At 39.1% G+C, this 466,533-nt stretch overlaps 1 protein-coding gene and 4 pseudogenes across 3 annotated transcripts; 3 read left to right on the forward strand and 2 right to left on the reverse strand.

Moving 5' to 3' along the window:
* Positions 1-183,131: 183,131 nt before the first annotated feature.
* MLLT3 (MLLT3 super elongation complex subunit) lies at positions 183,132-463,818 on the reverse strand. 3 transcript variants are annotated; one of them, XM_024558267.4, is made up of 11 exons: positions 463,554-463,818; positions 462,002-462,182; positions 309,258-309,340; positions 298,176-298,319; positions 263,080-263,790; positions 214,913-214,988; positions 212,951-213,080; positions 210,280-210,379; positions 204,638-204,709; positions 203,444-203,515; positions 183,132-195,496 (listed from the first exon to the last, which is right to left on the reverse strand). In XM_024558267.4, exons 1-11 carry the CDS (start codon positions 463,563-463,565, stop codon positions 195,365-195,367), a joined length of 1,713 nt encoding a protein of 570 aa, XP_024414035.1. In that variant the 5' UTR covers positions 463,566-463,818; the 3' UTR covers positions 183,132-195,364. The 3 variants fall into 3 exon arrangements, with proteins under 3 accessions (XP_024414035.1, XP_024414036.1, XP_024414037.1); XM_024558268.3 differs by lacking the exon at positions 463,554-463,818 and adding an exon at positions 463,113-463,210; XM_024558269.4 differs by lacking the exons at positions 462,002-462,182; positions 463,554-463,818 and adding an exon at positions 328,535-328,555.
* On the reverse strand, positions 232,414-233,441 carry LOC112302753 (ribonucleoside-diphosphate reductase subunit M2 B-like; annotated as a pseudogene).
* Positions 241,147-244,996, forward strand: LOC128779657 (small ribosomal subunit protein uS10-like; annotated as a pseudogene).
* LOC112302725 (RNA-binding protein 4-like) lies at positions 256,788-258,065 on the forward strand (annotated as a pseudogene).
* LOC139440452 (U4 spliceosomal RNA) lies at positions 312,527-312,652 on the forward strand (annotated as a pseudogene).
* Positions 463,819-466,533: the final 2,715 nt, after the last annotated feature.

Consider the following 466,533-nt stretch of genomic DNA (forward strand, 5'->3'; position numbering starts at 1 on the left):
TATTCAGGAGTTGGTTGTATTTTTATACACCAGTTTGAACTATCAGAAAATAATACCTAGAAGTAAATTTAACCAAGGAGATAAAAGACCTGTACTTGGAAAACTATAGGACATTGAAGAAAAAAACTGAGGAAAATACAAATAAGTAGAAACATATACCACGTTCATATGAAGCAAGAATTAAAATCATTAAAATGTCCATACTACCCAAAGCAATCAATATGAGTATATTGAATGTACTTTCTATCAAAACACCAAGAACATTTTTCATAGAACTAGAACCAATAATCCAAAAAATTATATAAAACCATAAATGACCCCAAATAGATGCAGTAATCTTGACAAAGAAGAACAGAGGTGGATGTATTATGCTACTTGATATCAAACTATACTACAAGGCCATACTAATCAATACAGCACAGAACTGGCATAAAAATAGACACATAGATCAATGGAACAGAATAGAAAGCCCAGAAATAAACCCACACTTATATGATCAATGAATACATCACAAAGGAGATAAGAACATATAATGGCATAAAGACAGTCTATTCAATAAATGGTGTTGGGAAAATGAACAACAAATGCAAAGAAAATGAAACTAAACACCATTTTACACCACACACAAGAATAAATTCAAAATGGATTAAAGACTTAAGTATAAAACTCAAAGCTATACAACTCTTAGAATAAACCTAGGCAATAAAATCTCTGACTTTTTTTAGCAATATTTTATTCTAATATAGCTCCTTGAGTAAGGAAAAGACAAAAAAATGGGACTAGATCAAACTAAAAAGTTTTAGCACAGCAAAGGAGACTCAACAAAATGAAAATACAACCTACTGAATGGGAGAACATATTTGTTAGTGATACTACTGATAAGGGGTTAATATCCAAATTGCAAAAAGAGCTCATACAACTCTACACCAAAAAACTAAATGATCCAATTAAAAAATGGACAAAGGACCTGAATAGATTTTTCTCCAAAGAGGACATGCAGATGGCCAATAGACATTTAAAAGGTGCTCAAAGTCACTAATCATTGCAGAAATGCAAATTAAAACCACAGTGAATTAGCACTTCACCCATGGCAGGATGGCTATTAATAAATTAACAAACAGTAAGTGTTGGGATCCCTTATGCACTGTTTGTGGGAATGTAGATTGGTGTAGCCACTGTGGAAAACAGTATGAGGGGTCCTCAAAAAGTTAAAAGTAGACCTACTACATGATCTAGAAGTTCCACTTCTAGGTATTTATCTGAAGAAATCCAAAAGACTAATTTTAAAAGATTTATGCACCCCTCTGTTTATTGCAGCATTATTTAGAATAGGCAAGATATAGAAGCAACCCAAGTGCCCATCAATAGACAATTAAGAAGATGTGGTACACATACACAATGGAATACTATTCAGCCATAAAAGAGAATAAAGTTTGATCTTTTACAACAGCATTGACGGACCTAGAGGGTATTATGCTAAGTGAAATAAGAGAAAGACAAATACCATATGATTTCACTTATATGTGGAATCTAAAGAATAAAATAAACAAGCAAACAAAATAAAAACAGACTCATAGATGCAGTAAACAAACTGATGGTTGTCTGAGGGGAAAAGGGTTAGGGGGCTGGGTAAGAAAGGTGAAGATATTCAGAAGTACAAATTGGTAGTTACAAAATTGTCATGGGGATGTAATAGTGCAGCACAGGGAATAGAGTCAATAATACTGTGATAACTACGTATGGTGCCAGGTAGGTACCAGAAATATCAGGGGGACCCCTTTGTGAAGTATATGATTGTCTAATCACTATGCTGTACACTCGAAACTAATACAAAATAATATTGAATGTTGACTGTAATTAGGGATAATTTTTTTTAAATCTAGATTTAATTCCAATTACTCACTAGCAAGCAACCACCTTAACATCACTGAGCCTCAGTGAAGTGGTAAGGCAAATTTCATAAGCTCTTCACAAGGCTTTAATAAATAGCAAGTGTAAAATACCTGGTCCATTAGAGTTCTTTTAAAGATTATTGCAAAATGATGTGAAATTTTTAAAAAAATTGATCGAACATGATTCATGTCCTCATGGAGCTTACTATCTAGAAGAATAAATGAGACACACATAAAAATAACCATAATTCTGAATTTTTAAAACTCATTAAGATTCATGTACGTGTACCCATTTTACAGTTGAGGGGACTGAGGCTCAGAGGAAGAGAAATGAGTTGGCCAAGGTCACACAAGTAGGGAATTTGAACCCTTGTCTGCCCAAATGCACAATGCACTAACACAACATAGGCATTTGCTTTAAAATCTATTTAAATGACTAAACCTTGAAGCCAGCAAACATCATCATGCCAAAGCAAAACTACAGGTCTTATTTTGAAATTTTGTCTAAAATTTATACCATGACAATATAGAAAGGTGTTGGGAATTGGGTCAAAAGATCTAGGGTCTCAAATTTAAATGTTTGACCCCCCATTATATCAAGACCACAGATAGAGTCACAGAGATACACTGTGAAAATTTTAATCACATAACTTAAAACAAGTCCCATTACTGGTTTGCAGGGCTGCTTACACAATCTCTACTGGTATTTTTAAAATAAATATTGTAATTATTATGTTATTACATATTGTATTTTCTCAGTGTTAAAGACGTTAATTTATTCAACTTAAATATTTCAAACATAACACAATTTTTGTAACCCTATTTTGTCACTTTATTATTTTTATTCTGAAAGCCTCAAAAAGTAGAAAAGGCAACACTGCTCTTCACCAATTGTTTGATGTTCATGGAGGCCCAGGCAGGAAGGGAACCCCACTACCCACATAAGCAGGGCCTTACCCTTTATGTGTCCCACATGCTTTCTCAGCAACAACACTGCACCCTAAGACAGAGGGGCAGAGACTTCCAGGCCCAGGAAATCTCCACCAGCACACAGTTGCTAGCATTGCCAGGTGGCCAGGCAGCAGGCTGAGTCACCAGGGCCTCTAAGTCTCTAGATAGCTCCAGAGAGGTGATCATATCACACAGGTCATCACACAGGCCAAGAGCAGAAATTTCTTCTCACGTTAATGTGAAAACTCTGATGCACTTTAATCATCAGGCAGGACTTCCATGTTTTATTCACTTAAAACTTCCTGTTTTAAAAAAGACTGTGGGACTTCAGTTTCTGGTCTGGGATATAAGGGGCTTGAAAATCACAAGTCATCCTAGCAACAGAAAAAGCTGAACAAAGAGAAAAGGAACAAGTCTTCTTAGATTCTGAGACATTAGGATACAGGTCAGTCTGATGCCCCCCAAATTGGAGAGACAGACCGGCAGGTAAGAGAACCACAACTTACCAGAGCAGGAATCTCTGTGGGTACAGGTGTAGGGAAACCAGAATTATAATCGAAGAGTTGCTGGAGGCTCAGTGTGGACTAGTCTGAGAGTCAAAAACTCCAGGGCTGCCACATTATTCCGGGGGCAGGGGAGGGGGTGGTTCCTGCGGGAGTAGGTAAAAAGAACCAGTTCAAAATATGCCAGAGCATTCTCTTCTTCACAAAATCTGTCTCTCAGGTGAAATTTTAACCAGAACCTAACCTGCTGGGATTTATCAGAATCTAACTGACCTGGGGGGAAGGGAAACACCCAACTCCATTTGGCTATAGCCTTTCAGATGGAGGAAGGGAATTACCGTACCCAACCCCAGTCCATTGTAGCCATTTTGTTCCACCAAGAGGGGACTGAGATGTGTTAGTGAATTTCACAGTCCGGAGGCACAGACTGAAACCTAATCATAAGTCTACAGAATCCTTCTCTTGCAACCAGAGCTCATCGCCACACTACTAGAACTGTTTACAGCATTTCCTTTTACCCAGTATATCATTTCCAGCTATCAAGAAAAAATTACAAGGTGCACTAAAAGGCAGAAAACAAAGTTTGAAAAGACAGAGTAAACATCGAACCAGACCCAGATACGGCTGGAATGTTGGAATGAGCAGACAAGGAAATTAAAATGACTGTGGTCAATACATCAAGGGCTGTAATGCATAGAGTAAACAGCACTCCTCAGGAGGCAACACCAAACTCCCTCCCAGACTGACTCCACCCCTTTATACGCCTACAGATGTTGTATGAAGGTCTTACTGTTCTATATTTCTTACCAACTCTTAGTATTGTCTGAATTTTTAATTTTTGACAAACTGGTGGGTATGAAAACATATCTCTGTATGGTTTCAAATTGCACTATGTTGTTTAGGTTCAGCATCTCTTCATATATTTATGGAAACAGTTGCACTTCTTCTGTGAAATCCTGATCATGTGTTCACCCTTTTTACTACTAGGTTGTTAAATCTTCTTATTGACTAGTAGATATTGTTTCTAGATGTTAAAATTCTCTCAGTTAATTGTCCTTTTTCTTCCCATTTCCACTAAATTACCCATGGCAGTCAATCAACAAAGTCAACTTTCTATAGAAACTGTCACCATACATGCCTAATTGTCTCAAACTCTTTTGAGAATCAATACATAAAATTTCAAAATATAGTTGAATTTAATGGATATAATTAAACATACTTTTTCTTTCATCCTCACCCTAAAGTTAGGGAAAGTGCCAGAAACAGGTGAATCTTTAAAGATTAAAAGTTTTCAACAATATCTTAGGAGAGGAATTTTGCTCATTTACTGATCACCTTTATCTTTTTGGTTTGACAGCACAATTAAACACACATATATTTTATGTTCACGAATACCTTTAATTCCCCTAATTATACCAGCTCTCAGTTACAGGCAGAAGCACAAGATGTTGGGGGAAGGGTGGGGAGAATGTGGGGCCAGAGGCAGGGAACTTTATTGATGTTGCCTCTGTCTATAGGGTGTATCATATTTTAGGAGGAAAAAATGCATTCTGAACTGGTTTCAGTTACTTACATTACAGAGAATATCCATGCTGAGAACAGCTTTCAAGGATTTATTTGCCAATTGACATAAATTAAAACCAGACCAAACTTCATTCCTTCTCTTGTTTTTTTTTTCCTGTAGAGTTTTTCCTTGCCTTCTCCCCATTCTCTCTACCCTACCCTAATCCCTTTCTTCTTAATGTCTTTAAAATTAATTTTGCTTTGCACACGTTTTCTGCTTTCCCAGGAAACCTTTCCCATTGTTCTAGTTCTCATTCTGCCGGAGGGAACATTTTCTCTTCTCCTTTACTCCTTCACTTTAACCCTTTCAATTATCTAGGCCCCTGCCTAGAATCCCCAATACATATTTGTAAAGAGAGAGGATTCAGGCTTGTTGAGTGTTTTTGACTTTTTGTTGTTGTTGTTGTTTCAAACTAGGAAACTTTAAGTCTAACATCTTCTTTTAAGGAAATATCCTTTTTATATGAAGGCAAGCATTTGCATGTTTTTGGTTATTTTAACAACAGCAGAGGACTCCTTAAAATCACCAAAACATATAAGCCCTAAGGCTTGTCCAGCTCTGAAGAGGCAGCCTGCAACAATGGAAAAGATGAAGAACATTTCCCTAATAATACACGGGTTCAAACCCCAGCTCTGTATCTCCCAGGGGCAAGACTTCCCTCTGAGCCTCAGTTTACTTCTCCGTAAAATGTTTAATGTGCAGGTATGTCATAGAGATCTTCAACAAGATAATGTAAGAAGAGACTTTGCTCATTGTTCCAGTTAGAGGTCTAACTTAATATGAAAGACATGTATTAGGAGGGTGCCGGGAGCTAAAAGATAGACGGAATGGTGAGGGAGCACACATCCCCAGGGGCACTAACCACGCCGATCCTAAGGATGGAGAAGCAGCAACTACAGTAACATCAGGCAGCAGGCAGGGGAATGAATAAACTGAAACCATTTTTAATACTATATGTGTTGATATTTTTAAATTTTATACTGTTTTATTTTCTAACACTGATTGATACTAAATTGATTTCACAATTCACTGATGAGTTGTGACGGACAGTTCCAAAAACATTGCCCAGCGGCTGAATGTGGCCTATGCACTTGGAGGAACCAGATCAAAGGCCTGGCTCTGTCACTCAGATGGGTGGGCTTATGAACTGCTTGGAGACTCAGATTCTGTGAGATGGAGATCACAGCAAACACTTTCCTCCACCTAAGTGACTCAAAATGCTATACACAAAGTATATAACATAATGCCAGGAACGTTGTGATGCTAGTGATTTTTAACATTAAATATTTAATAACTAGTTTAATGAGTAGAGTGGAAATTTAAAAACAAACACCATCAAATAGGAAGAAAAAAAGAAGAGTAAGCCCAAATATAGTAACTTAACATCATTCTTCAAATGAACATGGGCTTTTTATAAGACTCAGGTGACTATCATTATATTGGGAAACCCCGGGACTGGAAAGTCAAAGCCAGAAGTCATACAAAGCCTTCTTTTTCCAGGTGATCTGAATATTTCTTTCTTGGACCTGCCATTAATAAGGACATAAAGTGACCTGGGGTTTGGATTTTTCAATCAGGTTATAAGTCCCTTCACTGACCAGTCATCATCCTCACCGTTTTCCCTACCCATGTGGATCAGTCCTGTTTCTCTTCGTATTCCTCACTCCCATTGCTAGTGTCCTAACCCACAGTTCCTCACACTAGAAACTTAGCTTCAATCCTCAACAAACTAAACTTCACCCCTAACAACAAATCCTGCCAATTTTACCTTCAAAATACCCTTGGGACCCATCATTTTCTCTGTGTTCACACTGACATTGCCCTACTCCAGGGCTCTCCTCAACCTTCCCTTGGACTATAATAGTCTCCTAAATGGTGTCCCTGCCTACCTCTCCAGCCCCAAATTCACTTTCTACTGTGCTCCCTAAGTATTCTTTCTAAAATACGGACAAATTTATATGTAACTGTTTGTGTCCCCTACTTTTGCTACTTGCCTGGGCTTATAAATGATCCATGTTTCCCCATAGCCTGCAAGATAATCTCCAAATTTCTCAGTGTTATTTGATCCTCCCTACAAATTAACCCTTGCTGCTATTCATCCTCACCTCCTGCTATCCATGTGCTCTCAGACTCTGGCCACCACTTGTCATTCAATAGATGAATCATACTCTTAAGCCTCCATGTCCTTGTACGTGCTGTTCCCTCAGCCTAGAGTTCTTCTAGTCTCCTTTTCTACATGGAAAACGTCTATTCATCATCCAAGTCTTAGTATGTCTGTTAACTCAGCAAACATTTGTAGAGCACACAAATACTCAAAACTTCTCAGCAATGGGGATACAAAGATGAAGAGAGAGGGAGAGTTCTCACCCTCAAGTAGCTCTGTCTAACGGAGGAACTGTGAAGCTTGGACAGGATTAATCATTTTTTTCCTTATGCTATCTAAATATTTTGCAATAACATTTAGGGAGGCCTTTATCACATTATAGCATAGCTCTATGCCTATGTCTTCCTCAGATAGTAAATGCCTCAAAAAAAAAAAAGAATATTTCTTAGATTCTTGCAATCCAAGAATCCATGCCAGGGCCTGAAACTCCATAAATAATGTTTGCTATAGGAATAAATGTATAAACCATACAAAGTGTAATAGCACAACCTCCGATTGATTTCAGCAGAACCCATATCTCCAGGTCCAGGTGAACCATTTGAGTCTTCATGGTGAAAGAAGGGGTAGGAAAGGCAGATGACTCATGTGTTTTAGAAATGATTAGATATTATATTTCACATATTTTCCCTGTTTCTATTATTTAGTTCTTAGGATTGTGAAGGGACTTGTCGGAGGAGATGACATTTTCAAATGTGACCAGATAAGAGACTCAGGCCTTGAGAGAAACATTAATCTAATATATATTATTGAATCGTATGTCTTAAAAGACTGCCAAGATTTATAAATAGAAACTATCTAAAATAACCACTACTGCTATCACAAATAATAATGCTAACATCTTCTCAGCAGGAGATGTTGATCCTAAACTACATTGAGTATGATTAACTTGACGTCGGGTTGCATTCCTCTAATGTGTTAAAAATGGATTAATCAGAAAAACACTCAAATGATAACCTAAATTTTCAAAGGCTTCTTTCCCCAGGGTCTTAAAATGTATGAGTAGTGTCTCCTTTTAAAAGGTTAAGTTTTCTATAGAATTCAGAGTCCAGAAATAAATCAACACATCTATAGTCAATTGATTTTCAACAAAGATGCTAAGACCACACAATGGGAAAAGAATATTCTCTTGAACAAATCATGCTGAAACAATGGGGTATCCACATGCAAAAGAATAAAGCTTAACCCTTGCCTCACATCATACACAAATATTACCTCAAAATATACCAAAGGCATAAATGGTCCAAACTCCTTGAAAGAAAATATAAGGAAAAATCTTTGTGACCTTGGACTTGGCAAAAGATTCTTAGTTATGACAACAAAAGCATAAGCAACCAAATTAAAAATAGAAAAATAAATTTCATCAAAATTAAGAGCATTTGTGCATCAAAGACACTGTGAAGAAAGTGAAGACAATCCATAGAATGAAAAAATATTTGTGAATCATTTATCTGATGAGGATATAATATCTAAAATAGAAAGAACTTTTACAATTCAGCAATGGAAAGACAAACAATGGGCAAATGATCTGAGTAGACATTTCTTGTAAGAGTAATGAACATACAAATGGCTAAAAAAGCACTGAAAGGGGGAAGATGGCGGCAACATAGGTGGGAGCGGAATCCACTTCCCCTCAATGCCAGGGAAATACCTAGCTGATCTGAGGAGCAGAGCGAACAGCCAACAGTACTCCAGCATATACGAAGATTAGAGACCAAAGATAGAGGACATTGAAAGATCTGACGGTAAGAAGAGTGCTCAAGGACAATAAGGTCCCCGGGACCCGGGAACGTGCGGTACAAGGGCGGCAGAAGCGCCAGCCCTGGCGCAGGGGCTGCTGCAGGAGTCTTGGGAGAGGGCCAGGCTGCGCTGTGAGCAGCCAGGTGCTTGATTGGACCAAGGGAGCTTGAAAAGGAGGAATTTCTCAAAAAGAAAAAGAAAATAGAGACACTCAGGGGCTAGTTAGAGAACTCTCGGTAGTAGCCGAGGCCCCTGGCGCCCCTCCCCCCTCCGCCCCTGGACTGCGAGTGGGGGATAAACAGCACCGGAGTCACGGCGCTCACCTGAGGTCCTGTGGCGCGCGAGCGCAGATTACCGAACGGGGCCCATACATGAAACCCCGGAGGGGCGCCCACACCTGAAACCTCCGAGATCATTTGGAGCTGAGGCTAGCTGCTCCACCCACAGGCCGAAAACCTCGGAACCGAGTGCCGCGTGATTCAGTCCCAGGGCGGCCCCGCCCGCCCGAGAGACTCAAGCCCAGTGCGGCTGGATCGGGCCCCCAAGCTTAGAGCCTCTGGCTTGGCGGGTTGCGCGCTCACCAAGCGCAGGGCCGGCTGGGTGCGTGATTTCCAAGCACAAAGCTGCTGGCGAGTGTCCTAACCCCAAGGCGGCTGAACCCGCTGCCTGCGCACCAGCGTCCCAAGCCGGGGCAGCTCGATTGGTCCGCCAGCTGCGCGCTCAGGGCACAAATAGCGTCACAAACCCAAAGCAGCTGGATTCCCCTGCTGCGCGCACACGTCCCAAGCCAAAGCGGCTGGAGCCGCCGCTTGCATGTCCCAAGAACAAAGCTGCTGGATTGGCTGATCAACGGCCTGATTGACTGCCAGGGACCACACCTACAAAACAGCGAAGAGTGTGACCCAGGAAGGGAGAAAAGTGAAACCAATCCTTCCAACCACCCCCTCCCGTTGCACAGACAGGACACCAGCAGAAATAACCTGACCGGTTTAAAGCCAACAGAAGATTTTTTTTTTTTCCTTTTTCTTTTTTTTCCTTTCCCCCTGAATTCCTTCTTCCTCGCTCTTTTTTTTTTTTCATTCCTTCTTCCTCCCATCCTTTACCATTTTTATGTCTTCTTCCTGCCTTCTTTTATCTATTTCTATGTTTTAATTTTTGTTAAAATTCCTTCTTATCTTGCCTCCGATCTTTCTTTATTCCTTCTTCCCTCCTTCCTTCCTTTCCTCCTTTCCTATTTCCTTTTTCTCTCCTTCCCACCTTTGTTTTGTTTTTTTTTTGTGTGTGTGTTTTTTTTTTCTTTTCTTTTCTTTCTCCCCCCCTTTCTCTTTTTCCCACAGGTGAGACAACAAAACCGGGAGTGCTGAAAAGACTAGAGTTAGACCATGTTAAACACATAAACGTCAGCTCAAGACCAGTGAGCACAGGAGAGTAAGGAGACAGCACCACCGAATCCCATTGGCATTCTACCATAGAAGTTCATATCATAAACCCAGGGAGTCAGGATAGATCAATTTAAGAATCAGAGCTTAACAACAAGAGTCTCACAAACAATGGGAAGACAAAGAAACAATTCCCAAATGAAAGGAAAGGAGGAAGTCTCAGAAAGAATACTAACCGAAAAAGAGGCAAGTCAACTATCAGATACTGAGTTCAAAGCAATGGTCATCAGGAAGCTCACTGAGCTCTCTGAGCTCAAAGAGAACTACCAGAAACTACAAGGAAACTACAATGAACTCACTGCAAACTATATCAACATGAAAAAGGAAATAGAAAATATCAACAAGAGCCAAGAAGAAATGAAGAATACAATTTCTGAATTGAAGAACACAGTAGAAGGAATTAAAAGCAGACTTGACGAAGCAGAGGATCGGATCAGCGAGCTGGAGGATAAAGTAGAAAAAAACACCCAGAAGGAGCAAGAAAAGGAAAAGAGGCTCAGAAAGAATGAAGAGGCAATAAGGGAAATGCAGGACAACATGAAATGTAACAATATCCGTATAATAGGAATACCAGAAGGAGAAGAAGAAGAGCAAGGGATAGAAAACCTGTTTGAAAAAGTAATGATGGAAAATTTCCCTAATCTGAGGAGAGAAAAAGTCACCCAAATCCAGGAATCACAGAGAGTCCCAAGCAAGAGGAACCCAAAGAGACCCACTACAAGACACATCATAATTAAAATGGCAAATTTCCAAGACAAAGAGAGGATCTTAAAGGCAGCAAGGGAGAAAAAGGAAGTAACATACAAGGGAGCCCCAATAAGGTTAGCAACTGACTTCTCAATGGAAACGCTCCAAGCCAGAAAAGAATGGCAAAAAATATTCCAAGTACTGAGAACCAGAGGCCTGCAACCAAGACTACTTTACCCAGCAAGGCTCTCAATCAAGATAGAAGACCAAATAAAGAGTTTCCCAGACAAAAGAAGTCTAAAAGAATACAGCTCCACCAAACCAGCTCTGCAAGAGATGCTAAAGGGACTGCTTTAAGGAAAGGAAGGAAAAGAGAAAGACAGAGGAACACAGGTAGGAAATAATGGCAATGAATAACTACCTATCGATAATAACCTTAAACGTAAATGGATTAAATGCTCCAATCAAAAGACATAGAACAGCTGAATGGATAAGAAAACATGACCCACACATATGCTGCCTACAAGAGACCCATCTCAGGACAAAAGACTTACACAGACTGAAAGTGAAGGGCTGGAAACAAATTTTCCAAGCAAACGGACAGGAAAAAAAAGCAGGGGTAGCAATACTCATATCAGACAAAATAGACTTCCAAAGAAGGGCCATAAAGAGAGACCCAGAAGGTCACTTCATAATACTCAAAGGAAGAATCCACCAAGAAGACATAAACATTATAAATATATATGCACCCAACATAGGAGCACCCAAATACATAAAGAAAATCTTGGAGGATTTCAAGAAAGATATTGACAGCAACACAATTATAGTAGGGGATTTTAACACCCCACTATCAAAAATGGACAGGTCTTCCAAACAAAAGATCAACAAAGATATTGTGTCACTTAACAATACCCTAGAGGAAATGGACTTAACTGATATATACAGAGCTTTTCATCCCAAAGAAGCAAAATACACATTCTTTTCAAGTGTCCATGGAACTTTTTCAAAGATAGACCACATGATAGGACACAAAGCAAGCCTCAACAAATTCAAGAAAATTGAAATCATATCAAGCATCTTCTCTGACCACAAGGGTCTGAAACTAGAAACCAACCCCAAGGGTAAAAACCCAAAACACTCAAAATCATGGAGACTGAATAGCATGCTATTAAACAATGAATGGGTCAAGAACGAGATTAGGGAAGAAATCAAAAACTTCCTGGAAACAAATGAAAACGAACTCACAACAACCCAAAACCTATGGGACACAGCAAAGGCAGTCCTGAGAGGGAAGTTCATAGCAATACAGGCCTACCTTAAGAAGTTAGAAACAGTTCACACAAACAACCTAACCCTACGCCTACAAGAACTGGAGGAACAACAACAAAGACAGCCCAGAGCAAGCAGAAGGAAGGAAATAACCAAGATCAGAGCAGAACTAAATGACATAGAGACTAAAAGCACAATTGTAAGGATCAATGAATCCAGAAGCTGGTTCTTTGAAAAGATAAACAAAATCGACAAGCCTTTAAGTAGGCTTATCAAGAAGAAAAGAGAGAGGATCCAAATAAACAGAATTAGAAATGAAAGAGGAGAGATTACAACTGATGCCACAGAAATACAAAGGATCGTAAGAAATTACTATGAAGACCTGTATGCTAAGAAATTTGAAAACCTAGATGAAATGGACACATTTCTAGAAAAATATAATCTTCCAAAACTGAATGAAGAAGAAGCAGAAAACCTGAACAGACCAATATCAGCAAAGGAAATTGAAGCAGTCATCAAGAAACTCCCATCACACAAAAGCCCTGGACCAGATGGTTTCACAGGAGATTTCTACAAAGCATTTAAGGAAGAACTAACCCCTATCCTTCACAGACTATTCGAAAAAATCCAAACTGATGGAAGACTCCCAAACTCTTTTTATGAAGCCAACATCATCCTAATCCCAAAACCAGATAAAGACACAACGAAGAAAGAAAACTTCAGGCCAATATCGCTGATGAACATAGAGGCTAAAATTCTCAACAAAATATTAGCAAACCGCATCCAGCAATATATATCAAAAGATCATCCACCATGACCAAGTGGGATTCATCCCAGGGATGCAAGGATGGTACAATATTCGCAAATCAATAAACATAATACATCACATCAACAACAGCAAAGACAAAAATCACATGATCATATCAATAGATGCGGAAAAAGCGTTCGATAAGATACAGCATCCATTTCTGATAAAAACACTCAGCAAAGTGGGAATAAAGGGAGCAGTCCTCAACATAATTAAGGCCATATATGAGAGACCTACAGCCAACATCATACTCCATGGACAAAAACTTAGAGCTTTCCCACTAAGATCAGGAACTAGACAAGGATGCCCTCTCTCACCACTCCTATTCAACATAGTATTGGAAGTCCTAGCCACAGCAATCAGACAAGACAAAGCAATAAAAGGCATCCAAATTGGAAAGGAGGAAATGAAACTGTCACTGTTTGCAGACGACATGATAGTGTACATGGAAAACCCTATAGACTCCACTCAAAAACTACTCGACCTAATAAATGAATTTGGCAAAATAGCTGGATACAGAGTCAATACCTAGAAATCAAAGGCATTCCTGTACATCAACAACGAAACTGCAGAAACAGAAATCAGGAAAAAAATCCCATTCGATATAGCAACAAGAAAAATAAAGTACCTAGGAATAAACCTAACCAAGGAGGTAAAAGACCTGTACTCAGAAAACTACACAACACTGAAGAAAGAAATTAAGGAAGATACAAACAAATGGAAGCATGTACCATGTTCATGGATTGGAAGAATTAACATCATCAAAATGGCCATACTACCCAAAGCAATTTATAGATTCAATGCAATCCCTATTAGAGTACCCATGACATATTTCACAGATATAGAACAAACATTGCAGAAATTCATATGGAACCATAAACGACCCCGAATAGCTGCAGCAATTTTGAGAAAGAAAAACAAAGCAGGAGGGATCACAATACCTGATATCAAACTGTATTACAAGGCCACTGTAATCAAAACAGCCTGGTACTGGCATAAAAACAGGCACATAGACCAATGGAACAGAATAGAGAGCCCAGAAATAAACTCAAATCTATACGATCAATTAATATTTGACAAAGGAGGCAGGAGCATAAAATGGAGCAAAAACAGTCTCTTCAACAGATGGTGTTGGGAGATCTGGACAGCTACGTGCAAAAAAATGAAACTCGATCACCAACTTACGCCATACACGAAAATAAACTCAAGATGTATAAAAGACTTAAATATAAGCCGTAACACCATAAAAGTCCTTGAGGAAAACATTGGCAGGAAAATCTCAGACATTCCACGCAGCAACATCCTCAGAGACACATCCCCTAAAGCAAGGGACATAAAGGAAAGAATAAACAAATGGGACCTCATCAAAATAAAAAGCTTCTGCATGGCTAAAGAAAACAGCACCAAATTACAAAGAGAACCAACAGTATGGGAAAACATATTTGCCAATGATACCTCAGACAAGGGCCTGATCTCCAAAATATATAAAGAACTCACACGACTCCACTCCAGCAAGACAAACAACCCAATTAAAAAATGGGCAAAGGACTTGAACAGACACTTCTCCAAGGAAGACATACAGAGGGCCCAGAGACATATGAAAAGATGCTCAGCATCACTAGCCATCAGAGAGATGCAAATTAAAACCACAATGAGGTATCATCTCACACCAGTCAGAATGGCCAACATAAACAAATCCACAAACAAATGTTGGAGAGGATGTGGAGAAAAGGGAACCCTCGTGCACTGTTGGTGGGAATGCAGACTGGTGAGGCCACTGTGGAAAACAATATGGAATTTCCTCAGAAAACTAAAAATGGAACTGCCCTTTGACCCAGTAATTCCGCTGCTGGGATTATACCCTAAGAACATTGAAACACCAATCCAAAAGAATCTGTGCACCCCAATGTTCATGGCAGCACAATTTACAATAGCCAAGTACTGGAAGCAACCGAAGTGCCCATCAGCAAACGAGTGGATCCAAAAACTATGGTATATTTACACAATGGAATTCTACGCAGCAGAGAGAAAGAAGGAGCTTATACCCTTTGCAACAGCATGGATGAAACTGGAGAGCATTATGCTAAGTGAAATAAGCCAGGAAGTGAGGGACAAATACCATATGATCTCACCTTTAACTGGAACATAAGCAATAGAAGAAAAAAGCAAACAAAATATAACCAGAGACATTGAAGTTAAGAACAATCTAACAATGGCCAGGGCTGGGGTGGGGGGTGGGGGCAGGGACAGTGGGTAGAGGGGATTACAGGAACTACTATAAAGGACACATGGACAAAACCAAGGGGGAGGGTGGAGAGGGGGGAGGGAGGTGGGTTCAGCTGGGGTGAGGTGGAGGGATGGGGAGAAAAGGCATACAACTGTAATTGAATAACAATAAAAAAATTAATATCAAAAAAAAAGCACTGAAAGATGCTCAGCATCATTGGTCATTAGGAAAATGCAAATCATAACTACAGCGAGATACCATTTCACAGTCACAAGGATGACTATAATTTTTGTAAAGCCCCTAAAATTTAAAATAAAAAACAAGAGTTGGTAAAAATGATGAGATGTTGGAATCCTCATACAATTTTGTAGAAACTAGTAAAATGATGCATCTGCTGTGAAAAAACATTTGGTGGTTCCTGAATAGTATATTAGCGTACTCTAGAAAAACAGAACCAATAGAGTATATGTATGAATAACTTTATTATAAGGACTTGGTTCACACAATTATGGAGGCTGAGAAGTCTCATAATCTGCTGCTATCTGCAAGCTGGAGACCCAGGAAAGCTTGTGGTGAAATTCAGTCCAAGTGCAAAAGCCTGAGAACCAGGAGCCAATGATGTAGATTCCAGTCCTTCTGGGAATACCAGAGAACCAGAAGGACAGAAAGCAAGAGAAGATCAATGTTCTATCTCAGCAGTCAGGCAGGAAGAGCCCAATTCTTCCTTTCTCCACCTTTTTGTTCTATACGGGCCCTCAATAGATTGTGGGATGATGCCCATGCACATTGAGGCAGCAAACACTTTATTGAGTCCACCGATTCAAGTGCTGATTTCATCCAGAAACACATCACAGACACACTCAGAAATAACACTTGGGCAAGTATCTTGGCACCCCAAGATCCAATCAAATTGGCAAACAAAATTAACTACCACAATAAGTTAAATGTAGAATTACTGTATGAATGAGCAATTACATTCCCAGTTTTTAATATCAAAAAATTGAAAACAGTTGTTCAAACAAAAATTTGTTCAAGAATATTAATACAGCACTATTCACAGTAGCTAAAAGGTGGAAACAACCCAAATGTTTAGCAGCTAATGAATGGATAATCAAAATGTAGTATATCCACACCATTGATCATTATTTAGTAATAAAAAAGAATGAAGCATCAATATATACTACAACATGGATGAACCTTGAAAACATTATGCTAAATGAAAGAAGGCAGTCACAAAAGGTGACATGTATGATTCCATTTATATGAAATACCCAGAATAGGCAAATCCAGAGACAGAGAGTGGATTAGTGATTGCTATGGGTTGGCAGTGGGCAGGGGATTACAGCAACTGCTTCATGGGTATGGGCACAGTTTCCTTGGTGATGCTGAAAAATGTCCTGAAACTAGATATATGTGATAAATGTCACCAGTGAAAAATTCTATGTTATGTATATTTTAGCACAATTTAGAAAGAGTCAAGATTTCCTAATACTGGTTTTGGGGCCTGCATTTCCCAGCCTCTTCAACCTGAACTGCTGAAAATATTCCCTTCAATTCTAAAACTTAGTCCTCAGCCACACACCCTTGCCATCTTTATGCTAACCCAATTATCCTGTGTATAATTCTAAGAATAGTTAATAATTGTGTGCCAGGAATATTTTATCAATTTCTGAAATACTTATAAAACTCCTGCTATGTGGCAACCTCTATATTGGACACTGGAGATAGCATGATGACTAGCAAGACAAATGGGAAATCTACTGTCAAAGAAATTAAATCACAGAAAAGAGACAGACAGAAAATAAATAAATGAAACATAACTTCACAAGTGCCCAGAGTTATGAGGAAAATAAACCAGAGTGACATGATGGAGAATGTAGGAAGAGAGGGGCATCTAGTTGAGTTGAGATCCTGAATCAAGAAGGAACTGCTGGAAGAGTCTTTCAGGGAGAGGGAACAGCAGGAAAGGCTTTGGCTTGTTCAGAAAAGGCCAAAGGGGTTGAAGCACAGTAATTGGGAAATGTAGGCATAAATCAAGTCCTATAAAGTCTACAGATTTATTGGAGGCCGTTGAAAGGGTGTAGGCAAAGGAAACCATGATCTGATTGGTGCTTTACAAACACCCCCACTCTCGCTGCTGTGTGGGGCATTCTTTGTGGGATGCAGGGTGCAAGCAGGAAGATCAGTTAGGAAACAGTTGTGTTGGATTCCACATGAGAGGCAATGGCGGCCCAGAGCTGTGTAGGAGCAGCAGAAGTGGAAGGTCACCTGTGGCTCTTCTCTCTGTCCCCTGCGTACCATTTTGGGGCACGCCTGCCTTTTGGACAGCACGTATTCTGCCCTAAACCCAGTCTCTGCACCCTGTTCAGCGTGACTTTCCTGCCAGCACTGTGTCATGACTCATCCTGTCCTGATGTCCTTGCAGGGACAGAGGGGCAGAGGTCTGAAAGCATCCATGAACAACAACAACAAAAAATGCAAGGAAGAACAATAGCCTGAGATTTCTATTACTTTCCAGAATATAGGCTCCGTTACCAGTACACTGGTCCAGACACTTCCTGTTTATAAAAGGAGATCCTGAAGCTCAAGGCAAGGCTTGCTTTAAAAGGAGCCCATACGTGCCCCTGCACACACAATGGGAGCAGAGGCTCTGGGCTCTGTCATTGTTCCCTGTAAGGGGATCCCCAAAGGCCACAATCTACCTCTGAGAGCAGTTTATTTATTCCATTATCAGTGGTCAACCCCAAGCCGGGTGCCCAGCTACTGGGTCCCCTCTGTTTTCCCATCTGCTCATCCTTCAGGACTAGCTTGGGAACAGAACCAGAGGCAGAGAGAGAGGACAAGGAATCCAAAGTAGACAAAGAATTTGAATAGAGAAAAAAATAACACCTGTCAAGATATGCCTTGGAAAACAAAAGTCCTTCATGCTTCAACTTCCTTAGGAAAGGCCTGAGGTTTTAAAGGAAGATGCCTCACACAATTCCCTGTCTAAAAAATATATAGTTTGGTTTAACAAGAAACCAAAGGCCTAAAAAGCAAGACTCAGGAATTTTCATGTGATGAGGGAAAGCTGGGAGCTACTGGAGGCTTTTGATTATTCATAGTTCAATGGGAATTAACACCATGGGAAGGGGAGAGGCTGAAAACTGGAGAGCTACAATAGACTATTGCAGAAGTTCAGAGGTGTGGCAGTTAGAGCCTGGACAAGAGTCTCTCTAAATTTTAAAAATTTATAAGTAGAGCTCCAGACAGCATGTGTGTGGGCTCTTGTGTAAAAGAAGCAGTAACTGAAGTGGACTGAATATACAGGTTTAGTGTCGTAATAGAATTTACCACCAGGTTAATCTGACATACACAGCTAATGGAGTACACAATGATGAGTATGCTTTGCGGGTAATTAGGCATAAATGGCAAGTAGTTTATATAATTAAGTGTAGTTGGTGTTACTTTTACATAACTGAACACATTTTAGCCTTTCTTTTCTCACTTTAAGTTTTCCTGTGCCCATACTGCTATGAGTCTGGATGAATTTCCCAACACTAACACTGAATTATCACCGTCCTAAGGAAGACCCAAACCAATTAGTGTATGAATGCTCACAGCCTCTCCCTTCTGCCTGCTCCTGATTCTTTAGATCTCCCTGGTACTCCAAGTGGAGGGGGTCTTTCTTGGTAAGAACAGTTTTGGGGGGCTCTACCGTGGAGAAGAAGAAAGGGAAAAGAAAAAGTGATACACGGACTGGGGCTGAGAATTAGATTGTGGAGGGAATTGCAGGCGTGCTGTGTGAGGGAGTTAGACGATAGACAAAAGAGGGCTTCCTTTAGCAGTGCTGCTGTGACCTACTACTGCGTCGGAAAAGCAAGTAAAGCCCCCAAGTTACTTTGAAATTTCTTTCGATTGCTGGATATTATTAGAAAAATTTTACCATGATATAGTTCTGAGACTGGACCACGTAGACCATGAGATTGTCTTTTACTCACTATCATTATCCAACACTGACATAAATATCTTTCATAAGTCTCAGATCTCAGGCCATAAAGGTTTGGATTCCATTTTCTGTAATTCCCATTCTGTATGTCAGACCTGAGGACCCTCGTGAACCATCCAGCGCCACCCCGCCAGTCTCTATCAATGGAAGGTTTTCTTCTTCGCGTCTGTGCAAAGCTCTGCGCACGTGAAAGACTATCTGCAGCTCTTCGGTTCATTACAATTGCTAAGTTTGTAACTATTAAAACTTAGGTTTTTCCATGTCTTTGCATTCAATTTATAAGATGTGTCATGCTATTTATAAAACTAGCAGGTCTATCTCAAGAGAAAAAAATATAAATTGTACTTTTACTTTGTATTATGTAAAATTATAAGTTTAACAGATTAAATCCCACTAAAGAGTACAACTGATTTACAAATTAAATAAAATATCTCAACACTTTGTGATGGTTTTTGTCGTGTCAGCTGGGCTAGGCGACCATCTTCCAGTTAATTAACCAAACGTTAATCTAGGTGCCGCTGTGAAGGGACTTGGCAGATGGAACCAGCACCATTACTCAATTAACTTTAAGGGAGAATATTCTGGGTGAGGCTGACTTAATCAGTTGGGAGTTCTGTAAAGCGGAGTTGAGACTTTCAGAGAAGAAAAAATGAAATTCCTCCTGTGGACAAAGGTTTGGTCCATATTTTTTGAGTTTCAGCTTCTTCATGATTTGCCCTCCAACAGCCTGCCTTACAGACCTCAGAGCTGCCTAGCCAACCCCCACAATTCTATAAGCCAGTTTGCTTGCGATAAACCATAAACCATGCACATGCACATACAAGCATGTAACACATCTCCTCCGGGATCTGCCTCTCAGATTGAACGCTGGCCGATGCACATTTCAAATTTGGTATAGCTGATTCTCTCACAGACTCCAACGCCTGAGAGCGTAGACTTCCAAACCCTGCCAGATAAACTTCTACTTCTGTAAATTTTCTAAAAGAAATTTTAAGTATTAAAAAATCCATTTTCTTAAATATGCAACACTGTTTAGAAAACCAATCATATCATTTTTCAAGTTAAAAACTACAAATCTAGTAATAGTTAAAACCACAAAACAAATATGCCAGCTACTCTAAGTTATCAAAGTTTCTTATTTCAAATGCCTATAATAACAAATACAATATATTATGATAATTATTTTAATTTCCCCTAAAGTAGACAACATAACTATGGATTTAATTTACTTCATTATGTCTATATTTATATCTATACATTGCCAAAGTTAAAACATCACTTCCCAACCTTTTAAAGATCATACAAGTAAAACTGAATTCGAATCAGGAAAATTTATAACTTAGGCAAATGGTACAGACAACAGAGCAGTAACCTAAGCCAAGCTGAAGTACATTTAAGAGACTAATTTCACAAATGGGTCAGAGAGAGTTTTAAAGACAAATACTTATGAGGGGTATCTGAATGTGAATTTCGGTTTAACCTAAAAAGATAAATTCCATTTGAATCTTCCCTGTGTTGACAGAGGGAAAACTGCCAAAAAGCTGGAGGTGTCTGAAGTGGAAGAAGAGGATATCAAAGAAAGAAAACAGGAGCAGGAAACAGAGGCCAGACTTTGGGGAACGGATCCAATGATGGACAAATACTTGTCACAGCTTTCCTGACAACTATGGTATCGAGATGAAGTTGTGGGAGTGGAGAATAAGAAGGATATTCAAGAAAGCTTTTGTTGAAAAACTGGCAAAGCTGGTGTGGCCACAGGAAATTTTAATGTAATTTGAGAAGAAAGGCTTCAGGTCAATAAATTGATTCTACACTACTTGTAACTTCACTTTCAAAGAACTATACAGGGTGAAGGATTTTTTTTTAAGGCAAAACTTCTCTAGGAGAATTTCCCTTCAAAAAAGAAGAAAAAATAGAAAGCAAGTAGAAAATGACTACACTTCCAAGGGTAAGCAAGAGAGGAAGAGGGGTACAGGCTGATGGAGGCAAGGGGAACTGCAGGCTGAAGACCCCACAGCTCCTCCTGGAGAGGTGAAGCCACTGGAACTCCAAGAAAGGGAACCAACTGCGGCTTAAAAGATCCAGAAAAATTTTGCATTAGTTTTGAAAATAGAGATTTAGAAATTGGTAGATATGGGAGCAGCCTAGGTGTAAGAAAACCAGAGAGAAAGAAAATTTTCAAAAATATTATTAGATTCCATTTAATTTCCTTTGAACATTTCAAATAAAGCCCTGAACTACATCCTAATGACTTTTGCTTGTTGGACTGTGTGTCCAACTGCACCCACATGCTGAGTCTGGATCTGTAGGCAGCCTGGGATTAATTCAAATCACATACTTTGGAAAGTGATTCACTAAATTCTTAGAGACAGAAATAGAGAAGAATACCTTTTGTTGCTTGTGAAAGGAGATACCAGCTACTTTTCCAACAGAGCCAATCTGTTTTACCAAGGGACTTCATCTCTTCCTTTTTATTCAGGGACAAGAAACCTATCTGCCTTCTGTGGGCTTATATACTTCTCAGGCACCACATCATGCAGGTTTCAAAGAAAATTGATAATGCTGGTGGCAGTGTCCATTCATTCAACAATTCATTCAGCAGAATTCTGTTAAGATACTACCACATGATTAGCACTGTGCTAGACTTTGAGATTAGGGAGTTAGGATACAAACTCTGCCTTTGAGAAATTTGCAGCTTGGTGGACAAGACTGTCAATTGATTCTTCCATTCTTTATGGAAATTAATTTAGCAACAACTATTAAAAAGCAGACAAATTTCACTCAGCCCAATAAATCCATTCTTAGAAATTTGATGAAATAAACTAATTTTTATTTTTGACTTAATTTTTAATCAATTTCAATGTAATTTAAAATTTATTTATTTTTTAATTTAATATTTGTCATTTTTTCCCCATTACTATTTAGTTGCCTTATACCCCCCTCCCCCCAGCAACCACCACACTGTTGGCCATATGCATGAGTCCTTTTTCCCTTTTGCTCAATCCCTCCACCCCCTAACCAACCTGCACTAGCTATCATCTGCTCTTCATCTATGAGCCTGTCTCTGTTTTGCTTGCTAGTTCAGTTTGTTCATTAGATTCCACATATGAGGGAAATCATATGGTATTTGTCCTTCTCTGACTGACTTATTTCACTTAGCATAATGTTGTCCAGGTCCATCTATACTGTTGAAAGGATAAAATTTTCTTCTTTTTTACAGCCAAGTAGAATGACATTGTGTAAATGTCCCATAGTTGTTTTATCCACTCAGCTATTGATGGATATTTGGTTTGCTTCCATGTCTTGGCAATTGCAGATAATGCTGCAATGAACATAACGGCGCTTAAGTTCTTTCAAATTAGTGTTTTTGGTTCCTTTGGATATATTTCCAGAATTGGGATGGCTGTGTCAAAAGGAAGATCCATTTTTAATTTTTTCAGGTTTCTCCATACTGCTTTCCATAGTGGCTGCACCAGTCTGCGTTCCCACCAACAGTGCAAAAGGGTTTCCCTTTCTCCACATTCATCAGCACTTCTTGTTTGTTGATTTATTGATGATAGACATTCTGACAGGTGTGAGATGGTATCTCATTGTGGTTTTAATTTGCATTTCTCTGATGATTAATGATGTTAGGTATCTTTTCATGTGTCTATTAGCCATCTGTATGTCATCTCCGGAGAAGGGTCTACTCAGGTCTTTTGCCCATCTTTTAACTGGGTTGTTTGCTTTTTTAGTGTTGAGTTTTATAAATTCTTTATCAATTTTGGATATTAATCTCATCAGAGGTATCAGCGAATATATTCTCCCATTCTGTGGGTTGTATTTTAATTTTGTTGATGTTTTCCTTTGCTGTGCAAAAACTTTTTAGTTTGATGTAGTCCCATTTGCTTATTTTTTCTTTTGTTTCCCTTTTCTGTTAACAGAAAAGGAACTTAAGAAAACAATCTCATTCACAATTGCTTCAAAAATAATAAAATACCTAGGAATAAACCTAACCAAGGATGTAAAAGACTTGTACATGGAAAATTATAAAACACTGAAGAAATTGAAAAAGATACAAATAAATGGAAGCACATACCATGTTCATGGATAGGAAGAATTAACATCATTAAAATGTCCATACTACCCAAAACAATCTATAGATTCAATGCAATTCCTATCAAGATTCCAATGATGTGTTTCACAGAACTAGAACAAATATTTCAAAAATATATGTGGAACCACAAAAGGCCCCACATAGCAACAATGATCCTGAGAAAGAAGAACAAAGTTGGAGGAATCACGCCACCTAATATCAAACTATACCACAAGACCAGTGTAATCAAAGCAGCTTGGTAATGGCATAAAAACAGACACAAAACCAATGGAAATTAATAGCCCAGAAATAAACCCAGAACATTATAGTCAATTAATATTTGAGAGAGGTAGTGAGCACATAAAATGGGCTAAAGATAGTTTATTCAATAAATAGAGTTGGGAAAATTGGACAGATATGTGAAGAAAAATGAAACCAGACCACCTTCTTACACCATACACAAGAACAAATTCGAAATGGATCAAAGACTTAAATGTTAACCCCAAAACCATAAAAATCCTAGAAGAAAACATAGGCAGCAAAGTCTCAGATATTGCTCATAATTTAAAATTTTAATAGCCTGATGTGAATTCAAATCCTATTTCTGCCACTTACTAGACTTCACTCAGCTTCCCCTGGACTGCACTATCTGCTGTAATATGAAGATGATGATTATAGCATAGGGGTCATTATTAACTGAGATAATGTCAGTAGAGTTTATCACTGTGTCTGGGACATGGAAGATGCTTAATAAATGGTCATGTCTCCCCTTAAGTGATAGCTATTAGAAGTGTTACAACTATATAGATGTCTATAAATATGCAAAAGCTGAAAAAATATGTACTTAAATCAAACAATTTTGCTAAGATGATAGCACAATTGGCGTGTTTTATATTTAAAATTTTTTAATTTCTTAGAATGTTTTTCTGTGGATGAAACTTTGAGCTCCAGACTCCAAATTAGCCCATATTCATATATTTCATTGTGTTAGAGAATGCAATAGTTTTTCTTTTTCCAAAGGCAAGATGCATTTTGAAATATCATAAGGAAAGAGCAACACTTCTTGGCTTCCATGCATGACTGGGGTTGGGTATTCACTACCACTCCATTAGCCATTCAGTTATCAGCAGCTCAATAAAGATTTATTGAAGATTTACTAAGGGTCAGACACGGGCCTGGGAAGTGGGCATTCAGAATGAAATGATGAGATTCTGGTCCCCAGGGGTCTATACCTGGTATTTACTGACAAAGAAGTCTATTATTACAGAACAAGTAAATCCTACCATTGAGTTAAGCCGGTGTCAACATGCAGGCCCAGGGGAGAGGCAGCTAAACCAAAACTGGTTGGTTAGAGAAGGCATCCTTAAGGAAGAAGTGCCTGAACTTAGTTTTGAAGGATGATGAAAGTAGCTGGATAAAAAAGCAGAGGAGTCATGCTAAGAGGAGTGAACACTATATACAAAGGCCAAGAAACAGCATGAGTGATCATGGAAAGCCAAAAGCAATCATTCTGCACTTAACATTTACATTATGTTCTCTGGAATTGTTCTTTAGATGAATTTAAACCACTGTTCTCACAAGAGAAGAAAGGATACCTTAACTCTGAAAGTACCCCAACATTTTCACCAGTCTGCTCCTTAACTGTGGCCTCTCTCCAAAGAATACAGAACAAGAGCAGTGATTCAGAAGATCAGGGAGACAGAGCATCACCTAAAACATTCATTTTCTTGTCCATGTTAGCTTGGCAGAACTTCATTGGAGAAACCAACAGCACTGAACCTTGACTCAAAATGTATCCGCACACCTTTTCTCTTAGAGCCTTTTTGTCTGCTATCACGGACTTTCCAGTTGCATTAAAGGCAAGAAGTGGCAATGGGCAAATTGAGTATGACTGGTGAAAAGGGTGCGTTTTATGATACTTGAAATAATGCTCTCTGATACCTAGATATTATAGGAATTGGAATCGCATCATGCAAGGTTTATTTCTGAGGCTTACTTAGATATAAGGCACATAAGGAGTATGGTCAAAGTACTCTTGAGCATTCCATAGGCCATCCACAAGAATCACATGAATGTTTTGTGTTGACAACTCTGTTCATATTGTATGTGTATAAGTGTATAACACACATAGTAATTAAAGTGCACAGTAAATGGCACACGTGCAAAATAAAATTTAAGGCATTTTCATGTTAATTATTTAAAAGAGAACTTGTATAGTTGAAAAAACTTAAACATGTGACGGGTCTTCAATTTATAAATTCTGTTCAATACTTAATGCCAGTCTAGGAGCTTAGGGTTTTCACAGCCCTAAGGAATTTATTCCAGAAGAGAGAGCACTGGACTTGGAATCAGAAGACCTAGAATCAAGTCCTGCTACTGTCACTTACTGATAAAGAGGGCTAAGAATTTGTAAATCTCAGGTGACACCTTTGGTGTCAAGCCTTTATATTTGTCAGATGCCAGGACAGTATTGGAAAATATTCATGCCTGTATTTGTCATTCAATGTGTCAGTACCATTACTCAGTCTGGGAGTAGAAGTGCCCTGGGCCACTCAGCCAGGAATCCATGACTTCTATCCCTTTCTACGCTGAATAAAAATCAACCAGGGACCTTTTTATTTCCCTTGGATACCTTCACTCATTCTTGGATTCACTGTTGAATAAATGCTTAGACTCTTTTCAGAGCTGACTAGTTTTAAATTGTAACAAGATTTTTAAACAGAGTTAAATAAGTTTCCCTATGGCTTCATATGTGAAAAGAAAGATAGCCACAGGAATTAATAATTTATACAATAAATTGACCACATTTTTTCCCCAGAAAACAAGTCTCCTCAGAATTGACAATAATTGAGTTTCAAAATTAGGGGACAGAGTAAACAGCCAAGTTTTTAGCCCATCTTCCAAAACTAGTACCAAGAAGAAGGAAAAAAAGAGGGAGACTGAGACAGACAGAGAAACTGATAATCCACATTGCCCCCCTGGCTCCAGCCCTGAGTGTTCAGGGAAGTTATGTGTATGATCATGACTGTCTCAGGTCTAATCATCTGTGAACCCCTCAAAACTTAGGAAAATCAGCTAGCTTTTTTTAATCTTAACTTCTACATACACTAATGGAGACAGCCCTTTTCATATGAATGGCTAAATTTCATTTTTCAAAGATGGTTAGTAAACTAAGCTCCATTTGGGATTTCTAAGGTATCATGGGACTGTTTTCCAAATAATTCAGGCTCAATAAAACTGCCAAGTGTGCTTTGTCTTCTTATTTTTTTTTAATATGGGTAATTTAATCCATATGTTGCTCATTCATAAAAATCTGTACAGTGAAGCTCGAGATTTTTGAGCCGCTTCTTTTCCCAGGAGGTATTGGGGCTTACCTAATACTTTTCTAGAAACTATTTTAAAGTCAAATTTCAAAACAGGCAGCTCTCTTTCCCTAATGGAATCCGGATTCTGAAATTTTGAGGGTTGGAAAACAGATTCCAAATGTTTTGCTTATTATTTTGTTTGTAGACTACTTGTCCTGAGATCAATTTCAGTGGCTATAGTTTTGCAGTTCTGTGTGGAACTTAAAGTCTTTTTTAGGGGAAAAAGGACAACTTAAAAATGTGAACAATATTAACTGGATCCCACAACATTTGCACAACATTTTCTAGGAGCAAGCAAAGCCCTCCACCTCTGGAGTTAATGGAAAGATCCTAAATCTCCTTCCTGGTGTAGGGGCTGTATTTTCCCAGGGAAATGAAGTTTCATTTAGAAAATTACTTTTTCAGTGTTCTAATTATTCTACTGCCCTGGAAGTTTAACTTACCCCATGCAGACACGAAGTGACATGTCTGTCTCAGCAAGAAGAATTCTCCCCAGTGGATGTGGCTCAAGTTCAAGTTCTAATCCCAGAGAAGTCATTTAGCTCCCAGGTGAAGCCCTCACCAATGATGCTAATTCAGAGGCTCTGCCTTTTCCCCTTTCTTTTTTTCAACTTTTATCTTTTAAAAGATAAAATCTGCCTAAGAACAGCAAAGAAATATGTTGTCACCCCCCACTTCTCCCTTCCTCGTGGTCACCCTCCACTTTTGCAGATCTGAAACCAACCATGTAAAAGAACTCACGTCTATACTGCTAATTGCTATGAAAGCTGAGGACTCAAAGACTGCAAATATGTCTTTGTTTTTCTTGTCATTTTAAAGTACAGCTAGTCTTTTAACTGTTTGGGGAATAAAAACTACTCCCTAAATGCACTCGACCTGAGAGAATTCCCTGTTAAAGAGTGATTGCCTGTAGGGCCTCTGGAGGCAGACTGCCCGGGTTAAATCCCAGCACTACCACGCGCTAGCCGTGTGATCTCCGGCAAGTCACATTAATTCCTCTGTGCCTCAGTTTCCTCACCTATAAAAGGAGTATGGCAACAATATTTACCTAAAAAGATTATTGTGAGCAATGAATGAAATTAAGGAGTCAGACAGGGCCTGGCATACTGCCAACCATTCAAAAAACATTAGCTTTACCAGGACCTCTCCTCTCCAAATGGCTTCCCCCTCAGCTAGAGGATACTTTTCAGAGAATTCTCAGACATTTGTTTCAAGAGACAAGCACTTTACTTGCCGTTTATTCCACAAATATCTATGGAGCTTTTGCTAGATGATGGGCTCTGGGATAAGCGCTGAGATATTGTTTTGTCCCCATTAAAATACAGACTCAAGACTCCCTTTCATCAAATGGTAACAAAGAAAACCAAATGCTCTCCCTTCCCTCTGTCCAGCTCCTGTCTGAATCAGCCTGCTGAGGCAGCAGAACCAAATTTGTCCCAAAGGGTTCTCACACATCAGAGAACCATTAAATTACAAAGCACTGATGCTCCTGGGAGAAACGGGCTGGAAAATATTAGCACTTTGCATTAACAGCGTCCACCCAGCTGACCGGGCTCCTGACCCAGCAAAGGAGCCTCTTTTGTGTGAAAACAGCCTAGGCTGCTGAACTGGACGAAGTGATGCGTTTCTATCCAGGTGCCCAGGGACTGGTGCGTGCTGCTCATTAGTAGTAAATGGTAGCTATATGTGTGAATCCCAACACACTGAAAAGAGAATACAACCCTAAGGAATCATAAATCACCAGCATTGATTCTAAAACTGGCTGCGATGTAGCTGGAGAGTTGTTTGTTCAGAATTTAATTTGATTCACCAGACATTGGACAGGCCTTTATTTGGTGTTAAACTGCTACATTTCCAGCTCCTAAAGCTGACTCAGGTGCTCTTGACTTTTTGTCTCCCCCCATCCCAGATTCATAGGCAAATAGAGTGAAATACATTCCTTTCAAATTCTGCCTCTGCCCATGATGAAAAACACTCAAGTCAAGGGTGAAACACACTGATCAAATGACATGGTAGATTGTGATGCCTGCTCTGCAACTATGAATTCACAGCTGGATACAGCTGGGTGTGGGTTAGGTTTGGCATCTTTCTACAGTGACCTTTTCATTGCCTTATAAAGCCCAAGGCATAGAGGACAATACAGGCCAGTGTATTTACAGCTATTGGGTACCAATGGGCAGGCAAAAAGAAAAACATGAGGCCTTATGTCCAGGACTCAGTTAACTAGCCATTTAAACTCTAACTGCAGAATTTCTCACCTTTTGCTCCACACTCCCTTGCGTATCTTTCCATGTTAGCTGCTCATTGAACCAAGCTTAGCCCGAGCCATCCCATGACAATGCTCCACCTCCAAGGGCATGGTGTTTGGCTTCTCTATCCACAGCCTTTCCTCTACCCTTTTCCCCATTCTAAGGCCATTCCTTTCCTGCCCCTTCACTCACTCCCTGCCTTAGCAGTCCATTGACATGCTTCTGGATGTATTTGCCCTCCTGCCTTAGCTTGGGCTCTGAAGTCAGCTACAACAAAGCAAACTTACTCATTCTTTCCTTTAAAATGCTCCCATACCCAAGCCCTATCACTCTAGCCATCTATGGATTGTATTCTACTTCTGAGCCTGTTCCACAGGACTTGGAGAGAAGTCTTGAACTAACTACTGCCAATTACAGTGTGCCTATATATGCCATCCTTCCTGGCTCCTCTTCAAAGCCATCTCTTTCTAGATGACCTTGGTGGTCAACCAGATATGACTTCTGTCTCTGAATCCCTCTGCTCTTTTCTCATGAACCTTTTACCTCCTTATACCTTTCAGTGTTTCCATTGTCTAAACAATCTCAGCTGCCTTGCAAGACTATTACTTTCTAACTGCAGGAATTATGTTCATCTCAAGCCTTTTTCTTTGTTTTGTGCCATAGTATGTGTGCTTTTTTAAAAAGAGATTTCATTTATTTATTTTTAGAGAGAGGGGAAGGGAAGGAGAAAGAGAGAAACATCAATGGGTCACCAGCCCCAAACAGAGACCTGGCCTGCAGCCCAGGCCTGTGCTCTGACTGGGAATTGAACAAGTGAGCCTTGCAAGACAATGCTCAACCAACTGAGCCATGCCAGTCAGGGCCATAGTATGTGTTTTTGTTGAATTAATTTGGAGTGAATAATCGAGTTGTCACTTGGCAATACTGGTAATTTTTAAACTTCACACATTAGACATTCATAAACAAATGCTTTTATATTTCATACTTGCAACAAGTATTTTCCAAACATCTCTGCCACTATGGCTACATTATGAAGCTTAAATGAGTGAGAGAGAATCTAAAACTGAAGAAAACCCCACCCAACGAGAAAGAGAAATAGCAGTCTTTCAGTGAGGAAAGGGGAATTCAAAGAGAATAAAAGGAAGGAGATCAGAGATGTGAAGATACAGACTCCCCCAGGATTCCACTAGTTATGGTGGGGTCAGTAAGAAACTAGAAATCTTAGATAAATTGGGAGGGAAGGTAGAGAAGAAGAAACCTTAACTTACTAGTGTTATGCCAGATACTACAATATTCATGAGGAGGACATGACTCCATCATAGTAGTGGTGGCCTCACAGCATTGGGTAGAGAAAGAGCCTAAATTAGTATGCTAGCCTCCTTTTGTTCCCTAAGCAGAGGAGGGATCTATATGTACCCTCAAGCCTCTGAGAGTAGCCAAGTGGAAAGCCAGGGACACAGTCTGGGAGTCCCCAAAGCAAAGGGTGAAGTGAACTAGAGCAGGGTCTTCTGGGTGAAATGGAAGATGTGCACAAAGATACAGAAGGGGAAAGAAAACCCAACAATAGGAGGTCCCTGGGCCCTGACCAAGTTAAGAGAATAGCCATGAGCCATCAACCGCAGACACTAGCAGAAGGCCCAGTGCCCAGATATGCAAGACACGTCCCACATGAGCTGCATACTCCTCTCCTAGGGGCATTCTTCCTGCTCACCAAAGGGTGGTCTACTTCTTTTAAAGAAACTAGGGTGTCATTAATTGGGAAATGTGAGTGTGTTATGCTCCAGAGAGGGCAGAGAGTTCTTGGAAAGGTTTAAATTAACTATACAAAATAAACTTTCTTTTGCACAACTGAATTACACTATACAACTATACACACATCCATCCATGTTTACATGTATTTATATGTACATATATACACAAACACACAGCATATACATACATATAAATATATACAGTTACAGAAGAAGACAGATCAGTTTCCTCCATTTCTACTTGAGGAACAGAGCAAATCTCTGGCATGACAATATAAAGCCACAAGCAGAAGGATCATCATACTGGCCCTAATGACAGTTTGGGGATGATGCTTGGATCTAAGTTTCTTATCCTCAGGGTCGGATGGTGGCTGCCCTCTGCTCTATCACTGGCTGCTGACAAAACCTTTCTTAACTACTGGATTGCCCATGTTCAGAAAGTCAATATCTGCATAGGATTATCATTAGGGATTTAATGTTTTTTCAAATGCTTGATCTGCCACTTAGTAGCTATGTGATCTTGAGCAAGTTTCCATGTTGGCAAATTGCAGATCATCATTTCTATGACACATAATTACAATAAGACACCCCTTACTGGCAGTTTCTCTTTCTGCGCTTTTAGTTACCCACAGTCGACCATCATTTGAAAAAAAATAAATGGAAAATTCCAGAAATAAGCAATTCATAAGTTTTACATTGTGTGCTGTTCTGAGTAGCATGAGGAAGTGTCATGTCCCAACTTTGCCCTGCAGCCTCCAGGGATGTGCGTCATTCCTTTGTCCAGCGTATTCACACTGTGTGTACTCCTCGCCCATAGTCACTTAGTAGCTGTCCAAGTTATCAGATCGGCTGTTGTAGTATCTCAGTGCTTGTGTTCAAGTAACCCCTATTTTAACTAATAGCGGCCCCAGAGCACAAGAGCAGTGATGCTGGCGATTCAAATATGCCAAAGAGAAGCTATATAATTGTTCTATTTTATTACTAGTTATTGTTGTTAATCTCTTACTGTACCTAATTTATAAGTTAAACTTTATTGTAGGTATATATGTATAAGAAAAGACAATATATAGAGAGTTCAGTACCATCTGTGGTTTCAGACATCCACTGGGGGTCTTAGATTGTACCCCAGGAGACAAGGGGGGGGCTACTGTATTGTTATAATTAATAATGAATACAGCATGTAATAGACCTAGCTTGGTACAAGCAGTAGACTGCATTATGAAATCAGGGTTGCATTCCTTTCTTTCTTCTGTCTCCTGCATGTCTTCACTGCTTCCACACCTATGGTCTTACTTGATTCCCTTCACCTTTTTCAAGGCCTTAGTCTCACAATTATCCTCCCTCCCTCGAGGTCCTCTCGTGGTCCTCCTGTTGAGGCTTCCCCTTGATTAATCTCCTGTCCTGAATAAAATCCTCTCAAGCTACAATTATCTTGGGTAGGTCTCATGTCTTCACTTCTAAAATGATTGTTAAGAGTATTCTGCTTCCTGCTGACTCTATGTCACAGCCTACAATCTCCCTAATTAACTGTAACATAGTTTATATCCTGATATTCTCTTTGAAAAACCTTTCTCTTGAGTCTCACCAATGATCTGGTAAATTGCCAGTGACCTACCCTTCCTAAAACATTACTCAACTACTTGAATCATGCCACTTCCCTTTCTAGAAATGTTATTCTTCACTTTAGCATTCACTCTCCATGATCCCGACTTATCTTTCTACACTGAGTATTGCCATAAAGGCAAAATTAAATAATCCCATGATGAAAAAAATGTAGGAAACTTTTTTACCCTCCCCTCTTAGAGATTCTTAATATACCGGTTTCCAGCAGAAGTAACACCTGCTTGAGTGTGGTTGGTAGGGTAATAATATGGTAATAGAGTTTTAATTTGAACATTTCACATAAAGTGTCATAAGGTGTGCTTGAGTGTGATATTGCTATATTACAGAATTACATGCTTATGATTTTGTAATAAAAGATTTTGTAATAAAAAGGGGCATTATTTGTGCCAGACCCTGTATATTGTGATTTAAAGGCTCTATGAGAAGTTCTGCAGGAAAGAAAACACTGAATAGATACTTGCCTATTGCTTAGTAATATCTATGAAATGCAGCCAGACCTTGGTACTTGTCAGCTTCCGAACTCATCAAACCCTGTACTCAGAAAGTAATGTTTCAGCACTCAGAGCTTGCGCGGGACTAATCACACTTGCAGAACTTGCATGAGTCGTGAACACTGCCCTACAAAAGAAAATGCTTCATCACCCATTGCTTGCTCTATGCTTGCAGCTTGGGCACTCATTATGAGTTCTGGAAGAAAGTAATGATGAGTACCGAGCTACCACTGCACTTATTTTTATTACTTTTTACTTTTTACTACACAAATCTTATCTCAAGTTGTTTTTAAGGTACTAGAAAATAGGTTTTGTGCTATATACAGGGCCCACCCTGTATATAAAAGTAGGTTTACAGTTGTTCGTATAGAAAATAGTACAATAATTAATAAATAATAATAATACAAGAACAAACTCTGTATTCTATGTACTCACAACTGTAAAGCTACTTTTGTCACATCCTGTATATTTTTGTATCCCTCCCAGAACACGATCTAGGGCTTGGACATAGTATAAACCCAATATAATCTGGACTGCTAGGTCGCTTTTCATCACCCCAGGAAGGTAGCTCAGTTGGTTAAAGTGTCATCCCGATAGGCCAGAGTTTCAGGTTCAATCTTTGGTCAGGACATATACAAGATTAACCAATAAAAGCATAATTAGGTGCAACAACAAAATTGATGTCTCTCTCTCTCCCTCTAAAATCAATTGTTTTAAATTTTATTTATTTATTTATTTTTAGAGAGAGGGGAAAGAAGGGAGAAAAAGAGGGAGAGAAACATCAATGTAAGAGAGAAACATTGATCAGTTGTCTCTCATATGAGCCCAACTGGGCATGAACCCACAACCTAGGCATGTACCCAGACTGGGAATCGAACCGGCAACACATTGCAGGAGAATGCCCAACCAACTGAGCCACACAGGTCAGGGTTAAAATAAATGTTTAGAACTGTGGTACATTTACACAGTGGGATTCTACACAGCAGAAAGTAGGAGCTCCTACCCTTAGCAGCAGCATGGGTGGAACTGGAGAGCATTATGCTAAGTGAAATAAGCCACACAGTGAAAGACAAATACCATATGATCTCAACTTTAAGTGTAACCTAATCAACAAAACAAACAAGCAAGCAAAATATAACCAGAGACATTGAAATAAAAAACAAACTGGGGAGGGGAGGGAGATAACAGGGGAAAGAATGGAAAGGGTCACCAAGAAACATGTATAAAGGACCCATGGACAAAGCCAAAGGGGAGTAGGATTGAGGGTGGGAGGTAGGGTTGGATGGGGTGGGGGAAAGTGGTGATGGGAAAATGGAGAGAACTGTATTCAAACAACAATGAAAAAAATGATTTAAAATTTTTAAAAAATTAAAGGATATATTTTTCTAGCTTTTATTTATTTTTTATTTAATCTTTATTGTATTTTTCCCATTGCCATTTTGTCCCCTTATAGCCCCTTACCCCCAGCAATCATCACATTGTTGTCGATGTTCATGAGTCCTTCTTCCTTTTTGCTTAATCCCTCCATCCCCTCCTCTTCTCCAAAAGCTGTCATCCTGCTTTCCAGCTATGAGTCTGTCTCTGTTTTGCTTGTTAGTTCAGTTTGTTCATTAGATTCCACATAGAAGTGAAATTGCATGGCATTTGTCTTTATCTGACTGGCTTATTTCACTTAGCATAATATTCTCCAGGTCTATCCATACTGTCACAAAGGGTAAAAATTTTCTTCTTTTTCACAGCCAAGTAGTATTCCATTGTGTAAATGTCCCATAGTTGTTTTATCCCTCACCTATTGAAGGACACTTGGGCTGCTTCCATGTCTTAGCAGTTGTAAATAATGCTGCAATAAACATAGAAGTGCTTATGTTCTTTTGAATTAGTGTTTTGGTTTCCTTTGGATATATTTCCAGAAGTGGGATCACTGAGTCAAAAGGAAGATCTAATTTTAATTTTTTCAGGTATCTCCATAGTGCTCTCCACAGTGGCTACACCAGTTGGCATTCCCATCAACAGTGCACAAAGGGTTCCCCTTTCTCCACATCTCATCAGCACTTGTTGTTTGCTGATTTATTGATAATAGACATTCTGACAGGCATGAAATGATATTTTATTGCAGTTTTAATTTGCATTCATCAGATGATTAGTGATGTTGAACATCTTTAATATATGCCTAATGGCCATTGTATGTCCTCTTTGGAGAAGTGTCTACTCAGGTCCTTTGCCCATTTTTTAATTGGGTTGGGGGTTTTTTGGTGTCGAATTTCATAAGTACTTCGTAAATTTTGCATATTTACCCTTTACCAGGTGTGTTGGCAAATATGTTCTCCCATTCTGTGGGTTGTCTTTTTATTTTGTTGATGATATCCTTTGCTGTGCAAAACCTTTTTAGTTTGATGCAGTCCCATTTGTTTACTTTTTTCTTTTGTTTCCCTTGCCTGGAGAGATATATCTAATAAAATATTGCTGCTAGCTAGGTCCAAGATTTTGCTGCCTATGGTTTCTTCTAGAAGTTTTATGGTTTCAGGGCTAACATTTAAGTCTTTGATCCATTTTGAATTCATTCTTGTGTATGGTGTAAGAAGGTAGCCTAGTTTCATTTTTCTGCACATGTTTGTCCAATTTTCCCAACACCATTTATTGAATAAACTACCTTTAGCCCATTTTATGTGCTTGTTTCCTCTGTCAAATATTAATTCACTATAAAGTTGTGGGTTTACTTCTGGACTGTCTCTTTTATTCCATTGATCTATGTGTCTGTTTTTATGCCAGTACCAGGCTCTTTTTGATTACTAGGGCCTAGTGTATGGCCATACCACCCTGAACATGACCAATCTCATCTGATTACTATGGCCTTGTAGTATAGTTTGATATTAGGCAGCAGGATTCCTCCAACTTTGTTCTTTCCCAGGGTTGCTGTTGCTATGCAGGGCCTCTTGTGGTTCCATATAAATTTTTGAAATATTTGTTCTAGTTCTGTAAAATATGGCATTGTAATATTGGTAGGAATTGCATTATGACTGCTTGGGCAGCATGATGTTAAGTCTTCCTATCCATGAACATGGTATGTGCATCCACTTACTTGCATCTTCTATTTCTTCAGTGTCCTATTATTTACTGAGTAGAGGTCTTTTACATCATTGTTCAGGTTTATTCTTAATTACTTTATTCTTTTTGTAGCAATTATAAAGAGAATTTTCTTAATTTCCCTTTCTGTTAGTTCATTATTGGCATATAAAAATGAAACTGATTTCTGGATATTAATTTTGTATCCTGCTACTTTGCTGAATTCATTTATCAGTTCTAGTGGTTACTTGGTGGAATCTTTGGGGTTCTTTAGGTACAATATCATGTCATCTGAACATAATGACAATTTTACTTTTTCCTTTCTAATTTGGATGCCTTTTATCTTCTTCTTGTCTGGTTGCTGTGGCTAGGACCTCCAGTACTATGTTGAATAAGAGAGGTGAAAGCAGACATACCTGACTTGCTCTCAATCTTAAGGGGAACCAATTGTATTTTTTGTCATTTGGCAGTAGGTTTTTCATATATGGCCTTTATCATGTTTAGGTATGTTCTCTCTATTTCCACTTTGCTGAGAGTTTTTATTATAAATGGGTGCTGGATTTCATCAAATGCTTTTTCTGCATCTATTGATATGATCATATGGTTTTTATTCTTCATTTTGTTTACGTGGTGAATCACATTATTGATTTGCAATGTTGCACCAACCTTGCATTCCCAGAATAAATCCCACTTGATCCCAAAAGATCAAAGTGTATGATCTTTTTGATGCATTGCTGTATTTGGTTTGTTAATATTTTGTTGAGGATTTTAGCATCTATATTCATCCAGGATACTGATCTATAATTTTCTTTCTTTGTAGTGTCTTTATCTGGTTTTAGAATTAGGATAATGCTGGCCTTATAAAATAAACATGGGAGCTTTCTCTCCTCTTGAATTTTATGAAATAGTTTGAGAAGGAGAGGTGTTAGTTCTGGGAATGTTTGGTAAAATTCACCTGTTATAAAAACATTTAATTTATACCACATTTGTCTGAAATGAACAGGGAAGTAATGAAATATATAGTTTCTGTGACACAAATTTTTTTTTACTCTCTCATTGTTTCATTTCTCCTTACCCTATATGACTTAAAGAAGGAAGGGGGTGGGCAGACTTTTTTCCACCTACTAGATAAAGTACCTGATCACATGCAAACTTTACAACCCTATAAAACAGACACCAGTGTACATAGTTTTACTGATGATAAACTGAGGCTCCAAGTCCCCCATTAATTCAGTGACTGTCACTATCTGTATTCAAATTCAAGGAGTGAGATGAGTAGAAGTGACACACAAATGTAGGTGATGAAAATAGAGGGAGCTCAAGAAAAGAAAATCATTTGTCCAGTGACCTGGATGATAAAGTCCTTACTAAGAGAATTCTCAGGAGCAGGGACTATAGCTACCAGCTGCCAGTCCTAAGCCACAGACAACCAACAAGAAAGAAGACTGAACAGAAAAAGAAATAATAATGTGTTCAGATTGCCTTAGCTGCTACGAAGTTATTTGCCTTAGGGAAAAAAATAAACTGCAAACTGATTTTCTTGCATTGACTTAATGTTGATCACCTGGTATCAAGAAAATTTGACTGGACTATGCCAAGCAGGTTGTCTACTGCAGAAGATGAAAAGAGAATAAACTATAAGCTTCCTTTAGAGGCACACACTGTGTTTTAGGGCTTCCTCCATGTGGTTTCTCACTTCCTAGCATATACATGAGTATTCATTGAATGCTAATCAAATGAATAAATGAATGAGTGAACAAAAATAGACTTATGTCAGAGATATTTAAGTTCCCTACTACCCTTGAACTAGTTACTGCAGCCTCAGTATCTGTGAGGAACAAGGCATTTAGGAGTAAAATTCTATTCTGAAAATAAGAAATATGTTTACGTTGCTTGTGGGTGGCTTAGTACATTAGTCATCAAAATGTCAGTATTTCCACACGACTATAATATTTTGATGGTTCATTATCAAAACACCTAGTATTCACTCAACACTACTGTGCATTCCTGACCTCAGAAGCAAATCAAACTGTATCTTGATCTATGTTGAGTGCAACCTCCGCAGATGGAAATAGCCTCTCCGACTACAAGACACTGATAATGCTCCTTATACAACCTGTTACATGACAAATAAAAACAGTACAATGAGAAGAAAATGGCTTTGTGGCAGCATTTCACTAGACTATAGGATGATACAGTCAAAGATAAAATAAGACAGCCTTTGTACTTGGTGATTTTCAAGAGGATTCTTGGACAGCCCCCCACCACCCATGAAAACCCAATTCTGCAAGGTTTTTTTTCTGTGAAATTACTGGCAGGTAGGAGATTTTCAGCTAGCACATGTCAAAGCGTCTGCCAGGAATGTAAACTGTACAATAATTTTTTTATGTCTTTAGACACCTAGAACAGAAACCTTAAACACCCTAGTGTCAAAATAAGACAGATAACCCAATAAATTTGCTAGAGCAGGGACAGGGAAAGCAAACACAGCCTTCTGTTATACGGATGTCTGTTAACTCTCTCCGACCACTAGCATGAAACCTTAGCCTGCCACACGTCTTTCCTGTCGGGCTGTTTATTTAGACTCCTGTAAAGCCTCTCGGCACCCATTTTTAATTTTCAGCTTGCCTCTTGTCAGCTTTCTGAAAAGCATAGCAAGATCCACTGTTTAACAAAAATACATACAAATCAGGGAAGGAGGAGATGGATGGTGGGAGGCCTCTCCCAGCAAGTGTGAGAGGACAACATTCCTGGTCCCATTCGTTTGTAACAGGGTTCAGGGTTTGCCAGTTGGGGTTATTCAATCACGCATGCTTGGGTTTAACTATATGATTGTCCTCATAGGAAGGCTTTTGCTTTATCTGGTGTTGCATTTTGCATTCATTCATGAAATACTGTAAATACTGTTTGGTAATATTGGTAAGAAAAGCAGTCTTCGGTGGTAGTTCATTTCACTCTGGTAGTTTCCTATTTCTTTTTCAATTTAATCGTTATTGTCTTTTTTCCCATTCCCATTTAGTTCCTGTATAGCCTCTTACCCCTAGCAATCACCACACTGTTGTTGACGTTCCTGGGTCTTCTTTTCTCTCTGCTCAATCCCTCCACCCACTAACCTCCCCCATCCCTCACTAGCTGTCATCTATGAGTCTGGCTCTGCTTTGCTCGTTAGATTCCACATATGAGTGAAATCATATGGTATTTCTTTCTCTGACTGGCTTATTTAACTTACAATAATATTCTCCAGGTCCAACCATACTGTTGCAAAGGGTAAAATTTTCTTCTTTTTTGTGGTCGAGTAGAATTCCATTGTGTAAGTGTCCCATAGTTGTTTTATCCACTCATCTATTGAAGGACACAGGTTGCTTCCATATCTTGGTGATTGTAAATAAAGCTGTAATGAATATATGGGTGCTTATGCCCTTTCAAATTCGTGTTTTGGTTTCCTTTGGATATATTTCCAGAAGTGGGATCACTGAATCAAAAGGCAGATCCATTTTTAATTTTTTCAGGTATTTCCATAGTGCTCTCCACAGTGGCTACACCAGTTGGCATTCCCACCGGTAGTGCAAAAGAGTTCCTCTTTGCACATGTCCTCACCAGCACTTCTTGTTTATTGATTTATTGATGATGGCCATTCTGATAGGTGTGAGATGGTAACTCATTGTGGTATTAGTTTGCATTTCTCTGATAATTAGTGATATTAAGTATCTTTACATATGTCTATGGGCCATCTGTATGTTCTCTTTGGAGAAGTGTCTATTTGGGTCCTTTGCCCATTTTTTAATTGGGTTCTTTGGGGGTTTTGGTGTTGAGTTTTGTAAGTACTTTGTAAATTTTGGATATTAACCCCTTATCAGATGTATTGGTGAATATGTTTTCCCATTCTGTGGGTTGTCTTTGTATTTTGTTGATGATGTTCTTTGCTGTGCAAAAATGTGTTAGTTTGATGTAGTCCCATTTGTTCATGTTTTCTTTTGTTTTCCTTGCCTGGGGAGATATATCTGATAAAATATTGCTACTAGCTATGTCCAAGATTTTGCTGCCTATCTTTTCTTCTAGAATTCTTATGGTTTGGGGGGCTAACATTTAAGTCTTTGATCCATTTTGAATTTATTCTTGTGTGTGGTATAAGAAGGTGGTCTAGTTTCATTTTTTTACATCTATCTGACCACTTTTCCCAGCACCATTTATTGAATAAACTATCTTTAGCCCATTTTATGTGCTGACTTCCTCTGTCAAATATCAAGTGACTATAAAAATGTGGATTTACTTCTGGGCTCTCTATTCTGTTCCATTGATCTATATGTCTGTTTTTATGCCTGTACCAGGTCTTTTGATTACTTGAAAAGTATGTATATTCGGCTGCTTTGGGATGAAATGCTCTGAAGATATCAATTAAATCCATCTAGTGTGTCATTTAAGGCTGCTATCTCCTTGTTGATTTTCTGCCTGCAGATCTATCCATTGAAGTCAATGAGGTGTTAAAAGCTCCAATTATGACTGTATTTTTGTTGGGTGTGTAAATGTTTACTAGGGTTATAATCTCTTGTTGGATTATTCCCTTTATTATTATGTAGTGTCCTTTATCTCTTACTATAGCCTGAGTTTTAAAGTCTACTTTGTCGGATATAAGTACTGCTACCCCAGCTTTTTTGTCTTTTCCATTTGCATGAAATATTTTTTTCCAACTCTTTACTTTTAGCCTGTATATATCTTTTAATCTGAGATGGGTCTCTTGGAGGCAGCATATTTGTGGGTCTTGCTTTCTTTTCATTCAGTTACCCTCTGTCTTTTGGTCAGAGCATTTAAGCCATTTACATTTAGGGTGATTATTGATAGATATGTTTGTAGTGCCATTTTGTTGTTAGACTGTTTCCCTCTGTCTTTTTCCTTTCTCTTTTTCTTCTTTTTAAAGCAAGCCCTTTAACACTTGTTGAAGTACTGGTTTGGTATTAACAAACTCCTTTAGCTTTTTATTGTCTGAAAAGTTTCTTATTTCTTTGATTTTAAATGATGGCCTTGCTGGGTAAAGTAGCTTTTGTTGTAGGTCCTTGCTTTTCATCACCTTGAATATTTCATGTCACTCTCTTCTGGCCTGAAATGTTTCTGTTGAGTAATCAGATGCCAGTCTAATTGGTGCTGCATTGTAGCTCACTACCTGCTTTTCTCTTGCAGCTTTTAGGATTCTCTCCTTGTCTTTAAGCTTTGTTATTTTAATTATAATGTGTCTGTGTAGGCCTCATTGAGTCCAACTTGTTTGGGACTCTGAGCTTCCCAGACTTGTCTGACTTTTTTCTTCACCAGATTAGGTAAGTTTTCGGTCATTTATTCAGATGGGTTCTCAATCCCTTCCTTGCTCTCTTCTCCTTCTGGTATTCCCATGATCCAGATGTTGTTATGCTTCATGTTGTCCAAAATGTTTCTTAAGCTCTTCTCATTTTTTTAATTCTTTTTTCCTTTTGCTGCTCTGCCTGGGTGTTTTTTCCTACCTTGTCTTCCAAATCACTGATTTGATCCTCTCCTTCATCTAAACTAATGTTTATTCCTTCAAGAATATTATTTATTTCAGACACTGCATTCTTTATTTCTGACTGGTCTTTTTTTATGGTTTCTATGTCTTTTTTTCATGCTGTTGAGTATCCTTACAATCATTACTCTAAACTCTCTATCTGATAAATTGCTTGCATCCATTTCATCTAGTTCTTCTGGAGAATTCTCTCATTCTTCCATTGGGTTCTGTTTCTTTGTCTTCCCATTTTGGCTGCTTCTTTGTATTTTTCTGCCTTAGTTGTTAAACTAATCAGCCACTAGATGGATCAGTTATTAAATTAATTAAGCTATGATAATCAGTCAGTCTTAAGCTCCATGGGGTGGGGGCAGAGTAATTCCTGAGGGCAGGGATACTGCTTTCCTTCAGGCCAATGCCATTGGAGAGGAGTACTCTGACTGAGAAAGATGGCTCCTGGTGGCTGTTCCTTCAGTTCTCTCCCCAGAGTCACCAACCTCAGACTCTCCTCCATCTCTAGTCCACTCTGCCTTCCCTTTGTCAGAGACCAGGGTAAGTGGCTGCAAACAAAGTTTTGTGTGTTGGTGCCTTAAGAGACCCTCTGCATGTCCAGCCATCTCTACCTGCTGGACAGAAACTCTGCTGCTTTTGACAGCTAGATGTTATCTGGGGTCCTTTCTGGTTCTGATGCTTTAGGCTAGAGATCTCAGCTTGGGGTTTAGACCTCGCAGTTCTCAGGAGAACCTCCAGCCACTGAAATATCCCTCTGGCACTTCAGCTGCCAGCCATGGGAGCCCAGCCAGCCCTCTCACATCTCTTCCATGCTCCCTACCAGTCATGTTGTGGTGAAGTGATTTCTTCTGCCTTTCCATGGTTATAAGGCTTCTCTCCAGCTAGTGTTCAGTTGGTTATTCTGGATAATTTCTCTACAATTTTGTTGTAATTCCAGATTGGTCCTGGGAAGAGAGTGGTGTAGCTTTAACTTATTCTTCTGCCATCTTGGATCCCTCTCAGTTTCCTATTCTTGATTAAAGGGGTTGAGAAGGCTGCAAGCAATCATCTTGTCTTTCTAAAGAGGAAAGACTACTGAATTCAAAGGTGATCATCAGGTAGTGTTATTTTTCTTGTATGATTCTGATAACCCACAAAGCAGCAACTATTTAGCAAGTATATGTTACATGCAAAGTGCTGTGCCTGGATTTATGGGTACATATTTTGTGAACCAAAAATTAGAATTCAGAGTCTCACATGAAAGAACTGTGGTAGGTTCCAGCTCAAAAGTTGTGTGTGCATCAAATTCTTTTTTTTTTCAATTTTTAAATTATTTTATTTTTGTTTAATTACAGCTGTCTGCATTTTCTCCCCACCTCTCTACTCTACCCCAGCTAAACCAACCTCCGTTCCCTAAAATTCTTGAATTTACAGGCATTTTTATGACCTAATAAGAGCAATGTTAAAGATAATTTAAGTGTCTTTTAACTGCTAGCTTGCAGTTAAATGGCGGCTAGCTTGCAAAATCAAGGCTTATGGTCTCTGTAGTTAGAGGAGATATACAATTTTTCCATCTCTTCATTGTCTTTAGACTCTCATCCTCATGCAAATGGAAGCCATCTTTCAGTTACCTAGGAGCCCATATTAATTTATACTTTGTTTATAGTATTTATCAATCCTTACAGTGAATAGTAATTTATCCTAGAATATCATGATTTCCTTAAGATTGTAAGGTTTTCAAAGGCCATTCAACAAAAGAAAGAAAAAAAGAGGTCCTTAAAAAATAAAAAGCCCACATTAAATTGCACCCATGACCCCACTGCATGTTTGTGTGTATACATGCATGTGTGTGTACATGTATGTGTGTGCACACAAAGGAAGAGGTGAAAGTCTCAGACAATCTCCAACATACAACCCCACCATTCCCCAGGGTTAACTACTAATTAGCATTTAAGTGTATTGCTTTCCTATTTTTTGTGCTTATATCTGCTCTATCATCATATATATGTATATGTGTCATATATGGATATATCACACACAAGCAGAGACATATATACATATTTCTTTCTTACAAATATGAAATCCTGCTATACTATTGATATACTTTTTTATAACAGCTTTTTATTATATCTTGTCAAGTCAGTACATATTGTCTTATGCATCCTTTTTTATGGTTGCATAGTATGCCTTTAAATAAATATACCATCTTTTATTTAAGCAATTTCACAACTGATAAACATATAGCTCATTTTTTTGTATTATAAACAAGGCAGCAATTAACATCCTTATATGCATATTTTTACTAATTTTTGTTAACTATTACTTCTGAAAGACCAATTTCTAGAAATATAATGCTGATAACTGGGATTTGCCTTTAATTATTAATTTATCAGAAGAAAGAATTTGAAGTTGGGGAGAGAGATCATTGGCAACAGATGTACAGAGAGTCTGGAAGACAAACATTGTCAGGGCCCATCCAAAAGCTGTTGAAAGAAAGGGAATTCTGTGTTTCAGACACCATGTATTTGGTTCAATTGGCAAGTTGTCTCTTTGAGGGGAGACTTGCCTTCAGCTCTCTTAGGCGATAACTTTAAGTGATCTTTAAGTGAAACATTCTGAATACAATATTTCCCCAAAGGTCTAAACTGAGAGAAAGTTGAGTATTGGAAAAATGTAGATAGTAAGTTTTCTGTTAGTCTATCTTTTGGGTTTGTGTAAATCCAACCTTAATATCTGAACTCTCCCAAGATGCTCATAAAGTTAGTTCTGAATCTATAGAATTACCACCCTGTGGGGCCTTTTGAAAGACATTTTGTCATTAACATAGTCAACACCTTGCCCCCATTACCTATCTTCAATTTCAAGCTTGGATAGATGGGAAGCTTCTAGGAGGCAAGAGCCACTCCTGATTTGAGCTTGTCACCCCCTACAGCTAGAGGACCATGGCAGAGTGAGCATCCATTACCAAGTGAATTTCTCAGTGTCCTTTACACTGAGATCCTCTTGGTTCAGGCTTGCATCTACAACATCAGCATCGCTCCCCACTGACTCCACTGTCTTTAGTCTCACTCTCCTTGAGAGCACACTAAAATAGTCATCCTATTCACAGAATAAAGTACAATCCCCTAACAACTGGCTTTTAAGACCTGAGGTCTGGATCCATCATAAACTTTGCAATCCAATTTCTCATCACACCTTTTCATTCCAATCTCTAGGTCTCTGCTTATATTATTCTCTAAATACCCTTCCATTCCTACTAACCTCTCCTTGAGAATCTAAAATATATTTGTAAAATAGAAGGTGTAAATGTTTCACTGAGGAGCAGAAACCTTCATAATAAAGCAAAAGTTGATAAGGCTGGGAGACTTGGGATAAGGATGGGGGAGAGTTTTTGGACTCATCAGTAATGAGGACCTATCTACTCCTCCCTCCTGGCCCTGATTTTTCCTTTGAGCTATGGCATCCACTATAGAATAATATTTCAAGGAAATTGTTTTTATAAATGGTTACTGTTATTTTATATTACTTTGTATTATTATTTTTCATAAGGTGACAAAGAGGGAAGAGAAAAGCTGTGAAAATCAGAAATCAAATGTGTATTTGTTGGATTGGCATGATTCTATCTCTCAGTACTGAACCAAAAGAGAATCATTTGTTGAGGAAATTAAGTAACATGATGTTTATTTCCTTTTTGAACTTGGTTAACTGACACTGCCCCCAAGCAATCACTTATAAAGTTGTTTTAGAAAATTCTTTGTTCAAGTTCTCCATGTTAATATTCATTATAAATTTAACTTTTTTCTTTTTCATTGAGAAAAACATAGAAATTTTTTTAATTGTTATTAATTATTATTCTAATACAAGGCAATTCAAGATCTGGAGCACCTTTCTCAGAAGAATTCTTATTTTCCTTTATTATAACATATGGAACATGTAATACTTTCCAAGTTCCAAGAATAAATCTTTGTCTGAAAGTTTCCTTGACTTCCTGTTTACCTTGCTGTAAAGAACAGAGAGAGACCTAACTATGAACCCACCTCAAATAAAGTATAGATTATGCTCATATATCTTGCTGCCAATCAGTTCTGCCCCAAGAAAGGTCATGAAAAGATCCGGAACACCTCTCTCCTTGGAATCAGATGTCCAATTTTCTGAATACCCCACCTTCAAGTTTGGGATATCCAGATCTGTTAGACTTAGGAAAAAAGGTAAAAATTTCACATAGGAATGAAAATTATATGGTGACATGAATATTGTGTAATAAAGTTTTGAGACAAAAATAAATGAGAAACACAGTAATAACTTCACCATTTTTTAGGTCTCTTGATATCTGGAAATACCTTACTTTAGAAGAAATAAAAATTGGTTCAAAGCTAGTCATAAGAATTAGCCCTCAGTTTGGCAAGTGTCTGATACAGATTTGCAATAAATACTTGATCAACACTCAAAAGGTGCAAGACTTATTCTGAGTTAAGGATTTCTTTCTGAAAGAAAAACCCACCTACAAACTTTAAAGGATGGCCTGTGGCCAGTACCTATCCTACCAGTCTTGGAGAGATGGCATCACAGAAGGGTATCATTAACCAGGGGCAAAGAGAACTAGACCTTATCTCTGCCCATTGATGACTTCTTCTTTTCTTATTCATAAGACAGGGATAATAACACATGCCTACCCTGTCTTAGAGGAGGATTGAAAGAATTAAATGAAGTAATGTATGTCAGAATGCTTTACAACTATCATGCATATCACAGTAGCATTTTCTATTTCAGTGCAAAATCATTTCTTGTGGCCTACATAGTCAAATAACCACTATATGGGCAGGACAATTATATGTCCTAAATTTTCCCGGATGACCTAGATTTCAACAGTTGACCCCACTGTCCTCATGAGCACACATCAAATCATGAGTCCTTAACTGGGATTGGAAATCACATCAACTTAGTTTCTAATAAGCTATATAAATATGCATCATATAATTAGAATTCTGCACACAAAAAACATTTTAATAATAATATCCTTCTGAAAGACATAGTATGCTCAACAAAGTCACATAAGAAAATTGGCCAAATGCAAAAGGAAAGAATGCAATATAGAACTAGCTCAGGAGAGGAAAGGGACAAAAGCTACCAGAGGTATCTTTCTAAGCCACAGCACAACTTTTGGAAACTGGATAAAACTATCCTCCTTTACCCTTTACTAAGGCAAAAAGCCACAAAAGACATTTCTCCAATGAGAGGTGGATGTGAATTATGACTAGTTTAGAAGAAAATGCCTTTCGGAGGAAGTCTTTGGCAGCTGTGTAAGCCAAATTAGAAAAGAGTTAATTTAAGTGCACAAATAAATGGAACCTATACACACAGGTATTAGGAATGCTATTTTTGACATTTAAAAAGAATAATTCTGCTCTTCCCAAAAGCGACCGGAGGTGACCTCTGAAGATGGTTCGCTATTCACTTGACCCAGAGAACCCCACAAAATCATGCAAATCAAGAGGTTCAAATCTTCGTGTTCACTTTAAGAACACTCAAGAAATTGCCCAGGCCATCAAGGGTATGCATATTTGAAAAGCTACCAAGTACCTGAAAGATGTCACTTTAAAGAAGCAGTGTGTCCCATTCCGTCGGTACAATGGTGGAGTTGGTAGGTGCACCCAGGCCAAACAGTGGGGCTGGACACAGGGTTGGTGGCCCAAAAAGAGTGCTGAGTTTTTGCTGCACATGCTTAACTTAAGTTAAGCTGAACTTAACTTAAATTAAGTAATGCTGAACTTAAGGGTTTAGATGTGGATTCTCTGGTCATTGAGCATCCAGGTGAACAAAGCTCCCAAGATGCGGCGCTGAACTTACAGAGCCCAGGGCAGGATCAACCTGTACATGAGCTCTCCCTGCCACATCGAGATGATCCTCACTGAGAAAGAGCAGATTGTTCCTAAACCAGAGGAGGAGGTTGCACAGAAGAAAAAGATATCCCAGAAGAAACTGAAGAAACAAAACTTATGGCTCGGGAGTAAATTCAGCATAAAATAAATACTAATAAAAGTAAATAATAATAATAATAATTCTTGACCTCAGTTGGAATATGTATGTATGTGATGGATCTCCCATCTCTTTCCTAGCCTCACTAACTGGTGCATTATTACTTGGCCACCAACGGAAGAGAAATGCCATTCCATCACTGGATCAACATGCTCCTTTAGAAATCCCAGTTTTAACACAAGGAGTATGTGGACAATGGACAGAGCATACCTGCTCTTTGCAAACCCCACACAACCCAACTGGTAAATCACCCACTCTGGACTATATAGAAAGTGATAAAAAGTCATAGGTAATATTTTAATGTTAGCATTCAATGAAATACTCTCATTAGTATTATGAAAGTGTTATAAGACAGGTAGCTCATATTCTGCTTGTTGAAACATAACCTGCTGCAACCTTTCTAGAAAGCTATTTTCCTAAAAACATCAAGATCTCTTAAACTTTCAAACTTTTTACTACAAATCCTACTACTAGTAAGGATCAATCCTAAAAAAAAATCAAGAATCCAAGGAAATATTTATGGATAATAATATCCATTATGTTAAAATAATTTACTAAAACCCTGGAAATAATTGCATCCAACTTTATGGAAAATGCCAAAATTCATTCATATAAGGAATATAATACATAACTATTTAAAAACAAGTTTGTAAAATTTATTGACAAAAATATTATATATGTTACAATTAGTATGATCCAATAATTTACTACATATGATATATGTAGAGAGACAGAGATAGCAAGATAGAAAGAAAGAGGAGTGGCATAAAATACACCCAAGTGTGGTAGGGTTACAAGTGGTTATTATTTTATTCTGTTGACACTTTTATATTTTCCAGTTTTTCTATCAGGAATGTGTATTACTTTTATAATAAAAAAAGCAATAAAATGTATTTTTAAAGTAGTCCCAAGCCAGCTACCTTTAGACTCCCCTTCAGAGCACACCAAGTCCTTTCCCTCTTTCCATAAAGTATAAAATGTCCAAGTACCTCTTTACTGAAGAAGCCCCCCTTTCTAAAATTGTTGTCAGCATAAAATTATGACTCATAGAGGTTCACAGTGGAAAGAATGAGCTATGCCTTCTTCCTGATGCTGGCCTATATTAATTCAAAACTTATTGCTACTTTAAATTATTATTCTAATTCTTGTAAACGACTTTCTTCAGGAGGATTTTATAGGTCTTTTAGATTTACCTTTTCAGGCTGACCATCCCCTGCCATAGAGCTAGCTGCTTAACATAATTCTTGTTCACAGTCGAATCAGATATTTGGTGGGCAGTCTTCTGGAGATGATCCCAGCGTCTTGGGGCCTTCCATTTCATGAGACCACCCTCTCCCAGGGCCTCCTCAGAGATCTTTGCTGGATGCTTTGCATTTAGCTAGCCAAACAAGCAAGGAGAGAAACTTAGCAGAAAATGGTGTACAATCACTCTCTCTTCATTTCATCTGCCAGAAGGCAGTCATAGAACCACATGTAACCTCAAGGAGGCTGCAAAATATAGTTTCTCTGTATGTTCAAGAAGGGAAATGGGATTGAGGAACATTTAGCATGTCTCTGCCATGCTAACTACAGGTAACTTGGAGGAACTCTCAGCTCTCAATACTACCATATGTATTCTGTTTTACCTTAATCCCTTTGCTAAAATAACCTCCCAATCACCTGCCTTTCTCCTTCCAGGTCCATTATACTGGTTTTCAATTTACCTCTAAAAAGTTTTCCTAAATTCTCAAGTCAGAATGAAGTTGTCCCTTTCTCCATGGTTCTATTGCATGAATATGTAGTACAACCCTTCTCTGGATTGTATTAGAGGAAACTATGTGGGTTTTTTTAATTCATCAGAGTGAAGGGAAAGAACCAGGTGTCATCTTTGACCTGCCATGGTGTGCAGCACAATGCTTTTGCATAGTGGGCACTCACCAAATGTTAACTCCTTCCCATTGCCTTTCAATCAGTATTTGTGAATGCCAACTGAACAAACATTTGCTGTTCTAGCATGTCACATAAATAATGATGGTTTCTGCTCTCCATCTTAGGAGATATTATCTGAAAAACATTTATAGTGAGGTCCAGAAGAACCATCCAAAAAGCATATGGGCTTTAAAATCTCTTTGGCGATTGATTTAAGAACCACAGTATCTAGCATAAGATTTCTTATTCCTCTGATAGTCCTGTTGTATTTTACAGATTTTAGAACTCTCTGTGGATTTTTCCTTTTCCTGGAAAATCCAAGTTCTTCAGTAAATTAACTTTTCAGTACAGTGGGTATAAAAACAGACAATGTAGTGAATGTGCTTCCGCTTTGCTGAGTTTGCAGGCAAATGGAAAGAAAAAACAAAGAAATAAAGTAAAAGTGAGAGGTGTGAACTTACTCCATCCATCTTAATGGAGTGCTAACCTTCCTGCCTCGAGGTGACCATTTGAATCCTAGAACTATTAAACAATGAGCTGAAATCCAAACACTTTGTCTAGGAGTAAAATCTCCTTGAGAAAAGACAGCTGCGTCCCGTGTTGACTAAGATTTGGGCTTAAGAAAGCAAACATACATCAAATAAAACTGATCTTGGCTGTCCTATGTCAGCTGTAGGCTCTAGAATCTTCTCTTTGCTCTGGTCTGAAAGGGTCACCCTGTTTAAAAGGTGAGTAGGGTGCAAAGAGTGGCTTTGCTTTTGTTTCCTGAGGTAAGGAACATTCAACCAGAGACATTATTGACACTCTTTGGTCAAGGAGTGTCTCAAAACTCTTAGAATTTAGAATCTCGGTGATTGTTGGTGTTCATCATTTGGAGTGATTTACTTGGTGCCTGAACAATGTCCTGCCCATTTAAATAAGGACTCAACAAATGCATATGAATTTCATGGAAGGAAAAGGCATAAAGTGGCCAAAGACTGACCAGTAGAGCTTCACAAGAGCCCACAAAGAGCAAGCAAGAGCACTCATTTCCAAGGCACTCTTCTTGGTAATCTCTTCCTTTATAAAATAAAAGGCTTGGAACCAAAGGACCAACAACTCCCTGCTGGTTCTGCTGTTTGGTAATTGGGTAAAATGCAAGAAAAAAGAGAAAATCTGCTTTGAAGTCGAGTTAGAAGTGGGCTTCATTTCCAGCTTTAGGACTCTACAGCTGTTTTATTTTGGGCAAATTCCTGACTTTCCCTGACCTAGGTACTTCATCTTTAAAATATGAATAATAAGGGGAACACTCGTAGCTTTTGCCTGTTGATTATGATGCTGGCAGTGGGTTTGTCATATATGAACTTTATTATGTTTAGGTATGTTCCCTCTATTCCCACTTTGCTGAGAGTTTTTATCATAGATGGGTGCTGGATTTTATCAAATGCTTTTTTAAATATCTATTGATATGATCATGTGGTTTTTATCCTTCATTTTGTTTACATAGTGAATCACATTTATTGATTTGCAAATGTTGTACCAACCTTGCTTTCCCAGAATAAATCCCACTTGATCATGATGTATGATCTTTTTGGTGCATTGTTGTATTTGGTTTGCTAATTTTTTTTGAAGATTTTAGCATCTATGTTCAACAGAGATACTGGCCTGTAATTTCCTTTCTTTGCAGCATCTTTATCTGGATTTGGAGTTAGGATAATGCTGGCCTTATAAGATGAGTTTGGGAGCCTTCCCTCTCCTTGAATATTATGAAATAGTTTGAGGAGAGGTGTTAGTTCTTCTTGGAGTGTTTAGTAAAATTTCCCTGTGAAGCCATCTGGTTCAGGGCTTTTGTTTGTTAGGAGTTTTTTGAATTGCTTCAATTTCACTAGTTCTAATCTATCTATTCAGATTCTCTGATTCTTCCTGATTTAGTTTTGGAAGATTGTATGTTTCCAGGAATTTATCCATTTCATCCAGGTTGTCCAGTTTGTTGGCATATAGTTATTCATAATATCTTCTTATAATCTTTTATATATTTTTGGTGTTAGTTGTTATTTCTCCTCTTTCATTTCTGATTTTATTTATTTGGGTCCTTTCTCATTTTTTCTTGATGAGTCATGTTAAAAGTTTGTCAAACTTGTTTATCTTTTCAAAGAATCAGCTCTTAGAGTCACTGATGTTTTGTATTTTTTTTAGACTCTATTTCATTTATTTCTGCTCTGATATTTATTATTTCCTTCCTTCTATTTACTTTGGGCTTTGTTTGCTGATCTTTTTCAAGTTCCTTTAAGTGTGAACTTATATCTACTTTCATCTCTCTTATTCAACATAGTGTTGGAAGTCCTAGCTACAGCAATTAGACAAGAAGGAGAAATAATAGGCATCCAAATTGGAAAGGAAGCAGTAAAACTGTCTTTATTCACAGATGACATGATTCTGTACATAGGCAACTCCAAAGATTCCACCAAGAAATTATTAGAACTGGTAAATGAATTCAGCAAAGTAGCAGAATATAAAATTAATATTCAGAAATCAGTTTCATTTTTATATGCCAATATGAACTAACAGAAAGGGAAATAAAAAAATACCATTCACAATTGCTTCAAAAAGAATAAAATATCTAGGAATAAACCTAACCAAGGATACAAAAGATCTTGTACTCAGAATATTATAAGACACTACAGAAAGAAATGGAAGAAGATATAAATAAGTGGAAGCATATACCATGTGCATGGATAGGAAGAATTAACATCATCAAAATGTCGACACTACCCAAACAATCTATAGATTTAATACAATTCTTATCCAGATTCCAATGCCATACTTCACAGAACCAGAATAAATATTTCAAAAATTTATATGGAACCACAAAAGGCCCCGCATAGCAATAGCAATCCTAAGAAACAAGAACAAAGCTGGAGGAATTCCACTACCTAATATCAAACTGTACTACAAGGCCATAGTAATAAAGACAGCCCAGTCCTGGCATAAAAAAAAAAATACAGATCAATAGAACAGAGTACAGAGCCCCAGAATAAATCTACACCTTTATAGTCAATATTCAACAGGGGAAATAAGCACATACAATGGGCTAAAGATAGTTTATTCAATAAATAGTGTTGGAAAAATTGGTTAGATATGTGCAGAAAAATTAAACTAGACTGCCTTCTTATGCCACACACAAGAACAAATTCAAAATGGATCAAAGACTTAAATGTTAGCCCCCAAAACATAAAATTCCTAAAAGAAACATAGGCAGCAAAATCTCAGACATTGCTCATAGCAATTTTTTATTGGCTATATCCCCCTTGGCAAGGAAAACAAAAGAAAAATAAACAAATGGGACTAGATCAAATTAAAAAGTTTTTGCACAGCAAGGAAATTGTCAAAAAAATAAAAACCTCAGAATGGGAAAATGTATTAACCAATGTGTTTGATAGGGGGTTAATATCCACAATTTACAAAGTACTTACAAAACTCAACACCAAGAAAACAAACAACCCAATTGAAAAATGGGCAAAGGACCTAAATAGACACTTCTCCAAGAGGACATACAAATGGCCAATAGACATGTGTAAAGATACTCAATGTCAATAATTATCAGAGAAATGCAAATTAATACCACAATGAGATACTATCTCACACCTGTCAGAATGGCCATCATCAGTAAATCAACAAACAAGAGCTGGCGAGGATGTGGAGAAAGGTGAAATCGTTTGCACTGTTGGCGAGAATGTAGACTGGTACAGCCACTGTGGAAAGCAGTGTGGAGATACCTCAAAAAATTAAAAATGGATCTGCTTTTTGACCTAGCGATGCCACTTCTGGGAATATATCCAAAGGAATCCAAAACACTAGTTCAAAAGAACATAAGCACCCCTATGTTCATTGCAGCACTATTTACAGTCCCCAAGATATGGAAGCAGCCCAAGTATCCATCAATAGGTGAGTGGATAAAACAACTATGGGACATTTACTCAATGGAATACTTCTTAGCCATAAAAAAGAAGAAAATTTTACCCTTTGCAACAGCGTGGATGGACCTAGAGAACATTATGCTATATAAAATAACCCAGAACAAAAAAAGACAAATACTATACGATATCACTCATACATGGGATCTAATGAACAAACTGAACTAACAATTAAAATGGGAACAGATTCATAGATGGAGAGCTGGATGAGAGCTAGTGGGGGGGATGGTTAAGGGGGTAGGGGTTGGAGAGATTGAGCAAAAAGTTTGATGGACTCATGGACACGGACAACAGTGTGGTCATTGGCTGGCAGATGGGGAGGTATAAGTGAACTAAAAGGTAATTTAAAAATGTGTAATAAATTTGTTTTAATAAAATGAAATATGAATAATAACATTGCTTCATAATTGTTACTTTGAGAGCTAAATAACATCAAGACTACAATAAGCAATCAAAATTGTAATTGTTCTTCATGATGCATAAGGGTTCAGAAAGGGTCTGACAGACACCCTTTCTCATGTACACTCCTTCCGTTTCTCCTGTTATCTCAGTCTGTCTGACCAATAGCTGCAAACAAACAGAATCCCACACCATGCAAAGCAGAAATCTATGCAAAGCAAAAAACATTAGAAAGTAAAACACCAAGAGGTTAACAATATTGTTTTGGAGTGCGGGGACTTGAGTGATTTTGTTTATTTGTTTCTGTCTGGAGTTTCCAAATTTTCTACATTAGCATGTATTGATTTTAATTATTTTAATGTATATTTTTGACAGAAAAAAAGAATGAACATTCAACAAATATGGAGTGATTGATAGATTAGTTACTAAGTAGTCCTTTACAGGTTGCTATATATAAATCATGCAAATGTATATATACCCCAGACTTCATGGAGAGTTCTAAAAGTGTATATTCTGTTCCATGTGTCACTCGATATATCATATGCTGTATTACATTAGGGAAAGCACACATAATCCTACCTATCTGGGATTTTAGGTCTTTTTAAAGTACCGTGTGTATGTCAAAATAATAATAAAATCAAACTACGTAATGCCTGAGCACAGGCCAAGCACGTATTGCAAGACAGTAAGTGGGGAAGGCACACTGGGTACAGACAGTATGGTGTGTTTAGGATCCAGAGAACTCTGGATCCAGTGGAGTAGTTCGTGTTGATTGGTGGGAGAGATGGCAAGAGAGCAGAGAATCTGGAGAAAGTTAAAATGTGAACTACAAATGGCCAAGGGTTTATCACTAGGGATGGAAGAAATGCAGCAGAGAAGGGATATTGAGAATAGGATTTCAGAATTATAATCTTTATAAATTCACTGACTCTGAGTTACCAAAGGGGAATTGTGATTGCAGAATCAATATCACAATTACCTATGGTGCAGCTATAGTCACGTTATTTTTTTTGCCAGTTCAATACTTTTTACTGTGGAAAATTGGATACCCTACTTAATTAAAGTATGTTTGGCCGCATATGATAGAAGCCCAGAGGTAGGTGTTCCCAAGGTAGACTCAGTGACTCAACAACATCAAGGATCCAGACTGTTCCAGGTGTGTTTCTCTGTACTGTCCTCTGTGCCATGGTGCCTTGAATAGCTGCAAGATAACTGCAGCCATTGCAAGCATTATATACTCATACAACCTCCAAGATAGCAGGAAAGAATTGTGGTGGGTTTGGGGCAAGGAAGTCCAGAGTGGCATGGAAATCTTTCCCCAGTCTTTCTATCTTTATCAGGGAGAAAGATATGTCCCAGAAGCTCCCCAACAAAGTCCCTCTGATGGTCAATGGCCATAATTGTGCAAAAGGCCACCCCATCAAAGAAGGTAGAAAAGCAAGGGCCTGCATTTTCAATCCCTAATATGGGCTGTTGTCCCTGCTCCACATGAAAACAAAACAAAACAGTACAAAATAAAAAATGGGGGTAGCAATTATGTAGAGAATCAACATTGTTTTTTAAATAAATAAAATGCCTTTCTTTGGTTAATTTACCCACAAGTTCTCTATTATTAGAGAAAACTTGCTATTTTACCAAGAGATTCAATTGGGTTAATTGTTTTAGCAGGTGTTGCTTAGAATAAAAGCACCCATACTATCCTTCATACCCCTCCACCCAACATACACACGCCCAGCAAGCACTCCTAATACTGGCCTCTGGTATTTTTTTCTCTTTATAGTTCCCACAATGTTTGTTCCTTGGCTGAAACTACAGACCAAGATTATCTTAAAATTACAAATGTTACAAATGATAGCACTTATTTCTTGCCCTTTGGATTTTTGTGCACTTTTTTGTTTCAGGTGAAATTAATGTAATTGTAACAAAAAACAGCATTCAAGAAAGTGTGGTTTCCGAAAATGTTTACTTTTTTTCTTTTAAGTTTTAAAGAAATATTTCATAAACACTTCTGAGATCATACAATGAATGATGAACATGGTATGTCAGGCATGGAAAGAAAATTAAGCAAAACAGAAATTATACCAAAATGAAGTGCATAATTAGAGCAGCTTCTATTAACTAATTCAAATGCTCCAACATAGTAATTTAGAAAACCAAAGGTGATATACATTCATCATAATTTCATTTTAATATAGAAATTGTTTCTGAATAGTATTTGAAGTCAAAAGCTAGCCATTTTGGATACATTAAGAATAATTAAAAGTAAAACAAAAAATAGGTGACAAATTCTTATCTGTTTTGTTTTGCTTTCCAGTAAAAACTAAATACAACACAAAACAAGGAGAGCAATTTAAAATTGTCATGCATTATAATAATTGTTTTGTAATTAGAACACTTCATCTTTTTAAAGAGCTCATTACCTGTACAGTGCATTCATCTGCACAAATATTCCTGAATTCCCTCAGGTAATTAGTTTTATAAAATATTGCTGGATGGCACATTCTCCTTCACCATTATTCCTGAGATTTCATAAAATACAAGAACTCTTATCACAATGTTGTGTTCAGAAATGTAATTAACAGAAAATATTATATGATATTCATGTGAAACAGTATTTGGGTAAAACGCATAAAGACCCTAAGTATTCCTAGATTACCTAATTAGGCAAACCAAATTTATCTCAAAAAACTTGACATCATATTCTCTCTCTAGCAAAGGCATTCAAGGCCTTTGGAAGCATTTGATTCCATGTTCAATCTCATAGATTCTCAAGATTCTGTATCCTATGGTGAATTTATGAAATGAATCAGGAGGGTCCCCTTCAGCTCCTTTCCAGTGAAGTCCTGATCTCTCTAATACACTGGAGCTGGTCCCACCTCCCTGTTGGCTCCTTATTGTGTAATCTTTATTACTTGCCTTTTTGGAAACGAAGGACCATATGATATCTTTTATTCATCAACTCTCAACCTAAGGCACACGTGTTGCTGAACTGAATTTTATCCAGGTAATTCATAAGAAAGGAAACTTCTTTGTTAGACGGTGACATCACACAGTTTCCCCTCCTTTCCTGTTCATACTGAATCCTACACATGCCCTTTCACCTACCTAATGTTTCACCAATGTCTAGAGTTTGTCTTTGTATTCTAATCTTGCATCCTGGCACTGTTCTTGTAGCACTAAATATAAGAAGCTCATTCCTAGTAAAGGTACCTATTGCCACAGTATTGCAAAATATCAACTAACATTTTCTCAAGACAGTAACACAAAGATCCAACACCATGGTGAAGAAAAGGAATGTTTCTATTCACCAGACTCAAAATTGGCATTGGTTTTTCAATTAAGGGTGACTGTCATGATGGACTTCCAGTCAAGACAGAGGCATGGATAGACACACTTCACCTCCTTACTCAACCATAAGAAGGATCAGAACTAACCTCAAAACAAAAAACACCCAGAACCGCCAGGAATTTGAACTGTATGGAAGCCCAACAACCAAGGATTTAAAGAAGCCATGTTCATCCAGACGTATAGGAGGCAGAGAAAGGGAGCTAGAGCACAGAGAACACAGTGTGGCGGCAGTAAGGTGGCAACAGCGAGGCAGCCAGCAGAACGGGCAGTCCCACATTCACCTGTGGTGGATAAAATTGGGAGGGATACCTTGGGAGTGAGCAATTCCAGCCCCCAGGTCAGCAGGTTGACTGTGCAGACCAGGGGTCCAGCACTCGGAAAAATAAAGCCTCAGAACTTACTGCCTGTAAAAACTAGTGGGGACTGGGGCAGAGGAAGGAACTTCCAGTCTCTAAGAAGAGGCTATTTCAAGGGCCTACATGGTCCTAGGACAAATGCAAACCCACCCACTCTGGGAACCACCACTGGAACAGTAGCTAGAGGGGTGCCAGTTGCATATGGGAAGGGGGTGAAGTGACTGGAAATGGGGCAAGTAAGCAAGCTTCAGCAGCATTGTCCCCTCTCCAGCCCCTCCACCATGTACACAGCCACAAAGCAGTGACATGGGTTGCCCTGCCCTGGCAAATACCTAAGGCTCCACCCCATACAACTTAACAGGTGTGCTGAGACAGGGAGTCAAAGCAGCTCTACCTAATACACAGAAACAAACACAGGGAGGCTGCCAAATCAAGGAGACAAATACGGCCCAAATGAAAGAACAGAACAAAACTCCAGGAAAAGAACAAAGTGAAACATAGACAACCTATCAGATGTAGAGTTCAAAACACTGGTGATAAGGATGTTCAGAAAACTCATTGAATATGACAAAACCTAAGGGCAGAGATGAAGACTACATTAAGTGAAAATTTAAAAACCCACAGAGAAACAACAGTGAGGGGAAGGAAGCTGGGGATCAAATCAACAATTTGGAACATAAGGAGGAAATCAACCAGAACAGAATGAAGAAACAAGAATTCAAAATCATGAGAAGAGAATAAGAAGATTCGGGGACATCTCCAAAAGTTGCAACAGTTGAATCATAGGGATGCCAGAAGGAAAAGAAGAAGAGCAAGAAATTGAAAACTTATTTGAAAAAAAATAATGAAAGGAAATTTCCCCAACTTGGTGAAGGAAATAGACATATAAGTCCAGAAAGCACAGAGAGTCCCAAACAAGTTGGAACAAAGAGGAACACACCAAGACACATCATAATTAAAATGCCAAAGGTTAAAGAGAAAGAGAATATCTTAAAAGCAGCAAGAGAAAAGCAGAGAGTTACCTACAAAGGAGTTCCCATAAGACTATCAGCTGATTTCTCAAAAGAAATTTTGCAGGCTAGAAGGGACTGGCAAGAAGTTTTCAAAGTGATGAGAAGAAAGGACTTACAACAAACATTACTCTATCTGGCAAAGCTATCATTTAGAATTAAAGGGCAGATAAAGTGCTTCCTGGAGAAGACATACTAAAGGAGTTCATCATCACCAAGCCCTTATTATATGAAATGTTGAGACTTATTTAAGGAAAAGAAGATCAAAACTATGAACATTAAAATGACAACAGACTCATAACTATCAAAAACTGAACCTAAAAATCAAAAACAAAAACAAACTAAGAAAACAACTAGAACAGGAACAGGATCATAGATATGGAGGTCATTTGGAGGGTTATCAGCAGATATATGGAAGGGGAAGAATGGGGGAAAAGGTACAAGGATTAAGAAGCATAATTGGTAGGTACAAAATAGACAGGGGAGTGTTAAGAAAAGTATAGGGAATGGAGAAGACAAAGAATTTACCATATATGCGTGACCAATGGACATGAACTAAGGGGAGGATTGCTGGAGGAAAGGAGGGTACCAGGCAGAGGAGGGTAAAGGGGAAAAAATTGGGACAATTGTAATAGCATAGTCAATAAAATATACTTTAAAAAGAGAGTGACTGTCATGAGAAATAATTTGTTCTAAGACTAAGATATCTACTAAAGATACTATCACTTCTATCCAAAGCAAGAGACAATAAAAATTATTTTTAAGAAACGTTCATTTTAACTTTCTTATATCAATTCATTTGTTGAACATCTCTTAAGTACCCACAACTCTGGTGAATAACTAGGAAAGACAGAAGAACTTGACTGAACTGAAAAAGTATTTCCTACTAAGGATAATTATCACCATTTGATCAAATCTCCACACAAAATTATAAGATCAATAAGAGGAATAAATAAAGCTACACAACACTCACATGTTTAGCATTACCTGAAAATACCACAAATTTCAAATTAGTCATAATAAATAATGCCAATTTTCTAATTTTCACAGAGTTCCACGTCCATTACATGTTTATAAGTGTAGTGAATAGAATGAGGTGGGTTGAGAGGCTCCGTGAATGGACTGGGCAGGTGGGGGTGGCAGAGAGTAGAGTAATTGTATTAAAAAAATCAGCTTCAAAAACCTAACATTAATTGCTAAAATACTGAATACAGGCCTGGGACTTGATATTTCACAACTATCCCTGTAGGAAAGGGCTGAGATATTGGAAGTGGGAACTTCAGAGAAGCACTGCTTCTGAGGAAGAATGAAATAAATACAAAAAATGTGATGACAGTTGGAAATGTAGCAGGGAAGAGAGAAAAAATACATAAAAAGGGGAAATACAAAATTAATAATCCTACAGAAATTGTAGAAATTAGATACACCAACTCTTCTCTGTATCCCTACTCCTACCACCATCGGTATAATCCATTAGAAAAATTGTGCTGCGTGAATCTGAGGAGGGTGCTCTTCAAACTGGGAGCCTTGACCACAAAATACCTAGTAACAAAATCTAAAAAAGCAACCAAGCTTTATGCGAAGATCCTAAAATAAGAAAATAAAAGAGCGGGATGACAGCTAGCAGTGGCAGGGGGGTGGGGGGAGTGTTAAGGGGTGGAGGGATTTTGCAAAAAGGATAAAGAACTCATGGACATGGACAACAATGTGGTAATTGCTGGGGGAGGAGGAACAAGGGGACTAAAGGGTAATGGAAAAATACAATAAAGGTTAAATAAAGTACAAAAAAAAGATAACAGTTTCAGTTGAAAATTCTACCTCATGAATCATAAGGCGGAAAAAAATGACTTTCATAATAAATTAAATAACCTTAATCAATCTTTGAGAGAATAATTTTAATGGTTAGAATCATAAATTTAAAAACCAAAAACAGCCATGGGGGAAAGGGACTAGGAAGAAATGCAATCAGAATCTCCATAGTTCAAGATAAAAATGAAGAAAAAGAAAAAATTATAAAATGAAGAATAAATTACCAGTTGCAGAAGAGAGAACAGATTAAAATGCAATTTTTAATGAGAGATATTGAGGGAAGGTAAGGAAACAAGAAGAAAAGAAGTAAAATTGGCAGAGAGAAAAGAAGACAAAGAAGGGCCAACACACACACACACATAATTGGAGACTCTGAGGAAGGAAAACAAAACTATGGAGGAGAAATAAATATTTAAACTATAACCAAGTAAAATGTTCCAGAAATAAAAGAACATTTGAATTTTTGTATTAAGAGGGCCCACATATTTCTAAAAATATTGATAGAATTATTCTGATCAACTGCTAGATCTATCCTAGTAAAACTACTATATTTTAAAGACAAAGAAAAAAATTGTCAGGGCCTTCAGGAAAATGATCAAATCATCTATGAGGAAAGAATAATTAGGCTGATGCCAGAGTTTTCAAGAGCAACATAAAAAATATGGCCACAGTGAGGCAGAATTTTTAAGAAATTCAAAGATAGGAAGTGCAAGTCAAGAATATACCCAGTAAAGTTTTGCTTCAAGTGTCAAAACTATAGAAAAACAGTTTTGAACATTAGTAACTCAGAAAGCATTATACACATGAACCATTCCTGAAGAATCTATTAGACAAGGGTTCTCAACCTTCTTCCCCATTATTGCCCCATAAAGATCTTTTTAGATATTCTTACATATACATCCCACCACCATGAAATTTTAATACTTCATATGTACTATTTACCTTTTTATATATTGTTTTCCTTTGGAAGTTTGCATCCTATTGTAATACCTAAGAAATTTTCATCCCTGACCCCAAGAACTAATTTTTACTTCTTGGATATAGTAGAAAATAAAGATCTTTTAAACAAGACATACCTTAAAATTTTTAGAAAAAGGACTGGTGGAGTGTAAACTATACTTGACAGTAGGTTTAGAACTAAAACAATGGTGAGACATGGGATTAAAAGTAGTATGTAAGCATTTTATGTTCTGATAAAATAGAATATTATACACATATCATACCCCTGTGCCACCAAAAAAAGAGAAAATGAGAAAGGAGAAAGGGTAAAGTCTAATAAGATAATTTACCATTATATAGGTAATAGGTAGATGTCAATGGATAACATCTATTTAATACTGGAAAACCAGAACCAGTTAACAAAAGATTAAATAAAAAGGGTATTAAAGGAATACACCCACAAATAACCACATAGGAGACTCCAAACTGGAGGAGAAAAAAAAAACTGTGAAGGACAGAATTGGGGCACAATTAACAAAAGTGGCATCTGTTCTCTAGATTAGATAAAAGGATTGTACCAATGTTAACTTCTCTGAATTTGAGAACTATATTTTGATTATGTAAAAGAATATTCTTGTTTTAAGAAACACCAAACTATTAAAGGGGCATTATGCATGTAACCTACTTTCAAGTGGTACAGAAAAATGTATTTATATATGTGTGTGTGTGTGTGTGTATAGGAATATATATCTACATATATCAGTAGATAGCTACATAGATATATTAAATGTAGCAAAATGCTAAAAACTAGTCCATCTGATAAAGAATATATAGGAGTTCTCTACATTATTCTTTCCACTTTTTAACAGGCTTAAAATTATTTTAAGATAAAAAAACTTAAAAAGGAATGTAAGTGACATGATAATAAAAGCACAGGCAATAAAAAAATAGATAAATTGAATTTCATCAAAATTAAGAACTTTTGTGCATAAAGGCACACAATCAAGAAAGCTAAAAGACAGCCTACAGAATGGGAGAGAATATTTGTCAATCATATATATCTGGTAATGAATTAATATCTAGAAAATATTTTGAAACTCCTACTACCCAACAAAAACTAGATAAATGACCCAATTCAAAAATGGGTAAACATAAATAGACATTTTCCTAAGAAGATATACAAATGGCCAACAAACACATGAAGAGACATTGAACATTATTAGTCACTTGGGAAATGCAAATAAAACCACAATGAGATAACACTTTATACCACTAGCATGGCTATAACATCTTTATGAAATGTAACATGAGAAACTAGAACACTGCGCATTGCTGATGGAAATGTAAAATGATACAGCCACTATGGAAATAATTTGGAGGTTCCTTAAAATGTTATTGAACTACTTTATGACCCAGCAATACTAATCCTAGGTATATATCCAAAAGAACTGAAAGCAGGGACTTGAAGAGATATCTCTACAACAATGTGTGTAGCAGCATTATTCACAATAGCCAAAAGTAAAGATAACCCAAAGACCCATTAACAGATGAATGAATTTTTTAACTGTGGTATATTCATACAATGGAACATTATTCACCCATGAAAAGGAATGGAGTACTGGTACATGCTACAATATGGATGGACCTTGAAAACATAATGCTTAGTGAAGTGAGTAAGACAAAGAACAAATATTGTGAGACTAAATTTATATGAGATACCATCAATAGTCAAACTCACAGAGAGAGAAAATAGAATAAAGTTACCAGGCAGCAGGGGAAGGGAGGTAGGTGGGGGAGACAGAAGTTTGGGAAGTTAGTGTTTAATGGGTACAGAGTTTATGTTAGGATGATGAAAATATGGAGAGTAGATTGTTACACAACAGCATGAATTTATTTAATGTCACTGAATCATACATTTAGTGTACAAATGGTTAAATTGATAACTATGATATATATTTTACCATAATTTTTAAATCATTGGAAAGAAATATATGTAGGAAAATGGTTATGTAACTTCACATACAAAGCAAGGTGCACTGAAATCTTCAAAGCACTCTCCTTAAAACAAAAAACAAAAAGCTTGAAAATCTATTTTTGGAGAGAGAGGACTCTGTGTTATGAAATAATTAAAGAACTTATCATATGCTATTCCTTGCTATATATGCTAATATAGTAATATATGCTATATTTGTCAGGGTAATGTAACTAAATAGCAAGTTCTTTTAGGTTGAAAATCATTGCTCATCTTTGTATTCGAAGACCTGTTGTCATTGGATGAATAATAGAATGATGAAGGGTAAATTATTTGGACGCGGGTTTTAAGGAGCTATTAGGAGCTGGAGAGAAACTAAAATTGGAAAGAGAGAAGAGATCAGGGAAGGGTGTGATCTGCGCTAGAATGCCATGGAGGGTTTGAAAGGCAGAAACATGAAGTGAGGACCCACTGGGCATGAGAAACACAGAGGCCTTGTCACGTCACAGGCTTCTGTGAAGCTGGGACAGCCCTGGCACTTTCATTTGTACGTTAGAGGCACTACGTTAAAGCTTTGCTTCCAGAGTAGAGTCCCAGTGAAGCTCAGATTTTTCAGACGATCAAATAAGAAGCTTAAAAAGAAATAATGAGTCCTTTTTTCCATCCTGTCCCTAATAAGCCTTTTTTTTCCTGAGTAAAATGATATCTTCTGATTTAGTTAATTTTAAGATGAGGTCAAATGATGTATGATTATAAAATTATAGCTATGATTTTTATCACATGAATCAGATGGTAAATCAAATCACAGAGAAAGAACCAACAGCTTGTGGATCAATTGGAGAATAGTCTAACTATAATTTTAAGAATAAAAACAGAGGTCAATAAAGGTTTTGATGAATGGTAAGAAACCTCTTCCAGAAATATAGTCATTAAAATAACTTCCTGTAATCTCCCCCGCTAGAAATAAACTCTGAAAGAGTCCGGAACCAGCAATGTCTTGGGAACACAGTGCTATCTTGCAGATGAGAAGTACTAGCCATAGACACTGCTGAACATGCACAAATTTTATTGCCAGGAATTCATCCAGGGATGTTATTGAAGGGAGTTACTAGACACTGATGACTATGGGTCTTAGTTCCACTTCAAGAACAAACATGTACCTCCATATCTAGTCTTTCCTCACTAGTTTTAGAAAATAGTTAATCTGGATCTATATTTTATTGAAATTGAAAGATGCTGAATTAAAAAGCAAGTTGCAAAATCTAGAAATAAACCTATAAATATATACTTGCTAATATAAGCCTTAAAATTCTGGAGAAATATCCACTAAACTTTTAATAGTTACTTAAAGTGGGAGATGAGTGAGGAGAACGAAGAAACAGGGAGATTAGAGAGAACTGCCCTACCCTTTATTGCTCCACATGTGTTTTAATACTAGCAATATTTATTAACAGTTACTACCTACTAGACACTCTTCTAAGTGTAATTCTCATGTAATGTTCACCTAAACCTCATGAGGTAGGGAATACCATTATCCCATTTTATAAACAAGGGAAGCCAAGGCCCAAAGAAGTTAAACAACATGCCTGAAGTCACACCATTAGCCAGTCAAGGAGTCAGGATTCACACCCAGGTGGAACAACCTCATTACACTCTGCCTTCAAGCACACAACAGTCTGATACAGAAGAAGCAGAACTCTTACTCGTGAAAAGAGGACGGCATTCCCTTTACAGAACTATCACTGTCTGGCCCACACACTTTTTAACTCTTCTGCCCAGAACTACCTCCCTTCATTTGGGAGCTGCTATTATATTTCTTGACCCCATCACCATTGAATGACCCAAGAGCAGGACCCAAGCCATCCAATCAGAATTGTCCTTCCAGATTTCGTCAGCTAGACCTGGAAGGGCATGGCAGCCCCTATCAGGTGGTGGGAGCCACGGGCTGTGAGCTCAGAAGTGCCACAGCAGCCATGCTCGCCATGACGTGGAGGACACACGTGAGTGAGAAACACATTAGCAAGCAGAAATAGTGGAGAAAGGAGAGCTTGGGCGGTGAGTGCCCAAGCCCCTAGCTGTGGTTGTCCCTGAAGCCCAGCTGCAATCCTGCCCACCCACCGCTGTCCTGCCCCTCTCTTGTCACCCATTAGAGGCCCTTCCAGTCCATTTCTGTTCCTTGCTTCTGCTAGTTTGACCTGAGTTTTAAATGGTTTTGCCTTTGCTAATTTGAGCTGGTTATTGCATGTAACAACAGCAAAAAATTCATATTAATCAATGGGAAAGGGAACCATTTTGATATTTATCTTAAAGGCCCAGAAATTTGATTTTTGATACTGAATAGATTTTATGCAGAATATGTAGAAAGCAAAGAAAAATGTGTATTCACTTTAAAGAAATAAATTTATAGTTAAAGAAGAGTCACTGATTCATAGAAACTTCTATATTAAACCATTAGCATGGTTATTTTGAACATATGTCTCCATAGCAAATATTAGATTAACTGGTATTTATTTTTATTATTTTTGTAAAGTGATTTACTATTTTCATTCACTCTCATTCTTTATAATATTGACCAGTTGTCAAGTATATACTTGTGAATTTAAGTTGTATATTTTCATAAGAATTTTTATAAAAACTTTCAAAAATGAAAAAACACATTATCTGACCATATTTCCTGGCTTCTGATTTTTTAAACGGCCACCAAACACTATGCTAGTGCCACATTTACTTGGCCTATTTCCCTGTTCACCATGTTTAGAAGGAAATATTCATTTCCTTTCTCTAAATTATTTCTCCCCAAGGAGCTACTTTGTCTTCTCTGTAGCAACAGAACAATACTTACTCTAAAGATTCAGATCAGAGCAGCCAAAAAGGTACAAATGACCCTTTTTCCTGAGGAGCAGGAGTTCAGGAAGAGGTGTCAACACCTGCTCCATGATCTGATCAAGTCTTGAGAGGAGATGTGTAGTTTGTTTAGAACCTACAGAGTAAGATGTAAGATTGGGGAACCAAATTCTAACCTGTAGTAGCTCCAAGTCCTAAGTTGATCCTTCAATCTTCAGGTGAATAATTAATTAAAATATATACTGAAATATAAAGAAAATATGCAAGAAAACTAGCATTTATTGAGTGCCAATTACATCATAGACAGTATATGATACATTATTTCTTTTTTAAGTATATTTTGCTGATTATGCTATTATAGTTGTCCCATATTTTTCTCCCCTTTATTCTGCTCTGCCCTGCATTCCTCCCTCCCACCAGCATTCCCCTCTACCCTTAGTTCATGTTCATGGGTCATACATATAAATTCTTTGGCTTCTACATTTCCTATACTATTCTTAACCTCCCCCTGTCTATTTTCTACCTACCAATTATGCTTCTTATTCCCTGTACCTTTTCCCCCATTTTCTCCTCTCCCCCCTCCCCACTGATAACCCTCCATGTGATCTCCATTTCTGTGATTTTGTTCCTGTTATAGTTGTTTCCTTAGTTTTTTGGTTTTTGTTTTTTAGGTTTAATTGTTGATGGTTGTGAGTTTGTTGTCATTTTACTATTCATAGTTTTGATCTTCTTTTTCTTAGATAAGTCCCTTTAACATTTCATATAATAAGGGCTTGGTGATGATGAACTCCTTTAACTTGACTTTATCTGGGAAGCACTTTATCTGCCCTTCCATTCTAAATGATAGCTTTGCTGGATTGAGTAATCTTAGATGTAGGTCCTTGCCTTTCATGACTTGGAATACTTCTTTCCAGCCCCTTCTTGCCTGTAAGGTCTCTTTTGAGAAATCAGCTGATAGTCTTGTGGGAACTCCTTTGTAGGCAACTGTCTCCTTTTCTCTTGTTGCTCTTAAGATTCTCTCCTCACCTTTAATCTTGGGTAATGTAATTATGATGTGCCTTGGTGTGTGCTTCCTTGGGACACTCTGAGCTTCCTGGACTTCCTGCAAGTCTATTTCCTTTGCCAGATTGGGGAAGTTCTCCTTCATTATTTGTTCAAATAAGTTTCCCATTTCTTGCTCTTCCTCTTCTCCTTCTGGTACCCCTATGATTCAGATGTTGGAACATGTAAAGTTGTCCTGGAGGTTCCTAAGCCTCTCCTCATTTTTTTGAATTCTTGTTTCTTTGTTCTGTTCTGGTTGAATGTTTATTTCTTCCTTCTGGTCCAAACCATTGATTTAATTCCTGGTTTCCTTCCTCTCACTGTTGGTTCCCTGTACATTTTCCTTTATTTCACTCTGCATAGCTTTCACTTTTTCCTCTATTTTGTGACCATACTGAACAATTTCTGTGAGCATCCTGACTACCAGTGTTTTGAACAGTGCATCTGATATGTTGGCTATCTCTTCATTGCTTAGTTGTACTTTTTCTGGAGCTTTGATCTGTCCTTTCATTTAAGCCATATTTTATTTTCTCTTGGCACACCTATTAGGTGGTAAGGGGCAGAGTCTTAGGTATTCGCCAGGGTGGGACAACCCACTTTGCTGCATTGTAACACTGTATGTGGGGGAGGGATTAGAGAGGGAACAATGCTGTTTGCTTGGCTCTTGTCCCACTTTCAGTCACTTACCCTGCTACCCACAATCAAATTGGGCCCTTCTGGTGCTGATTCCTGGGTGGGTGGATTTGTGTAGGTTCTAGGACCCTGTGGGTCTCTCCAGTGAACTCTCTTGTGAGGCTAGGAGTTTCTCTCACTGCTGCAACCCTCACAGGTTTTTATAGCCAGAGGTTTTGAGGCTTTAGCTTCTTGCACTGGAACCCTGGGTTGCATAGTCTATATCACTCCCCAGTTGTTCCTTCTCGCTTATGTGCATGTCAATGTGGGTCCACCCAGTCCTCCAGCTGCCACCTCACCTGCCTGGTCTGCCTTCTTGCTGCACATCCTCTCTGCCCCAGCTGCCCATCTCTGGCCCTCCTGCCAGTCTGGATGAATGTTTCTTCTTTAATTCCTTGGTTGTCAAACTTCCATATGGTTTGATTTTCTGGCAGCTCTTGTTTGTTTTTTGTTTTAAAATTGGTGTTGTCCTTTTTTTTTGATTGTGTAGATAAGAAAAGCTTATCTACATACGCCTCCATCTTGGCCCTCTATATTATTTCAATAAATGTTCACAATAACCCTGAATAAGAAATAAGTATCCTTCTTTTGAATATGAAGGAAACTAAATGATAGAGAAATTACATAAATTGCCTGAGGAGACACATACACTACATAGAAAGCCAGGATTTGAACTCCTATCTGTCTGTATCCAGAATCCATACTTTTCCCACTATTCCAAATTACCTTTATGCAAGCCAGTATTCTCCTTCACCCATTCTAAGTAATTAGTCTATCATTTATAGCATCCAGTATAAATTGTAGTGCCTGGATTGATAAGGTTCTCTTTATTTCTGTAAGTTTAAATATTTTCATCCATATGAAAATATTTAAAAGGTTGATGGTCTGAACTGTTCATGGTAAGAACAGATCCACAAATTAAAAATCACATTAAGCCAGTTTTTTCAAGACATAATACATCTTAAAAGGCAATAAGTCATTGCAAGGGTCCTGTAGCCCATCAGCTGTTACTGTCCTTTGCACCTCCTGTCTTTGGATGCTGGACTGCTGTCTGCTCCCCAGAACAACCTCCAAAGGGCTTTATCATTATTACATGCTGAGAGCCAAGGCAGATGAAGGGCACATTGTCACTACAATTTGCTCCTCCACATATCAACACATTCTGAAAGCTAGTGACATCTGATGTGAGCTCTTTGCTGCCTTCTGTTCCTCTGACTTTGACATATTTTAATGAGACAAATGCTAGCTGTGGCTTTCCTTTCTTCATCTTCTCATACCTTGTCCCTCTGGAACTCATTTTTTGCTGCTGTCCTTTGCGAAATGGCAAGCAATGTGAAAAATTGCTGATAAGGAGGAATAGATATATGCCCAGAGGGTAAACTTAGCAAAGTTTTCCCAGCCTGTCTGACATTGACCCTTGCCTCTAACCTTTCAGTACTGTTGACCAGGCCTGCTCCTGACAGTCAGGAACATGGACACCAAATCACTCATAAATGAAAAACAGCTGACGCTTCCAGAACTCTTTTATGTAATATAAATACTAGGAGATTGTTGGGTATGGCTCAGGTTATCCAACAAGTTGATAAACTTAGGGCTTTTAAAGAAACCCAAGCAAGTTGGCAGGTGTATTCTCAATCCAAATACTTAAAAGAATACTCAGAATAAGGACCATTTATTGAGGATCAACCATATCAGCTGCTTCATATATGATTTTTTAATTATCTTTAAAATTGAACTAGTAATACAATATTCTGATACTGAAAGACCAACTTTGAGGTTGGACAGACTTGCAACCAAAATCTTATCTTTATCACTTGAGGAGTTTCCTTCACAGTTTGAAAAATCCCATATGGCAGACCTTCAACTAAGTGAAGAGAATTATCATGACCACCTCCATTTCCTCACCTTCTACAAGGTTTTCTAATATCTTAGTTTAGAAGCTCAAGGTTTGGAGCTAGATGGAAAAAAGAGGAGACCATGGAAATCCTGACTAGGTGGGACAAGACTCTTGGGCACACAGGTTTGTACCTTGCTTGCCTGGAAAACAATCACTCACAGATTGCCCTGTGGTGCAGAGCAGGGGAATAAACAATGGGTAGTGCTTGAGCAGAGCACACTAGAGTTTAATTCCACCACTGTCCAGCAAGAGAATAAAGGGAATGAAGTGCCCCAGTGTACAGACACGAGACCCGCAATATGATGCCATCACAACTGAAGACTGTGGTAGGATTTTCAGACATCAGCATATATTGGTCTATGCCCAGATGTCAAGTGAACCCACTTCATCAAAACTAGAGACTGGTCAAGGACACAGAGGCCAGAGGGGCCTCCTCCTGTGGCCATGATATTATTTCTAAGAGCTTCCCTCTGTGCACAGATGTCTTCTGGAAAAAAGGACGGGGGAGAGTGAAGGTGGAAAAGTCCTGAAATACTGTGCTTTATCTCAAAGTGAATGAATTAAGACTTAGATAACAAGACATAGTGATAGTAAAAAATCAGCATAATAAAATGGGTTAGAATGGATTGTGAGTTCTAGGACTTTAGAGCAAAGTTGAACTCAAATATAGAAAAAGAAGAAAGTAACATTTTGGTAAATTCTAAGTTGTAGAGTGTGCTAATATTACTTGGTATACACGTTGTTCATGTTTTCATCTATTGATTAAAATTATTGAGCAAAACTGAACAAAGAAGAGAGCTTGACACACACATTTGCACAATTCCTTCAAAGATGATATCAATTTATAAATCAATATTAATTGATTACATTGGTCAACCAATCACAATGCATTTACAGTAATCCATTATGCCCCATACTTTCCATAAGGATGTCAATAAAGATTTGGCCATTTTCTGGCCTAAATCAAGATTTACAATACCTATAAAGAGTATGATGTATGATATAAGAAACAAGTAGAGGTGTTGGAGTTAGAAAATCTCTTTAAATTCCACAGTTTCCTAGGTGAGGAAGATTGTATAAATTATTTAACTTCTCTGATAATCTGTAAAATGAGGGTCAAATTTATTAATAATATTTGACTCAAAGACTTCTTATGGAGATACGTGGATCAATTGAGGTCACCTAGATTAATCACTACCTAGATGTTGGTTCTTATCTATTAATATATGGATGAGATTTATTTGAATCTTATTATATTAAAAAGAAATAGTTGACTTAGAATATGTGTTTGTAATAAACCCATGTTGACTCCTGGTGAGCTCCACTTAATTTTCCAAGTACTGGTAAACCATTTACATTTTAAATTCACCCAATTTTTTGCCAAAGACAGTTTCAGAAATCCTTTCTCCTTTCATACTCAGAGCAGAATGTTTAAAAGAACTTTGGGGGGGAGAAAAGAAAGAACTCTTTCGGCCCCTCTCCAGTTCTCCATGAGTCAGTCCATGGATATATTGGCCCGGTTAATGATCACATTCAAAGTTGTTTTAAGTTTCCTGAGAGATTAATAATCAAAGCCTTAAAGATTTGGGATTAATTATCACCATCATTTTTACTCTCAACTAATCTGTTTTTCTTTTCCTACATCCACTGAAACACAAACTTCTCAACCATTTTGGTCTTCTCCTCTCTGGTTTGAAGATAATCTTCCTTAATAGAGAAGAAGAGACAAGTGAGAATTTAAGAGCATTACTTCCTCTTAGTTCTCTTATGACATAATATAATGTGCCCCTAACTGTGAGCTCTTTCCTTCCCATTACTCTTCCTTGACCTGAACTGACATCAGCTCACTTTGGGCACTAGCCTTCCTGACACTGACACTCTTCTTCAGAATCATGCTTTTCTTGGCAGCTTTCTGTCATGGGCCCCTGTACCAGCTTCAGCACATGTTCATGTCAAGTAGAAATTGTCTTTAGAGAGAGCCGTGACAAGAAAATTCTTGGCATTTGAAAGAGCACATATCAGAGCAGAGTCTGGGGTTGTGAGGGACACCGACTGACCAAGAGACTACATGGCAACTGCACTAGTGCCAACTGGCAAAGCCAGTGCAGGTCAAGGTGCTTCTAGCAGCACCAAGTCCTCTGCCCCGGTAGGCACACAAGGAAGTTTGGTATAAAAAGGAATAAATTTATTTCAGTACATAAGTATAAAGGGGGGTTATTAGCAACAGAAATAACCAAAATCTTAACAATTGATATCTTTGAGCCACAAATTTCTGTTTCTTTCTACTTATTGGAATGTTCTAAGTTTTCCTTAAGAGGCAGAGAAGACAATGTTGGACTGAACCTAATATTGTGACTCATTTTCGTGACCTATTTATTTATTTTTTGGAAAAGAAATTTTATTTGCATTTGAGCCTGTATTGAGTTCTTATTAAGGCATCAGCCCTAAGATAGGTGGAGAGAAGAGAGGGTAAGTATAACACCTGATTCCTGATCTCGGGAGCATTTGGCACAGCTGGAAAAAATAAAGATTAACAGTAATACAAATACGTGTCCTGTTTGTATTATGAATCACAAATATAAGAGAGAAGTTCAGAGACTAAGAATATGAGTATGGATGGGAGCAATATGTCCCAAACCATCCTCTACAGAAGCACAAGAGAACAATATTCTATTGTTCACCAGAATATTTAAGGCTCTGAGAAGCCTGAAGTAAAAGGAGCTCTTTAACTTTGAATAACTATACTTTTCCAAATATACTGGCAATAGAAGCTCTTTTTTTGAAGGAATACCTTTAGTATCTTATGGAATTGTCCCCACGCCAGAGATGATGTTATCAGAAACAGACTCATGCAGGATGTATATTTACTCGGGGCTTTGAAGAGTGGGTAACTCTTGGATGAACAGAGGATGGAGGTGGCTTCAGAGAGTGCAAAGCTTCCTCTGGAATTGAAAGCACATGTGCAATACATCATATTTAGGGTCAAGATTGATCATGAGAGTTAGAGACAGGCTAGAGGGAGAGAGAAAAGTGTCAAGTGGCCCCAGGTATAAGGATCAGAAGGCTATAGAGCAATGGTTTTAAAAAAGTGAGTCTTGGATCACGTGTATCAAAATTTTCTAATGTATTTGTTAAAAAGTCCTCAATTCCACTGAAAGTGGGTCATGGAAATTGCAATTTTCAAATTGCATTTAAAATGCTCATTTTATTTTTTAATTATATTTTATTTATTATGGTATTACAGTTGTCCTGAATTTTCCCCCTTTTCCCCTCTCCACCCAGCATCCTCTATTCACTCAGGATATCCCCCCACCATTGTTCATGTCCATGGGTCATGCATATAAGTTCTTTGGTCACTCCATTTCCTATACTGTACTTTACATCCCCATGGCTATTCTGTAACTACCTATTTTTACTTCTTAAACCCCTTACCTCTTCACCCATAACCCCCATATACCCCTCCCATCTGGCAACCATCAAAACCATGGTTGCCAGATGGATACATCAAAAATATGGATACAGAGAGTATCCATGATTCTGTCTGTTCTTTTTGTTTCCTTAGTTTGGTTTTTAGATTCAATTGTTGACAAGTATGTATTTATTGCCATTTTATTGTCCATAGTTTTGATCTTCTTCTTTTTCTTAAATAAGTCCCTTTAACATTTCATAAAATAATGGTTTGGTGATGATGAACTCCTTTAGTTGTTTCTTGTCTGGGAAGCTCTTTATGTGCCCTACAATTCTAAATAATAGCATTGCTGGGTAGAGCAACCTTGGCTGTAGGTCCCTGCTTTCCATGACTTTGAATATTTCTTGCCAATCCCTTCTAGCCTGTTTTGTAGTTTGTGGGGGAGAGTTTAGAAACAGGATAATGGCCTCTGCCTTGATGCCAGACACTTCAGTTTCTCCAGTATGACAATGGTGCCTTTCAAGCTGCTACCCTGGTACTAGAGCTCAGAGGGAGTGAGTCTGAGTAGGTGATTCCATATGCTGGTTCTGTAAGAGAAACTGCTTGGGACTCCGGGAGTTTCTTACACTGACTCAAACCCCACTGGATTTTGCAGCCAGAAGTTATGGGTTCTTATCTCCCTGGCACTGGAACCCTGTGCTGTGGAGCCTGATGTGAGCCTGGGACTCCTCACTTCTGAGATATCCTCCTGCATTTTTATCCACCTAACGTGGGTGTGGGACCAACCTGTTCTACATCTGTGCCCCTCCTACCAGTTGGATGGATGTGGTTTCTTTAATTCCATAGTTATCAGACTTCCATTCAACTTGGCTTCTGATGGTTCTAACTGATGGTTTTTCTATATTTTATTTGTAATTTTGATGTGGTGTGCAAAGAGGCAAGCTATGTCTGCCTATGCTGCCATCTTGACCAGACATCCCTAAAATTTGCATTTTAAACCAAGTGATTATTTTTAAATTTAATCTTTATTATATTTTTCCATTACTTTTTAGTCCCCTTATACCCCCTTTCCCCCAGCAATCACCACACTGTTGTTCATGTCCATGAGTCCTTTTCCCTTTTTACTCAATCTCTCCTCTGCCCTCCCCCATCAACTGTCATCCTGCTCTCCATCTATGAGTCTGGCCCCATTTTCCTTGTTAGTTCAGTTTGTTCATTAGACAAAAAGATGATTCTTAAGCACTCTAAAGTTGGGAGAGACTGGTTTCCAGTCAGGGACAAAAAAATAGACTTGATGGAAACATGAAGTGTAATTGGAAAAGCAGACACTCCCACACTCATGTCCTTAGTCATCTGATATATACTCAGTGTCAGCTCTATGCTAGGCCCTAGGTATACCTTGTGATTGTGATTGGAATAACACCTGTCCCTGTCCTCCTGGGTTTTTCATCCAATGGTTAATTAAGATACTTCTTGTTTATCTGCCTCTGACTACTTGTCCAGTTTTCAAAAATTGTCTTCTGCCTTATTCCTGAGACCTAACTCTATAACTAGTATCCTATTCAGGTAATTGGATTCTGCCCCAGGCCATTGATCTTTGTCACTGTTGTTTACTTGCTTATTCCTGGCTACCAGCATCATCTCTGTACTGCCTCTGCCTTCTAACCATGCTAAGAAGAGGATTATAACTGGGGTCCTGCTAGCTGAATAACTGACCTGCCAGGCACTGACTCCTCACCATCTCCCTGCCTAGAGTAACAAGGGTAGCATGTATTGCCATTCTAAGATTCTCAAGCACTTGCCTGGACCACCTCACTGCTTCTTCATGTTGAACCCACCCTTTACCAACTATGTACCTGAACTACAACAAACCTTTGCTATTGATCCTAGTGGTTTTCTAGAATTGGCTTTGGGGTAGGCAGTCCTGAGTTCAAGTCCTATTGCTGCCATTTCCAACCACATGACCGTAGAAAGTTTAATTATATCTCTGAGTCATAGTTTTCTTATCTGGAAAAAAAAAAGGAATAATAATGCCCATCTCACCAGATCATAAAGGATTAAATGTGGTGTTATGTTTTAAACTCCTAGTGGAAAACCTGGCACATAGGTATTTTATCAGTGAGAGGCATTTTTATCCACTGTGGGGATCTTTGCCCTCCAGGTTGTAATTTTCTTTTAGGACCTACATTTCTATACTTTCATGCTGATCATTGGGAGGAAAGGGGTTGGGGCATGGGGATTGAGTTCTGAGCCCTGGCCCCATGCACACTCTCCAAAGCTGGCACATTTTAAAAGGTGATATGCTAGGCCCTGGCCAGGTAGCTGAGTTGGTTAGAGCATTGTTCAGATATGCCAAGGTTGTGGGTCTGATTCCCCAGTCAGGTCACATACAAGTATAAACCAATGAATGCATAAATATGTTGTAGAACAATAAACCAATCTCTCTCTCTCTCCCCCTTCCTCTCTCTCTCAAATCAATGAATATTTTTTTTAAAGGTGATATGCTGACTAGACTATTTAGGCTAAGATAAAAAGACATGAGGAAAAGCAATGTAAAAGGAAAAACTTGGGACAGTGTTCCTCACCAAGCAGCAGAGCAGGTCCTCTTCTCCCCCCTCCACATATCATCTACGCACCCAGGCTTATTTCCATTGGTGTCGAACCTGGTTCAGCCCTTGCTGCCCTGCTGCAATGCAGTTGAACTTGGCCAACCTCAGACATGGCATTGCCCTGATATGCCTACAGGTTCTAAATAAGGTCTGTTTTTCAAAAGCAAAGTTTCCTGTTATTTATTTAATTGCCCTATAATTTGCCAACCAAATCAAGATAGACATTTCCCAGAATGGGTAGCAACAGAGGTAATTCTCTGCCTCCATTTTCTCCTTTCCCTTAGCTTAAAAACAAACAAAAAAACCCCACAACTTTCCTTCGCTTACTTGATGAAGTCCAAACTTCTTAGCCTCATCTCAGGCCACTCTCCCATCCTCAGGCTCTTTGCTGTCGTCATTTGGTGGTACTCACAGTTCTAGAACTCTCCCATCTCCTCCCTTTATATGTTCTATTCCCTTTCCCCCAATTCTTTGTCCAGAAATCTTCCATTCACACTTGTCATTTCCTCTTCCTTTCCCTTTCCCCAGCCTTGGGTAGGTGAATTACTCTGTACTCACAACACTTGTGGATTTGCTGGTAAAGTGCTTATCAGACCACATCATAATTAATTACCAATTTATGGTCAGTCTCCACTAGTATCTTGCCACCTGATGTGTTAAAAGTGCAGAATTGTCATTTTGACAAGATCCCCAGGTGATTCCTATGCTCATGAAAGTGTGAGGTTTCCCGAATGAGTGGACTTGTGAAGGGTCTCAGGATGTGAAATTGTCATCTCTGAATCCCAGTAACTACTGTGGTACCTGGCACAACCTAGGGGCTGAGTTTGGCATCGGACCTGTACCTGAACCACACCCGGGCTCTCAGATTGGTTTAGTATCCCTGCCAAGAGAGAGTTACTGCCAGAAGCTGTTTTTGAGAGAGTCCTTATAGAATTTCAGTCACAATGTTTTGTGGGGCCCACATGACAGCCCATAGCCAGAGAGAGGAACATGTTCCACATCTCTCCTGAGGGATCCAGCACTGCTGGATCACGTATCCCCTGGGAGTCTTGGAAGTCCACATTACAGGTTCAAGCCTTGGAGTTCTCATCTTGGGTGCCATGGTGAAGCTTCCTCAGCAGACCTTAACAAGGGAGAATCTGTTGTGAGCACCCGCAATGGGGTGGGGATACTTTTTTTAAAAATTCAACTTAATCTTCACCCAAGGGTATATTTATTGATTTTAGAGAGAGAAAGGGAGAGAGAGAGAGAGAGAGAGAGAGAGAGAGAGAGAGAGAAAGGGAGAGAGAGAGAGAGAGAGAAAGGGAGAGAGAGAGAGAGAGAGAGAGAGAGAGAAAGGGAGAGAGAGAGAGAGAGAGATAGAGAAAGGGAGAGAGGGAGAGAGAGAAAGGGAGAGAGAGAAACATCAATTGTTTTCCTCCTGTACACTCTCCAATCAAGGATTGAACCCATAACATTTTGGTGTATGGGACCACACTTCAGTGGAGCCACCCAGCCAGAGCATGGGTGGGGACACTTTTTAGGAACTCCAAATAACACTTTAGGAGTAACTGCATGAGTCATTGGTCCCGCAGAAGCAAATGGGAGCAAGATAGTGATAGTACAGTAGGCAGAATTATGACTGCCCCCCTGATAAGTCCACATCCTAATTCCCAGAATCTGTGAATGTTACCTTCCTTATATAGCAAAAGGGACTATGAATACTACTAAGGATCTTGAGATAGGGAGACTATCTTGCAGTATCCATCTGGGTTTGATGGTATCACAACAGTCCTTATAAAAAGGACGCAGGAAGAATTAGAGTCAGAAGAATAACAGAAATGACAACAGAAGCAGTAGCTGGAATGTAATAGGAGCCATGAGCTGATGAATGAGGAAAGACTCTAGTAATTAAAGTAAGGAAACAGATTCTCCCCGAGAGCTTCCTGAAGAAACCAGACCTGCTGGCACCTTGATTTTAGCCCAGTGAGAACTGTCAGACCGCTATCCTACAAAACTGTAAGCGAATAAATGTATGTTGTTTTAAGGCTCCAAAACTTGTGGTAATTTGTTACAGGAGCAATTGGAAAACTAGCACAAGTAGGAAATCTGAGTTATTCATATGATTGTGAATCCCTTTGTTTACACAAGCTGGGGCACAGGTAAAGTCTAGGTTACTCAAACTAAACTCCCACCATCCTGGACTGCCAGAAATTGGTTTTACTTCCAGCTGATTGGCTCTTAGGAAGCTCTAGAAAGTAACATACTTCCTTGGATGGGGTGAGGGTGACAAGCAACTTAGATCTATCTCAATTTCAAAAGATCCACCATTCTTCAAGAAGATTTACTACTCCATACAATACTGCTCTCCCAAAGACATCTTCCTAACCTAAAACCCCAAGCAGTTCTTTAGAACCAAAGCTTCAGGAGAACAACAATGAACTTGTCATGCTGTGTTGATAAACTGACTACTAGAAGCTCTGGAGGCTTGGTGGTGAAAGCCAGTCATCATAACCATGCAGAGAAAGTCCCTTGGGCCATGAATGCAGAAAAACAGTAGCTTCTGTTAATAAATCAATCCCTTCCGAGAAGAACTTTAGTTTTTTTATCACTGTTGGTTTATGGGGGAAAAAGGGAGGGCCCATGTCAGATCTGTCAGGCCCACGTCAGATCTGTCTAGACCATGAAATCCACCTGACATTATGATTCTTATGAACCATTTGAGATATTCCCCTTTGAAAGGTCTCATTAAAAGTGGAACTCTCAGCAGCTTTGAATTTCATATGGCATCAGCCTCCCTCTGGAGAGCTAACAGTGGTCTCGGTGCCAGAGAATCCCAAATGCTGAAGAGTTTCCTTAGTGTCCACAGCTAAAGCTACTTTCTCAAGATCTCTGCAAATCACATTCTTTTAGCTATGGGGAACTGATTCTGAGACTCTCGGAAGAAATTTCTCTGGAGTTTCCAAACCTAGAAACAAGGGTTAGTGACTGCCCAGTTCTGCCTCTGGAAAGGAAGGCCCATCTTACCTGCTCGAAACAGCATTCTCAGTCCAAGGGCAGCTGAGAGGGGAGGGGAGATGGGTCAGTGTCTAAGAGTCACAGAGAGGGGCTGATCCAGGAGTCCAGGAGGACTGACAGCTTGATACCTAGCTCTCACTAGGAAGTTGTGACAGGGGTTAATTAATTTCCTCTCCAGCAGTTCCCTTGGAGAGTTGGCATTGGTTCATAGCTGTGTGAACCCATTATACTCCCCAGTACTTTCACAGGAGGCCTGGTGAAGGAGGCAAAATGAGCTTCTTCCTCACTGGTATGTTTGTTTCTTCATCTCTGGAGGTAGTCACTAACTATGCTTGGAAAGGGCAGCAGCCAGGGCAGTCTATGGGAAAACTGTAAAATAGTCAAGGGATGAATCTGGCTTCTCAAGATAACTGTTTTGGGGGGCTCCCTCCATCTCTCTCTATACAAATGAGTGAAGTTGATACCTGGACCCAACTTACAGATGACAAAAGTGAGGCTCAGAAAAGTTAAATAATTTACCCAGCATCACATAACTAGTAAGCTATGGACAAAGCAAGAATTTGAACCTAGTCTGCCTAATTCCAAGCCTGTACTTTTTCTGTAATAGTTATGATCTAAAAATCTGGAATTAAAAAACAAAACAAAACCAAAAACTGATATTCAAATCTTAGCTTTGTTATTTAGTAATTGTATGACTTTGGTCAAATTACTTAAATAAAGTCTAAGGGTTTTTATCTTTTAAAAAGGATGATAAAAATAATATCTACTTTATACAATTAATGAAGATTAAATAAGATAATGTTTAAGCATTGTTTAGTACAGTACTGGGTACATTACAGTTCTCAAAAAGTATTACCTATACATGATAATTTCCCATGCTATTCTCAAGGAACTTACCCTGTGACAGTAATTCCCACAGCAACATATTTCCCCATTTCTAAAATTTTATACTTATAAATTGACATTTTTCCCATCAGAAATCAAGTTGACAACTATGAAATTAAAGAAACCACATACATCCAGACTGGTAGGAGGGGCAGTGACCAGAATGGGCTGGTCCCACCCCCACTGGTCGTAGATAAAAATTTGGAGGGATATCTCAGGAATGAAGAGTTCCAGCCCCACACCAGGACCAACAGTCCAGGATACCAGTGCCAAGAAGATAAGTCCCCACAACTTCTGGCTGCAAAAACCATTAGGGACTGAGTCAGTAGAAGAAACTTCTGCAGTCCCAAGTAGTTCCTCTTAAAGATACCACACACATACTTATACTCACTCCCTCTGAGCCCCAGCACTGGGGTAGTAGCTTCAAAGCTGTTCTATTGAGGCTTCAAAGGCTGTTCACTTCTATACCAGTGGTATAGGGAGGAAGTGAAGGGTATGGCATCAAGACAAGAGCTGGGAGACAGCTTTCTCCCATACAGAGAGGCCATTGTCCCCTTTCTGAACCCTCATCCCACAGAGCCACAGAGCCAGCTGGCAGGTGCCATATCTGAGACTCCATCAACCTGGCTAACACAGTTTGCCCCACCCTGGAGATCTCCTGAGATTCTGGTCCACCCAAATTACAGGTCCACCCAAACTGTTAACAAAGGTTTTTCATTTAAATGGTGGATCTTGGCTCATGCTTCACAACTTCTTAAATCCTCTCAAACAAGCAACAGCCAACTTCAGTGAGCCTCCAACCCCTGTAACTCTTGCTAAGTGGCCCCAAGCATGTCACTAGTAGCAGTGAGCCTAGATTCACAGCTTGGCTTTACCTGGGAATCTCCAAGCCCAGCACAAGTAGCATGCATCTCAGCTTGCTTTATAGCTCAGGCAAGGTGGCCCAGGGCAAAACACAGGTATGGGCTGACCTTGGCCTGCACCAGCCGGGAAACTGCAGAATCTGTGCACCCAGGGGACAACTACAGACCATGTTAGAACACCACCACCCTCCTCCTGCACAACTGATCCTCCACAGAGGGTGGAGGTTGGTAGTCAGTGATCATAGCCAGTCCTTGCAGCTGACTGGCCAGGGTAAATCCCTCCCATTAACCTGCCAACAGCTACCAAAGCTTAACTATAAGAGGAGGGTGTACTCAGTCCACACAGAGGGTGCACTTCGAGTACTGAGCTTGGGTGATAGGGGAGGCTGTGCCACTGGACTCTACAGGACACCTACTACATTAGGCCACACTACCAAGGCATGGAGTCAAAGCAGCTCTACCTAATACATAGAAACAAATAGAGGGAGGCTGCCAAAATGAGGAGACTGAGAAACATGGGCCAAATAAAAGAACAGATCAAAACTCCAGAAAAAGACCAAAGGAAATGGAGATAAGCAATCTATCAGATGCAGAGTTCAAAACACTGGTTATAAGGATGCTCAAGGAACTTAGTGAGGACCTCAGCAGCATAAAAAAGACCCAGTCAGAAATGGAGGGTACACTAATTGCAATAAAGAACCATCTACAGGGAAACACGATAGAATGGATGAAGCTGAGAATTAAATCAATGATTTGGAACATAAGGAAGCAAAAAACAACCAATCAGAACAAGAAGAAAAAAGGATCCAAAAAAATGAGGATAGCTTAAGCATCTTCTGGGACAATTTCAACAGGTCCAACATTCTCATCATAGAGATTCTTTTCCCAAGGAGAAGAAAAAGAGCAAGAAATTGGAAATTAATTTGAAAAAATAATGAAAGAAAAGTTCCTTAATTTAGTGAAGGGTATAGACATTCAAGTTGAGGAAGCACAGAGAGTACCAAATAAGATGGATGCAAAAGGCCCACACCAAGACACATCATAATTAAAATGCCAGAAGTTAAAGATAAAGAGAGACTCTTAAAAGCAGTGAGAGAAAGATTAGCTACTTTCAGGGGAGTTCCCATAAGACTGTCAGCTGATTTCTCAAAAGAAACTTTGCAGGCTAGAGGGGATTGGCAAGAAATATTCAAAGTCATGGAAAGCAGGGACCTACAGCCAAGATTGTTCTACCCAGCAATGGTATCGTTTACAATTGAAGAGCACATAAAGAGCTTCCCAGACAAGAAACAACTAAAGGAGTTCATCATCACCAAACCATTATTATATGAAATGTTCAAGGGACTTATTTAAGAAAAAGAAGAAGATCAAAACTATGGACAATAAAATGGCAATAAATACATACCTGCCAACAATTGAATCTAAAAACCAGACTAAGGAGACAAAAAGAACAGAGACAGAATCATGGATACAGAGAGGGTTTTGATGGTTGCTGGATGGGAGGCAGGTATGGGAGAAAGGGTGACAAGGTGAGGAGATTAAGAAACCCAAACAGGTAGTTACAGAATAGCCATGGGGATGTAAAGTACAGTGTAGGAAATGGAGTAGCCAAAGAACTTATATGCATGAGTAGGTGATTGCCTGAGTAGGGGGTGTTGGGTGGAGGGGAGCAATGGGGAAAAATTGGGACAACTGTAATAGCATAATCAATAAAATATAATTTAAAAGTAAAAACCAATTTTAAAGACTGACTCTTGAAGATTGTTTTTCAATTGAAAAAAACCTCAGATTGAGTGACCTTGAGTTATTCAAGGTCATAAAATTGATCCACTCAAGCTGTAGTCACCATGTTTTCTAGACCACTTTTTCTTGGGACACATTACATCTTTGGATATCTTGTTCCTACTCATGAAAATATGAATGACTGCTTTTTGCTTATAAAATATCATTTAGTAAGTGTATAGTTTTTGTAATTATTGTTTTAGCAGAAATAAGAATATCTCAAAGACTTGGTGTAGAAACAGCATCAAGATCTTGATCTACTTTTTCCTCTAAGGTATTGAGTTCATAAACAGTGCCCTTCCTTGCCAGAATGATTGACGGGGACATAGAATAAGCACATTATAAAAGGTGAGTTGCTGAGTCCAGAAGAGAGGTGCAACTAGAGGACATTCCAGTAGTATCTGGGGAAACTAAGAGAGCATATATGCTGTGACTAGGTCATCCACTCTTTAGTTGGAAGTTCAGAAAAATTCTCACACAGATCCATTAGGGGCTACCTCCGAGAATGTTCATGGCATTCCCCTTGCGACAATAGAGTTGGGCACAAACTGGCATCAGTTTTGACGGGAACAGACAAGTAAATAAGGTGGTGAATGTTTCCTGAGGAATATTATGTGGCAAGTAGAAATAATAAATTTGATTTAATTTCAGGAATGTGGATAGATCATAAAAATCTGGGGTGCTAAAAGAAAGAGTAAGGTTTATAGCACAAAGCCATTTGTGTAATTTAAAAGCATCTACATACATAAAAATAACTTGTTTTACAAGGATATACACATATTTATGGATGCTGTTCAAATGCAGTAGAGAAGCCTGGCATTGACCAGTGAGGATAATGTGCTATGCACAGAGGGGTCTGATGAACTTAGCTTTCCGCAGGTCAAGTCCAACCAAACCAAACAAAATAAGAGAAAGGTGCATATCAGTTGTAGTAAGCACATACAGAAAAGCATGAATTATCCCAATTTGGAAAGATCACAGTTTCATGGAAGTCATGGCATTCTGGCTGCTGGTGAGCAGGATTTAGATGAGCCGAAGTAGGAAAGGCATCGGAAGGCAGAGGTAACTACATAAGCGAAGGCTCTGGAAGAAGAGAGCAGAAGAGAGCAAGAAAAGGATCCGACATGCAGGTAAGAGGGGTCGGAGTGGAATGACTGAGAAGGTCAAGAAGACATATGAAAGCTGGAGAGGGGAAGGCCTTCAAAGCCACTCTAAAGATGGTATTTTGAAGACAATGGGCAGTCAGGGAATGTTTTTAATTGAGAAAGAGTACATGTTTAACAAAATATAACCAGAGACATTGAAGTTAAGAACAATCTAACCATAGCCAGGGGGGAGTGGGGAGGGGACAGTGGGAAGAGGGGATTACAGGAACTACTATAAAGGACATATGGACAAAGTCAAGGGGGAGGGTGGAGGTGGGGGAGGGAGGTGGGTTCAGCTGGGGTGAGGTGGAGGGATGGGGAGAAAAGGCATACAACTGTAATTGAATAACAATAAAAATTAAAAAAAAAGAATACATGTTTAAGACAGATATTCTGAGAGTCAAGTTAAAGATAGCTAGGGGTGGAAGAGACTAATGTCAGTAAGACCCATTTTTGTGTAAAGTGGGAATCACATACATCACAATCACATGGACTTTTGTTAGGAATGCAGATTCCTAGACCCTACTCCAATCCACTGCTTCAGAGGGTATCTAGGTAGCGCCCTGAATTCTACCTTTTCAAATTAGCCCAGATGACCCTCTGCTCAGTGGGGATTGAGAACTATGTCATTTTCTACCATGGCTGCGTATTAGAATGAGTTGGAGAGATTTTTAAACTCCTGATACCCAGACTGCTAATCAGGCCAATTAAATCAAAACCCCGGGGGGTGGGGGATGTAAGCATCAGTATTTTTTAAAGCACTACAAGTGATTCCAACACTCATCCAACACTGAGAATCACTGTACTCCAGCCAGCCTTTGGAAAACTCAGGAGCCGGCAAGACTTCCCTTCATTCCATCTTCATTTGATCTTCAGCTAATTTGATTCTCTACTTAATTGGATCAAAGCCTCAGGCTCTAAATCACTTATATTAAAAATATAAATTACCCAACCTTTTATTTCGAGCCCCCTACCCCTCAGGCACACATTGTAGTGCTTTTCTATCCCTGGTCCTGGGCAATTGACATTTGATTATCATAAACGGACTAAAGTTGGAATTGAATAAAAGCAGCAAGATCCCTGCTCTGATTCAGTCTGATGAAAAGCAATAATGACAGGTGGTAGAACATGCCACATATGTTGTATACTAAGTATGCCTTGAAATCATATACATTCAAAATGCAAACATGTACAGATATTAGATGCATATATCAATTAAGGTGACAGGAATGGGCTTGAAATAAAGCAAGAAACAAACTAGTTTTGTAACCTTGATTAGCACTAAGATGTAAATTATGGCTTGTAATTCTATTATTTATTAGTCAGGGACCATAATTCTGGTTTAAGAGTCCTGGCTAGAAGTTCCTGGTGTAGCCTCCTCTGCTGCCCACTAAATATCTATGGAAACACAAGAAAACAAGAAAACCTGAAAAAGTCACACCACCCAAAACAAAAACTGTCAACTCAGTGCCAGAATTTGAGACTTTTCATTAAATACTAGGAAATATAATGTATTTTTAAAAAACCGGCTGACATCTCCCAATGAAATGAAGCTAATTTTTAATGTAAACAAATATCTATCAAACTAGGTTCTAAAGTTAATGTCAGATGACAAAGCTGATAAATAAGGTATCTAATTTAATGATGATAAATATTTAGAATATTGATTTAAAAATTAATCATGGCCCTCATGGGCTTGGTTCAGTGGGTTGGGCATCACCCTGATATGCCAAGGTTGTATCACCAGTTCAATTCCTGCTTAGGGCACATGCCTGGGTTGGGGGCCAGGTCTCTATTTGGGGGTGTGAGAGAAGCAACCAATCAATGTTTCTCTTCTTCTCATTCTCCCTCTTTTACCCTCTCTTTCTAAAAATAAATAAATTAATTAATTAATTAAAAATTAAAACCCAATAGAGAAACATACAAAAATAACTGAATTAATTAGAGACAGAAGGGTCTTGAATAAGAATACTACTGAAAATAATCTATAAAATCAATGATTCCATAGCAAAGTCCCACCAGAGTTTTGGTTTGCTTTTGTCTTATTTTCTTCTGAAAAGTGGTAAAATGATTCTAAGATTTAAAAGATTCATCAAATCAGAGGTACCAAGGAAATGCTGACAAGGAAGACTTCCCCTATAAGATGTTTAAATTTATCATAAAACTATAGTAGCTTTAAAGATAGCAATAGTACAGAAACAGAATCCATGGAATAGAATGGAGAGTATATAAACATGAAATTTAGTATATGATTAAATGAGTCATTTTAAATTATTAGAGAAAAAAATCGAACCGGCTTTCTGGGAAAACAAAATGGAGCTCTCCTTCCATCCTTACAGTAAGTAAAATTGTAGGCAAATCTAGGATTTTAAATATTCTTAAATGACGTTATGACTTTCAAGCATATTCTAAAAACCAGATATCAAAAAATAAAGACTGATAAACTTGAGTTTCTATAAGTTTTAAATTTCTGTATGGAAGAAGAAGAGAAAATCCTGCTATAAACCGATATCCATGGTCACCAGGTAAGGCATCCTTCTTTGGAGATTTAACTTCATTTAGCCGAAACCCCCATTCCAGATCCTCAGTTCACTCTCCAAGATTTCTGTACATAGCTGGGGCTCACGTTCTCATGGCCACTCCTCACCTTTCCCAAAGAATCCCTGGTCTAAATCCAATACACCTCCCTCCCTCTTTTTTTCATGCCAACTTCAGTTACTTTTCTTTGGTTTCCCCCAAATTTCAGACAAAATATTTAACAACATTTATTGAAACTTTAGAGTGAGGAGAAATATGCTAACAATATCAAATTGAATATTGGATAGCTTTGTCTTAAAAACTCCTTTGTATGCTTTACCACTAGGAATAAATAATTAACAATATTTCTCTGCAGGCTTTAGTCTCCTGCGGGGTCATCTAGCCCCATCTCTCACAGTATTTCTTTTCACTGCCTGTATCCCACTTCCCTGCCCATTCTAACTCCCCAAGTTTCTATTTTATTGTTAAATATAAAATGCATTACAAAAATGCATAAATGTAAAATAGCAAACACTTTGGTAAAAATACAACAATTGGCACCCTAGGACCCTTCTCAAACACGAACACGCACACACACACACCCTTTCCCATCACAGTCACCTCTCCACCTTCTAGAAATATCTGATATTTTAATTATTAATGTTTTTAATTTTTAATGAGTAATTATGTCCTTATTTTTCTCTATAATTTTACTACCGAAGCATACATCCCTAAACCATATAGTTTAGCTTCTTTCTAAGCTTTTTATACATGGAATAATACTGAATATGTTCTTTGTGTCTCCTTGTTCTTGCTCAGCAGACATTGGTCAGATGTATCTATGCTGGAGCTTGTAGCTTCCGTGTTCTCAGCTGTATGGTTTTCCACATTACAGTGTATTTATCTGTTCTGTGTTGATAGCTATTTTAGTTGTTTCCACTTTGGAGAAATGATAAACAGGACTTTAGTAAACCTATATATCTTGATATATAAAATCACATATTTTTATAGGAATAAAAAATATATTCCTGAGTCATTTTTTTGTATGTGTCCATTTTAGAAACTTTTCCAAAAAGTTTGAACAGTCCCACAAGTGAGTTATAAGAATTCTTAATATTTCATATCCTTAAAAACATTTGATGGCAGTAAACATCCGATAAGTATGTTCTCATTTATATTTATCAGATTAACTAGGTTTTAGGAAATTTTAATATATTTATTAGCCACTTGGATGTCTTCTTTTGTGAAGTGACTGTTAAAAGCTTTGGCCACACTTTATAGTGATTGCTGGCTTTATTCCTCTCAACTTCTGGGCGTTCTTTATGTATACTGAATGTTAATACTTTATCAGTTATCCGTGTTGCCAAAATTTCCTCCTACTTTTCTTCTTATCATGTCTTTTGCCAGCATTTCACTGAGTTTGGCTGTTCCTTAGTTTCACTGTTTTCGTATGTATTTCACCCTCACTGTTTATACTCTGATTCCTTAAAGTATTCTCCTGAGCAAAATTAACTTTTCACTTAAAATAAAAAATATATTATTTTAATAAATAATTAAAATAATTTGGCATCTATTTTTAAAGTTCTATTGTCCATGCACACATATCTTATATAAAATTGAAATCATCTTTTGTATACTGATATTTTCCAGCATTGTATGTCCAAAGCATTTCATCATAAACAGTTTTCCATCATTTCTAATCACTGCATAATATTCTATGGTATGAATGTAACATAATTTACACAGCTATTCTTCAAACGTTAGATGTTTAATTAGATTCTTTGTGTTTTGTTTGGAGGAGAGGTGATTTGTTTTGTTATTTTAAGAGGGAGGGGAAGAGAGGGAGAAAAAGAGGGAGAGAAACATCGATTGTTTGCCCCTCATAGCACCCTGACCAGGGGTGAATCTGCAACCTGGGCATGTGTCCTGACCAGGCATCAAACCCTTGACCTTTCGGTTTGCGAGATGATGCCCAACCAACTGAGCCACTGTGATCAGCACTGTATTTGCTTTAATTGTAATAAACAATGCTAGAACGGAGGTCTTTTACTATAGTTTAATACATTTCTGTACTACCTGTATGAGATATTCTCAGAAATAGAACTTCTGGGTTAAAGCATATGAGCGGTTTCAAGGCCTTGCATGTACAGAGGATTGCTACATCGCTTTTCCAAGGATTAGTTGGATCAATTTATATTCTCACAATAGGAGAAAGGGCCCCTTCTCACATTTGTATGTTTTCCCCTAGATACAGACACTTTTGGGGCCATTCTAACGTGAAGGCTCCTAAAATCAATTCAATTCTGTTGATTGGCATCATTATCCATATCAGTTAACAACATAATAACCTTTGTTAATCAGGGCCTTGCAGCACCATAGAACAAACACAGGCAGAACTGGTTCAACAAGACCAGTACCATTTGTAAGGTTAAGCCTTCAATTGCTCATGAATGTAAAACTGAACAATGAGAGGGTACCTGAGACACTAACCGCGACCTCACTGTCCTCCCTTGCAAATCCTTACAGTACAAAGACGAGAGGGCTATCTATCTCCTAATGGACAAAATTGCTAAAGACTTCCCTGCCACTTGGCCACATCAACAAGAGTAATAGGGGCTTACAAAACACTCCACTTGCAAAGACAGTTACCTCCAGATGTGTCTGCCACAGGTACCAACCTCCACACCAGATGTGATCCCCTGGGAGTTGACGGGTGGGCGAGCTCAGAGCACACAGCTGCAGATGATGAGGTCATCAGCACAATTTGGGGAATGGATGAGTTCACTACGGAAAGGAAAAAAAAAACATGTCACTTTTCTTTTTTCTCGTTTGAAGTCACTAAGCTTCAGGGTTCAGGAGTGAATTGTTGCTCTGACTTTATTCTTTGGGAGGCGGGTGGCTGCCTGCCAGAGGCAGCTGCACATGGGGTCATTTACATTGCATGCAGTCTCTGGTTTTAGAGGGAAGCTCTTCCTTTTCTTAGATCATCTGCCTCTTTAGAGTCAGGGCCACTGCCTCACACAGATTGTATTCGCCCTTTAATCTTTTCCCTACCCCTCCCTCTCGCTGACTTACACTGAGCAGTTTAACAAGCTTCCCAGACAGGTCCAGCAGGCTCATCCCAATAGCTTTGAAAGCCAGCTGGCGGACAAAGGAGGAATTATTTCATACAGTCATGGCTGTGCACAGGAGAGAGGCACTTTATGGGACAAACGGGGTCCTCTTGGCTCCCTCTCTGTCTCTCCCTCCCTCCCTCACTCTTTCCCAGTCTGCCCCTTGATGCTAATACCTTATAGCCTGGACCTTGGTTGGGCCCGACCTGAAACACAGTTAACATCGCTGAACTTTCAACAGGCTCTGGCAAACCTGATGGGGCCCTGAGGGAACAGTTTCCCAGAAGGAGGAGTAAATTCGCTTTTGTGTATGGGCACATTCTTGAAGTTTCACCAAGGTGATGTCGGGGCTGAAAGGGATGGGGATCTGGTTCTCCAATGTGGGGAAAGTTGCGCTCAGTTAAACGGGGCACCTTTTTTCTTTTAGATGATGAAGGGGAAAGAAAGCAGAGAAGAGTGTAATGGAAGGTAGCTCCGGCAGGGGACAATGCCTTTTTTCCAGCAGAGAAAAGCTTGTTTCTGGCCAACTGATTGCTTATTAACTGACAAGAATGTGTCAGGTGTCATTTTATTTTTTATCTCTCCAGTTAGGGATTATTTCAACCATTACTTTAGAAATGACACCAAAAGGTGAGTAAGTGGCCTATTTCAACTTCATCTGTAAAACTCAGACCTGATAAAGGCTGTGCAGTATGAACCAATAAAAAGAACAATCAGAGGGGCATGACAGTTACTGTGGAACACCTGCATCATGGGATAGGTACCGCATATTATTAAGCCCCAAAGTCTTAATCAGTGGTATTGGAAGGTACAGATTCTTCTTATTAGTAATGATATAAAACATCTTTTTTTTAAAGATTTTATTTATTTATTTTCAGAGAGAGAAAAAGGGAGCGAGAAAGAGATGGACAGAAACATTGATGTGCAAGAGAAACACCAGTCTGTTGCCTCTCATATGCCCCCAACTAGGGACCTGCACCCCAACCCAGGCATGTGCCCCGACAGGGAATCAAACCAGTGACCTTTCAGTTTGCAGGCTGGCTCTCAATCCACTGAGCCACACCAGCCAGGGCTATATAGCATCTTAAAGATGTTTAAAATCTTTAGTCATTTAGAATATGAGCACTTCTATTACCTAGAGTCCAAATAACTAGTATCCTCAATATTTTCTCCAGCAACTCTCTTGCAGGATAAAGAGGCAAATACGAGGAAAAAGTAACATTAGATATTTATTCTTTTAATAATATCTTTCAAGGGTGATTGCAAACTTCCAAGAATTCTGATAACTGCTTCTCATAGTGATGGATACTGAGATGCTTCAAGTAAGAAAAAAGTAGTGCCTTTATTTAGCAACTGTTTATACTAGACACTGGTTAACACTTCCATACATCCTATTTTATTTAATCTTAATAATAATTTCACAATATGTTTTACATGACTATTACAATATATAATAATATAATAATTTTATGGAAATATAATTTTAACTTATATTTCATAGACTAGTCCCTAGCTCCAAGCATGTCAAACCTTGTTTCCCTTCCTTCTCTGCCACATATCTTTAGTGCCAACCATCAAGGAACACTTTCACTTGCTCTGCCTCTTCATGTCCCGTTTTCAGGCGAGTCAACACAGTGGGCTGTGGGCACATACCTGAAAACCATTTCTACATCAAGATGACCACTGATAAGTAACGGAACATGGAATTGACATTGATCTTGTTAACTCTATCTCACTAAACCTAAAAGAAATACATGTCCACTCAACTGCATTGGATTACCCCTACCCCATGCAATAGGAGGGGAACGCAATAGAGGGCAAGTTGAAATGGAGGCAGCAGTCAACTCATCAGGCTTAAAATATCTTATTTTTTGCAAATTTTGCAACAAAAATACAAACTTGCTAAGACTCCCTCAGGACCTCAAAAGGAACCCAGAAGCGTAAGTTTTATTAGCTTCATGGTAAATTGGCCTCTTCCCAGGGATCCTGCTGTTGTTCAAGCATTTGGCATTGACTTCAGAGCTTACTTCACACGTGTCTGATTGTCTCACTGGTAGCTTTAAGGGTTGATTGGACTTTTGGAAACAACCAATGTCTTTTGGATTCAAGTGTTGTGATTCAGGTAATTGGTCAAGCTGTGAAGCCCTGTTTTGAAGTCAGCAGTGTGGTGGTTTTCTTGTGTGGCTCATTAATTGTATCTGAGGACAGGTCTCTGAAATACAGTGTTTGCCATGCAAATCACAAAATACAGCCCAGGATTATTTCAAGAACATCCAACAAAGAAATGACAGATTCCAGTTTGCACCTCCCAAGACCTAATGCCCACATTGTACATCGGCCCATGATCTGCCTGCTTCAAGTGCCCAGAGAGTGGATCCCAGAACTGGAGTGCCTTTGGCTATAGAGACACCAGGGACTTGCTTATCCTTGAAGATAACCGCTATCATGAGCTGTCTTTGGGGAAGGGTTTTGTTTTGCCCAAACCTCATCCCATAGCTTTAATCCCACTGCATTTGTCATCTTTGGCCTCACTGAATACAGAGAGAGGCTTCAACCAGCTTGCCAAAGAGGTAAAGAGGTTGAAACTCACTACAGATGGCCTTGTCTCTCAGTGCCAGATTTTCATCAACAACTGGTGTAGCTAGTGACATGGCAAAGAACCACAGCCACACCTGGCTCTTGTCCACCTTTCTGGGAGTGGAGACCAAGAGTGGGATGGAGGGCACAGATGAGGCCTGACAGTGTGGGCTAAAGAGAAGGGAGGTGAAGGACAGAGGGAGAAAAGAGAACTACCATGTTATAAACTGGGAGAAGGATCTTAACATAAAAGAGTGAGAAGCATATTGTTTGCTTGTTTCTATGTAATGTGTGCCTCATTTCACAAAGAACTGATGCCCCCTTTTACTTAGGAATAGGGCTATTTCAAGCTAATAAAGTCTTTTTCATTATCTTATTTGGGTTTAGAGAGAAGGGGAAAGTCACACTTAAAGATTGCTTATTATTTTTAAATGTTATTCTTTCTCTCTCCCTATGTAGCCAGCCCCTACTTTCCCACTATTTGCAATTTTTTTTTCTTCAAAAACATGGCAATTACAGCGAGTATGCGTTTGCCATTGCTGTAAGGCCACACCTCAGTGGTTGACTAGAATGGGGAGAAAAAAGAGAAGGAATCACAAAAAGAAAGAAAAGAGGAAAAACATGACTTGGCCTGTAGTCTTTGGGAAGTTGCCAGAATCCTTTTCTGACAAACCAATTCCATTCCATGGTGTGTGTGTGTGTGTGTATGTACATGTGTGGGTGCAAGCACATGTATTTGTGTGTGAGCCTATGTGTGCTCCACATCTCTAAGCCTGGGGGAGCACAGAACACTCAGATCTCCATGAATTGCTGAGATGTATGAGGCAGAAATGCTTCTAGCAATGGTCATGGTCCAAACGATTATCAAAGAATTGCCCTCCCGATCAGGTTTTGTGCTAAACACGCCAGAAGAAGAAAGAAAGGGCTGATGACTGCTTGTTTGGCATTTCTTTGTAGTCTGGGACTTTTCTTCCCCTGAGGTGGTTGTTGTTGTTAACCGGGGTTGTGTGAAACCCCTTCTGTGCAGAAACTGGAGCTTCCGCTTTGAAGCCGGAGTGTCTTTGTTCTTCACCTAAGTTGGTGCCGTTTTCGACAGGAGCATTTGTATTGAAGTCTGCTCAATGCCTGCCACCCAGAATTCAGTGAGGCTATTTTCCAGGTGGGAAAACACAGTGATGGTGGGGCCAGAGGGGATACTGTGGGTTGGGGGCAGAGAAGATATGGGGAGGAGTTGTCTGTGTATAAAAATACAGAACAAGATGCTATAAAAATTGGCTTGGATTGGTGGGTCAGAGTCCTTAGCTCTCCTCTGGGATGCGAATGCTCCAAAAAAAGAGTGCTTGGGGCCAGAGAAAAACAGGAGAGGAAGGCAGGTGGGATAAACTGCCACATTGCAAAAAGAACATGGAGAGAAAGGTGGACATTTATAAAATATAATTAAAATAGAACCCCTTGATAAATGGCATTGAGACCAGAAATGGGTTTAACAGATGTTAACAAAGCAGTAATTGTCAAGGTTTCCCCAAAACATTTATTCCAATTTCACTTCTGAAAATTATATTTAAAAATTTAATATAGAAAACAACTCAAATGTGTATAATACTAAATTTCTAATGCACTGGAGTAAAGCAGATTTCCATCTCTTCCAGAGTTTGGATTCAATATTGCTTATTAGCAAAATCGGCTTGAACATTCTTAAATCTCCCATTAATTACACAATCCCTAAATAATAATTGTTATCTACACTATACTTGGAGAACCAGTGACCTAAGGGAGAAATAAAAAAAGAAAGACTGGGCTGGCATGTCATTTTCTTTTAAGAGCACTGTGAAGTCCAGCTATGAATGGGGCAAGAGTGGATGTCTCTGTAGTGCTTGGCAATAGAGTTTACTTCTATTCCTCTCAGTATGAAGCCCCTATTACGTTCATGCATACTATGATTTTGTTGCTGTGACAATTAAGCTAGGTAGTATAGTTCCTTCTTATGGCAGGGAGTTTTCCCTAAAGTTGGCATGTAAATTTGCTCCTAATTCAGCTCTACTGTATATCAGAGCATTTATTTCTTGGCTCAGCCCTACTGTTAATTAGCAGGTGAACTAAAGCAAGAAACCTCAACTCTCCGCACTTCTATGCATCCATGTGCTAGATGGCTCCTAAATTGCCTCCAGCATTAACTGTCCGTGCTGCTACAATTAAAACCATATCTTTAGGCTGATAGCATCACACTGGGTTTCAACTGTATACGATAGTTTAGGTCAGTGGCAAGGTCATTCAAGTAGGAAGAGATCATCAGCATATGAACAGCTAACTTGGCTCTATGCTGAGGTCAGAAGCTGCTCCCGAAACTCTGAATGGACGCCTGAATGATCCTGGATCTTAGGTCCCACTGAGGTGCAGGTAAAGATAGGCAAATACATTATCACTAACTGGAAAAAATATATATCTCAACTCAACTCTGGGGCAAAGACACTTCATCATTCATGTTTGTTGAGATGACCTGTGATAAGTACTTGTTAGTAGAACCAGAAGGTGGTACCTCTTAAATCAATATTCTTTGAATATTTATTCAATATGTATTTAGTGGAGATGGGCAGAACCTTTTTTTCTAGTAAGAAAAAAACTGTGTTCAGAAACAGATTCACATTACTCAGTTACTCTCCTTGGCTGAATTAGACCCAATATACAAAAGAAAATTGAACAATATATGTTGGAAAGCAAAGTCAGAGTTTAAAGATAAAGGACTTAAAATAGTTTAAACGTAGATGTGTGAAGCTCTTAAAAGCCAACAATTATTGCTTACACCTTTTGGACTAGAAATAAAGAAGCCCCAGAGGCATCTTACAAGGTAAACCATGGAACTGCATTGGCTGGAGAAGCTCATGCAGCAGCTGAGAGACAATAAAGCCTGGTATAGTTAAATTGCTGAATGCCTGCTGCACGAAAGGTCAGTAAAAGAATGCACAACATTGCTACTTTCCAACAATACAATAACTTATTGAATTAAAGATTTAGCTGGAAACATAAAGACAAACTTGTTATCTCTTCTGCAGAATTGTACTTTTGCCTTTTAAAGGGAAGGATCTATGAACATGGCTGTTTTGCTTCTATTTGTCTGATATTAATATCAATTAATCATTAAAGATTATCTTCTATGTGAATGCTTGATAGATAACAACCATCAGTGGTGCTGAAATATTCAGTGTTCAATACATTTTAAAAGTCTATTGATTAATCCTGGAACAGCCATGTTGACATAGTGCTGATGGGTAAATCTGTTGGCATCCTGGTACGGATCACAGCGGCAGCACCAAACTGTGTGAGTAGTTATTGTATTCTTCACCACATGCACTTAAAGTAAAAACAAACAAACACTTGTTTTACTAAAGGTGATCTTGATGAAGCAATAAAAAGTATTATTTTTGTTGACCCTTCATTATACATTTTTTAACTCTCTGTGACAAAATGGGAAGTATACACAAAGCACTTCTTTTTTAAAAAAATATTTTATTTATTTATCAGAGAGGGGAAGGGATAGAGAAAGAGAGGGAGAGAAACGTCAATGTTTCTCCTCCTGCGCACTTCTTCCTGGGGACCTGGCCCACAACTCAGGCATGTGCCCTGACTGGGAATCGAACTGGTGACCCTTTGATTCTCAGGCCAGTGCTCAATCCCCTGAGCCACACCAGTCAAGGTTCTTCTATGTATTGAAGTGTGGTGGTTTACTTCTATGGATGTCTTCATAAAAAGCATTAGTATGATTGATTTACAAGTTTGTGTTGTGACTGTCCGAGGCCTGGCAGGTTCGTGGTATTCTCGCAGATGGAAAATATTCATGGAGCTATTGGGATGTCTGGCATGCCTTTACTCACTGGTGGGTGAGCCACACATGCTGTAAGCTGCGTGTCTCCCTGCATGTCTCTGCATGGCACATGTTATGGCCCTTGTTCCCCAGTGTGGTACCCATCGTGGCACCCAGCAGGGAGTTTCTACCTGCTTAAATACTAGAAGCAAACAAAGCTGGCTTCAATCCTGAAAATTATATAACATAGTATAATTCTGCATATGCGAGCCCACTTCATGTTATGGGAACAGTTTGTCAGACCCAGTCTCAAGGCTATGAGGACATACTTATCAGGCCCCATCAAGGCCATGGGAACACTGCTTCTCTTAGTTACCCAGACACCTGGGTGAGGAAGCCAGAACTGCCTCCACTTCCCTACAAAGTTGAACTACTTAATTTCTTCATGGAATGCTATTTTTACTTGAAAGGATGACTTACAGAAAAACTGTGACTATTAAGACTTCCATATTTGGCCAAATTTTCTAGGAAATGGATGAAGTGAGCCTGTCTATTTAAAGAAAAAAGCCGGCACTATTTGTGACCAGTGATGAAAATTGAACTTTCGAACAAAACTTAAAATTTTGGTCAACTTGTCACCATGAGCTTTACAGGTTCCCAGTAGTTATATTTGTCTGATGAGGTCAGCCATGATATTAATAAGTTTATATTTATGTTTATTTATGATATTTTAGTGTTATTATATTTCTATCATGTTTATATTATGATTCGATGTTTTATAATAAAATGCATCTATAGTTCACTCAGTGAACCAGTATTTTCCAAATGACTATTACCTGATGTTATAAAATCATGCCTGGTTAAAAGATTCTTTCAAAATGTGTAGTAGACCAATAATATTTACATGACAGAATACAAAAAGTTTTTTAGTTTTAGATTTCACATTGCAACTAAATAGTAAGAAACTACCACTTGTCAAGTTTCTGTGTAGGGTCAAAGAAGAATATCTGGACTTCTGGTCAAGATGGTGGTATAGGCAGACATGGTTTGCCTCTTCACACAGCCACATCAAAATTACAACAAAAATATAGAACACCATCACTCAGAAATATTAGAAACTGAGTTGAACAGAAGTCTGACAACTATGGAATTAAGGATACCACATCTGTCCAGACTGGTAAGAAGGGTACAGATGCAGAACAGGCTGGTCCCACACCCAGGTGAGGTAGACAAAAATTCAAGAAGGATACCTTGGGAGTAAGGAGTCCCAGCCCCACACCAGGCACCCCAGCCCAGGGTTCCAGTGCCAGGAAGATAAGCCCCCACAATGTCTGGTTACAAAAACCAGCAGAGATTGAGTCAGTGGAAGAAAGCCCTGGAGTCTCAAGAGCAGTTCCACTTAAAGAATCCACACATGGACTCACCTAATCAGGCTTATTCCTCAGAACTCCAAAACAGGGGTAGCAGCTTGAAAGGCACCAGGGTCATAGTGGAGAAACTGAAGTGTCTGGCATCAAGGCGAGGAAAGGCCATTGTCCCTTTTCTAAACCATCCCCCCACAGAGCCAGCAGACTGGTGCTGTATCTAAGATTCCATCAACCTGGCTAACACTGTTTGACCTGCCTTGGAGATCCCCAGAGACTCTGCCTCAACCAACTTACGGGCTCACCCAAGCTGCTTTTCCACATGAATGGCTGGTCTTGGTGCATGCTTCACAACTTCTTAGCAGTGGCTGGCTTCAGTGAGCCCCAGCCAGTAGGCACTAGCAGCAGCCTGCCTAGACTCACAGGTAGGACTCACCTGTGCATCTCCAAGCCCAGCACAAATAGCAGCCATCTCAGATTGCTTTATAGCTCAGGCATGGTTGCCCAGAGCAAAACACAGGTGGGAACTGACCTTGGCCTGCACCACCTGGGAAATCCCAGGGCCAGCACACCCAGTGGACAGCCACAGACCACATCAGAACACCATCACCCCGCCCTAGCACAGCTGATCCTCCACAGAGGGCAGAGGTTGGTGGTAAGTGGTCACAGCCAATCCTTGCAGCTGACTGGCTTGAGTGAATCTCTCCCATTCATTTGCCAACAGCAACCAAGGATCAACTACAACAGGAGGGTGTACTCAGCCAAAATAAAGAGTGCATCTTGAGCCCCTGGCTTAGGTGATAGGGGAAGCTGTGCCACTGGACTCTACAGGACACCTACTACATTAGGCTGCATTACCAAAACACAGAGTCAAAGCATCTCTACCTAATACATAGAAACAAACACAGGGAGACTGCTAAAATGAGGAGACAGAGAAACATGGCCCAAATGAAAGAACAGATCAAACTCCAGAAAAAGAACTGAACAAAACAGATAACTAATCTATCAGGTACAGAGATGAAAACACTGGTTATAAGGATGCTCAAGGAACTTAGTGAGGACCTGAGCAGCATAAAAAAGATCCAGTCAGAAATGGAGGATACACTAATTGCAATAAAGCACAATTTACAGGGAAACTGTAGAGTGAATGAAGCCGAGAATCAAATCAATGAGTTAGAACATAAGGAAGCAAAAAACAACCAAGCAGGACTACAAGAAGAAAAAAGAATCCAAAAAATGAGGATAGTATAAGCATCCTCTAGGACAACTTCAAGAGGTCCAACATTCACATTATAGGGGTGCCAGAAGGAGAAGAGAAAGAGCAAGAAATTGGAAATCTGTTTGAAACAATAATGAAAGATTCTCTAATTTGGTGAAGGAAATAGACATGCAAGTCCAGGAAGCACAGAGTCCCTAAACAAGGTGGATGCAAAGAGGCCCACACCCAGACACATCATAATTAAAATGCCAAAAGTTAAAGATAAAGAGAGAATCTCTTTTTAAATATTTTATTTATTTATTTTTAGAGAGAGGGGAAGGGAAGGAGAAAGAGAGGGAGAGAAGCATCAATGCGTGGTTGTTTCTCATGCTCCCCCAACTGAGGACCCAGCTTGTAACCCAGGCATTTTCCCTGACTTGGAATTGAACCAGAGATCCTTTGGTTCACAGGCCAGTGCTCAATCCATTGAGCCACACCAGCTGGGTTATCAGAGAGAATCTTAAAAGCAGTGAGAGAAAAGATGTTAGTTACTTACAGGCAAGTTTCCATAAGACTGTCAGCTGACTTCTCAAAGGAAACTTTGCAGGCTAAAAGGGATTGGCAAGAAATATTCAAAGTCATGGAAAGCAGGGACCTACAGCCAAGATTGCTCTACCCAGCAATGCTATCGTTTAGAATTGAAGGGCACATAAAGAGCTTCCCAGACAAGAAACAACTAAAGGAGTTCATCATCACCAAGCCATTATTATATGAAATGTTCAAGGGACTTATTTAAGAAAAAGAAGAAGATCAAAACTATGGACAATAAAATGGCAATAAATACATACCTGTCAACAATTGAATCTAAAGACCCAGCTAAGGAGACAAAAAGAACAGAGACAGAATCATGAACATGAAGAGGGTTTTGATGGTTGCCAGATGTGAGAGGGGTGTGGAGGTGAATGGATGAAGAGGTGAGGGGGCTACAAAGTACAAATAGGTAGTTACAGACTAGCCAGCATGATGTAAGGTACAGTATAGGAAATGGAGTAGCCAAAAAACTTATATGCATGACCCATGGACATGAACAATATTGTGGGGATTTCCTGAGGGAGTGGAAGTATTGGGTAGAGCGGGACAAAGGGGGGAAAATCAGGACAACTGTAATAGCATAATCAATAAAATATAATTAAAAAATTAACACTGAAAACAAAAGAAGAATATCCACAATTATCTAAAAAGGCTATCGAAACACCCCCCAACCCCCACCTTTCCCAACTGTATCACTGTATCAGGCTGGATTTTCTTCATGGACTTTAACCAAGCAACAGATTGCAGCAGATTGAATGCAGAAGACAAATATGAGAATTCAACAACTATTAAGCCAGGCATAGAGACTTGCAAAGCTGTAAAACATTGGCATTCTTCTCACTAAATTTTTTTGTGAAAGGGAACTAACGATGATATAGTTATTTTCATAAAAATAGGCTAACATGTAATTGGTTTCTGATTTTAATTATTTAATAAATCTTTTCTAAATTTTCTGTTTTAATTTACATATACAGGGTGGAGCAAAAGTAGGTTTTCAGTTGTTTGTATGGAAAATAATACAATAATTAATAAATAATTATACAAGAATAAATCATTTTATGTATTCACAGTTGTAAGCCTACCTTTGCCCCACCTTGTATATAGATAATACCCTCATTACATATATTATATATACATATATATATAAATTACGTACATAATACCCTTATAAACAAAAGGTTTTTGTGACATTCAATAATACTCAGGAGAATAAAGGAGTCATAAGACCAAAATATTTGAGAAATGCTGACTGCTATTGTACTTAACTCACTGTAGTTTACTCTTGCTTAGGCAGCTGTCTCCTTCACTATACTGAACCCCTTGAGGGTAAACACTGTATCTTATTTGAATCTGTCACTATCCTCAGTGCTTAGTTCTTAGTAGACACTAAATAAACAATCAATGAAGGAATGAATGAATAAATTATTCAACTTCAGTGTCTGAAATTTTTCTGCATTCTATAATATGAGCCTTGGACTCACTGACCAAGAAAAATACCAGCAATTACAATGCCCAGGTTGTGGAGAAAAACATAAAGGAAAGAACACACATTATTCTGTATGCTCTGTAAGATCATCCATGACTACCCTTCTAGCATCACTTCTACCACTCCTTACCTTAAGCTTCATGTTTCAACAGCATCCAATTGCTATTAAATCATGCTGTTTACCATTGCCCCTGGCACCCGAATCTATCACACACACACAATTCGAACTTTGAACTTTGAAGATTCACACCAGGCTAAGGAATGCGGCATCTCTCCATTCTCTGAGCTTCTGTAATGTGCTATGCATATCTTTTTCATTGTACATGCAACACTTTGCCTCTAATTATTTCTTTGTGTGTCTGTCTTCCTCTCTAGACCATCAGCTCACACATTTTTGTACCCTCAGTACTATACATAGAGTTTGACACTTAATGGGTGCTTAATAAATATTAGTTAGACTGAACCAAAATGCTTCCTATTCATGATGTTAAAGCTTAGGTATAAGGTATACAAGTCTCATTCAGTTTCACTCTCTTTTATTGAGCACTTTTACTTTCCACTCTGGTGGGCGTTGGGAATTACAGATATTTATATGAGTGAGTTTACAATCCAACAGGACAGAAATTATATACATATATATATATGGATATGGATATGGATATATATATATATATATATATATATATATATATATATATCCATCCCAGAATATAAGAAGCAAACTATGTGCACGTTTCTATGAGCCCAAGAGAAGCACATTCCTTCAACAAATATGTAGAACACTTTCTATGTGGCAAGACACCTGTGAAAGACACTAACGAAAGTGTGTGCACTCCATGAACTTTAAGTCTTGTGAAGGGAGGTAGGCATTAAACATACGTCACACAAATAAATATATAATTACAGATGATGAGCAGGGCTAGGAAGAAAAAGTAGTGAAAAGATACCATTTTAGACTGGGGGAAGAAAAAGTGATTTACATGTGCCAGAGAGGGGGTGGGTGTAGGAGTTAACCATAGGAGGAGTACTGAGAAAAGCCCTCCAGGCAGTGGGAAGGATGGCTAATTTGGCTGGGATAGAAGGCTTGACACAAAAGTAGGCATTTGCCCATTTTGCCAGGCTAGAGATGTAGAGAGGGTGAGGGCTGGATGAGTGGGAGAGGGACTAATATGGCTCAGCACAGAAGACTGAAGAAGCCTGGAGCTAAGTTTGGATACTTCATCTTCCCCTTGTGATATGCAGAACCGTAATTCTGGGTGGTCTGTATTCACCTCACGTAAGCCCTTACAAGATAAATGGAGCCTGTTTCCTCAAGTAACTACTGCTAAGAGAAAAGTTTTCTTCAGATGTATTTCTCCATCAGCATTTCCCCCATAGGGCACCTAAAAACCTGATTCATCATAAATGTTTCACCCAGAATACACATATAGTAATACAAAGTGGCATATTTAAATGCACTCCTCAGAGAAATTTTCTGGCAGTGATCATGAACCATAAATAAAGAAAAAATAGCCCAGCTGTGGTTGTTTCCTGAACAAGTAGATAGATCCCTACTCAGGCTGCTGCCCAGAAGCTGAAACATAACTCAAGAGAGTCACTGCAGCGCTGCCCCAGTGGTTCATTTGGTTGGAGTGTCCCATACACCAAAAGGTTGTGAGTTCAATTCCCAGTCAGGGCACATACCTAGGGTGTAGGGTTGATCCCTGGTGGGGGTGTATATGAGAGGCAAATGATACATGTTTCTCTCTCACATTCATGTCTCTCTCTCTCTCTCTCTCTCCCCCTCTCTTCTTTTCCCTCTAAAATCGGTAAACATATTCTCAGTTGAGGATTTAATAAAAGGGGAAAGGCACGGCAATGTTTTAAAAACATCTATCCTGGAGCTGAGACCAACTCTTACTTGAGGGTTGGCCCCTGAAAGGGGAGGAATACTAGCAAAGCTCCATCCTTTTCTTCAGTTGGTTTGTTAGACATGGGGGAGGAGAAAATGGGGCTGGCCAATCAGCAATGTGGGCAGGTCTAGTTGGGTAATTATGGTACCTTTCTTTTCCTTCCTTATTGCTCATAACCTTTATATCCTATAAAAATATTCTAATAAAGCCATCTCTATTAAAATCTAAAACATGGTTCTAAAGATCCCTCTCTTCGCAGAGTTTGCCAACTCCTTCCTTTACTGCCCTGAACAGTCACTGAGGTTTTGAGAATAGCAGATTGCCCACTGAGTTGCTCACTGACACCTCAGTGTGGAGGTTCCGGCCGCCCCATGCAGACCTGAGCTCTGTTCTCATTTCACATCTAGCAACACCTCAAAACCAAAACACCTGCCGCACTCGCCCGAAGACCAGGCAACGCGTGAAGTAATCACAGACTCTGGTAGTTTTCCAACCACCAGCCCCCTCAAAGTCAAATGTGTCCGTGAGAAAAAAGCGACTCTTTCTTACCTAATCCACAGCGGAACAAGGATCAATAGAAACCACATCAAGATTGTGCTTGGGAAGAAATAAGAAAGACTTTCAAAATATACATTTGGTTTAAGCATGCCCCAAATATGAAATAACTAAAATAACACCCGTGACCTTTGCAGAGGGCCTTTCATAGGAGTATCTCAATATCTCAAATGAAAGAAAGTACTTAGAAACTTGAAACACATTTTAAAAATCTGCAGACAGCTTAATTTAAGGAGTCTTAGGAACAGTTCGTTGTCAGAGGTTTCTAGCAAGTGTTATTTCTTCCTGAATTCCAAGAACCAAGTACTCTGAAGTTTACATTCACATAGAATGAAAAAAACCACCACAGCAGTAAAAGAAGAAAACACCTGATGTGGTTTTCTCTGAGGGACAGGTTTAACGCCCACACACACACTCTGACCCAGTAACTGGTGAGACGGCAGAGAGGCAGGTGGCCCCCCGGGGTTAGGGCTACACTGACGTCACATGCAACGTGTGGAGCAAGTGCTGGCAATCAGAAAAGTACTTTATGAGAGTAAAAAAATGGCTCTTAAAAAATCCATCAGGTGGTAGAAAGCAGTGACAAAAGACAAGCATTTAGCTAAATAGCATTTAAAGAAGAAAAGAAAAGATGGACAGAATCGCCCTGCAGAAGCTTCTTGTGCACCTGAAGGGCACCACATAAAGGGCTTATAAGTAATGCGAGGGGAGGGAGATCTGAATAAGGCCATAATCACAATCACACTGCTGTTGCTGGATTCTTCAATTTAACCTTAGTCAAAACAGTCAACATAAACCCTTTGGGTCTACAATGTGTTCCTAAACAGGCAGAACTTTTGGTTTTATGAAGAGAAGCTTGATTTTGGTATTAGAAAGAAAAAACCCTCGTATTATGGCCATAAACATACGCCTGCGTCTAAGAGATCCCTCAAAAACAAGTGCTGGTGCTACAGGCAAGAAAACAGGTACAAAGTTTTAACAAACACATGCTATGCTGACCCGTATTGGCACTTGTCTTTTTTATCTTCTGCAAATACGTGTTATTTATGTGATTATAAAAATAATACATGTTAATTGCAAGATTAAGAGACTCAGGGTGACTATTGAAACCAGTTATTCATCCAAATAATTGTACAAAGTATGGTTGCAAAGGCAAATGCCTCCATAATTATTCTTAAAATATTAGATATATAGTATAAAAATTATTCTTATAGTAGTAATTAAATAAAGTAATCTACATATTATATCTTCAAAAATTGGTAAATAAGGCCCTAACCAGTGTGGTTCAGTTGGTTGGGTGTGGTCCCACAGGGCGAAAGGTCACCAGTTCAATTCCCAGTCAGGGCACATGCCTGGGTTGTGGGTTTGGTCCCCAGTTGGGGTACATGCGAGAGTCAACCAATCGACGTTTCTCTCGAACATCAGTGTTTCTCTCCCTCTCTTTCTTCCTTTCTTCCCTACTCTCTAAACATAAACAATAAAACATTTAAAAAATGGATAAGAAGAGAAGACATCATGGAAATATAATATTAAATTATTTGTCTTAAATAAGGGGTCTCAAAAGATTCACGTTTATTTTTTAATTGAATTTACTGGGAGACATTATTTAAAATTACATAGGTTCCCGGTGTACAATTGTACCACATAGCATCTGCACACCGGACTGTGTGCTTGTCACCCCAAGTCAAGTCTCCTTCCACCACCACGTATCCCCTGCTTCACCGTCTCCTACCTCTCCCAAACCGTGTTTATTTTTGACATGTATTATTTTAAAAGAGACTAATCAAAGAGCAATTTTTAACTTAAAAAATAAAATTAAAATAGAAAATAAACCTTCTAGAGCACTGTGGAGGATAAAAGTAGCATATCATGGTCTATTTGGGGAGGGAAAGGGGAAACAACAAAGAAGCTTGTAAGGAATAATTAAAATATGATATTAAAAGTAAAATGAAAATAGTTATGTCAATAAATGTGTTGATTTTCCTGATCAAAATGCAAAGGATTTCCAAATAAATTTTCAAAATTCAATAACAGTTTATTATAAGTATTAAACCTAAATCAAAAAGATACAAAAATATTACATGTATTCCCTCCTTCCAAAAATATAGGTGTCACAATACTGATATAAGAAAATTCAAGGCAATAAGCATGAGACAAAAGTATAATCTTATGTTGATAAGTGGTGCAATTCATAATGAGGTTATAAACTAACAAATTGCATATTCCAAAAACTCACTGCATCCAAATGCACAAAAGGAAAGTGTTTGAAGTGTCAGAGAAAAGTTACAGAAACGAAATAGAACCGTTAAATGAAAAAATCCTTAGTTTTAGATGGATCAATAATGTCAAAGACTGTGTGTCTATAAAGTGTGTATGAATATATACATTTATAAATCATTGTAAGGAAATGTTTATATAGAGAAGATATAAATGTTTACAAAAACCCAGAAATTTTATCAATCTCATTGATCATACTGTAAAAAAACAAAATGAAGCAAAACAAAAACCAACTGCAACGTTTACCTTCCTAAGAAACCTCCTATTATTGAGAACTATGTTATAAAAGCAATTCTTTCAGTGGGAAGACTCATAATAACAAGTCACTTTCCTGTAGGAAGTGTAATAATATTTTAAATAGAAAAAAACGTGTAGCTGTAACAATTGATACATTGAGCAAGTCTAGCCTTTGATTACGGCGTGTGCTAAAGCAAAGCCTTTTCCTCTATCTCCAGTCCTGTCGTGAGCCCAGGACTTCTTGTACACACTTGCCAACATTGTCACCTTTATCAGACCACTCTTCCTTTTTTCTGTCCTATTTCCATCAGTAAGCTGATGACTTCAGCTGTCACCCTTGTAGTGCTAGGCCATTGCTTCTGTCTGCCAGCACCTCCTCTGACTCTTTGGGAAACAGACCTGCCCTTGTGGGAGAGAGCTCATGACCCAGCTGAGGCCCTGAGGCTGCCTCAGCCCACCCAACTCCAGCCACACTGACTGGCCCAAGGAATGAGCACTAATCCAAACTGGTGGGTCCTTCACCCTGGACAGAAAGCATGCCGGTTTCTGTGTTCCGGTCCTCAGGGTCTTAACTGATCCACCATTGCTTCAGGTCTGTGCTGTTCTCAATCCTCTCAATAAATTTTTTTGTTGCTGTTGTTCCAGTTAGCCTGTATCCATTTCTGTTACCTAAGGGAATCCCCTTACTTGATAGAACCATTTTTAATGCTAAATCACAAGGACATTCAGATGAAATAAGAGTTCTTTTTTCCTTTTATTTTCTATTGCACTGTTAGTTGCTGATAGCAATGGTGCCTTGGGCAGTCCGTCTACGGCAAAATGCATCATATTATACCCAGTTTGCCTCAGAAAAAATGTGTGCTCTAAGGGAAATGTTGGCACTAGAAGAAGAGAATGACCTGTCAGAGATTAAACTTGATTTTGGTTTCTTTTGCTGTCTCCTCTCCCAAAGAGGAAACAGAGAGGCACCCTTACCTTTCCTAGGAGACTCAATTTCCTCTAAGCCAAGAAGTTGGGAGGTGGGGTTGGGAAAGAGTACTTAAGAAGCTTGTGTTATATAAATCTTGGCCTATCAAAGCTCTACTGTCTTTATTAGAGAAGGGGGAATTACCAAGTGTTTCTGTTAAAGTGTCAAAAAAGGAGCATTCCTTTTATATTCTATGGCACACACAAGCCATGATAACATTTGAATACAAACTGGGGTCAACAGAGGTTGGTCAAAACAGAGGTTGCTCAACCTCTTTGAGGTTGGTTATGGGGTTCTCGAAGGACAATCTAGGTGGGAACCATTGGTTCTGAGCTTTTGTTTGTCTCCTCTGGGGCAGTGATGACACCCAATGCCTCTTTTGTGGTAGGTTCAATGGACAGGTATCCTTCCGTTTTTTATAGTAGCACCATAGAACCAAAAGCTTGCTCAATTTTTGAACAAAGTTTTCTCACAAAATGCTTGTACACATCACATATTTCACTTGTGATCATGTTTCTGAGAAAAGCATACAAAGATCTTGGTATGACTTAGTTGAGAACAATTGTTAGTAATCACACTGGGTGTTCCTATCTTTTCCCAAGAGAAGAAAAAATAATTAAATGAGCCTTGAGTTCATGGGAGCTTCAGGCAAAAAAAGCAATTTGGAGAATGTTATCTCAAAAAATTCTTAAAAGCTGGTTAAGACAAAAACAAATGTGTACATATTCTCACCAGAAAAACAAAAAATGTTCATGATAGACCCAAAAGGAAAAACCCAATGTTCATCACAAGTAGAATGAATAAATATATTCACACTATGGAATACTATACAACAATGAAAATGAAAGTATATAAGTTCATGCAACAACGTACCAGAAACTCACAAACATAATGTTGAGCACGTTCCAGGTCAGGCAACAGTGATCTATGCTGTCAAATGGTGAGTAGTGATCAGAAGAAGGTTACTGTACAGGGAGACAGCAAAGTGCTTTTGGAGTTCTGGTGATGCTCAACTCTGGGCGGTAGTTACACAGGTGTGTTCAGTTTGTACAATTCATCAAGCTGGAAACCTAGTGTCTGTGCTCTTTTCAAATGTGTGCAATGCTTTGATATAAAAATTTTTCATTGATAGTATCTAGGAAGAAGAACAGGCAGAGTGTGGAGGTGGTCTTCTAGGCCTGTGGGTCCTAACCTTTTTAAATTTATGTCACATAGAGACCTTGGGGTAAAAAGGGAGAGAGAGAGATTGGTTAAAGTCTGAAGAACGGGCCCAGGGGCTCTAGCTGCCTTGAAGGCTAAGAGGATTCATTTGTTAGAACCCTCCCTTGTCTTCATTAGCTGTGCATCATATAGGACTTTCCCTTCTAGCCAGAGAGATGTGAGTGCACAGCCAGGAAGGACTGGAAGAGCATGGCTTGAGACACTTAGACACATAGAATTACATCCTCCCTACGTATACACCGATCCTCTCCAACTGTGGCTTTAAACCCAGTGTGGCCAGTTCTGGCCACTTCACAAGCATTAGAGACCCCATTTATTTTAACAGTGCTACCTAGGTCTCTCACCGTACTACTGCTTTCCACATTGCTTTTTCCTGGAGAGTGTCTGTTTCAGATTATTGTTCCCCAGATGTTTTGGGTTCCTCTTCTCCAATCTGAATCACATCTGACTATTTCCTGCCTACATTCCTGATCTCAGTCTGCTTTTGTATTGCTTTTCTATCTTCACTGGAACTTTCAACACCTCCCGTTTTTGCATCTTCCAAGCATTTTGTTAAATCAATTATATCCATTTTTTAATGATCTCAAAGAAAACAGATTTATGCCCTGAGGTGATGCTATGTGACTTTAGGCAAGTGATGTGCTTTCTCCGGGTATGCTCTGTGCACTGAGGTCATCATTTTCCTAGCTCTCCAACAGGGGAGCACCTGCAGGAAGGAGGTTCCCATAATGTTGAGCTTGAGTTTCCAAAAGGTGTTCAGGAGAAAATTAACTGTAAACAAGGAAGTCCCACGGGCAACCATCACTAAGACATAAATCTCCAAATCCATCCACTCACTTGCTCCTGTTGGTTGTTACATACATCAAAATCTCCATGAAACACTGACTCTCATATTTCTCTACTCAGTCACTGGTGTCTCTGAGTTGAACCCTGGTAATAGAACCTTTTGCTATCCCACTCTATAGTCCGCTGGATTTTTTCATGCCCCATCCAATTATTCTGGCCTCATTAAATAAGTTGCCTTACCACCACCAACACACGTGTGCACACACACACACACAGACTCAAGCTTGTATTGGGAGCATTGAAAACCACTCCAGAATATCTACTCCATATTTAGAATGTTGTCAAACCAGGGATCTTTAGACTTGGGTTTTATGGATCAGTAGAAAAACATAACAGTAGTAACTGTTATAAGATTGTTCCCTGGGATTCTAACACCCTCTGTGGTTCTAGTTCTGATGCTGCATATGGTAAAGTAGCCTATTCAAGTTCATTGAGGATTAGCTCAAGGATAGGTGTCCAGGTCTTTCAATGCCCTGCTGTATTAGTTTTCTAGGCTGTGTAACAAATTACCACAACTTTAACAGCTTGAAGCAACACACGTGTATCATCTCTCAGTTTCTGTAGATCAGACATTCAGGCACAGAGCTTCCCTGGGCTCCACCTCAGGATCTCCCCAGGCCGTAATCCACATGTCAGCCAGAGCTGAGGTCTCATCAGAGGCTCAACTGGGGATAGATCTACTTCTAAGCTCTCAGGTTTGGACATTCATCTCCTTGCAGTTGTAGGACTAAGTTTCCTATCTTGCTGGCTATTGGCTTGGGGTTGTTCTCAACTCTGAGAGGATGTCCAGTATTCCATGTCATGTGGCTCTTCTCATGGGTGCTCATATGAGCTTACCTCTTCAGAGCCAACGATGAAGTAACATTTTTTTTATTTTCTAGTTTTTTGAGGTGTAATTGACATACAATATTGCCTAATATTATGTGTTGACTTAATATACTGTGATATATTATTATGTATTTGATATATTGCAGAATGATTACCACCATTGCCATTAGTTAAACCTCCATCCCATCACAAAGTGGTAATTTGTGTGTGTATTGTGAGGACATTTAAGATCTAATCTCTCAGTGACATTGAGGCATATGATATTATTAGCCATAATCATCATACTGTACACTAGGTCCCCTGGAAGGGAGACGTTTTCTTTGCCAAAATAAAAATGTATCATCTTGAAGATCTTCAGGCTTCCTCCATACTGCTATCAAAAGCTAGACAACTGACTATATGGCCCCTTTACCCTGAAAGCTAAGAAACTCAGAGCCAACTCTGGGGCTTGAGCACAGCAGCCATGCTGCCTAGACCTACACGAAGGAGCTTCACAGCCCAAGGCATCTCCTTACGAGGGAGATGCCACCACCAAAAAACAGATCTCTGGTGTCCTCCAGGCCATGGTCTGCTTCGGGCTTTTCATCATCTAATCTTTGAGTTATTGTTCAGTTAATACTTTCTGCTTGAAGCTCTAGAGACCTCAGCAATGCCTCTATAACTCTGCCTTCTTGCCACCACAGATAAGCTGTTTCTACTAACGTAATTACCTTGGTTTGAAAGCAGTGCAGAGATCTATTTTTTACATTTATTTCATTAATCAGTTATATCTTTTGTGGCAGGCAACTTCATATTCCTTTTGTAAAATATTTATAATTTCAATAAATAAACAAAATTCAATATTTTAATTCTAGAACTTTAATATGATACAATGTAAAAATCTAGAAAAATATTTTATAACTTTATAGATAATCTGTATATTCCTCCTATCAATCATTGCCTTCTCATTTAAATGATTTCTCAGTATCAATTGGCCATTGAAATAAAGCAAGGAGCTCAACATGTCAATACAGAATTCTCACTTTTTTGAGATAAATTTGTCCAAAGCCAGTTCCTTTTTTACTCCTAATGGGAAGAGAACATCACCACTGAGCCCTTTTAGCTGCCCAGAGTCACTAAGTAGCACTATAGTGAAATATCGGTCCCTCCAGGACAGTATCAAAAAAGGAATGAGCGGACAGACACAGAAAGGCTACATCTCATTATATAAGTACATGGTGAGTAAGTGTCAACAACTCCTAACCACTGACAGTTTTAGTAAAGCCAAAGTGACCCCAAATCATCTGGGACCCAAGGAAAATGATTGTGTGAAAAGCAGATCTTAATGATGGCATGCTAGTTGCTTAATTCACTTTAACAAAATGAAAAAGGGAATTGAGAAAGAAAAAGAGGTTAGTGACAGATATTACCTCTGTTGTTTTATGTATATGAATGAGGGAGATAAAGAGGGAAGCAAATTTAGAGACCCCTATGTTTTTACCCAGTGGGGTTGTGTGGGCCCCAGAATATTACCATTAATAAGACATTGTTGACATGCATGGCAGAGGGTATGGAGAAGACTGCGTGAAGTCAACTGAGTTTCGGAAAGTCTCCTGTTAGCAGGTGGATGCCTACAATGTGGAGTGGGTTTCCATTTAGAATTAGAAGCCTGCAGTGAGGAGGTCTGTGACCTATGTCTGGCTGGAGCTGGACACTGACTTTAAGAGAAAAGAAGACTGAGGCTTTTTGAGTAAGTCACCCAGGGCTGGAAAAAACATTGTTTTTCCTTCTTGAACCTCCTTGGCAATGCCTCCTTGAGATTAGGCCAAACTTAGACATTTTAATAAAACTTCCTGGGATAGATGAATTTGGACATTCTAGCCAATACATTGGCTGTGCCAAGTGTCTCCTAACTGGCAAGTTATGCTTATGTTAAGTGATTCTTAATAATGACTTCATTGGTAGATTATTAAATTTTAGGTAAATCAACAGTAGCTCTTCATCAAGACGATCAATGACCCTTGGCACAGGATAATTGCCAAGAACACTTGTATTTTCTGTTCCTGCATCTGTGTGGTCTCTGGTCATTGGCATATTTGCCAGGGCGTGTGATGCACTATTGGGTGCACAGGACCTAAAAGTTACTAATCTTTGCTCTTGGGTCCAGCTGTGCCATGACAACCTGTGTGATGTTTGGCAACTAGTAACTTCGCAATTTTGCTCAATCTCAACTGTAAAATGGGACTTAATATAATAAAGAGTGCTTAAGAGTCCTTTATGCACCCAGCACTATGTTAGATTCTGGTAGGGCGAGGAGGGGAGGAGACTGTGGTTAAAGGACTATGGCTTAGTTGTGGCTTTAAAATGATCGGCCCTACCTACCTCAGAGGGCTGAAAATATCAAATGAGGAGGTTTATGTGCTTTGAAAAAGTGTGACATGCTATATAAATGCAATTTATTATTGCTTTTACTGAAGAATACATGCTGGTTTTCCTGGTGACATGCTGCTTCCACGTATTTCTCATTAATTTCCACCCTAATAAAATGCTAGGGTCTTTAAGTCAGTGACAGCATCCCATAACATCATCACCTGGAGAAATGGGGGTTATTCTTTTCTTTCTTGTCAGGAATTCTTACCCTCTGTCCTTCTTTACAAGGACTTGGTGGGAAAGTAATCCCTCTATTTCACCACCACCTTTGATGCACCCCCATGCTGACTCCAAACAGCTCATGTTCCCTAAAATTGAGCTTTCCCCTTATTCTCACATATTCAATCAGAGCTCCATATGGGTAAGCAAGAGATCCCAGATGGCCTGACCACTTCCTGGATCATAAAGCTTCTCAGTATATAAAATAGAAATCTCTTTGATGATCCATATATTTGTCAGGATTTGTAACACAACACATGTTCTGGGAAAGTCTCCTGCGATTTCCAGCACCTCTATCATAAGCCCAGGAGGACAGTTGGTTGGTTTGTTTGTTTATTTAGCTTCCACTTGGGCAGTTGGTTGCAGAGTTTCCTATTTCTTTTGCTTCTGCATGTCTCAGCATCTCCTAACTGGGAATGCAGTCACAGTGCCCTTACTTTAAAAACACATGAATGCTAAGATTCAGGATGGAGTGCTGATTATCTGAAACAGTCTCGTGTTCTTTATTTTAGATGTATTCTCATTACTTATTTTAGTTCTCCAGCTCTCATCCACCGAAGTGGAAAGTATCTCAACCCCAAAGGAAATGCCCAAGACTTTATAAATCTAAGATAAATTTTATTTTAAACTCATGTATTTATTTAACAAGTATGGAATGAATTCTTATTATGAGTGAAACTGTTCTAGGTGCTAAGCATAGAGTGAACAAAATAGACAAAAATCCTTATTTTCCTAAGCATCCTTATTCTTATCTAACCAGAACTTACATACTAGTAAGAAATAGAAACAGTGAAAATATTAATAAAAGAAGAAGAAAATTGTGTATACATAAAGTTAATTGAGATCCAAGTACCATGGAGAAAAACGGAAGATAAGGACAGCAGGGGTGGGGATTCACTTTAGAAATTTCAAAGCTAAGAATAGACTATGGAGGAGAAGGGAAGGAGAAAGATAATTGTGGCATAGGATAGGGTAGTGACAGTGAGGGTGGTGAAAAGTGGTCACTCTGGGGGTTTATTTTTAAATCAGAGCCCACAGAATCGTTAATGGATTTAATCTAAAAGAAAGAAAAGAGAGTTAGCCTGAGGGAAGCTAAGTTGGGGTAGAAGGTGAAGGACTTGTTTTGAGTGATGTGTGTAGAGGAGGTGTAAGATGTTTGAAGAAAGACAGCGAATGACATACTAATTTAGGGAGGAACAGAATGAAGAAGAAAAATCTAAAACCATAATAAATAATTTTCTAAAATTGAAAAGAGACATAAGTCCTCAGATTGGAAGTACATCCTTAAGTCTTAAACCAAATATATAAAAATAAATCCACATGTAGACACATCAAAATGAACCTGCAGAACATCAAAGAAAATGAGAAGACCTTTAATGCAATCAGATAGCATGCTTTTCCTTAGCCAGAAAATAACATAATAATATCTTTGGGGTTGACAGGAAATAACTGTCAATCTATAATTTTATGCCCATTCTTTCATTATACATACAATCATTTTTCACCACACAAAGACTCAGAGCATTTATCACCTATGCACACTCATGAAGGAAGCTATTAAGTGATTTACCTCAGTAAGAAGAAAAATAAACCTGAAGAAAGAAATGAAACAGAAAAAAAAGTTCAATAACATAAAGATATCTAGTCTTCTCAAATTATCAATTTAATTCTAATCAAAATTCAATAGAAATTTTCATTAAACTTAAAAAGCTTGTCTTAAAATTTATGTGAAATAAAAAATGGCAAAAAAACTCAAAAAAAATTTAAGAACAAAATGGGTAGTTTGACCCTATCAAATATCATGGTTTATCACAAAGCTATAGCAATTAAAAGAGTATGATACTGGTACAGGTGAACAGACAAACAGGTTAATGGGACAGGATAGCAAGTCCTAAAAACAGACCCGTGTTTATATGAAAAATTCACACATGATGGATACAGAAAAACTGACACATTACAAATTCTCAGGATAAGGTAGATTATTCAACAAATGGCTCTTCACATAGATAGTAAAACACACTTCTATCCCTAATCTACACCCCCAATAAGTGAAGATCTAAATGTAAAAAATAAATTTAAAATTGTTTAAAGGAAAATAAAGTAAAGTGTATCATGTCTTCAAGCGAGCATAAAAACTAAAGGCAACGCAGCTCAATTTGATGTTATAAAAATGGAAAGCTCTGCACATCCCAAGTCCCCACAGTAAGATGGGGAGCAGCCGTATCGGGGTGATCTCTTCATAAGTCATATAAACGTCTAATCACTATGTTCAACACCTAAAACTGATATATTGAATATAATATTGTATGTCAATAGTAATTGAAATTTAATTTTAAATAAAAATTTTTAAAGATACCACAAAGTCAAGTCATATACAGGGAGAAGGTATTTGCAGCATATTTAACCTGTACATAATATGATATATAACATACTATATAATATTATATATCTACACAAATTATATATTGTATACATACAAATTATATATAATATATATTATATATACACAAATAACTCCTACAAGAAATCAACAAGAAGAACAAAAAGCAATTGAATATGAATGGCCAAGTTACAAAAGGGAAACCTTATTAAGCTATAAATATGAATTACTGAATTAAGACTAGTAATTAGAGAAATTTATTTTATAACAATAATGATATATCCATTTTACAACCATTAATTTGCTAAAAATTAAAGTCTGAAAACAATGACAAGTATCTATGTGGAGGTGATAAAGCCTGAACACTCACACTATTGGCAGGAAAATAAATCGATTAAACCGCTTTGTAGAGGCATGTGCTAGCATCTGCTAATGTAGGTGTTCATACTCCAGCAACCCCCCTTCTAAGTATATCCTAGAACAGTGTTTTAAAAATTTCAGGTTGCTACACATTAACAGATAACAGAATCGATTTGAGGGGACAATGAACTGAAGGGAGAGGGAGGGGAAGAGATGAGAGAGAAAGCAAATACATTTAGATGTTTGTTCATCTAAGAATGTGTGTGTATGTGTAGATTAAGGATATAATTTTGCTTTGCTTTGTACCTAAATAGACAATTATTCCAGCATCATTTATTAAATAATCCACCTTACCCCCACTAATTCACTAAACTAATAAAATAAATTTAGTGGGCAAGCAACAGAAGGAAGGGGAAGGAGGAGGAGGGGAGAGAAGGGTTAAGTTGGGGAGGAGAGGGGAGGAGAAAAAATACCAGAATGTATCACCAGTGGGAAGTGGCAGTCAATGCTAGTGATGCCCTGCCCAGATCTCCTTTATGGAGCCGGTGCACTCACCCTACAATTGCTGTACTAGCTGCTAACTGCTCACAGCTGCACACTTTTCCCGGAGGTTGTCATTGGCTGATAGGAGCCACTTCAGCTAGAAATGCCTGGCAGGTTACTCTCCTTGCCTCATGTCCACCACCACGACTCCAGGTGGTGAGCACCAATGGTGGACAAATAAGGATTATGAAAGTCAGACCCCACCCCCCACCCCCCACCCACTCTTGCCTCTGTGAGAAACCCTGTGGTGCCCTTCACAGCCCAGAATTCCCTGAGGGGTCAGGCTGAGACTAGACTTCCCCAGAAACCACACTTTGCTTAGCTTCTTCCTCTCTCACTTCCCTCACTGCCTGACAGGCTTTCCCTTGCACTAGCAGTTCTGACTCAGGCTCTGCTGCTAGGGAACCTGACCTGAGACAGAGGGGTACGCACTTTTGTTTGTGTCTATGCTGCAGGTTATAATGTAAAATATATCTTTAGAAGTTTGAGTGCTTCTGCTCTAGGGAGAATCTTGCAAATGTGCACGAGGAGATATGTACAATGATGCACATTGTTCTGTTGTGATGAAAACAGAAACAGTGTAAATGTCCACCAATAGGAGCATGCAGAGAATGTTTATGAGAATAATAAAGCCTATATTCATAATCAACTTTGGAGAGGTGGAAGAAAATAAAAGTGAAGTGAAGTAGGCAGGAATTTTCACTTATATCTGAAATATTTTCTTTACATGTGTTGAAGAAATTTGGGGAAATTTTAGGCTTTATTAAAATTGGGAGGTGAATGTATACACTGGATATATCTGTTTATTTGAAATATTTCATGGGGAAAAATAACAAGAGAAATGGGCCCTAAATCCGCACTCAAACTATCCCACTCACCTCTCCTCATATACCTCTGGGGATACATATATAAGAGGAAGCAGTTTGTTTCTTCCTCTTTGATAATAAACATTATGTCAGATATGTTGCCCTCCTTTGATCTTTAGTCTAAGGACACATAGGAGAACTCCGTCACGCGGAGGCTCAATAACAATAAACTCTATTGGTCTTACCATCAGCTTGTGCTCTCAATTGCCACAGTGCCGAGGTTCTCGTTTAATTGCATTTGTTCTTGTTTACTGTCCCAAATCTCTTATGAAGTGAGCAAAGCAACACGTACATGCATAGGAAAGAGGAAAGGGGGAAAGAAGAGATGAAGGGTAGAAAACAAAAGGAAAGTCAGAGAGAAGAGAAGAAGAAACTGGAAATCCCGGTCTGTCAGTGTGGAGATGAGCATTTTCTGTCCGTTCCTAAGGAGGAGTCAGAACTAACCGCATCCCAGAAGGCCCCAGTGGCCACTGCATTTTGACTGCAGGCTGTTCTCTTTTCTCCCATTTGTTTTTTGAATGTGTAAGGAACTAAGAAAAAGTTGACGATCTGGCCCTCCATCAACCATTGTAGCTTCCTGTTCTGCAGTTCCACAAAAAATAGAGGCTTCCCATTTTTCTGTCAAAATACTGCATATTTTCTTCGAACTCATTTTGGAATAAAGTGAAGCATATGGGGAATTTGCAGGAGATCAAATCCATCAGCCAGTCATCAATCTGTAATGATTTGTGGCCATGTACATATAAAGAGTCCATAGTTGTCCGCTAACTGCATGCATATGGCATCTGGGAATGTAAACTCTCAGCCTTTGCCTTCAAAACCACATGCTACCCAGGGAGGTAAAATCATGGTTCACAACATGTGGGTTGTGATCCGGAATAGTCTGCCAACATTTGGCAGGTGGGTGTCTAGAGATGAATTGTGTGCCTACTGCAATTTCCTTTCTTTGGGGCTCCCTTGGGAAGTGGGGGTATGTGCATATATTCCGTAGGCTGTAATACATACCTGACACGAGCTGAAGCCATACTGATGAAGACCTGGAAACACACACATGCATATTCCTGTCTCCTCGTCTAGTGGACACATTCTTCCATCTGTCTTTATTTTAAACACATTACAGATACATGTTTATATATTGCATGGGCCTGTGCAACTTTATAATCTCTACCAACCAGGTCTGTGTCTTACAGCCCCTATGGGGAAACCTGGCCATTTGCAAATAGGTACATCCAGCCAGTGAGGTGGCTCTGACTAATATCAAGGAAATAATTTAATGATCTGAGTTAACAGAATGGATGGGAGTAGCAGGGACCTAATAGTAAGGACCTACTTGAATAGCTGTCTTTTTTGCCCTTATATCAAAGCGAAATTCCCAAATCTTTTTAAATAGAGTAACTGCATTATTCATTCTGTAAGTCCAAAATCAGCTGTAACTTCATTTTAGTATTATTAATAAGCCCCTTTTATTCTGAATGGCCTTGAAATGCTGACTCTTTGCAAATGGTCTGATTTTCATATAAGCTATGACATACAGAATCAATTGTTTTAAAATATAAATATGTTGATTTTTCTGTTGGATTCAATTAAATGTTTTAACTACACTTTGCCAGTGAAAATCTTTGGTTTGTTTGTGGTTTGTTTCTGGTATGTGATAGGGTATAACCTTACTTTTCTTCAGACCTGTGAAGCTGTAATAACCTGGCAAAGTGGTCCACCCCTATTTGCATCATCTGCCCGGTGTGTTAATACCCAGTCAGCCACAAGAGTATTTAATGACAGCTCAACCACCTGAGTACAGGGTTTCATGGAGAACCAAAAGCACAATCTTGTGCAAGCTTACACATTTCTAAAGAAAAGCCTGAGAAGAATGAATTAAGTATCACAGCTGCTATGAAGCAGCTGTGGTTCTGTAACGCACTATAACAAGAACAAGTGTCTCCTGTACCCTTCCATTCCCATCTGTCAGTGTGGCCTTGGGACATTCCAGAACAGTCTAGGCAGCCAACTATGGTCAATAATTACCTGAGCTCAGGCCTGAAGACTTGATTTCTTAATGTTGCTGCCTAAAGTTTTCCCACTTCTCTGTTGGGATAACTGTCCCAACAAGGTCTCATATACTAACAATAATATTCAGGGACTGTGTGATATAAATACATGCACATTTTCCCTCAAAGGAAATACAGTTGCAGAAATTCCACTCCATCACCATGAAAACAACCTGTTCCAATTTAGCTTCTTGGAGTTCAGGTCTGGACTCTCTTTCTTCCAGAATAGGACCTTTGTTTCCCTTTGCAAAATCAAAAAGCCCAATGAGGTCAGTCATCCATAAAACAGGTTATAGTTTTCCTCATATCTTCACCTCTTGTAGCACAAAGAAATATTAGGAGCTTTAAAATTATACAATCCTTCACTTGCATATTCTTAGTTTACTAAATTTCAAATATTATAAACAAAGCTTTTTTATCACTTGAGAAAAAAATGGACCTACTTTGACACACTATCTTCATAACTACAAGAGATTCTAAACAGTGTTTTCCAAGGATCAGAATTTCAGGCTCAAAGTCAAAGTCCTCAAGTTTCTTTTTCTTCTCCTGTGCAAGATACAAGCTTTTGTCCAGGTCTCGCTCTCAGGTACAGAGCACTGGCTCTGGTGGGAGGGTCCCAGACCTGTGGGTCACTTCCATAGTAAGCTTGATTGACTTACATATACACTCAGAGCAGGAAAGTTGATGATGGAGCATGAATTCCCACCACGTAAGGAAGTAGGCACCCAAAATTTTTAAAAAAGTCAAAGAGAAACCAATTCAAGTCTGAAGAGCAGGGAGGTTAGGGTAACTCGAAGTGGAGGGGAGACTGGTGTGCTGGAGGGTACGTACTTGCAGTGACTATTTTCTCAGAAGCTCTCTCTACTGCCCTGAGAGGGGAGGGGAGAATCTCCATTTCCCATGAACCAGGAAGAGTTGGAGTCTAGGAAAAAAGCAAAGATTGTGAGGACCCCAGTGTGGGTGCAATCCAGCCTGGCACCCAGGCTCCAACCTGTTGTATCCCCCACTCCATGTGTAGTCTGAAGCAAGCAGAAGAGAGAAGGGCCCCGCCCCCCCACCACCTCCGGTGGGAAGGGAGAGATGCTGCTGCTGCTAAGGCTGCTCGCTCAGGAGGAGGGGTGTCTGACAATGGTAAAGGGAAGGTGAAGCCTTGTTGTGACTGCAACATGTGGATTCACCCGAAAGCTTTAAAAGCCACCAACCAGGACCAGTCACCCCTGGCAACAGGGACATCTATAGAGTCAAGGAGGAAAATGCCTGCTTTGGGCCAAAGAAAAGGATTTAGCAAAGCTGTAAAACCTGGGGGCAGGTTATAAGGAGTGAGTTGTGATATAGCTGCATTTAATTCTGTTGCTCTCTTGTAACCACCAGGGCACTCATCCCTAAGGGAACACATGCTATTCACTCTCTATTGCCATTTGTTTCTCCTACTTTATCACAGTTCATCACATCCCTGTAGTCAATGCAGAGCCCACTAACTTTCGAGAACCTGTGTAGCACAGTGGTTGAAGATGAGATTCTAACATTTGATGGCTGAAGTTTAAATCCTGACTCTACCACCTAATAACTTTGTGCCCTTGATCAAATGCCTGACTTCTATGTGCCTTGATTTTCTTACTTACATAATGAAGGTATAGTACTCACGCCTACCTCAGATATTTGAGGCAGAAGTGAATAGGTTAATATACACAAAGAATTAGAACAATGCCTGATCCATGGTAGGCACTCAATAGACAGTATGTACAAGCTTTTACTTGTTGAAATTAGAGACTTTGAGCAAAAAGGGCCGCATAAAAGATGATTTAATTTATACAATTAACTGACAATGTTCCAGGAATTGGGCAAGGGCCTGAATATACAAAAATTAATAACATTACCCAGTTCATGACTTTATCAACATCTCCTTGTAGCAGCTTACCATCTCAGGTTCCTTATCACATGCTCCTTTTATTTTGTTATTTTTTAAAAGATTTTATTTATTTATCTTTAGAGAGGGGGGAAGGGAAGGAGAAAGAGAGGGAGAGAAACATCAGTGCATGGTTGCATCTCATGCACCCCCTCCTGGGGACCTAGCCCACGACCTAGGCATGTACCCTGACTGGGAATTGAACCTGCAACCCTTTGGTTCACAGGCCTGCACTCAATCCAGCTATACCAGCCAGGGGTTATTCTGTTATTTTTGCACCAAAGCATGTATCACAGTTTGTAAATTTGGTGTAATCTTAAAAAATTATCTGACTGTAGGCTCTCCAAGTGCAGAATCTCCAACCCAAAACCTCATTTTAGATGCTCAATGAACATTTGTTGAATGAATGAGCCAACAGAAATAATGAGGTGCCACTTTCTAAAGGATCTTATTAAAACTCGGAACAGCAAAAGAGATAGATGATGTTAAATAAATATCTTACCACCAACAGTCAAGATGTGCTTCCTTAAAGTAAACCACATGCTTCCCTGTGCTACATAAATCATTTCTCAAAGGAGAACATAGAATCCTCAGCAAAGCAGGTTCTTGAATAACATCATTTTGTTCAAAGTCATCAGCGAGGAAGAAAAATCTGTTCGCATCAGGTTACTGTCTGTGTGGAGTTGGCATGTTCTCCCCATCCCCGCATGGGTAATTCCTAGGTACTCAGGTTTCCTCCCACATCCCAAAGACATGACTTATGTTGTCCCTAAATTGTGAGACCTAAACTGTCCCAGTCTGAGTGAGTGTGGGTGTGATGCGCCCTGCAATGGAAGGGCGTCCTGTCCAGGGTGGGTTCCCGCCTGGTGCCCTGAGTTGCAGGGATAGGCTCCAGCCACCTGCAACCCGGAACTGAAATGAATGAGTTGGGAAATAATTTTCTCACTTGTCTTGATTAATCTTTATTCAAGGTCTGTATAGCTCACATTTATTTCAAGTTTAATACTGGAAGTGTTTTGGGTCTGAGTTTGGTGATATTTTTTGGACCAGAAATGTGTTGTGGAATTTTTCTCTTTTTATATTGATTAGCCTATAGTAAAATTGGTTTCATTATACTTCATTTTACTTAAAGTAACAATTTCCAAGAACCTATTGAGGATGTTAATGGAGAACTTACTGTACCTCAATATGAGGTTGATTTCTTATCTGAAATAGAAAAGCATGGCATGTTGGTGGGCATCGGGTAGCCTACCCTCAGTTTTAAATATTCACGATAGGATACACAGAAAATATTTCAGCAGGCATAGAGGGGGGAGTTTAGTTGAAATAAATGTCTTCATGACACATAAGTTTCTGTTTACTGAGTTCCAAAAATCTTTCTGCCAGCATTGGTTTGAAAGGGAAGGACCACCCTAAAAGTAAGCATGCCACTCGTAGTGGGGAAAGGATGTGAATCAAAAATTTTCAAAGATGAATTTTCCTTTGCGTAATATTCGACTCTCTGTTAAAGGGCTGCCCATTTTTCTTGTCCATATTTCCTGTCACTTTTGAGAGACATACTGAGCAGGTTGGATCTAAACCAATCAAGTCCAAGCTTTAGGACCAGCAAATGCTGAATTTACAATCGTGTACTCAGAAACCCCTGAACTAAAAAAAGCCACCAGCATCCTGAATAATTGAAAGGCTCTCTGCTTCACAAAATCAGGCTTCTCCAGCTGTGAACAGTGGAATTGTTTTCACCTGCGGTGGGCAGAACTGTTTGCACAGTGGAGGGCAGCAGGAAGCTTGTCGGGGCACTGCTACCAGACGGTGGGGCGCTTATGCTATCTGAAAGGTATGTGCCTGTGATTTCTTAATTATTGCTGCCTACTTGTTTGGTCTTGCAGGTAGTCAGGAACAGTTACAGGTAAACGTGACCCAGATCAGTGAAGGATGGAGGTGGTGGGGACAGACAAGCAGAGTGAGCCAGCAGAAGCAAGGTGTGTCTCACACTGTCAAGCCAAGCTGGAGACTGAATGGCAAACGCCAGAGACTCAAAGGAGCCCTCCCGGCTGGGGGATCAGGGCAAGAGAAAACGCCCAGGTTACTCCTTTGCCTGATTTCTGCTTTTGTGAAACTGTGATTTTTGTAAAAGAGAACTTTTCAGAAAGTATTCTATTCACTAGTTTATGTTTATTAGCATAAAGTAAAATCTCATTTATATATATTAAGCATCATGTTCAATAACAATAAGGGCCACCATTTAATGAGCACCTTCTAGGTGCCAGGCTCTGTACTAAGTGAAGTCAGGTTGTATAATTCACAGTTACGAGAAACTGAGGTTCAAAAAAGGTTAAGTAGCTTATCTGTGATTACATAGCCATAGAGCTGGTATTGGGACCCAAGTCTTTCTGACACCAGAGTCCATGTTTTCTACATCACAATGCAATACCTTCCTCTTAATCTCTTCCTAAGGACTTCTGGCAGATGATTAGAAGTTAATTTTGGGGGGGGAAGGGAGGGAGGCAGAGAGGGAGGTATTAGGAAGATGTTATGAACACCGACTAGAGGGGGCTAGGGAAGCACCGAGCACATTGTTGAGCCATGTGCTGGGAATGATCAGCATTTCTCTTTCCATATTTTGCTACTTGTGATGAAGAAAGAGCACTAACCTAGCACTGAAAACGAGTTGGATTTTTGTTTGTTTAATAATTCTTAGTAACACTTGATCTTAGCAGTCTCAATAAAATTCAGGGGAATAATTCAGGCTTTTGTTCTGATGACTGATTTAGCTCTATCTTGGTGGGCAGGGTCCTACTTGCCTTCTAGACAGAGGTAGTCTCAGTGTAATTTTGAGTTGCAGACCTACAGTCAGATGGTTTTAGAAGGACAAGCCCCTGTGTTCATTGATCTAAAATGCTCCACAGAGCTTGGGTAAAGGCGAACCCTGTTCTATGACTCAGCAGCCATCATATATTGGCTTTGCAGAAGATCCAAGGGCCTCCAAGGCTGGAAATGTGTGGGGAGTCCAGCTGACATGAACAAAGAAAGGAGAATGTCCAGGGCCTGTTTCTGCCTATTCAGACTCAACTGCATTTATGAGGCTTGATGCCTGCCAAGTACTTTGATTCCTTCATATGTTATTTCATTTCACCCTCACAACCACTCCAGGAGGCCAGGGAATGTTTCACAGGTTATGAATGAAAAAAAAAAAAAAAAGACCTCAATGAGGTGAAGCATCTCATTCCTGGTCAGGGATGCTATTACACAGTAAAGCCAAAAACTTTGACCCTCACATCCAGAAGTTTTTTTTCCATTTCATGTACTGAGAAACCCATCAAGCCATCTGCTTCAACATTTACATTTCTCTTAGACTAGAATTCTGAGTAGCTTGTTTTAGCACCTACCACACCCCAGATCAGGTTGGAGGTGAGAGGAATAGAAAGGGTCATGTTGTATGAACAAATTGACTATGGGAATCACAAATGAAAATTTAGTTCGTTAGAGAATAAAGCAATCTATGCTTTAAGTAGGGTCTGGGATGCAGGCATACCCCTCACAAGGACACACATGGAGGATACCAGTCAGATCCCCTTCTGTCCCTTCTTGGGCTCCATCTACCCCTGAAGAAGGGCCTTGCTTGCATGCCTTTGGACACCCCAGTATGCATGTTTGAGTTTGTACTCATCCTACCCAAATAGCCACCAGGAAAAAGCCTACCAGGTCCTGGAAGTGGGCTGGGACTAGGGTTGTCAGCAGACATACAGATTCCCAGTTCAATTTGAATTTTAGACAAATAATGAATAATTTTTAGCATTAAGTATGTTCTAAATATTTCATAGGCCATAGATACACTAAACAACTCTTTGCTGTTTTTCTTCAATTCAAATGGAAATGGGCATACTGTATTTTTATTTGTTATGTCTTGCAACCCAGCTGCAATCCTCTGGTCAGAGAGTTCCAGGATCCTGAGTATTTCAAGTACAGTGTGGCCCTTGGGAAGATTCATTTGATGTGTACTCCAAGTATGAATTTGCCTGCAGAGATGGAATCCGAGGGTCAACCAAGGGCCCAAATTTTATAATAAAAAATAAGAGTCTAGTAGCTATATGGGACAGGGGCTCCTCACGTACTCGGTATACGGAAAAAACCTCTGACCGAACTCTTGGGGTTCCTGCACTACGCCCTCCTTGGTTAGGTAGTCTGCATCAACCACTGGGAATCCCTGGATTTATCTGTCAAACAGTGGATTGAGACCTGCCCCATCGAATCAGAACTGCACAATTATACCCTCATTTGCATGTATATCAACCAATCAGAACTGTTCTATAATGACCAATCAGAATGCATGATACTGACCAATCAGAACTATATAAATTTGGAAACCTCAATTGCATAAAATTGGATCAATTGGGAAACTCAACAGGAACTTTCTCTATAAAAGGCAGCCTCCCCAGTGAGGCACACTCTCAGTTTCCACCAGAGTTTGCCATTCTGTTTTGTAAACTGTTCCACCTGAATACAGTCTCTTTTTTTTCTGAAGACTCTCCTTTCCTAAAGTGTCTTCTTTTTGGCACTTCTTTGGGAATTTTGGTTTACAAGAGTCTAAAATGTAAGGGGGCCATGTAGGGGGAAGGTGGGCCATGAGAAAGCAGAGACCCTGGTCCCTCTAAAGCTCTGAGCCCGGGGCAGGGGCCCCTGTTGCCCAGAACTCACAGGCATTACTGGTGCCAGAGATCTGGGAGGGGGCTCTGTGAGTAACAGAGGTTGAACTTCAGAACAAAGGGGTCTGGGCTCCACCGTGAGCCTTGGGCAAAGTCCCTTCACTTCTCTGAGCCTCAGTTACCTGAACTGGTCTAAAATGGAGACTTACACGGATTACTATTGCTAAGAAACCTAGTCCCGTGCTCAACACCTGGTAGGACTCAGCACCAGCAGCTTTCATTATAACCGTAAAAGAAAGAGAGATGTATGCTAGGAAAATGCCTTTGAATGTTTCTGCCTCCTGTTTTTTGTTCAGCTGAGCTGGGAAAAGGTGTCAATGTGTTTCCATTGCCCACATCTGGGTTAGGAAAGGGTCATTCTGTTCAATGGTAGCTGCCAGGGAAGCTTAGGGAGAGAGACTAGGGCTAGGAGAGGTGGGGATTTGATCTCTTCAGGTGAAGGAATCCCTTCCTCTCCCTCTCCCCTTCTCTCCTACCCTGTTCTTCATACCTGTCTCTGGGGCCTGGTGTGTAGGTGGGGCACTGTCCTTTCCATGGAAGTAGGGAAGGAGAGGGGGAAGGAGAAGGAGAAGGCGAGGGAGAAGGAGGTGGAAAGGGGGAGAGAGCAGAGCAGCCCTTTCCTTGGCCTGAGGTGCTATGAGCTAGTTATTCACTTAACTCACATATTGTTCTTTCTTCTTGGGAGGAGCCTTCCTTGGAGGAGAATTTAATCCCTGCCATTGTACTCAGGGTTGCAGGGCACTCAAAGGGGCCCAAACAAGCTCACCCCAAGCAAAGTGCTGAGTGTTGGAGGAAAGATGTAAATGAACTTGGAACCTCATGAAAGCTAAGGCTCCTTCCTTGATTTCAGAGCCTCATTCCTAACCACAGCCCTGTGGAATCTGACTCGGGTGTCTTCCTGCTTAAAAATCAAGAGTGAAAGTAGGGGGGGTGAAGGCAAACTGGCTGAGGACCAAACTGAGTGGCTTCCTTTCTAACTCAGGAGATTTAATAAGAGTAGGAGTTTTTTTTAACTCTAAGTAAGGCATTCAGGTTCCTTGCTTCACAGATGGTAGCAGGGTTGAAAATACCTAGGGTTGTAAACAACCAGGGAACTGGTAGAGGCCTTGGACTGCCCCTAGAGCCAGGAAGAGTGGTGGGTGTATTGGGGTTTTCCTCTCCTCACCAGACCTGATTCTAGGATACAACACCTGACAGAGGAAAGAACCTCTACCTAAATGACCCCAACAAAAACATCCTGAGGCTAATTAAAAACAGAATTTTGCTGAAGTAGAAGTAAATATCGCTCAATGAATGGTTTTGTCATTTGCCAAAATCTTATTTCTTTGCTGCCTTCATTTAGTTAATTAGTCTTCCACTGTCGACCCGCTGCTGTCCACGAGGCAGTATGTGCAGATCACCTCTCTAACTCCAGCCTGTCCCTTGGCCCCTGGCCCCTGAAAGATGGGAGGGGGTGGTTATAACAAATCTAGAAGTCAGTTGCAAAATGAAAAGTTTCATTTCCCGTGCTGAAGGTGCCAAGACCTTTCTTCAATAACCCAGCAGTGTTTTATTTCTCCGCTGGTGGAATTTCAGGTTAGCAGAAGCTTCTGAGGTTTCTCACAGACCTCCTGGGTTACAGACGAAAGGACTCCACCCCCACCCCCAAAAGAGTGTTTCACTTCCCTTTTATTGCTAAGCTTTTGCCTTCTTTTTTACTTTTGCCCAATTTTTAAAAAACTATAAATTAGCTCCTTCATTTCACTATGGTTGGCGTCTGTTGCATTTCAAGTGAGCACGCATTAAAAATCCCCTGTCACGAGACTATCCCAGTCAGAAAAGCACTTGATTAGAATGCTGACGTACTGGCTCCTCCTTTTAATGATTATGTGCATGAAATATTTCATACATACAGTGAGGTGCTAGCTACAAAATTGCATAGCATACTACACATTACATGATCCTGTTGTGGGTACATATGTACATGAGTAGTAAAAATATTTAAACATGCTTAGAAATGATAAACATCACCTTCAGAAACAGAGAGTCCATTGATTCAGGGTAATTTTACCGGCCGGGTTGTAAACATGCTTATACACACAGATTTACACCAACACACACATTCTCTTTGTTGCATGTATTATCAAGGTGTTCTGGAGTTTCATTTCTAGCCTAGAGAATGTCTTAGAAAACATTTCCTTTAAATGAGAAGGAAGACAGAGCACATGAGAGTTTGCTGAGGGTGGGGCTTAATGAGAGTTTAATGACCTCATTTTAGGGTGTTGACTGCCTTCCAGTAGCCCCCCTCTGGGCTCATTTGAGGCTCAGGTTTGGCTCCAGACCAGTGTGACAATAGGGCCTGAGAAGTCTCTTCTTTCAGATTATTTCTCAGGTTGACTTACTGGTGGACAGGAGAAAGGACGGTGAGGAAGGGGGGACGGGAACAAGGGGACCACACAGGGATTGCTGCACTCAAGCAGGATGTCCTGCTGCTGTCCCAGCTGCCCGTGCTGGGGGCTTCAGTGGCTCCAGGGAGTCCGGGCAGTGTTGGACCCGAACCTTCGAAAGGCTGCAAACCTCTGAGGAGCACCCCGACTCTTGCAGTCCAGCCAAGGCAGTTTAGAAGAACCGTGAACTCGGGGGAAAAGAAAGGAAAGAATAATAAACTACCAGGTTAAAACATGTGCCTTGAAACAGCTATGGGCCAGACACCAAAATGGGTCCAAGCTGCCAAGGAGACAATTACGGGAAGTGAAAACAAGTGAGGAATCAGATGATTTCAGCATTGGAAACTGCAGAAAGGAGGGAGCAGAGTCAGAAAGGGAGCCTGTAAGCAGAGTGATGGATAAAGGAGACCAGATGGCCCTCACCCCCGGCCAGCCAGAGGGCCCGCCCAGCCCTGCACGCGGGCCTGCTGTGAAGTGCGTGCACGCAGCCCTCAGATCCTGCAGATTTACACCCGCCTTTAGCTGCAACGCGGAGACGGGGCACGGGCGCCAAGCATCTTTGACATTCTGCTTGGGTTCCAAGTGAAAAATCCTTGTGCCTTCAAAGCCAAAAGGAAGCTTGGTGGAAGCGTGAGCTTTCCCCTTAGGTTCAAAAGAGAAATTAATATCCTCACCATCTCTCTGGGCATTTGTACTATTTTCCTTCAAGTGAAAGGGAGAAATTATGATGGGAGGCATGCGATAAAAACAGAAGGTGTTACAGAATTACACTGTTGCTTCTTGTAGAAGCAAGTCTTTCTGTATTTTCTTTTATCAGAGAAATGCAATTTGCTTCAACGTCCATCTAAATACAGTACAAGTTTACCTTTTTTATACCTCCCCCAAAACTTGTGTTTTTGATGGTGTGTCAGCATGATTATTTATTCTCATTTTATTTTAAAACATTTGTGTTAGTGTTTGCAAGGCAAATGTCTCAAGTGATATTCATAAACCTTGGCAGGAGTTAGCCCTGGGTATAAAAATGACAGGGACTTTTCACTTCTAAGTCACTTATTCTTGTAGAGATACTTTTTTTTTTGCCTTAAAAATATTTTGATTTTGTAATAGGGAAAATAGGAAAAAAATTAAATTATTGAACTGCAGTCGTGTATTAGGCCGCAGCCTGACGCAGAAATGGATAAAGATCCCAGGGGCCGTGGCTCCTGCCCTCGAGGAGCGCACGTCTGTCAGGGAGGGAAGCAAGGTGGAGAGGAGCAGATGAACAAATAACCGAATTTAACACAAAGTGAGAGGTGCTACAATCGAGTTAGGAATCAGGTTCTGTGAGGCATATGTGCAGGAGCAATTATTTCTGTAAAACTCTAACCGCGTGAGGGAAAACTACACTTAGACGATATTGGCGAAACGAGAAAGGTACGGGAGTCTCAGAGAGAGGTGACCACAGCCGGGAGCGGTGGCACTGGGTGATTTCTCCCGGGAGCAGCAGGGAGTGCAGTGGGGCTGGAGTGCGGAGGCGGAGAGGCTGAAGATGAGCAGGGCATGTGGGTTTGGAGCCGGAAAGCCGTTCACCTTCCAGTACTAAGGAAGGTGGACTCCCAAGCACTGGGGAGGGGAACGATCAGTTTAAAGAACAACCTGGTCTCCAGGGGTTATGTTGGAAGACAAAGGGGATCAAGATTTGCAACTAGGACCCTTGAACTGTGGCTGTGTTAGGGCGGACAACGGGGTGGGGGGGGTGGGGGGCAGGGAGATGATGTCAGATTAGCTCTGGGGAGAAGAAGGGAGGTGAGCTTAACAACAAAGTTTGTAACAAAGTTCCTAACCAGGTACTTGGCTAAAATCGGAAATAATAACAGCTAACATTTGCTGTGAGCTATGTGCCAGATCCACGCTAATCATTCTAAATTAATCCTCGCAACGCTAAAGCTAGACACTAATATTAGACCCATTTTACAGATGAGGAAAATGAGGCACAGAGAAGGTTAGTAAATATTCTAGGGTCGCAGATTAGTAAAGCAGGAAGCCACGATCCAAACAAAGGGTGTTCAGCCTCCTGGGACACTGACACAGAAGGAGATGTGATATCCTAGGGGAAGAAATGAGATGGTACGTGTGTGTAAAGTTTGAGGCTGCCGTGGGATATCAAGACAGACGTCCGATAAATAATTGGAAAAATAGGTCTGCACTTAGAGAACGATTCATTTATTCAACAAATATTTTGTGAGCATTTATTATGAACCTGACCCTGTGTTAGAGCCCTGGAGTTAGGACATCATCAAAATATTTACTGAGCACCCAATTGCGAAGTATTTGCGAATCAAATTTTAGTAAAGCGAATCATTTTCATCACCTAGCTGAACGCATACTCTTTAAAAATAACTCAGAGATAGCTCCTTGTATAAAACAAATCACCCATTAAGAGCCTGGTTTTGCAATTTTGGAATCACCCACATTGGCTTTTCTCAAAACAAAACACCCAGTAAAAGTGTGAAAATTCAGTCAGGAAGACGGAGTTCACTTGAATTTTATGACCCACTCAGCACATGTGTTGGGCTCAGGAGACAATAAAATAAATATATCTCAGCCATTTGTGTTGGTAGAGTTTAACAGGAAGACAACAGTGATGTACGGTTACCCACAGGTAAACAGAATGCAGATCCCCCTCAGGAAAAGAGGAAAACAATTGAAATCATGAAATGCAAGATCACTGATAAAAAGAGAACATCAGTCACATTTCGGCCTGCCCTGGTCTCTGGGCCTCAGTTATACTGACTACACAACCCGGCACGCCACTCACAAACACACCTCAGAGCAGGCGGCCTGGCAGGAGCGCCCATGAGGGGTCCCGGTGTTCACACCATGCCCGGCTCTAGCTGCCACCCCCAAACACAGCTGCTGAGAGGAGTCTGCTCCAGCTCACCTTGTAAAGGGGAGAGCAGCAGCACCGGGACCCCCATCCATCTCCAGAGAACACGACTTGCTTGTATTGTTTTTCCATCCCAGACGACCATTATGCAGTGTGCTGCATTATTACAAAATGAGATTCCTTTCTCAGAAAAACAACATTTGAGACAATGTATGTCTTGAACTTAAATAGTACCTTCTTCTAAGTACTTTAACTGACTTTATTATCTCATTAAATCTTCACAGTGTTCAATATTAAAAATATTTTTCATCAGTGGCATAAAAATCAAGGCATTTCTGTGAATATACACCCGGGTATATTCACTGACGTGCTCACCCATTAGAGAATCAGCAGATCACGTTCTTTTCAAGCAAATCGCATGGCGGTTTCTCACAGCAAATTCTCCCTGCGGCAGCAGCAGACCCTCACCACTAAGCACATAGTCTTGCCTCTCCCACCCCCATCATACTTCTCACCGTCAGCTGTTTTCCACATTCGGAACCTTCTCACGGGACTATCACAAAGAGCCAAGGGGCCACACATCATAACAGTTAAGAGCATGGGCTTGAAGCCAAGCTCATTTACTGTGTGAACTTGGGAAAGTTTCCCGCCTCTGTGAGCCTCAGTTTCCTCATCCGTAAAATGAGAACAGTGACAGAGCCTCCCGAAATGCTCACGAGTTTGAGTTGGCCCACACAAAGTGCGAGGGTCAGGCTGGCACGTGGGAAAAGCCCTCAGTGAATACGGCTTAATTAGATCCACCTGTCTGTCCCCATGTGCACGCAGCGAAGAGCATGGAAGTGGAGGCCAGGAAATCTGGAGGGTAGACCACGCTCCCACACCCACTAGATGTGTGTTCTCGACAGACTCAGCTTCTCTGAGACTCAGCTTCTGACTCCTGAGATGGAAGGGAATATCCTAAGCAGCTGCTATTTGGGAGGTGGCTGCACCTGGGAGCAGTGGTGAATGCAATGGACCCTAATGGGCGCTCCGGTCAGTCCACAATATGGATCTTAAGGTCAGGAATGTTCTGTCTTGCATAATAGGTGTTAGGAAAAAGTCCCCCCAAAAGAAAGAGCATTTCACTGTCTCTGCCTCACAAATAGAATTCCGAGAATTCATTTCCACTTTTATCAGGAACAAAAAGACTATCCAACTGCAATTCTATGTGCAGCTGCATTGCTGGCATTTATTTTTCTGAAGCACCAACATGGCAAAGCTCCTGTGGGGCTTTCATACACAATAAGGGGTCCTCCAGAGATCTGCTCATGGTTCTTCTGCTTCTGATCTCTCTCCTCCTCCTCTGAGAAGCTGCTCAGTATACAGCCACAGACCGCACAGGCCAGAGAGCACAGTGGACAGAGTACAGGCTCAGACCTTACAATCCTGTGCTCAAGACCAAGGCAAAGTGTAGTGGACCCTGGAGTCAGCCTGCCTGCCTATGAGTCACCCAAGCTGTGTGACCTTGGACAAATTGAACAACCTCTCTGAACTTTAGTTTTCTTATGGGATAAAAACTTGGATACGAATGTATCTACCTAACCCAGTTTCCTCAAAGATCAAATGAAATAGGGCATGTCAACACTTAGGGTAGTTCCAGGCACACAGTGAGTGCTCAGTAACATTAGCTGTGATTATAATTATCAAAGTTCTGCCATTTTATAGCCATTATTTATGGACAGATTACTTAAATTCCCTGAGTTCAGTTTCCTCATCTGTAACCTGGGGAACAATATCTTATAGGTTTATTAAAAGGATTAAATGAGATAATCCACCTGAAATGTCTTTACTACTAATAAGCACTGAGAAGATGATATCTGCTATTCTCATTATTCCTAATGTGGAGTGAGCAAGAGGTGTGGTCACAGCACCTGAGCCGACTCCCCACGCTGACTCCTTGGAATCAGGAAATGGGTCTTACATAGGCATAGACGGATCTATGTATTGATAGATTCCACCCCCAGCCCCGGGTGGGAATAAAAGAAAATATGTATTATAGAACTTCCTTAGTGACTCCGAAATGAGGATAAGAAAAGATATGTCTACAGGTTGTCTTGGGTAGAGGCCCACTTCCAAATTTGGCTGAACAATGAGCACCCTGCAGGAAGGATTTTAAATCAATATCAGAGAACAACAATAGCAACACTTGTGGTTATCCCAGCCCTTCTGCACACAGCATCCCACTTTCCTCCCACAGCGAGCCTGAGGTGCAGATAGGGAGAGGGTCACTGGCCCCATCTTGCAGGTGAAGAAACTGGGAACCGGAATAATCAATCATCCTGCCTCAGGTAGCCTGGCCCAGTGCTTCTTCCAAACTATTCGGAAAGCTACTCTCTACCTGACTTAAGAAGTTCTACAGGTTTTCTCCTCAAAATGCTTAGTGGTTGATCTTTAGACTCCAGGTGACAATGACCCCCCGCCTGCTGCCCATGGCAGACACCAACAATCAATAGTGGTTCTTTTCTAATGAACCCCAGAATCTTTTTCAACACAGTCCTTCAGGAGCCCATACTACTTGATCAAATCTGGCAAGTGAGGTGACTAGACCTTACAGGATGAAAACTCCAATCCTTCCAACAGGGATGCTGCTGGTCACGGAAATAAGTAAAACAGGTGGGATGTGAGTATCCGCACACCTCGTGTGTGCTAAACACGCCAGCATCATGTCCTGGATGAAGGAGCAGCCCAGTCACCTCCAGCTACTGTCTTCCTATGTTGAAGTGCAAGTTCAATGTTGCCATATCTTCATGTTATAAAAAAAGAGAAAAATCTGGGAATGTATCTAAAATCACCCAATTATTCAATACTATGCAGCCTAAAATACAATGTATGCAGGGGTCACACACAGCTCAGAGGCTGTCAGTTTGTGACCTCTGCCATATACCAAGCCTTGCAATTCCTGCCTTTCTCTGAATTCTGAGCATCGTGTAAATTTCATGATCTGATTCCTGGAAGCACAATTCTCACCTCCATTAATGAGACACTGAGATGCATCAGGATGAGTTGCTAAAAATCTGTGAGGCGCCAGCTGGCTCCAGTGTTCGCCTCTTTCAGACGGAGGGGTCAGGGCTAGTCTATGCAGGCTTAGCCCGCAGAGAAGAAATGGTAGGAAAGGAAAGTCCCCTCTTCCTTGACATGGCAAGGAAAGCCAGAGAGAGGGGCGTGGCCAACCTGTGGAAAAATCTCCAAGATTACATTTCATCTCTCAGAATTTCCTCTCCACCTCTCTTTCCAAACCTCTTGCCTCTTTGGTATTTTTCCTCCTAACAAGGCTTCCCAGATTTGCCCCACCCTTATCCCTTTTATGCATTCCTTCTAGAAGGACACAAGTCCAGCAAATTCTATGGTGAGTTTCCTCCTTGTCTCTTCATTCAATCTCACCAAACAAGTAAAATCAAGTCACAGTGAACACCAAGGAGAAATTGACCAATGAAGATATTTTCTTCATTAAATAGTCCCATCTTTGTCAAGTCTACTATCATTAGCAATCACCACTTTTATAATAGGGGAAATGGGAGATATTTTTCACAAAGAGAAAATAGTAATGAAAAGTAAACATCAAAATTGATATAGCATTTTGTCAAATTACAAGGTCTGTCAGTTAAGACACCTTTGGCTGTAGCAATTTTAAAAACCTTCTCAAACTGACTCAAACAAGAAAGAAACGTATTACATTTGGATGCAAGGGGTCTAGAGATAGGATGGCTCCAGGGATGGCTGATTCAACAGCTCAATGATTCTCAAGAGTCTCGGATTCTTTCTAAGTCTGCCCCCCACACTCAGGATGTGTCTGCCGCGCTGGAAGGCCGCAGCTTCCCTTGTGGACTCGATGCCACTGCTCTTCCAGGCATCGCAGCCACGCGCCACAGTGTCAAGAGGTAGAAGGGGATTATCCTCCCTCTGTCTCCTGAGGGCAAGGACGTCGTGTCCAGTCCCCCCAGCAGACTTTGCCACATGCTTCAGTGGCCAGGACTTGTATCATATACTGATGCTTAGACCAGACAATGGCGAGGACGATGAGATTGTTGGGAAGCGTGTGGGCCATTTATTTGGGAGGGAACAGGTATTGAGGAGCAGTCATGAGGACTAAAAGATAATGTGCACACACTGTAGACAAAAGTAGACCACTATGAACAATGACAAAATCACTATAAAGGTTATTTTGAAGAGATCAAAGTCCACAAATAAGACAATATTCAATTAAAAGGGTGTGTCTGGAAGGCATGTGTGTTGTAATCCTAGTCTGCTTGACATTTATACGGCCATTAGTCGTGTGCATTGCACTTCCCACAAGCTGCTTCTTCAGTGTTGCACATCTCCATGGACGGCACTGCAACTATTACTTCATTTCACAGAGAAGGAAGCAGATGAGCGTTTTGTCTGGTGTCTAACGACCAGCCACTGGTGGAGGTGGGTCAGGATGCCAAGACTTTCGACTCCTAGTTCACAGGTCCTTCGGCTACATCACACTATGCCCTCCAAAAACTGCCTAATGGGGGCAGAGCACCCTGTTTTTCCCAAGCTCACTTACACATAATCCCTCTTAATTCTCAGAACATCATGAGACATCCCGGAATGGGCATTTATATTCGTTTCGCAGAGAGCAGTATGGAGGCTCAGGCAGGCGGACAGCAGAAAACTCAGGTTCAGGTGAATTGAATGGTTTGGTTTGGTTTTCTACTACCCAATGCCTCTCAACACCTGGTCCTAAATGAGCAAGGACGTCTCCAAGAAACATGGGATCCCAATTTTCACTCTGAATCCCTTCTGGCTCCACTCCATCCCTTCTATTAAGCCTGACTAAGCAGCGGTGCTTCTCTGTGAGCTCCTGAAATCTCCCCTTTTATTGTTGTCTCAAGGTTCTCTGACCTAACCATGGGATCATTAGTTAATCTTATCAACTAATTTGCTGAGGAAAGACTCCAGGCTCTTTGCCTTGTAGGGAAGAATAACATGGCATCCTAAAGACAAGACATACTCTTGTTGTCTATCCCAAGGCAGTTATCCCAACAGTGAGCATTTCATGGCAGGCTAGCAGGAACTCTTAACCTCAGCCCTTAGGTGAGTAGCCCGCTCCTGGAAGCATCTCGGAGGAGGGTAAAGGGAACAGTGTGACCAGTACAAAGAGCCCGGACCTGAGAGCACCATCCTACTACTTGACCTCCAGCCCAGCCCTCTTCCCAGAGTTTTTATTATAAGACCCTATATCATTTGTGAATGCATGTTGAGCTAACCAGATGTTCATTATTTTATTATATAGTTGCATCTAGGTGAGGGGATGCCTTGTAATTTGGCATTACTCTGGTAATAATTGCTTGTCTTGTCTCACTTCCAAGTGTAGCTGGTAGACAAAAAGGGAAAGACTAGATTCCACATCACTTCTCAAAGGCTAAGTTTCTAGGGCAGGGTTCTGAACCCATGCTCTATGTCTGAATCATCTGGAGAGGCTGGCAGGCTATGACGTTTGGTTTCTATCTCAAACAGTTAATTCAGGATCTAATCTCTGAGGAGGTTCGCAGGCATCAGTACTGCTCCTGAGGTGCAGTTTTAATAGCTCCTGAGGTGATTCTCTGTGCAGCCAGGGTTGAGACCCACTGCGCTAGGGTGACTCAGTAGCAGAGAGATTAATTGGAGTCCTTTTCCTTCAATCATGCAACCACACTTGAGGGACGCAGTGACACGGTCAGTTCACAAGGGGTCAGAGCATCCTTGGTTCTCTTTCTTGGCAAGTGGGTCGGCGCGGGCGATGCTCTGTCATGACCCATTCTGGCATTGCAATTACTCTCAACCACTAGAGGTTTCATTTCAAAGGCTTTAAAAATGTGACTTGGGGCTTGAAGAGGGGACAAATGAGGGAGAATCGTAAGGGAGAGAGGGAATTTGAGGTTGAAAGAAAGAGATAAAAGCAAAAAAAAAAGAGAGACAAAGACAGGCAGGGGGTGGGGTGCAGAGAAACAGCAGCAGAAAATAAAAGTGCTGATAGTGGCTTTCAGAATGAGACCTGCTTTCAAACCATATGGCAGAGATATTAGCTTGCCTGTAATTACTACAACATTCTCAACTGCAGAATGACTTTCATTAAAGCCCATGGATTGAGGCACTTGGAATTTGTGAATAATTTTGCTTTGAGCTCTGGCTCTATTATGCTTCTGTTTGGTCTTGAGATCTTTTAGGGAGGGAGAGACTCCACTTGTTCATCAAGCAACTATTTTGGCAATAATGCCATCAAAATCAATTTAATGAGCATTTGTTTAGCACCCATTGTGTGCCAGGCTCTGTGCTAAGAGCTGGGAAGTAGAAGTAGATGAAAAGGGTTGACCACATCCATTTGACAAATACGTTCAGCAGCGGCAGCATCCAGGCACCCTGCGAGGTGCTGTGGGGGTGAGATATCTTAGAAGACTGATAAGAATACAGGCAATTACTTTCAGTAGGGTCACTTGGGTACAACCCATCAGGCATCCATTAGAATGTTTCAGGGGGTGAAGGGAAAAGAATGGTAAATGCATTCATCCTTGACTCAAGGAGCCCCTGGACTAAGTCAATAGCTCTGACTACCACCTACTGAGCCAAGAAAGAGGCAGAGGTGATAACTTTCAGTTTCATGATGCAATCAGCTTCCCAGCAGGCTCCTGGATGGGAGGAGGCGCTTGCTCTCTCTCTGTGTCTTTGTATCTCTCTGTCAAGGAATGTGACCAAAAGAACTCCCAAATTCAGGGCTTAGCACACCTAATATCTATATCTCACTCCTCAGCCATTTACCACTTAGTCCAGAGGTGACAAATAGTTTCATTTTTTGCATCATGACTGCCCAGAGCACTGCTGATAAGGTTTCTGGGCTCAGTGAGGCAAAGAGTTTAATGCCTAATTATTAATGTCTGCTCTGGGGGTTACATTAAAGAGTATAGTTTCCATCCTTCACTTACACCAATCTTCTTTTAGTTATCTATTGCTGCACATGAGACCATTCCCCAAAACAGTTCTTTAGGCATTGGCTTAAAACAACAGTCCTTTATTTTCCTAATATGTCTGCAATTTGGGTACAGCTCAGAGGAGTGAGCTCATATCTGAGCCATAGCATCAGCTGGGCAGCTCTCCTGAGGCTAGAGGATCCTCTTCTGAGATGGTGCACTCACACAGCGGTAGGTTGGTCCTGCTGATTGGCTGGGTGCTCAGTAAGGGCTGTCAACCTGTTCCTCTCCATGTGAGCCTTGTTAAAGGGCTGCTTGGACTTCCTCACAGCATGGCAGCTTGGTCCCAAGACATGGCAAGTAGGAGCTGCTAGTGTCTTAACACCTCGTTCTTAAAACTGGCTCAACGTCACTTCTGCCATATCTTATTGGCCAAAGCAGTCACAGGGCCCATTCAGATTAAAAGGAGGAGAAAAGGTGTCAGAGAAGTATGGCCATCCTTAATTCACCACACTGTTCTATTCTGTGAAGCAAGGAGAGCCCAAGCTTTAATTGTTTTGCTAACTTTAAAATGAAAGCATGTGGGGAAACTGAAGACTAATGGCTTGGGAAAGTGGTTTAGAATGTGAGACAGACAAATCATTGCAATCAACTCTGCTTTGCCCTGATGTGGCCCTCCTGCTGAGCCTTTGCTCTCTTAGGAGCTCCAATGGCTACACAGTGAAGGCAAAGAGTCCTTCCAGGCCTTTGCCAGTCATTCCAGGAAGTGAGCATCTGGCTCATTCTTTATAATTTTGTTGTTTTCTCTCCTTTACCAACCGGGGAGTACATTTTCTATATTGTGTCTTCTGCCCAACCCCCATTTCTTGGGGTGATTGTCCCATGACTTCTCTGTGCTTTTTCTACACTTACAGGCTCTGCCATTAAGCATTATAAATGCTGAGGTTTTCCAAACTCTACTGTGCAGGGGAGACTGGGCTCAAGTTTCTGGTGCTGTGCATTCAGTGAGGGCTTTCAGAGGCCCCTGGGGATGATTCCCCTCCCTATCTAGGTAGTAGAAGCAACCCTTGGAGTTAATGATTCCAAACAAGCTTGTGGCTCCTTTTATTTTTATTTGCTTCTGCCATGTCCATTGGGCATTAAATGTCTCCCATGGGAAGAAAGAAAGGATTCTGAAAGGAAAAAAAAAGATAAAAATAAAACCCTAGTGCATGCACACACACTTCCCTAAGGTGAATGAGCAGGCACAGCCAGTACTTTTGTTCTCTTCGCGTAATAAAAAGATTCTTCTGTTTGTCTTTGGTTACCAAAACTGTCATCATTTCAAATAACCAGAGGATCCAGCACTTTCAGCTGGTTTAAATTAGAGGCATTATCAACCTGGTTTTCAAATGGGTTGCGGGCTTTCTAAAGTTTATCATTTCAGCTTATCCCCAATACCTAGTCCTCCCAAGTCTCTTGCCTGCTGTATACATGACCAGACTGATCTGATCAAAATTACATTTAGTGGTGAATATATGGTAAGGTTTTAAAAAATATTTTTTAAGGCTTAGAGATTTAGAATCAGACTCCAAAACTAGGAGAAACACTCACCTAAAAATTTTAGTCACCTCTAGAAATTTTAAGCTCCTGATTTTAAAATCTATTTTTTCATAGTTGTTAGCCAAATTGAAGAGCCTGGTATATTTTCTCCGTCTGTAGCTGACTTACTCTATACCAGGGGTCTGAACCCCTCTGCATTCCGAGAGCAGAGACAAAAGAAAAGGAAAAACCTCACTGGTGTGTGTGAGATGAGGCTCCTGCCTTAAACTGGCAGTGTGACCTCGGCCTCCAGGAAACCACATGTACATAAATGCAAAAGAGCTGATTTTAAACCAGACCGGAAGGGGTTGAAATTCTAGCTCTGCCATTTACTGGCTCTTTTTAACTTGGCCACTTTACATAAAACATCATTGACTTTCTTCATCTATAAAATGAGGGCAAAAGGACCCAATTTATCAGTTTGTTACAACAATTAAATAAAGAAATAACGTGGCATATAGCAAACCCTCAGTTAATAATGGTTCCTTCCCTTCCTTTGGGCCTCTGCTTTATCAAAAACCTGAGTGGGCCATTGGATCTACAGCACCACAGAGAAACAATCAGTGTTCACTGAGACCCGGGCGTGGGACCATGGAGTGTGGTGCGAGTAATCAGAACCACAGAAATGGAGATCACATGGAGGGTTATCAACAGGGGATTGGGAGGGGGAGGGGGGAAACGTACAGAGAATAAGTAGCATAGGTGATAGGTGGAAAATAGACAGGGGGAGGGTAAGAATAGTATAGGACATGTAGAAGCCAAAGAAGTTATAAGTATGACCCATGGACATGAACTATAGGGGGGGAATGTGGGAGGGAGGGGGGAAATGGGACAACTGTGATAGCATAATCAATAAATATATTTTTAAAAATAGCCAAAAAAAAAAAAGAAGAGGGGAGTCATCCAGAAAGATCCCCAGGACCTCGAGAGCAAGCTGAATGCTGAGAATAAATCAATGGTTTCCTTGCTTTTATACACTTTTGCATTATAATCTCCCTTCCCCCAATTTCCTCCCCCACCACACACGCGCGCGCGCGCGCACACACACACACAGTGATAGGTGCAAAAATGGTATCTCAAAGATACCCATGTTCTAATCCCAAGAACCCATGAATATTATCTTATGTGAAAAAAGGGAGTTTGCAAATGGGATTAAATTAAGGACCTTGAGATAGAATGGTTATCCTGGATTTTCTGGATGGTCCCAGTGTCATCACAAGGGCCCTTAAAAGTAGAAGAGGGACACAGAAGAGAGATGGAGCGAGACATGGCCATGAAAGAATTAATAGTGAGCACTGCAGTGTTGCTGGCTTTGAAGAGAGAGGGAGGGGCCTGTGGGCAAAGCAATGTGGGTAGCCCCTCAGAACTGGAAAGGGCAAGGAAACAGATTCTCCTCTAAAGCCTTGAGAAAGAATCACAGCCCTGTCAACACCTTGATTTCAGCCCAGTGACACCCACTTTACATTTCGGACCTTCATAACTATAAAATAATGAATTTGTGTTACTTTAAGCCACTAAATCTGTGATAATTGGTTATAGCAGCAATAGAAGACTAATACATACAGAGACTCTATTTTGACAAAATAACTACCCAGCCCCAGAGAAAATTGTTATTAATACTACTACCATGGAAGGATTAAAATTTCATCAACCAAAATATTTTAAAATAAAAGTTTTATTTTAATATGTTCCCAATGTACCCCCATCCCAAGATGAGAGATGGGTGAGTATTGAACAAAAGCCCCTGGAAGCTCCTGGAAAGATGAATGAATCATGTTCACAATACAATGGGCATGTCCCAGATATTAGCTGGAATTTAATCATCTCAAGTAATTATATAATCCCAAGGAGTCCCCATTCAGTAAAAAAGAGCTTTCTCATTGAGAGAGGTGAAGAGGAATTAATAACATTTTAAGGTTGAGGGGAGTAGGAGGGGTATTTTTTGTTCTACTGGAGAGTTTGACTTCTTAGCTAAATACAATTAGATACAAATACTCAATTTTATTTTTAGAAACCTGTAAGATATAGGTCAGGATGAAAATACTGTCATAATTATGTATTTTTTCATGTAAAGTTTACTATTTTCTATAGGTAAATTAAAGCCTGGTTATCTTGGAAAATATGGAAAACATCAAATATTCTTTTTAAAAATCATCCCATATATGAAAGATAGTTTTGTTGCCCTGGCGAGGTGGCTCAGATGGTTGGAGCGTCATCCTATGTACCAAAAGTTTGTGGGTTTGACGCCCTGTCAGGGGACATACCTAGGCTGAGGGTTCAATCCCCAGTCAGGATGCATACAGGAGACAACATATCAATGTTTCACTCTCGCATCCATGTTTCTCTTTCTTCCCTCTCTCTCTCTCTTTCCCTCCTTCCCACGCCCTTCCTCTCTCTCTAAAATCAATGAATATATCCTCGGTTAAGAATTTTTTTTAAAGACACTACTGCTTACATTGCATTTCCACAGGAAAAGGAGAAATAGCCCTATAGTCCCATTATTCTCTGATAAAGCTTGCTTCCAGCTTGCTCAGAATCTTACCGGTAAGGAAATAAAATCAGCCCTCCCAGGAGAGAAGGATCCTGTTGAGGTCATCCAGCATTTCCCACCTGTGCCACCTGCCACATCAGTTACTTCCAGCAGCCTCCACTTCCTCATCTGTAAAATGAGAATTGTCAGACTTGCCTTCCTGGCTATTTGTGAAGGTTGGAGATAATTTTTGTAAAGAATCTAACGTAGCACTCAACAAAGGACAGTGGTCATTGTTGGACCAAAAGTCATTTTTCAGGAACTTACCACCGATTTTCCTGCCACCGAGGCCTGAGCCACCTGCAACTCCACTGCCCACCAGAAGGATCTTTACCCGAGCGCAGCCCAGAAATAATCAGCTGAAACCTAAAACTGCAAAACTGCGAAGCCCTATCACGGGTGTTCTCTCACTTTGCATTTGGGCATCACCCTGTATAAAACGGTGACCATTGAGCTAGATTTGTTTAGAATCCACCATCTAGATGTTTCACTCCTGTTCCCCTTCATGGACTCGCTCAGCTGGAATGTTCTCACCCATCCTTCTCCCACTCCCTGTCCCTTGTCACGCTCTCCTTGGTATCCAAACTGGAGTTTGTACATTTTTCTACTCTCACATGTCTCTTTCTACTCTGCAGGGTTGGTTTTAATCTGTTTCCCTAATTTTGAGAACAGGAAGCAAGGTTAGGTGAGTCACTTACTCTCTATAAACTGCCAGTCCTGTGAAATACAGGTTGGTATCCATGGCCTCCAAGGGTCTAGCTGTTCTAAAAGATGTAAATCTCCGAGTTCCAGATGACACCTGGTGTCGCCATTGTTAGGGGATCTTCTTTTATTTTATTTTTATTGAATTTATTGAGGTGACATTGGTTAATAAAATTATACGTGTTTCCGGTGCACAGTTCTATAACGCACATCTGTGTGCTGTACTGTGCACCCCCCACCCCAAGTCAGGTCTCCTTTCACCGCCATCACCCTCTTCTACCTCCCTGCCCCCGCCCTTTCCTTCTGGTAATCGCCACTCTGTTGTATGTCTATGAGGTTATTTTCTTTCTTTTTATCCTCACCTGAGGACATGCTTATTGATTTTAGAGAGAAGAAGGGGAGAGAAAGAGCTAGAGAAACATTGATGTGAGAGAAAAATCAATCAGTTGTCTCTCCTGTGCCCCAACCAGGGACTAAACCCAAAACCCAGGCATGTGCCCTGACCAGGAATTGAACCCACAACATTTCGGTTTATAGGACTACGCTCCAACCAACTGAGCCACACCAGCCAGGGCTATGAGGTTCTTTTTCTTTTCTTTTAACCTCTTCACCTTCTCCCCCCAGCTCCCAACCCCCCTCCCCTCTGACAGCTGTCAGTCTGTTCTCTCCATCTGAATCTGTTTCTATTTTGTTCATTAGATTCTACATATGAGTGAAATCATATGGTATTTGTCTTTCTCTGACTGGCTCTTTTCACTTAACATAATGCTCTCCAGGTCCATCCAATTTGTCTCAAAGGGTAACATTCTTGATGGGAATGTGTCCCCTTTTGCCACTACAGTAGTACTCTCTACCTTGGGTCCATTAGCATGGGGCTCTCACCACCTGAGAGATGTTCGAGCCGACCAGAGAAGCAACATCTTGCAAGTGTCCTGCGGCCTGTCCCTGCTCTTGCAGCAGGCTGTGGCAGGAGAACTACGTGAATGACTGTCTGTGTCCCCGAGGCCTCTCTCTGACATGTGAGGATTTGAGCAGAAAGGACAGATAGGCTTCTGGCAGAGGGCTGGATGGGCGCGGCCATCCACCGTGCAGATTCACGGCAAAGGCAGGGAACCCAGCTGTCCTGGATTACTGATAATCATATTGATAAAGGAGAGCTGAGGACGAGTCTCCCAGTCCCTGCCCTCAGATAACTCTTCCCGATTCCACAGCGGCCTGGGTCTCAGTTTGCACCTCTGCTAAACACCTTGTATGTGTTTCTTCCCAGGACAATTCAGGGACACACACCACTGTTAACCAGGGTATCGCAAAACTTCCCGAAACTTCAGAGCTGTGCTATACGACTTATATTCTGCCGAACACTGGTCTCCCCAAGTTCAGTCCGTCCCACACAAGCAAGTCTGGACATCTCTTCTTTCTCGGAGACTCACGGTGCACTTTACGAGAGCCAAGGCCCGGAGCAGTTCAGAATTAAAAGAAAGCAGTTTGATTTTATTTAATTGGCAAATCAAAAATTTACATAAAACATTGAACCTTTAAAAAATTTTTCTGTAGAAATACAAGTGTTCTTCAGGACTAGTTTGGAAAATGTCAAGCTTTGAAGTGGAGGATAAATGGCCTCTTTAACCACAGAGGTATTTTCACTGTGTCGAAAATGTACTTTTTCACCACCACCATCACCACACCCCTCACCCACCTCTAACTTGTCCAGGTCACATAAAATTTGCAATAAAAAATGGCAACTGCTTGTCCATATCCCATTGGGAGCTCTCCCTCAAGGTCACTGTGGGCAGAGTGATGGTTTCTGATAGCCCACTGCATGGTTAGGCCCCCTTCCACGTCCCCAGTAGCCAGAGGCTCTACTTTTCTGGGGTTAATTGGTGGTAGGGGAAGAACAACATTCTGACAAATAAAGGGGTTTCAGCCTTTATTTATTTTTGAAGATTTTATTTGTTTATTTTTAGAGAGAGAGGAAAGGAGGGAGAAAGAGAGGGAGAGAAACATCAATGTGTGGTTGCTTCCTGAGCGCCACCCACTGGGGACCTGGCCGGAAACTCAGGCACGTGCCCTGACTGGGAATCAATCCAGTGACCCTTTGGTTTGCAGGCTGGCACTCGATCCACTTAGCTACACCAGCCAGAGCAAGGGTTTCAGCCTTTAAATGGGCCTAGAGTAGGTAGGCAGGGGAGACCCTGGGGTGAGGCATTAGAAGCCCAAGGCTCTGTCTCCCAGGGCTCCTGTAACATGCTTTGAACATACATTCCTAGAGCCCAGAACAGTGTCCACCACATGGCAGGTGATCAATAAATGAACATGAATGAATGGCACTTAGCCATAAACAGGACAACGTCCTGTTTATGGGAGACTCTGTCTCTGGACTATGAACTCTTTACAGGGAAATACAATTTCTTTTAATTTTGTGTGCCCAGTATCTACAATGGGCCTGGTTCATGGACTTAACAAATGAGTGGGTGACTGAGTGAATGAAGTAATGAGTGAATGACCTTGAGCTTCTTCTTGGTCTTTCCTTCTGGGTGCCAAGAAATGGGAGCACCCAACCCTTTCTTGATTACCTCTAAACTCCCCACCCAACTAGGCATGCCTGGCACCCCACTTCTTTTCCTCTGCCAAGGGCTTTTCCCTCCTCTCCTCTCCAGCCAGCTTCTATGCTATTCAGTTCTTGTGCTAGACAGAGGGAATGGGAAACGACTGGCCTGGGGTGCAAGCCAACCACTGGAGCCACTTTTACTTGAAAAGATTAACAGTGATTGGGAAGCGAGACTTGGGGATTAGCTCTCTCACCTCAGGTAAGGTTGCTTATACTGCATCGCCAGAGACTACACTGGAAAGCTGAACATCAGGTAGGAACAGGGGAGGGGAAAGGCGGGGGGAGCTAACACACTGTCAACGGCAATAGCCCCGTGGACTTTGCCCTATTATACCAGGTCTTAAATCCACTTCTTCTGTATTTGCTCTCTGCTCGCACACGTAAAGTATTCAGGCATCCTTCCAGGGCCTATTTGAAGGTATTTAACTCAGATATTTCCTGATCTGCCCTTTACCCTCTGCAGACAGCCTCTGACCAGAAATTGGTGCTGTGTGTGGGTACAAACAGAGAAAAGGCCTCTTTGGGGTGTGCCACTCTGAGACATCTTCTCCGACAGCTGGCTGGCAGAAGTGGGAATCACCATGGACCCTTTGCAGCTAGGCATTTTTGTTGCTGTTATTTTATTTTTTAGGTATAATTTTGCAGATAAACATTTGAACTTTGCTGCTTTAACAGTTTGCAAGTGACCTAATAGATGGACCACTAGGGGAGGAGAGTCATTTGTTATTTTGTCTGCAGCATTAATTTCAATGCTCCATATATCAAGGCTGGTGTGGGAAAGGAGCCGTAGCCAGGGAAGGGTCCAGATATCACTAAATCTCAACAGTTTTGTGGCTCGCTCTCAGTGTGAATACATTTTGACCATCCTCTGGGGTAGGCATAATTATCCAAGCTGTATAGATCTGAAAATGAGATGCATCCTTGATTTTGGGAATTGGGAATATAAACACCTCAGGAATGTCCCCTCTGTCCCAGGTTCCGGATTCCCACCCCTGACTCCCCCAAACATCCTTCTCATTTTTCTGTTCTCAGGTCTTAAAAGTCCCAAAGGTGGGTAGGACACAATGAGACAGGGGACAGCAGGAGGGAGCAGGGTTCTGTCTCTTCATCCTCTGCAGCCCTGCTTTATCTGCTTTCTCTGGATCCCTGATATCAACTATCTTTAATGTCCAGGCAAGTTCAGCCCAAACCCCATTCTACAACCAGGAGGAAATACAAGCTCCCTTCAAGATTCTCCAACTTCTTAGAGGCCCACGTTTCCCAGTCCCCTCTATCTCATACTTTCGGGCCACACAGCTTTCTATTGTTTTTCTATCTTCTTCTTGGTGTTGACCCTTTCCTCTTGATATCCTTCCCACTCTCACACATAAGGCAGATGTGTGGACCGTATTTTTACTGGAGATTTGGGGATAATGATAAGGAGTTCCCATGCAGAACCGCACGGCCTGTAATGTGAAAGTATTAGTCATGACTGGCCATGACAAGACTTGTTACTTGGCCTCTCCATCCTTCTCTCTCCCCTGTCTCTTTGCTGCCATCACCCCACCATCAAATTCGGGTTTATCACTTACACAGAGCTGTTAGCTGTCTCTTGCTTGCCTTCTTCCTCAGGTAACTTATCAAGGTTTTTCCCTGACATAAGGTTCTTTCCCTAAGGAACTCTGATATCTGCTAGAAAGGTAATGATTCTTCTCAGTTCAGCTACACACTTATTCATTCATTCATTCATTCATTCATTCATTTAACAAATATTCATTGAGTGCCTATTTAGGTAATAAACTCTAGGGATACAAGCATGAACAACAGGACAAAACCCCTGATCTCATGGAGCTTATATCCTAGTGGAACTCTACATAAACATTATCTGAAAAATGAAAAAGGTTTCAACACAATCGAAGCCTGAAGACTGATGTCTTAGGATGTGTATAAGGAAGTACTTAGCATTGACCACATTGGTTTGCTATTATTCATGCTATTTATTCCTCTTACGGGGGGTAGAGGGAGGATATGACTTCCATTCTTTAGAATCCAGTTTCCCTTTATATTTTCTCCTTTTTGAAAGGACAGACCTCCTCTGTTCCCCTAGGCTGTGCTGGCCTCCTCCTGTCTCCTGTTTGATCCTCCTTAGAATATATAAAGCAGTACTACCTTCTTCACTCCATCCCACCCCACCTTCAAGGTTATTATTTCCAAGGGGTTCTTGCAGAGCCCTTTTGCCCACTCATCCACCTCATCACTCCTGTCACCTAAGCGGATTCCCTTGCCCTATTTTGAAGATGCTCTTTGTGCTGGCTGGATGTACTGCTTTGCAGATCATTAAACTGTCCCCCACATAATTTACAGATCCCTCCAGTGATGCATGTCTGACTGTAGATGTCACCAACAGATGTCTGGGGTGTTACATCCCACCCAGAATATGCTCTCCTGCAGTTTCAGGAGTCAGACTGCGCGTCTTTATTCTTCCTCTCCTCCTGCGCTGCTGGGTTTCACCAGATAGATGCTGCTGTTACTTTTATGGGATTTCCTTTTTTATTTCTTCTGCCCATACCCAGAAGATCATCTCTGAAGAGTTACTTTACAACTGGCTGAGACTGTCAGCATGCAGAAGGCCTGTCTCACAGCACCACTAGGTGGAACCGACAAATGGCTTTAGAGGTGGTTCTACGAGCACTTTTATTCCTGAAGCATCTTGGGAAAGAAAAGCTCAAGTAAGGTACTGGCACAGATGTCACATATAAAAGAAAAACAACTGAACAATATGCACTATCCTAGTAAGTTTATACTATCTTATTTATTTACTTGAACTCCATCTTGGTTTTTTTGTTTTGTTTTGTGTTGTTTCTTAAGACAGTGTTCTGAACACTGAGGATATGAGGGAGAGCAAACCAAAGTCCAAAGCTAGTGTGTGTGTTGGGGGAGGGGGGGGCGGCGGTGCAGAGTAGACAATAAAAAAGTTAATACAGATGCCAGTTGTTGTTAGTGCTGCTATTCTATATCGAGTGATTGGAGGGGGATAGTGTGGCTCTCTGGGGGAAGAGCCAAGGGAGGAGCGAGTGTAAAATGCCTGAAGCAGGACATCCTGGCCTGTTTGAAGACCAGCAAGGTGGCCTGTGGCTGGAGGGGAGGGAGGAAAGATACGCAGAAGGTGAGGCTGGAGAAGAGGCGAGGGGATAAGGAGGGACTTTGGCCTTAACCCTAAATGAGCTAAGCAGCCCTCAGAGAGTTGGATGAGAAGAGTGACTTGACCCAATGAATGTCTTAACGGGACCCCTTGATCTGCTGAGTTAAGAATCTTTTGAGGTACAAGAGGGAAAGAGAGGAGGCCAGTGTCACACCGAGGTCTTTCTCTTGACCACGACACGGCAGTTGTGGAGTGGGAAAGTTTATAGGTAAGGGCGACCCTGTAGAAGGTCGAGTCAAAACTCTGACAAAGCTCAGAAATGTGAAGCGCCCACTAGGACATTTTACCATCAGGCCTGAGGTGAGAACCAGGCCTCCTACGTGGCCCTGGGCTATTTCACTGAAGCCTCATTGACCACAGAGGAGGTTTGGTCCCTATTTTTCACCCAAGGATGTTGGGTCATAGCTTCTTCATCCTCTTGTATCTCTTAGGGTTGAAGAGACTTTGCCCTTGTTGGACCTCTGTCCCACACCATGGGATGAGCAGCCTTCAGTGCAGAAACTTAGGTGACCAGACATATCAGCATCTGTCCCTGCCCCAGCTGCCATCTGTGTCAAAGAGGTGGCTGTATGATGCTATGTTTCATCATGCATGACTTTCTTCCTCAATCCTCACCTCAGCCAGACCTTAGTGGGTGGGATCAGGGGTGGACTCCTGCACAGAATCTGAAGGCTGGCCAGGAAGCTATGATGACACAGGCTGGCACAAACAGGTGATGATGGCCAGTCAACCTTCCTTTCATGAATCTGAACTAAGAAATATCAACAGAAAGATTCTCAGCAGTGGGATCTGAAGCTAAAAGCAAACATAGGCATAGAGTTGGGTAAAGGCTTATGGCAAGCAAGTGATGAGGGAGCAAAGCCACAGAGAAAAGCCAGGAGGCCTTGAGTATCACGGTACCCATGGGAGTCACAAGGGAGTGGCTGGGCCATGCTAACACCATGAACTCTCCCTGCTCATTTCCCAGGGCTACCTCACCCAGATACCTGGTGGTTCTGCTTTTTGTTAAAATGGGCAAATATCTATATATAGTGGCATCTGCTCCTAAATGTTCAGGCCTTACAAGTATCTACCTCTGCTCAGCCAGTCTGAACTGCAGACCACCGACAGGAAGACCACACCTGAGACAGCACCTCACTCACTTCTCAGCTCTAATTATAAAGCCTCATAGTCTTTTCCTATTGCCACTATACCAGGCCAAGTTTATAGTGAATGTTGTTTTACTCCAAGGGTATGTTGGTTGAGATATATCTGTTGTGATATATATCTTAAAAACACTACATGTGTTGTTTATTTAAAATGAAGGCTATCTTCAAAAGAGCTAATGTTGACGGTTTTGCGGGTCCATCAGCAGCTCACTGACCCATTGCTAACCAAGCTGACTGGACAGCCCTGTTGCCAGACAAGTAGCTCACTTGGCTCAAAGAAATAAATAAGACTACAGAGCCAAGGGTCTCTGTAGTCTTACTGTCTTGTGAAAAGTATAATGAGAAAGAAAAGATCACATTTTCAGGGGCAGAAAAGTCTTCCCTTGGATTAAGGAACCAATCACTCCATCTCCACCATAACAACAAGAGTTCTTGCCAGTGGCTTCTGTGGCTGGTCAGAGGTGGGTCTCCAGACTCAGTGATGCACTCTCGTTGACCTTAGCGATGTTGATCTTCTAAGCTGGGTACTTGTAAAAGGTGTCGTTGCTCATTATTATTGGTGTGCACCACTACATTTGGGGACCATATCACAATGGGTCTTTCTATTCTACTGATGGTGAGTTTTGGGGTTGCTGTCAATTTTTGTCTATTATAAATTATGCTGCTATACACACTCTATATCTTTTGGAAAACATACATATAGATTAATCTGGGAAAACAAGACCTCTCTTCAGGATTAAATCTTTCAGAACATAAACATGATACGTTCCCTACATTCATTTAGGGGTATTTAAAAGTTTTCTCTCAATAATGTTTTATAGTTTTCTTTGTTGAATTCTGTCACATCTTTTATTAATTTCTACATGTTTTACATTTTTATGCTATTTTAAATGGTTTGGGGACTCTGAGATTCTAAGGAATAGGAAAATTTTAATAGCCTGAGCCTTACTGCCTCTGTAGAAAAGCATCATAAGATTTTTGTTTATTAAAATTTTATAAGGAGGAAAATTGTTTAAATCTTCCAAACTGTTAAAGCTGACAAAAAAGAAAACAAGGGCTGCAATTAGCCAATTAGAGTGTCAATGACAAAGTCTAGTTTTGCTTTCCAACAGTATCTAATATGCCCTAAAAAACCCTTTCCCGGAAAATACAAAAGTATTTTAAAAAAACTTGAAATCCCATAGGTTATGTAAAAGAAATGAATTCTTTTGATCTTTGGTCAGCATTTAATACCTTTTGTGTTTTCAAAAATTTGAATAGGGAGACAAAACCTAATAGTCATATGCGCTATTATGTGTCAAGTACATTTACATAAATATCTCTTTTAATCCTGATGGCAAACCCGTGTGCTGTTAGCATTTACTCAATTTTACAGGTGAGAAATATGAAACACAGAGAGATTAATGCCCCAAATCACACTCCAGCAGTGACAGAAGTGCAAACCCAGGCCTGACAGATGCCAAAGGTATCTCCTCCCCTTTTAGACGTAATATTAATTAGTATCTTTCCAGCTATTAAAATTAAAGACATGATCATTATAGGAACTTTGAAAAATATAAAAAAGTCTGGACAAATTATTTTTCTAAATATGTATTTATTTTTCACTTAATACTATTTTATGACAACATTCTCACGACTTTTCATCTTCTCCTACAAACATCATTCTAACAATGCTTGCTCAGTATTTCATCAGCTTAATCTACCATAATTTTTTAACCCAACGCTTTTCATGTTGGGCACTTGGATCATTTCTAGTTTTCACATAATAGATAACTCTGCAATGAACAATGCCTCTATATCATTAAAACTTTGCACACAGTTATGATTACTCTTTACGATAAATTCCTTGAAGTATTCTCTTGAGTTAAAGGGATGGGAACCTGTTATGGCTCCTTAATACACAGGACCAGGTCCTCCTGCCCCTCCTGCCCTTGCCCCTGAGGCAGCACACGGTTCCCACTCCCCTTAGCATGAGAGAGCTAGGTCTTTGCCTGTGCTGGGTGCTATAACTTGTAGAGAAAAATATTTGCCAATTGAACAGGTAAAAAATACTATTTTACTTTGTACTTCTTTGAATACTAGTGGTTTTGAGCATGTCTTCTTGCGCAAAGCCATGGATAAGCTTAAAACACAGTGTTGATGGCACAGTCAAGTCAGTGACTGCAGAATCAGCATCTGTGCCGACAAGTACACTACTTCTTGGTCATGGTACTTCTCCCTTGGACGTCAGTGTTCCTCAAAGACTGGTCTCTGGATCACCTGCATTAGACTGCTTGGGAGCGTACTAAACAGGCAGAGAGCTGAGTGTCAACCCAGACCCCAAGGGTGGGGGCCGGAGTGGGGAATCTGCTTCTGCAAGCACTCCGCTGGCAGCTCACATGCTGCTGAACTTCCATAACCACTGCCCTCCTCCCTCCCTCTCCAGCCGGGTCCACACCGAGAAACAGCAAACAAGTAGCCAGAACTCGATTCCTCCACAAATCAAATCAGCACTCATCCTCCCATGAGCTCTTGTTCATCTAGATAGTTTCGAATGTGCGTTCAGGTGCACTGACAGCTGCAGAGAGACCTTGCTGAGATGCCGTGGTTCAAACCTGTCCCTGTGGATAAGCTGAAAACATGGTTTGGGTGGCACAGTCAAGTCAGTGACTGCGGACCCAGCGTCTGTGCCGAGTAGGGTACTAACTAGATGGCAAAAGAACAGACTTTAAAAAGCAAGAGATACAATTTTTCTTTGAAGTGTTCAAGAAATTCTATAAAATCTGTAAAACTAAGGATACAACTAGAAAACCAAGCAAAATAGCACGCCATCAGGGCTGGCTTTCGAAGGCCAGACGGGAAGTGCAGCAGGGTGGGCTATCAGCCTCTCCTGACTCACGTCTCTCCGCTGACAGGGCCCCTCCAGATAGAAACAAAAGAATTCATTTTTTCCGAGGACAGAGTGTATATGTTTACAAGCATTTGGTTTCTGTTTTTAATGCCTTACAAGGAGACTTAGAGACAAAAATCTACAGCGGTATTATTTGAGAACCAGCTTTTTTTTTTTTTTACACCTTTGCAATTCAAACAAGCAAAACTTAATTCCAAACCAGTTTTTAAATGTTACAGTACAAGGAGGGTATCTATTACCAGCAGGCCGAAATGACCCAGACGATAGATAGCCCAGAGCTAGTAGGATGGGCAGAACATGGCATGCCGTGTTCATGTGTGGGAAGCTTTTCTCAAGGAAACAGAAACATCCCTTTCCTGGGAAGAAAAAGAAACAGTTTCATTGTTGCTGACCATTATATATTGCGCTCCTTATTCCTACACTGCCCTAAGTTCATTCATTCTTTCTTTCTTTTTTAATTGATGAGAGACAGAGATTTGTTGTTCCATTTATTTATGCATTCATTGGTTGATTCTTGTATGTGCTCTGTCAGAGAGTAAACCTGCAACCTTGGTGTATCAGCGTGATGCTCTGAACTACTTGCTTTTCCTGTGCTCCCTCACTTATCCCCAAGACACTGACCCAAGAGGGTATCCCTGTCCTCATATCAGTTAGGAACTGGTTGGGTTGGCACCCAAGCCACCACAGCTTGACCAAATGAAAGGTTGTTTTTCTCACTTGAAATAAATGCAGAGAATGAGCCTCCAACAGCATTGGCACTCCATGGACGTTTATGGATAATTGAATGAGGCAACAGCAGGAATTGAACTGCGGTCTGTTGACTCCCGAACCCCTTCTCCTGTTCCATCATGCTGTCACTCCTAGGGCTTGTAGCAAGCAGAGTTGCCTTCTCTGGCCAGAAACTGTGTGCTGGCTTGACCCAGAATGGAAACATTTAAATTTTTTCCTAGGCTTCTATGAATCGAGCATTCATAGAAGCACTCAAAAATTCAGAATTTAACACAGCTACACACTTGGTAGCGTCCCACAGCGATCATAAATCCGGTCTGGGGTGACTGCTCCTTGAGCTCTATTGCCCCAGCCTCAGCTGAGCTCTGCCCCCTAAGCCGAGGCGGGCCAATGGCTTCCAGTGCCCCCTTCGTGCTGCACCCAGCCCCACCGTGAACTCGGCCACTTTCCCAGCCCCGTGGAGAGGCACTAGCTGCTCTCTGCTGAAAACAAGGCCCAGAAATCATCTTCTCTCTAGCCATGCTGAGCGCAGCATGCAGCGTAAGACCGAACTCTGTCAAACAAACAATGTATGAAACCCGAATTAATACTGAGATGGACCCAATTCCCTGACAGGCGTGTTAAATGGGATTAAAGTTGCATAGCATTCTCTGCACACCCATCTGCTGCGTGGAGGAGCCCACAGCTGTCCTGATTTCTGAGGGACAGTTTCTTGTCAGTTGTTTCAAATGCATCTCATCTTGCACTTAATCAGGGCCCTCCCTCCCTCGTCCCTCATCAGGCCAGCTGGCCTTGGCCAGCTCCTGTGAGCAGTCGCTGACTTCCACATGCCACTGGCCGCCGGTCTCTGAAGGCATGTGTGAGCTCTGGCTGGTGCAAAAATGTGTGATCACAGGGAAAGCTTAGCGCTTTAGCGGCTGGAATGAATCTCTTGGATCCTAAGCTGTGGTGACGCCACCACCTGCGGCTCCTGCAGGCTTATGCTGTGGGGTGAGAAGAAAGATCAGTAACAAATTGTTTTTGATGCTACGGAGAGCTGAGCCTGAGCTGCCCACCAGCTACCATAGAAAGAGGTACCACAAAAATGCATTCTGAAAGCTCTGGAAGGCCTAGCACTGCTAGGGGTGCCGGGGAAGGGTAGAGGCAGAGACAGAAATGGGGGTCCTCTGGGCAAGGGACAAAGACCACAGCAGCCATTGGAGACCTTGAAGGCAGAGGGCACAGAGAAGGCAGAAGAACGTTGACTTCAGGAGGAGAACAGGCCAGCCAGCACAGGCCCATGTAGCACCTTCATGAGAATTTTTAAAAAGTGGCCACTTTTGGCAAGGGACCCTTGTGCAGTGGCCAACTCGTGCAACCATGCCCTCCAGCTCTGGACAGAGGAAGAGTTCACAGGGAGCACAGGAGGTCACCATCAGAAGCAGGGAGACAAGATAAGTAAAAAAATACCTGCCCTCAATAACCAAGCAGGACCGAGGCTAGAATACATGTGTGGAAAACACAGGGAAGCATAAGAGAAGAACTAGATGAAAAATGTCAAAACTGAGTGTCAAGTAGATTCAAAGAAGTCGAATCTTCTTCCTAGCTTTTGGTGTCTGCTGGCAAGTGTCGGTGTTCCTTGGCTTGCAGGTGCATATGCCAGCTCGGCCTTGGTTGTCCCACAGGTTCCCCCTGTGCATCTCTCTGTCTTCACAAGGCCATCTTCTTATAAAGACACCAGCAACATTGGAAGAAATTATTTCTAAAGGACTGATTTTTGCCCTGCACATCGCCCTGGAAGCAAAGCATTTTAAGTTGCTTCCCTAGCTCACCAGCCTGGGCAAGCTGCAGCTCTGCATTCTGGGTAAAGGCTGGCGCTCCTACTTGTCTCCGAAAGCGGTGCAAACTTCCCTCAAAGCCCCAGTTCTTTCAGGTCTAGTGAACATACACTGTCTTAAGCTAGATGTTGAAAGCAATAATTTTGTTATTAAAAGAAAAATCTGAGAGTAGCCTTTTGAATTCTCTTAATAACATCAGAAATCACTTCATGATTTTCTTAAAGAAAAATATGTATTAATTAAAAAAAGAAGCTTGCCATTATACAAGGGCTGCTGTTTAATTCAATAAATATCTGCCAGACAAATGTTAGGTTTCAGGCACAAAGAATGCAAGAGAAGTAAGACACCATCCCCAACATCAAGGAGTGCCTGCTGGTGACAGCACAACACACATGCCGCGGGACATCGGGGTCCAGTGTCAGGAGGGCATGTCCCTGCCAACCCAAGCTCTTCCTTCCCCCAAACCTCAGGTCTCATTTGTACTGCTCTGTGCAGGTATCTGCAAAATTCCAGTTGTTCCTTAAACACACCAATTTTAGATGAAGTGTAAATAAATAAGATAAATAAATAAAAGCAGAAAGACATAGCTGTGCATATATATATAGATATATCACATATGCACATATAAACATAGCGTGTATGTGTGTGCAATAAAAAAGAAGCCAAGTGGGAATCAGAAATAATACCAATACTGCCACAACCACACTCTCCCACAGCCCAAATTAACTCGCGGTGTGCTGAGAGCGTGAACTGGCACAAGAAAGTTACATTGAGGAAACAAAGGCATTTCATCTTTAATAATAAGGATGATTATAAAAATAGTTACCAGGATAGCACAGGGAATATACTCGAAATGTATAATAACTACATACGGTGCCAGGTGGGTTCTTGAAGTATCAGGGGGAGCACTTTGTAAAGTGTCTGACTGTCTAATCACCATGCTGTACACCCGAAACCAATACCAAATAATATCGAATGTAAGCTGTGATGGAAAAATAAAATTTTAAAAATTGCCATTAAAGAAAACAAAAATATATTCTAGTTCATTGCCTACTTTATGCTTAAAGACCAAAAGGAAAATAAATATTTTAAAGCACACACAAAAAAATAGTTATGCTTTGAGCACCATATGTCAAGCCTTACATTTATGTTTTACATCATTCTTTTATTTAATGCGTGTGTTTGGGTTATCTCATTTAGTCCTCACCTCAGCGCTGAAAAGAAGGTATACTTTTCTCCATTTTATGGGTGAGGAAATGAAAGTTTGATGAGTCAGTGGCTTAATAAATGGCAGAGCAAGAATTGAAATCCATATCTGTCCCATTCCAAAGACAACAGACAACTTTGAGGGAAGGTTCCAGAAGGAGCCTCAAGGTCCACATTGGGCTCCAAAAAGACTATATCAGCATCAGCACAGTTTTAACATTAATTCTGATCAAGGAGAGAAACCAGACCAAAATAGGTGAATCAAAATCCCAGGGTGCGGGAGGGGAGCCGTAAACAGGGAAGGCAAGGGTCTGATACCTCAGGGAAGGGAGTAGTGTAAGCTGGGCCTGGGGAAGGGTTTGGCTGTGGAATGTGCATGAGGCAAGGGTCTCAAGGCTCATTCTGATTAGTCACTGGCTGGGTGGATGGGGCTGCCTACCTAAGGGACAGAGGCAAGTGTGGGGCACACCTAGTGCATTTGGCCAGTTCTCTCATTGAGCCTTGTTATAGGTAACTGGCACCTCCCTAGCACATTTCCTTCTTTGGCAAGTAGAGCCACTTGCCCAAGAAAGAGCAGTAGCAGCCTCCAGGAGCCCTGGGCAGAGCTCAGCTTCTGGCCTGGCCGGTGACAGCTCTCAGACACTGCACAGGTAGCTAGCTCTGTGGGCGCTTCTTCAAGGAGGTTACGCACAGTCCAAACAATGGACAACAGCCTTCCATGGCCTTCCCAAGCAAGCCTTTTTAGGTCACAGACAGTGCTGTGTTTAGATTGCCAGGGATGGAACATCCTTTGCTCACTGCCCCATGTCCCACCCCCACCTCCCATCTCCCTCCCTTTGGTAAATGCTTGGACTCTTAGCGATTTGTACAGATGTGTTATAAATTACTGTCAGTTCAAGTACACAATATTCCCCAACTTTCACCCCCGTCTGCCTGCCCTGCATACCTCCCACTCCAGGCAAACTCACAAAGCAACAGCAGCATCCACACTTGGGAACATTCGGCAAGATCAGGCAAAACAGCCACAAAACTAGGTGACTAATACTCAGGATGCACAGTTTGTGCCGAACATAGTCCTAGAGACTTTACATCCCCGCAGGCCTGTCCATTGTAATGAGGTTGAAGAAACAGGCTGGGTGGCTGATTCCCGCAAGCACTAAAGTGAGTGAGACAGCTGAAATTCAAAAGATATGTTCTTTCTAAGATACACTCTTCCACCTCAAATCATTATGTTTCCAATTATTTTATTAGCAGTCATAACAGCAGCAGCAGCTCATGGACAAGACACTGCTAAGTGCTTTTATGTATTGATATGAAGTATTTAATCCTTCTAAAGAGCACTGAGGAGGATACAACCTTGATCTTCATTTTAGAGATGAGAGTCTGAAGCTCAGGATTTAGCAGGCATGAGGGGGCGAGGACAAGCCATCCCCAGCATTCTTCCTTTCCTCTGTCCTTCTCCTGGTGTGACTTCCTGTTCTCAATGGCTCATCCACAGACCCCTGCTGGGAGCAGGAGGGTCTGAGATGTACAGCCCTGGAGTGTCTGAAATGCAGCTTGGAGGTAGAGATTATATATATCCCCATAAATTGCTCTCTAAAGAAAGTAGAGAAAGAAAAACTGGGGGCAGAGGTGGAGGGGGGTCTTGAGCTAAAGAGTCAAGAATGGCTGAATGGGAAAGCTTGGGGGTTTCTGAAGACTCATAGGAGAATGGACAGGAGCAGGCAGGGCAGGCCCATCACAGGGACAATAAAAATCAGCCCTTTCCTGTGGGTAGCCCTTGGTCCCTGGTCACAAAGGACCTTCGCAGACATGAACACATATTTTATTTAGGGAAGAGTCAAAGGTGTCAAGTATGAGACAACATGACGTATGGGAGAGACATAGGCAACATGGAAGGATGCAGTTCTGGAGCAAGTGGGCACACACTGAGGGTGGCCCCGGGAGGGGCTGGCCACACTGGGAAGTGGACTGGTGGGCTTTGGAAGGAAAGGAATGAATGCCAGAGGAGCCACACCAGCATTAGCCATGTCCAGCCATGTTCTCGTGCTCATTATAATATGATCACTCCCTTGAGGGGCTTCCTATGTCAGATTTGAACACATCTTCTCTTCAGTTGTAACTTAGGATATCATTGGCACGGAAGGGGAGACTCCTCACTGAACTGCTGATTGCTAAAGACCTGGAATGGTCCCTAGGTGGTTGGGGAACAAACCTCTCTCTACTCCTCACCCCCACCACTTGGGCCAAATTCAGCATTAACTCACCTTCACTTACCACCTAAGTGATTCCAAGTGAAATTCTAACTTTGAAGGCAAGGAATCCTGCCATGGAGGGACTTGCTCAAAGCCACAGAAATCAGTAAGTGGCAGAGCCAAGACCCAAACCTAGACTTCTTACTCCAGGTGCTTTTCTCTTTTTAACCACACCATGTTGCCTTCCAGAAAAATCAACTAACTCTGTGCTTCTCTAGTAAACCTCATGTTCAAGACCCCTGACCACTTTGAATTTAGAAAAATGCCTATCAGTTGGACCAGGACCCACTCTCTAACCTCACCTTTGTTTCTATTACTTTCTGAGAAAGTGTACAGTATTTGAAATATATATTTATAGGTAGAGGGTGGATGGATGGATGGATGGATGGATGGATGGATGGATGGATGAATGGATGGATGGATGGATGGATGGATAGATGGATGAATGGATGGATGGATGGATGGATGGATAGAATGGATGGATAGACTTTAAATCAAGTTTTGTTCTTAGCTCCTCCATCAAACTTTGTGACCTTGGAAAACAGTCACTTAAATAGTTTCCTCTTCCGTACAGGAGCCCCGTCAAAGCCTCTCCCGGGACTATTGTGAGTAAACTACCTCGGATGATGCCGGGTGCACTCATAGACTCACTATTCGCCTCTGTTTTAAAATCGCCTTAGGATTGTGTCCAGATTACTCAGAAAGGACCTAACTCAAACATCATTTGAAACGTTCAGAACGTCTGTTTTTGACATCATGTTGCCCCGAGGTTTGACAGCCTGGTACCTGTAGAGTCCCACCCAAGAACATTTCCTTCAAAACAGGTTCTTGTTACAGAAACAGCCCTGGTTTTAAATATATTCCCTCCTCTCATAAAAATGCCCCAGGCAGTTAAAACCATTCTGCTTCAAATATTTAATTAATACCTTCACAGGAGTCTGGTCCTTATTAAAGACTCTTGGGGATCATGTCTTAGGGGCAACGCTTTGTTCTAAGCAGCTCTATGTGTTACAGATAAAATAAAGTGCTGGAATGTGCTTTCCATTAAAAGCAGGGAGCTTGCCTGCCCGCTGCTGGAAGCCCCTTTGTCATCAGAGTGACACATTAAGGCGTAATCCAAGTACAACATACAAATACAAACAGTGTAAATCCTCCCACTTAGTAAAAAGAGTCCCAGTAAAACCACAAGAAAGGTCTGGTCATTAGCCGAGGGGATTAAAAACTGGATGAGCATTTCCTTTACCTCGTCTCCCCACTGAAGAGGCCACAAAGGCAGCCTGCTCTGCCCACCCCAGCAGCTTCTGGGCTTCTCAGCCTGGCACAGGTGAGGGCGCCTTGGTTAGCAAACGCCTTTAGTGTTGCCTGTGCACTGGAGACTGGCAAATGCTTGTTGGCAGTTTGCATTTGGGAAGTAAAATTGTTTTTTCTGATTATAAAGACAGTGTAGGCTCAATTTTGAAAACTTTTGGATACAGAAGAAAATATGACGAAGAAGAGGAAGAATTCATCAGAGCCCCAACACCTAGAGGTGACTGATGCACTTCCCTCCTTCCACGTGTGTGGTTCCACAAACTATTACCAAACGTTATTGCCTGCCTCCTCTCTAAGGCTACACCCTGAGCGGTGCCCTCTGTCATTTGTTTTCAATCACCGAGGAGGGTATGGTTGTGGGGCTAGAGCAACGTGAACCAATTATTCCTCATATGATAAACACTGAGGTTCTGTGAGATTTTCACTGTTGTAAGCAATGCAATGAGAGCATCGTAATACATCTGTCTTTGTCCAGTTTTTGGATTATTTCCTTCAACTAGCTCCCCAAGAGGGAATAACTGAATCAAAGTCTATATGTATTTTTAACATATTGATGTGTTTTGCTAAACTGATCTCCCATAAGCCTGGGTATATTCCTATACCTACGCGAGAATATCTACCTTACCACACTTTTTTTCACTGTTACTAAAATATAGATACAGCTACTTTTTTTGAAGCAGAAAACCATCACGAGGCTGCTGCCCCTTTTCATGAGCACGGGAGCACAGCCACCCCCTCTCTCCTTGCCTTCCCTTTACATGGAAAGGAGTCCAGGGAAAGGCCGCAGAGGTCCCTACAAGAAGGGGGAGCCCTCCTCCCACCTGGATGAACAGGAAGGGAACACTGGGGGTCTTTTGCAAAATCTAATATGGTTGAAAACAGGGATTGAAACTTTGGCCCCTGTACTGCTGCCAAGATCTTGTATGAGTTTGTTTATTTTTTTCCACTTTTCCCTTTGATAATCAACAAATCTAATGCATTCATTTAAAATCCCACCAGTCTGTTCCCTTTCCCAGGAGCAGAATGAAGTAATCAGGTTCCCACGTTCGAACAGCAAGGGTTGGGGGCCACAAAAGACGATAGCCCCCAGCCCACAAAGCCAGGGGCCGTTCAAACAACTGGAGGTTTGCTAAAACAATCAAGCGAAAGGACGTTTGCACCAGAGCCTTGGAGAGCTTCCAACACTTAGCTGCCCAGTTACTCCTTCCTACAAGAGTTAGTCTTTCCACCACCTCACTATACCCATATTTTGCAATTTAATTGAGCCTTGCTATCAGAATCATCTATTTTATCCTTATTAGAGACATAGGCAGTGCTTTTCAGGGTCGGTGGGGGGGACCTCCTGGCATAGCGTCACAGTGCCTCAGGTATTAGCGTCCTACCTGGAGCTAATGCGGAGATAGGTAGAGGGCCTCTCAGCTCACTGTGCGCTGGCCATCCTCTGCTTGGAGCATTTGCACGGAGCAGGACTTAGGAAGTATCTTGAACCTTCTTGTCCCTAACTGACAGTGACCACACAAGATGTCCCCAAGTCTGCTGAGACCCTCAGATACATTTCCTGACATGGCTATAAAACAGTTTCAGGTATGGATATGTTCATTTTGGGTTTTACGCTTAGTGACTTTGAAATATCTGATTAAAGAGGCTGGCTTTAGTTTTTACTCAGAGGCCTGGCTCGGATTTGCTCTTGCCTCCCAGGAGAGTGCCTCAAACTGGCCTCTCTGCTGAAGTGACTGGCACGCGCCCCCAGGCCGACCCACAGCCCTGGCAGTGTGTTCTGCAGGCGCGGGAAGCTCGGAGGAAAACCGTTGTCTGGCTTGAGTGCTCTTTTAAGAAGGCAACAGAAGATATTTAGAAAGAGTTAATGATACTAAATACATTTCACATCTGTTTGAAGTTTTTAAAAAATATAGAGATACAGAGAAGAATTTTCAAAAACAGTCTCACCAAATAATCCTCATTGATATTTTCCATAAAATACATGGTTACATTTAGAAAGTTTAGATCATTCAGAAAGGTACAAAGTTAAAAGTGTGAAAACGATGCAATGCCTATTTTGCCCATCAGAAAAATGTAAAGCTCACTATATAGTTATTCTTATAAATTACTCTAACAACAACCCTCTAATATAAGCAGAGCAGATATTTTGCACTTTTTTCCTAAATGGAGAACATTCCAGCAAATCATAGGCATGCTTAGAAACACCTAGCCCCCAGGCAAGTCTCTTACTTGGAGTTCAGAGTTGCACCACTGCACTTGGGGGTCCAGGAATGCAATCCAAACCAGGGGGGAGGGGGCAGGAAACACTTACTGCTGAAGAGACGGCTTTTCTACAGTTGGCTCAGCCCCTTTATTGGTCTTGAGCCAAGTGCTACACAACTGGAAACCAAACCTCGGTTCAGACACACATGCAGGACCCACGTTTCCGGGACTGGATCCCTGACCAGGCAGCAGAGGGTGCCGGGATAATACCCGCTTCTCTCAGGGAAGGAGGCCCTACTTGCTGCTCTCTTTGCTCAGCTGTGGCAATTGATTTGACCACAAGTTTGACCAGGTCCTTCCTTTCCTGCTTTTGTTTTGCAAACAGCTAACCCAGTTCTCAAATCAGAGAACCTTCTAAACCCTGGCTCTTATGGGATTTCGCCTCCCTCCAATCACCTGGGAGCTTGTTAGAAATGCAGACTCCCAGTACTCCACCCTCCACATCCCTCTTGACCCCCCAGATCAATGGACTCAGAATCTCCAGATTAACAAATTCTCTAGGTGGTCTGAATGCACATTGCATTTCAAGAAACACTTCTTAAAGGATTGTGGCCAGGAGGTCACCCTGGACTTCAGGCCATGGATATTTCCAGCTGTGTGGCCCTCAAACTCAGAGCTGGGAACTGGCACTCTGAATGTTGCATCTGTTATGGGCGTGGTTCTCATCCAGGATTCCCTTCTTACCCAGCTCTGGGATCTTGAGTAAGTCAATCAGCCTCTCAGGACCCCTGTTGACTCACCCATAAAAGAAGAAAAACAAAATCTACCTCCCAGAGGTGTCAGGAGCAGCCCACGGGAACACCTGCAGAGCACTCCCTCAGAGCCTGGCCCCTGGTGAGGGCTCAGTCAAGGTGTCTGTTCAGCAAATACGCATTGAGCACTCGGAGTGTCTAGGGTCTGCTCCAGGCTCCAGGGCTGTAGTACTGAATGGGGTAGATGGGGTCCTGCTCTTATGGGGATTATATTCAAGGGACAAGACAGAAGAAACGATTAAGAATTTCATTCAGTAACAAGAGGACACAGAACAAAATGAGCCTCATCAGAGAATAATGGGAGTGAGAAGAGGCACCATTAAGCAGGGTGGTCAGGCATGGTGTGTTCAAGGAAATGACATTCAAGCCAAGACACAAACTGAGGAAAAGGGTGGCCATGTGGAGGTCTGGAGGCAGGGCATTCTGGACAGAGGGTGCGCCAGGCAGAGGGGCAAAGGTTCTGATCTCGGACAAGCTTCAGACAACGGAAAAAGAAAGGTCCAGCTGGCTGGAGTGTAGGTGTTGTAAGATGATGCTACAGAGGCTTCATTTCTAACCCCTTCATTATCTCCCCAAGACTTCACCCTTCAGCTCTACAAGCATCCACACCCTTCCCTTGGCTCTATTCAGAAAGCCATTCACACGCACACAAGACAAATGGTGGAGAGGCTTGGAGACCAAGTGTGCTCCTTTCCCAGTGTCCAGCTTCACAGGGACCCACCTGCCCGTGTTCCTAGTGGTAAAGGGCACAGCAGCCCAACACCAAGTGTTTCGGAGAGGGAAGTGAGACTCACCTAGGCAGAGAGCCCTGGGTGCTCTGGCTGGAGGGAGCTGACATCTCTAGGGTGGGAGGAATTTCCTGCTGATGTCACAGATAAGACAAAGGTGCCAAGTGCTATGAGAGGCAGGGCCAAAGCAGTCAGCAAAAGCAGAGTTTTCACCCAACTGAGGGTGTTAGTTGTGAGCTGGATGTGGTAGTCCAACTTGCCTCACATGGGCCAGCCAGAATTGAAGGACGTTTGGGGCAAAGAGTAAAATAAGTAAGTTGCGTCAGAGCATAAACCTCACCTGTGACATCACACCAGGTTACGCATTCAAAATCACCATTTACCAATGAGCGATGCCCGCTCCTCCCTTGATCCCAACAGCGCTGGGAGGAGAGTACGTTTTACATCCCTGTTTGCAAATGATGGTTCTAGTGCTCAGAAAGGTCACAGCCAGGACTGATAGAAACGGGACCCGAAAGCAGATCCTTGGGCCCTGACCAGGGAGCTCTCCAGTGGACCAGCCATTGCCAAGGGCAGCACACCTGTTTCCCCCAAAAAGTTCCTTTCAAAATCATCTTTATTCCCATCTTTCTAGCCTCCTTCCTGCCCCCTCCTACTCTTGCCATTGCTAATTGTGGCTTATGCTCTCCTTGCTATCTTCATTTTGTCCAAAGCACAATCCTGGATAATCTCCCTAATTAAGATCAATTAGCACCTTAATTCCCTTTTGCCGTGTAACCGAACATAGCCTCAGTTTCTGGGAATTAGGATGTGGACATCTTTTGGTGCACGAGGGGATTATTCAGCCTACCACATGCAGTCTCTTCCTGAGTAACCATTTCTTGGCAAAATGTTACACGATGGGAAATTTATTGCCACACTTGATAAATCACCACTATCAACGCCACCTTCACGCCTCCAAACACTCAGCCAGGTGTTTCTAGTTTGAGGTGATTTAATTCTTAAGAATCTTTAATTTTGTATACTCTATTGGCATAATTCTTAAAAAAAAAAAAAAGCTTCCACATTGAAAGGAAGGCGTCCTCAGTCCCACCCTCAACTCTTCTCAAATGTTAAGACCTAGAGAAAACTTAAAATTCTACTCTGGTTGGAGCGCAAACCTGAAAGGTTCAGTTCCAGGAGAAAAATGCCCTGAGAACATCTCTGCTGGAGAAAGGGGCGCCATTTCACAGTCTTAATTAGAACCTGCCTTCCTCCGACAGTGAGCCCAGACAATGTTCACAGCTATGCCGTCCTGCACAGTGTGGCCGCGGCTCGCCTCCTCCCAAGTGGGGCCGTTTGTTTTGAGGAATGCCTGAGAGGCTGCACAAATGCACTCAACTAGTTGCTTTGCTAATTACATCACACATACCAGAGTTACCAAGGCTGGCTGAATCTAATTACCGTAAATGCATCTACCCTGAGATTCCCCATACACCCAGAGAGATGTTCTGAAGATTCAAGCTTCGGGGAAAAGGCTGTAATGGAGTCTGGCCACTTCGTTCTGTTGGTCTGGGGTAACATAAACACAAGACAGAGCTCTGTGTATCTGATTCTTTCTGCTGTAAACTCTTCAAGGGGCCATAAGGAACAGAATGTGCCTTCCACATCAGATGGCTCCTTCAGAGAATTCTGTGCTAACAGCACTGATATCCCAGGTCTTTGGATGCCAAGGGAAAATTCAAGACTCTCACCTGCCTCTTTCATTTCATAAAACTTGACTGAGCACCAGCCTTCATGGAGAGCCCTGGGCGATGTGGGGGAAACAAAGGCGGATGAGGCGAGCTCAGCGCAGGCCAGTATATGGGGGGGTGGGTCTCACGCAGCCTAATTATCTGGTGACACTTTAGATAAATATTCTTTAACTATTTTTGATATTTAGTAATATTTAGTGGGGATGAGGAGGAAACGATTCAATAATCATGTATACGGAAATAAATTCACTTGCTTTACCTCCATTTGCTAAAATAAAAGGTTCAAAAAAATTTTGCCGTCTTCCAGGGTTTTTGTTTTCTTCCCAGTTTCAAATTGTGATGTGTTTTCAAATCAGACAACTTCTTAGGCAGAGGGACATATTGAAGAGTTTTGAATTCAGGCAATAAAATATAATTCACTCATTGCCAACAAACAGCACCCTACCAGCATTTTGTGGTTTCAGAATTGTGGCTGGCAGCTCAGGCCATGTCCCCTGGGTAGTGTGGCCATTGGTTCACTATGAAAATTGCACGTGCTTGTCACAAGAACTCTCAGCAAGGTTAGTGGATCCTGGAAAGAGATGCTTGGTGCTTCCATCGCAGGCCACTGTCTGTGGAGAAGAGGAGCTCATCGCCAGCCTGTCACTCATGTGAGGAGTCATATCGTATCGCTGAGTTCATTGACATGAGACATGTTTTTTTTTATTTTATTCATTCAACTAATATTAATTATGTGCCAGGATTGCACCAAGTACTGAGTCTGTTCCAGAGAACACAGATAATGACCCCATTCACATGGAGCTTGCATTTTAGTGAGGTGTAAGGCAAAATAGGGAGACATGATCAAGAGTAAGAGCACTGGGTATTCAAGAGCTCAGTAAACATGCTGCCTTGTGATTATGGAATGGGGGACTGATTTGGGAGCTGATTTGGAGTTTTATCTGTAATTGAGCTGAGATCTGATTGGTGAGAAGGAGCTACCCAAACGAAGACCTGGGGGGAAGCAGTGCTGGCAGAGGCAGCAGCAAACGGCTAAGCGCACTCGAGGGAGGAGCAGACCGAAGGCTGGCGGGGCCACAGCAAGAGCAAGCCAGGGTGACAGGGAAATGAAAGGCGGGAATGGGGCAAAGACCAGATTTTACAGGCTATGATAAGGAGATTAGATTTTGTTCTAAATATGGTGGGAAATGATAAAAGGGTTTAATGAAGGGAGTGACAGGATCTGATTCACCCTTTTAAGGGATCATGACAGTTCCTGTGTGGAGAATGGATTATTGTGGGGAAAAGAGTAGAAACAGGATGAACTCTTAGGGCACGGTTGCAGGAACCCAAGCCAAAAATACAGGCAGATTGGACTATAATTACAATTGCGCAGCGGGTGTGACGAGAAGTAGCAAGAACTAGGACGTGTTTTGGACGTGCTGATGGGACAGGGTAAGATGTGGGAAAGAAAGAAGTCAAGGGCAATTCCTCTCCCAGTGACTGAGATGGAGACATCTGCCAGGGGAAGGTGATCAGCAACAGACTCGGAGGTGCAAGGAATCCAGAGTTCTGTTTCAGACAGGACACGCGCTGCTGTGGCCGGGATTTGTGCACAGAAAGTTGGCAGTCGCGTGCACTCGCTCCGAGGGCAGGTCGGAGCAGGAGACGTCAATCTGAGATCATTCCCTGTAGGCAGTTTTTAGAGCAAGGGGCCGACAGCAGAGTGTAGACAGAGATTAAATGCACTAATGCATTCATGTCCTTCACTGGATCAGTGCTTCCAGAAAGTGCTTGGCGGGTCCACCAAGCTCTAAACAGAGTGCCTGCTCTAGGAGAGCTCACAGCCCAAAGAAAGACAGGCAGACGGTTACAAAACAGTGTATTATGGGTTATACATCATGAAAAGATGGGCTGGCATTGCTGGAAAGCAGAGTAGAGGATGACTAATAGCCTGGGTCACAGGAAGACTCCATGCTAAGATAGTGTTTAAAAAGGGCCATGAAGGTTAAGGTTTGCCGAGTAAAGGAGAGGAAACAGCATGTACAGGCATGGAGGTGGTATTGCTGAAGTCCCATGAAACAAAATACTTGTATACCTCTCATTCCAAAAGCTCAGGCAATGCTTAACAGAAAGACTTGAAAACTTTCCCATTAAAATCAACAAGAAGGCAAGGACGTCCATATTTACTGTTACCTTGTAGCACCTGTCTGGAGATAGAAGCAAAGAGAATTAGAGAAAACAAGGAACTCACTAGTTCAAAACTTGCCAAGCCCTGATGCATATGGTTCAGTTGGTTGGAAGTCATCCCGCAAAGGGAAAGGTCACCAGTTTGATTCCCAGTCAGGGCACATTCCTGGGTTGTGGGGTTAGGTGCTTACAAGAGGCAACTGACTGATGTTTCTCTCTCACACTGATGTTTCTCTCCGTCTCTTTGTCCCTCCGTTCCCCTCTCTCTGAAAATAAAGAAATAAAATCTTAAAAAAGAAAAAAAGAACTTGCCAAGAGGTTATCAGTAAAGGTAGATGATATGATGATGTTCCTAGTGGGAAAAAATCAAATAACTAATAGGAAAAATATTAAAATGAATAAGGAAATTCAAAAAGCAATAAACAAAATTAGTACTAAAAAATCAATAGCCTTAACTATAGGAACAATGATCAGTTGTAAAGTATAGTAGAAGAAAAGATCTTATTTACAGCAACCTAAATAATAAAATAACTAGAAACAACCTAAAATTTACTTTCAAAAACATATTACTTTTTTTCACTAAACAAATTTTAAATTTTATATAGCAACAAGAATACCTAGAAAATTATGAAAAAAAGCAAGAAAGGCAGAGTGATTTGACCAGCTGGTATTACATAAAGCAAGTACCATTGAAACATCATGGTGCTGATTTTAAAAATAAAACCCAGAAATAAACTTCAAACCCATGTGAGAATGTATAATACGGCAAAGGTGGCATTTTATTTCAGTCGCTGAAAAAGACATAATTGAACAAATGGTGCTGAGACAACTAGGCAGCCATTTAGGAAAAAAAATAAGCTGGATTACTAAATTCACTCATTAGACAAAAGTAAATTCTCGTTAGGGGGAAGTCACAAAAAAAACTAAGAATTATTTTATAATCTTAGAAAAAAATCTAAGAATGGGAGAAGGGGGATCCCAGAAGCTATAAATAATAAAATTGGTAAATACAAATGTATAAAAATAAAAAATTTTTGTATAATAAACACACGCATACACAGCGAAACCAATAGACAATGGCAACACAGTATGGAAAACATTTGGACCACATGTGACAGAGGACTGATTCTCTAAATACATACAAACACTATAAAGCAATTTTAAAAAGACCAAAATGGGCAAAGGACCTGCATGACAGTACACACACACACAACAAATGGATTTAAAACACTTAAAAAGGTATTTAAGAGAAAGCAAATAAAGCGCATTTCTTACATCCTAAATTGGCGAACATCAAACACTTGGGAGAAGCCCTCCCGGAGAGAGTGTTAGGAAGCAGCCACTCACCTGTATTATCGCAAGTGCAACAGTATCCATGCAACCCGAGTGCAGGGCAAGTTGAAGACACACATGAAAATGTGTAACACATACACTCCCTTCTACCCTGCTATTCCACCTCTGAGAATTCATCCTAATGATAGACTGGCTTATGTGCACAAGGACACAGCCACAAAGACACTCTTGAAGCACTGTTGGTATTAGCAAATAACCTAGGTGATCATCAAGAAAAGACTGGTTTAATAGATAAACATTTACAATGTTTCAACAGAAGCCATTCAAAGAAGATATGCTCTGTCTGTACCAATGTGGAACCACTACCAAGATATAGTGTTAAACAGTTTTAGAGTAAAGTGAGAAATAATCTACCACATCCGTGCAAACAAAAGAAGGATGCACGCATTTATGCGTTGTCTGTAAGAGGTAGTAACGGGCTGTCTTTAGGAAGGGGAGCAGGGTGGCTGCAATAGGGCTGACAAAGAGACTTACTTCTTGTACTCCATACTCTACATTTTGAATCACTTGCACACATTATCTCTTAAAAACCAATTAAGTAGCATAAAGATGAAGGCAGTAGTCATTTTACCTTGTTAATTGAGATTTAGAGTGTATGGTGTGGAAAACAGATGAAACTGAATAACAAAATCTATCTTGTGGAATTATGAACATTAGAGAGAATGTTCTTAACACTTAGCAGAGTGCCTGGCCCATTTTAGATGTCCAATAAATGTTAGCTATTATTACCCACAGATTACATAACAGAATCACACATCATTTAGTGAGGTGGGAGGTGTGCTTTTGCAGGTTTAACTAGGGTAGAGCAAATTCTCCAGTTACTCTTTTGGTGCTGCACGTCCAGATGGCGGCGTCTGGTGAGAGCCAGCTGGAGTCCCGAGAGACCCAGCTGTGAGGTGAGAGTGGGGCTTGGCCTCCAGCCACATTTCATATCCAAGCCTCAGTGCAGGGGGCGTCCAACCCAGAACTCACCTTTCTTACTAGGCAGTGGACCTTGTGGTAAACACCTGTCCATCCCTTCAGCACTAGAAAATTCCCCTGACCTACAGGGGTGCGCTCCTGCCCCTTGAACACAGCTGATTGGATAAGGTGTGGACACCTGACTCAAGCTGAGCCAATCAGATTTTATTCTTCGTGATTATGGCACTTGAACCAAAGGAGAATGAAGTCAGCCTCTCTGTGTGGCTAGGAGAATAATATTACACATGGGAGCTGTGGGTTAGGAGAAAAATCTGAATAAAAAAGGAAAGATAGGCACAGAGGACTTCCAGTTTCTGGTTCCAATCCATAGCTATATAGTTATAACTATATGGGCATAGTTATATGAGTGTCTTTGTAGTTTGTCAGATGTCTCGGGATTCTTAAGAGTTCATGTCCACTGTCCCCCCTTTATTTTTTTTTCCTTAGGTTAGATGAATCTGTTTCTGGATTTTGCGATGAAAACATCCAAACCAATACAGACACTGAAAATGGTAAACCCCAACCTCCCGCTGAGAGTAACAGGGGAATACTGGGTGAGACCCAAATAACTGCTATCCAGGTGGAGATCAGCTTTCACACTTCTCCCAAAAGATAAGCCTGGTTCACCGATTCACTCTACGCCAGGGAAACCAGGGGAAGTGTGTCTGCTTGGGTGGGCAGTGGGGGCAGGGCTGCTGACCATGGTTGTGGAGAGCAGGGAAAGGAAAGCCGGACATCGGGGGCTTCCCCATGTACCTCCTGTGGCTGTTGTGTTTGTTCCCTGAGGTTGTCATAACAAAGTGCCACAGACTGTGTGGCTTAAAACAACAGACATTTGATGTCTCACAAGTTTGGAGGCTTGCAGTCTGATGTCGATGTCAACAGAGCCATTCTCTTTTTTCTTTCTTTTTTTTTTAATGGTTGTTCAAGTACAGTTGTCTCCATTTTCCTACCACCACTTTCCCCTGCCCCACCCACCTCCACCTCCCACTTCAATCCTTCCTCCCTTTGGCTTCGTCCACGGGTCCTTTATACATGATCCTTGATGACCCTTCCCCTTCTTTCCCCCATTATCCCTCTTCCCCCTCCCCTCTGGTTACTATCAGTTGGTTCTTTATTTCAATGTTTCTGGTTAAATTTTGTTTGCTTGTTTGTTTTGATTAGGTTCCACTTATAGGTGAGATCATATGGTATTTGTCTTTCACTTCCTGGCTTTTTTTTCACTTAGCATAATGCTCTCCAGTTCCATCCATGCTGTCACAAAGGGTAGGAGCTCCTTCTCTCTGCTGTGTAGAATTCCATTGTGTAAATGTACCATAGTTTTTTGATCAACTCATTTACTGATGGGCACTTAGGCTGCTTCCAGCACTTGGCTAATGTAAACTGTGCTGCTGTGAACACTGGGGTGCATTGGTTCTTTTGGATTGGTGTTTCAGGGCTCTTAGGGCATAATCCCAGCAGTGGAATTGCCAGGTCAAAAGGCAGTTCCATTTTTAGTTTTCTGAGGAAATTCCATACTGTTTTCCACAGTGGCTGAACCAGTCTGCATTCCCACCCACTACGGGAATTCCTAGGGTTCCCTTTTCTCAGCATCCTCTCCAACACTTGTTTATTGATTTGGTTATGATGGCCATTCTGACTGGTGTGAAGTGGTATCTCATTGTGGTTTTAATTTGCATCTCTCTGCTGGCTAGTGATGCTAAGCATCCTTTCAGTGTTTCTGGGCCCTCTATAGGTCCTCTTCCATTCTCTTTTGAAGCCTGTGAGGGAGACCCTTCCTCACCTCTTCCTAGCCTCTATTGGTGGCTGTCAATCCTTGGCATGCTGTGGCTCGAAGCTGCATCCCTGCAGTCTCTGCCTCTGCCAGCACGTGAAGATCTCCCTGTGGGTCCCTGTCTCCACATGGCGTTCCCCTGTCAGCAGCTATGTCCAAATTTCGCTGCTCTTATAAGGACACCAGTCATTGGATTAGGGCTCACCTTACTGACCTTATCTTAATTTGATTACACCTACAAAGGTCTTATTTCCAAATAAGGTCACATCCACAGGTACAGAGTTTGGAATCGGGACTTTGACATATCTTTTGGGGTACACAGTTGAACCCATAATAGCTGTCAATGGGACAAGAACTACTGCCACTCACTGTGTTGGTTACTGTCCATTTGTTGATGGAAACAAACCCTCTGACAGTTTAAAACAGAGGGGATTCAGTGGTGATGCAGGTTATAGAAAAGGCTGAGATGCCAAACAGGCATCTTCGAACAACCCAGAGATTAACAAAAGCAGAAAGCTACTAAAAATGGATGGACAAAGTGAGGGTGGTATTAGGGGAAAATGGGGACCTGGATCACTCTCTAAGTGGAAGAGAAAACACAGGCAGCGCTGTCCCGAGGAAGCTAGAGCTGTGGAAGATGAGAGAAGGTGGGGAGAAGTAACTGGACCTCCTCATCTTCCCATCCTCTCAGCTCCGATCAAGGCCTCCACCGGCCAGGTATCTAGCTGAAAGCAGAACCTGCAGGAAAGTCTCCTTGTCACAGAGAGAGAGCAGGACAGGAAAAGGAGTGGAGTGAGGAATAGCCACCCAGACTGGCCCCCTCGCTGTGCACCAGACTGCTAACATATGCCTCACAACAACCTGAGAGGTAGGGCTTCTTGTCCTAACTTTACAAATGGGGTGCTGAGACTCTTAGAATAGAGTAGCTCACTCCATCCAAACCGCCAGCTTCAGCCCCACTCTTCTTGGGTTTGCGCATGAGGTTGTTATCAGAGCTGGTTACTTCCCCTCAAGTGTTGCAGGTTCCACACCAATTCCTTCTCTCCTTTATCTGTACTGCTCCCAGTCAGACACCCCCTTAACAAAACAACTCGAGGAGAAGCCCTTCTGTGAGGAAGGGGACAGACCAAACCACCTTCTGGGGAATGGGAAGGTGGGTGACTGTGGGCAGCGAGCCACCATTGCTACTTCCTTTCTCTCCTCTGGCCTTCTGGGCTTTTTCTTCTCCAACTGGTCTGCTCACTCTCTCTAACTCTGTACCAGACCTTTAAACCTCTGAACCTGCTTCCCCTGGCTAAATCCTTTCTTTTATCCTGAGGATTGACCCCAGCCGTGACTTTGTGAGGAGGCCTTCTCCCCTCAGCACAGCCTGTTCCATGCCCCCTGGTCTGGGGATAGTTCCTCTTTCCTAATCCTCATGCAGTTCATGGTAGGGGGCCTGGTGAGGTAGCCCATGGAACTATTCATGTATGGCCACTCTTCCTTTATTTTTTCATTTCTTCATTTCAACTTGGTTTCAGCCTTCGTATTCCTTTGCTGTGAGGAGAGTAGATAGAGGGGATAGAGGGGAGTAGAAGGGACATGAAGGCGCTGCTCTTTATGTAAAACATCAGGGGAGAGAGCCATGCCTCCCAGGCAGCAGCAGAGAGGAGTGGTTCTCCTGGGAAGTGGGAAGGTGCGTGACTATGGGCAGGTGCTGAGTTTGGTGGAAACCAAACAGAAGTACCCTTCTGTTTCCCCCAAACACATTCCAAAATTCAGCTTTTTAAAACAATTTTAAGTCATATATTGACATGGCTGCTCTTAAAAACAACAACAAAAAGATGCCCTGACTGGTGTGGCTCAGTTGGTTGGAACTTCATCCTATAGACCAAACAGCCACTGATTCGGTTCCCGGTGGAAGCATGTATGAGAAGGCAACAGATCAATGTTTCTCTTTCACATCCATGTCTCTCTTTCTCTCTCTCTCCTTCTGAAAGCAATGAAAAAAAAAAAAGTCCTCAGGTGAGGATTAAAAAAAAGTTAGAAGAGAGTATAAAATACATTAAAAACTGGGCAATACCCACTCCCTTACCACCCAACAGTGGCTGAACCATGGCTAAACCAAGAGCGGCTCAGGCCCTGTCCTCCAGAACTACCCCTCCCCATGCAGGGTAGGCCCTGTCTGCGTCTCAGAGTCAGGCATGCTGTGTGGCAGCACCCAGGGAGCTGTGGAAGACCCCAGAGGGATCCTAAGGGGTGCACCTGGGGAGGCTGTCACCTAGTCATGGCCGTCCCAGCTCTGGCAGACACACGCCCACAGGCAGTATGGAGGAATTACCTCCTTGCCCATCTAAGGCCTTAGGGATGGCGAAGCAGGGATGGCAGCAGCAGCTGCGATGGACTAGAAACTAGTGGCCTGTACTGTGTTTTCAGAATCTGCACAGAAGCCCTGGGCTTGCAGTTGCAAACCTAGGAGTTGGAATTTCCTGCTGCCCTGGCGGGATGAGAGCTGAGAGTCAGCTTTGAGTTTAAGAAAATAAACAAAAGTGTATTTTTACACATGATTCATGGATGGAGGTTCATGCTCACTCCATTTGTTTTGTGTCTGACTTCCCTAAGTCCCCGACAACCAAGACTGCCTTTACTCAAGGCCCAACGCACAGTAAGTGCTCCATCAGTATTTTCTGAATCAAGTGAACAGGCAGTTTTGGGAGTTGAATCTTGGAAGAGCACTTCCATATTTCGTGCAGCCGTGTCCTGCACGCATCAGGCCCTGGAGGCATTGCTCCCGACTGTCCCCTAAACTCTGCTGACACAGGAGCAGACGTTGCCAAAATGCGCAGGCGGTTGCTGTCCAGGCAGGCATTCCCTCTGCGGCGAGGAACACCTCTGGAGCTGTCTACCATCTCGGGGCTCCTTGCCCATCTTTTGAATTTTCGAGTGCCCCAAGCTATTGTGAGTGCATTCTATGTTTATATTCCAAGCAGCTTGAATCTGTGCCTTGCAAAAATGTGAGCTGGAAAGTTAATTCATTCCTTTATGTCAAGGTAATTGCAATTTCACCCTAATCCTCTCTTGTCAAAGACATTTCTCCAATGCAGGGAGTTATCGTTTACAAGAGACACTTCAAGGTGATTTAACAACAACACTTGCTATGAGTCACATTTTCCCTGTAGTCATCCACTTTTCAGCTTGGGAGAATAGGGTTTCAAGTACAGAAGAGACAAGGCATTTGGCTAGGCTCCTAGCCCACTTACACACTCTCAGCCAAATGCACACCTTCAAGCAAAAAGAAAACCCTAATGAGCACTTGTGATAACTAAGGTGCTAAATGGGTCTTTCAAAGCAATGCTATTTTTCTTGTTTGCTTTAGGGCAACCTATATTCATTCAGGGCTTTGAAACTTCCTAAGACATTCATGAATTTACTTAACTGTGGACAAAGAGAAAATTTATTACTGAGATCAACTTTTAGTTTGAGCCAAGCACTGTACTAGGGATTCGTATACAACAGCTCACGGACTTGTCTGCTAGCTGCCCTCACCAAGCTTAGAGTCTCCCGAGTAGCAAAGGGCTCTCTTTCTTCCCGTCTATATTGTTATCTCTGTCTCTACCATCTCCATCTCTATCTGTATAATAACGGAAATGAGGGTAGATTTTCTCACCTCATTGCACAATGGGAGGAAGTGTGGGCATGCTCCATGGTTTCTAGTTCTCATCTCACACTAGATCAGAAGGCAAAGAGAACTGGCTGCACCATGGCTAAGCCTCGGGACACCTGGGCTGGAATAGCCAGCAGCTGGTCCAATCTTGAAGACTATTCAGCTCCAGAGGGTAGAAGTCTTCTCCCAGCCGCTATGCCTCTAGACACACCATCAAATATTAGCCTTAACCCAAGAGGAAATCGAGCTGATGAATAGAAGCCTCTGTGGAAACTGTCTTTGAAAGGCTTACCATAATACCTCTCCCCCAAAATATATAGACAAAATACATCTTTAAATCAAATTAGGACAAGATGACAACCTTGCCAAGTGCCACTTACTCCCTCCTCCAGTTGGAATTTGGAGCATGCCAGCACCGGTGTTACTTGCTGTAGGCAGATTCCCTACCCGTACTTATAAAAAACAAAAACAAAAAAAACAACCAATACTGGCTACTCCTAATGGAGTTCTTAGCATGTCTCTTTCAACTGGATTTCTAAAACAAGGAACAATGTAACTGGCAGGTAACCACAGGTTAACAGGATTGTCTTAACAGATACTTGTGCATTTTCAGTTCAACTTTCACCAGCCAAGACGTTCTACACAGAAGAAAACCAACGTGCTGGGCCAAGCAAAGACTCCAAAACTCCAGGGAGCTGTAGCCCAGAATGGGAGTCGCATCTTCATCTTAATTAGAAAAAACATGCTACTCTCATAAATAATGTGATGTTATATTTTGAATGTGGTCATTTAAATTATAAAATTATTTAGAGTTTAGCCATCTTGAACCCTTTGTGAAATTAGTGGGATGGAAGTGAATCAAGAGTTTGGAGACTTTGTGCTACACTTTCGAACAGTTAGAGAAATGGAGCAACAGAAGTTGTCTTTGTGTTGACAATCGTTTCTTCTTCCGGCAATTGGCTCTCCTTGGCTGAACTGAATCCTTTGCCTTAACAGAGAATGTAAACTACCAACAGAGGAAGCCTCACATTTGGAATAGATTCCTCTGAAAACAGAGACCATTTGAACCTGGGATCCCTACCCCAGTCCCCTGTGAGTCTGATTGACTGAGGCTCCCTCAAGGGGTCCACGCAGGCACTGGAGTCACCTTTGCCTTCCAGGAGTTGGTTGACCCCCTCCCCGATGAGCTTCGTATGAGCTAATGATCCCACCTGAAATGCACAAACACCTCTCATGTGGTTTTAAGACAGAGACAAATGTTTAGCCCAGGTAATCACAAAGGGTTCTGTTACGGTCCAATTAAATCTCTAAGTGTGGAGCCCAGGCTTGGGTGCAGCCAGGGCTGAGAATGACCGGCTGAGCTTAAAACAGTTGCCTTTCTTGACTAGAATATATGGGTGAAGAATACACCCTGTCTTTCTGATGAATGATGCACATACATGCTCTGTCCACCAAGGATGGTGGCAAGACAGCTAGAGAATGACGGCTCTGCAGTGGAGGTGTAGTACAGGTAGGAGCCAGATGTGTGGGCCCCAAAGCAGATGTCAGCACCCAGAGTGGAATGGGAAATCCAAGGCTAGATCTTTACTGTGAGATACCAGTGGGAGATCCAAGAAGCCCAGGAAGTGGGAAAGGGGGCATAGAGCTGAGCTGTCAGAAGGGAAAGGTTGGAATGGTTTGTATGTCAGAAAGAAGCCGGCTTACACATTGCACACCCAGACGGACTCACAGGGATAGTCCTTCATCCCAGGTATGTCCCTGCCCTCAGTTCATTGGGTGGTTATCATTGTCAGTGGCTAGAGTTTGGTTCTGTGTATGAGAGGCAACTTGGAGGGGATAGTGACTGTTAGTTCAACTCAACGACCATGAACGTATGTTTACTGGGCATCAGGGGCTGGGATTTCAAAACACTGGACACTGATGCAACACAGTGATCGCGGAGCCACTATCAAAGCCACTCTGGACAATCTAGAATGGTGACTGAATTAGTGAGGCTTATCCAGAGAAAGAGGACCAATAGGATATACAGAGGGAGGAAATTTATTCTGGGCATTGGCTAATATGATTATGGAAGCTGAGATATGCCACAGTATGCTGTCTACAAGCTGGAGAACCAGGAAAGCCCATAGTATAATTAGTGCTGAGTCCAAAGGCTTGAGACAAGGAGCTCCGATGTCCAATGGCCAAGGGCAGGAGAAGATGGAAGCCCTAGCCCAATAGATCATTTGGCCTTCTTCTGACTTAATGTTCTATTCTGGTCCTCAGTGGATTAGGTGAGACCCACCACAGTGACAAAAGTGGGTCTCTTCACACAGTCGACTGACACAAATGCCCATCTCTTCCAAAAGTATCCTCACAGGCAAACCCAGAAATAATGTTTCACCAGCTGACTGGGTGTCACGTAGCTCAGTCAAGTGGCCTAATTAAATTAACCCTCATATTCACTGTACTTCAGTTCCTAGAGAGGTATATTACATGATCAAAGCTTTAGGCTCAAAGCCTTTGCTCATGCTTATGCTACTCACTCATGACATTTTGCAGAAACTAGTTCTGCCATATGCTAGAGATTTACCCATACTAGGTTTTCACATGCATGAGACGTGATACTCGGTTTTAACTTGGTAAACATCTCTCTCACTCAGGCTTTCTCTCCAAATCTCCTTTCCACTCCCTTCGCATGCCAAAGGCCTAATGTGCACAGTGCTGTGGTCACATCCTGTGCTCTTCAGCATCCCACCTGGATTCTCAGCCACGGCACTGTTTGCTTTAACCCAACCATATTGCCAGCCAAAGGATGATCGACAATATTTGGGGATATTGCTTTAACAAATTTATAGTAACTCCATCCCATTTTTTTCTACACTGAGTAACATTTACAACCATCACCTTAATAAATCATGTTGGACCTTGGTTACTGGGTCACAAAATCTCTCTATGTCCAAGTTTAGCAGCCCCCAGGAGTGTTGGTGTTCAGTGCTAGCTGCACATTAGAATCGACTGAGAAGTTTGAAAAAGAGCTGGTACCTGGTGGTCCACCACTCAAGATTCTGATATAATTGATAATTGTCCTGGGGTGTGGTGGTGGTGGCAGTGTATATGGTGGTATTTATAAAAATTACATATATATTCTAGGCTTCTTAATAATTCACTAGTCACTGCTAATTGTTTTTTAGTGAGTAAGAACTTATAGCCAATCTTCCAGCCTGATTATCTGCAGCCCCTATATTTCCTCGTTGACACCATTTAATAATCAATTTTTTAAAATCCTCACCTGAGGATACACTTATGAATTTTTTGAGAGAGAGAGGAGAGAGAGAGAGAGAGGAACGTCAATGTGTGAGAGAAACACTGATAGGTTGCCTCCCATATGCGCCCCAACTAGGGACTGAACCCACAACCTAGGCGTGTGCCCTGACCAGGAACGGAACCTAGGACCTTTTGGTGCATGGGATGACATTCCAACCTACGGAGCCACACCAGCCAGGGCCACACATACCACTTAACAATTAGCCATCTACAGTTCCCTAAATGGAAATCTAAGGATCAAAGGGAACTTCTTTGACAAATGGAAGCCTGGTGTGTTTAACGAAACTAAAATATTCCAGCTGTTCTTCATGAAATCATCCTGAGAGGTTTCTAAGAATTTGCCATAACATCGAAGGTTACTGCTTAGAGTTCCCTCCCCAAAGGGGAGGGTATATGTACCTGTTGGGTACCGTTGTCCTTGCCATCTTCCAAATATTATCTACTACCTTCATATTTAATGGCCTTAAAATAGTGACTCATAGGAACACTCTGAATTTTCTAAACCAGCTTTAATGCAAACACAGCCTTGGTCATTCACAATGTTTTGTTTTGTTTCCAACTTCAGAAAAATTCACTCCCGGGTTACGCCACATTCTCACTCTCCATCTAACAAATAAAAACCAAGCTGCGAATGGTCTGTCCTGCTGGGATCTTTTTATCTCAAGGAACTTTTTTAAATGTTTCTGTGGGTTGGGAGAAAAACTGGTCAGGATTGGGTTCATTTCAGGCTCACTTCTATTTTCTCGAAGAACTTTGAATAATTTGATTATTATGCCATCTCTTGACACTTATACTTAATCCTGATTATGAAAGGGGGAAGGAGAAAGTCCCCATCATTCAGAAATATCTCAAGACTCTTCAACCCAGAGTGAAAACACCAGGTCCCAGTTCTGAAATACTTGCCAGAGTGAGGTGTGCCTCCTAGGTTTATTTTGTCTAGATCTGTGCAAATTTCATTATTTTATTTTTATTAGCCAAGTTTGTTTCCGGTCTCCCTCCCATGTGGTCCTTCAGGGCTGAGGCTGCATTGTTTCTTCTAAATATACCCCATCCAACACAGAGTAGGTGCTCAAATGTGTGGCAATAAATGAATGAACAAGTGAGTGAAGAATCAATTCCTCCAAAGTTAGCTGAAAGGAGACTAGTCGGAGGACAAGAGAAGAGGGTCAGGCCCCTAGTGCGCTGAGCAAAGGCTGGCCTGCAGAGATTTATTGCTGAGGCTTCTGCTTGGGCCTCCATTTGTCCAGTGTTGTTTTGCCGGTCAGCATCAGTAGTTGTTGAAGAACATTCATCTGGACATTATTTAGTAGGTGCCATCAGTCAAAGTCCCTGAGACCATGGCCCAGCATTTTAAACTTGTGTCTTATCTGTGAACACGTTTCCTGAGCAGCTCTGTCTTTTCATCTTGTCTAGGTGATCTATAGCAATATCCCAGAACCTGCCTATTTTCTTTTAAATCCCCTGATGGATTATAAATAGCCTGTGCTAAACCTTCCCAAAGCTTTGAAGGCAAATTCTTGCTTTCTAAATTACTATCAACCTCTTATTTCACACTGGGACCCCTTCAGGAGGCTGCCCTCCTTCCCTGGGGCAGACACGAAAGCCGCCACTTCTCCCCCAAAGTAACGCTGCGGCAATGGCCAACGTGTGGAACGCTCGCTGCAAATACGCACACCACTCCCTGCTTCACGCACTTCATAGAAGTGGTTAAAGAAGAGAAATCTAGCATAAAAGAATGGCTGGGGAAGAAAGCAAGTGAAGGAGAACATGTGACAGGAAGAAAAGGGGGCACAAGAAGTGTCACAAGGGAAACCTAGGCCTACAGAAATGCGAACAGGAAGGGAAATGCGAACAGTGGGCGACAGAGAGTGCCCTGCCTTGCTTGCTTCAGCTTTCAGACAACACACATTTGCTAAAATACCCAGGTCTAACCATCTCTGAAGTAAATGCTAATATAAGAGGTAAGTGGCCTAGAAAGAACTCGGTTCTCTGATACCTCGTGGATCCTTCTTATTCCCAGCACAGAGAAAAAGAGCCCCATTGCCTGACGGCCTCAATTTCAGAGAAACTCCTTCACCAGGGCACACTGCGGATCCCAGGGACAATAGTTTTCCAGGGCTCCCTTGAACGGGCGCCTCTGGATGTTCATTTATGACAGGAGTGAGTTTCCAAGCCTCACTTCTTCCTCTGCTTTTAAAATTCACTCAAATTGCAAACCAGAATCCTCTCCTCCCTAGCTCCTCATGGCTGCCTCTAAGGCCAGAGGTGAGCAGCTAGATTGCCCTTCTCTGGACTCACTCCTTTCTGAGTATTCATTTTCAATTTCCAGTTAGAGTCTAATCCGTAAAAAAGCACTTCCTCTCAGCAAACCTCTTGAACAAGCTTAATTTGCTGTTTCTCAGTACACACTCATTTTTACGTTCTGGGTCAGTACTGACACTAAATTAGGCAGCGCAGCCCACCCCCTTCTTCACTGCTGCCTTTTCTGCCTCTCCCTGCATCAGTCTCAGGCTGGCTCCATGCTGTTGGAATCAGCCTTGGCTTTTCCGAATGTCTACGGGCTTAGCACACACGTGGTAGTTAATAAATCCAGTCTCTACAAAGCCATTGGCAAAGATGCACATAGGACAACTTCAGCCTTCTGTGGGCATGCTCTGAGCTGCTCCAGAGGCATCCTTAAACACAGCTATCATTTTGATCCACTAAACTCTGAACAGCCAAGTTTTCTCAACCATGAATGCCCCTGTGCACCCTGAGGAGCAGATAAACCCCACTTGTATGGAGTGAACACCCTTTAGAAAAACAACTCAATTTCTTAGGATCTAAGGCCATACATCTGGGAGACATAGAACTTTGCAAATGTTTCTGAAGGCTTGATGCTTTGTGATCATAGGTCCCTTTTCCCTGAGACTAACACTTATTGTTTTTTATTTTTACCATGTTCTAGGCTTTGTGCTGATTATCTTGCATTATCTCATTTAATCCACCCCAAATTCCAGAAGGATCCCTGGAACAGCAGTCAGAAGACACCACCCATCTGCACAGAACTCTCCAATGACTTCTTGTCTCACTCAGAGGAAAGCCAGGTCCTGGGTACAGGCAGTAGTGAGACCCCTGTGATCTGACCGTGTTTCCTACATAGCCACCCTTCAGTTGCACCCTTCAGTTTCTCCCCTCTAGCTGCGCTGGTCTCTGTGCTGCTCCTCCCACTTGTGATGCTCCCTCCCTCTCCTGCCAGTCACAGCACTTGCCCCTTTTACTCTCCCTAGATCATTCTTAATGGGACATTCCTGAGTCATCCAATACACATTGCACCCCACCTCCACCTGATCTTCCCTACTCTGCTCACATCTTCTCCATTCCACCTCTACCCCAACCTGCTACACATTTGTTTAGTGTCCATGCCCCCACCCCTGCCCCCTGCCCCAGCTAGAATGTAGCTGCACAAGGAGAGGACTTTGTTTTGTTTACTTCAGAATTCCCACTGTCTAGAACAGTGCTCTCAATATAATGTTCTTGTTTTTAAGATTTTATTATCTATTTTTAGAGAGAGGGGAAAGGGAAGGAGAAAGAGAAGGAGGGAAACATCAATGTGTGTTTGCTTCTCACACGCTCTCTACTGGGAACCTGACCTGCAACCCAGTCATGTGTCCTGGCTGGGAATCGAACCAGTGACCCTTTGGTTTTCAGGCTGGTGCTCAATCCACTGAGTCACACCAGCCAGGGCTCAATAAAACATTCCTGAATAAAGAAATGAAGTAAGGTATTTTTCTTAGCCCCGTTTTGCAGTTGAGAAATCGGTTCAGGGTGGTCACAGAACCCATATATGGCAGAACTACACAAATAGTACTGAGGGCTTGTTAACACTAATCCCCCCCAGCTTGAAGTGCCTTTGTGGGGGTGTTTTTGCAAGTATCATTCAAATAGAGGTGATTTGGACCAACACAGGAAGCAGAGATGGAAGACGGTGAACAAGAAACTAGTGGGGAAGCTGGGTCTGGGACCTGCTGTGCACTCTCATTCGTCCTCCAAACTTACCTAGCAGGTTCTCCTCTCTTTGGACTTGGCCTGGGCCAAATTCAACCCTTCCTTAAATATGCACCATAGCTTCAAAGTAAAGTGAAGAGAAGATCACACAAATTTTTCAACATTTTGAGGAACAATATGTTGTTATAAATATTTGAAACCATTTACTAGATGCCCCTTTTGTACAAAGGGCAAGATTATATGAAATGAGACAAGCCAACCTCAAAATCTTCTAGAGTCTGTAAGCTCCTACAGGGCTGACGCTATGTTTTATTCTCCCCTACCAGCACTGAGATTGATATTCAATAGGCATGCAATAGATGTTTCATAAACAAATAAATGTCACTGAAGAGGAAGTTTTAGTTTTGTCTAGGAGCAGATTTGGATACAGATTTGGTCACCTTGTCTGGACCAGCCAATTACATACACATCCATGCAAAAGAGTGGTCCCATCTTCGAGCCCCGGTTGGGGCTTCAGGAGTCAATCACATTGGAGAGAGAGTCATAATCCCAATGGAAAGTTTGGGGTGGGATGGGCTCCAAAAGCAAGTCGGAGGTGGTTGCTTTCCAACCACTAAAAATGTCCCATAGGGAAAGACAAATGACTGTGATTTACAAACCAGAAAGTTGAGTTGGGGCAGCATAAACAGGCAGTCTACAGAAATGCAAGCTGACACTTTCTAATATACATATTCTTCTCTCCCTCCTCCCCCATGGGGGCTGTGGAGCTCTGCCACATTTCCCTTCAAGGGAAGAGGATGGAGACCAGCTAAGGAAGAAAATTCTTTCCCCTGCTTCCTTGGGTCTGTTCTAGGATCTGGGATATCAGGAAGTGACTCCAGATATCCAGCACTTTTAGGTCAAGAAACATTATTGCTTCTTATCCAAATACCAAGTTCCATCCAAAAGGAGGGCTGACCCTCCAAATGAGGAATCACCCAGATGACATGTTCTGATTCCTCCTATCAACACAGTAACTGAGGTAGCCTCTCCTTAAATGTGGGCTGAACCCAGTGACTTGCTTCTAATGAACAGACAGGACATGGAAAAAGTGATAGATATCACTTCAGTGACTAGGTTATAAAAGACCATGACTTGCACCTTGCTGGCACTCTCTCTTTCTGCTGTGAATAAAGAAGCTGTCAGCTGGAGAAGCCCACATGGCAACAAACTAAGGGCATCCTCTGGCCAACAGCCAGCAAGGAACAGAGGCCCTAAATCCAACAGCCTGTGAGGATTTGAATCCCACCAACAGTTACGAAATGACCTTGGAAGCACATGACTGTGGCCTGGCCGGCATCTTGAGTGCAGCCTTGTGAAGAGACCCTGAGCCAGAGGACCCAGCTAAGCCATCTAAGCATCTAGGCATCTAAGCCATGCCTAGATGCCACAGAAACTGTGAGATAGTAAAGATGTTGTTTTAAGCTGCTAAATATTGGGGCGATTTTTTACACAGCAATAGGTAACTGATACAAGGATAATGAAAACACTGTGAGATGTAGGTAACAGAGGTTCATGCCAAGTATCGTGAGAGCACAGCAGCTTGGAGTCAGAAGGCACTGAGAGTGTATACCTTGTCGAGAGGAGGAGCTTGGGACCCTGCTTAACAATGCAAAGCTGTCCATGCTACTCCCATTTATCATGCTGCCTGTTTATCCAGTGGATAAAGCGCATGTTTCTGTCTGGCAACAAAGACTGCCGTCACCTAGACTTAGCCCACTTCTCCACTTTTACCTCCTGCTTCCCCGTTACCTGTATCCTACCTTTGAGCAACACCGAACTCAAGGACTAGTTGAGCAATGCGCTCTGTTTTTCCCCTTTGTCCATACTATTCCCTTTTCTTAGAATGCCTTCCTGTGCAGGCTCAGTTACATGCCCACTTGGTGCTCTGTGGAACTCCACGCAAACCTCTACGCCTGTGCCTTCAGTGACTCTCTCATAACGCACATCCTCTCCTCTGCAACCTTTATTTTCTTGTCTAGCACCTCCTCTCACTCTAAGCTCTGTATTGGGCCTCTTCTTCACCTAGGTACCCTCACCACTCATTCACAGTCTGGAAAATAACTTCAGTCAACAACTGATAAAAGAATCACCATGGGATGGATAATAGCCAGGAGGATAAACAATTATTTATTGGTTTAACTATAATTTATACCATGCTATTGCAATAATAGGAGCTTACAATAAAAAGACCTGTATTCAAGAAGGTCAGTGGCACACAAAATCAAATGCCACATGGGAGGAAGAAAAAGCAAAGCCTACGAACTACAGGTAAATTTGTTACAACACAGGGTTACATTTCACTCTAAGTTTGCCCTTAGACAAGCAAGAAAACTCCAAGAATTATTCATTTGTCTACACCTTCCATTTCAGTTTATGTCAAAAATTCCATTAAAGCAAAGGAATGGTTTTCACAAGATTTGTCACATTATTTAGGTTCCCATCCTATGTAACGGTTCTATTCACCAATAATCAAACCAACTGAAAGAGAAAGAGGAGGGGATAAAAAAAAATCAATGTCTAATTTTTATGCCCTTCATGAAATCAGCCTTCCTCCCCATTTGCTACCAACTGAAATTGACAGGCTGACCCAGAATTAAATCAATGTAGGAATCACTCACGGAGTGGAATGTGAAGGGAAAAAAGGTAGCAATTACAGTTTATTAGAGAAAATATCTGTTATGCGGTATAGCCATCAAGTGGAGATATCTGAAGATCCTTTAAAAATATCTTTAAATCAGTGGCACCTTAACATGGATGACTTACATTTTGAAGAAAGAGAAAATACTGGATGATTTTAGACAGTTTATCAAAAATTTGTTCCCATAAAATAGGCTAATTGTCATGAGGGATTTCAATGCAAGATCAATAATGAACCTTGGAGAAAAGGCCTTGAAGCCTGTGAATGTAAATTGACATTGTAGACTGACAAAAAAAATATATATATATACATATTTTCCTGGAGAGTTAACTTACTAGAAATGACCATCATTTTTGGTCTACAGAAGAGAACACATCCAAAGCCTAACGTGAAACCTCTCTTCCTTTAGGTCACAAGCCCAGGTCTGCAATCAAGACTGGGGAGATTCCTGGCGGGGCGCATGCCACTGAGTTTTTAGAGATTGGTTAGGTGCGAGGACATGATGGATGCACTGCTGATTTGACTATGTAAATCCACCGGAAAATCACCTGTGAGGAGGGCTTGACGGCTGTACAAAAATTCAGGCTAACAAAGCTGCTATATGCCACCCCAGGAGAAGGCTACGTCATTTCAGGGAAACAATTTGTTGACCTTGGTTACTGAGTAGAGAGACATGAGAAAATAATGCATTCATTGAAAAGCAAAAAAAAAAAAAAAAAAAGGCAAGAATAACCAGTTATTTTCTATACTTGAATTACTAATAAATTTGATTATGTAAAAGAAACCTTAAAAATGTATACTTGGTGCAGGTTTGTGGAATCAGAACAGACTAAAGCTTTCACTGCCAACATGTTGTCTCCATCAGAGAAAATTCGATTGCTGCACTCATAAGTACTTCTGGTTTATTTTCATTCAGATGGATTTGCATGGATTTGCACCTTTCCTATGCACAGTGCTTTAGAACAGCCCTCCCCTTTCTTATTGCTAACCTATCAGATGACCTAACAAAGCTACATGTCACTTGCCAGGTGACCATCAGCACGCACAAAGTCCAAGCAGAATCACTCAGGGGCAGAAGTATTCCATGCCACTAGTGTGACACCTAGCCCATCTTCCTCACACATGTCCTTCAGACACCACTCGCCCAGCCCCAGGAGTATCGGCCAAATGCCTGGCCTGACAGTGGGTTTGTGGGCTAAATTGCTCTATGTAAGTAAAGACCCAACTTAAAGCCCTTTGCCTCAGGATCCTGGTTAGCCATCAGTGTTCCCTACAATTCCCTGATAAGAACCATCTGGAGCATGTGTTAAACCTGCAGCCCTCTAGGCACTGCCCCCAGAGTCTGGGTCCGGAAGCCAGGGATAGAGATGGACCCCAGGAATGTGTGTTGGTAACAAGTCCCTGATTAGCCTCAGGGACCCCTGGGAAACAAAACCCAGACAGCTGAAAGATTGTTGCTAGGACAGAAGCCCCCCAAATCTAGCTGCACATTAGAATCCCAGAGGAACTTGAACGGTCAGGATTTGTGCCCCAGCCCTCGGCTTATTGCATCAAAATCTCTGGCAGTGGGAACAGGACTTTATTTTTTACACTCCCACGCTGGCTTCACATTAGAATAGTCTGAGGAGCACCTGAAAATGCCGATACCCCAAGCCCTGTGCAGAACTGACTGAGAACTTCTGGAACAGGAGCAGGATGTGAAAGCTCCCTAGGTGATTCTGGTGAAACCGGACCACAGCTGAGCCCATGGGAACCAAGGAGTTAGATGGTGTATGATGAAGCTGAGGTCATCAACCTCTGCATCTTTATTCAACAAGCCAGAGCAGCAAGGAGCAACTACGCACCGACTCTGTGGCCGCCACTGCGGGGCTGGCTCCTCTGTTCCGTCAGCGTAGGGCTTTAAGTTGAACTGTTTATTCAGAGCTATCCTTTAAAAAGCTTGTGATTCAGATCAGATTTTAAAAAATTGCCATCAGCAATGGCAGTAAGAAGGCTGGGAGCCCAGAAAGGCTGTTTAGTCTCTCTGCCAGTTAAGTACCTCGCTTCAAAGAAGTTCCAACCACATGAAGACATTGTTGATCAGGAGTGAAGAGTCTCTATCCCATCGAGATGGAAAGGAAATCCTGTAGCCACAGCTGCTACATTTTCACAAGCTCCTTGGGAGAGTGGCTGGCACATGGTAGGCACTCAATAAATATCTGGTGACTGACTGACTGGATTTCCAGCACCACAGCTAAACCTTAAATAACCTTTCAAGGTGGCTCCCTGAAAATTTTTCTCCAGTTTCTGAAAAAATCACCACCGCAGTAATCAGTAAGTATAAGACCATGAACGATTGGAACTAGTAGCAAGATCGTTTTAATTTTTAACGTGGGGCAAGAAAGTTCTACTCAGATTTTAAGTGGACTGGAACTTCCAGAAGGATGGGGGTCTTAACATGGGCATCTCCCCGTCTGTGGTAGGCACAATAATGGCCCCAACATAGGTGACCACATCATAATCCCCCCAAACTGTGAATAAATTACCTTACATGCAAAGGGACAGATATAATTATGACTACAGATCTTGGTATCAGGAAATTACCCTGGAATTTCTGGGTGGCCTCAAGGTAATGATAAGAGTCTGTACAGGATGGAAGAGGAAGAAGAAGGTCTGAGTCAGAGAGAGGTTTTGATAAGCTACGCTGCTGACTTTGAAGATGGGGGAAGGGGTCATGAGCCAAGGAATGTTATGGCCACTAGAAGCTGCAAGTGACAAGGAAATGGATTCTCCCTAAGGTCTAAATGGTGAGCAGAACCTCTGGCTAACCGAGGTCACAACCTGGGCTTATTCAGGTGAAATGGCCAACATTATCAAGAGGATGGTCCCCTATCCAAACACCCTTCACCAAAGTGGTGACACAGTTGTGTAGAGGACAATGATGATCCCACTGTGTAATCAACCCTCTCCCCCAGATGTCATAAAGTCATGTCTGAAAGCACACGCTCTCCCGCTGTCCCTCTGTGACCCAGGACAGTCGTTGCATGGTTTTGTAGGATTAGGAAGTTTGTAGCCATGCATGGGGAAAGCCAGTGCACTCACAGGAGTCTTGAACCTATGACCTCAGCTTCACCAACATTACCTCCGGCAACTCCAGCAGCTAAGCTCATCAGGTGGAAGTGTGTTCAATTCTGTTTTATGCTCTGAGGCCAGAAAGAGACCTGAAATCTGTGATGTTTTACTTCTGCCTCCCTTTCCTTTTCATGGGCTGGAAATAGTTCAAAGGCAGCAGTTATGTAGCCAGCCAATGGCTGCCCTGAAGAACATGCCTGGAGCACAGCCAGTGGCCATGGCTGTGTGTTACCGGGCGCATCGCAACAGGCTGACAACTGAGGCTGAATGAGAGACCACGCTGGAACAATCGTATGTGTTGGCAAAACTCTCCACCAACAAAGAGAACAGAAAGCTCTCATTAGACTCCACTAGCATAATAAAAATTAAAATCATTACCATCTATTGAGCATTTTACCATAGAACAGGTACAGTGTACTAAGTGCTCTATAAACATCTACTCTTCACAACACCTTTGAGACAGAGGTACACTGCTGATCCCTTCTCACAGGTAAGAAAACCAAGGGTCAGAAAAGCTTCAGCTTACAGGGCTAGGAATGGCAGAGCTGGGATTCAAAACCAAGGCTTTCTGAGTCCAGTGTCTGTGATTTTAGTCACCACACTAGACTGCCTTTAATAGCAGAATAAGAGACGTTTTTGAGAAAGAGGCAGCAGAGAATGACATCAATGTAACAACCCACTTGCAAGCCAAGAGATTTATTCACAGCCATTCACTCAGTATTTTTTGAGTGCTTGTTTTGCACTAAGACTCATGCCAATGAATTGCTAAAATATCAAAGGATATCAGGGAGCAGGACCTGGAGACAGAGTGGAGGACAGCAATACTCCAGAACAGGCTCCAACAGCGACAGACCTGCTGAATGGGCAGCTCCAGCAACATTGTGGGGAGGTTGCCAGCCCCCCGGAAACAGCAGCAGGCAGAATGACTCCATAGGTGGCAATGAAGAGGTAGCCTCTCCAGCAAAGGTGTCAGGTATCCTATGTGGAAAACCACCCAATCTCAACATGCAGTAGGCTCTGGGGACATAGTCAGGGACCAGGGACCCAACATAAGGAACGGGTCCTCCTTGCATATAGTGTAGAAAGAGCTTCTTGTCAATGCTGGCCTTCCATTTACTCAAATGACAGGCTAACACAGGCACAGCGGCGGGGAAGTGAGGGATGGCCCAGGGACAATTCAACCATGAAGGATCTTCAGCAACGTTGAAAATGCCCTTTGCACCCTGGATTCAAAGGCCTGGCCCCTACCATGAGGGAGGTGCTCTCCTGGTACCCTAATGAGCCCGATCAAACACCGTTCATCATACACATGCCTAAGTGGTAGAGAATCTGCGGTTGTGGTTTCAGTTCAACACGTCCCAACATGTGTTCCGGTCCTGGTTTGCCAGACAGCCCAGGCTTACTTGTGTTATCCCTTGAATGGTTAATAGTGTCCCATTTCGTTCTGAAAAATGTCCCAGTTTGGACAGTAAGTTAAATGATCACCTAACCCAGAAAACTACTTTCAGGCATATTAATAGCTACGTCGTCCTGCCCTGGACCTGTAGCACCCCAACTTATGTTGTGAACCTTGAAGAATGAAATCTACTAGACAAACTCTTCTGGTCCAGGAACTTAAAGGCAAAACATCTGTCGTCATCTGTGCACCGCTGTTGTGCTACACACAACTTGGGAAATATTGTGTTACATAAAGTCCAACAAGCTTGGTTGTTGTTGTTAGAACATATGGCTTCTCAGAAATTTAATACTGGAACATGTCATGAATTTTCAAGAGGGTCATATACTAAGCAACTTTTCCAAACTTATTTAAACACAAAATCATTTTTTAATGAAATGTCAAAAGAGATCAGTGTTCCACAAAATGCTCCCACATTTTTGTTCAACAAACATGGGTGCCTAGAATGTCCTGGAATTGTTCTAGGTCCTGGAGAGTCAGCCCTTGTTCAGTGAACAAGACAGCCCTTGTCCTCGTGGGGCTTCCACTCTAGTGGGGAAGACAGGCAATAAGCCTGTAAATAGGTAAATAAAATTTGGACAATGATCTATCCCCAAGCGACTGACAGTCAAAATAAAACCTACAGTATCCACCTCTGAGAAATACTCATGCAGCAGCAGCCCGCTTTCAGACAGGAGCTGGCAATGACTCACGTCTGTCAAGAGCCATCGACAGGCACCATGTTTTCCGAGCAGTAAACATTCCCTTAACAAATCTCTGCTCTGTGAACTGACTGTACCTCATTCAGCGTTCTTGTTCGTATAAATGTGCCTTCGGGAGAGTCCAACTTCTATAGGTTTGTAGACTGTATTCATAATTTGTCTTTAATACTCTTCCCTGGTGTATCTAGACTAAGGTGTTATTGAAAATTGTATCACTTTCAAAGAGATGTTTATAGTTGCCCAGCACCCAGGGAATAAATTAGAACAAATGGAGAGTTACTACATTGTATGCTACCCATCCCACCCCCTAGGGCTGGGATGAGGGACAAGGAGGTGCTTTAGAAAAAAAAAACACGCGCAGACACACAAAAAAACCTCCTACCCTTTGGATCGATTCTGTGCAGAATAGAGACTCATATTTAAATGAATAAGCCAAGTTAAAACTTTCCCTCCTGGAACAAAGCAAAAGGAAAGCCTCTTTATGTTGCAGGGGCCTTAGATGCCACAGCTGAGCCTGTCCCAAAGCTTCCCTCCGCTGCTCGAAAACTAAGCCATCTTGCTGCATTTAGCACTTCTCACCAGACCACCCACCCAGATGCGGATACACAAACCACATGTGTGAGGAATGCTGCTCGGCTAGGAAATCAGTATCAGTATTTCAACCTTATTACTTGCACAGACGGCCTTTTTAGTGCGACTCATTTGTTTTATCTTTTCAATAGCTTTGATTATTTTCTTTTAATGGCCTGGATTTATCCCTTTCTAGTCTTTTGAAACTTCAGAACTCTGTGGTGGGGACTGCATGTGGTGGAAGACACGATTACGAGGGGAAAATGAGCAAATAGCTTTGCCTTCACTCACTGCCTGTCTCCGCACTCCTGTGACCACCTATTCCGTGCGGTTGCCCGGTAGTGCCCTGAGTTAGTACAAAAGTGGCCTCAAGGAGCCTTTCCATTCACACGGTAGACTATTTTTATTGTTATTTAATAGCTATTGAGCCCAGTCACAATTACTGGTTTTTAGTTTGTGCCATGTATTTCTCTTCTTAGCCCTCAGGAATGATGCAGGTTACTCTTTAATTAAGAGAGAATTAAGACCAAGAGGCCAACCTGACAGCCCAGGGCAAGTTAACAGCCTCTGGAAAAGACAGGCATTGACTTTAAAGAAGGGACCACATAAGCAGGAAGGTGTGGATACTGTCCCCCAGCAGAGAAAGCAGAGCACTGAAGGGTTTCCTATTTGGGTGGTATCCTGGGCAAGGAAACCAGTAAAATATGCTTAGTTGCTCTACTCATCAGAACAAACAAGACCATTAGTTTTGGATACTACGCTCCTGAATTACCAAGCAGGGAGGTCTGGGTATCAGGCCTCAGTTAAGCTGCCATCTCCCGCCAGGACTCCTTGCATATCCGAGTGGGAACACAATTGAGAGGCGGTGGAACAAATGTCTTGGGAAAACTGTAGCTCAGCACACTTCCTGTGTGAGACCACTTGGTGACAACATCCTGAGTCTTCAGGGGGCCCAGGATGCCCATCTGGACTTTCTCCAGGCTGGAGAAAAATGCAGGGCCATTATTTTGAAATAAACAAATGAATATCTATGCTGAAACAAGAGAAGAGATTAGTCCAATTCCAGTCTGGTCATTAGAAAGCTTAACTGTCAGCCAAGCCCATCTGGGACTGACGCTTCCACACCTACAGTCACGTTCTGGGAGATAAGATGCAAGACAGTCCGCCACTATCTTCTCCATGGCTTGTCAGCTCGCAGATACTGCTAGTTTCTCAAATTTGATGTCCCTTCACTATTAAAAAGAGCCTTCCATCCAACTCCCTGGCTATTTGCCAAACTAAAAGCATTCTACTCTCTTTGTTGAAGTGGTTTTTCTCCTTCCTGTCTAAGTAAGGTAGCATTTCTTGCTGCTAAAGTAACTGCAGGGCCTCTGTCAGAAGACTGATTCTATCCAGTGCATGTTGTTCAGTTTATGAACAAAAGTTTCCAGAGATATAGGGGAAAATGAAAAAATACCATGCACAAGTAACCTGATTTATTCCAAAAACATGTGCCACCATTTTTTGCCCAACGCTATAGAGTTTAAAAAACGTACTGGTTCTAGGGCACAGAAAACGGTGCTCAGACACAATTGGTTTCATCTCTCCATTCCTTCTTCCTTAGGACCAGCATCTCTTCTTGAGAAAGGGTAGGGGCTCATTTTTCTGTATGCAAAGCAAAACCAAGCTTTGGTCAAATGACTCTTAACAAATCAGTAAGACTATACATTGTAAAAAACATGGAGCCACGATAGATTAGATATGAATTTAAGAAAAACAGCTATTTCTGTCAATCTGTACTTACATTTCAACATGGGTTTTAGAGATGGGAAATACATCTTACGAATGCCTTGTTGTTCACATAATAGCATCTACACACACATACACAGTGTATCTTTCAACAAAACTACACATACACACTCCATTTAAAAAGATACTGACAGATTTATAAAATGTATTGGCCTTGCATTATTAATCTCAAGAATACATTTTTACTTAATTTATTTTTGCACTGCATGGTAGCTCTGGCCACCGTTCAGGATCTGTCAGCATTTCCATCAAAACTCTATTTTCAGAATAGTGGAGTATAAGTGCCAAAATACATATTTACAGTTTACAGACAGTGGTGGCTTTGTCTTCCTTTTAAATTGACTTCTTCGATGCGTCTTTACAAGGAACATTCAGGGATGGCAATGCCTACGTCACAAAAAGCATCATATAAAACAAGGGGTCAAAGATGTAGACTTCCAGCCCGAGACTAAACAGTGGGGACTGACTCCTCTACATTCATTGCAGTTGTAGTAGACTCGGCATCACAGTCTTGGTTTTAGAGCAACAGTCCAAAGCAAGTTTATAATATGCGTGCGTATCTCTGTGTGTGGATGCAGTACACACACAGCGCTCAAGGTGGAAAGTAATGAACATACAGCAAACTACTCCAGAACTGATCACATCCACAGAGAGAAAAATGAACACCAGCCACCAAACACAAACACTGACCATTTCCAACACTGAATACCCAACTCCATTACCTAGGCAGAGTTAAAACATTTAAGATAAAGTCTCTTCTCTTAAACACGTATGTTAAGTCGTTAACATGCACAGGGCTTTATGCAGGCCTGATCAGTCTTTTATAAAGATGAGCTGAGTCTGTAGAAATTATCTGTAGAAACATTATTTTTTTTTGGTGGAAGAAAGCCAAATGTATTGGCTCTTTCCACAAAAAGGTGCATAATTATTCAGATTAGAGAGGTTTGCTTAGCAATTTAAAAATGTTTAGGATGCTCTCCTATGATTTTTTTTTCCCTCTAGTTTAACGTTTTCACATTCTTCCCTACTCTGACACAATATACAAGCATATATAGACATGCCTATTTGTCTACACAGAGAGATGGATTATGGCAAAGGAACAAAACAACTGCAAATGGTGTTGCTGACATGACTGCCACATGCTGAGACAGAAGCACCTGCTCTCCTACTTACTCTGCAGCAAAACCAGAGGCAGCAGCTAATGCATTAGGGCGAAGTTCTGTACATACACTTTTCTCCTCAAATTACTGGGGAAAAATTTTAAAGAAAGTTTATCATATCTGGGCTGGCTCAAACTATATTCACACTCACCCAATTCATTTTATTTGAAACATCTATTTATACGTATATACACCGAAGAAATGAAACCCTGCCATTTTTGTGTGTGTGCTTAAAAACCAAAGCCACTGTCAGGACACACATGTGCCCAGACCATTTTTTAACAGGTTTCAAAGATGAGTGTACAGAAATGTGGCAGAACTGAGTGGGTTCCTTTAAGAGAAGTATAGCTTTTTGAAATTAATTGAAAGGGGATTTATTATTTCTGCATTTATAACTTAGATGAAAGCAAGGGTATAACTTCTAAAAACTTAACAATGAGACTCTTATTCTACCAGAATTTTGTGGAAAACTCCTTTTGTTCATCCACAAGTAGCAGATGGATAGTTTTTCCCAGATTTTGTTATCGACCGCAAACTTACACTGACAGTATTCTGAAGACATTCGCCTTATCACCTGAACTGTGCATCTAAATTTTATCGCTGTAATAATGTCTCTTCTTCTTAACCATTTTGTTTGATCATTTGTGTTACTTAGTTACTTGCTTAGTAACCTAAGGAACAACAACAACAAAATCTTTACATTGCCAAATCAGTTTTTGCCACACAATTTAGTTACAAAAATAAAAATGGCCAAACTACATACACACATTCCTAGTTAAACTACACAGATATTTCAGATACACCACATACATTTCTAGCTTCATTAGGATATGTGAATTAGCAGTTAGAAATTTTAAAGAGTTTTAAATTTTGCAAATAATTCCATTCAAGCACTGGCCTCCCCTTTTACCTGTAAAGTTCAAAACAAAACAAAGCACAACTAAAATCACACGATTCATCAGTCACCTAAAACAACTCAGGAAGTTTCTCTAACTAATCATTGAGAAGTGGACCAGACCACAAATGCTTCAAGGACAGTTTGTGTCAATCATCAAAAATCGTAACATGATTGAAAACGTACATTGTCCTCAGGGAGGATGCTTCAGAGAAGTAATTTACAAGAAGCATGGTTGTATTAATTTTTTTAAAGGAAAAAATAGTGTCTTTGGATAGAAAGAGACAAAGGTAAAAAAAAAAATCCCCCTTTTTAAAATGCAGAAATAACTCCATTATCAATCTTCATTTACATTACTGCCCGAAAGAATGGGTCTGGAAAGCCCGTTGTCTGTACAGACACGAGTTAATCTCTGTATGAAAAGACAGCGTCTGGCATGGGAACAAACACGGGAGACACTGGGCTATCAGCACAGATAGAGACTTTCTTAAGGCTGATCCAGTGAACGAACCTTTGGATCCAGAAGTATTTCTTCATTTTTCTTTTTAGTTGAGTTCCTAGCAAAAACTTGAAAGATGAGCTGTTTTCACTTTGCATTTTCTCCATTTATGGAGGGGATGGAATAATGACACCAAAAGTACTTTGGTTTTGTTTTTTGTTTTTTTCTTTAAAAATAATTTGCTTTCTTTTGCATGCCACAGGAAAGGTTTCTAGTTTCGAAACAGGGTACATCAAGAACAAAAATATCCCCCCTCCCCAACCACCTTTATTTTCACCAATACAGGAAATCCTTCTGGAAACATAAGCACGTGACTAAACAGGTATCGAACCACTGAATCTACAAGTTAATACATAATCTGTTACAGCAGAATAACCAAGAATTTCCCCCAAGGATTTTAATTTTCCAAATATAAAAAGAGTCTAAGGGGATCATATGTGAACAAACAAAAATCTCTTATTCCAGGTTTTATGGTTAAGATGAATGACACACTGGCAGCTGAAGAAAGCTGAAGCTCTTACTAATAAATAGATCCAAATTAAGAATTTCTACAACATTTCTTTAGAAAACAGAACCAGAATTCCTTTTTGTAAAACTGATGATCCTCTGGAATGCCTTTACTTCCGTATTTATCTAATATTGTAACAGTGACACGGACACCAGAGTGAGTGCTGACGACAGCTCAACAGTGCTGGGGGCAGGACGTTCACGCGTACACTTCTGTTTGCAAGTCCTACAGGTTTGTTGACTAAGGCTAGACAGGAAGTCACGATCCTATTTGGTGCTTTTTCTACCATGGTCCAAGATCATTGTATGGATACAGCCAAGGACTGGGCCCCGACTTTCAGGAGAAAGACCACAAAGAAGAAAATCGGGGTGGTTATTTGGTCCCCCCAGTTGATCGTCTGTGTCCTAGAACTGGAAAAACACAAGGTGGAAAAACAGACTGCAACGAGTCAAAGGAGTTGGAAAAAGTTGGTGGAGAGCGGCACGGTATACGAGTAAGGTCACTGGGCTCGGGATGGCAAGGGCGCTGCATTGAAAGAGCATCCACGGGACCAAGTACTTATAATGTCTTGTGGTGTCATTCCCTCAACGACTTTCGGGTATCTGTATGCAATAATAAATAGATCAGTTATGTAATAAGGCAGTGTGTTGAATACGCATTCGTCCTGTGGAATGAACCACCACAGAGAGAGATACATGATACCATACACATTCTTTAAGTTTTCTTGTGTTGTGTTTGATTTGTTTGTTTTCAAGGCTATCCAGGCAAACTCTTCCCGGGGATTTCCTTGGAGAGAAGAGTGGTCCGCTGAGGCTGGTTTGCTTAACCTCTCCTTTATCAAGAGATGATGACTGGCTTCAAAGAAAAATAAAGCTGAAGGTTGCTTGATTTTTATTTTTTCCCTTTTGGTTGCATCATTCTGAGTGTTTTCTTATAAACAACAACAACAAAAAAATCACAACCAAAAAAAAAAAAAACCCCAAGAGTTTTTGATGCATCCAGTTGTTGTACCCTCAGGATGTTCCAGATGTTTCCAGGTAACTCTGTAGTTTACGGACTGTGGTTTTGTCCAGCGAGCAAAGGTCAAAATCAAATGTTGTGTTTGTGATATGAAAGTGTCCAGTTTCTTCTATAAGGTTCACAATCTAGAAAAGAAGAGAAAGTTTGGACAATAATAAATGGACATTAAAAAGCAAAGAGAGAGAGATGGAAGGGGTCAAATATGGAACATCTGACATATATAGTAAGAAGTTCCTATACTATTAAGGGCACCAAAGTGTCTCTTAGCCAATTTGTAAGCCAAAGGAATATTAACCCTTTGAAATTCTGAATGAGAGCAGATTACTTGTTCTCATCATTCATATCCTTTAAACTGCTTCATGCTTTCAGGTTATCAACAAACTATTTTACCGTAGAGGTAGGAATGAGAGTGGATTGTTAGGGGGAGATACAGTTTCAAGACCACTTTAACTCTTAGTTATTGACTGAATGGAGAGTAACTATACCTACTACATATATGGAAATCCCGGTCTGGAATTAACAAAATTCCTTACTTAAAAAAAAAGTGCACACACACACACACACAAACGCATCCACACATATATAGTGAAGAACATTTTTCTTTCTGATTACATTATTGTTGAACTTTTAAAAAGTGCAGGAACCCACAAAGAAAAAAATGGAAACCATGTACGATTTCCCCCCCTGAAGATCATGGGTAGTGAGTGACTGGAAGCGGGGCTTCAGGGAGCCTTCTTAGGGTGCGGGAACCATGTTGTTGCTTAGATATAAAAGATGCATTCACTCTGTTAAAATTTGCATAGCTTTACACTTTGTTATACCTCAACAAAAAATGAATAAAAATCTCTATTTATTACTTATAGTCATGTTCAGTTGGCTCCCTGGTATATTTGGGGGTGATAAGTTATTAACCTGAGAAAGGATGCCTTTGTCTCCCCGTTTGGAATAGTTACACCTCATTTCTTATTGCATCGGCTCCAACCTTCAGAAACGTGACACAGAAGTGGTGACAGAGGTACTGCTGTCTTGCCCTGGCTTTCAGGAGGACACATCCAAGATTTCAACATTAAGAATGCTGGTTATTGGCTTGAGAGAATCTTTTACCATGTTATGTGTCTTTTTGTTCCTATTTTATTAATAATTTTGATCAGAGATGGATGCTGTGCCTGGGTAGTGTGGGATTTAGATACGCTTGCTGTGGGTCAAAGGGGATAGAGGGGGCTGACTGCAGTAAGCTGTGTGTGTGGGAGGGGGGATGGGAAATCAGCACCAAGATGAAAGATAAAATACACAGAGAAAACTGGCAAATTCTTCCACTTATTTTTAGTTGTCTCTATTATTCCCTTTCTATCACTTAGTTATAATTCTTGTTGGTTCAATAATCTTAAAAAAGAGAAAAAATACTTTTAATTAATTAGCCTATTCATTTAATGACATTTTAGATTACCTAATTGCAGGTTGAACACAGCAAAAACTTTTGACATTATCTTCTTAAAATTAATTTTCTTAAAAAAAAGTAATTTGTGAACGATTCCACACGGGTTAGTGGCTCTCAACAGAAAATGTGCTCCCCGTTCCTGACACATTTGACTTCCACAGAAGCGTAGGCCTTGTGAGCCTTGTCCATGGTCACACAACTCCAGACTGAGCTGCCATCACCTTATTCGATCTTTGAGACTATTTTTTTTTACAGATAAAACTATTGGTTCAATAATGAAACAAGTTACTCCCATTGCAAAACCATGACATACACGATCGACTGCCTACCTGATATCCATTTATTCCTTCTTCTTTACTAACAGAAGCTTGATTTTCCGGGAGGGGCAACACACCCGGCTACAGTACCTGCCCCTCCAGACCCACACGCAGCCCTCAGTAGTACCTCTATTTACAATTTATTTTTCACAAATCACTGGGCTTTCGGGAAAATTTTAGCAAACGTGTGGACAACGGGCATGTGCCTTTGCCCTCTTCCTGTCTGAGATGAAGAGGCAACCCTGGAAGTGCAATGGCTGTCTCCCCCTCACGGGGACGAATGCACAATGTGAAAGATGGCCGAGCAGGAAGGCCAGAAGTCCACATCCTCAGTGGCATCTTTTAAGCCACCACACTGACTATAAATTACTTACATCCAGGTCTGTTATTATGGGGGGTAGGTGGAGAGGGAGCCTCCCTTGCTTAAAGCACTGGACCTAAGGTTCTAATACATGCACCAAGAGATTACTAAAAGGGGTATTCCCAACTGTGGCTAAACGACAGCATTCACATAAGAATTTAGCAAGCAGGATGATCTTGTTATTAACACTAAATGATCTAAAATGGACCCTCATTCTTTAAGTTAGTTAACAGTTACAGAGCTTTGGGTAAGTGACACACGCATCTACACACACACAGAGACATACGCCCAGCTACGTCCACACACACACACATCTACACACACACAGAGACACACGCCCAGCTACGTCCACACACACACACACATCTACACACACACAGAGACACACGCCCAGCTACGTCCACACACACACACATCTACACACACACAGAGACACACGCCCAGCTACGTCCACACACACACACATCTACACACACAGAGACACACGCCCAGCTACGTCCACACACACACACATCTACACACACACAGAGACACACGCCCAGCTACGTCCACACACACACACATCTACACACACACAGAGACACACGCCCAGCTACGTCCACACACACACACATCTACACACACACAGAGACACACGCCCAGCTACGTCCACACACACACACATCTACACACACACAGAGACACACGCCCAGCTACGTCCACACACACACACATCTACACACACAGAGACACACGCCCAGCTACGTCCACACACACACACATCTACACACACACAGAGACACATGCCCAGCTACGTCCACACACACACACATCTACACACACACAGAGACACACGCCCAGCTACGTCCACACACACACACATCTACACACACACAGAGACACACGCCCAGCTATGTCCACACACACACAAACCTTTCAAGGCAATCATAGTTACTACGTATTTCACATCGATTGACTTAAGAGTACCTTCCAGAGTAAATTCTTTTTCGCCCCATTGTGTAGAAATACTATAGAAATGTGTACACTTCAGGGGAGACACAAACAGCCTCTTCAGAGCTCTTTCTGGATAGAAACAAATAGCCTTTTAATTGATACAATGGAGACAAATGACAATTATTCCAGAGTGTGATTCATCTCCCCAACTAGCAGGCCAGCAGGTAAAGGACAAAGCATTCAGAATAGAGTCCTGGCTTTGGCTTATGGAGTTCTACTCTGCTCACTACTTTAAATGGCATTGAATGGCACTGGACAGGACATTAGAACCTCTGAGCCTCAGTTTCCTCACCTACAAAATGAGGAAAATGCCAACTGTTCTGCCATCCTACAGCGCCGTGCAGAGGCTCCAATAAGATATGGTAAATGAAGCTCCTTTATAAACTGCACTACTACACGGAGCAGGGCAATGCGACTGTAACTACCATATAAATATAAAGTTATCCTTGACTATCTAGGCAGTAACTCCACAGCACAGGGATGGCCAGACCCCGGGCTCTTTCCTGCTCCCCTCATTGACTGCCAGCCGTTTCATTAGCACTAAAACAGACGAAGCAGGGAAAACGCCAGAAGCTAAAACTCAGAAAAGACCTACTTGGATTTAAAAAAAAATAATTATAAGAAAAGTTTGCAGGGGGGAGGGAAGAAGGCAGGAACAGTAGTTGAAGGAAATTAGTTGAAATGACAAACTAAAACCACAATGTGGGGGTTAAGGAAGTACAGCCCCACATTTTCCCTGGAAAATGACAGGTACCTTACCCTTTTATGTAAATAGCTTTCTGTGACTCGATATAGCTGCTCAGTAATTACTTCATAAGTAGAAAACAGAAAAATACCTTTTTGAAAAAGCCACTTGATTTTAAAGCAAATAAACACATTTGCCCACTAGGGAATTCAGCTTAGTCATCTCACATGCATTGTAATATCTTGTAGGTTTCCAGGGCTTCAATCACAGTCCTCCTACTTCCTCCATAACCAGTGCGTCCCACCCCGCCTGCAGCCACAAACACACAAAGATATAAAGGGGAACTGATCAATCTCACCAAATGAGCCCCACGTTTGTATGGGTGCCTATAGGAACACATCAAGGCAGATGCAGAGACAGCCTAAAAGCAGAAGTAGTGGCAGCAATTGGGGGCATTCGGGACTATTTGTCAAAGGGAACGGCATTAATAATTTGAGTTATTAGAGCATGTACCCATGTCCTCAATTAGGTAGACTTCATAAAGAAAAATAAATGTGGGCTCCTTTCCCGGAATCCTGATAGTTAGAACATCAGAAACACAGCGTTAACATGCTTTTCCTCCCATGACACAAGCCACAAAGCCTGAAAACACCACGGCAGTCCCCGAAGGACACCACTCTGCCTTTCTGTCAGCATCCCCTGCTCTGTTGATGCAGTGTGGCCCTACCTCAGTGTCAGTACCCTGCATCATACTGCAATAACAAATGCCTCTCCAAAACAATAATAAGAGAGGGTGACTGCAGGCAAGAAAAGCAGGCAAGGACACAGGGTCCGTGTGGGAAGTGGAAGAGCATGCACACTGCTTAACGCATTCTTGAGATGATGGTCGCTGTGAAAGGCTCATGATGGATTATTTCTTGGCTACCGTGAGGGCTTTTTTTTTTTTTAAAGAAGGAAGATCCACTTGTTAAATCAGCGATTCCTTCCCCTAACCCTGGTTTTTAATTATAAAAAGGTAGAAGCATTATTGTTAGTCTGATTATGTATTTTTAAAACCAGGGTTCTTTCTACCTGTAGCAGCCTCCTAACTGAGTGGGTACTAGTAGACAAGCTCTGTTTCACCTGCGTCTGCTCAGAGCGGAGTCTGGGTGGGGATAAGTTAGGTCTTCTCATAGAACACAGGTGGCAAACACAAGGCCTGCGGGCCAAATCTGGCCCTCCACGTTATTTTATCCGGCCTGGCACCTTGTTTCTACTTGGTGGCAGTGCCGAGCTCTCACTTAACTGTTAAGGAGTAGTTACATTTATACAGTCCTAAATTACATTTGGCCCTTTGAAGGCAACCACGAGGCTGATGTAGCCCCTGGTGAAAATGAGTCTGACACCCCTGCCATAGAATGACCGTGGCCATGGACTGGGGAACACTGTCTTGCCATGTGACGTGTGCCCTACCTTGGGTTAAGAGGCAGACTGTCAGCCCTCCATCTACAGGGGATTCTAAAACATGACAGGCAATTTCCCAGGATGGAGAAAAATCACTTTCAGCAGAGCATTCCTCAGAGAGGGGTCTCCATGTTGTTAGAAGGAATACGTGATACCCCACTCACTCCCCATATCCCGGAAGATAATTCTAAAAGTGTAATAGAATTATTAAATGACTAAATGTTATCTAAATGACTAAAGTATCCTTGAAGGAAGCCCTGACTTTTTCCCTCCTCTGTAGGAAGCAAATCCAGACTCAGAGCTGGATTGCTGAGGAGTTTAGCAGTGCTCCATCTCCCTTTCCAAATAAAGGCAGAACATGTGGCTTAAAGAAGAATCAAATTATTAATCTGTCCTGTAACTGACATATCCAGGTGTGACTGTATCCACTGTACTGTATTTTTACCTCATGGAGAAGTGGCTTAACACAGGCTCTTGATGCAATGCTTTCTGTTCGTTTAACTAGCTGTTGGGCACCAGGGCTGTGTGCCCCCAGATTAATACAAAGATATTAATCACCTTCTGTGAGCCAAATAAAAGAGTCAGAGTGGATTCAATGCATTTAATAGGAAAAGACCTAGGATGTGATCCTGGGCTACTAGAAATTCTGTCTCAGGTGTCAGGTCTGCATGGCAAAGAATACATAGACTGTGGAATGCACTCCATGACAGGACAGCTCTCAAGGTGCAGAGTAGCACTGGTCCTCCGTAGTGCTAGGTTTTACAATAAGAATTAATTAAGCAGTAAACCGTGACAGGACATGCATCATGGTATCATAATCACAAGCCTCAGCTGCATTACAAGGCAAAAGGCCAAAGACGAAGAGCTTTCAAGCAGCCTGGGAATGCAATTAGGGTGAAACGCTGTGCGCCCTTGAGTGCCTTTATGCCAGGTTAAAAATTCATAAAGATCACTCTCTCCCTCTAGAACACTAAAATAATCCACTTCGACGGAAGTCTCAAGTTAAGCCATCCTCCCTCAGAACTCTTTCAAAGGTCAAAATAAAGGACAATGTGAAATTGGGAATGCCAGCGACACCCCAAGGTAAGACTGTGCCCAGTGGCCTAGTATCCTTCACTCACTGGCTGGGCTTCCTTTGTAAAGGTGTCCCAACCCTGTCCAAACATCTGTCTCCCCCTCCTGCCAGACTCACTATTTGGGCCCAGCTTGTATGTTAATAGCTTTATCGGACAATTGCTCCACAGTGGTTCAGAGCTGGCATTTGGGAGGGGAAGAGGGGGAGGTCAGCTAATAAAGTTACCATCACCATTCGGTCAATTAGCCCCAAATAATTGGTAAATGGCAGGCCAAACAGTTTTGAGTTCTGCAGAAGAAAGCTGAAGAAAAATATTAGTGAAGTCTCAGGGTAAGCTACTTTACCCATACTCGCTTAAATGGAATTGCAACTTAGACCTAATTAAGAATCATAGCTCTGTAGTCTTTTGTTCAAATCTGAAACTCTAGAACGGTTAAAAAGCTTATCAGACCAATCAGGAAACTTGGCAAGCCTGAGAGTGTGTATTTATAGATTTAAGCAAAAATGTACACAGAATATAAATGTAACCATCAGCCATTAAACGTTAAAAAACCACACGTGTGCACACACACAGCTGGGGTAGATTAAGTATGAACTCCAAGTCATTTGAAAGTGGTAAAAAAAAAATATTAACAGTGAAATAATCTACAAACCTATGCTGGAATTTAGAACACAACCTTCCCTTTGGGTGTTAAAGAAAAAATATTTTATCAATAGCCACTGTTAATGCAATGGACACACATAACTGTATGAAAGCTAAAAACCACCCCTCTTATCTTCTCAAAACATCAAATTGTACTAATAGAAGTTTCCCCACTCTACAAGTATTCCACAGTTGAGTTCATAATAATAGAATGTATGTTTCACAAGATAAGAGAAATGAGGGAAATATTTATTTTCCTTAGAACATAATTGGCAAAAGGTTACTAAATTGAATCATAAATGTTTACAACACTTGACTGAAATTCTTATCACTGTTTTCCCATGAAACCAGAAGCCTGGCCCCGAAGGTTTCTGCATTTCTACTATCCCCTCCCTCAGCCCACGTCCCAGCATCAGCCGGCTGAGGGATCGGTCTATTCCAGCACCATCGCCTCTACAAGTGCCTGGTCTTCACTGCTCATGGCACCAGGGAAGGGAGATAATCACCACAAAGCTCTAAAGCAGACTTCCAGGTAGCCTCGGAAGTGAGCATGCTCCCAAAATACAGTTGACCCTTGAACAGCACAGAGGTTAGGGGTGCTCCCCGACTCCCGCACAGTTGAACATCCACGTATAACTTTTGACTCTCCCAAAACTTAACTACAGTCCCTCGGTATCTGCAGGATTTTGGTTCCAGGACTCCATAGCCAAACCCTCAGATGCTCAAGTTCCTTGTATAAAATGGTGTAGAACAGTGCATACTGTCGACCTCCTGCACACACAGATTCCCAACTGCAGGTCGAAAATACTGGGTTTGGTTTTTTAGGGGGGGTTAAAATTTTTTATTTATTTATTTTTTTATTGTTGTTCGATATTACTGTTTTCTATCCACAGCTGGTTGATAGGAAGGGCCGACTGTATATTCATTGAAAAATATCTGCATATAAGTAAACCAGTGCAATTCAAACCCATGTTGCTCAAGGGTCAACTGTACTTCTGCAGGTGGCCTTGGCTGGCAGGGTGGGGCTGGTGTGGCCTCCTGGTGCTCTCACACTGCCCCAGGACAAACTAGGCCTTGAGGCTTAGTGGAAAGGGTTGTGCTAAAATGCATTTCTCACCTGCTGCAGAATGTGTCTTTCCCTCAAGGTCATTAACCTTCTGTGAAGCTCTACCAGTTCATCTAGGTATGCCTGAAAGAGAAGAGTATCCCCAAAGAACAAGCATGTTAGGAAGCAGTTCAAAAAAACAGGACTAAATAAACAAGAACATACAAGCAGCAACTGGAGATCCCTCATTCTACCGCAATCAGGCTGCGTGGATTCTGTGCCCAAGGCCCTAGAAGATCAAGTCTGTCTTGGCCAACTATTGCCTTTATCAAGCCAGCTTTTTTAAAAGGAACAATTCGTATACTTGTTTTCTCTCAACAAGATTCAAGTGAACCTCACTACTCCCAACAATGCCTCTAGAGAGAAGGGGAGCTCAATGATAAGTTGCGAGGTGTCGGAGTCTACTTTAATTTTTAAAAATTCATCTGTCTTAGAATCTTTTTAACTACAATAAAAAGTCTAAGTTTGAACACAGAAGTACCCACGCACATTACCATTTATTCCAGGGCAAATTCTTAAAATAAAAATAAAAAAGCCTTCCCCATTAGCAAACATATCTAACATTACTAGTGAACAGGAAGTGAAAGAACAGAAAAATGTCTTATGAGAAATAGAGATTACTATCCAAATTAGCACGTGGCTTATTAAGAGCTCCCCTGAAAAGGCAGAGGTGACCTCTCCTTCCACATGCTCAGACCCATGAGTCTTTGTTAGCATAGCTGCATGGGTATTCCTACCACTATTTGCAATGAAGGCAAAGGAGAGGTCTGTGAAGCATTAGCCAGGCCTGTCCTGACCCTGCAAAGCACTTCAGGACACTGCCCACACCAGGAGACTAACCCCCAACAGGTCTTGCCGTCCGATTTCAGGTGAATGATGCACACTTGGGGAAAGCACAGTGTGCTAGGGTCAGATGCCCTGCTCACTTACATCTGACATTTCTTCACCCTCTAACTCCACCCCAAGTCTCTTATCTCCCAATTTAATGTGCCTGAAATCCCTGCCACCATGTAGGCACCAGGGCAAATGATAGCATAAGGCCAACCTTAATACGAGAAAGATAAGGAAGACTTGGAAAATAAACTACTCTCGGGCACTTCTGATGAAGACAATGAAAGGAGAACCAGCCAGGATGATCAAGAGAATCAGAAAGAAACAGAGGACAGGTCAGTGCTGCAGCATCAGAGTAAAGGACTGGAAACCTACCTTGTCACATTCACCATTCTTTATTTGCTTATCTGATTTGCTTTGCTTTATTGGACTTTTCACTTCAAGAATCTAGGGATCCAAGAGAAAGAACACTGTCAAATTTGGTTTCAAGCACTTCTCAGCTAGCCAGCCACCTAAACAAAGGCACGTATGGATGAAATGTCATATGATAGCATCGTCTTCCAAATAGGTTTCTCCTCTATACATTCTCTTTCTTCTCTTCTAATCTTACTTTTTCTTGGGAAACAAATTAGTTATATCTAAAATGCTGACTCAGAGCAATAGAAAAATTTTTAAAAGTTGACAATATGGAAATGGATCTAAGCTTCCAAGGCTGCTGCTTCTTTGTGACAATACTCTCACACATACGTACAACAGCTCAGTTATCCTGGATTATAGTTCCCTCAGGCAAGAATTTTCTCTGACTCATTCTGCTGTTTCAGCTACCAGTGCTCAGTACACTAGAGATGATAAAACAAAATTTCAAATGCCCATTTTACTCCCTGACTTTTAGATTCTAAAAATTAATCTCCTAACTTGGTGCGGCTTTGGAAATAAAGACGGCCACCAGTGACACTGGTTGTTCCCAAGTTGGGATCCTCCAAATCCAGAAATAAAAAGCCAGGACTGTCTTCCCAGTTTCCAGAACTGCTGTCCTTACGCATGATAAAGCACCAGGTGCCTTTCCTTTCATCTGAACTGATTACGGCTTAGGTTATGAGCAGTAGTTCTGCACACTACTCAGAAGCTTCCCTGGAGAGCTAGATTTCTAATTAATAAAAACAAAAACCATATTATCACTTAATAAATTCAGTTGATTTAATAGAATCTGCAAAATTGAAAATTATGAGGAAAATATTTTTAAATAACCCTTGCTTAAAATGACTGAAAACCACTGAATTTATATTTGAGTGTTTACAAATGTACATAATCATAAAAAGTAAAGTAATTTATCTTTTTCATCATTACCTTATTATTGAGGTGTTATAATCTGAAACTTATGTTAAGGTCAAAAATGCCAAATAAAGCATATTTAAGAAGTCTCATATTCCTACTGCTCTTTATCCATTCTTTGTTCTAACATACACATACACACACAAACACACAAATCACAGGCAAATCACAGTTCTGTTCCAAGGTCCATAATATTCCATATCACAAAGAAGATTTTAAAAACGAGTCCACCTTTAATTTGTAGTGTAATGAGCCCTGATTGTGCTCAGAAACCTAGGTTCAGGTCCTAACCATGCCATTTAATATTTCAGGGCCTCAAAAAGTGAGATGAAATAAGAGAGATTAACAAGATAATGTCCAGATACTTAGCTGTAGAATTTTATACTACTGAACATTTTACTTTTTGAGGATAGGGCCATGACATTCCAGAAAAGACCAGATACTTCTATAAGGGTTTATGTTTCCTTTGACTTTAGAATGCATGGATAAGAAGTGAGCTTCTTTCTAACAGTCTTTCCTAAGAATTGCCTTTATTCATTTTTAACATTAAGATAAACCAGATGACCACTTTGACCAGGCTAACTTAAAACACAGTACTTTCGGCAATACAAGGAAATTACTTAGTAGCAGAAACAAGGTAATCATTTTTTTTTTTTTGAAACATGGTCCACTGTGAGCGAAACCAAACACTCCACTACATTCAGAATTTGCTTCTCTCTATTGTTGCTGGAAGAGAGACCTCAAGGGAAAACTCCATGCGGAGACCTAGGAGTAAGTAGGTCAGTAGATGGCACTCCTCCCCAACTCAGATACAGGGCTGGGCAAAGAGCAGAGACAATCTGCTGAGATTTCAGGCAAGAGGCACAGTGCCTGCCTGCCTGCCTTGTGCATTAGAAAACTGAATTTTCCCATGTCCCACCCTGCCCCCCAGCCCCCGCCTCCATCCCCAACTTACTGCACTCAAGGGGTCAAAGTGACTGCGAAACTATATATTTGCAATGGAACTTTGCTAACTAGGCTTAGAGAGTTCTACCACCTTCCCTTCAAAGCAAAAAATAGGACATTGTGAGGCGCTTAAGTCCCACCCTACACATTCCGTAAGTGCTACAGCGCAGAAGGCCAAACTACATTGAAATCCTAGTTTCTTTCTTCTGAAGCTGCAGTGGCAGAAACAAAAGCTCTGGGTGTCAGTGATCCGCCTCAAGTTACTGAGTGGCTGCCCAGAGAGGGCTCAGTTAATCTTCCTCCTTTGATCTCTCCCTGCTCCAAAATAAACAGCTTTGTCAAAACCTCATTCTGAGAGAGCTGAGCCATGCAGTAGACAATTGTTTTATTTATGATCATTTCTTATCTTTGAGGAAACGACTCCAGAATGTAAAAGTACAGCACCTTGTCTTCCAGGGGCATATTCAAACCAGTTTAACTGGATAGTCTTTAATTTCATTCAATGTGCCTTGCAGGCTGATAGATGATTTATGATTTTCTGAATATTAACTCAGGTCTGAAGGATCACTTCCTTCCTTCAAGGCCCCTCTCTCCTCCTGCCCATCCATACCCTCAACTAAAAAGGATCTGAAATTTTGATTTTGTTTGAAATTCACATAAGGAAGGTTTGAAGTAAAAAAAAAAAAAATCTCTGGGTAAAACAGCACAGCATTCACTATTACTCGTTATTAAGTTGTATGTACTAAGGGAGACAGCCCCCAGGCCTGCAGGGGTGCATCGTTTGTACACGTGGCAGTCTCTGAAAACAGAACCCTGATTAGCTGCACTTCTATCCTTAATCTGAGAAAACAGATTGAGAATTAAAATTTCAAGATTATTATTTGTCTATATCCCTCCCTTTGAGAGGACTGACAACTCAATTATTCAGCAGATGGATTCTCCACTGATAGGTCTTTCATGTTAATGATCACTAGTTGCTCCTAACAATACTCAGGTTAATTACGTCCTTTGTTGACATGTGGCTGTCTCTCCGTTCACTTTTTTTTCCAACAGTTAGAAAATATTTGACTCAATTAGCACTTTCCCTCTTCCCTAGTCCCTGGAAGATTTGAGAAAAGGTAAGGAAAACTCAGCTTTGCCTGCCAATTTACAGGAACTTGAGATATCATTATTAACTGGCAGACAGAGCAGTGACGGGGTATGGAAGAAGGAAACGCAGTCTTCCTGTTTCAGTGAAGTCTTCCCAGTACGTTTTCATCTATTTTGTTTGATGTGAAACTTCAGTTAATCACACACCCACATTCAAATTTAAGGCTAAAAATACAGTCCAGGGTGAAATTTATGGACTTGAGATTTTTAAGAATTTTTTTTACTATTTCATTCATCAGTATGAAGAACTAAGGAAGACGAGTAAGGAAACCAGAAAGTTTTTAAGTCCTAAGAACACTGATTTAAAGGCATAGCATCACACCTGACCCAAAGCAGGAGATTTGAGAGGCTGAGAAAACAATACTATACCAAGTTTTAAAAAACTTTTCCTGCTCTCACGCCCAAGACACAGCTCCAAGGGAAGCACTCCTGTAGTACACGTATTTGCTAACCTCGACTAGCTAAAAGTGAAAGCATATGGGCTTTCTTATTATGCTTATAGGTGCAGGGAGAAAGTGACATATAATTGAGTATTCCTGACAGATTGATGATTCACATGTGTGAAGCTACATTTGTTGAATAAACATATGCCAAGGAACCAGTGGTATGCTATTTCATAGGATAAAGTAATTTACCCTCCCCAGATAAATGATTGTATTCATTTTTGTTCTTGTTTTGGTAGGCACGTTAAAAAAAAAAAAACAGAGGAAGTCTGACAAAGAATTCAGACCTTTCCTGAAGCCAGGCTCAACTCAAGACTGCCCATCCAGGCAGGCTGCAGGGGCAGCTATTAGGTTTGAAGGGTAAGAGAGGGGCTTGTAGGAGCTGCATTTACTTAGCAAGCACAGTCTTAGGCCTGACTGGGAAAGATGCTGAAGGAGCCTGGTGAGGGGCAGGAAAACACAGCCTAATGCCCTTCACTCCTGGCACTGCTGCCGCTGCCTGAAAAACAGCCTAATTCTACTACACCACACACGGAAGCCAAATAAGTTTAAACTGCACACAAAAATATAGTCAAGGTCCAAATTCTACTCTTTTGCCAGTTCATACTGAAGCACAAATTCACAAAAGAATTCTAAGTTTTCCAGTTAGCCAGCTCAGCGCTCTTCTTTACTGGTTGGCGATGATGGTTATGCCCTGAGTCTTCACTTTCCCCTGAAATGCTTCACTTGTGGTGCGGGACGGCCATGCCGGAGGTGAAAGCTGGCTGGGCCCGGGCATGGCTGGCACTGGAGATGGGGAAATGCGTGAACTACAGGGAGACAGAGTAAAGGATAAGAATGCACTAGCTCCTGGAACAGCCAGTCTGAAACAGATGATGAGGTTGGGCTGGCACTCATATGTAGGATGCAAAGAAACAGCAGTGGAACTGTAATTGTTGAGGTAAAGAACACTGATATTATTCCTACTTAACAATAAAGGCTCTAAGATGTAGAAAAACACTATAAATAAAGAACTTTAAGTTTTAGGAGATCTTTGCTTATTATGCTTTATACAAAATTTAAGAAGAAAAAGTCTCCAGCTAGAAAAATCACATTTTCCTAGTAAAACGAAGATCACAAATTCAAGGGCAAGTCCATTTAAAATTGTAGGACACCAGTGAAATGGAATAATTTTAGAAAAATGCAGTTCGTTATTTTCAAATTAACAATATTCACATGGAAACTTCGACTAAGCAATTATTACAGAGGTCACTGAGAATCAGTCTAAACAAAGAGACAAGAATAAGCTTCAGTAAGAGTAACCACTCAGTGCATAATGAGGCCTCTACAATATTCATGATAATTGAAAAGTTTATTTTAGTAACTATTTAAAATATCCCAATCTTAATCATTTAACAAAAGCTCTTCATCATAGCTTTCGAAAGCTTTCATAGTTCTGCCTAGACCTTATCCAAACAACTACATTGTGAGTTGACTACCAAAGTAGTAAGTTTTCCTTTAGCTTGACTGTAACAACAATGATAATGACCACTATTTACTCTGAATTTTATTAACAGTTCCCTACATTCTCAAGTGGTGATCCTCTTTTCCTGCATCAGAACGCAGAAGCAGAGCACCTGTAATAATAAACTCCTGCCATCAACTGAATGCCAGGTAGGTGTGGGCACTGCCTCATGCCCTTCACACGTGTTATTTATCATCTTCCTAAGAACCCGCAAGGCAGGTATTAACATCCCCACGTACAGATGAGGAAACTGAGGATCAGAAATTAAAGTTAATTTCCGACAAGTAAATGACTATTAGTAAAAGCAAATAAACAGGCTTTATACTAGCCTAAAAGGTCTTGTCTTTTTAATTCATTAAGTCACCTACTTACTGACAAGGGGAAAAATAGAAATCACAAGTAAATGGGCAACACTTTTTGTCACTATCCCTTCTTGTATCCATTTAATTAACCTATCATTGAAACACACTTTTCATGACAACAGATCTCTACTTATCCCTAACTATATGTTTAGTTCTAAGGTTGTATATTCCCATTTATTTGAGATAAAGTTTAAAGAAAAGGGGTACGAAGTTTTGCGTGCTTTGTAAAAGGATCACATGTAGTTCTGCAATACCATGAACAGTGCAAACCTAGCGATTTACCTGGTTGTTGTTGGTTTTTAATAAGGGTGGCGGGGGTTCGTGATGTAGGGGTGAAGAAGCAGAACTGCTTTCACTATCGCTGCCATCACTTAAGCTAACTCTGAAAAGAAACAGAGAGAAGTCATTTGCATCATTACAGACAATTCTAATAACTATGGAAACAGGTGCAAACAGTGAAGTATCTAAATACTCTAAGCATTGAAAACTTGCTTTAATTTATACAACCATTAACACATGTTGACACTTACTTTGTACCTGGAACTGTGTTGTGTTACCTGCTATTTCTCATTTAATGATTCCTATTTCACAGGTGAGAAAACTGAGACTAGGAGAGACTAGGTCACTCACATAGGGTCACAGAAGTAAAAGTGGTTCTTCTAGGATTCAAACCCAAACAATGTGACCCAACGCTAGTGCTCAGCCACTGAATTCAGTGGCCTCATTTAGTCATTTATCTCCCTGCTCCAGTTCCACCCACATACTGTATCATCAAGTGTGTCACCCAAGCTTGCAGAAGGTCAAATAAATTAGTTTGTAAGTCACTAACGTTTTTTCCCTTTCCCCCTGTCCCTTTGGTATAGGTGGACATTGTATAAATATGACTGAAATACAGGCTTCAAGAGTGCGAGCAACCGCTAAAAAGAATGTGGACAACAGCCCTGCATGACTGACAGCTCAGGGGACATCTGAGGATGGGATGAGTGAAGCTCGTCAAGCCAGAGTCACCACCAACCATTTCTACTGTGTAACGAATGATTCACAGCTGTCCCTAGGTCTGCACCCTTATACGATTCATTGGGAACATACTACAGCATTTAGAAAAATACAGTGATATCTTCCAACAATTAAAGACAATAAAAATATCATCCTCTCCCTTATTTCTTTCTTTTCAGAACAAAATGAAATTTTCTCCTAGCCAAAGTAGGAGATATTTCTTTATTGTACTCTGCTGAATGTATGTCCACCTTCAGAAATGTCCTTCAGTGTTTGCTTCTTATCTTTGGTTACGTACTAACCTAATACAATATTCTTCTCAGAAAGGAAAACGCTTTAGAAATCCAGATAGTTTTTCTCTCGCTCTGAATAGGCAATCACATTCTAGCTCTATAATATATTCAGATAGACAGAATACAAGATAGAGAATGAAGGATACACTGGGACATCCTTCTAGCAAAAACTGATGGAACTTGTTTTTCTTAACTAAATTACATTAATGAAGTGTTCAGTTGAAGCGCTGCTTTAAAATGCTTCTTGACTGAAGTGGAAGGCTGAGTATTTAAACTGATTAAACAGTTGAGACTTCACAAGTGCACCGAAGATCAAATGTTACGCTGGCGTTGCTGCGCTAACAGCCCATGTCAGGGGGAAAGGAAGAGCATCTCCAGCAATGTGTATCACATTGGACAACTCACAAATGTGTACTATCTAACCCACACTCACTCGGGGGGGGGGGGGGGACAGCAGGCGGGTGGGCAGCTACTAATCAGAATACCTAGATCTTCTAAATAACAATAACTTGGGTAGGTGTCTAAACAGACCATTCATTTCTCATCAGCTAAAATTGAGAGCAGCCAGTGGTCAGGATTTTGGTTGTTATAAATATGCTCCTCCCCTCCAAGTTTCAATCCATTCTAACGTTTTTTTGCCTTACAAGTTTCCTTCTGGTCTGATTAAAGACTTCTAAAGGGAAATGTTATAAGGCCACAGCAATAAGGCTCCTTATTTTCTCCTATTTAAAACAAACAGGGACAGGTGAGTTTGGGAGCAAGGTGGAGGAAGAGGTGTTGAGTACAGCCATAAGGAGAAATTGGGAGAGCTGATAAGACACAGACTCTAAGGAGACTCTTCCAAAAAGACACTAAGAAATTACCAATGAGGAAACATGGCCTGTCTAATTTGGGTTCAGATCACACCCCTTTTAGGAATTTTAGGGCCTTCTGAATCGTATTGAATAATTGGGAAAGATTTAATGCATTATATTATAAATGTAATTGGATTTTAAGTTCAAGTAGATTCATATTTTTTTCTACTCAAAACACATTAAAGTAAGCATGCCTATTTGTTTTCCTCATGATACAGAAATAAAATCCTCAAGGCAATTTCAAGCTGACTATTAATTATAAGTGACATGAATTACCATCTTATAATGTGGAATTATGCCTCACAGCATTAAAGCTACTTAAGGAAACTAATTGTCGGTGTACTTAAAAGGAATTTATTTTCTGGAAAACACACAGGTGATCCTAGCTTTAATTAGGTCACACACATAATTCACTGAAGCCAATTATGTATTTCTAACTACAAACAGCAAACATTTCCTCAAATTCTAAGACTACCTACAGCAATGGGTCCACAAACTCTTCAAACGAAAACAGTCTGTTTCAGCAGTCAGGCTTGTCACCTTGGCAGATACTTTCAAGAACAAGGACATCTAATAGGATTTTTTCCTATGAAAATTTGTTTAGAAAAACCTCTCCTTTCTGATAAAAAGGACAAACACAGTTCTCGGTAGAGGTGACTGCAAGCAAGCCAAGGTGCCCCAACTTAAAACAAACATGACCGTGTACTCCCGCTGTTTTGGTGTTTACACCCTGTCTGTGGTGGCGCTCGTAGGCCTAGTGAAAAGGTATGATTCCATCACAGGGAAGCCTTTTCCTTCCATGACACTCACCTGCGACTTCGGCTGCCTCCTCTATTTACAGGTCTCTCCATTTCGGAGTCATTGTCATTATCCTCTGCCTCATCTGATTCTTCCTCATTGTCATCGGAATGCAGATCTTTCATTATGGACCTTAATGGACCTGAGTAATGATAGTGAACCGCAGGCAATCAAACACTCTACTTCATATACACTTAACTATCCATATTAGACACAGGGGGATGCGCCCTAGTGCTGCACACTGGTTAAAAATAACCATCATCGTATATGTACTCATACAATTTACAAGACAAATGTGATAGTTCCTGGAATGAAACCTCTAATAAAACATTACTGTTTTCATATTAGATTCCCCAAAATGTTTACTAGAAAAACTCTATTTTCTAGGAAATTTTTCTATGTATTTTTCTTCCCCAACATAAAAAATTACCCCTAAAAAGAAACAGAAAGATCTATTAGTAAATTGGATGTTTTGTCAGGTTAATCCATGTATTGAAAAGTTGAGACTAATAAATCACTGTGGTTGTAACTTGTTCTTGGCAATGCAGCCTTTGTGTGGTAGTTTTTGATCTATTAAGGTTTAGCTGTTCCTTTTATTTCAAGGTCAATTTCAGGTCAAGCAAGCATTTCAGTCAAGTTCGGATTATAAAGTATTTCAGTTCCAGGGTATAATGTCCTATCTCTGATCTTCATATTGATCTTGGACACAAAGTCTAGTTATAACAGTTTTATGCAGCCAATTTTTAATTTAACTTTTAAAGAAATTCCTGGCAAAATACCAGCATATATTTACATAAATAAGACCACGTAATAAATCAGGTGCCCAGAAAATTCAAGAGAGTATCCAGTATTAGATGGAAGAAAACAGTCAAGTCATAACTACTTTTATTCTAGAATAGGACAAAACTGAAAAAAGAAACCCACAGAAAAACTCATTAGTGTGGCTTATTTTTACTTTACTACCCTAAATATAATGAAAACAAGATAATTTTAATCTTAACTGAAGAGACGATAAAAACAATCAAGAAAGTGTGAGAGGCGCTTTCATGCCGCACTAGGCAAGTCCTAACGTCTAATCTAGTAGGAATATCTGCACTGTATCGCTACCTGAGTTCCAAAGTAAGTGCTTACTCTGCAATCTCACACTCTTCGAAGCCCAGATTTCTCTGCTTCTGTCATGGGACGATACTTTTGAGAGTCAGTGCAACAAGAAATCCGAATAGCCCCAATAATCAGAGTCTTTTATTTTCTTCCTGGAAGTTTAGCCTTGGCTGAAACGTATACGACAATTTAATCCTTTTCAAAACATACATGGCCATGAGGAATTCAGTGTGGTCAGTGGAAAAGGTAATGTGCAACATAACGCTCAAAACCAAATTATTCTTTGATATTACTTCACTTTTCATGTCTGAAGTTTTTAAAAAGGACCCCATGTTTGAAGATTTTTCCACACATGAAACTGGAAAATATATTTAATGTTCTGATTTAAATTTCTTCTAAATTTTTCTTAAAATTTAAATTTGAGTTTGCACAGCAAAAAATATATATAAACATATATTTTACAGATGACAAATTAATTCTTGCCAAAGAAAAGGCTTATTAATCTGTCGAAAAATAAATAAAATGAAAGATATTCAGGAGGGAGGGTGAAAACCTCTTTTTCTATGTCAAAGCCTCTCAAGTCTAGCTTTTGCCATTGTATTTCCTTTGGGAACTCCCTGGAATAGGCTGTGTCTATAATCCTTTTGTAAAGGGGGACTCCGATGGCAGGGACTGGAGAAAGGGGAATTTCTAGAGGCTGGCCTCATACATCAGAACAATACTCAAGTGCATTCCTAGGGGAAATAAATACAACTACATAAAAGCCAAGTTATCATTCAAATAATAAAAAAAGTAGAAAATAGGCCATAAATCAACTCATTAAGATGTTTTATGAGAAAAATGTCTCCTAGTTTGCCTGGGAGATGTTGATACCTTGTTGCCTCGTCTGGGATGGTGTGAAGCTGGAGCTGGAGCTAGAGCTGGAGCTGGCAGGACTGGGTTGTTCAGACTTTAAAGAAGAGAAAGGCATCATCAGTATATTTATGGGACACTGCACATCTAGAATTAAAAGCAATACTGTTGCTCAAGAATATTTTGCTCTGCAAAAACAGCCTGACACTGCGCAAGAAAAATGACAACACATTGCATTATGTCAAACACACTAACAGTGGAGAGTCAGGGTGTTCTTTTCATTTTGTCTACCATATTTTTACTAGATGCAGAAACAAGAATATAAACTCAAGGATAAAAAGATAAACACCTGAGTGTTACATGAAGAAAGAACCTGGCTTTGATTTCACTCCTATGTTTACTACTATCCAGATCTCTTTCTAGAAGACACCTTGATCACCCTTCCTGCAATGTTTGATTGACTCAGCTGGTTAGAACATAGTGGTAATGAGGCCAAGGTCATTAGTTCAATCACATTATGAGCCAGTTAATTTCACTCCGGTCCAAGGCCATGACCCAACCCTAACCCCATTCATCCACAGTTCACAAACAGAGGCCAATGTTCACAAGCCTAGCCAAGGCCCACAAATGAGTCAGGGGGGAAATGTTGCCACTCCTTTAAAACAAAACAAACCAAAAAACCTTTTAATTCCACACAGCCTATTAATGCAAGGAAAGCGCATCATATACACACCCAATTCCCTCACTCTCAGTGAATTCTCCTTATCCTTTAATACCCAGAACAAGTGCCACATCCTCCTTGACCCACCCAACTAACCCCCAGTTCTCTTCCTTCTCCAACCCCACTGAAAATATGGATCATCTCTGTGCTTATCAGACATGCTGCAGTATTATGCTGCTTCTGATGTGTGTCATTTCCCTCCAGTAGACTGCCAGCACTTGAAAAATTAGGGTTTGGGAATCTGTCCTGTGCTTCTTGTTAGCCCCTCGTATTTAGCATAATGTACAACATGCAGAAGGCACTCTGTATCTGTGACTGAAGGCAGCACATTAGGCCCTCTGTTCCACCGTCTGCCAGTTTTTGAGACTTTGTAAGTAGGTAAAGATGGGAAGAGCAAATACATGTTCAGAATTATGCAAAGAAATTGATCATACTCTCAACACACTTTAAATTTTTGTATTTAAGGCCAAATTTATTTTAAAATAACTTAAGGTTGATAAATTTGGTTTTAAGTGTGGGCTATTTCTATCCAATTTCTAATGTGCTCATAGTCTCAACTACATACTCATGTTATTTAAGAAATGTCTGAGGCCCTGACCAGTGTGGCTCAGTTGGTTGGGCATTATCCCCCAAAGCAAAAGGTCTCCAGTTCGATTCCCAGTCAGAGCACATGCCTGGGCTGCAGGTTCGTCTCTGGTCAGTGCACCTGTGAGAGGTAACCAGTCTATGTTTCTCTCCCCATCAATGCTTTTCTCCCTCCCTTCCCCTCTCTAATAAATAAATAAGGAAGGAAGGAAGGAAGGACAGGCTTGAGACCTTCTCCTGTACAGGATACATCTCATCTTCTCCTTTCTACTTTGCTCAATAGGCGATCAAGTTTATCAGGGCCACATGGAAGACAAATGAAGTGCACAATCAGAGGCCACTAACTGAGGATAAAAATCTCAGTTCTGTTTATAGTACAGTTTCTCACCACTGATTTTTTTCCTCTACCCTCCTAGCACTGAACCCCCACCTCCTTTTCTCCAAACAACACCAACCTCCACAGACTCAGACACAAGGAAGCACTTTCAAGCATTCCAAATGCACACTTCACATCCTCAGGCTGGATGGGAAAACAGGTGTCAGCAATCTACCACTCATTCTGCAGGAAAAGAGCCAGACAGGACCTCTAATGAGCAGCAGGCGGCCCACCAACCCTTCGCCACTGCGAGATTTACTTGGTATTTGCAGTACAATGTCCTACACATTGCTGTTTGTGGTCCACAAAGAAGAGCTGGTTTCCAAGTACAGCCGCCTGTGTGAGGTACTCTTCATTTCTGTTGAGAGGCTCTTCCACTGTGAGGCACAACGGTGAGTTACACAACTGAAAGGGCATTCAGTTAGCATTTATGTGCAATGCCAAGCTGCAAAACATTTCTCCCATGGTCTGCACAGTGCTCTTTTTCCTCTCCAAGTTGCTCTTTTCAGCCGTGAAAAGTGTCTGCAAACAGTATTATTTTGATAGCTCTGGAAACATCTGGGAGTCAAGAAAGAGGTTTCCTTAGAGTGAGTGGAGAGACCTCTAATTCCCAGTCCTTCCTGACCAGCACACATTGCACTGGACTTAAAGGAGCCATTCTGCCAGAGCTGTTTGTTAGGAGTGACATTAATTAGGATAGCAAGAGAGGATGGTGGCCATCTCTCCAACTACTCCACACTAAAGTCGAACCATCTGTCGCAAGCATCATGCCAATGCCAAAACCAAACCTGCAGGCAGACTTCTTTTAGCTTCTTAACCATCAACAAGGTTAATAATTTCACAGTTGCTAACCATTAGAAAACTGACAGAGTAAAAAACATAATATGACAGGAGAAAAAGGCTTTTTACTCAACATTTATCATTAGCACTGCCTCATCCACAAAGCATTTGAGGAGGTTTACAATAGAACACACATTAAACAATGAGACTATTAAAATAGAAAGCTTAATGCAACAGAAGAGGATAAAGATAAAATGTTGAATGGTGAGTAGCAAATGCCCTGGAAGCTTTTTATAACCAGGATAAGGACTTGTGAAATTTGGAGCTGAGGAGACCTTTGATGGAAGAAGTGATTCTCACTTTCATGAGCCTTGGAATCACCTTGGAGGACTTGTTACAAAGACGGCTGAGCCCCATCCCAGAGTTTCTGATTTAAAAGTCTGGGGTAGGGATGAGGGCCTGGGGTTCTCACAAGTTCCCAGGTGATGCTGATGCTGCTGATCCACAGGCCAACCAAACTTTAGAGAATGCTGATCAAGGACCCAGACATTAACAGCCAGGGATATGTGTCAGAATCAGCTGGAGGGATTCTATACATGAAGAGATTCTGATTCAATAGGTTTAGTGTGGGAGTCCAGGCATGCTTCTATTTGAAAAGCTCAACAAATGATATTAATGGAAATTCCAGGTTGAAGAGCACCAATATTAGGTCAATCACTTCTTTTTTTCTAAATGCAAAAAAAAAAAAAAAAGTTTTTGAATAAACCTTAAATTTAAGATGGCATAAGAGGGAAAAGAGCATCATAAAATTCAAAGCGTTTTGCAAGAAAGCACCTTACAGAACATGGCTGCTCTCGATGAAGACACTTATAAAATATGTACAGTTGTGTCATGGTGAATAGATTTCAAACTAACCTAAGAGACAGGGCTAAAATTCAATTAATGTTAACTGCTCAAAAAGCCTTCTGCTACTAGATGAGGTTGACACAGTCTTACATTTCATCAGTCCAACAAAACAGCTCCGGTTCACTTTCAGTGACGTCTGTATTTTATTTTGTAAAAATCAGATTTACCCTCCCAAAACACAAAATCATGGATGATTATATAAGCTAGGAAAAGTTATTTGCTTTAAAAAGTATTCACATAAATAGGGCTAGATTAAGATCTTTATAGGCCCCAAGACTAAGGAGATTATGGTACCCTCTTTTCCTTATGTGTATATGTGCCAAAACCTAAGTGTAGGGAATTTCAATGATGTTCTAATTTTTCCCCTTACTAATCTGATACTTGCTTTTGAAATATCAAAATTCTCACCACTAAAAAAGTTTTGTATCTTCTTGCTGATGCTATAAAGCACACACTTATCTGACCTACTGAGTAATCAAACACTAGACATGAAGTTTCTTTAAATGGTGTGCTACAGTGACAAAAATATAGGTTTAAGAATCTCAAATTTTATTGCTGGCCAGTAAGTTTTTGGGAAGATGGCTTAAGCATCAGTTTCCTCACAGAGTGAGAGCACCGAACCTCATGTAGAAGTATTAAATTCATATAATAAAGTAAAAACTCCGAGCCCACTGCTGTTATAATAGCAAATCAACATTTGTTTGCTACTATTACTTATAATAGATCAAACTCCTCTGTGGACTAAAACAAGATATATCTTTACTACCAAAACAATGGGCCTACCAAGATTGGCAATGCAATTTTCAACATTAAGTGGCTATGCAAAATCATTTCGTAATGGATTTTCTATGGAGGATTACTTTTGTCCAAGACAAGTAAGAAAAACCACATGTTTACAACTCCTAGAAGTTAAGTGCTTCAAATGAGAACACCTGTCAAGGTAGGTCACCAGAGAAGGCTTGTAAAATCTGGTACTGGTCTTACACCGGAAGCAGACTTCCTCCTTAGGTTATCAGAAGACAGAAGTTGTTTCATCTTTTCCAACAAAGCAACTATATTTATGAACAGAATTTCAACTTGATCTTTAAAACAATCAAAATGAAAAGGAGAGAATAATTTATACCTTTCATCAGGGGAAAGAGGAGAATACAGTACAAGTTAATCAACATATTGCTCCACTTTTTTTTCATAAAACTTATACCTTGTTTAGAAAAGTAATAAATGTGTAATAAAGATTATCTATTCTTTGCATGATATCCAGAGACTGTGTCAAGGATGTATACTAATCAAAGAAGAAAACACAAAAATCAAGAAGATGGCTGCGTAGGTGGACACACTGTGCCTCCTCGCACAACCAGAACTGACAGAAAATCCAACGGCAAGGAAGTCCAACACCAAGGAAATAAAAAATAAACATTCATCCAGACCGGTAGGAGGGGTGGAGATGGGCAGCTGAGGCGGAGAGGACTCACGTGGCTGTGGCAGGATGGAGACTGGCGGAGTGTGGGACGAACAGGGCAGGAGCAGACCCTGCGGCCCCACATTTGCGCAGATAATCTGAGAGGGCCGGACTCAGAGTGGCGGAGAACGGGGCAGGCAGAGCGGCGGGTAGCACCTCACAGCCCCACATTCGTGCACAGATAAACCGGAAAAACGGCAGGGAGTGAAGCAGACCTAGCAACCCAGGGCTCCAGCGCGGGGGAAATAAAGCCTCAAACCTCTGATTGAAAACGCCCGTGGGGGTTGGGGCAGCAGCAGAGACTCCCAGCCTCACAGGAGAGGTCCTTGGAGAGACCCACAGGGGCCTAGGGCGTGCACAAGCCCACCCACTTGGGAACCAGCACCAGAGGGGCCCAGTTTGATTATGGATAGCTGAGTGAAATATTGAAATCCAGAGGAGAGTGTAGCTGGCGCCATTGCTCCCTCTCGGCCCCTCCCCCACGTACAGCATCACAGCGTAGTGACCAGTGTCACCCCACCCCGGGGAACACCTAAGGCTCCGCCCCTTTAAGTAACAGACACGCCAAGACAAAAAAAAAAAAAAAAAGACCCAAATGACAGAACACTTCAAAGCCCCAGAAAAAATACAACTAAGCGAGGAAGAGATAGCCAACCTATCGGATGCACAGTTCAAAACACTGGTTATCAACATGCTCACAGAATTGGTTGAACCTGTTCAAAAACCAGATGAAAAAATGAAGGCTATGCTAAGAGAGACAAAGGAAAATGTACAGGGAACCAATAGTGATGCGAAGGAAACTGGGACTCAAATCAACGGTGTGGACCAGAAGGAAGAAAGAAACATCCAACCAGAAAAGAATGAACAAACAAGAGTTCGGAAAAATGAGGAGAGGCTTAGGAACCTGCAGGACATCTTGAAACGTTCCAACATCCGAATGATAGGGGTGCCAGAAGGAGAAGAGGAAGAACAAAAAATTGAAAACTTATTTGGACAAATAATGAAAGAGAACTTCCCTCATCTGGCAAAGGAAATAGACTTCCAGGAAGTCCAGGAAGCTCAGAGAGTCCCAAAGAAGCTGGACCCAAGGAGGAACACACCAAGGCACATCATAATTACATTCCCCAAGATGAAACAGGAGAGAATCTTAGAAGCAGCAAGAGAAAAGAACACAGTTACCTACAAAGGAGTTCCCATAAGACTGTCAGCTGATTTCTCCAAAGAGACCTCACAGGCAAGAAGGGACTGGCAAGAAGTATTCCAAGTCATGAAAGGCAAGGACCTACATCCAAGATTACTGTATCCAGCAAAGCTATCATTTAGAATGGAAGGGCAGATAAAGTGCTTCTCAGATAAGGTCAAGTTAAAGAAGTTCATCATCACCAAGTCCTTATTATATGAAATGTTAAAGGGAGTTACCTAAGAAAAAGAAGATAAAAAATATGAACAGTAAAGATGACAGCAAACTCACAGTTATTAACGACCACACCTAAAACAAAAACAAGAGCAAACTAGGCAAACAACTAGAACAGGAACAGAACCATAGAGATGGAGATCACATGGAGGGTTGTCAATAGGGGAGTGGGAGGGGGAGAGAGGGGGAAGGTACAGAGAATAAGTAGCATAGATGATAGGTGTAAAATAGACAGGGGGAGGGTAAGAATAGTGTAGGAAATGTAGAAGCCAAAGAACTTATAAGTATGACCCATGGACATGAACTATAGGGGGGGAATGTGGGAGGGAGGGGGTGGGCAGGATGGAGTGGAGTGAGGGGAGTGGGAAATGGGAAAACTGTAATAGCATAATGAATAAATATATTAAAAAAACAAAAAAAGAAGATAACACAAATATAAGACATTTTATTTACTTTTCTGTTCAGTTTTCATGAGTAACTAAAGTACTAGGTTTTAATCAGTTTAGTCTTTCCTTCATTAAAAATTATAATTATCTGACACTTTTTTGTTTGCCCAGCATTAAAAAATCACTTTAGAGACAGATGTCAACTAAACTTATTGTGGCAATCATTTCACAATTTATACATGTATGAAATCACTGTTATAACCTTAAATTATATGTCAATAATTTCTCAATAAAAATGAAAAAAGACTACTTCATTTAGGGTTTTTTTGTATAAAATACTTAAGATAATTGACAGCTGGGGGAGGTTAGGGGATAGAGGGATTGAGAAAAAAGGAAAAAAGACTCATGGACATGGACACCAGAGTGGCTGGTGATTGCAGCAGGGAAGGAGGTATAAGGGGACTAAATGGGAATGGAAACAGTACAATAAAAATTTAAATATGCACATTTAATTATAAAGCAAAGTGATGTTACACCTATTCTAAACAATTGTGGAAAATATTCTTCATATAAATGCACTCTACCTACTGATTCCCATTTAGGCAATATATTGTGAGAACTATGTCAATCAAAGGTTAAGGTGAAAGTTAAGCAAAGAAATAAGTATTAAAAAGTTACAAAATAAGCTTAGGTTGAGTTAATCTGAAAAGATCAATGCAAGACTGAATTGTCAAATGCTAGAAAGAAGACAACTTTTATTTTCATTTGGTTTTACATTAATAATTGCTCCAAAATAAGCATGCTAAAAAAAATGGACAAACATCTGTCAATAACTGTAACCTCTTAATGTATCTTTGTGTAGCTCTATCCTATTCTTTATTTCATTTGCTCTTTGAGAAAGAAAACTGTAATGGACTGAATTGTGTCCTTCCAAAATTGGTGAAGTCCTAACCTCCGTGTGATGGTATGGAGAATGGGCCTTTGGTAGGTAATTACTGTACTTTGCCATGTAGAATGTGCATTTTTCTGCCCAAACTTTTGAGGGAAAATAAGGATGCACATTATACATGGGTAGTACTAATTCCATATCTATATAAATGTTTTTAACTTTTATTTATGCTTGTGCATTAGAAGTACAACTCTAGAAAGCAATATCTGTATGCAAAATAATACCCTGGAATACAATAATCAGTTTTGTTTCTAAATATAAATAAATAAATAATTGAATTTAAAAATTAAAAGATTTTTTTTCCTGAAAGTGTGGGCCAAAAAAATGGGAGCGTATTATACACGGCAAAACACAGTAGGTTCAGATGAGGTCACGAGGGTGGGGCCTTTGTGATGGGATTAGTGCCGGTATTTAGAAGAGACACCAGACAGCTTGCTTCTTCTCTTGCCAGCTGCAAACAAAAAAACACAAACAAAACCCAAAACAAAACTAAAAAGAAAGAATCCTCACTAAATTAGCCAGCACCTTGATCTTAAGACTTCCCAGCCTTCTGAAATGTAAGATATAAATTCCTGTGGCTCACGCTAAGAGAGGGGGACACATTTTTTTTCTCCCCATTTTATTGATCATGAAACTGAAGCATGATAAGATTAAGTGATCAGTGAGTAATATTTAGGTGGATTAGAATGAAGTTTTCTAACTTCTAATCCAGTGCTCTTTCTACTACACCTATTAACTTAGAAAAAGTGCAATTAACTTATAGCAGTTCTGAACACACTAACAGTCATATTTATAAACTTAGTGTCAGGGGACAAAGTTTTCTACATCACTGTGAAACATGCATTGAACATCCCATCATCCTTAAGGGACAGCTTGGGATGGGTACCCAAAGCAAACCAGTAGAAAAAGAAAATAGTTCATCTTGGGTCTGAGTGTGTCTGTATCAATTGCTTTTAACATTTGTTCAAATTATACTACAGTGATCCTGGCTTCTCACCTCACTAGTTCGATAGTTTTGTTTTAAAAAGAAAGTTACTCCTCTGCCTTGTCCTAATCCTCTTGACATTGGCACTGATCAAGAGGACTGACAAGCTCATCAGGCAACGCACTGCAAATCATTTATTTTATTTTCCTTCAAAGGCGATCTACTCTCTTTTCTCAATTCCTCTATACAGCTCCCTTAACCTCCAGGAACAAATGATAGATTTAATGCTTTAGATAAACTAACACCACCTCTTTCTTTGAAAACAAGGCGAAATTGGGGAAAGGACACTGGAGTAGGAAACTGAAATCTTTATTGCAAGTCAGTTACTTAACTCTGTGACCACAGGGAAGACACTACATTTCTCTTTGGCAAACCCTCTCCATCTGTAAGTACTATGACAACTTGGATGAACTTGATGTTAAATTAGAATTATATTTAGCCTCTTGAGTCCTTATATAATCAAAAGCTATTTTTATGCCTGTAATTTTCTGGTAACAGAGCAAGATCCAAAGAAGTACTCTTTTATTCTGTTAGCAAAACATGTCCTTATTTCTGTTATATTTTCAATTTGCAGACAAAATCATCCTGGATGCCAAGATATCTGCTTTATATTGAGGTGCCTCTGCTTTTACAAATTCATTTGCTTTCTTTGTTATTATTGTTATCTTCCCTATTATTATTAACTGCTGTCATCATTTGTACCTATCACTCTCTGTCTGAGAACACAAAATCCCATTAGGAAACAAAATGGCCGTGGGGAACAAAGGTCTATAAATCTTTCCCTAAGACTTTTTTCCACACTTAGGGATGTCTATAATTTTCTTTTAGCTTCCTCTCTTTTAACAGAAGAGCCGAAGTCTTTTATCTCTCATTGCCAGTTGTACTTTGAAGGCTGCTACTATGGTAGCCAGAACATGTGATCTTTCAAAATATCCAGTTGTTAAAAAAAAAAATCCAGTTGTTGGAAGATGGTGTATGTGCCAGATGTGTTTTAAAAATCACTCCCTTGTTTAGAGCTTTAGGAATGAAAAGTCATTTGGAAACAGACCATTTACAGTTGCACCACCTATAAGCACGTCACTATTCCTTAAGACTGTGTGCATAAACGTTGAGTTTCACAACTGGCTGTTAATGTGTGTTTTGAGGGTGGTGGGTAGAGAAGGAAAAAGAGTTACAAGTGAAAATGTTTCGAGCTATAATGCTTCACGAAAGAGAAACTGGAAGGGAAAAAGTTTCCTGATGAAACTACCCCATAATTAACTGTTGTTGAAACAGTTCAATGAACATCAAAACACCATTGCTCATCAGTTAACAATAGGATCCTGAAACTATTGTCAGAACAACTATTCAGTTACTCATGAAATAACCCACCTGTGCAGAGTACAAAAGCTTGAAAAACTATTACTGTATTCTCTCTCTGTATAAGGGCAATATTGAATTGTACAAAGTCCAAAAAAGCATATTTTATATGATTATATGCACAGTTTTGGATTAGAAAACTTTAAATATTAAAGTAAATTAACTATAATGAATTCAGGGTATCATAAAGGTGGCAAAGTTAACTGAAATGAACTAAAACACAGATACAACTGCAGGGATCATCTTGACAAATATTTAACTGCATGTCCTTATTAACTTTAGATATTTTTAAAAAATGGCTTCCTTTAAAATGGTGGTAGAGCATTTGATTGACAACAATAGAATCTTTATAGACTTACCCAAATGTCAAGCAGTTTTATTAATTTCACTATTTATTTATTTTTATCCTCACCCAAGGACATTTTCTTCATTGCATTTTAGAGAGAGAGGGAGGGAAGGAGAAACACTGATGCAAGAGAGAAGCACTGATTGGTTGCCCCCCATACGCCTGGACAGGGGACTGAACCTGCAACCTAGGTATGTGCCCTGACGAGGAATCAAGCCCGCAACCTTTCAGCCAGGGAACGACGCTCTAACCCACGGAGCCACACCAGCCAGGGCCAGTTTTATTGATTGTAAACTTTCAACAATCTTAGAGAATTTTCCCATTACTGTACACGTGAAGCTTAGATTTACTGTCATAGCAGCAGCATCAAAAAACTCCTTTTTGTATTTGCTAAGACCTTATTTATCTCCATGGTACTGTGACTTCCAAAACAACCAAAATCCACTGGGAAAAAAGTGTTGATTTAAAACTGTACAATCATCACCAGGTCAAAAACACAACATTTCTCATTATCAGTCTATACAATAAAGGCTGCCAATAGCTGCAAGGATTATTTCTTTACAAGCTTTCTGTCTTCCTAATTAAAATAACAGTACATGTTCCACATAACATACTCAAACCCTTTCTTCTAGATTAGGCCACTCAAAAGTTCCTTGGGTGTTGGTACACACCAGTGATTTTCAACCTTCTGCATCTCATGGCATAAATAAATTAATTACTAAAATTCTGTGGCACACCAAAATGTATATATTTTTTGTTGATATGACCCCAAAATACGTGTAATTTTGATGCAGTCACACTAGGCATCTATTGTTGTGTTGGCTGTTGTCATTTTTTTTTATTTGACAATCTAAGGGAAAAGAGGTCAGTGTCCCTGAGCAAATAGTTGGGTACTGCGCATTTTAAAAATTACTGTGGCACACCAGTTGAAAACCTTGGTATACACAAGATATATATCAGATAATCCATAGGAGTAAAAGAAAATAATAGAATGTTTATTCATATATATTGTCTTTTCCTTTTAAATTTTCAAATTTTTATATGTGCTTTCTTGTTCATAATATGTTAGTATGACTATTACTCCTATTTGGAAATATACATATATTGGGGGTACATGTTTCCTGAGAGAGAGGAGTTCATGAGTTTTAATACCAACTCTATAGACAATTGTCAGTTTTGAGTATATAATTTCCCTTCTCAAACCTTAATTATATCACATAGATTTCAAATTCTGGAGTGATATGGGCTAAATATACAAGGCAGTATTATTATCATTTACTCAAAGGCTATCCTGATTTTTGTATTTTTATGATATTTTATGCTCAAAATTGACTTAGAGGTTAAAATTTAATTTTTAAGTTAAATAGAAATACTATAATAAAGTACCTTATTAAATAAGAGATAACATAAATGTATTTAAAAGGTTTTTAAAGTGAGCATAAATGTTAAAGCAAAAAAACAACACAAAATACTTTATATAACCTGCCCCTCTCCCAGAAGTTTGAAACTGTCTTCACTGTGACTCTCTTTGAGTCTCCAATTTCATAGTGTTTGCTGAAATTACACAGTATTAAGTGAAACTGAAATTTTTATAAATAGCTTAACATCTAAATACACTATACTTACATTCATTTCTATTTAAAATGTCAAGTATAACCAAAAGTTTTAAGCCTCTTTGTTTTAATGAAAACAAGCTGAAATAGCAAAACCACAGCACATTTAGAAACTGTTCTCATGTAAAAACATTAGGAGGTAGATTTTTTGTTTTGCTCTCAATGTACCCTTTTAAAAATGTGGTATTTATAATCAGCGAATTCCCTATTGGTAATATTAGAGTCTTGTCAAGAACAGGAGGAATGCTGCTGCTTAGAGTGCCCTGAAGAAACCTACATTTCCATGCACACATCTTACATAAGCCTAACAGTTGCTTTTCTTCATAAATCAATCTATTGTTGTACTTCATAATGAGAAGGCAGATTTACTGCCTTTTACCGCCTTTTCTCACCATCAGAAAGATGCCTATTTGGGTAATATAACGTTTCTCTTCTTCAAGGGTGTTTGGGATTAGGGAGGCAGGGGCAAGAACCTTTAACATCTGCTCCCTTCCAGTGAATGACACCTCCAGTTCTCACAGCCGGGATGCTGAAAAGCAAATACTCGTAAGTTGATAAAATTCTCGAACTTGAAGAAGCACAACAACACTTTAAATACACTGAAGACACATCTCTAAAATGCACATTTGGGATTTGAAGATTATACTGTAAAACATATCAATTCGATTGCTAATATTGTAAATCAAATGCCATAAAATCATCACCACAGTTAGAACAATAGGAGTTTAGAATAAGGCCCCTCAATTCCATTATCTTGAATTTTCTCTATCCTGACAACAAATTTAAAGTACTGGCTGGTAAGACTCTATCTAATCATTTGTTAACTCAATATTGTGCAGTAATAGCAAAATAGTTTATAATATAGACTTGCATTCTTCTGTTTTTGCTTACTTCCTTTTATTTTTCCCTTAGGGGGAAATATTTAAGAATCATGAACTCTAGACTTTAATTTAAAAATAAGAGAAAGGCACTTGTCAGCATCTAATTCCTGACCATCTGTCTTTAAAAAAAATACACATACACATACTCACCCACTCACTCTGGCTAGGCTAAACATTCTTAGCAAGTAAGTAGATCTTGATGGATCTAAACAGAAGTTCCAGAAATCATAGTTCTACTTTTGCAAACACAGTTATCTTTAAACAGGCCTCATGATTCCTACTAGAATATGTACTCAGCCATAAGTTAAAACCAAACAGACATCATCTAAAACGAACAAATAAATAAAGCAGGGCAGGTACTGGATTCAAGAAGAATCTCTATTTTTGAAGAAAACTAAATTGTCTTCTGTCCACGAATATGGACTATCGCCTAGGTGAGCGAACACTTCTTGTTACTTCGGGCTATCTTTTGTCACTTAAGCAATGCTTTCTGACAGTTTTACAGGCTGTTATCCCAAGGACTTCAGTATTTACGACCTTTATTCACTTGGGCTTTCTGCTCTTATCCACTGGTTACTAATCACTAAATAGATTTTTTTTTTATGGGACTGAAATTAGCTAAAAGGATGTCCTTCAACAATGGCAGCTTAGGACAACACCGGCTAAAGGTCTCCTCGGCCTCCTCCTTGCTCTTCTCAATTTTGTCTTCCTTACAGACAAGTTAATGAGGGTTCAGATCCATGCTGTTCAACTAGACCAACGGCAAATGATTTACAGCATTCTTAGAGGATGGTTCCGGACCGTTTCTGAATTGATCCTCAGAAACTCACTCAATTTCAATATTTCAAGAATGAGGTAAAGATCTAAACTTATTTTTAATCTGTGTGGAACAAGAGCATTTTCTACTCATAAAATCATTGTTCAGGAATAGCTCAATTCTACAAATCTTGCTAGATACACATGTGTAAATGTTTCAAATATGTATTATATTAAAAATTTTGGAACATTTAGTTTATAATATGGCATTTGACTATCTTTCTACATAGCAAAGGTTACTTATTGCCTTTTTATTCACTACATTTAAAAGACCATGTGCTAAAACACAAGGAGAAAACACAGACTCTTCTTTCTACTTAATTGCATTTGACTTAAACATCTCCTAAGAGATTGATTTTTATCTCATGAACAATGTGATACATATAATAGACCACGTTCTCTTTACCATCTGGCTACTAGAAACCTGAAGTCAAATTAGTCTGGAAAGCGGTATTTTCTTATAAACTGAAAATCTATAGTAAAACTAGAGATATTAACATTATTATTCTTGTAATTTCCTGATGAACTGAGTAAACTGCACAGTTCCCTGCGTGTGAGCTGAGCAGTGGGGCAGGAGGGAAAGGGAAGGAGGGAGGGAGGGAGGAAGGAGGGGAGACTAGTTTTGAAGGGACACTAAGGCTCCACCTTATTGCTTTAGAATACAATTTAATAAATATGACTCTTCCTGGGCCAAAAGGCATTTATTATGATCGGCTTCTGTTTTCTCTAAAATTATGCTGGAAAACATTTAAAAAGGAAATGTTGTGCAAAAAAAAGGTTTTTAAACCTTTAAATAATTCCATGTTGTAAAAAACACTATGGTCTGCCCTATGAGAAAAACAATTTTAATTTATTGAGATTAGTATTTACATGAAATTACTTTGTCTATTTGGACATCAAGTGATTGCATTTAATTAATTGAGACCTGTATGATAAATTTTCCTTGAATATAGTTCCAGGAAAGTTTATTTTTGCCAATGGATGTTCGTGCTTTGATATTCCAAATATTAAAGTACATAACTCTCATGTTTCTCTAGGAAAAAAAAAAGATAGACCTTATTGCTCATGCGCAAAATGTGTCTAACTCTGAATGAATGCTATGTTTTAAAAATTTTGTTACTACTTATCTTAGTTTATATTTGTCACATATAAATCTGTATATGCCACACTCTATTTAAACTGGCATATAGTTCAAATACTAAATAAATTAAAAATTAAATACATGTACATGTGTAAGAATTTACATAGTAATAGTATTTAGAAAATAACATAGTCTCTCTAGGATTATCAAAAATATTAAGGGAATCAAAAAGCAAGTGTTGGTGGGGATGTGGAGAAAGAGGAACCCTTTTCCACTGTTGGTGGGAATGCAGATTGGTACGGACACTGTGGAAAGCAGTATGAAGTTACCTCACAAAATTAAAAATGAATCTGCCTTTTGACCCAGTGATCCCACTTCTGGGAATATATCTGAAGGAACCCAAAACACTAATGCTCACTGCAGTGTTACTTACAATCACCAAGATATGGAAGCAGCCCAAGTGTCCTACCATCAGTAGATGAGTGGATACAATAACTATGGGACATTTACACAATGGAACACAACTCAGCTGTGAAAAAGAAGAAAATTTTACCCTTTGCAATAGTATGGATGGACCTGGATGGAGAATACTATATGCTAAATGAAATAAGCCAGACAGCGAAAGACAAATACCATACGATTTTGTTCCTATGTGGAATCTAGTGAACAAACTAAACTAACAAGGAAAATGGGGACAGACTCATATATGGAAAGCAGGATGATAACTGGGGTCAGGGATGGGGGAAGTTAGAGGGTAGAAGGATTGAGCAAAAAGGATAAAGGTCCTATGGACAAGGTCCCGTGGTGATTGCTGGGGGTGGGGTGCTATAAGGAGACTAAATGGTAATGGAAAAAATACAATAAAGATTAAATAAAAAATAAAATAAATTAAAATAAGATTAGGAAAAAATATTAAGGAAGCATTTTAATGTGCAATTAAATGATAACTAGTTTTTTATCCAATACTCTAGTGGTTAGATGACAAAAGGTGTTCTGTTATTTTTTTTTACTAAGTTAAATTTTACACTGTTCAGATGTGAACATCTAAAAATATGTGAATGGAGAAAGAAAAACATTTTGGATATATGGCTTTTCGAAATGTAATAAACTATATAATTATGACAAAGGAACAGTATTATTCTTTTCTGAGTGAAAAGATTTGTTTTAGGTTAGTAAGATATTTAGAAGTCTAATTCTTAGCTTCTCTTAGAAAATAAAAGGTATAATATAAAATCATGAATAGAAAAAAACTTCAATTTTTTAAAATGTATTTCAAAAATTCCCAGGTAGATAAAAATATGTCTAAATACTTTGAATCCAGAGGAAAAGGATATCTTTTCTTGTTTAACCTTAAATGACTCTGGGGGAAAATGCCCATCAGGGTTTCATTCTACAATGAAGTATTATAAAACCAACCCTCCTCTTCTATAAACGTTTTTTCTAATTTTTAAAAATAATACATTAAAGCATGTTATATGCAAGTTACTGATTAAAAATTGATAGTTTTCCTGAATCATTCTGTGTCTTTTCCTGAAACTCTGTGTCTTTTCCTCATCAACTCTCACCCCACAACTTTTCATTACCACATACAACATGCTAGAAGCTATCTTTCCTACGACATTCCTGCTCACAGTAAATAAACTTTACATTCATCTGGCCTTTAAAAATCAAAAATACAGCAAGCAAAGAAGTCCTCCTCACCTTATTTAAAAGAAAACAGAGTAGCCCTCAGGAAAACAAAAGTGCCCCAAAGTTCACGTTGTCGGCAGGGAGTTGAGAGATGGTAAGAATGATCCTCTTGAAGAGAAAGAAGTCTCCTGAGGCACCCACATGTATATTTAGATTAGATTGGCAGTTTAAATGACAGCAAACACATGGTCATGACTTCCCAATTGCTCACTCATCCAACACACACACACAGGCTAATCAGAAGCAAACATCCACCCCAAACTGTTGCAGAAACTAGCTTCTTCCATCTGATACAACTGTATGTGTGGTAATCAGGCATCCTGCTACAGAGATCGGATGTCGAACACTTTCTCTCCCCCAGTATTTCCAGATCTTGAATCACATTGCTTCATCATTCCAGAATATTTCCCTAAAGTGAGTCTGACTTATCAGCCTAGGGCAGTTGAGTAAACTCCCTGCTCTAGACTACAGAGTTTTATGAAGCACATAGTAAAAGAATGACCACGTAAATGTTTCAGGACCAGTTTGTCTCATGGGTATTTTAACGTTAAGACCTCCCCATCCTCTCAGTAATAGCACAGTTATCCCATAAACAGGGTAACGTCACTACAGAGGATCACATTTTCTTGTGCAAATAATGAGTGGTAGGGTTAAAAGACATGATTTTAAGCTCCCATTCATTACTGGGGCTCCAGTAACAATTTCAGTAAACATTTTCCAGTAAACATATATGTATATAATAAAATTCATGTATATATATATTAAGATGTGTTAGTGAGATACAGAAAGCCAAATGTTGTATGATAGATGGATAGGTTATAAAAAATGGCAAAGATTTTAAAATACAACTATTTTGACATGAATTTTGCACTCAAATCTAAATGTCAAATACTCTGAAAACTCAATATGAGGGTAAAGGTGGAAATAATGGAATAATAAAATAATTTGGGGCTCAGGTTTTGGAAGCACCAGGTCTGGTTTGAATCCTGATTCCCGCACTTTGTACCTGTGTGACACTAGCCAAGTAACTTCTCTCTCCACCTCTCTCCACCTCTCTAGTGGGCAAATGAAATTAATACCAGTAATAATTCATATAGTTACCATGAGGATGTAGATGAATGCAAGTAAAGCATTTAGGACAGAGCATGGAGTAAATGATGGCTAAATGGCTACTATTATCAATAAGAACACCTGTGAAAGTATGATGTAAGAAAAGTCCGGTCTGAGTCCGTTTTGCTTCTCTACACTCTCCATCTATGATAGTCTTCCCTAAAATACACTTGGCACTTTAAAAAATAAGGTGACCACTTTCAGACTGACTCAAAATTTATTTTCCCTTAAACTTCTCTTGGAGCAGGGAGCTGACAAAAGCCTTGTTTAATGCCTGATGTATAAGACATTCTAGAAAGGACTTCTATACAAACAGACAATAAAGAAGAGAATTAAAAGTGATTATCTAAGTACAAATTGCCTGATCAAGTACAAAATTCCTGCTCAATTTCAACAGCATTAACAGTGATCTTCCTGAGCCTTTTCTCTGAAGCTTATTTACTAAGCACTGAAACATGAGGCAAGTCAAGTCACAGTGCATCCCTTCATCTCTGCTGATGAGTTCACTGGGAAAGGTGAGTCCAGTCTTGAGACCTCTTTTCTTTAGCCAGAATATAGCAGCAAAAGATCCCGAGAAGAAAATTCCTTCTACAGCAGCAAAGGCCACTCCCCTTCCCCCAAAACTAGATTTTCTATCTGCTATCCACTGCAAGGCCCGATCTGTCTTTTTCTTAACATATGGCATTAATTCAATTGCATTAAATAAAAATTCCCTTTTCTGGGACCTCTGATGATAAGTGTCTATTAGCAAACTGTACATCTCTGAGTGAACATTCTCAGTGCAAATTTGAAAGCCATAAAAACAGTGAGCTTCTGGAACCTGTACCTCCTGACTAAATCGCTCCACCAAATTAAGAATTCAAGGTGGAAATGGGTAGGGCAGGGGGGAGTGGCAAAGGGAAAATGGAGACAACTGTACTTGACCAACAATAAAAAAAAAAGTTAAAAAGAAAGAAAAGAACTCACAGAAAAAGAAAGTGAAACTCATGTAGGACATCCCACTCATTGAGACCCAGACGTTTTTCCTCCTGTAAAAAATGTGGGCCCCAAAAGTTTCAAGAAAAAGATCCATTTAAAGAACTTACTAATACCATTATACTGTTCTTGATATTTCATCTCAATTTTACAGACATATATACTTCTGTCATATGTTAAGTTGTCCTAGTAGTAAAAAGACAAAAAACAGATGGATTCTGATGGCTTAATGGAAGAAATATTTGTCCTGTGGTTTTCACTACTTTATAAAAGTATTACAAAGGAATTTAGAAGTGGGGTGAAACCTCAAACTTAATTGAAACTCCTTTATGTTGTCTGACAAATTAAGATTGTAAGTAGCGTTTATTACATAACATCTGCTCATGTGGTATCATCAATGTTAAGTTATTGCCTTTTTTTTTCCTTTGCAACCATAATCACTACAATGCAGTTCCTGCACTCCTAGCAAGAGGTTTTGTTATACAGTAAGCCCTCACTTAATGCCAACAGGTTATGCCACTTTAAGAGAAATGACATATAATGAAACCAGTTTTACAAGAGGCTTACTGATATAAACAAGAGTTAAGTTCTTATAGCATCTCATCAATATTTTACCAAAACAATGTTGAAAGAAATGACACTACTGGAGGACCTGCTATGTATACTGAAGTAAGCAAATCTGATGTACTTGAGAAATAAGGTTATGTCCAATGTTAATGTTATCCAAAAACTTGTTTTAATGTTCGCTTTTACCTATCATTAAAATTTAATATAACCTAACTCAATTATCATCAATCAGATACAGGTATTGGATAATTATATTAGTATCAACACTATAAGCAAATTAAGGTTTCTTCCCACGTGATGGAGTTCTGATAAATATCAATTCCTTGGTTTACTGAATCCTGAAGATCAAAAGGCCCTGCATATGGCACTAATAAATCAGAGAGAGTCATCAAATCCCCAGTCTGTTTTCTTTGGCTAAAACTGCAAAGTTTTACTCATAGAGCCTTATTTACTCCTAAAAATTCTCTGCCAAACCAAATTTAGCTCACCAAGAGGACAGAAAATATAGCATTCCCCAGCTGCACCCTCCTGGGGCTTTTGAAGTTCAGGGATACTATTGTGTAGTGGTCTAGAATATCTGGTCTTTTCCTCCCCATTGCTTTTTTAGATTTCATTATCATCTAAAAATTCATCCGGAAAATAAAAATGTAATCTCTAGAGTCAGACTGGAAAGTTACAAAATACTTTTATTTATTAGTGAAACCTACCATGATTAAAGGTACTAAATGAAAATCTCTGGGTTATTTACACATACATACCAAAAATAAATTTTTAAAAATAATCTTATAAAAAATTTCCTCACTCTACTTAAATATCAACAAGAATTCCTGATGGTGGGAATTCTGCTAAAATATTTATAGTCTAAATAATCACTTTCTGATAAAATGACCTAAACTTTGTGTGATGGCAGTATTATTTGAAAGAGAAAGGGCTTGGGAAAGATAATATAAGCAGGATGAAAGCCCAGGAAAAATTCCACTTTTAGTTGGTTTCTCTAACGAGGATTTTCTGATGGATTAACCATTCTGTTCCATAGTATTTCCAGTCTTGAAAAAAACTGTACAAATGAGTGCTGAGATTGTGTGTTCTACTTTTTCTTTATACAACCATTCTCACTTTTCAAAAATGTTTACATAATTATGTTGGAAATATATAAACAAAAGTAACAAAATTTAGTTTCTTGGCTCAATTGAGACCATCCTAAAGCAGTAAGAAATACTCCCCTTTCTTTTCCAAAAGGAATTTAGAAAGGCTTAGTAATTTACCCTAATAAGCTGAAATCTCACCTAAGAACTCAATATTCAATCTCTTAATCTTGGCACTACTGACATTTTGGACTGGGTAATTCTTTGTTGTGAGGGCTATCCTGTGTATGGTAGGATATTTAGCACCATTCCTGGCCTCTGCCCACTGGATGCTAGTAAGTAGCACCAGCGCCCCCCACCATACACATGCCCAGATCATGAAAATTAAAAATGTCTCCAGACATTGCCAAATATCTCAGGGACATAGGGACACTGGAGAGAAGACAAAATCACCCCAGCTTGAAAGCCACTAGTCTAGGCTAATATTTTCTTTAAAAGTCACCTATAGGCATTTCATATAATCGTGCACCACTGATTGGCACAGCATTCCATGTCAATAAAGTTCTAATTCTGAGACCATGACAGTCATGGTCTGAAATGACAGTTTGGTCTGACAAGATACATTTTGATGTTTTCTCTTCTGGAACTGATGAAAAGACGCACTTTAGAGGAACCTAGAATCTCTTTCTTTAGTGATCTGGCCTGTCACTCCACTACAGACAGCGGGATACCATTGCTGTCCCTTAGGCTGAAGCCAAATTCCCACTTCCAGTTGGTACTGCCATTTCTGTATTTCATATACAGAACGAGTACAGATGCCTGCCATTTGGTGAACACAGTCTAAAAAGCGCCGTGTGAAGACACACACTTTACATAATGTTATCTAAAATAAGAAAGTTTGCAGTTAGAATAAGAGTGGCAAGAAGGATCATTCGAATACCTCTCTAGTGAGCAGTCCCAACCCTACTGCCTCAGAAGCCAGTAAGTCCTACAAGTTAGCCTCTGAAATTTGTTTTGTGCTTTCCTTTTTCTTAGCTATAGCTTTGCTAAAGAAAGGACAAAAGGACTTGATCTGGTTCCTGTCATCAAGATTTGTTTAGAGGCCCAATCACTGGAGTAATGAAGCTTGCAGGAGTGGACAAAGCCTATTAATAGAAGCTTTCAGCTGCCACAGACATCACTGGAGGTGACAGACCCCATTCCATGGAAGCCCCAGGCTCTATTCTTAAAGATGTGCATGAATGATATAGCCAAAGGAATATATGACCACATCGAATATTCCAGATGTCAGAGAATTTCCAGCAAGAAATGTCAACTGCTTTTTATGGCTATTAATATTGGCCACTCTGCTCCTATGGTAACAGCCACGGCATTTTCTGGGTATATATAAAATTCCAAACAGTTCTGAACTGAACCTAGATCATGAATTTTATGATAACGAGTGCTGTTATATCCTGATAGCCATTACTCTCCAACATATGAATTCTGCTTCTAATGGTCTAAATATAGTAAGATGCCTTTTATGTGCTTTTTGTCACCGATAATTCTACTATTCTGTTTTTTTTTTTTGCTTTGTGTATGAGTTTTTTGAATACTTATATCATTAGCCACTTTCCTCCACAATCCCACTATCACGGGTGTCCAACCCACAGCCTGCGGGCCTCATGTGGCCCAGGATGTCTATGAGTGTGGCCCAACACAAAATTGTAAATTTACTTAAAACCTTTTTTTTGCTCATTAGTTTTCATTAGTGTTTGTGCATTTAATGTGTGGCCCAAGACAATTCTTCTTCCAGTGTGGCCCAGAGATACCAAAAGTTTGACCACCTCTAGATAAAGATGAGGATGAGGACAGAAAGTAAGATTACTTTACAACTTCTATAGAAGCAGTTGGCAACCTTTTACTGCAAAGGGCCCACAGTAAGTTTAGACTTCACAGGCTATACAGCTACTCAGTTTTGACCTTTAGTGTGAAAATAGCCACAGACAATATGTAAAAATGGGCATGGCTGTGTTCCAATAAAACTTTATTTACAAAAGCCAGCAGAACACCAGATTTGGTCTAAGGGCTACAGTTCGCCAATCCCTACCTAGTGATACTTAGTACAATTCCATGATTATAATGGATCAAGCCAAATTTTTCTCATTTAATTTACCATATTATTTATCTTGGTCTATTTCTGTTTATACATACAACATACTTTATTTTTTAAAGATAAATAATATGGTAAATTAAATGAGAAAAAAAAAGCTTAATGACCTCATTCATTAGCTATGTGGTTTTCAGTTCCCTTTAGACATCTGTCCTATGGCAACTAAAGAGTTCTCCCCCGTGGAAGAGCAGTGTTCTGGGCTTGTTGTCCAAGTCTCTCGGAGTTACTGTGGAAGACATCGCTGTGGTGTATTATCCTGAAGAGTGAGTTTCCAGGCCAATTATATTTGTGAATGTGTACAAACAAAAGTCTCATCAATAAAATAAATTACTCTTTACTAGATAAACAGCTAGTTCCTCTAATATATCAACATCTTTAAAAAGGCAGTTGGGAAAAAGTTACAAACAGAATTCCAAAGCCACTGTAAACTCCTACAGAAAGCCTATCCAAAGGTCACTCATTTAAGAAGAGCAACTCGTTAACTGTGTGTGTGTGTGTATATGTATATGTATATGTATATATATATATATATGTATATATATATGTATGTATATATATATGTACATATATATGTATGTGTGTATATATATATATATGTGTGTGTGTATATATATTACACAAATATACAATGATAGTACAGTTTTGGAAACAAAAACACAGAACCCTGTATACTTAATGCATATAAACATGACTAAAAGTACAAAAATAATAACAAAATAAAAAACCCAACAGTAAATTAGGCAAAAGACTTGGACAGACATAATAACCTATATGACACCCATGAATATACAGTACAAAAAGCCATATACAAACAGCTACATTGTATATGATTCCATTTGCATAAAACTTAAAAACAGGCAAAACCAGTGTATATTCAGGGTAGTGGTTACTTTTGGAAATAAGGGGTAGTGACTGGGAGAAAGTGATGGTAGGTTCTAGGGTGCAAAGGAAGTTCTATATCTTTTCCCCATTTTGTTGGTTTTACCGAGGTATAATTGACAAATAAAATTGTAAGATATTCAAAGTGTGCACTGTGATGACCCAATACACATACACGTTTATATATACATGATGAAAATACTCCCATATCATTTCTTGTTTTTAATCTAATTTATCATTTTAACAGTTGCAAAATTTATATAACCATGATGCTTTACTCAACACGTATGTATTGGATAAAGCCTTTCTACATGTCAGACATTGTGCTAGATTCTGGGAATAAATAGGGAGCAGGATGGATTTTTTTTTCAAAAAAAATTTAAAAAAAAGAAAATGGGCAGAAAATCTGAGTAGATACCTCACCAAAGATGATATACAGATAGCAAATAAGCATATGACAAGACACTCAACATCGTTTTACATCCAGAATTTCAGGTTAAAACAAATTAACACATTAAAACAACAACAGATACTATTGCATGCTTATTGGAATGGCTAAAAAATTTTAAAACTGACAATACTGAATACTGATGAGGATGTGGAGCAACAGGAACTCTCATTCACTGATGGAAGGAAAGACAAATGGTACAGCCATTCTAGAAGACAGTTCGGTAGTTTACGGCAAAACTTACTATAGTCTCACCACACAGTGCAGCCATCACACTCCTAGGTATTTACCCAGTTGATTTGTAAACTTATGTCCATAAAAAACCTGAATGTAAGTGTTTATAGGAGATTTATTCATCAGCAACAAAAACTAGAAGCTATCAAATGTCCTTCAGTAGACTGATGGATAAATTATGGCGTATCTATACAATAGAGTATTACTCAACAATAAAAGGAAATGAGTTATCAACCACAAAACACACGTAGGAACCTTAATGCATATTGCTAAGTGAAGAAACTCAGTCTAAAAAGACTATATGCTGTATAATTCCTATTACATGACATTACAGAAAAATAAAATAGATAAGTTTTAGATATCTGGAAGTTCAAGTTCTATAAACAGAAATACATAGGACTTTATGAAAATCCATGTTTTAATTCTCACCTAGAAGAAATTTCCCACACTAGAATTTTTAACCAAATTAATTCGTGTGTAAATCTCAAAACAAAAAGGTAGGTCGAGTGTGGATAAGTCAGAAAATTTGTAAGTGACTGCTTCTCTTGAATACTCATTCTAATAAACAACAAAACTGAGTAGTCAGCTAAAATGCAAAATCGAACATTGATGAAGAAGATGGTAGAATTTGTCTGTTTTTAAAGAAAGATGTTTTTCCCCAAAGAAGCTCCCATTAAAGAGCATTGGTAAGGAAATTATTAAAAACAAACTTCAAATTTTAAAAATTTCCATACTTTCCTGAGTAATTGTGCAACCATACAAGAGTTATTCCCACCAGCAATGAAGACACGGGTGGTGGCACGTTCCCCTTTGTTTCGTGTACTGAGAACACCTAAACGGTTGTCTCAGCTGGAGAACAATAACCACCCCCCCCCCACAGCCTCTATCAAAATCCTCTGAACTTTCTCAAGATGCTCAGAAAAATTAGACAAATTATACCAACAAGAATGTCAGGGACTGAATGCTGTTACAGGATCAGAAGGCAATGTTCCGTCTGTAACACATTATGTGAAACTAGGATTATTCACAATAGCCAATAGTGAAAGAAATCCAAATCTCCATCAACTGAAGAGATATGCAAAATGTGGTGTATCCATACCATAAAATATTATCCAGCCATAAAATGAAATGAAGTTCTAGTACATGCTACAAAACTGATGAGCCTTGAACATATCATGCTAAGTTAAAGAAGTCTATCACAAAAGACATTGTATTATGTAATTCCATTAATATGAATTGTCCAGGACAGGCAAATCTATAGACACAGAAAGTGGGTTAGTGGATAGTTGGGGCTACAGAAGATGTAATTGAAAGGTGATAACTAAAGGGTATGAGGTTTATTTTAAAGGCAATGAAAATATTCTAAAATTGATTGTGGTAATGGCTGTACAACTCTGTGAATATACTAAAAACCACTGAATTATACACTTTAAATGAGTGAATTGTAGGTGTGTAAATTGTATCTCAATAAAGTTGCTTTTAGAAAAGTATACTGAATCCTGGCCAGGTAGCTCAGTTGGTTAGAGCATCATCTCAATATGCCAAGGTTGCAGGTTCGATCCCTGGTTGGGGCACAGACAAGAATCAACCAATGAATGCATAAACAAGTGGAACAATGAACAATGTTTCTCTCTCAATTTCTCTCTTTCTCTCTCCCTCCCTCTTTCCCTCCCCCTCTCTCCTTTCCTCTAAAAATCAATGAATAGGAAATTTAATTAAAAACCTGTTTTAAAAAATAAAGAAGAAAAAAGAAAACTAACTGAATATATATGGACAGGCCAAAGACTGAAGACTATAAATATGTGCAGTGCCCCGTTTTTTATGCCAACACCTAGGCTTGAAATAACTACTTAATTACCTGACCAAAGTTAATGCTGAGTATTAATCAGTGAATAGGACTAGGTAAATATATTTTAAAACCACAGAAAATTAGAGTAACAGGTGAAAGTGTCAACCCTAACTTGAGATATACTTATAACTGACATTGCCAATGCTTAAACATACAATAAATTGATTTCTGATTATTTGACACTTTACTTGAAAGCATTTCATCATTCATTAATAAGAGTTATCATTCCCCCAAAGTTTCACATCTAAAAAGGAATTACAGTCACTTTAATTTTCCTTGATAACAACTCTATCAAATCATTCACTGCCATCATCCCTCTTCTTTCCAGATGAGGAACTGTATGGTCATACAGTTTGTAGAATTTTCACCAGTACAACACAGCATAGAGCTAGCTGGATTCCCACACAGGCTTCTGGCTGCAGGCTGAGAGATCAAACAGAGGAGCTCAACCTCTCCTGCCCCAAAGAGGGAGAAGGGGTTGAGGGAAGGTAGCTCTTCCAGAATTAATACCAAGATTTCAAGTTTTTGCCACCTGTGGAGGGGTGGGAGGGGTACAGAAATTCTTCCAACCTGAACACAAAATAAGATGCCAGCTGTGCAAAACAAAAGGATGGTAAGCAGTTTTAAGGAATCCAGCCATAGTTCCTCCTACCTAGACATTGAGCGTACTGGTGACCTTGCTCTGAGAGAATTAGCAGTTCAAGGCCTTGGGGTAAGGAGGGAAATAATTTAACTCAATACCCCTAATAGGCAAGTTTGGAGTCCACAAAGAGGATGCCACCTCCATGTCTGGGTGTATAACTCTACCACCTGGAGGAAAGAACTAGTTTACTCAGAATACGTAACCAGTTCTAATTCTCCTCTACCACTGTGAGGTAACACTTTGGCTGGGGGTTAGAGTTATTCACAAAGTGTTAGATGTTAGCACTAAAATATACTTGTAATAAACATGGTAAGTACTTTTAATTTCTTCCTCAGAAAAAGGTAAAAAAACAAAACAAAACCCAAAACAAGGAATAAAATGTTAGGTAAAGATTTTGGAGACAAAGGAGAAAAGTAGAGACAAAGTCTTGGGTTATTTTGATCTTTTTTTTTTTTATGGGCCTCCTAAAAAAATAATAAGCTGTGCACCCTAATTTTTTTCCAGGTTAGGGGGGCTGAAGTCCGAAGTGACCCATGTGAAAGAAGGGCAGGAGAAAGAAAGGTCCCACAAGAGTTATGAAAGGCTATAATCTCCCCAAGTTCATTGGTCACCACCTGTGAAGCTAATAGTTGGAGGAACCAACCCAGAGTGTCTCCCAATGCAACAGATGGATCAAATGAATTAGTCAATATCCTTCCCAGGATGCTGGGCATAAAACATTTTGGAGGGAAGGTGGTTAAGCAGTGAATCCTGCCGAAACAAACCTGACATCTGCTTAATCTTCTCGCTTGGACTCCAACACCATAGTGGGTATTTCAAGTGGATAACAATGTGAAAGCTCCACGTGGACTTCTCTTTCATTATTATTTTTTCAAACGCTAAATGTTATCTACTTAAGGATCTTATCTTGGCTCCGTGCCCTGGCAGAAGGCAAGATTTTTCTGCTAATAAGAGCCTGGAGGCTTTACAAGACCATGGGAGTTTTCAAAAATATTCCTACATATTCATAATAGTCAAATTAATAGATCTGACGCCAGATTTAAAGTGGCGTTTTAAGGGTAGCTTTAAAAGGTACTAATGGGGTAACTTTTAAAGCTACTTTAAAACATGCAGCTATGAATCTAAAGCAAAACTGTGTTGCCTTTTAATTTTGGCTATGTGTTCCCTATTCTGTAATGAACCAACTACAAAAAGGTTGGCATTTTCATCCCCTGAAACAAAATTTGGCATTTAGTAAAGAAATTTAGGTTAAACACCTTTTAAATGTCCTCTGTAACAATTAAAATCTTTTCCTTTGACTTACTGATATGCTTCACAACCACACACAATGAAAATAAAATAAATCTTCCCTGTGTGGTATGTTACGTGTCCTTCAATTGATTAAAAATGCTAGGCAGGTCTGCATTTTTAAAGGTTTTTGGCTACTATAAAGCCATCAAAAGTAGTGACAGCTGAGCAGCAGGTAAACAAAGTATAAGCAGACCTCAGCAATGTTGGGAGTTCAGTTCCAGACCACCGTAATAAAGTATTATGAAAAAGGAGGTCATAATCTTTTTGCTGGTGGAGGGTCTTTCTTGCCTTTAATTTGTAAAAAAGGCAACATCTATGAAGTGCAATAATGTGAGCACAATAAAACAAGGTATGCCTGTTCAGAAAACCACTAACTATACTTCAGAATCTTCTGACCCCTTGGTTAGGACAGACATAGGCTTATTGTCTGAGAAAACAGAGTCCTCATCTTCAAAATTCACAATCCTGACCACGAGACAAGCTGAAGCATACTGGGCAGAAGTTAACACATATGAGCAAAGAATCTACAATGGCAATTTCATAAGAAAGCAGAATAAAATCCATCAACTAGAAGGATAAAATGCTTACTATAGACTGTGTTTTAAGTGCTTTTTTTTAAAGATAAAGTCATCACTTTAACATCTTTTGAGCAGTATTTTAAAATTTGGAAAGTCCTTTACACACATAATCCTAACAATCTGAGGTGAGCATTACCAGGATCCCCATTTTATCAAAAAGTGTGTGTGTGTGTGTGTGTGTGTGTGTGTGTGTTGCCCTGGCTGGTGTGACTCAGCAGACTGAGAGCTGACCTGCACACTGAAAGGTCACTGGTTCAACTGACTCCAGGTCAGGGCACATACGTGGGTTGAGTGAGGGCCAGGTCCCCAGTTAGCGGTGTGAGAGAGGCAACAGGTCGATGTTTCTCTCCCTTTTCCCCTCCCTTCCTGTCTCTCTAAATATAAGTAAATGAAATCTTTTTAAAAAATTAAAAAAAAAATGTGTGTGTGGGGAACTAGTTTAAAAATATTCAGATTTTACTAGCATTTACTATGTGTCAAGTATTGTTTGCTACTCATCTGAGTCACAAAGTTTTAGGAGATATTATTATTCACATCTCAGAGATAATAAAATCAAGATTCAAAGAGGTCAACTGTTTTGTCCCAGATCACAAAGTTAGTACAACTGTCAGACCTGGAGCCTTTTCCCACATCTCAAGATTCTTTCTGGGACCCCTTTTCACTTGGTTTATAAAATTACATGGTCTCTTTCTGAGGAAGCCGCAGTTGCAGCTGCGGCTCACCACTGCTCAGCCGGCTTCTTCTCCCAGCTCACCACCGCTGTTCCCTCTCCCCGAGGAACAAGTCGGTCAGGAAGCCGTGCCACTGCAGTGGCTTTTAAAGATACAGGAAAGACACCCCTGGAACCAGAGGGGGTGATTCACCCAATTAGAATTATTCTAACCAGCTGGAAGGTAAAGTCTTTGGAGAAGGTGTGTGCTGACTTGATCAGACGCGCAAAGAAAAAGAATCGCAAAGTGAAAGGACCAGTTTGGATGCCTACTAAGACTTTGAAAATCACTACAAGAAAAACTCCCTGTGGGGAGGGTTCTAAGACTTGGGATCCATTTCAGATGAGGATCAACAAGTGACTCATTGACTTGCACAGCCTTTCTGAGATTGTTAAACAGATTATTTCCATCAGTACTAAACCAGGAGTTGAGGCTGAAGTCACCACTGCAGATGCCTAAATCAATCTTTTTAATAAATTGACTATCAGTTGTTAAAAAATAAAATAAAATAAATAAAGTTACATGGTCTGTGTTCCACACCAAAATATAAATGATATGCTTTCCTTGGTCCAACACACTAGAATTACAAGCAGATAACTGTGTCCAGAATACATTTATTACATGAGCATACTGCTACAGAGAAATGTTGGTGGGTGTGGATGGTACCAAAGCTGGACTGAACCTATACACTCAGCTAGAAAACACTGCAAGAAGTGAGATATGAACAAGATTGTCATCCATACAATGGAATAATGGAGGAAAGACGAGATAACTGTTGTCAAAGTACGGCTCATCCTAACTCAAGGATCAAGGGGAAATAGTAACAGAAGTACGGGCGAGGAGCAGTCAAGATTTTTGGCTAGTGAGCATATGTCAGGTGGAAGACACTAGAACTAGGGGAAAGAAAGCACACACACACCCCCTTGGATATTTTACTCTAAACTTTATAAATATACATTAATCAACCAATCTTTCAATGTAGGATCAAGGAGTTTTCTGTTTGAGTGTAGTCTAAAAGTCTTTTACATAAACCTCATTCAATGCATTATCTATGATCACCATCTATAAGCAAGAAGCCAGAGACTTGCAAAGCTATTAGAATGCTGTGTCATTCTAGGTTCTCATGATTTTTCCTTTTAGGGTTTCACACCTAATTTGAGGAATAATTTTTTTCCAGGGACTCCCCTTCAGGTTGCAACTCAGTTTTCACAGAACCAGTTAATTAATGGGATTATAAGGAGAACTGACATACACGTTTCGGAACAACTACTGAGTTCATAATGAGTGTACTATTCAATCTGTGGGGGCAGAACTGCACAGGATGAGAGCACCCACCAGCGTGGGCAATAGCGAACATGTTTTATAGGGGAATGGAGAGCAGTTATCAGCAGAGGCCAATCGGTTGAGCTTCTCTGGCTGCAGACTATGCAGGGAGGGGCTCATAAGGGCTGGACAGAAGGGCAGCTGTTCAGGATCCACCAGCATGCAAATTCCAACGGAGGGAATCCCCAGAACTGAAGACAGGAGGGAATCCATCAATTTATAAGTTTTAGGCTACTTTAAAAAAGTTTCAAAGTACATATGCTGGAGTGTTATCTTTTCTTAAGATAAGATAGTTGTAATAATATTTTTTCCAAAACGATGGCTGCTTTCTTCAGGTCATTTTTTCTCTTAATAGATTCAACCTCCCATAGTGATAAATTATCTTGGTTATAATTTTAGGTTTACAATGTAATCACGATTCTTTAAAAATCACTCTTAGAAATGCTAGCAGCCTCCAATAAGTATAATTCAATATACATTTGAGTATAATTAAGTATGTATTTGAAAACTGACTAATATGATAGTTCTTTAGAACTAACTGTATCCTTTACATCTTGTTGCTCTCAGTGTGTTAGTGTTCAGTATAACTTTTTTTTTTAAATAATGCTAGCTCCTTGTGGTTAAAAACCTTTTTCATTCATTCTTCCCCATATACAATAAACATTATTGCACGGTTGCAGATACTCAAATGTGATGATTTAATAAATATTTTCACAACCAAATTAAGGTTATTAACTGAAAGCTAATCTGTTGTGATAATTATGCAACCTGAGGAAACAGAAGAGGGAAAAATAGTTCCTTTTATACAATATACAAGTGGCATTTTACCAGTTTCAATAACTTCAAGAGCACATATAAATATTAGAGGAAATATAATCATATTTTACAATCACAGACAGCAAAAACAAGGTGGTCGTATAACTTTCATGTTATCATGCCACTGCACAGTCTCCATAGGAAATAGAGAGGCAGATATTTCTTTCACTTCAACATCCTGTTATTGAAATTTCTCTGAAAACCATTTGCTCTTTTAAAATACAGAAACAAATGTTTGGGATTTTAGACTCTCACATCCCTCTGCTGTCTCCAGTAAAGATTAATTGGTGGTCCTTGCCTCCCCTTTGTTATTTTTATGGTTTAATATTCTACATGGTAGAATAAGTTTTTTAAAAAAAAATCTCAGGTAGCTTTGTGGGAGTGTTTGATAGCTCTGCACCCCTCGGCTAGCTTATGTAGTCTAACACAAAGGCGAGGGCTACAAAGGTAGGTCAAGTACAATCCAATGCATACAACTTGCTTACTTTGGCTGCCAATTTATCCCAGAATCTTGTGCTATGTACTTATCTGTACATGGGTGGCCTATACCCTGAACAATGTGCCTCTGAGAGGACCAAGACTTGTCTTATTTATACGGTGAGTTCTCCCACTCCTTGTGGCCTACTTCAGGTGAGGGGCCAGAATCCACACTGCCAGGTCATTCAGATATATTTACAGTTGAGACTCCTCAGGATACAGAAACTTCTCAACTATAAATACACAAATTACTTAAGAGGAGTCTTAGCTAGAAATACATACATACATACATACATATATATATATATATATATATATATATATATATATAAATACATCTTTGCACTATTTAAACATTTGTTGAGCACCAATTAAGTGCCAAGCATAGTGTAAAAAGCTGAGAAGTCAGACAATTAAGAGACATATCTGCCCTGAAAACATCCCACTGATTAGGAGAAAAACACTTTAATATGAGAGAATAACAACTATAATCAAAGTATACATGCACTGTTAATGGAGGGAGCACAAGGGAAGAGCAGGAGTTAATTTAGGTAGGGCAGATTATGTAGAAAAGCTTCAAAGAAAAGGTGACCCCTTAACCAGGTCATTAAGGACCAAGGTCATTTCACCACTGAAATAGTAGCATAGAATGGTCAAGGAACCAAAGATTGCTGAGATGTTAGGATCACTGAAGTATATGGAGAGTTAAGAAAGAGGGAGAGGGGAAAGGTCAGATTAAAGAAGTCTTAAAACAATGCTTTAATAAAACATTGGTCATTGTTGAAGGAGGCTAGGAAACAAAATCCATTCTTCTGAAAACTGGTTTAAAAAAAAAAAAGGAAGGGGGGGGTTGGGGGAGAATCATGCACTATGTTTTATTTTTCCTTTACAAGTGGTATTTTTTCTTTAGTTACACAAAAGATAGAGAAAGTTTCTCTTCATTGGTGAAATCTGGCTGATAAATGAAGAAAAAATGATGAAACGAAAATACCACCAATTTACAACTCCTAATGATTCATACATACAGGCATCAATGGGTGCTAACCTCTCTCTCTCTCTCATACACGCACACACACACACGCGTGCGCGCACACACACACACACACACAGAATAACCTCATCTTACAGGCCTCCTGATGAAAGAACACAACTCTACTCATAAAACTGTCTTGCCCCAAACCAAAACTTAAATCTGGCCACGCCTCTAATTTATAGAAAATATACCACAAAGATACTATCAGCAAAACTCAAACTGAGAAATTATATGACAACTAATTCTTTTTCTTTATACTTTGATTTTTTAAGACTTTATTTATTCACTTTTTTAGAAAGGGGAAGGGAGGGAGAAAGAGAAGGAGAGAAACATCAGTGCGTGGTTGCCTCTTGTGCGTCCCCCACTGGGGACCCGGGCCCAGGCATGTGCCCTAGACTGGGAATTGAACCAGCAACCCTTTGATTTGCAGGCCGGCACTCCACCACTGAGCCACACCAGCCAGGGCATTTTTTTTTCCTTTTACACTTTAGTGTGAAAAAAGAAAGATGACAGAGAACCTATATATCACAAATTTGAAAGATAATTTTACAAACAGAAAGATATAGACCTAATCTAGTTCCTGATTCAAACTGTAAAACAAAAAGAAAATTTATGACATTTTGATTCTACTGGAAATTTGCCCAGAAATTTGACATTAAGAATTATTAATTTGTTCAGATATGATAATGGTTCTTCAGTTCTGTTTTTAAAAAGCCCTTATCTTTTATTCATACTGAGATATCTATGTGTGAATAATATGACACCTTGGATTTTATTGAAAATTATATTGGGGGACGAGTAAATGGTGCTACAGTTGAGACAAGGTTGGCCATCAGTTAATAATTGTTGAGCCCTGGCTGGTGTGGCTCAGTTGGTTGGAGAATCGTCCCATGAACTGAAAGGCTGTGGGTTCAATTCTTGATTGGGATGCATGCTTGGGCTGTGGGTTTCATCCCGTGGCTTGTGGGAGAGGCAACCGATCTATGTGTTTCTCTCACACTGATGTTTCTCTCCTTCATACTCTCCTTGCCTTCCCCTCTCTCTAGAATCAATAAGCATGTCCTCAGGTGAGGATTAAAAAAATAAATTAAATAAAATAAAGCCTTTATTAAGAATAATAATAATTGTAAAAACTGAGTGATGGAAAAATGGGGCATTCATTATACTATTCTGCATATTTTGTGTATATTTGAAATTCTCCATAATAAAAGATTATAAAAAGACAAAAAGCAAGGCTAGAGAGAATTTGGTGTTTAGTCCATATGGCATCCGAGGTTTTGTAATGCTTATAAATATGGCTATATTGAAGATAATATTTTGAAAACAACCCATAACATCATTTTAGCTAGTTGTTTAATATTCTTTGCACATTTCCCTCCATAATTTGTATTTTGTATAGGTATATGGAAAAGGGCCTGGGAAAAAGATGAGACAAGAGACAGGTAACAGGGGATCATCCAGCAGAAGATTATACAATAGAAAAGGAGACTGGCCAGCTTACAGGTGGTGGAAAAGGATCAGCTGGCAGAAAAGGATCAGCTGGCAAAGGGGACTGGCGGAGAGTGCTTCAAGATGTCAGGGTAGGTATAACAGAGCTGAGAAATAGAACAGAAAAAGCAAACTAAAGGTGCCAGAAAGGTAAAATCGAGGGCTTAGAAAATGATTTCTACATTTAGAATCTAGAAGGCACTGGTGACCTTTTCCAGTGATAGTTTTAAGAATAGTTTCCAAAAGCAAAAGCCAGACCACAGTGGGGTGAGGAATAAGGGAGCTTTTGAGATGTCTGTCAGTGGAGGGAAAGAAAACAAGGAAACTAGCGTCTGAAGAGCATAAGGGTTAACTGAAAAGTTGGAGGTGGGTATATGTGTGAGCAGCTGGCTGTTTGGCGTGAAGGGTCGTCCGGGTACATATGTAGAGAGACTCAGGACACAGAGGCAGACACTGAAGATACTGAACGGTAAGAGGGAGAAGAATTCAGGTTTCATCTGTTAAGAATATCAGCTTGTCCAGGGATAAGGCTTCATCTATATTGTAGGTTTTGTAAGTCCTTTCCATGTTTTTATTATTAAGAAATATTAAGACTTTTGATTCCCCAGATACCTAAATGTATCATTTTCTGTTCTGCATAATGACCCCTCCCCTAAATATATATAGCCATGATTATTCTGCTTGGTATTTTCCCAGAGACAATCAAGGACCAGGAACCAAGTCTATCAAAATGCTTCCCAATTAATCTCTGTATTATCCACCGAGACTTACACCCTACCCTCACCCTAGACATGACATGAGGCTTTCAGGTGCAACTCTGCTGAGGAAATGAAATGTAGCATTCATTTATTCAACAAAAGGGCATAGACTAAGAGGTGGGGCCAAGAGGCAACACCAGCCTTATGTCCAATGGATATAAACAACTCATGAGCAACCACTTTAAAATGTTCAAGTGGAGGAGAGTTTGGGAAAGACATGAGGGAATATGAAGGATTGGAAACAATAGTGACACCCCAATTGGCAACCTACATTCTAGGGCCTTTTCAGAGTGCAGGGAATGACAGCTTCATGATCTTGGGCAAGTTGTAAAAATTGGCCTCGAGCTCTCCTCTACAAAATGCAAGTTGTCAGAGGAAGTTTCTGAACTCTTTCTGCTTTAAAAATCCCATGATTTTCTCAGTCATGAAGTAAATGCTGCATTAAAGATAGTTGTTCATGGTTTCTAACCTTTGCCTTAAATCTTTAAGGTTTTCTAAAGATGAGGTGAGACGACAATTATTCACACAACGAGGATAAGGAGAGGGGCAGCATGGGAGACACCACCTGTTTCCTTCAAACCTTAGTTTTTGAGGAGTAAACTATGAGACTCATTGGTCTTTTTACACAAAACAAGGAGGAAGATGCACGGCTTATCTTTGAAAGCCATGGGATGTGTTGCTGGACAGTGAAGGCAAACTTGATAAGTACGAGAAGCAGACTCTGACCTAAGATCAGATAAGCTAGCACTCTCAAATGCCCCATCACAAGATCAGCAACAAGTCTGATGTTCACCTTTAACTAAAAGAAAACTGGAAAATAATGAATAAGAGGAAGTGAGCACTTTATACTATTGAAAATGTACCAGGTCACCTTTAAGTAGGATTTGTCAGACACAAACATTTTAAACTAGGGTAGGTTTTCAGCAAGACTCTACTTTGATTCCCAGTTTGATATAAGGTTAGGTCAAATGGAAAATGACATTTTAGAAACATGTGCAGGAATGAAAAAATATATATACTGTGGCCATGGATTATAAATCACTAAATTCGTAAATAGCAGCTTTGTCTTTCAATCTTTACAAGAACACCTACCAGTATCACGTTTTCACAGAATACAATTACTGGACAAAGGGTAAGTTTTTGTCTGTGATATAATTAATATTATTGCTTGAATGAATACCTGAGTAGCAGTCCACATCTATAATCTCATCATTAGCATTAAAATCCAGATTTTACAGTTCATCACCAGTAAGGTGAACCTGTCTAGTCCTTTGATTCCAAGTGTATGCTCTGGGACTGTGGCTTAGAGTAGGACCATCCCTACTAGGCCCAGGAAGATTAATTTATTAGCCAGGTATGGCTAGGTACCAGGAAAAGGGACCCCTATGTTCCTTAGAGCCTTCATGAGGACAACCTTTAGATGATGGGAGTTCTTCCAATAACTCTGGCCATGTCCTTGCCCCCAGTATGAGGTATATGAAACACTCTAATAAGACAGTACATTGGTGAACAAGTGCCCTTGGACAGACTCTGAAGTACTACAGCTTTCTGATACATTCTGCAGCTCTGCTTCCTAGAAAATGATTAGCATGAATTGATTGGCATTTTGGACATCACACCAGGTGACATTCTTACAACCATAATTCATAGCCAAGTATCCAAATTTCGGGGCTACTTCTTATTTCTTATTTTCTTCCTTTCACTGAACTGCGGTACCACTACCAGAAGAAGCCAGATGGTGAGAGAAGTTAATGTTGCTAATTAGATTTTTCCTGAAAAGGTTTAATCAGTACCACAGTGGTTTCAATTTGATGTGATTTCTCTCTTCAAGGAGGTTTAATCAGTGGCATGGCACAAAAAAGCATGGGCTTTAGTCATTACCTGGATTCAAATTCGGGCTCTGCCACTTCCACATCTGTAAGATGGGAACAAAAACTATCTCATGCATTGACTGGATTACTTAAGAGGATATAGAGTAAAAGGCTCCAGGGCAATCCTAGTGTGGAGTAGAGTTCAGTAAGGCTATCTTCATTCCTGACAAACCAATTTGATAAATTAACTGAAGGGCTTCATGTGTAAGATCTCCCTTCATTTTCAGAAAGGACAACACAAACTTGCCTGCATTTGCCATCAGTTCTTTTTTTCCAAGTTGTTTCCTCAGATCAAGAATCCCTTCTCCTGTCCACCTAGACCTTTTCTATACTGATTCAAGACTTCCCCTTTTCAAAGCTCAGCCTAGTTTTGTACCATCCGTACCACCTAATACAGTGTTTACATACGAAGTACCTACTGCATGAATATTTTCAAATGTTATTGATCATCATTAAAGTATTCAAAGAATATTAAACACAAACACGTTTAGAAGGAAACATTTGTAGTTACTCAGAATGACAATGATTGTTTACCATATTAAAAAAATAGAAGAACCACAAAATAAAGCAAGGGTAAACAACTTAACTTTTAAAAAATAATACTATGATTCTAAACACTGGGGTCTCAAACCAGGACATTCTAGTAATTATTTCATTTATTGATTTAAAGCACCATCTGAAGACCTCATACATACATTTTCTTTCCAGGACTTAGAAAAGCAAGAAAATTTTTCTTTTCTCTGTGTCACCAATTCTAAATATTTCTCCCTATCAGCACCACCCCCATCTCCATCCTCTCTATTTTCTGAAATCAAAGGCAAAGTCTATTATCTCCAAACACTTTAATAATGCTTTTCCATCTGCTCCTGCCTAATAGAAGGATCTTCGACTTTATCTGGGAACATCTCACTGTGCAGTCACCTTTGGTGACCCAGAGAAGCCTCATAGGGGTGATTTTTCTTTGCGGACCTTGACACTGCCTTGGAAGTCTATAGTCATAAATTGTTACCCACTGAGAACAATTTCTCAAACTTGGTTAAATAATTACACAGACATCAAAAGAAAACCATCCTCTCTCTACCTATATTGTTGCATTATCTTGTCTCCTAATTCAAAGACAGCACAGCCTATATTTTGAATATCGTAAAGATAGTAAAAAATGAAATTACAAAATATAACTAGAAGATTCAAAAAGAAGGAATCTTCAAACTGGAGGACACCATTTGTTATTTGGTGGCACCTTCTGGGAAAGCTCGATATTGCAGCTCAGCTCTGTTAAACATAAACTCCCGCACAAAACCAGGCGGGAAAAATTCTGGGAGCAGGGAAATAGTGTTGATGACATAGTAAAACAATGTGAGATCCAGATCCATGAGGGTCTGTTTTATTTTAAGCACATATGTATGAGAAGTTAGAGGTTCCTGGATGTTTCACAGCTCTCCCCTCAATTCCAGCCATGGATGACAAATCCACCCAGGAGGAAACCCATAACCTCCTGAATGAAGGCTCTAGGTAAAATCTAGATCTACCCAAACCAACGGGTAGATCAGAGTAACATGATTCACAAATGGGACAAGAACATATCAAAGGCTTTCTCAGCAGTAACACCAATTTCATGACGCAATCTTTGCAATTGTAAGATGAGTTCATGGGAAAATAAAATTTGCTTCACCCCAAAACTCCTCTTCAGGGCATTCCCTACCATGGATCAAATTCTGGCTCTACCACTTTAAACATGGCAACCATGCTCATGTTTCTTAACTTTTGAGCCTCAGTTTCACGGCTTAAAGGAGTTAAACCAAGTCAAGTGCTTAGAATGATGACCAGCACATAGAAAGCACACAAGGAAAGTGCAGCTGGGACTGTAAGGTATCCCTGAAAGGCATGGTAAATCTAGTTGTGCAAAATCATGTTGAGTCACATCTTTGACTTCGGGTCTAAAGATGACAGAGCGGACAATTACATAAAGATCACGCAGCCTAGGCTAAGTAACAATAATGTATTGAACAGGCAATGCAGCTCTCTTAAAGGAGGCTCATGGAAATTATTGAGAGAGAAACAATTCAATTCAAATAAGTGAAAATGCCAAGTTTGGGCAATTATTCATGACAACCAACTCTACAAAGACAGAGTCTCCTGTCTATTCATGGACCTCAGCTAAGGCTTCAAAGGAATTATTTAATTTAAAAACTAACTTAATCTTTATTGTATTTTTTCCATTACCATTTACTTCCCTTATACCCCCTACCCCCCAGCAATCACCACACTGTTGTCCATGTCCATGAGTCCTTTTCCCTTTTTGCTCAGTCCCTTTACCCCCTAACCCCCACCTCCCCACCCACTAGCTGTCATCCTGGAGGTATAAAGGGACTAAATGATAATGGGAAAAAAATACAATAAAGATTAAATTTTAAAAAATAAAAAGAAAGAAATAAAGTTCGTATGTCATATTGTTAATTACTGGAGGATCCAGGTAAAGGTTAAGTGGCAGTTTCACTACACTACTCCTGCAATTTTTCTGTAAGTTTGAAGTGTTTTCAAAGTAAAAAAGAGCTCCTAATAAAAAAATAAAAACTGAGAAAACATTTGGGTTTAGTATGGTACCCAAGCAAGGAAGAGAAAAACCCTCTCACTCTGTTTTTTAAAAAAATCTCCTTTTTAATTGCTTCAAATCTGTTTTTTAAAATAAGCCAGAAATGTGGCTGAATAAAGGGACAGTTCATTGGCTTGACCGCACCACCTTCTTCTGATTACATCTAACAAAACAAAAAACAAGGTCAGGTGAAATTTCTCCATGAACCCAACAAAGGTAACTTTCTTGCAATTGTTTTACTTAATGTTCCATGCTGAGGTGAATCTACCACAGGAAGAATTGCTACTCTTCAGGTATTTTTACCTCCAGTTATAAAATACAAAGAACAGGAGTTCCAGAATGAGAGCCCCCCTTGGAGAGCCAGGGCAGCCCTTTAATAAATGGCCTCTCCAGCTGCTCACTCACCATACTTACAGACTTTACAGCTCTTGCATGTGCTGGAATTACAAGTCATTAAAAAGCCACTTTGAAAACACAATAAAGACCTTCTTCTCCGACTGCCACCACCTTCCATCATATAAAACCTAAGGCCAATGCTTCAACAGCAGGACATTTACTGCCAACTCCAGACAGTTTAAGCAGGGCAAGGAACAGGGTGGGGTTGGAGGAAATGAGGCACAACAAAAGAAGGGAAGTTTCTTTTTCATTCTCCTGCCATTTTTTTCTTTTTTTTTCAAAAGAAACTTCTGCTAAGGTGGTTTGAAGTCTTTATCTTGTATCTGAACCTTGGGAAAGCTTGTACCTTACCCTTGGAAAAATGTTCCCATCTGGTGAGTTTTTGTCTTTCTCCCTCAAGAAGATTTTTATCCAAAAAAGCAATTTGGTAAGCCAAAACTATCAAAAGATATGATTAAAATCTCATGTCTCACACTGCAGATTGAAGTATGAAACATTTTACCAAATGTAATATGCCCATTTTCAAGAAAAGATAATTAAAACTTTCAACTTCTGTACTTTTAAATTATGATTAAATTTCTACAAAGCAAGGCAAAAAAGTCAAGGCAATAATAAGGAAATTACTACCATAACCGAATCTGATCATAAATGGTTATTTCAATTTTCTTTTACTTTTTTCCCCCTCCTTCTCTGCTATGAATACCAAACTCCCTCGTATCACAAAACAAGATCAACTCAATAGAGAAACAGTTACATGAAAAACAAAAACTAGGAAACTCCTCTTGTAGTATATCTGGGTTCTTTTTTATTGTTAAGTAAAATTTAAACAGGTTAATACAAACCACAATTACAAACTTTTGGTTGCTATTGACACCCTCGGATCCTTACTCTTTCCTAAGCTTCTAGTTAACATCATCACTAGTAAGAACAGTCACTTTCCATAAATGACCCCTATGGCCACAAAATGATAAATTCCTAAACCAAGATGAGCTTTATTCTCATGGGAATTATCTAGGTTCTTGAGTGCAAAATTTTCTTAATACTAACATTTACATACAGAGCAAAAACATGTCTTTGTCATGTTTTCTGTGTTTGCTAAATGCTTATCCACCAGAAAACAGTCCTTTTGCCTCCCTACCTGCCCTCCCACCCGACCTCCCAAATTCTGTAAGGGAAAATTACTAATGGACTTTCATGTGACAATATCAGATTTTTTACAAAATGAGAAACATTTCAGGAATTACATAATATATTTTAAATTTACTTTCAGTAATATTAGTAAGCAACCCAAAGATAAAATCACTTCTTAGTAAGCCTTAACAGTAACAGCAATTTTAAAAAAATAAAAAAACTACCAAGTTCCTGTTCAATGCAGTGATAGGTATGTTCTTGCCCTTTATCTCATTCAATTAGAAAGCTAAAAAATACTTGGAAACATTGGCTTAACTTTTAACTTAAAACTTAGAATCTTTGCAAGAAACAAGTGTTGATAAAGATGTGGACAAAAGGAAACCCTTGTGAACTGTTGTTGGGATTGTAAATTGGTGCAGCCACTATGGAAAGCAGTACCAGGTTCTGCAAAAAATTAAAAATAGAACTACCATACAATTCAGCAATTTCAGTTTTGGGCATTTATTCAAAAAAAATAAAAACATGCATTTGAAAAGATGTATGGACCTCTATGTTCATTGAAGCATTATTTACAATAGCCATGATATGGAAACAACCTAGGTATCTAGTGATAGATGAAAGAATAAAGAAGATGTGACTATATACATATATATATATATACACATATATACACACACACAATGTAGTATTATTCAGACATATAAAAGAATGAAATTGAAATAGGGTATGTGGCAACAATTGATAAAAGGTACAGGAACTGCCAACAGGAAGTAAGATCCCCCCCACCCCCGACACTGGATTTATGGCTTAAAACTGGCAGAGACCATCTCAATCCAACATGGTGACTAGATAACCCCTAGCCTCATTACAGCTCATTGAAATACATTAACATGCTAAATGACACATCCCATACTGCAGTGATCGAAAAGGCAGGCCCACAAAAGAACACAAAACCGCCATGCAAGCTCCTCTCAGAAATCTCCACTCCTTTCCTGGGAAGATCCCAAGTATTCCTCCCCCATAGTGAATACCCTACCACCCCATTAATGAATCTCAACAAAGGAAGCAAATTCCACTAAAGGGGGCTGCTCTGTCTGTACAGAAGCCTACTCCCTTGTCTCACCACTTCACAAATAAACTCACTTTCACTTTAAACTCTATGCTGGCTTTCATTTGAATTCTCTCTTGCACAAAGGCAAGGACCCACAATGCGTGGTTTACCCTCAAGTCCCCAGACTTCTGGAAGCCTGCATCAGAATCTTGGCATTTGCGGTCAGAAGCATCTGTACTGCAAGGAAAAGTTCCTGCTGATTTCCCAGTGGGCAGTGTCGAGATGGTGAAGCTGTTCACAGGAAACCTGCCCCGGGAGGCTACAGAGCCAGAGACTACACGTTCTTTAAGCAGTACGGGAAGCTGCTGGAATGTGACATCATTAAGAACTATGGCTTTCTGCACACAGAGGACAAGGAAGCAACAGAGGATGCCATATGCAACCTGCACCACTACAAGCTACACAAGTTGAATCTCAATATGGAAGCCAGCAACAATAAGAGCAAAATCTCCACAAAGTTGCATGTGGGCAACATCAGTTCCACGTGTACCAGCAAAGAGCTTCAGGCCAAGTTTGAGGAGTACAGTCCAGTCATGAATACGACATCTGAAAGATTATGCCTTCATACCCATGGAGTGGGCTGAGGATGCAGTGGAGGCCCTTAAGGGCCTCGACAGCACAGAGTTTCATGCTAAACAAATGCACATGCAGTTGTCCACCAGCTGGCTGAGGACTGTACCTGGGATAGGAGACCACAGTGCTGCTACCAGTGCAGGAAAGAGGGGTACTGGTCCAAAGAGTGTCTGATAGATCATTTGGAAGAGTAGCTGACTTTACTGAGCAGTATAATGAGCAATATGGAGAAGTGCATACACCTTACACCATGAGCTATGGGGATTCATTGTATTATAATAATGCTTACTGAGTGCTTCATGCCTACCACAGCGCTCCTTGCTGCCCAGTCCTATGAAGCAGTGGCAGCTGCAGCTGCCCCTGCATATAATTACACAGAGCAGACCCTATCCTAGCTGCCACAAGTCCAGAACACAGGCTGCTGCTGTTACTGCAGCTTCTATTTCATATTATGGGCTGGATCGGAGCCCCCTGTGTCATGCTACAGCGCCTGTCCCCACTATTGGAGAGGGCTATGGTTTTGAGCATGATGGTCAGTTCTCTCAAGCTTTGGCAGCTGTGTGAAACTCCTGGTACAACATGGCCTGATGTAAGCAAGAACAGTATGTGGATCAGGCATGGTATTCAGCCTTTTAAAGCTTGAGGTAGGATGTGTGTGGGCAGAAATTCTGAGCTGTGGTTGTGCATGAGAATACATCCATCATGGTACCAGTCTCTGGGACATTCTTGGCTCTGTGCGTTTAGTCCTTCATGAACCATGGACCTTAATTTACCTTGCTAAATTCTGACCACTACTTCCTTTCCTCACTCCTGCCCATTTGCCTGTCCTTCAATACTTCTGTAGCTTCCCATTTATGTTTTGTTCCAGCAGGCCTCCTTGTGTGCAAAAACTGTGGTGGGGGCTATGCCACCTCCACACCTCCTGTTTCCAGTGGGTATTGGATTTGGGAACGACCCTGGTGAGAGTCTTTGGCCCAAAAGCCTGTGGCAGGTGGACACAGAGTTGGATCACTCTTTTCTCTTTCCAGTGAAATAAATGGTATTTCAACTCAGAAGAAAAATCTTGCCATATGTAGCAACATGGATGGGCCTAGAGGGTATTATGCTAAGTGAAATAAGCCAGAGAAAGACAAATATTTATTTCACTTACACGTGGAATCTTAAAAACTGAACAAACAAAACACACAGATGCATAGATACATAGAACAAACTCACAGTTGTCAGAGAGTTGGGCAGTGGGAAGGGGGAATGAGCAAAATGGAAGGGCATTAAGACGTACAAAGTTATAGTTACAACACAGACAAGGCACAGGGATGTAATGTACAGCATTGGGAATACAGTCGATAATACTGCAATAACTTTGTATGGCCACAGATGGTTTCTAGACTTCTCATGTGATCACTTCATAAAGTATATATAAGTGTGGAATCACTGTTGTACACCTGAAGTTAATATAGTATAGTATACCAATAGTATATCAGCTATTCTTTAATTAAAAGGAGCTTTACATTCTAGAGTAAAAATTTTAAAAACACCTTAGAGCCTTTGTCCTGTGTTTTTCCACAGGACATATGTTACACATGAATATCAATACCTCAAGACAAAATTCAGAGCAACATGACATATATTCCAAGTACCTTTTCCCCTTTAAAACATATAAGCCACACATTAAAAAAAGATAGAATTCTGTAGTAGTTTTGAACATCAAAAAGATATTTCAACACTTTAGGTAGGTTGTAAAGGTCTCCAGAAGCCAAATCATACATAATAATTGCTAATTCGCACTTTACATTAGTGTACTAAGTGCTTTACTTAGATTGACTATTTTCACAATAATCTTAAAAGTTTAATACTATTACAATCTCCATTTCACACACAAAAACCAAAAACTAGGAAATAGAGAAGGTTAAATTGTTTGCCCAAGATCACACAGAGGTGAGATTCAAATCAGTCCGCATGTCTGACACCAGAGTACAGGCTCCTAAGTACTTGTTTCCTTGACTTCCGACTGAATACCTACCTACCTACCTACCTATCTAAACACTCACCAACAGGTAAGTGATCCCCCCCAAACCATGCAGGCATACGAACCATGGATGTACTTTCTCTTTTTCCCTTCTCATTTCCAAATACATAAAAATCTGAACAACAGCAACAAACAGTATCTAAGCTTCCTATCCATCTCAATAGCAGTGATTTTTATTTTTATTTAAAACCTGAATCTAATTTATAAAAAAAAAATCTTCTTTAAAAAGTTCTTCCTTTTAATTGTAACTAAGTTGTACCAAAGCAAGATGTTTTCTTTACAGACATAATAGGTAAGTAATCTTACCCCAGACCTTCCTAATTCTTCACACTCTCCAATTATTTTATCTTTCTTTCTTCTGTTTCCAATGTCCATGATTTCCACCCACTGTCTCTAAAATTACCTACCACCTCATTCCTCACAAATGAACATATATCTGGCTCATATTTAAATAATGAAGCTGGAAAGGACTTTGGAGAAATCAGGTCATCCGATCCCACTTACTCAGATGCAGACACACTCATCACCAGGACAGTGTGAATGGTGCCCCCTGAAGCTGGGCCTGACCCAAGCTACCACCAAAGCAGTTACTGGCCAAGGGACATTTCTGGCTGCTAGGGCTCTCCATTACAATTGCCTCCTGTTTATTCCTTTTGTCTTGCCCACAGGAGGGACACCAGGAAGAACTGATAGAGAGGCCAAACAAAGGCTATCTTTACTATTGAATAAAGGAAATTTCAGCCCTCTTATCCTCCCCCTGCTCACCGAAAGGTCTTTTGGGCCCTGGCTTCTTACTTGGAACTACTACTGTCAATTCTCTGCTGTTCCACCACCTACTTTTAGAGAATTAAACTAATAGCAGCCAGAATAAAAGCATTACTACCATCAAGATACTGATAAGCAAAGTACAGTAGTTGGGTTTGATGCTGAAATAATACCTGAAAAGCCTTTAGAGGCTTACTCTGTGATGATGTGCACATTACAAACCCTGCTGTTATGATCACTGGATATGTAGCTCTAATATGTCAGGAATCATTGAAAAAATTTGCTATCTAGTATAAGAAATTATAATTGTAACTCTTCATCCCAGAAATTTTTTATCATATTGCTTTGTATAAATATAGCAAGTTGGACATAAAGTTTATAAGAAAAGTCATACAAAAATGAGAATACAGAAAATTATCTAAAGAGAAAGATACCATATTTTACCATGTATAATGCATTCCTGTGTATAGTGCACACCCACATTTTGGCCCCAAACTTTCAGGAAAAAAAATATTTCACTTTAATTTTTTAATTCAATTTTTTATTTGTTTATATTCAGAAACAAAACCGATTACCATATTCCAGGGTATTATTTCGCATACGGATATTGTTATTGCTTTCTAGAGCTACACTTTTAATGCATAAGCATAAATAAAAGAATTAAGAACATTTATATACATATGGAATTAGTATTACCAATGTATAATATGCATCCTTATTTTCCCCTCAAAAATTTGGGCAAAAATTGCGCATTATACACAGCAAAATATAGTAATCTGTGTTACTTTCATGTAGAAGGAGCACTCAATACTGCTTTATGAATGCCATTAGTCTTCTCACAAATCAACCAACATTCAAGAAAGATGCCTTTAAAATTTTTGACTATGACTTACTATAAGAAATGACACACCCTCTGAAATAAAAATTTTGCAAATCATTATTTACCTATACTAATTACAATGTATCCAAACTTTTAAAAAATACTGGTGATGACATGCTAAATTGATTTCATGGCTCACCAGTGAATCACCACCCATAATTTTAAAACCTCAGTTCTAGAAGAATTGCAACATGTCAGAACAAAGCTGCTAAACTTGACCATCTTGATAACCTAATCACATCCCAACTGCAACACCCAACATTTCAGGGTGATTTGAAAGTAAATTCAAGCATACAAAAAAATTTCCAAGTAGTATCTGCCTTAAGAACAAGTTTTATTTTAAAATGAGAGGTAAAAAAGAAAAGGAGGAAAAATAAATGCTTGAAATATTGGAACAAACTCATTAGCTCTCATCTCCATTTCATAAACTACCACTATAAAGCCTTTACCAAACACTGAAATGAATTACTCAATTTCTAGTATTTTATTTATTTTATTTTATTTTTTAGATTGTTTTTATTTATTTTTAGAGAAAGGGAAAGAGATGGAGAGAAACATCAATGTGTGGTTCCCTCTCACATGACCCCCTATTGGGAACCTGGCTGGCAACCCAGGCATGTGCTCTCACTGGGAATCGAAACAGAGACCCCTTGGTTAGCAGGCTGGCACTCAATCCACTGAGACACACCAGCTAGGGCTCCAGTACTTTATATGCTACTCTGCTCCTAATAATGATCTTCTATTTAAATTTCAAGATTAGCTATAGAGAGTGGGGGGAAGAAAGTGGTCTCTGGATGACTAGAGATTGATATTGATGCCATGTTCTAACTCTGGCTGGTTTTCAACTAAAAACAGTGCAAATGTAGGAGAGATAATCTGTTACTGAGATCCCCTTGCCAGCATTTGAACTAGGAACAGTTGTGAAGTGACCTCTTGGAACAGAAACAGTAGTGTTCTAAAATTGCCAGTAATTTTTAGCCACACATTTTCCTTGACCATTGTCTAAAAATAGTGACAAGCCAAAGTAAGATAATTGGGACTGATCATGAGTGATAAGTAATGGTAGAAGGTCAAAAGGAGAGAAAATGGAAATGTGAGGAAGAGATAACTTCATAGTAAATAAAGTTTCAATTCTATTCTCCAGAAACAGAATTGAATATCTTCTGAACTAATAATAGTCTTGTCAGTAGAGTATAAGATTTCTTACATTGGAAAGTTAGAATAATAACCTGAAAACTCCTTCCAACTCTGAGAAATCTGTAATTATAAGTTTAAATCTCAGCATCAGGTAACATTTTGGGAGGATATTAGATGGTCTTTTAGGTACCCACAAAAGCTAATCCCACTCATCAGAAAAAACTTGTAATGAAGACCACAGTAAAAGGAAAGTCAAGCATGCAAAAAAAGCATAATTACTACGTCCAGAAAACGGATATGGAAAGTACAGTTGTACTTTTAAAATCAGTGGCTATACAATGAAAAAAATGAAATATTTCATTTTCAAAATACTTTCACCTGGTTTCACAGGCACATATATATGTTAAAATTTATCAAATTATATATGTATAGTATACTGCTATATCAATTTTGCCTAGATAAAACCTTTTAAAAATACCATCACCAGCTTTCCATTTATGTAAACAAATTTTTTTCATTCCATTGATCGATAAGACCAAGACTACAGCTGCACCCTAATATTTTCTAAGTTTCTCTTTTAAATTTATTGTCCTTTGTATTCAAGTTTTATTGCATTCTTACCATCCTAAATCAGCAATCACTGAAGAGCATAGTAACTAAGCTCTAACGAGCATCTAAGTTTTTCTGCTACTATTCAAACAACCATTATCATACTATGGAATATATCTTTCCTTTAACAACTTAAACCACAGCCTAAAAACTTGCAGAGTTCTTAATTATTTAATTTCCTTCTATTACTTAAGAAAATTCATTTCTAGGTGCTTCTATGCTACCATGTTATAGTTCAACTGTCATTTTCTTCCCACATTCTTTAGCTTGAAACCATGTGAAATAAAATCTGAAAACTAAGGAGGAAAAGGAGGGAAGTCAACAAGACTACTCACGTCAGACTTAGAGGACATATTCTCCTCCGCGTCGGAATCATTGGGATCCACGATATCATCAAATGGCGGTAAAGTGGATTTCTTCTTCTCTGATGTCTCACTCTCAATTTTGACCTTTCCCATCTTGACATGAGATTTATCTTTTATCTGTTTTTTGTCAGCAGAACAAGTGAGTATCAGCGGGGGCGCACTGGAGAAACTTTTAAATAAAGCCTCTGAGCTACTCTTTTTCCTTTTTTTGGCTGAGAGTTCTTCAGAATCTGAAATGGGGGGCCTTTTACTAGGAGCCTTCTTATCTTGCTGTCCACTGGTGATAGTGAGTAAGTTACTGTCTGGTTTTGGCTCTTTTGACATGGGTTTCGGTTCCTTGAAGGCCATCTTAGGAACTATTTTTTCTTCTTTCAGTGGTTTATTTTCTTTGGGTTTCTTAGAGGATTCTTTGGAAGATTTGTTGTGATCCCTGGAAGGTTCTTTGAAGGCACTTTTATGTTCTCTGGAGTCTTTAGAAGGTTTTTCCTTGTGCTCCTTCATTAACTTGTGAGGCTTTGAAAAACTGGTGCTGCTGCTGCTGCTACTGCTGCTGCTACTGCTGCTGCTGCTACAGCTGCTGCTGCTACTGCTGCTGCTGCTACTGCTGCTGCTGCTGCTGCTGCTGCTGCTACAGCTGCTGCTGCTGCTGCTGCTGCTGGTATGAACACTCCGATTAGGGTCCTGCAAAAAAGGGAGAAGAGATGAAACTCAAAGCCAAATAGCAACAGAGTCAAAAGCCACTTTCCCTGCATTCCATCTGCACAAAAATGATCCCTCTTTGATTACTTTCAAAGTAATGGAAACCAACAACCACAGTGTAACAGGTGGGAAGAGGGTGTGCGAGGATCATGGTGAATGAGGGCTACTATGGATCAAGGAATTTAATGAGGCAAGCTGTTTTCTTAATCATGAGAAGAGTGGTGTTCTAAACATTTCAATTCAACAAATGTTCACTAAATGCTTGTTCTGGAAGATGGGTAAAGATGGATAACACATGGCCCCACTTTTTGAAATATTTTTGTATTCTTCAGTTACAGTTGATGTACAACATTTTATTAGTTTCAGGTGTTAGCCCAGTGATTAGACATTTATATAACTTAACAGTGATCACCCCTATAAATCTAGGATCCATCTGATACTATACATAATTATTACAATATTATTGACTATATTGCCTATGCTGTACTTTACATCCTCATGACTATTCTGTAACTACCAATTTTTACTTCTCAATGGCTTCATCTTTTTCACCCACCCCAACTCCCCTCCTCTCTGGCAATCATTAAATGTTCTCTGTATCTATGAATATGTTTCTGTTCTGCTTGTTCATTTTTGTTTTTTAGATTCCACATATGAGTGAAATCAGATGGCATTTGTCTTTCTCTGCCTGACTTATTTCACTCAGCACAATGCCCTCGCGGTCCATCCATGTAGTTGCAGATGACAAGATTTCCACATGCTCCACTCTTAGTAACAGTGACATATCTATGATTCATAGTTGCTATAAGAGCCACTTACATGCTGTTATGACAACAGAACGCAGGGGATAAGTAATTCTGTTGAGGGTTTGGGGAAAAGAATAATTCAGAAATGCATGGATAATTAACACCTGCATTAGGTCTTCAAGGATAAGCAGTTAATACTAGAAAGAGAAGAATGAAAAAGTAGCCAGAGACCAGAGACTAGAATGAATGGAAATAACGAGGGAACAAAGCACAGATCACATTTAGGGAGCATTCAGTTTTGAGAAAGAGGTAGAAAAATAGCCCAGGGTCACACAGTGAAGCCTAATAATATTAAATTTTAAAGGGCTTTTTAGTATAAAGAAACATGAGGACCCCCTCCCCAAATAAAATTATTCTCTATTTGAGATAAAAAGCAATTATTTTTTGCTGTCCAAACTTCAGCACTTAGTATGTCTCTCATCCACTAGCAAAGAAAAAAGGAAACATCAAAGAACAAAGATTTCACCTAACAGTCATCAAATGGAATGAAAAATCTTTATCAATTACTGTTGTGTGAACATAGTTAATCGCTGTCTTTTGTTTTAAATGTTACCAATTTTTTCACCTCATATAAATACATCAGACTATATGACCTTTATATCTATGCACAAAATCTAAATCCATACTTACCATATTTGTGAACCTCTCTTGTTAATAATAAAAATAAGAAACAGAAGTAAACCCTAGAGTGCACAAATCCATAGCAATACTTAAAAGAAGAGCTTATTCTCACTTACTCACTTTCTAATGGAACCAAAGACAAATAAATGTCCAAATTTCAACTGGAATTTACATCTTTAGGCTTGCTTATTATATTTCACCTCTAACTCACCCACTTAAGGTCAATGATATATATGTAAACCAATCCTCTATTCTTTAAATATCTAGCATGACACAAGAAAAGATAGTAGGCAGGGACTATGCTTTTCAGTAACATGAATAGTCTATTTATTGGGTCTATGGGGAGAAAAGGCATGTATATGGATAAGCATTAGAAAGTAATACCCAAAATAAAAAATTATTGTTCTGTGTTAGTGGAGATATGCATTTTCTTTTTATAATTTCTTTTGTCTTAACAACAAAATGACACATACCAATTATTCTGTTTATTTTTTGCAAGTGAGCATTTGGTTTCAAAATTCTAAAATGGATAATGTTACAAATCAAAGACATTCTTTTATGCAACAAACTAGATAATCCCCTACAAAACATCTTAATCTGAGATTTAAAAGCAGAATGCTAAAAACAGTATTCATATTACTGAGACTACATTATTTTATAAATTCTATTACAAGACATTTCCTGGCATGTTAAACAATACCATGACAAATTAAAATACACTATAATGGACAAACTAAATTAAGCAAGAGCATTATGAAATCTAATATCCTTGAGTTTTTTGTTGTTAACTGGCTTGTTGACTTACTGAATTTTGGCAATTTGTAGTCAGTATTCTAATTATGGCTCTCAAACACCCAGGCGTTGCTGTTTAATATTCAACCTATGGAGTATTACACATGTTACACAAATGTAACTTATACAAATAAATTTTAACCTACTAATATAAATTGTAATGTTAAGCATTAAGAATACTAACACTTCAGCACCAACAAAAATAAAAGGACTGCTATAAGGGTTCTTCCATGATATTGGAAGAACCTTCCCACTTTTAAAATCTTGTAGTACAAACTGGAATTCTTAACACAAATTACATCATGATATATGACACAGATTCTTGTGTCATAGAAAGTTCACATTCTCAACTTAATTACATACATATAATGTTAAGTAAAAAACTTCAGAAATTTTATAACTTTTACTCCCCATGTTGGTCCAGGATTTTAACAACCATCATCACCTTTTCACCCACCCAACAAATCTTCGCCCAAGCAAATGACCCAACCATTGTTGCTCCTTCCACTTCACCAAAAAGCTTTCAATAAAAGACAACTGAGAGCTAAGGAGGAAAACATATTCATTAGCAATATTCCAGACAAATAAAAATTTAGAGAATAACAAAAAGACGGGAGAATGTTTACTGTTTCATAGGGTTACATTTTCTGTGACCAATGGCAAAGTACAAATGTATGTCACCTGAATCCATATTCATACATGTAATAAATGCAAAACAAAGGCTTGCATACAAAGTCAGGAATTAAATTGTTACTGAAACTGAATCTCAGCCCATCTATCCCTTATTATTGGGGATCAAGCCACTGGGTTTTAAGTTTTTATTGAACATTAAGTGCCACTAAGCAGCACAGATTAATTATCATTCAGTGTGAAGTTTACACATGTTGTATAATTCAAATATTCTTTGCTTGAGGCTGATTAAGACAAATGGAATATCAATATTGGGGAGAGTATGTGTATATAATTCAAATCTCAAATATTTAAGGCAAATGACTGTTTAAATATAAATATACATGTTTTTGCACTAACTTTACAACCTGTGAACATAGGGTACAGTATTTTTTTATCTACTCAGATTTTAATAAATGCTTCCTTGTTTTAATTTTCTACAACAGAATGGGTCTCTTTAATGTATAATCTGTTTTAGTACTACTTGTCAGCAACCCGAGGCTTAAGAGAAGGTATAATTATTGGTCAGAATAAGGTCTTCTGATTATATGTGATTTGCATTTTCCGTGTTATCACCACGTCTTCTTCCTATTACTGCTGCTAACTCAAAGATGCTTCTCTAGCTCCTGTTTCTTCCCCTATCTATCCTCTTAATTTTGGCCTCTGTCCTACTTTAATTAGCCTCTGCATTGTGTAAGATTTTCAGTTCATTCATAGCTTATTCAGTAAAATTTGCATATGGACAAATAAACTCTCCTAGAAGAGGTTTATATATCCCAAATCAATAAACTCTCCTAAAAGAGTTTATTTGTCCAAGGTACATCTTAAAAGGACAGTTCCTAGAAATTGTAGGACAGTCCAAGAAGTTATGTATTTAAAGAGATTGGGAAAACTATAATAGTCAAAGACTGATTTTCAAAATGGAAGTCTCTTCTGTAATGTCATTAAACACTTGATAAATGACACAGAAGGATGAGATACCATCTGATGCTATGAATAAAGTATAAATATTCAGAATTCTGGGGAGAACAATGAACCTTGAATTTGGGAGTAAGTGCAGCTTGAAGAATGTGGCCATGGAACTATAGTCATCTTCAGAGAGGGCTGGTGCAGAATTGCTCTGATCTGGGCTCCAAGCAAGACCCAAAAAAGTTCTGCACATACATAACTGCACTAGTGTGGCCAACCTCCCTGGCCCCAATGGTGCTCAGGAGGCACTCAGTAAAAATGAGTCTACCCTCTACTCCTGAGGCTGGGAAGGACAAGAAGACCAGAAGAAAGGCACAGAGTCCCCCAGGCCATAAATAGACAACATGCCTATTGCTACAGTGCAGGCTGAGATGCCTGTGGCTTTCATCATTTACAAGATTAATAGTCTAAGGTCCCTTAACAGCTCAGCCTCAACCCCCAATGCACATACATATAACATACCTAAGGGTGGGAGAGTGTAGGAGAGAGCAGACCTAATACGTCTTCTGAAGGACACAAATGAAACATTATGGTCCAAAATAGCATGGCTACTTAAAGAGAGTCAACTAGAGAACAAAAATAATGTATACAGATTATAAGGTAAATTTAAAATTTTAAAGTATAATCCTCAAGCTGAACAATTCAGCAGATACATAAATTACAAGGGAAGATAAGCTATAACTGGTAGCATGAAGGATCAACTGAAAGAAATCTCAAGGCATAATGTAAAAATACAAAGATATGAAAATTATACTGAGAAAAGGAAGTAGACTTAAAGAGCAGACTGAGGCAATCTAACTAACACACTAACCACAGGAGGAGTTCCAGAAGAATCTCTAGGAGGAAAAGGGAAGGATAGAAGAGAGGCAATAATTACAGTAATATGAAAGGAAATTTCCATGAACCAATGAAAAGACACATGCAAAAAACATTTGTTAAAATTCCTGAACTCTAAAGATCAAAGAAAATCTTAAAAGTGACCAGAAAGAATCAAATTAACATTGGACTTCTCATCTGTAATGCTGGAATTAAAAAAAAAAAAAGTAGCATCTAGACTGCTGGGAGAAAAAGCAGTACAATCAAACACCCTACATACACATTCAATGTGAAAAAGTATTTGCCAAAATTTACGGATTCAAAGAGCACATCACTCACTGCCCCACCTAAGGAAAGGGCTTGAGACAAGATTTCAACCAAACAAAAACTGAATCAGAAAATATTCTGATTTATGTGCGGAAAGACAGAGAAGAGATGAACCAGTGGTACAAGATACCCCACCCTTTGTACAGAATTAAATCTTAATGAATAACAAACTATATGGAAAATGTAATACAAATGCTCAATATGAATTCCAGACACAGAAAAGTCTAACAAAAGTCTGGACCTAAAAATCTGAATTGTCAGAGGGGTACAAGATTTGTCGGGATGATCACTTAGTAAATTATACAATGTCTAATAACTGGGGTATATACCTGAAACTAACATAACATTGTGTATCAACTATTCAATACAATTGAAAAACTTATTTTTTTAAAAAAAGTGAATTATCTCCATAGGAATCTAGGCAGGTTAGAGAAGAAGATTAGTAAGAGTGTCAAGGTGAATCATTTTTCATGTTAAAGTGGGGGGAAAAGTGGATTATGAGCCATTAAAAGAGAAGGTGGACAACAATAAAATGGAAAGTACAGGGCTGCCACATAAACAAGGGAAAACCAGGAAATAAAAAACTTAAAATATGAAAACAGATGCAGAGAGAGAGAACCAAGATGGCGGCAAAGGTAGACACACTGCGCCTCCTCACACAACCAGAAGTGACAGAAAATCTAACAGCAAGGAAGTCCGACACCAAGGAAATAAAAAATAAACATTCATCCAGACCGGTAGGAGGGGTGGAGATGGGCAGCCGAGGCGGACAGGACTCACGTGGCCGTGGCGGGACTGAGACTGGCGGAGTGTGGGACAAACGGAGCAGGCAGTCTGACCACTGGCAGACCCTGCGGCCCCACATTCGCGCAGATAATCTGAGAGGGCCGGACTCAAAGTGGCGGAGAACGGGGCAGGCAGAGCAGCAGGTAGCAGACCCCACAGCCCCACATTCAAGCACAGGTAAACCGGAAAAACGGCGGGGAGCAAAGCAGACCGTGTAACCCAGGGCTCCAGCGTGGGGAAATAAAGCCTCAAACCTCTGATTGAAAACGCCCATGGAGGTTGGGGCGGCAGCAGCAGAGACTCCCAGCCTCACAGGAGGTCGTTGGAGAGACCCACAGGGCCCTAGGGCATGCACAAGCCCACCCACTCACCAGCACCAGAGGGGCCCAATTTGATTGTGGGTAGCAGAGTGAAAGATTGAAATCCGGAAGAGAGTGAAGCGGGCGCCTTTGCTCCCTCTCAGCCCCTCCCCCACGTACAGCGTCACCACGCAGCGACCAGCGTTACCCCACCCCGGGGAACACCTAAGGCTCCGCCCCTTTAAGTAACAAACACCCCAAGACAAAAAAAAAAAAGGCCCAAATGACAGAGAACACTTCAAAGCTCCAGAAAAAAATACAACTAAGCGACGAAGAGATAGCCCACCTATCAGATGCACAGTTCAAAACACTGGTTATCAAGATGCTCACAGAATTGGTTGAATTTGTTCGAAAACCAGATGAAAAAATGAAGCCTACGCTAAGAGAAACAAAGGAAAATGTACAGGGAACCAAGAGTGATGCAAAGGAAACTGGGACTCAAATCAAAGGTGTGGACCAGAAGGAAGAAAGAAACATCCAACCAGAAGAGAATGAACAAACAAGAGTTCGGAAAAATGAGGAGAGGCTTAGGAACCTCCAGGACATCTTGAAACGTTCCAACATCCGAATGATAGGGGTGCCAGAAGGAGAAGAGGAAGAGCAACAAATTGAAAACTTATTTGAACAAATAATGAAGGAGAACTTCCCTAATCTGGCAAAGGAAATAGACTTCCAGGGAGTCCAGGAAGCTCAGAGAGTCCCAAAGAAGCTGGACCCAAGGAGGAACACACCAAGGCACATCATCACTACATTACCCAAGATTAAAGAGAAGGAGAGAATCTTAGAAGCAGCAAGAGATAAGGACACAGTTACCTACAAAGGACTTCCCATAAGTCTGTCAGCTGATTTCTCAAAAGAGACCTTACAGGCAAGAAGGGACTGGCAAGAAGTATTCCAAGTCGTGAAAGGCAAGGGCCTACATCCATGATTACTGTATCCAGCAAAGCTATCATTTAGAATGGAAGGGAAGATAAAGTGCTTCTCAGATAAGGTCAAGTTAAAGAAGTTCATCATCACCAAGCCCTTATTACATGAAATGTTAAAGGGAGTTACCTAAGCAAAAGAAGATAAAAAATAGGAACAGTAAAAATGACAGCAAACTCATAGTTATTAACGACCACACCTAAAACAAAAACAAAAGCAAACTAAGCCAACAACTAGAACAGGAACAGAACCACAGAAATGGAGATCACATGGAGGGTTATCAACAGGGGACTGGGAGGGGGCGAGAGGGGGGAAAGGTACAGAAAATAAGTAGCATAGATGATAGGTGGAAAATAGACAGGGGGAGGGTAAGAATAGTGTAGGATATGTAGAAGCCAAAGAACTTATAAGTATGACCCATGGACATGAACTATAGGGGGGGAATGTGGGAGGGAGAGGGTGGGCAGGATGGAGTGGAGTGAGGGGGGGGAAATGGGACAACTGTAATAGCATAATCAATAAATATATTTAAAAAAAAGAAAGAAAAAAAACTTAAAATATAAGCAAAATTACAATAATTTTAAAAAGTCACAAATTTACATAATGAACAAAGTATAAAGTGATAAAATCAAGGATCCCTTATCAGAATAAAAAAGAAAGCTTAATTCCCCCACCAAAAGACAGAATGTCAGACTAGGTTAAAAAGACAATGGTCATATACAGATTGTAAGAAATACTTAAAATCCAATGACTAAAAAAAGGTTAAATCAGGGGGATGAGCCAAGAAATACCAGCTAAGTGCCCCCAAAAGGAAGTACGAGTATTATATTAATATCACACAATGTGGAATTCAAGGTTAAGAGGACCAAACAGCATAAAAAATTAAAAAGCTAAATTACATAAGGCAAAAGTTATTGAAATGTAAAAATTAACTTGAAAAATGTTTTATTGAAATGAGAAATCAATACATCTTTGTAAAAAATGGACAGATCTAATAAAATGAAGAGTACAGACATGATGAAATGAAAACAATCTACAAATTTGAATAAAGTTTACAACTTTTTTTTTAATCCTCGACTGGGGAGATGCTTATTGATTTTAGAGAGAGGGGAAAGGAGGCAGAGAGAGAGGGAAAGGGATGGGAGGGAAGGAGAGAAGCATGGATGTAAGAGAGAAACATTGACCAGCTGCCTCTCATAAGCACCCTAATGTGCCCTGATCAGGAATGGAACCAGTGACCCTTTCAGTTTATAGGAAGGCACTCCAACTAACTGAGCCATACCAGCCAGAGCAAAGCATACAACTTTTTATATGCCCATGGACAACTGAAAAAAATCAATCATAAAATAAATTTTAAAATACTCTTTTCAAAATGTTTGAATAGATTATACAGATTGATCATACTCTAATAAAATTATAAAAATAAGGACTAAGAAATAAGTAAAAAAAACAATGAAAAGAGCATTTTATATAAAAAAATCTAGGAGCACAGCAAAATATATGCTCAAAGGAAAATGTATAGCCTTTATTGCATTCATTATTTTCAAAATAAGAAGAAAAGAGGGGGAGGAGAGGTACACTTAGTATTCACTCTGAGCAACTAGAAATAGATCTACAAATATGAAAGCAGTATGATATCAAATATAATGGAGAAAGTAAAAGAAATAAAATTCACCAACATAACACTTTTTAAAAAGTGACTTAACTGTATATTTAGGGTTCACATTCTAAGAAGAAATTTATCAATTCTGATTTAAAGGAGATCTAAAATCTACTTTTCAAAATCAACTAATAGAGGTGAAGTTTCCTGAATTCAAAATCATGATCTACCATAAAAGAAATAAAATTATGAGGGAATAGCAATTCATAAATATTTCAAAACAGGTTGGTAAACACCAAAAGAACCAATTCAAAATAGTTGTAAGTATATGGTATGCGTGCTTTTGGGGTAAGGAGTAGTACAGAAGAGCAAACTGATGATTTTTATGAGCTTTTTAGCATCATTTGACTTTATATTATAAATGTGCTATTTAAAATTAATATTATAAGACATTAAGGTTGTCTTCTTATAATAAGACAACCTTAATGTCTTATAATATTAAGAAGCAGAAATCATTTCAGCAACAATTGGTAGGACCAATAGAAACATGAATCAAATTTATTTAAACACCAAGGCTAACTAAAAGCAACAAGACCCAAAACATTTATTAATTAAGTTAGTCAATGGGTAAGGGACAAAGAAACATCACACAAGTGGAAGAGAAGTGACACTTGAAGATAGCAATGGGGGTCTTTCATTCAATAACAATCTAAATGGTCTATGCATAAAAATAAAACACAAAACACCAATTATACACATATAAGAAAGAAAAAGAAAAGTCTGCTGTTACAGGACACAATGCTTTGAAAGGTTTTACTTATTTTGATTTTGTTAATAATGTTGTACCATTTTTTAAGGTGACATTCAAATAGGAAATCAGAACTCTGCAATACACCGCCCCTTGGCTCAGGGGAAAAAAAAAACACCATAAAGCTATTTCTAGGCCTGACCCAGGGAGGGGACAGCCCACAATTTTAAGGAATTGAAGAATCACATCCTCAAATTCCTCAGTTTGCCTGGATCTACACAAAAGAAAGCCAATGCACATACAACTACACCTACAGAAATATGGGTATGTCTGCACTGTGCACAGTGACAAAGATGCAGCAATCATCTTATCAGTTAAGCACGAACCAATAATTAACATAAAAGAGGATCAAAAAATGATGTTGATTATTCGAGGACAAAACTAGACAATAATAACAGATTCCCCTTAGTCATACCTGGCTGTGAGTTCTACCAATTCTTTAAAAAGACAAATTGGCCTTAATAACACATACAAAGAACAGTTACATCTGAGAAGCAAAGGAGACCCACCTGAGGAATTTAAGGAGGAAATCAGTATGAACAACTATTCATTTTGGGAAGGTCATCTAGTAGCCTTGTGGGAGGGAGGCTGGAATGAATAGAGGGTGAGAAAAGAAAGCTACCTAGAGGACTGCGGCGCTGTGGGAGAGTGGCAGTGGTGGCAATGGTGAAACAGGTCACTGAACACGTACTAGCCCCGACTCTGACGTCAGAGTTTTATAACAATTAACTCAATAACCTTTCGAAGTATCTATTAGTCGCATTTCACAATGAGGAGATTGATTCACAGAAATCAATGTAATCAAAGACACCCGTGTAAGTGGTGGTAGGACTGAGATTCAAGCCCACAGTGTCTGGCCCCAGTTCCCATACTCTAAACCACTACACTTCTACCATGTCAGTTGGTTTCAAAATCAACTGCGAATCTTGCCAAATATAATCTGAGCTGAACATGAAAGAAGGGTGAGTAGAAAGGGGAAGGGTTCAATATCTTTAAAAGAACACCACTGAACATACCTGCCAGTCTAGGCAGAACTACATAAAGGAAGTTCTATATCATTCCAGTAGAGGGGGTACAACTTTTCGGTAGGTGGCAAATAGTCTGAAATCAGAGGCTCTTCTTGTATACACTTGAAGTGGTTTAAACTTTGAGTCTTTTGTTACCACATAAATATTTTAAACTTGACAGACCATAAAATAATTGTATGCAGAGGGCTTATGAGATACTGGTACATGAGCCTTTCATACAATGTCCCTTTGCAGAACGTGCTATCTCCAATTATTTTAAAGAATATCACAAAACTGTAAGATACCTATCTCCCCTCACAACTGCTTTCAAAATCAATGTAAATAACATCTGGCCCACTACACAATTTGAAATGACAAAAATTTGTAGTGCTCAAATAATGATAACCTTCAAAAGGGTGGTGTGGTGGAAGTCACTGTTAAAACTAGAGGATCCCACAAGGGCCTCCATAGGAGGTATTTGGAAAGAGGGAATTTGAGAAATGTAGCACAAAAATAAGGAAGCAATAAAGAAAAACAATTTTTAAGACCCATGGACAAAGCCAAAGGGGGCTAGGATTGAGAGTGGGAATGGGTGGGGTGGTGCAGGGGAAGTAGTTGGGGGGAAAATAGAGACAACTGTACTTGAACAACAACAACGACAACAACAGAAAAATAAGCCACAAAATAAATGGTGTACAAGGAAGAAAATATGATAACAGTACACATCTTTGCTATGAATAAACACTTTAGTCATAACCATAAGCGACGTTTGATAATTTTCAACTTTTAGAAATTAACCTACTTAGCTCGACCACCTGCAAAGTGACTTAAATTTCCTTGTCAGTAAAATGGAGACCATATGATGTGTGCTATTATCAAGGTCAACTTGATTAAATAAGTTTAATGTCTATAGAGTACATATGTGTATGCATGCATTATAATGTATAAATTATATAATAATGTGCTTGGCACATAGAAGGAACTATGTGTAAGCACTTTCAATTATTACAACTACTGTTACTGTAGACAAGCACATAAAACTTAAAATTTTATCACATAACACAATGTTATCAATTGTGACAATGCATAAGTAAATGTTTGGATGACAAATAAAGAAGGTAGAAACGGAAATGGAGAAGGGAAAGAAACCCTAGCATACCCTGAGCTTACAAATTTGAGAATCAAGAAAAGTTGTCTATAGTTGGTAGAACAAGAATAGAGTTCTATGTCAGCACCTAGAAAGTTATATCCAAGACAAGAATTCAAAATGGTGTCACATTGGGAGGAAAGGGGAATGAAGCAAAAGAGCGGTTGTCGTGCAGCAATAGGCGCACAGGCAGATAGTCTAGAAACCTTTGGCAGTAACCCTGGAACTTAAAAAAAGTCAATCAATCAAAGAATAAGAAACAGTTAAAGTGTTTCCTTCCAGTAAGTGGGAAGGAAGTTGGGGAATAATATAATATAGAATTTTTAGTTTTTGCTAAATACTATCCTTTGCTATTTTAATTCTTTTAAACCATGTATCTGCATTATTTTGATATATAATAAATTTCTTCAACCTCCCAAATATATTTTATATTCTCCCTGCTTTTGTTTCACCAATTTGCACTTCAGAAATTTTTGTGAAATAAATTTTGAGTCAGAATACAGAAATTATTCAGTTAAATGACTGCTCTGTTCCTCTGTTTTAAAAACAATTTCAATTTTCCTTCTGATGTGGTTTGAATGTTATCTTTTCTTTTCCCCCTGTCCAAGCTACAATCAAGCTCTGTGCAATCTAAGTATTCTTAGATTTCATTTTGAGTTTTACTCATTGCACTTATACTATTCAAAAGATGAAGAAAATAAAATTCACAAATCATATTTTCAATTGAGAAAAGGAAACAAATGAAAAAAATTTCTTTCAGTTCTGAAGTGAACAAAGTAGCAGTTAAATTTTCATTCCCCTAAACTTCTGTTCAAAAGCATTAAAAGTAAACCAAATACACATTTTTTATTATTAAAAAATATATTAAAGAACTATACTTGCATGTAAACATGAAATTTAACCATAAAGTATCAATGGGCAAAAATATTCAATATTTTATGGAATAATATTCCAAGTAGACAACAATTTTAAATGCCGTTGAAAATGACTAGTTTCAGCTATGTTGTATGTACTATAAAATACTTTTGTTTCAGAACCCAACGTTATTTAAAATGCTCCTATTTATATATTATTTCCTGACTTGCTATGGACTAAATTCTAAATTATAATTATGAACTAAATTAGTACTATGAACAGTAAATTGTATTTAGAAGACTTTGGTGAGCCTATGGTGAGGCTGTGTGGAAGGGGCTGGCTCAGAAAAACTGCGGCAAGGTGGTGGACCTAGCAGGCCAGGCTGGCTGAAGGCAAAAGAGACTCAGAGCTGAGTGTGCACTACGGCGGTTGCCGTGGTGGAAGACACCCCCAGTTTCACATGAGAGTTCTTGGGAAACTGGGATAGAGCCGAGCAGGTGAGCTGCATTGTTCCCTCTCTGGCCCCTCCCCCACAGGCAGTGCCCACAACACAGTAAGGAGGGTTGCCCTGCCCTGGTGAATACCTAAGGCCCTGCCCCCTTATAACTTAACAGGTGCATGGAGACAAAGAAATATGGCCCAAATGAAAGAACAGAGCAAAACTCCAGAAAGAGAGCTAAGCGAGGAGGATATAGCCAAAATATCTGATGGGAATTTAAAGCCCTGGTAATCAAAATGGTCACAGAACTGATTGAGCTTGGTTGAAAAATGAAAGATACCCAAAATGTAATAAAGCAAAATATTCAGGGATCCAACAGTGACAGGAAGGAAACCAGGATGCAAAGCAATGAATTGGAACAAAAGGGAAAAATAAACATACAATCAGAACAGAATGAAGAAACAAGAATTCAAAAAAGTGAAGAGAGACTTACAAACCTCTGGGACAACCTGAAACATTCCAATATCCAAATTACAGGGGTGCCAGAAGGAGAACAGCAGCAAGAAATTGAAAACTTATTTGAACAAATAATGAAGGAAAACTTCCCCAATCTGGCAAAGGAAATAGACTTCCAGGAAGTCCAGAGAGTCCCAAAGAAGTTGGACCCAAAGAGGAACACACCAAGGCACATCATAATTACTTTACCCAAGATTAAAGATACGGAGAGAATCTTAAAAGCAGCAAGAAGAGAGGAGAAAGTTACTTACAAAGGAGTTCCCATAAGGCTACCAGCTGATTTCTCAAAAGAAATCTGGCAGGCAAGAAGGAGCTGGAAAGAAGTTTTTGAAGTCAGGAAAGGCAAGGACCTACACCCAAAAATACTCTATCCAGCGAAGCTATCATTTAGAATGGAAGGGAAAATAAAGTGCTTCCCAGATAAGGTCAAGTTCAAGGAGTTCATCATCACCAAGCCCTTATTATATGAAATGTTAAAGGGAGTTACCTAAGAAAAAGAAGATAAAAAATATGAACAGTAAAGATGACAACAAACTCACAACTATCAACAAATGAACCTAAAAAAAAAACAGAAAAGAAAAGAAAAACAACGAAAACAAAAGCTAAGCAAACAACTACAACAGGAACAGAATCAGAGAAATGGACATCACATAGAGGGTTTTCAGTGGGGAGGGAGAAGGGAGGAATAGGGAGGAAAAGGGACAGGGAAGAAGAAGCATAATTGGTAAGCATTAAATAGACGGTGAGAGGTCAAAAATGGTAAAGGAAACAGAACTCAAAGAACTTATATGTACAACCCATGGACATGAATTAAGGGGGGGGATGTCAGAGGGCTGGGGGGTGCAGGGTGGAGGGGGGATCATGGGGGAAAATTGGGAAAACTGTAATAGCATAATCAATAAAAAATACTTTAAAAAATATTATACAGATTTTTTTTAAAAACCTAATAAAAATTCAAAAAACCCAAGGGGAAGAACAAATAAACAAGAGGAAGAAAAAAGAGAGATATACCTGCACATATAGCAAAGATTAAACAGGTAAGGTTATAAATAATTTTTTCCCAACAAACTTCAATGTAAATTCTTAGGCAAATGTGATTTATTAAAAGTGACAAAGAAAGAAATAAAAATCAAGAATAATCCTTTATTGAAATCAATAAGTACAATAGTTTAAAAGCTTCCTACCAAAAATTGATTAGGCCCACAGGGTTTTACAAGCAAACGCTAGGAAAAGACCATTTTAATTTCACAGAAACTCTTCCAAAATGTGAAAAAAATAAAACACTTCTCATTTTATCAGCAAATATTATTAAAGTAAGAAAACTTATCAAAAAAAAAACCCCCAAACCCTAAGATAAAGAAAAATGCAGACCTATTTCACTCAAGAATATGGATGCAATTTTTGAATAAAATATTAATGTAATCAATCCAATTATGAGTGGGGGGGGAACTCTAATAGAACAATATCAAATTGACTTTATCCCAAGAATTCGAGAATAGTTTAGCATGACAAAAATGCTTGTCAAGCACATTAACAGGTTAAAGAAAAAAAACTATCTGTTCATCTCAAGAGATGCTGAAAAGTTATCTGATAAAATCAAAATCTATTATGACTTTTAAAAAGAAAAAAAGTAAAACTCTTAATTAAAATAAGAGTAGGAGATAAATTCCTTAAGTTGACAAAAGGTAGCTACTACAATCCCATATAAAGAACATTTTAAATTGTGAGTTATTAGAATTATTCTCTTTAAAGTAAGGAACTTTTATATTTAATTTTTCACTGGTGGTCCTACTGACAAAGAACTACAAAAGGCAGGGGTGAAAAGGATAGGATAATTGAAAACTAAGAAAAATACATGAAAGATGAAGTGACTAAGAAGTACAAATTAGCAGTTATAAAATAGTCACAGGGGCATAAAGTACAGCATAGGGAATACAGTCAGTAATAATGTAATAACTGTATACAGTGTCATGTGGGCATTAGACTTATTGGGAGAATTAATTAATAAGTTATTTAAATGTCTAACCACTATGCTGTACACCTGAAACTAATACAATATTGAACGTGACTCTACTTAAATTTTTTTTAACTTTTAAAAAAAGATATCTGTCACTATTTGTATATGATATGGTTATCCACATAGAAAAGCAAAAGAACCTATACAGGAAAATGACTGGAATTAGTAAATTTGGTAAGAAAGTTAGACATGATATCAATATCCAAAGTAAACTTTGTATTACACATCAGCAACAAACAGGAAATAGTTAATGTTCTATTTATAATAGCAATAGAAATATAAAGTACCAGGAATAAACAAAACATAAAAATAGCTAGACCTTTATGAAAAATACTTTAACACTTTAATAACAACTTTAAAGAAAGCCTAAATAAGCTGATAGATTGGTTCATAGATAAGAACAACAATTATTCACACATTCAATTTATTCAATCCAAATTCTAATAGAGTTTTTCAAAGCATTTAAAACCAATTCTAAAATTTACAGTACATGCAGAAAAAAAGAACCACATAATATAATTTGTCACACCATACAGCAAACCACATATAAGACTATAGCAATTCCAACACTGTGGCACTGCCGCAGAGACCAACAAACTGACCAGCGAGACAGAAATGAACCGCCCCCCCAGCAGATTCATAAATATGTGAAAATATGGCTTTTGACAGGGTAAGGACTGCAGATCTCTGAGTAGAGCATAGACAACTCAATAAAATGTGCTGGGACTGATTATCTATATAGGAAAAAATTTAAATTAGACTCTTACCTCATACCATACATAAAATCAATTCCAGATGTTTGAAAATATTCAAATATTAGATAAAACTTCTCAAATGTGTTGAAAAAAAGAAAACCCAGGAGATTATCTAATATGACCTTGGGACATAGAAGAACATATTTAATGGGACACAAAAAGAACTAACCATAAAAGATTTGACCACATTAAAATTGAGAATTTCTGTCTGCCCCCCAAAAAATAGTAATAATAAGACCATAGAGAAAGCAAAAACACCACTAAATGGTCAAACTAGGAAAAGTTACCTATGGTAAATATAACCAAGAATATATCTCTAGAATATAAAAAGGCCCCCAACAAATAAACAGAAAAATAAGCAGAATGCATGAACAAACATTTCATGAAGAAACGTGAATGGCCACCAAAGTGTATGCTCAGTCTCATTACTCCTAATCAGTGAAATGTGAAATAAGATAGTAAGGTACAATTTTATGCCCACTAAATGGCACAGATGAACAAGTCTGACTAGAAAAAGAGCAATGGGATCTCTCTGTGCATTGCTGATTTAGGACTATAAGTTGTTACAGTTACTATATAAAATAATAAAAACTAAGTATGTGAATGCCTTATGACTCAGCAATCTCATTTGTAAGTATGTACGCTAAAGCTGTATTTCTCTAAACGTGGTCAGGGGGCCAGCAACATCAGTATTACTCGAATGTTTATAGAAATTCAGATCGTTCAACTCCACCCCAGACCTCCTGAGTAAGAATCTGTGCAATGGGGCTCAGATTGAGAATCCTCATTCTTAAATTAATTGGTGGGTTTATGGTATTTGTTTTATAATATACATATAAAACATATATAATTCTCATATATATAGACAGCATAATGACATTTTTAAGAAAAATTCAAAATTTCTGATGTCAGAACCTTACAGTCCAGTAGGAGAAATGCACATTTTGATTCAATGGACACATTTATTAGGTGCCATTAACAAAGTATACACATCCTCTCATTTAATCTGTTAGGAATTCTGAGATAGGTTCTTCACAAACAATGGGCAGGCAATCAAACATGTGTTGACTGAGTAGGTGCTTGAATAACTTTATAATTAAAAAAGAGAAAGTCTGATTATATGCTATGTGTTGCAAATTAAATAATATAGATGATTAACTCTTATCAACAGAAAAAAGCTTATGATCTATTCTTATTGTTTCTATATTCTATTACTTTTTTCAAAAATATAATCAAAAAAATTACTTCCTTCTCTGGAAGTTTTTCTTGTCAAGGGTGTAGAAACAAACTGCAGGGTGAAGTTAACTAATATAACATTTCTATATTACCAGAATTTTCATTTTTTTGCTTTAAAAAAGAATTAGCTGTATGGAAGACACCAGCATTCTGCAGGGTGGGAGAAAAGCAGAGTTGTAGTAATACAAAAAAATAAATTACCAAGATTAAAAATAAATCTGTGACACCTTCAGCCTATGCATTCTAATAAGAACTAAAGTTTTAAAAGTGCAAAGTCGGAACTTCTTTTCATTGAGTACATATTAATGTAAAGAAAACTACTTGGAGACATGGCTGCTTTACAAAATTATTTCCCTCCTTCACAAAGAGCAATTTCCCTTATCAAGACTCTTACAAATGCATACCAACTCTTAGAATAATGACCAACTCCTAGAAGATGCATTCTAAGCATCTGTCTTTGAATGAATCTATACCTTTACCGAGCATTTATCACATAGTAGGCACTAGGGATGCCAGATCAAATACATTACAGTCCCCATCCACCGAGAGCTAACAGGAGTGTGAGTGATTAAATGAAAACAAAATGTGCCCTTTCTCTTCCTCAACTCCGTCTAAAGGCTATTAGGTGGGGCCGAGCAAAGTAGGCGACAATAGGGGAAGGGAAGAGAGGGTGGTGACACGAGGACGGCATCCACTCCACGCAGTGGCTCAAAGCCGCTAAATACAGGCTGCTCTTTGAAGAAATGGTTGTATCTTGGGTTGGGGCAAGGAGAGTACAGCATGAGCCTGAAACATCTTGTAGTCAAAAGTCAGGAAGTATGCAAAACTGATCAGAGCATGTTAATGCACATAGAAACCAGACTGGAGGTGTTCCCACTGGTCAAATCAGGGCAATTTAAGCATGAAACTAAATAATAATAGTAATGGATTATAATCTTAAAAAATAATATATTCATAAATTTATAATGATATAATAAATACAAGAGTAAACTTAAATTTGAGGAGGAATCAGACTTGTACATTTTTTTCAAAGTACCCTCCCAATAAAATACCCATTATTTACAAAGAAAAAAAAGTAATTTACAGTGGAGAAGCCTGGCAGACACCATCTGAATCACGTGATCTGAGCCACGTCCCAGTAGTAATGGTATGGGGTATGACCACCTGACTGGGTGCAATGAGAGCAGCCCAGCATCCCTTCTGTCATATTCCTGCCAGAGATGCATAATCTGAATCCAGTCCTGAGGAAGTATCACAGAAACCCAAAATGAGGGCCGTCTGCTAAATAACTGCCTTGAAATCATTGAACATTTCAAGTTCATGAAAGTCTTTTCAAAGAACAATTTCTCAGCTAGAGGAGACTAAAGAGACATGACAACCCAATGCTACATATAATTCTAGGCTGGTCCTTTTGTACACAAATAAAGGATGTCAGTAAAACAATCTTCAGAATTCGAACGGGAACTGAGGAGTAGAGCTGTTGGTAATGTACCAATGCTAATTCCTGACTTTGATAGCTGTATCAGTTATATATGTAAGGAAACATCCTTGTTTACAGGAAATAAACACTAAGGTGGTTTGCTTTCAAAAATTCCGAACAAGGTTGTAGTTTTATACCACCACAAAAACAACACACACATAACCTCAAGTCCTAGTTCATCTCCCCGCAATGAAAATCAGTTGTTTCTAATGAAAAAAAAGATTATAAACTTGTGATATAAATTCAAAGATATATTTGCAAACAACCTATCTATGACTTATTTGGGAAATCTGCCCCACTTGGTAGGATTTGTTGTAGAAGCAAGTTTATATACATTCACTTTGACCATCTAACAGATTTATACAAACAACCAGCCTTCCAAAAGAGAAAACAATGTTTTGCCATCCTTGGGCTTCAGAGGTCCTCAGAACCTACCTGGTGTGAGATGGGAGTAGGGTCCTATAAAAAAAGTTCCCGCCATCCACTAAAAGAAGGTGATGCATTCAAGTGCTGCACCTTTTTCTCCTACAAGCACAACAGGGCAGCCTGAACTGGCAGCTAGAAACTTCTCTTTGTTTTGTTTTCTTTTGGAAACAAACCTGGGTTATTTTAGACCCCCAGAAGATGACAATGTACAAATGTATTGTATTAGCTCCTGAAATTGACCCAGGGCAGAGTTTGGTAAAAAGAAAAAAAAGTCCATTTTCATTCATGGTATTCATTCATGGTATACCCACATCTGGTTTTAAGTGTGGCCCATGGTGGTGTACTCAGATATTGTAAAAGTACTTATACTTCCTCAGAATGAGGTAAGCATTAAGCTAGAACAACAAAAGAAAAACCTCCCAGAAGGAAATTTTTATTTCTGTTTTATTAAACACTTAGAGCTTCCTAGGCAGGAGGTGGGAGGAACACAGTTGGTACCTGAAGAATAGGGACAGTACAAGATGTAGAAAGGTCTCCTCAAACTTGATTTTCAGAATCAGGAGAAATCAGTTTTGTTCAAAGAATTTCAATCTATGAAGCAAGAAACAAAAGGATAAAAATCTTCTGCCAGAAGTCTTATAAGACTTGAAAAGCATCTTGGACTTCCTGAGCCTGCCCTACTTGTCCTAGAGTTGAATACTCTGAACTGTTTTTAAGTCATGTACCCTGATTTGGGGGAGAGGGGAAAAGGGAGAAGAGGGGAGGGGAATGGAGTGGAGGGAAGGGGAATGGAGGGGAGAAGGGAGGTAGATGATAGATAGATAGATAGATAGATAGATAGATAGATAGATAGATAGATAGATAGATAGATATAAAAGCAGCTTCTCCAAAGAAAAGGTAGCAAGCCAGCCTCAGTAAGCGGATTCTAATAAAGTGTATCACCATCCAACTTTCCAACCCTCGGGAGAAAATATTTCAGTATCTGAGTACTCAAAGAACCACCACTACCCCATAACCTATTTGCATTCCTACTTTCAAAACCTGGTAGATTACAAAGTTATTTGTTGACTTTATTATAGTCTTTTTCACATGCTGTGACTACCAAGAAAAACCACTTCTAATGCCATGTATACCCTTGCTATTCTGATGAAAAAAAAATGACTATGAAAATTATGCTTACCTCTAATTTACAGAGAATGAAAACATAACCAATCTCCACAGATAGGCTGATGCTGGCTTAAGAAAGTTTGGGTGGTGAGGGAGTGGATTCCCAATTATTATTTTTTCTATACAAACTGGATTTTCAGAAACAAGAGAAATACAGAGACCTTCCATCTACAAAGCACGAAACAAAAGGATAAAGGCGGCTGCCAACTAGAAGCAGCTGCTCCACTCTACCATTTATCCAGCTGTCTTCAGGAAGGAGACTCAGGCAAGATTATTCCAGTGGTCGGTCTTAAGGCAACAAAGAGAAGTGGCCCTGGGGACTTTTCTTTATTTCTAACTCCTTGTCTCTGAAAACTAACATTACTCTATGTTACTATGTTATTATAAAAAGAATATGCAAGAACACTAAAAAAAACAACAACAACAACAACAAAAAAAACCAACAAAAAAAACCCTGACTCAGCTATTCTGTGCTTAACTAATCATTTTAGTATTTCATGCCTTAGTTTACTCACCTGCAGAATGGGGTGCTTGACTTATTATACCAAAGAATACCTTCAACTATAAAGCTGTATGTATATGTATGTTTTCTTCACTTCATAAATGAGGAAACAACTAATAGAGATGAGTCATTTGTCCAAAGTTATACAGCTACTAAGTGCTAAGGCCAGCACCTGAAAAAAAAGGGTCTGTTTCGTAATAGAGTCTGTCCATTTAACTGCTGTGCTATGTATGTTCTCTTCAGCAAAAGAAATCAGGATAGGTATTCAGAAAATCGAGGAGTAAGAAAGCTTCTACATATTGCAACAATTCATACAGGTTTGATAATTACCTTCAAGGCTGATTAATCAAGTGCAGCGCCGCCTTAGTGCCTGTGAGTCACTCCGCACGGCTCTGCAGCGCAGAGGCACATCCGTGTGCATCCTTAACCTCGATGGACTTTCTTTTCTTAAAATCACAGGTCAATCAGAATAAAGATTTAACTGTAAGAATTTCTGACTCTAAAAGAAAAAAAGAACTGAAGCCAAAATTGGGAGTATGTACATAAAACACAAAAATCCTTTCAGGAGAATAAAAAAAGAATGGGATTCAGATAAGATGACCCCAGGCCGTGGATGAAGAGGGGGAAAAGCTCAAGAAACCTGACCATGGGAGAGGAGAGTGATGGTCAAAAAAAAAAAAAAGGAAAAACCTTATTGTCTAATCACTATGTTGTATACCTGAAACTGATACAATACTGAATGTAAACTATAATTGAAAAAGATTATTTAAAAAAGAGTTGAAACAAATCTAGGAAGAAAAAATACAGAGGGGACATTAAAGAAATAAGACTCAACAAGAACAAGTTCCATCTCTGCCTCTGGGACCTATGTGAAGAGTCAAGGCAGATGAAGTGTGTATTAAAACTGCAGCGTAGTGGAAGGCATTCTTATTAATGGTGACTGCTATTAAGATTTAGAATATCCCTGATCTACAGTTTATTGATGCTCTCTCCACCAAAGCATTTAGAGCTCAAATTATCAGAAAAGAAAATTCTACTTTATTTATCTCTAGTTAAAAATACGTAAGGATATATGGATGCTAGATAATAGTGTCATAAGCTAAAAACTCCAAGCAGGGTGGCACAACAAGATGCCAGGCTGGATCTTTGAAAGGACACGGCTATTCCAAACTGGTATGCTCTGAGAACAAACTTTCAAGAAATTTTTATTTAGTATTTCCCCAGGTCACTCCTGTCTAGACTACCTCAGACAAGATAGCTGTGTTCCACATTAACACTCCTCTTTGTCTAAACCTATTAACAGTGCCGCTACTGTACACGGTCGTCCAGACCGTCCCCTGCACAAGGACGCCTGGGCAGTGGCAGGAGGACAAGCTAAAATGCAGCTCGGCCACACTAGCCCTGCCGTGCTTCTGGGCTGGGGCTTCACAGGGTGAGAAGAAATGGAGGTCCTTTCTTCTAACTTGCCCAAAGACATCATGGACACCATCCACATAGACTTTTGTCAGTATAACTCACCCAGATGCACCCCTGAGTCACTAAGAGTTGATGTTAAGATGAAAATGCATGAAATTAAGAAGATTTTTATTATACCTCCATTTTCACTCTAATTATGGTTGAAGGGACTATGGTTATGGATAGGGCATCCTTATTTTACTCAATGTTTCCATTAATGAAGCTTTTTTATATTTAACCATTTTGTACTACCCACAGGTCTCCAATATACCCTACAAGGGGAGGAAAGGTGAGAATGACATTTACAAAATCTACAAAAATAAGTTACAAAATCTATACCTACAATGATCTATATTAAAATGGTTTTCCAAAAAAAGATCTAATATGGCCCATACAATCACGCACACACACAAAACTTGACCATCACACCTCTGCATTTTCAGAAACATTAAGAAACAATCTCAAATTTGTAAAAAAAGTTCTCTTGTTCCTCATGTCATTTACATTCTTTAGGCCTGAAGCTAGTAACTTTAATTGTGAGAAACTGAGGGCCATAAGGTGAAAACAATAACAACAATAACAAATTATAAAAAAAAAGAATACAAATAGAAAATAAAGAACAGGTTACTGGTAACTTCCTAACAACTAAAATTTTCACATTGATCCTCTGAAGTGTGAGGACATATTTTTAAAGGACAAAAATAAAGAAACAGAGTTTAAGACTTATGCAATTTATGTTTAATATATTATATAAAACTACATTTCATGGGATCCTACTTGTATAAAAAATACAATGTAAGCTATAATAGTTATAGTCACTGCAGGGATTATAACAATTTATTTTCTTCTTTTTGCTTATTTAGAAAGTCTATGTACTTCTAAAGTTGGCACATATTTATTTCAAAATTAAGTAAATAAAATTAATTCCTTCTTGAGACTAAATATATGTTCTTTCTAGTAGAGCACCATTATTCTATCAACAACTTGGAATAGTCTCTTTTATTTTCACCTTTCTAGGTAACAAAAATCATCATTTAAACCAAAGCATATAAAAACATGTAGGAAATAAAAAGAGGTCATTTCAATATGTAAAACAATTATTTGTTGACTGTTTAACCATGTATCAACATTTTATTTAATAATTTCAAGTGGGAGGAAGGGGATATTATTCCTATTTTAGATTTATACCAACCTACAGCCCAAGGTAAATTAGCAGCAGATCCAAGAATTGAATTTGTGCCTTCAGATTTCAAATCAAACATTTACTATGTTTGTATCACTAGGACTGTGTCCCTTGTGGGGATCATTGTATTAAACCACCTACCATTTATCCTCACTCCTCGAAAATTGAACACAAGTATCTATTTCAAGAGTCTCAGGCATTTATTTTTAACTTGCTACCTTCAGACCCGATCACTGTCCGATTTTCTTAGAATTCATAGAGCAAGAAACACTCAGAAGCTTCTCTCCCCCCTTTCTACCCACTATCCCCCAAACTGTTTTTGACTTAATGTTATAGATTAATTTCCCCCAAAATATCCAATGAGGGCAGTCAAAACAGACAGCTGCTCTCACCTTTAGCGCCTTTACCATCCTTGGAGTAAGGGAACTGACGCCTATGCATTAGATAAGCTTTATGGGAGCCTTTCAAACAAGTGCATAATGAACTACCTGAGCCCACAAGGGAGAAAGAAAACAAGCTTTCAATGGCAATATTTTTGTATTTAAAAAGAGAAAGAATTATTCATTTTTTATTTGAAAGTCTCCAAGATTCACATCTTTTCGTTTGTTTTCTTTTCTAAACATCTCTTAGTTTCTCAGCTTTTTGTACTTTGGGGGCAGGAGCTAGGGGACAGTGTTAAGTGGTGGTTTTACTTCAGATAATACAGCATTTTCTTTCAAGACTAAGTTAACCCCTCTACATATCAGCAGCTAAACTGCTCTTCTTGAGAGATGAGCCACAAGAAACGCGGCACACTTTCCAATACTGACAGCTTAAATGCACGGCAGAACTTTTCCTAGCACACATTCTAGGAACACTGACCTGTTTTGTATCTTTTTCATTTAGCCTTTGCCCAGTGTATGCAGTAAAAGTATCTGAGCTTTGGACTGAGTGAACAGTGTGCCCCAATTTTTCTTCTTCCTACTGAAAAGGTAAATAGGTTAACTGAGAAGGCAGGAAGACTGTTTTACAACACAGGTAGATTTGGGTGCAGATTTTCCAAAGTTAGTAACTATCCTGCAATCAACTTATGCGACTGATGTTCAGAAGCCATTAAACCACAAAATGATTAAAAATACGCTGAGTGACTTAAATAACTTTCTAGTACCTTAAAAATTTGTGAGATCAATGTTACATTTGGAGTGAAGGCTTACAACTCTGACACCCTATTTATCATTTATATGTATGTTCTACTTTCATGATTTAATTTTGGGAGTAGGGTGAGGAGGAAAGAACCAAAGATATAGAGAGGAAAGAATACCAAATATGACAGAAAATTAACCTCAACTCTCTTATTTGGTGAGAAACCAGCAAATAAATGAGGCTGCCTGTTCGATCTTACATTTATTCAAATAAATCACCTTTATCAGTGCTGGTGAAAAACAGCAGCATCCTTTTATTTTGGGGGCAGAAGATTACAGGATGATGGATATCTGAAAATAACAAAAAAGCATACTTGTCCCAAAACCAATATCCAAAAGTTCAATGAAGCTGTTCAGTAACAGCCACTGAAATAATCTTTTATGTATCATTTCTTCTTTTTTTTAGTCATCTTTAAAATAAGAAGCCAGCCATCCATCTCTGGGCACTGCTGAGATGAGCTTGCCACAAAACCCACTTATATTTTTAGAAGCCAAAGTCTTGACAAATCAGTTCCTAAGAACATAATTTGTTACACGTTGAAGAAAGCCTGAGCACACAGACCTTGGTTAAAGAGGCTTCCGTATCTTTTTGTAACCTTTCCAAATGTAAATATGTGGGACGAGTACCCATAAATTTAAGTTGAACTAAAACACTACGAATATTTCCCATTTAACATACATTAAAATGTGGTCTTTGAAAGGAAATGAAAATGACTTTTAAACATATGAAAAGATGTTCATCATAGCTAGCTCACAAAAGAAATGTGAATTAAAAATGAGGTATCATTTTCACTTATCGGTTGGGGAAATTTTTTTCATAAAGCACTGTGTGGAGAAGTAGATATTCTCTTACACTGTGGATGCAAGCATAAAGTAGTATAACTTCTTTGGCAGGCAATTTGTAAATGTCTATCAAAATTAAAATTCCACTTTGCCTTGGAGTCACAATCTTACTCCTAGGAATTTACCCCCCAGATACATTCATCCATGGGCACAGAGAACTATGTAAAAGGTTATTCAATATAGCTTCTTTGGTGACCTGAAGGAAGATTCAACTCACTGTATGTCATTTTGTATTATGTGTATTTATTTTTAAAAATTAAAATTTTAATGGGAGAAAACGTGATCTGTACTGTTTATACATTAGAAGGGTTCTAAACTCCCCTTTAAAAGGAAATAGTAAACTACCTGACACAAGATTAATTCCAGAACCCAGCGATAAAATACCATGTTCAGATGGCTGACACAGTGGCATTAGTGGAAGCTCCCTATCATAAGATGCCTTTGGCCCTTCAATAACCAAAACCCCTTGTTGAGGCTCCACTGTGGACTTGAATTCCACTTTACAATAGGCAGAGTTTCAGAAAGATTCCAATTTATTCCTTGCAAAAACATACCATATATAAAGGCAACTGTCACTCTGAAAAACAGGACTGCATTATGCCGCAGGCTTAACACAGACTGAAAGCATGTTCCCCATATCTCCTCCAGCGTATCTTGCCAAATGGGTGTCTGAGACGTCCTATTGAAACAGGTGGTGTCTGAACAGAATTGGATCTCTGCCTATAGAAACCCTAGTTTAAACAACTGCTGGTTAGTTTTAATTTTCAGTCCTCAAAATTAACTGCTTGCCAGTGATTCAGAAATAGACTGAACAACATGTTTAGACTTTGCCCTGTTTAATTGAGGAAAAAAAGAATGAAAAAAAGTCAGGGAGCCACCACACCCTACCTCTATTCCATAAAGAACAATAGAACCAAAGCAGACTACTTGATTTCCAGGCCAAAAAAAGGGGGGGACAGGGGGAGTAGCTGTAACATAAACTCGGTTCTCTCAAGACGCTTGCCCCTTTATGCTTTTTTTCATAGAAACACAAGGATGCAACCACCTTGCTGACATACAACTTAGGAAATCTTCTTATGGCTTTCAGAAGCCTTTAATCTTTTAGAAATTTAGAATTAAGAACAATGGTAAGAATGAATCATTTTTGTAGTGAAAACTTTTATCTTAAAAAGTGATATTCCAAACAGATCTGTGCTTAACGTTATACAAGCAAAATATAGTCAGAATTAAATTCCTTGAAGAAAGACATCATAGGCTAATCTTTAACCCTAACACAAATCCATTAATGTGCTGATCACACTAATTGGTGGTAACAATGTTTTCCTGTGAAAACATCTACTGTAGCTTATACTAAATACAATCACAAACCTTTTTCACTATACCTTTAAGTTTTTCATACAAATGCAGTTAAAGATCTGGTGATTTTTTAAACCAGCAATCAAAGGAAAAGGAACTGAGGGGCAGAGTATCTCCTGTGTTCCTCACACCATGGTTACACATCCCCAAAAAGGAAAATACAGCCTTGTCCATTTCACAGATGACAAACTGAGATTCAAAAAGATGTAATAATTTTATTCAGCTAGAAGATGACAAAAAAGTAAGTTTTTGCTCAAATATGCCTGATTTCAAAACTTTTCCAATTGTATTGCCCTCCCTCCCAACAGGAAACCCGGAAATGAGTCAGAGGAATGACAAGTTTTAGTTATATGACATACACTTATCTATTTTTACTTTGCCAGTACCCAAAAGAGAAACCTATCCTCTTTCAATCAAGTATGATTGATGTCAAACCCTTCTGCAGTTTTTCGTTAGGACCGAATTTCAGCTACTAAGAAGATCAAGTAACCAGAGTGAAAAATAATCTATTGTAATCATAAACCCTTTACAAAAAATCCTGATATCCTGAAGAGTATATGTGAAAATCAATCTAAAAGGATTCTCAGTTCATGTTTTAAAAAGCAGATAGAAATATCTCAATGAAATTGAGATGTGCTTCCCCATGGAGTGCACTTGGCCCTTTGCTTAAAATGCAAGAACAAAGAGATTATATCAAGTCTTGCCCTCAAAAGTTTATTGCTCACAATCCTCCACCCATCCTACCAACCAAAAAAATAAGATCTCAAAATAAAGGCAATCTCCTCCCAAAAGCTCACGGGGTGTTCTTTTCCATTTCCTGACCCCTGCCTTCTGTCTTTTTCTTACTTAAGGCTTGACAGGAGCTAGATCCTAAACCAAATCTACAAATTCCCTGGTAACTCCAATAAGATCTCTCATTTAGAGGAAACTACCTTCAGGGTTATGTAAACAAAGTCATTCTGTATTTCAATATTCTCAGAAAACTGTGCTTAAATCCAAATATGCCCTTCCCACAAAAGTTTTCCTTTTAAAGCAAGGGTGTCTTTAATACGGGGAGTTGTGCAACAGAAGAACACTGGATGCATATCCTCCAACGAGGAAGCACACCAAAATTTCTCTGAGACTATTTAGAAAAACGTTGCATTTTTTAAAAAATCCAGTGAAAAGAAGGGAATGTTATTGACCAAAAAAAGGTTGTCATTTAGCTATAGGTTTATAGGCTTTGAAGTAGAAAAAAAAATCTGCAATTTTTCAAGATTCTTCTGGCAAAACATTGTTTGGAATCATTTCTTTTTTTCTAAGAGCTGAAAACATTTTTCTAGGATGATTCCAGCTCTAAAAACAACCTTTCTGATCTCTTGAAAATCCAAGTCCAACTTTTAATAGTGCTATGCACTTTTGGTTTAGAAGAAGTACAAGAGAAAAAACCAAAGCCAAAACAGTAAGTTTACCTACTTACGCCTCAAGCTGTACACAATAACTTCACACAGTACTACATATGAAGAGAGGACTGATTTTTTCCTTTAAAGGTAGAACATATAGAGATCTCTATGTCATAGATGCGACAGTTAGGTCTAAGAAACACAGCACCGCCTCCTTTCTCACCTCAAAACCCATTGGGAAAAAAATAGGTTTATGTGAAGAGACAGCGTCAGGAACAGTACTTCTAACAGACACCAAAAACAAAAGGCAGAAAAAGCAAAAGTAAACAAATAGAACTACCTCAAACTAAAAAGCTTCTGCACAGCAAAGAAAGTCAACAAAATGAAAAGGCAAACTATGACATGGTAGAAAATATTTGCAAATCATATATCTGATAAGGGGTTAATATCCAAAATATATACAAATTCCTACAACTCAATAGCAAAACAACAAACCCCAATCTGATTTAAAAATGGACAGAGGAACTGAACCGACATTTTTTCTAAAAGTAGACATACAGAAGGCTAAAAGTACATGAAAGATGTTCAATGTCACCAATCAGAGAAAGACAAAGCAGAACAATAAAATATCACCTCACACCTGCTAGAATGGCTACTACCAAAAGACAAGAGATAGCAAGTGTTCCTGAGGAAGCCGAGAAAAGGGAACGCTTGTGCACTGCGGGTGGGATTACATATTGGAACAGCTACTATGGAAAACAATATGGAAGTTCCCATAAAAATTAAAAATAGAACTATCATATGATCCAGGAATCCGGTTCCAGGTATATATCCAAAGGAAATAAAAACATGACACCAAAAAGATATCTGTCTCTTGTGTTCACTGCAGTATTATTTATAATCTCCAAGATATGGAAACAACCTAAATGCCCATCAACAGATGAAAAGATAAAGATGTGGGCTATGTGTATGTGCATGTGCAGAAATAAATAAAGTATTATTCAGCCAGAGAAAGAAGGATGTTCCTGACGTTTTCGACAACATGGATCAGCCTTGAGGGCATTATGCTAAATGAAAGGCAAACAGAGAAGTCAAATACTATATGATATCAGTTATATTTGGAATCTAAAAAAGCCACATTCATAGAAACAGAAACTACGATGGTAGTTACCAGCGGATAGGGGAAAAGAGGGGTGTTGGCCAAAGAGTGCAAACGTCCAGCTTGAGATGATTAAGTTCCGGGGATCTAACGTCCTGTATGGTGATGACAGTTTATACTACTGAATTACATGCTTCACATCTGCCAAGGGAGTATATCTTAAATATTCTCACCACAAACTATAAAGGGTAATTATGACATATGGAGGTATTAGCTAATGCTATGGCGGTAACTGTTTTGTAATATATAAGTTTATCAAATAAACACATTGTGTGCCTTAAACTTACACAATGTTATGTGTCAATTATATCTCAATAAAGCTGAAAAAATTTCTAATAAAATCAAAATGGTTCATAAGTCAGTGACACAAGGATAGGCTCCATTAGTCCTGAGACAATAATAAATATTTAAACATCAGATAAAAATAATACGAGGTAGCCAAAAACCTAGGTTTTTAAAAAGTACTTAGTAGTCGAGGGAGAACCAAGATGGCGGCGTAGGTAGACACACTGCGCCTCCTCACACAACCAGAACTGACAGAAAATCAAACGGCAAGGAAGTCTGACACCAAGGAAATAAAAAATAAATATTCATCCAGACCGGTAAGAGGGGTGGAGATAGGGCAGCCAGGGCGGACAGGACTCACGTGGCCATGGCAGGACCAAGACTGGCGGAGTGTGGGACGAACGGCGCAGGCAGTCTGACCACTAGCAGACCCTGCAGCCCCACATTCGCACACAGATAAACCGGACAAATGGCAGGGAGCAAAGCAGACCACGCAACCCAGGGCTCCAGGGCTCCAGAGCGGGGAAATAAAGCCTCATACCTCTGATTGAAAACGCCCGTGGGGGTTGGGGCGGCAGCAACAGAGACTCCCAGCCTCACAGGAGAGGTCGTTGGAGAGACCCACAGGGCCCTAGGGCATGCACAAGCCCACGCACTCACCAGCACCAGAGGGGCCCAGTTTGATTGTGGGTAGCGGAGTGAAAGATTGAAATCCGGAAGAGAGTGAAGCGGGCGCCTTTGCTCCCTCTCAGCCCCTCCCCCACGTACAGCGTCACCACGCAGCGACCAGCGTTACCCCACCCTGGGGAATACCTAAGGCTCTGCCCCTTTAAGTAACAGACACGCCAAGACAAAAAAAAAAAATGGCCCAAATGACAGAACACTTCAAAGCTCCAGAAAAAATACAACTAAGCGACGAAGAGATAGCCCACCTATCAGATGCACAGTTCAAAACACTGGTTATCAAGACGCTCACAGAATTGGTCGAATCTGTTTGAAAACCAGATGAAAAAATGAAGCCTATGCAAATAGAAACAAAGGAAAATATACAGGGAACCAATAGTGATGCGAAGAAAACTGGGACTCAAATCAATGGTGTGGACCAGAAGGAAGAAAGAAACATCCAACCAGAAAAGAATGAACAAACAAGAATTCGGAAAAATGAGGAGAGGCTTAGGAACCTCCAGGACATCTTGAAACGTTCCAACATCCGAATTATAGGGGTGCCAGAAGGAGAAGAGGAAGAACAAAAAAATGAAAACTTATTTGAACAAATAATGAAGGAGAACTTCCCCAATCTGGCAAAGGAAATAAGACTTCCAGGAAGTCCAGGAAGCTCAGAGAGTCCCAAAGAAGCTGGACCCAAGGAGGAACACACCAAGGCACATCATAATTACATTACCCAAGATTAAACGCAAGGACCTACATCCAAGATTACTGTATCCAGCAAAGCTATCATTTCGAATGGAAGGGAAGATAAAGTGCTTCTCAGATAAGGTCAAGTTAAAGAAGTTCATCATCACCAAGCCCTTATTATATGAAATGTTAAAGGGAGTTACCTAAGAAAAAGAAGATAAAAAATATGAACAGTGGGAATGACAGCAAACTCACAGTTATTAGCGACCACACCTAAAACCAAAACAAAAGAAAACTAAGCAAACAACTAGAACAGAAACAGAACCACAGAAATGGAGATCGCATGGAGGGTTGTCAATAGGGGAGTGGGAGGGGGAGGGGGGAAAGGTACAGAGAATAATTAGCATAGATGATAGGTGGAAAATAGACAGGGGGAGGGTAAGAATAGCGTAGGAAATGTAGAAGCCAAAGAAGTTATAAGTATGACCCATGGACATGAACTATAGGGGGGGAATGTGGGAGGGAGGGGGTGGGCAGGATGGAGTGGAGTGAGGGGGGGGAAATGGGACAACTGTAATAGCATAATGAATAAATATATTTTTAAAAAAAGTATTTAGTAGTCTATAGACACACTTCCATAAAAGACTAATCTTCCCATATAAAATTAAAAGAATCTGTAGGATTACTTTTATTTTGAATTAATTTTTAAATTTTAATAGTACTACAAAATTCACTGGAATCTGTTCCTTACAGAATTTATGTCAAATAACTGGTGTGCTTGAATATTCCACATTATGTGAGACTTTATTATGTTAGAGTTGTCAAGACATAATCTAAGTCTAATAGGAAAATAAATCTGCAGAGTTCAAATAGCACTTAAAGAAACACAAAAAGAAAAGTTGGAAATCAAGGAGATAATTCTGAGATAAAGACTAAGTCTGGTAAGAGACAGAAATCTACTAGAGACCTTATCAGGAGACCGTGCTACACTCCACTGCATTATCAATGACCTGTAACCTCTTCTCTAGCTCACAAGGAATCCTGGAGTACTCTGGGACTAAGTGGTTGTTTTAAAAAGTTCTTGTGTCATATTTACTTTTTCCTACGACCCTTATCAGAAGCCTAATGTACTCAAGTTCCATAAGTCACATGCTCCAATTACCTACCTAACTGCATACCCGAGAGGTATAATCAGAAGTGTAAAATGCCACCTTCATGAAAAGAAAAATCATGAGAACTAGGATTTAAAGTGGACGGGTTCATTTTTAAGGGCATAGCCAAAGATAAACACCATCAACACTGTGCTCTTGGTAACTATAAAAAGAACAAAATAGAGTTGCTTTTTATAATTAAAAAAAGAAGCAGCACAGCCCTGGCTGGGTTTCTCAGTTGGCTGGAGTGTTGTCCTATACACCAGGAGGTTGGATCCTTGGTCAGGGCACACACCCAGGTTTCAGGGTCAGGGCACATGTGAAAGGCAACTGATCGATGTTTCTCTCTCACATTGATGATTCTTTCTCTCTCTCTCTCTCTCTAATCAATTTTAAAAAAGAAACAAACATCCTCAAGTGAAGATTAAAAAAAAAAGTAGCAGCATTTCCTTAATAAATATGTAGTAAATCCTTAACTTTAAAATGAGCTGTCTCCCACCAAGTACTAACCAAGGCCAACCTTGCTTAGCTTCTGAGGTAAGACAAGATCAGGCATGTTCAGGGGGTAGGGATGTAGTAAAGGGGGTCAAATATATGGTGACAGAAAAAGATTTGCTTTGGGTGGTGAGCACACAATGCAATATACAGTTGATGAATCACAGAATTGTATACTTGAAAACTACATAATCTTATTAACCAATGTCATGCCAATACATTTAATTTTAAAAAATAAAATGAGTTGTATTACAGAAGCCCATTTTTTCATGAAGATAAATTTCCCCATAAAATATTATAAATGGTGATCCATTTCCAAAGTTGGCCCAATCACCTCTTTAACCTGCAATCTACCAACACAGTACAGTGCTGAATGAAATGTGGTAAAAGTACTGAATACTTGCAATATCTCAAATGCATAGTAGTAGTTTAATGGAAAGGAGAGGAGTTTGATAAAACAGAACCCCCCAAAATGGACTTCAGGGGTCCCCTATAACCCAAAATGTTTACACAGTTATATTTATGGGTAATTAAGAGCAGGTCTACAGCTTTCCTGAAGTTCTCAAAGTGGTTGTCCATAACCCCATAAAGGGAAGGAACTTCTGTGCTATGTAAAACCCAACACCTTCCTACAAAGCCCTCAGGTAGATTTTATCAGTGGTCTACACATGCTTACATATGATGGGAATTTCATGGATACAAAACTATCAAAAACCTTGCAGAAAAACAAAGGGAATGAAATTCTACAGTACCAAGCACATTTCAACATTTTATGGGGTCTGAACTGCCAACAAAAGATGGCACAGAAGGGCATCTGAAGTAGAGGCTGGTGATCACAATGGCACAATTGTAAAGCAGATTTTGACCAGTCAATAGTGTCTGTCTGTCAGCTGACTTAGCTGCAAGCAAACATTTCATACTGTTTAATGTTAGTAAAAAAATCACTTAAAACAATTTTCTCCATCCTAGACAAATCACATAGGCAAAAATTTACCACACCTGTTACTGTTATCTTAAAAAGGAAAATCCATCTTTTACCTACATGCAATTTAACCAAATACAAATGAGTATTTAAATAACCCAAGCATGTAATATGAATGAGTACATCTTTTCTATTAATTTTGATCATGAATGTTTGGACAATAGTTCCTTTTTATATAACTTTTAATGTTATTTTCAACTTTACCTAAAAGTTTCTATAAATTATTATAACAAAGTTCAGATATTATTCTTTTCTTGACTGAGGGCAGTTTATTGGTTTAGGCTTTTTGTTTAAATAAATTTGAACTATATAGACTGTAAGGCTTTTCTAACCAACAGTGTAAATTCAGATTCATACCTATTTAAAATGTTATTGCTTGCTTATCTCTTTATCTCAAACCATGAGTCTATAGCTAAATCTTTATGGTACTTAAACATTAAGAATTACATTATTATACTTAACACACTAGCAACTAATTTTCTATTAGAAGACTTTTCACAAGACAGTCCACTCACCCCTCCTGCCTTCAGCAACTTTCTTCTAAACTCCTCTGTGGGGTTGTTGAAAGTTAGCTTTTCACAGCGGAGGTGATTCACTGGTGGATGGCCTTCAAGATGCAGGAATAAGTCATAATCAAAGCGGACTTTCTTAGGTTCTTCCTAGAGGTTGAAAAAAATTAAGACAGAAAAGAGAGTGTTAGGCATAAATAGAAATTTAGAAAGCAAAGGTTTACTCCTCATAAGGAACAGAAAAGACTCAGACATCGAAGAGCTATTATGTCAAAGAAATACTGGGGAAAAAGTACCACGGAATTATCTGCAAAGCAAAATGGAAAAACTTGATAAATTAGTTTCTTACATTAAGGGGAAACCAAAATCAATAAATTTATCATCTTTCCTGCAAGCTTTCAAGTGGTATGACACCAGCTACACAGCCATCCAACTAGAAACCTAAGACACCCCTGAAGGTACTCTTTCCCATTTTACTCTACCTTCCCATACCCATCATCAACTCCTGCCATTCTCTCCCCTAAATATTTCTCAAACAAGCCCTCTGATCCATACTGTTGTGGACCCTGAGAAAGAAGATACCTACTAAGAAGGGCTCCTGACGTCTAACTGGGCTCATATTTTTAAAAAGAACAACCTACCAGTCATTTCTATACAGCAGCCTCTCACACAAACTGCACTTCAGAGACAAGACTACACTGAACTGTCTGCCTCTGCAATAAACTGCCTGTCTCTGCACTGAACTGCCTACCTGCACTGTGTTTTTGCCATTTGAGCCAGCCCATATAAATAAATTTCTGGAATCTATTTCAACCAATAGGACTGAGGCTTTCCTCATTCAATTGGAGCTGTGCAGCTATAGCCCCAACAACATCTTCACCTACCAATCACAGAAGCTCCATTCTGACCAATCAGTAAATTGCTTTTTGGACCAAACTGCAAGAATTGAGTCCTCATTTGCATGAGGACAGGTTAATCAGGAACCAGGGGTGAGGACTTCTATGTAAACCAGCTCCCCTCTGGCTATGAGAGCACACTTTCCCTTTCTACAGAAGACTGCTTCTCTGACTGAGCTAAATACCAAAGATGTTTCCCCAGAGCACAGTGGAGCAGACCAGTGCAGCGCAAGCAACCCAGCAGGGAGGAAAGGAGAGCTGCTGTGTGCTGAATAAAGTTTCCTTCCTCACTGCACCCTAAATTGGGGATTCCTGTTGGCACTGAACTGGCATCAATAACCATGGGTTGACACTGTTATTCTCTTACTCACTGCCCAAACTACTATAAACCCCTTTCTATAGTAGGTCTTCATACTTCAAGAGAGATTATCTTCAATTTCTCCTTCATTCAGACTTCAAAATTATCTAGTATATGAAACAAAAATCTATCTATTTTCATACTTGATTAAAATTTTAACAGCTTCTAATTGACAGCAAGATAAAAATGTAACCTCACATGAATGCCATATAAGGACTTTCCTAATCTGGCTCTTGGCTCCTTATTTTACCATATTCTTTTCACTCATCTGATGACCTGGCAACACATTACTGTTGGTTCCTGGTATTTATTGGATTGGTTAACTCTGGTTTCCACTCTTGCTTTATGTTACTACTTTCATTGGCTACCTCCATGCCTCCCGTCCCAACTCCCCACTGCCTCTCCCATGTGGTTTGCTTCTCTCTTATCCTTGCCACATTTTAGAATAACTGTCTTCTAATTTTCTCCCTTTACCCTGACAGATCATAAGATTCTTGAAAGTAGGAACAATGGTTGAATCATTATTATATCCTCAACAGCTTGTGTAGTGCCTACTCATAATAGAAAAGCAACAAATGTCTGTAAAATGAATAAAATAATGGCATTTTTCCTAAACTGGAAGGACAAAATAGTTTCATAACCCAAAAAACACAATAATTAAAATTTCATACCAAAGTTCTACTTTTTTTCTAGAAATTTATTTTTCTTAGCATTTAAAAAAATTTTTTTAAAGATTTTATTTATTTTTAGACAGATGGAAAGGGAGGGAGAAGACAGAGAGAGAAACATCTAAGTGTGGTTGCCACAACCCAGGCATGTGCCCTGACTGGGAATTGAACTAGTGACTCTTTGGTTTGCAGTCTGGGGTTCAATCCACTGAGGCACACCAGCCAGGGCTACTTTTTCTTTTTTAAAAATTATACTTTATTGATTATGCTCTTAAGTTGTCCCAAGTTTCCCCCCCTTTGCTACCTGCCCCCAGTACCTCCCACTCCCTCAGGCAATCCCCACACCTTTGTTCATACCCATGGGTCACGCATATAAGTTCTTTGGCTACTCCATTTCCTATACTGTACTTTACATCCCCATGGCTATTCTGTGACTACCAATTTGTGCTTCTTAAGCCCCTCACCTCTTCACTCATTCCCCCAAATCTCCCTCCCATTTGCCAACCATCAAAATACTGTCCATATACATGCTTCTATTTCTGTTCTTCTTATTTTAGTTTGTTTTTTGTTTAATTGTTTACTGGTACATGTTCATTGCCATTTTACTGTTCATAGTTTCAATTGTCTTCTTTTTCTTAAATAAGTCCCTTTAACATTTCATATGGTAATAGTTAGGTGTTGACACACTCCTTTAGTTTTTTCTTGTCAGGAAAGCTCTTTATCTTCCCTTTGATTCTAAATGATAGGTTTTCTGGGTAGTGCAATCTTGGCTGTAGGTCCCTGTTTTTCCTGACTTTGAATATCTCTTACCAATCCCTTCTTGGCTGCAAAGTTTCTTTTGAAAAATCAGCTGACAGTCTTATGGGAACTCCTCTGTACATAATTAACTGCTTTTCTCTCACTGCTTTTAAGATTCTCTATCTTTAACCTTTGGCCTTTTAATTATGATATGTCTTAGAGTGGGCCTCTTTGCATCCATCTTGTTTGGGACTCTCTGTGCTTCCTGGACTCGCATATCTATTTCCTTCACCAAATTAGGGAGGTTTCTTTCACTATTTTTTCAAATAGATTTCCAATTTCCTGCTCTTTTTAAAATTTTTTATTGTTATTCAATTACAGTTGTCTGCATTTTCTCCCCCAATTTCTTGCTCTTTCTATTCTCCTTCTGGCACCCCTATGATGAGTGTGTCGGTGTACTTAAGTTGTCCCAGAGGCTCCTTACACTACCCTTGTTTTTCTGGATTCTTTTTTCTTCTTTTTGTTCTGACTGGTTGTTTTTTGCTTCCTTATGTCCCAAATCATTGATTTGATTCTCAGCTTCATCCACTCTACTGTTGATTCCCTGTAAATTGTTCTTTATTTTCATTAGTGTACCCTACGTTTCTTCCTGGATCATTTTTATTAAAAAGATCCTTAGTGAAGTCCTCACTAAGTTCCTTGAGTATCCTTATAACCAGTGTTTTGAACTCTGCATCTGATAAATTGCTCATCTCCACTTTGTTAAATTCTTTTTCTGGAGTTTTGATCTATTCTTTCATTTGGGCCATGTTTCTTTGTGTCTTCATTTTGGAAGCCTCCCTGTGTTTGTTTCTATGTATTAGGGAGAGCTGCTTTGACTCTGTGTCTTGGTAGCGTGGCCTAATGTAGTAGGTATCCTATAGGATCCAGTGGGACAGCCTCCCCTCTTACCCAAGCAGGGTGCTCGAGATGCACCCTCTGTGTTGGCTGAGTAAGCTTCCTCTTGTAGTTGGGCCTTGATTGCTGTTGGCAGGTGAACAGCAGTGATTTTCCCAGGCCAGTCAGCTTCAAGGACTGGCTGTGACCACTGGCCATAAACCTCCACCCTCTGTGGAAGATCAGCTGTGCAGGGTCAGGGTGGTGGTGCTCCAACATAGTCTATAGCTGTCCCCTGGGTTCACAGGCTCTGGGATTTCTTTGATGGTGTAGGCCAGGGTCAACCACCACCTGTGTGCTGCCTGGGCCCACCTGCATGAGCTATAAAGCAACATGCAGATGGCTACTACTTGTCCTGGGCTTGGGGCCCCAGGTAAGGCCAAACTGTGATCCAAAGCTGGCTGCTGCTAGTGCCCGTTCTGAGGCTGTTTAGCCAGAGGTATGGGGACTGAGGGCTTGCAGAGGCCTGCTGTTGCTTGTTTGAGAGAATTTAAGAAGTTGTGAAGCATTCTCCAAGACCTGTCATTCATATGGAAAAGCCACTATTAACAGCTTGGTTGGGCCCATAAGTTGCGTGGGGCAGAGCCTCCTACAATCTCCACAGCAGGGCAGTGTTAGCCAGGTTGCTGGAGTCTCAGATATGGCCCCTGCCTGCCGGCTCTGTGTGGGGAGGGCTCAGAAGAGGACAATGGCCTCAGCCTGCCTTTCTGTCAAAGCTGTGCCCCAGCTCTTGCTCTGATGCCACACACTTCAGTTCCTCCCCACATGTTGCTAGTGACTTTTAAGTTGCCACCCTGGTGCTGGAGCTCAGACACAGTGAGTCTGAGTAAGTCTGTGCATGGCCCCTTCAAAAGGAACTGCTTGGGATTCTAGTAGTTACTTTCACCAACTCCAACACTGATGGTTTTTACAGCCACAAGTTATGGGGGTTTATCTTCCTGGCACTGGAACCCTGGGCTAGGGGGCCTAGTGTGCTGCTGGGATTCCTTGCTCCCAAGATTCCTTCCCAAAGTTTTATCCACCACACATGGGTGTGGGACCAGCCCGTTCTATGTCTCTGCGTCTCCTATGTGGATGGATGTGGTTTGGTTGGTCCGTAGTTTAGACTTTCATTCAACTTGGTTTCTGACAGTTCTTAGTGATGGCTGTTCCATAGTTTAGTTGTAATTTTGATGTGGTTGTGTGAGGAGGTGAGCTGTGTTTGCCTACTCCTCCATCTTGACTGGAAGTCTGTCTACTGTTGAGCCATTACTTTAGTTGGCTAAACATTTAAACCTCTCTACACACTGATTTTTAAGCACCTATGGTGAAATGAAGACTGAGGATAATAACAATAACTAATATGAACTTTAACATTTACTTCATTTGGGTCAGTGGTGAGTTGTTTTGCAGATTAAGGCACTTAGAATTTGTTATGTTGCTTTACATAAAAACTCCTTGTGTATTACAGATATTAACCAATCCTGTAAAATGTTATAATTTTTCATTGTTAATTTTGCCATTTTGTTTTAAATGATAGCTTTATTGACATAAAGCCATAATCCACAAACTATAACATTGACCCTTCTAAAATACACAGTTTAGTAAGTTTTAGTATGTACACCATCATTACCATCTAATTTCAGAACATTTTCATCACTCCAGAAATAAACCTAAGACACACAGTAGTCATTCCCCATTCCCCCAGGCCCAACATCCCCCAGTACCACTAATCTTCTGTTTCTATGGAGTTGTCTGTTCCAGACAGTTCATATAAATGCATGAATGTACATAAAATATACATGTAAAATATAATATTCTGTGACTGGCTTCTTCCACTTAGCATGGTATTTTCAGGGGTCATCTATGTTATAACGTGTCAGTACTTAGTTCCTTTTATGGCTAAATATTATTCCATTGTATGGAATACCAGTTTTTAAAATCTGTTTATTGGTGGATAGACATGTGGGTTGTTTCCACTTTATTTACTACTACTATGAATAATGCTGTAATGAACATTTGTGTGTAAGTTTTTAATGTGAACATGTATTTTCATTGGTTTTGAGGATACAGCTAAAAGTGTAATTTCTGAGTCACTCTGTTATATGGTAATTTTATGTTTAACATCTTTTAGGAACTACCTTACTGTTTTCCAGAGAGGCTGCACCATTTTAAAATCTCACCAGCAATGTGTGAGGTGCTTGTGGTTTTTTAATACATTAGCACATTATATAGTTAAATAAAGCAAAGTTTATCTTTAAAAGAATTTGTTATATTACTAACACGTGATGAAACAAGGTGATTTCAACCCAGTTCTTTTGACTCAAATGTCTGAGCACCTGAAATTGTCAGAATGTACTACAAGTTCAATGTTTCCACCTCCTCATCCAAACTCCCCCAAATCATAGTCTCCTCTCATTTGTTCACTACCTCTTTGCTTCTACTAACAATCTGCAGGAAACCTGCTCCCCTCTTTCATCAAGATGCCATTCTCTCCTGACTACCTGCTCACACGTAACATTCCTTCTCAGCCTTCTTCAAGTTTGCCTTCTTTCTTCATTGACTCATGCATGTCCTTTAACTTTTGGCAAAGTTCCCCAGGAAAATGGCCTTCATTCACAGGGAGTCAGTTCCACCTACATGAATACACACACACACACATATGCACACACACAATTTTTTTTTCCAGCAGAAGTAAGGCCTGCTTCAGTGTGGTTGGTAGGGTAATAATATGGGTATAATAATTTATAGTTTTAATTTTATCATTTCACTTAAAATGTCATATGTGTACTTGAGTGCGATATTGTTGTTACATAATTACATGCTTATGATTTTGTAACAAAGTATTTTGTAATAAAAAAGGGCATTATTTTTGCCAGACTATTATATATACGTGTGTGTGTGTATCTCCCAACTCTCACTTCATTGCCGTATGCATGTGTTTTACAGTCTACTCACATCTCCACTAGGCTGACCAGCCGCAACTTCAAATCCATGCATTATCTTAAACTGAAGTTATCTTCATCTGTCCCTTCTCCTATCTATACTCTATACCTAAACACACAAAAATCCTAATTGGTTGCCAAGGTTAAAATACATAAAACCATCCCCTATTCTTCCTTCTCCCTCACCCATCACAGTCAAATTTTCTCTAAGTTCTATTTTGTATTCCTCCTCAGGAATGCTGAAATCTATCCCCCTTTCTCCAGTTGTGTAACCATTGCCTTAGTTTAGAACTTCCCCAGTCCTAACCTGGTCACCTCCCTGTTTTGGAATTTAGCTCATTCTACCTCCCACAATAACAAGAGAGTGATCTTCCAATGCAAAAATCAGATTACATTTTTTCATTGATATAGAAGCCCTTTATGACTCATCATTTTCTTTTTTTTATTGTTTATTCTATTACAGTTTTCCCAATTTTTTCCCTTTTGTCCCCCTCCACACAGCTCACCCTTCTTGCCTTCAGTCAATCCCCTCTCCACTGCTCTTGGCCATGAATAATTAATACATGTTCTTTGACTAGTCCCTTCCCCTTCCTTCTACCATTCCCCACCCTCCCCTCCTACAGCTATCAGTCTGTTCCATGTTTCCATGTCTCGGGTTCTATTTGTCTTGTTAGTTTCTTTTGTTCATTAGATTCCAGTTGTAAGTGAGGTCATAAGATATTTGTCTTTCACCAACTGTCTTATTTTACTTACCATACTAGTCTCCAGCTCCATCCATGCTGTTGCAAAAGGTAGGACTTCCTTCTTATCATTTTCTACAGGATAAAATCCCATTTCCTTGGAATAACCATCATAGTCTTTTAATACCTTTCCTGCATTTCATTTGTTCTCTTACTACACTCCATCCTTCTATAATTTTGAAGCACTTGCAGTTCCCCATTAACGCACATTACCTCGTTCATTTTGCCTTTCACATGTAGTGCTTCCCGTGTCTAATATGACTTTCTTCCCAAGGTACCTCCCTCCCTTGCCCACTTAATGAAAATTCATTATTCAAGGCTCAGCTAAAGCATGAAATCCTCTGAAAAGTCTTCCTAACTCTCCAAATCCAATCTGAATTAGACATCCCTCTTATAGCATTACTTTATTAATGCAATTATTACATTGAATGATGATTTCTCTCTTACCTCCTTTCCTCTAAATTGTAGAACATTCAATACAACCTTAGAATTAAAAAACAAGGTTTGTTTTCTGCCTTATAGTCTAGAATATAAATTGGTAAAACCTTTCCGGAAGATATTTTGGCAATATCTGCCAACATACAAAATGCATATGATAGCCTGATCCAGTAATTCTCTTTCACGTAAGTATTCAAATGTGTGTATTAATAAATAATTAAAGGGTAGCATTGTTTATAACAGCAAAAATGTAGAAACAATTTGCATGTGAATATATCATTACCCTGGAATACCACTCAGATATTTAAAAATACTGACTTGGAAAGGCATATTGCTAAGTGAATTAAACCAAGTCACAGAAAAGTACCAAAGTATGATAGAGTGTGCTCCTGTCAATCTCTATCTAAACTGACATACATATTTTTTAAAGATTTTACTTATTTTTAAAGAGATGGGAAGGGAGAAAGGTAGGGAGAGAAACACTGATGTGTGAGATACATCAACCGGTTGCCTCTCACAAGACCCCACCAGGGACCTGGCCCGCAACCTAGGCATATGCCCTGACTGGGAACCGAACTGGCAACCCTTTGGTTCTCAGCCGGTGCTCAACCCACTGAGCCACACCAGCCAGGGCTACAATGACATACATTTTATCTATGCAAATGCATGGGAAGGAAATGGAGGGGTTATACCAAATAGTTAAACAATGATTAAATGGAATCTGGAGGAAAAAAACTAAGTTTTACTCTAGACACTTTTACTAGGAATATATATCTGCAAAATCCTTGTAGAAATAAAAATGTTGATGACTATAATTATTTACAAGAAAAAGAATGAAATAATACATTACTTTGTAGTCTACGATAGTTTAAAACAAACCAACAAATCACTTTTCAATAAAATTAAGGGTAAAAACTGCAGAAAGTGCTATCTTTCTATAAATCCTGAGTGCAATTTTCTTTTAAAGACTTTTTTAAGGAAAAAGTACCTATAAACTTGTGTTCTAGCCAAATGAATATATTTCTTAGAGAGCAGACATCAATATTATGTCAATCTGTGCTTGTCAGAGAAGATCTTTCTCGAAGTTTGAACTAGAAAGCATTTATTTATTATATATAAAGCTAACACATTATCTAGAGGTGAAAATCTATTTTTAGAAACATCAAATTACCCCCCTCATTCTGTTTCAGTCTTTGATATGTACTCAGGTACTTTCTCTGAGTACAGGAAAAGAAAACCATCCTTTCAAACCTTAAGTGCTATAGCCAATTATGTTTTAATGTGCCTGTTGGTTTAGAGTTTCTGAAGCACATGATTCTCATAGATGGGCTGGAGTTGTTGAACACAAGTACAACATAAGACAGAGTGAATATACACAAACTCAAAAGAAGCACTGACACTCCACCACCTTTGACTTTGACGCCAACCTCTCAAATAAATAAACAATGCTGAAAACAAGCATATCTGGAAGCAGGGAAAGTACAAGGATAGAGATGAGACCAAGACAGGATGACAGCCTTAATACACAGTGGCAGGACTCCTCCAAGACCACGTGGAGGTCTCTTTGCTGCTTTCTCTCACCTCCCATGAGACATTCGAACAGTAATTTTTTCATCAGCTGTTATCGTAATGGATGCTCATTCTTTAAGACAGAGCTTAGTAAACTCTAAGGATGAATAAAATGATACTAAAAAAATGGCCTTAAACAAGCCATGCAATCTTTCAATGACTCAGTTTCCGTTTCTTTAAACTAGGAATAATATTATTTACATCTCAAAAGTTCTTGTAAACCTACTAAATAAAGCAACATATTTAAATGTCTCAGAAGACTGCCAAGGACAAAGCATTCAAATATTTAACTATACAGAAATAGGTTACTGTCAAACAAGCTCCCAAAATACAAACATTAAAGAAAAACAAATAATGCAGGTATGGATAGCAGGTTTGTAGAGAGGTTGGTGTGCCAGGAATGTAGTACATGAGGGAGATGGGCTCAAAAAGAAACAAAAGATACGGGAAAAAAATCTATCCCCGTCATCCATACATTCTTCAGGTTAGTTTTATATAACATAATTAAAAGTGAATTATCTCTTAATCATAAAGAGATTTTTGCTGGGCCTTCGACACATCGAAAAAGCCAGTGGGACACTGTTGCAATGGAAGGTACTGAGCATTAAAGAGTGGCTTACCAGTGGTTCTCATACTTGGCTGTGCATGAGAATCAACTAGAGGGCTGGTACATATGCACTTTCCCAGGCCCTGGTCCCAGAGATTCTGATTCAGGAGATCTGGGATAGAGCCTGAGAATCTCACTTCTAACCTGCTCTTCTTGGTGATGCTGATGTTGCTGGCAAGGACCATACTGTATGGGAATACTGGCTTGGTTAATATGACATTCAAATTAGTTCGGTTCCTTTCAAAAAAGGAGATATGTGTGAATTATCTCACTTTAGGGTAAGTTTTAGAAACTATACTTTGGAATGAATGGAAGGAACACTGTGATTAAACATAACATAGCATTTACTAAGTGTTTACTTATATATGAAGTATTATTCTGAACACTCAGCTTTAGTATTTAATCTTCCTGGCCACCTTGTGAGGTAGATACTCTTATCCTATCCTCATTTTTTGAATAAGAAAAGTGAGGCCCACAGAGGTGGAACAATTTGTCTAATGCTTTCTAGTCTGTGTGTTTTTCCACATTTGTACTGTTAAAGCTTTTAAATCCAGTAGAATCCATAATACTCAAGTTCATATAATTGTATATGTATGTCATGTGTATAACAACCAAAGGTGAGAGATTATTCTTTGTAAGTCTAAAAATTTTAGAAACATGGCCCTGGCTCGTGTAGCTCAGTGGATTGAGCACAGGCTGGGAACCAAAGGGTCACTGGTTTGATTCCCAGTCAGGGCACACGCCTGGGTTGCAGGCCAGATCCCCAGTAGGGGGCATGCGAAAGCTACCCACACATTGATATTTCTCTCCCTCTCTCCTTCCCTTTCCCTCTAAAAATAAACAAATAAAATCTAAAAAAAAATTAAAATTAAAATTTTAGAAATATGAAAATAAGAAAAGCAGTATTTCACTGAAAAACCATAAATTACTTTTTCCATTTTACAAACATATATTCATCTTTTTTCAAATAGTAATCACTCTTCTCTTGAAAAAGAATGCTTAATAATTCATATAATCTGATTTTATATAATTGAAATCATCTTTTTCTAGCCATTTCCTTTATAATTAAGGGGAACAAAATTCCTAGAAGACAAATTTAATTTTTATTTTAAAATCTTCTACTAATAGAAGTGCTTATGAATCAAAATTATTTTAAATATCATTTGGTTAATGGGGATCTTCTATTGAAAGATTAATGGGTAAAGATTACATACCTTGTTTTTAAAATAAACCTCAATTGGCAAAATGAAACCAGCATACCCAGATTCTTCTACTTTGTAAGGTGGATCTTTGCACACTGCAACATTAAAAAGAGAAAATAGATGAGATGAGAATAATAAACAAAGAAACAATTTTCTTCCCTTAAAAAAAATTCCATTCTACCATCTACATTATCCTCAATTTTCACAGACCTTTGCCAAGCCCCCATCTGCATCTGATCTATCCTTTATTTTATTCTCTAGAATCTGTAATAATTTCCCTATATAAAGAAAATAACGTTTGTTGTTTATTCAAATCCTGATGGAGAAAGGTCATCACAGTCACCCATGATCATTAATGATTTGACTTCAGTTGCTATCACCCTGCCCTAAAGCTTTAGGGAAAGTGAGAATAGCTCCTTATGACCCAAAGTGTGAGTTTCCTAAGGAAAGAATTATCTATGTCTAGTCTTTGATGTAAATCACTCCACCCCTACACCCCTCACTTCTCTGAGATATCCTGACCTCTGTGCTAAAATGTGGCAGGATCACCCTCCTTCCTTAGAAAATCCCAAATTCACAGTCTCCCAATGTTATTGATGCCCATTAAGTCACTGTCCTCCACTTCCTCCACAAAAAGGATGTTTATTGAAATACTGGTATACAAACAAACACTTAAAATCTATTCACATCATAAGAATATAAGAAACAATAAGGCTTTTGTATTTCTCATGAAGAAAGACTATTTAGATAAGCTTTTGGGAAATGAGAGACACCCTAAGAAGCTAGATATAATTTCATCTCACTGAAATTTCCATTAATTCAAAATCAGTCACAAGCCAATTATTCTAGTTAAGACTGCATTTGGCAGTACCACAAAGAGGTAAAAATGTAAAGCTGCACATCAAGGCCACACACTGGTAGCCCTCGTCCTCTGCAACAGGGCTCCCTTTTCCGCCTTCCTCCTATAGTCATCCACTAAACCCCTCACGTGGTTCATTCAAATGCATCAATTTGCAAATACGCCCAGCATTTACCAACTGTGCCTCATCCTCCTGTTATTCCTTCCATCACACCTTGATGCTATTCTTAGTATCCTCTACTAGTTCAAATCCCAATTTCTTCACAAGGCCTTTCCAGACCACAAAGTACTATCATCTCTTCTCCTTTTACCCTCTCAAAGCATTAACTGTCTGAATCACTGGTTTGACTCTCATTAGAGTTCTTTATTACTATATATTCAGGAATCTCATCCATAATTTCCTTCCATTCCTCAAAGACCAACTCATCTATCTCAGGAACAAATAAAGAGTGTCGAGGGCTCAGGCAAACCTGGGTGGCAATCCAGGATCCACCTCAGACTAGCCAGGCTAACTCTAAAGTTACTCAAATTCCCTGAACCTGAGGTTCCTCTTCTGGACAGTGTAAGGATTAAACAAGATGATGTATGTAAAAGACACAGCACAGAGCCTGGAACGTGAAATCCCCAGTAAGTGACTGGAGTGAGGCAGGAAATCTAACCTGTAAAATACCCAATTGTCACATAGCCTTTTCAGATAAAAGTAGAAAGGAGGCAGCAAGTAGAAAGCCCTGGATTTGGATTAGAAGACTCGAGTCCACAGCCCTGGACTAAAAATTCTCTAGACAACTTCTATTTCCTTTCATTTTAAAAGAGAGGACACTACCTATGTATCTCTGAGCATGGCTGTCAAAATGCAAGAAAACTACTTATATGTGTGGGAAAATGTAAGTGTGAGGTGTTTTCATTACAGATGACCGTGATGACATACATGAAAATTGTTTAGACGTTCCACAGGAACAAATGTGATTACAACAAGATATGCTGAAGATAGGATTTTAACATTTGACCATCTCCATTAGTCCACCTTAGAACCATTTCCTCAAACTGACATCAGAAGTTAATCAGTAATAAGGGATTTCACTGGACCTTACAAGTTTCTCTAATAAAATATGGAAAAGCACAAGGACTCAAGAGTGACTTCAGTCCTTCATCCACTGACGACCAGTCAACCTGTCAGGAGTATTCAAATACCCTGAACCTTGGGGGTTGGGGCTGGGGTAATGCTACTAAAAATGCACTGAACACCCCCATCCTGCCCAGTTAGAAGGCTAGTATTATACCCACAACCTTTCCAGGCTGCAGAGGCCCTTTTTAGAACAGCAGTCTCAGTGTCCAGGTTGTTTGGGCTTAATCATACCAATGTCATCTGAAGGAAGTTTATTTTGTGGGTTACTGTACATGCCAGAGACGTTATAGCTATTCCTTTTTGTATAATTCATTTTCTCTATTTTGCATGCAAATTGCTCCTATTATAGGAAACCACTGTTAGTGAGCATATTTTATAATTGGAAGTCTTAGATTTTTTTCCACCCTCTAAAGGAAATGATCTGTTATGAATTAATATTCTATAGAAGTCTGGCTTTATAAGAAATTGTTTACCAATAAATACCTCAATTATATTTAAATGGAACATGTTCATAAATAACAATGAACAACATCTGTTGAACACCAAGTTCTTAATTAGAAGCAAACAATATTTTATACACAATAAACACACCAGAAAATCAGTAGCAATACAGAAACAAACTTACAGTTTTAATCTAAAGAAAGTCAAATTAGGTGAAGCAATTTGCTTGTTTATTCATTCAAGTATCGTATAACCAGAATCATTAACATGAGTTTCTAACCCAGTTCTTTAAAAACAAACAAAACAAACAAACAAAAAACCCAGGAGTTAAAACTAAGAAATATTTTAGCCAGTATGGATAGTACATCAGACATAAAGCAATTATTTTTAAACTAGTAGAACCACATTTGGGATCTCCTTCCGTCACTCAATAACACTTTTTTTTTTTTATTGTTGTTCTATTATAGTTGTCCCAATTTTCCCCCATTTCCCCCCTCCCCCTGCTCCCACAGTCAATCCCCACCCTGTTGTCCATGTCCATTGGTCATTCAAACATGTTCCTCAACTAGACCTTTCCCCTCTTTCCCCGCTTATCTCCCTTCTCCCTCCCCTCTGGTCACTGTCAGTCTGTTCCTCGTTTCCATGCCTCTGGTTCTATTTTGCTTGTTTGTTTGTTTTGTTCATTAGGTTCCTGCTATAGGTGAGACTGTATGGTATTCGTCTTTTGCCACCTGGCATATTTCACTTAGCATAATGCTCTCCAGTTCCATCCATGCTGTTACAAAAGGTAGGAGTCCCTTCTTTCTGTCACATGGTCTTCCATTTTAACATTTCTTCATTAAGAATTTCTTTTCAAGTTTTGTGTAGTGGCAGTATTGTAGACAATGAGGTTTATCTGAGGCATGAGTATTGCTAATTGAGAATTCCTTTTCTATGATCATTGACCACAGTGTTACCTTTATAAATCTGAAGCATCTTAAACCCTTCAACTAATTCCTCCTCTCAATTGGGTACAAATTAGATAATCCAAAAGAGCTATGTGAAAAAAGGCCAAGTTTCAGAAGCTGGGGAAGGGATGTTCATCTTTGGAAAGTCATCAAAGATTTTTAGGTGGCAAGAAAATGGGAATAATATTCAATCTTTAAACAATGAAAATTTATTCAGTAGGAAATCACTGGAAACTCTTATTCCTGTCAAAATCCAGCCCACACGTTACCTCTTTCAAACGTGTCCCTTGTTTCTCTTCCAAGCTTCTCTTATGCACTTCTAAGGCTGGTAGATAACATTCATTTACCTTTAAGATTTCTCCACTAGACAGAGCCCCTTGAGGTCAGCAACCCTGTCTTTATTCATATCTGTGACTCTGGGTACTAACATTGAGTCAAATAATAGGTACTGAACAACTGTTTGCTGAACTGAATTTTTTCCAAGATTCATGCCACCCTTCACTGAATTACCATTGCTAAAGAAGCCGCTCACCAGAGCAGCCAGGAGTTGATATTAGCCCATCAAATTCTTCTCCAAACTCTCTACAATCATCATAAACGTTAAAAAATTGGTGCAGGTAATAGAAAGTGTTGCCACATATGAGTCTTCTCTTGAAAGCTGAGTATCCAATGCTAACTGGTTCTAATCCTGATAGTACCAAATTTAGGAAACTGAGTTAACAAGTTGGGCCAGAAGATCTCCAATGTCATTTTGAAACTAACACTATATAGCCATAAATAACATGTGTCTTCTCCTCTCCTTGCAAACATTACTACCTGTGTACTCCAAGGCTCTAACTAGGAGACGTTTTTGAAACTCTCTCTGTGCAAGTGAACACATGTACCATGCAGGTCTACCAGCACGCAGCACCCAAAATTCATGCCTGAGAGGAACAGACCAAAGTTTCTATAAAAAGTAATTAATTTTTCCCAAAATAATTTTTCAAAAATAATAGGCACAATAAAGACCCACATATATAATATGTAGTATGATGCTAACTATATACATTGATCATTAACATATTTAATTTTTAATTTGAGCAAAAAATGTACACAAGAAAAGAAAAACACATAAAAAGGGAAAAAGGGTCATCATTTAATTAGCATGGAATAAGACAAATTCTTACTTATTATCTGAGGTTTTTAGTATTTTTCCTTTAGGAGAAAAAGGCTTCAAAAAAGAGCTGTGCTTGGTAAAGAGAAATAAAGTACCTTAGATGAATAAATGACTTTATGCTTACGTAATAATTCCATAGACATATACAACAAATAAATTTAATGAAAAGATCCCATTTTTTAGCATGAAAGAAAAAGAGACTCTTCTAGACCCATAAAACCCTCATTTAAGCTTTAAAAAATATCATTAGGCAACAGTTTTCCCCCTAATCCTTAGGAAAACAGCTGGTGGATTCCTGTCCAGAACCTCTCTCAGTGAGTTTGCTTAAACACTATGACTTATGTCCATCTGAATATTTTTGATAAGGACATGGCTCAGTTGCCCATTGACAATTATTGGTTTTACTTTATTTACCATGCAGAGCCCTTCGGGAAGGAAACACCAAACTTTCTGTTTATTACCATTGCATTATGACAAATTTCCCTTCTAGCTTAAACATTTTGGACTCAATTCCTCCCAGCTTTAGTGTCACGAATAGTGACACATCAGTAGTGAAACAGGGTGCTGCGTGGCACATGACTCTGCCCCCAACTGTTCTGAGTGAGCATTTCGAAGTCCGGGGCCAGCATCTAGTAATCTGAGCACCCCATTCTCACTGAACATGGATGGACAAGCCTTTACACTTGTGACATGAAAAGAACAATCAACAGTTGGGTTTTGTTTTTGTTTTTATGAGCGTGCATATGCACACACACATTCTATGTTGCTTCTGTTTAGCCATTTCTGAACAACGAAACAAGGTTTTCCCCCTTTGTGTCACTTCTTCATCTCCCTGAAAAGGGATTAAAGAAAACATGTAACTTCGGACAACTTTTGAGTCTCACTGTTGAGTTGTTTTTACCTTGCTAATTTTTTTAATACAATTCTAAAACCCTAACTGATTCCCACACAAGTAAGAATGGTCGTCACACAAAATAACTGTCTAATTAATTTTTACAAAGTTTTAAAGAAACAAACTAGATACAGTTAGCTAAGTGGGAAGATACAGAATACCACCTACCTACCTCCTCAGGGTTCCTTGAGTGGGTCCTCAAAAAACAACCCAAATAGCAGATAGCATCTTGACTCTGGAGAGCCTTCTGCCAAAACTCCAAAACAAAAATAGTAGTTTCCTTCTTATGGGTTCAACCTTTTTTCTCATCGTATCATATTAGCTAATTCTAATACGGGATGGGGCAAAAGTAGGTTTACAGTTGTTTGTATGGAAAATAACACAATAAATAAATAATAATACAAGAATAAACTATTTTTTTGCATACTGACTACTGTAAGCCTACTTTTTCCCCACCCTGTATATATGCTACTAATAAGTCCCACCTTCAATTTAATTCTGTGCTTTCCAAGGGCTAGCCTCTTCTCATCTCTGAATCCAGCAACGCCCCCTACTTATGAACTTGAGTTGAATTAATGAAACATAACTTTAGTATGAGTTTCAAGGGCAGAGACAGAACAAACCTGGAAGCTGAGAAGAAAGGCCTGGATATCAAGCAGATAGTATGAGCAAAGGCATTTGAAAGTAAAGCAGCATAATGGATCAGTCAGTATCAGCAGAAACACAGAAAATAGTGAAAAAAAAACAAATAATATGAAGCTTATACTTATACAGACAACCTGATATTACACACACTCAGACAGTCCAGGTGGGTAAAAATGGGTTACACAGATAAAAGCAGGACTGTTGACTTTGAAATGTTACAAAAACCCCCTAGATTTGGAATAGGAGTTCAAGGTTCCAATCGGCCATACTGAAAAAAATCTTAATGATGACATATAAAAATGACTTCACTTGTTAGTAACTTGGAATCTTAACTTATTGAGTCAGAAAATCCCTAGGCTCTCTCTCCAGAAGAAGAAATATGGGTGCATTATGCAATATATATATATATATGTATGTGTGTGTGTATATATATATATATATATATATATATATGCACGTTTTTAGCTTTCTGAGGAGTTATATCATTAGAATTAAGCAAAGCCCATTGAGCTGAGGATACATCAATACATTTTATCTTGTGATGTTAAAATAAGACCATCTCACAATCATTTCTTCAAGACACATATAACAAGTGAGCCAAAAAATGCATAAATTGCCCCAAACTATGAAACATTATGAGTTGTTTGTAATATTAAATATAAATCCTCAAACTTATATCTTTCACTAAAATTGATAGTACTTATACCAACTTGCCCTATGTTCCCTCAATATAACTCAATATACCGCATTACTTCAAGTGATCAGCCTAGTGGAAATACAAATATACATCCAGGCTAATTTCATGGTAAAAATCTGTATCTTCATAGAAAGTTCAACATAGGGACAGACTTGATTCTCTTCTTAAGAATTACTCAAATGGAAAAATCTTGAGATTTCTATCATTTCTTTTTTAAAGTTAAACATTGGGCAAAATATTTTTAGAATACCATATTTCAGAAAGTCCATCTGAAAAAGGAACATTAACTTCATGGAGAAAAAGAATCTTCTAGGTAAGTTCACTTTGAACCTCCCGGTACTTGGGAAGAGTATCTTCATGCCAGTGTGTACTACTACACCAAAAACCTATTTGACTTGAGGTGATGAACACACAATAAAATGTACAGATGATGTACATGTTACAGAATTATACACCTTGTCCTGGCCAGGTGGCTCAGTTGGCTAGAATGCCATGCCAATATGCTGGTCAGGGCACATACAAAATTCAACCAAGTGAATGCATCAATAAGTAGAACACTAAATCAATGTTTCTCTCTCTCCCCCCACTAATATCAATACATTAAAAAATTGTACACCGGAAACCTATATAATCTTATTAACCAATGTCACCCCAATAAATTTAATTTTTTAAAAAAAGAAATAAAAGAAGGAAAAATGAACAAATTTAAAAAGCTGACATGGAAACATAGTTCCTCTTTACGGCTTTTCATTATTTATCATATAAAAAGCCATTTAAAAATCCTTCTTCCTAAAACAATAATCTCATGACATCTGGAGGCAGGAGACGCAAATAATCCTTAGGATAGCCCTCTGACCACACAGTGTTACCCCAAGTTTTACCCTTGACCCAGCTACCACTAAGACTGGTGTTGTTTTTTATTTAGAAGGGGGAAAATGTCATCTTCATTTATAAAATTATCCTGTTTTGTCATTAATATAATTTTTTTTCCTCAGACATTAGCCTTATTCATTTAATCCAGCAGGCACTCTATAGTCATAGAGCTACAAAGATAAGACGGAGGGCAGCTCTCGAGCGTGACAGCCTAGCCAGAGATGTTGTCTCAGCGCAGAGTCTGTCCTGGGGACTAGAGGCAGAACAATAAACACCACCGACACGGTGCCTGTGCTTATACACTTATGTCTACTGTTGGGAGGAAGGGAAGAGGAGGAGGGGAAAAGAAAAAGAACACATATGCAAGAAAATATTGAGAAAGGAAATCCTAGTGAGTGTTATAATGAAAATAAAACAGTACTGGATAATAAATGCTGCAGTGAAAATAAAGCAGGCTGACGTGAGGAGAATGGGGACTCCTTTTTATTTTAGATTAGTATTCCTTCTCTGAAAAAGTGACATTTAAGCTGAGACCTGAGAGAAAAAAGGAGCAGGGAGTGTGCTGGCCAGGCAGGGAGAAGCTCTGTCTATTTTGCTTACAGAGGAAGATGTGTGAACAACCTAAAGAAAACCTGTCCTTGTATTTGCCTCCAGGGCTGCTCAGCCTCTCACCTGGTTTTTCCTCTCCAAATGAGGCAAATGCCACTTCCTTGTTCCTGAACATTTCCTCCTTACACCTCTCTCCCATCCTAAATTCACCTTTTAACACCCACATAGGTTTGCCTATTAGGATTTCACAATCTCATTTCTCAAATCTTAAATTCTCCCAGTGCTATAAACTCCCAAGAAAACAATTCATCTACATATATAATCTTCATTGTGATTCATCATAATGAAGGTTTTTTTTTAAATAGATATAATTCTTGGAAATTGTGCAGCCAATACAAAAGCAGTGGCTTTCAGTGTGATTTGAGAAAAAGAAGGATCACATGTGAAAGCTGTACACTCAAGGGGAAGGAAATTGTGCTGCAAGGGAAAAGGTCACGTGGTTCAACAGAGAACGGAAGAGTCCAAGAGTGACGCCATTCAAAACACTAGAATACAGAAGCTACAATTTTCTCAAACACATATCCATACTAAAGGGCTACTTCTGAGCAGAAATAAATTTTTTCTTTTAATAAGACCACAGTACACGACAGGCACTCTTAAAGGTGTTATTATATACCTATCTTTCTTCCATAGCGTGCAATTCTGTTTCTTTTTTCTCCATTACCCCCACCCCACCTCTTAACCCCCTCCCCTGCAATCACCACACTGTTGTCTATGTCCATAAGTCCTTTTTCCTTTTTGCTTGATCCCTCCACCCCCAATTCCATTTTTAATACTTCGCCTTTAAGTAGCAGGCGATGAAATGGTTTCAGTTTCATACACAAGAGAGCTATGAACTGTGTTAGGATGACACAAGTAGCAATGTGTTATATAAAATAATCAAATAAATCAAAGTTCAGACCCATATCCCGTTTTTAGAAAATACAATAGCCTAAGAGATCACCACAACCTAACTTCACAAAAACACTAAAAAATAATGATCTAAAATAAATCAATGGTCCATTTTTCATTCTCTCAAATTTTGCTTCATTCCCTTTTCAGTAGGCAAAACAAATGCTTCCAGGGAAATACTCAAACTGTTCTAACTTTAGAGGAAGGATTAGTCACAAGCTTTCTTTTTAGCATCTTTTGGACTCTGCTTTATTTTTCTGTTTAGCACTTGGCACAGAGACAGCCTATCCTAAGTCTCCTAATTGATTTAAGCTCCATTAGATGTTACAAATGAAGACACAATGAGGGTGACGCTAATATGATGGCAACTGTTTACACACAGTACATACAGGAATGTGGCTTCTGTTTAGCCTGACAGTCTCTCAATCCCCTCAAATACAGCAGGGAGAATCCTACAACAGCCCCACCCTTCTAGAGCAAGAATTTTCAAACTGTGTTTCAAGAAACCCTACACCCTTGCAGCATGTGTTAGCAATGAATGGCAGTTTACATTGCTTTTACCAAAGCAAAAAGTTGTTTGCCCCAAATGATAAAAATGTGGGTAGTCTAAGGGCCACTTTTGGGTTTTAGGTACAGTATTAGGGTCCCTTAGAATTTTGTGAGGGAAACGAGTAAGCCACTGCTAAAATTAAATCTGAAAAGTAAACCACTGTTCACGAGTACGTTATAAACATTTACCTATGTTATTAAAGTAAATCTACTTTTACAGAGTATACTAATTTTTTGCTTGCCCCTATTAAATATGGTAGTGATCATTTCCTCCTTATTCTGACCATAAAAGGGAGCGACATCAATTTCTCAGATTTGCAGTTCTGGTGTGTCCTTCGCCTACATAGGGATAGATAGCAATGGGAGAAAAAACAATTTTTATTCTTCTTTATAGGTCAATTTTTATGAAATACCTGCTGATTACCAAATGCAGTGCTAATTTCATTGTACTCCTCATGGTCTCTATTCCAGGAATTACTTAGTAGGGGGGAATCAGAACACAAAAACTGTAACAATCAATACTATAGGTGGAAATTCACAAACTGGAAAGCGTAGAGAACAAAAACCAGGGAGAAGCAGAGAGACAGTCATTAGGTTTAATTTTAGCTTGTTTAAAGAAAGCGGGTGTGACATTGCCAAAAGGAGACAGAAAAAAATTGTAACTAGTAGCAATGATTCTAGAAAAAGCTTAGAAGAAGATTACAGTACAATCTGGAGTATATGAGAAACATTCCACTGATGAGTACCTGAATTAGGTATTTCTTTATGAGGTACTAAGGAAATAAGTTTTCTAAGAGGAAGATAAAAAATAGGATATCAGTAATGAATTCAGGAGACAACAACTAGGAGCTTTACACTTATTTAGGAATGGTAGAAAACCATTTACTCTTTTGAGAATAAAAATGAAGGCAGCGGAATAACACATAAGGCATGTTGACTACGACTCCAGATAAACCAAGGAGGATGGAAAGTGCAGGAAACTGAGACAGAATATGAAGAAAGAGGAGGAAAAAGGCTAAAGGTTAAGATGTTACCATAGATTACTACTGTACCCCAAATATAAGCATAAGAGTTCTCGAGTATACTGCTGAAGTGTGTTGTGAGAATTGTAAGAGTTTTGCTAACTTAAATCAAGAACCCACTGAAAACTTTAATTTAGCAACAAGCAGCATTCTGTGACAGAGGAAACTGTGTAACATGGGGCAGAAGACCTTGTGGTTGAGAGCCAGAGCTTTTGAGAAGAACCCCTCGGGTCAGATCCCACCTTGGACACTCATAGTATGTTCTGTTCTCTGTTATAAAATGGAGCTAATGCCAGGAGCTACTATAAAGGACACATGGACAAAACCAAGGGGAGGGTGTAAGCAAGGGAGGAAGGTGGGTTTGACTGGGGTGGGGTGGAGGGGTGGGGAGAAAATGCAGACAACTGTAACTGAACAATAGTAACGTAATTTTAAAAAAATAAAATAAAAATAGAGCTAATGCTATTACTTACATCATGCAGTTCCTTGAAGCTTTAAGAGATCATCCATGTTAAAAGGCATAAATGAGATAACTCCTATAAAGCTTTAAAACACTTTCTGAAAACTAGAATCAACCAGTTATCTAAGAGCAGTCAAATACAAACCATAAAAAACACAGAATTTATTTTGGACTTTTGCAAAATCTTTTAAAAAAAGATTTCAATCCAAATATTTACAATCTGTTTAATTAAACATTCTGAGATCTGATTTTACTTTTGTTGACTTTATAGATTCTTGACAGGGATATATGAAAAAAAAAAAAAAACATTCTTTACTTTGGAATTCTTTTGGTGCAATCCAGCTCCAATAGTACTAGCAGTTGGTCGACACTCAGCCCACCTTCAGACTCACAAAGCCCAAATTAGCACAGACTATGAAAAGGAAGCAAATAAAGCCTCCAACATTACGAATTACAAAGCAGCAAAACTGAAATGCTGTAGCAAAACAAAGAAGTAGAAAGTAGAAACATAATCTGAATTTGAGTCCAGCGACTGAGTAAAAGAAAAATTACCAAGGAATCAAGAGACATGGTTCTGGCTCCATTTCTACCACACACTCACCACCTGACCTTTGGAGAGTCCCTTGGACCACTCACCCAAACCACCTCTGTCAGCTAGGAGCCAGCTTCCCTTTCAGAGGCTGCTTCTAGATCTGAAATTCTATTATTCCAAAGACAAGTCACATGTGCTACTTCATTCTAACTTGAAGGCAAATGCACTTTGCTTTTCAAATCTTTATTTAAGCATAAAATATCTATCAGCAAAATATCATAAATGCTAAACACAAACAGGAAATTGGGACAAAACAAAGAAAACAAAGATTCTGAATCATACTTGAATTTTTTAATGTATCCTGATAAAGCCTTTTCTTACAAAATTTTATGTTTATTAGACTAGTAAATAAATGAATACACACATAATAAATTTCTTTAATAGACACTGCCCCCCCACAAAAAATCTATAAATTATATTTTTATTTTCTTATTTTCAACCTAAGTATAAATCAAACTAGAAATTTGATTCTTTAGAAACTTGATATAATTTAGTTATAATAGCGGATTAACTCAAGTATTAGAATAAAACATCAAAACATACTGGCAGCATTTATGAAAAACACCATGCTTTAAAAGCTAAAGTAAAAAACTAAGTCAACTGTTTGCCTATTAGGCAGAGCACATTACGTAAAAAGCCCTGAGTGTTATGATTTTACTATACATTGCATTTGTAGCACTCTTGTTCTTAATCACATTGAAACATATTACATTGCTTTTTAAATAGAATGCACCTTGCCACAATACACTCAATCTTAATAGCATTCCAGAATAGCATACCCATATGAAAGGTAGGTTGATGAATAGGTTTATGCCCTATTCAAGAAGATGAAACAGCTCAGTAGAAAGATTAAATAAGGCTTCTGCCATGGTTGAATCTTAAAGTCAAAGAGAAGAACACAACTGAAACCAAATGTTACAGGCAAAGGTCAAACAAGAGAATAATTAAGACTATTCAGGTAAATCAGAAGAAAAATTCCTCTTCTTAAAGTGTGACCATAATAACTTTCACTTAAGTCAGTTCCAAAAGATAAATTATAAAACTGAAGGTGAGCTAAGTCTCAAAATAACATTTGCAGGAAACCACTCATATTATGAATCTATTGGGCTTTATGTGCAAAATTACACATTAAAATCCTACTCCTATATATTTTAAAAACTAATCCTAGATTTATTAAATATCAAATATTAATATAAATAAGAATTTTGCCAAGAGCCTTTCAGTTAATTTTTTTTACAATTCTAGTACAGCCCAATTCATTTCTATAGAAGGAAAAAACTACAGAGCATGACCAGTAATTGATACTTCCAGAGTACTTTTTGTTTGGTGACTTGAATTTCTAGTCATCAGTCCCTAACCATTCTAACAAGGGATTTAACTACATGGATGAACATATTTTTATGTACATATACTGCCTACAGAATGGAAATACAAACTTGGCTATAAGAAAATTGGGGAAGTACAAAATGGCGCTAAAATAATAGGAAAAAGAAGAATTGTTTATCGTGATAGTAAATATTTTGGAGGCATTGTTATCCCATCTGGAGAAAAGTCTGGTTTATTTAAATTTATCATAAGACAACAGATACGTTTGTGTTTTATAAAAATGGTTCTCCTTGTGAGCTGTCCTATCATTGAAAGCCCACTATCTAATTTAGTTTCTCTTCCAAATAGTCATATTTTTGGACAATCACACTGTTATCACTTAATGAAGTAACTAAAGCACATGAATTAATACACACATGCCCATATCATACCCATGGAATAAATACAATCACCCAGAAAGACTACCGAAAAATCGAATAAGCTTTTCCTACTCTACTAATTTATGTTCCTTCTTATTCTATTTCAATGAAGAAATGCTAATAAACTCTAAATTCAACTGACTGTAATTTGGGGTCATGGAGGGTGGAAACTACACAACAGAACTTGAAATATCACAGGAAGAAGTTTTTAATATTTTATAATGATGATTTATTCATAAATAAATGCATTTGTTCTCAAATACACTCCCACCCCCAAATAAACATATATCAGACACTGCAAATAAGTCATTTTCTTTCCTACTCATGACAAAGAGCAATAAGATATTTAAAGACAGCAAATTTCAAGTAATTTCTTCCTTACAGATAACACACCTTTCATCAAGTCCCTGAAAGATTGCTGATGTCACATAAATCCATAACATAAGGAAATAAGCAGCATAAGAGCCCTGCCAGCCACCCCTTTTTACCGATGGAATATGACAACTTAAGCAATTTACTGGGAGGTCAGGGAGCTAATTCCTGGCACTCAATCAATAGAGATTTATTAATGGCCTCTATGGCCAGCTCTCTGGGTTGGATGCTTGGATAAAAAGTATTTTCTTTTTTTTGCTTATTTGTATCTTTTCATTATTTTACAAAACAAAAATTCTTACTTGTAGAATAAAAGAAAAATGCTTAAAACAATAATGTGATACTGAATGAATTCAAGAGAAGCTCAAACAGCAAGATTTCTGGAATTTAAAATAGTTAGAAAGTCAAGGTGAAATAAAATGAAGGTCTCCCACCCATGTGTGCCTTCCACTATCTACCTTTTCTATGTACACACACATACACACACACACACACACACTCATTAATGGTTGAATTTAACAGAGAAACCAGATTTAGAGCCAGCAAATTTGTGTTCAATGCTCAGCTCTGACATTTCCTAGCTGAAGTAACTACCATTAGGCAAGTCACATAATTCCTTTCTCATTAAAAGCACCATTGTGCAGAGATTCATGTAATATATTACGTATGTTATGAGAAAATTATTTTCTAACTAAATTCCTACCAAACTATCTTATCACATGACTATTTTGCCAACAGTTATGCATACTCCACTAAATGGAGTCTCAGAGAAGGGACTATTTAGCCAACACTTCTGACGAACTAAGAGTTAGGTGTTAGAGATACTCAAACGTAGTCTCTGCCTTAAGAGGAGCTCCCAGCATTTTGTGGGTGTGGGACTCTACTGGGATGTGGATGCTACGCCCCCACCACCAAAGTGGCAAGGAAAATGAAAACCTTAAAAAATAAGATTCTGCTGAGCTTTTAAGATAACATTAATAAATTTGGAAGTTTAATTCTTTTACAAATATGGTTTACTTAAACTTCACATTTTAATTTAAAGCTTTTGTTCCTCCTCCATTGCTTTAATACTGGCTTCATTTAAATAATGTGTTGTGGCTTTCAATATATGTGTTTCTAGATGTTTGTTTTGATCTGAAAAACCCTAGTATTATTTAATTCTATTAGAATTTTCATTTGCCTTAAATTCATTGAGATAAAAAACTATATTAATAATAAGCTATATGCAAATTTTTCAAGGCACCAGTGGATTTCTTTGGGTGGATTAATTTGCTAGGATGGTTCCCATCACCACCACCACTGCCCAATTACTGCCAGTGAGTGTGTTGCTGGTCATTTATTTACTCCTTTCACAAGCACTGTGACTTTATTACACAATGGGACTAAGAATGCAAGCATGAATACAATAGACTTATCTTCAAAAAAATTATAATTAGGTATTTTATCCAGGCATTTTAGACCCCAATTAAGACTTTCAGATAAACCCTCATCCTCTACCCCCACCCACCGCCCCCGCCCAGGTTGCAATAGCCGAACATTCTGCACAGAACAGACTTCAGGGTGGTTTAAACCAGCCATACAGTTAAGCACATGAATGATTTTAATCAGACCTCTTGAATCGGAAACTCTGGGGTAGGACCCTGTGATCTGTTATCCCAGGACTTCCAGAAGATTCTCACGCCTGCTCAAGGGTGAGAGCCACTGCTCTGGAAAGTCTCTCATACACTCACCCTTGTCCAAGCAGAGATGCTCTCTGTCTTTGTGTGAATCACTTCCTCTCACTGATTCAGGTACACAGCTGTTTTTTCCTCCACCCACTGGGTAAAGTTACTTCCTTTATCCCATAAATTACATCATATTCTAACACAACATTATTTTTAAAAGAACCAAAGAATTGTGTACAATCGTCCCCTAAAATTTCCTTCTCTATCTAACATTTTAATGATACAAAAATTGTTACAACACTCAGTTTCACAAACTGTAATTTTTTAAAAAGAGAAAGAAGAACAAAACAAAATGCTCAAGAGTAAGTAAGTTTATGACTTTTAATGTGATAATAACACAAGAGGTATGTCTGTTTACTGCTTAAGCAGTCTCTGCCAGGAAAACACGAACATGGTCATAGAAGAAACTTTCTAAACATCAGAGGCTAAACAACAGTTGCTTTTCATTATAGTAAGGAGTAGGGCTGGGTCTAAAATTCAAGCTTAATCCACCAGATATGCAAACTTTCCCATAAGAAATGTCAAAAACAGAGTAATCCCAAAAGGTCACTGCTCTAAAAACAATAATCCTTAAAAAAAAAAAAAAAGCAAAAGATAGAAAAAAATCCTAATCGTGCTAACAAACTCAAAGAGCAAAGTAGTTGCAGGCTATTTAACAGTAATGGACTCAAAGATGGCCCACATACAACAATGAAGCACAACACATAAATTATTATTGTCCAACTTGCATATTACCATTGTCATTGCACAAACAGTATTATACTACACTCTTGGTGGATGTCTGTTCCTAGAAAGCTAGAGATGATGCCCAATGGAAGTGTCAAATGCCTAGAGACATGGAATAAAGTTGATTCCCTTAACTGATGATAAAATAGCCAGCCCCTTGATACATGGTGCCTTTGACCTTGCTACAGCTGCTTCTCATTTCCAGGTGCTGCCTGGGAGTATCTTTTTCTGTCTCTTGACTCCTAAAATTGTGATATATCATTTCTGAGGATCTCAACATTATTTCTATAACTCTTTAATTATTGGGCTGATTTGGGACAAATGATTCTTCACTAACTTCGGTTTAAAGCCACATAGAAACTTATAGTAACCTACTTAAATAAATAAGTTGAGTATATTAGAGGAAGGGGTTTAGAGTAAGTTGCAAGGAGTATGCATCTGTTATCCTCTAAATGCTCTTTAAATTAATTTGGAAGACTACTACACCTTGAAAGTTAAGTGGAGGTAGATATGAATGTCCAAATGCAGCTCTGAGAATTTTCATTTTCAATGACTAGCTGACCCAAAGTTAATATTCATTACATTAAGTCAGTTACTTTCAGGGGAATAGTTTATAAATGGACCTATTCTATTTTGTCAGAATGCTCCTGTACATGAATCCCCTCCCTCACCCATACCCTACAACCTCAGTCTACCCCCAAAAGCCTCTTTTTTCATTCAGCAGAAACTTTGAACGTATCTTAAATTCTATTGCATCCTGATTTGACTTCATCCAACATACAGAGCCCCTCTCTGATGTAACTGTCAGCTCAAGAAGATAGCACCTTACAAGCAGTTTGACCAAAAAGGAGAAAAAAAGCAAAGACATATCCTATGACTATAATTTAATGAGAGCAGTTTTTCTCCCACAGCTTGTAAACTGTTTCTGAAGGCAATATCCATGGAAAACTTTAAATAAACATACTTATTTACAAGAATATGCTCTAAATATTTCTATTCCAAATCCCATCAGGACTTGTTGCATATTTTTAAATGGTTCATTGGTGCAAAGAATCATGTTCTAACCAATGAAGGACTTTATTGTCGTAAGTCAATATCCAAGACTCATGGCTGAACTAGAATAAAATAATTCTATGAATTCACTAAAGGACTATGAGCCTATTATAATAGCCACTCATCAAGCCAAAGCTTTGAGGCTACTTGACATTATAAAGCAATGGCAAGAGAAAAGAAAAAGAAAGAATGAAAAATCCATTGCCTTAAGGCTTAATAGTTGATTCATGCATTTTAAAGGTCGGTATGATTTATACAACCTTAAGGCTCAAGGTGAAGTTCTTTTTGTGCTGATGGGAAGGCAGTCTAAGAAAGCAGAAATTCAAACACAACAGAAATGCCAACCACTTGACTGTTAGTGGCTATGCTTTCTGCAGAAAATTTTTATAATGTAAAAGGGGATAGCTAAACAGATATCCCTTAATAATTTACCAAAAAAGGGACATCACGTACCCCTAAGTCCTAACAAAGGACACCTATCAAATCTCCCTTCCTAGACGCTATTCTAGATTTTTATTAACTTTATGGTATAATTTAAAATTCTGATCTGTTACATTAAAAATAAGGTATAAATCACCTTCGGTTACGAAAAATGAGGCTATGATAACACATTAAACAGTTTCATACAACTTGCTACTATTAGGCTGCTGTTGATATGTGTCATGCTTATGCTAAAGGCAGGGTCAGAAATATATCATTTACAGATATTTTTCTCATTAAGAAAAAACCCTGAAAAAAGTAAAAATGGAACTGCCTTTCTACCCAGCGATTCCACTTCTGAGAATTTATCTGAAGAAACCCAAAATACTAATTTGAAAAAATAGATGCACTCCTGTGTTCATTGCAGCATTCTTTACAATAGCCAAGATTTGGAAGCAGCCCACGTGTCCAACAGCAAATGAGTGGATAAAATGACTATGGCACATTTACACAATGGAGTACTACTTGGCCACAAAAAAAAAAAGAAGTTTACCCTTTGTGGCAGCATTGATGGACCTGGGAAGCATTATGCTAAGTGAAATAAGCCAGTCAGGGAAAGACAAGTAACATACCATTTCACTCATATGTGAAATCTAATGACCAGAATAAATGAACAGGCAAAATAGAGACAAGACTCATAGATGAGAGAGCAGGCTGGCAGTTGTTGGGAGGTGAAGCAGGTAGAGGGATTGAGCAAAAAAGAAAAAAAGAGAAAGAAATCATGGACATGGACAACAGCATGGTGACTGCCAGACGAAGGGGAGTGGGGGCAGGTGGAGGAGGGTATAGGGGCAATAGTGATGGACAGAGACTTGACTTGCGGTGGTGAACATACAATACAGTGTATAGCCGATGTGTTGTAGAGTGTGCACCTAAGACCTGTGTAATTTTGTTAACCAGTGTCACCCCAATAAATTCACTAAAAAGGTAAAAAAACTGGCCCAACATCCTCGAGTCAGGGATGAAGTCCCCAATTTTTTACACTGGTTTTATGGAAAAATCACATTTGACTTGCATTATTTTCATATACATTACCAACCTTTTCCAGGGATTTGTCATACTCTAAATACGAGGGCTACTGCACTACCAAAGTTGAGTCATCCACCAAAACACAGATACCTCATTTTAATGGGTTGAGGAAGGTATATGATTAAAGTTGTCAGTCAGGGTGTTTTTTCAGTTAGCAACGAAACTGTCCTACTAAAACAAACTACACATTTCATTAATGCATATTTCCTAAACATGAAATATGAGAATGCTACCTAAAAAATTTCCCAATTGTTCCAAATTTATTAGATCCAAAAACAATTAGGAAATGACTGTCCCAGCATTAATGCTTCTATTTGGGAAGACATATCTGGATGAAATGCCTTACCACAATAAGGCTTAAAAACAGGGAAAGGAAACTAGTGTTTGAGGGATATACGCACTCTTGATTTTGTGTGATCATCTCTGTAAGTTCCTCTACTGAAGAAGCGAGTCAGTGGGTTTGTTTTCTAAACAAATTAGAGAGACCCAAATTAGAGAAATACTTGTAAACACAGTCCCTGAGATCGTAGCTTTACTTTAATAAATATTTCCCAAAGGCAAATATGTCATGTAACAAAGGTTCCTTATAGACTTCAGCATGCCTCACCTTCCTTGTTCCTTCTTTATTATATTATGCAAATATAAGTTATAGTAGTCACTTGTGAAATAGTACCAAAAAGAAAAAAAAGCCATAAAATGTATATCCTTACAACAAAGAAGTAATGGTACCTTAATTCAAACTCATGGAGGAATAGATGTTAGGGTAAATGGTAACATATAATTATACAACAAAAATTAAAGTTTACAGAATTATACTGGAAATTTTATTAATCATATCATACATGGTTGAAATGCCTCGGAAAAGCTAATAAAACCCAATCTCTAAGCATTTAAAATGAAAAACATTTTACATTCTAAGACAATATCTTATCTTGAGGCCTCTCTATACCCATCTAAATATAAATGGCATCTTTATCCTAAAGACTGACATTTCACTGATTTCTCAAAATTAAACAAATTAATAACAATAAATATGATAAAAATCATCAATTGGCTAAAATGTCCTGGGTTAAATTGATGTCAATTGCTGTACATAGACTATGTTAAGGAATCTAGCCTTTAAAACAAAACAAAACAGTCTTTATCTGTGAATAAAGGCCAGGCTTTAAAACCTGTGGTCTTTTGTTTTTCCATTATGCTACAAACATGCTATAAATAGTGTGACAGACAGTTTCACCTTTAATTGAACCAACTCTGACTAGTAACAGGGACATGGACTTCTGTCTCCTCCCCTCCCTGGGCCCAGTGGGATAAATGCCGGAGGGATTCCACGCAAGCTTTAGATGTCTTGGACTTAGAACCTATTTGTTTTGGAACCATGGGTTCCTTTCTTATTAAATTCTTCTATTTGCCAGGAGAAAACTGGAGCAAAAATAAAAAAGTCTAATGTGTTGATTTCAAGGTCTGTTTCATCAGTCATGATAGGAAATTTCAAGATTTTTTTTTTTCTCTTTAAAGTGATAAGCTCAAAAAGTTGCTTATAACCTTTTTTTTTTTTTTAAAGAGAAGAGTGAAACAGTGAGTCTCTGGTTCACGATGGCATCTGCCTAGCAACCCCTCATGCAGTCTCACTAACATCACCAATTAAAAATCTTGGAAAGTAGACCCCCAAAAATGAAAACAAATTTTGCCACTCAAAGCTAAAGCTGACCATGAACCTATCACCTTTATGTCAGCACATTTTCTGTTGACCAGAGGGATGATAATACTGGACAGAAAAAAAACTCAGTAAATCCCTCCTCTCTATCTGCTCTGGGGTTCAGGAGACCTGGATCTAGGCCCAGATACAGAGTCACCTAATGTCTCCCGAGGACTCAGTTTCTTTTATAAAATGAGGGTTGAAGCTAGTGTCCTTTGAATTGTACAGTTGTATTCTGGTGAGACACTGAGCTTAACTGTCCTAATGATATGAGTTGTGTCTGTACACATACTTGTTACCCTAAAATGAGATGAGCAATCAATGGGATATAAAAGCAACAAAGAAAATCCTAAAGACAAAGGAATATTTTCTATAACTGTATGTTTCACAGATTACTAACCAGTAAAACATTGAAGTATTTAGGATTTGGGGACATGCATTGGGGGCTGGGGGTTAATGCAGAGAAGTCCTATTCCAGCCTTTGCCAACTTCATTCCCTATTTACAACTGCCAAAGTAGGAAACAGAATCACCCTGTGAGCTGATCAAGAGTCTCCTTCAACTATGAGATCCCCTAAACCCTGCTGCTGAGTGGAGTGCAGCTGTGGTTCCAGCACAATGAGGGATGGGGTCCTTCGCCACTAGCCCATCCATGATCTCAGATTCTTGCTGTGCTGGTGATAGCTGCACCAGGGAGCAGAATTTCGTTCCTCCATCACTACCCTTTCCTCTCTGATATGTGCACTGAAGTTAACATGATGTACTCTGCGATGTTTACAGGGCTCTATAAACATTGCTGGCTCTCACTGAAGAAGTGCACAGAGGAGAGGGGATTAAGTTCTGTGAAGAGTTGTTCTACCTCACTCAGCATGGGACTCCAGTGCCGAGCACAATACCTAGCACAGAATAGGTGTTCAATAACCCTGTACGGCCTGCCTGCTCTGCCTCTTGAAAGTGAGCCAGAAGTGTAACCCACAATTATGGCTGGTGAACTGCAGAGTGGCCAGTGTACCCTGTCAAGGGACAACTCAAACAACTGGTCATGGACTTACAGAACCTTTAAATCTAAATTCAAAGATTACCTCAAACATCTTCTATTCCTCTGCAAATGATCATTGCAGTTACAGCTATAGCAAGGTGAAAAGACCACAAGACTGGGAATAAGATGACCTGGTTTCAAACTCTAAATCCACCATTTAATAGCTCTGACCTGGGGCACGTCACTGCAACCTTTCAGCCCTCCTCGTGTGTAACAAGGGAATACTACTTACTTCATAGTCTAGTTGTATGTAGAAATGAGGCCATGTCTGTAAAAGCACCAGGAGGGAGGGAGGAGAGGAGGAAAGGCTGGCTTCAGCAGAGGTGAAGTTCCATCTCTAGGAACTCAGAACAGAAGTTTCCATAGAGGGCTTGGAGTAGAATAGCAGCTGTGGGAATGAACTTGAGAGACTATGAAGAGAGAGACTGACAGGACCTGATGACAGTTTGGATTTGAAAGCTCTCGCTCAGTTAAAGAGATCCGGGTCTGCCCTCATCTGGCAGGGCCTGAATTCTTTCCCTAACTTTATTCCTAACATGATGGAGCCCTTTAATTACGGAGGGGGATGGAAAATTGGGAAGGAACTGCTTAAAATAGTTTCCTTTATAAGTTTAATGTTCTAATATGACATAATGCTGCTGGCTGTATTATTGGGGGGGTGAGTTGTTACTGATGCTTTTAGGTTTCTTATGAAAGTTTTTAACTTTGTACTTGTGCCCCAAGGCAATTATTGTGAAGAGTGCCTTTTAAGCACTAGAAGTATTTCTCTAATTAATTTTCTTTTTATGTTGTTACTGCTGTTGGCCTCTCTTTGCAATCAGAGTAGACTATTTGTCTCTTTTCCTATACCTTATTTCTTTTTACAAGAGGAAAAACAGGTGATTCCCTGTCCAGACCTCAAACTAAGCCAAAACTTTTTCAAATTCATGCTAAGCTGAGACCTTCCCCTGGGAAAAACTAACCAATTTGACTCAAAACAGGCAGCTCAGACAGAAGAAAAGAATAAAGCCTAGAGAAGTCAGATACTACGGCTTAGAGTTTTGGGTCACTAACTGGGTAACGATGATAATCTCAGTTGTGTCAAAATTTCTCTGTGACTCAGTTTCCTTATTAATCAGACATGGGTAGTATCTGTCCTAGCTTTCTTTCTTGGAAAGTTGTAGCATTATTTTTAAAAGTAAAAGTATTCTAGAAACAAAAAGTATAAAAATCAACATTTGAAGTGTCATACAGATAATAATACTCATTTGTGGATATAATCAAATTTGAATAAAAACCATGAAATATTTTTTAAGGAAATAATGCATCACAATGGTTCAGTTTTCATAACTGAGGAAAGGCTGAATCATGCACAAGGATGATTAGAAAGCACCTAAAGTCCATGCTCTGACCCACTGCAACACAGTGCTTCCAAGAGGCCGAGTTAAGCTTCTGGTGTCATTACAGTGTAGCCTATATATAACAAGGTACAGTCCTTTCTACAAATGCAAAAGTTATTTTATCTGCTCCCTTCCTTTGCCAAACCCCATATCCTTTCTTCCACTGACTTGGTGTTTCAAAAGCAGGTTTAAGGTAACAAAGTAAGCAAAATGTATGAGAACTAAAGTAAAGTCAAAGATTAGCCAAAAGAAATGATGCCGTCTCCTTGAGAGTCAAACTATAGGCCACAAATTTGTTGGGCATACCTGTGGCCTTTCCATTCCAATTCTTCCTACTGCTTCAAAGGAAAGAGCCTCGAAATAAGTATGTGAAATAGCTCCTTCACTGGCCTCTGGGACAGGGCCTCCACGGCTTTCACTCCTGGCTCCTTGCCTTTCACATGAAGACTTTCTAGTTCTGGAAGTTTCCATTCATTCCTAGGCTGTGTTGACCAAAGACAAATTTCCGTACGGAAACTCAACAGTGGTGGATTGACAATTTCAGATGGAGCCAGCCTGCTGCTGGCCCATTTCAAAGCTGCCTCTGCAAAGAGGGTAAGAATTCTTTTTCCTGCATATGTTGAAGAGAGAGCCTCACTCTTCTGGGCTGGGGACTTCAAAAACAATTTTTCTCTCTAAGACACAAGTATGTATCTGTACAGCCCGATGATAACCAATTAGTTCATGAAGCACTCATGTACTGACTCACTGAATAGCCTTCCTACCCTTTTGGAAATGAGGAAGGGATAGCCACTAAAAACCCATTTATCTTATGATCTCAGAGTGTCTTATGTAGTGACAGGTACATACATAGCAGATACTCCATCACTTCCTTACTGACCACCTGTTAAGTGCTAGGTGTTGCAAACACAAAGACAGCTAGAACCAGAGACCCTTTCAAAGGAAAACAAAAGGAAAAGCTGTAAATAAATCATTATAACATGAGAACTGAAATGCTGGAAGTAACGGCAAGGTGTGGTGGTTACACACAAAAACAAGAGGGTCAGCGTGGGTTTCATAGAAAGTATTTAAGAGATATCCCTAAAGCTAAGCATTGAAAAATAAGTATTACTGGTAAAAACTTACGATTCAAGAGACTGAAGTAAAGAGAGAATGAGAATGAGCACACTGTTGCCAGTCATCTGATTACCAAAGCCAAGCTTTCCTTGGTGGATTCCCTAAGAGTAGCTTTTGGGAACTGGAATATAAATATACTCTTTCTAATGGTGAAACTTCCTATTTCGGTCAGACATCTAAGAGTTATTAAATCTCCCATTTAGATCCTTGGCCAATTCTTGATTTAATTCCCTAATTGGTATCATAGGTGCAAACAGCTATTTTCCTCAGGAATTTGAAAGACTTCATACTCAGAACAATTTAATTTAAGAAACACCTAAGTAAGGAATGGCCTCAGTTCCAGAGTTACCTAATTTTTGTCACCCCTGTGAGATACCTACTGAGAGTTAGGAAACAAATTGCTCTTTACACACACCTCCAACTACCCACCCCCCCCCTGTACAATAGATCCTTCACTCAATAATATATCACCAGTTAAAAACCTCTTCCACTTCTTAGGCATGGAGCACCGGAGAAAATTCAGTTACCCACACGAGGACATGATTCAAAAAAAGTGATTGTGGATACTACAGAGCAAATGGAATGGGGAAAGAGTTGGCCGTCTGTTAAAATAACTGTGGCGGGCCAAATCCTCAATACATTTTATTTCAACCACAACCTCATCTGTTTAACTTTCCTTAGGATTTCACTACTAGAATCAAACTTGCAAACTGTATTTTTCAAAATGAATATGAAATTCTAGGGCCAAAAGGAACAAGGATGTCATTTAAAATGCCTCTCTAATTCAAGATGACCATACCTTAAAGCCATCCCAAACAAATTAAAAAAAAAAAACTTAATGGCTTCTTAAAATTAGGCAGAAAAGGCATTTTTAAGTGTCTAACTTAACAAGCATTCATTTAGTGTTTAGTATTTCAAGAAATAGTTGTTTATTTATCACCTAAGTCCCTCCTGCTGTAGCTTATTTTTTATTTCATCACTTCAAGCTATATATTCTACAATTTTAAAATCCTTAATGTATTACAAGCTTTTTTCATCTCCAAACCCAGGAATTCTATTTAAATTTTTCCTGTAGTCTTTGGCAATATATAGCTTGTTGCTATTTTAGATATATTATTCTTAGTAATTTAAATGCTAATTTTGAACTAAACAAGTTCCAACTATTAGCTCTACACTTTATTATGCAAATGAGAAACCAACTTTTCTTCATACGGACAGAGAGGACATTGTTCAATGAGAAAAATTTTGTAAACAGTGCCTTCTGAAATTTCATCTTCTAATTTTACCTTATTAGCATGCCAGGCCCATGAGCCTCTCCCAACTCCTTACCATCTAGAGTAGATGACTCCCCATTTCTTCTGAAGTTAAAGCTAAAGCTTCTGAAGCCCAGAGGTTTTGTATCTGGTTTCTTGCTAAGTAAGTCTACACAGTCTCAATGCATACTCCATGTGACGTCTGATAAGCTCCAACCTACACATGTGGAAGAAATGTACTCCAAACTCAGTCTTCTCTTATCCTGTCTAGTTTAACCATTACTATAGATTCCTCTCGCCATCTAGACATTACCTCCCAACCCAAGAAAGTCTGTCAAAAACTAGACTCTTCATCATCACATCCTCTATTTCTCTGTCATAGCCACTCCAGAATCTAAATGGTGGTGATATACATAAAATATATACTGTTAGAAATTTTACCTATTACCGATCAGGAGGTTGAGTAATAGTTTATCATAAAAATAATAAGTCATAAAGAAGAGAATACATATTGACTAAGATAATTAGTTAAGAAGCATTAAAGGACTGGTATTATTTCACTATTTTCTTTAATCCAAGAGAAGTTTCAATGATTGTGTATTTCTCAGGTAATAAACACCTCTCAAGACAAGGGACACTGACATCTCTGTCCTTTCCACTTACTTACCCCTGTTTTTTTGTTACATAAATCATGAATTTAACACATTATCCCAGAACCTATGGGTGACTGTTGATATCCTAAAAACAGAGCTTCCACCCTCTGGCTTCATCCCAACTACAACTGTCTTTACTGAACTTCGAATTGTGCTTGAATATTCAGATGGTAAGACTTAATTAACAAAAAGTGATGCTGGCATCTTCAGATATGAAAAAGACAAAGACAACCAGAGGGCAACAACTGTGAACATTTCAGACACCTAAGAGTGAAATGGTAATCCCATATCCAACATTAAGGCAATTGATTAGAAATTTTCAATGGCACACCATCATGGATACTCATCACATCACTAAAAATAATTACAAATTCTAAAAACAGAAAATATACAAGGCATGTCTGGAAAAAGTCCAGCCATTATCAATATAACAAGAATGGTTTGTGTGACATAGATGTAACCTGGAAGCCAAGGACAGTGGACTGGAATGCACATGCATAAACAATGGTGACTTCACTGTACTAGTCAGTGGGGGTGGTAGATGCTGTTGAGTGAGCATGTGTACTGTGTGCCCATTACATTCAAAATGACTGAGTGAGTAGAACAATGAATCTGCATCAGATTTTGCCTTAAGCTTGAACATTCCTCTGCAGAAACTATACAGATGATTCAGAAGGCCATAGCTATGGGCAACTGGTGACTGGCAGCTTCATCACGACAACGCACCTGCTCATGCATGAAGTCTCATGCAGAGTTTTTAGCAAAACATCAAATTACCCAGATGACTCAGCCCTCCTACAGCCTAAATTTGGCACCCTGTAACTTCAGGGCTTTTCCTAAAACTAAAATCACCTTGGAAAGAGAAGAGATTTCATACCACCGATGAGATCAGGAAAAATACAATGAGGCAGCTGATGGCAAGTGGGAGAACTGTGTGAGGTCCCAGGGTGCCTACTTTGAAGGGGACTGAGGCATCATTGTCCTATGTACACTGCCTCTCGTATCTTGTATCTTCTTCAATAAATGTCTCTATTTTTCATGTTACATGGCTGGATACCTTCTGGAAAGATTCGTATATGCATATAATTTTTTTAAATGACAGACCAGGAAAACTAACACCTTATTTCAAGTGTAAGACGCCACTAACTGCAAACAGACTCAAGATTATGCTATACTAAGAAGAAAATTCAACCATGAAAACTGTAACTTATTTCAGATTGGTCGTCAAACACCACTTTCAGAGATGTTAAAATGTGGGTCTTAAGAGCTATGAAATACAGTAGCAATATAATTACAGTTGGTTAATTATTTGTGGGCACATGAACACATAGTAAGAGATTCGGCTAAAGACAGTATGCACAAAGGGGGAATCCAGCAAAGCCGGTCAGGGAGTGAAATCTTATCAAATAAATTTTATTTTCCTGTTGGTGTCATTATATTTTCCATTTAGGCCTATTCGAAATTGTGATGAAAAAGGGTATCATGGGAGAATTCAAATACATATTTGACTGTGCTCTCCAGATTATTCTTTTAACCCTTTGTTCTTCTTTTCTAACGCAGAATAGTGATTCTACTACCATTACACTGTTGTGCTTGAGGAATTTCCCCACTGTTTAATAATTCTTCAACAGACAAACCCAACTGCCTTCAGTTTCTAGAACCATAAAGATTTCTGTCCTTTTGGCCTTTATGCCCTCAGCACTGTGATACTCACTAATACCTACCTGCCTGGAAGAATCCTACAATTCTTTCAAACTCAACCCCAAAATAACTCCTCTTCCACGCCCTCCCCTTTAAGACTTTCTGGCATCTTTCTGTTAAGCGCCCCCGCCCCACCTAATTACCAATTTCCCTGGAAGCCTCAATGAAGATACTTAACCTATATAAAAGCAATAGTTTATCACACTTAAAAGTTGCTTTTCTGTGTCCCCTACTAGTCTGTACCCTGTAAAATCTGTAAAAAGAACACTTTTTCTATCTTTTAATTTGTTTGGCACTAGCAGGGCCTAGTATGGTGCTTAACCCAAAATTTCTACATAGTTGATGAAATACTGAAAACAAATTGTGAACATAAGGACGCTGTGACCCAGAGAACAATAATTGCACCCACATCTCAAATGCAGTTAAATATTTTCAAAGGATAAAAAGTATGGCAAAGGTCTTTGGAAATAAGTCCCTTGCTGAAAAAATCCATAGCTATTTTTCTTAATGAGATTTTTAAAGCAAGACCATATTTAAGACTGAATTTAATACTTTAATTTTACATATAAAATGTGTTTTATTTAAATTTCTTTAACTTGGTAAAATTCTCTTAGGGAAATATAAATTGTACATGATTTTAAGATAGTTTTTAGCTAACTGGCTCATATGATTGGAATTATATGATTGGAATTATATGATTGGAAACCTAATCATATATGATTATATGATTGGAAACCTAAACAATTTCTTATTTTCAAATAAGTCATTTACTGTGATATACCTCCACTTATTTATTTCTCACATTCTCTAAACATAAAACACTGTAAAATATCACCACCATAATAATATAGTGCAGAACAACACTAAGCCATTTAAAATCACATTGATCACTTAGAAAAAGATGTATATTTTATTGCTAAGTGTAAAACTGTTCTAAACTTTCTGCTTTAAATTATTTCATATTTGTAAATATATATATAAACACATATACACACATATATACATATCTATTTATCTGTATCAGAATATATACATATCTGTTTGCAGAGTGATTAAATACATACAGAAAAGACTGAAACACTACAAAACAAATTTAACAGTGATTTTCCCTTTAGAGTTGGATTGAAGAATAAGGAGACCTTTTTATAGCTTTAAAATTATAAATACATCAGTACCATTAATTGTAATAGCTCTGAATACACAGACTTCACTTGATCTAAAATTTGCACTGGATTGTGCACAGCATTTCTTGTCCAATTGTCAAAATAATGGAAAGATATTAAGAACGGACGTTTGCACACAGATGCACGGATCATATTATTTTTGGCAATAATGTAATGCTCCTCTCAAATGAAAGTCATGGCCAAGTCATATTCCCTGAAATGCATTACTGTCTGTCATCAGTTATAGTCAAGTGCTGAGCTCTCCTTTCATGTTTGCCAAAATATTATCATTAAACTCTTATGTCGTCAACAAGAATAACCAGTAATACCACCATAATTCAAAATTGTTTTGAAAATCCTAGAGAATGCAATAAAGTTTTTTTTAAAGTCATACACATTTACTTTTAGAAGATTACTGTCTACCCAGAAAAAAACAAAGAAAGCCTATCGAAAAAGTATTAAAACCAAAAGGATTTACAGAAATAAGGTAATATACAAAAATATATAGTTTTCCTCTATGGCAGCAATAACTACTTTCTCAAGCAACTACTTCTGAAATATAATGGGAAAAATGGCCCCATTTGTGAAAGCAACAAAAACTTGATGAACTCAAGAAACACAGATTACCTATAAATAAAGCCATATAACTTTACTGAGAGAGATATAAAATAAGACCTGAAGAAATGAAAAGATGTAGCATGCTCTTGGATTGGGAAGATGAAGTATTACAAAAAGGTTAATTTCCCATAAATCAATCCTACCTTTAACAGAATTCCAATAAACATCCTGTCCCCTAGAAGGCACCATGAACATAAAGCAGTCTTGACAATTAATGAGAGAAACAGGGAAAGCACACTAATTGGCAACCGTCCAAAGAAAAGAGCAGCTAGTAAAATAAATGAAACAATATTTCACCTCACTGGTATCAAAAAATGCAAAAGATTGGCAAAGAACTTAAAATAAGGCCACAATTATACAATGTAAACCAGTATCAGATACATGGAAATAAATCCTTTGAGTTATTCTTCAAGGGCCAGCCCATGGTTCTCCTGCGTAAAACTAAACTGTTGGGCCCTGGCTAGTGTGGCTTGGTTGGTTGGAGCATCATCCCGCACACCGGAAGGTTGTGTGTTGACTCCCAGTCAGGGTACATACCTAATTGCAGGTTCAGTCCCTGGTGAGGGCATGTGCCAGAGGCAACTAATCAATGTTTCTCTCTTACATTGATGTCTCTTTCTCTCTAAAATCAATGAATGTATCCTTGGACAAGGATTAAAAAACAAACCACCAAAAAAACCCTAAACTGTCTGGCAGAGCTACTCTCCCAGCACTCCCACAGACCTGCACACTCCTTCACTGGATGGCTAAGAACCTCCATCACTTGGTTTATTTCCCAAAGGCAAGGGCTATAAGTTTTACTATATTTGTATCAGTACTTATTGATTAATAGAAAACTATAATAGAAATCTGGGGGAAATGAAAACCCACTTAATTATCCATGACATTTTGTAACAACAAAACCATCTCTAATAGTTGTGTGTCAAAATTCTAAAACAGAATTATGTAATCAGATGATGAAAACATAAATCATATGCATATATACATGTATCTATGTTTATCATCTAAAATGATGGCAGAGAGGGTATTAGCTAAAAAGGTTCTGAAGCTAGTACATAAAAGTTACAAGGCAGAACTAGTTAACACCACATGGTTCCTCACCTCACCTTCCATTTGTTCTTCTGGTCTACTAGTAAGGAGGAGAGAAGGGAAAAAAGAGCTTCCTGTGAAACAGGGGTCTCTACCTTTAATTATGATTATCTAAGGCTAAAACCTTACAGCCATTTAGCAAGATCATAGGACCTTAACAACTGGAATGAAGTTCTATTTATGCCTAACATATCACTCAATTGTTTATAAAATAAATGAACAAACACAGCTATAACCTGTCCTTGAAGGAAGTTACAGCCACTCCTGAAAAGACAATCTAACCTGCTTTCAACTCAAGCCATGCTTTTCCATGCCAAAAAACCAGAAAGTTGTTGTATATTCCCTAATCAGTACTATTGGTGAAACCTCCCAATGCCCTACAAACAGAAAGATGACTGTTTGCCCCCATTCTAGGAAAAGTCTGTCTGTACCAATAATTTAGTTATCAAGCAAAGTACGTACATACAACCCAAATGGTATTTCTGAACATCTCACTCTTATCAAAATAATTTCAAAACAATCTTATGGCATGTGAGATACATCTGTGTCAAAACTCTAGACATTAGCTGTCTAGGAAAACAAGGAATTATCCCCACTGAATTCGAGTAGCCATAGACTAAACATTCAAGATGGAAGTAAAATGACCTGAAGAAAAGACAACTTGAAAACACATATATATATGTGAGAAAGGTCAGTAACAGTAAAACCCATAATTCAGACTTCAAAGCTTTATTTTGTTTCCTCAATGACACAGCACTATTTAAAAGACAAGTTATATTCATCTATCCCTAGTGTTTAAATCCTGCAGATGAAGAATAATCAAAGTACACAAGGCAGGTAAAAGTGAATTGCTACTTCCTTAGGCAGTCAATTCAATCTGATACCTGTAAATCAAGTTGTTCTCCCAGACTCCTGTCCCCACCCTCACTTACACCTTGAAGGATAAATGTTTTTTAATGTAAACATGACAAAAACAAATCAATTAAGACAACAGAATGGTAGTTACCAGGAGAAGGTAGGGAGAAAGAAATGGGATGTTAGTGTTTAAGGCATATAGACTTTCAGTTTGGGATGATGAAAAAGTTTTGGAGACAGTGGTGATAATTGTGCATCAACATGAGTATGTTCAATGCCTCTGAAACGTACACTTCAAAGTACTGAAAGTGGTAAATTTTATGTTATGTATATTTTACCACAATTTTTAAAAACTAAAGGCCATGGATCCATAAATTGAATGATGTGTATCAACAGAAAAATACTGAGAAATTGTCAATAATTTAGAAGACTTAGAGTGCTAATTGCTTCTTTGATTATAGACTAATGACCTCAAGAAGAATGATGACTTCCTCAAAAAATTAAACAAATATAGTTTGAACTTATTTTCACAACATGAATAACTTTTCAAAATAGTTAAGGAAAAAACAATACATAGAATCAGATTTTTCTAAAGACCTTCTAAAAGATTTGTCCTACCAAAATGAAATTTTGTAAAGAAGGCTCAAATTCAGATTTAAAATACTGAAGTAGTTAAACGATCAAATGCCCAGTTTCCCATGAGCAACATTGGGTTGCCAGATGAATCTGCAAGATACAAAGAAATAACAAATAGTGAATGTAAACCATTGGTCCTAGATTTAGATAAAAAAGCATTCTTGAAGGGAGTAATTATATGAATGTCCCATCAGCCCTTGTAATGAAATTCAAAGGCAGCAAGGAGAGCAAAGTATTGGCTTGGCCAAAAAGTCCATTTAGTTTTTTCCATAAATTAAAAGACATATTTTTCATTTTCACCAATAATTTTCTTTATTGATTTGGGTATTTTGAGTATGTTGGCTATCTCCTGCTATTGGCTTCTAGTGGGTAGAGGCCAGGCATGCTGCTAAACATCTTCCAATGCATAAGAGCCCCACAGCAAAGAATTATTTGGCCAAAATGTCAATAGTACCAAGAAACTTTGCAAGCCACTTTTGACATGTTCAATCAGTCACAGCACCTTCTCCATACACTGCACAAATCTTTTTTTGCATTTCAGTTGTGATTTTACCTTTCTTGAATAATAAAGCATAATACACCAAAAATACTGTGCATTTTCTTCCATCCTCAATATTAAAATGGCTGCACAAAAATTCACCAATTGTGATATGTTTTTTAAAAATGCATGCTGATATGACAGCTGTCACAATACAATCTAATAAAAATTTTCTGAATGAAGTTAAAGACAACTAAGCACTACAAGAACCATCACACAGGAAAAACTAAACAAACTTTCTGGCCAACCCAAAAATTTGGTAAAAAGTATCAGAAAAAACAAGAAAGTTTCCAAGACATCATTTATGAAAGAAAGGAAGTAACTAGGTGTGCAAAAAAAAGAAGTATATTTAAAACATAGTATTTTACAAAAGTATGTTTTAAAAAGTCTTTATTTCTTCTGGCTTAATATAGGATTATGGAGGTAGGAATTGCAGGGGAAGGGGGCTGAGCAAGGCAATTTAATGAAAAGACTATAAGAAAAGTAAATTTAAAAAATTAATGAGGAGGGTCCCTGAGACTCACAGGTCTTTGTATCTACAGAGATAGGCCTATGTTCATATCCTACAAACACCGCCATTAGAAGTCCTACCTCATTTCAAAGATCTTGGCATCTTACAGATGAAGATTTAGAGAGAACCAAGATGGCGGCATAGGTAGACACACTGCGCCTCCTTGCACAACCAGAATTGACAGAAAATCGAATGGCAAGGAAGTCTGACACCAAGGAGATAAAAAATAAACATTCATCCAGACCGGTAGGAGTGGCGGAGATGGGCACCAGGGCAGAGAGGACTCGCGTTGCCGTGGCGGGACCAAGACTGGCGGAGTGTGGGACCAACAGGGCAGGCAGTCTGACCACTGGCAGACCCTGCGGCCCCACATTCAAGAACAGATAAACCTGACAAACGGTGGGGAGCAAAGCAGACCGCTCAACCCAGGGCTCCAGCGCAGGGAAATAAAGCCTCATACCTCTGATTGAAAACGCCCGTGGGGGTTGGGGCGGCAGCAGCAGAGACTCCCAGCCTCACGGGAGAGGTCGTTGGAGAGACGCACAGGGGCCTAGAGCGTGCACAAGCCCACCCACTTGGGAACCAGCACCAGAGGGGCCCAATTTGATTGTGGGTAGCGGAGTAAAAGATTGAAATCCAGAGCAGAGTGAAGCGGGTGCATTTGCTCCCTCTCAGCCCCTCCCCCACGTACAGCGTCACAGCTCAGCGACCAGCGTTACACCTCCCTGGGGAACACCTAAGGCTCCGCCCCTTTAAGTAACAGATGCCCCAAAACAAAACAAAAAAATGGCCCAAATGACAGAACACTTCAAAGCTCCAGAAAAAATACAACTAAGAGACAAAGAGATAGCCAACCTATCAGATGCACAGTTCAAAACACTGGTTATTAAGACGCTCACAGAATTGGTTGAATTTGTACGAAAACTAGATGAAAAGATGAAGAGAAACAAAGGAAAATGTACAGGGAACCAATAGTGATGCGAAGGAAACCGGGACTCAAATCAATGGTGTGGACCAGAAGGAAGAAAGAAACATGCAACCAGAAAAGAATGAACATACAAGAATTCGGAAAAATGAGGAGAGGCTTAGGAACCTGCAGGACATCTTGAAATGTTCCAACATCCGAATTATAGGGGTGCCAGAAGGAGAAGAGGAAGAACAAAAAATTGAAAACTTATTTGAACAAATAATGAAGGAGAACTTCCCTCATCTGGCAAAGGAAATAGACTTCCAGGAAGTCCAGGAAGCTCAGAGAGTCCCAAAGAAGCTGGACCCAAGGAGGAACACACCAAGGCACATCATAATTACATTACCCAAGATGAAACAGAAGGAGAGAATCTTAGAAGCAGCAAGAGAAAAGGAGACAATTACCTACAAAGGACTTCCCATAAGACTGTCAGCTGATTTCTCAAAAGAGACCTTGCAGGCAAGAAGGGGCTGGCAAGAAGTATTCCAAGTCATGAAAGGCAAGAACCTACATCCAAGATTACTGTAACCAGCAAAGCTATCATTTAGAATGAAAGGGAAGATAAAGTGCTTCTCAGATAAGGTCAAATTAAAGGAGTTCATCATCACCAAGCCATTATTATATGAAATGTTAAAGGGACTTATCTAAGAAAAAGAAGATAAAAAAATAGGAACAGTAAAAATGACAGCAAACTCACAGTTATTAACAACCACACCTAAAACCAAAACAAAAGAAAACTAAGCAAACAACTAGAACAGAAACAGAACCACAGAAATGGAGCTCACATGGAGGGTTATCAATAGGGGATTGGGAGGGGGAGAGAGGGGGGAAAGGTACAGAGAATAAATAGCATAAATGATAGGTGGAAAATAGACAGGGGGAGGGTAAGAATAGTGTAGGAAATGTAGAAGCCAAAGAAGTTATAAGTATGACCCATGGACATGAACTATAGGGGGGGAATGTGGGAGGGAGGGGATGGGCATGATGGAGTTGAGTGAAGGGGGGAAATGGGACAACTGTAATAGCATAATCAATAAATATATCAAAAAAAAGATTTATACTCTTCTTCCTTGACAGGTCCCTGATACATCTAACAAAATCATTAAAGGGATACTTAGAATTTTTAGATCAGGAAAATGTCCCCAAATTAATGTAAGTAACACTGGTTGATTATCACCTTGCCAATGTCTGTGGTCAGAGGTTCAGTAGTTAAGGATGCCACCCTAAAGGGAACAATCGGAATGTCCCTAACTTTACACTCAGTGAGGAAGAGTACATAAAATACCAACAAATCCTTTAAATGCAGGGGGCGGGGGTGGCAGGCACAAAGCAAAGTAATTCAAAATTTGTGCTCCAGTAACAAAAGGTCTGTCCTGACAGCTTCCTATACAAAGAAGAGGTATTTTATTTTATATTTCTAATTTTGATGAAAATCAAAAGAAGAAAGGTAAGGGGAAACTAAATGTTATAATTAATCTTTCCAAGGAGGTACCAGATATATTTCAAAAACTCCACTACTTTTACTGATCCAAAGAAAACAAAATCAAAAGGAAAATTACACTCAAGCTGTCAACCAAGGGCAGGCACTTGAATAAACATATAGTGAACTGTAAAGTCCTAATTGTACAAAAAAAGTAACCGTGCCTACCTACAAGAAATTTACAATTTACTCTGTGCTCCTCAGGTAAAGCTGGGATTTCTTTCTTTCTTTCTTTCTTCTTTTCAATTTTATTGTTATTCAATTACAGTTGTATGCCTTTTCTCCCCATCCCTCCACCCCACCCCAGCTGAACCCACCTCCCTCCCCCACCTCCACCCTCCCCCCCCCCGATTATGTCCATGTGTCCTTTATAATAATTCCTGCAATCCCCTCTTCCCACTGTCCCCACCCCACTCCCCCCTGGCCACTGCTAGAGTGTTCCCAACCTCAATGTCTCTGGTTGTATTTTGTTTGCTTTTTTCTTCTATTGCTTATGTTCCAGTTAAGGGTGAGATCATATGGTATTTGTCCCTCACCACCTGGCTTATTTCACTTAGCATAATGCTCTCCAGTTCCATCCATGCCATTGCAAAGGGTATAAGCTCCTTCTTTCTCTCTGCTGCGTAGAATTCCATTGTGTAAATATACCATAGTATCTGGATCCACTCATTTGCTGATGGGCACTTAGGTTGCTTCCAGTACTTGGCTATTGTAAATTGTGCTGCTATGAACATTGGGTGCACAGGTTCTTTTGGATTGGTGTTGCAGGGTTCTTAGGGTATATAATCCCATCAGCGGAATTGCTGGGTCAAAGGGCAGTTCCATTTTTAGTTTTCTGAGGAAATTCCATACTGTTTTCCACAGTGGCCTCACCAGTCTGCATTCCCACCAACAGTGCACTAGGGTTCCCTTTTCTCCGCATCCTCTCCAACATTTGTTTGTGGATTTGTTTATGTTGGCCACTCTGACTGGTGTGAGATGGTACCTCATTGTGATTTTAATTTGCATCTCTCTGATGGCTAGTGATGCTGAGCATCTTTTCATATGTCTCTGGGCCCTCTGTATGTCTTCCTTGGAGAAGTGTCTGTTCAAGTCCTTTGCCCATTTTTTAACTGGGTTGTTTGTTTTCCTGGAGTGCAGTCGTGTGAGTTCTTTATATATTTTGGAGATCAGGCCCTTGTCTGAGGTATCATTGGCAAATATGTTTTCCCATACTGTTGGTTCTCTTTGTAATTTGGTGCTGTTTTCTTTAGCCATGCAGAAGCTTTTTATTTTGATGAGGTTCCATTTATTTATTCTTTCCTTTATGTCCCTTGCTTTAGGGGACATGTCTGTGAGGATGTTGCTGCGTGGAATGTCTGAGATTTTCCTGCCAATGTTTTCCTCAAGGACTTTTATGGTGTTACAACTTATATTTAAGTCTTTTATCCATCTTGATTTTATTTTCATGTATGGCGTAAGTTGGTGATCGAGTTTCAATTTTTTGCACGTAGCTGTCCAGATCTCCCAACACCATCTGTTGAAGAGGCTGTTTTTGCTCCATTTTATGCTCCTGCCTCCTTTGTCAAATATTAATTGACCGTAAAGACTTGAGTTTATTTCTGGGCTCTCTGTTGTGTTCCATTGGTCTATGTGCTTGTTTTTATGCCAGTACCAGGCTGTTTTGATTACAGTGGCCTTGTAATACAGTTTGATATCAGGTATTGTGATCCCTCCTGCTTTGTTCTTCTTTCTCAAAATTGCTGCAGCTATTCGGGGTCGTTTATGGTTCCATATGAATTTCTGAAATGTTTGTTCTATATCTGTGAAATACTGTGAAATATGTCATGGGTACTCTAATAGGGATTGCATTGAATCTATAAATTGCTTTGGGTAGTATGGCCATTTTGATGATGTTAATTCTTCCAATCCATGAGCATGGTACTAAAGCTGGGATTTCTTTCATCACTGTGAGTCGCCTTGAACACCACTTCACATCACTGTTTTTGAGCAGTCCCAAGCTTTCTGTCCTCTGGTTATTTAATCAAACACTAATCTAGGTGCTCCTGTGAAAAGATTTTGCAGATGTAATTAAGGTTACTAATCACGTGACCATGGGCAATGGAGATTATCCTGTGTTATGCAGGTGGTCCTGAGCTAATCACATGAGACCATAAAGCAGAGAACCTTCTCCAGCTATAATCAGAGAGATGTGGTACAAATGGTAGAGGACGGAGGCAGTGGAAGGGGAAGTCAGAGAGATTTCCCAGCCTGAGAAGTATTTGTGGCTCTTTCACTGGCTCTGAAATGGAGGGACCCACATACAAGAACAGAGAGAAGCCTCTAGTAAAGGGCTGGTCCAGGTGACAGTTATAAACAGATACTAAAAAGAATGGAATTTTGCCAACCATCTGAATGAGCCTAGGAGCAGATTCTTCCTTGAGCCTCCCAACTCCAGCCCTGCTAACCAACACCTAGATTTCAGGCTCACAAAACCCAGAGCAGAGAAACTAAGTGAGCCAATACTAGCTTCTGTCCTACAAAACAATGAGATAATTAATTTGTATTGTTTTAAGCAGCTAAATTTTGTGTTAATTTGTTATGACAGCAATAGAAAATCAATGCAAGCACTTCAATGTGCTTGAACATAGTAACTCATTTAATTCTCAATACAGCACTGAAGAGTTATCACCTTCATTTTACAGATGAGGAAATTAAGAAACAGAAATTAAATAACCTGCTTAAAGATATACACTCAGGAATTAGTAATGACTTAATATTCAAGAAAGCTAACTGGCCTACAACATTTATAACATGACCGTAAAAATTCAGCTTCAAGGGACTAAATTTCACTCAACAAGGAAGAGACTTCTTTTTAAAGGTCAAAAAGTAGGAAGAAATTTTAACTAAAATAGTTTTAAATGAAAACACTCTTTAAATCAAAGGAGTACTTTTTCTTTTTCTTTTTTTTTTTAAGATCTAATTATCTTATTGAGCAATTCGTGCATCAGGCAGCATCCAATCTGGCAAGCAGAGAGGTGCTCCCAGGAGTACTTTTTCTTAATGTCCTTATGCCAGATATACATAGTTTACCTGACAGGAAAACTACATTGCTAAAAATAAATGCAAACCTATGTTGTAACTATACACTTCTTCCTACATATTTTTTTTCTTTCTTGTTTTTAGATTTTATTTATTTATTTTTAGAGAGGGGGAAAAGAAAGGGAGAAAGAGAGGGAGAGAAACATTGATCGATTGCCCCTTGTATGCACCCTGACTGGGGACCAAACCGACAACCCAGGCATGTATCCTGACCAGAAACCGAAACAGCAACCTTTTAGTTTGCAAACGCCCGACACACCAAGCTACACCAGTCAGGGCTCTTCCTACACTTTAAAAATCAAGATAAATATTTAGTTAGTAAAAGGTTAGATTGTAATATAAATTCACTTTTCTTTTTATTATTACTTCACAAATCCATTTGAAGAATGGTATTATAAGAAAAAAAGTTAACATAATTAGAAGAGCCATTAAGAGATTTTTAAAAATTAACTATCACCTTTATAGTAGTTCCTGTAATCCCCTCTCCCCACTATAAAGGACACATGGACAAAATCAAGGGGGCGGCTGGAGGCAGGGGAGGGAGGTGGGTTCGACTGGGGTGGGGTAGAGGGATGGGGGAGAAAAGGCAGACAACTGTAATTGAAAACAATAAAAATTTTTTAAAAAATTAACTATCACATTCCAAAACAGTAATTAACAAAAAGTACAATGGCAAAAACTGTTATTTGAGGAGAAAATATGGACAAAACTTTAAATAGTCATTTATATACCTGGAGTTTTATTAATTAGTGGCACTTTCCTCTATTATTCATACTTTCTTTGTGACTTTTAACCTTTAAGTATTGATTCCCAGAGTTTGGAGCAAAGACCTGGGAACAGAGAAGACCCTTAATTGAAGGACTACATAATTTCCTCTCAAATAAACCAAACTGTAATTTTCAACATGTAATAAGAATTTATATTGTTATATAAAAACCTATTTGGTGTTATATGTATGAATAATGTACTTATGCTGTTTTAGGCTTAGTAGTAAAAGATTTGAAAATAGCCTATCTCACATCTGACAAAGAAGGAGGTGTAGGTAGACACACTGTGCCTCCTTGCACAACCAAAAGAAGGACAACAAGGAATTTAAAAACCAAAAACAACCAGAACTTCCAGGACATCTAACTGTATAAAAGTCTGGCAATCAAGGAGTTAAAGAAGAAACATTCATCCAGACTGGTAGGAAGGGCAGAGACAGGCAGCTATGGGCAGAGAGGATGCCTGGTAAGGCGACAGGCTGGGTGGTCCAGGCGGTAGTCAGGCAGTCCCACATTTGCATGAGGATTAGCTGGGAGGAACAACTGGGGAACAAGACAGACAACAAAACCCAGGGTTCCAGTGCAGGCAACTAAAGCCTCAAAACCTCTGGTTATAATAACCTGTGGGGGTTGCAGTGGTGGGAGACACTCCCAGCCTAGAAGGAGAGTTCTTTGGAGAGACCCACAGGGTCCTAGAATGTACACAAGCCCACCCAAATGGGAATCAGCACCAGAAGGGCCCATTTGCTTGTGGGTAGCGGGGGAAGTGACTGAAAGCCAGCTGAGAGTCCAGCAGGCAGCATGGTTCCCACTTTAACCCTTCCCAACATACAGCACCACAACACAGCAAAGTGGGTAGCCTGACCATTCGGAATACCTAAGGCTCCGCCCCTTACAACATAACAGGGGTGCAGAGACAAAAACCATATGGCCCAAATGAAGGAACTGATCAAAACTCCAGAAAAAGAACTAAGTGACAAGGAGATAGCCAACCTATCACAAGCAGAGTTCAAAACAGCAGAACTCACACAAATGACTGTGTACGAACACAAAATAGAGGAAAAAGTGAAGGCTATGCGAAGTGAAATAAAACTATACAGGGAACTGACAGTGAAAGGAAGGAAACCAGGACTTAAATTAATGGTTTGGAACAGAAGGAAGATATAAACATTCAACTAGGACAGAGTAAAGAAACAAGAATTCAAAAAAATGAGGAGAGGCTTAGGAACCTCTGAAGGAGAAGAGCAAGAGCAAGAAATGGAAAACTTATCTGAAAATATAATGAAGGAGAACTTCCCCAATCTGGCAAAGGAAACAGACTTACAGGAAGTCCACAATCCCAAAAAAGTTGTACCCAAGGAAGAACACACCAAGACACATCATAATTACATTACCCAAGATTAAAGATGAGGAGAGAATCTTAAGAGTAGAAAGAGAAAAGGGGACAGTTACCTACAAAGGAGTTCCCATCAGACTGTCAGCTGATTTCTCAAAAGGAACCTTGCAGGCAAGAAGGGGCTGGAAAGAAGTATTCCAAGTCATGAAAGACAAGGGCCTACGTCCAAGATTACTCAATCCAGCAAAGCTATCATGTAGAATGAAAGGGCAGATAAAGTACTTCCCAGATAAGGTCAAGTTAAGGGAGTTCATCATCACCAAGCTCTTATTATATGAAATGTTAAAGGGACTTATCTAAGAAAAAGAAGAAGATCAAAATTCTGAACAGTAAAATGACAACAAACTCACAACTATCAACAATTAAACCTAAAAAAAACAAAACAAAAACAAACTAAACAACTAGAACAGAAACAGAACCACAAAAATGGAGATCACATAGAGGGTTATCAGTGGGGAGGGGGAGAGGGGAGAATGGAAGAAATGGTACAGGGAATAAGGAGCATAATTCATAGGTACAAAATATACAGGGGGAGTTAAGAATAGTATAGGAAATAGAAAAGCCAAAGAACTTATATGTATGACCCACGGACACGAACTAAGGGAGGGGCGTTGCTAATGGGAGGGAGATGCAGGGTGGAAGGGGAGAAAAGGGAGAAAATGATGGGACAACTATAATAGCATAATCAATAAATATATTTTTAAAAATAAAGCCAGAGTAATATAAAGCCAGAGAAAAATAGCCTATTTAAAAAAATAAATGGTATTGCCCTGGTTGGTGTGGCTCAGTGGATTGATCACTGGCCTGTGAACCAAAGGGTCGCAGGTTCAATTCCCAGATCAGGGCCCATGCCTGGGTTGCGGGCCAGGTCCCCAGCAGGGGGTGCAACCCCACCTTGATGTTTCCCTCTCTCTTTCTCCCTCCCTTCCCCTTTGTCTAAAAATAAATCTTATTAAAAATAAATAAATAAATGATATCTAGTCTAAGAAATTTAAAAGAAAAAGTTTAAATCTAGTGATAGTCAACATTTTCAACCCTATTTATGAAAACCTCCTAAGTCTTATCTTTATAAATTATGTATGTACATTGATGTCAATCATTAATTTGCAGGTGTTCCTAACGTCATACCTGTTTACATCTTTTCCAAAGGCTAGAAGCATACTAATTTAGAAAAATAGGCACACCAAGATCTTATTTAACCTGTAAGCTCTGCAAAACTAAGCAGACTTGGGAAGGAGCTCAAAGATAGTTTGGTCAGATTCTAGTTCTTAAATTGGATAGTTGTTTTATGGACATTCATTTTTATTTCGCTTTGTAACAGAGATAGCACATATATTCTCCTATATGTACCAAGTGTTACATAGCTAAAAATGAACTGAACAGATGATATAACTTCTTCAAAATATAGTTACACACATAAAATAAAATGAAATGGAGCTCCATTACTTCCTATATGCATATATGTTAATGATTTGGATTTAATAGAAAAAATATTCTTTGTGGATATTTTAACTATACAGGAAAGCATAAAACAGTTACAATCCAGAGAAATTAGAGTCCACTTGAAAACTAAAATTGCTAAACTAAATATCTAAACTAAATTAAAAACTTTGGTAAAATTTACATAGAACACATAGCTTATAGATCTGGTCTGAAAAACCTTTTGTTCTGTCTATAAATCTATTGCTATCAGACTCTATGGCAACTAAAATGCTACAGGCTAATTAGAAGCTTAAGAGTTTTTTAAACCTTTACGGAGCAACTAGCATGGGATCATGACGAACCTATCCAACTGACTGTTTTACTTACAAAAACTTTCTAAGGATGAACATTACAAATCAGTGTACAGTCTGAACTGTGAAGTTCTTTATATTTTTTTCTACCAATAGTATTATTCTCATTTCTAGTGTCTGTTTCTATTTGCATAGTGAATCACAACTACCTCAATATTTTTACCCTAAGTAAAATTCAGGAGGTTAGGAGTAAAATATTATAAACTTATGCTTATTAGAAACTTTATCTTCAAGTGTCCTGTTCTTATTAGAAAAATATATTTCAAAGTATTTATGATATAAACAACTCATTTCTTTAGAAAGTATCCAACCTATCAAATATTTTCAAAGGACAAGCTCTAGCCTTATTTTTATCCCTTTTCAACAGGTGTTAAAGATAGAACCAGGTTTTAAAAAAGAAGAAAATCATAAGAGAAAAACGAAAAAAAGAACCCAATGAGTCTGACCTGTCCAACTCCACTTAGTTTTTAACACCTTGTCATAAAATTCTTATCTTTTAATACCCAGGAAGTGTGTTTTTTAATAAACAGTCCCTTAACTTCACAGACCAGCTATTAAGACAAGGTTTCCTATAAAAATATGAATTTTAGTTCTGGCAATGTGATTTAAGGAAAAAATTCTGATCAAAGAAAAGCATTATACACAGACATTCCTTATAATATTATTCATCTTAGAAAAATATACAAATCCATTTAAATGTATTATAACCTAAATGGTAACCATTCCTTTTATAAATGGAATATTATGCAGCTATCAAAAATACTGTTCACCCAAAAATACATAATTACATGGGAAACAGCTTAAGGTACAGAATGTGTGAAAAGGACAATTACAATTTTTAAAAAACAGAAAGTACATTTTTTTCTTTCTAGTTTTATTATCTTTTCCTAAATGGTGCATATGTATATTTCTTACCTAAAACACCACATTTTCCTACTCCTTTCATAAATTAAAATATCCTGTGATGATTTTAACACTTAGCCCCCAAGAAGCACACATGTCCTTCCTTACTTTTCTGGAATGCAAACTTACAACACTCTCAACCCTCCAAAACACGTACAAAAGATTTTCATACACAAACAGCCTCAACCTTTTGGAAAATCTACTTGTGAAAGTGTACATTTATTTTCTGGATGACAAAGTCAAGCTGAAGACTATAAAGTATCATAGTTAAAAATAATTTGGCTAGCAATTATCATTACAGCAGATAAAATAACGTGTCCTCCAGGGTTCCTGAGAATTATTTTTCTCACCTGTGTCAGGATCCTAATGAACATTCACTATTGCTAAGTTATTTCCGTGGTCCATCATATCACTCCACAGAGACAGACCTTTGCTTACATCTTTTCCCATTCTTCAGGGATCCAGAAATCCTACATATGTAATCCAAAAAGCTTTAAAGAGGTCATTTGCTCTCTTTTGTTCTTAAATTTTAATTACACCATAAAGGTTCAACTTATAATTAAGAAAAACTGGGTTATTTTAAGAAAGTCAAAATAATTCCTTAAAGTGTTTGATTTTGTTTCCCTCTGAACACTTTTTCCTAACCTCAAATTCATTTTTCAATGTTACTTTCCAGATAAATCCAATTGCCTTAAGTTTTCATTGAAAATACACAAGACCAGCCCCGGCCAGTGTTGTTCAGTGGGTTGGAGGATCATCCCATAAACTGAAAGATCACAGGTTTCATTCCTGGTCAGCACGCATGCCTGGGTTGCAGGTTCAGTCCCCAGTTGGGGCATGTATGAGAGGTAACCAATAAATGTTTCTCTCTCACATCCATGTCTGTCTGTCTGTCTGTCTGTCTCTCTCTCTCTCTATATATATATATGTATCTCTCTCTCTATATATATATGTATATGTATATATATATTTGATACACACACATATATATACATATATACATATATTTTTCCCCTTCTAGGATAATTAGCATCTCCATGAGAAGTTGGCTTTTAAACTGGCCCACTTCCATACATTTTTTAAAAACGTAATGTGTTTGCAGCTAGCCAAATGTGAAATGTCTGTTCTTCATTCCTACCAAACTATTAGCAACTTACTTAATGGCAGTCTACCACTCTTTTTGTTCCGAAGACAAAAACTGGACATATGTGAAAACAATCTTTTTTTTTCCTGTTTCTACCACATTTGCTGTAAAATGTTGAATACTATGGGCAGCCACACCAAGAAATTATATTCAGAAAAGCTTATACTCCCTGCCTTCTCAGAGTATGGTCCCCAAATCAGTAACATCAACATCACCTGGGAATCTGTTAGAACTGAAAACCTCAGACCCCCACCCTAGACCTAATGGATTATAATCTGCATTTACCAAGGCACCCAGGTCATTTGCACATGAAAGTCTGAACAGCACTTAGCCTGAAGGTTAAGTTAGAAAGCTGCAAGATTAACTTTCTACTGCTTGCTCATTCCAAGTTGTGGGAAGCTGCAGAAAATCTGCAGTCAGCAATGAATAAATTATTCCTAAAGATCATTGGTAAATTTTTTAATTAAATCAAGCCTTTCCATGAAGATAAAATATATATGTGTGTGTGTGGCTGATGCTTCGTGCTTATTAACAGGATTTTTCAGTGCACTACCAGAACTAGATATTTTTAATAACATGCTGAAAATAGGTACATCTGTTCTCCATTCTCTATTAAGAAACCATTCTTGTTAAAGAATTTTCCTCTCTTTTTCAAACCTAAAGATGGTCTTGTAGATGAAATCTATTTTTAATTGTTCCCTGTTAAAAATGTTTTAAAGAATCTTAATGTAAGAATCCTAATTGACCAATTTAACTCGCCTTACAAAGAATTAGGTATGTATGTTTGAGACAAATACATAGCCGCTGTCACAGTCCCTGGTCTCATAGTAACTAGTCAGTCTGTTAAACCTGTATAACAAAGGGTCCTCACACTTCCAAGGATTTTTGTAAGAAAATATCAAATCACAGGCTACTGGGAATTTATAATACAATTTGACTCACAAAAGTTTAATTTATTCACCTCTCCAGAGGTGTATCCAATATGTAACATGGTACACCTGCACTGACCTGTGCTGTTCGTCTACAGATTTTTAAACAAGATGCTTCTATAAGGACTTCTACTATAGCCTTTCACAAAAGTGCTCTGGGAATAACTATCCCTCTACAATCAGAGCCTTGTTCTAAACAGAGCCCTTAAGTAAATTAAATCTTTAAAAAAACACACTTTTGTGTTTGTAAAGAAAGAAACATTTCCTGAATGCCAGAGAATGTTTCCTTGAGAAACTGTTTATGTTACTGTGTTTAAAAGGTGTTTATGTTGCTATAAACACCTTCCTTATAACAGGCATAGCAGTCCCCCATTGTTTACATTGTAATCAGCCCGGATTCGAAAGATCTACCCTTATTCTTCATGCCAGGACTAACTCTCCCTCCATTCTGTCCCAATCAAATCAATCCCAAAGATATTCTGTATTCGTTTAGCATAATCAACCCATCATACAAGAACAGAGGAGCTTAGGTTCATAATTAGCACTACAATGACCAACCTCACGATTTAGCAAGTTGTGGTGGTTTATGTTGTGTCAACATGATTAAGCAGGAACAACATTTCCTGTAATCTTCTTCCTGTATAGTTACAGGTTAAAGTTGACCAAAAGTAGAATTAGCATTGATTTAAAAGGATCTCCATGGATATGGAAGCCATTACTGTCTGAGGGCTGTCACAGTTAGTATGGTAACCACATATGGCTATATGGGTGGGTTCAAGCTTATTTTTGCTCCTCTAAGATCCTGTTGAACTTCTCATGTTGGCCCGGTAGGTCAACAGCAAGTCTAGGCCCGCCTCTGGACCCTCAGAGGCGGTAACTACATGGACGCACAGCCTTCCACAGACTTTGCTCACGAGCATTGCTCGTGCTTGGCTTCTCAAACTCCCTAGTTAGAGTCTCCACTGATCCTCCAGCTTGCGTCCTGGACCCTCACTGACCAAGCTCCTCCCATAAACATTTACAATTTAATTTCTGTAATAACTCTCTTAACCCACAATCCATTGTCATCTTCTTCCATGATTAAATCCCAACTGATTCTAAAGGCTTGTTTTACTTGATAGCTCTAGATTTAAATGGTCTCTTGCCATTAAAGATATGGTTTATTCAACAATACACTTCTTACTATGCTCAGCTATAAGTACTAGTAGAATAGGGCCTGTGGTTTAAGCCCTCAACTTAATCCTACATTTTGCCCACATAATTTTTTTTGTTTTGTTCTGGCTTTATTGAGACATAATTGATATATTAAAAATTCACATATATAAAGTGCACAACTTGTTATGTTTTAAAAAAGTATACACCCAGGGAACTATCACCATGGCCAAGATAATGAACATATCCATCAACCCGAAAAGTTTTCTCCCATCTCTTCAAAATCCTTTCCCCTCCCTGGCCTGCCCAACTTTTTGTCTCCTGGCAACCAATGATGTGCACTCTGTCACTATAATTGCTTTGCATTTTCTACAATTTTAATAATATGGAGTCATACAATATATACTCTGTGGGGGGGGACCTGGTTTCTTTCACCTGACAGAATTATTTAATTAATTAATATGGAGAGTCATCCATGTCGTTTTGTGTATCAGTAGTTGATTCCTTTTTATTTGCTGAGTAGCATTTCATTATGTGGATATGCCATGATTTTTTTGTTGATCCACTCACTTACTGGTAGACATTTGGGTTCCTCCTAGTTTGAGGCTATTCCAAATAAAGCTCATATAAACTTTTGTGTAAAACTCTTTGTATGGACATAAACTTTCAAGTCTTTTGGGTAAATATCTATGAGAACAACCAAAGAGATACATGCTTAATGCTTTAAGAAACTGAGTAACTGTTTTCCAAATTGATTATAATATTTTTAGTATCAATTGGCAATGTGTGAGAGTCCCAGTTGCTCTATATCCTCATCAACATTTGTATGGTCAGTCTTTTTAATTTTAGCCATTCTAGTGGCAGTGTATAATATCTCATAGCTGTTTAAATTCACATTTTCCTAATGACTAATGATACTGTGAGTCATTTCACGTGCTTATTTAACATCCATATATCTACTTTGGTGATGTGTATTTTTAAATATTTTGCTCATTTTTAAAGTGGGTTGTGTTCTTATTACTGAGATGTAAATTCTTACAACAGAAATTTAACCTTTCATGCTAGAAGTCCAAAATCAAGAAAATCAAGGTGTTTGTCAAGGCCATGGTCTCTCTGGAAGTTCCTGGTAGAACCTTTGCTAGACTACTCTGAGTTCCTGTCGTTGTTAGTAATCTTTGGCATTCCTTAGCTATGACAGCATAACTCCATAGCCTTCTTCCCTGTGTGTCTCTGTATCTTCAAATTGCCTCCATATAAAGACACCAGTCACTGGACTTGGACCCACACTAATCCACTATGATTTCATCTTAATTTCTATTACATTTCAGGGGGGTGGGAAACTCTATTTCCAAATAAAGTCACATTCACAGGTACCTGGGGTTAGAACTTCATTATATCTTTTGGGTGGACACCATTCAATCCACATCAGGCACTCATTTTAACAAGAGCACACTGAACAATACATTAGTCAACGTAAGTTCTGACCACCGGGACAACAGTCTGGTTTTATCCCATTCATTGTTCCACAAGCTATTTGCAAAATTTCTTCTATGTGGTCTTACTTCCCCAAAACGGATGGGCTCCTAGCAATATAATACACTTAATTTAATATCTAACATGGCATAACCTCTATTTTTTGTTTTTGCTGGGTTTTTCCTGTTTTTTTTAAATTATATTTTATTGATTATGCTGTAACAGTTGTCCCAATTCCCCCACTTTGCTCTCCTCCACCCAGCACCACCACCCCCATTACCTCAGGCAATCCTCACACCATTGCTCATGCCCAGTGGTCATGTACATAAGTTCTTTGGATACTCCATTTCTTATACTCTACTTGACATTCCCATGGCTATTCTGCAACTACCAATTTGTACGTCTTAATCCCCTCACCTCTTCACTCATTCCCCTAAAACCTCCTCCATCTTTTTCTTAAATAAGTTCCTTTAATATTTCGTGTAATAATGGTTTGGTGATGATGAACTCCTTTAGTTTCTTCTTGTGTGGGAAGCTCTTTACCCTTCGATTCTAAATGATAGCTTTGCTGGGTAAAGCATTCTTGGCTATAGGTCCCTGCTTTTCATAACTTTGAATATTTGTCAATCCCTTATAGCTTATAAAGTTTCTTTTGAGAAACCAGCTGACAGTCTTATAGCAACTCCCCCACAGGTAACTGATGGCTTTTCTCTTGCTGCTTTTAAGATTTTCTCTTTCTCTTTAACCTTTGGCATTTTAATTATGATGTGTCTTGGTGTGGGCCTCTTTGGGTTCATCTCATTTGGGACTCTAGGTGCTTCTTGGACTTGCATGTCTTACTAAATTAGGAAAGTTTCTTTCATTTCTTTTCAAACAGATTTCCAATATCTTGCTCTTTCTCTTCTCCTTCTGGCACCCCTATAATGCAAATGTTGAACCTCTTGAAGTTATCCCAGAAGCTACTTGTACTATCCTCATTTTTTAAAATACTTTTTCCTTCTTGTTGTCCTTGATTGGGTGGGTTTTTGTTTGTGTTTTTTTTTCACTTCCTTATGTTCCAAATCATTGATTTCTCAGCTTCATGCATCCTACTATTGTTATCCTGTAAACTGTTCTCTATTTCAATTAGTGTATCCTTCATGTCTACTGCATCTTTTTTATGCTGCTGTGGTCCTCACTAAGTTCCTTGAGCATCATTATAACCACTGTTTTCAATTCTACATCTGATAGATTCCTTACCTTCTTTTTGTTTAGTTCTGTTTCTGGAGTTTTGATCTGTTCTTTCATTTGGGCCATGTTTCTTTGTCTCCTCATTTTGGCAATTTCTCTGTGTTTGTTTCTATGTATTAGGGAGAGCTGCTTTGACTGTGTCTTGGTAGCATGACCTAATGTAGTAGGTGTCCTGTAGGTCCAGTGGCACAGCCTCCCCTCTCACCCAGGCTGGGTACTCAAGATAGACCCTCTGTGTGGGTTGAGTACACCCTCCTTTTGTAGTTGAGCATTGATTGATGTTGACAGGTCAATGGGAAGGATTTACCCAGGCCAGGCAGCTACAAAGACTGACTGCCACCACTAGCCACCAACCTCTGCCCTTTGTGGAGGATAAGCTGTTCAGGGTCAGTGTGGTAGTACTCCAACCTGGTCTGTAGCTGTCCACTGGGTACTCAGGCTCTGGGGTTTCCTGGGTGGTGCCGGCCAAGGTCAACCACCACCTGTGTTCTTCCCAGGACCATCCTGCATGAGCTACAAAGCAACTGCAGATGACTGCTAATGTGCTGGACTTGGAGGTTCCCAGGTGAAGCCAAGCTATGAACCAAGGCTGGCTGCTGCTAGTGCTGTTCCTAGGTCCACTTAACAAGACGTGTGGGGACTGGAGACTCACTGACACAGGCTGTTGCTTATTTAAGAGAATTTAGGAAGTTGTGAAGCATGCACCAAGGCCAGCCATTCATATGGAAAAGCCACTGTTGACAACTTGGTTGGGCCCATAAGTTGGGTGGGCAGAGCTTCATGGGATCTCCAGGGTGGGGCAAACAGTGTTAGCCAGGTTGCTAGAGTGTCAGATTCGGCCCCAACCTGCCAGCTCTGTGACTCTATTGGGGGAGGTTTCAGAATAGAAACAATGGCCTCTGCCTGCCTTTCTGTCTGGGTAGTTCTTGCCTTGATGCCAGATACTTCAGTTCCTCCCTGTATGCCACTGGTGCCTTTCAAGCTGCTACCCCAGTGCTGGAGCTCAGAAAGAATGAGTCTGAGTAACTCCATGTACGGGTTCTTTAAGAGGAACTGCTTGAGCTTCCAGAATTTTCTCCCACCCACTTAATCCCCACTGGTTTTTGCAGCCAGAAGTTATGGGGACTTATCTTCCTGGCACTGGAACCCTGGGGTAAGGGACCTGGTGTGGAGGTGAAATCCCTCGCTCACAAGATATCCCTCCCAAATTTTTACCCACCACATGTGGGTGTGGGAACAGCCTTTACCATGTCTCCACATATCCACCCTCCTACTAGTCTGGATGGATGAGGCTTCTTTAATTCCGTATTTGTTGGACTTCCATTCAACTTGGTTCCTGACTATTGTGAGTGATGCTTGTTCCATAGGGTTTTTTTGTAATTTTGATGTGGTTGTGTGAGGAAGTGAGGCAAGCTTACCTACGCCTCCAATCTGACTGGTAGTCTTGGCTAGCCTCTCTTTACCAACTATTAAGTAAAGGTATATGAAGAGAAAAAAAATTATCACATGGTTATCTCTTAATACCTCCCCCCTTGACCTGCCCTCAAGTAGGGTATAAAAGTTTGAAGAAACATGTTAGCACAGTGAAAACTCTAAATCTGCATTAAGAGATGCTTCTAATTCCATCCCTGTCTTCCTTCAATACCACCTAGAAGAAAATAGAAAATGCTTCTCAAGAAAAATGTTCTAATTATCAACTGCTATACAATAAACTACCCTAGACTTAGTTTAAAACAGTAACAGCCATTTTACTACCGTTCATGGTTTCTAGGTCAGGAATTCAGGGAGGGTTGGCTGGGCAGTTCTAGCTCAGTTTCTCATGTGACTAGAATCACAGGATGGCTGGAGTTGGAGCAGCAGGAGTCCTGGGCGGCAGAGGATTGGCTGGGCATCTCTCTCAATGTATTTAGTTTTCTTTGAGCTGTTCCATGTGGTCTTACCTCACATCAAGAAGTCCTCAGGATAGCTGGACTGCTCACACGGTGGCTGCAGGTTTCACAAACCAGCAGTGCATTCCAAGAAACAAAAAGGAAGCTGCATTCTGTTTATGATGTAGCTTCAGAAATCACACAACATCATCTATTTGGGTTGGCCAAAAAGTTCATTTGGTTTTATCCATAAGAAGGCTCTAGTAGCACTTAACTGTCTTTCATTCAAAACAATTTTGTTAAGATTGTTGTGACAGCTGTCATATCAGCATGCATTAACAAAAACTTATCAAAATTGGTGAATTTTTGTGTAGCCATTTTAATATTGAAGGTGCAAGAAAATAAGCAACATTTGGACATATTATGCTTTATTATTTCAAGAAAGGTAAAAACACAACTGAAACACACAAAAAAAGGTCTGTGCAGTGTATGGAAAAGGTGCTGTGATTTATTGAATGTGTCGAAAATGATCTGAGAAGTTCCATGCTGGAAATTTCTTGCTGGATGATGCTCCATGGTCAGGTAGACCAGTTGAAGTTGACAGCAATTAAATTGAGAAATTAATTGAGAACAATCAATGTTATACCACACGGGAGATAGCCAACATACTCAAAATATGCAAATCAATAAAGTTATTGGTGAAAGTGAAAAATGTGTCTTATTTTACAGAAAAAACTAAACAGACTTTTTGTCCAACCCAGTACATAGTTCTCCATTGACTGAAACAGTCACAGAAGGCCACCAAGCTTCTAAGGGAGGAAACATCAACCCCACCTCTTGATAGGAGTGTCAAAATAAAATTGTAAGAAAACATGTGGAATGAGAAATAATGTTATGGAAATCTTTGGAGGATTCAATTTTCCCCAGAACATCTCCTGTGTTGCCCTAGGGCAATCAGAATAGGGGACTGTCCCATTCAAATTAAAGACCAAGGCCAAGCCTTATACTAAAATTCCTAAAACTCAGTATTTTCCCCATTTTTGTTTCTGCCAATACCATTTTCTATCTTGAAAATGTGCCCTGTGTTATTAAAAAGTAGATTCAGAAAGCCTTAGCTGGCATGGCTCAGTGGATTGAGTGCTGGCCTGCATACAAAAGGGCCAGGAGTTCGATTCTCAGTCAGGGCCTGGGTTGCAAGTCAGGTTCCCAGCAGAGGGCACACGAGATGCAACCACACATTGATGATTCTCTCCCTCTCTTTCTCCCTCCTTTCCCCTCTCTGTAAAAAATAAATAAATAAAATCTTCTTTAAAAAAGTAGATTCAGAAAAATTATTTACCCTATGTCATACAGAAAAACTGATGGCAGTCATTTGACTCTCAGGAGCAACATTTTCAACTCCCACCACCCCAACATTCTCCCCTGTGATCAGGGGCCAAAAGCCTAGGTTTCACTCTAGCCCTACCAGTAACTATGAACTATATAATTCATAATTTGAAATCACTCTTTCACTGGTTTGAAGTTAATTTCTCATTATAACACACACATTCACATACAGACTTAATCAAGTGGGAATGTTTTTTAGATAATTCACCAGTTATGGTTTTCTGGTATTTATTTACTAGTTTGAATGCCAAGGAATTACAATATTTCCCTTTCTACTTCCATGAATCATGATAAATCCCAAATCTTTATCCAATTATACCATTTTTAGGCACCTCATTTATTTTAAGATGCCCTCATTCTCTACAAAATGCAATGGAAAATAAAGTAAATTCCATACAGTAAATATTTATGGTACATCAATTGCATGCCAGGCCTTCTGCTATGTGCTGGGTCACAAAGACGAGTACGGCACAGTCTCCTTTCCCTTACATAACGTGCTAAACATCTAACCATGAGGGCCAATTTACCGAGAACCACTACACACTTCACCACAGGAAAGCCATATTTAAGGCTTAGAGACTCAGCTAAAATCACACAAAAGAGAGACTTCTTTTAAGAAAAAGTAGGTAAGTTATTTGCCAAGAAGAAAATGAAGGGCACTCATTATAAGCAAAGGGGAAAGGGTAAGCAAAAAGCCTAGGGTATAGAGAACTCATGGTTTAATAAAAAACTACAAATAAACTTGCAGTATGGCTCCAGATACTTGGCTGTTTTGTGACCAACCATGAGGCAAGTGCCAGTCTGTGACGTCCCTTACATCATACTAAAGCAACTGAATTCTACAGGCAATAGACAGCCACCAAATACTTGTAAGTGGTCGGAAATCTTGAGGAGACCCATGTTTTCAGAGTGGCAACAATGTGGAAAATAATTTGAGGGAAGGTAGTCTGGAAGTAGGAAAAACTAAGTTGAAGACAAAGAAAAGGAAGGCCCAGCAAATGAGTGAACAAAACAGATAAAAAACATCCAATCAGGCAGCTAATACCTTGAACCAGGGCGAGGTGAGCAGTGGGTGGTGGAGCAGGGTAAAATCAAAGCATCCTGTCAGAATGAGAATCTACAGAAGTTGGTGAGAAGCATGTGTCAAAGTCAAATAGATCAAAGGCTAAGAGAGGAAATAAACCAAGATGACAATGATTTTAAACTTGCTTTCGGCAAGAAGCTTGGTTAAGTACAGAACAGCATCCATACGTGGCATACGAGGTGACAGAATATAACCTAAGTACATAATCACAAACTCAAGGAGTGTGATTTTTCATTCTGGTGATCATCTTACTCATCTTAGAAATCACTTTTCTCTCCCTCGACAGAACTGGAAGGTAGAAACCAGAAGACTGGAGATGTCAGGGAACAAGAAACTTTAAAAACAAAGTCATGAAGAGGAATAAGAGAATATAAATGAAATCTGTACAAAGAACACATATATAAAGCGGCAAAAATAACAACTGGCAGAGAATAAAAATTTGAAGAGGTTAGCCTTTAAGCTCTAAAATGAAAGCTTTCCTGTCACAGTAATTGCTGGTTCTTCTTTCCTCTTCTTACCTGGTTCTTCTTAGCACTGCCTCTGTGCCTCACCTGAAGAAGTGTAGATGGATGGGGAAGCATGCACTTCTCATAGTACAGACAAGAAATGGGCATGTTTGTACCAACTGTAGGTAGGTTTCTTTCCTCTTCCCTTGCTTCTTTATCCTTACCTTGAGAGGCTTATATTAAGGGTTAGCAGAGGTCTGGCATGTAACATTACAGTGTCTCCAAGCATTAAGTATTCATATTAGCTACTAACATCAGATACCACCTATGTCTAACCATTTTTCAGCTTATTTTACGTGGCCTGAAATGCCCTTCTTGTCCTTCTTCACATTCCTAAAGACAGCAAGAAAAACATGCATTTCTGTCTTGTCGTCTCTGAACAATGCGGAACATCAGCCCCTTCCCTTGTTCAGAAAAAGGGGCTGATGTGCATTCGGAGGCCACTGGTTGGACTGTTGGCTGTCCCTTGTCTCTGCAGCCTCTCCACCCTGTCCATAGTTTCCAGAGCCATAGCACTGAGTAAACACTTTTTTTTTCCTTTTAAATATTAAACAACCATACAAAGCCATTCTTCAGTGAAACATGTTGTTGGTATAAGGATACAGATTTCTGGCTTTGAATCACTTCCAGTTCTTATGCATTCCAAATCACATGCCAAAATTTTAATGAACTTTCAAATTTACATTTATGAAAACAGACCTTGGCACACATGAATGGGTTATTTTTCCATATCACTTTTCAAAAGGTTCTTCATAGCTAAAATGATTCTGAGCTGTCTTCTGTCATTCAAGATGAACTCTACAAAAGAACTAAGTGTTCTTACTTTCACACTAATTTATTCTACATTGGTTTTACTCAGCATATGGTAAGCATATGGGAAAGAGAAGTGTATCTGGAAGCTGTTAGAACTGCATGTAATCAAAATCTACCAGAGAAACCTAATTTGATTAATTGAAAATTAAAGTAGTAGTTAATCACTTGCTATTTAAGGAAGGGGAGGAATATCACTTAGAAATGAATCTTTCTCAAACATATAAAATTAATTCTCTTTGTTCCAAATCAACACTTACTATTCAGTGTTGGTAGTAACACTGAAGTGTTGATAGTAACAAGAGTCCAAGGCACCCCTAAAATCTTCAATAGGTAGGCCCTGGCTTACGGCTAAGGTGAGCCCTAAAGGAAATAAGAGATTTTAAAGACAATACCTACTTTTGGCAAAGAACTCTGTTCCTGAAAACATCACTTTAGCAGATAATTGATCTTTCAAAGTGGGGAAGGAGGCAAGCTGAATCCAGGTCAAGGTTTCCACCCATATTTAACTCTCAGTTATAATGCTCATATGAAACCTAGAAGTTTATGTAAATCTGTTCATTTAACATCTTCAGCAATCTACTTTACAAGGTAACAAAAGAATATTAGTAACTGATGAAAAGCTGAGGAAATGTTTCATAAACCAAAACTGCCTGCTGAAGTGACCATGGCCTATGTTTAGCAGTTCTATTTTTTTTTAAATGACACTGCTATCACTACAAAAAATACTTATTTACAGTAACATCAAATTTTATATAACCTTTCTAAAGCTTGCCTTAAAAACCAGACCCTTACGAGTTTCCTCCTACCCTCCCAAACCGCTGTGTAACACAGTAATCAAAACCAAAATTAATGCCATGTTCAAAGCTAGCAGATCATTTCTCAGGATTACCCAATTTCCTCCTGCCCAATGCATGCAAGATTTTGCTTACAACTATAGCAAGTTCATTGTCTTTTTCAAAGGCAGAGCAGCAGTATTAAAAAATAATAATAATAACCCAATCACATAATGCCATACAGTATACTCCCAAAATGAAAGGAGGGAAAAAAAACCCTCAAGCCAAGTCAATAGATAAGTCAACAGACTCAACATTTGAAATGTCAAAATCATAATAGAATAAAATTAAAAGTACATTTTACAATAAGAATATATCAATCCAAATGAAGTGTGCCTAACATTTAGGCTAAGCATTAAAATATAAAACATAAAAGAATAAAAGAAAGCAGCTTACACAGGTACAGAAGTAAGCATACTAAACAGGAAAATTAATCAGTAACATTAAGATATCCAAAATTACATTCCCTGCTGCTTAATACAAAGAGGGAGGTTCTATTTCCATGTATCACAATAACAGTTTAGGTTCTGCTATTGACCAGAAACACAGTGCCATGCCTTCTGAGATGGATCTAAATTTTAAATATTTGCAACTTTCCTGTCACAAAGATCATTTGTATATGTCTCACAAAATCCCAAGTAAATGAAAACCCCACAGAGTGCTTGACACACACAAGAAATAATGACAACAGATCTATTCCCTTACCTTTCCCCCACATTCCACCCTTCCTCTTTTATAAAGGAAAATGTTTTCAGTCTTATCAGTTTCCTTTCACAAACACTCAGCATCATGTATCCTCAGGAGGCCCATCCACTGAAGGCAGAATGAAAGTGTTTACAGATGGTAGAAGGAGATAGGGGCAGGACACTACCCCAGAGCCAACACTATCATCCCGGGATCTAGAGACCCAAAGAGAAGAAATTCTAGTCAACAAAACTCCAGTCATAGCTTTAGTGAAGAACTGAAAGTAAATCTTGGAGGTAAAGAATGAAGATGACAAAAGATGGTTAAAGATTCAGGCTAGAAGAAAGGATTAGACAGATAAACACAAACTACTGCTTTTCAAAGTCAGACTCCATACAATTCAAGTTTATAGAGACTAGCCTCTTGAATTAAAACAAATGAAACAAACAAACAAAAAATAATACATTTAAAAAATTTTAAACTGAGCAGGCAAACCATATTTGGCATGTTCACTAAAATAAGTACAAAATAAGTATATAGGCCCAGTTAAGGAAATATGATGAGGGATTCCAATTTTACTGTATTCAAACCATTTTATGGCATCATTAATTTACACGGCTGTCATCTCTATAGCCTCAAGGAACTAGTAACCAAAGAACAGGGTACATGATTCCATTTTAAATAGATTCATGTTAAAAGCCAAGTGACTTCGTGTTGAGAGAGCAGGTGGTGAGGACATGACAAGGAATTACAGGCCAAAACAAACCAATGGGAATTAGAAGAACTAGGACTCTGTCCTTTTCATGCAAGAGAAATATCTATCGCATTAGGCTCCGCATTTCCCCAGGTGTGCACCATGGCCACAAGAGTTTACATTCTGTTAAGATATAAATGAACGCCAGGTCTGCCTGTGCTCGTCCAACTCTCTCCATTCAGAGTCCAGACTGCGCCCCCGTAACATCTGGTAGCACAATCACTTAAGCCTTCTTAAGCTGGTGATCTGGGTTTTTTTTAGTGTGTTCACTACAGGAAGTACACTTACTAAAATTTTGCACTGAAAAGGTGTATTTACTCTGTTGAAACGTCAGATGAATATAGGAGGAAGAACTGTTAACTGAATTGTTTGCAATTCTCTACCTCCAGATGAAAGCAGTCAGCCCTCTCTCTAGGAGTGCCTGGTCTGAGTCACTAGAACACCGTTAGGCTTGTTTCTCTTCTACCTTGATTTTTCTCTTGAGACATTCATTAACATTTACACTTGAGGTTTTGGGTTGTTTTTAAGCATAAATAATTGAAATACTGTGTGATGCCATGTTAAACAGCTCACCACAGCAAGACTGTAATTATACCACAGCTCAACTCACTGCAGTTATGTACATACCGGTGCACCCTTCATTAACAAAATAACTCACAACTTTTATCACATACATCCTTGAAAACAGATTACTATTGCATTTTACTAATGCCAGATTTTTTATTATATTCTGCTGACTGATTTAAGTAACTTTTATTGGAAAAGGAACTATCAATCAAAGCACAGGGCAATGGCTAGGGTACAGAATTTTAAAAACAATTTATTTTGAATCTGATATGCATCACTTAACAAATTTTGACAGGCCAGTTAGCTCCTTTGAAGATCAAGGTCCTTATTTAAAGATGAGAATGTTAACACTGCCTCCTATTTATCTCAGGTGAATTATGAGGATCAAATGTGAAAATGTTTTATATACTCCAAAATCCTATACAAAACCATACAGGAAAGGACTGACAAATTGTATTACATAAACATTTAATATTTCTGTATGGCAAAAGACAAAGGCACCAGTATCCAATAATAAACTAGAAGAAAATATTTGCAACACATTGACAAAGGACTAATATCTCTAAAGAACTTTAACAATTTGATAGGCAAAAGAACCCAAGAGAAAAAATAAAATAAATGTAAGTGAATTAAAAACAAATGAAAAAGTGAGCAACCTCACTGATAGGCAGAGAAATAAAAATTAAAAAGTCAATTTTGCCAAAATTGGTGATAGTTACTATTTAGAGTTGGTAGCACTGCAAGGAAATAGGCATTTCCATATGCTGCTCTTTAGGGGTGGAGGAGGAGGGGTATCTAAGTCTATACAATGTCCTGGAAAGACATATGGTAAAATGTGCTTGACCAATAATAAAAATAAAAATAAACTGTTTTATTAATTGATCTGAGAGAGAGAGAGAAGTAGGAAGATAGAGAGAGGAATGTCAATTTGTTGTTCCACAATTATGCATTCACTGGTTGATTCTTGTATGTGCCCTGACTGGGGATAGAATCTGCAAAGTTGGCATATTGGGGTGATGCTCTAACCAACCCAACTACCCAGCCAAGGCCCAAATTTTAGTCATACATCCTTCAATCAAGGAATCCCGCTTTTAGTGTTTATTCAACTGAACTAAAAGCACCAGCATTTAAACATATATACTCAGGGAGGGTTTCCCATTACTGTTTAGAAGAACAAAAACTGGAAATGTGGTTTCCATCAATATCAGAAAGGCTAAATAAATCACAGTTGATTCTCTCTACAGAATATTATTTAGGCATTAAAGACAATAAATTCTATATCTCTGCATCTTATTGTTTCAAAATCTGTCCAAGATACGGTTAACTGAAAAATCCAAGGCCTACAATTATGTGAATCATATTATCATGTAAATAGTATTATCAAGTACTATATATAAAATACATATATTTTAAATTTTTAATGTATGTAATTTATTGACTGTATGAGAAAGATGTGAAAGAAACAAATCATAATGTTAACACTAGTCACCGAAAAAGGTTGATACTAGAGGGGTTGTGTGTGTTTATGTGCACATAGGTCTGTATGGGAGCGTGTTTATTAATTTCTGGGGTGACTGATTAGTAAAAATTAAATGTATTATTTTTTATAATTTAAAAAACTTCAAAAATAAGTAATAAAGACCAAATAAAATAGATCACACCCAGAATTGGATAGGTTACATGCAAATATGTAATATAATAAAGAAAGAAAGGAAGAAATAAAGCTACATTGCCATACCTTTTTTCAAGTAGAAAAAAATGGGTTCAGTGTTGGATGCTTTGCAATACACTGCCCCACAATTAATTCCTTGTCCCAAACTATTACCCAAGTAAAAGTAGAAAAAGGGTTAAGAAACCTCACTTAAATGCTAACTTAGTGACACACAGATATCACAAATACCACAGATACTTTTGCGCAATCTACTGAAGGAGAAGGAGGGGCAAAGTTTAGAAGAGAGGCAGTGGGTGCTCGGGTTGAAGGGAGGGGAGGGCAACAGTAGCCATAGCAGACATTAATAATCAATAACCACACTAGTCTCTGTGGAGCTGAGGGCACCTCAGAATTTCACTACCCGTTGGGATTAGTAAAGCAGGAGTAACCTATCTGGGGTGTTCCCTGGCTCAGGAAGCCAGATAGCTTAGCTGACGTTGCTAGAGGGAAGAAAAAAAGAATCCAGGTCTGAGCTGATGATGAGATGCACACCTCTGCCTACCCTTTCTTACCCTAGCACTCCATGAGCAAGCTTTCAAAAGTGCTCATTCAATAAATACTACTAAAATGTTCTTGATCTGCCTCCAAGAAAGGCTTCAATGGTATAGTTTCAGGGTCTGTGGAACATGTCTCCATACCTGGCAGCTGACCTGAAATGCCATTAACATACATGTTTTCATTCCATAACAGAGTTTTCTTAGAAGTTTGAGTATGGCAATAACATACTAGCAGGATCTGGTAATATCAGATACTTGCCCTTTTTGATAGGTTGGTATGTTCTCCTTACCTTAAACCAGTGGTTATCAAATGATGACCTCAAGACTAGCAGCATCAACACCACCTGGGAACTTGTTGGAAATGCAAATTCACAGGCTTCACCCTAAAATAAGTGAATTAGAAACTTTGCGGGAGGAGTCCAGCTCAGTTTTTAACAAGCTTTCCAGCTTGTTCTGATTCTGATGCCCACGAAAGTTTCAGAACCACTGCCTCAAACTATCCGTGCAAAAATAGCAGCTACGTGTATAAGTGTTTTTACCCTGCACACCTGCAAAATTTGACAGTAACAATAGCACAATGTAACATCAAGAAAAGTTCATTTGTTGTTTCTTTTAACGAAACTGATTTTTTCAAGAAACTTTGTTTTTAGAAGTCAGTAACTGAGTTTACTAAAATAGCTATCACCATCACCAAAGCTGCTTCTAACTTCACTACCAGAGACAAAACACAATACATATATGACCAAATCTCTCCCCATGCTAACCATGTAGTTTGCACAGCCTGCCTTTTGGCTAGAACTCCTACAGTTTACGGCACTTGCTTTTTGAGTAACCGGTTGTGAAATGACTTTATTGTACATATTTATTCCACTGTATAAGACAATTCAAAAAACACAACTGATCTAAAATCACCATACATAAGACATTATAGTAAGAACAGCAAGTGAGGCCTTGACTTCAACAATTTTGCAAACCAGCTGGGGAACAGCTTGCAGAATGCAGCAGACTCCTAGCTCTCCACCAAAATCTGCTCTCCTCTCTTCCATGCTACACAATATTCCCCAGCTTCCTTTACAAAATAGTGGTCATATGAATAATTCTTGCTGATAGAATATGAGAAGTGATATGACTTCAGACATGTTAGACTGTCGACATCAGATATGCTTCTCCTTCTATCCCACCCCCTTAAACCTGGAACTGGTGGCTATAGAACTTCAGTCATGCAAATGACCACAATGTGTCAGGAAATGGGGGCGAAAATTCTTGGAAGGAACCTGGATCTCTATATGGCCACAAATCCTGCAACCTGGATCATGCCCATCAGGACTTACATTACAAGAAAGAGCATCTTTGTTATTTAGGTCACTGTACTCCTAGGTCTCTGTTACAGCAGCATGGCACAGTCTGACCCATGGACTATGTGACTCCTTATATACTAACTGGTATGCAATCATCAGGGGCTACAGAGTTGTTCCCCTCTATAGAGGGAACTACAGGGAAACCAAAAGTTGCAGGAGCACAATCATGGAAAAGATTTGAAGCCTGCCCTGGCCAGTGTGAGTCAGTGGTTGGAGCATCTTTCCATAACCTAAAGGTTGTGAGTTTGATTCCCAGTCAGGGCACATACCTAGGTTGCGACTGATCCCTGGTCAGGGTAAGGGTATGTGCGACCCCCAGTCCCAGCATAGATCCCAAGTCTGGGAGCATATGAAAGCAAATAGCTGATGCCTCTCTCTTCTCTCTCTTCCTCTCTCTCTCTCTCCACCCCCTCTCTCAAAAGGTAAATGAAAACGTCCTTGGGTGAAGATTTACAAAGAAAAAAGATTTGCGTCCTCACCCCAGCCCCACCAAGGAAAGCAGAGGGAAGCCTTCAGAAAGGCTGTGTGGTATTAATTTTCTAAGAACAAGTTGCTCTAGTTGGTGCTGGGAGTCATAGAGATTAAAACTCAATCTCTATGACTTGTTCATAAAGATTGAGTTGTGAACAAGAGGCTCTGTGAACAAGAGACTCAATCTCTTGTTCACAGAGATTAAAACTCAATAGCCCGACATACAGTAGTTGTGTTTCCTTGAGCACTGGGACTACAGTGATGCTAAACTATTTCTAAAACCCTAATAAAAACTTCAGACCATCCGCCCCAAAGTACAAGTGCAAAACATGTTCTCACCATAAAAATGTCCATACCATTTCACATGGCTTGTGGCTTCCCCCAAAGCTCATGCACAGACCCCCCAATATAAAGGTTTTGTGGTTGGGGTACATCTAAAGACCAATAAGCTGATGTGCATTCTGCTCCAAAGCAACATTATTTCGTGAAGGCTTTTCACACAAGAAAATAATGCACAAACAAGTATCACTAGATATGTTATCTCATGGACCAGAACATAACAATACATAATGATAAAGAAATACAGAATGGAAGCAAAGGCATTAAGAAAGATGACCCATAAGATGTCAGCCATAATCTCTAGACCCAGCTCCAGGTCTTTGCAGCCGTGGACACTGGGCCTGCCTTGATCTCTTCTCTTCATTCCTTCAAGGCTTTGCTTTCTTCATATGACCCAAGAAGAAAGGTAGTTCCAAAACAAAAGCTTAGAAACAAATGTCTACACTACACAGGTCTCCTGATCCCAACCAAAAGATATGTCAACTTTTTTTTTAAATTGAGGCATAGCTAACATATAACATTTTATTAGTTTCATGTGCACAACATAGTAATTTGATAATTATAAATATTGCAAAATGATCACCATGGTAAGTCTAGTTTACATCGCAATTTTTCTCAAAATCACACTTAGTCCAATCTGATAGCCTCACAAATATATAAAAGCATACAGTTCTCTCTGTATGTACACACAAATACTTTAAATTACAGTTAATCAGAGAGCTTCAACAGTCTAAGTGGGCTCATTCTGTGGCTTATTTCTAAAACTTTCATTGCATGTCAGGTAATTCTCACTTTCTGTGTCTCAGGAACTTTATTTTATCAAATAATTGCCATGCCATAGGTATATACTGCTGTAAAGATTTATCTGCTAGGCTGAGCAGAAATATCTATTTCCTTTTTGTCAAAACCTATTCTAATGGTCTTTTGCCTAAAGAGTACAGAGAATCATATCCAGATATATTTGAACCAAAAAAAAAAAAAACCCAAAAAACCCAATCTGTATTTCTCCTAAAAGAGTACCAAGCAGTTGCAACAATGTAGAAAGATGAGGTGGGAATCTTGAATTGGGACCAGATTTCACCTGAACTCTGTTTCCAAATATCTTTTTAGCATATTCAATAACCAGGCTAAGAAGTAAAATCTTTGCCAAGAAGATTATATTATTTTTACAATATTATGAGATAATTAAAGATGAGTTCTAATAAACTCAATTCATACATTTTAAGTACCTACTAAATTTTCAGTGATATGCTGGAAATTAGTATCCAGATTAAGGATACACATATCACTTTATTAATTAGCTATAAGAAATAACCATAATTACATGGTATTTGTATTTTTTTAACCTAGTCTAAATCAACTGGTTAATAAAAGTATATTTATTGTCGATGTGCTAATATAGATTTTTTTTCAGAAAGACTTTTAAAAGTTCACAGCCTAGTGAACTTTCAGTATTGAATCTTACAATGTCAGTAGAATTTTGGACAGATTTCCTTAGTGGCACAGAATGTGGGGGAGTCTATACCAGGATAGGAAACATGGTACACATTGGCTAATAGTTACTAGCTACTGTAGAGTGCTTAAAACCAACACCAAAGAACTTATTTCATAGCTGTATCCACTGAGGAACTACAGCAGTGGCATCCCAGTAACGATGATTACAAGAGCACCCAGATTTTGGTTTCTAAGTACTATTTTCCAATAAAAGGAACCAGGGCTCTTTGGGAAATTGGTTGAACCCAGGGCTGGGGCAGTGAAAATATAAGATACAGGTGGATAATATCATGGTGTGAGAAAATAAAGAAGGAGAAAAAAGATGAAAATATGTCACAATATACAGGAGGCAACCTGCAAGAATTCCCACTGGCCAAAAGTTGGGACAATTTCAATAACAAATACAGAACATTCGTATAACCCAAAAAATAAATACCCATACAACATACTGGCATCAATAAATAACTAAATGAATAAACAAACAGAGAGAAGAAACAACTCTTCCTTTTAGAAGAATTTCAGTTAATGAGTGAGAAGAAATAAGGGAAACAGAAAATCACCATTAGACCATCACAGTGGTAACTGTTGCAGGCAAAACCCATGGACAGGTGCGAAAATCAGTGGGTGAAAGTTTAAGCAGAAACAAATATCATGCAGTCTCAAAGTATCTCTCCCAAAATATTTAGTAGACATAAAGAGAGAAATAGTAAATTTATAGTGCAGAATCCTAGCAGCCACTGCCCTAACAAAGTAAATAAGGCTACCACTCGAGTGGTTCCTACTGGTATTATCCAGCCTCTGGTGTGGAGCACTGAGAAGGGCTCCTCACGTGTGTGGTGTCCTTCCCAATAATAAATAAGCACCGTCTCACCAGAAGGAAAAGAAATTAGACAAACCCCAAATTGAGGGACATTCTACAAAATACCAGGCTAGTATTCTTCAAAAATATCAAGGTAATAAAAGACAAGAGACTAAAGAAACATGATAACTAAGTGCAATGTGGGGTCCTAGATTGAATCCTGGAATATAAAAAGGACTAGTGATGAACTGGTGGAATTTGAATAAATTCTTTATTGCACCATCACTGTTCTTATTTAAAATGCTAACATAAGGAGAAGCTGAGTGAAGTATGTATAGGAATTTTTTTCTTATTTTTGAAAATCTTCAGGAAGTCTAAAATTATCTCAAAGTAAAAGTTTTTTTAAAACGCAATAAAAATAATCCCAATCAAACCAGCAACACAAAATTACTAAATACAAACCTGACAAAAACTGCAATATAATTATGGAAAACATTATACAGTTTTACAGGACACAAACAGAAGACAGATTTAAAATGGAAATATACTAAATTCACAGAATAAAATAAGGTAACAATTCCTAATAAAGGTTAAGACTGCATTTTTCTGACCCTGTAGTACCTTTAAATTAACTAATGGCCCAGTTAATTAAAAGTGAGTTCAATCTTCCTTCATGAAAAAAGATGAAAGAGGGGAAAAAACGCTTTTTGAAAATTAAATAAGGACAAAAGTTAGAAATATTTATTAACCAGAAGAAATTTAGATAAGTATTTAAATTATAGATTTTTAAAATAAATATTTTCCAAAGACAGTATGTTATCCTAGATTGGATATGGAACACCAGAAAGATATTAGTGAAAAGAAAACAAGAAATCTGAAAAAAGTCTGGAGTTTAGTTAACAGTGACCTGCCAAAGCTAGTTTCATAGTTTTTACAAAAAAAACATGGCAAATAAGATTTTCACAACAGGAGAACCTGTATGAGAGGTACACAGAGACTGTCTGTACTACCTTTACAACTTTTCTGTAAATCTAAATTTATACCAAATTAAAAAGTTTATTAAACATATATATCCTATCATTTTCAGTTATATAAACAATTCCTGATGGGAGCGTGCCATTATATTAAGCCATAGTGGGTTATTTGACTCTGTGCTTTCTGTTCTTTAAATTGGTGTTAATGTATTTACACACACATACAGAAAGGTCTCTTAACATACACGGTAAAACTCAAAGAGCATCATTAAGTCTCAACTGGAATGAGCTGAGCCATAGTCACATGTTTTGCTCACAAATCCTATTTGACTATCAGTTAAAAAGCACTTATATGGAGTTTACCATCCTAAGTGTCATAAAGTCCTATTTCTTTCATGTGACACAATCTAGTCAAATAGAAAGACATAAAAATAATTAGAGATTAAAGTGAAGACTAACACAAGAAAATGATTAGAGAGTAATGTCAAGAATACCACAATAAAGACGCAAGGGTTAGGCACACAGAAAGAAGGGATGACTGCCCGAGACTACGTCCTAGAAAACATGATAAATTAAGTCTGGAATGAAGAGTGGGAGTTTACCGACCATAATGAAGAGAGGATATTCTGAGAAGAGGAATAACACCTCTAAGGTTCTGGAACAGCAGAAGCCAAGGCACACTTGCTAATGGCAAAGTGTTAGGAAAGAATGCCGGCCCATGGTCACAGCACCACAGCTACTTAGATTAGATAGGTAGGTAGGTAGACAGACAGACAGACAGACAAATAGGTAGATAGATCAATTGATCTAGACAGATAGATAGGGAAGGAAGGAAGGGAGGAAGGGAGGGAGGGAGACAAAGGATGTGAAATGAGTTCGAACTCTCAAGAAGAAGGAATCATTTAATTTAACTCAAATCCAGGTCTCTATTGGGACTTTTGGTTTAAAACTATATTACAGCAACTCTAACATAAAATGAAGGTTTAAACTTGCAAATCATTTTAAATGTAGATACTCTGGGCGGGAAGAAAAAGTAGAAAAATGTGTTCTCAAGTAATATATAAACAAGATGATTCGGTGCTTTCTGTTCTTTACTCCGGTATTGACCATTAGATCTAATGAAGAGCATTCCCTTATTGTTCATGATGCCATAAGCAAGTAAGACCAGATAAAACTCATTAATTGCAGAAAAATTAGCCATAATATTCTCATTCTATTTATCCAGTGCAACTTGGTATTTGGTGTTCACAGCAATTTAAAAGAAGAGATGTAAGAAAAGAATAAAGTAAAAGAAATACAAAAGAACTAAAGGGAGAAAGATATTATTTGGTATTAAAAGGGGAAATTATAAATTAATTCTGATTGTCACAAGTTTTTTTTTTAATACTCTGAAATCATGCTGTGGGAAGTTTCCTCATTAAACCGAATGTAAAAATGAAACACATTTATCTCTAGAACTCAGAATCAAATTTAGATACAAAATCATATTCTTCTTCAAAGAAAGACCCTTCTACTATCATCACCAAACTGTCCGTGTTTTTAAAAGTATCACTGAAGTGGAGGAACAAGTCCCATATAGAAACTTCTTTGATAATTCACACTTCAAACAAGACTGCCGAAGTCATTTCTTTCAGCTATGAAAGCCACCAAAGGAAGCATTAATTTAAAAATTAAAATAACCCTGTATTGCACTTAGGAATAAATTGAATATTAAAGCTTAAACATTATTTGGAAGAAAGCAATGGCATATTTTAAAATTAGCTTTTCCTCTCCAAAATACAGATACAACCATTCTATACCACACTAAAGTCATTATTCCTTATAAGATACAATTAATTATTGCCTGCTAATATTATTGCTTTTTAATACTCTAAGGTGGCTCTGTTTTTAGGATATTATATTTTGAGGTCACATGTGGCATCAAATATCCAAGAAGCTCATGCCCAGCATGTACTTCTGGGGAAAAACAATAATCTTCAGTGTGGTGTAAGAATAAGGAAGAAAACAAAAGTAAGTAAAATTAAGGGTTTTGCCTCAAGTCATAGAGTTAATATTTTCCTTATCCTGGTTCTTACATGACAGTCTCTATGAAAGTGTCTAAAAACCATTCCACAGTACAATGAAAGAATGAAGCGTTTCTGTGAGGTAGAATTTACTATATTAAATTATCTTTCATACTTTTTAAAGCCAAAGAACAACATTACTGTAACTAGAAATGACATTTTAAGATAAAAATATTAAAGAAAATGATGGTGGTGCAGAGTAGCTGTCATGAATGAGCCACCCCAAGTTTTACCAAAGGTCTCAAAATGTGATTACCAACTCATACCTGCTTCCCCTCCCATTCAACGGTCCTTCAAATCTCTCAATGAGGCTCCTGTTGGGCACTCCACTGAACTGTAGATTCCCCAACTCCAAAGCTCCTCCACCCTGCTTAATTTTTCAAACATATTTCCAAAGGAGACAAGAAGTTAAAACTTTTCCTTCCAAAAGAACTCTTCTGAGCTGCTTACTCAGAAGGAAAAAGGACCCCCTCAGGCTAAGTCAGAATGGGCAAGAGGAGTGGGAACAGGTGAGAGGAGAGGAGAGACAGAAGGAAAGGGGTGAGAACCTGAACAAGAAAGTAAGGAACTAAAGAAGACTAGACAAAAAGGAGCAGTGAAAAAAGTACCTAGCCCCTTAACATCTTTAAGTTCTACTACCGGAAAGACAAATTCAATTCTCAGTTTTGTTTTGTTTTTTAAGTACTGAGGTTTTAAATAAAATTTAAAGATCTTCTTTCCATTCCTACTATCAAATGTAACAGTATCCCTACTACACATGCTTCTTATTTCATTCATCTGTAAACCATTCCTGTCAACTCTGAAATGCAGGTCTAGTCAATCTCAAGGTCACTGGGCACACATGCTCCTCCAGTTAATAGGTTTGGGATACAACCTCGTTGCTGTAAGATTTTTTTTTAGCTCTTTTAATGTGTCAGTCCAGGCTTTTAATACCTTTCATCAAATTATTACTCATAACTGGTCTCACAAGACCCATAGTAGTTTAGCTTGAAGCCTGACCCCCTAAATTTACATGTTGTGACATTCTTTGAAGGCATTTACTGAAAATCATGGCAATGACATTTGTACTGAGACCAAATGAGCAATATCTGTAATTTGGGCCATGGCTACAAAAGGCTTGTAGCTTGACAAGGTGGGGACAGATGGGGCCGGGGGGTTGCTATGGAAAAAATGTGTGTTTAAGATCAGAGCGCACTATAATATTTCATGTGAAAATTCTCATTAAGTACTAGGAAAGTAAAAATCAAGTAAAGCCAACAAATGTTTACTAGGCAATTAGGCACCCATGGGCTGCCAAGCACTCTGCTAACTGACAATGAAGAACTTTCTGTAAAGTAAATTTATTGAAGTTTAGTGTACATACATAAAGTGCAACAAATTGTAAGTATACAGTTTGGTGAACTTTCTGTAAATTGACAAACCAGAATAACCACCATTAAATTCAAGATATGGAACACTTACAGACACATGCAAGAGAATGAAACTGGATCTTTGTTTTACATCACATACAAGAATAGCCTATACTCTGGTTTCCCTTCAGATAGTATAAATCTTTCACCTTATACAAGAACAGCCTAACAATAGATTAAAGACTTAAATGTAAGACCCCAAACCATAAAACTCCTAGAAGAAAACACAGGCATAAACTCTCTGACATCATGCCTACTAATATTTTTTTTGGATATTTCTCCTCAGGCAAGAGAAGCAAAATAAAAAAATAAATGGGACTATATCAAACTAAAGAGTTTTTGCACAACAAAGTAAACCATCAACAAAATGAACAGACAACCCACTGAATGTGCAAAGATATTCACCAGTGATGTATCTGATTGGGGTTAATATCCAAAAAACATAAGGAACTCATATAACTTAACACCAAAAAATAAAAAACAAAAACAAAAAACAAGCAATCCAATTAAAAAATGGGCAGAGGACCTGAACACACACTTCTCCAAAGAGAAGATACAAATGACCAATAGACATATGAAGAGATGCTCAACATCACTAATCATCAGAGAAATTCAAGTTAAAACCACAACAAGACATCACCTCACAACTGTCAGAATGGCCATCATCAATAAATTAACAAGTAACAAGTGTCGGTGAGGATGTGGAGAAAAGGGAATCCTGTTGGTGGGATTTTAAATTGATGCAGCTACTATGAAGCTTCCTCAAAAAATTAAAAATACAACTATCATATGGCCCAGCAATTTCACTGCTCGGTATTCATGCAAAGAAATCAAAAACACTAGTACGAAAAGATATATGCACACTCCTATGTTTGCTGCAGCATTATTTACAACAGTGAATTTCTGAAAGCAACCCAAGCGCCCATCCATAGACAAATAGATAAAGAAGAGGGGTACATATATACAGTGGAATATCACTCAGCTGTAAAACAATAAATAAACAAAATCTTGGCAATTGCAACAACACTGATAGACCTAGAGGGTATTATGCTAAGTGAAGTAAGTCATACAAAGACAAATGCCATATGATGTCAATAATATGTGGAATCTAAAATGAACCAACAAAACAGAAACAAATTCATCGATACAGAGAACAAATTGATGATTGCCAGATTGGAGGGGTGTTGGGGGAATGGGGATAAAAGGGGAAGATGCAGAAATTGCCAATTGTAAAACCAGTTGTCAGGATGTATATCTGTACAGCATAGGGGTTATAGTCGATAATACTGTAATAACTGTGTATGATATCAGATGGGTACTAGACTTACCGGGGTAATCACTTTGAAACTTAGACAAATACCTAATTATTATGTTGTACACCTATAAGTAATACAATATTGTATGTCAACTATAATTGAAAAATAAAACTAAATTTTAAAAAAAGAAATGGAACATTACAAGTTTCTCAGAAGCCTGTCCCAGTGCCCCCTACCAATACTACGCCCCTCCAAATTTGACTTACCAAAGGTAGCATGACCTTTTTTTGACTTTTTATTAACAGAACCATATAATACACATTCCTTTGTGCCTGCCTTCTTAGGCTATTGGTGAGATTCATTCATGATGCTTTGTATAGCAGTAGTTAGTTCATTCTCATTAATGTATAGAACTCTTCCACTGTAGGAATATTTCAAGTATATTTATCCATTCTACTGCTGATGGACAGTTCTGGCTACTACGAATGTTCTTGTACATGCCCTATAAATGTACCCACACATACACATGCACATTCCTAGGGGCAGAGTAACTGGATCATTGGGCCGGTGTTCAACATTACTGGCAGTTTTCCAAAGTGCTTGCACCAATTTACATTCCTGCCAGCAGAGTGTGAGAGCTCAATTATCCCGCATTCCCATCCACATGTCATTGTCTTTCTTAATTTCAGCCGTTCAAGTGGGTATATAGAGGACACTTTGGTTTTCCTTTCCCTTAGGACTAATGAAGTTAGTCAACTTTCTTACATTTATTGTACTTTTTAGACACTCTTATGAAGTGTCTGTTGAAGTCTTTTGCCCACTTTTTTTTATTGAGTTAGCAGTTTTTTCTGTATCGATTTGACCAAGTCCTTTATATATTCTGGATAGAAGTGCTTAAGCAGAAGTTTTTTGTTGTTTGGTTTTTTTAATCTATTTGGTACAAACATATTATACACAAATGGAAATGACAGAGAATGGTCTAAGATCAAAGGTTACGATTATGTCATCGGTGGTCAACACATGATCAATCTAAGGCTCTTGTGGACAGAGAAGGATACACAGAGAAAGGAGAATTTGAGGTGAACCATAAAGAAATTAATAAATTTACATAACTAAAACAAGATGAAAGAACCACAGCAGGAGCACTGAGAACCATGAGCAGCGAAATTCAAGTCAGAATGAGCCTTCATCATGTTAGTTTTTTTCCTAAGGTTCAAGTCTTTACTGGGCATCAAGGAGGTCAGATAAAAATAAATGCAGATAAAGGTAGCCATGGGATTCTGGACAGGCCTTGTTTAATACTTTAAAAATATTTCCTTGTTTAATCATCCCAAGCCTGAAATATGAGTATTACCCCCCACTTGCCAATGAAGAAATTAATTAAATTATTTACCTAATATCATAGCTAACCAGCAGAACTAAACTAACAGTCTAGGGCTGCCTGCATCTAAAGCCTGTAATTTTTCCTCCAAAGATTCTACACCTCAACAAGCAAAGTTATTACAAGATTTAGTTTTTACCATGGTAGCTCCTGGGAACTGAAGCCAAAAAGAGTAATTAAATTAGAACATTAAAGGCTTCAGAACTTCATATAGGTACTGCTTGCCTTCTACCATAATGCATTTCGGAAAATGTGTTCAAATTGAATATCCTCAATTCAAATCAGGAAAGTCAAACAGCAGAATAGGTGAAGTGCCACAGTTCTAAAACACTTTTATTCCAGAACATCATTAATTCTGTGATGTCTTTGGTTGAGGAAAAAAGAATTTAATTGAACACACTTATTGTAAGATATCCTGATTTCAGAAATGTGGAAAGTAGTACACCTTAGAATCAAAGAAGCACAGAAAAAGCTATAAGAGATGATCTATTCCCAGTGCAATAGAAGTTTATTAAAACCCCTAATTATCTCACGTTTTTAGAAACAACCTTCGACAAAATAGTTCCAGCATTTGGTACATGTTCATTAATTGTGTTCTTTTGCTTCATCATTAAGCACAGCTTAAAACTAATGAGCATCTAATTGAGGTTAAAGACCCATCTTAATGGTTTCTATCTTTATCTCAAGCACGTTATGATTACAGGCTACACCACTGCGTGTATAAATATATACACGTGTGTTTACACATACACAAAACCTTTCTGGAATTTCAACTTATTTTTATAAAACAGGGTAACACGACAAAATATTTAATCTATTACACAAATACATACTGCTCGGCAGTCAGATATGGAACACCCCCAAATCCCAACTGTCAGCTGAAAGGTGGCTGTATTGCTTTCCTGTGGCTGCTGTGACAAACTACCACAAACTTGGTGGCCTAAACCAGGATCTTATTTTCTCACAGATCTGGAGGCCACAAGTCTGAAATCAGTTTCAAAGAGCAGAAATCAAGGTGTCAGCAGGACTGTACTCCCTCCAAAGGCTCTAGGGGAGAATCTGTTCTTGCCTATCGAAGCTCCGCAGTGGCTGCAGGCATTCCTTGACCTGTGGCCGCGTCACTTCGATCTTAGCCTCCATCTTCCCATTATCCTCTCTCGGTGTCCATGGAATCTCCCTCTCCTTTCTCTTATAAGCATACTTAGAATAGCATTTAGGGAAAAACCAGGATAGGGATGATCTACTTATCGTAAGAACCTTAGTTTAATCTTATTCGCAAAATGCTTATTTTCCATAAAAGGTAACATTTACAATCGAGGGATTGGTACATGGACAAGCGTTTGGGCCACCTTTTGCTCCCTACAGCAGCCTACTGTAGGGTTGGTCCAAGTACTCACTAGTTAATATATCAAAGCCCCAAGTGTGGGAAAGGGAATTTCAATCTGCACGGTATAAAAATTCAAGGTGCACTAAAGTCTAATGTCCAGAAAAATGAAAGGCTTCCAGTGTCATACTACAGATGTTCATCACGTCTAGCACAGAGTTATCAATGCTGGCTAAACATTAAATCACCTGGGAACATTTTACAACCTTTCTCTGATGCTAGGTCCCCATCGGAAACCACTAAAATTAGAATCTAGGTGAGCAGCCAAGGTTTGTTTTTGTTGGGTTTTTTCCTTTGCTTGTTTTGAAACTCGGGTGATTCAAGTGTTCAACCAAGGTTTAAAAACCACTATCTCTAGTAGAAAAGAAAAAATTGGACAGAGATCCTAACTGCGCAGGGGAAGCCTTTTTGTTTGTTTGTTTTGTTTTTATAACCAATTTTTTTGCAGCCATATTTTCTCCTTAGGGAGAAGAGATTCCTCTCATAATAATGTTCTTAACTTGAAAATATGTTGAAATCAGAAGTTTTAAAAACTTACCTCTATAATGCTTTTAGCCAAATCAGAACATGTGAGGAAAATGGCCAACCAAAAAATAGTAAAAAGAAATGTCCGGTTTCATTACAAGGAACCTTGAGTTGGTTCATTTAGTTAAAACTGCTCTAACAGTATCAAACAATGCTTGCTTAAAACAAGTAGCTTATAGAAATATTCATGCTACATTAAAATCATTTTATAATTATGCTTACTGTTTCATGATTTTATTTCTTATATTGAGTAGCACTACTAAAACAAAGGAGGTGACAATAAAAAATCAAAGATGATGAATCCAATTTTTAATCACCCAAGGCTAATTATCCAAACAGAATTTTATTTTCATGTTTGATTCCTCCTTTCTTTCTTTCTGCAGCTGCTCTTTTACTTATTCACCTAGGGCAGGGGTGTCAAACTCATTTTCACTGGGGTCCACATCAGCCTCTCGGTTGCCTTCAAAGGGCCGAATGTAATTTTAGGACTGCATAAATGTAAGTACTCCTTAATTAGGGGCAAGGAGCTCGGCGCTGCCGCCAGGTAGAAGCAAGGTGCCAGGCCAGATAAAACAAGGTGGAGGGCTGGATTCTGCCTGCGGGCCTTGTGTTTGCCACCTGTGACCTAGGATTTGTTACCACCTCCACTACAAAGAAAGCTAAGGGAAACTCAAAAGTCAGTCAATTCTATTTCTAAATATGTATTTTTTGAAGTGCTTCTTATTAGACAAAAGGAAAACTGTATATATCAAAGGTTGGACATATAATGTTAATATTTGTTAACTTTGCTTAGAAATATCCCGTTCTGTTGAGCGGTATGATAAATGATTGCAAAGGTGACAGTATCTCAATATACTTATTTCATAAACAAAGGAGGATCAAATCAAGATGTAATATTAAAGGTTAGCTCTCCATTGTTACCCTTACTTCTCATTGCTTGGATAAAAAAAAATACCATAAGTAGAATACATGTTTCCATATAAAAACAGTAAGAGTCACTAAGCTTTTGACTTGAGATATGCATTTTATTTTTATACAATAAAAGGAAAAATGTATGCCCAGTTGAAAAAGCATTTCACAGTCCCTTAAGGAATATTCCACTGAACTCACCTATCAAGTTTTTCAGAGCTTAAATTGGCCAAGATATAGAGGTTAAGAAGTCAGTTCCTAGACGACATGAAGGAGAATGTATCCAACAGGTTCCTTTCAACTCTGAAAAATGTTCTTCAAAAACTCACACACACTTTTATGTCCTGTTCTCTGGCAAATATCTTCACAAAAACAATTACTGATATAAACCATTATCCAGTTAGTCACAATTCAAAAGTCCTTTGTAAATTACTTGCACATTTTGAATAAATTATAGATTATTTCTTTTATTTACATAATTTTTAAACCCGAATTTATTTTAATGCACCTACTTATATTCTTAGATATCACTTGTTTTCCCCCCCAAAAAGCAAAACTCCAAGAATAGTCTAATTTTGCTTATAGCTTTCTTCATGATGCACTCTTCCTTGTTTTTCCCCCTCTATCCATTACACCAGCGATTTTCAACTGATGTGCCGCAAGAATTTTTATAACATGCAAATATCTGACTATTTAGTTGGGGTCACTGACCTCTTTTCCGTTAGACTGTCAAATAAAAAAATGACAACAGCCAATAAAACAATAGCCTCCATCATTCATCTGGTGGAGATTCTGAATGAATCAAAATTATACCCATTTTTGTCAGATTAGCAAAAAAAAATTTTTGTTGATGTGCTGCAGAATTTTAGTCATTAGTTTATGTGTGCCATGAAGTGAAAAAAATTGAAAATCACGGCATCACACAGTTGCTTTTCATTTCAACTTTGTATTCATCTGTTTTCTTTTTATGTTTTTTAAAGTATTGCTTGTCTTTATTGGAATTCTTTGTCAGGTACTGAGTTAGGATTTCACCCTGCTGGCAGCCACTCTAATTCCATAGCCTCCTCATTGGGAAGCAAGTTTCACCTCTCCTTTCTCCTCCCCTATACTTACTCCTTTTTTCTCACGTTCACTAGCAATATTAACTTCAACCAAATTTCTAAGACAGGAAGTATACCAATAAATGTCTAATTGCATTTTACATCAGACTAAGAAATTGTGAATTCCCTGTTATTTTCACAATATAAACTATACAAAACAATAATTAAAAACAACTTTTTTTAAATTTTGAGAAGAATGGTTTTATGTCTCCTTTCATATTTAAAATAAGGCATCACAATTATCTGTTTAACAGTCTGTATAAACTACTGACTCACAGGAAAGCTTTTTAAAAAACTCCATTTAGTTTATACTAAATAACTAAAATATTTACAAAATATCCACTATTTGTTAATACAGTGATAGGCAGCACTATTCAAAACCCCACAAAAATGACCAAATTAAATTAATCGCAAAGTTGTTTTCACAGCTGTGTTCAATTTGGTATTGGCCCCTAAATGTCATGAGTTGAAGCAAAAGATTGAACTTCACCAGCCATCATTTCATCTGTAAAATGAAGGCATTCAAGTATATGATAGTCTATGCAATAATCTGGAAAATACTGTTCAGCCCTTAAAAAGATTCACCAGCAACACTTCAAAGAGTTTGTTGTTGTTCTTGTTAGAAATACAGTATGGAAAACCTAGAAAGTGTAGAAATGTATTTAAAAATCAAAATCACTTGTAAACCTACCAAATGGGAGTAATCACTGTCAACATTTATAGAATAGAAGGAGACACCAAAATGTCCTATGTTCCTATATGTGAAAAATTAATACATAATTCGGGCAAATTTTTTCAACCTATTTCATGAACTTTGTCTTAGGTCATTAGAATATCCAAGAAAAGGTCATCCTAATGGCTGTAATCAGCAGCTACTACATAAAGTTTAGATTTTCAAAGGAGAAATATTTGTGAAAAATTTTTAAGATGGACCTTTGGAAAGTCATTACTGTGTAAGAATTGCTCCAACTTTTAAAAAGGAAGCCAAATAGCAATGGCAATGCTGGAAAAAAATCTTCATTATAAATTCATCTTTAGCGTTTGCAACCTCTGGAAAAGTTGGGGAAAGGTCCAATTGAAATAGTGGCCCTGTGTTTCTGCTCAGTCCTATATGTAAGCTACAAACAGGTAATTTCAAATAATTTAAAGTTTAAAATTAGTGATGAATTGAGAGAATTATGTCAAAAGTTCTGAGCTTTGGTAGCATTGCCCTTATTTTTACACTGCTTTGTCCTACATAATACATAGAAAATGAGAGTTCAAATGAAAAATACACAGTTCTCTGAAGAGCCCTTTCAATAATCATATTAAGCCTGAAAGCACTCACAAGACTAGGAAAAAAAAATAGTTAGAAACCAGCACTAATCGTGATCTACACAAACGAGAACGAGCATTCTGAAATACAAATACTCGGTCTTTCACAGCCACGGAAGCACTGGGGAAGATACTCAGCAACAGCACACACAGTTAATTGGGCTTTTTACCCCAAAGAGGCCAGAGGCTGCAATGCTTTTTTAGACACAACATAGTTTTAGTAGAAACCAAGAGGAAGGAAGGAAATGCACATCCAAAAAATCAATCATAAAATATTTGAGTAATGAGAGACAAGAGAGTCACTGAAAGAAAAGCACGTTTACTCTGCAGGAACAGACTGTGCAAGAAGCACATTTAAGATTACAAGAGGTACTGAAGGGTGCTGCAGCAACAGGGTCCAGCGGAGGTGCTCACAGGAGAATCAAGTGCAATCCAGGAGACCTGAGGAGCTGATCATATCAACTCCTACATGCTCTGCATCCTCAAAGACACCACCACATGCTCAAAAACTGTTTGATACTGGGAAATATTAAAAAAAAAAAAACCAGACTGGAGAAGTGGGAGGATGACCATCCACATCTCAGCAAGAAATATCTAAGCAAGGCATAAATTAGGCCCAATGAGGTGGCTTTTTAATCCATCAAGAGGCAGACAGGTCTATGTGATTCTATTACTAAACAGGGGGCTGTGGTAGTGAGGGGAGAATGCCTCAAACTTATAAGGACCTCCTGCACTTATTAAATATAAAACAGCTTTTAAAAGTCCATCACAGGTATATTTCTGACTGTAATTTTTAAAGGGAGATTTTTTTTTTCTTAATGTAGTCAAGTAGGCAAAGAGCCAATCAATCCATTAGAAAAAAAATCAAAGATACAGAAATCTATGCTTTACCATTAATTCAGCCATGTGAAGAGCAATGCTACTAGCATTTTTTTTAACTGAACAGCGGTGGACAGACGCATAGCAGAACAGACAGTGGGAAATGCCTTTGTAGTATCCATCCTACAACTGGGGCAGAGCTCATATTTCTGGCTCACGCCATGCCCTTGGGAAGGAGCAAGTGTCCCGGGTTTTAGCAGCACATGCAATGATAAAAGAAAAAAGCATTTCATCATGAAAAAGACACTTCTGACTCTAGATTTTGATGACGACCATTTGGGCAGAATATCCAACCCTTTCCTCTCCCCCATGAGAATTTCATAAAAATCCACTATGCTAGGTGGTAAATTTAAAATGCCATATCCCTATGGTTCTACTGAGCGAAGCGGAGGGTAATGCCACAGACAAGACAAAGAAACTCCACTTCCTGCTTACATAACACTTTAATCAAAGCCCCTCCGACTTAAATTTGCTCTGAAATTCTGATGAGTCTTCCTAAGGGTGGTGTTCTGTAGATGAACCTGTTTTGTTTTGTTTCAGTAAAATCTACCGTGTGCATTTTTTTATTCTAAAATTACTGCAAACCATCCAGACAAGGCTATTTCTTCTTGGCTCCAGTATGTGACTCCTCCTGCAGGTAGTGGCGGGTTAACTAGAAAAACAAAAACATTGCCAACAGGCACATACTGTGCAGAAAATATAAGCCCTACATTTATAGACAGGAGCAGCTTTGTAGAACATCTAAGATCAGCAGCCCCGATGAAGAACAACCATCTGGTTCTTCACTTAGAACCAGGGTTTCAGCCACACAAACATCCAGGAGCATGAAACCTAAGTTCTCTGCATTGCCACCTGTGAAGCTATAGATGGCAAGCTACTAGGCAGCCATTTATTTAAGGCCATATATGAGATGTTCAACATATGCATTTATGTACACTTACCTTTCACTTATGTAATTGCAGATATTAAAAATATTACACATTCCAAAATGGCTCGGGAAAAAACAGAGAAGTACTCAATGTTACTACAGTTGGACAAGAATCTGCTAAGATTCAATGTATACCTCCACAGAAGACCGGTACTATACCCAAGTGTGTCTCCCTTGATGTCAGAGAGGCATGCTACAAAAGTGAAAATATTCCATTTGTCTAGAGTAAGGGGTGGGGCGATTTTTAATATGTTAGAGAAGTATAAAACATAGAGGAAAATATGTGTTGTACAAGATTCCTTTTGTACAAGAAAATTGTGCACTTTCTTATCTTAAGAATGCTTTTACTTTCCTAGACATGATCATCTCATCATTCACCAACATTTTGAATCACAAGCTTTAAGGCATGATTTTTCCTAATAAAAGAACACTTGAGATTTTTAATTCATTGACAGGTTTAAAAAAGGGGGGGTGAGGGAGTCCTTCCACTTAATATACATACACCTCAAACAAATCCTACGTTCCAATATGAATTTCATGTTTATGTTTAAATATCGGAATAATTCAAATATAAAGCTACAAGAGTTATAAAAGTTAATGTAATGAAACCAGCAAAAAAGTAAAATTTAAAAAGCGCTATCATTAAAATTTGTAAACTTCGGATCCTTCAGATCATTTGTTGCAATACAAAAATAAAGTCTAAGTTGCCAAACTTATTTGACAGTCATGGCGTACTATAAGCACTCCAGTATCAAAGTGTCATCATGGTTTACGCTGTTCGAATACATTAATCTCCATCTCACCCTAGGCTTTACACGTACGTTTGAAAAACTAATTATAAGCCAGAAGATAAATGATATACTATATGGCAGCATTTGTAATATCCCTTAATATAAATGCAATGTTCATATAATCATTAAAAGATTTAGAAACCTCCACTAACCTAAGAACGTATAATCTCCTATTACACCATCTGGGTGCTGAGAGTTGTTAAGGACGGAAATAATATGTGCCTTGGCTGTTCATTATTTACAGTGGAACCAGAAAAGGTTAGCCTTCTCAGAACCCAAGACTTAGTCAGTGTTCTAGTTTTTATTTTTAATGTTCAACGTAATAAACACACACACTTATGCGGCACTTAGTGTGTTCCGGGCACTGTTTTTAATTCACTTATCTCTCGGAACATTCCTGTGAGGTAGCGTCAAACATTTGCATTTAACAGATGAGGAAACTCAAACAGAGGTCAAATTACTTTCCCAAATTTATAGCCAAGTAAGTGGTATAGCTGAGATTCAAACCCAGGCAATCTGGCTCCAGAGTCTGAACCCCATTTCTAGAGCTGTATTAAACAAGCCCAACCTCCCTCCCTTCCTTTCCACCTCCATTTGAATATCAGGAATACCTGAGGAGGCAAACATTCCTAACTAAATTCACACCATCTGCCTTCCCTTTGAAAAAGTACATTCACATACCCAAGCTGTTCCACACATGATTGAGAAGAAATTCCCTCGCAGTTCCGAGAAAAAGAGATTGAATACAAAAAAAAAAAAAAAATGTAAAATGTTATAAAGAACTAGAGAAGACACTGTCAATAGAGTTTTGTAAACAATCTTAGCCAGACCTTTAAAAATAAATAAAACCACTGCTTTTTAAAAACTGGTAGAACAGGGTAATCAAAACTGTTTGGTACGGGCCCAAAGATAGACATATAAACCAATAGAACAGAAAAGAGTCTAGAAATAAACCTTCGAGTACATGGTCTAATGACCTTTGACAAGGGCGCCAAGGCCACACAATGGGGAAAGGAGAATCTCTTCAACATATGGTGCTGGGAAAACCAGGCATCCACAGGGAAAAGAAAGAAGTTAGATCCTTATCTTACATCAATACAAAAATTCACTCAATGAATTAAAGACCTAAATGTAAGACCTGAAACTATTAAACTCCTGCAAGCAAACATAGGCAAAAAGCTTCAGGATGTTGAATTTGGTGAAGATTTTTTGATAGGACACCAAAAGCACAGACAACAAAACTAAAAATGAACATTGGAACATCAAATTTTCAAACTACTTCACACCAAAGGAAACAATTAACAGTATGAAAAGGCAACCACAGATATTTACAACACTTGCAAATTGTACCTGATAAGAGGTTAGTATCCAGAATACATTAAAAAACCCCTACCACTCAGTAAGAACAACAAAATAGCTGGGTTAAAATGAGTAAAGGATTTTAATAGACATTTTTCCAAAGATGATATATACAAATAGTCTACAAGCATATAAAAAGATGCTCAACAGAACTAACCATCAGGAAAATGATATCAAAACCACAATAAGCCTATCAGAAAAAAAAATGGTGGTGAGAATGTGAAGAAATTAGAACCCTTGCACACTGCTGGTGGGAAATGTAAAATGGCACAGCCACTGTGGTGAACACTATAGAAAACAGTTCCTTAAAAAAGTTTCAAATGGATCTATGATATGATCCAGCAATTCCACTTTGGGTATATATCTAAAAGATTTAAAAACAGAGATATTTGTACCCCCATGTTCATTGCAGCATTATTCACAATAGCCATGAGGTAGGAGCAACCTGCATGCCGCTGATGCAAGAATAAATAAAGAAAATGTGGTAAAGACACAATGGAATATTGTCCATCCTTCAAAAAGAGGGAAATCTGGTCAAATGCTGCAACACTGAGGAACCTTGGGTTCATTATGATTAAGTGAAATAAGCCAGTCACAGAACGACAAATACTGCATGACTGCATCTGTATGAGGTACCTAAATTAGTCACACTCAGGGAAACAGAAAATGAAGTGGCAACTGCCAGGGGCTGAGGGAGGAAGGCAGTGGGGAGTTGGTAGGTGGGTTAGGGTTTCCATCACGTAGGATGGGGGCAGGGAGGTTTCTGGGCACCTGCTGCACAACAACATACATGTGGTTACAGTGCTGTACTGAACATGTGGGAATTGTTCAGAGGATGACGTCTGTATCTTTGGGTTGTGGCAAAAAAATAAAGAACATACAATGGGGATATATTACCTATACATAAAGCCTTATTAACAATTATATATTGTAATCATGCTTCTTTAACCCTGTTAGATATAAGTCAACATGGGAAGCAAATCCACGTGAAATTTGAAAAGCAGTCAATGAGAAGAGGTGATCATCCAGCGGGGTGCTAAAGGCAGATTAGATCTGACATCCCATTGGTGTACTTACAGTAAATAGATTTTAATTGTAATAATTAACTGTTGGAAAACCAAGATGAACACTATGCATGCCCTAAGTATGTGAAATCACCCTAACCCCATTTGGAACAGTCCTACCAAGATTAAAATTCAAAAAAAAAAAGTTATCCCCAGTCCCAGGTGTAACCTTTCCTGAGGGCTCTGAGCCAGAGGCTGATGAAAGGGCAGAAAGAGATGCAAGGGGAGTAAACTAGTCTTTGAAAGTCACTCATCGACAATATTATCATGTTGGGAACTTTAATCTGCTCAAACCGACCAACATGCTCACATTTTCCTCAAAGACATTAACAAAAAAATAATAAAATTAAACAAGGTGTTATAAATATTGATTGCCTTTATTACACAAGGTATAATCCCATTCAAATCACCAATAAATTATGGAAGTCTCCTTGGAAACTTCAGAAAAGAAAAAAGGCAAGTAGCTATAATGTATGTGGACCAAGACACTGGACTCAAAGACAAACTGACAACAGGCTTTGCTTTTTCTATAAAGAAACACCATCTCTATTACCAACCCAGTATGGTTTGTAATAGCAACAATGACTAACTCTTAAAGAGTCCCTAGTAATTAGTAGTAGAGCAGTAGTAATAATAGGTAACGCATGTGCCACATACTCCTCTGTGCCAGAAATCATTCTAAGTATATATTACATATATTTTACATATAGGTTAATCTGTACAATAATTCTATAAACACTTTATGATCCCCATTTTGAAGATAAGGAAAGTAAGGATAGAGCAGTTAATAAACAAAAGTCACACAGGTGATTGGCTCCACATGACATGCTTTTTTACCCACTATAATGTGCAACCAAGATAATCAAATTCACCTTGGCTGCTTTGAGAAGAACTATAAGACTGCCAACTACTTGGACCTTCAAATCCCACTCAGCTAGAAATATAAGTAGATGAAAGCTTCCTCTCATTTTTGATCACCAAAGATGCCTGGCGATCTTTTCACTGTGACCTTTCTCTCTCTTCCTAGCACATGCACACAGGAAGTCTCATTCCGGAATATTGTCAATACCACCAAATTAGGGAATTCCTACTCTACTGCCCTCCCATCCTCAGGGATTTCACACTACTGAATATTGACTCCAACAAAAATCCCAGGCCTTACTACTGATCTACAGGACTGTTTAACCAAGGACTTGCTCCCAATAGCACAAACTCCAAAAGACTTTTAGTAATGGGAGCATAAAGCATGCATTGAAATCTCACCTATCATTCAAAAATTCACAATTCCACTTTAGATAACTGTTCCAACCCCATGTATCAGGGCTGATAATGCCAACTCACTGTTTCAAGTTTTACTACCCCAACTTGCCCCCAAAAGCTCAAAACACCTTAAGAGGGAGGTGGCTTATAAATACTGAGTCACCCAATGTAAGACAGAGAAAAAAGGACCTAGACATGCAGCCCTTCCTAAATCAAGGATGTGTATTTAACCACGGCTTTCCACCCTGCTTGTTCCTCGTATTACATAACTCCATCTTTCCCTCCATATAGATTTCTTTTCGGTGCCATTTGTTTAACCACACACTTTTACAGAAGGGTGGACAAAAGTAGGTTTACGGTTGTAATATAAATAAATAATAAAATAATAAATAATAATATAAGAACAAACTTTCATGTACTCACTGCTGTAAACCTACTTTTGCCTAATATTGTTTATTTAATATATTAAAGTCTTCTTAATACGTTTAAAAGTCTCCTCTAAATGACTAATTCTTGTTGAAGGAAAAATATTCATTATAAAAATTTAATAGGTGAACAAACATAAACCAACATCTTAGCTAAAATTTCCAAATGGCCTACCAGCCAACAGACTGATGAGGGTAAAGCTGATGAGGGTAAAGGGGGCATCCCGATCCTGGAGTTTACTTTTAAGCTCTCCCTAAAAACAATATACCTGGTCTAATTTCTAAGGTACCTATACTTGATAACTGACAGAGCTTCTTTTTTGTGGTCCATACAACTCTTTAAACAAATCTATTCTACAAAGCAAAGACTGCTTTTAAAGCACTCTGTCTACAACCCCCCTCCATCAGCTTCCTGCCCCTCAAAGTGATGCTTCTGTTTTTAAATTGTCTTTCAGTAAATTATTACATGGAACTTCATTCCCTGGGAAAAGTCCAAAAGAAATATCTTCTAATTAAAAGACTCTAATTTGGGTCTTATTAGTTCTCTCCAATGGTCATTAATTAACAGCCTTTCCTGTGACATTTCAATTCAAAAACAAACCCAAAAGCAACCTTCAAAGCTCCAAGTGCTGAAACTCCAGAATCAAACAGAAAAAAAAAAAAAACTTCCTTAGTGACCAAGATGACATAGTTTCTGATTTCAGTATTCAACAGAGTTGGTTATACTAAACTCAACTTTAATACACTCCCAGTGATGATACAAATTATGTACCCAGAGGCCCCCCAACATAAATTCTATGAAAGGAAGCAAACCATGTATTTGTTTATGACAAAATTTGAGTTTTTAAATTGAGCATTAATACCACACCCTACAGTAATGGTAATATTGCCTAGGATTTATGAACAGTAGACTTTGGTAATCTCCTGAAATCGCTCACTGTTATGTCTATACTTGATCCCCATCCCTGTGTGCACATACAAACACATACACCCACCTGCTCTGATAAAATCAACAGTTACACTCGCTTTCCTCTCAGTTGCCAAGTCACCAGATCCACCCACCCAGATCCCCTTATGACCATAAAGTTTATGGATTACTTATTTCTCGTAGTTTTTTTCACCCCCCTGACACATGGCAACCACTTTCCTTTTATAGAGCTCTGATCAATTCTCAGAAGCATTTTGGGGGAGGATAGTAAGCAACAAATTCAAAGATGTTTTAAGATTTTTCTTTATTACTGAACTCTTGTTTGCAAAGAACTTTACAGTCATCAGAGTCTTCTTACAACACTCTGGAAAAGAAAGGATTTTTAATCCTATTTAACACAGCAAAAATAAGGTTAATAAGCAAGTTGCAGAAGACCACCCAGGAGTTCCAAGGTACAGTTCATATTGCCAGGTAGCAAAGTGCTGCCTTTTAAAAAATTATCCTTTTATTTTCTGAGCTACCAAACTCCAAAAAAAAAACCAAAAAACAACTCCACAACTTTTTCTTTAAATTAAGGTCAACATCTCTCACATGAAGCAGAGTAACCTTGATATTGCAACCACCTTAACACCTGCAGCACCACTTGCACTCTGGCTGCTAGGACTTGTCCCGCTCCAATTCCTACGGAAGTTAAAAGAGTGGGGAATGGAGGTTTTGAGAGTGAGTGGTGAGAACAGAACCTACAGGCCCAGTAACTGGTACTAAGCTTTGGGTTTCTGATAAGCTTTTGTTGTTAAGGACACAAAACAGTCCACATCTTGGCACTCCTCCACGAGTAATAAATATATTCATGTATATATTGAGTGACAATGCAATTGTTATCCAAATATATCTTAGATTTACTTGAGAAATAGTTTCAATAGAAAGTTGAAGAAGTCAAATTAAAGATTGCATGAGATATAAAACTCCCACATAGGAAAAAAAAATCCCACATAGAAGCTACCTCTTCTTACCTGGCAAGGTTGCAAAGACAAAACCAGTTTCAGTAATGAGCCTTATACAAGTGCATCCTAAATGTTATTACAGGTTTATTAAAAAGCTGCAAGTTGAAAAATAAAGGTTTTCTTTAATCAAAAACTGAAAAACACATGCAAAAATATTTTTCTCCTAAAGACTTCCTTTATATTGAACATCCAGAAAATACCTGAGAAAATATAAGAATCTGGCCTTTAATGATGAGTAATGGGTGTTTTTTCTTCACCACCAGAGGTCAGAATCCAGAAGTAAGTCCTTGCACGGTCACACTTTTACACCTGAACCTCATGAATCCTTGAGTAGTTTTAAATGCCACTTTAAAAAGCCTCAATTCTCAAAACTAGGAGTAAGAGCTTCATAAAGGAAGAAGCGAAGCTGTCATTTTGTCTATTTCTTCCTCCAAAATACTTAGAAATGCTCATAATCACATCCACAAGGCGGTGGCAGTCCTTGTGCCTGAATGCACCTCATTCACAACACAGGGTGGCTCAGCACCACATGCCAGGCGTGGTGCTAGGTGCCCTGAAAAAAGTGAGAGTCAGAGAATCCCCCCGCTCACCAATTCCCGCTGATCTCAATCTGAGCACCACGTATCAAGCACCGCTAGGCCAGGCACCACTCTTAGCAAGAACCATGCCCGTGCAGGATCTCCTCAACCTCTTGACTCCCTATGGAAGTGAAGTTTAAACCTTACATATGATCGAAAATTCAACTGCAAATATTAATGCTAGCATTCACTGGGACTTTCTCAATGAAGCTGGTCAAATTACTTGACCTTTTAAACACTCTTATCTTAACAGATCTAGAAGACAGGAAACAAACAGGAGCTTGAACATGTAACCAAGTTTTAGAAAACCTACATTAGATGCTTTCCTAACTAATAGAAGACAGAAAACAGGCAGTATTTTTAAAACTCATAATACATAAATACAGACATTCACAACACTGCTGACAAAAGAAAATGTCCCCAGAATACTACATACAAATTTATGGAAATTTTTACAAACTAAAATCACAAATCTCTGAATCAAATATTTCTCTTCAGAGGAAAGCAAATTAATTGTAATGGTCTAGCAGCTTTCCATAACCCTTGAGAATGACAACTAATTTCTTCCACATAAAAATGTTCCTTTTCCTCTCTTTTCTGTTCCAAATAATGCCTGTTTAAACTAAATAAATTTCACATTTATGATTTTTAACTGGCATCACACTTGCTGCCTAACATTTTAATACAATCCCTCATTAAAGGAACATTAATGATTTCAATCAGACCAATTTCACTTCCTTACCCCAAAATTTAATTTCCTGTACAGTACTGCTTTCATTTCACCTTTGAAAAAAAATCTAAGTTCACAATTTTTTAAAGACCTCTGTTCCCTATTACTTAGGAAAATTCATATCCTGACAGAATATAAACCAAAGCAAGTTGTTACAAGTTCTGTTACTCGTTTGTGACAGAGGAAAGCTTCCAGTACAGTCATAAAAACCAAGTCCCACATTCAAGCACTTGTCCCTCCTTAAAACTTATATGAAAAAATCTTGAACACCAAAAAATGGGTGGTATGAATAAAATACACTCACCAAACACAGGCAATACAATAGGCAATATTACATGCAATAGGAAAGAAAACCAATGAGAGACAGATTTTTATTTATTGGGCAAACCCTCAATAGAAGAGGCTTTAGTAAAACAAAGCTAGCTACACGTATTGTAAACTTTTAACTGACTTCACTTCCCTCGCTCTGATAAGGATACCTATTTTCCATGCATGAAATACACAAGTGATGCCCTCCAAATAGCATATAGTTACAGCTACAAATACCTCTCCCATAATAATGTACTTAACACAAGGCATTTGTATATTCCCCAATCTGGTTTTTTTTTGGGGGGGTGGGGGTGTTTTAGCTATTTGCATCTGTAATGGTAATTATGTAATTTATTGTCTAGTAAACCAATGAAATGAGAGTGAAAAAGTACTACTTTTAAAAAACTAAAGCAAATGCTTTGAAAAAAAGGCAGATGCTTTGAAAGCACTCAATGAAGGGGAACATCTAAATTAATATCTATCTGACCAATTATGGAAAGAGTGTTTAGGGTTGGAAGAATAAAATAATTTTAATCTGGAAAGATTCTAACCTTAGATTCTAAAGCTTCAAATTCTTGCTCCACTTTCAGGATGGATGATGTATCAGGGTATGGTTAATACAAGAGAAACCTCTTAGAATTCCAACAGTGGACCAATATTTAAAGGAAAACTGATCTTTCCTCAGGATACTAGAGAATGGAGTATATTCATGTGTTCAGTAAAAATATCTAAGGAATAAACATGTACATGTTTTATTTATTCCTCCCAAGTTAATTAACAACCTAATTAGAACTAGGCCATATAGCTTACATAGAATTAAGGATTTTGTGGAACTGAACCACAATGATGAAGCATACAGTGATGGCCACTCCCACCAACTCCCCTCCCCCACGCTGCCAGACCAGTCCTCTGCCAGCCTCCTCCTGCGGGTCATCTAAATGACCCCACAAATCATCTTCTTAATCTAAACTTAAACTGGATTCTCTGGATGATTTTCATGCTTCAAATAGCATTTTGGTTTAAAAATCAGTTTCCTGTGTAAGTCTGTATGTATATAAACCTCACGTTTAGAAGCTAAAACTGAATTCTTGAACACACAGAGTTGAAGAAATCTAAAAGTTAAAATCTCACTGGTACACTACATCCTACCGCAATGGTCTTCAAACTGGGTTATGTATCCCCTTTAGAGTACGTGAAAACTGTTCTAAAAGAAAGTGAGACATTTCTCCATCTTCCACTTCCTTGTACCTGCTTTCCTAACAGTGGTGTGCCTGAAATGTCACTTTTTTTCTCACTTCCTCAAGTGGGTACACTTCTCAGCCACACCCGCAGCTCACACTGGGGCATAAAACCTCTTGGGGCACGAAAAAGGAGAGACACTGCTTGCAAGCTGGTCTTGGTGCAAAGAAATGTATAAGAAGTAAAGGCATCTAAAAGCAGGAAAACAAGTGCTTTTGCAAGTCAGATTGCTTCAAACAAAATTACGGGAGCCAATCTTTGAGCCATCGGCCAATCACTAAACATAATTTTCTATGACAGATCACTGTGTGAGTTTTGCTGTGTAATTTCAGACAGCATTCAAAGAATTGTCTGTCTTTGCTATAATGCTCTTTCCTTTTTCATCTTTGGGAAACAAAGTTTTTTCAGTACCTGCATATTTAAGGAACGAAAATAGAAAATACAGGTGATGTCTAATCTTTTATCATCTACTAAAAAATGAATATGGGAGGAAAAAGTACATACATACTTGTAAGAGAGAAATTTGTAAAGTAATCCATTTTTACTTTTTAATTTTATTAATCATTTTTCAAAATTTGTAATACAATCATGTTATTTTGATCAACTCTGTTCAGTAATAATTGAAATGTTTAAATAATAACTTCTGGAATGAGTAATCCTTGAAGGCATAAGACATTTTTAATTATAAGTTTTTATACTTTTTATTATATGAATATGACACAATAATCAGCAAAAGACTCTGAAACATGAACATATATTAGAATTAAAAACTGGGGGAGAAGAGGGATAAAAAAAGAGTTCAAGATTAATAGGGACAGGTAAGTTTCAAACGGAACAGTTTGTTCACTTTTTATAAAGATTGTAGTTTATTAGTTTTGAGGAAGGAAGGTAGGAAGGAGAGGACTGTCAATGTTCCAAAGAAACAGAGATCAGCTCGCCTCTCGCAGACCCCAACCAGGGACCTGGTCCGCAACCCAGGCATGTGCCTGACTGGGAATCGAACCAGAGATGTCTCAGTTGCGGGGCAACTCCCAACCCACTAAGCCACACTAGTCAGGGCTCACTTTACTTTTTTAATGAATGATGGCTGTTAGGAAAATTAACTATATTTAAGGATGTCTTGTAAAATGTTTATTTTTAAATGTAAATTTTTACCATACTCCTGACATTATACCTCTGAAACAATTCAAACTTACACTGAAAGTTTAGGCCTCTGCACATACTTGAAGACCACAGAGTTACATGAGTAACGTCTGTCTGCATCCAGGGACTCTTAATCAGAGGAACCCACCAGCTTCCTTTCCAGCCTTTCCCTAACAACACAGTATAAGTTTATACCTGCAGTTGGATTCTCAGGAACATCATTTCCTCCAGTCTTTGCACTTCCCCACCAGCTAGCCCAAGTCATACTGCCAGGAAGACAGACCCAGCCACGCTCCAAGTTTCTCCATTCTCCCTCCCAAGACTAGCTCTTGGTCAGGAGCTATGAACTGCTAATTTGGTAAGAGGACAGAGTAACATAGTGGAGTTGGCAGCATGGTATCCAGAGACAAATTACCTGGCTTCAAATTCTGGGTTTGCCACTTACAATCTTAAACCAGTTACTTAATCTCTCTGTCCAGTTTGCTCATCTATAAAATGGGGATTATAATCAACACTACCTGTTGGAGTTTTGTAAAAATAAATGAGTTAGTTAATGCATTCAAAACCCTTAAAACACTGCTTACACATAGTTTTTGCTACATCATCTTTGGTACCAGTATACCACCACAATTATTACTATGACTACTGCATTCACACCCTGGTATGGATATTTATTGTAGAAGCTCAAGCCAACATCTCTATAAATAGATGTTTCCCATTACCTATGTCAGGCTACAATTTCATTGGAAGGGACAGACAAAAACATCTATCACACTTGTCCCTTCCTAGAGGAAGATGGCTAGTAAAAACATAATAGGAACCAAAAAAATTCTATGTAAGTCAACTGGTATTAAGAGAAAGAAAGGCTAGCAAGGACATCAAAGACAAAAATAAAATCTAGTAGCAATAAATATAGGGAGAGAGTAATAAGCCCTGAGAAGAAAGTCATGAGAGAAGTCACACTTTTTTCAGAGTTTTTTTCCATTCTTTATCTTGCATCAAGAGACAAGGAAATTGAAAAACAATAAAAAATTTTAAAAAAAGTATTATCATAAAAAAAAAAGAGAGAGACAAGGAAAATAATTGGTAGAGGGATAATCTGTACTGGTGGACCAAGGAAAACCAAAGAGAACTCGATGGACTCCACTTTTCAAATAAAGAGATTGATATAGACTCCACTACCTGTTCCTCTCCAATCATTCTGGCCTACAGCTGGCTGTAAAAAGAAAAGATGACCATAGGAAGGAAGGCAAAGGAAGGACTGCAACAGCGGCACTAGAGAGCCTGGGCTGGCAGGTGTAGGCTACAGAATGGCTGATTTCACTGACCACTACAAGCCCAGCCACCCCATTCCACCCCCAATCACGTTTTTAGGAAAGAAACGATTTTCAAAGAATAATTTCCCTAACAAATGTGACCCTGTATTTGGCCTTCAGAAAGCACCCATCTAAACCTAACTGCAATAAAGTTAACTTTTTAATTGCAATAATTCTAAAACCTAACTTGCACCTAATCCAGACCAACATCCTCAGCCACCAGGGAAAGAATAGGCTCTCATCACTTCAACAGCACACACAGGCGTCTTAGTCATCTGGGATGTTTGTGTGGAAATACAGACTCCTGGATCCCCAGCAAGTTTGGCTCAATCTAATGCAGAGCTCAACAATCTACACTTCTGAACAAACTCCCAGGGAATTCTTGAGTGCACAGTAGTTTTACAACCACTGCCTGAAGGGCATGCCAGGAATATCACTTAGTAAATGCAATTCATATTCCCTTTGCCCACTCTGAAAAACTTAGACATGTCAGCATCATTTTCATCAGTGAGCTCTGTCTCCACAAGGCTGGAACCATGACTGCAAACTGCTTCGGGTAGGAATCTTTAGTCTTACAGAGAGGCAGGGGAGAGCATCTTTCTCATTGTTTCTGGTGGCGCAATCCTCTTGAAGAGTACGAAGTGGCCTAGCTTGGGTAATGTGACCACTGCTTATCTCCCTGCTAAAAGGCTGAAGGCTGAGGGCAGGTGGAGGCACTGTGATTGGTTTATCCCATCCTGAGGCCACCATTATGGCCAAGCTCTGTGTGGCAGAAAAAGGGGGCCTCACCCCTATGTGTCCCCTGGGAAATCATTCTTAATTGGAAAGTTTCCCTAATTTGTGTCTATTATAATTTTATACAAAATATAAAGTCCTATACTTTATTTATGATTCCATTCTCAAATACTGATATAAATACAAGTATTCTGGAATATTTGTGTTCCTAAAACAAGCAAGTAGAGGATGCTGGCTCTTACCCCTTGAAAACGTGAAGTACTCAAATGAATATTTTAAAAAGATGGACCCCTTTTAACTTCTGTTATTAACAAGCAACATAAAATAAACCAAGCTCTGGTTAACCGGGTAAAGTGTGTGGTGTTCCAGTTGACATTCTGGTTTCCAAGCTGTTTTTCTGAAAGACGCCTGGGAGGGGTTTTCTCCTCGGAGCAGAAGCTGAAGAAGCACCGGTAAGCAGAAAGTCCTCTTTACTTTGTCATTCCGCCTTAACTTATCTGACTTTCCCCTTCAAATAAATTGTTAGGCTTATTTGATGGAGGATACTCCTTTTCAATACCTCTTACAGGCACGGCACAGTGGCACGGTGACAGGCCTAGCCAGATGAAACCTTTCTATTAAGAGCCTTTTGCCAAATCACTTTGCACCTTGGAAACATGTTACACTCCATTCTTCAGTTTGAGTGGCTCTACCTGATTTATGTAAGATAAAGTACTCTGTGCTATCAAATATTGGATATCTGTTATTACCACTGCTTGAGGGAGTATAAAATATATATTTATGGAGCAGTCATTCATGAATGTTTGATATCCACAAACATGCTAAAGAACTTTGGGTAAACAGAAAAACTTACTTTCTGCTAAATATAAAGGTTTTGTAGCAGAAAGAGTACTGTTTTGGAATCGGATGACTGGGTTCTTAATCTACTCACACGCTACCTGATCTAACTAGTCATTTTACTTTGGACAGAGCCAGGTAAACTCCCTGTGCCTTTGGTTTCCTCAGTTGTAAAAATGAGGGAGAGTTAGATGACATGGTATCTAAGAGCTCTAACTCTCTATCTCCATGTGTCTTTTCAAGAAGTCACAGGTCTTGTTCTCTGTGCCAAAAAATTCATTACTGTCTGCTTATTCCTGCTGTGGGTTCTGGAATTATACATCTGGGAAATATCAAAATACTAGCTGTCATGCCCAAGCTGAAGTAAAAAAAAAAAAAACCAAGCAAGCAAACAAACAAACAATAACAACATCTGGATACCCAGGCACCAAAACTTTTTGAACACATGCAAGCAGAAGATATACAGTCATTTTTCTTAAAAAGCCACAACTGCTATTTTGGAAGATTGTTCCTATGAAAATTAGCAAAAAGGAAAAAGCTATATTTATCATACTAAGCAGGCATGATTTATACCAACTATACTGTCACTTATTCAACAAATATTCACTGAGCACATATCATGAGCCAAAGCTAGGAATAGAGCAGAAAACAGGACAGAAACATTTAGTTTTCTGAGCCAGATAAACAGCAGGAGAGACAGGTTAACTGAAATTAAAGAACTAATTATTACAAATGTGGTGATCATTGCATCAGAGACATATATACTGAGTGAGCCCTAAAACCCTAATACCATAAGAACCTAGTTCTGATGGTCCTGCAGGCTTTCCACAGGAGATAGTAATTTATCTAAGACGCATTTCTGTGGGGTTACTGCATGCTAACAGGAGAGAGCATTCAAAACAGAGAAGATAACCTTAGAATATATCAAATTTTAGATCTATAGGGCCGAGTTCCAGTCCTTGCTCTGCCTCCAGATTTTACCCCACCTATGAGGACTACTTTATTTTTCTTAAAATACATCTATTAATGGAGATAGTTTCAGGGGTGTCGACCTTTTGACATCTCTGAGCCACATTGGAAGAAGAGTTGTCTTAGGCCACACGTTGAAAACACTGCGATATGTAATCACAAAAAAGCACATGATGTTTTAAGTAAATGTATGATTTTGTGTTGGGCCACATTCATAGCCATCCTGAGCCACAGGCAGCCCACAGGCTGTGGAATGGACACCCCTGGACAATGATTTTGATACACAGTTAAATTTAATAATCAGAAAACAAAGGGACCAGGGAAAACTGAGCAATCTATTACAAATTACACTCATTGTGCCCTGGCCAGAAGGTTCATTTGGTTGGAGCATTATCCTGCATACCAAAAGGTTTTGGGTTTGATTCCTGGCTATCAGGGCACATACTAGATTGTGGGTTCGAGCCCCCATAGAGACGCATACAGGAGACAACTGGTTGATGTTTCTCGCTTCAATGTTCTCTCTGCCCCCTGGTAAAATCAATAAACATATCCTTGTGTGAGGATAGATAGAAGATAGATGGATGGATAGATGAAAATTAAAAACAAAACAGGGGAAATCACCGGCACACTTATATTCTTCTACCTTTTAAAAAATAGCAATCAAGAAACTCAAACTCTTAATTCTGAAGACTATCCCCCAAAACAATTATTCTCAAAATTAGTGTAATTAAAAGTTCTCTGATTACGAGAAAACTCTAGACCTTTCAAGAGACCACCTGGGCAGCCTCAGAACTATTATTCTTCTCTGGTAATGAATACTGGTTTTAATCATCGTCTTTATAGAAAAACAAATAATCATTGCATTCCAGTTAACAATTTGCATTCCAAGTTTCCTTTCCTAAGTCATCTTTAAAGTCCATGGCAAATAAAAACCACGCCCGATACATAGTAGCTTACAGAACTGACAAGGGATCCTAGACTCTAACAGACCTGGTTGGCATCAATGATTCAAGCATATTATGAAAATCTCCACAGGACTAAAAAATTTTTTAAGTACAGAACTGAAGTTTACATCCACAAATCTGTTTGATCTCTGCAGTTGCAAAACCATATGGCACACAGAGAGAAACAAATTATCTCTGCTTATGAAATAAGAACCTTCTGCAGGCCTTGGGACAGACCAACAGCTAAGATTGTCCTGATTGCTGCATATCACTGTAATTAACTCTCTCTGATCCTTTTTGAGAATTTGGAGTTTTGTTTAGTGTTTGTTTGTTTGGGGGGTGAATTAAAGACAAGAAGTAAGGAGGATCACCAATGGCAGATGAGAATACTAACTTCAGACACAAGAATTTCAATATACTCTTTCTATAATATTTTATATGTTTGTACTTTATTTAATCACACTTATTGTTGGGGAGGTGTACAAAGCTACGCATGTCAATATTTACAATGTAGTGCAATGGCCAGTGCTGGTGAAAAGCGTTATGTCCTTATACTAAATGACTGTCATTTCTGGAATAAAACGAGCTTCATAATCTGTGTAACTTCCCATTCAGTGACTACATAAAATCAACAGCAAAAATATGGCATGGCAAATGAAATTAAGTAACTTAAAATGTCATTGAATTTTTCTGTTTCTGCCTCTTTTCCTGTCACTATCCACCCCACCCCCATCATTCATTAAGTCCCCACCAAAAAAAAAAAAAAGTTAAAAAATAATCCACACTTGCAAAAGCAAAAGGCACTACTTTCAGTAGTGAGTAAGGAGATTTAAAATTTGATCTGTGACACTAACAGGATTTGAGGAACTACTTCATGAACAGCCAACCAAGGGACTCTTAGCACCGGCAAAGATAATTACATGACAATATGGTTACACAGATGCAGAAGTATAACACAGGAAAACACAAATAAAAGAGTGACAAGAAAAAAGGGAGTAAATAGTTTTAAATGTAGAAGGATCACTTCCTGGATACACAGCCATGTTATACAGAAAGGGTATTTAGGGTGATTGGATAGAAAGAATCTGTAATTTTGCTTTCCTAAGAGAAGACGCTATCCTTAAAATCAGTAGCCTCGGGAGCCCTGCCTATCTTTCCCCTGGTGGGACTGGGATAGGAAAAGCATGTCCCTAACACTTGATGTGGTAGAACAGGTGACACAGCAGGTTCACCTCTGAAGGGTGGGATTAGAGTCATAAATAATGAGAGTTGTGGGATCTCAAAATCACTGGGTCACGGAAGCATTCCTTGCATTTTGTCTTTCTTTTACTTATACTGTATGCATCCCCGATGCCTTCCAGGGACACTCTATCCCACCTCAACCAAACCGCGGTCAGAGCTCAGGGCCCAGGAGCACAGTGGCAGTGGCCTGTCAGAGCTGTCCCACAGGCTGGGGAACATCCCCAGGAAACAAACTAATCGAGGTTCAAGGGAGAAACTTTATCAATTCAGTCACGATCACTTCCAAATTTAAATACCTTTAAAACATATAGATTACAAGTACGGTCCTGGGAAAATCAGTAACATGTCATAATAACAGCATTAACGGGTTTACCTGAAATCAGATCTGCCTATTTCTAAACATCCTCATACCTTTTTCTTTTTCTTTTAAAGGTCACTTTCTATGTAGAGATGAACTACAGTGGAGAATACCTTTTGTTCATTCACTATTTAACTTTGCTGTCCCCAAGCCGGGTTCCTGTTGAGGTGGAAGTGGTGTCACATATTTGGCAGCTAACAGTTGAAAACAGCCTTTTCCTTTTCTTTTCTTTTGGTTGACAGTTGGTTCAGATAAGCCATTCAAAACACATTCCTGGATATTCTATGTGGAGCAGGGAGAAAGAGCCCAAATGAACGTCCACAGGGACTACCAAATATGCATCTACCTGCCCAAGGGTAACGGCTGCATTTCTGCCTTCCCACCTTCTGTGTGGCACTTTTAACTCCTCCCACAACCTTAAACTTCTCAGGTAGATTAGAAAGCCCATTGTTTTCTTCTTTTCTGCTTTAGTGAAGGCCTTGTCTACACTTCTTGGCTACAGACAGAACAAAGGGTAGGTAGTCAAACCTACAGATTTCTGGATTTGCCCTTCTTTATAAGGTGAAGATGTTGGTGCCCAATACTGCAGCCAGAAAAAAGAATGTGAGTTGCATGAATGATGAACAGAACTTACAAAGGAAGAAAAAGAATCAACCAGAAGTTCTCATTACCCAAAATTAGGATATTAAAAAAGACTTACCAAATAAATAAATAAATGAATGAATGAATGAATGAATGAATAAATAAAATAAGTGGCTCTAGCCAGGGCAGAAATTCTTTTAGCAGGAAAATCCATCTATATAGCACAGTATTTTTACAGTACTGTGTTGGAGTTTTCATGTTTTGAAAAATGAGACACTGACTGATATACTTAGGCAAATATTCTGATCTGTCATCATTCTAAATATATGGGCCCATCTTTCAGCAAACAAATTAGCAGGTAATACATCATCCCCAACTGCTCACCCTTCCCTGGGATCCCTATAAATACTGAGTGATCATGACGAGCAGTTACTGAGCTTAAAATGTAAAACGCTACTAACTTCACAGGAGCCACACTGCAAAACTCCATAATGCCAATTAGAAGTAGGGTGTCAGAAAAAGCGTTATGCACTGAAATTCTCTGAGGGAGGGAAAACAAGGAGAATGAAAATAGATTACACTTATAACCCCTCTATTTGATCATGGAGAAAAGGGGAATGCATCTTGGGCGATGAATAACTCCAATATTTTTTAAGTGTATGTAGGGTCAGATGAGCAGCCCTGAATTTGGGAGAATTGCAAACTGAGAGAAAAACAGCCCTTCCCTCCAATTCCTCCTATTAAGGTCAATGCAAAGTATGTAAGCTACCCAATACAGTAAAAGCTGCAAAGCTGGCTACAGTCTCCAGTCCTCAGAAATGACTCATGCAGTCTACAAGATTCTGATTTAAACAACAACAAACTATTTTCTGAGGGCAAAAGGGGAGTAAAGTTCTTAAATCATTTAATTCTGCCAATTAGTTCCGCAACTATGGCATAAAAGAACTATGGATATTTATCCACTGGAAGTGGATCAAAAAGTGGGCTCTCTTAATGCCTATTAAATAGTGCTGATTTTCAAGCATCACTGACCAAGGTCAAATCTGAACCAATGTGAAAGCCTCCACTTCCCCATCACTAATCCCTTGAGCCATCCATTCTTCCAAAAGGCAAATGTTTTGTAGGCAGGGGAAGAAACACCACACAGTATGTGTAGCACTTCATGAGACTGCTTTCTACACTAAACTGAGCTTACATGCCTACTATTTATCTATGAAATGTTAAAAAATGAAAACACCTAGGAAACTTCCAGAAACGATATCACTACAGTATTAACCTGTACAGAGAACCGAAGAATTGTGTTTTATCTCCCATGAGGTAAAACCTCTGGTTGATTGTCTGATGTTTTTTTCTTGGTTTTCAGTTTTCCCCTATCAGTTGGAAGCATGAAAGCATACTGCCCCAAGCATTTGTTTCCAATTGACAAGATTATCTTCTGTATGTAAATGTGATGCTGAAGAAACTGTACAAGGATCAAGCTTAGGTTCCACTGGATTGTAAACTACTCTTAGAAAAGTTGGGCTCAGGAGCTCCAAGTGATGAGAAACACACACACACACACACACACACACACACACAGAGCTATAATGCAACCGCGTGCGCGATGGGCACAGGGGCAATGAACTTAACCAATTCATTGCCCCAAACAGAAAAGCTTCCAGACTGTCCAAGAACGGATTGTTCACTCTCTTTTTCAATACTATATATACCACCCCACCCTTACAATCTAATACACACTGCTAGATAGACTTCACCTTAGTATTCCTATCAAAACAAAGTTAACCATAGTCTATTTCAATAGTTTACTTAGAATCATGAGTTTCAAAAACCCAGCTTTACTAGAAACCTAAAAACAAAGTATGGCACCTTTTCAAAAATGTTAAATATATTTAAGCAAATATATTCCAAGTCCCAAAGAAAATACATTTTGCATGTTACCTCTCTACTCCCCAGGAAAGAAAAGCTGTGGTGCCTGGAGAGCTAGTATAAGCTAGTCACCATTGAAACTCTGAACAAAACAAGCTGCTTTGTAAGTCCTGAGCACATTCTAGTCCCTCTGCATGAAAAGCCTTCCCCCTATGCGCCCACTCAACCTTTTCCCCCCTACCTGGGGGCAATACAATTCTTTGAAATAAGTGTTCCTTGTCCCCTGCTCCCCATGGAACTAATCACTTTCTCCACTGTATTTTTATACACTGCTTGTACCTATCACAATGCATATTCGCTTTATTTTAATTGCATCAACAATACATACTTATAACAAGTTTAAACATTACCTAGACATATACAATGAAAACACGGTCTTTTCTCCCCTCCCTCCAATCCCTGTTAACCATTTGGTATGTATTCTTCCAGCCCAGTTTCTATACTTAAACATCTACATACTTACCAAGTTACAGAACTGTCACATCTAACAGACTCCATCACAATAAGAACTCATTCACCTCTGTATCTAATGCCTGGCACATTCCCGGTACAAATAGGTGCTCAATAAACATTTAATCAACCAATGACCAAAGAGGTAAAGGAACAGAGAAGCAGGTATCTACAGAAGTCCTCATAGGAGCTCCAGAAGCAGGAGGAAACAGACGTCAGCACCCTTACATGTGCCTGTGTCCATACCCCTGGGAGATTTGGAAGGAGAGAAAGAAGCAGATAGCATCTGAACCTACAGCTCCAGGTGGTACACCAAATGACCAATGGATAAGCCAACACAGGGATACTGAGGCACATCAGCACATTTCCATTCCATGAAAAATACTCAAAGCAACTGGCCTAAGAAACATCCATTCATGATTCTAGGAGGCTGCTCTGTCCCTGATCTCAAGGGCAGTCCTACTGTCTAAACTCAAGACACCACCTCGGCACTGCCCAGAGGGCATTCAAGACGTCATCCTCTCTGAGGTATAGGGCATTCAAACTGTGTGTGAACTGTATTTTCAAAATGTGTGAACTCTTCTTAGAAAAAAGAAAGTAGGAATTTCAGGCTGTACCCAAAAGAACAAGAAAAAGCAATTTAGATGCTAAGACAGGGCAGAAAGCTAAAGAGTAGGGAGGGTCTCCTTTCTCTAAGCATCTCGACTTATGGGCTTTCATAACTAAGAAGAGCTACAAGTATCATTATACTCAGTAAAATTTTTTAACGTAAATTAATATGATTCAATTTAATAGTACAAGCAAACCCTTTAACTTAACTTTTTAAAAAGGCTATTAGCCTTGCTAGTTGCCGTCTCAAATTATCAAAGTCACCAAATGATGGCCACCCCAAATGATAATGAGCCTAAACATAAATTGGCGTAGGAAATTATTTTTTGCCAAACTCTGTTTTAGAAAATCTTCAGATTTGAGCATTGAAATTATAATTAATTCAGTCCACTTTACCAGTTCACCTTTTCCCTGCCAGGGTTCCAGAAAGCATAACTGAAAGAATTCAATTGATGTAAGAGAGAGTCCACAACCTTGTCAATAAAACAGCCCTCACCACATTGTCATCATAACCCAGATCTATAATTGGGCCCAAGATGTTGGGTACATGTCCAGTAGTAACATACTCTTTGAAATGCATAAATTGGCTCGTACATTAGCCAAGCACATCTTCAGTTCAGTAGAGAACGGCTACAGAGACTACACACTTGGCTTCTAGCTCTGAAAACTAATAGTCCCTCTTTCTGTTGAGCACAAAAGGAAGGAAGAGAGGGAGGGAGGGAGAGGGGGGCCCATATTTTAAGAACTCTTCTCACTCCCACACGTCCCTCAACCCCATACACAAGAATCCCCTACACCTCCATCTCCTACCCAGAGCTGCCTTCAGGGACAAATAAGATGATGACCTGGAGTTCCACTCCTCTGGCTATTCAACAATTCCAAATTAACGATAAATCAACTGATGGAACCCCAAAACTAAGAAGAATGAAGAGGTATGGGGGGGCTTAGAAACTGTAATAGATAACATTTTAAAAGTATATGTCACTGAGATATTTCCAGGTTTCATGATAAGAAGTCTAAGACTGACTTCGTAACAAATGCAGTTGGAGGTGAGGATAAAGGAGGCCTGGGCGATGTTACTGATGACGCAAGTTTGTCTGTGGTTGAGTAGTGAATACGTGACTGTTTATTATGCTATTTTCTCTACCATTCTGAATATCTTTAAATTTCCGTAAGAAAAAGCAAGGGGGGATGGGCATGAAAGTATATACAGTAAAATGCTAATACTAACAACCCTTTGGAGGAGGGTTTCTTGATAATCTTATTTTCTCCTATGAGCTTTTCAGTAAGCATGAGCATGAAGACTGCTAAAAAATTTCTGGTGAGAAATGATGATGCTCTTATCTGGATGCCTTTAAAGGAAGCCATTCCTGTCTCAGTAAACCAAGCTGTGGCAAGCTCCAAATTTAAGTGAAAAGTACTGTGCCCTGAGGCACACACACCCAAAAATCCACATAACAAAGTTTCTCATGAGGATGTAACAAGTATAGAATGAAAAGAATCTGACAAAAAAAAAAAAATCCCAATACAAAGTAAAGCAAATTAATTCCTGTTCCTGAAGGGCAATATCATCTGTTTAAAAAGGTTTATTTTCCCTTGTAGCTAAAGTTGATTGAGCCCTTGCTATGTACAAATAACTTGGCTGTATTCTCATCTAATCCTTGTAATAACTATGAGAGGAAGTAAGAGTCTTATCCCTGTTTCAGAAATGAAGATATTGAGATTCAGAGTTTACATAGAGCAGGGTGGGAGGGAGTAGGGATTCCAACTGAGAATGTGGAAAAAAAAAAAGTAAGAAGTACATCTTTGTCTTCAGAATGTCTGAGAGAAAAACGGGAGAGGAAATGCTCAAGGGGAAAAATTAATCTATTTCAAAAATTCCCTAAGTATACAGAGCCTGGGATTCCAACCTAACCCTATAGAAGAGTAACATTTACACTCCTCCTCAAGACCAAGGGGGAAGAAATTTTTGGAAAAGGATCATCAAGAAGAATTAAAAGGTCCAGCCTTGGCTGGTGTGGCTCAATGGATTGTGCACCAGACTGGGAAGCAAAGAGTCACTGGTTCGATTCCCAGTCAGGGCACATGCCTGGGTTGCAGTCCAGGTCCCCAGTAGGAAGCACGCCAAGAGGCAACCACACACTGATGTTTCTCTCCCTTTCTTTCTCCCTCCCTTCCCCTCTCTATAAAAATAAATAAAATGTTTTTAAAAAGAATTAAAAGGTCCACAGACAGCATAAGATCAACCAAAGTAGGTAAAATTTGCTGAGTGCTTATGTGCCTAGTATTGTGTTACTCTCAAACCCCCTAGCAAGGGTGTCCAACCTTTTGGTGTCCCTGGGCCACACTGGAAGAAGAAGAGTTGTCTTGGGCCACACATTAAATACACAAACACTAAAGAAAACTGATAAGCAAAAAAAAAAAAAAAAAGGTTTAAGTAAATGTACGATTTTGTGTTGGGCCACATTCTAGCCATCCTGGGCCGCATGCAGCCCCAGGGCTGCGGGTTGGACACCCCTGAACCTAAAGGAACTGCTGTCATTCCCATTTCACAAAAAGTGAACCTTAGAGAATCCAGGTAAGTTTCTCAAGATACCTGCTAATAAGCAAGAACCGTTCTTTAGACAGGAAAGCCTCCACAGGCTACTGCACACACCACAACACAATGCTGCTCCTTGAAAAATAGGCTCACTTCCTCTATAAATCCACTCTGAAGAGCAAACATCTACATTCCCAAATTATTAACACCTTATCTAAATAGTTGCCAAGATATCCCAAAACTTTCAAAAGTCTGAGAGGTGTGAGGGAGATTATGCAAGGGATTCCCTACAACATATTTAAAATTGTGCTTAGATGTTATAAAAAATACACAAGCCAATGACTACAACCTATAATAAAATTTCAACAAACAAGCGCTATGGAAAACTCAGTGGTATCCTCAGTATTCAGAACAGGCAGGTTCAGAAAGAGATTTGAATAAAGAATCTATTCCAAATCGCAGTTTCTCCACTTACAACTTCCATGACCTTAGGCATGTCATCATTTAGCCATTGGAATCTCACTTTCGGTCCCTATTAGTGGAGCTAACAAAACCTATTTATATGTAAAGCACCTAACTCAGCGCTTGGCTCTCAATGTGAAGCAGAAGCTCAGTCAAGGCTTCATCCTCACATAATGCTCTGTGGTCTGTACCAGCAAGCATTCTTCCTCCTTCAGTAACCCCAAGGGGAAAATGAACCCTCAACTCCCCATTTGTGGATCAAAGTAATGCCCCCAGCTGGCCCAAACTACCTCTCCTCCCCTCTCATAACACAATAACATCTTTATAGTAAAGATCCTCAAATTGTGGGGATTTAGTTCACTAACTCTCTTATTTTGCAATACTATAATTTTACTTTATTGGACTTTCAGATGGGCTTTGTTTGGCATTTGATTATTTCAGAGCCAACTTCCCACTTAAAATTCTAGACCTTGGCTTTGATTAATAGAATATGAAAAATGCCAAGACATTATATCTGTCCAAGGGACAAAATCTCTGAGAGCAGCCAGAGACTGTTTTATTTGTTTATACAGTGACAACAGTCAGAATTCCAAAGAATCAAGTCATAGAATCTTAATTTTCCTCCATCAGTCCTACTAACTGAGTAGTAATAAAAAGCAACCAAGGACTCAGTAAAATTGTTTTTTCAATTTTGCATTTTGTTTTTCACTAATGATCAATATAAATAAAACTGAAATTAATAAGGCTACATGCTACATTTTCAAAGAAACAGGAAAAATCATTTCTCCTACATTTATCATAGTTTTAACAATTTTTCAAGCTAATTATTTCAAACTATTTTATTCAAGTAAAATTTTTGGAATGTCTATGACAACAAAACAGATTGAGATGTATGTATATATTTATGACATGAGAGGAAAAGGGGATTCTGAACCCTTAAAACTGTTTGTTTGTTGTTTTGTCAGTGTGATACAGAAATCAAACATTTAAACAAAAATAAAAATCCAGAGCCTACTTTAATAAACACTGTTAAAAAAGAAAATGTCTCAAATTAGTTGGCAATTCTGGGAATTCCTAGCAATGCTGCTGATTGTTCTCTTTTAAAAAGCAGCCCCTTCAAAAAAAAAAAAAAAACTATTGGTAAGGTTCCAGACCCAACAAATTCCATATTTTTTACTCCTTTTGACTCTCACTTCCCACTTAGGAAAGGCAGGGTTAAGAACTAAATAGACCCTGACCTTTAAGTGTAACTTGAAAAAGCCATAGCCTGAAGATGAGTCATACACAGACTTTGTAAACTAACTACACAATTGTTAGACTGTATTTCATACAAAGAAGCTAGGAGTAAAACTACCGACTGAAGATAGGAGATATGTCTTTGTAATATAGAAACACACACAGTCACTCAGTCACACAAACAAAACAAGGACCACCACTCACATATACACACATCATCCCTTAGGAAACAAACAAGTGTTTGCATGTAGTGCTATTTAACTTTGTAAAGAAATAAATATTTTAGTTAAGTCTTATGAGCACAGGTGAGCTTATAACTCCTAGATTTCTTATTCCATTTGTCAGTTTCAGGAACAAAGAAAAATTCTGACCTAAACCTTTTATTGTATGAAGGAAAATTAATAAGAAAACCTCTTCTTGCTCAAAGAATTTTCTTCATCCATACAGTCTCTCCTTTTAAAAATTATACACTTGCATACAAATACAAGTACCTCCAGGCTACTGCCTGCGCCACCTAAAGGAAATTATTTGGTTTGTTTTCTTGTTTATCTTTTCACTTGGCCCACCAAGTTTGAAAACTAGTTCAGAGTAAAACAATTACATCATAAGGGTATTTTTAAAAACACATGATACAAATAATGCCACATAAGTGGAAATAAATGTAAAAAGAGCTAGAAAATAAGTTAAAGTCAAAAAGTTAATTTTAAATGGATAAAAGTAAAGCTATAATAAGCTAAATGCTACCTGAAATAAAAATTATAGACTCCAAAGCAATTTAAGAGGACTAAACCAAACAGGCCAGGTATGTGTCCATAGGTCTCCACTTGATAAAATGAAATCAAATTGTTACCTCCAAAAATATTAATAGCAATTAATTATCAAACTGTTCTATGCACATGATGCTAATCATCTATCCTATTTAATCCTCACCAAAACTGTAAGTTTTCCCATTCTACAGATGAGAAGTCGAGGTAGGCCCAAGAATCTGCATTCCTAACAAGTTCCCAGGTCATTCTGCTGGTACTGGAGATCGCGTTCAGAGGCCAACTGCTTCCCACTGATTATGAGATGTGCTAAGCATTTATTGCAAAGAATATGCACATTTATTACAAAGATCGATGAATTGTGTTCAACTGACCCTAATTGCAGTGTATGAATTTTCAAAGGACTTGACTTATCTATATTATGAAGAACAAGAGATCTGTGAAAAGTCACTATGGTATAAAGTAGTGTATTTTCAACTAGAATTAATTCAGAAACATTGCCCAATGTCTATTAATTTGACCCACAACAGTCCCAAGAATCATCACTCTTTCTACCTGTCTCTTCCAAAATTACATAACTGCTCTTTGTAGTGATTCATCCCCATATTTGATATATTTAACAACCACAGTAGAACAGTAGGGCAAAAGTTTCAATTTCATCTCCTGTCTCCCACATTTTAAAGGCCCTGAATGTTCACATACACAACAACATCATAAAGTAGACTAGAACACTAACCTAAATATTTAAACAACAATGACATATGTTCATGTAGAGTTGAACTCTTCAGATCTTTCAAAATATGGAATAATCAAGTTTGATCCAGGAGAATCACCATTTGCTTTTATCTTCCCAGAAGATACTGACCTGGAGAAACACCCTCAAGAGAAGAGAAAACAACTTTCATAGCATCTGTTTCTCTCAGCTCATGTACCTTCCCAATATCTCTGTGCAATTTTTTCTGCAAGACAAAGAGCCCCAGGTTCAGCTGAGATTCAGCGTGGCCCATCTCTGACTTCCACACCACCAGGCTAACCGCTTGACTTGGGCAACTATTGTAGACGTCTTCAGCCAAATATATTCCAGCCCCCTTATGGCACAAAAGAAGAAAGTGGGAGATAAACACACTGCCAGAGCTTCATGGGGAAACAGCCAGGACAGATTTGAAAGGCAGAAGTAACACTGCAAGGTGGTCTGCGCTTCTGACGCTGATGTCCTGAAGTCCTTGTATTTGGTCCTCAGCTTCAAAGGTAAAGAGTCAACACCCAACACCCACACCATTTTGCCAACTAGCCTGTGAGGCCCTGAACCCAGCTGCTATTATAATGGGTGGCTGCCTGACTGTTCAGCTTTCCTGATTACAGCACAGGTAGCAGTTTCCTTGACTGGCCAGTTCTACAATGTTAGTCTGAGAGTTATTCCTAGAAATTCAATCCAGAGCCTGCTCCTGCAGCTCCTCCAAGATATATGAAGGACCTTATTTCCTACATAAAATCCCTTCCTCCTAAAACTGACTAGAGTGGTCTGTTTTCTACAGGTGAATCTAGACCTATATACCACTAAACAGGAAAGGATTCCTTTTAAGTTCTTTATCACTAGTGAAAGGAAATACTCCACAGAAAGAGGAATTATTAGAATTTAGCATAACAGGAGACAGACAATAAATTGGAAGATTTGGATTCTATTCTAGACTTTTCCATTGACCTTCACTAAATAGGAATTTAAGAAATGCTGAAAGAATTAAAAATAAATCTAGGTAAATTATCCTTTCCCTGGCCATATCTAACACAAAAGATGTGTTCATTTTTTTTAATCACTCAAAATTAAGGTCTGTTCTAAATATTACAAAAGCATAATGAAAAAGAATGACTGACTAATAATCTGGGCCTTGGGCTCATTATCTGAAAATGGCAAACCTATCACAGAAAGAATGACAGATAAAGAGCGTATGCTGTCCAATACAGCAGGAAACAGCCACATACGGCTATTACACATTTGAAATGTGGCTAGCTCAAATAAGAAACTGCATTTTTTTAAATTAATTAACTTATATTTTAAAATTTAAATCAATTAATCAAGTACCAGAAAGCACATATATTTGGAACAATTCAAGTAAATGAGTCTACTTTTTCAACTACATGTTTATGAAATCTAGATACATACCAGATTTTGAAGATTTGGTACAAAAAAATGTAAAATACCTTAGTAATTGTTTATACTGATTACATATTAAATAATATTTTGTATATGTTAAGTTAAACAAATTAAATTGTCAAAATTAACTTTACCTGTTTCTTTTTACTTTTTAAAAAATAGCTACTAGAAAACTTAATTGCAACCAGGGCTTTTCTTTTATTTCTATTGGACCTTAAGGGATAGGAAACATTTAACAGTTTTTGAAAGCAGGGCAAAAAATAAGGATACATCAAACTCGCATCACAGAGAAACAACAGGAAATATAACTTCTATGAAGAGCCCTGAGGACACTTAAAAAGCATCTCTCCACGTAAGACTTCTAAGTACCCAGATAACTTACTCACAATGATCCTGACCTATGAGTGAACAAACATACATACTTAAAAAAAAAAAGAAATTTAGCAAGAGCCTGATGAGAGACATTAGAAGAGTACATGCCGTTATTTCTATGAAATAGCTAGTTATGAAAGGTATGAGGAAATGTAGTTTTCTGTTTCAAGCGAAAGAGCTCACCCTGACCAGGGTGGCTCAGTTGGTTGGGCGACATGCCACAAAGCGAAAGGCCGCCAGTTCGATTCCAGTCAGGGCACATGCCTGGGTTATGGGTTTAGTCCCAGTTGGGGTGCAACCAATCAATGTTTTTCTCCCTCTCTTCCTCTCTCCCTTCCCCTCTCTCTGAAAATAAATAAAATCTTTTTTAAAAATGTCATTCTTCCTTGACTCAGTATGTCTTATTTAAAAAAAAAAAAAAAAAAAAGTGAAAGAGCTCTTTCTTCTAGCCATACCCTTTTCACGCAATACTAAGTCCAAAATCAAGTTAGGGGCACATAGGAGAGACTAGATAGGACATGGTAACAGCATAAAGGTGGGGCAGGCCCCCAGCCCCGTGACCCAGAGAGGTCAATGCACAAAATCTAGGAATAGAAAAGCAAGAGCCTGTTGTTTTGTTTTCTTCAGGGAAGGGGCAGGTACTGGGTGAATTCAGCCTTTACATGTGGGCCCCAGGTAGCTTTTTGTAAGTATAGCTAATTAAATCTCACCAGACTTATGTGAGGTAAACAAGGAGCAATGTGGTTCTATCCCAGTTACACTAATGAGGCCCAAATAAAGAAAGCTCTTACCTGTTGTCACCTTAGTGAGTCTCAAGAGCTCTGGCTTAGCTACCACTGTCTCACAATATAAAAAGTCCACCCATTTTAGTCATTAACATGCACACAACTCCAGCCTTGTTAATGGTCATAAAGGAAAATGCTACCCACATACTTCTTTGCTCTCTTCCTTTCCTGGGAGCATTTAATAACTCCTTCAAACAAACAAACAAAAACAAATGAACAGGTGAAATCCCTTCTGTTTATGGAAATTAATGAAAGTAAATCCATAGCTATAACTAGACAGTGGCAAGAGTTACATATAATACCTTGCCTTTAGTTTATATGACTTAAAAAAAAAAAAAAGCTCAATTTGGAGCTTAGGAAAAATCTGTTGATAAATACTCTGCCACAGACATGATCCCACACTTTCTGGTCCTGAATAAATTCAGATCAGGACCCAGCACTGGAGAGCTGGGAACCTTCGTAAAACAAGTGTTAGGCTCTCTTGGAGAGTTCTTTAACCATTTGCTTTGAGCAGCTTTATCCAGAACGCACACTCTGTATATAATGGCCATTCCTAGCATATACTGCTAGAAGGCCGCTAACCAAAAAACGATCGGGGGAACATTCCAGATCTTGCTCCCCAGCATATGTAGTTAGTTTGGCTGAAATAAACTCTTATAAAAGTACAAATTGGTAGTTACAGAATAGTCACAGAGATGTAAATTACAGCATAGGGAATATAGTCAATGATACCGTAATAACTATGTACGGGGCCAGGTGGGTACTTGAAATATCAGGAGGGAACCACTCCGTAAAGTATATGATTGCCTAACCACTATGCTGTACATCTGAAACTAATACAGAATAATTTTGAATATAAGCTGTAATTGAAAATATTTTAAAAATTGGCAAATCCAGAATCTGAGATTAATAAATACAGAATAATGAGAAATTTTAGTATACCCTAATGGGACCTAAAAGAGACTCTACTCCTATTTTATTAATCCTGTACCACTTGAGGGAGAGTGATTCAAAGTTTGAATATGTTCTCTTATAAATTTCAACAAAATTATTTGTTGTGTGCTTTTTGTAGCTTTTTGTTTGTTCATTTTCCTTATGGTTCCAAATTGCCTTCCCTTTATCATGTTGAATAAAGATCATTTGCTTTATTCACCCTAAAAAAAATTCTCTTAAAAAAAAAGCAATCAGGGATGAATGACTTGAAATATAAAGTAGTTTTCCTTTCACATAAGCAAGGCTTACCAATGTTTCCATTACGCACCTCCTCTCAAACAGGCCTACGAACAGTCTTGAAATAAAGTAGTCAACATTCACTTTTACTTGAAATAGTGACATATTAGGCACAGCATTCTAACCATATTGGAGCATGGCCTAAGGAAAGACAGTACCCCACCCTCCAGTCTCAGGGACTGGACTGGAGCTACAATTTACACAGGGCTAACCGGCCTAACCACCTGAACAGAAAGCTTCTGTCAACAGCTTTTGTTTCAAAACATACATTATATTCCAAATAAGCAATGCAAGCTAATTTACATTGCATTTGTTAATTCATACAGAAGGATATTGCCCAATTCCAATCCTAGATTACCCGGAAACACCCATTTCTTTTTGTGCTTCTTTAAATTCAAGTTATCAATGGATTCATTTATGGTTTAGGGCTGATGAACAAACCTTTCAAGATCATGTTTCAGTTTAGAGGATGGATGAACTCAATCTCTGACTTCAATATAGCAAACCCTAACAATTCAGACACTGCCGATTTTCAAGTTCTTTGATACTGAAGTGAAAGGAATACGTTAATGTTTACCTTAGCTTTATCAACGTGAAGTGGGAGTGGGGGAGACTTTTTAAGCAAAGGAATTACATAAACAAAATTAAAGAGGTGTTAAACCAATTCTTTTCACTCCCTTTAGAAGTCCATTTACATACTGACAATGTAAACAGCAGCCACAGTAGTGCTTTGATCTGCTAATTACAAAACATTTTTTTATCTTTTCATTAAATCAGGAGTTCTAAGAGACCACTTTAATGATTAAAAGGGCAGCTTACTCTAACTCAAACTAGAAATTGACTTGTTTTGTTTTGTTTTGTTTTTTAACTAAAAGCAGCTATGCGATCCACCTTTAACTCTTGGGGTGGGTGGCTACAAAACAGCAAATCTCAAACCAGGGGTCAGAAACCAGGACAGCGGACTGAAATGCTCGAGCTTCGAGGCCCCTCACAGGCAATGAGAACAGTGAAGGGGACTCCCTCATCAGGTGGTGAAGCACCTTAATCCGATTTCCCACACATCCAGTAGTGGCCAGGAAACACTGGACAGCGCTCTCGGGTACCAAGAACACATTGCTTCACACATCTAACCCTTCAATTTGGTAAGAGAAATACCACAACCTTTGGCTATTTCTCTCTCTAAATGTGAATAACACACAGGCATATGAGGATCTATATCAGTAATTACGGAGAATATCCCTCCTGTTAAAAATGTATCCATTTTTCTCTTTTGTTTTTCTCTTATTAAAAAACAACAGCAACACAGAACAAAGTCCTGTATTTGATGATGTGCAGTCCATATACAATAGTTTTAAATTTTAAATTATCTTAATTTCAGCTGTTCCCCTATGAAACAAGGATGAATCCCAACTACCCTTTTTTAAATAAATAAAGTGTATTTTTAGGTTTACAGAAAAAAATGAGCAAAAAGTACAAAGTTCCCATATATTCCCTTACTCTCCTCACCTCACCCCACCCTACTCTCAGTTTCCGCATTAGTAATATCTTGCAAGGGTGTGATGCATGTTACAACTGACACACCAATACAGGCATTATTATTAACTCAAGTCCACGCTTTAGGTTTCACTCCTTGTGTTGTGTAATTCTACACGTTTTGACAAATGCATAGCCTTACATTCACTGTTACAGTATCATACAGAATACTTCCACTGACCTAAATAACCTGTGCTCCACCTACTCATCTTTCCCTCCCCAACAAAACCCCTGGCAACCACTGGTCTTCTCATATCTCCATAGTTTTGCCTACACTAGAATGTCATATAGTTGGAATTATACAATAAGGAGGCTTTTCAGACTGGCTTCTTACACTTAATATGCATTTAAAGATGCTTCCATATCTTTTTTTCTTTTGTGGTTTGCTAGGTCATCTCTTTTTATCGCTGAATAATATTCCATTGTATGGACGTAACCATAGTTTCTTTATCCATTCACCTATTGAAGGACATCTTGGTTGCTTTCGATTTTTGCCAATTATGGATAATGCTGTTATAAACATTCGGGCATAGGCTTTGTGTGGACATAAGTGTTCAACTCACTTGAGTAAATACTTAGGAGCAAAAAATTGCTGGATCAGATGATATACGTACAGGGTGGCAAAAGTAGGTTTACAGTTGTGAGTATATGAAATACAAAGTTTACTCTTATATTATTATTTATTAATCATGTGTTATTTTCCATACAAACAACTGTAAACTTACTTTTGCCCCACCCTGTATTAGTCCATTCAGACTGCCATAACAAAATACTGGAGACTGGGTAGCTTAAACAACATAAATTTATTTCTCACAGATCTGGAGGCTGAGAAGTCCAAGATCAATGTGCAAGCTGATTGGATTTCTGATGAGAGCTCCTTCCTGGCTGGTAGATAGTGACTTTCTCACTTGGTCCTCCCCGGGGGGAAGGTTGAGGGAGAAGAGAGCTCTCTTTCGTGTTCACCCCTTCCTATAAGGGCACTAATACTATCAAGTCATGGCCCACCCTTATGACATCAATGGAACTTAATTACCTACATTAAGTGAACACAAACATTCTGTCCATAACATGTAAGGTGGTTATGTTAAGTTTTGCAAGAAGTTGCGAAACTCTGTTCTAAAGTGGCTGTATCACTTTGCACCGGCAGTGAAAGAGAGTTCTTGCTGCTCCACATCCTTGCTCGTAGTATTTGCTGTTGTTGGTGTTTTAAATCTTAGCCATTCTAATGGGTGTTTGTTGGTATCTCATGTTGTTTTAATTTGCAATTCCCTAATGACATATGATACTGAGCATCTTTTCATATGCTTATTTCCCACCTGTATATATTTTTTGGTGTGGTATCTACAAAATACTCCTTTCATAATTCTTAAAGTATGTTTACCAAAGTGTGGTCTGATGACCACCTTGGAATGGGATTACCTGAGGTGCCTGTTAGAAATGCAAAGGATTAGACCCCATTCAGTACTAATGTATGCAACTTCTCTAATGCACTCAAGACTGAGAAACATTAAATGGGCAAATTTATAATTGGAAGAGGGAGGAACACTGATTAACAATTGCCAGAATGTGCGGAATGTCAGGATGGGCGGGGTAGGACAAAATGGCAGCCGAACTACAACCCGGAAGAGACGGCTGATGTCAAACCGGGGAACCACCAATGATGGACTGCGGCTTTGTTCCAGGAGACCAATCCCTGGCCCCCACGAAGACAGCCAACCAGAATTTGGTGCATAAAACCCCACCTTATTCCCTCCTTGGGCGCGACTTCCTTGGCCCGCTCCTCGGACTGGAGAATCTTTCCCAGGTGTGCAGACCCCAATAAAGCTCTGTACTGCCTAATTTTGTGGCTGATTGGCATTTCTTCCTCGGCGGAGCCTAAGAAAACCTTTCATTTGGTGCCTAAACCCGGGAGGAGTTGTTGTCTGCTAAAGACCACTCCTCTCCTTACTCCCTGAGGAGGCCTCGCGGCCACCCCACCAGTCTGGACTAAGAACCAGGGTATGTGCCGTTGCCCTTACGTTTCTGGTCCCTGAACACTGATTCCGGGCCCCCATGTGCTGGGAGAGACTCTCCCACCAAATTGCAGCGCTGCGTCGGGGTGACCCTTCCGGGAGAGGCTGCTCTCCCTCTGCTGAGGGCTCTAGGCACTGGAGGAGACGTCCCTGGGCCTAGATCCTCATTTTTACCAGACCGGATCAGCAACTTGGGTTGAGGGACGCAGATTCTCACTTGCTAATCCTCACGGGACCAGGAATGGGGGGACAGGAGTCCAAACCAGACCCTAAGTCACCTCTAGGGTGCCTCCTGAAAAATTTGCCAGCTATTGATCCTGGCCTCAAGCGAAAATGGCTGATTTTTCTATCCACTGAGGCCTGGCCTGTATATCAGCTTGATAATAGCGAAACCTGGACTCCTGAAGGTACTTTCGATTTCGTTACCCTTACTGACCTAGATAATTTTTGCAGACGGACTGGCAAATGGTCTGAGGTTCCATACATTCAGGGCTTCTGGGCCTTGCGCTCCCGCCCTGATCTGTGTGCCCAATGCTCCACAGCGCAGGTTCTCCTGGCCCAAGGGAACTCTGACCCATATGGCCTCCTAAGCCAACTGCCCCAGAACCCCCTTCCTCCTTTTCTGATCCCCCTGAAGATCTTGCTTCTCCTCCTTCTCCTCCTCCTCCTCCTCAAGGACTACTCCAGCCCCGCCCCCACCACCCCCTCAGCCTGATCCAGCCCTGGCCCTCCCCTCTCAGCCGGATTCTTCCCCTCCCTCTGAAGACCTTTCCTCCCTAGTCATCTCACACTCCCGCTCTCGCCGGAATCTAGAGCCCCTAGACTCCCGTATTTGCCCGCTCCGGGAAGTGGCAGGAGCAGAAGGTGTTGTTCAGGTACATGTCCCCTTCACACTAACTGACCTCTCTTCAATTGAGAAACGCCTAGGCTCTTTCCACCTCTAACAACTGTAATCCCCAAAAGGAGGGCTCTGCCTTCCCCTTCATCTCAGGCAGTCAATTACGACAAACTCAGAGAAGTCACCCAAGGCCCTGGAGAAAATCCGGCCCTATTTCTCAACAGACAAACCAAGACAATGGTGCTCCATACCCGCCCTGACCCGGCTTTTAATGCTGGGGCCACTGTCTTAGCTACTCACTTTATCTCTCAGTCGGCCCCAGACATTAGAAGAAAGTTTAAAAAGGCTGAGAATGGCCCCCAACCATAGCTTCCCATCACCCCCCCGTCCGTCATCTATCTAAAACAGCCAACCTCTAGCCCCTCCCCTCTACGCCCCCCCCACCCCCCGCTGGGACAGCTAGAAGTAGCCAGATCAAACGTGGCGCCCCTTATCCTATCAAAGAGGTCGGAATGTCAGGATGGGCGGGGTAGTTCAAAATGGCAGCCGAACTACAACCCGGAAGAGACGGCTGACAGTCAAACTGGGGAACCACCAATGATGGACTGCGGCTTTGTTCCAGGAGACCAATCCCTGGCCCCCACGAAGAGAGCCAACCAGAATTTGGTGCATAAAACCCCACCTTATTCCCTGCTTGGGCTCGACTTTCTCAGCCCGCTCCGCGGACCAGAGAATCTCTCCCAGGTCCGCAAACCTCAATAAAGCTCTGTACTGCCTAATTTTGTGGCTGATTGGCATTTCTTCCTCGGCAGAGCCCAAGAAAACCTTTCAAGAATCTCCAATAGTCATCCTCAGTCTTACTGGATTGATTGGTTAGAAAACCTGCATCAATCATCTTTCCTCACTGGCTGCTGACTTTTAAATCACAGTCTTTTGAAAAGAATAAATATAAAATGGTTGGGTACTGCCATGATCAGGAAGTCAAGGAGACTCAGTGATAGGATGAAAAAAAGATTGGGAATTGAAATGTTTAACCTCAATCCCCATGGAAAATCATTGAGGGTGGGGGAGAGGAACAACTGGTTCTACCCCTTAAAAATAAGCTAAACTAACCTGCCAAGAAAGAGAAGAGGCAGAAGTTGGGCATGCAGCTGGGAAGCTGAGATAAGCAAAATACCATGGAAGCAAATTATTCAAACTATGACAGGACACAAATCAACTCAAAGCCCCTAATAAGCCTCAAAGAAATTCTTTTTTACTTATTTCTTTCCAAAGAAGAAGAGGAAGGAAGGGGACAAAAAGGCTGTGAAGCAGTGGGACTAGCTGGTTAGGACAAAAATGGAAATAGCTGCCCACTCCTCTAAGGGTTTAGGGGTAGGGAATAGTAGGGGGAAACGTGCAAAAATAAAACACAATAGGAAAGAACTATTCCTGGTATAATTCTTTTTTTTTTCCTATGTACCTGCAATATCCCTTATTTTTATTTTTAAAATAAGGTTGAAATGAAACCTCCAATGTGTTTTTAAACCAAAAGCATGATTCTTCCCTAAGTAGTGATAAATAAAAGACATGATTCTGCAGTTTAAAATAATGCTAATTTCTCTTAGATTTTTTAAAACAAAACTTATATTTTAATACCTAAAAAATTCCATGAAATAAACAAGAAAATGACTTCCCAATAGGTTCACACCTACAAAAGCAACTTTAAAAAAAACACCAAGAGGAGAACCAAGATGGCGGCGAAGGTAGACACACTGCACCTACTCGTACAACCAGAACTGACAGAAAATCGAACGGCAAGGAAGTCCGACACCAAGGAGATAAAAAAGAAACATTCATCCAGACCGGTAGGAGGGGCAGAGACGGGCACCGGGACAGAGAGGACTCACGTGGCCGTGGTGGGACCGAGACTGGCGGAGTGTGGGACCAACGGGGCAGGCAGTTTGACCACTAGCAGACCCCGCAGCCCCACATTCGCACAGATAAACCCAGAACAGCAGGGAGCGAAGCAGACCTCACAACCCAGGGTTCCAGGGCGGTGAAATAGAGCCTCAAACCTCTGATTGAAAACGCCCGTGGGGGTTGGGGTGGCAGCAGCAGAGACTCCCAGCCTCACAGGAGAGGTCGTTAGAGAGACTCAGAGGGAGGGGCCTAGAGCATGCGCAGGCCGACCCACTCAGGAACCAGCACCAGAGGGGCCCAGTTTGATTGTGGGTAGCGGAGGGAGTGGCTGCAACCTGGTGGAGAGTGAAGAGGGCGCCATTGCTCCCTCTCGGCCCCTCCCCCACATACAGCGTCACAGCGCAGAGACCAGCATTACCCTGCCCTGGTGAACATCCAAGGCTCCATCCCTTTAAGTAACAGAAGCGCCAAGATAAAAAAAAAAAAAATGGCCCAAATGACAGAACTCTTCAAAGCTCCAGAAAAAATACAACTAAGCAAGGAAGAGATAGCCAACCTATCGGTTGCACAGTTCAAAATACTGGTTATTAAGACGCTCACAGAATTGGTTGAATTTGTTCAAAAACTAGATGGAAAAATGAAGGCTATGCCATGAGAAACAAAGGAAAATGTACAGGGAACCAATAGTGATGGGAAGGAAACTGGGACTCAAATCAATGGTGCAGACCAGAAGGAAGAAAGAAACATCCAACCAGAAAAGAATGAAGAAATAAGAATTTGGAAAAATGAGGAGAGGCTCAGGAACCTCCAGGACATCTTGAAATGTTCCAACATCCGAATGATAGGGGTGCCAGAAGGAGAAGAGGAAGAACAAAAAATGGAAAACTTATTTGAACAAATAATGAAGGAGAACTTCCCCAATCTGGCAAAGGAAATAGACTTCCAGGAAGTCCAGGAAGCTCAGAGAGTCCCAAAGAAGCTGGACCCAAGGAGGAACACACCAAGGCACATCATAATTACATTACCCAAGATTAAAGAGAAGGAGAGAATCTTAGAAGCAACAAGAGGAAAGGACAGAGTTACCTACAAAGGGGTTCCCATAAGACTGTCAGCTGATTTCTCAAAAGAGACCTTACAGCAAGAAGGGACTGGCAAGAAGTATTCCAAGTCATGAAAGGCAAGGACCTACATCCAAGATTACTGTATCCAGCAAAGCTATCATTTAGAAGGGAAGGGCAGATAAAGTGCTTCTCAGATAAGGTCAAGTTAAAGGAGTTCATCATCACCAAGCCCTTATTATATGAAATGTTAAAGGGACTTATCTAAGAAAAAGAAGATAAAAATACGAACAGTAAAAATGACAGCAAACTCAGTTATTAACGAACACACCTAAAACCAAAACAAAAGAAAACTAAGCAAACAACTAGAACAGAAACAGAACCACAGAGATGGAGCTCACATGGAGGGTTATCAACAGGGGAGTGGGAGGGGGAGAGAGGGGGGAAAGGTACAGAGAATAAATAGCATAAATGATAGGTGGAAAATAGACAGGGGGAGGGTAAGAATAGTGTAGGAAATGAAGAAGCCAAAGAACTTACAAGTATGACCCACGGACATGAACTATAGGGGGGGAATGTGGGAGGGAGGGGGTGGGCAGGATGGAGTGGAGTGGGGGGGGGAGAATGGGACAACTGTAATAGCATAATCAATAAATATATCAAAAAAAACCAGCAAGATGCAAAACAGGTAAAAATGATTTTCTTTCACAGTTAATATGTTAAGCAATAATCAACTATAAATCAGACTACTCAGAACTTAATTTTCTTGGTAAATGCAGATAATAAATTTTTTAAATCACTGATTTATTAGCATTTTATCATCTAAAACACTTCTCATGCATAATCTTTTTTGCTCAATCCTATTATCACTATTCTGAGGAAGCTAATCTCTCTGTCCTCATTTTACAGACAAGAACGCAGTCTCTTGGAGATTAGGGAAACTTTCACTACATGGCCTTTATAGCACTCAGCAGAGTCAGAATTCAAATCCAGGACTGTCTCCAGAACAAAGGAGCCCCACTCTTGCCACTTTGAAGTAACACAATAAGGTCTAAATTATAAAACAAAGAAAAAAATCTTCATTTTAACCATTAAAAAATCCATAATGTGGCTTTATAGTACACTGGGAAATCCTTTTTTAAAAGAGAATTTTGGGATTGAGTGTTCGTGATCTTTCTATCACTGGAGTTTCTTATATTGTGGCACTAGTATTCCAGAACACAGTGCTAACTGGTGATTTCTAGGCAACCCTGCAATGCGAAGTTATCTGCCTGAACAAGGCAGACACTCGACAGGTAATGAAGGGTCCCTTACAAAGTCATCTTTGCCAGTTGTTAGAAGTTAGAAAACCTTTTCCTACCTTTCCCTTCACCAAGAAGTCTAACCTAATAAGACTCCACAACTAAAATTAAACCCATGTCTATGGGCAACAACTCCCTCCAAGCTTTTAAACACCCAGAACCAGATGAAAATGCTAGTCATTCCATGCTAGAAATTGAGAGTCCTCTTTCACATTACTGCTAAATAGGAAAAGTCCATACAACTATTGCCATCCCGACATTTTTAAAAAGAATAGAAGGGGCATTTAATCACATTAATTCCCCCAAAATTTCTGGGGTAATGGATAACATTATTAACATTTTGAAGGCTTGAGTATCAGAATTTTTAAAACTTTGGTTTCCAACTTCTGATCAAGATGGCAGCATAAGTAAATACAGCTCGCCTCCCCACACAACCACATCAAAACTGTAACAAATTATAGAACAACCTTCACTCAGAACCATAAGAAATTGAGTTGAATGGAAGTTTGAAAACTATGGATTTAAAGAAACCACATTCATTCAGGCTGGTAGGAGGAGCAGAGATGAAGAACGGGCTGGTCCCACATCCACATGTGGTAGATAAAAATTTGGGAGGGGTAGATCAGGAGCAAGGAGTCCCAACCCCACATAAGGGCCCCTAGTCCAGGATTCCAGTGCCAGGAAGATAAGTCCCCATCAATTCTGCCTGCAAAAACCAGCGGGGATTGAGTAAGTAGAATACACTGCTGTGGTCCCAAGCAGTTCCCCTTAAAGTACCCACACACGGACTTACCCTGATTGATTCTCTCTGAGCTCTAGCACTGGGTTAGTAGCTACAAAGGCACCAGTGGCATACAGGGAGGAATTAAAGTATCTGGCATCAAGGCAAGAGCAGGGGACAGCTTTCTCCTAGACAGAAAGGCAGGCGGAGGCCATCGTCCCTATACTGAACCCATTTCCCACAGAGCCACAGAGCTGACAGGCAGGTGCCATATCTGAGATTTTATCAACCTGGCTGACATTTTTGCCCCGCCCTGGAGATTCCCTGAGGCTCCACCCCACCCAATTTACAGCTGTTAACAGTGGCTTTTCCATATGAATGGCTCATCTAGGCTCATACTTTACATATTCCTAAATCCTCTCAAACAAGCAACAGCCAGCCTCGGCCAGCCCTGAGCCCCAATAGCTTTAGCTAAGTGGCCCCAGGTCTGGCACTGTCAGCAGCCAGCTTTGGATTACAGTTTGGCCTTATCTTGGAGCCTCAAGCCCAGCACAAGCAGCAGCCATCTCAGATTGCTCTACATATCAGGCAGGGTGGCCCCAGGGAAAACAACAGGTGGGGGCTGACCTTGCCCTGCACCACCCAGGAAACCTCAGGGCCTGCGCACCCAGTGGACAACTACAGGCCACATCGGCGCACCATCACTCTGATCCTGCACAGATGATGATCCATGGAGTGTGGAGGTTGGTGATAAGTGGTCACAGCCAATCCTTGCAGCTGACTGGCTGGGGTAAATCCCTGCCATTGACCTGCCAACAGCAATCAAGGCTCCACTACAAGAGGAGGGTGTACTTAGCCCACACAAAGGCCACACCTCCAATACCCAGCTTGGGTGATAGGGGAGCCTGTGTCACTGGACCCTATAGGACACCTACTATATTAGGCCACACTACCAAGACAGGGAGTCATAGCAACTCTACCTAATACATAGAAACAAACACAGGAAGGCTGCCAAAATGAGGAGACAAAGAAACATGATCCAAATGAAAGAACATATCAAAATTTCAGAAAAAGAACTCAAACAAAATAGAGATAAGACATCTATCAGATGAAGAGTTCAAAACACTAGTTATAAGGTTGCTCAAGAAATTCAGTGAGGACTTCAACAGCATAAAACAGATCCAGTCAGAAACAAAGGATACACTAATTGAAATAAAGAATAATTTACAGGGAAACAGCAGTAGAGTGGGTGAAGCAGATAATCAAATCAATGACTTGGAACATAAGGAACAAAAAAACAACCAATCAGAAAAACAATAAGAAAAAAGGATCCATAAAAATGAGGATAACATAAGCGGCCTCTGGGACAACTTCAAGTGTTCCAATATTCACACCACAGAGGTGCCAGAAGGAGAAGAGAAAGAGCAGGAAATTAGAAATCTATTTGAAAAAATAATGAAAGAAAAGTTCCCTATTTTGGAGAAGGAAATAGACATGCAAATCTAAGAAGCACAGAGAGCCCCAAACAAGATGGATGCTAAGAGGCCCATGCCAAGACACAGCAAAATTAAAATGCCAGAGGTTAAAGATAAAGAGAGAATCTTAAAAGCAGCAAGAGAAAAGCAGTTAGTAAACTACAAGTGAGTTCCCCTAACACTGTCAGCTGATTTCTCAAAAGATACTTTGCAGGCTAGAAAGGACTGGCAAGAAATATTCAAAGTCATGAGAAGCAGGGACCTACAGCCAAGATTGCTCTACCCAGCAAAGCTATCATTTGGAATTGAAGAGAAGATTAACAGCTTCCCAGATTAAAAAAAAACTAAAGGAATTCATCATCACCTAACCATTATTATATGAAATGTTAAAGGGACTTATTTAAGAAAAAGAAGATTATAACTATGAACAATAAAATGGCAAAAATTTTACATTTGAATGTAAAAAACAAACTAAGCAAACCAGAATGTCACAGACAGAATCGTGGATATGGAGAGCATTTTGATGGTTGCCAGATTGGGGAGCAGCAGGGGGGATAGGGGAATGGGTGAAGAGATGAGGGGATTAAGACGTACAAATTAGTAGTTACAGAATAGCTATGGGATGTAAAGTACAGTATAGGAAATGGAGCAGCCAAAGAACTTATAATCATGTCCCATGGACATGAACACTGGTGTGGAGACTGCCTGAGGGACTGGGGGGTATTGAGTGAGGGGCAAAGGGGGAAAAATTAGCACAACTATAATAGCATAATCAATAAAATATAATTTTAAAAACTGTGCTAAAAAATAAATAAAACTTTGGTTTCCAAATGCAGATAACTTTCAAATAATGTCATTTTAGTAAATTTAATGACATCTTTGAATTTGTTGGATCTCTTTTTTTAATCTAGTTTATTGTCCTTCCTAATTTTAGTATGTTTTTCCTAATTAACTATGGGCTTGGACATTAGAGAAGATGAGTAAAGCTGCTGCCCCTATTCCACAGCAGAGATGCTCCAACTTAGAATCACCAGGGAGCTTGTTTAAAATGCAGATTCTCTGCTTAACACATGGTAATAAAGAATGAAAGCAACCCTAGCTGGGTGGCTCAGTTGGTTGGAGCATCATCCATATACACCAAAAGGCTGAGGGTTCAATTCCTGGTCAGGGCACATACCGAGGTTGTGGTTCAGTACCCAGTTGGGGTACCTACAGGAGGCAATCAATGTTTCTCTCTCTCTCTCTCTCTCTCTCTCTCTCTCTCAAATCAATAATAAAACTATATCCTTGAGTGAGGATTTAAAAAGAAAAGAATGAAAGCATATTTACCACAAAAAACAATTAAAAAAATAAAATGCATATTCCCTGACTTCACTCTCCAAAGGTCCTGAGTCAACAGGACCGGGCCAGTGTTCAGAAAGCAGCATATTGAACATGGTCCCACTTTCGGTGGTGATCTGACAGGTGTGTTCGGCAAATGCTACCACAGAAGGACTCACGCTGGCTCACAGGCCCATGGGTTAAACTCACAAACGTGACATGTTAGGGAACAAAGTATCATCTGAAAATGAACCTGTGTACAAACTGTGAATTCACCCTCTAGGGAGTATTTTGCATGTGAAAATTTTCACAGAGAACGAATTTTAAGACAAAGGTGTTTACACAGAAGGGAATGATTGGATATGTATTAAATGAGTAGAGGCATACCTTGGAAATATTGCAAGTTGGGTTTTAGACAAAGACCATAAAGCAAGTATCGTGATTAAGCAAGTCTAATCTTTTTGCTGGTGGAGGGTCTTGCCTTCGTAAAAAATGCAGTATCTGTGAGGTACAATGAAGTGAAGCACGACAAAGCAAGGGGCACCCCATTCAATGTGAAAATATGTTCCCAAATGGGAAAGAAAGGGTGTTTTATAAGATATGCTAAAGATTAACATTTTCATTCCCAAGTAAAACTGATAAAAAACCTACAGCAAAAACAAAACCGGAGCAAGACATTTTACCTATTCCAATCACGTATCTCAGGAACATAAAATGGAAGACGAGTAACTGGATTTTAAAGCTCAGAAACCCTAGCAGTTGGTTGTTTCTAATCCATTTAGCCTCTTCCTTGCCTTAAATGTACATGGCTTTAAATACAAACCAGAATAATGTATTCAACTACATGTATAAATACGAAGCACAATTGCTACATCACATGATGTATTGGTCTGCTCAGGTTGCTACAACACAATACCACAGACGGGGTGGCTTAAACAACAGAGACTTCTTTTCTCCCACTTCTGGAGGCTGGAAGTCCAAGTTTAAGGTGTCGGCAAGGTTTATTTCTTCAGAGGTTTCCTTCTCCTTGGCTTTCAGATGGCCATCTCCCTGTGTTTTCACAGGGTCTTTTCTCCTTATGTCTGTGTCCTAATCTCCTCTTCTATAAGTATGTCAGTCATACTGGATTGGGTCCATCCCAATTACCTCATTTAATCTTAATTACCTCTTTAAAGACTCTACTGTATCTCCAAATATGATCATATCCTGAGGTACTGGACATTAAGATTTCAATATAAGAATTTGAGATGGTGGGGGAAGAGTCACAAAATTTAGGCCTTAACACTACAGTTAGGCCTAAATTTTTAAAACTCAAAGTAATCATTACTTCACAAAGTTTGAAAATTCCTTAATAAAAACTCATAAGGAAAAAAAGGAGGAGGGAAAAAACCCACTATACTCAGGACTAGCCAGGCCGCTCCTAGAATCCGTGTTCACTTCAGTCAGAGGATTACCAGGAGGTCTGCTTTATCATTCCAAGATCAAGTATCAGCTCTAAAAGTATCCTGGGAATTTTAAGTCACTCCTTAAGGGCAAAAAATTTCAGACAAGTTGCTTTCACACCCATCCTTGGTGATAAAACCAAAGAAGCAATGAAAGAGCAGGCAAAGGAAAAAGAAAAAGTTTATATAATTACATTCCAACACTTGCTTCCAAAGCTGTTAAGTACAATATACGATGGCATTCTTGAAGTCCATGCCCAGAACTTAATAAAAGCCCCCCAAATTTTTCTGAACTGTTAGTTTACTCTACACAAGCAGAAATTTCTTCTGAAACAGCATCTCTTCAAAAGTCACACGCATATTTAAAATCAAGGAAAAAGGGCTTCAATGTTGTAAATTAAAACGGCCATAAACATGTGACTAGAATCAGTCTACTCCCTCCTAAAACTACCTCCCCCATTAGATCTCAACATTTAAGAATTCTTAGAGAAATTAGATTATATACAGAATTTATATTATCACATATCTAATTAACTAAATTAAACCATAATACCAGTCACAGCATTTGCCATGACATAAGCTGTTTTAAAATATATATAGTTAAAAATGAAGGGGGGAAATGGAATAATAGATCCTCTATTTATCCTTTTAATAAGTGCTACCAAACTAGGAAAATCACCAGCATACAATACCAGTGAAACAGCTAATTTAGGTTCATCCACAAAGGATCATCAGTAGATGCTAAAACCATTACATAAAAGAACACTGTGGAATATGACAGATGAAAGATGCAAAGTATCATCACGCTGGTTACTTTGCAATTGCAAAGGGGAAAGTATAACTTTACAACAGTTTTTGCCACTTCCACCAAATGGTAAAACTCAGCAGCACTAACATCGGTATAATCTACACATGTGAAACACAAGAAGTACCTATGAATGTTTCTTCCTAAAAATACTTAACCTGAATCGAACAAAGCTTACAGATCTAAGTCCAATATACGAGAAATATAGGGGCTAGAGAATTCAAGTTAAATGACTCCAAAAGGAAATGATCAGATAAATCCACATTATAGGAGGTTCTGTAAGACCTAACCTCTTAAAAGATGTAAGGGGTAAATGTCAAGATCTATATATATATGTATATGTATATATGGAAGTGGAGGAGATATTCTAGATTAAAAAATACAAGAGAGGCACACACCTTAAGGCTAATGTTAAATTGTAAGTGTGGTGAGTAGTTGGTGGTTCATAGGAGAATAGCATTGTTCTTAGAAGACACATACATCTGCAACTCACTCGCAACTGACCGGGAGGTATAAATATAAACAAAGAGATAAAGTACATGAAGCAAAGTATTAACAATTGATAAATCCAAGCATTCCCTGTACAATTTTTCAATTTTATTTTAGGGTTGAACTTCAAAATAAAGATGAGGTTATCAGTTTATGAAAATAAACAATAAAAGGTGTGGGTACCTCAAGACTAAAAGCGTGCATCACAACTTGACAAGATCCTCATCTGGGAAACAAAAGAACCAAAAGAGGTATTTGGGAGACAACTGGATATTTAAAAAGGCCTGGCATTATGTGATATTGGGGAGACACCAATCGTTTATTTCTTGTGTGACAACGGTAATAATTGTTTCAGAGGACATCCTCTCAGGAGAGGCTGCTCTAAGTATTAAAGAGTCACAACTAGCATAAAATACTCAGGTCTGTTTCTTTAGGTCTCATTTCCTTATGAAAGCTCCCAGATCATGTAAAACTTATTTTTGTGCTTTTCTCCTCATTAAAAAAATGTAACATAAAAGTCCCATCAGATACTTTTCCTCTATTTTCCCATTTCCTACAAAAGCACATGTACCATCTTTTTTCCCTCTTTTTGTGTGTGTATATTAAATCATATTTATTCCAGATCATGGGGGGAAATTCCTATTATTTTGCCCATCACCATTAATTCCCCCTCTACCTTCTTCTACCTCTCCCTACCACCCTTTCCCTCTGGTAATCACCATACCATTGTCTGTGTCTACGAAGTTTTTGTTGTGGTTTTTGTTGTTGTTTTTTGTTATGCTTAATCCCTTTACCTTTTTCACCCAGCCCTCAACCCTCCTCCCATCTGACAGTTGTCAGTCTATTCCATGTCTATGAGTCTGTTTCTATTTTGTTTGTTGGTTTATTTTGTTCATTAGATTTCACTATAAGTGAAATCATATGGTACTTGTCTTTTTCTGAGTGGCTTACTTCGTTCAGCTACAATACTCTCCAAATCCATCCATGTCACAAAAGGTAAAATGTCCGTCTTTTTTTTTTTAACTGCTGAGTAGTTTTCCATTGTGCAAATGTACCATAGCTTTTTTATCCACTCATCTACTGATAGATACTTGGGCTGCTTATATCATCTTAATTCCACTGTAAAAAGAAGTCCTGAGCATATGTTACCATCTCTCTAGCCCAGCTCTGTCCAATATGGCAGACACTAGCTACATGCAACTTCACTTGAAATGTGGCTAGCAACTACAGAATTAAATTTTTAATTTTGTTTAATTCTAATTAATTTACATGTAAATTTAAATAGCCACAAATGTCTAGTGGCATCTATTTTAGACAGTGCAGCTGGGGAGTATATACAAAACCTAGACATGAAAGGCAATCTAACTTACAAACTTAAATTAAGGGCAGGCTTGATGGGAAAACTACTTCAAACGCTTTTATCACCAGCTAATTCTAGATCAGGAATTACCTGCTTTGGGTTTCCTTAAAGTTTTTTCTTTACTACAAAAAAATGGGTCTTCAATAAAAGTTTGCATAATAAAACTAATACAGCTTAAACCTACCTACCCCAAATCAACAGAATTGCCAGAGAAATTACTGCATTCAGTCAGATATATAGGAGGTGTCCTGATTTAAGATGTAACAATTGTTAAGACTGATAAAAAGGAACTGATTTATTTGCAGTTTCATTTAAAATAATAGACTCCTTCAGAAAACTAAAAATAGGGTTTCGCTTATAAAAAGTTATTTTAAACACACACTGCCAGAAACACCTACTGTGTGAGGTGAAACCTATCTGGCTCAGAATACCGAAGTATGAAGCATCGATGCCATGTGGTGCCACGTGCTGTCACTCACCTACTCTGTGACCCTGACCAACTTACTTAAGTCCTGTGCCTCAGTCTTCCCATCTTTAAACTCAGGATTACTATGCTTACTTTACAGACTTACTGCGAGATTTACTCAGTAAATTGAAATCATTTAGAACAGTACCTACATGTACCTACAAGCATTCAATGAACAGTACTATTAACTAACAACTTAGAGCTTATATTTTTGATAGATTGAAAAAAACATAGACAAAGTTGCACAGAGTAAAATTACAAAAGCAGATATATTTTTTTAATTAGGTCTTACTCCATTTAGGAAACAATGCTCCTTTAATAAATCATATTGGGACAATTAAAAACCCTGTAATGTTGGCACGTGCCTTCTATCAGAGAAATAAAACATGCCATCAAGGGTTAATTTCTTTTCCAAATGTCTAAATATGAAGATACTACTTTGTATCAACATTTGTATTAATGAGTTAGGTAAACTTTAAAAAAAAAAAACAAACAGCTTTACTAAGATATTTATATACCAAACAGTCACCTATTTGAAATTTGCCATTTAATAGTTTTTAGTACAGATATGTGCAACCCTCACCAGTTAATTTTAGAACATTTCCATAATCTCAAAAAAAGTGATTTCTTTAATTATCACTTGCTCTCTTCCCCAAACTCCCCAGACCTAAGCAACCACCAATCTACTTCCTGTCTTTATAGATTTCCCTATTCTGGGCATTTAACATAAACATAATCATATAATACATGGTCTGTGACTGGCTTTTCTCACTTAGCTCAGTGTTTTCAAGGTCCATCCACGTTGTAGCCTGTATCAGTATTTTCATCCTTTTTACGGCAAAATAATGTTCCATTGTATGAATATACCACATTTCATTTATCCATTCATTATTTGATAAGTATATGGGTTGTCTCCACCCTTTGGCTGCTATGAATAATGCTCCTATAAACATTCATGTGCAAGCTTTTGTGTAGGCATATGTTTTCATTTCTCTTAAGCAGATACCAAGAAGTAGCAATGTTGGGTCACACAGTAACTACATGTTCAACTGTTTAAGGAACTGCCACACTGTTTTCTAAAGTGGATGTACCACTCCACCTTTCCTCCAGTAGTGTATGGGGGTGGTTCTGATTTCTCCACATCCTAGCCAACGTTTGTTATCTGTTTCTTATCATACCTCCCCCAGTGGCTATAATGTGGAATTTCACAGTGGTTTTGACTTTCATCGATGACTACTGATCTTTTCAAGTACTTAGAGGTCACTTGTTTCCTTTCTTTGAAGAAGTTTCTTTTTAGATCCTATGCCCACTTTTAATTGGCTTATTTATCTATTATTGTGTTATAGGTATGTATTTTCTAGATACAAGCCATTATCAGACATGTAAATTTGACAATATTCTCCCATTTTGTGGTCTGTATTTTCACCTACTTGAAAGTGTCATTTGAGTAGCAAAAGGTTTCCATTTTTATAAAATCCAATTTGTTTTCTTTTTCTTTTGTTGCTTATGCTTTTGGTGTCATATTGAAAGTCCATGGCCTGACAGATCCAAAGTCATGGAGATTAATCCCTATGCTTTCTTCAAAGAGTTTTATAGTTATAGCTCTTATAATAAATCAGTTCCTTTTTATCAGTCTTAACAATTGTTACATCTTAAATCAGGACACCTCCTATATATCTGACTGAATGCAGTAATTTCTCTGGCAATTCTGTTGATAATAAGGGTCTTTGATTCATTTTGAGTTAAATTTTATATATGGTGTGAGGTAAGGGTCCAACTTCACTTTTTTGCATGGATATCCATTTCTCTGGCCACCATTTATTGGAAAGACTATCCTTTTCCCACTGACTGGTCTTGGCTCCCTTGTTGGCCAGAGCTGCACAGGTTTACCGCTGAATCCTCAATTTTGATTCCATTGATCTACATGTCTATCCTTGTGTCAGCACCTCGCTGTCTTAGTTAGTGTTTCTTTGTACTGTTTTGAAAATGGGAAGCATGAGTCTTCCAACTTTGTTCTCTTTTCAAGATTGTTTTGGCAATTCTGCGTCCCTTGGAGAAACCCCACATAAATTTTTAAATCAGCTTGTCAAGTTCTACAAAGAAACCAGTTAGGATTCTGACGGAAATTGCATTGAACCTGAAGCTCAATTTCAGGATTGCTGCCATGTGAACAATATTAAGTCTGTCTGACGAACATGGGATATTTTTCCACTTGTTTAGATATTTTTTTTTTCAACAATGTCTTGTAGTTTCCGAGGACAAGTTTACACTTCTTTTGTTAAACGTATCCCTACATATTTTATCCTTTGGATGCTACTGTAAGTGGAATTGTTTTCTTAATTTCATTCTCAGATTGTTTACTGCAAGTGTATAGAATACTACTGATTTTTGTATATTGATCTTCCGTCCTGCAAACCGGGCAGACTTGTATATTATTAGGACAGTACTGGCAGTACTCCCCTTCATAGGGGGAACCGTTAGACTAAGGAGGGGATTACTGCAGAGCACTCAGCCCGGCACAGAGTTGGTGTTAAGTACCAGTTATTACTACTAAAGTACTTTTATACCTCAAGGGCTTTAAAAAGGTATCTTACTATAAAATATTTATTCAATACCTCCTATTGCAAAAGTGTGAATAATACAATGTTTTTTTAATCCTGTCAATACGGAACAAGTGTCCTTCGAGCAGAAATAGATTCTACACGCCCCTCAAGTGATCTGTATAGATATCAGGTTTTAAAAATCTGAATAAACTTTCTTTTGCTACAAATTTGCCTGCATACATTCTTTAATTGCGAGCCTCAGAAAGCCATCTACTTTTGAGCCATGTAAATGAAGTCTGGTCCTCTTCACAATTTTAACGTTTATTATTAGACTCTTCCATACTTCTAACCATGGGTATTGTTGCAGAACAATGCTCCAGCACTGAACTTGACCAGGGTGACAGAAGAGTTTTAATCTTGTTATTGCTATCATAGATTTTTCTTTCTCTGAAACCTATTTCATGTTTTAAAAAAATCTCCACCCAAAGTTATGTTTATTGATTGGGGGATGAGGTCGAGGAGAGAGAAACATTAATGTGAGAGAAGCATCCATTGGTTGCCTCCTACCAGGGATTGAACCCGCAACCTAGGTATGTGCCCTGACTGGAGATCAAACCCTCAACCCTTTCTGGTGTGCGGAACAATGCTGCAACTAACCGAGCAAACCCGGCCAGGGCACCTATTTCATGCTTTTGAATTTTCAGAGAAGGGAAACAAAGAGAAATTAGGAGCTAGGGCAGGGAGAGGATTACAACAGGTGAGGTTCCTGGAGGACCGCAGTCTGCAATCCTACTATTCCATACAAGCACACTAATATTTTTTAACAAAAACAATTTCATTCCAAACAGCCCTTTAAACTTAAACATCTGCTTATTGTTCTAAGGCACCATTTAAAAATCAACCAGGTCCACTTGTCTCAGCAACATTTGCTTTACTTCTAAATAATTTTTAAATTATACTTATTTGTTGGAACAGTAACAGTCATAACCTACAAACCACAATTTGTGCCACAAAATCCAATCTCAGCCCAGATCTATTTTTAGCTTCACAAAAGCTTGAGCTAGAGAAGAATTTCATTACATTGTTCAAGTTGGGTCATAAACAGTCTCCAAAAATAAAAATAAAAAGCAAAACAACATAAAATGCTATATAAACCTAAAATGGTACAAAATATGAAAAGAGAGTCAGGTTCAGACATCTGCTACATAAATGGAAACATAACTGCGCTCATCTTCAATATCAACTTCCCCCTTACGTGCCCACAAAACTCCATTCTTACATCAACTGCATTTCTAAAGCAAACTGTTCTGAAATGGATCTGCTTACAAGCCCATTTCCCTTCCCCCCGAAAAGTCTCTGACCTTTTCAAGGGCAGAGAAGTCATACTGAAGAACAGATGTGTAAATTTGGGTGAAAAGTAGAATGAGCAAAATGAGGCATTTCCATCCCACCCCAACCATCACCTAACCTAGTTCTTTAAAATGGTTTTAGTTTTGCTTCAACCCCTCTAGTGGATTCAAAAGCTAACAGACAACTGACATCAGTCCTTCTTTAAGTGAGGAAGACTACAGCCTCAGCCAAGCTCTGCCCAGGTCACACTGTCTTCTGATGATAAGTGACACATCATTTAAGAGAAATGACAGAACAAAGTTCTTTAAGTACCAGAACTGATTATTAGTAAATTAAATCTATTTTAAGTTTAGCTATGGTAACCTATCTGATACACAGTACATCTCTAAAACTCCACCTATCTGTAGTGTTGAGTCATTTAATGGGGCCAAATAAAGGTGATGCACTCAGTATTTGTCCAGCAAACCTGGTAGAAAAACTAACCAATCTGAGCAAATCAGAACAAATTAAAGTTACTTTCCTTGAACCTTATTCAGTTGCTCTAGGCTTCTGATTAGGTGGGGAAAGGGAACAAAAATTAAAGGAAAAGTTACATGTTCAGTGGTCAAAAGATACATCAAATTTCCATTTATCCAGCAGACTGAAATTGCCAGAATCTTCTTGATTGGCACCAAGCAATGATAACTGATACTCACAAATATGACAAATTTGTCCAGTGCTTTTGAAATTTCTGAAGAAAATTAAATTACATTCTAAAACATTTTAATAACAGGATGTTTAAAAAAAAAGCATGAACATTACCATGTTTCTCTCCGTCACCTGCAATAAATATCACCAACCAATTACTGATTACTGTAGTAAACCAGGCGTATACTTCAGAATCCCTCTCACTAGACCAACCTGGAAATAGGGACATGACCTAGAAGCACAGTATAAACAGAGCAAAACAGTGGTGAGCTTATGACTTTGAGTCAAAAAGGCCTGCATTTAAATCTTAGTTACGCCATCCAAAAACAGAGTCACCATATCATCAACTAAAAAGCCACCAGTTTTGAGAGCAACACAGGACAACAGGCGTAGAATAGGACTGTCCCCAGCAAATAGGACATGTACCTCACTGTACTCAAGCCACACGGGCCTTGGGAAAGCTACTCAGTCGTGAGTGTGGAATCTACATCTGTAAAATGTGAGTAACAGTGTACAATATTAAACGTTCGGTAACTATAAATTGCTTTCCTACCCCTTTTCAACCATATAACCCCATATTCTATGATGCTAATCCAAAGACTTCACAAACTCTAAAAACACCACACAACCTTGTGAATGATACAAATCCATCCTTGAGAGATTCAGAGTATTTTTTAATCTACATAATTCTCTTTTTTATTAGACTTCTCATTTGCAATTAAAAAAAAAAAAAAACCTTAGTTCAAATTCTGATACCTAAGCAGAACTAATCACTCAGAACTTTGTCTCTAGAGCTTTGCTTTTCCTAGCTTTATAAAAAGCATTCATCTTGTTGTATTGTGATTTTTTTTATAAGCCTGATGCCGGACTAACCACTCCTGTTCCTGGTGCTATCCTCACTGCTTAGAGCAGTTCCCGGCATACAGGAGTCTCAGTGTTGTCTGTCTAAATGATCACTACTTTCTTTAGTAACGAACTATGGAAATGATCCCTGAAAGTGTAGTCTTTGATCACTACTTTAGAGATACAAGCCTTCAATACCCAGCCCTAATTCTGCTGTACATTCTCAAACCACAAAGATGGTATGCAACTGCCTCTATCTTTATCTTTGCCCATCTGAGTTTTCAAACTCGTAATAAGTAACAGCAATCCAGAATGCTTCCTCTCTACAGAGTGGTTTCACCTATATCTCTAAGGGGAATCCATCTTTTTTTTTTAACCTGAGTGCATTTTTTTCATTGCTTTTAGAGAGAAAGGAAAGGAGAAAGAGAGAAAAAAAAAATCAGTGTGAGAGAGAAACATTGACTGATTGTCTTCTCGTACGTGCCCTGACCAGGGATTGAGCCCACAACCTAGGTATGTGCCTTGATAGGGATCCGAATATACGACCTTTCAGTTTACAGAAGGAAGCGCCGACCAAATGAGCCACACCGGCCACGGCTAAAAGGAATCCATCTTGAAGTCCAATTAGGTTTTAGACCTTTAGGAGATTCCCATTTTAAATCTTTATTCACACACTCTAACCCTTGACACATTTTATTATAACTCTTCACCCAAGAAAGACAACTGACTGCCCCAACACTATATTTATCTCTACCAGTTTCCACTTCTTTGCTCCTACTCCCAGTGAACTCTCTTCATCCAAGCAAAACCATAGCACCTCCCCCAAGAAATTAATGTACACTTGACAAAAACTACTCAAATTATTGGAGGATCAGAACCCAATGGGAAAGAAATTAAAATGAAAGTAAAATTAATACAGTCTCAATTTGACAGCACTGAAATGCCTTCAATGTAAAAATGGTTTTAAATTGTGAAGACGCCCCTAGGGTCCCTAAGGCATTGCTAAGGTTTCTTTTTTTAAAAAAAAGAAAAAAAGGTAGTCAATCATAGACATGTTTACTTTTTCTCTGCTCCGCTGCCCAGACTCAGACTGCTCTGGGGCTGGGGGTTTCAAGGCAAAACAATGAAGCATTTGACAACCTCAAAAGGTCTGAATAACATTCTGGAAACAGTCAAACTTCACTTTGAGCTGCTCATTGAAGTACAGACAAACCATGATATACCGCCCACCTTGAGCTTGGAGTATACTCTAGGTAGGTAACAATTCAGGTACATTGTATTCAAAAAGACCCGCGCCCCTCCAGCTGACAGATTAAGAATAGTCATGAAAAACTTCTTTGTGTTTCTAAAAAGCCACGAAAATTTACCTGGCAAATCACCTACTACCACGGTAAACAGTGTGTGACTTCTTGTTGAAAATATAACTTACTCGAAAAGAAAAATAACGCTGTAGCCACAGCATATGGTTCTTATCCCAAGCTAAATAACAATAGTAATATGAAAATTTAAAGGTCTATTAAGATAGCATTGGAAACTTTGTAATTTTCACTGTCCCTCTTCCAGAGAGTTTCTTTTGCTCCACACAAATAATTTTAATCAGATGGGAAGAGGAAAAAAGTACAAACAGAAAGAAGTGTAGTTTCAGTGTGAGTAAAATATTAAATGTCTTGAAAGCAGACAGATCCTCAATAACATAGCTTCAATAAAAACTTCCTAAATCCTTTCCTTTTTTTGTTCCTTTGAGAAAACGGTGAAGCAATTTGCATTTACAGCTTAGTTCCTGTTTCCAAAATACTCCTTTAACTTTTTCTTTTCTCTTTTTTATGGTAGGTATAAATAGCACCAAATTGTCAAATCACAGCTATTTTGTGTGCTACCTATACAAATAGGTCTGATTTCTGGCCAGTCATAAAACAATTACAGCCCGGATTCCTCTGGCCCTTTGATTTCCAGCTAGTGCACAGGGCTTCAAAGCTAGCCTCCAGGACTTTTCTTGGGGCACTGCTGAAAAACAACCTCAACAGAAACACAGAAGATAGAATGTTCCCACTCCTATAAATACACAAAGACATAACTACAGAAGTAAAACAATTCACCAGCCTTGTGGCAGGGTTTGTTCCCCCCAAGAGAATAAGATATCCAAGTATTCTGATTTGGTTTTTAGTGATGCTGGCCAACTAGAATTTCTTCCCCGCATGCATATGGCTATTTTCCCCATATTTAAGCCTCCAAAAATTAAGAATTACTTTGCTGTCAAAGAGATTTTCTGATTTACTAGAATAACTTATCCCATGGGAACTTACTGAGATAGACTAAAAGTTCAGCTTCTTGGGCACATAAATAACTGTATAGCATAGTATTTGTTCAATGCTGCAAAATTCATTCAAGCTAGAAACTCCGCATAAGGTTAAATTTGGTTAGAATATTAAATGGAGGAAATTTATGGATGGGCCACTGTATGTTTTGACTACACATTAACAGGACTTAAGTGTCTCATGGCTTATGAAAAATCACTACATTATATGTGAGGTGGCATCTACACAAATACCTAACATATATATGGCCCACGCAGGAGCTTGGGGTACCAGGCAGGGCATTTCCTATTAAGTCACAGGAAAAGCAGTGGATCTATTACAAGGAAATAAATACGAAGTCCCATTAGAGAAACTTAGTATTCAGTATCTTAGAGGAATGGCAAATGGGACATGACTATAAAATCTCCCATTGCCCAGGTTCTTATATAAAATTTTATTAAGGTTGATACATACACCCCTATACCTATATCTATATTATCTGCACCTAAAAAGAGAAAGGTTTTACTTTTTTTTTAATTCCTGCTACAAATGGCATCATGCTAAATCAATTTTTCCTTAACCTAATACTTTGGCAGCTCTATCATACTATGCCAGTTACATGGGAAAAGTATTTCACAAAGTAAGTAGTTGGCAAACATGTAATTCTGAATTAAAAGTACAGATATTATCGTCTCCCTCTGTCCATAAAAGATCATTTTAGATAGTATGGATGCATAAAAGGTAAAGACTACCTTTGAACCCAAAACCCGCCTCTTATATCTCCCCTTCTCTTTACCACTTTGTAAGAATCAAGCGCTTTTAAAACGTTAATCCAGATCTGACTTTAGCACTCGTCTATGATCTTATCCAAGGAACCACTTGTACACATTTATCCAAGACACAGAGCCACATTTTTAAAAATCTAGACAACAAATCACCTCTTAGAAGTACATAGATGAGCCCTCTCATTATAACCCTAAAACTTGCCACTCAAAGTTGGAGCCACCGGTTTGCCGCTCTGATCTCAAGTGCACAGCTTTTCTCTCTCAGGTCAGATCTGGCACCTCATATCGGCACACATTTCCTCATAACAGTGTGGTTCCGGAATCTCTCAAATTTAATTATATTTTCCCTTCGGATGTTTTTTAGCCAAGGCCAAATGCATTAACATACAACAAAAATTCTCAACGTGAGTGATAAAATGCATTAAAAGTAACCTTTAATCCATGCTATTAACTGATTTTATTCCATTTTGGGATGTTTGAAGTAACTCATCTAAGGATTAGTTAGGCTTTTTTACACTTCTTTTTATCGGGACTCTACCATTCTTGATTTAGTTTTGAGAGAAAAGGGTTTGCAAAAACTATAATAATCTCACAGCTGGAGATGGCTGGAAAGTCCGTTAGTGCTCATTGTGGCCTTAATTTGCAGGAAGCCTTTGTGCTCTTCTCCTCGTTTTACATGCTGAGCAGTTTTCACTGATAAAGTACTTATAGACCAGTTATTTTGGATTAACGAAAAGCCCAGTAAAATTTTATGTAAAATGACTGAACTTTCTCTTTAAAATACTACAATGACTGTATGAAAATCTTAATCCTGATCATGTTTCAGGAGCGAGTAGGCAAAGGCAGTCCTAAAATTTTTAAGTAGTAGTATTTTCAAACAGAAAAGGAATCCAAAATTTTAGACTATGAATTCAGACTGAATGACTGAAGCTTCAGGACAAGCACACTGATTTAATCACATAGCAGTAGGTTTTAAAATCCTGCCTTCCTCAGCCATAACAATCAAGTATTCCCCTGCCCTTTAAGCCTATAGCAATAATGCAGACACATTATATAAGAGGAAACCAAAATCGTTGGATTTTTAACATCATGACATCAGTTTCAGGAGTGGATGGCATTGTTCTAATTCTACACTTAGCCAAAACATGATTTTTAAAGTCAGTGACTTGGTGTTTCCTCTGAACTTCAAGCCCCTAAATAGGGTATTTAAATATTCAATTATCACAGATATAAATCAAACTCAATTTTCACACTTTTTCACAATGTTCACAATTCTCTAAAGGACTTTAGATACAAAAAGTAAAGTCTAACTTTAAAAAGGCTAAGTTAAAGTTTTAAAATCTGTCTAAACATAAGCAAAAGTATAGAACTATGTCACACTCTGAGACATGAAACTGTACTGTGGGAGAGTGCCAATACCACTCGTGTTCTGCCGCACTACCTCCCCATCAACCCGAAGTTCAAATCAAAAGCATAGAGATCCATATCCAACATAGCAAATATACCTGCAAAGTAGAAAAGATAGTGTCTGAAACTAATAGGGTTAAACAATTTTTTTTGTGAGGCTACCGGCAAAATCTACAGCAGCTGTCTAACTCTGCCTTTAACGATCACAGCAAAAGCACAAGGAAGTGATCCAATGCAGTGCTTAGTGCTTGGTCTTTAGTAACCAGATCGTTCTGTTTCATTTTCAGCCAAGGGAATGGAAAAGGAAAACAAAATTATCACTCAGTCAGTACGTTTACTTGACAAGCTAATTTTTACCAACCTTTAACTTTTATTCACACGCGTATCCATAGAGCTGTTTCATTTTTGTGTGCAGAAACCTTCATACGTTTTAAATACTAGCTACACAAAATAAACTTCAGATGGCTATCGTTTCTTTCAACCCACCTATAAAAACTACTAGAAAGCATTTTAGCTACTCAAGGACTAGCTAAAAGAGCTAAAAAAAGAACAGGCAAACATTTAGTCATTGCTGTAAACTGTTCGGCCACAGCTCTTTGATTGTATTAGTGAAGAAAACTGCAGAATTCATACTACTTTACATGATCTAAAAGAGCTGTAATAATTTTTAATGAAAGAAACAAATTCAGTACCTCAAGGATTGCAATTTGCCACCTAAAACTACTGACATTGTTTAAAATAAACAAAAAGCTTTCTCATCATACATCGTCCTCCAGTTAGTACCAACACTTGAGATACTTACTCCTAAAATCTTCCCTACATAGCCCAAGGAAAACAGGTATTTCAGGCATCTACCTAATCAGAACTTACAAATATTTATTTTCAGTTGAATTCCAACATTCTTCAGAAAATAATTTTCTGAACAACATAACAGGAACAAAATAAGCAAATCAATTCACCCAACTCTGGCTGATAACCACAGGTTCATACTAGAAAGAAACTGCAAAATAATTATAAACTAAGTTATGTAGGAAGAGTCACGACTGCAACATTCCACATTTCAATATTTACAGTGTACAAGTGAATACAATGTTTTATTCCAGTAACTTTGCCTAAAGAAGAATTTATTTTTTTTACAAAGGGCATTCTTAATCTAGTATTTAATTTATCATTCCAATCTGTTTATTTCCACAAAGGTTTGGTCCAAAGCAATTTTAGTGAATTTCAGGCCAAGGTACATTTATGCTACATGCCACAGGCAAGAGATACTGATTAGAAGCATATCTGATACACTTTCTGGTTCTAACAGGTCCTATATTTTATACTAACTCAAGTAGAAGATGGCTTCAGCTATTTACCATTCCAAAAACAACTGCGAGGTGTTGATTTCTAAAGGAGAAAAATTAAAACAAACAAAACACACCTATGAATTAAAATACGCCACAAATGGGCATTCCTGAATTGACATATATATGAATGGCTTACTTGTTTTAAAAAGTAAACCTCAATTACTGGGTTAATATGTGTTCCTTGTAGGGATTTACACCATAAATTCTTCAAATAAAATTAAATAAATTGGTTTGCAAGCAATTAACGATGGGACTTCAAGAATGTAAAACTATCTCTCTATATCCTCTATGGCTTGGGAATTAAACTGGTTACGTTCAACATAATACTTAGTGGGTCCTGGAGCCCACTGCCTGTAAAATCTCCCATGGAGATTCAAGACCACCCATTGAAAATAATACAACATTACTGCCTCAAGCAAGAAGCTGGTACATGGGACTGGTTATTCAAGTCTTTTAAATACTATTTTATTGAGGGATTGTGGGAGGTGGGGGAGGGGAGAAGGGGGATTCATGAGTGGTGGGGGAGTAAAACTCAGACAGAAAAAAAAAACCAGTAATATCTAAAGCAGTAGTTCCTGTAGTACCCCCAACTGCTCATCACACCCCCCCTTTTTAAACAGCTACATAAACAAAGTAATAAGTGCTCAGTTTCAGAGAGAATTACATTATACTCCATTTGAACAGGCTACAGAGTACTTTTATTTGAAAAGCTGCTTCTCCTCTGTTATAAACAATTTTACTCAGCAGCAATTTCAGACAAGAGAAGATGGGTAGGGAGATGAGAACTGGAGTTAGGAAAAACTCAGTGTCTTTCAATGCCTCAAACAGTTGATCCAATAAAGATCCTTTAGAGAAAACTTTAGGTCTATTTTTTTCTCCAAGTAAGCAAATCATACAGGAGGGCTTTTCTTTTCTAGGGTACTGCACCCTGTCTCTTTAAATTCCAGGCCTGCCCCATTTCCCACGCATTCAATGAAAGCAACACGTTTGCTGGCCTCCGGCCCACAATGTCAAGTAGTTTTCTTGCTATTGAATTTCAAGATTATTCTTTTGGATCATTTGCCCTTTAGTTTTAAGCACGCCAAAGCAAAAATAATGTCTTTCTACAATAACATAAAGAAAACTCTGAGGTCTTTACAAGTCTACAAGTAGAGAACACCTTGTCCGTCAGTTCCCCTTTCACTGCAAAATATGCTCCCACTCTCTGTGCTCTAAATAAGGGCCATTATCTTGGTCTACTTCAGCTCTGTCTGTCCTATAATAAACTTCTATGAGTATGTTTATTTAATTTAATACCAAATTGGGAATCTCCAACAACCTGCAATATTCAAACCAAGTGTCCTTATTATGCAAAACCTCAACTCTTCACTTGGTCCTGCAAATATTTTGTTAGAGTGCGTTTTAAAGCAATTCCTTTATTTTCTAAATTTGTAGTTAAGACACCTACATAAATTAATTTAATAATAAAAATAGCAAGCAAGTATCATGAGCTACAGTCACAGTGGCAACCAGTTTTATTTCCCTTGTTCTCACACACACCTTCATCCTAAAGGAAGGAGTCAGGCCGCTCTGAACCCCATTTAGAACACCCTCAAAAGGAATAGAAATACTTAAATAAACACTTATTGGGACTAAATTAAGCCCATGAAAAGTAATGTTGGCCCAAATGCTAGCAAGCAGAACTTAAAGTAGCAATTTTATTCAAGTAGCTAATAAAGAAATGCTCAGATCACAAACATCAACTTTCATTATTTATTTTCTAAGGTGGAATTAATCTGGCTAACTATAATTTATGAGTTTTATAAAAGCATCTATTAAAGACTTATTTTTATTTGATATATAGTTTTGCTATGTTTTAGCAAAGTATAGTTTTAATGACTATTTTTTCAAAAATATTAGAAAGATAAAGATGTTTCCCACAGACTGTAATATCATGAACTAAATCAGCAAGATTTTAGAGTACAAATTTTATATTATACCTGTGAAGACAACTAAAATTAAACCCCTCATTTTGCAGAAATCATTACTGATTCTAAGGAATTACTGATTACTACATCTAAGGAATATGCAAATCATCTATCTGTATTATACAAAGGGGTACACACACAAAAAAACCCAGACCTATCCTCCAGAGGGCAGGCCCCTTGCAGTACAGGCTTCCCCCACTAGGTCCTAGGAACCCATCTGCATCAGTGGCCCAGCTGGCGTTGTTGTGAGAGGCTGTGCTCAGCTTCAGTGAATTTTTTTTTTTTTTGGAAGACTCTTTCCATGCATTCGCCCCATTGCATGATGAGTGATTTACGAGCACACGTGCCCTCACTATGCTATTATGAACACACTATGAGTGTTCAGCAGTTTTGGGCCAAAAACGGCAGGACCCCCGTGCCCCACACTCCCTATTCACCTGACCTAGCCCTGACTTTTATTTTGCTGCCCCAGATGAAAAAAGTCCTCAAAGGAAAACATTTTGCTGTTGTGGAAGAGGTAGAAACCAACAGAAGCACTAAAATGCATTGAAATCGAGTTGTTCAAACTGTTGTGAGCAGTGGAAAAAAACATCTCAATACATGTATTGCATCATGTGGAGAATACTTTGAAGGTGACTAAAGTCTAAACATGTAAGAATAAGTACACAATTTTTTATAAATAAATTCTGGTTTTTGGGGTGAGATCTCCCCTTGCATACTCAAAACGTAAACCTTCTATTGCCTTACCCTGTATACAAAACATAAAATTACATTTTAATTTTTTTAAACTTCTGGTTATTTTTGTAGCATATACAGGGTGGGGCAAAAGTAGATTTACAGTTTTGAGTATATGACACTTTATTCTTGTATTATTATTCATTATTGTATTATTTTCCATATGAACAACTGTAAACCTCCATTTTCCCAATCCTGTATATGAAACAGTATTAAAATTGTTTTAATACTAAAATAGTATTTATGTTTGTGCAACTATGCATCAGTTTCCCATCCAAAAGGCACCCCTTTTCTCCCTGCACTAGACATACTATTTTTGCCTTGGTTTTGGTAGTAGTTTTGGGTACTTTTTGTTTCTCATAATTTAGTGTTTAACCCCCCAAAATATACACAAAGACATAAACTTGAAATGGGTCTTTTTTCCAATTACAGATCCCATTTATTCCTAACTTCATCATCATATACTAAACATGATGAGAGTCCTTTTATTTGTAGTCAATTTTTAAAGTCAGATTAACACTCTGAAAATTTTTATAACAAAGAATTTTATTACAAAAAGTATCTTAGATGAATCATGAACTTATAAATTGGGTTAATATGGTTCATTTTAAAACTGCAATACAACAATAATTATTAAGAACGTTAAGGACGTGATTTACATAAAGCTTAAAATCAACTTAAGAAACACTGTGCATATATTCATAACAACAGTAAAAGAAAACATTCAAAATGACAGGTAATTACAACTTTAAATAACAAAATATAAAAAAGTGCCTTGGGGAAGACATTCCTGTATATCTTCTAAATGATATTACTTTAAGAAAAAAAGGCTAAAAAGCTTATTGTAAACATGTTCACATGTACATTGAAGTGTCTAGTTTTACTTTCACATAAGATGCGTCATTCAGGAAAGCTTGAAAACATCCAACAAATTTTACTGATGACAAAAATTTTCTGATATCCCACCTCTCATAGATAACTTCTACTAACATTTAGCTATAGTATTTTCTTCCCATCTTTTCACCGATGTATTTTTATGTATCACACAGTTATCAAAATGAGGGTAAAGATGAACAATTCTTTATGAAGAAAATGGACTGAATTAAATACTAAAATCAATGATAAACCCCAAAAAGAGCCTCCATAGAAAGACACTATGTCAAGTAGCATTAACTACAAGCTATCACGTAGGCTTTATCACATAACAACATTCTCATATATGTGCTGCTCTCTTTAAAATGTCTGCATTTGTGTGTATTTTTATACAAATTAAATGCACGGCTCTAGTTAGTCGTTAGATAATTCCCTTTAACAAGTCAGAATGGTAACTAGAATTACTTTTCGTTGACCTGAAAGTTATGCGGGCTGCTGCCAGTAAAGAGTGGAAGGGTACTCGCTGTTCCAGACAACTTTAATTCTATTGATACTGAAACACAAGCAGTTATCTGAAACACGTACTTCCTGAAAGCAAATCAAGTGACAAAATTTCAAGGCCTGGACTACATCATGTGAAATATAAATAAATAAATAAATAAATAAATAAGTCGACTTTCATTAAAAACTCAGTGATCTGGTCAAGAACCATACTTAAAGAAGTAGTTTCAAACAAACACAAGGTGTCTTGAGTTCCTTGAATGCTCCCACCTACAAGTAGTTGATTTGTGTAAATGGCACCAGTATAATCAGAAAGTAACTTCTTGTAACCAAAACTTCATCACCTAGTAAGCAAAATATCCTATTATTACAGCAAGTCTTTTACCCATTTCACTGTTCACTCTTCTTCATTTTAAAAAGTTAAAATTCCAATATCCAGAAGTTCATATCAACATTTTATGCTTTCAAAAAGTCATTCTCAAGCCCTGGCTGGTGTGGCTCAGTGGACTCAGTGCAGGCCTACAAACCCAAGGGTCGCCAGTTTGATTCCTGGTCAGGGCACACGCCTGGGTTGTGGACGGGGTCCCCATTTGGGGTCATGTGAGAAGCACACACATTGATGTTTCTCTCCCTCTCCTTCCCTTTCTCTAAAAAATAAATAAATAAAATATATTTTTTTTTACTTGGGACCAGGCGGCTTTGGCGAGAGTCAGGACCCTGAGGCTTTGGGTCACTCCCTTCTCCCCACGTGGCTTAGGCAGGAGAGACTTTTCCTGGAAGAAAAGGGGAGAGAGGACTCTTGCTGGTGGGCCATGAGAAGGTGCCACATGGTTCTGGATTAACTGGAGATCGTGGCAGCGACACAGCTGATGGTGCCGGGAGCCTGAATCACAGACTTGTACTTCTTTTCCTGAGATACGGTACCCCGGACTGGGCACAGGGAGAAGGAAGGACTGACTGTGTGTGTCTGTGGGTATTCTAAAGGACTTTAGTATTTTAATGAAGACATTAAGTCATTACTCTAAGTCTATGTAACTTTTAAATGAATAATTCCTTTCCTTTTCACCAAAATATATATATATATATATATATATTTAAATCATTCTCCAAACTACACTTACAAAAAGTGAGAAATTAAACAGCAGCATACACCTATTGTCTAGTATGACAACTAACCAATATACAGATGATAGTCAATAAATGCTAGTTATTTCATCATTAGATTTCAATACTAGATCAATGACACGTTCAGAATTTATCATTTTTTAAAAACTAAGGAAAAATATTTCAGAGCTGGGAAAGGTCACAATTTTTTCAGACCAAACACATCCCTCCTACCTCCCAGGCCTGGGCCGTTATGGCTGCATTGCTAAATACTGTTCCTAACAGTTACTGGAATACCTCTGACTCCTATTTTTAAAGCTAAAAGGCTAGTTGTATTTCATAAAGTAAGTAGTAAAAAAATGATAGACCTAGCCAATTCTCTCAAATTTGTGTCTGGCTTTTGAAAAAGTAGGTGAAGGAAGAATACATGGAAGAAGAAAAATTCATTTTGCCTGTAACATAAGCTAAAACATATTCTAGAAATTGTGATTCTCAGCCAACACAATGTTTCCTGCTAAATTCAAGTGGTGGTTCTGTTTACACAAAGTCAATTATTAGAGGTACAGAAAAAAATGAGTTTTAGAACAGTGAGTAATGATTTACCATTTAGGAGAGTAGGAACTACTGTCTAGATTCTAACACTCCTTCTGACTTGCAATATCTACCTCTATGTTACATTGTTGCAAAAAGCTTCCAGTGTCTAGACGACAATGATCAAAGGTATACTACCCACAGTGGTAATTAATATAGGTCCCATCTCATTTGATGTGTATCCCTACTGAAATACAGGGAAAACAACAGGTATGTACACAAGGAGAGGTGAGTGCTGGACTGACTGAAGCATGTAACAGGTGCTCATGCTGGATGTCCTATATGATGAGGAAGGTAGCTTCCCACTGCTGCTCACTACTTTTGTGGACAGGTGAGGAAGAAAAGTCATACAATAAGCATCTCTAATAAGACAAATGTTATTCAACATTTTGAATAACCCATCTCACTAAAAGCAACCAAATCCCAAGAGCCTAAATGCTCTAATTTTCACTGAGTTACTACAAAACAGCTGCTTATACTACAGGAACAAGGAAAGAAATCAAACAAAGGAAACAATTTTGTAAAACAGAAAAACACTTCTTCAATACGAATAAAGCTTTCATTATTCAGCAACACATATAATGTAGTATTTTGGGTAAAAGGTGTGGATGACATGAAATCTACAATAAACCTTGTTTTTAAGCATTCAAAATGTTTTAAATATTTATTAAAATAAATAGGTTCCTGGAATAATATAACACTAACCTCTCACAACACCACCCTGGGAGAGGGGAGGAAGAAAGAGGGCATAGAAACTTTCTGCAAAAATTAAAGGTATCATGCAAACTTAAATATATCTAGAAATATTAAGAAGCAAGTATATCTCCCTACTATCTAGGTCACAATAATTGTTAATATATTAGGAAATTGTTAATGTATTTTTGCTTCTTAAAATCAATACATACACACAGTATTTGGCCTGGTATTGATGGAAAAATAACAATTTCTGCTGGAAAGGAACAAAAAAATCTACATTTGGTAACATTAAATATTTTAAATTTACTTGGCTCTGAGAATATCAATCTTACATGAGTAATAATTCTAATTGAATTCAACTAATCATCTTTATAATCACTTATGAACATTATTTTAAATAAAGGACCTCAGAATTAAGTTCAAAATAAGCCCTAATTTTCTTTAATAAAAAACGATGGTATGTTGATTCTATCCAAAAAGTTAATTGTTAACTATAACATACCTAACTAAATCACTCCCAAATGCTAGCCTTATCTTTTTAAAAATTCAATGATAATAGCTTTCTTCAGGCCTCAACCACTGCAAACTTATCACAGTAAAATTAAAAGAATTAGGTCACCCAACACTATTTCCTAAAATACAGTTCTGCATCCATCATGGAATTGTAGTCCTACAGGGGGCAGGTGGGACAGGGCAGCTGTAGGGGTAGAAATACCAGGGGGATACCGACCATTTAGTAACAATTTTTCCTAATGATTTAACCTTGAAAGAAAATCTCAAATAAATCCATAAAATAAATTTGATTTTGCCTGAAAGTAGTTATAGAACTTCCTTTTAAACAGTATCTACCATGGTTACCACCACTTAATTAAATCCTAGATCATGTCTACAAAAGCAGTTATTGCTGAACATTTGTCTGCTAATACAAGTGAATAATTACTCAATGTTTTAAAAGTAAACATTTACTGCCATTTATTACTAGTTATCTTTGCACTGGCACACTTGTGACTCATTGTGTCTACATGCAAGATCACTTCACATTTCTAGGCTGCTGACTGAAAGTAAAATGAGAGGGTAAACAAAGATGAAGAATCTCAAGTGTCCTTTCCAGCTCTAAAAGACACAAGCACATTGAAGGCAGGGACCTCCTCTTTTATTTGCATCTCCCCCAATCTTTTCACTGTATCCTGCACATATAAAGTCTGTTGGTTAATCACATTACCATGACCACAAATTATATTCTTAAACAAAACCCAAAACCAAACAGGAAGGCAAAACAAAATAGATAATTTTGACACAATTTAAAAATTGAGTATGACAAAAAGATACCATACATTAGGCTACGAGAGAAAGAAAAAAAATAGGACAAGATCTTTTCAACTCAAATAACAAAGGGTTAACATCCTACAGTTAAGAAAAAAACCCCTCAACAGTTTTTTTTAAAGAAAAAGATATAAAGAGAAATCAATAAAGAGGACATCCAAATTGTCAGTAAACACATAAAAAATGCTTAACCCACTAGAAACCCAAGAAATGTAAATGAAAAAAAAAAGATACCATATTTCAACTAAATATCAAAAATAAGGAATCTTAAAACATCCAACATTGACAAAGATGAGAAAATTGTACTCATTCTCCAACAGGGTATAAACTATCACAACTACTTTGTAGAGCAATTTAACAATGTCTAGTACAAATGAAAACATAGTCTCAACTCAAATTCTAGGCCTATATCCAAAATCTCATTCATTTGTACAAGGTAATGTGTACAAAGATGTTCACTGCACAGAATGGAATATGAGCTACATATTCCTTACTAGAAGAACAGAAAAATAAGCATAAAACATATTCCTACAATGAAATATTAATCAAAAGAAATTAAAAGGAATGAATTGGCTCTCCGTAGACGACATACGGAAAGGTTCAAAAACACTGAGTCCAGGGGGAAGCATGATGCAAAATTATTCACTCACGAAAATGTTCTGGAACTAAACAGTGGCAATTGGTGCACAACCTTGTGAATATACTAAAACCCACTGAATTTTACACTTTAAAGGAGAGAATGTTATGGTATGTGAATTATATATCTCAATTTAAAAAATGGTTCACCCAGTATTGATACTCTTTGTGCATATTTTAAGACATAATACCCTATTACTTGTAGTAGGATAAATGTGCAAATGTACATCAATAGACGGAAGTAGAGCTGAAGAGTTGGAAGAAAAGGTTGAGAAGCATTTAAAAAATTTAGCTGAATCTGTAACACTTAATTCCGTAAAATCAAAACAAGGAAGCAAATGTGATAAAATGTAAACACTTTCATTTTTCGTAGTGGGGATTTAAACGTTTGTTATATCATTCTTTCCTTTGTATTTGCCTGTACTTTTTTTTTTTTTTTTGAAATACAAAAAGGGCAAAAAACAGGCCTATCACAAATGACAAGTGGTAAATATGTAGTACATATATAAAGATACGTGTCATTACTAATTAAATAAATGCAAATAAAAATAAGGGTATCATTTCATCCAGCAGATTGGAAAAGATTTTGTTTTAAAGCTATTAATTCCCAGTACTGGCAACCATGTGGGGAAATGAGCAGTCTCCCAACCCCTAGGAAAGTATAAACTGATACAGTTATTTTGGAGGAATCTATATACCTTGATTCACATACGTCCCTTCTGGAAATTTAACATAAGAAATTATTGAAAAGCCATAAAAATGAACGTCAAGAATTTTCAAATAGCACTGTTCACATTAAATTCAAATTGAGAACAATCTAAGTGTCCAAATAATGTTTAACAAATCTAAACTCAATGCAATACCATAAAACTCAGCTTTAAAAAGATGACATTCCACTATATATCTGAGAGTAGGAATGTTCATCTGTGCTTTATCCCCGCTCCTAGAAATGTTCTAGGAGTATCAGAGGGGCTCCACAAAACAAAAACAAAAACACATATTAAATGAAGTAATGTTAATTCATGATTAATAAGTATGTGTGTATGTGTGTGTGTATATATATATATAGAGAGAGAGAGATCTACGAAAATATTAATTATTGTTGTATATGAAGAATTTGGGGTAACTCCTTTCTATTTCTATGGTTTGATTTTTCTACAATGACTGCATATCTATAAATTAGAAAATGCAGTTTTCATTTGCATGTAAAAATATAATATATGGGTTCTTCATAAAAGATGCTCTATGCAAATGTGCAATGTAATTTCTCAATTTCTATGATATTTATAACAAAAGGTTTTTTTTTTAAATGCTTACAAACTACCTGTAATATCATCAATGGGCAATAATCTATCCAAGGACTCTTTTCACATAAATTATAGTTCCCAAAATGAATACAGCACTACAAACAAGAATAAGGAGAACCACAAAATATGAGAATGAAAGATTAAAGCATTAAAATACATGTTATTAGAAGATAAACTAAAGAAATTCTGGCCGCATATGAAACAAAATGTTTTAAAAGAATATTAATTTGTATAACTGAAACAAGAGAATTCCTCTTTCTACATGGTAGCTTCTTCTCTCAGGAATAAAAATCAAACTCGAACAGAAAGTATAAAAACAAAAGGACCAAAATATAGAAATCTATATTATTTCCATTAGGCCAGTGTAAAACATTATGTTTCAGAGATCAAATACCTTCTACAATCTGGTCAAATAGATTAAAGTCCAGTAAAGTTCAGTAATATATTGAGTCCTTGCTTAATTTTATAATTGGTATAATTGAATTTAACATCTTCCTCCCTCTCCAAATATCTAAGCTTTCCAGAGTTCTCTTTTGAAGACTTAAGTCACCAAGAGATTTAAAAAAAAAAAAAAAAAAAAGGCTACATCTTAGAACTGTAAAAGCTTTGTTAAGTAGTAGGAGTCATCTGTAATAAATAACCAGAAAAAGCTGAAGGGCTAAGGTTGGTCTATGGAAGAGCACTGGAAGGAAACTTCAAAGAACCGAGAGAAGGAAAAAGGGATCTTTAAGGTAAAATTATGAAACCAATTGATACCCCTACCCTGTCTACCTCATAGAGGTAATTCAACAGGGGGTCACCTAAAACAATAGATGTGAAAGGCTTCTACAGAACACAGATAACACAGCGTAAAATGGACAATGATGTTAAATATAAAGTACATCTAGTAAAACCCAAGTTTGGGATTTTCTTTTCTGAAAAAATGGTTAAATAAGTTTTACACTGGAATTTAACTATGGAAATGCCTTGGAAGATTTATCTTTTCTCTTTCTATTAAATGAGCGTTTTATCAGCAACAATAATAATGATTTTTAAAGAGCAGCTTCCACATATTAATAGGGCAGTTTATCTGTGCCAGGTTGAATGCTGAATATTTTATAGGAGAGATTCTTCTTGTGTGTAGTCTGGGGACCTCAGGATCCCCAAGACCTTTTCCAGGTATTAGCGAAATTAAAACTATTTTCATAAAAACTCTAAGACGTTATATGCCTTTTCATCACTCTCATTCCCTCTTTAGTGTACAGCAGAGTTTTCCAGAAGCTAAAATGAATAATGTGATAACACAACAGACTGAACACAGAAGCACCTAAGAGGATCCAGTTGTCTTCTATTAAACAAAACATTAAAGAGACTTGCACACAAAAAAGTAAAACAATACCACTCTTTTCATGCTACTTTTTGTTTTAGAATTTGTTTAAAATGTCTCAGGTTTAATATCTAATACAAAAATATTAATAAATAAAACTTGCGCAGAAAAGGCTCCTTGGCATTCTCAACTTTTAAGTGTAAAGGAGTCTGAAGACCGATACATTTGAGAACGGCAGATGCATATTTAATCCTCAACGTGTGAGGAACTTGTTCTATTCTATCATCATCCCTTAACACAAATCAGAACACAAATGAGAAAAAGACAGAGACATGACTCGCTCAAGATTACACAAGGTGTCTCTTAAATCATCACTTGAATGCAAGTCTGTAATTCCTAACCTTAAACTCCTCTTTACCACTGAACAACAATATTTACCTGAGATAGTTCAAGATCACTTTTCCATAGCTACATGTTAATCCCTTTTTAAAAGGCAATGCTCTTATCCTGGGTCTTTACTCTTTGCCTTTCAGTCTTAAAAAGTAATGAGTACTCATTGGAGTGCTTTAAATATACAGAATTAACTTTAAAAAAAATCAAGCACTACAAAAAAAAAAAAAAAAAAACCCCATCACCACCAGCCCCATAAGCCCACTCTAAGAAAATTATTGGTAAGAGTTTGTCCCCATTCATCCAGGATTTTTTAATATAGATACACATATATACTTTTTATCTGTTTGAGCACATTTTTAAATGGATCACACTAATTTAGCAACTTGCCTTATTTCACATCATATATCTTGAAGATCTTCTTGCATCTACAAATAGATTTACCCTCTTTTTTTAGATTACTCCGACCCAACTGAGGTCCCATATATGGCTTGCTATTAAAAAACAATCACAAGAAATACGGTGTGTCTTTGTGTAGTTGCAAAGCCATTTGTCGAAAAAAAATTCCTAGAAGTAAAATTCTGGGTCAAAGGGTATGAACATTTAAAATCTTACTAGATTTTGCTAAATGCCCTCCAAGCGTCTGGGCCCAATTTACATTCTCACTAACAGTGTATGAGATTTCCTCCAGCAACTTAGTTTTTAGCTGCCTTAGAAAATTATACTGTATGTCGCTTCAAAATGCCAAGCAATAAAACTGTTCTCACTGGTCATCTTAATTCCATTCAGAACTCTACACAATCTTATAACACTCACTAAATGTATCAGTATAGTCTTCCATCTCCATTTTTTCCTTACACCTTTGAAATACCTCAGAAGAAAAATATACCAGGTGCACACAATATCTGCAACTAGTAAACCCTCAAAGTTTAGATACTCTGATAAAAAGTTATTCAAATTATTTCAGAAGACTAACACAAATCAGAACTACACATTAAAGCTGGGCTCAAACACTTAAATCAAAGGAAAGTTATAAATGTGGATTTATTATGCTTTATCTGCCCACTCAAAGGACTAAGGCTACAAATAAAAAGCTATCAAATCATAGCAGTGGCCAAATTAGCTTACATAAAATAATAAGCAACAGATTTCATATCATAAATGTCAGTGGAACAGATTGTAATAGTAAGGATGGCTGTAATTGAAAAGAAAGTTCATTCAAACTCACATCATACCAAAAATGAAAACATTAATATTTTAAATGAAATGTTTTCAATGTGACTATTCATTTCAGTCATTTCAGACTATTATAAATCTTTTGTTCTAGTAAATAAGATACGGTCTTTTTTTGCAAGTAGATAGTTTTAAAATGCACTACACTCTGACCTGCCTATTCTGTAACAGCTAATGGATATTCCAGGCTTCATCATTTCATCAAAATCTCTTTTTTTTAGGACTTTGTGTTAGTAGTTTTAAATTGAAAGTTTCCAATACGTCTTTGGAACAGAGTAAAATCTCATTAATTCAAGTCCAATTAGCTCAATCCTGAAATGCTGTATGTAATTCTCATTAGGCAACAAGTTGATAATACTATAATTTCTTCCTCTACAAATTCTCATAATATTACTGTGAAATAAAGGAAATCAACCTGAAAATTAATTCACTTTTTCAAACCAAAGACTTACAAAACTAAGGATTCATCCATCTTTGTGGCTGAGGAGTTCATCTTCAATTCTAAGGTCCATTTCTGTTTATCTGCTACCATATATAGTAAAAGTGATTTAACTTGTTATTAGTAGCCACTTAGAGTTTAGAGTATGTGCATTCCTTTTAAAAATTTACCCAGATTTTTTACAAAACCATTTTTGCAGTTTCTCCCATTTCCAATCCTAACATTTATAGATCTATAATATTACAAATATAGCACCTTAAAAAGTATAGAAGGAGACTTAGAAATGCCTGGCATTCTTATTCTGTGCCTACTCATAGTTTGAAAGACATTATAGGCCAAAAAATAAGTACCAGGATTAAGTGGCATGTTTGGTGTTAAGTGAATTTACAACTATTCCCAATAACAGAGAAACCTTCTCTTGCAATCTGAATCATGTGTAATTACAGTATGACAAGGTCTCTCCTGGGCTATGTAAGCTGGCATTTTTCCCAGGACTTGTCACTTCATGGGAAGCACACATACAAATAAAAATCCAAAAATAAACATTTTAAAACAATGGCTTATAGACTGCATAAAGAAACTCCACAGCTGAGAATAAAAATTGAAGAGCTCAACGGACAAGCTGACATCCCACTGGAGACAGCTGGGAAGACATAGTGTTATTGAGTGGCTTACCACACCCAGCAACAACGCCCAGGTGTGGGCTATGTGGGCAGCACCCTCACGTTCCCCCCGGCTGGACAGAAAATCATCAGGTATAGGAAATAAAGGGGAACATCACCACACACACCCACTGAAGCAGAGAATAGTGGTGAAATATGGGGAGGTTGATTATACAATGCCAATTTGATTATTAAGGCACCTAAACAAAGTTATCTTAAGAGCTACATCTTCTGCCAACTAACTTCGTTTCCCTAATTCAATAAATATGGCCTTTTTAAAGTGTATTTCACCTCAAAGTAAATAGTAGCCAAGTAGTCATAATACTGTGTACCAAGGATCTTAGAGGGTGGTTTCTTTTGTTTGAACTCCTCTGCAGTAGCTCTATGGGCACATGGAAAGGGAGAGCGAGATTCCAAGAAGCCTCCTACCCAACCTCATATAGTGACAGAAACTTGACAATACTCAGCCTTATCACAATTTTGAGGAAATATGAATATAATATCCCTGGCTATATTTTTATAGAAAATGCCAGCAAAATCTAAATGTTATTTCCTATAGGCCATGCATATTCCTACCCCTCTTTTAGAAGCTGGATTCATTTATTAACCATCTAGCAAAGCCCATCAAATTCAACTGTCCAAGTCGTCAAGACAAGGCATAAAACAAACCACTAAAGGCAAAACATACAATCCTACATTCCATTATGTGAACTCTGGAAACAAAAATAAGCATTAACACAAGTCTCTGCCACCTCTAAGGCACACGGCATTTCTCTTTATCCCGCCCCTGAATGTTCAATAATTTCCCGGTAGCTCTAAGCATAACGGATGTATTATGATGTTACCCTAAGAAACTGCAGGAGTTCTAGATGCCAATAAAGATTACTGATCAAATGGAAGATAACTACTAACCATTGTGTCGACTTAGATAAATAAACCTGCTCGCAAACAAAGCACCTTATTGTATTTATATTGTTACCTCCACTAATCCAACTAAAACAAGCAGACAGTAGCTTTCCAGAGGCTGTAGGGAATAGAAATCAGGATTTCTCAAACACTCTCTCAATTTCTTTTAAAATAACACCCGGTTTCTTTTCTTCAAAACCGCCCTATCCTTTATGGAAAATGTTTGGGACCAAAGGCTCAGCAGGACTATGCAAAGTAGACACTGAGGCTAACAACCAAAGTAGGGAAGGACTGAAGCACAGGGCAAGACAACATTGGCCCTCTGAAACTTAGACTCGAGCTTTGCAGGGACCCTCTTCTCTGTAGATCACATCGAACAGACATTTCGGAAGGTTGCTGAAAATCGAATGAGTAATCACGTGCCATCGGGGGCTAGGGACGAGTAAGTCTCCTAACTAAACATAAAATCCTGACCGTGTAGGCTGGGGGTGGCTAACCTACAAAAGGGAAAGTCTGTGACAACTGGTGCTCAATGTTTCACGTACAGAGAGGAAGGCAGAGAATACCCCCCAAAAGAGCCGACTTCTCCAGACGGAACAGTAACTACATCCCATGCATTCTCTGACAATAACACAGGTAAGTCTCAGTTTCTCTAGAGAAAAAAAAAAAAAAGGGCTCAGCTGTTTATTCCCTCCAGTCCCACTCCCCACACCTCCAAACCCAACAACTAATTGCACCTTCCCCACAGAACCCGCGGCTAACCCCAGAAGACCGGTGAGGGCTGGCTTGGGATGAATAAACACTCGACACCTGATGGTTCTTTCTCGGCGGTGACTTTCACGAAGCCGAAGTGCGAGCGCAGGCAGGGGCTGGGACCTGGACGGCGCGGCGCCGCGCACCCGGGTCCCCGGACTCAGCCGGCGAGCGCGACGCGGGGGGGCGGGGAGAGGGACAGGGGACCGCCGGACCAAGCGATTGTTTCCTTCGCCACTCAAGACATTTTTTATCAAGCTCCTTTTGTATTCAAACCCTACCTCTTTTTGGCCTAGGAAAGCTTTCGTGCAAGTGGAAGACGACTTTCTCCACAAAGTGCTGTATGTTACTGTGTTCCGGACCGCGCACGAACACCATCCAGTCGTGGGTGAAGCCCTCCACAGTGGGTTTTTTCCTCACCTGGGCGCGGTGCCCCAGCTCCAGCTTCACCTGCACGGCACACTGCGGACAGCAGGGGAGACAGCCTTGAACAACAGGAAGGCGACCGTTCGACATTGCACATTGCGCCTGACATTTTTTTTCCTCCTTCTCGAAACGCACATAAAAGGAAACGGCGGTGCCCTCCGCATCCACGTTTCACGCGCGTGGGCGCGCACAGCCCACACCCCCAAATACCCCACGGGCCGGCGTGGCCCCGGCGCCCCGGGCCCAGCCTCCACACTCGTCTGGATTGTGACGGAATGTTACCCCCAATTAGGAAGGGGGTCCGAGGGTCGGGGAAAGAGGGAGAGCACACTCAGCCACTACGAGCACGACAACAAATGCATCGCAAACAAATTAGAAGACAATTAGGAGACGATGCCAGGGCAGTTTCCCAGCGTGGGAAGGGAGGTCGCTGGACTCCGAGGGGGGTTCGGGTGAGCCCCCTCCCCGAAAGTGCCGCGGCGACAGGCACACGCCGAGGAAGTCTTTGTGTACGTGTGTGTGCGTGCGTGTGGAGCGCTGTGCCAGGCTGAATGGAAACTACAGGCAGCCTCTGCTGATGGGCACAAACTCCCGTGCTCTTACCACGGGGTTCGTGCACAACAAAAATGAAACGTCGTCACACACACATACACACACGCCCGCAGGAAAAAACACCGAGGCATCCATAACTTAAGGCACCCCGCACCCACCCCCCGGCGAAAAGCCCCACGCGATCGGCGAGGCCAGCCTAACGGAGCCACCGCAACACACTTCCAAGAGCCAAAGTGGCCCCAAAGTACCCTCCCACCCACCCCCAAAAAATGAAATTCAGAAAGGCAGGGAAGCAGGCGGACAGCCACCAAGCCTCGACTGCGCGCAGCCCCGCGCGGGGGCAAAGTTGCGTGCGGCCCCGCCGCTGTCAGCCCGCTCACTCCGGCTCACACACGCGCACCGAGGAGAACGCACCATCGTAGCGGCCGCCGAGGCTGCTCACCGCGTCCCCGGACTGTGCCCGCGGCTCCCGGCGGCGGCTGCGGCTGAAATATGGCTGAGTTATTATTCGCCTCCTTCCACCGTGTGAGTGTGTGTGTGAGTGCGCGCGTGTGAGCGAGAGTGCGCTTCTTGCGATTGCAAAGAGAGGCGAGAAGGGAGGGAGGCGCGGGGGGTGGAGGGGCGAGTGTGTGTGAGTGTGTGAGTGTGTGTGTGCGTGCGCCTGGGGGGCTGTGGAGGGAGGGGAACGGAGGCTGAGGGAGAGGCAGCAGCTCCCTGCAAACCGTACCAACCTTTTTCTAATTGAAACCGCGGAGCGCTGGCGCTGTCTGGGCTGCGGTGGCGGCACAGGGCGAGGGAGGAAAGGCGGGGTGGGGGGGGCGGTCTTTTATTATTAATATGTTTGCGTGTACTTACCGAGCTAGCCATGCCTGGGGGCCCGGAGGTTTGCTGGGGTGTTGTGAGGTACCCCCCTCCCCGCCCCCCTCAGCTGTAATTCATGAAGAGGCTGCTATGAATGAGAGCGCGCCCAGGAGCGGAGGGTAGATGGCGGACATTCTCTGCCTTTTTCCCCCGCGTTCGCTTGCTCGCTCGCTGGTTATTAAACTCAGCCCCAAAAGCAAAAGCAGCAGCAGCAGCAGCAGCTCTAGGGCCAGAGGATGAGATTCCGGAGCATGCGCTGTGGCGCCTGACACCGGGGCTCCGAGCCTCACGGGGCGGAGGGAGGGCGCGCGGGCGGGGCGGAGCGCGCGGGGAGGCCGAGCGAGCGAGCCAGGGGGAGCTCGAAAGAGCCAATCACCAGCCACCTCCCGAAACCCCCGCGGCCGGCTCTGCCACACTGGAACGCCTCGCTTAAAGTAACAGGTTCCTGCTGGGGGTGGGGTGGGTGGGGTGGGGAGGGTGGTGAGAAGGGCGGGGCGGGGAGGGGGCGTTGGAGTGGGTAGAGCGGCCAGCTGGGGAGCCATCCCAGCCCCCTGTGTAAACTCCCTACGCCCTACAATAAAAAACGGATTAAAACTGCTGGAATGTAGCCACTGCCTAGAGCCCCCAGCAGCCGGAGCAGGGGTGTTAAATCAAGTCTTCGGCGTTAGTAAGCACGCTCGGGAGAGGGAGGGGGCTTTCTTTTACTTTCCACCACGTCTTTCTGTGGTTTTGTGCTGACAAGGCAAGAACTCACACCCAAACAAACTTATTTAAAGACTGAGCAAGAGAAATACCAGCCTACAAATAAGCATCAAAAAGCAATCGCTTAAGACTGTTATAGCCGGCAATAATCCCCTGGCCGCCTTCCCCATCCACTCACAGGCATTCGCCCCCGTACTCCCCGCCCTTCGGCCACTGCCACCAAAAATGTAAAAATGAAATGAACAAGAGAAAAACAAGAGCGCTATTTTCTCTCAAGGGAACGCCTCCCGCGTTGGTAGTCCACGGCTGGGAGACAGCACAAAGCAGTGCCCAGGTGAAGGCGAAATACCTGGGAGTGCCGGGTGCAGACCCTCGGGGACCGGCCTTGGAGTTGTTTTCTTCGGGATGTTCCCCCTCCTGACAGCCTGCTGGGCTGCATCAGAACGTAGAGGATTGACCTCTGAGGACACGAGGGGCAACGGGGAGTCTTAATATATCAGATAAAGTTAATACTGACTGTAATGTGCATAAATTGGATTATAATCTTTAGGCGTATTGGTGACAGCCAACGTAATCCCATCTCTGGCTATTAATCCGGTTAGGTTCCCCGAGTGACAACCAGTCGCGGGAGTGTTCCCAGAGTCGCGCGCCTGCAACGTTCCCACTCGGGTTGTTCGGTCTTGGTGGCCGGGGATGGAACAGCGCAGCCATGCGTGGGGCGGGGTGGGGAATACAGACTAGCTTCCTTTAACAGCGCAGACGACCTTTACAAAGGAAACGGATAAGATCTAGACGATTGATTTGAAAGTGAAAGATGGGTGTAACTTTGGTTCGTTAGTTAAATGAAGATCCTTGCATCTTCCTAGCCCTCATTCCTTTTTTGCCTTCTGTACCTTCTTTCTTTTCTCCCCCTTTTCTCGCGCTTCCCAATTCCTTTCTGAATCTTTCCTTTGGCTTCATCCTCTTCTCCCAGCCCACCCTCTTTACTTGCTTCTCTTCCTCTTTCTGGCTCAACTTTCTTACTTTATTTTCATTTTTCTTTCTTAAAACCTCCAAAACAAGTTGACTCAGCCCTTGGATAAAGAAAGTGTTGTAAGGAGCTAAGGAGGTTACCTGGGGCATTTGGGGTCTTCTTTGAAAATTTTCAGTTCTCCCAGCTGCTCACAAAAAAAATAACACGAATCAGATACGACCACTTCGGGCCAGCTTTAATTTCCAATCCAAGCCTCAAACTCCAACAGTTTGAACTTCTAAAACTGATACTCTGCTCTCCCCTCCATTTGCAACCAAGAAAACTTTTCCGACTTGAGGACCGCAATTTCTCCCATCTCTCTATTGAATTTAGCACAAAGTGGAGAGAACTATAAAGGGAGAAACATTTTAATTCAAGTCCAAGGGCTTAGATTTCTTAACTGACCTACATGTACAAAGATGCATATAATCTTGTAGGTGTACCTGTAGGTGTGTCTCTGCACATAAGCACTAAACATATATATAGGCAGACAAGCTGTGTGTTAGGATCTACATGAAGGGTGGACCTGCTTGCTATGCATTATTAAATTCTTGATAAAATAATCAAATTGAAGAGAAGTCCTGTGCAATAACAAGATTGGAAACTGATGGTTATCTGGATGTGCCATTAGTAAAACCATTTCCTACAAGGCGGCAAACACTAGGCAGCCAGTGTAGCTCACCACACAGGTAAAAAACCACCATCCTATTCATCGTTTAAGTTGACTTCAGGGTTTGGCTAGCTTCTTCCAATGCCAAACGGGCTCTCTTGGAACTTTACCTTGTAACTTGTACTCTCACTAAGGAGCTGATGTCTCTTTTTTGAATTATGTGTTTGCTGAATCCAGATTTATTCCAGGTGTCACCAATATGTCATAGAGTCAGAGAGAGTCGTTTCCCTTTACCCATACTTTCTAAAAGAATACGTTAAAAAACGAATGTAGGTGTAATGCTCAATATCCCGACCCTCTGGAAATATGGATTCTGTCAGTAGATGGCGCACAGAGCCCTTTTACCAACGTCCTTACTTGACCTCTTTAGAACAAAAAACACCAGGAGGGGGAGAAAAGAAAAAAAAAAATCACAATCCTAAATACTCTATATTCAACTTTTGGGTAAGGAAATTTATGCCAGTCTCTTGATTTATTATTTATAACATTCTAACAAGCCAGCTATTGATTAAAAGCAATCAAACAGGAATAACAGCAGGTTAATTTTGTGTCCAGCATATCTAAAGATGTTTGCACTTTGAGGTACAAAT

This window comes from Desmodus rotundus, chromosome 1, assembly GCF_022682495.2.
Source record: "Desmodus rotundus isolate HL8 chromosome 1, HLdesRot8A.1, whole genome shotgun sequence".
NCBI classification, from domain to species: domain Eukaryota; kingdom Metazoa; phylum Chordata; class Mammalia; order Chiroptera; family Phyllostomidae; genus Desmodus; species Desmodus rotundus.

Coding starts and splice junctions, on each gene's coding strand:
- MLLT3 (XM_024558267.4), bottom strand. Junction 214,989..263,079: donor ATATGTCCTCTAAGTCTGAC/GTGAGTAGTCTT, acceptor TCTTCTTTAAAG/TCTGAACAACCCAGTCCTGC. Junction 210,380..212,950: donor GGAGGCAGCCGAAGTCGCAG/GTGAGTGTCATG, acceptor GTTTCTTTTCAG/AGTTAGCTTAAGTGATGGCA.